Below are 576,716 nucleotides of genomic sequence, written 5' to 3'. Positions count from 1 at the left end.
TTTATACCATGTAAAATGCCATAGGCTTGTCCTAATAACGTTAGCATGTTGTATTTGTGGGGAAAATGTGTCTAGCAAAAGAAAAGTGTTTTATCTGTGAGTTATAATGCAGCTGATTTGTGTACTTGTGTTTGAAATTGTTGTGCCAAGCCATGTGTTTTAAGGGCTGTACACATGCCTTGTTTTTTGTGTGCTCAAATGCCAGAGCGATGCCATCGCGGCACGCACGTGTAAGAGAGTTTCATGGTGTCTGTATTATGTTATTTACTGTCTTATTCTGTTGTTTGTTGAGATTTATTAGTTACCACAGATATTTCTTTTTTGTTTGTGTGTACTTGAACGCCACACTGATGAGCACCTGCAGACTTCACGGATGCAATCAGAAACACTGTTTTAAAGAAATGCTTGTAGATGTTAGCCCACAGCACAGCACAGTCTCAGAAGACCAAACCTGAGCTGGCTAAAGGGAATAAAATCAGTCAGCAGTGTGAAAGTGACTTGGCGTCTGACTTTTTGAGGATAAGGGAAGCTAACTGTCCTGAACTGGAATGTTTTATCTGCAGACTATCAGAAGCAGACATTCAACCTATGAGCCTTTAGCTGTAAGGTGCCCACAATGAGGTGTGGCTTTCAAATTTGCTTAAGCTATTATTTTTTTTTGTCACTGGGGGCCTCAAGAACTCACAAACGAGCCCTGACATGCTAGCTTGTCACGGCTGACATGTTGGCAAACAACCAGCTACTACACAGCAGCATTAGCATTCATTTGCATCTGAATTTTTGTTCACCGGAAGTCCAATATTCACTTTGTTGTTGGTACAATTTTGATCTCCACCAACATCTGGGAATGATCAAATGGGAGTGCAGTTCAGTCAGAGGACAGCTACTTTTTAATATATTTTGTCAACATTTCTTATCTGCCAGTGTGTCTCATTCCTCATCCACAGTCTTACGTCTTGAGCTGTGGAGCAGGTATACAGTCAAGTAACATGAATAAGGCATTTCAGTCCTCACATCCACCTCTGTCCAGGGCAAGGCCCTGAAGGGAAACAGTAAGCAACCTGCAGACTCAAGCACGAGTACAGAGAGCGGGTTTGAAGGGACTCAAGTTCCCTGAATGTGAGTCGAAGCAGAAAAGAAATGAGCGTCTACAGCTGAACAATCAATACTGTCACTGCAGAATGGCACAGTGTAAAGATCTGAGAGCACCTTAGAAAAAGGACTCCTTTGAGTGTGTGTATGAAGTGGACAAAGAGCATGTTTTATGGCATTTTATGTGCGAGCATGAACACGTAGAGTCTATTAACAGATGTATTCATGCACTCTATGCTTTGTTAAATCTGTGAAGTGCTGCTTTTCTGAGAGACAACACACAGCCTTAATTACAGCACACACAGATACTTGAAAGATGTCCTGGAGGCTTAGGGCTGAACCTGACACTGCTCTCAAACATGTACAGAAAGAGGAGATTTTTAGCTGTAAAAGCAAAAGTGCTATTGGTGAGGCTCATCTGGTCCCGACAAATCAACACATTCACTATTCTGATGTTTTACTGAATCTAAAATGGTTTAAAGACGCTATGTTTGTGCCTCTGTCCATACTGTATGGCAGTATTTTGAATAGGGTTGTCACAATCAGTGTTGGGAAAGTTACTCTCAAAATGTAATCAATTACATATTCCTAGTTACCTTCATTTGAAAGTAATAAGTTACTTTACAATATGCCTAAGAATGAGACGATATGCCGACATTGTTTTGCAGTAGTAGGGGATGTGAATGAAAACATATCCAACATATTGGCTCTTACTATCACCCAGATGTGCCGATCATCGGGAGAAAAAACAAACAAACCGGAGGCCAGCTTATCCCTCTACTTTCTAGCAGCCTTAGGACGCAAAACCAGAACGGGATACCTCGTAGATGTTGCAGGTGTATGAATGGAAGCACACTGAACATGATAACACACAGTACGGCATGACCCAGATGTGCAGATAACTGGCACCCTTCTATAACATTGTTTGTAATGACATGACACAATAATCTTTGGATGATTTTTCTTCTGGTGGTGCACTTGTGGAAGCGGAGCGGTGTACGTCAGTGTGGATAAATGAAAAATTAAAACAATTAACAGTTTATTTTCTGTGGTAACGTTTTACGTAACTATGTTAATGTAATAATGTTACCCAAAATCCTGTCGGTAACACATTATATTACTTTGTTACTTCTAAAACGTAATACATTACTGTAACACATTATTTTTGTAACGCGCTACCCCCAACGCTGGTCATGATACGAGAATTTCTAACTGAATACCGATATCCAATAAAGTATGCTCGACAATCAATACCATTTTTGATTATGGCGGCTAAAGAGATGGCTAATGTAACTGTCGGGTCAAGGCTAATAATAAAACAGCTAACGTTAATGTGCACCGCTGGTCAGGCTAATGTTTATGATAGATGTTTAATACTTCAGTGATATTGAAACATCTGGAAATTCCTCGAAAGAAACAGGGTGTCGGCCCTTGTGATGCTTCGCCAAGACTGTTGTGCTACTCAATATCGTTGTCACCACTTAGTGTCATTGTTCACATACAGGCTTATCGACATCCTCAGCCTTTCCCTGGTTGTTTGCCTCGTATGCAAAATACGTCTTAGCAGCATTTTTGCTTTTTCCATTATCGACTAAAACTGGTCGCTATGGCCCTTTTGTGTCAGTGAGTAGGCAAAGAAGGTTCTGCTGATATTGATACTGTTGCAAATGAGTATCGTATCCAAAACTCATTTTTAGTATTGATTGTTATCTAAGTGTCGATTCACACTACATCTGTCACCTGTTGCTTTGGTGACAACTGCTCAGACGTCAGGTTCACACTGGAGGCAGAAGTGGCCTAATATGATTATTGTTCTGTGAGCAGTTGCCTGACCATTCACAGCAGGAGCATATTTCTCTGCGCTGGTCAGCAAGCAGTTCTGATCCTCTGCTCTTTATTTAGAAAAACACACAGAGCTCTGATTGGGAAAAATGTAACCTTAGTGAGCAAGACTAAAGGCCCTATTTTAATCAACACAAGACGTGCTACAAGAGTGGCAGATACACATTGGAAACATGAACTGTGGAGGAGTCTCCAAGCTCACCTGCTATTTTTGTTCATGTAGGGGCAGCAGCACAAAGTCCAAGAGGGCTGGGTGAAGTGGAGGAACATTCGGACGGTGTGATTATATCAGCCTGGGCTTAGAGAAACGTGAATTGACCACGACGTATTTACACTGGTTTACGTGGTGGCACGTAACTTTGGTGGTGGATGCAACACAGGATGTGAATGAAAGACAGTAGCCAAGAATCAAGAGAAAAAGAATAAGGTTTAGGATTTTTATTTATTTATTTTTGTTATAGAGACATTTGAGATACTTGAAATTGAAGTGTCATTTTAACAACATTTGCACTGTGCTGCCAAACATTTGTTGGGACAGTATTTTCTCATAGGAAGCTTGTATCATCTGTTTTCCCCATCGAACATGAATGCATCATGTGGCCCAGTGTCACCTCAGTCGTGAAGGCGGAGCCTGAACTGTCACCTTGCCAATCACCTGAGTTAGTGACGAGCTGCAGGTGAGCTGCCTCATGCAAAGCTGTGGGTGGCCTTTACATGGTGAACTCTGCTCGAGGCCTGTTTGAATGCTCTGTCACCAAACTGCTCTTCTGAACTAAGAGGTGTCATCGTCCTTGAAGAGAAATGTCATCGGTAAGTCAGTCAAACACTGAATGTTTTGATTTATTTACTCTCTCTGTTTTCATCCAACCAAAGCATTTACCCCTCTCAAACCTAAATCTATTTTCTGGACCATTAATAGGTATATAGATGTATCTAACACACAGCTTGCTGTTGTTTTTTTCACACTTATTTTACACACGTTTTAGTCTGGCTACATTATATTTTACTGAATTCTTAAAGGTTTCTGATAATGATAAAAAGCCTTGAATCTTAGTTCGTGATACCTCTACCCTTCCCTTATATGTAAGGGAGTGCACATGCAATTTAAATAGAGTTTAGTGACGTGCAGCATTATTGTTAAAAATTAATCAATTAAATTTCTTACACAAATTCTAAACACAAATTCAATAACAATTTAGATAAACTCAGGCAGAGGAAATGAAATGATGTGTTATGTTGTCAGTGAACAATTTAGTGTCACTGAGTGCGTCATGTTTTTCTTTAAAGAATTATATATATTAGGGCTGTCAAGTGATTAACAAAAATAAATCTAATTAATTACATGCTCTGTGATTAATTCATCTAAATTAATAGCATACATCAATTTATGCTGTGAAAGTATGTAAGAAGTTTCAGTTCAAATTAATTTTAGCAGATGTGATGTAGTAAAGCTGCTGGATTTTGGACACAGTTGTCCCCCTGTCCTCTCCCACACAAACTGGTCTGCAGTCCATTCTGTAAGGGAGTTAGTCGGTCACAGCGCAGCTCAGCATGGCACGGTGCGTCTTAACTGGAAACAGAAATCGGCGCAGGCAAAATTTCGAGTGGAAAGGCCCACAGTATTGTATCTGCTGCAGTCATTTAATTTATCTTACAGATTGATTTAGCGTAGCACCTGCAACATATAGACCGATGTCGCACTGTAGACTAATTAAAAGACAGATTAAACAGAGGAGCAGCTCTGTGTCTCTGTGAGTGACTTGTTTCAGGTGGAGATGGGAGGGTCCTTGAGGGCTGTCTGCTGTCGGCGAGACATCACTGCTACCCACTTGGAGGCGGTCAGGCACAATGTTTGGCCTCCTCCAGAGAAGAGCCATCTCTGGCACAGCTTGGCATGTTAAAGCTGACAAGGGAAACACAAATTGGTGGACGGTTTGACTTGGCGCGGCCAAAAGTGACAATGGAAAAGGCCACTGGAGCGTCATAGTTTAAAGAGTGGGGCCACTGACCAAGCTGGGAGTCGGGAGTGAGAACGTGTTGGGAGAAAACGAATTTTAAATAATTTAATTGCAGCCTGACACACATAGAAATGCCCTCGGGTCAATGATGATGATGATCTTTGCTAACTGTTTTATTTTGTCTTGCTTTCATGGCCAGGAGTGGATTTTGTGGGGAAAAACACAACACATTTTCAGTGAATGTTATATAGATACATTCAGGATGAACGTTTTGTGACTTAATAAAATAAATAAAATCCTGGGTTGGCTGAGGAGCACTTGAAGGCAGCAGCAGTACTACATCACTTTTGCAAGCCTTAAACTATCACTGTTGTTGTAGTCAAAGCTGCAGACCAGCAGAGCCAGAGCGTAGGAGAGCAGAGAGTGAATATTTCAGCATGGTTGGAGGCATTAGTGGTGTCAGTGTGAGTGGTGGGATGAGGGTGTGTGTGTGTGTGTGTGTGTGTTTGAGGGGGTTGGGGTGTGGGGGTTAGTAGATAGCAGAGCACATCTGGTGGTGAGGCGGGGAGGTGGTGGTGGTGGTGGAGGTGGGAGGGGGCCCAGGGTGCAGCCCGTGGCGGCCCAGCTCCCCTTCCCGTACCAGCCTCTAGAAGGGAGCTGCCTGTCTGTCGCAGCCTGATTTATACACGGCTAATGTCAGAGGAAAGCAATGTGGAAACTGTGGCATAAACACTAAATACCGGCAGAGTTTAGAGATTATGATTCAGTGTCTGGGAGGACTGCTCCTCCAACACAGCTACGGCTGCTGCATTTCTCTCTGGCACACACACACACACACACACACACACACACTCTCTGATACACACCAGTTTTAGGGCTTATCTCAACAGTGACCTACAGCTTGCATTTTTCAGGGCAATTTCTTGTACTGCTCCCTCCCCTTCCCTGTGCCTGGCTCAGGTAATTGTCCCAGACCTCTTGTGTTATCAGCTCTTGTTCTGCTCTTTGCATTAACAGTTGTGTATATCATGCAAAGCCAGACCCCAAATTGGTCTGTTTTGTGACTGTGTTGTTGGCAAAGCATACTTGGTTGACTGTCCAAAATGTGTGAGAGAAAACAAAGTGGAGCTTCTTATCAATACGTCTTTTTCTTTTCGTATGCCTGAGCGAGTGAACGTGTGTGAACCCACAAGCTACACAGCTGCCTTTTGTGTGTATGTGTTTGCTGCTTATTGTGCAAGGCTGCGCTGAGGCCCTGAGTACAGCCAGCCAGGCAATGAGTTCTCCCAGCATCTGAAACATTAATGCAGAAACCCGATTAGCCATGCCATCACAGGCCTTCTGCTCCTTGCCTATTGATTTTCCTTCCGTTCGCCTTCCTCCTTCAAAAAGCCGGGAGGGGAGTCTCTTAAGAGCCAGAGCACCTCTCCTCCTCTCCCAGGCCTCCTCTGGCCCGGGCCTTCTCACCGATCCAGCCCTGCTGATTTCTACTGAGACTTTGGAGGGGCTATAGACTTCTGACGATAACCCTAGGTGCTGTAGGAGAGGGCTTGGGGGATGGAGTATAGAGACGCGGGTGGAGCGGGGAGGGGCTAATCGGCCTGATCAGTATGCCGGGGTGGAGAAGTGTACACTCCACAGAGGGAAGCTGTGTAATCAGAGATGAAAGTTGTTCAGGGTCTGGTCAGCTTGACTCTCCCTCTCCCCTCTGGTTTCACTGACCTGGAGCGCTTTCACTGAAGGGGGAGATGAACATCTCTGATGGCTTAGCCCAGAGACACGGTCTGTCCATACAGTTGTCGAGCTCCACACTGTTGATCGGGGAACTTGGCCGAAGTTCCCTGGCAAATAAAGTGCGTCGAGAATGTAAACTAGAATACCGTCAAACTTTTTGTGGAGAAGTAACTGCAGAGAAACTTAACTTTATTTATTTTATTTTATTACAGCTGAACATACATTGCTTTGGCCAGGCTTGAGTAAAAGACATCAGGGCTTGTCAAGTGTTTGACTCTATTGGTTTGAAGAAATTTGCAGCTTGCTGATGAAGCTAACAGAAGTCCTGACGTCACATCTGGGCGAGCTGCTTTCCCATTAGCCTCTGTGACTGCAGTGTCTCGTTGAGTGCAGTTACATGGACATGAATAACCCTTTCATGACTGGGTCTTTGAAGTATCCTGTTGGTGTGTTTGAGCATGGAAACACCATATCCTGTTTTCAGAAACCCCGTTATGCTGTTGATGAGAACCCTCAATATGCTACCTTGAGTACTTCAAATGAAACGGGGATACTGTTGCATGTGTACTAGGGATGCATGATGTGTTTTTCTTTCCCAGCAGATACCAAATTGTCATGGCCGACACCGATAAGATAACCAATGATTTCACATTTGTGTATTTTAAAAAAAGGTCAGTAACTTATAGTTTATGTACATCTGAGCTTAAGAAAGGCCAAGATGTAGTGAGCCAAGGTGGATGATTTAATATTCCATAGCTCTGATTGAACCTTATTATTACTGTCGTTAACAAAAACACCAAGCAGTCTGGTACAGTTCAGTTCAGTTCAGTACACATTTTTTCCGTTTCCACTGTGAAAAGTTGTGGATGTTACCAGTACAACCATTCTGTACAGTCCCCATTTTTGGTCTGTTGGAGTACCTAGCACATAGATCTGGTACTAAAAGGTGGAGCTAGAATTAAAACTAACCTGTCTCACAATGGTCTAAACCCTGCTCACATTCCCTATTAGTTGGTGAACAATCCAACGCTTGGTGAAGACAGGAGGAGTTGACATTGAAGGATCAAAAAACATGTCTTTTTCATTAATTGTTTTGGTTTTATGACCTGCAGCATAATCGGGTTGGTTCACTCTCACTGCTCATCTGCATAGTTTTTGGCACCAGGCAGCTTTTTGCAGTGAAAAGCTCTGCCTAGCAACAGCACACAGCAGCGAAGTAGATTATCTATCAGATAAAACTGCAAATAGGGAAGTCACAGAAGTCATCAGGTGGCCTGAAACAGGACTCCAAATGAATGGTAATGGGGCTCTGAGTGCGCTGAATGTGTAAATAGGCAAATATTTGCTTTTTTTGTTGGATCTGTGTGTGTTGCTTTGTCTGAGCCCAATGACCAGACATCCCACAACTGATTTGTGCTGGTTAAAAAAAAGAATACACCATTTGTTTTCTTTAAGTTTAGCGATCATATTACAGACAAGTGGAGTGAACTGCATGACACACTGTCCAGAAGTTGTAGTTGTTCAGTGAATTTTTTTAGTCATATGGATGTTGCAGAAGTCAGTGTGATTTTTAAAATGAGACCTTTCTGCTTAAGAACCTGGAGGTTCTGATTTCCCTCTCTGTGGCGCTCTCTGTTTAGATAAAAATGTATTCTGCTTTTACGGATGATCCCATGGCTGTAAGCAGATCTGCTACCAACTGCATATTGAGACTCAACTTTACTGCAACTTAAAATCAATACTTGGCCATACTGTGGCAGGAGACATCAGGGCCTTTGGAAATATTGAAATCACTGTGTGTTCAGTGTAATTTGGTGCTGTTGAAGACAATCATACCCCGAGGTGCAAAATATCCTCTTGGTATTTTGATTGTGTTCTCACCCAGATGAAATCATGTAGGAGTTACCGCCTCTGCTTTAGGTTCTCTCAACCAGCCCAATGTTTGGCCTTCCTTCCCTTTGTGCTTCCGAACTGCACCGCTGCATCTTTACAAAAAGCAGAAAAAGGGATGAACCAAAAGTGGAGAACTGTCAGCGTCAGTGTACTTTAAATGGCATCAGGATCAAACGACTTGTAGGAGAGTATTTTGACTCATTTCAAGCACTTACTTCCCTCAACAGAACAAGTTAGAGCTGCCACAAGATGAGCAACCTGAATTAGAATACAGTTTGTGCTTCGTCGATGTGAGTGTGACCAGGGGTGGTAAGCAGTGTATTACAAGTACCACACAAGTAAAAAAGTTGTTTTTTAAAGGAACAAGTACTTTTCATGTTCCTTTTTTAAACTGTACTTCTACTCTTTACTTACGTATGTTTTTGAGATCCACTTTTTACTTCACTACATCGTTACCACCTCATCAGAACAAGTCTGCTTTAAATGCTGGGATTGAGTTTAGGTGGGAGAGCGTGCCAGCTGCCTGGAAGAAAAAGAAGCACTACATGTCTTTGGACAACGATGTGATAATGATGAAGCAAACCCCAGAACAAGGGGAAGCTTCCTGCGACAGTTACTTGATGAAGTGCTGACTGTCCCTCCTGGAAAACACTGAGATCTCTGATTTCAAAGGTCCATTCTGTAGGATTTAGAGGGATATATTGTCAGAAATCGAATTTCATATAACAAGTACGTTTTCAATCACCTGAAAATTCGAATTGTGTTTTCATTACCTTAGAATGTGCCGTTTATGTCTGCATAGGGAGTGGGCCCTTGTCTACAGGGATCGCCATGTTGCACTGCCATGTTTCTACGCATCACCTACCGTAGCAGTTAGCAGCCCTTCCACAACAAGAGCGTTGGTAAAACACCAATATGAAACTGCTTTTATTCAGTGATTTTAGCAGATTTAATCACCTGGTCCGTTTGTTTTAGAGAGGATAAGACCTCTGCAGATCAGCTCCCACTATAAAGCTCCTGAACATCCTAAATTATCAGAGGAAAAAAAGAGAACACTGATTAGCAAGTGCTAGGTTACTGGCTCGTCTCTGACATGCCAAACAGCATCGGAGAAATATGGGCTTGTAACGTGAAACTGCTCTATTCAGTGGTTTTACCAGCTTAAAGGGAAATTTTGGTTTATTTCAACCTGTCTCCTATTGTCCTAAAATTGTTTCAAGTGACTAGTGACATAAAAATAATAGTTAGCATGTTAGCTGTTAGCCTAGATACTACAGCCGGGGCGCATAGTAGCATCAGACCTGTTAAAACGTAAGTGAACGGGCAACCTTCAAGTGCAAAGTTAGTCCACTAAACAAGCTTTTTTTCCACAAAGACCGCCTCATATCGTTAGGATAAATGTCAGAGAACATATAGAAAACGACATGTAAACGTGTTGTCTTACCTTACCGGTGTGCTGCCATGTTTGTTTACCATCTAGCTCTGCTTTCCAAAGCGCAGCCGAAATCTCACAAGAACAAGCGGCGATCTCATACCCTGCCTGAAATTTCGCGAGCTCTAGATAAAGCCCAGCTGGATACTACTCCAGGTGGAGGTGTCTCGTCCTCAGTCACATCCAGACCTTGAAAATAAGGCTGCAACCGGTCCCATTCCTTGCAACAGAGGCATTCCACTTCTGTGGGCACTGGGGCACAGCATTCACAGGTACACCACCAATCTCCAGAGCTACGCAGCCTTGCAGCAGCCATTCCTCCTCTCTCATCCTCTACCTGTTGCGCCTCTCTCTCTCTCTCTCCTCCTCCGTTCTTCAATTTCACGAAGCTCTTCGTCAGTGTATTCTGGCTCAAATAAATAAGGGCGGCCATCAACCTCTGCAAAATCAAATTCCTCCTCCTCAAAGTCGAAGTCTGGCAAAAAGTCAGCCATTATTCTATAAATCTTTCATAAAATAAATGAATGAACTTTTCAGGCTACTGTCCGGTTCTGCCTTCCAGCTGTTGCTGCTTGTTCTCGTGAGATTTCAGACACGGTATGAGATCGCTGCTTGTTCTTGCAATATTTCGGCCGCGCTTTGGAAAGCAGAGCTAAATGGTAAACAAACATGGCGCCACAGCGGTAAGGAAAGACAACACGTTTACATGTCGTTTTCTATATGTTCTCTGACATTTATCCTAACGATATGAGGCGGTCTTTGTGGAAAAAAAGCTTGTTTAGTGGACTAACTTTGCACTTTTAAGTCAATTTGTTTCTGGTAAAAACCTCATGAAGCCTGAATCATTAAAAAAGGAGAGCATGCATTAAGTTATCAGAGAAATTACGTGAGCACACATTAGCATGTAGTGGGCAAGTCACTGGTTAACAACATACCAAACAGTGTTGGAGAAACAAAGATTTGTAAGGTGAAACTGCTTTATTCAATGTTTTTACTGGTTTTAATCACCTGGTCTGAACAATGAACACTGAAGGAATCCTAACCTGGAGAAGTTTCAGCTGGTTGCAATCTGCAATCACCACCACTAGATGCCACTAAATCCCCCTGAATCTGACACACTGGACCTTTAAAAAGTCCTCTTCTTTCCTCTGCAAGCACAATGAAGCCAGTTGCACGTACTGTCGGTGAAAAGTCGTTAGCTTGCTCATGTTTTCTATATTAGTTTTTCATGTGTGATGTTAATCTTTGCCGTTATGATAAGGAGGAGATGGAGAGAAAGTGGGAGATTGTTTATATCTTAATTGTATAGGCTAGTTTTATTTGCATTATTAGCTGAACTGCTTTTATTAAAAAAAAAGTTGAATTGACAAGTACAACAAGTGCTGTTTTACTTTTACTTGATTAGTTTTCACCTTACCTTCAGTCATTTTTATGGAAGTAATTGTACTTTTACTTAAGTACAGATTTTCATTACCCACTGCGGAGTGTGACGATGACTACATAGATAACTGGGGGAAAGCGCTGTGGATTTGTCTGGTTGCTATTGTCTCATGAATAAACAGACAATGTGTAGGCGTGTTAAAGTAGCTGTTACTTGCCTCGTGAACATGATACACACTCTGCAGAGAGCTCTACATGACTAGAACAACACTACCTGGTAGAAGCGGCCTACATTTCTGTATTTCTGCTGCAGAATTGAAAACAGCAAGACTGATCAAGAGCCTGATGAGAGCGTTTGGGAGAATGTTTCCGAGTGTGTGCGTGAGTGAGAGAGAGAGTAGGGCAGGAAGGAGGGCGGCCAGGGAAAACCTGCGCTAAAACATCATTGCTCAAGGCATAATCGCTGTTAAATAGGTTGTTGACTTACACAGTCGGCTGTGTGCAAACATTTCATTTGGCCAATTATCCCATTCGCTGAGGTGGTGTGGTCTAGATGAGCAGTGTAAGTGAGGATTCGGCGTAGACGGAGGCAGTAACTCTCTCCTGCTCGGCATTAATGGAGCTACCAGATGTGTTTTAAAGGAAAAGGAGCGGGAGCGCTGGGTGGCCTGCCACATGTCCGACTTGGGAATGTGTGTATGAGCATGTGTAAGCATACCTTTGTCCATGACCATGTCTATGTGTGTGCAGGTGTACAGGGAGGTTTAGTGGACCACCCCGGGGTGCTACTCACCGCGACCACCTCCTCCCCTTAAAGCCACCCCGCTACTAACACCTACACACACTGGCAGAGAGGAGCAACAGCTTCCATCGCACTTGAAAACGATCCTATGATTGATGATGCTCGGCTGAACATGATGACTCACTGCAAAATGTTGCTGCTATCAGTGTTTGCGTTCCATCTGTTTCTGGGACTGATAATCAAATAAAAGTGGGATGTTGTGAGCGTTGGGCACCAGAGAAGAAGACAGAAGTCCGTGGCAGGCCGTAATGGATATGTGTATGAGATCTGAGTGCTTTCTTTGATTGTCTGATTGTGTGTGTGATTCCCCAGTAGTGATAGATAGCTGGAGAAAAGCACCCCCCCTCCACCCCCACCCTGAGGCTGCAGGCCCCTCCTGCTCTAATCAATGACATGTTAAGCTGGCAGGCTTTTGAAGTGAGGGGTTCCAGAGGGGTGCTGAGGGGGTGAAGGGTAGGGGTGCGTGTGTGGGAGGGGGGTGTGTGACAGAGGAGTTGAGGGGTATTGATGATGTGCGGCGATGGGACACAAGGGAGAAAAGCGAGCGAGGGATGAAGGGAGTCCAGAGGCAGGCTTTAAGTGGGGGGAAGGTTGACAAGGAGCAAAAGCCAGTCTGGAACTCATCACACCAACTGGAGTGACTGGACGGCTGGCTGATGGCTCACACTGATGGGTCCCAACAGGTCACGCTCAGACCGTCCCCAAACAGACAACATGTGTTGTTTTTCTCTTGGTTAACTCTTCGAGCCTGTGGTGTGTCTAGAACACACATCCAAAGTATTACAGGAAGTGTAGGCTGAATTGCATGCTTTCTCTTTTTACTTTAGGTACATACTGCAGCCTCCCTTACAGACTACATGCGGTTGCATAGAATATGTCAATACATTCTCAGTCTGACCTCGTCACATATTGACGCTTTGGTCATGGACTTTCCACGTCCACATTCGACGTGCAAGGTACCTTTGGTGCGTTGGTTGTTGACATTCTGGGACATCGTGCCAAGTTCTCTTCTTTCAAGATGTGCTTCAGTTTTCACAGGAAATTTAAAGTTGGCATACAGTCTCTTTCAAAATAAACGCACTACGTCGGTATAACACCGTGAATTGATGTTTTTTTTCCATCAACACCAAGCACACATAGTTGGGTTTAGAAAATAGGAACAGGGTTTGGCTTGAGAATCTTGCAGGATGCAAACACCGCTCTCCTGGGTGATGGTTGGTGTTTGTTGGACCCATTCACCACCCCTGTTGCCCGCCCCACTCGTACTTTTGCCACTGCGTTTCCCCGACGCTGCCAGGTGCCATCAAACTCTAACAGCAACCAGCCACGTATCATGCCAACATTAAAGGATGCCTTTTTCATTGGTTTCTGACACCACAAGTCACTGCTCAAGTGCCAGATTTCGATGACTTTGGAGTGAGACTGGGCCAACAATGCACACAACTGGGACATACTACAGTGTTGCGCTTTAAACTTGAGCTTCCTGGTCATATATACAGTACAGGCCAAAAGTTTGGACACACCTTCTCATTCAATGCGTTTTCTTTATTTTCATGACTATTTATATTGTAGATTCTCACTGAAGGCATCAAAACTATGAATGAACACATGTGGAGTTATGTACTTAACAAAAAAAGGTGAAATAACTGAAAACATGTTTTATATTCTAGTTTCTTCAAAATAGCCACCCTTTGCTCTGATTACTGCTTTGCACACTCTTGGCATTCTCTCCATGAACTTCAAGAGGTAGTCACCTGAAATGGTTTCCACTTCACAGGTGTGCCTTATCAGGGTTAATTAGTGGAATTTCTTGCTTTATCAATGGGGTCGGGACCATCAGTTGTGTTGTGCAGAAGTCAGGTTAATATACAGCTGACAGCCCTATTGGACAACTGTTAAAATTCATATTATGGCAAGAACCAATCAGCTAACTAAAGAAAAACGAGTGGCCATCATTACTTTAAGAAATGAAGGTCAGTCAGTCCGGAAAATTGCAAAAACTTTAAATGTGTCCCCAAGTGGAGTCGCAAAAACCATCAAGCGCTACAAGGAAACTGGCACACATGAGGACCGACCCAGGAAAGGAAGACCAAGAGTCACCTCTGCTTCTGAGGATAAGTTCATCCGAGTCACCAGCCTCAGAAATCGCAAGTTAACAGCAGCTCAGATCAGAGACCAGATGAATGCCACACAGAGTTCTAGCAGCAGACCCATCTCTAGAACAACTGTTAAGAGGAGACTGCGCCAATCAGGCCTTCATGGTCAAATAGCTGCTAGGAAACCACTGCTAAGGAGAGGCAACAAGCAGAAGAGATTTGTTTGGGCCAAGAAACACAAGGAATGGACATTAGACCAGTGGAAATCTGTGCTTTGGTCTGATGAGTCCAAATTTGAGATCTTTGGTTCCAACCGCCGTGTCTTTGTGAGACGCAGAAAAGGTGAACGGATGGATTCCACATGCCTGGTTCCCACTGTGAAGCATGGAGGAGGAGGTGTGATGGTGTGGGGGTGTTTTGCTGGTGACACTGTTGGGGATTTATTCAAAATTGAAGGCACACTGAACCTGCATGGCTACCACAGCATCCTGCAGCGACATGCCATCCCATCCGGTTTGCGTTTAGTTGGACGATCATTTATTTTTCAACAGGACAATGACCCCAAACACACCTCCAGGCTGTGTAAGGGCTATTTGACCAAGAAGGAGAGTGATGGAGTGCTGCGGCAGATGACCTGGCCTCCACAGTCACCGGACCTGAACCCAATCGAGATGGTTTGGGGTGAGCTGGACCGCAGAGTGAAGGCAAAGGGGCCAACAAGTGCTAAACACCTCTGGGAACTCCTTCAAGACTGTTGGAAAACCATTTCAGGTGACTACCTCTTGAAGCTCATGGAGAGAATGCCAAGAGTGTGCAAAGCAGTAATCAGAGCAAAGGGTGGCTATTTTGAAGAAACTAGAATATAAAACATGTTTTCAGTTATTTCACCTTTTTTTGTTAAGTACGTAACTCCACATGTGTTCATTCATAGTTTTGATGCCTTCAGTGAGAATCTACAATGTAAATAGTCATGAAAATAAAGAAAACACATTGAATGAGAAGGTGTGTCCAAACTTTTGGCCTGTACTGTACGTCACAGTCAGTGCAAAATTTGAAGTACAAAGAAAAAGTATACGATTTGGAACTCAGGAGATCTGATCACTAACATTAGCCCCTTTTACACTGCCAGATTTTTGGCGAATGTTGGGCCGTTTTGCCGGCAAGCTGCAAGCATTTACACACACGCAGCCAGATTGGCGAGGTGATCCGAGGTGCCCAATTTTCCGCGGCGTAGGGTAGACATATTGGCGGAACCCTTTTAGTTTAAAAAGAACGAGGCGGCCTTCCGCCACGGGAGGGGCTGTTGATGACTTGTGGGAGGAGCTGTTGATGACGCCGCACGTGGGACCCACTGGCGGTGGATAAACAGGAAACAGCTGATAGCAGGAATTAGCGAGCAGCTAGTAGCAAGAGGGAAACACAAACCTGTCAGACACTGTAAAGATGAGCAACTGGGAAGACAAGGAATTGTGCGCCCTCCTTGTCCTCGCAAACGAAGAGGCCATTAACCGTCAGATGACGGGGACGGTGAAGGACGGGCCGACTTATGAGAGAATCGCTGAAGGACTGACCAGCCGCGGCTTCCCTCCCACGTCACTGTTTACGTCACACGCTGAGCTACAGGTTTTGTTACTTGCTCACGCCCCCCATTGCCCTGAAAAAGGCACATTCTGTATGAACAAAAGTAGGTAGGCGGCATTTTGCTGCACTCCCCGATTTTGTTTTTATACTGCCAATGCTGAAAAAAGACTGATTGGGCTTTCCTGCAAATTTGCACAGTTCCTATTTATAAAGGGCTATTATCTTGGAGATACAACAGAGACCCACAGATCTCTGCTGTTGTTACTTTGCAATGTACAGTATGCACATTCAACTTTTAATATATTACTGCGTACATTTTAGATTGTTTGCTGTTGATTTTAGTCACTGTGGCCTCAGTCACCCATCTTGCATACTGCTAAATGTGTCTGGACTCAGTGGGACATCATAGTACTGTATATTTGGCATACTGTGTTTGACATCCTGTGTGTTGGGACGTAATAGATCATTTTTTGGCACACTAAGGCTGCATTCCAAATCGCATACTTTTGCTTTTTACATTTAGCAGGTACTGCAGCTGCCCTTATAAAGTACATACTTTTGTATGTATTATGCACAAAATTGGGAAATACTACTGTCTCATACATTATGTCCTGAACTTTGACCCTCTTCACCAGAGACGAAAATGTCAAAACTATCCCTTCAAATCTTTCATTGCTGACCACATAATGATAACAGCAGGGTTATTGGTGGTAAACTTTATTAAATACAGGAACATGACCCTAAAAATCAAGTTAATGTTTACTTTTTAAACACTGCCAGTGTTGTTCTGAATCTGAATTTGTTTGTTACCAACACTTGGCTGCAGAGCTGAGATGAATCAGAAACAAAAGAAATCCATTTTGCTGGTAAAAATGTCTGCGCTCTCCCTCCCCGATCCTCCCTCCCCGTTTCTACATCTCTCAGTACTTGGAAGAAAAGCAGGAGGGTATGTCACAGAGGAGGAGCACGTTATAGGATATTATGTGTGCTTTTTGTAACTCAGCAAAGCTTTGGAAGTGTGAGTCTGTACTTTTGTGTAGTTTCGGATATGTGTGTGTGTTATCTGGTGTGCATGTGCTCATTTATGGGTGAGTGTTTGTTTGAGATTGCATCTGTGTGCCTGTGTGATACGTGCATATATCTGTGTGTGACTATGGATGTTTGTGTAATATTGTGTATGTGTGAATGCCATGTGACTGTGTGCGTGCACCTCTGTATGAATATGTACTTTTTGCTCGTGTGTGTGTGTGTGTGTGTGTGTGTGTGTGTGTGTGTGTTTGTGTGTGTGTGTGTGCTGCGGAGCCCTGAGAACTTGGCAGCGTGTCAGCGGTGTGCTCCAGCAGTGAGGGGGAGCTGCTGTGTTTCTCTGCCCTGTGCTGGATCCCCTTTCAGCCTGACACAATCCCACAATCCCACAGCTCTGAGCTCTCAGCTGCAGCCTCCACAGCACCAGTGCTAACCCACCGTGCTCTCATACCCACCCAGATCACTGTTTCAGCACACCAGGACCTGGCCGCTGTCAGCGTCTGCAGTGGTGCTCCAGCACACTCGACTGTGCTGTAATTTGGTGGAAAAGAGCCTGAATGTGTTTCGCAGCTACACCATACTGAAAGATGGTTTTCAGATCCTATTAATTAGTGATTCTGTCCACACTGACTTACTAAAATAATACAGGGTTAGAATACAGCATATTTCCTTACTTCCCTCTAGTGGTGCTGAACTGTGCAGATAGTTTTGGTTGTATTTGTCCAGGTTTTGAGATATCCGTGTCTGAGAGTCCTGCTGCCCTTAGTGCTCTGGATAATTCACACATCTTACTGTGAACTGCTTTTATTGGAAGAACTTTTCAGTAGAAAAAATCATGACGATAGTGCTGGACAGTTGGAGTCACATATATGTAATGAATATTATTTATTACTCAACTTATGTGTTAAATCCTGATCACTCGGTGCAACTAGAGAGATCCAATGGAGAAGGTCCTGAGGAATCAAGTTCATATCGGATGAATCTGTAGTGCACAAATACCAGACACAAGTATCAGCTGATGTTTGCATTGTTGGCCGCCATCAGCTGATCGGCAAATAATATGACATTTACTAACGTTAGTGAATATCTTACTTTTTTTCCTGTTGTTTCACATATTTTTTTTAATTTCTTTTCTGTCGTTTCACATAATATTTTTTATTATTTTATTTATTTATTTTCTGTTGTTTCACATAATTTTTGGATTTATTTATTAATTTTTATTTATTTATTTTCTTTTATTTCACATACATTTTTCTGTTGTTTCACACAATTTATTATGATTTTTTTATGTGTTTATTTTTATTTGTTAATTTATTTTCTGTCGTTTCACATAATATTTTATTTATTTATTTTTATTTATTTATTTTTTCCTTTCACATACATTTTTCTGTTGTTTAGAATATTTTTTTTATTAATTTATTTATCTATTTTTAATCATTTATTTAATTTCTGTCATTTCACATACATTTTTCTTTTTTTCACACAGTTGTTTTAAAAAATATTTTATTTACTTTTCATTTTTATTTTTTTCTGTCGTATCACATAAAATTTTCTGTTGTTTCGCATAGATTCACATAAATTTTGCAGAGGTGATAAAGAAGGGCTTGAGACTAACAGCGTCGAGTCGTCCTTAAGACAATAGAAAATGTGATCCGGGATGAAAGGACACAGTAAAGCAGCTACTGACGTGTGAGGGGACATACCTTATTGTTTCCCTGATAACATTACATTGTGAACAAGTTCATGTTGACATCAGCAGGAGGAGAGCTAGTAAACGTTAGCCGTAAGTAGCTGGTAGCTGAAACTAACTGCTGATGGAGGTTGTGTTGAGTTACATCAGTACTGGGTGAAGTTAAATTAAAACATTTTCATGATGTGTTCATTTTAATTTTGTAAAATGAAGGTTTCGGGGGGGGGGGTGCCGACAAGCTCACCTGATAGAGCAGGCACCCTGTGTACAAAGGCCACGTCCTCACCACAGCAGCCGCGGATTCGATTCTAACCCACAGCCCTTTGCTGCATGTCATCCCCTCTCTCTCTGTCCTATACAAAAAAAAGGGCAAAATGCCACACAAATAATCTTAAGGTTTAGGGGTTTTTTTTGGTGTGAAAATATTCGAAGGAAAAATGTATTGATGTTTTTACAGCATATAAAATAGGTAGTAGAGAAAGAATCAGGATATAGTGAAAAGGCTTTTGAAACAGTTATTTAAAAAGTGTTTTTCATGTGAAAGGTTTTTTTCTCAAGGTTGTTTCATATACATCTTTGGTTGAATTTGTGCTCATTCAAAGGAGGCGTAATGAAGGACTGAGTGACTTTAAAAAAGGGTTCAGGATTTTTTTCAGTAATGAAGATCTCTGTGTTTCTCTGGCACAATGGGGGAATGAAAAACAACAAAAACTACATAATCAGCAATATAAAAACATCCGTATCAGTATCAGGTATTGTCAAAATTGTTATTTTTAACATCAGTACACCCCTGATTCCTCCCTGCATCCCTCTCATAACTAGATAGGAGGATGTGAACATTTCATGTTCTGTGGTCAGTACTTTTTTCCTGTATAATTCCACTCTATTGAACATAAGTTTTTTATGGATTGGAATGTCACAATTTCTTTATCTGTGTGGTTTTATTGAGTTTATACCAAGGTCTGGTCTAAATTTCAATGCATTAAAATGTGTTAAATGAAAAGAATGTGACATTTTGAATACTACTTTCCCCCACTGATTGACCACAGACTGTAGAAATAATGGACATAGCTATAATAACCTCACCCACTGGTTTATGGACTCATTTTAAAGTCTTGAGTTTGGCATTTCAGCCGTCACCTTCTTGTCTTTTTTTGGAGCCATAAGTGACCATGTTTGGGCGAGAGGCTGGAGCTGTGGAGGAGCGAGGGGTGGATTTGACTGAGAAGTCGAGGACACTATCGGCAGACAGCCTGTCGCTCAAAGTGGCCCGCCATTATTTATGTGTAACTTAAGCCCCATTTCCACCAAACACTTTTAGTATGGTACCTTTGGAACCAAAAGTACAGTGGTTACATGAGCTTCAAAACCAGCCACAACTCAGTCCTGAGCAGAGTGACTGTCCTGCAGTGTTCACAGCTCCACCTTTTAGTACCAGATCTGTGTGCTAGGTACCCCAACAGAGGGGGGACCAAACATGGGGACGGTACAGAACGGTTCTGTTGGTACCATCCACAACTTTTCACAGTGGAAACGGAAAGAAATGGTACTGAACTGAACTGTACTGCTTGATGGAACTGGGCTTTGAAGCCTTACTAAAATGTAAACAGATGTGTTATATTAAATTCTCCCTCCAAACAGTTGATGAAGTCATGAACGGGAAATTACCTACAGAGACCAAAACATTTTTTGTACCAGGCTGTAAACATGTTTATTTCTGCTGTAAAGTTCGGCATCTTAACATGAGTGTCTTTGGGGATTGGCTGGCTTCTGAAGCCAGCCTCAAGTGGCCATTAGAGGAACTGCAATTTTTTAAAACTGGCACGTTGGCGTCATATTTCAGCCGTGGAGGTTGCTGCTCAGTATTGACACAAACTATTGAAACAAACTAGGAATCTGCCCTGACTAGATTTTATTCAAATGCAGATACCGTACCCAGCTCTCATTCTGCTGCTCTTTGTTTAAATGGTTCACTCTTCATCAGCTGATTCCTTGTGATTAGTTCATTGTGACACAAGAAGGTGGGCAGAATGAGCTCTCCCATCAGTGTTTAGTGTGCATCATCATCATCAGCAGCAGCAGCAGCAGCCGCTCCCCCAGATGGACCTTCACAAGATTGGTATTGATTGATTCTTCTCAGAGTGGTGGTGATAATATGACAAACAGCAGTCATTTCCCACTGACCCTGATCACTTTGGTCCTCTAGCGAAGCCTTTATCACAAGAGTACCCGAGGCTTCCTGGAAGTGCTCTTCCGGCACTGGGGACCCGTCAGACCAGTGAGCCAGTGGATCAAATGACACTGCAGCAACTGTCTTAATGACTCTGTGTCGTGGTTCCAGGAAGTGACTGTGACAAATCCTTGTTGGTAACAGTGGAAAAAAGTGGTGGAGGAGATGGTGATTTATAATGTGTTGTTGGCTTTCAGTTTCACAGAGAGTTCAAGTGAAAGGAATCAAAAACTAAACTGCTCTCTTGTTCATGGAGACCTTTACCATCTCATCCATTAATCCTATGGCCTGATTAATGCTGGGTGTTTGAGGCTGATATTGGTATCCAAGACCCATATATTTGCCGATATATATGTTTGCCAACATAAACTCAAAGCGGCAAACGTCAGGGCTTAAAAATGAAGCCAACACTGAAGTGCCAAAAACTACAGTTCCTCAAATGGCCACTTGAGGCTGGCTCCAAGAACAAATCAATCCCATAGACCGCTATGGTAAAATGCCCAACTTTGTACCAAAAATAAACACAGATTGGTACAAAAAATGGTTTTTAGGGTGCTGTCAGACCTAGAGTCGTCCCCTTTGGTCCAAAACAGGGACTAATTTTGTTCCAAAGTTGTATAATTGCCTAGAGTTGGTTCGTGTTCTCACAGCAGCATTTACAAGAGGACCAGATCAAATGCCTTGTGTGAGAAAACTGCTCTTGATTGGTCAGAATTTCCATGCAGGAAAAATCCAGGAAGTAAAGCAAACGTTGAAGAGTCCACTTGCAAGATAAATGTGACACTTTCTAATGTCACAATGGAGGGACAACTACGCAGGTTGATTTTAGCGCTGCTCATCGTGGACTATATTGCTGTCATTGTTCATTTTAGTCAAACCATACAGTTTGAAAACGAGGCGCGGCTCCAACTAGAAAACAATGTTTTGATGCATTGGATGTGCTGAATGTGCATATTAAGGCAGTACAGGAGGAGGTGCACATTAATAATCCTCCAGGACTGTAACATGCTCATGTTTAACCCAAACAATGTGTCATGTGACTGCAGTTGCTTCACATCCAGGTCGGAACACCTTCTCACCACAAACCAACCGCACCAGAGTTAATTTGTAACCGAACTGAGACCACCTCTTCAAGAAGGTCTCAGTCCGGTTGTTTCGGTGCACACCTGAGTGTGATTGTTGTGTTCACACCTGCCCAAATGAACCACACTGAGGGGGCAAACGAACTACAGTTTGATTGAATTGAACCAAACAGGGCAGGTGTGAAAGCGACCCAAATTACCTACAATATTTCTTTGTCATTCCTGTACTGCCATCTCTTTATTTATTGGCTGACATATATACCGGATAAGCTTAGACTGGCCAAAGATGTCAGCCCAGGTGGGATCTCATTTATTCATATACACTGAGTGCCACTTAGGGCCTCAAACAGTATTTCTCAGATCATCTCACAGCGCCTGAACCTCATCTTTGTCAGTGGAAGGTTGCATTTGTCAATTTTGTAACTTCGAGAAGAAGTCAATCTGACAAGCAAGCTTTTACTTACGCAGCGATTGACCAGCTGCAGTGTAGGCAGCGTTTGAACTCTTAAGTTCTTCAGCCCCGTTTGTACAGTTTGTCATTGCACAAATGAACTCATACAGATTTGAAATATACTGAAGCCTTTAGTGGGCCTTATGGTTTGCCTACACAGGAGGCGTTTCAGTCAATTATTTTCTGTCGTCCATCTCTCGCGTCTGACGGAACAGATATGCTTCTATTTTAATCAATGCAGCTGCCTACACATGCTGCATAATGCACTTCAGTCTTGCTTTACATGCATAGCCGTTACCCAAATCTTATTTTAACGCTTCAAGCATCTATTTCCTTGTGTTTCACGAATGTACCTAAAGTAATTATGTGTTGGGCCCTGAGTGCTACCAAAGCGTGGGTGACCTACACTCAGCACTGTGCCTGAACACATCCTGTGTAGACACAGATGGAGGACTGAAGCTGCTGCGCTGCTGACATACTGCTTTGATTATGCAGGGTGTTTTGAGATGGTGTTAGGTGGTGTGACAGAAGACTGCTGACAGTGTGTTCAGTTTGTTGTTCTCATCCAGTCTTTGGTTGCTAGCTGCTCACTGCTGTGGCATTTCCAAGATGTCACCTGTTAAAGAGTGTGGCATCTTTATCCTCTTATTTGCTGTTGAAATGTGAGATGGTGTTGATGGTGCTCTTTGCTTTGTTAAGAACAGTGGTTATTGTCATCATCAAAATATCTTGCCTTGTTTATCCAACAGTCCAAAACCCCAAAATATTCCATTTAAAGTGATTAAAAAGAGCTGAAAATAGACAATAAAGGCACATGAGAAGCTGTAACCTCTAAGTGGGCAAGTGTGTAAGATTTATGAAGATTTGTAAACTGGAAACCATCTGAAACTTCTCCCGGTTAGAATCCCTTCAGTGTTGATTGTTGGTTGGAGGTTTACACCAGGAGCTGAATTATCCATAGAGGTTTCTTTGTCTCCAAAACAAACTGACCCTCTGATTAAACTGGTAAAAACACATTACAGATCAGTTTTTCTCTGGTACTGTTTGGCATGTCAGAGACGAGCTGGAAGCCCAGCACTTGCTAATCTGTGCTCTTCTTTTAGTCCTCTGACAATTTAGGATTGAGACGTTCAGGACGTTTTCACCAGCATCCTCAGAGAGCTCTTCCTCTCTAAAACAAAGTGACCAGGTGATTAAAACACAGAATAAAGCAGTTTCACATTTCACATATTGGTGCATTACCAACACTCTCTTTGTGGAGGGGCTGTTACCTGCTATGGTGGCCAACGTGAAAACAAGAAAACACAAAAACACAAATGGCCCTATCGAGAGCCGGTGTTTGGATTCTGTAGAAAAGTGGCGGTTCAACATGGCGATATCTGAAGATGAAGAACTGCTCTCTATATAGATAAAAATGACTTATTCTAAGGTAATGAAAACACAACGACTCTTATTTTCAGTTGATTGAGAACAAGCTTGTTATATTATCACCTTTCACCAAGATCCAGACGTTCAAGAGATTATAACTGGGAGCCAAATTATCCGCAGAGGTCTCTTCCTCTTTGAAACAAACGGACCTGTTGACTTTTAACCAGTAAAAAACACTGACCAAAGTAATTTCATGTTAGAAAAATCAGTGCTTTTCCATTGCTGCTCATCGCAGACAGGCTTCTAACTGCCGTGGCTGACATGAAAACAAATGACCCCGTCTAGAGCCAGGGTTTAGTTTGATTGTTCTGGGCTACTGTAGAAACATGGCGGTGCAAGATGGCGACTCCATAGACGAGGACCCACTCCCTATGTAGACATAATGGCTCATTCTGAGGTAATGAAAACACAGCAATTCTTATTTTCAGGTGATTATACACTAAAGGTAGCCTGGAAATCCAGACCCAAATCTAGAAAGATTTAGGGTCTGGCTATGAGTAATGCAAATGGCCCAACTCGAGGGCGGCACCAAGCATGCATTTGTAAATATCACTGCATGCAATTGGATAACACTACGACCAATCAGAACAATACACGGCGTGACGTATCCAGAGCGCTACCAGCGGAGCTAACTGGTAGATTAGACTCTTGCCGTATCCGGTCGGCAAAACAGCAAAAATGTCCGTCTTGCAAAGAAAAGATTTGAGCACCGTCTTCTGTTCCTCTTTTAGAGAAAAAGCCAAGTCTAACTCGTTCAGTGTAGCGGCCAAAGCCATTTCAAACAACTGGTGTTCATCCGTAGCCATCTTGCAATGTTTACTGACTGATTTCGGACTTCGTTGTCGCAGCGCTGTCGTCATCTGTTTAGCTCGCCTCTGGCCCGCCTGTATCAGATACACTGATGTGATTGGTGCAGCTCGGCTCCAAGGACATGGGTAATGAGCATCATTACTGATTGCCAGAGTGACTCGCTGAGCAAATTCAAATTGTGCTCTCACGAGAACTCTGGATTTCCAGGGTACACTAAAGGTTCACAACTGGTCCAATCAGGGAGTTCAAATTTCTCCTTAGTCATTAGTTTAAGGTACACATGGTTTAACATATTTAGCGTCATACTTTCATTTGGCCCTGTTAGCTGTGTCTGTCAAGAAGCTGTCCGTTCTCTCACTCATTCTACAGCAGGAAACAGCACTTCAAAATTAAAGCTCTGAGCCAGAAATTCACCATACTTCAAAATAAAGTGTGTTTTTTTACAAGCTTGACACATTTGTGAGTCACATGAATGGACCCCCCGACCCACTTTTGGACCATGACCCACCATTTGGGGACACACTGGACCTTTAAATGATCATTAATAATGATGGTGAAACATCGCCTCTTCATCACCATTTGATGACTCAGTAATTCATTATAGCAGGAGTTTCCTCTGTTACACATTCTCAGTAAAATCAAAACCTAGATAGCATCATTTCCTGTGTACCAGGAGAACAAAAAACCCTGGGGACATCTGACGCTGGACATTTGAGCAACTTCAGTTTTCGCTTAGAAGTTGCAAGACTGACATCTCGTTCTAATTAAAAGATGAAAATATTTCTTTAGGAGTGACAAAGTGTCCTGTTTAAGCCTGTTCTTTTGGTGAACTTATTCAAACAGCTCTACAAGTCAAAGCAAATGAAGCATTTTGAAATATGTCAGACCGTCACAACGTATCCCAGCTCATTGAATATAATAGTGTTCAGGGAGCCACCCTGCTGCAGACAGAGACAGTGCCACATCAGCACTGTGTGTGTGTGTGTGTGTGTGTGTGTGTGTGTGTCTCTGCATGTGAGCGCATGTGTCTCTCATCTGTGTGTGTGTCTATGTACTCCAAATGCTGATTGATGTAACTCTGGCTTTGTCAGCCCTTTGGCATAGGTGGAACAGGTGTGACTCTGCCACAGAGCGTGGCTCAGACAAGCCATATCACGGCACAATGAGGTCATTGTGCAACACACACATTCCTGCACAGGGCCCTCGGACTTTTACGGGCTGGAGGTAGCCATCTGTGTGTGTGTGTATGTGTGTGTGCAAATATGTGTGTGTTGCTCCAGGTGAGGGGGATTTGGATGAGATTTGCTGTATGAAAGAGATGTGTGCTCACCAGCTGCGTGTCCCTACACACTCTCAGAAACACCTCGGAGGCTCAGACACACACATACACACACACAAAGACACACAGACAGGCCAAGTGACGATTCTCCAGTGTTGCAAAATCAGCGTCTTGTGTGTGTGTGAGAGTGGGCGTCAGGTTAAGTGGGGCTGGCTGGGTTTTTTCCGACCGTGTCACTCTTGTCTCTGATACAGTCAAGGCTGCGTTGGCTCGCGTGGTTCCAGGGGTCCATTAGTACAATATGGATGTTACTACGGGGATGAAATCATCTGGTCTGACTCAGGCGGCTCATTCAGTGGCATCTGTGTTTGTTTGGATCCTGGCTGACACTTCAGCCTCTGTGTCTTAACACTGAGACACAGCACATGTAATACTCACTCCTTATTTCATATTTTTCCCCTCCTCTCTGTGACTGTCTGCATTTTTTCCTGCTTTCATCCTGGACAAGGGCTTGCCATTTTTGTTTGAGGTGGGCCGTGTTCAGTGTGTGTTTGTCTAAGTGGTGTGTAGTGCTATCCCCAGGGTTGGTGTGTCTGGACTGGGTCCCTTCGAGCTGCTTTACAGTTTAACCAGCCTTGACTTGCTGTGTGGTGACATGTCTGCACTACACTGACTGGATGACTGGGAGGATCTGCTCCGTGTGTGTGTGTGTGTGTGTGTGTGTATGGATCAGAGTGGGTGTAAGGCTGGAGGCTGACTGCTGGGCTATGCTTGAAAGACTTCTGGCATGTGCTGGTGCCTGCATTTTTCACCCTTGACTGGAAGCATATGCTGTAGCACAATCGAGACAGTGTTAGACGGGCTTGGCGTGAGGGACCCAGGCGGCTTCCTCCACATCTGGCAGTGCTTGGCCCTCCTTCCAGGTGAGTCACATCCCCCGGGAGGGTGGCTCTGCTGCGGCCCTCGGCCCCTCAGCGCCCGGGCATCTGGAAGTGTCTGGATCCGTCTCGCAGTCACATCTATCTCCACATGCTTTTCCAATTTCATCACCCCCCCTCCGCAACACCGCCTCCGCCTCCGCCACCTCCACCGCCCCCCAGCCACTCGCTGACCCCTGCTGTGCACCAATTACCCCTACCTCCACGCTCCAGGTGACATGGTTTAGCAAGACAGATGACCAAAAAGGACAACAGCAATGATAAATTGTACAGACAAGAAGGCCACAGGGTCACTCCTGCGTGGGTTTTCATTTCTTTTAAGTTGGAAAATTAAAGGATCATTCAGGTTTATTTCAGCTTCTCTTGTTTGCATAATTTTGACCATTATTTCTGTTGGGTGTGAAAACGCTGTCTCCACTTTGTAAGTTGCTGGGATCTGGGAACACAGCAACATCACTAACACAGGCAGATGGCTGTAAACAAATCCTGAGTTCAGTAAATTTTTATTTGGAAGAGAAAACTCAAATGAAGAGTAAAATTAGCACCCAAACACTCTGACTTCCTGGTGTACTAACTTTAGGTTTAGATAATCTGGCTTTAATATTTTTAGTTTTGTTTTGTTTGTATCCACCTGATGAAATCTAGTATTCGCTCTCCTTTTTAGCTCTGTTTTGGTCTCCACCAACTCCTGAGGGAAACATTTGGCACGGAGCTTTTTCACTGGACACAAACAAGCTGATGACAGCAAGGAGAACAATAACATTAATGAGTTAAAAGTCTTTGACCTGTTGTTAATATCATAGGGTTAATTCCGACCAAATACCACAAGAAAAGACTTTTAAAAGACTGACGTCTGACACCTTCTCACATCTTAGGACAATTTGAGTTTTTAGTCACAGACAATAACATTTTTGCAAAGACTGTAGATCTCGCAGGGACACTATTTTCAAGACAGCAATAAGATTCCTTTTGAAATTATAGACTATATAATTATAGTCTCACTCCGAAGTCGTCAAAATCCGGCGGTTGGTCAGTGACTTATGTCGTCAGACATTGACGAAAAAAGCCATCCTTTCATGTGGGCATGATACCCAGCCTGTCTGCGTTATAGTTTAACTGCGCCTGGCGATGTCAGGGATATGTGGCTGGACAGGAAAGAAAGTTAAGGTAGTGAAAGTTTGAGTAGAATGGGTGGGTGAGGATGGATGGATCCAACAACCACCGACTTTCACCTGGGAGGCCAGTGGTCGCTTCCTGTAAGATTGTAAAGCCAAACCCTGATCTTTTGTCCAAAACAACTCAACCACGTGTGTGTGTTGGCAAAATGTAACCACATGGGTTTGTTGTTGAAGGAAAAAAATGGTCGATACGTGGTGTTGAACCAATGTAGTGTGTTTATTTTGAAAGAGGCTGTATGCAAACTGTATGAAAACGGGAGTGTCTTTTGAAAACAGACAATGCATGTAACAAGCCGAAGTTGACATGGCGTTCTAGAACGACAACAACCAGCGCACTCAGGGTACCTAGCATGTTGTATCTTGACGTGGAAAGTCCATGACCAAACATTGATATGTTGCTCCTGGTGGAAAATGTTACGCCAAACTCCCTTTGAGAAATACGACATAATAAACAATTGCTTATGTGTTCACAAAAACACATAACTCTAGAAACACAAGATGAAAGGCGTCATATGTCGACAGTATTCTTGTCAACTCAGCATTAATAGAATTTATAAAGATAAACTGTATTTATGTACCAGCTTTACATTTTGGTTTTTGTCGCCTCAACTCGCTACCAGCCTCTGCTGGTTAGCTGTGTTATTTTAGCAGAAGGAGACGGTGGGAATGAGAGGAGAACTGTTTCAAAAATTAAGATTTCTCACTGAAATAAGTGCTGGTTGGTGGATCGGATACACGCCAAATTAAACTCCTCCAGTTTCCCCTCCTTTTCCGCAGTCCAAGAGAACCCAGACTTGTTCATGATCTTGTACCTGCCCTGAGTCCGCTCCATGTTTACTGTCATCCTGGTTTGCTGCTTCCTGTTTGCTGCTGGAGAGAACACAGCTATTCTTCAGTATTTGCATGAGCCACTAAAAATTCAGCTAATATTAAACATGTTTGTTTCTGACGTAAAAGCTAGACGAGAAAAAGACTGACTCAAGACAGCTTGGGCTGAGTTTTGTGACCAGATTATTGGAGCACGCACCAACTGTGGTAAAACACACGATTTAATTCCAATGTGGAGATTTGTCTGTGACTATGAAATCACTTGGAAAGATGTTTGGTGGAAGGCTGGTATGAATCGTAGGCTGTGCTGGAATTTTAGGATTCTTCATGAACAATTTGACCATATAAGTAAACACGCTAACCACACATGAGAAGTGTGTGTGTGCAAGTGTGTGTCTGTGTGTGTGCATGTGGAGAGGAGTTAAAAGAGGCGGAGGGGGGCGGCTTCCCCCCTGACCCTTAAACAGGAATGTCACAGACAGCCTGGATAATTATGTCCCTTAGTCTGATGGCTGTTGGGGAGGCCCAGCTGTGTGTGTGTTTGTGTGTGTGTGTGTGTGTGTGTGTGTGTGTGTGTGTGTGTGTGTGTGTTGGTCTGGGGAGAGGGAGGGGGACGGGGGGTGAACTGATGGGAGTTGCATGTGTCAGAGCGGATTGATCATGACACAAACAGATGTATGTCGGCGGAAAACATATCGGTGTCCGTGTGGAACGAGTCTATCCTGATCATTAAAGAGATGAAAATAAACATCTTGCTCTGATTAACAGCGGCCGTCCCGGCGGACTTGTCAGCTGCGCCGTCGACACGCTGCGCCGAGGCCGTACATATGTGTGTACAGATTTCTGCTTTTTACATAAATGTGTTCCTGTTCAGAGGCTGGTGAGCCATGCTGCAGCTGTAATCTGTGAGTGTGTGTCAGCCTGCAGGTCAATCAAGTGGGCCGCCCATTTTTTTTTTCTTTTAGGTGTCTAAATGGAGATCTGGATGGATGAATAACACAAAGCGTACTGGGTTATATTTTTGCTTTAAAAAAAATCTCTTGTTGCTACCATATTCTCCCTAAACAGCATCTCTCTTTTTATCTATTGCACTCTCTCTTTCTGTAACACCCGCACACACACACACACACACACACACACACACACACACACACTCTCAGCCTCACTCTCTCAGAGGCTATTTAGAAAGGAATGCTCTCGGAGTCTCACATTTCACTAAAGAAGCAGAAAAAAGGGGAGAGACAGAGCGACATCGAAATTGAGGAAAAAGGGAAAAAAAGATCAAGTGGGGACTAATTTTGGTCCGTGTAGTTTTCGCATGCACATATTCACGTGCGTATGTGTGTGTCATTTTAGCATTGTTTTAAAGATTTAACCGCCACAGTGCGTGTGCTGCTGAATGCCATTAGAGGACAAGCATCTGGAGGACTAATGAAGTCAACTCTTTAATTCATTGAGTGTAACACACAGGGGTGAGACTTGATTGGCAGAGGGTTTGTCACATTGCGTGTTCATACATGTGTGTGTGCGTGCTGCAGAGACACCCTTTCTTCTTCATTGTCTCGGCTGTCTCGGAGGCGACCCTGTTTCTGGGCCCTGTGAGAGACCGTCAGCGTCAGTGTCAAACAGAGAGACTGGCCGTGTAGTAAACAATCCAGCACACACTCGGGGGATTACCACTGTCTCTTTGTCTGCTCATGCAGAGGGCCTGAAACACATTTGCCCTGACTTTTAGAGAGAAAAACAAAGTCAAAATTGGCTGCGTCGAGTCCTGCGAATGCTCCCTGAAATGGGTCTTGTATACTGATAAGTTTATCTGAAGTCTTCGGTTCTTGCAACGCCAGCCTTCCTAATGAGGCACCTCTCCTCTCTTATGTTGAAATGATAGCCTCAGAGAAGATTTTCTGTGTGCGCGCCATGTGAGCATCGATCAGCCCAGACTTGTAAAACAGCTTCCACAATCCAATTTTCTCCTTTGCTGTATTCATTTCAAATTGCCTCACTGATGCCATCTTGGGTCAAGCTTGGTTGGAAGAAAAGCAAGCACCTGTGAATCAAAGCTGTGCTCTAACTCAATGAAACATTTTGTACCTTGGAGATTTTTTTGTTGTTGTTGTTGTCATTTAACCAACGCAGCTCACTGCTTGTACCAACAGATGTTTAAAAAAAACACCCCAGCACTTTGTATGCAACAGGATTTTACCCAGGAAGCTCACCAGAGCCTGGAAGACACTGGGACTCACTGAAAGCCTGATATTTCCCCTGATGGCTGTGCTTTACGTCCTGCTTCACACAGAGTATCATGTGCCTGATGTGCATTCTTGGCAGCTCCCATTGGGTCGTCTCATCCCTTTCTGGATAAGCTAGCAAATCTTAAAAGTTGTTTATCAACCTGATGTTTACTTAACCCCAAAATTAAACCTACAGGAGATCTCACACCTCACTGTAGCTTCAAACAGAGATGATTGTTTGTCATCATCGATTTACGAAGATAATCCTAGATATTTGCTCCTTGTGCTGCTGGCGCAGCTTCAACTGCTGCAAGACTTCCCTGCAGATTTTCACATGACTTTTAACTGAAAGTCAAATTTATTTTCATCTCAACGTTATACGGCAAAATCTGTGCAACTAAATAGTGCTAAAATATATTGACATTTGGACAGACTAGATCATTTACAATAACAAAAATCTGCTCAGATTTAGGAGGGACAAGTATCGCTTCATACTTGAAGCCTTAGTGTCATTTGCCTAATTTTCCAAGCTTTAGAAATTAAACTGTCACATTCTTTGCCAACTCTATTTTCATTAAACCAAAATAACTAAGGATTTTTGTTTTGCCTTCTTAAAAAGCTGCACACAGAGGCGAACCTTGCTGAAGCATGCACTGCTGCGTCCTGCAAAACCACACCCATCTGGGTGAAATACCAAGTTTTTAGGGAGTCCCATAAGACACTTACAACAACAGCATCAGTTTCTTTTTTTTTGTTGGTCTATGTCAGTGTTAAACTAACAAGAGAGCATGAGCAGCCGTGTGAGTAATGACTTACTGTGTTTCTGTAAATGGATGGGTTAAACAAACATGTTACATTGGATCTTTTTAACCACGTCCATGAGCTTTCCCCAGTCTCAAAGAAAAAATTCCAGTATTTTTCTGTCTGGGCCGTTCTGACTGTCGGCCATGTAAACAGTGTATATTGGGGCAAGCAGAGTGAACCTCTTAAAGCTTTTTAGATACACTTAAATCTTACATTAATCCTTTCAAATGCTTGTCTCAGAGTAAACACAGAATTGAGCCTCCTGGAGTAGCTATCATAGCTGACTGCATACGTCTCTAATTGTGGGGCTACTGGCTGGCTAACCAAGCTAGCTAAACAACAACTACCAGCCAGTTCTCATCGTGAGATCGTTACACACTTTGTCATGTCCCTTGGCATGTGATATTGACGCCAAAGGCACCCTTCAGGGTCTCTATGAGACACACTATGCTTTCAAGTAATTCTAATGTAACCCCAATAACCCGGTAATACTAGACGCTGACAGCAACTGACGTAGTATAACGAGCAAAAAAGTCTGCATAGGGTGGGAGGGAGTAGAGGTAGATGGATAAAACCAAGGAGGACTTTTATCCAGGAGACTGTAGTTCATGTCACGCGTGTTAGCTTTGTAGCCTCACAGCAAGACGTTCCTGGTTTAAACCCAGGGTGGGGGGTTCAAACCCGGGATGATTTGTGTGTTCTCCATGTGTTAGCGTCGGTTTCCTCCAGGTGCTCCAGCTTCCTCCCACAGTTCAAAGACATGCAGGTTAATTGGTGACTCTAAATTGTCTGTAGGTGTGAATGTGAGTGTGAATGGTTGTCTGTCTCTATAGCCCTTTTTAAACAGGAACTGTGCAAATTTGCAGGAAAGCCTAATCAGTCTTCTTTCAGCATTGGCAGTATGAAAGCAAAATCAGGGAGTGCAGCAAAATGCCGCCTACCTACTTTTGTTTATACAGAATGCACCTTTTTCGGGGCAATGGGGGGCGTGAGCAAGTAACAAAACGTGTAACTCAGCGTGTGACATCAGCAGTGACGTGGGAGGGAAGCCGCGACTGGTCAGTTCTTTAGCGATTCTCTCGTAAGTCGGCCCGTTCTTCACCGTCCCCGTCATCTGACGGTTAATGGCCTCTTCGTTTGCGAGGGCAAGAAGGGCGCACAATTCCTTGTCTCCCCAGTTGCTCATCTTTACAGTGTCTGTCAGGTTTGTGTTTCCCTCTTGCTACTAGCTGCTCGCTAATTCCTGCTATCAGCTGTTTCCTGTTTATCCACCGCCAGTGGGTCGCACATGTGGCATCATCAACAGCTCCTCCCACAAGTCTTCAACAGCCCATGTTTAAACTAAATGGGTTCCACCAATATGACTACCCCACGAGGCAGAAAATTGGGCACCTCGGATCAACTCGCCAATCTGGCTCTGTGTGTCTAAATGCTCGCAGCTTGCCAGCAAAACGGCCCAACATTTGCGGTAAATCTTGCAGTTTAAAGCCGTGCGTCACGTAGAGACGTTAAAGGGTGGCCTGTGCGTTGCTATGAGCCACAGTGTCTGTATTTGGCGACCTGGGAATTAGAACCGGTTGAAACTGGCTGCTTAAGGTTAGAGAAAGATTTGGTTGATCATGGTTTGAGTTAAAACAAGTGCTCCTTCAAGATAAGGATACCTTTGTCCACATGGCTTAAATCCAACCAAGCCATCACCAATGCTTCGGCTGATTTGGAGAAAAAAACTCACAAATGAAGTCCTGCCCATAGGAGCCTGATTCCAGAAAATGCCAGTTTGGTAGTTTTGCTTTCATTTGCAGGTTTTGACACATTTGTCTCATGCATCCAACCTCAATACTATGAAGGAGAATGGATTTTTGTTTTTGATTTGCTCATAGCAACTTAAAATAATGCAGCAATCCACTGACCTCACTGTCACCAGTTTTCATTGGAACTACTTTCTACAAAAGAAATATTGACTATGAAACTGTTGACTGTGTGTTTTGTGGATTTCATCGCTGTGAGCAACAAAAACAGAACTTCACTGAACTCCATTACATCAGGGTGGAGGCAAAACTGGAAATGTCAATGGCTAAACTGAGTGCATTTTTTTCTCCTCCTCAATTCATAATTCAATGCTTACCTTTTGTACCAACCGATCTTTTACCAACCCCGAGAGGGTAACAAAAGTGACGAATGGCGCTGTCATCTCATTGAGCCGGCCCTCACACAGGCCACCATAGCATGCTTTGGGGCCCTCGGGTGCTGCTGGGCTCAGTGTCAAGACTCAGCTGCTACAAGTCCCAACACAACCCTGACAGAGCCATGCCACAACACAGGCCCTAAGGTGATCTGTCTCTCTGTCTCTGTGCTTCCACATGAACACAGACTTCTAAAGCTTTAACCTGAATCATCATCCCCCCGGCAGCGAGGTAGACAAGAGATGGATTATGGAGAGGAGAAATAAAACACTCTTAAAGTGCAAATTCAGCAACTCTGACTCCAATTTATTTAATCAAAAGTATCTGAATCAACTCTACAGTGAATCTAGGATGTTTAATTGAAAGAAAATAGTGTGTATGTAATCTAATTTATTCTACTTTGTCTATCCCTCCAAACCACACTGTTTTCAGTGGCAGGTTCTCATATTCTCAAGCTCACTCTCGTCATTGGCTGAGAGCTTCACATTGGCTGAGAATTACCCAGCTACACCCCTAACAGCCCCCCCCCCCTCCCTTCTAGACTAAGGCTTCTATGGAAGTCACTGACACATTGTTTACTTCATATCAACAACTTTACCGTATACAAGCCATGACAAAGTCCAACCTTGGTCTTACTGTCATATATTATACCTAAAGACTACTGTAGTAAAGAAGGTTTTAATAAACATTCCACCTATAGTGTGGTGGCACATCACTTGCTTTCCCACACAATAACACTCTACAATGTACAGTAGGTCTGAGTCTTAAGATGCTTTTCAACAGTACTGGTCGAGACATATGTCCAGGAGATCCTGTAAAAGCTGCTACATGTTGAATCATAATGCAATAAATAGTAATTGCATTCTTTGTCTTGGATATTGACTGTGCTTTGACTTGTGTGATTATTTAATGAGAATTGTTGGAGGGTGCCTGAGGCTAGCCCTGTCATCAGAAGATGCTAACCATGGCTACGTTACAATTGCACAGTTCTTACGAATCATATGAATATTTCTAAAGTGATGTAGTAAATGAGCTGACTTTGTCATCCAGAGGAGGGGATGGTGTAGCGTCACCAAGGTAACATGGCTGCCAATCTGCAGACCACTGTTCAAACCCAACAAATAACATCACTGGGTTTTTTTGGGGGGTTTTTTTGGTGACCCTTTGTGGCATTTCCACTGGTTTTTGTGGCACTGTGACTGGGTGTTTTAGCAGCACATTGCGGTATTTCCCAGCAGCATTTGAGCCATGATAATTGGGTGTTTTTCACTGATGTAACACTGTGTTTTCTAGTGGCATTTGAGCCACTGAACCTGGGTATGTTTTACAAACCCGTCCCTGCTTTTGCACCACCAAACATGTCAGTATTAAGCCATAAACCATAACCAAGTGGTTTTTGGACCTTAACTTAGCCACACGTTCACCACAGCATCACCCAAGTAAATTAAAATTTTTAACTGATGATGATCCTGGATGCAAAGTCAGAGAATCACTAAAATTATAACAGTTAATCCTGAGGAGAACATAAATGTGTGTATAACAATTCAAGGCAAACATTTTACTCTGAACCAAAAATGTCAGCCAGGGTATCGCCAACTGCATCCCCTTTCTTGCTGGACAAAAACCCACTAACACCTACCAACATCTAGCTTTTGTATTTAATGAGAAATATTACATTCATCATTCACTCCCAGGTCAAAAGACTCCTCAGTAGTCATGGTTCCAGCTTCAATCGGCAGTGATGGAATATGACACCCAGGTGGAGGTGCTAATTTTAGCCCCTTTGCTGACACGATGCAGTGACAGGTCGCCACAAAATACCACCCGTCTCTGTCCAAGCAGTGTTCGAACATCATTCCAAAGTTGGCTCCAAGTTTGAGAGAGACTGAATAAGTAACAGAAATAAAAAAAAGAACATTTTCATTTGCCTCCATGCTGCTAGATGTTTACTAACCCGTTTTCCGACCCATCTTTAAAGTCTAACTGACGCACCAGAAAAAAAACTAACAAACCTAGAAAGCCATACTCGTCTACTGCAGAGACATGTACACAGCTCTGGTTTACTGGCAGAGGAAAAGCAGTATCACCTATTATTAACTGGTTTTCCTGTGTTTAAAAAACCTGCATACACGCACTAATTTTGGTGGGAAAGGGGTGTAAGATTCGTCCTCTGGATGAATTCTGTAGACTTTAAGATAAGAGAACATTTTGATCTGCTTGTAGCACTACAGAAAAAAAGTTATGGCAAGTTAATCCTCTGGGCACCATGAATGTCTGTATCAAATTTCATGTCAGTCTATTCATTGAATATTGAGGTATTTCATGGAAAACTAAAAATGTCAACCACATGGTAAGAGGATCACTGAAGTCAGCAGGTGTCATCGTCTGGGGACCATGAATATCTGTACCACATTTGATGATAGTCCACCCAATAGTTGTTGAGACCAAACATTACCAGCCACAGAGACAATCAGCCACTAGCATGGCTAAAATTAGAGTCTTGTGGAAGTTTGTATATTTTGCAAGCACATTAGTCATTTTAATGTTATTTTTGGGACTGAAATTATCCGATTATTATTTCGATTATCCGAAATAATAAAAAATATGCACATGTACAAGCTGTGGACATCCTCTGTTAATAAATGCAGTATCAGCCTAGATTATGTACAAACACAGATATCGATTAAACCAGCTTGTGAATACATGATTCTTGTTATTTTTATTTTTAGCTCGTTCTGTATCTCAGACATGTTTTTCACAAGTATGAGTGAATGTGTTTCCTGGCTAGCATGTGCTGTTGGCTAAAAGAGGGCGATGTTCTCTGTTGTAGGTCAGAGCAAGAGGCAGCGGATCAAAGATGAATAGAGGCAGGGGGGTGAGATGTAGTGGTGTGTTTGTTTGGACCAGAGTTTGAGGAAAAGTGGAAAGTCCAGTGGTGGTTAATTGGTGTGTTTAGGTCTGAGGTCATGAGGGTGGCAACAGGAACACACCGCTCAGCCCTGAGCGGCAGATGGATATACAGCCACCACAGAGATGCTGCTCAATCTAATCACAACTAAACACTGTGAAGACACGCACAGGCCCTCTTTTCTTCTTTTCCTCTCTGACTCCCCCCTCTTCCTCGGCCCTCCTCCCCCCTCTCCGAGCTCTTGCTGTGCCCAAAGCCCAGGGGAGGTCACAATGTGTCCCAGCAGCTAAGGCCTCCAGATGAACCTGTTGGTAAGCCCCCCCACCCCCACCTCTCAGCACCACCTCCTACCTCTGAAAATACCCTGGAGGCTTGCATGACCTGAGGGGTTCAAGATCAAGCGGGAGCAGAGATGATCATGAAATGAGGATTTTTTTTTCTCTCTTTCTCTGTCAACATTTTTTTTGAAACCTTGGAGTTTATCCTTATGCTTCTTTATCTCTGTATCAATAACACAAAGATGTCATTGATGTCCGGCTGGTCCGCTGGCCGAGGTATTGCCACCTTAACACCTACGCATGACTGTGCATTTTTATCTTTGTGTTGGATTATTATGTGTCAAACGAGGGTTGTTCTGCCAAAATGTCAGGCTGATTTGTAACATCAAAATCCCATCTGTGGTCCAGTCTGCATCCTCCACCTCTGTTATCATAGATACACTGTTATTTTTGTTTCCTGTACTACAAACTATGTGAGGGCCTTAAGCCGTATTCACACAGGACTCATGACAGAGGCTCATAGTTTGGCTGTTAAGACAAAAAGGATATTATAATATCCATCCAGCAGCTTCCTAATAGCAGGGCTTATCAAATACACTGTGATACTCTGTTCACATAATACTGTATTCTCTAGCAACGTTTTGTTTTTTTGCCTTCTCTCTCTCAGCAACCATATACACACTGGAGGCTTTATCCATAGCGGTATACTTCTGTGGAGGTCTGGCTGAACAGATTCACTTCATTTTTAATCACCACAGCTTCCAGTAACTCGTGCTTTACTTGCACTTTATGTGCAAGACCTCTGAAATGCTGCCCACATCTCAGATTTGTTCAGTGATTCAAGTAGTTGTGTTGTTTTGCCCCTTGACAGCTGCTTTTCCCAGTTTGGAGAAACTGTTGACCAATCAGAGCTTTGTTGGCAGATTAAAAATGGCAACATGTATGAAAAACAGCAACAGAAAAATGGTTACAAATGTGGATGAGATCCATGTAGATGTGTTGGTGTGTAGAAATCTTTGTGAAAAACAGACCAGTTGCCAGAAAATGTTGGAATTGTACGTTTCTGCAAACCACAAATATGTTATGTTTGTAAGTTTCATACATATATCAATGTTTCTACAGCGATGTCATTTATAAGCTGATTTTGTCATCAGAAGGTGGAAGGGATGGTGGATGGTGTGACACCAAGGAAAGAAGGCTGCAGGAAGTTATCGAAAACCTTAGCTTCCTCGTCACTGTTATTCCATCGGGGATAGCACCACAAAAACCTGTTGTTTTTTACTAGACATTGTTGCTTTTCCTGCTGGGACAATGCCAAAAAAGAGGAAAGACTCAGCTTGCATGGGGCACACGCTCTATCAGGAGAGCCTGAAGTTGCCCTGAGGGGTTGTTTTTTTTACCGAGACATCAAGCGTTTCCTGCCTGGGACAGTGCCATGAAAAGCAGTTGTTTTTTACTGAGACTTCTTGTTTCTTTCCGGCACCACAAAACCAAGTGGTTTTTGTGCGTAAACCTAACCACAAGTTAACCGCTGTGTTGATGACACATTAAGAGAACAAATGTTCAATGTATTTGCTACATAAAGTAATAGCGTGTAATGTATCCATGGTTTGCAGAAACAAACAACCACCACAAAAATGCATTGTGTATTTCCTCAAGGTCTGAAAAACATGGTTCATAAACTTGATGCATTTGATTCTTTGGAGACAGTTTGAATCCGGCACTGATTAAACTGGACTATTTAAATTCCAGAAAATTCACCCCAAAAAAAAAATCTAAATTTCCAGCCAGGACAATGTTGTTAAAAATAATAAATAAGCAAACACTGATAAAGACGGGGTTGAAAGCACGGAAGAAGTGATTCCAATTCTGGGGGGTCATTCATGCCGAGTCTCCGCCACGTTAGGCAATTGGATGTAGCCTGGTTAATTTCACCATTTCAACCGAATGGTGTCCCACTAATTTCATATGACATGCAGAGTTTCGGACGATGCTGGGACAGCTTGCGACCTGTCCAGGGCATACCCTGCCTCTCGACCAATGTCAGTTGGGATAGGCTCCAGATTACGGATAATGAATGAATGAATGAATGAATGAATGAATGAGTGAATGTCAAGTTTTAGCCAATGCTGGGTCAGGTCATTCTCAATCTGGAAATCCATCGGTAAAAAAAAAAAAAAAATTTCTTCCTTTACCTCTGGAGGCACTGCCCGGTAGTTTTCGACTAACGGAAGTGCAGGGGCCTCGGGGATTGCTCACCCCTTCACTTCCGGCGGTGCCCCCAGTGTTACACTCCTACCTGCAACTCGAACCAGACGGTGGTAAAAACGTTGCCGCTAATGCCCTTCCATGGAGTGGAAGGTGTGCTGGTGGATGTACAACGCTTGTAAGTTGTGCTGTTGTCCATGTTTTTCACGTTGACGAGACGGCATTTTGGGTGGTGCGGTCGCCATGGACACGGAGCTTGCTGTTTCTGTAGGTACACATTTCCTGGGGACACCTGCACGTCTCGGCCCCGCCCCCTCCATTGTGATTGGCTAAAGCGCAGCATCGTTCAACCTCAAAGCCCCGCCCTCCCCCCCTCTGTAGTTGTCTTTCACACAGGGCTGCTGACAGATTCTACAGTGTAAATTGCAGAATCTGTCTTGAGAGATTAGGTCATTCTTGATAACGGCCCAGGGATGACAGTATCAACAGCTGGAATTGGACCATCTGATGTGGCCTGATTCTGGGGCGTCATTCATGCTCTCAGTCAAGTCAGGCAACTGAGTTTGGCCCAGCTAATTTCATCCAGCATGCTGAGTTCAGGCTGATTCTGGGCCAGGTCATTTTAGCTACCTGGGACTGTCTGGAATTTGATTTAAAGATAAGTTGTGTTACCTCTTGTCCGGTGTCATCTATGATAGGCTGTAGGCCCACACAAACCTGCACAGTAGAAGCAGGAGTAGATAATGGACAAACATTTGGATTAAACAGCATCATATCAGAGGTACATGATGCTGAACAAGGACCCACCCTCCATGAAGTAATAACCTCAGTGTGCATGTGGCTTAAGTCACTCCACCTCTGTCCTCTCCAGTGACACCCCTGCCCCAGTTTGATATAATGACACCGGGTGAAAGCTTATGAAAGGTGCTGCTCACTGATTAAATTATTCCCTTTGTGAGTTGCTTTGTGACAGGCGGTCCAGCCAGCTGCCTGCTAAAGTGTGTGTGTGTGCTAATTTAGTTTTCACTGAGATCACATGGCTGTCAGAAGAGGGGACAGGGATGAACATAACGGTTCCCTATCAAAAGCCCAGATCTCCTGTTTGAGGGGGCAGTGCCGTTTGTCGACGGTGATTTGCCCCAGTGGTCGGGCTGGATGTGCCATATGTACTTTTGATAACAGCACCAACCCACAGAACCACAACGGACAGCAACAATACTTCATGGATGTTGAATGGGCTTGAGCTGAGATCTACTTTGATACCACATAGGTATCCACTGTGATAACTCTGTAGCAGCCATCATGGATCGTAGCACAGTTTATACTCCAGCAGCTCAGGTTTACATCAAATTTGAGGAAAAATAACCAATATTTAACCAGTCAATGACTTGAATTCACATGTTAAAAGGATGGTTTGCATCTTTAGAAGTGGGCTTGTTTGGGGTACTTATCCATAGTCACTGTTTTACATATCTTAAATGTCAGTCGGCACGCCCCCCCGCTTGGAGACGCAGGCTGGACATGGAGGCTAAAAAATTTACTGCTGTGGACGAGGGCAACAACAAGACATTTTAGCCACCTAAAAAAATCAATATCAGTTAAGTGTAAACTATATGCTTTCCCTTACCATCAGACAGCGATTTCCATCAGGGAACTGAAGCCATTACACTGCTCTCTTCAAAGCCAGACTCCATTGAGAAAAACAACGATTTAACACGGCTGAACACAGGAGCTTCTGGTCTACCATTGCCTTGAACAGTTAGTTTGTCTTTTGTGTGACACTGGCATTTAAAAGGGTTAGTTCAGATTCACCAAAGTCACACAATAACGCTAACCAAACTAACTGATCAAGGCAGCAGTAGATCAGCAGTTCAGCAGCTGCCCCCATCCACAGCCAACACATTCTCACTCCGACCTCGTCACATATCAACGTTTGGTCATGGACTTTCCACGTCCACATACAATGTCCAAGGTACCCTGGTTACGTTGGTTGTTGATGTTCTGGGACACTGTATTAAATTCAGCCTGTTACAGGCTTTGTCTTCTTTCAAAATACACTTCTGTTTTCACAGGAGATGTAACGCTTGCATACCCTTTCAAAATAAATGTACCACCATGGTACAACACCACAAAATGACGCACATGGTTTGGTTTAGTCCATGAAAACACGTTTGAAAAAAGAACAGGGTTTGGCTTTAGAATCTTACGAGACGCAAACACCACTCTCTTGGGTGAAAGTCCGCATTTGTTGGACACATCTACCACCCCTCCCACCCACCCCAATCGGACTTTCGCCACCTTAACTTTCATCCTTGTCCTTCCTTGTTTCCCCCACTATAACGGTAGTCTCGCTCACCAGACCTTTCTCAAGAAAAGAAAGGTCAGGCTGGGCCGACTCTCACTTTAAGATTGGAGAAAAAAACGCCCCGGCTGCTTGTATTTCTTTCAACCAATCACAATCGTTCTGGGCGGTGCCACAGCAACGGTGCGCTTGCAAAAATATTGCCGGGGGAAACAGGTTTTGGTGTAACACGCCCACAAAAATATCGGCTACGGGACGCGAACCATGGCAGAAAAATGGCTACATCCTCGCGAGATCAAACACCGCAAAAGTTAGTAAAGGACGTGTTGAAAACGGTCGAAAACTGCTACACAACCGGAGGTGGTAGGGCGTGACTTCAGCGGGTGGCTTGTTCCGCCCAATGAGAGGCTGATCTATGCAGCAAACTTCCGCCCACTCAGACTATATATATACACTATAACGGCAATCGGCTATGTATCATGCCGACGTTAAAGGATGCCTTTTTTCAGTGGTTTCTGATGCTGCAAATCACTGGCCAAGCGCTGGATTTTGACGACTTCGGAGTGAGACCGGGCTCCCACAGCAGTACATTTCTTCAATTCCATGTCGGACCCCAGCCTGTTTCTCTTAGCTGAGGGTGTGCTGACTGACTTCCACTGTATGTAATACACTGTACCATACAAGTCTACTTCAAAAGATCTGAACTATCCCTTTAAAGTTCACTAAGCTCTACGCAAACGCTCCATAATGTCCAAAATTTTGTTGTTAAGATACTGGTGGGACTGGAATGGATTTAGTTTTTAGGGCGAATAGGTGCGTTGGGATAGACCATACCTATTGAATTGGCTGCTTGGGAGCAGATCTAAAATGGACCAGAGGAAAGTGTACCTGAACTCAATGTGCATTAATTGATTTTTTTTTTTAAAAAAAGAAAAGAGAGAGAGACCCCATCTGAAAGGGACCTGAGAACAGTCAGAGTTGATCTGACCAGAGTATAATTGGACCTGATCTGAAATGCAATCGACCAAAACAGAATCAAACAGGGAGGAAAAACCAACACAAGTGTTCCAAATTAAACCACAAAATACTTAAACTGCCCTCCAGAATGACACATTTAAATGTTTTCTGATCTGCTGCTCCTGTCCGCAGGGTGACATTATTTGTCTTTCTCTTCTACAAGCATATTTCCCATTTCTGGAAATACAGTATTATTTCCTGTCTTACCCAGAGTCAGACGGAAATATTTATCAATTCCGTCTTTTATGAGTCCAGTCTAGAGAAGTAACTTAACTCTTAAGATTTCTGTGCGGGGATAAAAACTCTAAATATGTTCTTAATTATAACCAACAGAGCTAAAATCTGAGATTTGTTTTTCAAAACCTTTTCCTTTTGTGATTCAAGTTATATGGTGGTGTGTTTCATGTAGAATCTCGCTTCATGCAGTTTTAAATGATGCATAAACCCCCCCTCCTCAACATTCCTCTCCCACATTAGCTGTGTGCAGAGGTTGGATATGGGGAATGACAAGGCAGCAGATGTCCCTGTGTGAGTCATTGTGCCCATGAGTCGCCATGAGCTTTCTTAGAAAGTATTTTGCTAATGCGAATGGGAACATGAGTGTGTTTGTCAGAGTGTGTAAGAGAGCTGGGATGGGGTTCACAGGTCGAGCAGGGATGAAGCTTCTCGTCACAGCACTCCAACGCTCCCCTGGTCTCAGTCTGACTCACATTTCCTCTCATTGTATCTGCTTAGCTTCTGTTGTCGGGCTACACAACCGGCTGATGTTGAAAGCAAAGAGCATTACCGCGGGACTGAATGGTACTGACAGTACCTGTAATGCTGCTCAGAGGCTGTTGATGTCAGAGAGGTCAGAGGTCAGGGTCAGGCTCTGCTACACAACAGCGAGCCTGGAGCTGGTTGTGTCTCTGGATCCTCACATGAACTGGATCCTCTGGTTGAATCACAAAACCTTTAAGGTCACACAACCTGTTAGAAGATGAAACAAATACAAAGCTGATAAGGTGGTGTCACAGCTCAGGTTTCCTAGGTTATGTTTTCATTTCATTCATTTATGTTGTTTCCTGTTTTACGTTGAAACTCACATCTCCTCTCGTTTCTGATCACTTCACTTCCTGCCCCTGTGTGTTTTTCCTCCCTCTTGATGACTTCACCTGTGTCTAATTGTCTGTCCCGCCCTGATTAGCCTCACCTGTGTCTCATTATCCTTCCCGTCACCAGGGTACTTGGTGTGTGTCTTGTTTTCTCTCAGTGCCAGTTCGTCTTAGCGCCTTGTGTGTCTAGTGTTCCAGCCTTTTGTTTCCCAGTGTCCTTTTCTTGTTTTTTTTGGATTCAGCCTGTTGATTGACTCTGACTCATCCCCATTGGATTTGTTTGCCTCCACTGATAGTCCTCCTGAGCACCGAACCTACCTTTTGACTAGTGTTGTCACAATACCAAAATCTTTGTTTCGGTACCAATACCAATATGGATTTCGATACTTTTCGATACTGTTCGGTACTTTTCCTATGGAAAAGTCCTTTTGGATACAAACCTTTAGAACAATAAACAGTAGGGGTGTAACAGTACCAAAAAAATCATGGTTCGGTAAGTACCTCGGTACAGACGTCACAGTTTGGTAACTCAAATGTCTCACCAAGTTTGTGTTGTCTCGTGTTGTCTCCCTTTGCGAGGCAGACTTTCTCGTCTTTTTTCACGTGCGCCAGCTGCGAATGTTGATACAGGTGTTGTCAAACACACCACTTGTGCAATCTGTGCTCCAATAGGAACAAGAAAGGCGTTTGTGTGCATAAATGAGTAAAATAAATTAACTAAATTAATGAATTGAATCAATTTCAAAGTACCGGTATTTTCCAAATGCAGTATAGTACCGTTTGGAATACTCTAGTACCACGGTACTATTTTAGTACCGGTATACCGTGCAACACTACTTTTGACCAGTAAAGACTGTTATTTTACCTGAACTGTTTCCAGAGACGTGTGTTTGAGTCCATTCTTACCTGGTTCACCAGTTGTTACAGGTGGATGTTAACTGACCCCTCCTAAGTCCTGCCCCTTTTTGCTTTGTGCTTCAGTAACAGTGGAGGAAGCTCATTACACCTTTCATGCTATATACTTGACTCAGCGATGTTAAAAGGAAAACCAAATTGCAGACATGGTAAAAGATGTGACTGGGGGACTCTTTACAGACACATTACATGGTATATAGTCAGATCTTCGCAGCTGGCACAGGATGTCAGTATGACGTCAGAAAGATGTTGGACTCTTATCTGACAGATGTTAAATTTTGGTTGAAATAAAAATAAGGTTGACAGAATTTTAAATGTCTAGTGATACTAGAATTTCATATTGCGTGGACTTGTAGCAGATGTTGCGGTTGGTTCTCCGTACCTTATGACTGAGTGTCATTATGGTACTTCAAGAGGATGTTGGCATGAGATGTTCGGAAGACGTGTCACGTGATGTAAACACGGGTGAGCAAAGCTCATGCTTTCGCTGGTCTCGCGCAGGCGCACACACGTGAGCGCGGAGCACAGATAAGCAGTCAGAGCTACAGGCTACAGTGAGGCTAAAAACAGAGTTCATATGACGTTTTTCCAAACAACTTTTTATGTCGCGGCTGCAGCACACTTGGATCACTATGGATGAGCAGTATGGAGGTACTTTGTGGATTCAATTTTGTGCTCTTAAACGTTAGTCTGGGGCGCCGTCTGCCATTAGGTGTGCTATCCGCTCCACCCGCCAATCTCCGCAAGGGATGTGAGGACTCTAAAACTTCACCAGGGCCTCCCTCGGCATATGGGTGAGTAGATAATGGCTGAATTTTCATTTTTGGGTGCACTATCCCTTTAAGGAACCGGCATCACTGTGTTTCTCTTTGTCAAGCTTGTCCGACCTAGCATCAGTAACCAAGGGGTGGGCAGGACTTGGTATCAGTCAACTGTGTAGATGTGTCTTAAACAACTACGTACTATTACATATATATCATAGCCCCTTCAGGATGTTGTGATGTGGCGATTGTGACAACTAACACAAATACAGCCAATCTATGTGAATTCTGCATGATCTCACAATTTTGTTGATCTCACAGTTTGGTTGCAATTGCTGGAAGAGTCAATGTGAATCAGCATTTCAGCATTTTCACTGTGAGGATGTCAACATGCAGATTGTAGTAAGTACAAACGACTTTCTATAGCTAAGTCAACCCTTGGACAGCCCTAGTGCTGACTAAAAAAAAGCCAGGGTTGTCACCTGTCTCCTATTTTGTTCATGATATTCATGGACAGGATGTCAAGGTGCAGCCGGGAGGGAGGTAGGAGTCCACTTTGGTGACCTCAGAATTGCATCTCTGCGTTTTGCAGGTGACGTGGTTCTGTTGGCTTCATCACACCGTGACCTCCAGTATGCACTGGGTATGGTTTGCATCCCAGTGTGAAGCAGCTGGGATGAGAGTCAGCACCTCCAAGTCTGAGGCCATGGTTCTCTGCCGAAAAATGGTAAATTGCCCCTCTGGGTTGGGAGTGAGTTACTGCCTCAAGCGAGGGGGTTCAAGTATCTCGGGGTCTTGTTCACCAGTGAGGGTAAAATGGAGCATGTGATGGATCTGCGGTTTGGCGCAGCATCAGCAGTGGTAAGTGCGTTGCGCCAGACAGTCATGTTGAAGAGGGAGCTGAGCCAGAAGGTGAAGCTTTCGATTTACTGGTCCATCTACGTCCCAACCCTCACCTCTGGTCATGAACTCTAGGTAGTGTCCGAAAGAATGAGGTTGCGGATACAAGCAGTCGAAATGAGTTTCCTCCATAGGATGGCTGGGCTCAGCCTTAGAGATAGGGTGAGGAGCTCAGAGTAGAGCCGCTGCTCCTTTGCGTTGAATGGGGTCAGCTGAGGTGGTTCGGACATTTGATCAGGATGCTTCCTGGCGCCTCCTGTTTGAGGTGTCCCAGGCATGTCCCACTGGTGGAAGGCCCAGAACATGCTGGAAGGATTATATATCTTGTCTATAACGCCTTAGGGTCCCCGAGGAGGAGCTGGAAAGTGTCGCTTGGGAGAGGGACGTCTGGGATTCTTTGCTCGGCCAGCTGTCCCCGCGATCCGGCTTCGGATAAGCAGATGAAAATTGATGGTTGGATTTTAGTCACATATTCTAAAGCCTTATTTGTTCAGAACATCAGGTAGTGTTTCTGTCTCTGACAGTTTTTCATCACCAAGTGGGCTACTTCCAACAGGATATGTTTGCTACATGTAGTCAAAATATATTTGAAAGAGATGTAGTAATCCATCTTTTGCTACTAGATTGTTTCTCTGTTTGCACTTGGAAGTCACATTCACATCTGAACCTTCTGAAGATTCGTGCATTGTTACTCAGATCAACTTGCCAAATATTATTACAGTTTTGGCTACTCACCACATGAAGTTCAAATGGTTGGCAACTCGTTTGTCCTGCCAGCTGTGTGTGTAACTCTGTTTCTGCTCATGGAGGCTTGGTGTATAAATATCAGATGTATTAAGAGACACAAGACTTTGTCCACCGCATTCAAAGACTGAATGAGAGGATGAATGGTAACGGAAGCACTTGATTAGATAGTTGCTCACAGTAGGCAATCAAAATGGATTTAAGCAGTTTCTCTGATCAGGCTTTACCATCACTGTTAGAGAAAAACAAATTTGTAATGAATGCTTAAAATGAAAAAATAAATGTACCATTGTGGTTATAGTATAGTGGTTAGTATATTTGATTTATTATTTATCTATTTCTTTGAAACACTTCTGTCTTTTAAGAGAAGTAATGTACATGAATTAAGCTGAGGAACAAAAATGATCTTCACTTGATTCTTGAATAAATTGTCCAACCTAATACAGGACATGTGCTCCTTCTCAGATGTTGAGTCATCAACTGAGAGCTGAATATTAGTGTCTGTTTTCTAGATGTTGACCAGTCAGGAAGAGTTTGTCCATATTGAAGTTACGCAATGGAAAAATTGGCAATTGTAACATAATAACTGCATGTTTTAGTTTAAGGCATTATGTACTTGAGGATGGTTCCCATTCAGGACTGCAAAATATGGAAGGATGAAGTGCAATGTGTACAAATGGCTTGAGATCTGAGGATGCACGTGAAACATTTGTGGCATTGTTGTCAGCAAAATAAATGCACTACACCAGTACAACTCTGCAATTAGACACTTTTTTCCTTCAACAACAAACGCACATGGTTTGGTTCAGCCAACACACACACATGGTTGGGTTTAGGAAAAAGAACAGGGTTTGGCTTTACAATCACACAAGAAGCAAACACCAGCCTTGCCAGGTGAAAGTTGGTGGTTGTTGGACCCATGCGCCACCCCTCCTGCCTGCCCCTCTCAGACTTGCGCTGCCTTAACTTTTGTTGTTTTCCCGCCACGTTCCCCCTTGATGCTGCCGGGCACCACTAAACAATAAAGGCGACCAGCTGCGTATCATGGCAACGTGAAAGTACGGCTTTTTTCATCTGTGTCTGACGCAAGAAGTCACTGACAAAGCTTCTAAAAATAACTTCTACAAATAATAGAAAATAATAAACTGAGATACGGTGATGTCGCCCATTGGTTTGTGGACTCCATTCTGAAACCTGGAGTTCGGCATTACAGCTGTCACTGTCTGGGTTTTTGGAGCCAGAAGTGACCATATTTGGATGAGAGGGTGGAGCTGTGGAGGAGTGAGGGGTGCATCTGACTTGAAAGGCGAAAAAAGCTGACACTATCGACAGCCTATAGTGTCATGACATGGTATAAGCAGGATAGTGCCCTTCGAGATTTTGGTCGTGGCTTTTGGATGGCCTTCATGGAGGCAAGCGTCCTCCGCTGAGCGTCAGGCACCTCCGCCTCCACATTGGCCTTTGAAGGTGACAATGGAGGCCTCATTGGGCATACCTTGTATAAAGTTGGGCACTTTAACATGGGGGTCTATAGGTATTGACTAGCTTCTAGAGCCACCCTCAAAAGGTCGTTCAAAGAACATCACTTTTTGGTGGTTCTGTGTTGGTTTCATTTTTCAGCCCTGGCGGTTGCTGCTTGGTAAAAAGTGAAGTGACAAGCGCAACTGTTGGCACTCAGAAAAAAATGCTTTGCTGGACATGGCCCCCGAGAGCTGCACACAGAAACTTAGTACAGTTTGTAACTGCACAGCCGAAGCTTGTCTTGTTGCCAGCACTGAATCACTGGAATAGTTTAAATGATTTGCTCAAGAGCACACAGACAGTAGTTAAGAATGGGGTAGCAGATATTTCCTCAGACCACTTAACATGCCCCTGTAACTGCCTCTGCTAATGTCCCCACTTCAAGCCGTGTGCGTGGGGCTAATGTTGCAGCAGTTTAGATGTGTTCAAATCGCTCACAGAGACCAGCTTCATACAGACATTAATGCTCATACTGTAGTATAGATGGCAGCCACCTGGGAGGAGTCCAGCACAGCTTCCAGTTGTGCCTCATCATCGTCACCCTCTGACCCCCCCCCAAATACCCGCCATTCCTTACACATGAAATATTGTCATCACACATTCCTTAGTTACAACTGACTTCCTACTACAACTACAAGCTTAGTTTAAAGGCTGCAGTTGATACCCACTTCCTTTCGTTTTTCCTCGTCTGAGATGATTAAACTCCGAAACACATTTTTCTTTCTGCAGGCTGATATTTGTACCTGATAAGTGGGGATCCTTGAATGTGATATCTTAACCTCCATAAGGTGTAGAAAAGGGAATACAGAAGACTAAAAGGAAGATGTGTGGATCAGTCCAGCACATTTTTGCAGTTCTGTTTGTGCATGTGCTCTCGTATTGGCTTTTTTTTCTTCCTTGAAGAGCCACAGGTTGGGTCTTGCATATTGGCCCTGAGACCTTGTAATGCACTATCCTTTTATTCATGGCTCCTGGGCCGCTGCATATGTCTCTGTGTCCCCCGTCCGCCTGCTGAGAGATTCCAGAGGCTCCTCTCTTGGCCTCTCAGGGCTCCTGGGTCACTCGTTTGTCATCACGACCTTTGACCCCTGTAGGCCAGCGTGCCGGGAGGAATGTGGGAGATGTTTACCTTCTCTGAGACTGATGGTGTCCAGGTGGCTCTTTCTCTCTCCTTCCTTTTTTCCAATCTTTTTTTTTCCTTCCTGAGCCAGGCATCTTGAGAGTCGCACCGCTCTGCAGAATCCAGCCAGTCTGGTGAATAATGCAGAGGCATAGCGATAGTATAGCCCATCATGCTGTTGGTGTGCTAATACCATTCCGGTTAGTACCAGTGCCGCCCAACACAAGTATCCCACCTCGATCTTTAGTTTCAGCTCTGGCACGTTTGTGGACGGACTCTTTACATTTGTGTCAGAATGTATCTGGATTGTTTTGACTGGAAAGTAATGAGAGAGAAAGCTATTGATTGGCCCTCTGTCTGGGTCCGGTCAGAGAACACACTCATCCAAAGCTCCACTTCCCAGAGTTTGTCAGCCATCAGACAGCCAGCCGAGCGGCGTGGCCAGACAGAGAGGGCATTCAGTAATAGGTAATGGACCCCCACTTCCAGCTCCCTCCGCCCTCCACTTCAACATGGTGCCATCTATCACTCTCGCATCGGACCTTCCCAGTGGCTCCTTGCTGGGTCCTCATCTACTGGAAACTCTTGGAAAGTTTCCTGCCCTCCCCTGCCCCCCAGCCCCCTCAGCCCCTCTAAAGAGCCCATTAAACAGTGTTGTAATGCAAACAGTAAGTCCAAAGAGAGCCAGGGCCAGGTGTCGGGTGCGGAGGGGATGAGCGTCTAATGCAGCCATTACGAGTGGCGGGGAGGGTGGGTGGATTATCATAAAAGCATCTCCCCTCCCTCTAATGTGGACATGTCTGATCAATACCAGACTCCTGGGAGGGGATGGAGGGATGGACGGATGAAGGATGAGAGGAAAGGGAGCAGCTTTATTAATCTATCTGCTGGGCCAACGCTCTGTCGCCACACCATGGGACGGGCAGAGAGGGTACAGAATGTGAGGAGAGGTGGGAATGACAATTTTCTTTTTATCTGATGCAATATCACGGTCATGTGACAACTTGCATTTTTATATTTTACCAACAAGACCACTCAACTGCCCTCCAAAGCAAACAAACTGAATGTTTTATACGACAATACTTTAATTCAATCCACTATTTAGCATTTATAAGCAGTAAATAATCAATTAACAAATGGTTTATACACTGAAATATTACAGCAAGCAGACATAAATGTTTTTAAGGGTTTATTGAGGTATCATTAAGCATTTACAAAATTATAATTCCTCTTATGAAGCATCCTTAACTGCACTGTATAAACTGTTGATGACAACAAGGAGTCTCATTGATAAATATTGTGTACCTGAAAGAGGCGTATGCCACTTCCCACAGAAAAGTTGTGATCTCTAATAACAGACTTGATGGGAGAAACTTTGATCCATGCTTACAAACATTTTGGAGACAGGAAATTAGCAACGCAGATGTTAGAGTGGAAGCCTCATTGTACAAACTGTTGAATATTTTTTGGTGCACGCCATTTTTGACTTTTGTCCGTACGTACATTTTTAGTATGGATCCTACACACTGTTTTATAAATGAGACTGCAGGTCTCACTCCCATCTCGTCAACTGCCGACCCTTTGTCAGTGGTCCTTGGCATCTGACACTGACACACCCAGGCACCCTTTAGGGACGGTATAAAGTTGTATAAAGAGCAAGAAAGTCCACATAGGGTGGGTGGGTCAAACAGACCCTGGACTTTCACCCTGGAGCTCATTGTTCCTGCCCTACCTGAAACCAAAAGTCATTCGAGTTTTTTAAATAACAATGTAGCATGCTACAGACGTTGACCCTTCACTAAGCCCCGCCCCTTGCGATGGTCTGTCAAGCTGTCGGAGTTAGCATGGAGCCACTGAGCAGCAGTGAAAACAGGTTAAATAGAGGATAGAAGTTAAAGCCTAACATACAGATGACAGTGTAAAAGTGAACCACCACACCACCTGGAGATCCAGACAAGAGACAATCAAAATAAAGGGAACTTTGCTAAATACAATTTTAATACTGTTTTAATGTTTAAAGACAACCTGCTTTCATTTAAAATGCTAAAAAAATAACTTCTCAGAAAAGTCTATCTTCTATTTAAATATAATCCTTCCCAATGTGCAAATGTTTAACATATTTTGAACCTCTAACACAGATGTCCGTATCTTTATAAAACATGTCCATCAGTATTTTTTTTTAACTTTTATTAATATTCAGCTAATCTGAACATCATGAATAATCTTTGGTCAAAATAAAGTGTAATGTTAAGATACGTTTTATGACTTTCATGGTGACTGGTGTCTTAATGTGCAGAAAATTATATTATACTTAGAAAGTATTTAAATGCTTTTTAAAAATGCCAAATTTTAGCAGAACTGTTGGTTGGATAAAACAAGCTATATGAAGAACTGTGAAATTGGTTGTTGCGACAAACTCTTGGCTTAGGATGCTTTCACACCTGCCCTGTTTCATTCAGTTCAATCGAACTCAAGTTCGTTTGCCCCCTCAGTCTTGGTCCAGTGACAAACAAACTCTGAGAATGCGTTCCGACCTGGGTCTGAAGCAACTGCAGTCACATGACACATTGTTTGGGTTAAACATGAGCATGTTACAGTCCTGGAGGATTATTAATGTGCACCTCCTCCTGTACTGCCTTAATATGCACATTCAGCACATCCAATGCATCAAAACATTGTTTTCTAGTTGGAGCCGCGCCTCATTTTCAAACTGTATGGTTTGACTAAAATGAACAAAGACAGCAATATAGTCCACGATGAGCAGCGCTAAAATCAACCTGCGTAGTTGTCCCTCCATTGTGACATTAGAAAGTGTCACATTTATCTCTTCTTCAATGTTTATTTACTTCCTGGATTTTTCCCACATGGAAATTCTGACCAATCGAGAGCAGCTTTCTTGCACAAGGCATTTGATCTGGTCTGCTTGTTAATGCTGCCGTGAGAACACGAACCAACTCTAGTCCCTGATTCAGACCAAAGCAAGACAACTCTAGGTCTGAAAGCACCCTAAGATACTTATTAATCAAAATAATCAATACTGAAAAACAACTTTTAGGAGTGTTTTGTATCTCGTCTTCAGTCACATTCAGTAGTTCCCCCATAAAATAAATCTTTCATATGAAGGATTGTGATATCATGCAGCTCTAAAGCCTCATGAGAGCTGTTAGAAATTAAATATTACCTGTAATTAGTCTCCACTGACGGAGATAGATTTCTAGAGAGGAATGCTGCTTGTCTCATCACTTTATAGCACCACTGATGTAGACTATGTGTGTGTGTGTGTGTAAAGGAGCTGCAGGGCTGCTTTTGTTAATGCCTTTACCTGCAGGTGTGTCCAACCTGTCCTGTGGACGGATGTCTTCACACCATTTCAGTGGCAGTTGGAGCAGACAGGCAGCTGGTTCCCATCAGTTTTCCTCATATGGGCCAGACGTCTTTCCAGAACCCCCCCTCTCTCAGCAGCTCTGCTCTGGACTCAGAAACTGAGCCATGTTGGAGAAGGTCCTCATTACAGAGGACCCTACATGTGATTCTCACCACTGAGTGGAAAGTAACATTTAACGGTGACTCATATGTTTAATGGCCACATAGAAAGTAAGTTTGACAGATCGATGGCAGACGCAGTTGAAGTGGGAGCGCAGTACGGTCTGTGGTTTCCAACACTGTCAGTAGTTGTACAACAATAGATTAGAAGTATTTCCTATTAAATTTCCCAGAGATGATCAATCCCAGATTGTGTTTAAAGGAGGTCTGTCTGCACTGCTCTGCTCAGGCTTCCTGCCTGCTTACTACTGTAATTGTGTTAACAGGTGTTTATCTTTATAGGGCTTTTATCTTTATAGTGCACCAAGCTGCTAAAACTGCTGTCTAGCTAGTCAGCTCGCTCACTATTTAGGTTTCACACCTGCTCGCTTGTTACCTTGTTAGAACCATAGATGTACAGGGAGCTGCAGTAAATAAAAAGTGGAAGAAATTCCAGGATCTGTTCCTGAAGTAAGAAACCCTAATCCACATTACTCTGACGTAAGTAATGAGACAAAGTACTACAAATGCAACCTTGGGGCATGACCTCACTCAGCAGTATGTCAACATAATGAAAAACTACAACAAAAAAATCAAACAAAAACACCATCTTCACCAAACATCACCACTTAGTTCAGACATGGATGTATGTATTTAGTCAGCCTGTCACCCAAGTGCTGCGGCCCTTCAACATGCTTATTTTAAGCCTTAACAAAATGTCTCTGGTGCGGCATCTGCAGTGATGCGGGTGCTGCACTGGACCATTGTGGTGAAGAGGGAGCTCAGCCGGAAGGCCAAGCTTTTGATTTACTGGTCCATCTACCCAACCCAGGCCATGAGCTCTGGGTAGTGACTGAAAGAATGAGATCCGTAGGGTGTTTGGGCTCAGCCTTAAAGATAGGGGGAGGAGCATAGACATTCCGGAGGGAGCTCGGAGTAGAGCCGCTGCTCCTTTGTGTTGAAAGGGGTCAGTTGAGGTGTTGACTTCATTTTTCAGTCCAGGAGGTTGCCGTTTATGTCAAAATTCCTTTCTTTTTCTGTAAAACGGTTTCAAAAATCTGATTATCGTCCTTCACTCGGAGGCATTTACAAAAGTTCATCCAATCAAACAAGACTCTAGGGGACTAGCTAGCCACACCGGCCAGACAAAACCATACTGCACCGCTTGTGGGTTGTAGTAGCTAACGGAGCAGTATGGACATAGGAAGAGATGAGTGTTCGGATATCAGTGGTCAAAACCTTTGTTTTCATTTCCAAACTAACTATAACTATTACCGTACTATATCGTATGCCAGAAAAAGATTTAGTATGTCCTAGTACATAGTGCATCAAATACTAATATCCTGATTGTGTGCATACTGCATGCAACAGTACATCCTTTTTAAGGGCAGCTGCAGTACCTACTAAAAGCAAAAAGAAAAAGTTTGTGATTCGGAACATATCCAGAGTGCGTTTTGCAGTGTCTTTTTGTTGAACAATCACAGCGAGCACCACCAGCTGGTCCAGGAGCTCAGCCTGGATGATGGTTGGTTCAAGGCTGACCGTCTGCTAAAAATTATCAGGTCAAATTACAGTTTGTTAAAATATTTTAAAGTAGTCTAGGCTACAGTTTGTCAGATACTTCTTGCAGTTTGCCTCGGGCGACATTAGCTGTAAACCATGCACCCAACTAGCGTCTTCTTATTGCCACACGGAAGGCCCGCCTCTTAATTCGTCTGACCCGCCAATGGGGAAAAAATGGCAATGACATTGTTTCCCACTCTGTATTTTAACTTTTAAATTCCAGCCGTTCCAGGCGCTCCTTCAAAACCACGAAGCACATGGAGGGGAAAACGTTGGGCTCTCACAAAATTATTACAGAAAGCCAACAGACTGTAGTCGCTCCGTATTGTGTTTAACTCTGAGCCCTCCCACTTGGATTTGATTCAAACTGCTCGTCTAACTGTACATGTTCTGTTTCACTGTTTCACTGGGAAGTGCCAAGGCTAAAGACGCTCTAACTTCCGTTTCACTGCAACTAAAAATATGCAGCCGTCTCTGTAGTTCAGTCTGGAAACACTGGCATAGATGTAAATATGTTTTTAAACTGAAAAAGTGAATAATAAAATCTCTCTCTGTGGTGGCTCAATCAAAGCAGTCATTGTACAGTAATTCAGTCTCATATCATATTTGTTAAAGCTTTTATATTTGATGTCCCAAACAAAGCAAATTCTCTGGAGTGCATGGAGCTATGTGTTATGTGCCCCGATTCTTTGAAAAAGATAGATAATAATAGCATAAAATAGAAATAATAGGAGGTATTGTATGATGGCCAGCATGGCTGCAGAGACAGAGAAAAAAGGAACAAAATCCAAGGAAGATGACACAGTGCTGGACGGTGGATGCGAGACTTCCGCTGGTCGAACTGGCTCTTGGCCTGTTGGCTCCTCGTCTCCACACGAAAGGGGTAGGATTATACAATCATACTTGTAGACATTTCAAACGTTACTGCACAGAACAGATCAAATTCTGACAATAAAAAGGGTCGTTTCAGGGGGTCTGTGAAGCTTAGAAAAATGTATTCACCATTTTACAGCCGCCCCTTTTCCAATGCTCATGGCCAGTGCGCCAAAATCTCTTCACAGCCCAGCTCCGTTCCTGGGGGCTTGTACTGGACACAGTCAAGTGATTTCTGGGAAGTGAGGTGCAGAAACACGACAGCATGAGTGCGAGCAGCAAAGATAGAGACAAATAGGGATCTTGCATATTAAATCTAACCAGTGCTTTATTGAAATCTGACCTCCACGAACCTTGTTTTGCATGTCTTTGTGTACCATTTGCCACATGTGCACTGAGCCTGGTACCATCAGCACTGCTCCCATTTACTTCTATGTCCTATACTCTTTACCCGCTAACTAAAGAGAGAAGAATATATTCATAGTAAGCACTAATATCCTGTGGTCTTCTTTTAACATTTGAAGTGCACTCAGTGGCCAGCTCTGCTTTCACTAATGCTGTTTTATATAAAACCAATCTCTATGAAAGCCCTGCGCCTCCCACACGAGCAGTGTTGACCTCCTCTCATGCTGCATGGTGAAAGCGCTCTCCTCACTTTTTTCTTGCCACATCGTTTTCCATCTCCTTCACACATAATCGCATACATTCTGTTGCATGACTGCATCACATACTGCGTATCCACACGGGCAGGGGTAAACAAAAGAGTCCTGTAATGGTGGAACACACAATAGTGATTTCCAGGCTGCCAAAAGCCCTGTCGCACATCAAAGTCTCTGAGCAGCTTAGATTCCTCTCCTCTCAATTTTAAAGTAGCTCTCTGGGTCTTTCTGCTCTGTGTGATTTACAGTGACCCGATGAGAGTGTCTGTATTGAATAATGGCGTGGAATGACAGGTAAACCTTGGGCTATTTGGTGTGGTGGCTGGAGCCTGGTACGGACAGTTTGCAGGGAACGGGGAGGTAATAGCTCCCCTTTTGGCCTTTTTTACTGTCAACTCAAGTGAGGAAAGGCAGGCCGACACTGGGACGACACACTTGGCATGTACACACACACACACACACACGCACACGCACACACACACACACACACATTTCCCTTGTAGTGTGGCTGTGTTGGGGCAGGTTCTGCGTCATACAGTAGTCAGCCAGGAGAGATAACAGCCAGCACAACTTAAAACAAAGCTGAACCGCACATGGATCATTGTTACTGACATGATTATAGTGATTTAGTTTTTTTAATAATGAGATGTACTAATATGTACACAGGGTTGTTGTGCTGTTTGTTTAAGTGCTGCAGTGCACTTAAGATGAATATGCACATGTGCATGCACATGGTGAAGTGCATGCACATGGTGAAGTTGGAACTTTCCCAGATTCTGTATGAATTGTTAACCACTGATTCTTTGGTGGCAAGTTTACATATATTAGGCAACTATAACTATTAATGAAAGGATGTTTTGCTGCCTTTTCCTCTCTACTAGTTAGCTGTTTAGAGGAATACCTCACCCCCCCCCCCCCCCCCCCCCCCCCCCCCCAGATGAGCATTTTTCATATCAACTACTTGCCCAAAAATGTGTTGGTTTTTGTGTGCAATCCTCCACAGGGGACTCCAACTCCAAAAACAGAGAAAATTCTTGTTGAATTGAACAATAAAACTATGAAACATGGTTACAAACTCTTGCACAACTCATGCAGTTTAATCCAAATCTCATTTATCCAGTGGTGTGGTCAACACTGCTCAAACAGACAGTCCTCTCTGACGGGGAGCTCAACTTAAAGTGAGACTTATCAATACTCTCTTCAAAGCCAGACTCCATTAATAAAAACAACAATTTTACCTCATTAAATATGGGAGCTGCTGGTCTACCAGTGCCTCAAGTAGGAGTTTGTTTGTGTTATTGTGTGACTGTGGTGAATCCAAACCAACAATTTAAAACACCAAAATCACACAATAACAACAAACAACTGATGGAGGCTGTGGTAGACCAGCTGCTTTTATGTTCAGTGAGGTAAAATGACTGTTTTTGTGAACTGAGTCTGGCTTTGAAGAGAGCATAGATAAGTTTCACTTTCAGCTTGTAGCAAAAACGCATGTGTGCAGAGCAGATGATGCAATAAATGAGAGTTGGAGTACACTGCACGAGCTGTGTGGGTTTGTAATTGGGTGTTTTAATATGGTTTTGCTGTTGTTCATTGTGGACCCCAATGACTTCAATTCATGTAGAATTTTCTCAGTTGTTGGATTCTTTGTTCACCGTGGAGGCACAAGAGAAAACTAAATTTTTGTCATGAATTCAGCGTAGCATGGGGAGATTAACTGAAATACAAATCATCATTTGGGGGGCTAAGTATTCCTTTAAGGGGGAATGATTTCTTGCATGTTATCAATGCATCAATGACAACTGTGACAACTTTGACCATTGCTTTTTTTATTGTCTCTCTTGCATGAAACACACATTAGTGATGATTTAAAAAAATGTGTGTGAATTCCAGCCAGATCAGGCGAACTGTGAATATCCTGTTTCCTCACTTGAAGAAAAAAAGTGGAGGAGCGTTTTCTGGAGCACTCTGGCAGCACCACACCCCTGCATGTAAATACAAGCAATGGCACGGTCTTCATAGAGTCGAATTATCACCAGTGGAGTTTTTTTTTTTTTTTTTTGGTCAGCGCAGCTTTGATTGTATTTATCAACTCCACATGTTGGTATTTAGATTTATCAGTCCCCTCAGGATTTTGCAGGCTTTTTTCGGGATTGTTGTGGCAGCTTCTTTGTTTTGTTTTTTAAATAATTTACAATTGAATTAATCAAATTTGAACATATCTGTCACATTTTAAAAAGTTAATTTCCGTCCTGGCACACACTTATTTACACACAAGCACACAGCTTGTCATGTTAACAGGCAAACACACCTCTCCTATTTTGCATTGCATGATTTGTCTGGTCTATGGTCCGCTAGTTTCAGCAATTCTCCGAATATGTTTTGCAGTACCAAAGTGTTTGTCAACCGATGATTTTCCTTTATGTTTCACCACAATATTACACGGAGTGCAAAACAGTCACCTCCATTTTCGTGAAGAACAGAATTTTTGCACGGTTTTTAGCAGTAATTTTTGTTGGTAAATGTGAGACATTAGAATCGCACGTCTGCATCTTCATTCCATAAACAAGGAAGTGAATTTGGTGACGTACGTCCATTACTTTTGCACGGGGGACTGCTATGATTGGTGGAACTTGTGGGAGGCTAGTCCAAATTGTGGAAAAGATGCAGTGATTGGACAAAATTGCACGGTCACGCAGAATTCACTGAGATTGGTCGAAATTGGCATTAATTGTTTATAATTGCAACAACGCAAATTCCTGGAGGGACTGATTTATGTGTTTGTTGATAAACTTCCTTCTCCCAAATAAACATGACAGAGGCCAGTATGGTTGTTAAACAAGTCACTTTTATTGAAATGAGATATTAAATATTAGTCAATTAATTGATTAGTTGATTGAAAGATCAGCAATGCCATTGTTGATTTAATTAAATGTTGATGTTTTACTACAATACTTTTTGTTTCCAGCTTCTCCATTGTGAGGATTGGCTGCTTTTCTTTAAGTTTTAGGCTTCAAGTTGGACAAAACAAGACATTTAAAGATGTTAACTCAGTTATGATCACCATTTTTTTTTAAACTTTTCTGACATTTATTAGATTTATTAATTAATCAGTAACTGTCAGAATAATTAACAATAAAATAAATGGTAACAGAGCTCCCCTGTGATTGTATTAGTGTTGTGAGAGCATTTAGATCATCAACAGTCGTGAAATTAAAGCCGTGAAATTCCTTAAATCATCTCACGTGGAGGACACATCTGATATATAAATCAGCCAAATGTATCATCTCACTAACAATGACAGAGTCCAAGTGTACACGCCCGCAGTATTGTGCTCGGCTTCATCAAATAAAGAAAGTGTAAAGGAGTGTATAACGCTCTCCCAGAGCTGCTCATCTGCTCAAGTACTCAAGCCCGTCTCTCTCCTCCCTGCAGGAAGGCTAATGACAGACATGTAAGTAGGCAGCGTGACCTGTTCTGCTGCACATGGAGTTTATTTGCTGTGGTTTTAGCTGCAGCTTCTTCGCTCAGCCCCCGGGGCACAAATACGTCCGCCTTGCTCCAGCCCAGGGAGCAGCAATCTGACAAGCAGTGCAGACCTAATCCAGGCCAGGTCTGGGGCTGTGTTTGGTATGCATCCCTTAGGTATGGAATAAATACAAGGCCGGTAAGCAGATCTGCTTGCCTGGACGACCGCAGGGGAGTGTAGGGCTTTCCAACCTTGCACTACATGCCTTGACGGGATGTCTCTCATCCATATATGTAACCTCATAACATTTTGGGCTTTTCACAAACAAGAACGGCTTTGATCTCCTGTGGAAAGTAATGCAGTTTTAATGTCCAACTTCAAGGGCCATTAGCTGCATTTTTATCAGTTAGCGTCGAGGCTGCTTGGCAAATTTTCTGAATGTCAAGTCAGGGGGTGTTGCTAGCCTAGAGGTTAGAGAAGCGGGTCTGTGATTGGAGGGTTGTCAGGTTGAGTTCCTCGCTGGGAGAATGTGGGCGGGGAAAGCAGATGAGTAAGTCTTTTCCCTCCCACTTCAGCTGAGTTACCTTTTAGCAAGGCACTGAGCCCCCCGATGCTTTGGCGGGGTAAAGTAGGAAAATGAGATTATACAAGAAGCTTTAAATGATATGAATGTGGTGCAGTGAGTTATTGCTTCAATGATACTCTCTGGATTAATTTAAGGTAGAAACTCTGTTGTGCACGTTCTATATACTGAACCTTTAAAGTGTGTTTCAGCCTGGTGGCATCCCCACACTCCCACCTTCCCTCCCTCCCTCCTTTAAGCTGCCACAGGTAGAGCACACCAGGTGTACCTGTTTAAACTTGCTGTGTAATTTGTGGATTAGCAGATGCCTCTAATGGCTAAAATCATCAGAGCTTTCCCTCCGCCACAGAGAGGAAAGACATGGAAGGGAAAAAAAACAAAGAGGTAGAAAAGTAAGAGTAAAGAAGAGGATGAATCTTGAAGGGGAAACTCAGCTATCCCACATATGAACTTAACATGAATATATGTAGAAAACATTAGGAGCTTTTCCTTCATACTGACTGGCAGCCCCTTTTCACTCTATCAACAGTCGTATCAGTGCTTCTCTTTTCTAATGTGTTTGTGTCACTGCTGTGGTGGCAGACGAGGGCAAATGTGCAAAGACGGCTCAAAACATTTCTTTAGGAGCAGCTTAAGAAACAATGCCAATTCAAAAACACTTATGAAAATCCAAAACAAGTAAAAAGTGCTGTGCAATTGAAAATGTGCTGCAGAAAGCCAAAACAAATAAATTGGCTGCAAACGCGCTGCAAATACAGAAACATAGTGCTGCAGGGAGGACGTTTTTCTTTAGGCCAACGTGGAAGTTCAGTCTCACAGACAAAAAGCCCAAAGGGATTTTGGATTACTGCAGAAAATAAACTTTTGTTTGGCAAGATAATCTTCACAAATTAACACTTTTATGATAGTTGAAACATAAATGCAATCGCCAGAAGTAAAAAGCTAACCATTGGCTGTAAACAAACTACGGTCGCATGAATGTTGTCTCATTTAGCCACTTGTTAGCAACCGACACGTAAAGGCTTCAAAATTTACAAGTGGGGAACTTACCAGCAAATTTTGTGCCGTTGAACAAAACCTGAAAGTCTCTTAAGCTTGTGACGACCTTATTTCAGGCATCTAACCAAAAACCTATTGACTACAAGACGAGGGAACTGGGTGTGCTAAAATGCTAACTCATTTTCGAGCCCGGTCTCAATCCGAAGTCGTTGAAATCAGGCAACTGGGCAGTGACTTGCGGGATCAGAAACCAATGAAAAAAGGCATCCTTTAATGTCGGCACGATATGCAGCTGGTTGCCGTTTTATAACAGTGTCAGGGGGAAATGTGGCAAGACAAAGACGTAAGTTAAGGTGGTGAAAGTCTGACTGGGGCAGGCAGGAGGGTGTGAGAGTGGTGTTCACTTCCCGTAAGATTCTAAAGCCAAACCCTGTTCTATTTTTCCTAAACCTAACCATGTGGGAGTTTTTTTTGTTGCTGAAGGAAGTCAATTTGTGGTGTTGTACAGACGTAGTGCTTTTATTTTGAAAGAGACTGTGTGCACGTAAGTTGACACGGCATCCCAGAACAACCAGCACACCCAGGGTACCTTGCATGTCATATGTGGACGTGGAAAGTCCATGACCAAACGTCGATATGTGACGAGGTCGGAGTGAGAATGTGTTGTATTTTCTGAACACCCCAGTATATCTTAGTTTTCACTTAAAGATTCGGAAGGACCTAAAAAGTCAAACAAACATGAACGTCTCATGTCAGCAGAAGTCTGTTGTTTATAGTGCTTAATCCAAGATATACTGCACTATTAAATTCTCAATGCGCAGCAGTTTTAACCCTCACATGACCAACTCTGCAATCACACAACTGTATGAGCTGTCTGATGATTTAATGGGAAGTAGGATACGATGTCATGATAAAAGGATCTGCCTTTTGCCCATCAAACACACCTCATTTGTAGCTGTGGGTGCTGTAGTTTGTCCTGCCACAGGTATTCGGCTTTTACACAAGAGCTTTGCATGTGTAATAGTATTGATAAGGTACCTGAGATTTGATATTTGAGCAGTATTTCTTTTTCGAAACCTTTATTTGTGAAAAATAAATATGTTCCCTACAAAATCAGAAGAAGCTCAAGTTCTCAGATGCTGTTTGTTGTAAAAAGTGAGTCTGAAAGCGACAGACTTTTGATTTAAATCTGAAACTTTCTAATAAAAGAAGTAAACAAATCTAAACCACATTCACTGCCAACTTTGGACACTTTGAAGTTTTCAGTTGTCAGTGTTGTGGACTGATTTTGGTCAGTGTTGAGGTTTGATACCCAGCCGCAGGTACACGTATTCCTAAAGATAACACAGATTTAGTTTTTGTCATGTGTGAAGTCCCCCTCCTCCCGAGAAACACTCGACACAGACACTGACACATTCCTGACGGCACAAGGCATAACTTGTTATGGAGGCTGTTCACAGAGCTGTGTTAAGGTGAATCCAGACACACACACTGGGCTGTGTGCACCAAGAGGGGCAACGTTGATTTAGGGCATTACTCAGACAGAGAGCGAGGAGAGGGGGAGAGAGGGAGAGTCTCCCCTGACTGCATTAGGAGAGCCTCCAGCCTTTGTGATTCCTTTTGATCAAATCTCTGTGAAAGATGAGTGTCATGCCCTCTTCCAGCCAGCTGTGAGGGGACTGCCCTGTGACTCTGAGGGGGTAGACATGTGTGTGTGTGCGTGCGTGTGTGTGTGTGTGTGTGTCTGCGCGCGTGAAAGAGCACGCACACCTCTATCGGTGTGTGTGTTGTGCGCGCAGGCTAGGGAGGGAGCAGGCAGCTCCTGAGGTGAGAATGCCGAGTGGGAGGATCTCATTCCAATCCCCTGTGCCCAGTTTCAACACACACACTCACACACACACACACACACACACACACACACTGAACATCTTGAGTAGTTTAGAGCCAGTCCACGGCAACATTAGAGGAGAGAAAGCAGAGGAGGCGTGTGTGTGTGTGAGAGTGTGTGAGTGTGTGTGTGTGCGCTGAGCAGTGAGAGTAAAAGCACAGTGACTTCTCTTTTTTGTGGAGTGTTGGTGGCTCACTGTGTGTCAGTGTGTGTGTGTGAGAGAAGACAGAGGAGCAGAGTACATGTGTGTCTGTGTTGTTGAAGGAGATGCTGCTGGGTGTGATGGCTCTTTTGCGTTAGTATTTGTGCGGACAGGAGAGTTGGAGGCAGTTGTTTTCTGGGACTCGCGGGGAATGGCAAACTCCACGGTATCCTTGGAAACATCCGACTAAATGACAATGGCCGAGGTAAGAGAGACGGCTTTTCACTGCTATTCTCCGTCTGCTCTCCTGCTCCTCTTCTTTTCTTCCTCACACACACACTCACGCCGCCTGCACACATAACAGGATATGTTTAACAAAGACAAAGTGGAAGGAGTTTATGTAGATCAGAGTGACAAGCGGGAGGAGTGCAGACTTTTGAGAGGAATATAAATGTTTTATAAATTAGGATTACAAACGTGTATGCGCTACTTTATGTCTGACAAGACACGAGTGCTGATGTCGACTGTAGTTTTGCTGTTATTCCACATTTATCTCTTATATCTCTTTACAGTTTCTTGTCACAAGTTGTCACATGGTGATCTACAGAGCTGGGAGCCAAAACTTAAAGCAATATTTCTTTGATACCTTGCTTTTGAGAGATATACGTTCTCAAATGTTGAATGAAACGATCCCAAACACAAGCAGCTCTAGAAAAACTTTGTCTAAGTAAAATAGTATGAAACTGAATTTAATGGAGGAACTATCTGATGAAAGACAAAGTGAACATGATTCCAAATCTGTTTTTCGTACCCAGATTTTGGTTTTCAAAACTGTAAGATTCCTTAAAACTTTCTTCAAAAGCACACACAAACAAGAAGCTGAAATTTCCGTGACTTTGAGCCGCTCACAAACACTCGGAGTGAAATTGAAATGTGAGCCTCAGTCACTGTGGACAGAGATTGTCCTCACATGCCTTCAAGAATCCAGAGACAACTCCCGATAAACAGAAACAACTCCCCTCTCAGTCATCCTCTGTTCTCTGTTTCATCCTCTTCTCTTAAATCACACCCTGAATTTTCATTTTCACTCTGTTTTGATTCATTTTATTCAATTTAATGAACTTTTTATTTGTGCATTTTATTTTATTTTTACATTCCTGCACACCACGTCCACCTTTGTCCTAAAGACAATACGCTCCGGTGAGGAGAAAGGTGTTCGAGGTGCGAGAACCAGCCTCATGTTCTTACCTGGGCCTGCTCTCCATCCACCCGTCTACCTGTCTGTCCGCCTGTCTGTCCGTAGTTCAGGCGAACAGAGCAGCCCGGCCTGCTGTAGCCCGCTGGCTGCTGGCCACAGCCTATTGGAATGTAATTTAAGAGCAGCCTAATGTTTTGTTGCAGCCATAATGTAACAATTAGCTGAGCTGTCTGTGTGGTGGTGGTAGTGGCGGTGTCGGTAGCGGCAACACACTCTCCATGCCTGTTGTGTGTACTGTGTGTGTGTGTGTGTGTGTGTGTGTGTGTGTGTGTGTGTAATCAGTTGGAGGAGAAACAATTGTGGTTTATTCTCTGTTACATTGCAGCGCAGCATCCAGACAGGCTGCAGTTCAACTTCCACAACTATGAAAATTGATTTAATGATGAAACAGATACTGTGTGATCATCAAAGCTGAAATAAAAACAGAATTTGTTTTTGTTTCCGTTGATTTGAAAAGCAAATTCCACTTACTTCCTTATTTATTTCTTCCGGTTTGAATGCCTCTTTTTTTTAAAGAATGTATTTATGTGTAAATATAAATCTAAAAGAGACTTTCTTTACGTGATTTGAGCCTCACAATAACCACAATGTTCATGAATTAAAAACTCCAAAAATGCATCTGATAGGATGCGGTGACTATGAAATAATTTTATCAGTAGTTTAATGCATGAAAAATAGATTCATAGCAGCTATTTTTAAAGCAAACAAGTGAAGTGTAACCTTAAATATCGCAGAGCAGAGTTTTATTTTGCAAATATCACAATAAATATTAACCATCATAAAACAAATAGAATCCTAAAAAGCATTTGTTAAATCATGATGAAGCTCTGTCATAATTTTGGCCTGTGAGGTGTTTTTTTTTTTTTTTTTTTTTTGCTCGGCGCACATTTTATGCCCCTCTAACAGGTTGCCTTTTTCATTGTGTGAGAGGCCATTACTCCTGCAATCCATGAAAGTGATTTAGATTTATTTTGTGTGTGTGTGTGTGTGAGACAGAGATGTGAGTGGAGTGGCCCTCTGTGGCTTTCCTTTAACACACTCATGTCCTATCTCTTTATTCCTGCTGCTATCTCCCTCTTTCTATCGTTTGTTTCCTCTTTCCACCTCCAGCTCTTTCTGTGGGTGTCTCTCTGTTCTTCTTTAGTGCTGCAGGGCCCCGGGGCACAACACACACACACACACACTCACTCACACACACACGTGCGTAACAGAGAACGACACACACAGGGCCCCTGCTCGTCTTAACAGAGTTGCACTTGGCTTTGTGTGTGTGTTTATGTGTGTCGGCCGTGGCGACTGTAGCCTGCCAGCCTCGTCAGCTTCATTAGCTTCATGATGGTCCATCCGTGAGAGGATGAGGAAGGGGGGAGGCAGGGTGTGTGTATCTGCTCCAGCCTTTTACCCCCTTCAGCGTCTCCTCGAGCTGCGATCCGCCCCTCCTGGCCCCAGCCTACCCCCTTAACACCCCCCGAACTCCACACGCACAGCAGCCACCCCTTGCGTCTGCTCCGCGCTGCCACCAAAAGGCTTGTGAGGATTTGTCAGCCAGATGTGACAAGATTGTCAAGAGGCAGGCGAGGAGAGAGGGAGATCTGATATTAATCAGAGCGTAGCTGGGAGCCAAACTCTCTCAGACTCAGTGTACTAACATGTTCCCCTCATTTACTCCCTCTCGGAGCCAAACACTCCCTCCAAGTTCTTAACGGGGAGCCACATACACCAGGAAGCCAAGCAAACTTTGGCTCGCCTGCTTCTTCTCCCCCCCCAACACATTGTCTTCTAAGATTTTTTTCTCCTCTTTAAAGAAGCCAACCTTTTCCTCATGGATATTCAGGTAAAGCTTTGCTACCTTTTTGTCTGTGTTAGTGTTGAAACATGTAGTGTGTGTGTGCTGCCTTGTGATTGACTGCTGGATGAGTATGAAATAATGAGTTTTTCACGCTGTCTTTGGGCTGTATGGACTCTTAATAGGCTCAAACACAGCCTGTCACTACTTGTACTCGCCCAGGCTTTAGCTGGGTTTGTCTTCTCCTTTTCAGGTCCAATGCGCTGTTAAAGAAACGCTCATGGTTTTAAGTTTTCTTATAATCTGAGTGTGTTTCAAAAGCTGTAACTGACATAGAGTTTACTTTAAAGGAAGCTGTTAAAGGCTGGATGGCTTTGCAGCTAAAAAACTTGATGTAATCATTTTGGGGAATCTCACAAGTGAGTGGTTTTTATCTGGTGCTGTGTGTTAAAGTGCTTCCTCTGTCTTAGTGCGGTGACATTAAATCATACGCTGAGGCAGGATCACGTTGCCTGCTGAGCAGCTCATGTATCGTAACCTCGCTTTAACTAACACTTGTCATCAATTAACATTTTACTGCCTCGCTGTCACACACACAACTCGGTCCAAGGCGTGATTTATTCATGAGACACACACTCACAGACACACATAGAGCCTGTGATCGGCGGTGGGGCCAGGTGTAACCATGAGTTTTGGTGCTGAGGTGGTTTTATTGGTGGAAGTGTGTGTTATTAGCAGGGTATCTGAGTGGTACCAGGAACACTGTCCTCCCACTAAATTCCTGAGTGTTTTCTGTGTGTTCTGGCCGGGATAAGATATTTATTTCCTCTGTGAGTGTGTGTGTGTGAATGTTCAGCCTTTTTTTGATCGCTGTGCTCCAGTTTGTTTGCTTTTTTTGTTGCCATGTAAATATATGTTGTCCTTTAATTTCAGAGTAAAGCGTGTGAGACATGTGCTAAATGCTTTTGTAGTTGTTTTATTAAATTCCAAAATCACTGTCAGTTTGGCTCTCAGTTTACAGTTTACTGCTTTCATATGTCATTTCCTTTGTAGCTTTAAAGTTAAATACGTCTTTTCTGCAAATTTAAAAGCAGCTCCATTTTATGTCGCAATAATTCTGTTAGTTGATTGTTTTCACAGTTAATTAATCGATCGTTTTGTCGTTTGAAAAGCAGAAATTGAGGGAGACAAAATCCATCACAAGTCTCCACAGCCTGCGGTGTCTTTTTGAAATTCCTTTTCTGTTTGACCAACAACCTAAAATCTGAAACTATGAATTTAATACTGATAAAGAACAGAAAATAACTACATTTAAGGAGCTTTTCAGTGAGTGTTTGAGTGATCGATTAATTAACCGACTGCACCAGCTTTCTAATAAAGCTCCATTTATAAAGGGTGTATGAATAGGAACTAGTTTCTTTGTATTCATGGTTAATAAATGATTTACTAATGCTTAATTAATTATTAATAAACCCTTAATCAAAGCAGCTTTTGGGTTGCAAAGATGGGTGTTAATCCTAGGCACCATCCAAAAAGATTTAGTAACCTGTTAATCCAAGAGTTTTCTTATTAATGTCTTATAACAGATCAATAAAGCATTAGTAACTTATTTATTAATCATTAATAACTCATTAGTTACAACTTATTAATGCTTTATAAAGGGTGCATTAATGGAAAGTCAAGTGACAGTCTGCAGGAATTGGTAGCGTTTTGATCTGCAAACTAACCGCACAACCTGTGATAACAGTTGTTTGCACATATGTGAAATAGGAAAAAAAATTATTATTGATAATAATCATAAACAGCACTATAAACCGTTATCTTAATGTCACTGCTGTTTTTCACATGAGGTGTCAGAATCATTTCCACCTCAGCTCTCAGTGTGTGTGTGTGTGTGTGTGTGTGTGTGTGTGTGTGTGTGTGTGTGTGTGTGCTTCATGGAGAGTCACCACCAAAGTTTTAAAGGAAATATGTTTAATTTGTACAAAAAGTGAACCGTAAATGGATAAAATCTGCTCCGTGCAGCTCAGAGATTATTTATATTTCCCATCAGGAAAAGTCTCCCTTCCTTTATTTCCCATGTGCCGTAATTGTCTTGTTAACTGATTAATGGCTGATAGTAAAATCTGATCTCACTTGGCCGTCAGTCTGCCTCTTCCTGCGAGCTGCTGATCGCCCTGTTGTTATTCACTCTTTGGCACCAGCACCGCTTGTTTCCCCATCGAGTGTCAGTTGGTGCCGGGCTGCTGCTAATTGATTAGTTTTCCAGCGCATTAGGCCAACAAGTCCCCGTCCATCCCCGAACTGTCTCTGTCCAAGCAGCTGTTCACTTCTGCTGAGCCTCTAAAGCACCGTGGCTACTCAGGACATATGGCAGGATTTTATTTTAAGAGCCAGAAAGGACCATTTCATTTTATTCCTTGTGTGTGTGTGTGTGTGTGTGTGTGTGTGTGTGAGAAGGATGTCATGGCTGTAGCCCAGCGGTGGGATGAAGATGATGTTCCACTTTGAGCAGATAGAGCATAGCTTCTTTTTTTTCTTTCTGTTTCTGGTTTAGAGAACATACTGTGTTTTTTACACAGATTAAAGATTAATTTATAAATAGATTGAATTTTATAAACTCTTGCTTCAATCCCAGCATTGTTAGATGAGATTGAGAGGCCTGAGAAAACAAATTTGATCAGCTGGGTTGAATTTTAAGGACTCTAATCATATACTCGCTCATTACAATACCATGGAAATTATGTAGACAGGTGACTTTTATCTGAAACGTGTCACTGGTGTCTCTTGTGTTTTTCACGGAAAGTTATTTCATACACACTCCTGATGTGGTCGTCATGTGATGCCGTCTTGTTGTCGCCCCTGCCTTCTTCACCTCACACTTTTCTCTTTCCTCAACCTCACCTTCCCTCTCTTTAACCTCCCCTCACGGCCTCCACTCTCCGTCCTACACAGCCTGACCCCTGAGTGTATGGTCAGCCGAGCCGCCTGCAACAAATAGACAGACGCTGAGGGACTGAGGACAAGGAGACCGAATGTGCTTTGACTTTAGAGAAATAGTGTGAAGGTTTGAAGAAGTAGAATCTCTAAAGAGACTCAGACAGACCAAGGCTGTATAGGTCCATTGTATCAGGAGATGAAAGATTTTTTTTTCCTTCTCAGGTATGTTTTAAAAAGTATTTCAGTCCTCCTTACTATTCAAAATCTTAGTTTTACATGAGTCTCAAACACCCAGTGTGCAGGATTTAAAGGATTCTATTGGCAGAAATGGAATATTCATAACTATGTTTTATAATTCAATTCAATTCAATTCAATTTTATGTATAAAGCCCAATATCACAAATCACAATTCGCCTCACAGGGCTTTACAGTATACGACATCCCTCTGTCCTTAGGACCCTCACAGCAGATAAGGAAAAACTCCCTTTAACAGGGGAAGAAATGGTAGGAACCTCAGGAAGAGCAACTGAGGAGGGATCCCTCTTCCAGGACGGACATACGTGCAATAGATGTCGTACAGAACAGATCAACATGATACATTAACGGTAATCTGTATGACACAATGAGACAGAGAGAGAGAGAGACAGAGACAGAGAAAGAGATGCAGGTAATGACAGTAGCTTACAACAACATTAATGAAAGTAATAATATTATAATTAATAATAATATATTATTATCTGATAGTATACATGTGTGACAATAATCATATGTGTATAATAACAGTAGAAGTATATAAATCACCTGAAACTAGGAACTGTTGTGTTTTTGTTATCTTAGAATGAGCCGTTTATATCTACACACAGAGCATTCCGCCATGTTTCTACAGTAGCCCAGAACAGACAAATCAAACTCTTCCTCTTTGCATTTTCACATCGGCCACATTAGTCTTCACTGCTAAATGTCACCAAATCCTACACAGTGACCATTAACTTAAATCCACTTGCTCATTCCAGAGCTTTCAACCACTTCTCACAGTCTTCATCAGCAGATCGCTCAGTTGTCACGGAGTAAGTTTAGTCGTCAACACACGGCCTGTTCAGACTCTGACATGAGGAAAACTTTAGTAACTGGACCGCAAGTTAATTTGTTTTTTTAAGATTGCTGTTTCCAAGGTGAAGACTGAACGCTCACATAGAGGTTCTGAGTTAATAAAAATATCAGATACATTCATCTAGTTGCCCTCAGTTAATACTGTGCATAAACTTAACAGGCAGCAGGGAGGCAGTGGAATTTTTTTGCTCCAGGTTTTGCCTCACAGGCTTAATGCAAGCTGCACTGACTCTCTTAGAGTTGTGCTCACCAGTGCTGGACAACTCCCGCCCCCAAAAAACAAAATTTATTATTATTCTATACATTTATATTTATTGTTACACCAAGAACAAGAGCCAACAGCTTAGCTAACATGCAGTAATATTTTTTTTAAAGCCAAAAGAATAGGATTGTGTGAATTTGTTTTTATGTCATACTGCGCCCCTTTTCATTTTCTTTACCGCTAATTTACGCCAAACGTTAGATACGAAGACGGACAGAGCCTTTTGTCTGTATTCTGCATTCATTTCGTCCATATTTGTGCACGTTTCCTGAAAGCTTGCAGATACGGACGAAGCGTAGCAGTACCACCAGAGATCGTGGGGTCAGTGTAGTGTAGTTGAAGCGAGATAAAACCGCAGGAAACACCAGACAATTAAATATTGGTGGAACGAACTGAATGGGTAATATAGTGAAAAGAATTCACCATCCACATGTTGGTATGTACATAATGGCTACACAAACCACCGTCTGCAACATTGCCTCTGATTAAAGGTACCGTATTACGACTTCATTCACCGTCGGCTCGTTTGTTGTTGTGTAAAACTATTGACTCTGCCCTCTAGTGCCATCTAGTGGCTGTATCTATGCCAACACAAAGAATGCATGGAGGCATGAGGGCAGCGACATTTGACTTATCTATTTTCATATGTAAATGGAGGATAAATGAGCCTTTACTCTGATGCTCTCCGCATACACTCCATTATGTTTGTTTGTTTTTTTTTTAAGTATCAACGCCCCACCTCTTGGCGGCCGCCTATGTGGCCTGTACGAAGATCTGCCACTGGTGCTCACACTGCAAAAGCAACCACAGCAATTTGAATAGCATCATTTTTTGTTGCAGTACCAATAATATTCTTTATGTTTTAATTAATGCCCCCCTGCCCTCTGAAAACATCATTTGTCATTTATTCAACAACATGCACAAACTAAATGCTAATTCAGGACATGTGTAATGAACTCAAGGTGTGTGTAGAGGTGTTTGGGGTTGATGAGTGGCTGCACTGTTACACATCATTGATACAAAGAAACGACACCGTGTTAGCTTTGGCTTCAAAAACCCTGAACCAGCCGCGTCATTCTGTGCAATTAGTCTTCTTGTCATCGACCTCAGTGATGCGTGCGAGCAGCCGTGGCTTTGTTGTGACAACAGAAAAGAGAAAGAGATGGTGGGGAGGCTCGGTCACCAAGAGCCACTGTTGTGTCGGCCCGCCCCGCGCTGCCATACTTCCTCCTCTTCTTCTTCTTCTTCTTCTTCTCAGGAACTCATGAAATGAATCTCTAATTAAGATAAACGACCCGGAGCACAGTGTGCATTGGAATTTGCGTGTGTGTGTGTGTGTGTTACAGGCTGGTGAGCAGGCAGGGGCACCTGATTGAGATGTATATTAGGGGGAGCAGCAGCAGGAGGTGTGTGTGCACCCACAGTGGGATGGGATTAGCCTAATTGGGCCGTGTTGGTTCTTGGTGCTCTGTAATGATGGGATTATGTCGCTGAGAGATGAGCAAAGGGGTTTTTACACCTCACCACTGTCCGGAGGAGGCTGAGTTAGCCAGCCGGAGATAAAACCCGACAGAGAGGGCGATAGAGAGAAAAGCAAAGCAAACGGATGTCATGGGACTGAAGGCCGGAGCTACCACGCTGCGCTTCAAGGCCAGGTAGCTGCCGCCACCTTCATCTCAGGTCAGTTTATCCTTCCTAATGATGAGAGGTTATTGGAAGGTGAAATAACGTGATCCCAGATCTCAAGGACAAGCCCAGCCTCGAGCGCAGAACCAAGCGGCTGACTAAATGAGGAGGAGGAGGAGGAGGAGGTCCCCTACCCATCCACCCACCCGCACTTCTCTTCCTTCTCCACTCGTGGAGAGGCAGCGAGCTCCAGCGAGGGGCTAAGCATGCCGCTCATGTATACTAAAACCCCACTGATCATGCATTATAGATGCAGAGGGAGAGAGGTGGCGTAGCGCAGCCACTCCGAGGTTTTCAGCATGTAGCACTAACAACACTGGCTTTGATCATAAATCTGATGATGCTTTTCCCTCAATTCCTGGTGTGTAAATGATTTTTTTTTTTTTTTTTTCCCCATCCAAGGCGGAGAGAGTCATTTTTAGTGTATCAGCGCGCTGGAGTCCTCTCCGCAGGGTCGCTGCCAAGTCAGCAGCTCCCCACAAAACTTGACTCATTACTGCCATTCACTCCTCACTTTGAGTCTCGACATGTCTGTCCACGTACTGCATGTTTATCCTGAAAAGATAAAACCCATTAGCAGACGAGCTAATGGACAGAGTCTCCTGACCTGTGTGTGTGTGTGTGTGTGTGTGTGTGCCTGCCTCAGGCATCGATTGATTGAGATGGTTTTGGTGGTCCAGGTGTGTCCGAGGCCTTTCGTTACTGTAGATACCACCAGCCCTGCAGCACCACTGACACACACACACACACACACACACACACCTACCTGTGCTAACGCTGCTCTCGCAGGGCAAACCAGGCAATGTGCGATACACAAAGGGAGAGCAAAATTACTTAAGGCAGCAACGTTCTTTCTTTTAGTTTCCGTGGGCAATTTGACGGTCGTACATTTTTCATGGAGCTGTGTAAGATAAGCAGAGCTACAGCCATGCACACACTCTGACACTTCCTCTCCTGCACAGTCACAGCACGATGAGATGACAGGGCAGATTTTTGATTAGTGCTATTTAGTGTTATCACAATGCTGCAATCTCAAACTTGAAAAATTTATCAAAAAAAGTATCAAAAATTTGAAATTGAGGGCATAAAAATTAAAAAAAATATATTAAAAGAAAATATAACAGGGCTATAAATGACAACGACAAGTTTTCTTTGCTCAGTAACACTAACACTAGAACAGCAGTAGTAAACATTAAAAATAAGAGAAAGCGAGACAACGTGAGTATTAAAAAGGTTTCAAATTTTCAGTCGAGATGTGTCAATAAATCAATATTTCTGACAACACTTCTGCTATTATTTTTCATACAAATATGTCCACTTGAAAATGTTATATCTTTGGAAAAAGGGTATGACGTCAGTGATGCCAAATCTTTGATGTTGGACACAGAAATTTGCGCTGCAACCTTTTACAGTAGCGGCTCAGGTCTCAAGGTTGGATTTAGTAAAAGGTAAACCAAATAAAACATCTACAATATTTTTATTTCATGAAATGCTGGAGCCAAAAGGAAAAAAAAATCTGTCTTGGGTTTGAATAATTCAGTCAATATAAGCTTGATCTGCGTCATAAAAGTGTTTGAAAGAAGAAAATACTGAATATATATTTGTTTTGGACTGAAATCATGAATTTGATTCATATCAAGAAGCACAGGGAATTTTAAGTGATAATCAGGTTCTGAGGAGGTTAACACTTTCAAATAGATACGGTGGTGCTGTGTGTTGTAAAAACAGGAATTTATTTTTATTGCATGCTCATTAAAAATAATAAAAACAGTTTTTGTGTGTGTTAACAGGCGATCTGCTGCACTTTGGTGAACTGTAACTGCGACAGCTTCAAGCCTGGGAAGCTGAAGAGGAGGCAGTGTGAAAACTGCAAGCATGGCTGGGTAGCACACGGTAAGAGCTCACTGGAGATGCACACTCTTTTTATTAATATGAGCATTATGTGTTTTTATTTCCAGCAGAATATATACTGTCTCACTTCTAATATTATAATAGTTTTGGTTTCATTTGAGTCTCTTGTCTCTGGAATTTCTGCCTTTTAAAAAAATCAGCAGCAACATATCTTTAGAAAACGTTGTCCTCTTTGATTAGGATGTCACACAGTTTCCCTCGAGACTGTTTTACCAGTAGAAAAATTAAATGAAAACTGTTAACTGTGGATTATCCGGAGTGACCAGGACACTTTGTGGAAAAATATATTTGACAGGTGGGATACAGTTTTTATTTTAAGTCCCAACTCAGGTCACAAATCCTTAACTTTGCATCATTATGCAGCATTTCCCAAATCTAATGCGGAAATTTACAGAATTAATAAATGCTGTTTAACTTTTGTATTTTATTACTTTCAAACATACAGTAAAATAAATACAATAAAAATGACAGGTGTTATTTTTGAAACACAAAAATATGATTATAGAGCTGAATATTTTGCATTTTATCGTCTAATTTTTTGTTGACCACAACAGAATCTAATGAGGTGTCGTCTGTTGTCTCTCTGATGATCTGCACCGACACCTTTTACCTCCCACTCACACAACATGATTCTCAGCATATGTATTGTCAGGAATTTTGATTTGATTGCGCAATTTTTTCACAGCATGAGTTTTAGTCTTTGGTCGAGTCAAAAGACTGACGTCACTGGTGTTAATATTAAAATGGTGTTAAACTGGTGTAAGTTAAATTTAATGTTTCAAACATTTGTGTAATCTTACGCTAAAAAATGTATTTTCTGCATCATCAGCACGTTCAGTTTGTTTATCGCTGATTATGTGCACATATTTTAAGTAGAGCTCTGCAAAATAATCTTAAACATTAAGCAGCATCCTTTAAAATGTTGACTCATGCATTGTTTTCTAATATTCAGTCGACGTTATCAACTGTAGCATGAACCTGTCCAGATGGTGCATATGTGCTCATGTGATCCTGCACCTAAGGCAGAGTAACACTGAATCTGTGGCATTGGCATTTTGTAATATTAATGAAGGAGTACACATTTTATTTTTTCAACTAATGTTCTCATATTTATTATTTATTGCCTGTATAGTATTCCAATATTTTTTTTTAATATATAAATCACATCTCCAAGCTGTCAGCTTTTCAGCAGTGAACAAAAAATAAAGGGTGGGAATTTAAATTTTAATATACGCACAAACCACATTTTTTTCTGTAACAATACATTTTGGTTTTGTCCCATAATAATAATAAAAAAAAAAAAACCTCATTGTTTGTTGATGTTCAGTCTAGTGTTGTTTCACAAAATCTAATCCCGTAAAATGTGATGTGTGTGTTGCAGCCCTGAGTAAACTGAAGGTGCACCACATGTACCAGAGCAGCCAGGTGGAGATTGTGCACTCCAACGTGGTGTTCGATATCTGCAGCCTGATGCTGTACGGCACCCAGGCCATCCCCATCCGCCTCAAGATCCTCCTGGACCGCCTGTTCTCTGTCCTCAAGCAGGAGGAGGTCATCCAGATCCTCAATGCACTCGACTGGACGCTGCAGGACTACATACGAGGATATGTGCTCCAGGTGAGCAGAGGGCGGGAAGAATATTAGGAACACACCTCCACCAGCCGGGGCTTCTGAACACCAGTACAAAAAAACTGTTCAACATTTTGGGAGATGTGCTTATTTGCTGTCTTTGTGAGATGGAAGCAGGGGGAACCAGCCTCGCCTGGCTGTGTTCAAAATTTAAAAATACACCTACGAACAACTCTGAAGTGATGTGCTGAGACTATTTTTTGGCAAATAACAGGGTGCGATGACTGTGTCACAGTGAGGCTGTCAAGTTTGGGACCGTTGTGCCTGTAGAGACCAGAACCTGCCATATCTTGCAGGAGGTGCTACCGTTGCAGACAAGCGCAAAGAAATGCTGAGAGCCAGGGAGACTGAAAAATCACACATTAAAATTCACAATTTGTTCTTTTGAACAATTCTGTTCATTTGCATGAGTTTTATAATAATAATGACAATGACTTTATTAAAGACACAGAGAAAGGTCCATAGCATACACATTAAAACAATCATCTATGTACAAAAATACAATATAATTAATACTATATATTTAAAAAAAGGACAAAAAATACCCAACACTACATGGTGAATATTTGTATAAGAAGACAAAATGCAATTAGCTGCTCCTACAATCAAGCTGGAGAGCCAGTGGCTCCACAGTCACAGTGAAAACCGGTCAGTGAGCGTTCAGTCTTCACCTTGGAAACAGCACTGGGTCGGCCGAGGCCTAGATGATTTTCTGAAACAGAGAGCTGCACATATTGATATATAGGATTTCATGTTTAGGCAGGGCAGGTAGGCACACAAACATCGATATTATAGCGTTATTATAGGTCATATTAAGTCTTTGCAATTTGCTCTTCCTGTAGGAGCGCCACAGGTGGGCAGTATACAGCGTTGTACAAAATGCTTTCCAAAAAGAAAATCTTTACATTAACTGAGCACGTGCTAAATTTGTGAACAAGCATATTAGCTTGCGCATACAACTTGCGTCACTGTCTGTGGATATCTTTATCATCAGATAAACCATGTGCAGGAGTTACAGAAGTAATGCAACAAACTCTCATCCCAACTCAAGTATTGCCACTTTAAATATGACGCCTCCTGCATCAGTTTTGGACATTCAGGGACAGCGTGTTTTTTCAAAATGCATTTACGTTTTCACAGGAAATGCAGTTTCTGTTTGACAACTGCAGTCTTTTTCAAGATAAAATTACAATATAGGTATAAAACTTCCTTTTTAGGTTTAATTTCAGAAACTAAATCATGTTGTTAGGTTTAGAAAAAAACATTTTGCTTAAAAATCACACAGGAAATAAACTGTGAAAGTGTGGAGTTTGTTTGACCCATCCACCATCACTCCTGCCCTCTACAGACTTTCTTTATATTACAGCAGTTGCCAGCAAACTGATGCCACCTGATGCGTATCAAACCACTGCCAATGGCACCCCTGACTGACGCTGACGTCCACTGACAAAGTGCTGGTATTTAAGGAGTTGGGAGTGAGAACAGGCTGGGTGTTAAAGGCCTGTTTTTGAACTTTAGACAGAGTCATGCTATCTGTGTTCCCCTGCCTCCAGTCTTTATGCTAAGCTAGTCTAACATATCCTGACCTTTGCTCTGTGCTAACAGACACAAGATTGATATCAGTCGTCTCGTCTGAATGACAGAAATAAAGCAAACTATTTCTCAAAATGTTTAACTGTTCCTTTAAATATCAAAAACACTTCCAACATAGCACATTGTATAATTTATTTCAGGGTGAAAGAGCCTCTAAAGGCCAACATGCAACCCCAAAACTCTGAGTGAGTGTGAGTACATGAAGGCAGAGACAGAGGGAATTTCTGAGGAAGACGAGGGAGGAGGAGGAGGGAGAAGAGGGGTCAGGAAAGCATGGCCGCAGACAGGAGAGAGTAGGCATGTGATGTAGCGACCAGTGCCATGAACTCTCTTGGTACCCCGCTGATGCTTGTTGCTGTGCTAGCACCAGCTCGGGGAGGTCTCCAAACTGTGCCGGGTAGATTTGTAAATATTATGTCTTTTGCTTCAGATTTCCTCTCAAGCTGGAGCCAAGCCGGCCGAGCCGAGCCGAGGCCTGGGCTGCAGGCACTGTGTCAGAGCAGCGAGCTCTCACTTCGATTAGTACATCATCAAGTATTCAAGTTGGGCTGCGTTTAATTCATGTTAGCTCATCTAATGGCGAACGTAGAGTCAGAATCCTCGACAGGCGCCCAATGAATGCTCTGTGATGAAATATTAATCACGGTTACGGCACGAAGCCGCTCCTCACTTTCAAAGGCACTCGAACTCACATGTGATTACTGCTGGGCTAAGGGAGAGAGGACCGCTTGATCAATGTGAGCCGCCCTCTGATCACCCCTCCCTAACTTGCGTGTCTTTATATATGTGTGTATGTGTGTGTGCGTGTGGTATGTTTGTGCACGTATTTATTTTTGCACGCCTTTGGGAGTGTGTAAGCGTACGTGTCTGCTGGTACGCATGTCTTGACCGGGATGTGTGTGTGTTCTCTGTCTGCTTCTGCTGATGCAGAGCGAGTAAATCCACATGATTTAAATGAAGAGAAATGACCTGCGAGATGAAACACTGTGTGTCTGTGTAATGAGGGTTCTCAGGGTTCTGCACTGCCCGCTTGTATTAACACTCCATCTGATTCCTTTATTTAGCTGCCATGCCAGTCTGCTTTATAGGGTGTGTCATCTAACCCTCTCTGAATATGTATGAGCAACCCAACAGACACTTATAATGCTAATGATGAAATTGCTCTCTCTCCTTTCTCTTTTTTTCACTCTCCCTCTCCTTCTCAATCTATTTCACACCCCTGCCCTCTCCCCTTTCCTGTTCCGTGCCGCTGTTCCCTTTCTTCCTGCCCTGTCTGCAGGATATAGCAGGAAAGGTACTGGACCGCTGGGCCATCATGACGTTCGAGGAGGAGATTGCCACGCTGCAGCAGTTCCTGCGTTTCGGCGAGACCAAGTCCATAGTGGAGCTGATGGCTCTGCAGGACAAGGAGGGCCAGGCGGTGTTGGTTCCCAGCACCCGCACCAACTCAGACATCCGCACTTTCATCGAGCGCAACACCCCACGCACCGCTGCCAACCTCTCCACATCCAAAGTTGAAAAGCTGAGCAGCAGCAGCATGCACCACTTTGAGAACTTTGTCAACAGCATGGCGTTCATGCTGCCCTTCCAGCTGTTAGGCTCTGTTCCTGCACCGTTTCTGGGCTCACCGACCGGGGCACCACAGCAACAGCAGCAGCACCAGCAACACCAGCAGCACCAGCAGCCATGCCGCGGGTCAATGGAGCAGCAGACTCAGAGACGAGACGATCAGTGTCGGGATGGTTTAGGGAGGGACAACCCGCTCTCTCTTTCACACCCTCCAGAGAACAGCCTGCTGGGATCCAGCTCCGTCTCATATACTGGTGATCTCGACCGAAGTGGAGACAAGACGATGGACAGCCTCTCCACCACCACTAAGATCGAGGCAGAGGACTTCTCCACGAGTGACAACTACTCAGATGGACCCTCCACACCGTGCACACCCTCTATGAGCTCTGATGTAACACAGATGTCCCCCGATGGCAAGCTCCGCTCTCTGGACAGGAATGGGAGCGGTGGTGGAGGGGTCTCAGGAGGCGGTGGGGGAGGATGCTCTCTGAAGAAGGGTCGCGTGTTTTGCAACGCCTGCGAGAAGACATTCTACGACAAAGGCACGCTGAAAATCCACTACAATGCAGTGCACCTGAAGATCAAGCACAAGTGTACCATTGAGGGCTGCAACATGGTGTTCAGCTCGCTGCGCAGCCGCAATCGCCACAGTGCCAACCCCAACCCGCGGCTACACATGCCTATGAACCGCAACAACCGGGACAAAGACCTGCGGGGCAGCTTGTCTGCTGACGAGAGCTCTCAAGGAGAGAAGAGGCCTGAATATGGAACCCCCATCCCTGTCTGCTCCTCAGAAAGCCATAAGTCAGTGCCCAGCTACATGGTGAGCCATGTGGACACCGGCTCTAAACTCCACAGCAGCTCGTTCCCCAGCATGGGCCAGAGTGGCATCCTCTTCCCTAACCTTAAAACAGTACAGCCAGTCCTGCCTTTCTACCGCAGCCTGGTGACCCCGGCAGAGCTCGCCAACACCCCAGGAACACTCCCCTCCCTCCCTCTCTTATCCTCCTCTGTGCCCATCAAACCCATCATGGCCCCTGAACCCTGCATGACAGACCCTATACCAAAGAAAAAGTCTCGCAAGTCAAGCATGCCAATAAAGATAGAGAAGGAAGTGGTGGAGCGAGATGAGCAGATGGATAAGGGGAGCAGCTCTGAGGACGAGGCTCCTCTACAGGGCAGGGACAGGGAAGAGTGTGATGGAGGTCGAGCAGAGGGGCACATGTGTGCTGGGGAGGAGAGGGAGGCCAGAGGGGCTTATGCTGGTGAAGAGAAGGAAAGGGAGGGCACCAAGCATCTGTTGGACCAAACTTTAGACAGAGAAATGACAGCGAGGGAGGACAAAGATGATGGGCTGAGGCAAGCTGAAACAGGGGTCATCACCTGCGCATCCTCCCCTTTTGAGGACAGACTGATGGACAATCACTGTGACAACAATTTACTCAGTCAGGAACCCAATGGCAACGAAGAGCGGGAGGACAGGGAGCATGCTAACTCTGACAAGATGTCAGAGCTCAGATGGGATGAGGGTGAGCACAGGCTGACTAACGGGGGCGCTCTCCAGCTCATAGACCGTGAGAGGGAGGGATCAGACGGCTGCGTGGACGACTCCGATCTGTCTCAACTCGACCCCAACGCTGACCTGCCACACCACTGTGAGATCTGCAGTAAGACCTTTAAGAACCCCTACAGCGTCAAGATGCACTACCAAAATGTCCACCTGAAGGAGATGCACATGTGCACGGTGGACGGCTGCAACGCCGCCTTCCCCTCCCGCAGGAGCCGAGACAGGTGAGAGGCAGCCATGTTTGGGGTTCTGACAGATGTAGTGAGGCCCCAATCAGACAGAACGTGTTTAGCACAGGGCGCACTGCACTGCCTTTTCAGTCGAAGCTCAGTGCACATTTTGTAGCCTGCTGCATCTTTGTTGCTAGGCAACCACTAAATCACAGCTGTTATACTGTAAAGTTAACTCAAAGATCTGTACCTTCAAATCTGCGTTAAGAAAAGGACAGGTGTAGGGCTCTTAGGGACTGGACACAGGGAAGCAGAGATCCGTGTGGGTACATGAGACCGTCAGAAAGAGGAGGGGAGCACCAACAGCTGGTCCAGGCGCTTTTCTTGAATATTAATCGTTCAAGCTTAATTTTAGGATGAGTTGGAGACATTCTGACAACCTGATTATGGTTGGTAAAAAGTTGAAAGTATGTCTTCCAGCTTGCCTAGTAGGGTGACAATGAATGTGAGCTAACATTGGCTCAACACTATACAATACCACGTGTTGTTATCGCCACTGCAGAAGGCCTGCCTCTCAGTTCATCTGATTGGAAAATAGGAAAAAAATGGAAATGACATCAGGCACGTAAAGCCTGAGTGTTGGGAGTACCCCAGGGTTCCATCTTAGGACCGCTGTTGTTTAGCGCATACATTAATAACCTTCCATCCGTGTGTGATGAAGTGGGGACCCTGATGTATGTGGACAATACGGTCCTGTATACTAGTGGGAAAGATCCCAAACAAGTGGCTGCTAAGTTGTCATTGGCAATGGAAAAAGTTACACAGTGGCTTCAGTATTCCCGTCTCACCCTTAATACTGACAAAACAGAAAAAAAAAAACATTGTCCGGCTGCCACCAGCTGATATCACTATCTGACCTGTTGAAAGTAGCTGTCTGAGTTATGAAATGATTCTGTGCGCCCTGTTCCTCTGTCTTGTCGCAGCTGTGACCCCCCACCACATTTCCTTTACTGATTCTCGGTCAAACGTCTCTAAAAGCTCTGACAGATGTGTAAAACGCAGAAAATCAAACCTGTTCCGAAAATTTTAATGACGGACGAAAGTTTTGGACAAATTCACAAAGAATGAACTGCGGCCGCTGATAGCACCTTGAACTGCACTTCACTTGCACCCGCAGTTTGCTCCGTCTTAACGTCCTATTCACAAAGCTAATGATATACCAGCGCAAACACACCCACAAAGTTTGGCAGCTGAGTGCAGTTTGCCCCTGATTTGCTCCTGATTGCAATTAGCCACACATGGCAAAGTATAAATGCTGGCTTTGCGCCAAGAACACCGTGGCAGAACAATGGCAGACTTTGTTTGGTAAAGTACTGAATAGTGTAAACCCTCATGTAGTGATGTCTGCTGGTGAGTCAGTCTAACAGTGTCGGATGGGTTGAGGCTGTGGATTTGACCAAGTTTGACCACTTTATCACTATTCCCTCTCACTTGTAGCTGTTTTTTCGTTATCTTTTGAATTTAATATGAATTATGGAACCGTTTTTGTTCACGTTTGTTTCCCCCGTTCCGTAAAATAAATTATTGAAAGTTGCTTTTGAAGCGCGTGACAGAAGTGCGTTTTGAGAACGACCGCAGACTGTCACCTGTTCAACGCATCAGTATCTTCGGATGCCATTAAAGTAATAATGATTATAATAATAATGTCAAAATATTATTTACAGACTGATTTAACAGACGATCACTGCTGCCACGATCACTGGAAAGTCTGGGAGAAAGGCTTCCACAGAGGAGCGCCCAGTTTGCACCAGCTTTCTAAAGACGTTATTAACTTCACTCAAACTGCGTGTGGCTATAAGCGCTGGTGTGAGTGAATTAGACGTTGTTTATCAGTGAGGCTCATTTGCATAGAAAAGGGCAATTTTTGCGCCAAATATATGCATATTACCTCATTTAAATATGTGCAGATAACACCAGAGCACTGAGACGCAATCTGCTTGGCAGCGCAGTTAGTGGAGCATTTCACCCTCTGCGCATGCTTTGTGAATTAGACGGTATCTGTTTGCTCCATTTTTACCGGTTTAGCGGCCGCAAAAGCCACGCAATCGTTTTGTGAATTAGGCCCTCAGTGCGCAAACGTGATTGACACAATGTGAGGTCATATTTCTTTTTAAACATGCGACAATTTGAGATGTAAAAAACGGACGCAGTGTGCAAAGGCTTTAAGTTTAAGGTATTTTAACTCGAGGCGTTGAGGGTGCTCCTGCAAAAAGACAAGGTGCATATAGTGTAAAAATGTGAGGCGCTCAGCAATGCAAAAGCAGCGAGCAAAACGCTTCACTCTCATTACCATTACAAAAAGCCACCCCAGGCTGCTAAAACTCACTCTGTCTGATCAGGGCCTTAGCCTGTATGTTTTACTGTCTCCAAAGGAGCAAGAATTCAGATGTCACCTTGGTGTTGCTGTTCAGTTCATTCATTTTGCAGTTTCCTTGTGGTTTCACTTAGCAGACACCAGCAGATCAGTGGTTCTCAACTATAAACGTGAATGTGCTGGCAGGAAGGAGGAGCTGAAATCAGCTGCTCTAGTTTGGTTCGAATGGAAATAGCAGACTCTTGAACCCTTAAGCTCAAATTATACTTTACACAGAATGCAGTTGGCAGAAATGGAAAAAACTTCTGATTCAAACATCATTACAATGTCTAAAAGACATTTTTCTAATGCTTTGGCATTTTCGGACGAACAGCGCCTCAGGCAGCTGAGCATGACAATAAGAATGTTTCTTTTTATGGTATTTCAGGGTGACTCGGACAAAAGACATTCACCATGTGGTTTTAAACACATCTCACTGATTTGTTTTTTATCTACAGACACAGTGCGAATTTGAACCTGCACCACAAGCTGCTGACCAAAGACTCATTCAGCCCAGCCAACACCCTGTACCTGCCCTCATCCCACTGTAAAGACAGAGACTCTGTTGGCCTGGACTACTACCAGGACCAGCGGGACCTGCTCCATCGAGAACCAACCAGCCAGACCTCCGTCATCTTCCGAGGACACAATCGCATGGGCCTGGTCTTCCCAATGAGCAAAATGTCCACTGCACCAAACAGTGCTGAAGCATCTCCCCTGGGAGAGATGGAGGGATTAGGAGGAGGAGGAGGAGGAGGAGGAGGTGGAAGTGGGGAGGATGGGGCAGTGCTGGACCTGAGCACCTCCTCCGCCGCTCCACCTCGCGGCGGCGGCAGTGCTCGATCTTCCTGGGACTCAGATGGTGCCGGCAGTGAGGAAGGGGAAGGGATTGAAGAGGATGAGGAGGCGCTCCCCATGGAGGACAGTGAGGAAAGCTGCGATGGGATGGGTGTGGGGGGGCCTGGGGGCGAGGAGTTGGCACTCGGGGGAGAGAGGACCCTGAGCTGCATTGGGAATGGGCAAGGCGGACTTCAGGGAGGTGGGGGTGGATCTCCGATAACCTGCCACGTCTGCCAAAAGGTCTACAGTAACAAGGGCACGTTCAGAGCTCATTACAAGACTGTCCATCTGCGACTGCTTCACAAGTGTAAAGTCCCCGGCTGCGACACGTCCTTCTCCTCGGTGCGAAGTCGAAACAGGCACAGCCAGAACCCGAACCTTCACAGGAACCTAGCTGTTAGTTCAGGTGCCACCATGGACCAGGAGTAGAGATGTGAGCTCATATGCCAACATGACTGATTTTCCTAATTGTCTTTTTGTTGTTGTTGTTGTTTTTGGGCACCTAAAGAAGGCTCACCAATTAGCACTTTTTAAGTTCCACACCGTCATCCATCCTGTCATCATATTTCAGAGAAAGAGGAGCAAAAACAAGTACAGAGTTCTTCTGCTGTGACAAATGAAACTCGATTTTGTAACAAATAATTTTTTCTGCAAGGCAAAAATTTGATAAAGCTTTTCACACACCTGTGTTTACACATCAACACACAAAGAATAACTGAAACAATCACTTGTCAGTAAATTAATTTTCAGCATTGAGAAATACGACCTTAAAGGAACAGTGTGAAGGATTTCGTGGTATCTAGTGGTGAGGATTGCAGATTGCAACCAGCTGAAACTTCTCCCATGCGCCGAACGTACACTCAACGGTGAACCATTAACCGTCAATGAGTTAACAATATTTTTGAGTGGTTACACGTCATGCTATGGGTTAATTTTGCTACTCTACAGTTTAACATTACTGGGCTGTGCACCACCCAGGTCTGGTGGGAGCTAACTAACTAGCGGCGCTGCTCATTTGGCGATTACCGCCAGTAACGCCATCCCAACCCACCAACCCTGCCTGTGGAAACATTGTGCCCACCCTCCGGTCTCAGCCCAGCTCCCCCTGGCGAGTAAGTGGCTCAATTTTGAACTGTTAAACCTTCACTGTTAGCTTTGGTGCCACCCTTAGCGGTGTCACAGGGCTAGTGGTGCCAACATACTTAACAGTGCTGAAAGAGTACTGTGGCTTGAAATGAAGCCGCTTACTCACCGGGATGACCTCAGGGGAGACTGGAGGGTGGGCACAATGCCTCCGCAGCAATGCGTTCTGCCACTGGGACGACGTTACAAGCTGTAATTGAGAAAATGAGTGGTGCTGCTAGCTAGCTAACATTAGCTTCCACCCAAACCAGGTGGTTTGCCCAAGGAACTAGAGATCGGAGGGTGTGCAGTGGGCTCGTTTCCACAAGTTAACATGGCTGGCCTGCTGTCTGACAGCAAAGCCAACAGAAATAAAAAAAAGAAGACATTTATATCACAAAACATGAAAATTTCACCACCTCTAAACGATGGCACTAAAGCTCACTGAGGCAAAGGAGGTTAGGCTTAAAGAAAAGGTTTCTTGTATTTCACGTCTTTTTTTTTTTTTTTGCATCCTTAATATTTAATATCTGCCAGTATATTCCCTTAAATCTCACACACTGGACCTTTAATGAGTCTCAATCTTTTATTGTAACGCAGTACTGATTTCTTTGCTTTGGTTTACCTACAGCCCAGGTTAGACTTAAAAAAAACATTAGTATGAACTGAATTTGTCCTTGTGTTGTCCAGGTGAGAGTTGAGCCATGAAACTGTGTCACGGGAGTTATTTTTTCTGGTGTTTTTGTTGTCACTTGTCCACATCTTCCCTGTGAAGCTGTGCTAAAATGTATTGATCAAAAGCAGTAGTGAAGTAACATGTGTCTCCATGTGTCATTTCATCCACCTGGACATTCAAAAATAGTCTTTGTTGAGAAGCTATAGTGTTGTGAGCTTGACCAACAAGTTATTGTATGGTGTTAAATATGATCCGTCTTTACTGTTCTGGTTGTTGCATAACTGCTAATGTTGACCAAAGATTTTTTCAGTCCACAGGTGTGTATATAAACCCTTTCGTACTGTGTGAGGGGTATGCAGTATTAAAAGGGCCCGCCCACTCGTGTCTCATCTACTTTGTGATTAACAGCAGTGTTAAGGGGTGGGCTCGGTTGTAAAATAAAATCCACCTAAAACACAAATAAAACAGAACAAAAAACTGCTTTTGACTGATCGTGGTGAAAAAAATCTTGATTTCGGTGGTGTTTTTGTAAAGAAACCTGCTCGTGGGACTAGACTTGATTAAGGCATTGCTCTTGTATTATTTGTGTGGTTGCTTGCAGTATCCTGACTGACTGGACCAACAGCAGGAAGAGACGCTGTGTCTGGAGGCTAGAAGCATGTACTGTGAATGAGTCAAACACTGAGAAATAATAATAAAAAATGCAATTTATAAGAACGGCCCCACACATGAGCACACCCTAAAAAAAAGAACTGGTAAACAAAATGTTTATTGAACTGTATATTCTGTGAATAGAGTAATTTGTTATCTGAAAGAAACCAAAAAATATACTGTATAAAATAGGTAAATTTCACCACTAACATTACATGTTTGTTTTGTTTTTCTAAAAATGAATGAACAAGAACATTGTGTTGTACATGTCTGATTATTTTACACATGGTCTACTGTTCTGGTTTTGCTCTGCATATTTTTTTTTCACTCTGTATTTAAATGCAATGGGTCGGATTTAAGATCCCATCTGTTTGTTGTTTGGATTTGTTAAAAAAAAAAAAAGAAAAACAGGAGCAAAACTGACATTTGTTGATAGGTGTTCATGTTTCCTTTGATTTAGTGTTACAATATTCATTCCAATTAAATAAAAAGCCATATGTTTGCAAGCCTCACTCCATTCAATTTTCTACCCATTAAACAAATAAACACAATCATTACTTGTATCATTGTGAATGAAATAATGAAATGTATTGCTCTGTATAATATTACACAAGTTTAGCACAAATTTGCTCATACATGGAAGGTTTTGGGTCATCACATGTCGTCAGAACAGTTCCAATGCGCCATGATTCAACAAGTATCTGGAACTCTACCGGAGAGACGATCACCATTCTTCCAAAAGATATTCCTTCATTCTGTGTTTGGATGATGGTGGTGGAAAGTGCTGTATAGAGACTCATTTATGCTCAACGTTAAATGCGTACATGAACACGAACGGAGCTTTCTGTCCATACTCTGCATTCTGTATTTGCGCACATTTTCTGAAAGCGTGTGGGCAAGGAAAAAACAGAGCCAGTGGAAATCATGGTGGCAGTGTAGCGTAGCTCAAGCGAGGACACAACAAAGATATTTTAAATATGGTGGAACGGAACTAATCTGTCCGCGTCATGATGTATTTCATAGCCTCACCAATCCAGTCTCACTCCGAAGTTGCTGAAAACCGGCACTTGGTCAGTGACTTGTGGCGTCAGACACCAACAGAAAAAGCCATCCTTTTACGTCAGCATGACACGCAGCCGATCGCCGTTATTGTTTAATGGTGCAGCAGGACAACAATGAAAGTTAAGGCAGTGGAAGACCAAGTAGAGCAGGTGGTAGGGGTGGGAGAGGGGTCCAGCAACCACCAACTTTCACCTGACAGGCCGATGTTTGCTTCCCAGTCTTTGTGATTGAAGCTCCTGTCATCCATTCCCCAACAATGAACCCTCTTTCAAAGTCCGTTAGATCTTTGTCTTCTTGCCATCTCAATATAAAATCAGAATCACCATGGCCTGCAACATGCCACACAGCATGACTGGATGTTAATTGCTTAATTGTACCATTGTACCATGGTCTGTGGACTCCCGTTTTGAATCCTTGAGTTCCAACACATTCTCACTCCGACCTCGTCACATATCGACGTTTGATCATGGGCTTTCCATGTCCCAATATGACATGCAAGGCACCCAGGGTGTGTTGGTTGTTGACATTCTGGGATGTCAAAATACACTTCCTTTTTCACTTGAAATAGTTCACAGTTTATATACAATCTCTTTCAAAATAAAAGCACTATATTGGTTCAACACAGCAAGTTGATGTTTCATTCCTTCAGCAACAAAAGCACATGGTTGGGTTTAGGAAAAAAGAACAGGGTTTGGCTTTACAGTCTTACAGGAAGCAAACACTAGCTTCCTGGAGGAAAGTCGGTGGTTGTTGGACCCATCCAACACCCTACTCGGTCTTCCAACACCTTAACTTTCATTGTTGTCCCAACGCGTTTCCCCCTGACGCCGCCGGGAACTGCCCATTGGTTCGACAGCCCATTGGTTCGACATCCCATTGTTCCGACCATATTAAACCCATTGTTCTGAAGTCCCGTTGTTCCGAAATCATCATGATGCCCTGTGGTTAAGGTCTGGTTAGGTTTAGGCACAAAAACCACTTGGTTAGGGTCAGGAAAAGATCATGGTGTGGGTTAAAATGAAAAAGAAAGTGGCAAACACATAAGCCGTGAGCCTGCTTCGCCTCAAGCCGGTCGCGGCACACCATACGCCCACCGCGAGCCGTTCAGCACCACGGACAGTCGGACTAATGGGATGTCGAACCAATGACATGGACCCGTCGCCAGGCACTGTTAAACAATAATGGCATCCAGCCACGTACCGTGCTGATGTGAAAGGACAGCTTTTTTCGTCAGTGTCTGACGCTGGAAGTCACTGACCAAACTGGTTTTTGACAACTTCAGAGTGAGACTGGGTTGTGAGTTCAGCATTTTGGGCATCCCCATCTTGGATTTTTGGAGCCAGAAGAAAAGCAAAGTTGGCTGAGAGGGTGGAGCTATGGAAGACCAAGAGGTAAATCTGACTAAAAGACAACCTGTCATTCTTAATTATGAGTCATTTTACGCCTTAATAAAATGTACTGGGTGTGTAACCTAAAAATTCACCCCGTACAGTTGTCATGCTTGGGAAAATTAGCGATAGAGACCCAAAGCAGTTTTTGTTCCAGGCTGTTAACATGTTTATAGGAACTGCAGATTTTGGCACTTCTGCATTAGCTTCATTTTTTAGCCCTGGAAGTGGCCGCTTGTTCCACTCATTTGTTCAGGTTTTTCTTTAATTTTGTCACCTTCCCTGTGATTAAACTATGTCATCATGATTAATCACATAATGTCCATGGTTTATTCCAAATTAATCACACATTTTTAATCCGTTAAAGTGAACCTTTAAGGGAAAATTGTCAAGTTTTTGTTCTCATCACTGTGGAAGTGGACAAATATGCTTGTTTTATGCAAATGTATATTTATCATTGGAGATCAATTAACAACACAAAACAATGACAAAGTATTGTCCAGAATCCCTCACAGGAACTGCATTTAGCATTAAAAAAATGCTCTAATCACGACATGGGAAAGTCACACTAACAGGCGACAACAGCTGGAACTTATTCTTACGAGGGCTCACTGAAACATGCCCTGTTTTAAAGCATCAACACAAAACAACAGACGCCAATGCTTCTCAACAACAGATACATTTTACAACAGGAACACTGGTTCGCTAATTTTCCATGACTTCAGTATCACAGACCACTCCCTTGATGTCTTGCACTTCCAAAGCAAATCACACAGTGTCACTGGGTTTAACCCCGGTGCTGACTTTATGTTTAATGTTCTTCTCTTTTGCGTCTTATGCTTAAACTTTTGCATGTGATCCAAATTATTTCACGCATCCTCCACAAAGTCAATTGTCCTGCAAGCTGTAGCCACCATTTAGCTACTGCGTGGTCTGCCGTAAGTGACATGTTTCAGGGATAATTCAGTCTCAGGGATTCATCGCTTGCTAGTTCTCATCCAATTTTGGGCAAAGAAAGCAGACCATGTGTTACTGCATAATGTATATTTACATATATACATTTGAAACATGTTTAATCACACCATTGCAAACAAAGGATGTAAAGAGGAGGGTTGTTGCCTTGTTCATCTCCGCAGCAGTATCATCTGATCCTGGCTGACTCCCTCGGGTCCTTGTAATACTCAGTGTTAGGCGGAGCAACACTGATGAGCCTCTGACAGACACATCTAGCAACGGGCTGCTGGGACGACAACATACGGGCTTCACTGAAGAAGATATTCCTCTGAATAACCCATTCAAAACAGATGAAACAAAAAATTTATTTCACCCATATTACAAAAACAGCATGTTTTCTCTTTTAACCTGATGCAGAACGGAGCCATTGGATAGTTTTGCTTTTATTTGTCCAGATATTTGTCTCAGAGATTTCTGCCACGAAGGTGAACAGAGTTAAATTTCTGTTTCTTGCATCACTGACAAACGATTTCAAAAATTTAGAAGAATTTTAAAAGTTCAACATCTCATTCTGGAAACTTGCCCCTCTGGAAGTGAATTTTCAATGAATTTTCTACTGAGAAAATATCCCTGTGTGAAGACAGCTGTAAGGGACTGTCCTTTATTTATCAGGTGGTGTGACTTCTGTTTTTGTCTCTTAATTCTGACCCTCTCTGAAGCTACAAATATTTTTCATGAGCCTCCCTGAATGACTGGTGGGACATGCATGACCCTCCAACAATAAATTACTTATTAGATTTCTAAAATGTACCATTTGATGTTTTAAAATTAAAAGCAAAAGTCGAAGATGAAAATCTGGAGTTGTAAAAACCCACATTTTTTCACTCTTGTTGTTCTGGTTAGTTCATGCAAACAGTTTATTTTTGGCCAAATTTTAAATGAGATGTTGAATAAAGGAATTTTAAAGGCGCTGTATGTAAGAATGTGGCCAAAACGGTTACTGCACTCAAATTCAAAATACTGCCACGAGTCGTGTCCGCCCCCCCTCCCGTACAGATTCGAGGTTGCTGGACAGCGGCACGCTGGAGACTGACGGCAAAAATAGAAGTCCTGCGTATCTGTTGCGGAGGGCTCCGGAGTGCCGCAGCTGAGATGGCGCTGGAACGCAGCACAGCCGCAGCCGCAGCCGCAGCCGCAGCCGCAGCCGCAGCCGCAGCCAGTGGAAACACACACATTGACTAGAATTGAATCCTATCGGCTCCGCTGCCGTGCCGGAGCGCAGACGCAACCAACACGGATCTGGTGGAAATTGGGGGTGATTTGTTTGCCCACGGGCGGCTGCCGTGGCAGGGCCACGTCGCCGCGCCCTTGATCTTCGGTTTTCCAGCGGACTGTTCAAGCAAGTCTGGCTTCTCTGCTCCCAGTCACTTATCAGTCAGGACTGGGTGACTCCCCCTACCAAGTTTATAAAATGTTTGCTTGTCTCCTGTCCACTCTTTTTCACCCTGATGAAGACTTTAGGGTGGACACCGGTCGGAGTTTTAATGAGAGCAGCCATGTTGTTTGAATAAAGGCTTTTTAACTTAATCCATTTTTTACTGCTCCACACATGAGCACCTGAATTTCATTTTTCCTCCTCATGTGCTGACCCTTTCCTTCAAGAGCATCTGCATTTTGTTTTTTTTTTTTGAGTTTCATACACTAAAGGCCGTCCTTGAGCACACCACTGCCTCGTTCTCCAAAGGATGGTGTAATTTGGGTGATTTTTAAAGAGAGCATGCATGTTTACAAGGCATGTTTTCTTAAAATTGGCAATAAAATAAATGTAGGTTAGTGAAGCCATAGCTTGACATTCTAACCATCCGCTTTGTCTTAATCCACACGAGCAAAATATCCACTGGACCACTCGAGATAGGAGGTCAAAAAACTGTGCTGCTCCGCTCTCCACTGCAACTAACTCTCAAATCCAAAAACTCCCCCTACTGGTTAGAGTGTAAAAAAGAGGCAATTAAAGGTACAATACAATAATAATAATAATACCCTTATCTTAAAAGTTACAAATGTGAAACTGCATTTATGCTCCTACAATGAATACAAAGTACAACAGTTTAAATTTATATGCCCCTGTAATATGTCATGCTTCCACGTTTTTGCACCACCCCCTCCTCCCTCATAAATAACGAACAGTCCCTAAGTAAGAAAATGTCCTTTTTTGTAACTTGGGTGACCCAACACTTAACAGTTAATATGAAAATCTGTTCAATAAGTTGATTCTCCTGCAGATCTTTGGGGCAAATCTCAAGCATGCTTCATGGCCTTTGTTTCAGCGGAGCAATCTGCCTCATTTAAAAACACAACAGGACAAAAACACAAATTTCCATCACATTCAGGAAAATGAGGATTTAACAGGAGACTAAAGGGCTCATTAAGCGGCTCTTGTTTTCAGAGGTTATCTCAGGATCAGGCCTTGCTGACAGTCTGAGGATGGGTGTGGTCCTCAGAATAACTGTGTTCAGGTAAACTCTGCTTGACCAAAACAGACACAGTAACAGCGTGTGTGAATGCACACGCACAGAACACAGAGGCAGTGTTATGGTGGTGAAAACATCCAGCAGGCAACGGATATTTTGTTGGATTAATAGTGTTTTGATTATATTTTGATTTCTGTGATCCTTTCTTTTGGCACCATGAAATGGAAGAGCTGAGATGGTAGTCACATTCAGCAGTTATTAAAATTTGCATTGCCTCAAAATGGCATGCACTACACTCCCTGAAAAAAGCTCTCACAGTTATTGAAGAGGTGAATTAATCGCTGTAATACTGCTATGCAAAGTTAAAGGGCATGGATGGAAATGGACCAGGGACAGTGGAAGTATCGTCGGGCCCACATTGAAAAAGCGAGGAGGACAAATCTGTTACGCAACGAGCCAAAGTATTGCACTATTACAGAGGGCTGAAAGCCTTGCATAACTCAACAATTCAACCCACCTGTCACATTTACTGTACATTAGTGAGCCTGCAGAGCGGTTCCTCATCACTTTGGAGCTGAAAAACCCAGTTCTGACAAGTGGCCCCCATCCTTTTTCCCTGGCACGTTGCAGAAATCTAGTACCACTCAGAGAGGGCACAATGGGTTATTTCAGTCCCTCCTGTGTGCTGTATGTAGGCGACAATATTCAGCAGAGAACCTGGTTGATCTGTAGAGGTGGAGCACTTGCTCAGCTTCCTCCACAGAGCTGTATCTGTATCTGGAACAACGTGCATCTTTAGGGCTATTTTTAAGAAGCAGTGGACCACTTTCAGAATCCGCTCAGTGGTAAATATGGAACACACTGAAACTGAGGCTGAGCCATCAGCACACACAGCAACACGTTGGGAGCTAGCGTACAGCTAACGTCTTCACAGTATTGACTGTTTGGTGTGACTAAACACAGGAAGCATCCTGTGGTTAAAGCTGCAGGAACACAATGAAATGTTGCTCCATCCTGAACACACCTGCAGACACAAACTAAGCACCAGTAAATAAAGATAAATAAATAAATAGTGAACAGCCTTGTTTTGGCCACGAGTTGTATCAGAATTTCTATCATCAGTTTGTTCTTTGCTGCTCAGCAACTTAAACTCAGCAATACTTAAGTACTGCAATGAATTATCATTACTTTGTTACATGACACTGCTGTCCATATGGACAGCAGTGTCATGTAACAAAGTAATGATAATTCGTTGCAGTACTTACGTATTTTTTGGGAGTGTCTGTACTTTATTTAAGTTTTTGTGTGTCTGTTGACTGTCCTTTTACTGCACTACATTCCCCACATAAAAATAAATACTTTTTTGTTGATACATTTTCCCTCAGCGTCTTAATTACTTACTACAAAACAGGAAAGGAAAGGAGGGACAGATGGACGAATGAAGGAATGGGAAGGAAAGAAAACTGGATTTTGCTCCTTAAATCCTTTAAGTCGTGACAAAGACCTTGTTTTTCTCACGAAGAATGAAACTTAATAATTCTAAAAAAAAATTTTAGTAGCAGAATTTACTTGTATATTTACTTTCAAGTACATTTGATATAATTAAATGATATTTGATACTGAAATACAGAAAATGTCAGGGGACGGCTGCACAAAGCACCTTAAGTAAAGATTTTCCTTTAAATTTGAGCTAAGGTTTCTTTCAATAAAATCAGTTACAAAAACATCCTTAAGTCTTCTCCTTAAAGTTTTTCTCCTCATTTTTGTCTTATACTTAAGGAATTACTTAAAGTTCATTAAACCATTGCACAGAGGACCTCAGCAACCAAAGTAAGGAAAAAACATAAGGTATCTCTGACTGCATCTTAGCGTCCACATGGCTGAGTTCATGGTCATCTATGAGGAAAATGGAGAGCACCCAGTGGAGCCCTTAATGATGACCTATTGATTTTGCTGGGTCTTTCCAATCAGTTATTGGTGAGGTATTTCATGTACACAAGTTAATGGTTCACCACATCATTCACCTGGTTTCAAACGCCCCGTCTGCTGAACATCATGAAGTTCCTGTCCAAACATTGCAGTTTCTTCCCACGTCTTTCCTTGACTAAGGAAACCCTTTAAGAGATTCTGTGCAACACCCTTAAGTAATTTCCTCAGCTAAGAAAAAACTAAACCTTGAGTGCCATACTTAAGGAGCAAAGTTAAGGTGCTTGTGCAACCAGCCTCAGATACTTTAGGGCTCAAATGAGACTCTGATACGTGACTTCAATTTCTGCCAAAGTCATTTTCTGGTAAGAAATCTGTGTTTTTACTCAAGTGTAATTTTCAGGTTCTCCATTCACCAGTGAATATGGCTGAACAGAAGTGAGGGGCAGAAACACGAGCAGTCAGATGAGCAAACAGGAAACAAACCTCCAGGTTAGCCAAACTTACATTACCCAACTGTCCAACATCCACCACAGCTCACAGACCAGCTCACTGCCTCAACGGCTGCTCCTGCCAAACTTCTGCACACAGATAGTTTCCTTGTTTTCTTGTGGTGGATTATTACACACACACACACACACACACACACCAACTCTATTAAATAAAGTATTTTTATTGAGCCCTAAAAAACACTTTTTCTTCAAATGAGTGAAAACGTTTGACAGCACTGAAGGACATCTAACCTGTTTCTAATACATGTAAGCTTGTTGGAATGTAAATTAAATCAGTGTCAGTGTCTTCAAAGAAGACAGAAAGAAAACCCACATGAGTGACTGCAGGCCAGTAACCATCGCTTGCCAGGGTGATATTTGTGCTGAATATGGGCCGTGCTGGATTTGAAGCACATGCAAAGCTAACTTACAAGCTAATGTTTGCTACAGTGAAATATGCTGTGATCGGTATATCTTCCATTTTTCTAAGTTCCATGCTGATCTCCTCACTCACTGGCAGCCAGGCTGCATCTCTCATGTGGGGCAGTTTGTATTGTTGATGGCCAATATTACACACTATCAGGTGGTATTGTGGTTCAGGGGTTAGTGCTGTCACCTCATGGCAAGAGGGTTCGAACTTGCTGGCTGGCGGAGGCTCTTCTGTGTGGAGTTTGCATGCTCTCCCATGTCAGCGCAGCTTTTCTCTGCGTTCCTCCAGGAAGAAGGAAGAAAGCATTCCTTTATTATACTTTTTATTCCTTTATTCCAGGTTAATAAATCGCCTGTATAGGAAACGTGAGTGTGAACTGTTGTCGGTCTTTATGTGTCCAGGGTGCACCAAGCCTCCTGCTTAATGTCCAACCTTGTCTCCCTCAAAAGTCGTTGAAAACATGCGCTTGGTCAGAGACTTCTGGCGTCAGACACCGACAAAAAGCCATCCTTTCATGTTAGCATGATACATGGTCGGTCACCGTTCTAGTTTAACGGTAGCGTCAGGGGGAAACGCAACGGCACAGCAACGAAAATTAAGATGGCAAAAGTCCAAGTAGGGCAGGTGGGAGAGCTGATGGATGGGTTCAACTTTCACCACCGACTTTCACCCGGGAGGCCGGTGCTCACTTCCTGTGGAATTGTAAAATCAAACCCTGTTCCTTTTTCCTAAACCTAACCACGTGCTTTTGTTACCTAAATCCAACCATGTGAGTGTGTAGGCAAAACGTAACCACATGCGTTTGTTGTTGAAGGACATAGTGCATCTATTTTTGAAGAGACTGTATGCAAACTGTACATTTCCTGTGAAAACTGAAGTGCGTCTTAAAACAGACAATGCATGTAACAGGGTGAAGTTGACACGGCGTCACAGAACATCAACAACCAACACACCTAGGGTACCTTGGACGTCATATCTGGACGTGGACCATGACCAGGCATGTCAATATGTGACGAGGTCAGAGTGAGAATGTGTTGTATTTACACATCCTGCAGATGTTTCTATCCAATATCCTCTCTCTTTTAGCTTTGTTTTGTTCTCCACCAATTCCTGAAAATCATCTGGCTCTGTAGCTGCTAAATGCTCCACCATGTTCACCAGCTCATCTCTGACTGTGTGTGTCTGCTGTTTGGTGCTGAGCAGATGGAATACATTGGGTTTATCAGAGCTTTTGTACTGACAGCAGCCGCCTGCTGCTACCTGAGAGCGCTGAGACTGAACCAAACATTAAAGCTTCGGGCTGTAAAACCAAAATAATGAGCTAAAGGAGGCTAAAAGGCTCCACAGAGCTGAGGGGAGCTGCAGAGTCTGTGTGGGGTTGTCTCTATCAGCCATGTCTTTCACATTATACAGAGTCAATTGATCCATTTTAAGTATTAAAACAAGATTAGTGCAACTTTAATAATAAAACTGCTCTGAGCTACAGAGTTACTTTGGTGTGAACAATGTCACGTGACCGATAGAAAGACTCAAACAGTGTAAAGTTTAATTATCCTTCAAACCACTGTGATTGAAACCATGAGTCTTAGTCTCTACGACACACACGCAGACTGTAAGTAAATCAAAAAATTCCCATGCTGTTCTTGAGAATACATCAGCTGATTGAAAGCTTCGCTGTGAGCCAGCACCTGGGAAGCAACAGATACGTGCACGCTACTGTGAGAATCCCAAACAGTGAAACTGAGCCTTCTGAACAACACTGCTTCTGATCCCCCACATGTTCCAGAGAGAGGGGTCTTTCTGGGGCACTGACACCGGATCCCACCTCTTGGTCCTGGGACGGGGATCAGGGCCGGTGGGGGGGAGAGGAGGGTGTAGAACTGGAGGGTAAGGCAGAGGAAGGGGGAGAGAATGGATTGTCCACGGGTGCTTGGGAAGCTGAGGAATATGAGGGGTATTACCGCCCGGCACAGCGACCAGATGGACAGCAGATGACTTTTGTTCTTCCAAAAACTCTGCAGACCGAGGGAGGAAAAGGAGGAGGAGGAGGAGGAGGAGGTGGAGAAGAGTAAAAGCAGAGCGAAGGAGGGAAGGGGCAGGAGGACAGAGGAGACAGGCTCAAGTGAAAGTTTGAGTTTTACAAGACAAGTGTTTTTTCCATCTCTGGACTTCAACCCGTTCATCAAAGCCTCAACATGTCCTGCGTAATTTAAAAAATCCAACACTCAGTTGTTTCATTCATTCCTTAAGTTTTATGCAATTAAAGATGACACTAGAAAACATTCATAGATACAATTTTATTGTTACAGTTTTCATTTCTTGGCACCAGTCTAAAGTCCTCCAACCTTAATTCAGCTGTGTACACAAATTAAAATCTAATCACAGTCCAACTTGACCGCAGACAGCATGTCAGCACAGGAGTGGAAGCTGCTGCCAGTCTTCCCCCTGCTGCTGGACATCAGACCTCTGCAGGGTCTCACATCTGCTGCTCTGCAGGCCTGTGCTGCCCCCTGGTGGTGTAGGGAACAAGTCACAGGCAACAATCCCTGCAGCACACCTCAACAGATCCTCTTTAGATCAAGTACTGATCCAACAGCTGATGTAATATGAATGTGTGTTGTACATTTAAAGACAACACATGTAAATTTGTGCATGAAATTATAATTCAGCTGCCCTATAATAAAGGCAAAAACACATAAAAAAAAGTCTTAGAGGTGTCAGACAATTCTGACTCTGACACTGAGATGTGATAAAAAAAAAAGACTGGCAGAGTTTGATCTCGCCAACATGTCTGAATGTGCAATTTAAATGGAAGCATGCTGCATCATCACCTTTGTTGAATTTCTTGGACTACTGAAAGTGACGTGGGTGTACATGAACATGCTCTGGGTTTTCCTCGTATATTTAGTGAAGTCCAAACACAGCCATTACACCTGCTTGATCCCCTGCAAGCTCTACTCTCTCCGTCTCCTTTTTCCAACCACAAGAACCGTCAGCACTGGCGCCCCCCAGGGGTGTGTCCTCTCCCCACTGCTCTTCTCCCTGTATACCAGCGGCTGCACCTCAGGGGACCCTTTTGTGAAACTCCTGAAATTTGTGGACGATACCGTGGTCATCAGTTTACTGTGATGAGTCTGCATACAGACAGGAGATGGAGCAGCTGGTCCTCTTGTGTGGTCAGAACCACCTGGAGCTGAACCCGCTCAACACTGTGGAGATGACAGTGGACTTCAGGAGAAGCCCCCCAACACTGCCCCGCTTTACCATCCTCAACAGCACAGTGTCTTCTGTGGACACCTTCAGGTTTCTCTGTACCACAATCTCTCGGGACTTGAAGTGGACCTCCCACACAGACACTGTCCGGAAAAAGGCCCAGCAGATGCTGCACTTCCTGTGACAGCTCAGGAAGCTCAACCTGTCCCAGGAACTGCTGATCATGTTCTACACAGCCATAATCCAGTCTGTTCTCTACACATCCATCACCGCCTGGTTTGGATCTGCCACCAAACTGGACAGGAACAGACTGAAACGGACAATCAGGTGTGCAGAGAGGATTATTGGGACTGACCTTCCCTCCATCGAGGACATGTACAGGTCAAGGGTCGGGAAACAGGCAGGAAACATCAGTGTAGACCCCTCACACCCTGGACACAATCTGTTAAAAGTCTTCCCCTCCGGTAGGCGCTACAGAGCACTGTTTGCCAAAACCACCCATCACAAAGACAGCGTCTACCCCCAGGCTGTCGCTCTGATGAACTATTAACACTACATAAATCAATAGTATAATAAACCTAAGTTTGTACTTTTATGTTTACATCACACAATTTCAATCTTACTCTACAATCAAGTTGTGCAAGTGCATCTGATGATGCATCTTCATGTGAGGAGCTGTCGTTTTGACAAACTTCAGAGATGCTGATAAAATCAGACTCCTACTAAAAGTATTAATGTCATTTTACTACAGAGTCCCACAATTGTGTTTTTTAGATAACTGAAATAAGTACATTTCACTGTCATGACCCACGGTTTTTTTGTTTGTAGTTTTATCTCTCGGGTTTTGTTTTTAGGGTTTTCTATATTCTTCCTTGTTTCATGTTCATCCTGTTTGAGCTGTTTCCTGTTTTATTTTGTAGATTCACTCCTCATGTGTCATGTCTGCTTTTATTTCCTGTCTTTGTGTTTCCCCTCCTTAGTCAGCTCCGCCCTGATCAGTTTCACTCACCTGTTCTTAGTCCCCCAATCAGTGCCTTTCCCTCATTTACCCAGCGACACACCTGCCCTGTGTCAGCCTCTTTGGTCCTTCCTGCTCCTGAGTTTGTCCCAGCCTGCTCCTCTGCCTCATCACTTTATTCCCCTCACCTGAGCTTCTCCGTCCTTTTTCTCCACCTGCACTTTGTCCCCTCATCAGACTAGTTGGTATTTAAGTCCTGGTTTTCAGTTCAGTTGTTGTTGGATCCTTGATTTCGTTGTGTGATGTTCAGTTGTTGCTTCCTGGAATGAAGAGTGATCTGTTTGAGCTCCTGAAGTGGATATTAAAGTCAGTCACATTATAGAGTTATGTGAACACCATAATGGCAGTTATGTCTTTATTGCAGTGTTGGCCATAACTGTACTATGTGCTTATATAAACGCAGCCTTTGTGACGCCCCCCCCCCCCCCCCACCCCCCCCACCCCCCCCCACCCCTCCCCCCCGCTTGGTTCCTCTTCTGTGTCTGCTTTCCCATTGTGGGCTGCAGAGTGTGATCGGCAGCATGGTACACAGCATACGCCCCACCTATAAGAAAGGGCAGCAGTCAGTCTTGGAGATGGCACCTTCTTGCTCTGTGTTTTTTGCTTTTACAGCACATTTTCACTCATCCACTCCCTACACCACTGACTGCAGATTTCTACCATCTATTTGTGACATATTTTTGTTACTTTTTAGTTAAAAAATCATTTATTTGCAGTTTTTTTTTTTTTTTGTCCGAAGAGCTGAGGCGCGACATCTCTGACTAGCATGTTAAAACACCGTCCGCTTCAGTTGGAGCACAGGAGATTTTCAGCCACTTCAGATGGACACTTAAAGAACTGTTCAGCCCTGTTTGGGAAAAGATATTTGGAAAGACAGACCTTCAAACTGGAGCTTATGATCTGTACTTCTATTTCGCATCAAAAGCCAGAAGAGAGTGAGACCAAAATAACAACAGTTTCCTCAATATTTTAGCATGTAACTGATTTTTTTCATCATATTCTTCCTTCTTGTCCATACTCTCCTCTCTGTCATATTTACTACCTGCAGATGATTCATAAAGGTAATACAATAATAAATTGCACTGTATCCTTTAAAAGAACAGTAAAAAGGGAAATGCGAGTGTGACAGAACGAGTCTAACTTAACTTGGGTTTAATTCCACAGGTGGGTTTCTTCATTCATGGTAGTAAATGTAGTGTAGTAAGTGTTAATCAATATATTTCAAAGGGGAGCACCACCTAAATTAAGAATACCAATATGTTATTTCCATGGCCTAGGAAAGCTAAATCAATATTTGTGAACATACTCTCTCAAGGCCAAAAACCAGAGAAGTGAATCTCCAACTTGTGATGTCATCAAGTAAAAAGTCTGGAGCTGCGCTGTAGGCAGTGAATGAGCAGCTTGGTCTCATGAAGTGTTAACAACACATAACGTGGTGGTGAGAACAAGTAAATGTTAAAATTACTTGCTGGCAACACAAAAACAACGACAGTGCAAATTCAGTGGGGATGTTTTGTCGTGATGGCTGCATGAATGAAGTATATAGAGCGAGAGAGTCCATGGAGGGTGGAGGGGTCAAACAAACATGGACTTTCAGTCAGGAGGCCGCTGTTTGTGTCCTGTGTGAAACCAAAAGTCAACATAGTCATGTGACTTTACAGACTGGACATTACTACACTGACAAGAGCAAAGAAGGAAGTAGTGTAAAGACTGAAAGTCTGTGTGATGGGTCTAAAAAGACAGGACTTTTCCCCTGGAGGCGAATTTTCAGAACAGTGAAACCAAGTAAATGCTGAGTTGTTTCAAGACATGCTGTCACCATGTTTCTACACACTACATTATTCAGTCAGCTGTAGTTATTTTGCAGATTAAGATTTCAAACATTAAATAAGAGATTAATGCTATCCATGCTTTTACCTAAGAATCCCTCAGACATGTTTTTAAGACATAAAATACTCTGTATTGACTGATAATTTGTTGGACATTTTTTGTTTTTTCTATATGGTATGAACTTCAACCATAAGAGTGCCTTACGGGTTCTTTACTCAGCTACCACTTTCAGCCTCACTGAAAAATCCAGAATCTATGGACACACAAATATTTGTTATTTTGCCTCCATGTTGGCGATAACCTCGGCCGGAGGTTTATCTGTCGCATTCTCCTGAAAGTAATATCCAAAGAACAACTTGAGGGAATTTCTTCCAGTATGGCACAAACGTCCACTTGGACTTAAAAATGACAAAAATAAAAACAGATTTTATTTTGATGATCATGGGTCAAAGGTCAAAGTCACCATGACTTTGCATCTGTCTTATTCTCATAAACCCGATATGTCAAGAACACCTTAAGGGATTTTCTTTTTTTGGCACAAATTTGGCACAAACATCCACTTTGAGTTAAGAACAAAGTGATTACAATTTGGTGGTCAAAGGTCAAGGTCACTGTGACCTTGTCCGTCGCATTCTCCTGAACGCTGTATCTCAAAAACACCTTGAGGGAGTTTCCTCAAATTTGGCACAAATGTCCACTTGGACTCAAGAATAAACTGATTAGAATTTGGTGGTCGAAGGTCAAAGGTCAAGGTCATCATGACCTCACAAATCATGTCTTTGGCCATAACTCAGAAAATCATGCGTTCATTCTGACTAAATTTCACACAAATGTCTCAGGTACTGAAGGGGAGAGATTTGGTCAGGTGATATTAATCTTGGGTGTCCATCTTGAAACGGTGCTGATTGTATAGACCTTCTGTGCTGCCAGGGGGGAGTCGTGCGTCTGTGTTTTCACGGACGCTGATGTAAACTTCAGCTGCAACTTGACGTATTTACGGAGGCATACCACTGTGATGCGGTAATTCTAGTTTTCAAAGATTCATGGACACACTTTGTCTCCTATGCACAAACAGAAACAACCACCTCAGATCTGACACTGGAAGCAAACATACAAAACTGTATCACTACTGGTAACCTGTTTTTGGCATTGTATATAGACCGTTTCAAACTGGACAACATAAACATTCTAAATGGGTCCCTTTGTACTTCCTGTTTGAATGTTTGTTAATGCAGAAGCTGACAGGAAGTAAACAGGAACCAAAGTTGTTGCCCTAGCAACAGAATATCAATGAAACGGTTCACAGGATTGCACCTTTTCGCACCCCAGCATGTTTTTATATTTTGCACCTACTGTTCTGGCATTTTTAAGTTTAATCTTATCTTACTTCACTACCAAACAGACTAAAGTTACCTGTATCAACATCAGTCTCATCACCTGTGGCCGTTAGTTGGTTGTAAAGATCATTTATTTCCAGATTGCCTTTGAAGTCATCGATTCTCTCCGCCGCGGTTTCCTCCGCACGAGCAGCTGACAGCCAATAAGGTTTGAGATGTGGCGACATCACTGCGATTCAGGAAACCCTCTCCTCCTCCGCCGCTCAACGAGTCAAGTACCATAACATTAGCCCCGCTTCCTGTTTGTACTTTCAAATTAAACCTCAACTGACCTATGTATTTAAAATGTGAAAATGACTGATAAACAAAATGAGTTTGTACTGAATAAATAAATAAAGAATAAATACTACACTTAATAAATGGAAGGACTGGGTTTAATTATTTAATTAATTATGACCATAATTACGCTAAAGAATCAAAGCATTGTAAGAGAGAGAAGTGAGGAGATATTTAAAACGTGACTATTAGTGTGGGTACAAATGTTCATCTGGAGGCCTTCGGACAAATCTATCAGGGCATTTGAGGTTTCTTTTTTATACAGTTGTACCGTCAGTCCCTATTTCAATTTTTATATGCTTGTTCAGGAAGCTGTATATGATGCCCTGATTATTGATTACACATTTTGTTCTTTTAAATGTTATTTATTGAAAATATCTTATTGCTTATTGCTGTAATGTCTTGCTGTTCACTTGTTGTTTTTCATTTGCTGTTTTACTCGTGCTCTGTGAAGCACTTTGGGCTGCATGATTGTATGAAAGGTGCTACATAAATAAAGTTTGATTTAATTTGATTGATTTTAGGAGATCTGTGATGGAAAATCACAAATATATTTTGAGAATACAACTGTCTGAGTATAATGAAAAGCAGTGTTGGGAAGTTTACTTTTAAAATGTTATAGGTGTCAGATTACTAGTTACCCTGTTAAAAATGTAAGCGTTCATGTATTCTAACTACTAAATCAAGTAGGCTGACTTGTCGTATTTGATTACTTTTCCAAGAAATGTTTTAAACTGGGCAATGAAACTGAAAACTGTCAAGGAATAGCATCTGCCAAAAGAAAGGCATTCCTGCAAGGTGAAAACATGCAAAGCAACAGGATGAATTTTACTCTACATATAAACTTTTAACCCAGGGGTCAGCAACCCTTTCAATCACAAATAATATTAACATATTTAAAACATATTTGAGCCTTATAATAAAGGTAAAACAGCCTATTAAGTCTAAATTAGTCTATTATAAGACTGAAGATGAGCCACTGCTATCGATGTTTGGCAAAATTTCAAGGAAAAGGTTCCAGTTTTACTTTATATTTACTTGTTGTTGTTTTTTTTCAGTATATAGGCTATTTTTACAATTTGAGAATGTAAACATTTCTTTAGGCCTACAACATTGATAAAAAAAACAAACCAACATTTTAAAAAATAACTGTCATTTATTCAATATATATATATATATATATATATATATATATATACAGTACAGGCCAAAAGTTTGGACACACCTTCTCATTCAATGCGTTTTCTTTATTTTCATGACTATTTACATTGTAGATTCTCACTGAAGGCATCAAAACTATGAATGAACACATGTGGAGTTATGTACTTAACAAAAAAAGGTGAAATAACTGAAAACATGTTTTATATTCTAGTTTCTTCAAAATAGCCACCCTTTGCTCTGATTACTGCTTTGCACACTCTTGGCATTCTCTCCATGAGCTTCAAGAGGTAGTCACCTGAAATGGTTTCCACTTCACAGGTGTGCCTTATCAGGGTTAATTAGTGGAATTTCTTGCTTTATCAATGGGGTTGGGACCATCAGTTGTGTTGTGCAGAAGTCAGGTTAATACACAGCCGACAGCCCTATTGGACAACTGTTAAAATTCATATTATGGCAAGAACCAATCAGCTAACTAAAGAAAAACCAGTGGCCATCATTACTTTAAGAAATGAAGGTCAGTCAGTCCGGAAAATTGCAAAAACTTTAAATGTGTCCCCAAGTGGAGTCGCAAAAACCATCAAGCGCTACAACGAAACTGGCACACATGAGGACCGACCCAGGAAAGGAAGACCAAGAGTCACCTCTGCTTCTGAGGATAAGTTCATCCGAGTCACCAGCCTCAGAAATCGCAAGTTAACAGCAGCTCAGATCAGAGACCAGATGAATGCCACACAGAGTTCTAGCAGCAGACCCATCTCTAGAACAACTGTTAAGAGGAGACTGCGCCAATCAGGCCTTCATGGTCAAATAGCTGCTAGGAAACCACTGCTAAGGAGAGGCAACAAGCAGAAGAGATTTATTTGGGCCAAGAAACACAAGGAATGGACATTAGACCAGTGGAAATCTGTGCTTTGGTCTGATGAGTCCAAATTTGAGATCTTTGGTTCCAACCGCCGTGTCTTTGTGAGACGCAGAAAAGGTGAACGGATGGATTCCACATGCCTGGTTCCCACTGTGAAGCATGGAGGAGGAGGTGTGATGGTGTGGGGGTGTTTTGCTGGTGACACTGTTGGGGATTTATTCAAAATTGAAGGCACACTGAACCAGCATGGCTACCACAGCATCCTGCAGCGACATGCCATCCCATCCGGTTTGCGTTTAGTTGGACGATCATTTATTTTTCAACAGGACAATGACCCCAAACACACCTCCAGGCTGTGTAAGGGCTATTTGACCAAGAAGGAGAGTGATGGAGTGCTGCAGCAGATGACCTGGCCTCCACAGTCACCGGACCTGAACCCAATCCAGATGGTTTGGGGTGAGCTGGACCGCAGAGTGAAGGCAAAGGGGCCAACAAGTGCTAAACACCTCTGGGAACTCCTTCAAGACTGTTGGAAAACCATTTCAGGTGACTACCTCTTGAAGCTCATGGAGAGAATGCCAAGAGTGTGCAAAGCAGTAATCAGAGCAAAGGGTGGCTATTTTGAAGAAACTAGAATATAAAACATGTTTTCAGTTATTTCACCTTTTTTTGTTAAGTACATAACTCCACATGTGTTCATTCATAGTTTTGATGCCTTCAGTGAGAATCTACAATGTAAATAGTCATGAAAATAAAGAAAACGCATTGAATGAGAAGGTGTGTCCAAACTTTTGGCCTGTACTGTATATATATATATATATATATATATATATATATATATATAATTTATTTTTTTTGTCAAAGCTACAGGGAGACACTGGAGTGGGGCTAAAGGGCTACATTTGGAGCTGTAGGTTGTCTACACATTTTAACTGAAGATAATATAATCAGATTTAACCCCTTTGTAATCACCGACAGTTGAGTAGCAACTCTAATTAATCATATTTTTTTCCTTTCAGGAACTGTAGCTTATTAAAATCAATTTATTTTGTGGTGTTATTACAAGTAACTAATCACATGTAACTAGTTACTCCCCAACACTCATGAAAAGTAGTCACAAGACCCATCCCAATGTCACTCACAACTAAAACCATTGTCTTTAGCAAACTGAGAAACTTTAAGTTGTGACAGTGAAAATGTCCCTCCCCCCCTCCTCTGACACTCTTCATTTGTTTGGTATGAAAAGCAATAAAAGAAATAAATGCTTCAATTTCAATGTTCAACTTGTCACTTTTATTTTGAAGAGAATAAAAGTATTTCCGGTTCCGCCTGCCTCCGCTGTGTCAGCTTGACTCAGCTCAGGTCTTGCTGCAATCTTGAACGGTGGTGACTGATGAGTGCAGTGTTGTGGAGTCGCCTGGATCTTTCTTCATTTTCCTACTTTTACCCGGTGTCTCACGGAACATTTCGTCCAGAGGTGAAGCTTCACACGTCGGTCCAAGATGTCGGTGGCCGGGCTGAAGAAACAGTTCCACAAAGCCAGTCAGGTACGGAGACGCCTGTTATTGCTCCTTCATAACAACAATTGTTTGGATGTGGACCATGTTTGCTGCTAACGATGATGATGATGATGATGATGACGGTGGGCTTCAGGTGATTACAAAACATTAAAAGTAGCCAACTTTAAAGTGTTACCTGTAACTGTCTTGGATTTAGGCGCCAAATCAGACAACGTTTCAAGCTAATCAGTGTAACGGTACTTTTTAATTCGGACAAGTTCGATCAGTCAACGTCACACCAAACCCCGTTGAAAAATCCGTAAATTAAAAGTATTCTCGCCTACAAGCAAACACATTTTCATTATTTGAGTAATTTTTAGATCATATACGAAACAACAAAGCCCTGTGAATAATTCGGCATCATTATTGACGTTTTAAGTCTTTACCTCGAAACGCACTACTTCAATAAAATCTGAAATGTTAACGTAGACCTTGTTGCTGTTGTTCCCAAGCTAGTACCGTTACCGGTGACAAGAAAATGGAAATATCATAATATCAGATAGAGCTATTAGATAAGTGAAAATATTAATGACAAAAATTGGTTTATTGAATTTATATGGTTAAAAATCTAGCTACGGTATAAAAGTTAACATCACACATTTCCTGCTGGAGTTTGGCGTGACGTTATCTTGATAGGTGAGATAACAGAATCTCTGTCTGTACATGTGACAGACCTTTGGAGGAAACCACACATAGGCTGCTTCACTGTATGAAGGAGATATTACAGGGGTGAAGTCAGGTGATCTGAGGCTTAAGGTTCAAATGGGAAAAAGATGGTTTTACATCTTGGGCTCTTTAAATAGAAGCAGCCAGTCACTGCACATGATATTGCATCACTACAAATGTGCTTTACATGAAACAATCATATTGATTGGTCTGAGATAACAGATTCAAAAATCACTGGACTTGCCAGGACAGACATGTGGCATGTTGATTTTCTCCTTTTGGTAATAAGAGGACTGTCGCTTAAATAAGAGTATAGAGACAAAAGTGCTGTCAAAATATTTTCCAAATACAGGTAACATTTTATGGGAAAGGAGTGAGCACTTAATGCATTTAGCTAAAATGGGTAATTTTTCTGTAGTGAAACCAGCATGTTTTGGGGCGGCTGGGTCCCATATGTGCCACTCTGTAATGTTACAGACATTTTTAGTATTGTTGTCACTTAAAAAGGTGATGTAGTGACAGTGGCATAAGGTAGTTAAGATGGGCCCTAATGCATCATGAAGCAAACACAGATATATATATATATGCAGTACAGGCCAAAAGTTTGGACACACCTTCTCATTCAATGCGTTTTCTTTATTTTCATGACTATTTACATTGTAGATTCTCACTGAAGGCATCAAAACTATGAATGAACACATGTGGAGTTATGTACTTAACAAAAAAAGGTGAAATAACTGAAAACATGTTTTATATTCTAGTTTCTTCAAAATAGCCACCCTTTGCTCTGATTACTGCTTTGCACACTCTTGGCATTCTCTCCATGAGCTTCAAGAGGTAGTCACCTGAAATGGTTTTCCAACAGTCTTGAAGGAGTTCCCAGAGGTGTTTAGCACTTGTTGGCCCCTTTGCCTTCACTCTGCGGTCCAGCTCACCCCAAACCATCTGGATTGGGTTCAGGTCCGGTGACTGTGGAGGCCAGGTCATCTGCCGCAGCACTCCATCACTCTCCTTCTTGGTCAAATAGCCCTTACACAGCCTGGAGGTGTGTTTGGGGTCATTGTCCTGTTGAAAAATAAATGATCGTCCAACTAAACGCAAACCGGATGGGATGGCATGTCGCTGCAGGATGCTGTGGTAGCCATGCTGGTTCAGTGTGCCTTCAATTTTGAATAAATCCCCAACAGTGTCACCAGCAAAACACCCCCACACCATCACACCTCCTCCTCCATGCTTCACAGTGGGAACCAGGCATGTGGAATCCATCCGTTCACCTTTTCTGCGTCTCACAAAGACACGGCGGTTGGAACCAAAGATCTCAAATTTGGACTCATCAGACCAAAGCACAGATTTCCACTGGTCTAATGTCCATTCCTTGTGTTTCTTGGCCCAAACAAATCTCTTCTGCTTGTTGCCTCTCCTTAGCAGTGGTTTCCTAGCAGCTATTTGACCATGAAGGCCTGATTGGCGCAGTCTCCTCTTAACAGTTGTTCTAGAGATGGGTCTGTTGCTAGAACTCTGTGTGGCATTCATCTGGTCTCTGATCTGAGCGGCTGTTAACTTGCGATTTCTGAGGCTGGTGACTCGGATGAACTTATCCTCAGAAGCAGAGGTGACTCTTGGTCTTCCTTTCCTGGGTCGGTCCTCATGTGTGCCAGTTTCGTTGTAGTGCTTGATGGTTTTTGCGACTCCACTTGGGGACACATTTAAAGTTTTTGCAATTTTCCGGACTGACTGACCTTCATTTCTTAAAGTAATGATGGCCACTGGTTTTTCTTTAGTTAGCTGATTGGTTCTTGCCATAATATGAATTTTAACAGTTGTCCAATAGGGCTGTCGGCTGTGTATTAACCTGACTTGTGCACAACACAACTGATGGTCCCAACCCCATTGATAAAGCAAGAAAATTCCACTAATTAACCCTGATAAGGCACACCTGTGAAGTGGAAACCATTTCAGGTGACTACCTCTTGAAGCTCATGGAGAGAATGCCAAGAGTGTGCAAAGCAGTAATCAGAGCAAAGGGTGGCTATTTTGAAGAAATTAGAATATAAAACATGTTTTCAGTTATTTCACCTTTTTTTGTTAAGTACATAACTCCACATGTGTTCATTCATAGTTTTGATGCCTTCAGTGAGAATCTACAATGTAAATAGTCATGAAAATAAAGAAAACGCATTGAATGAGAAGGTGTGTCCAAACTTTTGGCCTGTACTGTATATACATATATATATTTTACAACAGTGTGTTTTACTGCTGCTGTTATGTTAAATTCGCTCATAGATGTGTCCAGCTTGTCAGTCATGAGAGATTTTGCAACTTAACTAGCTGCTGTAAATCACTTTGGCTCGTTACATGATTAAACACCTCAACATTAATATTATCCAGCAATCATCATTACATATCTGCATATGACAAAATAACAGAAGAAAATAGAAAATTGTTAGTTTAACTGAATAGTTTTTTAGTTAAATTATAGTTTATGCAGAATAAGCATATCATTTGTCATAGACTGATACTATTTTACAACAACAGAAAGACATGATGGAGATGGGTTTGTCTTTTTGAGGGAGCACATATAAAATATTTGATTTAACGTGAGTTCTTCTTTGGATGTGGGCGTATTTCCAGGTGGCTATCGGGCCCCTCAACCCCACAGGCCCCAGTGCCACCTCACTGCCTGCACTGTCAATATTCACGCCCCTGTGTAGTGAGTCATTATGGGCTGCAGTCGTCTGGAATTTGCCATCATTGTTACATGCATGCAAGCACACGTTTGTCCATTGTAACCAGCATGGCACCAAGGAAACAGGCAGCACAAGAGCAGGGAAAGCGCTTTAGAAAAGGTTGAAGATATTTTTTAATGAGGTTACATTAATGATTAACTGATTGAACTGATAAATGAACTACCCATTTAAAAAACAAGCATGGCTCTCCCACCTGAACATGTCGGTGGAGTGAGGTCGGGGTTCTTGGTGTGTTTAAAGATCCACAGTTTGTAACATCATCTTTTCTATATGGAAATATAGCAGAGATCCAGAGCAAGTTCTAAGAGTAACGCTTAAAGGGACAGTTCAGATTTTTTAAAACGGGGTTGTGTGATGTTTTTATTCATAGTCAGTGTTTTACCTACAGTAAGTATCTGTCAGTTCGCCACCCCAGTTTGGAAAAAGGGCAGGGGGCTGGAATAGAAGCTAAGCAACATACTGCTGTTTATGTGGGTCAACAGCGAAATCTATTTTAACCACCTAAAGAAATCCTACCTAAAACAGTTTGTATTAGTTTAAGTTTATGCTATATCTGCTGCTTCACCTGTCTGTCAGACTTCCTGTTTCCAGTGGTTAAGCTGTTAATAGCTTCAGTTCCACATCTGTGCACTTTTCAAAACCACCAGACTCCATTGAGAAAACAGTAATTTTGGTTCGCTGAACACAGGAGCTCCTGGTTTACCACTGCCTTGATAATTTAGTTAGTTTGTGGTATTGTGTAACTTTGGTGAATCCGAACCAGGGATTTTAAACGCCAAAGTCACACAATAACACACAAAAATATGACTGGTGGAGGCAGCGGTGGACCAGCAGCTCCTGTGTGCAGCAATGTTAAATCACTGTTTTCGTCAATGGAGTCTGGCTTGTGATATTACGGCTTCAGTTCCCTGTCGGAAATCGCTGTCTGGCAGAAAGGTAAAGCAGTGAAAATACTCTCAGTATAGCTTATAGTTAAACTGATGTCTTCTCTTGGTAATCTACCATAAAGTGTCCCAAATTACCTGACTTCACTCCAGCTATTAAAATTCTACTTAGCTTGTGCTCCGTCCTGATGTCACAGCATATGTCTTACTATCCAAGAGTCTGTCTTACTCACCTTCTTTAGCAATCATCACACAAGGATCTATCTCCTGTAAACCAGCAATATGTTTTAAACTTGTCATGCCTGCAAGTCACTGTGAGTTAAAGGCAGGTAGAGTGACATCACTGCATCATCAGAGACATTGGCCCAACAGGCCTCCTCATAATAACAGCTTCACACACTGAGGTTGTAGGTATTGTGCAATCTGGGCACGCATCCACTACTCTGCAATGCACTTTAATGTTACTCATAAAATTCCTTGGCCTGTTATTCCCACAGCCTCCTGCCACCAAAATACACCATGGTGGGCGGCTGTGAGTAACTGTGAACCAGCTCTAACATTTAGATAACATGTCACTGGGAACAAACGCCAGCTCTGGTGGATCATCTGTTTGTCTAAATGAGCAGTGGCTCTTGTCTAAAGCTTTGTTAAACCTGTGCCAGTGAAGTTAGAGAGCCAGAGATCCAGGTGGAGATGGATTGGATTAGACTGGGGTTTGGCGTGTCTCACAGGCTCTCACAGACATTTGACTTTAAGGCACAGAGGGTTCTGCTACTAGACTGGAAGTGTTGGGTTTTAGGTTGAGTATGGCTGTTTGGTTTTGTACGGCTGTGTCTGGGTTTCAGTTTCGGTATTTTCATATTTAAAAATCCTCTTTCTCTGTCTGACTGATGTCTAATCAGATGCACCTGTGTGTGACATGTGTCGCAAGTAGATACACAATGCAAAGTGGTAATGGAAAGAGAAAGCGCATAACCAGTGTGTTGCATTAGATCACTGGATGAAACAAATAAAAATATGACCAAACAGCTCCAAGGAGCCTTTTAGCCTCTTATGGTTTTACAGCTTGCAACCTTACTGTTTATTTTATTGCCTGATTGTAACTGAATTTTCAAGTCCAACACTTTTATTATTCTCATAGCTTTTTTAGTCTAATAAATAAACAAAAGAACCTCACAAAAGGTCAAGAAAGGAAATATTTTTAGAGCATCCCTGACTTGTTCAGGCCTGTAACTGACCCCTGACCTCTTGTGAAGACAGAGAAGAGTTTCACTACTATTCAAGCTCCAGTGCTGCTCCTGTTGATGACATAAAAGTGACATTTTTAAAGGGCTTATTGTGAATCTAACTATTCATTACTGTGTTTATTACCCAACGTAGTTACCTTAAGAGGAAGCCATGTTAAGCCTTTATCTGTTTTGAAACATACTTACCTCAGAGCTGGTTTCAGTTAAATATTATATTTGGGGACTTTCAGTTTCTTTTTGTGCCTGAAGTTGAGTAACGCTGGCTCACTGACATACAGTGGTGTACAGGCCTGGACCTGTCAGATACATGACACCATTATCAGTCACCTAAAGAATCCAGCTCCATATGTGTGACTGTAGACGTTGAGAAAGGTCGTGTAGTATCTACAGCTTCAACCACAGAAATACAGCATATGAAGCACAGTTATAAAAAGTCTGTCTTAAAAATTATTAAAGAGCGTTGTCAAGGAGGGGTGTAGCCTAAACACAATACAATATTATATTAATTAGAGAATCTGCCAAGAATATTTCTGACTGGTTAAGCATGCTGATCAATAGGTTAATGTTGATACTCTTCAGTTAACTGTGCACCACCTGGGACTCATGGGAGCTAGGGGTGTGCCATGTCATATCCTTCATGATGATACTTCTATAATTTTTACTGTGATATGAAAAATTCATGTAGTGATACTCGCAATATTTCGACTTGTTGACACATTGATGTCATACTGTTACCCACGGCAACAACAAGCATTGCTGAAAGCGAAATTATCAGCGTCTCCACATCTGTTCCAAAAAGAGGAGCAGCTTCAGTAGTGTGGAATAAACTGTGGCGTCCTGAATGTTTTATGAACAGCCCCGGACTTCTCAGACTCTTGACTTACCGCTCAGAGGGAACTCATTCAGCGGCTCCTCTGGCAGCAGCACAGCGTCTCTCCCTCTCCTCTCTCGCTGGTAGTCGGTGTCGTCAAGTGATTTTGTCATACACCTTTGGTAATGTAAACCTACGTGACGCTCGCAGCTCGACAAAAAACTCCATATATGTGACTGTGTGATAGTTGTGGTATCATAACAGCCTGTCACAGGTTACAGCGTGATGATTAGAGGAGAAATGGCAGAGCATAAAGGTCCAGGTGGAAAAACACAACTCAATCATTTAGGATTTTACAAGAAGAAGGAAATCACCTGTTGATTTATAGATACAGATCCCAGGGGACATTTTTGTATTTAGGAGCTGTTTAAATGTGTAATTTGTGGTAGATTTTATTTTGTTGAACTATTAATATTGTAACAGAATCTGAATCTCACTCTGAGTTACTGTTGTTGTTCACAAACTAAAGAAATGAGAGATCATTTTTGTTTAGTTTTTACTGAATATTTGAAGCAAACTAAAACTACATCACTTATTTTGTTGCAATTCTGTGTTCTTAAATTAATAATGAAATATTTTTTTAAATAATTTGTCATATCGTCAAGAATATCATTATTGCAAAAATATCCTGAAATACCATGAGATTATTTTAGCACCATATCACCCAGCCCTATGGGCTAACTATGTTAGTAGCGTTAGTTTGGTTAGCAATGCTAGCTAAATGCTAAAGGGGTTTTGTGTGTGAAAATGAAGCTGCTTACTCACCTTTGCTACCTCGGGGGAGACTGAATGGTGTTTACCATGTTTCTGCAGCAACGGCATCCCGCCACTGAAATGGTGTTACCAGTGTTAATCACCCAGTGAGCGACACCGCTAGCCAGCTCCAATCTGCTCGAGGTGGTGTGCAGCACAGGGCGGCCCAGACTAATGTTAGCTAACCAGTGAAGAGAGGATTGGTAGTGGCCTCTAGGCATGTTAAAGCAGCTAGTCGGCAGACAAGGGACGACATTTACATCACAAAACATTAAAATTTCACCACCTCTAAATTATTAGTGCTTTAAAAATATAGAAAGGCAAATTCGGAAAATGTAGGCCTCTTGTATTTCAAGTTATTATGTGTTTTTTTTCCTAAAAATTAACTGGCTTGTTACCAGTTAGTGGATGTTGGACTATTGAAATCAAAATTAATAGAAACTGACATCCCTTATATCGATTCTTTGGACAACGATAAAATAGTAACCGATATAACAAAGTCAGCCACAATACGATATAATGACTTTTTAGAACGATATCATTCATTGTCATCTTGAATCTAAATGAATACAACATCTATCGTTTATACATTTTTTCAAAGATATTCAGTGAGTGAGCTGTCGAGGTGTTTTACTAAAATATGACAGGATATACTGATGTATATGAAATAGAACAGGGACATCAGAGACAAAGGCATGTCTCAAATACAAGTCTGCTGACTGTGTCTTTGTGCTGTTTAAGGCAAATAAAGGGTCTAATAAATAATTCCCTCAGACCCGACTTCATCTCATCTATACTGGAAACTTCTTCCACTTGCCTCAGATTAGAGCTGCCATAATGTCTCATGTGACATTGAAATTCCCAGACCAAATACCATCAGTTATCTAACTAGATAGAGAGTGCTGACATTGGCGATGACCTTAGACCAGCATCTGGGTGAATCATAGATAGGCCACACATTAGAGACTCATTGTGTAATTCAGAGTATCGCTCTGTTGTCCCCTCGCAGCAGAGGGGAAATCTCACGCTGGGCATCTGGGCTTAAGCAGGGGGAATATGAATGTCATTATCTTGTGAGGTTATTCCCATGTGCACAAGCTAAATATCAACCTGCCACTTGCTGTCTGTGCTCCACATTGTTGTTGTGGCGTGTGATCCCCTGCACTCTTTGATCAGTGTAATTGTACATCGAAAGAGACATGCAGTTACTATTTCACAGTCTGTTTCATGAGATAACATGAAGGTCATGTCTGTAACGTAGGAATGTTATCCACTGTCAGTTCTTTTTATTTATTGCTCATGTGGAAAAAGAAATGAAATACAGCCGTTTCCCCTCATGGGCAGTGACTTCACATGTAAACGTGTATAGTATCTTCTACCTGATTTTCCCCGGTACCTGTTTGATCTAGCCGTTGTTGTCTTCTGAGTCATGCTGTGATGAGCAGTCAAAGCAGAAGCTGTAAAACAATTCAGAGCTACTAACATTTAGGTCACCTGCAGTGGTTTCCTGCCACTGGAAACACAGTGAGAACGCTTCTGAAAAAGCAGCCAGGCTGTATCAATCAGACTTTTAAAGCCCCGGCAGAAAAACAAACAAAAGATCAGTTTTTAGAGCGAGGTGTATGTCAGAAATATTGTTTGGTGTTTCACCTGTTTCCTGAAGTGGAAATGTGTCGTGACCGGGGCTGAGAACAGATGTACGAGTCTCTGAACCAGCAACAGATAACAGGGAAGGAAAACAGTGTCACTTCCTGTTTATTTCAACCAAATCTGAATCTTTTTTTCACTATTGAACTGGTGACACATGCAAAAGACCCAGATATTAGCCGCGGGCTCAGCCTGTCCTGCATCTATCAATGACATGATAACAGCACTGTTGTTGTTTCTGATCTGCTGCTCAGTTTACTGTGCAAAGTCCACAGTACAGGTGGAACCCACAGGAGTTTTATGACTACCTCCCCTGACGTCTCATGCACAGAAATGTCAGACAGTGTCATAGAAACCTGCAGTTACTCAATGTCTCTGCCGTCTACTGTGAATTCCTCTTCACCTGAGTGGGATACACTTATAACCTTGAAATACATGTGTTCACTTCAGTGGCAGGTCGGCCCTTCATTATTGAATAACTTTCTGAGTGTTTATATCTTCTGATAAATCGTACTACTACTTAAATCAAAACAAGCAGCCTTGGAAGTTTGAATGCCATTTTATATTTTGAATTTCAAATTTAAGGCCTTGAAAGATAGATTTAGAGTTGGCTTGTGTTGTGTTGTAGTGGTTAATTTAGCTTCGTATTGTTTCAGCTTGTTAACAGATTAACTAACGTTGGAAATTTGCACAATGTAAATAAATGACAGGGTGCAGTGGTGGTCTGAAGCCCAGTCCAGACCAAAGATTCATGACGAGATGAAACTGTTTTAGAACGTTGCAGAGAAAAGTTGCAGCGGTGTGAACTGGCCAGTCTGAGCTCGACTCAAGCCAGCTGATGGTGTCACCTGCAACTCAGCTGGTCAAATTGCTGGCGGCTGGTTTCAACTGCCAGTCAACTTGTAGTGAAGTCCGCTGGTCGAGTCAAAATGACCGCAGATGGCAAGTTTGTTGCTGTTGCAGGTGCTCCGTCCCCACCGAGCCCTCTGTTTGGACTATGCAAAGTTATTACCACTTTTTTTTTTTAAGATACTTTTTTGGTCATTTTGCCTTTAATGGACAAGACAGGTTAGCGTGAAAGGGGGAGAGAGAGAGGGGGGATGACATGCAGCAAAGGGCCACAGGCTGGATTCGAACCCGGGCCGCTGCGGCAACAGCCTTATACATGGGGCACCTGCTCTACCACTAAGCCACCGACGCCCCAAGTTATTACCACTTTTAATGAAAGATCTGTACTTCCTCCACCTTTGCAACTTTAAATCCTTTGTGGACAGCCACTACTTAAACTTGATCTCTCAACTGAAGAGCTGATCTCCAGAGCTATGACTCACCAAGCAATATCTTTTTGGCCATTGTCTATAATGACGGGATTGAGGGTCGTTTAGCTTTGGATATTTCTCGACCTCAACAGCGAGTCTCTCCTCATCCATTCTTCATCACACACGGGACACAACAACAGTTGTTTTTTTTTTTTATTTATATATATATTTTTTTTTATATACTTTGTTAATCCCCGAGGGGAATTCAATTTTTCACTCTGTTGTCAATTTACACAATCACACAATTACACACAGGTCCGAACACACACATGCACAAACTGGACCTATACATGCACAAAGTGGAGAGATGTCAGAGTGAGCTGCCCATGACAGGCGCTCCGAGTGGTTGGGGGGTTTGGTGCCTTGCTCAGGGGCACCTCGGCAGTGCCCAGGAGGTGAACTGGCACCTCTCCAGCTACCAGTCCACGCTTCCATATTTTGAACAGGCGATCCTCCGGTTCCCAACCCAAGTCCCTGTGGACTGAGCTACTGCCGCCCCCTTTATACATCAGTGGTGAGGAGAGGAGTCGAGCTGCTATAGGAACAGAGAAAAAGTTGGTATGTACAAGCAGAGAGCAAGTGGGAGGAAAATGCATTTAATTCTGGCGGCGGCAAGGCTGGTATTAGGACAGTGGCGTGAAGTGCTGTGGGGCAGCGCATCCAGGAGTGCCAACATGCCGTCGCCGTGTGGAGCTGTACATCGAAAATAATAGGGGCATATTTTTTTGATGCGCAGCATTCACTGCTGGTGTGTTTTGGGCTTTAGTCTTCTGAATTCTAAATCCATCTCATCATTGGACAGTTGCTTTTACAATCAAGAGGTAGTAGTGTGTTAAGAATAAATACAGCTTGCGAAAGACATTCAGACCTTATCTGCTTTCACACCTAACACATCTGGCCAGCTGAAGTGCTGTGGAAAGATTTTTGGATTGTCTGTTTCAGAGAGTTACAAAAATACAAGAAGACTCAACCATCCTGAATTCTGCCATCACAAAGGCCAAAGAATACTGAAGCTTTCAGTCAAAGCCTTTTAAAACTAAGGTTAAAACCAAACTGTCTACTAGTGACACAGTCCAGGTTAATGTGCCAGGGTCCGAGCTGTTGTCACCAACGATCAAGGTGTGGAACTTGTGTGCTGTCAGGTGCGTTCATGCCTGGAGCATCAATTATCTTTTCTCTACACTGTACTTGGTTTACTGTAACCTACGTACAATAGGCATGCAGCCCATCACAGAAACAAAATTCCACTAAATAGAGATACAGCTGACACCTCTGTGAAAAGAATCTATCTATCTTTAATGGCGTAGTGATGGAGAGACTGAGTCACAGTTGCCTGGTGGTCTGGCAGGCAGCATTTCAGCTCATTAACATTTCAGGAGCTCATCATCATTGTGTGAGGCTCCACTCTGACGTGGTTTTGTCGGTGGTACAAGATGAGAGCCTTCTGCCTGAAAGCAGCTGATACATGATATATAGGAACAAGGTGTCCTCTCTGAGGATTCCCCAAAGGGTGAAATATGATAGTTTTCCACTGAGAGTTTTTCTAGTAGTTTGACCTTTTACGTCAAAAACACTTAATTAAAAACTTTTATTTAAGAATATTTTCTTTTCTTCAAGGACATATATTAAATTTGTGTCATAATTTTATTTAATATTTAAGAAAATATATAGACAACTACCCAAGAAAGCATAACTTAAGATATGTCATGTCACACTGTGGTAGTGTTTGGTGAAAATCCTACTATTTATGCACCAAATTGCTATTTGACAACATTATGGAAATGGCAGCTGATGATTCCTTACACTGAAAAAGCGTTTGTGGGAAATTTTTCAGAAATAATCACTTGGGAGTGAAAAATCTTTTGTGGAAATGAGATTGCAGCTGGCATGAAATACAGATTGTGGCAGAGAATAATGGCATAAAAAGCAGTGGGAGAAGGTGGGTACAATCTTCAGAAAACAGACCCAGACCTTTTTGTTTCTGGTTGAGAGTTCCTGATAGAAAAGTTTATGCCCTTTAGAAACATGCAGGGGAAATGAGCGGGGGCAGAAAGGATTATGGGCATGGGATGAGTTCCAATAGCAGTTTCCATTGTGGGTCCACTTCCAAGTTGGCAAAATACCTGAATCTGTTCAGCTTGAACTAATCTCCTGGTATATCTTTTAGTTTGTAGCTCATTTTTTATCAGCAGAGCTCAAACGTTAAGGTTAAAGGCCTCCCAGTTGAATCTGCAACTGTTGCTTTACTTTAGTTGACATGAGATTCAACAATGTTCATTAAGAATTAACCAAAACTTTTGGCTGTTGGCAAGCTGATGTCTGTATACTGGATATTTAGTGTTTGTAAAAGTTTGCAGTTCATTAGAAGGAAGTGTTTTAAATCAAACAATCTAGATGACAGTATGATGTTAGTGTCAGTTGTCAGAATCTTTCAGCTTTAAGTGTTTCAATTTACAAGGCATATTAACTTGATAGCTCTGAATCAGGACCTGCAGCAAACAGATTGTTGGGCCCAGTGGCAAGTATCTTTTGATGGGGGCCAGCGACAGACTTGATTTTGATGTTAACAATGCAGCTAAGTTACATTAAGATATGCTTTTTTTATGTGTAGAAATAAGCACTTGGTTTCATATGCATATGGAATATGATGCAGATTTGATGTGTATCCATGAGTGATAGAAATCTTAAAAAAACAAGATGGCATAGGCTAGCCAAAAAGCTAGAAGCAGCCCTGATACATAGGAAGAGGCGTAGCATGTTGCTGTGGACCATATGTGATGGTGAGATCTCATTCAGCCATCATTGAAGTGGTTAACATTAGTAACATGATTTGTTGGGAGTTTTGACTCCTCTTAGTTAATGTAAAGTAATGTATCGTCAACTAGCTCACTGTAGACGCAAACGTTGGCTGCTGACTCGTTAGCTAGTGTTAATTGTAACGTTATCGTTAAAACCAAACGGCCAAACTGGTAATTGGTAAGAAAAATAATCTTACCTTATATAACAAGTTTGTTTTGCTCTTACTCCCTCTTGACTTTAGTAGTTTGTTTACCTTCCTCATTCTCTTCTTGCGTGCTGAGCTGAACTGTCACTCAGAGTGATATTATTCACCGACGGGCTCCACTGTCTCTGATGCCTATTCAGCATGTTGTATTGGCAGAAAAAAAGGCCAACTAGCACCGACAAGGGCCAACAGTGCAGGACGCACCGTGGCGACGAGGGCCCTGGATGCTCACAGACAGCCCAACATTGACTGACCGCTGACCATCGGCTTGGTGTGTCAGGGTCTTAAACCCGGCGTACTCACCCAGATGTGCTCTCAGGTATTGAAACTAGGCACAGATGGATTTAACATGAATCTATACTCTGTAGTCTCTGTAGTACTGATGTAATTTGGTCAGTACCCTTGAAAGTACCTTCTTGGGTACCCAACCCTAGTGCACTGTGTGTGCGTTCAGTCAGTTACGTTGTCATTTCCGTTCTTTGTTACGTTAGCCGGGTGTTTTTCTGTCCTCTCTAGGCTACTGTAGTTAAGAAAACATCTTAAAAATACTTTAAAGGGAAATTTTGGTTTATTTCAACCTGTCTCCTATCGTCCTAAATTTGTTTCAAGTGACTAGTGACATAAAAATAATAGTTAGCATGTTAGCCGTTAGCCTAGATACAGCCGGGGCGCATAGTAGCGTCAGACCTGTTAAAACGACGTAAGTAAACGGGCAGCCTTCAAGTGCAAAGTTAGTCCACTAAACAAGCTTTTTTTCCACAAAGACCGCCTCATATTGTTAGGATAAATGTCAGAGAACATATAGAAAATGACATGTAAACGTGTTGTCTTACCTTTATCGGTGTGCTGCCATGTTTGTTTACCATTTAGCTCTGCTTTCCAAAGCGCTGCCGAAATATCGTGAGAACAAGCAGCGATCTCATACTGTGCCTGGGGGGGGGGGGGGGGGGGGGGTCAACTGAGGCCGGCTGCTTGGTTTGCAACACAGTGGCGGAAACCCTGGTTATGTGTTAAAGAAATCAATACCTGACACTCAACAACATATCAATGGTGTAAAAAGACGACTGTTCCTCTTTTAAAGTGGCAGTTTTTCCAGGTAAAATATCAACAGAGAAACTTTGTATGAAAAATATTGACATGAAATATGTATGGTGGCATGCTTGCTTGTTTACCAGCTGTCATTATAATTCCACTCTCACCATGTGTCCTGATTGAAGGAATAATAATTACATTAGGTCTGACCAGGGCTCGTTAGCTAACGACGCCACTGATGGTAACAGACAACTGTGTCCCTGCTCTGGACAGGCCTCTAATGAGGCAATTACCTGCATGGTAGGTTTAACCCATGCATGACGAAGGAGGATTAATCCAATAATGTCATGGCACGAGAGAGATGGAGTTTTTTTCTCTCTCTAAGAAAAGATTAATTAATTTTCTTGCAAATCTTCTCATTGTTTTCAGTAAACAGCCTCGTTACCTCACTTCCAGTTTGTCAGGAGATGATTCTCCGGCAACAGTGACTGACGGCAGCTCAGATTCCCTGAAACAGAGCTGCGGTGTTGGTTTTGTAGGCTGGGGTTAGATACATCTGCCTGACTGGCTTAAAGGGAAACACAAACAATACAGAGTCTGCTAGACTGCCTGCTGCCTCTTCCTTCCTGCACGCACTGAAACCTGAACATATGAAGAAAGTTCCACCCACAGGTCAACAACCCCCAACACACACACACACGCGGCAGACTGAAAGCTGTGGTTCCATATACACCCAGCGAAGTACACACACTCACACTGACAATGCTGTTGGGTAGATAACTGTGTGTGTACAGTCAAGGCAGAATGAAAGGCTCTTTTCACTGTGTTATCAAGCCAAGGACATCTCAAGCTATTCAACTTACAGACCAGAAAATAGACACGCATGAGACACTACAGGCTTTGTACCCACAACACACACGTGTGGGAGGGAAACGTCTCGCTTTAGTTTGTTCATTGTTGAATCGTATAGTTGAATACCTGTATATGCTGAAATACTATTGGTGTGAATCTTCAGCCTTCTCTATCTGACATAAAACTGAACATGACAAACTTTTCATCTGTCAGCTCGGGCACTCATGAAGCCCTTTGATGAACCGAGTGGTTCTGATCCCTGAAACCTGCTTTGACCACACAGCACTGTGTGTTATTGAGCCTGGTGTACAATGAGCTGTAGGCCTTTCATTGACCCTATCAAATCAATGAGGAGCAGCTATCTTTAGTGAGGGTTTGTTGAGTTTATTAGACACACACAGCTGAAACCTCTGTAACAGAAGATTACTTTAAAGGGAATTAATAGCAGCTTTGGTATGTATTCCTGCTTTGTGTAATCTTAACAGTGTTTCCTCCACCAATGCCTTGATAGGGCAGCCCAGCCTCCCAGGGGGAGGATTGCTCAGCCTTGCTTGCAACTTTTGGAATGAAGTTACAGAGAAAAAAATCCCCTGGGGTCTATAAAACATTTTCCCCATAGACATTATAAAATAGACGTCTGTAAAACTGTTGACAGGACAGCTGGAACTGCAAACAGCAATTATGACTCTTTGTATTATGAATTTTTGGTTAATTTAGGTTTTAAAATTTCCCTCGAGCCAACAAAAAGCAACCTAAAATCTGTGATGCCATCACAATACAAGTGTATGGGTTGAACAGAAACTCACAGGCGGGACCAGCAGGAGAAGATATTTGGTAGCTGCATACCCTGGGATTAAACCCAGAAGCTAGAAAGTTTTTTGGCATTTGCGCAGGGATTGAGAGGCAATAAAGAGTTTGCCATCTTGGATCAGACTTCATTACCTTCACAAGTATGGGCGCAATGCCAGCTAGCAGCAGACTGGTGGCAAGTGATATTTTAGCAGATCAGCTGATGTCCCGTACAGGAAACAATGCCGCAAAACTAGGAGCTCTCGAGATGGTCAGTTTCACAGCACTGCGACCAGAGCACAGGAGCGGCCTTGGAGCAGCAGAGCAGGGTGCCCCTAGATGATACCAATTCACAGCAGAGACTTATGGCATAGATTTTTTAGTACATGACTAGTTTTGGCACAGACATGGCACAGACATTTACCCACCAGTGTGGTAGATAGCCTCTCAACATTTACTCGCCAAATGGAAAACCTACCTGTATTTGGCGCTTGGCGGGTGTTAATTTGGGCTCTGCGTTTGCTCCAGCGAATAACTTTAATTGGACTGAATAGGCGTCATCTTGGGGTTGAATGTTACTTGGGTTGACGACAGTGCATTACATTAGATGCAATAAAAGCAAGATCCCAAAAACCAAAGATTAACAAACGTCAGCCGATGTCCAAAAGTCTAAAATAATGCCTAGTGTCTTGTTTGGAGGATTTTCACCCATTCTTCCTGCAAAAGGCTACTAGTTCTATTTTAGCTTCATCACTCCACAGGACTTGTTTCAAAAAAGTATCATGCTTGTTTCGATGTTCCTTTGCAAACTTCTGACACTGAATTTTGTGGTGAGGGCGGGGGAAGAAAATGGTAGAAACCTCAGGAAGAGCAACTGCAATAGATGTCATACAGAACAGATCAACCATGAGGACTAGTTGACAAATTAAAACAAAACTTTGTGTCCATGTTTGTAGGTATGACTTTCCCCAGTTAGAGGAGCACCACAGATACAACACCAGCTCTCAGTTTTCTCTCAACTACTGCCAAAGGAAACGCCCACTCAGAGACTTGAACAGGGTCTGCAAATGTGTCCAGAAAGTTAAAAGTTGAAACATAGAAAGTTATGCACAATAGCTGCAGTATCATTATCGTTAATATGTCTATACGTAAAAAGTGAGGAGGAATAAAATTTCAGTTCAAGAAACTACTTTACAAACCCTCTGTGGTGCCGTTACAAAATACCATAATTTATTTGCTTGTACACGATCTCAGCTGGATGGCTCCTGTTTCCAACTCATTCCACACACCACTGAACAAACACACTCCTGCTCCAAACAGCAGGAAGGTCATAGCTCAGTCCAGTCAAAGCTACTTGTTGTCAAACATGTCTGTCAATATTTTTGTGCATGGAGAACTCAATTTCCTGGACTCCAAAGGGTGTGTACTGTTTTCATATCCACTGCACACACCTCTCTCTGACTGCATTAGTAGAGTTAATACTGCTCTGTCCCCTCCTCTTTGCCTCTGCAGTACAGCTCCTCTGGGACACACAGCAAAACAATATGACTCTGCTAACACACACAAACCCGCCACAACAATTCCTGCGTACGTGAGTGAAGGCCGGTGATTCACCTCCTCGAGAGACTCCACGTTGTTTAGGAGGGAAGCTGCTGTGTGGTTTGACTTCATGTCACTTTCCCTCCTATCAATAGCACATCTCAGCTGAGGGGAAAGTGTGATCTGTGACAGACTGACAGTGAGTCACTGAGCCCCAGAGGATCGCAGAGCATCGCAGAGCATCGCAGTTTTGTTTTTCACTTTCTTATGACCTTCTGCATTCTTTCACCCCGTCCGTACCCTGCAGGCAAACAGTCCAGCAAACCTGGAATGCATCATAACTTGTCCAGACTCATTTCCCACAAGATCCTCCACGCTGAGAGGCTGACAGGAAGGAGTCTGGGCTGAACATTGTCTCTGCGTTGCATTAATTAGTGTGAACCAATATTAACACCCTGCAAAATTGGAATAATTGAATTAACCTTTGCTGTCCATAAATCCAGCCTTTCTTATTAGCCTTGTAATCATAAGTCAAATCTTTTCCAAGAGGTTAAGACGGTTTCACCTCTTCAGTGCAGCTTTAATGAGTTTTTCATTTAAAAAATGACTTAATCTCAATATTAGTGAGATTAAAGTTAGATTGATGGTGAATTAAATTTCTTGTTAATAAGGACATTTTTTGCAGTTTAATTAATACTTAATTTTCATGCTTCAGCCAACTCAGAACTGAATACGAAGTTTTCTATCAATGTATGCAGGGTCTGAAATCAACACTGCCAAGCGCCAAATTTGTTTGTTTTTTTTTTGTTTGTTTTTTGGCAGGTACATCTCAGAACACTTTCTGCCACGCTAGCAGGTAAATAATACCATCGTCACAATATAAGAAAATGAGTCTTTACCACATTTGGTGTATTTATGGTTGCGCTGTTTCAGTCCTCTGCGGTCTGTCGATGTCAGAGACCAGTATGACACTCACACAGCACAGGGGCTTCATGGTGCATTCATGTGCACCTTGTACCTCTAAAAACTACATTGCTTTGTATGGCAAAGTGCATGGACATGGACAAGGACTATGGTGCAATTAGGTGCACCTTGTAAACTCTGTAATCTATACTGGAATGGTCAAGAAGGTTATTTAAATGGGAGAGTTTCTATTTTCCTCTTGTTTTCCTTTATTTGAAATAGATATGTGCAGTAGTCCGATCTATTATTGAGCTTTTAGACAGAGACCTGTTACCTATCCACTTTGTGGCACATAAGGCCTTCATAGAGCGCTTCCACTTCTCCCGGTCAGCTACTGCAGTCCTCACTTCAGACCATGATCCCACTTCTTGACGTTCTTTCTCAACTGTACGCCTCCATGTGGTCTTTGGTCTTCCTTTTCTTCTTTTTCCTTCTGGTGCCCAAGTCATTACTATGTTGCAGTCGTTGTTTTTGTCCCGCCTTAGTATGTGTCCAATCATTTTCCATATACAAAGCTTCACTTCTTGGCTCAGCGGAATATGGAGTATTCTTCGTAGGCACCTATTGTGGAACAGGTCAACTGCTTTGTTGTCTCCCTTATTCATTTTCCAAGTTTTTTTTAGACAGAAAGTGCATAGATGTAGGTGTGTGGAAATCATTTCTACCAGTTTGCCACTTCTGCAAAATGACGGGGGGCCAGTTGCAGCAGTGATTTGAGGACACTAAAGCTGCCATGCAGGGGTGCCCAAAGTCTCTGTCCTTGCCGCAGCACTCGCAGGCTCAGTTCCAACCTGCAGCCAGCTGCTGCATGGTGTCCCCCCTCCACACACACACCAACTATCGTCTCATCAATTAAAGACAAAAAAGCCCTAAAAAATATCTTACAAAAAAAAGCTGCCATGCAAACAAGTTGCTATCAGTTCTTGTTCTGGCACTTGACTTGACATGCCTTTGAAAATCGACCCCTTTTTAATCACCTAGCTCTCAACGATACTTGCACGATACATGGTTACAGTGTTGCCCACATCCTCTAACGCCACTCAGCGAAACTCTTTTTTCCAGGATGATTGAAGGGCTTGCTTGTGCTGTAGCTCATAACTTTGTCTTTACCCACTGCCATACTCTTGTGAGAGTACCCAATTGGTTCTGCACATGTGCAACTCTAAACAAAGACGAAAAGGAAGATGGCTCACTACTTTGCTACTTCTGTCATCAGCTCTGGAAAAATGTGTGTATTTCTTTTTTACCTCTTCCCCAATCCAGCAAGTGAGTTACTAGATTTACTAGCTCAGCGTGGTGTTTTACTGGCTACCAGACAATCCTTTTTATTGAGCCCTGATGTGGGAAAGGCTCTTCTCAAAGTATCTGAGCAGCAGCAGCAAGGATTCTTGAGCAGGAGCTGATAATTGCTTTGTGCTTAATAAGTAACAGGGCTGGAGCACATTAACCCTTGAAAATTGAGCAATTGCCATCCAACACGAAAATCTATGTAGTGAATATTTTCCCTGATTGCTAGCAAAGTCCTTCCTACCTGAGGTGAAGCTCAGAAAACATTCTGTCCAGCCTGAGATGAACATTTTGCCAAATAGGAACAGTATATTAATAACAACAAACATACAAACTTGCAAAGATTTTCTCATCTGAAATGAAGCTCACACAGCGTACTATACCTCAGTTAAGCACTCAGTGATAATCTAATAGTGTCCCTATCCAAGGAAAATATTCCTCACTGAATGTTGGGACATATGGAAAGTGTCAAAGGTAAAACAGCCGTGCTGGAGCATGACTAAAGCAGCTGATAAAGCACAGCTAATGCAAGCTGTGACATCATGTGTTCTTCCTGAACTAAACCCATGCTTCATACTGCATTGTTTCAGCGTCAACATTACAATGCAGGCAATAGCTACACTGCAAAATATACAATGTGATGAGGGAAACTAGGTCACCGTGGTGCACTGTGTAAATCATTTTACTGCTGTGTAAAAACTTAAGCTTGGTATGGTGATGAACCCAAGAATCTGTAGGCTCTGCTGATCCTTCAGCATGCAGCAATTCTACTTCAGCAGCTTCAATTCATTTTTATCTTTTATCGAACTTACTACCAGGATACACTGTAGTAATAAGGATTAATTAGTAATGTTTGATGAATTCAATCATTGCCAAATTGAAGATCGTCTTCTATTCATTCTCATAAGTTCAAGCTCATCTTTTAATGTGAGCGTTTGCTTGATGATTCTCCTGTGAGTGTTAAATAAGTGGTAATTTGAATAGTGTTTGGCCTGATAGTACTCCCCTTGCTGCTGCATCCTGTTAGAATTGGCTCACACAGTGTTACACAGGTTGCATAACTAACTTGTGCTGCAGCTACAGAAGCTGTTATGCACCCTGAGGTGGCAATTTGGGACCACAACATAGTTGTCTGCTCTCTCCAGAGCTTTCTTTAGTGCCAGCTGAGAGATGAAACACGCATTGATTTTCTTTTCCTAAAAGGGTAATAGACTCTGGGTCGGGTGATTTGATGATATGTTGTAAAATGATATTTGTCACGGGTCTGAGATTGTGCAACGCTGTTAATACCAAGGTGACTATCCCTTTGGTATCTCAGGCAAATCTGTGAGCAGGACGGCTTTGTTGCAATGTTGTATTTACCGGATTATTCACCAGGTGATGATTATTCATCAGTGTGATGAAATACTTTGATCTGTCAGGGATTAGAAGATTGTATTATATGTTATCTAGTTGCATCGTGGTGGCAGTTTAGTCCGAGTGTTTGGCTAAGTTTCTTGGTGATTCCTCAACTTGATCCCTCGTACTTTCCTTCGGTTCAGATTGGTTGTTGATGTTGCTGATCAGTACCACCATTCATTAAACAGGCAGCCAGCAGAGAGAGTGATTAACAGTGGTGTGGCTGTAGTTTCTGACCTCTACTGGAGCAGAGCCTGTAGCTGCACTGATCTATGAGCAGAGTTGGACTGAACTGATTACGCTCCAAACTACAGTCGGGAAAATTGATAGTGGTGGTGGCTCCATGTTTCGACCGGTAGAGCATGATTTAGTGTGGTAGCAAAAGACCCAGTATAAACACGAATCTTTTATATAGTGTCATGTAGAATGTATTTACAGTATAAAATGCACTGCACGGCTTAACTTGAGATTCAGCTGTGTTCTCTGTGGTTTCTCAGAATGCTACTGTGAGGCAGGAAATCAGCTCAGTGTTGTGAAGAATCCATGGACATTTTCAACACAAGTTGAGCTGTAAATTTGGCCTCCATTGTCTAAACTGGCTCACAAATAGATGTTTAAAACCCTGAAGTTGCTCAAGTTAATTGCATGTCAGGTATGTTTTCAAGCAAAGTGACAATGAAGGCATAAGATGTTGATGGAGTGCCTACTGACTGCTGTCAAAATCAGTTTTTCCTCTTCCATTTTGATTTGTGATTTTCTGTGAATAAGGAACTGTGCTTATTCATTTATATCATTTGGTAAACCTCAGTGAAACCTGCCGTGTCTGGATACGGTTAATAGTGTTGTAGTGTTATTGTTACTTACAGAAATGACAGTCAGTTTTTTGTGTAATAAATGACGAAGCCACAAAAGCTCTGAGTAAGGTAAGGAAACTCAAAGGGAAATCCTCCATACTACTATGTTCCATTGTTTGGCTGCTGGGTCATCATGAGCCCCTTTTACACCTGTTCAAGGTGCACTACCTGCCGCCTTGCCATTCAGTACATCACAGTGGTTTCCAACTGGTGGGTCATGGTCAAAAAGTAGGTCGCTGGTCCATTCTGAATGGCCCGCATGTGACTTGCAAACATGTCAAGTTTGTAAAAAGCACACTTCATTGTACAGTACAGTAAATTTCAGGCACAGAGCTTTTATTTTGAAGTTCTGTTCCTGCTGTAGAGTGAGTGACTAATGTAAAGCTACTAATCAGAGACAGCAAACTAGCTTGGCGACATGGCCAAACACAAACACAATACTGAATGTATTAAACTGTGTGGACCTTGAACTAATTATGAAGGAGAAATCTGGACCCCGTGGCTGGACCAGTGTGGAACCACTGGTATAGAAGGTACGATCTTGGTATTTGGGGACAGAGTTGTCTCGTCTTTAAGCCGCCAGGGGAGGTAGTAATGGGACAGTAACAGGTATAAACGGGATATTGGACAGGATGGGACCATGGGCAGGACATGTGTGACATTTGATGATGAGTTATGTATGTGACCCACTGCGGGACATTTAAAATGTAGCTGCTAGCAGTTAGTGGCTAACTCAAAGAAGATGACCAACAGCCGGGAAAGCACTGAGATTCGGGAGCTCTTTAACCTTCGAACAGAGGACCAGATCAGCCGCCATATAACAGGGACGGTAAATGGTTGTTATTGCCATGTTATATGTTATTTGTCACACTAGCGGCTGATGTTGTGTCAAACACATGGATGCATAAACAGAACGTCAGGCCCGTCATGCCTTTTTTGGTTCATGCCAGCATGCCAGGATTCTATTTAAGTCACACACTGGAGCGGCACGATGGTGCTGTTGTTTAGTTTGGTGTAAAAATGCAAAGGAGGCATAAAGAAGTGACTCTGTTAGACTTTATTAGAAATGAACAGAGACGTCATTTTCTGTATCTGACATCTGTTAAGCCCCAAAAATTACCTGTCTCTGTGTTTGAATAGAAGACTGGAAGTGGACGTTGTTTATACCAGGGGTCACATTAAATCAGGACTATGTTGTATTTTCTACCTAATATTCTTTGGCAATGACATTGTTGTGCCTTAAAAGCATCAAATTGATTTAAAATTGGCATATATTTAGTCATGAAATATATTTCCACATCTTCATACTGTACTTTGATCTCTCTGTCTCTCTGGTAGTCGGGATCTGTGCGCTTTCAGCATGCTGCCTGATGTGCGTCAACTTGGTTGGGCAACTATGGAACATAGCGATCACTTCTCAGTAATTTGTAGTAAATAAAATAACTAGCTTGCAAAATCAAGTCCTATATTGCAAACAGAATAGGAGTTTTTATCTTGTGGCCATCTACAATTAGGTGAATCAGTTTCTGGAATCATGGCTTTTTCTCCTCTGAATAATAACGAACAACTTCAGTTAGAATACATCTGTTTCCATCACATTTTTAATGCCCTTCCAAATAACATATTCACATTCAGTTACATCCCCAGTGTGTATGTGCATGTGTGTGTGTGCGCTGTACAAAGGAAGGAACAAGCAGAGTGTGTGCGTCCCCTCTGCTCCTGCAGGCCCGTCTGTAAGGTCTGTGTTCAGAGTGCAGGAAGAGGGAATACACAGATCCAACAACACAGTCACACAATCAAAGAAGTGACTGTAAATGAATGAGCAGTGCCGGCTGCTTCTTTGATGTCTGATTTGAAAGGAAGAACTAGCATCCTGTCAGTGACGATCGCAGCTCGCTGTAGAGTCCCTTCGAATCAAAGCACCTGTTGGTCTTAATGGTTTTACTTTCTGCCTGTTGAGCCTTGTGTTCACTTTCTGTTTATGGACTTGGTTTGACTCCAGCTCTGTAATAAACACACTCATACAGAGAGATAATGGGTGTTTTCCAAATATGTTGAAATACTCATTTAGCTGTTCAGTGAAAACATGATCTTACATTTGTAACAGTAACTGACTTGATGGATTAGACTGTAAAGATGTACAGTGGTACTTTCCGTTTCATTTCACTGAGCGCGCTGCCCCCTCCACTGTCCTAGAAAGGCTCTGGCAGCCAGATCGGGCTCATTTCTCCACTCTGAGTCTGCTAATTTTACCCAGGCTCTGACCCACTTGGTGCCTACAACCCTCCTACTGCTGGCAGCTCTTGCAGTGGAGCTGTGGACACACACGTATTCACACCACCTGTAATGGAATGGGGGCAGTAGGGCTCTCTGTTTAGATTTGCCAGGTTGGCTGAATAAAGACCTGTGCTGGCAGGCTCACACTGGCAATTTGGCAATTCTGGTAAATGCCAGATGGACCGGCCCACCATGTGGGCTACAATGGCACCACCAGAACACAGTGCTGGTAAAGCACATCTGATGAGGGGTTACATCATCCCCATCTTACCAAAAGGCTACTTAAAAGTAGGAGTGAGGAGAACAAAGCCATACAGCATAGTATTGCAATATTTTGCATGGTGATATTATATCGATACACAAACGCTAAGTATCGATCTTTTATGATATACATTATTCATTTTTGCAAATACACACAACTTTTAGTACTAGAATAATAAAATTGGTTGCTTTTTCGGTCGGCTACATGGTGCTGAGGCGGGCTCCCGGGCTCCCGGCTCAGTTGGAGTTGGAGCATTAGCGTGGCAGCCGAGTAGTGCTAACCCTAACAGGAAAGCAGGAAAATAGCTAAACACAGCAGAGACCGAGAGTGAGTGAAAGACATCGCTAACTGCTAAACTAAGCCAAACTAAGTTGACTGTTTAGGTTTTATTTCCTCGCCCCTGTGGTGAGTGAATCTGCCTGCAGTGAAAGCAGGGCTAACTGGTGCTTCCTCCTCATGCTCCACTTCACTCAGCTGCCAGCACAGCCAGTTAGCCTCTGCTAGCCTCCCAGCTAGCAGCTCTCCGTTTTGATCCAACCGGAGCACCGAGCCCTGGTTTGTTATTCAGGTTAATGTGGGAAGAAGCAGCGGGTATATCGGGCAGCTGAGTGAAGCTGAGTGAAGCGGAGCCTGCGGAAGAAACACTGGGACCGTCTGGATGTGATAGTCCGTGGAGATGCTGCGGTGCTCGGCGACACAGACGAGGCGAGTGGGGGGGATGGCGGTGTTGGAGAGCAGAGGTAGAGGGAGGAGTGGCTCATGACACACTTTGTTTTGGTCTACAGGCAGTGCACAACAGCAAACCTAGCGGTGAAAGGATTTCGCTTTTTGCCCCTTTAAGGTGTGCTACATTAAATGATTAAAGCCTCAGTGTGTAAAAATGGTGAGTAACAGTAACATCAGCGGTCAAATTCTAGATTGCAGCGCTCACTCGCGCTCACTTACTCACCGCTCCCATTGGGTAAGTGAGGGTGGCCTCGCAGGACAAAAAGCCTTACGCAGACAGCAGAGTTTTTCGAGTTCTTCAGCAGTATCTAGCGACGAGGTGAATATTTATTTAGGAATCTAAACCATGTTACAACATGTTATAGCTTACCAGTGAGATATAGGTTATCTGTGAGATATAGGTGTTATATAGTGTGACAAGTGTTTAGGAGTGTTTTATTTCTAATTGTTTTGGTAACACGAGCAAACATTAGCACAGTAATGCTAAAATAACACGTTTTATGTGATAGTCATGGCACAGTGCAGCAAATATAGGTTGGTACGATTATAATATATGCGTTTCCAGAGTGCTCTTCCACAGGACACAGGGAGATGAGGAAGAGGGAGAGGGAGAGGAGGAAGACCAGGGAGAGGAAGGGGGTGAGGGGGTAATGTTAGAGGCGGTGTAGGAACGGCCAGGCGAAGAGGTGTGTCTCAGCTACCCAGAGGGGAGAGGAGGAGGAGAGGGTGGCAGCCTTCGCAGCAGCGCGAGAGGAATCAACAGATTAGGCTGTAGGCTAGGCTAACCATTTAGCTGTAGCTCTGGGATAACGTTAGCCAAGGCTAGGATAACGTTAGCATGTAAACGTAGCCGTCACTTGAACTTAGACGAGAGGGAAAAGTAGTTGCAAACATGAAGCCAAAATGATTTTAAAATATCAGATTAAATTACCTGTCTAGCAGAAAGCAGGCAACCTCCGCATCCCTTGTGAAATCCTTCTCCTTCAGGAGTTCTTTCCACCTGGAATAAGCAACGCTGATATTCACTCGCGTTTTGTCTCGTCCTCGCTTATCTGATCTTTTTCTTTTATTTGGTGGCGTGGTTTCCCTCTTACGGGGCAAAACATATGTGTGGTCCTCCATTTAAAGTGCGACAGAAACATAAAAGTACAAAGCAGGTTCATGCAGAAGCGCCCCGGATTGATCTTCACCTTAACCGTCTCCAGTGACACCAAGTTCTAGGTAAACGCGAAAGGCGAAGCGCGTATATCCCTTTCGGCCACTGTATTCAAATATGGCGATGCAAGAGGGCAGCCTCCAGCAGACCGCGCCCTGCCTGTGTATGTATAGAGAAATTAGGGCTGCTCAATTAATCGAATTTTAATCGTGATTACGATTTTGGCTCCAGACGATCTCAAAATTCATATAATCGAGGAAAAACGATTATTTGGTGTTTCCGTTCTGAGACGCGCATGCGCAACTCAACCGCTACGCCCCCGCCCCTGCCCCCGTGTGTGTGGAGAGTGGAGATCCAGGCCGGCAATTTAAGCATGTGTAAAGATGACAGAGGGTGAGGCTGAGCAGCGTCCCTTGGTTGATAAAAAAGGTAGAACCACTTCATTTATTGAAGTATCTGTCTCTTATTGTATTTTATTTATTTCTTGTTTTCAAAAGATTGAGTGCAGTAGCCTACAACAGTTTAGGGTCCGACATTAACGGTTGCCCGAATGCCCGAGGCAAGTAAAAATATCCGGCGGGCCAGCAGTCCCTGCGCAGACATGCCCGATCGGGCAAGCAGCACCGACTCAGATTTTTTATTTTTATTATTTCTAATCGCAGGGCAGGAATTATACCACGGCCAAACGGCCAGTGCCGTGGAGTCCCCGGTGTGTGGCCGTAATGCCCCTCCTACCCATACAGCCAGTGTAGCATGCCCTGTTTTTTATGACAAACAGCATAGCAAGGCTACGGCTAAGTTAACATAACGTTACTGACACTCCGAGACACATGCACACACACATAACGTTACCGGACAGCCTCTCAGTCCTTAGCCGCTAACATTAGCTCATGTTAGCACAGTTACCACACAGAAACTTTTACAAAGGGTCATAATGTGCTTCTAGTGACTGTCAAATCGCCAGCGAAAGATGTTTACACTGCGTACACGGAGATGGGACAAAGGTCCTCTGAGAAGGAAGATGGTTCACTCTGCTCTGCCGCCAGGAACAAACTGGGAGGCAAAGGTCATCTCTAAGGAAGAGGGCTCACTTTGCTGCAGGGTTCACCAAAACATTTTTTTGTTTTTTCTTTTAATAAATTGAACACACATTAAAGAACATACAAGATTCTGTAGAGAATTAATACATATAATACAATACAATAAACATTGTCTAATTAAATGAAGGAAGAGGATTTTTTAAAGGCAAATAAAATATTGGGAATTTATGTAAAAATATACATACAGACATATGAATAATTATATAATTAAAGATATGTAGGCTATGTTAGGTGAATACACCTGTCAGTGACCCTGACCACTGGCATTGGCAAAAGAACTGGAGTTGGTTCCCGGATGCTGCACTGCAGCTGCCCACTGCTCCCAGTGTATACAGTAGGATGGGTCAAATGCAGAGGTCAGATTTCGTTTCAATGTATGTTATGTGCTGAGAAAGGACAATAAAGAATCTTCTTCTAATAATAATGTCTTAATAACTAGGAGATAACAAAAGAATAAAGAGATTTCAAAGACTTAAAAAATAAGGGACATGAATCAAAACAACAAGAAACGAGATATATCCCCAGTCATGCACACCCAGTTTTAATAAACTCAGTGCTGTTTTTCAACACATATATTGTTTTGTCTTCATTCAATGTAATTAGCACGTATTGTTATTGCGCCATTTGTTTTGGCCTTGGTGCCCCACATTTTGGCCATGATGCCCCAATAAATTTGTATTTATCAAAGGCCAAAGTGGCCTTGCCCTAAAAATGACTTAATTCCAGGCCTGTAATCGTGTATTTCCTCTCCTGTTTCTGTCCTCGGAGGGGCCAGTTGCAGTGTGCTGCTTTTTTATGTGCTGCTGCCTCCATTGGCTGATCATCTCTGCTGACGTAAGATATAAATTATGAGCGAAAATATGCACCACACAGCCAGAAAAAGAACCTCTTAAGCAGGGCAAGTAAGAATTTAGATGGGGCAAGTAGATTTGAGAAGTACTTGCCCGACAGGGCAAGTAGGAAAAAACCTTAACGTCGGACCCTGCTACTACATTACAAGATATTTTTATATATATTTAACAGGAGAGTGTTTTTTAACATGTGCAATAAATGCTGTTCCAAACATGTTCAATAAATGCTGTTCCAAATTCAAAGACATAATTGTGTAAATAATCATGATTTCAATATTGACCAAAATAATCGTGATTATGATTTTTTCCATAATCGAGCAGCCCTAAGAGAAATCATTCTAAGCCTATGAGAAAGCTTCTATTTGTATGTGAATTGCATTACGCTTTAGTAAATATATATTTATGAAAGCAAGAGTTGATATTTGCTAATAAACAACCACGTAAATTACACATTGTAACTTTAAAGTCGATGAACAGACTGAAAACTTTATCTTATGAGGTAAAACTGACGGTGACAAAGTTTTCCTTTGGAGAAATAATTTGCAGTTGGAAAAAGGTAATAAATCACAATATATTGCAGTAATATGGTATTGTGGGTCCTCTGGCGATTCCCACCCCTACTTATAAGGCAGGTGCACTGGTGACAACCGCCATAACCTCCAATTCCAGTGGATCTGTCCATTTATGGCTGGGCAAAACATCGATATCATGATACGAGACTGGATATCATCTCAGATTTTGAATATCGTCTTTTCCTCGATTTAAAGGCTGTGTTACAGTAAAATGATGTGATTTCATGAACGTACCAGACTGTTGTAGCTGTTCTCTTATTTGTCTTTACACACTTCACCATTATATCCACGTTACTCATGATTATATATCGAAAACGTCATAGTGTAAGTATTTTGTGAAAGCACCAATAGTCACCCCTACAATGTTGTCGCAATATGTCGTGATATTGAAGTGTGTGAAGCACCAAAAATATCGTGACTGCCCTGTATGGATGATCATTAGGATTCAGCTGAGGGAAATGTAACATCAGTGAAGTAAACATGAGGCCAACAGCACAGCGATGAAACCCGGCAACACTGCTCTGTGAAAATTCATGAGATTCTTGGAACTGCTGCTGTCACTGTGAGCTCTTGTTCGTTATGACACTGGATGCATTTCCATTTTTTTTCTACCAGTGCTTGCAATGGTTCATTATACTGTGTGACCTCCACAAACACACGCACAACATCAACACAGAAACGCTGCAGTTTTCAAGCTCTCCGCCCCCTGCCCATGCTTTCCCAAAGCCTGGGTCATACTGTAAACTGTTTACTGATCCATTCCTGTTGCTTACATAATGCCTGGCAGCAGCAACACTCACTCCAGCACTGATGTCGTCACTTACTGACACAAGACAATGCAGCATGCTGGAGGTGATGACCGCAACTTCCTACCCTGCTCCTCTTACATTCACCATCACGTTCGGCCTCTTTGTTCAGCACCAGTTGGGATGTAACAAGGAGCATGTTATCATTTATATCACTCTGAATCATGTGACATAAGATGTTCTGAGGTGTCAACACAGCTCGGCTGCTGTTTAGGACCACGATATGAGCAGTAAAAGCACCTGAAATCATTAAATATCAGAAGCAGCTGCACATTTTGTTGTCAAGTGAAGAATGTTTAGGTCGAGCTGAATTGTGGAAACCATTAATATTTTATTGTTCCAGCCTCTCAAATGTGAGGGGTTGGCTGCTCTTCTGTTTCATACCATTGTTAAATGAATACTGTTTGGACTGTTTGTTGGGCAAATAGGCAAGGGACATTTATTTGTAAAGCAACTTTCAAACACAAAGGCAGTTTGGGCCTCAATCTAAATTGCATTGGGGCCTAAACTGCACCACACTGCCTATAATTGTTGAAGCCTGACTCAGTCTGATAGAGCTGACTCACAGATCTGTATCATGAAATCTGTGTCAAGAATGCACAGGCAGAAGGCACTTGCTTGAATTGAGGGTGAGAGGCTGTTTTCCCTAATAGTGCATTAGTCACAGGGAAACAGAGACCCATGTGGGTAAATACGATCTTTGAGAAATCAAAATCACAGGGAGTGACACCAGCTGCTCCGGGAGCTTCGCCTGGATGATGAGCGGTTTGAGGCTTATTTTAGGATGAGTTGGGGACAGTTGACAATCTGTTGTAGATGCCTAATTACAGTTGGTAATACGTCAGAAAGAAGTTGAGGCTACAATTTGTAGAGATATGTCTTGCAGCTTTCCGAGGGCGACAATGAAAGACTGCTAATGTTAGCTTCACACAAACCATGTGTGTTACTATTTGTCGTCATCGCCACATGAGAAGGCCTGCCTCTAAATGCATCTCATTGGACAACGGGATAAAAGAGCGCTTTTTCTGCTCCAAGTGGAAGTTTTTTTAACTTGAAGCGTTCAGAGAGCTCCTTCAGAAATGTAAGGCACAACCTAAGGCAACACAAAACGCTTCATTCTTATTGAAAACCATCACAGAAAGCCAACTTCAGCTGCTAAAACACAGTCTGTCTTACTGGGGTGATTTTAGTGCTTTGTATAATGCAGCAAAATGCATTTTCAAATACAATAAAAAGGGAAAGAAAATCAATCAAAATACTACAGTGGAGTAACAAGTTTCCCCAAATTCAATAAAGAAATGAAAGCACGGCGAGATTTTAATCAGTTAAAGGCACAGCACAACAGCAGAGTTTTGAGTTTAGAATTTGAAAGTAGGTCAGCCGTCATTTAAGATGACATCAGGATGTTGGTTCCACCTGTGTGCAAGATGGTAGCTAAATATTCTGACTGCTTCTAAAAGACCTAAGGGACCTACAGTATCAGGTTTATATTTCAAGCATGTTGTAGATATGTTTTGTCTGGAGATTAAGTGATGTATAAACCAGCAGTAACACTTTACAATCTCTTCTGTAACTGTAGTCTTCTGGTTCTGGTTAGAGCTCTGGCAGCAGCATTTTGGTCTTGCAGTATCTTACAAAGTCAGAACCAACAATACATCTGCTGCAGTCCAAAGTGGAGCACACAAAGAGCTGTTTTTCAGTTAACTGCGTTAAAGCACAGCTGAGGGAACTCACTGGAACGACACACCCCTCAGGCTCTAATCACCAAGTGAAAGCAAAACAGCTTTTTGACACCAGCCGACTCAAATGTATTCTACATCCCAAAATTGACACCATTTAACACAAGATATGTTCTGTAGGGTTCCATGAGGACGCCAGTAGGGCTGCCCTCGACTAAGAATTTTCCTGGTCAAGCAGTTTTCATCATTTAGGTCCACTAGTCGACTGGTCTCCTGCATGTTTCTGATATGAATGTAATGATTAAATGATATATTTTGGTGGTTTGAGTTGAAAGTGTGAGAAAGAATAGTATCAGTTACATTGTTAACACTGTGCTACATTACAGAGAAATACAAACTGTACTAATGAACCTTCATTAATATAGGCCTATATTTTATCTCCACGTGCACGTCACACACTGAGCGAGCCGCCTGTTAATGACGCTGTGGGCTAATGGGCATGTAGCTACTTCCATGTTTCAGATGATACGTCATGTTTGTAGTCGACCAATGAAGATGAGTTTACATATCACCTTGGGTTCGTCCTTCACCTTCTCAAAATGATCCCACACTTTGGATTTCCTGCCCGACATGTTATTAACTAGCCTGTGGAATAACTGCAGGTACCAGCCCTGGAAATTAACCTGACTCCTGTCTGACTGCTGAGCGTGGACACTTCTGTGTCTGTCCTTTCAAATTAAAGTCACACTTGATCCAGTCATAATAGGTTTGGATTTATTTTGACAGGGCACAGCTCCATATAAAGTTTCACATTTGTTTTTCCTGCGACTAAGCGACCAATGAAATCTTGTCAACTAATGAGCTTTCTGGTCGACTAGCGTTCGGTGGACTATTAGGGGGCAGCCCTAAACACCAGTATAAAGTGAGTAAAAACAAGATTTGTTTTTTTGAAGAGATGAAATGATAACTTATTGCTTCAGCAAAACTGTAAAATACAGTCCAATATAAAAACAAAACAGAGTTAATATTGGCACTAAGATAGAAACATAACATATGGTGGTGATGTGACAGAACACTGTTGCACTCTAAACAATAACTGAATAACCCTGCAAAACTCTCTTCAAGTCAAATCAGTAGATTCAGGTCATTTAAATAATTGAATTAACAAGTAAGTCATTAGTCTGAACATCAGCCCCGACCTGAATGGCTGATATCTTGGATGTCTTGGATCCACCTTTGATAAAAGTAATGTCTTTCTTCACCACGTTGGCACTTTGATAATTACACTGACTGGCCTGGGGGCGATCAATGTAATGTTTATTCTTAAAGTGTCAGGAGAGAAACATGAACACATTTTTATACTCTGTGCTCCAGAACAGTTAAAATCTGCCAGACAGCTGACGGTAAGAAAGGCACAATGTGAGCTTTCATCACCTGGATGTAAATTAAATGCAGAAAATGTCATTTCTGCTGCTCAGGGTCTCTCAATTTAAACAGTAATGAGAGATGGACTTTGATGATGTCGTAAAGTAGCGTGGGATTGTGGGAGTTGTTGTCTTCATTGCTGAAAACCATATAGAAATGTTTCTACATCTGTGTAATGTAATCAACAACCACTGCTGAGGAAAATCTGACACAGCTCAGGCAGACATCATGTTATGGATTAAAGTTTTGTTTAAATTATGTCTGTTAACTTCTGGCCGTTTCATTCTAATGAAATAGCCGCAAGTCAACTATCCATACTCACAGTAACATTGTTGTAATGTTATACCATTACTGTACACATTAGCCTGGTGGCTGGCATGAGCCTGAGCAGTTAAGAGAAATCTGTAGCACTGTTCAGATTTCTTGTAATGTTATTGCTATAGTAAGCTGGTCGCTGGAAGAGATTACAAGCTCAGTGATCATAGATAATACAGACCTTGGTGAGTGGAAGATAAGGAGGCTGTGATCACATGCCAGCTATCTGGTGCGACAGTATGACTGATACTCAGCCACTGAGGCCTGACTGCCGATCACGGCGTCATTTATGTGTCATTTACAGCGCTGCTCCGAGGATTTCCTTTTGAAATGATGACTAACTGGAGTTGTAAATGACATGGTAGTTTCCAGGTATGACTGTTTGATCGGTGTCAGTTTGACTTTCCTCATAGTAATTAGACACGTCATCGGGTAAGCAGAATGTCCTGTGGTCAGACCTCATAATACATGACGTTTTTGCTATGATTTCTAAGTTGATTTATGAATATTTGTGAATACCACTTTGATGAGAGAGAGTATGTACTCGGATCCCAGCCTACAGTATAGTTTATAATGTGTTTGTGTTTGGATTTGACTAAGGTTTGACCCTGAGAAGAGGGGGCGTGTTGTGATGCACACTGCTTTAATCATGTTCAAAGTTGCTTTGGGTTCATGTTCCCTTTGAATGTGGAGCCTTGTGCTGTCTGCCAATATCAAGACCCTGCTTCTAAAGTGTTTGAGCATCTGTTCTTCAGTTACATTAATCATCATATTCCATATGTGACGACTGATAACCCTGCCACACAGCACCAGTCCTGGTGACTCAAGTCTTGTTTCTATTCTGGGTCGATCTCCAGGTTTTCCCACTTATGAGCTTCCTGTTAAAGGTTGTGCTGTTCGCAGAGCTGCTAATTGGACTACTTTTAGCTGTGCTGTGTCTGTGCCGCAGCACCCTTTGTCACCGTCTGCCACGTACCTGCAGCCACTTTACTAAACTGCTCCCAAAGGAAGACCCTGCAGTTGTGTTGTGTCATCCATTGAGAGAGTTCATCCTACCTATTACGTTTGCTGTATTCATCATGCTTCGTTTGATGAACGACAGGGGACTTCTGCTATCTAGCTAGCTAGCTAACCAGCTAACATTACGAGGCAGCATAGTTATACTAGCTGGTGTGTTATCGTAATGTGAAAAATGCAAGAATTTTGCAGAACAGGACAGATGACAGAAGCCAGATAATGCGAGCTAGCTAGCTAGCTAACAAGCAACCTGACAACGGTAATGTTAGCTATGTATGAGCTTTTTCCCCTGTCTCTTGCTCGGTGGTAGCCATGGCGACGTCTACCCCTCGCTGACAAGTCAGCATCTGAAATCCCTCGCTCCGAAGGGCTAGTTTCAAACCCACTACCCCTTGTTATGCCACCTACCCCTACACGCAAAAAGGAATTGGGACACCCCTACCCCTCGTGGGAACGCACAAATGTAGGGGTAGGGCTAAGGTAGGGCTAAGGAGGGGTATTGGGACAGGCCCTTGGACTGCCGCGTTTGGAGGGACAGCTCCATAATATAGCGGCTATGTGAAAGGTTTGCTTTCTAAATGGACAGATTGATATCCCTGAAGTTTAACTGACTTGGTGCTATACTGTGATGATTAAGTAATGTTTTTGAGCAGTGTGTATGATTATACACTGTCAGATGTTCGTATTAAATGAGGTGAACGTCTGTAAAAGTAATCGCTGTGAGCAGACTGTTCTGAATACACGCTACTGCAAGTGTGTACATTATGTAGCCTAAACTGCTACATGTAGCGTCATGCTAACTTCAAGGAATCTTGGGTGCTGATGTTGTTCATTTCTCCCTGATTTTGATCATACTCCTGGTGGAACAAGTTCAGTTGAGAAGTTTTTGGTTTAGAAAATGCATTTCAGACAGAGGGTGAATACAGGTGTTATAGCACAGACAGTATGAAGAAATTAGTGTTTTTTGAACATTAAGGTGTGTAAAGATGTTCTAGTAGAAACCCAAAATACAAGTATGGACCTGAAAATGAGCATAAAAGGTCCCCTAACTGTAGAGATAAGTAGAAGACTGAAAAAGCCTTGAGAAAAAGAAGAATTATGCAACATCCCCCAAAGAAATAACAGACAGAAGTAGGTGGTTGCTCCCATTAGGGTTCTTCAAAGGTTGTCTTGGTAATGCAGAAAATCTCTGATGAAGTAGAGGTGCATGAGGAAGAATGATATGAAAGTGAGCTCCTCAGAAAGAAAACTACAACACATAATTACAGTAACTCATAAATTAGGTAAAGCTTGATGTTTCAGTTGTAGAATTCAGTGACTGACCTGCAGTAATACTGTAGCTGGCCAACTGCCCCAAATCTTTCAGTATTAGTCCACTATTTATGTGCACAGAATTTTAATCCTCTTTAAATCTGCCAGGGAATTGTGTCAAAGTCCCATTCCTCTGTTTGATACACCCTTTAAAACCATGCAGGGTCAGAAGTGTGTCGATCGTGGATGTCCTCATACCATCTAGTGCCAGTAACTGAAACTGTCAATTTCCTAAACAACTAAATCTGTGCTGGAAATTTACTGTAATTAAAAATAAAGTGTGTTTTTTTTACTAACTTTGTGAGTCACTTGCGGTCCTTTCAGAATGGACCTGTGACCCACTTTTGGACGGCAACCCACCAGTTGGGAACCACTAGTTTACATGACATTAGAGAAAATGGATTTGTTGTGTTAGTCTGACTTAAACTGGACTTTTAAAGTACATGTAAACATGTTAGTCCAACTGAAATCGTACTAAATCAGATTTCTCAAAGTCGGACTGACACACCCAGATAATGTTATTGGGAGTCAAATTACTCCAGTCAGACCCAAACTGACCGAGGTGCTCTGCACATGCTCCACAGTTACTGCTCTGGGCTTTGATTGAGAAGTGGAATAGCAATAAATGTGTAACAAAAGATGAAGCTGGTAACAGCGTGGTGAAATCTACATCCAGAATCGTTCCAGAACCATTTTTTGGACAGACGAGGAGTCAATACATGAATGGAAGAAAAACACAGAGTGGCGATTGTTTGGTCTGGGACGTAATAGGTCAACAGGAAAAAGGTCCAATGCTAACAAGCTGAAAGGAGGCATATCTTCATCAGAGTCACGGACCTTTTTGTCCCTTTTGTCTCACGTTTTGTACTTTGCAGCATTTTAAGTCACATCTGTTACAAAGCAATAACGAAAGTCATGAAAAGTCCTGATTAACTGTGTCAAAGTTGAAACATAAGACGTGGTGCAGCAGAGAAGAAGCTGCTTCAGAGCTACAGAGAGCTGACACTCACTCACAGTCAAGTCACATGTTCTAAATGTAAACCGGTCTAGCAGTTTCTGAACAGTTGGTTTGGGTTTGGGTTAGACTTTATTGTACCTCGACATAGTTCAAGAAAAGGTTGCATCTGACTTAAAGGGATAGTGCACCCAAAAATGAAAATTCAGCCATTATCTACTCACCCATATGCCGAGGGAGGCTCAGGTGAAGTTTTAGAGTCCTCACAACACTTGCGGAGATCCAAGGGGAGAGGAGGTAGCAACACAACTCCACCTAATGGAGGCTGACGGCGCCCCAGATTAAAACGTCCAAAAAACACATCATTGAAACCACAAAATATCTCCATACTGCTCGTCCGTAGTGATCCAAGTGTCCTGAAGCCCCGACATAAAAAGTTGTTTGGAAAAACGTCATTTGAACTCTGTTTTTAGCCTCATTGTAGCCTGTAGCTCTGACTGCCTCTCTGTACACTGCGCTCATGTGTGCGCGCTTGTGCGAGGCCGTGAGACATGGGCACCGCCTTCATGTGTGCTTCACAGGCTGGTCTCATGTGGAGATATTTTGTGGTTTCAATTATGTGTTTTTGGACGTTTGAATTTGGGCATAGTGGGGAGTTGTGTTGCTACCCCCTCTCCCCTTGGATCTCCGCAAGGGATGTGAGGACTCTAAAACTTCACTTGAGCCTCCCTCGGCATATGGGTGAGTAGATAATGGCTGAATTTTTATTTTTTGGTGCACTATCCCTTCAACCAATCAATGATTTGATCCACCAAGCAGGAAACACACACAGTGTTTGTGACCAACAGGTGCAGCTGGGTCTGTTTATAATGGAGGTGACTGCAGGCAGAGACAGTCAGCTGCGTCAGAGCCAAAGTAGCACAGTATTCAATGAATTACATTTATCAGCTGAGAAAAAAAACGCATTGATGAAGGTGGTGACTCCAAGGCTGCGGTGATGTGGTTATTGTAACTGGCTCTATACAGCATGTTCTTTTCCTGATATTGTACAGCTTAACTTTATTTATCCTGAACAGCAGAGAGACAGATTGTGAGGATGATGTCATCTAGAGACAAAGCCTGATGATGCTAGACAGTGAATAATGGAACAACTGCTGGGTCGCGGCTTTACTGAGATATGATTACTTTTATTTTTGGACACAAATGTCCTAAATTTAGCTAATAAATATCAAGTCAAGCACTGTACTGTTGAAACTGTAAAATGAGACAAACAAAAATGTTAAAAGATTAACCCTCGTCCTGACCCTTTGTGTCTCTGAGTCCTCCTTAATTCTCTCTCTGCTCTCTTTGTGCAGCTACTCAGTGAAAAGATCAGCGGGGCAGAGGGGACGAAGCTCGATGAAGACTTCATGGAGATGGAGAGGGTGAGTTCAGTACTGTCTGCTCAGCAGGTAACATAATGTATAGCGTTACACATGGTGGCACTGGGTTGATTTCATTTAGTACAGGCAGGAGATAAGAGTGTCCAACTGAAAGTCCTTTTCTACTCATCTTCAGCTTCGGTGATGGTCACTGATTTTCTAAATTTCAATGTCCAAAACAAACAAGCAGTAACTAGTAACTAGAAGTAACTATGCCGATATTAAAACAATTACTAGTAATTTTTGATAATGAGCCCAGTTTAAAATGAATCATGAACTGAATGTAAAGTTTCAAATACTCTATAGAACAAGAAAATATTTACACACAACTACAATATCTCTAATTTTTAACGTTCTTGTCTCGCTCTCATCAGAAAATTGACGTGACCAACAAGTCTGTGTTTGACCTCTTGGCCAAAACACAAGAATACCTCCAGCCTAACCCAGGTAACAAAAAAAAGATGCATCATACTTTATTTTGCTGTTATTTAATCTGCCACTACATTTTACACTGTGACGCAAAATGAGTCCAATATGTGATTTATTCATTGTTTTCCATCGCAGCCTCTCGAGCCAAACTGAACATGCTGAACACAGTATCAAAGATCCGAGGACAGGTGAAGACCACCGGCTACCCTCAGACTGAAGGCCTGCTGGGAGACTGCATGCTGCGCTACGGCCATGAGCTGGGAGAGGACTCCGTTTTTGGTACTCTTTCTCATGTTCCAGAAATTCTTAGATAGTGGCGGAAAGCACTGAAATATTATAACAAGTTAATATTTAAAAGCAAAGTGACTAAAGGGGCAAGTGAGAAATTTCTATCCTGAAAATTTTAGACTTTGAATCCACTAAATGTAGGGTTTCAAAATGAGTATTTGTCTCTCTGTCCTGCAGGCTGTGCTCTGGTGGACATGGGTGAGGCCATGAGGCAGATGGCAGATGTGAAGGACTCTCTGGACATAAACGTCAAACAGAACTTTATTGACCCTCTGCAGAATCTACAGGACAAGGACCTCAAAGAGATCACGGTACGTCACAGCGTCCTGTAACTGAACTTATACAAAGTGAAACACAAGCTACAGTATAATTCTGTTCTGATGAGTGTTTGCACCACAGGGGAAATGTGACAACACTTCCAGGATGTGCCAAGAAGTGTTTGTAATCTGTTGTCGGAGCAGTGTGATCGTGCATCTGCTTTAATGTTACAGTCATTTCATTTACAGTATGCAAACAGTGTGTTTTAGGTTTTCGGTTCATTTGATCCCGCTATTAATACCACACCATAAAACCACCCGTTAAAGACAGGAGGTCATGCTGCTTGCGCTGAACCTGGGGTGTTTATTAATTTTATCTGGTTTCACAAAGAACTCATGAACAACTGATTATAAGCACTATTACTTTATTATTTATGACTGTTAGTCTGTGGTTGATTTGTTTCACTCACTTTTTAATGAAACTTAGGGCTGGGCGGTATGACAAAATTTTCATATCACTTTTTTTTTTTTTTTTTAAATCATATCGGTTTCATGGTATTTGACGGTATTTTGCTCGGGTTCGGCCCACTTGACATGCTGCTGTGTTTTGCTATGGCCTATTCAAGTGCTGGAATTTGTTATTTACGTGACGCCTGAATGCAACACAGGCTCCGCTCCATTATTGCCATGCTTGGTTATAATTGTCTTGGACTCGGGTCGCCTTCGGTCAGGAAAATGCGACCCAAGAGGGCAGAGGAGAGTTGTAAACGGCGGTGTGTAGTTGCATACAGGGGAAATACTGCTCTTTTTGGTATGAGTTCTTCTGGGTCATCGTGTACAGTTGCTTTGCTTTCAGGACTCTCTCCCGCAACCATTCTCGCCTCTAAACTTTTCTCTATGCTCTCACTCTCGCCAGCTCTAGCACGCCTGTGGTATGCAGCGGTGAAATGGGTCACCACTGAAACACTTTCCCGCCGCGCACATTCTGGACATTGTTTGGGCTATTCACCGGTATTGAAAAATTCATTTCATAACGAAAATACGAACCGGTTTTCAGTACGAATGGGTTTACAGCCCAGCCCTAATGAAACTTCAAAAGTAGTTGGAGCCTTATCTCTTTAGTGTCTAAAATATCAGGTTAAATTCCTGCACGATAGCATGGTCACGAGAGAGTAGGGCTGTACTTGACTCAGAATTATGTCAGTCCAATCAGATTTAGCTTTTCAATATATTCATATTAAAGTTAAAGTTTTAACTTTAATATGAATATTCAACAATTTGTTGTTTGTTTGTTTTTGTTTTTTTCTTGTAAAGTTTGAACAGGCTAACCAGGACATTCAGTGTGACATATTTCATTCACGCAGTGTAGCAAACAAGCTAATTGTCATAACAATGGATCGGAAATGTGGATCAACATTTTCTTCTGATACTACATATCAAACAAAAGCCAGAGACTGTGCTGTATTAAGTTGCTGTGAGCTGTAAAATCACCACTTTCAAGCAAAAGAGAGAAGATAATGTTATCTCGGAGCCTTATGGTGGAAAGTCTCCTCCTCCTCTGAGCCGCTGCATCACATCTGCAGCTGTCTGTACCAAAGAATATCATGAAAGTCAAGAGCGCAAAATCCAGGGAAAATGCAGGATGTGTGAGTTTGTATTGTTACTGATATTGTTATGTCAGTCAGAGAGTTTGCAGAAGAACAGTTTTGACACGTGTTGTTTGTGTTTGCAGCACCACCTGAAGAAGCTGGAGGGCCGCCGGTTAGACTTTGACTATAAGAAGAAGCGTCAGGGGAAGATTCCAGACGAGGAGATCCAACAGGCTGTGGAGAAGTTTGACGAGAGCAAAGAGCTGGCCGAGAGGAGCATGTTCAACTTCCTGGAGAATGATGTAAGACAGGACAGGACTTCTAAATAAATAATAGACAAATTGGGGAGTATTAAACATAAGGCAATTAAAACATGTCAATAAACTAATAACAAAACTGATGCTTTACCACACAGTTAAGGCCAAAACACACCAGCAGTGAACAACGCCCCTGTTATTTTAAATGTACAACCCCACACCAGTGTGTTAACATTTTAAGGTTGATGTTTAAGAGAAGATGAAGGCTTATGCTGCCATCACCCCGAGTATGAAATTCATTTTCCCCCACTCGCTCTCTTCTTGTACAGACCAGCTCCTGTAGCAGCTCTTTCTCTGCTCCTATGGCAGTTCGACTCCCCTCCTCACCTCTGATGCATAAAGAGACCTCTGTAGCTGTTGCTGTGTCTCTCTTGTGTGATGAACAATGGATGAGGAGAGACTTGTTGTTGAAGTCATGAAATATCCCGAGCTAAACGACCCACAGTCCCGTTAATATAAAGACAATGGCCAAAAAGATATTCAGGTGGGAAATCAACTTTAATTAGTCTGTGTCCACACATGATTTTAAGCTAACGCAGAGGTGGAGGAGGTACAGATCTTTCAATAAAAATGGTAATAATTTTGTGTGGTCATCTGTTGACGAGCTGCAGTGCACTTGATGCGCTGAGCTATGTTCATTCTGTTTTTCTCAGCTCAGTCTGTCCGACTGCAGCTGTCAGAAAACTGCAAATCATTTCATCTGTCAGTGCTGTAAAACACAGACGTCGCACTCTCTCCTAGGAGTTTACCTTTTTCTGAAAGTTAGTGCTGCATGAGTAAGCAGTCAAACCCTGCTCTGAGGTGGGATTGTGTTCAGTGATATGTGAACGCTCCACTCAGCGTGAGTCCCAGGAGCAAGTTGGAGACGCGTGATACATGTCGAGTCCTGATCTGACCTCATCCCAAACAAGATACGCTCATCAAGTTTGTCTGGTGCAACTATGACAAAGTTTTCATGAAAAATTGTACATATGTGCTCATTTGTAGACATCTAAATAAACAAATAACAGACAGGTTATATTTTTACTGCAGTTGTTGAAATAAAGATGAAGATTTTAGAATTTAGCCTCAGACTTCAGTGTGAGTCACACTACGTTGTGAAGAGACAGGCCTAGTTATTATTTTCCAGTGCGCTGACGTTCAGTATACAGAAAGTCACATCACCACTTAACACTGTGAGTTTTTTTATTTGTGTGTGCCAGAGTGTTTTTAAGGAGTTATGTCACTTTGCTAGAGGGGAATTTAACGCACGTGTTTTTGTGTTTTCCTGTGGCCAACAGGTGGAGCAGGTGAGCCAGCTGGCAGCACTGATCGAGGCGGCTGTAGAGTACCACAGGCAGTCGTGTGAGATCCTGGAGGAGCTCAGCGGAAAGCTGCAGAAGAGGTACTGAAGGCCACACTTCACTTTGCTGTTAGTAATTACTCTGCAGTGTTCATGCCCTGTGGGAGCGTCACAGCTTCGCTCTGGTCCTGCTGTTCAGAAAGTCATTTCACTCAATGTTCTTTGTCATAATGGAGGCACATTAACAGCCACACACTGACTGTGTGTTGTTTTTGTCAACACGTGGGATCAATCCGAGAGCGGCCATGATTAGTGCTCCGCATCGTACTAACTGTCTTAATACCACAGCCAATGAAATATCTGTGTTTCACTACCAAAACCCAAATGATACTTTTCTCTCATCCTGTGATGTATGAGAAAACTGATTTGTTTTGCCGAATGGAACAAGTTTTTATCACCCTGTTATCCTCTCACCTCAGGATATCCACAGCCAGCAGCCGGCCCAAGAGAGAGTTCAAACCAAAGTCCGTCAGGAGCAGCATGGAGACCCTGGACAACAGTCAGCACAACGGACTGACCTACAGCTCCTCTCTCAAATCCACCGGTACAGCTGCCACACACCCGTCTTTATCTCACCCCTGCTTTTTCTTTCTTTTCTGTGATTTTCTCTGTCAGCCCCATCTTCATTGTTTGCTTTCAGTTCGAGTGTACATTTTATTTCTGTTATCCCTTACAGATATCCAGATCAACCACACAGTCAATGGGAAAAGTAGGTATTCCTTTGTAGTGTTAAGGCCCTGCTCATGTGTGCTCCCCCCCACCTGCTATTGACGTCTCACACACGCTGTGGCTGGATCACATGTAATGCACTCAGTGTATTTCTCTTCCCTCACCAAATGCAGATCATCATGCACACTGTTATAGAATATTTACTGACAGTGAACGTCTCACTTGATCCACTGGTATCCTGACAAACCCTTTGTGTTTGTTGTTAAACTCAAGCTGTAACTGTAAAGGAAGCTCGATCGCTCACTCAGATCTAGAAACATAATTCAACCTGTGTGCTGACAAACTGAGGGCATGTATTTTGTCTGTTTAAGCTCCTTATTTTAAAGTGGAGTCAATGTGGTTAGCACACATGTTGATACCAGGTGAAAAGAGATTTACCTCCTCATCTCTTCCTTGGCAGAAACTGAGAAAACATTGCTGCCCTCTGCTGGTGTATGTCAGATACAACTAGTGTTCCTGCAGTGTGGAGTTTCACACTGCAGATTTAACAGCGCATTTAGGATGATTTTTCCATCATAATCTGAGAGTGTACATTGTTTTGTGTTGTCCTGTGCTCACCACCATCTTCATTTGTCTTCACATCTCACCCAGCTGATCATATAACCTCTGTTCCACTGTCATGGCCTGACAGCCCCACTACCAATGGCAGTGTTCACCGTGAGTAACACACACTGACTCTGCACTCACATCTGTGCTGATCAATGAATCCTGCGTTATCAAGCCATGATACAGCTGCTTTTAACGCAGATGTGAGGGTCAAACAACACTTTAAAATGAGTGTGAAGTTAATTCATGATCTTGTAAACTACAGTCGCTTCCGTTATTGCTGAATTCGACATCAGAATGACGATAAAAAATATATTGTGCAGCTCTAGTATGCAGACAGTTTACATGCTAGTAAAGTTAGCAAGCACTACCAGTGGCGTATCAGCATGACTTTCAAAGACAAATATAATACACTGCTCAAGAGAGAGGCAGACCCTGGCCACGTTGGCTACGCAACATGGGGGAGGCAGCTCTAGTCAGCCATGATGAAGGGAAAAAACATCAAGACAGCCAAGAGGTTGCAAAACAGACCACCAGCGTCAGCACACATTTCATGCCAGATAATGTTACCACTTTGTGTCTACTGTATGTGCACATACAAAGGCATTCCTTTCCATATTCTCCATTTTTGCTGCAGTGCCTGTCTGAAGGCACAGCATACTGGTGTAATAGATATTGTGCCCTATGATATCGATATAGCCTCTCCTTTTTTAAACTACTTATCATGAATGTGGGGTAAAATATTATGGAAGCGTTATGAAAAAAGTTTTACAAAATTAATAAGTAAAAATGTGTGTGAACCCTGTAGAAAAACATGCTATACCTCTACAGTGGATGGAGTTTGCTCAGTTGTCATGGAGATGTCTCAGTATAAATACTGAATACTGACAAATGAGCAAACCCTCAAGGTCCCCTTACTTGCTTTTTTTTTGCACTTTCAAACTGTGTTTCACACTCTTCATCAGTGAATTGTTCAGTTGTCATTGAGATGACAAAAAAATCTTTTAAAAAATCTTAACTCAAGGTCGACTTACTAACTTTTTAATGTGTTTTTAACCACATCTCATGACCTTCATCAGTAAATGGAGTTTGCTTTGGTTGTCATGGAGATAGTTCAGTATCAGCACTGAGTATTGACAACTGAGCAAACTCCATCCACTCAAGGTCCTCTTACTGGGATTTCTGGGCTTTCAGCCACATTTAAATGGTTTTATCAGCAGCTGGAGTTTTTGTCAAAGCAATGAAAAGACGTCATATTAGGTTGTTTTCAGACATTTTATTGCCTCGTCTTCTTGTCTTTATTGACTTGTCTTATTGTTTTCTTTGAAAAAACTGTGATTAAAAAAATTACTTAATGAAAGTAATTATAAGTTGCAGCCTTGTGTCAAAAAAACACACCAAGCAGCAGTGAAGTTCGGCCTGAGGCAAGCTGCCATGCAGTGGCTATGGAAAGCTGTGGCGGTTGCTCTGAGCTGCGGCCATTTGATTCTGTGGCCAAACCAGAAGTTGGAGATAGTCTCTAACTTTTAGCATAGTCAGTCAATAATCAGAGTCCTGTGACTCCAATGACATGTTGACGTATGTTACAAACAATTCCTACCTTCCTGAAAAACCCGAACACTCCTCCCAGCCGCAGAAACCTGTACTTCGCCACTGCTTGATGCATTTTGGCGTTAGTATTTAGTATATAACCTTAAGTAACATACAAGGTAGGAAAGAAACCATTGGAGTGAAATAGTTATACAGTCATGTAATATTGTTTTCTGTCGGTGCAGAGTTGGAGGTGTTGGACCAGCCGTGTTGCCGCTCTCTCTATGACTTCGAGCCAGAGAACGAAGGCGAGCTGGGCTTCAAAGAAGGTGACATCATCATCCTCACCAACCAGATAGACGAGAACTGGTACGAGGGCATGATCAATGGCGAGTCCGGCTTTTTCCCCATCAACTACGTGGAGGTCATCGTCCCTCTGCCTCAGTGAAGACCGGCACATCGAGTCATCTGCAGACTCCGTCCTGCCTCTGTCCTGACTCGGGCCTGAAAATGCGAAGGAGGGGGGCGAAGCTGAAAAAAAATCTGATTTCCAGGCCGAGCCAGAGAGGTAGTAGTTTTGTCCCGAGCTGACTTAGGATCAAATTTCGCTGATTACATTGTTTTCTCTGTTGATATTTATGAACCTGAAGCCAACTGAAACCCAAGCCATTAAGCGGGACACTCTGCTTGGTTGGACCCTTCGTGTCCTTTGGGTCTGACCGAGGTGAAAATGTCCAGCAGTCGTCAAACTCTGTAGTCCATCCTGTCAGTCCCTCAGATGACTCCGCTCCCCGTTTACACTGATTGAAGTTTATTTCATTGAGCTGTCTGCCTGTCTTTGCCCCCTCACTACAGACTGAGGCTTCTTATCTTTGTTCAAGTTCACCGTTGGACATCACGACTGAAGAGTTCGTCATTTCAAAAAATGATATGCTTTCATTTGCATTACAGTCACATTAGAAACGTGATATACATTTCAGGATGTTTTCAGTCCCATTACATCGTCATACAGAGGCTTTGTGTTTGCTCCACAAATCCCACATAGCTATGGCTTGAACTGTCGTGGACATCTGTCATCGTGCTGACCACATGCTAGCTACAAGAAACTAAAATAATCCAAGTACAAATGTAGGCAGGAGTTAATGACAAGCAACCCCAGGTATCACGCCATGCAGACGGATTTGGTTTTATTTTATCAAGCTTTGAGATATTGTCTTCAAAGTTAATGACTCCATTCCAATTTAACACAGGTGAATGGAATTTAATTTGTGGTGCTTATAGATTGAACAAAGAAAAAAGAAAAGCTAAGAAAATTGGATCTGTTTAAATTTGGGTGAACTGACCCAAAAAAGCACACATTTTCTCAGCCACTGCTTCCCAGAAAGACTTCCAATATGGCCGCCTCGGTGCTGAATACCACTGATTTTGTGTTTTGTATTTTAAAAGCATTTTATATATGTGTTGTCTGAACACAGGCCTCATTTTTCTGTTTTTATGACTCCTTGTGAGGCCTTCCAGTGAAGTCTTGCCAAAGTTCGAGGATAATTTCAGCTCCCTCAATGTTGTTGTAATTTTGCCCATCATTTCTATCAGCAGTAATAACATTGTACTCGAGAACAAAGTGATATAGCTGAAAAGAAGTCAGACATGTCAAGAAACCCCAGCAGTGAGACAATTAGTTTGTAAAGCTGTGCTAACCAATATGGGTCACTCCACAGTGGGTCAAATGACTACAACCTAGCTCTTGTAGCTTTAGCAACCCCCAAGGCTGAAAAATGACACCATCAAGGAAGTGCCAAAAACTGCAGTTCCTCAAATGGCCACTTGGGGCTGGTTCCAGAAGCAACTCAATCCCCATAGACCGACCATGTTGAAATGCCCAACTTTAGAGCAGAAGTAAACATGTTAACAACCTGGTACAAAAAACAGTTTTGGTAACCATAGTAATAATAATTACAACATTCATGAAAACTGTAAATGGTCAATATTTATATAACTACTCTACAGCTCCCCCCTCTGGTCTGAATATGGTTACTTTTGGCTAAAAAAGATAGTACAAGATAGCGACGGCTGAAATGCAGAACTCGAGACTTCAGAACGGTAGTCTGCAAACCAACAGGTGACATCACGTAGGCCCATTATTTTATTCAGTCAATGGTTCCGGTGTAGCCAGCAAGTATCCAGATAACAGATAAGCAGGCCAAGACCTCCATATATATGTCAGATAATGTTTACAGTCCTATTAGCAACTCAAGATGTGAGAATGGAGTTGAAATTGAGAAACAATGTCTATCCATGTGTTTTTCCGAATACTGTTCAAAAACAAAATTAATTATAAGTGAAATTCTACAACATTCTGAGTTTTTTGCAGTGGGTGATCGCAGCACAGGCAGAGCTCTCCATGAATTCTTTTGTCTTGTTTTTAATACTCAGCAGCAGATTGTGACTCACAGGGTGGATAATCGATCGGCCCAAGCCATTCAGAGCTGTTCGATCAGAGAGGAGCAGCTGCTGCAAGTGAATGCAAACTTTTAGACCCAGCAAAATGAACGCTTAAGTTTCACTTTAAATGCACCTGCCTTTCTTGGCATTCTTTTCAATGCGCCCGACTGTTTGCGCATTGACAGTCAGAGTGATGCTCCCTCACAAACCCTCAGGTCAACCAACCATATTTGGGGGAGAAATTAAAGGCGGAAGTTTAACTGATCAGTTTACAGACAGACTTCTGATCTGATTTAACTTTGACCCATCTTACTTGGCGTAGTTATGCGCACACAGTTTTCCTTTGCATTCAAGGATTTTAAGCAGTGTTTCAGACGGGCTCACTTTTAGTTTTAACTCCTGAAAAATGAAAAGTCGTTTATGTAATGTGGATAAACTGTCAGCTTATTTACAACCTGCCTTATCGTCAGACTGCCGGTGTTTCTCACCCTGTTTGATAACTGATAGAAATGATGGCCGAAATTATAAAAACAACTTCCAAGTTGATATAAACCAGAGTTTAAAATGTGAAGTTAAACATGTGCTTTATGTAGGCGTTAGCTGGATGATGCTCCTCCTCTCCACACAAACATTCCTTTGCTATTTATTTTAGACGTTTTTATATGATTTTGTGAACATTTCAAGCCACAGCTCTTGGACAGCGATCACACCGAACTCACAGAGTTTGAAGCCACCAGTGTTTGAAAGCTCCACATTCCACTGGGATCATGGCAGACAGTACGTGATGTATATTACCACTCCGTTCGACTCTGTCTGTGTTCAGGTGGGCCTGTCTCGTGTTGTAACTCTGTACCTTAATGTTGTCGTCCTTTGTCCTCCCCAAACTGACTCTGCCTGTTTGCCTGCTGTGCTCTTAAGTGTGGCCCAGAACACATTCTTATGACTGTGAGGAACTGAAGTGAACTCCATCTCTCTGAATGTCCCTCTCTCTGTCTCTGTTTACATGCTCTGACTCTTTGTGACATGATGTAAGGACTGTGCTGCCTGCTCTCTGTCAGATAGGGATGAAAGCCTTGAGGCACTGAAACCATGAGAAAGTGCTTTTTTAAAATGTCGTCTGTATTGCACTGAAGCTTTAGAATCTACCTTCCGCATACGTTTATGGACATGCACCTTTTTGTTTGTTGATATTTCCTTTTCTTCAGCGTTGCACTTTGTGTTCTTCACAACAGGGTTAGAATCACTACCATATCAGAAATGTCCGTGAAGTCAGAGTGGTAGAAACTTAGACTTATATAACCACAGATGTTATTTGACTGTACTATAATGAATCTCAGCTATTGTAATGTAGATTGGAGAAAAACATGGTTGTATCACATCTTAAATCAGACGTCTGTGGAAGTAGAAGATCCTGTAAACCTCGTGAAACTCATTCCAGCTCTTCTAGTAGCTCGTGATAAGCCGTAGGATAAGTGAAGGCCTGCAGTTACCGTGTGGCTGTGCTGATAAACGTGTTTGTTTAGGAAGTCCCATCACGGCGTCATTTGTGAAATACTTACCAAAAACTTACCAGAGCGCCATACAATGCAGCATTTTATAATATTTCACTAAAGCACAGTAAAAAGCACATTTTTCCCCCTAATAAAACAGCATGAAAAACGGCTTTTAAAATGGGGGGAGAAAGCAGAGACGTTTAATGGCACTTTAAGCTCTCCATACATTAGCCTGGTAACTAGCAGATTTAGAGTATCCTGCCAACAGACAGGACGGTTCAAGAGATGATTTATCATGATTAGTCAAAGAGAGGCTGAGGCCTTTGTTTACCTCAACTGCAGATTTATTTATTTGAATCTGAATTTCTAATGTTTCATTTTTAAAGTTTATTTGATCCTATTGTAGTCAGACACATCCCCCTGTTGATGCAGACTCAAACCTCCGTGTTTACCAGTCGTCTGGTTCTTTCCGCAGCACTGATTCCATCTGTACAGCAACAGTCACGTCTTACTCACCGCTCTGCTGCTCTCAGTGTCAGAAATGCTGTTTTCTTTCACTGATTTATTCCAAAAATCTGGTACATGTTCCACTAACGGAGGACAGAAGTGAACAGTTACGCTTTTGGGGAAAATGATTTTACAATCTGCAGCTTAAATCAATATCACTTTTAGATTCTGGGTCAGTCCGGCTACAGCAGCGTGATTTGTTCACAACTGCTACAGGAAGCACTTTGAATTCTCCGCACCTCTGGCTGCTAAATTGATGGACAAAACATAATTTCCCAGAAACAAGGTTGAAATTTAAAAGTGATGGTCATAACGTAAAGGTAAAGGAATGTTGCATTATCCAGAAGAGTCCAGTGTTTCTGTGTTTAGTAACCTTGAGGATATTGTTTAAAGAGTCAAAGGATATTTATCTGCTGTTTTCTGTAAGCTGTTATTTTGAAACATTTGCAGGAAATTAACAGCAACTTATAGTTGTCAAAAAAAGGCAAAGCACAAGCGATGATTTAGTGAATAAAAACAGCGTTTGTGTTAACAAGAGCAGAGTGGTGAGAATGACATGACTCATAGTGATGAGATCAGTGCTGTGGAAATGTACATCATACTGAATATATTAAGTGAGCTATCCAAACACGTTCTCACTCCGACCTCGTCACATATTAACATTTGGTCATGGACGTTCCACATCTACATATGACGTGCTAAGTAACCTGGGTGCGTCTGTTGACTGTCTGGGACTGTTACATGCATCGTCTTCTTTCAAACACACTTCCTTTTTCACAGGAAATTTATCGTTTACATACAACTGACGTTTTTTTTCCTCCTACAACAAACACGTGGTTTGGTTTAGGAAGAAAGAACAAGGTTTGGCTTTTATAATCTTACGGGAAGCGAGCTCCACTCTCCTGGGTGAAAGTCAGTGTTTATTGGACCCATCCGCCACCCTTCCCAACTGATCTTTGGACTTTTGTCACCTTAACTTTTGTTCTTGTCCCATCGCGTTTCCCCCTGACGCCACCGAGCACCGTTAAACTGTCGCAGCAACCGGTTGTGTATCATGCCGACTTTTTTCATCACTGTCTGACGCTACAAGTCACTGCCCAAGGGCCAGATTTTGACGACTTCGGAGTAAGACTGGGTTGTCATACGGGAAGCAAACAGTGGCTCGAGGGTGAAAGTCTGTGATTGTTGGACCCGCCCACCCTACTCTGACTTTTACACCCCTTAACTTTCCCCCTGACGCCATTAGGTGCCGTTACACACTCATGGCAACGTAAAAGGACGGCTTTTATCTTAGTGTCTGATGCACAAGTCTCTGCCCAAGCGCCGGTATTTGGTGACTTCGGAGTGAGACCATATTGAAATTCCACCATAACTCAATGTTTGGCTTCTTTCTTTGTGACAAGCCTTTATTTATCCGACCACTATTTGAACACTGGCTTTCATTTCAGAAGTTACAGAACCCAAAGTTGTTGTCATGGCAGTTCCCTCCAGACGTCTGTGTATTTCCTTGTTTTGTTTTCTCCACAAAGTCTTAACTAAGAATGTGAGCAGACACAACCCCAGACCTAAACTCAGGTTTGGGTACTTGTCCCAACACGTGCTCGATGGACTTCATTCTTAATCTTCATTATTACGTTGTGTCTTTTATCATATGTGGACCAACTCGACTTTATATACAATAGAGAGAAAATAAAGAAAATGTATTGGATACTTACTATTAGCTTGCACTTGCCTAGATGTTCAAGATGTTGCATGATGATTTTCTTTTTTCTAAAGATTGTTATTATGGATTTTGGATACTGGGGAGCTCGTCTGCAACACAGTACAACACATCACAGAAAGAAACGTCCATCACAAGGTTTAATCCTGAATTCAGTCTCCAGAAAACAAACTGAGAGGAAGACTGCAATCTGGTTTAACATAATCATGAATCAAGTGGAACCATTCATACTAACCATGCATTTCCAAAGGTTTTGACTTTGTTTACAGATCAAAGATTAGCCTAATTCAAATGTATTTTTTGCAGGTAGCCCCACAGCACGAATGACTGACTTTTGATACACTAAAACAAGATCTCTGTCAACACTGTACCTCTGTTTGCCTTTGCAGTTCACAAAAGTCTCTCCTCAGTATTCATTTTACAACCAACTACTAGGCAAAGGAAACTGGCTGCGCAGTCGTGTTTTATTTTTTCAGTAGCATAATTTATGCAAAAGGTGTTTTATAGATGTTGTAAATGAATATATTAATAAATATATTGCGTAAATAAATGACAAGCAAATATTGAGCCACCACTCGCATGTGTGTTTTGTTTGTGTGCGTCTTGATCAAGTGGAAACCAATGTGGAAGTGTCCAAAACTGCAGTTCCTCTAATGGCCACTAGAGGCTGGCTCCAAAAGTGAGTCAATCCCCATAGATGTTAAAATATCAAAGTTTACAGCAGAAATACACGTATGGATGTGTCATCCTGGAGGAGCTGGACTACCTGTGCAACCTGACTGGGCTGCAGGTAGCACCTCATGCTACCAGTAGTGACAAGGACACTAGCAGAAGACCAAACTAGAGAAGAATCAGTCAGGAAGGATAAGGAGAGAGCAACTGTCTGTGGACACCACATTTAAAACCATTCTCTTTTGGGGGTTGTCTTGCTTTTGCCTCTCCATTGCACCTGTTGTCACTTTGATTTGCACCAAAGCAGCTGAAACTGATTCACAATCACTTGTGCTTCCTGAATGGACACATTGATATCCCTGAAGTTTAGTAGTAGTTCCAATGAAGGGAAACTAATGTCACAGCACACAGACAGCAGTGTGTTATAACTTTGAGTCAACAGCTCCAGAGAGAAAGTGTTGTCCCAGTCTGGTGTGAAAGAGCTTGACAGAGCCCTGACTTCAAACCCCATCCAACACCTTTAGGATGACCTGAACACCGACTGTGCAAAGCCTACACTGAACAAAAATAGAACCGCAACACTTTTGTTTTTGCTCCCATTTTTCATGAGCTGAACTCAAAGATCTAAAACATTTTCTATACACACAAAAGACCATTTCCCTCAAATACTGTTCACAAATCTGTCTAAATCTGTGTTAGTGAGCACTTCTCCTTTGCCGAGATAATCCATCCCACCTCACAGGTGTGGCATATCAAGATGCTGATTAGACAGCATGAATATTGCACAGGTGTGCCTTAGGCTGGCCACAATAAAAGGCCACTCTGAAATGTGCAGTTTTGCTTTACTGGGGGGGGGGGTCAGAAAACCAGTCAGTATCTGGTGTGACCACCATTTGCCTCACGCAGTGCAACACATCTCCTTCGCATAGAGTTGATCAGGTTGTTGATTGTGGCCTGTGGAATGTTGGTCCACTCCTCTTCAATGGCTGTGCGAAGTTGCTGGATATTGGCAGGAACTGGAATACGCTGTCGTATATGCCGATCCAGAGCATCCCAAACATGCTCAGTGGGTGACATGTCCGGTGAGTATGCTGGCCATGCAAGAACTGGGATGTTTTCAGCTTCCAGGAATTGTGTACAGATCGTTGCAACATGGGGCCGTGCATTATCATGCTGTAACATGAGGTGATGGTCGTGGATGAATGGCACAACAATGGGCCTCAGGATCTCGTCACGGTATCTCTGTGCATTCAAAATGCCATCAATAAAATGCACCTGTGTTCGCTGTCCATAACGTACACCTGCCCATACCATAACCCCACCGCCACCATGGGCCACTCAATCCACAACGTTGACATCAGCAAACCGCTCACCCACACAACGCCACACACGCTGTCTGCCATCTGCCCTGAACAGTGGATTCAACCGGGATTCATCCGTGAAGAGAACACCTCTCCAACGTGCCAGACGCCATCGAATGTGAGCATTTGCCCACTCAAGTCGGTTACGACGACGAACTGCAGTCAGGTCGAGACCCCGATGAGGACGACGAGCATGCAGATGAGCTTCCCTGAGACGGTTTCTGACAGTTTGTGCAGAAATTCTTTGGTTATGCAAACCGATTGTTGCAGCAGCTGTCCGGGTGGCTGGTCTCAGACGATCTTGGAGGTGAACATGCTGGATGTGGAGGTTCTGGGCTGGTGTGGTTACACGTGGTCTGCGGTTGTGAGGCCGGTTGGATGTACTGTCAAATTGTCTGAAACACCTTTGGAGACGGCTTATGGTAGAAAAATGAACATTCAATTCACGGGCAACAGCTCTGGTGGACATTCCTGCAGTCAGCATGCCAATTGCACGCTCCCTCAAAACTTGTGACATCTGTGGCATTGTGCTGTGTGATAAAACTGAACATTTCAGAGTGGCCTTTTATTGTGGCCAGCCTAAGGCACACCTGTGCAATAATCATGCTGTCTAATCAGCATCTTGATATGCCACACCTGTGAGGTGGGATGGATTATCTCGGCAAAGGAGAAGTGCTCACTAACACAGATTTAGACAGATTTGTGAACAATATTTGAGGGAAATGATCTTTTGTGTGTATAGAAAATGTTTTAGATCTTTGAGTTCAGCTCATGAAAAATGGGAGCAAAAACAAAAGTGCTGCGGTTATATTTTTGTTCAGTGTAATTACCCAACATCAGCGTCTGACCTCAGTTAAGCTCTTGTGTCTGAATGAGAGAAAATCCCTGCAGCAGGTTCAACACACGGTCGAAAGACTGAAACCAGAAGAAGAGTTCAGAATTTTTGAAGTGGAGTCCTTGTATTACCTACAGCAGATGTCAGACCGCACACCCCCAGTTTGGAGAAGCACACAGGAGTCTGACACTGAAGCTAAGCAATGTACTGCTGTTGAGTGCTGACTGACAGACTTGTAACTCAACTGCTCACAGGGGAGTAGGTTTGTTTCAACACGGGGACACATAATCAGCAGGGGGCCTGGGGGTCCTCGCCTAAGAAATTTTAAGCATCAAACACTTAATGTCCTGAATTCTGGTCAAAGTTTATGCACCAATTTGTGTCTTTTCTGCACCAACTTGTGGTGACAATCTCATCCAACTGTAAACAGTTACTTCATCTTCTTTGTGTTTTATGGCAGGTTGTCACAGTATTCAACTTCTGACTCATCACCTACTTTACCAAAGACATTGTTACAGCTATAAGGCACATACTAGCAGTTCAAAGTGAAAGTTCAAAGTGAAAATCCTCGGCTAAGTTCATGGTTTTGGGAGTTGGGTTTGCTCTCACTATTAAAGATGTATCAGTTCCTCATTCTCTGAAACCTGCAGTCATTTCTCATTTCCCAATTCACTTCAGCGGACTGTCACAGTCGATTGCAGAGTAATTCAGATCACCTGTGTCGCAGGCTGTTAATACTGACTCCTGATTAGGAATTGAGAGCAGCTTGGTTCATTTCTCCTCTGGTCCAATCAGGATGTGATGACACCCTCTCAAAGGGCTTAAGAGAGGTGGAAAAATGCACGCATAGGTCATTATGATCCTTCGTCAGCCTGATGCAGACCTCATGTCAGCATATGTTGTCAGTCAGAAACCCTGGTGTCGAGGCCTTTTTTGACATCTTTGCTGCTGTTCTGGTTGAGGGTGATTGTGAGCGTTCTGAAACCTGAGAGGCCGTTTACACGTTGTCGGCTATTTTCATAAACGGACATTTCACCGTCTCCGTTTTCAAAAAGATCTTCGTTTACATTTACCCGTGTATATACACACAAGAGCATGCCAAACCTGTAGGTGGCAGTGTAACGAGAAGCTCAAGCCTTCCATGTATCCATTGTCACCATAGCAACATAGGTCGCACTTTTGACACAGGCGCAAGTTCCGGCGCATACTGTGACGTGGGCTGCCTATAACTCCGTCTATCTCCGTTTATCTCAGTTTACATGCAATGCGCAACCGGAGTTTTCCAAAATCTCCACTCTGGCCGGAGTTTTTAGAAAGACTCGTTTTCAGAGGAGAAATCTCTGTTTGCGTGTAAACGAAGGGCACAAACGAAGGAAGATGTCTCCGTTTATCAAAATCACCATGTACGTGTAAACGGCCTCTGAGTGTAGGGAATATTAGAGAGCACCTTACCACCAGGTCACTTTCAACAGGACAGCTCTTAGTTTAGTTTATTTAAGAAGGAATGGTGCAAATTAATAAATACCCATGGTATAAAAAAGGCCAGAATCAGCCAAAAGGCTCTTTTCATCTTTAGTCCCTCGACCAAGATGTTACACAAGGCTGCCGAAAATACAGCAAAACACAAACAGTTATAGCTGCTGCGCAGCGATGGGTCGGGTCCGGGCATTTTTAGGCAATTCTGAGCAACAAGCAGAAGAATTGGAAGACATTTAGGAATTTAGCAACACAATCTGCCTTTTGCATCAGCTGAGGCTTGAACTCACAACCTCTGAGACTAAGGATCAATTTCTATCTCACTGAACTAATTAGTCATTACAATTCATGTGTAGCTTCACAAATTGACTAAGCCAGATGTGCAGGTTTAGCAGCCGTCCATGCATGGAAAAGCAGATTTCAAACCACTGTAAAAAATTCAGTTATTCAAACAAAAATCTGAAAATACACATATTGCATCTAGACAGCATGGAGATGTTGGTAATTTATTTTAACAATGATTGATTTGCTCCATAAGTGAAAAACTGATGTTTAAAATTACCATTTTTACATTGACTCCAATTGTTCACATTAGAGCAAAATTCAAAATGCTGTCAAAAATTCAGTTTTTGAGATAAAATTCTGAAATTTGCCACACATCATCTACCATGACTCTAGAATTTTGTTATTTTTTTCATGAACATTGAAGATTTATTAAGCAAGAATTTGCATGAATATGTTTACAGTACCGCTTACAGTCAAACATTTTGATGCACTGTAGGCTCAATTTTCGATAAATCAAAAATCTGTATGGATTGTTTGTGTAGGACAGTCTGAAGATGCTCTGTAGCAAGTTTGGTGTCAATTGAGCAAAAATTGTGGGAGGAGATAGGTTTAATAAGTTTTACAGTTTTTGAAAAAAAAACAGAGTGATGAACTTCATAATTTTTAATAGGTTTAAATGTACAAAAGTTTCTTCAGTATTGGGGCTACAGTTTGATGAAAGTTGTGAAGTTGTAGCACGTATGGTTGATTTGTTGTGAATTTTCAAAGTTTTGAACTTTAGACGCTTGCTGTAGCGCCACCATCAGGACTATTGGCTCGAGTTTACAGCTGAGGATATCTGGCATGAGACTGGACCTTTGTGCAAAGTTTGGTGAGTTTTCAGCCATGGGAAGTATGATTTCCTCGGAAGAAGAAAGAAAAAGAATACCTAGGATTACAATAGTGTCTGCCCGGACCCTAAAAATAAATAAAAAGACACTAAATAAAGAAAAAACAAGACAAACATTTTTCCCATTGTGACCTCTCTCTCGTGAGATTTCTTCCTCCTGGTGAATATTTTCTATATGATGTGGGTGTGAACTGGTTCACAGGTTTCTTCCTTACCAGCTGAAATCTTGGGAATCAGTACCACCACAAAGGGGGTGTGCACTCATCTCCCCCCAAAATCTACACCCATGACTGCTCACAGCTCAGTCAGCCTGTGATAAAGGGGAACAAGTAGACGGACGCTGTTTTGTATGAAGAGAACATAAATGAAAAAGGTTGGAAGTCACAGCCTGAAATGATCAACATTCTTGTAAGTGATCATATTTATTTTAGGGCTGTCAATCAATTAAAATCCCAAGTAAATGCATGATTTGTCATAGTTAACTTGCAATCAAATGACTCAAACTAAATGTACCTTAAATGAGATATTTTTCAAGTTTTTAACACTGTTATCAACATGGGAGTGGCAAATATGTTTGTTTTATTCAAATGTATGTTTATTTTTATTGCAACAATCCAAATCAATAACAAACACTGTCCAGAATATTCTCCAGAATCACTCAAAGGTTCAAAAACTATGCTGAAAGCAGACCATCAAGCATCAACAAGCAACAACAGACTAACATACTCACCTGAATATAACACTGAAAAGCATATTCTGTGGCTTATCCTGATTAAAGATGTTTCTATAAATAATATGTTGCATTTTGATGGAGGTAGAAATCTCCAAACAGAAACTGTCTGCGTGGCTACATTCAACTAAAGGTGATTAAAAAAAATATGCATTTTATAATTTGGGTAAGTTAGTCCTTCCTTCTGCATTTTGCTGGGGACCCTTTAAAGGATCAGTGTGTAAAATTTAGGGTGGTTTAGCAGCATCTAGCAGTGAGGATCACAGACTCCAACCAGCTGACGCTCATTGTTGTTCATTGTTTCATTATTTTTTACTGGAAGCTGAATTCTCCACAGAGGTCTCCTCCTCTCCAATACAAACGGACCAGGCGATTTAAACTTCAAATGAGCTGTTTTATGTTACAAACCAGTGTTTCTCCAATGCTGTTTGGCATGTAAGAGACATGCCTGTAAGAGACTGCATATAAAGATGGACAATGCGTCTCCACTTACCCTGACTGTACAGAAGTGAAGCTGAGGTGATCTCTGCAACTCAGTCTGAAGTGGTTGAATACCGGTGCTTGGGCTGTGACTTCTGGAGTCACACACAGACAAAAAAAAAAGGCGTCCTTTCACATCGGCTTGATGATGTGACGAGGTAAGAGTGAGAATGTGCTGATGTCTGTGGCAGCAAGTTTCCCACCTCATGTGGTAAAATCCTTGTTTTATAGAATTAAATAACTAATTAAAACCAGATTTATCAGACACAACAAACACTTGAACAAACAGCAGCATACTAAAACTACCATAAATGTCAGAAACCATGTTTGGGAGAAATGTATATGATGTATAGATCTGCTTTGAGTTTTTAGTTTGGCCTGTGTCCCATCTACTTATATGGAGAGCACAGGCTTTATGACCTATACTGCAGCCAGCCACCAGGGGGCAACCAAAATGTTTCAGCTTCACTTTTGAGGAGCTGTCAAGTCGTCCATCTTCAGACACAGTCTATGGTCGGAGACGAGTTGCCAGCCCTGCACCTGCTATGTGTTCACCTTTTTTCTCTGATAACTTAAGATCCAGATGTTCAGGAGGTTTTAATCAGGAGCTGAATCATCTGAAGAGGTCTCGTCCTCCCCAAAACAAACGGACCAGAGGTCTCATTTATAAAACAATGCATTGGGTCCATACTTACAATGTATGTAAAGACAAAAGCCAAAAATGGCATGGCTGAAAAATGTCTGACAGTTTCTACACTCAGGCTTCTACCTCACCATCTGTGTCGCCAATTTCCCATCTCCAAAATGTTTGTAAGCATGGGTCAAAGTTTCTCCCATCAAGTCTGTTTTTATAGATCACAACTTCTACGTGAGAAGTGGCGTACGCCTCTTTCAGGCCTAGTTTTGTGCGTGTGCAATGTTTATAAATGAGACCCTGGTGATTAAAACTGGTAAAAACACTGGATAAAACAGTTTCACGTAAAAAAAAAAAACAACTGTCATTTCAGAGGGTCTGCCAACTATGGTGACCGACATGGAAACATGGCCCCATCCAAAGCCAGCTCATTCTGAGGTAACACAAACACAATGATTCTTATTTTCAGGTGATTATAAACTATAGAAAACATACGTATTTTATTATATTCCATTTCTGACAGTATATCCTCCAAAATATGACACACTGAGTCTTTATATTCCAACATGAGATCCGCAGGTCAAACAAATAGACATGCGACATGCTTCCCCGTGCTCGTTGACTATATCCAGACCTCAGCACTCCTCTGTTTGGACTCTCTGATGGCCTTCTTACTCTTCAGAGGCTGCTTCTCTCCTTTATGTGAGTCCTGTCTCTTTGGTTGCTCTGTTCTGGTCCCTCTGACCTCCTCAGGCCCCCTCATCCTGCCACAGTTGATAGCACAGGTCCAGTCAGGCTGGTGACCCACCACCAGGTCCAGAGTGGGCAGGGAGGTGGTGTTGGTCACATCTCTGAAGCCTAAAGAGGATGTGAGAGAGGGGCTGTCTGGAGGGAAGGTTTCATATCCCCCCCTCATTCCTGGACAACTTCTCCAGGACGCCCTCTCCCTGAGCCTCACCACCTGACGGATCTTCTTCCAGCCCAGGTGGTTGAGCTCCAGCAGGTTGAGGAGGATACAAAAGACCCCGACGCAAAACATGAAGAGCAAGAAGATGGTCTTCTCCGTGGGCCTGGAGACGTAGCAGTCCACCGGCTGGCTGCAGGGAGCCGAGGTACAGAGGAAATGGACGGGCACCTGGAAGCCAAACAGCTTCCACTGGGCCAGGACGAAGCCCACCTCCAGGACAGCCCGTAAACACACATGGAAGACATAACATTTTGACAGAACGCCTCCAGAGACCACATGACCCTCTGCGGTCCCCTCCTTGAGGGTGCAATCTCGGGCATGGCTCAAGGACACCATGTTGTTGGGGTCTGCCCTCTGGAGGCTCTGGATGTTGATGCCCTCCAGCACGTCCGCCAGGCTGTGACCGAGATGCTTATGTGAGCGGATGGAGCAGCTGTCTGAGTCGCAGCTCCGATCATACACCTCCCGCTCTCCACCTTGCCCCACATCTGGGCCTCCCTGCCCTGGGATATCCCCCAGTCCTTGCCTTTGCCTCTGGGTGGTGTTGTGGGGCAGCTTGGACAGGTTGTGCCAGGTGTAGATGATGAAGCAGAGCGACGGCGTGGAGACGCTGATGATGTGGAAGACCCAGAAACGAGGTTGCGAGATGGGTGCGAAAGCGTCGTAGCAGACAGTGGAGCATCCCGGCTGTAGCGTGTTGCACACGAACATCTCCTGCTCGTCGGTGTACACATCCTCAGTCGCCACAGCGACAATGAGCAGCCGGAAGATGACCATGACAGTGAGCCACAGGCGTCCAATCATGGTGGAGTGCTGGTGGACAGCATCCAGGAGACGTTTGAGCAGGGTCCACTCCGTCATGGTGGCCTGTGGCTGCCGGCTGCCTCGAGGAGGGACGAGCTGCCTGGAGAGGAGCAGTCTACTCTGGACCGATCCACCTCTCCTCCTCCTGAGCTTCTACCCTGTTGGACTCGCTGACATCTTAAACCTCGCAGAAGACCCAATCGTCACTGTCCTGCCTAATCTGCACTCCCCTCTGAGCTTGTGTTTTTTATTCAGTTCTTAAAACTTTTGATTTCTTTTCTAAAATCCGAGCACCTTCCCTCCCTGGCTGCAGCCTGCTGTAGACTTCCTCTCTGCTTGAATGTTCTCCAGCACTGCCCGGCTCCCTTGAGAGCAGTGGAGCCATTGCAAGAGAGAGCCACCCCATCTTTCACAGATAAGGATGTCCACTTGACATGAGTCACTTGACGCACTCGCTTCTCTCTCGTCTTTAGGATCCATTTTAAAACCCAGAGACATCACCCTTCCTCTGCTGGAGGACCTGCTGATAGTGCCGACTGATAGAGCATTCTTCACAGATTAGTCCTCTGAAAGCAAATGGGCTCTTCCTTTAATGGAGAGGCGTATTTTAAATGATGACCTGTACATTAGAGCATGCCCACTGGATAACACACACTGTCATTTACAAAACCACGTCAGGAAGTTTGTGTCAGGACGACTGAGCGGGCTTTTCCAGACTTCAGTCTGCTGTCTGCTGAGGTTTTGTGTTGCAGGGCTTGTTTTGACTGCTCCTCTCCAGCCACTTGCCAATCCTCTTATCTGTGTTTTAAAAAAAGACCCTTGAAAGGTCTGCGAGCATCAAATCATTATGTCCCCAGATAAAACACTCAGTGACCCCTTTCTTTACTTCAAACAGTGCTGCCAAGCCTCGTCTGAGTCTCTGTCTCAGAGCTCTGCCCACCTGCTATTTCTGTCTCCAACACAAACATTTAGTGAAGAATTAGATAGAAATGTCTTTTAAACACACTATACTTTATTTCTGAAGGCCTCCGTGTGCATCAAAATAAGTATTTTGTGGATCATCCAACAGTGTGTCGAACAGGCGGGCTACATTAGACAATTTTTGGGACTTTCTGAAACAGACAATCTGCAGTGATTAGCTAACGCAGATTTTAACGTCTCTCTCAGGCACTCTTTTTTTAATCTACACACAACTATATCCATCTCTGTTCTTATGTACAAACAAGTGACACCTCTAAGAGCAGACTGTCGGAAAGCCTTGTTAACCCCAATTTCAGAACTAGTTGCAGCAACCGAGGTCCCCCTGAGCAAGGCACCAAACTCCCAACTGCTCGGGGCGCCTGTTCCTGACTCTGACATCTCTCCTTTTAATGCATGTATAGGTCCTGTTAGTGCATGTGTGTGTATTTCAGGCCTCCCCCTCAGGGATTAATAAAGTATATCTTCTTCTTTCTTCGTGAGGACACACAAAAGCAAGTTTTGTTTTATTTTCAGCTCGGTCAGAAGAGGAAAATGTTGGCATTGTATATTTCGGAAAACCACAAATATGCGTTTCATATTTTTTCATTTTATAGTATCATTTCATGCCATGTTTCTGAAGTGATGCAGCTCCAAAAACAAGAATCGGAACTTGGCAGCAGATGTCTTTAAATTATGGCTGGATGCCACAAATAAATAAATAAGTGAGCCCAGTCTCACTCTGAAGTCATCGAAATCTGGTGCTTGACATGCGCCCGGTGGCGTCAGGGGGAAACGTGGTGTGATTAGAACGAATGTTTAGACAGTGAAAGTTCTACTTGGGTGGGTGGAAGTTGTGGTGGATGGGTCCAACAAACACTAACTTTTACCCGACAGAGCGGTATTCACATCCCATAAGATTCTAAAGCCAAACCCTGTTCTTTTTTTCCTAAACCCAACCACGTGTGTTTGTTGTTAAAGGAAATAAAACGCCAATTTATGGTGTTGTACCGACGTAGTGCTTTTATTTTTAAAGAGACTGTATGTAGATGTTAAATTTCCTGTGAAAACAGAAGTTTATTTTGAAAAGAGACTATGAATGTAACAGCCAGAAGTTGACACGCGTCCCAGAACGTCAACAACCAACACACCCAGGGTACCTTGCATGTCGTATCTGGACTAAAAAAAGTCCTTGACCAAATGCTGTTGCTCCAGGTAGCCTCTGTTTTTTTTTCAAGCATCTCATTGTCCAATATCTCCTTCTTCTTTGCCTGATTGGGCCAAAATGTTTTCAAGGTTAGGGTTATATCTTGCTGAGACCCTGTGACCTCATATGAGGACATCACATTTTGAGTTTACTTGACCTTAGACTTCATTCTACTGAACTAAAGTCTGTTGTCCTTGTTCGTGGACATTTTTTTTTGTGCCATCTAGTGGTAGCAGGAGCACAATATACTAATCCATGGAAAAACAAGATGGCTGCCATCTCTCCCAAGTCAGTCTGCAGCTGATCCTGACACAAAAGTGGACAAGGTCCAAAACCTGATCACATGTTATGGTTGAAACTTGTTTATTAATGATAAATAATGTTTGTAGATTGATATGGCAACAAATTTGACCAATTTTAGAAACAGTAATAAGATAAGACACTATTAATTAGAAAGAACTCTTCACTAATCATCGCTGATAATGTTTAGTTTTCTTTATACTTATCAGGTCCTACTGATCCCAGATAGCTAGAGGAAATTAAAAATGCATACCAAACAAAAGTTGGGGTCACAGGAGGATATCACAGCCTGCTGGTTTGGCATTCTTCTTGTCAGCGCTTTAATTATGTTTTTGAGTTTTCATTTTAACAGATTTTTTTTAGACATTTTTTGAGATTGAAGTAGGAAAAACCTTGTTTTCAAAAACACCTGTGAACATGTGGACCAGGACTAAAGGTTGCCACATCATCAGGTCATGTCTCCTTCATATGTTGCTTTCACTGTACGAACTACATTATCTGAAGCACACTGAACCCTTTACGTCTTATTTTTACTTCTACTAAGTGATATTTGTACTGCTCAGGAGCAGGTGTTTATCATGATGACGATGGCGCACAGGTAACACATGAGGCACATGTGTGGGTTAAAGTCCAGACAGCCTCCAACGGTGCTTTTGTCTCCTATCGATCCAGACTGAGGCACACGCTGGATTAACATCTTTTAATGGCTGCTATGAGACCTGATGAAGCGAGGGATCGATAGACTGGAGAGTGGCCCCTCGCTCCTGGCAGGATTAGAGGGCCCCAGTCCCATCTAGCACAATGCAAATGGAGGAGGGGGGTTAAAGGGTCCGCCGATCGCAAATAGACCTTGACTAAAGCTCAGACACAACATCAGCCGACCCAGACCTGCAGCCAGAGGCAGCGTCCGATGAGCCTGCACCCAGCGCCGGCCACTGAGAGGACAGGAAGTGGCTTTTCTCCAGAGCAGCGTGACGGGGCCCTGTGTATATATGTTTTTATCCAGCACGTCTGGGGCTCTGTGTGCCGCCGTCCTGCCGATGTCAAAGGAATTATCCACCCTCTCAGTCTGTTCATGATGGAATTCCCACTGATGTGCGTTCCCTCTGGGCTTTGTCAAGAGCAGCCTGGGAATGAATAACAGACAGGATTAGAGGCGAAGAGGGAGAAAGTGAGGGACTGGTGCTCCGCCAGTCACAGAAAGACCCTCTCTTTCTCCTCTGTGTTCAGGAGGTATTTTTCAGCAGGACTTTTATCTGAGCTACAGAGAGACCAGACTATAAATATGAATGGAAAAGCTTCTTTTAGAGCAGAGGCTCGGCTCTGAACCTGCTGCACACAGACATGTTTCACTCTGTTCAGTCAGTGTAACTCAAAATCTGTTGACTTCCTGGTTACGACTGCTGCAGGGTACAAAGATATTACCATTTTCATTTTAAAGTTCCTTATCATGAGACATAACAGAGACATATTTTTAAAAATATTTTCACTGCAAAAACGACTACCCCAAATGATTCTGCATTGTTGTTGTTGGGCTTGTACTGGATTCAGCATCATACAAGAAGTGAGACACTGGCTGAGGATTCAGAAGTTGTCCTGAGGGTTTGGGGAGTTTCTGAGGTACTGCTCTGTTGGAGGTGTATTGAATGTGTCTCTACTTCAGGCTGTCTTCATCATCCGACCAAGACTTCAATAAGTTCCTCGACAATGTGTCATTAGCAGGCAGTGAAGCGTGATTCACTGCTCTCTCTGAGCCTCAGTCTAAGTCCTGTTGTTTGAAACAACAAAAACATTTTATTAAGACGGAACAACCACATCCTACTGAACAACTACAGATGTTACTGAGATTATTCATATTTCTATCCTAAAACAAAGTTATTTTAAGGAGGAAGAGTTAAAGTACGTATGGATATGGAGCAGGACTGACCAAGGAGGCATGAGATTAGGCAGACTGTTAACACTAAATGTGTGCCTGCGTTTTCAACTGTGGGATTGAAAACTACGAGCAGAGTAGAGTAAACTTTATTTTCCCCAAGGGCAAATGTGTCTTAGGCACAGTGCTACAGTCCCTTGTTTCACATTAAAAAAACATCACGAAAACAATTATGAAAATGTCTTCAAACAAAACCAAGGTGACCAGGTCCAGCATCGGCCCAAACCTGGCATGCGGGAAGAAATAAGTCAGACTGAGTCCGTTTGACTCAGCTGACTCAGGATGGATAACACCACAGAATCAGGCCAGATAAACTGACCAGATTCTGACTGCTGACACTGCCATCACTAGGCTTTTAACAAAAAATTATGAAAAAAAGACCTGGCCCAGTATCGGCCCAAACTCAGCCTGCCTGAAGAAATATGTTGGGCTGTGTGCGGTTTCTTGGCTGAGATTTGGAATGAATGAAGCCTCAGATTTCAAACAAACTGGCCCAATTCTGGCTGCTAACACCATCATCACTTGGCTTTCATCACCACTGGCACTGTACACCAGAAAAAATAAGTTTGCCCAACTAGGCTAAGATTCGGAGTGATTGATACCTCAGAATCGGGCCAAATAAACGGAACCCATTTCTGGCTGCCAACATGGCCATCACTGGGCCATTAGCAAAAAAAAAAAAAAAAGGATCTCGTCCATCATTGACCCAAACCGAGCACGCCGGAAGAAATAAGTTAGGCTACGTCCAGTTGCCCAACATGGCTGACATTCGGAATAAATGGTGCTCCAGAGCCAAATAACCTGGCCCAATACTGGCTGCTGACACTGTCATCACTGGGCCGTTACCAAAAAATGATGTGGCCCAACACCAGACCAAACTCAGCTGGGATTTGCAATGAATGATGCCCCGGATGCCAAATAACCTGGCCCAATTCTGGTTTCATGAGGTAGAAAGTGGTTTGTGGCACAACTTCACCGATTCACAGGGTGCATGGAGAACGAGGAAACACTGGAAAATGTCGAAAGAGCTCCAGCAACACTTGTGGTATGGAAAACAACTTTACTGACCGAGCGTTTCGGCTTGTGGACCCCGATGAAGACCACAAGCCGAAACGTGTCAGTCAATAAAGATGTTTTCCATACCACAAGTGTTGCTGGAGCTCTTTTGACATTTTCCAATTCTGGTTTCAGACACTGTCAGTACTGGGTTGTTATAAAAAAAATCAGCTGGCCCAGCATTGGCCCAAACCTGACATGCCTGAAGAAATAAGTTGGGCTACATCTAGTTGCCCAACTCAACTGAGATTAAGGAGGAAAGACACCCCAATATTGGGCCAAATAAACCAGCCTGTTTTCGGCTGCCAACACCGTCATCACTGTGGAGATACATTCAAAACTGACAGCAGGACATCTTAAGAAAGAACCTGTAAGAATTACAGTGCTAAATGCTAAAGCACTTGTTTTTCTATCGTGCATTGCAGTAAGATTTAGCATTAGAGTTCAGCAGCTTGATGGAGGCTGAAACAAACGATCACTTCAAGCTTTTGATTTGTACTTTGGCTTCCTGACAGCAGAGGGTTGCATTCAGAGAAGAAGAGGTGTTGAGAGTCTGCAATGATTTTGTTGCTTGTCTCTTTACTGCCTGGTTATACTGACAATTTCCACTGGGCGTTACAAAAAAAAGTTACATCTCCAATTTTTTCATGACTGCAGTTGTGCTCATCTGATAAATCTAAAAGCTTTATAAACAAGCAGATGGACATTCAAATCAATTCTAAAAAGAAGACAGTTATTTCTTGCACCATTTGTTTTTCTGTTTGTCCGCACTTGCAATCTGATTTCCATCTCAAGACCTCTGATTGGAGCATAAATCAAAGAGCGAGGCGCTCTCTCCTCCACACACATACCTGTCAGAAACCAAACACAACAACAACACAGTCTCATGCCCTTCCTCATCTGTGCTGCCGACTTCAGCCCACATTACCATAGGAGCTGGGAGGCCGGTGAAAGGCTCGCTCTGCTGCCTGGTAGCCCCCTAACAGGATTAAGGGGGGGTATGGTGAGGTGCTGCTCCCACTTGGTGTAACTCACTCTGATGTGATTTCCATTTGTCTGGCCTGGCCCTTACTTTCCCCTCTGGCTAATCCCTCACTATTCTCACCCCCATCCGTCAGCCATGCTAATCTGCTGGCAGGCTTTAGGAGGAGAAGCTTCCCCACACAGACTCTATAAACAGAGGTTGCTGGTCACTGTACGGGAGCACACACACCGTCACACAGTGTTTGTGGATATCAAGCTGCTGGTAAGACCGATTCACAAAATGACTTGTTGTTTGCAGCCTGCTGTCTTAGCTGTCATTGCCTCTACTGTGTGTGCGATTGGCTCAGTGTTTCACGTGTCACTACCTGGGCTCGTCAGCTCGTCAGGGTCTGATATGTGCATATTATGTCAAACAAAGTGAGCTGTTTGTTGACCTGAACAAGCTGAAGTACAAATGTTATGAGTGGGAGTCATCTGTCTGTTGCATGAGATGCAGGAGACACAGGTAGCTGCACTTACAGCTCAAATCTAGTCCTAAAAATCTAATTTTCTTATATGAATTTCTGTATGAAACAAGCAAGCATAATACAGGGTGCTGCACTAGAATTAGAGCAATTAAAACCTTGGAAAGTTTATTTGTTATTAGAAACAGTTAAATATTTCTGGCTGCACTGGCTGATTTTCTTTGGTACATGACAGTTTGTTGTGTCACATTGTTAGACCTTTTTTACAGTGGAGTTATATTAGCTTGTCCACTGACAGCTGCTGGAGATGAGGTTGATGTGCAAGATGTGAGCGACGTGAAGCGATGAAAGTGAAACAAACAGTAAAATTAAGGGCTGTAAATGAAATAGTTCCTTCATGAAACTGCTCACAACAAGGTCTGTGGGTTATCTTGAGTAACCAGGTCATGATTTCTGGAAGGAGACATTGCTGTTGAGTTTTTCAAATGTATATTTTTGGCACTTTGAGCACCACAAGCTGAGTGTCATCTAGTTCCATTTTATTGGAGAGAAGGCAGACATCTCTGTGGACAATATTTCCAATATTCGGCAACTTACACCAGAACTATCTAGACTGATAAACAGCACGACAGGTAAGAGGACAAATATGCATTTTGGATTTTGCTGTGAACTGTCCCTTTGAGACAGAGTGACCTTTTTAACAGTGTTTTTCAGTCTTAATTAATGATGAATGATGTTTCCTAAATTCACATTAACATTTTTGAACAGGTGATATTCACAGACATTATTATGACTTCTGCACATCTAATGTTATAAACTGAATTAAAGGGCCAAACTGTAATATTTGTTATATAATTCGTGACGTCCCGCCCACTGTTTTGGAGGATGTTCCAGCCTCATCAGGCAGTTGGCTGACATGGGAGAGTCGTTGCCTTGAATGACCTCACCTGCCTCGTGTTTTCACTCACTCAGACCTACACACTCCATTGGTTATTTAAGTTCATTTTAGTTAAATAAACTGTGCTTTTTTTTAACTAAATCTTTTGTGTGGACTCTGTACTTGTCACATTCACTGAGCCAGTTTGTGACAAATTAAATGTACCACATATTTCACAATAAAATTTCTGTAATGGTATATTCATATACTACACCACAGAGTTTGACCTGTCAATGAAAACTTACTGTTTGTGCACCTTAGTCTTCATCTTTGCTTATTATCAGTATCACGTTGAATCAATTCTGACGTGTTCGTCCTGGTCTGTGTCTGCTGACAGATGTGACGCTCCTGACATGAGTGAATGGCCCCTCATATAGCAGACATGACAGCAGAGGAGCCCCTGGGCCCGTGGGTGTCCAGCCCTGTGGGGGAGGTCAAGTTAACGCCTGAATGCAGGCTGGAGGAGGAACTCAACAACTGCAACCAAGAAGCAACACACTATAACACAGACATGCCTGCTGAGGGATGTGCACCAAACACTGACAGGTAACACAATAGTCTTATCGCTTCTGTTGAGCTGTTTCATGGGAAGATTCACTGCATCCATGTACAAATACATCTGGGGAAGGATTTCTGTCCTAAAGGAAGAGTTCAGCTCCGAAATAAACATTTGTATATCAGTTATTCACTCGGTGTTAGGTTGAAATTCTGGATGGAAACTTTGGCGTTCTCACGTGCCTCCATGGTGATCGAGGAATTTAAATACAGAGAAAATTCTTGACTATTGAAGCTAGAGGGTCCACGTTAAACAACAACGTGGGATCACACAGAAACAGGGAAATGTCTAAGAAGGGTCCCATAAAACTACCATCACCACACCAGTGAGGTGAATGTTTACATCCTCACAAACACTCCACCATCCTCTGACATGTCTCTCTCTCTCTCTCTGTGCCAGTCTGTGCAGCGAGGAGCCATTTTGTAGGATCTGCCATGAAGACAGGGCGTCAGGGGAGCTGCTGTCGCCCTGCGAGTGCTCTGGTAGCCTGGCCATGGTGCACCGGGCCTGCCTGGAGCACTGGCTCACCGCCTCCAACAGCAGCCACTGTGAACTCTGCCACCACCAGTTTGCACTGGAGCGCCTGCCAAAACCTCTCACTGAGGTAGGTTTTTTTTTAACACACAGCATTATTATTTCATGACTACACACAGCTCATTAAGACACTGCTTTTCAGCGTTGAGTTCTTAAATTGGCCCCTTTATATGCAAATGAGCTTCACTGCAGAAACAGTCCAGTTCACAAAGATCAGCCACACACAGATACAGTGATGTTATTAGTGTCCTCAGAGAGTTGATGGTAACTGAAGTGCACAGACGTCACAGACAGGTTTGATAGTTAAATCCCAAAATACTGTTTCTCTCTGTCATGTTTAAATTCCTTGTCTGAAGTTTTGAGGAGTGCCTCCACCACCTCATTGTTCAGGAGCTGTAGCTCGCTGTCTGTAAATTGTTCTGCCTGCTGTGTTCTTGGCGCAAACATTTATTCAAGGCCAGAATTCTGAAGAGTCCGCCATGCTTTAAGACTTGAAGGCTTTTTAGACTTTATTTTACAGGAAATCTGAGCCTTACATGTCCCATTTTCTCCTACCTGCATGTAACCTTTGTCCCTTTGGTTGAGTTTGGCTGCTGTGTGTGATATTACTACTATTTTTTTTTAAATATTTATTTAAATATGCACCTAAGTCTCCCTCTTTATTGTCAGTATCATGTCTGTGAGTTAAGATCAGAGCTAGAGACAGGATGAAGTTAGTGTTACCGGCTCACCCTTTTCCCCTGGAATGGCAGTGACCTTGTGGGTAACCTGTGAGGGTGTGATGTATACTTTATAGTGTGTGTGTGGAGAGAGGCAGCTCTCTCTTGGTGTCATGGCGGCAAAGAGTGATGACAGCCAGCAGAATTAGGTGTCTAGATGAGCTCAGGGCTGCGTCTTAACCTCATGAGAAGGCCATGTTTATTGTTTTGTGGTGAAGACTGTGATAAAGCCATTGTTGTGAACGCCTCGCCATCCGTCCTTCTTCAGAGTGGTGCGGACTGCTTGAAGATAGTTACCAGCTAATAATGAGCCAAGCTAAAATTAATGTTAATAAGCCAGCGTGCTACTGTTCAGAGCTGTCACTGAGAGAGGAAACAGTAGCAAAGAATTGGAAAGAGCTGGCCTCTGTCCAAAGTTCAACAACCAATCCATTGTACATTTCAACTGTGGATACATTACATTTGTGTGTTTAATGTAGCAGATATATAGAAAGTTAGGTTTCAGTGTTTCAACAAAACTGTGGTCAGATTTAGGCACAAAGACATTTGGTTATGGTTAGAGAAACATCCTGTTTGGGCTTCAAAAACAGTTTAATGGCACAATTATGGCCGGAGAAGCTCTCTGTCTCTCAGTAAAAAACAATTGCTTTTCATGTCAATATATCAGCAGGAAATACATTGAAGTTTTGGTTAGGAACAACTGCTTTTTGTGGTGCTATCCCAGCGTGAGGCAGTAATGTCTCAGTGTGAATCTGTCCCTGCTGGAAAACCAGTGACAAGTCGCTAAAAAACAACTGCTTTTATTGTTGTTGGTCCTGACTAGTGGTCTGCAGCCTGGCAAGCCATCCAACATCCATCCAGCGTCAGCTCTGATACTGTCACTTTAGAAATGTTAATATAATGTGTATGAACAGGGCAAATGAAGCATATTTCTGGTTTGCAGGATGCACAATATCAACTTTTTTTTTCTGGTGGCTTGGCTGCAAAATTACACCCTCTAACAGATGTTAGATTGACAGAAATTTTCTCATCTGACTCTGAAAAGTAAAATAAATTAAATAATAACTTTCAAAACTTTAACTCTTTAATAAGCCCAACTGAAACACAGATTTACCTTCCAACCATCAACCAAACATGTGACAAACACACTGTCACCTGATATCCAGCAGGTCTGCTCTGTTTTTTCAATGAGACAGCAGAAGTCAGTGTTTGTGGGAGGAGCCTCTTGGCGAGTTGCTGCCTTCACGTTGGAGGACCTGCTGCTGTTAGCTGGACCGCTTGTACCCCTAAAGCCACTTAGCCTGAGAGCCAGATTAGATGGTGTTTCCTTCCCCATGCTGCTCTGCAGAGCACAGAGCAGCAGAGTGTATTAGAGCCCTCCTCCTCCTCCTTCTCCTCCTCCTTGTCTTCCTGCTCTTCCTGCAGTCACAGCCAGTAATCTGCTGATTAAGCACCACGTTCTCCACCAGGTTAAGCTACACAGTGAGCAGCATAAGCCTGCTGTCAGGCAACGCTGGACACATGCGCACACATGCACAGAAACACAGGTACAACACGTTAGTGATGTCGTACAATTAAGTGTGTCTGTTGTGGAGGTCAGCTCTGTCCAAGTCTGTCTAAGCAGCAGGCCCTGCACACACATGGTGCATAAACATGGCTGATACATCACAGATTAGAGGTCTTCTTATATCTCTGCCCTGTTAGCTTTGTTGCACCTGTTTTGGTGGGACTTTATCATCCTCATGAATAAGGGGTCTGGTGAACTCACTCCCACACACGTTCAACGTGAGCACAATCATGAGAATGATTGAGCACCTGTTGTTGGCTGTGCAGAGAAGAGTTTTGATGTAGAGAGGACTATCATGAAAATGTTCTGCTTTTATTGAGTCCGTTCTTTCTTTTAACATTTAACAATCTGAGCCTTAAAAACAAGTTGTGTTCAGTTGTGCTGTAATAACCTACAGCAGAAGAGAGACGGTCACCTCCAAAGCTCAGTCTGTTGCCTCCATATTGAGTTTCAGGTGCTTCCATCAGGGCCGAGGTTTGCATCACTAAATGCAGCACTAAGCGTTACAGCTCGTCCTTTGTCCCGTCTGATATTGCTTATCTTAACCAGCAGTCACCACTAATGTCCATGATTTACCTCTGACAGTGTGTGACACTGGATACTGTGTGTTATAGTTTTATATTTGCTTGATATAACAGTAAAATACTGTCATATGTATTGCTATATATTAATGCATAATATGCTGATAGTAATATTCCTGTACCAGGTATTTTAGGGTTTTTATGACTACTGTGCCTTTACTAATACTACTTACTGCATGCAGCAGCTCACAGGAGTCGGCTCTTTAGCACCACCTGCTGGACAAATACAATATTTTCCACCCCAGGTGTCATGTCAGTGGTCTTAACCTGCCTTCTCCCTCTTCCTTCTCCTCCCAGTGGTTGTGCTCTCCATCCATGCAGCAGCAGAGGAGGACGCTGTGTGGTGACGCAGTGTGTTTCCTGTTCATCACGCCACTGGCCAGCCTGTCAGGGTGGCTGTGTGTTCAGGGAGCCATGGACCTCCACTACACTAACGGCATGGAGGCCCTGGGGCTCCTGGTCCTCACGCTGGCCCTCTTCACCATATACGTCTTCTGGACCGTGGTACGTTCAGGGTCTGTTCTTCTCATTCAGACATGTCATGCTTATTTTATGTCATGAGTTAAACCACCACCGTGAGCTGCAAGATCATAAAATGCACTGGCATTTTGCACCATGAGTGAAGTCGTACACACAGTTAGGGACCTTCCACCTGTGTGTCCAACAGGAAGTTGTGCTGAAGCAAAATAAAGAGCACTTCCTGGTTCATCTCTGTCTTATTCTAGCACTTGAGAAACCTGAGCTTGCTACAGTATATTTTTTGTACTTTCTTGTACTTTTGTATTAAATGCTGAAACAACAAAAAAGTTGTGTTAAACTGACATAAAATTGTGTAAGCTGTTTCCAAAAACAAAAAAAAAAAATTGACCTTTGACCTTTCCCAGCTGTACTGAGATATGTCTTATTTGTTTCTCAGGTATCTGTGCGCTACCACATGCATCTGTTCAGGACGTGGAAGAAGACGGACCAGAGAGTGCGACTGCAGATTCCCTCGCCCCCTCACGCCACATCCAACCAACACGTCCTGTGCATAAACACCTTCGGCAAAGCCACCAACAAAGAGACTATGGTGTAGAGACTGCAGTCTACGACAATGAACGTACCTCAGAGATAAGGAAAGAAGGGAACGAAGACCACAACACGTTCCAATCCTGATGTAACTGCAGAGCTGAAACCAGGGTAAGAATGGACTCCTTCAAGAGCTGGAGGACTGACAGACCAGCCTCTGTAACCTTATGCTGGGAACTATCGCATGGAAGGAGCAAATCTAAGACTTCTCACAACCTGTGAGTCTTGCAGCGACGAAATCAGAAGGATCATTCTGGCACCTGTGGATTGTTCAGGATCCACAGTGACAATCAGTGTCATCACCTCCTGAAGACAATGAAGCGTTCTGGACTAATCCTACGAGTCAGTTATTTTTCCTCCTCATGGAATAAGCTCAAGATTTCCAATTCATGACAATCTGTTGTGACTTTGCAATGCAAGTGTGTTTGACTTATAACGATGAGAAGAACTGAACTCAGCCATGCTTTCATTTCAACACGTCATCCATGTGACAGCTCATCAGCTGTCGAGTCATTCTTTCATGGACAAACATTTTATGAAGCTCTGCTCATAACTCACACACCACAGCTGATGTTAAAGGGTTCAGTGGGATCTGTCCATGCAGATAGTTTGGGGTTTTAGTTGTCTGGGTTTTGCCATATCTGAGATTTCTGCCTCCACCTTGATACAGTGGGAGGTGACTGGAATTTTATTTGTGATGCTCAAAATTGGAAAAACAAATGAGATGACTTATTAAATAAAAAAAATTAAAAAATCATAGAGCAATAAAGTCTTTCTGGATATTCCACAAAGCTCATTACAAATCATTGGATCTACTGTCTGAAGAAATAATCTCCATGAAAAGTGTTCATAGTTATGTTCTCATTTAAACATTTTTTATTTTAATTTTGTCAAAATAAAACTCAGGGCAGTGGGACATGATGACATTATTTGAGCACCAGCCACTGACACATCATGAAGTTTAATTGCTGCTTCCCACCTGTTAGCATCTCTTCATCCCTGTTGTGTTTAATCATCATCACAATGACAGAGACATTATGAGACATGTTACAAGGACTCCCCACCTGGGATCAAACCAAGAAGCTGTGATTAAACACAACAGCTCCACTTCTTTTGGTGTTCCTGGTGAACTTGAGTCATGTTGAGTGGCAGCAGGACATGAACACTCACACTGAGCTGTACTGGATCAGTCTACAGCCATGCTCACAGCTCTGTGGTGCTGTACACAGCCACAGCAGAGCTTTTAGCGAAATGCTAACGCTAGAATGCAAGTTATGCTGACCATGTTCACCATCTTAGTTTAGCATATTAGCATGCTAACATAAGCTAATGAGCACTAGTAACAAAGTAGAGCTGAGGCTGATCAGTATGTGGTTAGTTCTGCAGGGATTTGGCCATAAACCGAAGAAGTGCAATCAAACCTGTTCTTTGTTTTACACCTACCTCACTCTGCCCTGTATGGAGGCCCATGTCTGCCAGTTTAATGTTTAATCTTTTTATTTGTTTTTTTTTTTGAGAAACTTTCCCAACATTATGACTAAGTGTAGAGAATAAGAATCCCTCAAAATGAGAAGATTTCTTAACAAAATTACTTTGCATCTCAAAATAATGAGAAACTTTCTTAAAAGGACTTGGTACCATTTCTCATTATGTTGAAATATTACGTCATTATTTTGAAATTGTTTCTCATTTTGAGATACAACATTGATTATTTGGGCTAGGCAATATATCTACTTGATATCAATATCATGATATGAGACTAGAGATCCTCTTAGATTTCGGATATTGTAATATAGAAAGTGTTGTCTGTTTATCAAACATATCATTGAGTAAATGTTTAGTTAAAGTACCAATACTAACCCTACAATAGTGTCACAGTATTGACACTATTTCTCACTATTTTGAAATAAAGTTTTTGATAAAGTTCCTCAATATGAAGAATTACTAAATCTTAATTTTTCTCACCCTACTGGCAGAAACAGGCGTCCATACCATTGCCTCTCACTTTTTGCCCAGTAATGAAAATGTCTTCTAGAACCAGAAATGCAGGACCATGATTCCTATTATATTCCAGTTTGTTCACATCAGCCTTTATCATACCTTGCCACTGCAGCCAGACGCAAAATCATGCTGCAATATTTAAGATTTTATTTCAATTTCTTTTTTACCCTCAGCAACTATATGCACAAATTGGCGACCACATAAAGACATGGAGGAATCACACCTGTTGTGTTTTGCATTTTATGTTTTTCCCAGTGCTGTGAGCAGGACAAATGAAACCTACACCATCTGCATGGCTAGTTTGAAAATGAGATTTTTCTGTTGGGTATACAGGTGGATCGACCCTTCAGGCCGTGCTGCTGAAAACTCCATCCTGCTATTAATTTAGTTTATTATGTGTGTGAGCCATTTTGACTTGGGAGTTCCTTCAAGCACACGTTTCCCGCCAAACTCAACTATAACTGCATTTGTTGTAATAAACAGTCTTTAATACATAGAGCCAACTGTATTTATAACTTTATTAAGCTAACACTTTTAAATTCACACGCACACACACACATTCATTTAAATGAGATCAAATCAAGGCAAAGCTTGTATCTTGTCTTGTGCAGTTAGAGATGAGACAAAGTGAGGAATACTGAGGTCGATACTGTTGCTCTAAGGCAAAGTCTGAGGTCTTCATACTCAGACTGACGTTTAAATGTCTCTACTGGAGTTTGTTGTACGGGACAACACCGGGGCCAGATAGGAGCAGATGTTTGTATTCAAGGTCAGAGCTGGTCCGGGTTCTTCAGACGGACAGCAGTGATCACATGACGGCACAGCTCTCACCCTTAGATAGATCCTGGAAAAAAAAACAACACAGCAGCGTTATCAAATGTCCCCAGTTACCATCACGGGACACATGCTGGTTTCTTACAGGCAGGCTGGGTAGCACTGAACATGCAGTTAGGGGACGGTGTGGGGAATGAGTCTGCAGCAGGGTGTTACTACTGAGCAACAAACAGCTGTCACTGTGTGGCAACCAGGAAACCCAGATCAGTGGATCTAGATGTTTTCCTTTCACTTACAGGATTGCTGTCTGGGTACGTTCTCTGAGCCTCAAACTCAAACAAGTGCATCTTAGGCCCTGTTTAGACGTGGTATTAATATGCGTTTTGCATGATCTGATCACAAGCAGACAGACGCGACACATCGCCGTTCACACTCGTGTCGATCACACGTCTCCAGCTGACCATGTGGCTCAGATTATGTTACTGCCCCGTGCACAATTTTTACATCCACACCTTTGGAGCACGCTTGTTTGTCACGTTAGCAGTTGTGTCAGTACAGCTGGAGATATTGCTGTCAGCAGAATTTAACACGTCTCCTTCCAAAGGGAGAAACGATGGATAATCATGCAACACTTTGTCCAACTCGACATAAAATATAAATGATAGATTAGCATGCTGTCGCCAAAACAACCACCACGTCCTGCACTGATGACGTAGTCCTTCTCTGGACGCATCAGTGTTTACGCTACAAAAGATATGTGGTCAAATGCATGGCTGAATGATTGGACAATGCGTCTTGGTGGTCGTTTACACTTGTATTTAGCGCTGTCCACTTGTGATTGGATCACCTAGAGTGCATGTTAACACCAGGTCTAAACAGGGCGGTAGCTTTAAGAACTTGGTATTCTGCAGGTTACCACATGTTAAAAATGCAAGGTAATTCATATTTAGTTTGATTAGTTTGGTACTTCCCTGCATCATTGGCTCTGCTGCATCCTTTGTACTTGTTCTTAAAAACAAAACATGTATATTACAGGGCTGAGCTCCATATTATACACACTGAGGAATAATGGTGAGCAGTGGAGAAGGTCTCAGGACTAGAAAACTAATCTGTGCAAATCCATTTATAAATCATGCTTTTCAATTATTCATTTTTGTGCACAAATTACTGGAACTTTAAACAATATTAATGACATGTCAGACGTTTAGCTGGAAAACCAAAAAAATATCTATGGATCTTTCCATAGATGGATCAAAAAACGGCAGCACGTATGATTGAGTGGAAGTCTGTGGGTTGTAGAGATTTAAAGTCACAGCAAACTGCCTTAAGACTGGATTAAAGAGTAATTTTGGTATTTTTTTTATTACCTGAATCCTGTGTTCCCATGTTTTTGTGTCTAAGTGACTCATGGGAACAACGGTTTTTGAAATTGGTCCAGTATTGAGTGACAGGCTGCAATGTAACCACTTCGGGTATGTTCGCACTGTCAATGTACGTCCACTAAAAGTGTTTGTTTTTGCCACTGATAGGGATAGTCCTTTATGTTTAACCAGATACAGCCCCAAAATCACTAACGTCAATTCCAGACGCCATCAACTTAAAACACTTGATTCATTCAGACATGTGAACCTGCTTCGTGATGCACAGTGTTCATTCTTACCCATCACATTTGGCATGTTGCTGAATAAAGCACAGAGGTAGCAGCTAATCCAACATGCATGAAACAAGCCATGCATCCTGTGACAAGCACACAGCGCAGCACACACTGGGTGCGAGCAGACGGGCAGAAGGTGGAAGCACCTCCCTCCTCACCTACTGTACAGCTCGCTGTCTGCTCTGCACTCAAGAGACAGAACAACACTTCTTCTTCTTCCTCTTTGGCTTCAGTGTCGGCAGAAAGAAAATGTGATGTCAAGTTTCATAAATTCAAGTGTTTGAGCTTGTATCTGTGAGAACACTTCACACTTCACACAGAGGACATTGAACGTTTTGTTTCTGGCTGGTTTTATGAGTCGGTGTGTTTACCTGTCTGCGAAAGTGCTGGATTTCACTGCCTGCGACAAGTTCTTCATCAAAATCCAGCTCAGTTTCCTCGTCACCTCTGTGCTGCATACACACCCTGCGCTCCGCCATTTCCTGAAGAGGGATCACATGATTATGTTGAGTTACATAAAAAAGACCACATAAAATAATGGACGTAACCACTGTGACATCACCCGTTGGTTTGGACTCCTGTTTTCCCATTCTCCTCAAGTTTGGCATTTTGGTCGTCACCATGTTGGATTTGTGGAGACAGAGGTGACCATATTTGGATGAGAGAGTGGAGATAATCCTTATGCTAGCTGTTAGCTTTGTTAGCATGGTGCATATACAGGGATGGTTAACTGTGATGATACTAATGCTAAAAAAACAGACTTAAACCATTAAAACAAAACTGAATATCCGAATCCTTAGAGGATCTTTTAGTAGAATGCTGAACAAAACTTTTTCAGGTGACCAAATGTATGTAATGTCCCAAAATGAACACTTTAAATGTGCTGCCTGACCAAATTATTTGAGCAGCGCAGGGTTATTATAGAAACTGCAGTTTCAGGTCAGGTCGCAGATCTTGTGTCGACAGGTTGGGTTGTAGAAGCAGATAATGTATCATTCTATATCAAAAGGTGAAAATGATGTCAGTTGCAAAAGGTCGTAGAAACAATTGATCAGATGTCAGTTTCTGCAACAGGAAGAACTCCGTATAAGGAGTTGTTTTTGAGTTGGTGAACTCTGGAAATCAAACAAGAGAACAGAACATTTAGGTTAGGATGACCTGACTGGTGGGACACTTAGGTCATACACCCAGACTGTCTGCACATAGATGCACACACACACACACACACACACACACACACACACACACACACACACACAGATGAACAGACGCCCACTCACTCAAATAGTATAAAAGCATTTGAAAGTTGGATGAACGGGGCTGTCTTCGCTGTGTTTACTATTCTCTGCTGTATTCTACAACCTGTGTGTTGGGTTGTATTATGTGATTAAAGTAATCCCGTTGGCTGTAACTTTTCTCCGTGGTTCTCCGAGTCTCTTCATTTCAGTGTTTGCTGAAGTTGAGCAATTTCCTTACAGGGTCAGGTTGCAGAACTAACTGGTCATAAGTCCTGGATGCGGGGCGGGTGCAGTATTTGCCATTGCTGTGCTGGTTGGACTGCAGCTCTTGAAAATCAGACCGCTGTAGGTGTCTGCACCTCACTCCTCAACCGTTCCAACCTTTCATCTAAATGTGGTCACTTCTAGCTCCAAAAATCCAAGATGGCGACAGCCAAAATGCCAAACTCAAGGCATCAAAAACAACCAACCATACAGTCTGTGGTTAGATACAGCATTGTAAGATAGCCGAGACAGAGAGGATTTGTACTTCAGGTACCCTGAACAAACACCTTCACCTTTACAAATGCTGTCTTATGACTTTGATTAGGATCTAAAACACTGGCTCATAATGCGGCTTTACCTGAGATACTCTTAAATGTTAAGGACACCACTTTTTGGGATTTTATTCAAGAAAATTAAATCAAAAACTATAAACTTTGATTGCGGTGATTGAGGCAGACGGCACTTGTAATCACTGCTCCACCCACCTCATGGTTGGGGTTCAGTAGAATCACCCGTACATCAGTGACAGGGCCCCAGCTCCTGTGGCCCTGCAGGATCAGGTCCCCTGAATCAGCCTCCGCCTCTGCACCTGCTGCCCAGATCTAACAGCACACATACACACACGTAATTCACACATCTGACTTGCTTGGGAGTGCCCCCATAAAACTGCTCAACAAATCATACTGTCCCACCACGAATATTGTCATGAGAGTTTTCCCTCTCTGCAGGAGAACTCAGGGAAATACAGTTAGACATAAATAACAATAAGTACTCACTGTGAGTGTCTGTCCAGCAGTGAGGATGCAGGAGGAGGGGATGTGGAAGGAGAGGTCTCCAGAGTCTGGGTACGTCCTCCGCACCACCCAGCCACCTAGTGGCTGCTCCTGGAAACGCACAAGAGGGCGAGAAGCAGTTTAATGCAGAATATAATACAGTTCTGTAGAAAGATGTGTCCAAGCTTTAAACAAGAAAATTAAAAATAAAATTAGGGGGAGGCATTGAGTTTCTGGTGTCATAATTCAGAGCTGATTCTCGATTCAGTGAATAGGAACAAGCTTTTAATCCAGTGCACACCATTTTTAGTCAACTTAAAAACAATATGAAACATAACTGGTCTGACTGAACATGTAAAGCACAGCAGTGTGTGAGAGCAGAAAAACATCTCAAAGGCACGATTACTGTTATATTGAACCAGTTCTTAAGTCTAAATGGAGTACTCGAGTATTCATGCTCATCCTTAAGTCAAACCCCAGAATAACCCCGTCATCCAGCAGCCTCACCGCTTCAGAGTTGTTCTTCAGTCTAACATATTTTCCTTCTATGTCGACCTCTGCTATGCTCACAGTGCCGTGCTCTGTTGAACGACTGGACATTTTATAGGCCGGCGAGCTGCCAGAGGCTCCCTCGTGTTTCCGCTTCTTCCCTCGGAGCCTGCGGCTGCTGTGCTCATGTGACATACGAGGTATAGCTGTGTGCTGGGAGGGGCTTGGTGACAGCTGCAGTCTGACAAGAAAATGACATTTATTTAGATTTTAAAACCTTGGAGCAAAAGCACCAGACAGTGAACCAGGACCCAGAGATCTTGATGCCTTGCTTAACTGTCACACAGTGTACATAGATGACGGCCGTACCTCTGCTCCTCCACCTCCAGCATCTTCCTGTAGGCGTTGATCTCCATGTCCAGGGCTAGCTTGACATCCAGCAGGTTCTCGTAGTCCTCCAGCTGGGCGTACATCTGGCTCCTCATGTTCAGCAGCTCCTGCTCCTTCTGACCGAGTCTCTGCTGCCAAACCTCACGCTCCCTGTCGAGAGTCCTCTCCAGCTCCTGGAAGCGGCTCTCCAGCACCATTTTCTACCCAAGAAAGGAGAATAATATGAAGACAACTGTTTACTGCTAGACCCAACCTGCACAGATACCTGCACTACAAAGATTACCACAGAAAACAAGTATTTTCAGGTTGCAGAAGAAGAACAAGAACTAGCTAAGCCCCTCTACACCTCTAAGTATCATGGGAGTCAGGAATACTGTTCGTGTTTCCTTACAGACTGCACTCACATCCTTCTGGTACTGCTGGAGCTGGGAGCTGAGGCTCTCCACTCTGAGCTTGGTGGTTTCCAGTTCATCTCTGGTGGATGACGCAGCGTTGTTTTTTTCCAGTACAGCCTGCTGAGCGTTCTGTAACTGTAGTGCAGAAAGGATTCAATCAGATATCAGAAACTTCAAGTAATAAAAAAAAAAAAAAAATGCAAGAAATCTGTACGCTTTCAAACATATGATCTTAAAAAGGTCCAGCGTGTAGGATTTAGGGGGAAGTATTGGCTAAGATGGAATATAGAATAATAAGAGTCACTGTGTTGTCGTTGCCTCAGAATGACATGTCTATATCTACATACAGCGCGGGTCCTTGTCTGCAGAGATCACCATGTTGCACCATCACGTTTCTACAGTAGCTCAGAACAGACAAACCAAACACTGACTCTAGACAGGACCATTCATGTTTTCACATCAACCACCGTAGTTAGCAGCCCTTCTGCAACAAGCAATATCGTAAAAACATTTTTTTCCCCTGTGAATTTACTGGTTTAAATCAGCAGATCTGTTTGTTGTGGAGAGGAGGAGACCTCTACAGATAATGTGGCTCCCGTCAAAGCTTCCCTGGATGTCTGGATCAGAAATAAGGTGAGCATACACTTGCAGGTGCTGGGCTAACAGCTCGTCTCCAATGTGCAAAACAGCTTTTAAGAAACATTGATTTATAAAATGAAACTGCTTTACTTTGTGTTTAAATCACCAGATCTGTTTGTTTTGAAGAGGAGGAGACCTCTGAGGATAATTCGGCTCCCAGTAAAAACCTCCCTGAACGCCTGGACCAGAAATAAGGTGAGCACACACAGCAGGCACCGGGCGAGCGGCCCATCTGCGATGTGCCAAACAGCGTAGATTTGTAACCTGGAACTGCTTTATTCAGTGTTTTTGCCAGTTTTAATCAGCTGGTCTGTTTGTTTTGGAGACAAAGAGACGTCTGTGGATAATTCAGCTCCTGGTAAAAACCTCCTGAACAATGAAAACTGGAGCAATTCAAAGAGAAGTTCCAGCTGGTTGCAATCCTCACCACGAGACACCACTTTATCCCCCTAAATCTTACACACCGCTTCTTTAAGTTCCATGTCTGTACCTTTGAGCTGTAGTTCCTTTCGATCTCTTCTTTGTACTGCTGCAGCTGAGACTCGTGGTCCTGCCGCAGCTGCTGCATCGTCTCGGCCAGTTTACTCTCAAACTCCCTCCGTCGTCCTGAGTCCACCTCCACCAGACGGCTCTCGTGTCGGCTTCGGATCTCCAACATCTCCTACAAAACAGAAACGACTGTGAGCTGTGCAAGAACTACCCTGAGGCGATACAGACAATTAACAGATTAATCTCAGAGGACGACGGGAGCTGGTGGGATTCAAAACTGGGCTGAGGTGAAGGTTTGTGTGTCTTACTTGCTCGCTGATGTTCCTCTGGAGCTCCAGCTGTTCTTTGAGTGTTTGCACCTGGTTCTCCATCTCCACCCTCCTCAGGATCTCAGAGCTCAGCTGGTTCTTTGTGTCTGCCAGTGCACCCTCTACCTGATGACACCCCCACCCCCACCCCCAGCACATACACACAGTTAACACATCTTAAAATATCAGCTCATCAAACACTGAATCTATAACATAACTGAAACGCTGACAAGCAGGTATTTTGGTTACGCTACTAGAAAGTTCATTCAACTTCATACATTTTCCAGCTGGCCCTGCAGGTCAGTGAAGTCATCGTTGAGTCTCCTGTTCTCAGACAGCAGCTTAGTGTACTCAGCATCCTTGGAGCTCAGAGACACCTCGAGTTTCCTCCACTGGGCCAACGCATTCGCCAGATCACCCTCCTTCTTCTGGTTCCTGAAGTGGGACAACATCATTATCAGAAGATAACTTAGCTCGTTCTCTCATCATGCCAAACTTCATTCAAATTTCTGCAGATTTAAGGCTGCATTGGTCACTTTGCAACTGTTAGGTCTCGTCTCAGTGTACTTTGGATTACCACAACTATATCCCCAATCTTCAACCTAAAATCCACTTGGACTGTATTCCTTTAGTTTGAGTCAGTCTCCCAAACTATGACTCTCTTCCATCTGTGTTGTCTATTTTGCAAATCCATTTGTTTTCCACATGATAAAAATATCACCAACAGGTAACTAACAAATTTCAACACATACACCTGCTGTGGGTGGGCAGGTGTAAATGTCAAACCAAAGTCTTATTACGGACCAATGCTCAGTTCTGCAAGTGTTTAATTAAAGGCTTCAGTGAAGTGTGAAAGCAAGTGTCAGTACTGCACGAGCTGTGTGAACAAGCAGGAATATTAAGGAGATACCTGCAGCTCGGTGTTTAAATTCACCCCGAATTATAAAGCAGCACTTGAATATGCTGTGGAAATATTTTATCTGTGTCCAGCAGGTGCGGGAGTCTCACGCTGTGCAATACTGCCTTAAAAAAAGCAATTTCTGAACGGAGTCTGGTGTAGCAGCTTCCCCAGCACCTACATGGTGGGACCTGGCTACATCCTAACGCAGCTACCTGGTCTGCAGTTTCCTGTACTCCTCGCAGAGGTTCCCATAGTCGATCTGCAACCGGGCCCTCTCTCCGGCCAGGACATCCAGGGACTTTCTCACATCAGCCAACTCCTCCTCGTACAGCCGTCGCACGTTGCCCATCTCCCGGCTCTTCGACTCATCTTTCTCCTCCAGCTGAAACAATATAGAAGACCGCTCACTCTCCAGCTCCTGCACCCGCTGGATGTAGTTAGCGAGCCGGTCGTTGAGGTGTCGGAGCTCATCCTTCTCCTGGACCCGGGACAGCCGGGGGCTGGTGCTGGAGGTGGGCAGGCCAGGGTCTGCGCTGCGGCGGCTGGCGGAGCGGCTGGAGCGGCCGCTGGAGGCGGCAGCGGGTGTGGAGGTGGCAGAGGCCATGATGGTGGTGGGCTAGGCACTTCTGTAGTCCGGGTCCACAGCTGGTCCAGATACTTTAGTCGAGTCCTAAACACACATATACAACTGTGGGCCGCAGTGAGGTGACGGTACACCCATCCGATCCAACGTGATGTTGATGAATTACAGTCTCATTAAATCTCTCCTGTAAAGTTCATCCGTTCATCAGTTCATCCGTTCATCACAGCGCAGGTAAAACACGGATCTGATCCTCCGCTCGCGATAAGTTGCCTTTGTCCTGTAATAAAATGTCCACAGCTGAAATTAATCACATTTGACGAGTTGACGCACTGAGAACAAGTGAAGAGCACCTCGCGACAAGTGACCCTAAATACAGCAATACGTTTCCGGGTGGGATTTTCAAAATAAAACAGTTTGACAGATGGAAACTACCAGTGAGAAAATCAATATACCAAAGGGACTGTTTGTTATTTATAAGGGGAGAGGGGGTGGTGCAATATTTTTTTAAGCACTAGGGAGGAACTTTTTTAATTTGGCTCAGGGGCATACACATTTAAATAGTCGTTTTATTTATTTTACAGCTGATCTTTAAATAAATAGAACAATGCCTTACAAACCAGAATTTGAGAAATATGAACTTTCCAAAATCACACTGTTTATCGTGGCCAGAAACTGTAAGAACAAAAATTATTGTTGTAATTTTCACATTTCTGACTGTCCTTGTGCAACAAACGCTTCTGTCAGAAAACAAACAAAACCAACTCTGAGCTTAAAATAGTGATATTTCATCAAAATCGCTTTATTTTACATCTCATTTAAAATTTGGCCAAAAATAAACTGTTGGACAAACTAACCAGCATGCACAACAAGGCTTTTTGTAAAGTCCAGGATTTTGTCTACAACTTTTAACTTTTCACTTTCAAACATCAAAAGGTAAGTTTTAAAAATCTACTGACTAATTTATGGCGGTGGGAGAGTCATGCATTTTCCACCACTCACTTGGGGAAGTTATAAAAAACAAAATCAATCAAACAAACAAAAAACTAAGTCACACTCCAGCCACCCCCTCCTTTGATAAGTAAAGAACAGTTCCTTAGAGAATGGAATTATATTTAGTTTGCAAAGTAACCTCATAGTAACATATAGCCTATTATTGTCACCATGGGCTTTATGTATACCTTGAAGATGTCTACCATGTTACAATAATAGATATATAACTGTTATGGTACATTCTTTCCCATGTACAATCAAATATTAATTTGTTGGCTCGAAATCCACAGGCCATAAAGCACATTAACTTTTGTACATTCACAAAGATAAAATTGTTCAGTGTCTGTGATACAGAAGCATATAAAATACAGTATTAAATCAGCTGGGACTGGTGGGAGATCATTACACATATATAATGATACAAACCAGAACAACTATATTTACTTTTTTATGCCAGAGAAAATTTTGGATATTTTTTTCTGCATGCTGCTGCATATAAAAGACAGATTTTATTTCACAAATGAAAACTACAATTCCATGTTTTATGAGCCATTTGGTTTGGTACATTATTCTATGCTATAAACCAGTACTGCTGTTAAGTAAGTAAATAACAAAACAGTGAAAGATGGAACAGATGATGTAATCAATAACATAAGAAATAAGATTTTTATAAGGAAAGAGAAAGATGGAAACTAGTACTACTGTATGATTTGTCCTTTCTGGGCTACTGTAAAAAGAACATGGCGAACTCAGGGAAGAACATAGATATATATACATATATATATATATATATGTATATATATGTATACACATACATATACACATATATATATCTATATAAATATATCTATCTCTCTCTCTCTCTCTCTCTCTCTCTCTCTCTCTCTCTCTCTCTCTCTATATATATATATATATATGCACGTATATATATCTATGAGGGAAGACGGTTACCAAAGAGCATGGATACCAAGAGGCGAAGCTCAATAGAACGCTCCATAGCAACAGACTCGCCCATGGTTTCGTCCTACCGCCGCCATTTTGGACCGTCAGCAGACCGCAGCAGACCCGCTTGCATACAAAAACACACAGACAAACTGAAGTACATCGCTATTAATTATGCTTACAATGCTACTCACCTCGTGATAGCTTGGTCACAGCTGCTTTTTCACGTTTTTGTAAGGCAAAATATAGACTTAAAAAAAAACAAAACGAGGAAAAGCGGCCTAGATGGCATCTCTACATATTACATCCACTTATGAGAAGATTAACTTAATTACTCCTTCAAAATCACCCCATAAGCCTATCTACAAAAAAAAAAAAAAAAAAAAAAAAAAAAATCAATATTTTAACTAGAAACACATTAATGGCGACGTCACATAGTCAGGAATAAAGATTTATTTACAGTTTGTACAGTAAGGGGACAGTAATAATAATAATAATAATAATAATAATGATATATAAGTTATTTTAATATGATATATTTTAATGCTAAAGCAGTAATCAGTTCTGATATAAATGGTCCAAGAGGCCATATATAGGCCTATATATACATATATCTTCCCACGAAAACTGGCATATTAAATTGATATTAAAACACTTTAAAACCTACACCTCTGTCGGGATCCTTCGGGAAACCGTGTAAGGCCAGGTGCCGGTGTTCCACTGATAGTTGTTGCAGTTAATTGCACTACACTGTTTTCTTTTACTTTTTCCTCCTCTCTCCTTGACATCTTGCATGTTGTCTGGGCGCAACAGTCCAAGCTCAACAGTCCAAAATGGCGGTAGCGCCCCTAGTGGCTGTTGGCAAAAATTCAACGGAGCTTCGCCTCTTGGTATCCATGCTCTTTGAGGTTACTATGGAAACAACATGGCGGATTCGGGAAGAAGGCTACTGTAGAAACAAAATGGCAGACTCTGCGTGAAAGAAGAGGACCTACTGCTCCCCAAGTAGTTAGAAACAGCTCATTTCAACAGCCGGAGAGCGACTGTTGCTGAGTTTTTGCGCTGCGTGTCATACCGTGACACCAGTCCGTCATTGTCTGCTGTTTTCTGGACTGTTGAATCAGAGTCAGACCCAGTGGAGCCAGAGAGCTCAGCAGTTCAGCACAGTGTGGGAGAAGAGAAATAGAAGTTGGGAAAGGAAACAATCCCTGAAGTCAAAATGGCATGAGGTCGAAACAAACTTGTTTCATTGGGTAAGATTATTATTTTAGCTGTTGACCTCTTTTGCATAAATGGTTTGTGATAGTTTGTGTTATTGTTCACTAGCTAATGGTAAATGGCCTTTATCTGGGAACATGTAACATTATATTTAGTGTTGTAAGAGTGAACCTCTGAGTTCAAGTGTGGAAATGTTTCAACAAACCAAAACAGTACCGTTCATAAATACTGAACGCTTTTACTTTGAAGGCTCAACCGGAGCACTTCCGATATGTTTTACCGTAACTGTGTGGCGATTGACTGCAGTGAGATTCCTGCAGGACATCAGCTGATAGACGTGACTGGACAAACGCCGGGAGCTGATGTCACTTATCACAAGACTACTTTTGCTTTCTCAACTTCTGAAATGAAACATTTTTGACCTCATATGCTAAATATTAAAACATCCATTGCTCCCATCATAGATTATAATTTTACAATTCATAAAGCGCCATTTTTTTTTATAACATGTCGTCGTCAATATGAATACACGATGAGGTAACCTTTGTATCTCCATGAATTACTACCAGATATTTTCTTTAAGATGTGGTAAATATTTATAACAAATGGCTAAAATTATAGATTAAGGTCTTTATCATATAAACAACTTTTTTTTAAAAAAAAAATTTTTAGTTTATTTTACTAAGCTCTTTTCTGGTACAGGTGCGATGTTTTATAATGTCCCCAAGACAAAGTTATCAACTTATACAAAACTATCACCAATACGTTTTACTTTTTATAGGCCAAAAAACCATTCTTTGTTTGTTTAAAGGAGGAGCAACTTTTTACAGTTTTTAAAATATTTTTTAAAATATTTTTTATTACCATTTTCATAATTTACTGTGTCATTTTCCATCCTGTTAGTTTGTATTTTCTTACCTACAAAAACCCTGAAATTCCAGAGACCATTTCCAGATCATTTTTTTTTGGGAGGGAGGGCTCAAAGAAGTAAAGTATGATGAGCATAACTTTCACTCATGTCTTCCTCCCCCATTTCTCCTAATGTTAATCCATTCATCACACTGAATTATTTATTATGAAGACAGCTGCGTGGATTAAAAACAAATGAAAAAAAATAAATAATAATAATAAAAAAAATGTATTCAGCTCATAATTTCCACCCTGTTAGGTATGTAGATCAGTATAAACCAGTCTAACAATAGTAATTATTATTTGAGATACTGATATTGGCCGATATGTTTTCTAGTCTTATGAAATGCAAAATGCAAATAATTAAATAAATAAATAAATACATAGAAATAAAAATATATAAAACCATGAAAAGTATGTATGTACATCAATTCAGCCTTTATTTCTTTACAATACTTACGTAGTTTACAACTTGCAGAACAGTTATTTATTTTTTACTAGCTGGTCATTGATGCTTTATATATTTACACAATATTTATATACAGGCCTACACTCATTTTTCACACACCTGTGTACACCGTCTGTGTTTTAACTTTATTTGTCCAGCTTTGTTTTCTTTGTTCCAGGCTGTTAGATCTATTTATAGCTATACACTGAAGGCAATGCAAGAAAAAGTCATATTCCTTGTATGTGAACACACACTTAAACACACATTTTGCCAATGAAGCTGATTCTGATTGAAACGTGAACATATTCAGTTCAGGTTGGCAGGAATAAAGTGTTTATATAAATGTGTGAAGTAATTTTCATCAGTGATTAAGAGAGAGTGTATTTCTCTTTAATGTTGTTGCACATGTTTGGATGAAAGGGGGCGCCACAGCTCCATCACACACTGATCACACACAGTTTCGTTAATAGAATAATTCAGTTTGCACAATGTGACATCCATCTATTTATATACAATATGATTTATGTACTGGCTGCCTCTGAATGATTGTTAACTGTCATATTGACTCACTGTGTAACTGACGACAGTTTACAGATGACTGTATGACCTAATGCAGTCAGTTTAACTCCACCACATACAAACCATCCTTCAGTCTATTTATAGTCCACCATCCATCCAGCCCTGTACGTATATATCCAGCATGTTTCCATAGAGCGCACAGTTTGGCACAGTTGAGGACCTTGAGGTCATTTGCTGACTGAAGCTTTTTGATGTTCCCATTAGTCAAAGTCAAAACCAGCTCCTTCATATGCTGCCAGCTTCTATTCTTCACCTCATAATAAAAGTCTGCACACACACACTCTTACACACAGACACACACACCCTTTGATCCCCCCTCTGGATGGGGGGGGGAGCTCTGTTTGGCTGAACTACAGGAATAATCAGGATGTGTGTATTACACTCAGGTGAATGATGGACGCTGGCAGGAACCAGGCCACTGGATGTGAGACTGGTCTGATTGGGATCATCTCACTGAAACCTTTGCTTCCATTTCAAGCCTCAGCTGTCTCCGCATTTTATTTTACAACTCCCACAGAAACCTTTTGACCATAGACTTCGTAAAAAATGAGACTGGCGTTATAGTCGTTAGTATCAACAAAATCAAAACCAACAGTGTGTAAGTGTGTAAGTTCAAACGGAGCATCAGAATGATGAAGAAAGGTGATTGAAGTGACTTTGAACGTGGCATGGTTGTTGGTGCCAGACGGGCTGGTCTGAGCATTTACTGGGATTTTCAGCACAATCATCTCTAGGGTTTACAGAGGATGGTCCCAAAAAGAGCAAATATCCAGTGAGCCAAAATGCCTTGTTGATGCCAGAGGTCAGAGGAGAATGGCCAGACTGGTTCAAGATGATAGAAAGGCAACAGGAAGTCAAATAAGCACTGGTTCCAACCAAGGTGTGCAGAAGAGCATCTCTGAAGCAACAACACCTTGTCCAACCTTGAAGCAGATGGGCTACAGCAGCAGAAGACCACACCAGGTGCCACTCCTGTCAGCTAACAACAGGAAACTGAGGCTACAATTCACACGGGTTTTCTCACCAAAACTGGACAATAGAAGATTGGAAAAACCACATTCAGATAGAAGCATGGATCCATCCTGCCTTGTATCAACGCTTCAGGCTGCTGCTGGTGGTGTAATGGTGTGGGGGAGATTTTCTTAGTACCAACTGAGCATGGTTTAAACACCACAGCCTACCTGAGTATTGTTGCTGAGCGTGTCCATCCCTTTATGACCACAGTGTACCCATCTTCTGATGGCTACTTCCAGCAGGATAACGCACCATGTCACAAAGCTCACATCATCTCAAACATGACAATGAGTTCACTGTACTCCAATGGCCTCCACAGTCACCAGATCTCAGTCCGAACGGGAGATTCTCATCATGGATGCGCAGCCGACAAATCTGCTTTAGTAATTCCAAACAGTTACAGTAATTCAAATGACCACGAACCAGTTGCAACACATTGAACTTTTCAGGTCCTTGGGGCCCGGGGCCTGAGAGATGCCCACCTTACCTAATTGATAGTTTGGCCCTGGTCACCATGACTTCACTAGTGAACAGTGATAAACACAGTGTTCAGTATTTCACTGCAGATATATAAAAGAAAAACCATGAAGCATGTATGCCAGTACTGTGTCATTTCTCAGTAGGACCCCAGTGACACATGAAGCCATGCAGTGAGGCTGTGGACACTGTACTGATGGTGCAGAGAGACATGCAGTCAGCACAGACACTGACTACAGGAATAGTAAACTGATGGAGATGACTGTTCCCTGCACACCACATGGGACAGAGGGGTTGGTCATCAGGATCGCCTACGCAGCATGTTGTGAAGCTGCTGGAGACGACCAGGGCTCTGCAGGAAATGAGCTGATTCACCCTTCAGAATAAAAGCATAATGTGATAAATCCTGGGGAGGAAAATGAAATCGAGACGTACAATCTGGAGGTGTAGATTTTGTGGGAGATGCAGGGGACACTGCCCCCTCATTATGTAGAGCATGTATCCCCCCCCCCTTCAATAACAACATGAAGGTAGCAGAGAACTTTTATTGTGATGAAATTAAAGACATTTAAACCAAAAAATAATGCATAAAAGCACAGATTGGTGCATAAAATTCACCAGAATGCAGGAAATTAAGTGGTTTTCTGGTGCCGAGGTGAAAGCATATTAATATAATTACAGTTTGACATTACATATGACAGCCTAACAATACAGACAAAGGTTAAACCTGTCTATATATATTAGATGGCTCACAATCAAACACAGTAACACATAAATAAACTCCCCCTCGATCTATAAGATTTATATTACAAGAAGCTGTGGTGGATTTTTCAACAAAATTTTGACCTTTGTTTATTATTTGAGATTTGCATAAAGGTCACACATAGCGTAAACCTATATTTAACCCATCTGGGGACACGCAAGGACATGTTGACTGTGGTCGTTTACCATACCTTCACTTTGATTCGGGGAACAAAGAGAAGAATAAAAGAAAACAATTAACTTGATGACTGAAGAACATAGGTGTAGATTTTGGGATGATGCAGGGGACACATCTGGCTCAGTATGTAGAATCTGTGCATTTGTCCCCACCCATAAAAACACAAAATAAGCAGAGGACTTTTATTTTGACCAAATTAAATACATTTAAACGATGAAACTGATGCAGATAGAGCACAAATTGGTGTCTATAATTTTACTGGGCTGATAATTTGAGATCTACATAAAAGTCACACATTGTGTAGGCCTGTATTTAACCCATATTTAATTCATACGGGGACACACAGGGACATGTTGACTTTACTTTGACTTTACTCTGACTCAGGGGAACAAAGAGAAAATTTGAAAAGAAAAAGTTTGCGTCATGATTTATGAACAAAGGTGCAGATTTTGGGGGGACGCAGGGGACATGTCCTGCTCAGTATCTAGCAATAAAAATATGAAAGTAGCAAAGGACTTTTATTTTAACCAAATAAAAGACATTCAAAATACAAACTGATTCAGTAAAGGCACAAATTGGTGCTTAAATGCAGAATGCAGGAAATTAAGTGTTTGATGCTCAAACTTTTCTGCCACAGGGCCCCCAAGCCCCCGGATTCATATGTGTCCCCTTTAAATTAAAAAAATATATATAAATCTTCAAATAAAATTAAATGAAAAATATTAGGCTACTAAAGCTGACGAAAGTTGATCAGAGGACATTTTTCTGTATGTGTTTTACTTTGAAAGTGCTGACCGGAAAAAGTGTTATAACCGCGTCTAGCTTGACTCTAGCCCCAAGTTGTGTGTCAGGCAGGCAGACGGGCTGTGCGCCGCCCGGAGCCTGGAGACACTTTACCGGAGACAGAAAGTACCGGCGCGTCGGTCCCTGTGACACCTCACCGGACTCTCTCCGTCACTTTTTGGACGTGTGTGTTGGACTCGGGGCGTGGACACCGGGGACCGGGGCTTGTTGGATAACCGCACTGTTTTTGGATAATAACTGATGTTGCATCTCCATATGAGCGCATAGGGAGCGCAGGACCTCCCCCGCCCCCCCACAAGGTAAGGTGTTTATTCCCCCCAAACAAACACACATCAGGCTGGAGGCGCCGCCGGTACCGGCTCCAGACCTTCAGTCACACCGGTCCGGTTGCTGACACATTGAGCCCGTGAGGTCTCGGTGCTGCTGATTCACATGAGCTGAACCTCAGAGTGGAAGCTTCACGGGTAGAAACTTAGAAAGTGGCTGTGATTTCTGCACACGCTGCATGGCTTAGTTGGAGGAAAGGAAAGCTACATGGGGGCAGGAGGATCGCTCCCTGCAGCAGCTGTGGCACCACAGTGTTTTTGTCATGCAGGTGAATTTCCCTACAATAACTCCTCACAATACTCTGTCAATATTCCTGCTGTGTAACACTGGAGCTTACAGTGAGTTTGACTCCGCCAGTTGGGTTGTTACCAGCAATTTGATTAATCCCATCAATGAGTCACTAATAATTTAATCTATGAAAAAGTCGAAAAGTAATAAAAAAAAATGTCCATCACAGATTTTCCAAAAGGATGTTGGATGTTTTTAAATAGTCCCAAACCTTAAAAAAAAAAAAGATTCAGTTTACAGTCATTTGAAACAGAAAAGAAGCTTATTTCTATGTGGCTGTACCCACCCAATATGTGGTATTTTTCCATAGTTTGAGTATCAGTCAGTTTTCTGTCGTTGTCTTGCATTAAAAAAATCATAAAGATATAGAAAGGCAGGATTACAAATGTGCCCCAGACACCCCTGGTTCACTGTGTGGTAATGAGTTTGTGGTCATTTTAATAAGTGAATTTGCCCAGCAATGCTGTAGGGCGGCACAATGGTGAAGTGGTTAGCATTAATACCTCATAGCAAGAGGGTTCGGTTCAAACTCAAGGGTGGGGGACTCCAACTATGCAGAATTTGCATGTTCTCCAGCTTCCTCCCACAGTCCAAAGACATGCAGGTTAATTGGTGACTCTTGATTGGCTGTAGTGGTTGAGTTGAGTAGTCGTCTGTCTCTATGTGTCAGCTCTGTGATAGTCTGGTGACCTGTCCAGAAGAATGTACCCCGCCTCTCGGCCAATGTCAGCTGGGATAGACTCCAGCCCCCCTATAACCCCCAACAGAATAAGCAGTCACAGAAAATGAATGAATGAATGCTGTATGAGATCATAAGGGTGAACTGAAGTAGCATTTTTATTATTATATAAAATCAAAGCCACGTCATGTAGCTAGAGGACCCCGAGTTAAAACCTGTTTTTAAGGGGGGTTAAAGAGGTCATTCAGTGTTGCACTTCCATAAGATTGACTGACTTCAGAAAAAAAAAAAAAAAACTATCAATCAAACTAATTGCTGACTAATATGCTGGCATCAGTGATGGGCTCTGGATCGGCTAATGTCTTATCTGTCTGCTGTATTTTTCTGTTATGTTTGAAGATGTTCCTCCTCTCATGCTCCTGCCTGTTTTGGCGTCCCCCAGGGGTCTACACTGGGTTCCCTTTTAATTACTATATTCTACCCCTGGGCAAAACATGTAGACATAATGTTGATTTTCATTGCTACCTAGATGATACACAGCTATAAAGCCAATAAAGCTTTGTACCACCAATGTATACTTTACTGGGCTCTGCTTGCAGAAGTGAAGAATTGGATGGATACAAAATGCTGCTGCCAGGCTTCTAACACACACTTAAAAAAGCAAACACAGAACAGCAATCCTTGCTGCCCTTCACTGGTTACCTGTGAGGTTTAGAATTGATTTTAAGATATTACTGCTTGTTTGTAAAGCCTTGAATGGTCTGACTACTACCTACATCTGTGACATCAGTACATCAGTGTCTCTTGATCTGCTTCTATACTCTTTGTGTCCAAGGCGGCAGTATGTGTGGTGGGCAATATGAAAAGAAAGCACAGCATGTAGTTTGAGCAACTGTTTATATTTTACGTGATTGGCATTGTCTTTTTTTCTGACTTTACTGTAAAACACTGTAAAAAACTTTATTTTGAAAGGTGCTAACTGCAGTGGTGCAGTGGTTAGCGTTGTTGCCTCACAGCAAGAGGGCTCATGGTTGAAACCTATGGTGGGGGGTTCGAATCCCAGGATGGGGGAGCCCTTCTAGGCCCGTTTCCACTGAAGAAGTTCCTGGTACTATTTGGGGGGCAGGAACTACTACAGGAACGTCCTCTCGCTCGGCCCTCTCAACCGCCGTGTCTCCACTGAGAGGGCGGAGTAGGAGGAAGGTTCCTGTAAAGTTACCGGGTTCTGGATGTGACGTAATCGTTGCACGACCATTTTGACCAGGGCGACGTAGGGGCGTAGGGACGCCGTTAGCTGTTAGCCAGTAACTCAATAAATGGTCCATGAAATTTTTTTTTTTTTTTTGCCAGCGGCTGTCTTAGATACAACATGATTGAGCTAACTGGAGTAGTTTCATGTATCCAACAACGGAGGCTTTTAACAGATGACGTCCTGATGTTAGCTTTGTTGCTGTTGTTAGCTGTCCCTGTCAGCTGCAGCCACTGATGCTTTCTAGACATTGTGATTTCCCAAAACTGAATAAATACCACACACAGCAACACAAAACTGCTTTGCTAGCTCAGTCATGTTGTAACTAAGATATACGCTGGAAAAAATATTTTTTTCACGGACCGTTTATTGAGTTACTGAAGCTATGAACGAGCTAACCCTCGTCTGCTGAGTTTTAAAAATGCCGGCTATTTTGCCACTTTCTGTTGACGTCATATCCCATCTTGAGTATATCCAATCAGAACCAAGTAAACCCCAAGCCCCAGCTAGGAGTTTTTCGGGGCCGTTCTGAGTACCTACTCCGAGGCAGGGACTTGTTTGGCCCCTGTAAAAGTTCCAGAACTCTGTCCTTCAGGGGTGGTTCCTGCGGTGGAGACACGCACCAACGGCTCCAGCCCCATAAAATTACCCCGAAGTTCCTGCGGTGGAAACGGGCCTTCTGTGTGGAGTTTGCATGTTCTACCTGTGTCAGTGTGGGTTACCTCCAGGTGTCAGCCCTGTGATAGTCTGGTAACCTGTCCAGGGTGAACCCCGCCTCTCACCCAATGTCAGCTGGGATAGGCTCCAGCCCCCCACGACCCCTACCAGGATAAGCAGTTATGGAAAATGAGAGAATGAATATATAAATACAGTTATTGCTATTAATACATACACAATGTATAGAGTGGGGGATTGGGGCAGCTCAGTTTTGCCCTGGGGCCCACTCATGACTTAATCTGGCCCTGTTAACTACATGTTTCAGCATGGCTAACCAGACGTGATATAAGAGTTTGATCTAGTGTGGCGTCACAGTTAACAACTGCAGAAATGATTTGACTTGTCCACTTCCTCTCCACAGGTCGGGGCTCATCTAGCTGTAGAGGGACCCAGACCTGGGGAAATATCCAGACGAAGATGGAGTCATTTATCTTCTGGAGGGCTGTCCTCATCTTCCTCATGCTTCCCTGCGTCCAGGTACTGAAAATGGATGGATGGATGAATGGAAAATAATTGGATATATGAATACAGGAGCTGGATGTTTGTCTGTTGTATTACTGCCTGAATGACACATTGGGAACACCTTCCTGATGTGCAATTGTAGCCTCACAGTGAACTTCAAACAGAAGCGCCTTTATGTTTCTGTACAGTCAGTGTAGATTTTTGCTTTCACCACCTGCCTCACAGTCATGGTGGATCATCACATTCATCGGTGAATACAACGAGCACGAACCAATTAGAGAAACAATGTCAGGGTTCACAAACTGCGCACCCAGCCTCTGACTTCTCAGTGCGGCCGCTGTCGGCTCCGTTTGCCTAATTTGATCTGACCCGTCCGAATCAAATTGTTTACACAGGTCAGAAGGCCGCAGGGCAGCGTGGAGATCCTGCTGGAGTCTGTGTATACGTGTATGAGCTGTGGTGAATGTCACTTCTTTATATGAAGCAATACTGAGCGCAGGATGTTCTCTGGCAAATATAGCAGCTACTTAATCCCTGACAACAGGCTGCTGTGGACCTGGTGTTCTCCATGATCAACTCAGCAAAGAGATCTTTATTTGGACCCCGTCTGTTTATAAAGCCACTGAAGCCTTTAGAGAAGCAGGAATATTTCTTCCATCTATTTTCAGGGGGGCTGGGACCTGAAGCCTTGCAGTGTTTACTATTGATCGCTTGCTATTGTGGTGAACTGGGAATTTAAATTTGAAGATTTGGACAGGTTGTTGACTCCTCATAAAGTGTCTACAGAGCCACACGGAATCCAAATGTCGAATAAAGTTTGTTTTTAAGGCGATTCACCGCGTGAGAGAATTAATGGGGTAAAGCCATACATTGAGAGTGCTGAAACACCAAATATTGGCCTGCAGAAGTCCATATTGATCAAACCCTTATTCACAGTGCTCTGTACCATCAGCAGCAGCTGCAGTAACACACAAATACAAGAACAGTTAAGAGTCAATACATGAAAATGAAAAGATAAAGCAGTCACTAATTAGTAGGTCAAATCTGAGATTAACATTAATATTTAAAATGCAGATCAGCAGGATCAGAGAGTTCTGTGAGCACAGCTTTACATCACATAACTTACTGCTTTATTACTGCTGCATTGTGCTTTTCTAGTTTTTAAACCGTTGTATATTCATCATTACTGTAATACCTAAATATTTATGAGAGCCGCCATTTGTACAATTCCAGAATCTATGACCACAGGCGTTGCCAGGTTATTCTGTTGGGACTTAAATGCCAAATGTTGAGTGTAGATCCAAAAAACTGGTTATGAGAGAATGTGTGTTAGTCTTTGTAACCTAACAGCCTTTCAAAATAAATGCAGGTCTCTAACTGTGTGTGCAGGGGTTGGGATGGTGGGTGGGGTTTGATGGTCAGTGCTGAGTGACTCAGGTTACAGCTACAAGAGCAGAGAAATGACACAGCTCACAGATCCAGGTGGAAAAAAACATCTCATTGTTTTTGGATTTTTCCAAAAGAAAGAGGAGTAAAAAGTCATCTTATTAAATACATTTCTCTTTATTGTGATTGTAGGTAGGCAGGCTGTAATTGTCTGATCCCACAGCATACTGTTGAATAAATGAATAAATGAATAAATGAATGACTATTTTTATTTCTGTTACATACATCTGGAGAAACAAAGATTATTTCACACCAATTTTCCCACAGTCAGCAACCCCCAAGAAAGGCTGAAGCCCCAGGTTATTTTTGCCTATCCTATACCAATTAATAATTAATAATTAAATACATTATACTCTAAATTAGAATCCATAATCATTTTACATTTTAAGGCTTTTTTGAAACTCAACAGAGAGCGACACAGTTTCAACTCAGCGCTGAGTCCACTCCATAGTTTGACTTCCAAAACTGAAACACATCTGTATTTTACATTAGTTCTCACTTGTTTCATAAATAAACGACTCTTTTAAATTATAATTTCCTTCTCTTATTTATTTATTTTTTCAAAATACAGACAAGGCGGCTTTTGTTAACAACTCGATACGATAACCAGCTTTATGTATCATGTTAAGAGCTCTTTTCTGAAGTTTAATTACAGGGTCTATATTTGTTTTATATGCATTTCCCCAAATTTCAGCACAGTAGGCATTACAAGTAAATTTAATTTCAATATTGCAGTGGTTGTCTTGTGGATAAAGCAGATTTCATGTTGTATAACATAACGTTACTGTAAACAACTTATAATTTACTGTAGATGAGACAGACAGACAGAGACAGCAGCAGATGATGGAGAGGTGAACAATGCATGTGGTACACTGCATTAACTGTATCTAAACTTGAGTGTGTGTGTGTGTGTGTGATAGAAAGAAAACCCTTTTGATATTTTAATGTTAACATCGATACATTTAGCTGTTTTTCAGCTCTGGACAATAAATGTTTAAAGTTAACAGCTGGAGATTTTTTTGATGTTGTTGTATGCACTCGGGAACCTTGTTCCAAGTACATGTTTTAATAATTGACAAATTTAAATGTGCAGCCTACTGTTGTCCACCTGCCAGATTTATTGTGAGTCGTATTTGTTAGTAATTAATATTGAGTAGAAACAGAATACTCCAGCAGACAACACATAGAGTGTAATCCTTTTAGTCTCATATGCCTATTCTGAGGTGTATCATTCGACTTGTTACTTGCTTCATTCCTGGCATATGGCATAAACGACATGTGACTCAAGTTCCTCGGGCAGAAAGTGCGCCGGCATACTGGCATAAACTAGGGCTGGGCGATATGGACAAAAATTCATTTCTCGGTATTTACAGGGGCTATTTATGGGCTACATGTTCAGCTGCAAGTCAAAGACATATCTGAGATGTCACGAGCACTTCTATAAAAACAGACTGTGATCAAAATAAAATGCAAAGACAGGGATTTTTCCCCTGTTTGAAAATATACAGCTGCACAACATGTACATGAAAAATTATATATAAAAAAAAGGCAGGGCTGAATGTTACGTTTGCACACAGCACTGGAGCTACAGAGGTTGAAAGTGTTGCAGCACAGGACACTAAACTATAACATGACTATAAAAGTATCAAGTAGTCCTAAATCCATTGTAGTTTGACACAATAAAAAATCTCTGTGGGCGGAGTTAAAAAAGTTGTTTTCCACATCCTTTCAAATGAATCTAGTGCTGGAAAATGATTCAAATATTTTAATCTTATTTCTGCACAGAGCATCAACAGAGAGGCCGAAGGAGGGATGTATGGAGCGAGAGACATTTTTTCTCCGCTATATACGTCTTGTACATGAAACGTCCGTGTTGTTGCTGCATTTTTTAATCACATCTGTCGCCTGCATCCAGGTGCTGTCTCAGTGTCACACAATAGACTGCAACTACCAAGAAGAACAGCGACAGGCTACGATCCACCTCACACACAAACTAGCAAACAAACACTCACCTGACACAGTCAAGCAGCTCTGACTCCCACGCATGCAGCGCAGTGCTGTGCAGCACGTGTGCTACTGTGGTCATTTCATTCACCTCACAGACTGATTTAGCGTAGCATGTGCAGCATATAGACCGATGTCGCACTGTAGACTGATGAACAGACAGATTAAACAGAGGAGCAGCTCTGTGTCTCTCTGAGTGTTGATGAAGAAACTGTAGCCCCTTTTACACTGCCAGATTTTCTGCGAATGTTGGGCCGTTTTGCCGGCAAGCTGCGAGCATTTAGACACACAGAGCTGGATTGGCGAGTTGATCCAAGGCGCACAATTTTCTGCCTTGTAGGGTAGACATATTGGCGGAACCTTTTTAGTTTAAACAGACCGAGGTGGCCTTCCGCCACGGGAGGGGCTGTTGATGACTTGTGGGAGGAGCCGTTGATGACGCCGCACGTGCGACCCACTGGCGGTGGATAAACAGGAAACAGCTGATAGCAGGAATTAGCGAGCAGCTAGTAGCAAGAGGGAAACACAAACCTGACAGACACTGTAAAGATGAGCAACTGGGGAGACAAGGAATTGTGCGCCCTCCTTGTCCTCGCAAACGAAGAGGCCATTAACCGTCAGATGACGGGGACGGTGAAGGGCGGGCCGACTTATGAGAGAATCACCGCCTGACTAGCCGCGGCTTCCCTCTCACGTCACTGTTTATGTCACACGCTGAGCTACACATTTTGTTACTTGCTCACGCCCCCCATTGCCCCGAAAGGCGCATTCTGTATAAACAAAAGTAGGTAGGCGGCATTTTGCTGCACTCCCCGATTTTGCTTTTATACTGCCAATGCTGAAAAAAGACTGATTGGGCTTTCCTGCAAATTTGCACAATTCCTGTTTAAAAAGGGCTTGTGACTGAGTGAGTGAGTGGGCCGAAGGGTGTGAGAGAGGAGAGATGGACATTGGCATGGCTTTTTGGAAGAATGGCGCTAAGCAACTTGACCCTATATTGATATAAACAATATTGTCTAAATCTTTATCTTGCTTGAAAATATATTGATATATCGCCCAGCCTGAGCATAAATCACTGCTGATTATGGTATTGCTGCCCTGTACCACATAAAAATGACACCCCACTTTTGTTCAACTGATGGGTGCCACTTTTCTCTATCTGCCCCATGTAAGAAGCTGTTACTGCTGTGATGAACTCTTCTTGTTGCTAAGCTAGTTTGCATATGTTAGATGAAACTGCAGGTCCTACTCTGTCCTCGTGTTCTATATTTTAACCTTCACCAGCTGGTTCATTTTTAAACCAACTCCCCTACGTGATCCATGTCGATGTGAGCTGTACATGTCCGACCCTTCAGGGGGATATGAAGGGATAGAAGTTATCAGAATGAAAGCACAGCAGAGTGAAAGGGGACCAACAGGTGTTTCCACCGAGGCTTTCCAATTAGTCACACACACTACCCACACATGGGCCTCTGACCTGACTCTCTGCTACCTGCCAAACCTTATCACACACCTGGGGATAAGTCCACATCTGAGGAAAAAAAGTATGACTTGTGCACTGTGTGTTGTGTGTTTATATGTGTGTGTGTAGCAGGTGTGCATTAGTCCCTAAAATCCATATCTGTGTGTGTTTGTTGGACTTGTCCAGGATGAAGCACAGTTCGCTTTACACAATTTGACATGATAAAAGAAACGATTGTGCGGCTGTGTTCAGAGGAGTGAGTGTTTTTGTTTCTTTATTCTTTTAGCAATAATTGGATAAGACTGCAGCACACTTCTAAACATTGGATTTGACTCAACTCACCAGTTTTTCAGTGTTTTTGTAGGTCGGACACAGCCGGCAGAGACTCTGTAAGACGCCCACCATGGCAACAACAACAACAACAACAATGTGATAAGATAGGACAGACTTTTTGTACTGGCATGTCTCTGCATGAGCGAGAAAAAGCCCAGGCCCACAGTCCACCCCCACCCAGCCCAGTGTTCTACCTACAGGCATCCAGTCCTTGGATAGCAGGAAGATCTTAGGGCAAGGAGTGGAGGAGTGTGTCTCATGACAAACAACAGTTGGTGTTATCTCCACTCTCGGGCTCCTGCATGCCTGGCTTTGAGCATCAGATGATTTCATTCTGTCCATTCTGCCTTCCCCGGGAGTTCACTTTGGTCGTCATCCCCGCTGTGTGCATGCCGCCACAGACAGATGCCGACACAGCATGGACAGAGCTGCGTGGTATTCTGCTCTGGCACTGGACCAGCTACCCGGACACTGCCCTTGTCGTGACTGGGGATTTTGGCAAGACAGACCATAAAAATGTCCAACCAGACTGGTAGGACTCTGGACAATTTTGTGTTCTCCATTCAGTGAGGGTTACAAGGCTAATTCTCTCCCACCATTTGGCAAGTGAGATTAATGCCGCCATCTTTATCAAGCCAGGGTATAAACAAATGTGGAAAATGGGAGTCTGTGGTGATGGACCAGGTCAGGCATTGGACTGCCCTATCTGAGTTATGTGGACCAGGATGTGCATCAATTTTTATTTTCAGCAGCAAAATGTATCCAGTGAACTGAAATGCAAGTGATTACATTATTCTAATAGGCTGCCTAAAGTTTAATTTGTATTTGTAATATTAATAATTTATATAATGAAAAAATCAACACTTGGCCCTGTGTGATGATACATAGTCGATTTTCCAGCTGTATGTGACACTTGCAGAACATCGTAATGATGTCACAGAAGCTCATGAAGTGTAACTGATTGGTACATTGGTGATGTCAGTGTCACTGGCGCATGCTGGTCCTAGGTAAAAAAACACGTGGCAAATCGAGTCCATCTGGCTGTGTCAGAAAATGGATCAACATTGGACATGAGAGTCCTGCGAGGTGGAGTCTGGGCTGTCCTGAGGTGCATTCACAAGTTGTTTTATTTGTTGTAGATCTTTACAACAATTCACTGAAAGAACAAAGCAGACCTTCCTTATTGCACGATCCAAATCTTCATCAAAACTTGACAATATCAGCGTGTATGTTGTTAACTTGGAGGTTGTTGTTTCCCATAGCGAAGGGGATTTTGAGAACAGTAAGACACAGACAGCTGAAGAGGGGGAGAATGCTGGCTTACAGCCACAGTCGACATCCGATGAGTCAAACTATGGAAGTAGTGAAAAGCTTCATGACAACTCCAGCAGATGATATAGTCCCTAAGGTGACCGCACAGTCATTTCCGAGGCGGAAACCGTGGGTTGATGGATCCCTCCATTCTACTCTGGTGACTGTGCTCCTGATTGTGGCTCAGGAGTTGCTGTTGGAGATATGAAAAAAGACAAGACGGCTTCCTACAGGCTGAGATGTGCGGTCAAAGTCGCTGAGCAGAGTCAATTCTAAATATTACTATTATTATTAATACACACAAACCTTTTAACAAAGCTTGCAGTGTATGCCACCCCAGAATTTCACTACACAAACAGAGAAATATTAGTGCGTAAAAACAAAATCCTTGAATCTTGAATCATGTCTTGAGAGGCTGAATTTATTTTTTACAAACTCAATTGATAGAGACAATGGAAAGAGAGAATATTCATGTAGGATCATTTCTGGCTGATGACTGTGTCAGCACTTATCCCAATTAATTTGTCCTCTTGCTGACTGTGTCTCCAGCCCTGCTGATTATAACTTCGCAGCTCCTGCACCATCTGCGTCTTTGTCTCATTTAAATTGTGAATGACTTAAAAAACACTGACACACTTGAGTCTCCAATGCCATCCACCACTCCATGGGTGGAGGGGTGGATGGCATTGGTGGCTGTTGTTATCAGCTGCAGTGTCTTTTTTTGTTAGTGACAGTGGGTCTCACCAAAGTAAGACATTTTCCTTTGGATGTAAATATTGTGTTGGCACTGTCTTCATCATCCTTTGAGGGTCCAGTGTGTGGAATTTGGGGGGATTTAGTGCCATCTAGTGGTGACGAATTCAGATTACAACCAGCTGAAACTTCTCCAGGTTAGAATTCCTTCAGTGGTCATTGCTCAGGAGGTTTTCACCAGGAGCCTGATTATATGCAGAGGTCTCTTTGTCCCCTTCAAAACGAACCAGGTCATTAAAACTGGTAAAAACACTGAATAAAGCAGTTTAACGTTACAAATCAGTGTTTCTCCAACGCTGTTTGGCTCCTTGCAGAATGTGTGCTCACCTGTTATCTCTGATAACATAATTTGTGCTCACCTTACTTGTGATCCAGACATTCAGAAGGTTTTTTCCATGAGCTGAATTATCTGCAGACGTCTCATCCTCTCCAAAACAAATAGATCAGATGTTTTAAATCAGTCAAAACACTGAATAAAGTTGTATCACGTAAAAAAAAAAAAAAGCGTTTCTCTGATGCTGATTTGGCAATCATGGTTACATGTAAACATGTCAGTATGTGAGTGCAGAGAAGTGAGAATGAGTTAAACTAGAGGTGTATCAAGCTTGTGTCTGTATACTTCAGCAGTCACACAGTAACTACGCCCTCTACTATCACAGGACAAGCTTCTGTTTTTCATCCTGCTGCTGCCGTCTCAGCTAATAATTATCATCGTCAGTTATTTCTTTGTGACATCAGATAATAAAAATAAAAACATGACCTGCTGTCATTTCAGCATTTGATTTCCCTGTGTGGCTCCGTGTGGTACCGATGACGCAGGATGACATCATCAAAACGGTCCAAAGAATGAGTTACCTGTCGGTCTCAATTGTGAACACACACACATTAAACAGCAGTAAAAAGCAACAGTGGGATGAAAAATGAACCACACTACAATTAAGGAAGCAGCCTAGGACTCCAAACTAGGGCTGGGCAATAAATCAAAGTAACTGAAACCTACACTTTAACTGACTAATTGACCCATTTTCAGTCATTTCGATATTTTTCACAACCAGTGAGATTTTTTTTCTGAGTGTTCATTTAATAAGACGAGTCAGCAAGCTGTTTAAAGCAGTGTAATTAATTACGTGCGTCCAATCAAGCTCAGATGAAGTGACTCCGATGTTTCCAAAATGTCAGGTCAGCAACCTGCTCATAAAGGTCAGCAAAACTAAGCAGATGATAGTGGTATTTAGGAAGACGCAGGGAAGAAACTACGCCCGTCTTAATGTCAGCAGGTCCTTGTGGAGAGGGTGGACAGCTTCAGGTACCTGGTGTCCACCTCACTGTGGGCCTGACCTGGGTGCTGCATACTGACTCAGTGGAGAGAAAGGCAAAGCACAGACTGTTTCACCTGAGACACTTGAGGAAATTCCAAGTATCCTCTAAAGCCTCCTACAGACTGTGATATTTTAGCAGTCTTATAAGTTTGTGCAACATGGATCTGATAAACTTGGGTAGGACATCAAGTTTGATGTATGCAGACTGTACGATGACAGCGCTTACTGAATCACAGGCTACGACATACGAAACAGTACCTTCCCATACTCAGTGTGCAAAGATGCTGCACGGGTTACTACTTCTCCAACTGTGATTCACAACATAGAGGGGTACATTATTAAATATGCCTAAGTTTTGTGGGCACTATATACTGTGGTGTGTGTGTGTTTGCTAGCTGCTAGGTTGCTCACCTGGCAGCTGCAACTCAGCCGCCTTTTCCTTCCATGCTTCATCCTTCTATGCGTGATCAGGGCTGGAGGACACATCATACAGGTAAGGCTCCTGCTGCCACAACTTTACAAGGTTTTCCTCTTTACTGGAATTCCACACATTTCTTTTAGTGTGTTTTGCCTCCATGGTGAGCTGCTATTCGTCTGTTTGTTTGGGTTCAGTGACCATCATTTTCGAGTCATGACCAAAGATATCGCCATGTTTCTTTCACAGTGGTCATGGTTCGTCTAGGACGCCAAAAATCACACAGAACAGCATAGAGCTTTCATTTTGAAGTGCTGTTTCTTGCTGTAGAGTGAGTGACTAACGGACAGATGCTTGACAGAGACAGCAAACTACTAGCTCAATGACATGGCCAAACAAAAGTTTGGTGCTGAATGCATCAAACTACACGAACCTTGAACTGATGACTAGAAATCTGGACCCTGTGGCTGCACCAGTTGGGAACCACTGATCTAAAATACTAAGGGATTTCTACTACTGCTCCATCGAGAGCATCCTGACTGAGAACATCACTACCTGGAGCAGAAACAGCACTGAACAGGACCAAGGACACTGCAAAGAGTGGTTCATTCAGCTGAACACACTATAGACACTACTCTACCCTGCATAAAGGAGAGTCAGGCAGGAAGGCCAGGAGAATCATTAAGATTCCAGCCACACACAGATACCGGCCTTTCCCCCCTGATGAGGTTGGGAAGAAGGTACCGGATACACCAGGTCAGCACTGACAGTCTCAGGAAGACCTACTACCCCCAGGCCATAAGGATCCAAAATGGGGTCAGGACTGAACAGCATTACATTTCACTGGAATCATATCTTATGATTTCATGTGACAAATAAATTGATTTGATTTGAAACGCAGCTGTGGGCAATTGAAGATAAGAAAACCGATAAAGAAGAAACAATGCCAAGTTGGTGGTGTGGATAAAAGATAAATGACAATACTGTCAAAAATAGCAGAGCGGCACAGCTGCTTCTGAAGCAATCAGTCGGTGTGTTTGGTGAGTGTGCGGCAGAGAGCCGGGGTGTCTGAGCCCTCAGAGGCAGGTGTGCTGACTGTCGGAGTGAAGTGAAACTATGACTGTAACAGTGAACATTCAGTGAGAGCTACAGTTTGACGGAAAATAAATGCTCCTCAGGAACAAGTTGAAGAGATTTGTTTACCAGCAGCTCTGTATAGTGACAGTGGTAAGGCCTGGAGTTAACTTTGCCCTGGAGCTGTAATGGAGTCTCCCCTGTGCCTCTGAAAAACAGTCTGGAGGCTGTAGCAAATCATTTCAGATGCAGTAGTCAGCACTCCATACCCTAAAACATCCAGCTAATGGAATGAGATACCAGAAGCCATCAGTCTGTTTTATTTATTTATTTTTAGATTTAATATGCGAGTATCATAGTCTGATGTGTCTTGAAAATTTAATAGTAGAGCCTATTTTTTTGATATAGGCTTAAATGGCAGCGTGTATGTGTGGACATGGGTGCGATTGCTAAGTAGCGCCCCCTTTGGCAGGTATCACAGCTTCTAAACACTTTCTGTATCCAGCTCAGAGTCTTTCAGTTCTTGTTTGGAGGATTTTCACCCGTTCTTCCTGCAAAAGGCTTCTAGCTCTGTGAGATTCTTCAGCCGTCTTCGTGCTCTGCTCTTTGAGCTCTATCCACAGATGGTTAATGATGTTTAGGTCGGGGGACTGTGAGGGCCATGACAAAACCTTCAGCTGGCTCCTCCTGAGGTCGTCCATTGTGAATTTGAAGGTGTGTTTAGGATCATTGTCCTGTTGTAGAAGCCATCCTCTCTTCATCTTCAGCTTTTTTGCAGATGCTGTGATGTTTGCTCCCAGAATTAATCCATTCTTCCCTGTACCTGTGAAATGTTCCCCGTGCCACTGGCTGCAACACAAGCCCAAAGCATGATCCATCCACCCCCGTGTTTAACACTTGGACAGGTGTCTCTTTGCTCATTGTGTGCAAAAAAATTCTATTTTAACTTCATCAGTCCACAGGGCTTGTTTCCAAAAAGCATCAGGCTTGTTCAGATTTTCCTTTGCAAACTTGTGAGGCTGAATTTTGTGGTGAGGACACAGGAAAAAATTTCTTCTGATGACTCTTCCATGAGGGCGGCACGGTGGTGTGGTGGTTAGCACTCTCGCCTCACAGCAAGAGGGTTGCCGGTTCGATCCCGGGCGTGGGAGCACTTCTGTGCGGAGTTTGCATGTTCTCCCCGTGTCAGCGTGGGTTCTCTCCAGGCACTCTGGCTTCCTCCCACAGTCCAAAGACATGCAGATTGGGGATTAGGTTAACTGATAACTCTAAATTGTCCGTAGGTGTAAATGTGAGCGTGAATGCTTGTTTGTCTCTATGTGTCAGCCCTGTGATAGTCTGGCGACCTGTCCAGGGTGCCCGATGTCAGCTGGGATAGGCTCCAGCCCCCCCCTCAAGAGGATGAAGTGGTTAGAAGATGAATGAATGAATGAATGACTCTTCCATGAAGGTCATATCTGTACAGGTGTGGCTGCACAGTAGAACAGTGCACCACAGCTCCAGAGTCTGATCAATCTTCCTGCAGATTTTAGATTTACCTTTCTAACAATCCTATGCGCAGCTCTCTCTGAAAGTTTTCTTGGTCTTCCAGACCTCAACTTGACCTCCACAGTTCATGTGATCTGCCATTTCTTAATCACATGACAAACTGAGGAAACAGCTCCCTGAAAACACTTTGCTATCTTCTTATAGTCGTCTCCTGCTTTGTTGGCATCAGTTATTTTAGTTTCAAAGTGCTAGGCAGCTGTTTAGAGGAGCCCATGGCTGCTGATTGTTGGAACAAGGTTTCAGGAGTCAGTTGAAATTAGCATCACCTGGCCTTTCCTAACAATGACTGTGAACAAGCCAGAGCCCTAACAAGCTCATTAAGGTCTGAGACCCTGGTAAAAGTTGTCAGAGAGCTCAAATGTCTTGGGTCGTCCAAACTTCTGCATGGTGCTCCTTTTTTTTCACTCTTAAATTGTACAAAACAAAAATTATACACTGATTGGCAATGGCATCGGCTCTGTGTAGACTTTACGCACAACTATAAATCAGCTTTAAGGTGTGTTGTGGTTATGAATGGAGTAGGGGGATGTATGACAGCCTCTCAACTGGCAGTCCAGCATGTCCAGAGGTGGATAATAGAGTTTAAAGTGGTATTTAAATCTGTTTATAAAGGATTATGACTTATTTATGTGAGGACAGAGAATAATAAGATACTGAGGTGTGTCAGTTGTATTTACTACTGGACAGGAAGCTGTATATGTCGCATCTCTCTTCTGGAATACATGTATATCCTCTATAAGAAGAGTTAAAGTCACTGAGCTGACTAAATTGAGAAGTGAAGGAATGTTTTGGGTGCAGTGGACAAAAGGGGGATGATTGGGTGTAGATGAGATGGGAGTGGTGGTGGAGGGTTCGGGTGCACGCTTGGCTAGGTGCATGGATTATCACAAGCAGATGTGGGATCAGAATCACGCCTGATTGCTTTTTATTGTCTGGGTGTTTTTCTGGATGCGCTGCAAGATTTAGAGCTCTGTTTACATTGACCTTGGCTGATTTTCTTGAACTTTTTCTTTTCCTGGATTTGACCTAGCGTACCCCCTCCTTTGTCCCTTTGCTTTGTTACTAAAAATACAACAGTGGGGAAATGCCTCTAAAGAAGAAGACAAAGCATGTTTATTGGTGTTATCGCACAAAGCAGGAGGGGAGCAGAGGAGTGAGGGAGAGGAGAGAGTAAAAGAAAAAGATCTGCACTCTTCCACCTCTGCCTATTTGTCTGTTTCCTGTTGGCCTGGCCTTCCTGGTGCCAGCCTCTTCCTGTCATCCTTCAACCTCACTGCAGGGACAGCTGTTCAAACACAGCCCATCAGTACCAGCTCTGCCTTTTCCCGTCTCGCCCCCCTCCCGTCCAGCCAGAATCCCCACCCTGATTCCCTCACCAGCACCAGCTTCCTCTTCCTCCGTACTGACAAACAACAACCGGACGACATCACCAAGCTTTTCCTCTCAGCCTCCTCTGAAAACAGCATTGTCTGTGATGCCAACAAGCTATGAGCTATGGCTTCGAGGAATGCAGTTTGCTGTTGCCATTGTGTGTAGAAATGATGACAGAGGTGGAGGAACTGCAGAGAGCAGCCAGGGACCAGAAGGAAAAGTGCACAGAGAGAAAGAGAGTTTAGAGCATGGAGCAGAGCAAGAGAAGCTCTCTCTGGTGGCTTTTTAAAGATTACATTATATGTTTATAATAGGTTCTTTAAATTCATTGACTGATATCTGAATCCAGTACTTTTAAACAGTTTTGGATTCAATTAAGTTGCCTGAGTGCTTCATCAGAGCTGCTTCTCAGGTGATCGAAATGCTTTGGAGACCTCCTCCAACCCAGAACTTTTCAACATAAGAACCGTCCGCTGTGACAATTTCAGTAACTTTCTGAAACCGACAATCACACCCTTTTAACGCTGTAAATGGCCAGGCGTGTAGAAGCATGAATGAAGTAGGTTTCCCTCTCAAATTCAGTATTTTCTGCCACTTTGTGTCTGCTTTCCTTCTATAGCGGTTCATCAACATGACTTATCAACTAGTCTTGGGCAATGTCACGGTATTGTGGTACCATGGTAGTAAGAAATCCAGACGATTAGATTTTCAGTACCTTAAAAAAAAACAGACGCTCCCCTTTTCATTGTGCTAAATCACTACCAAGACCTTTAACCAATAGATTATTGAGAATGATCCAATTTTGACAGAAGTTTCTATTTTAACCGGTGCAGCATTTGTAGTAGTTGTTTAGAAACGGTTTGTTACTTATGAGTAGGGAGAAGTTGGTGCAACAAGGAGGAGGCATGTCAAATAATTTTTTAAGCACTGGGCAGGGGCTTATGTTTTTATCTTGGCTTAGGGAGTGGCATACAGGTTTAAACAGTTGTATTTTATATCCATTTTACTGCCAAATTTGAAAGAAAACATGCCTTCCAAACTCATGGGTGGGTTTTAAAAATTACGCCATTTATCACGGCCAAAAACTGTAAAAACAGAAATTATCATTGGATTGTCAAATTTCCGACGGTCCTTGGACACATCTTGCGCAACAAACGCTTCCGTCAGGAGAAAAAACAAAAACAAATCTGAGCTTGAAATAGTGATATTTCATTAAAATAACGTTATTCTAAATGTCTCATTTAAAATTTGGCCAAAAACCATTTGCACGAATGAAGCAGCATGTGTGACAGGAGTGAAAAACTGAGGCTTTCCTCAAGTCCAGGACTTCATCTTCAACTTTTAACTTCCACAAGCCAAAGGATAACATATGAAAAATAATATTAAAAATCAACAAACTAATTAATGGTGGAAGGAGGGTCGTCCAATTGCCCACAGTCACTCAGAGAGGCTCAAGGAAAATTTGTAGCTTCTGGAAGAAAAAAAAAACACAAAGTCACCCCCGTCCTCTGATAAGTAAAGACCAATCCCTTAGCGACCAGGAAACTCACAGACTGATTGCATGCATGCAGGGTGGTTAATATTTAACAAATAACTACTGGGTATAAAGGTATAAAAAAGAGATGCCACCCAAGCCAGGTATGAACTAGCTCTTTTCAAGCATAACCTGGCCCTGACTAATTATTACATATTGTACAAGTAGAACCCCAGATTCACTCTTGGAACGAGCTTTCTCTGCTTGGCTTTAGCCTCACTATATTTGCATTTTTTGGCTCTGTGAATGTGATTTTTATAACTATAGCTTACAGTCTGGCACCTGATTGCAACCTTTTTGCAAAAAGTCCCGACCTTACCTGCGTGCTGTTATTGGCTGACGACAATGCACCTAGATACGTCCCTAACACAGCGAAATATGAATAAGAAAATACAGGTAGAGGGCAGAGTCTCTGCAGGTAAGTACACCACCACACACTGAGAGTGGGTCATATGTGGTGATGATTGAGAGGGATTACTTCTGTACGACTCTATACAGAGTTTGCAGTTGCAACCTGCAGAGTATATTTCTACAGAAATCCCCCAAAGCTGCTGGTGTGCTAGGAATCCAGGTTAGCAAAGGCTAATGAGAACAAAACTGTCTGTGATCCCTGCCTGTTAAGGTGACTCTTATCAGGGTGTACATCAGGGACAGGATCACGGCACTGCATGAGTGGGGCCCCTCGGACAGCTTTGAGCAAGGCTCATGAGCCCACAGTGTATTTTTTGATATTGCTGTTGGGGTTTTCATTCCCCTCTGGTGTGAAAAAAAGAAGCGACAGACGCTCGGGCCTGTGCTTTAGTGGTTGATTTTTCAGTGAACTTTGACAAATTTAGTCTATTAGATCCTCAGCGGCAACAGCACCAGAGTCAGGAACAGGCTTTCAGTGTCAGTCATCCAGCCCCTGGTCCTCCACACTCTCAGAGGCAACTCTGTTCAAAGGAAACCCAAACCCAGACGAGGAACGATTAAGATATCCATCTGGAATAATATAATTTTGACCATGTGGCCTGCAGAGTAGGCCCAACCTGCCGCTGTTATCAGCGTTGTCATTATTTATTCACAGCTTGGTTCGTGTTTATTATTCAGTTGTGGATTCATTATGGCTGGAATGTGGTTATCTTTTCACGTTTTTCTGGCACATTGGAGTTCTGGAGTTTATTATTATTTGAGCCCTGCTCATCACCTCCCTCCTCCCTCTGTTCTCTCCTTCCTTCCTAGAGCCGGTTCATGTGTGGGTTTATTAAGTTTCATTTTGTTCTTTACCTTTGCCATTAACTTGTTAACCTGTAATGTCTCCTGTCCGCTCTCTGCTCCACTGCCTTGGATTTATACCTCCTGAAGGAGCAACTAGTAAGCAGCTGCTTGTAATTGCAGTGTTACAGATAAAGATTTACGCATAAATGTGTTTAAGTAAGAGTGGGAGGCTCTGGAGAGCAGCAAAATAAGGTTTAATGAAATACATGTGGAAGAGGGACAGAGCTCGGCCAGAGTCGTGGTGAAATTTTCTTTCTTGCTTGCTTTCCTTCCTCCTTCCTTCTTTCCTACCTGCTTGACTACACGATATGAAGAAAAATATACGATAAATATCCTGATAAAGACATTATTTGGGATACTGCTTGGAAACCTTTGTCCTGGCATTCATGTAGATGCTACTTGACATGCACCACTCATCCAAAGGCTGTTTAGAAGTAGATAAAGTTCCCCCGCAGCTCATGGTAATGGCATGTCTCGATGGCAGTTGCCCCCCGACCAGAAGAAGGCAGCATACCACACTGCTCAGGAATGGCCTGAGGAACATGAAAAAGAGCTCAAGGTGTTGACCTGGCCTCCAAAGTTCCCAGATCCCAATCTTATTGGGCATCTGTGGTGGGACCCTGCCTCACAAACACCACCGGACACCCCTAGAGGTCCTGTGTCCATGCCTCGACAGGTCAGAGCCAAGTCTGATCCACAGAGGCCCCACCGTGGATCAGGGGTGCTTCTGGGGTACCAGCAAGTCCCAGGAATGTTCGATCAGATTGTGATCTGGGGAATTTCAGCTAATCCGTTGTTTTAGGACTGACTGCCATCTCATCTGTGAAGTAAACAGTCCTGCCTGTGTCTGGCAGAGCAGAGCGAAGTCTCAGAGAGCAGAGTCGACACACTAACATCACTCTCTCAGTCACTTTTTCAATCACCTGCTCGATCAGGCAACTGGCTGATTGTATTTACCGACCTAGTGCAACTTCTTACTGCCCCAGGCTGTCGTTGGACGCTGCCTAACAGTGAGGGCTCTCTGTGATTGTCCAGAGAGTTTAGGCATGGCGCTGTTAGACAAAATGTAATTTAACACCTTGTTACTATATTAAAAGTGCAAGTCCATTAATTTCAATGGAAATCTCCTTGATATCCGAAACTCCCACTGAAGAAGCATCTTGGATGAGAGGTGAAATGTCTTCAAGAAACTCAATCAAGTCCAGTTGCCTAAGATATTACCACTTTAGATCATCATGACCTGGATGACTGAGAATCTTCACCAATGTGTAAAAAAAAAATTAACTTTTGCGGTGGATTTCAGAGAGACCATATGACGGTGTGCTAGCTTAGCCAACAGGCTGCTAACAAGCTAACAGGCTATTTCTTTTAATTCAGTTGATTGTAAGTGAGTTTGTCTGATTAAAAAGAACTTGTATCTAGTGTTAACACATTGTGAATCTGAGTAATGTTATTCTGATAAAATATGGTTATACATTTCATACAGTCTGATCATCGTTATGATTTGTTCCGCCGTTCATACGTCTTTTTAATTAAATAATTTATAAAACATGCCACGTGCCTGGCAGGCCAGCATCTTCATTTAATTGTTTCCATGCAGTATTGGTCCTGTTTCTGTCCTGGTAATGGGAACAGCATGTTGGCCAATTCTAATCATTCCTTCATTTTAAAGCATTGGCCGATAACGATGACGTGTTGATATTATCATGCATCCAAGTTAAAGGAACAGCAGTAGCTCAATTGTTTATGACCAAATTACGAACCGGCTACTGGACCATGATGTTATCCGCATTATGTCCTTCCTCCTGCACCTTCTACCCAGGTGCCACCCCTTGCCTAAACCAAACAGAGTATTTTGAGTGGTGAGAACTTCCGACACAGACAGTTTCCTGTGTGGTAATTGTCCGGAGTTCATGTGAGAATGCGGCTTATTTTTGCCTTTACAGAGACAGTGGAGACAGAAAGGTCCCTGGCTGGAATCAAATAGGGGACGTTACAATTATTTATCTCAACCATATTCACAGCTAAGACTTAAATGCCCTGCACAGCCACATGTGTTTGCACTTATTTTTGCTGACCTCTGCTCAGGTTAAGGGTAGGAGGAGCTCTACTGAGAATTATGTGAGTTCTGTACCAATAACAATTATGCTTAAATGTGAAATATTTTCCTCCCCTGCAGACCCAACAAGGCTAACAGCAGAGTGAGGGAAATGCCAATTACACAGTCTGTTGGCGCCCACACAGCCGTCAGAGCAGGTCCAACCAGGCGCGACATAAGTAACACCTGCAGTTTATCATGGATGTATAGCACCTTTAAGGTTTAAAAGTAAGCTTGTCTAAATCATATCAGCAGTAAAGCCTAAACAGCAAACTCCACTTTTATTGTGACAAAACTATAAACACCAAAACAAATACAACAAAAATATAATAGAGTTGATATGAGAAAACTAAGACTCAGTGATGCCGCTGTAAGCTATGAAACTTTAAAGACCTATAATAAACTATAATAAAATTTAAATGAAGTCATGTATTATGTGGGGAGGTCTATGAATATTAAATTACTCTGTGATAGGTATATGGACGTCACTAAGATGATTTATCTTCTTGCTGCATTTTCTTTTTATTTATTGATACTTATTGCTCCAATTACCCCCAATTTTTCAGGGTTTCCATTTTCTCAGAAGTAGAGTTTGTAGTTCTCCAGCTCTGCAACTTTGCTCCTTTTGGAGATACACACCTTTTGCCCACACACACACACATTCAGTACACACACACATGCACAGATCCTCACATCGAGCTCAGGTTCAGTGTCAGCTCTGGTATTTCAGCTGAAGGCGAGGAGTGAAAAGATCACTGTAGGTCTCCACACAAACTGCAGCGAGCCAGGCCGTCACCAGTCACCGCCTCACCCCCTCACAGTTAACTGCACACATGCTTCATGTGTGTGCGTGTGCATGTGCATGTGCAGATAGAGAGACAGCTGAAAAGCTCATTCATACACGCGGACAGTATGGCCATTCACTCCGAGTCGCTGGCTCTGTTTCTCCTCCACTCTGGGGCTCTGCCAATCAGCTGGCTGGACTCTCTCCTCTTCCTCATCCTCTTATTTTTCTATTTATTCCTCCCCGCTCTCGCTTCTCTTCCATCTCGCTATTTTTCCAAAACTTGGTTCTCCTCTCTGCTGCTGACCTCCATTTACCCTGAGCTGTGTGTGCTGTCTGTGAGGAGCAGTAAAAGCTCTCCAGCCCTCCCTCATAAAGACATAACCTCCTCAGACCTCTCTGTGACTACGTGTGATGTGTGACACACCGTCAAACCTGCTCCTCTTGTTACAGCATGCTGTCACTGCAGGACTTCTCATAACATCTACCCAGTATTGGGAAGGCTACTTTTGAGCTATTTTTGACATCGAGCATTTTGATGTTGAGAGCATTTTTACAGCTTTACACTTTACAGTAATGTCAGCGCCTTTTTCTGATATCAACAAAAATGGTCTTGAATTTCCAGCCCTAAAAAGCATTCTGCAGCCAACAACATGGCCACCCACCTTGGTGTGGTCACCTGGTAGCAGGCATGGCAGTTTCAGGTTGTTTAAAGCAATGCACATTGACTTGATTGTTAGACAAAAGGCGGTGCAGATTTAAACAAAAGAACCAATCAGAAACAATACTCAAAATTTGAGCATGTACTGCCAAATGAATATAACCCGTCCAGACGTGGAGACAGCTCCTTATAAAGGCCCAGACACACCAAACCAACTTCAGAGAGCTGGCAGCGACGAAGGCCCCCTGCTGCGTCGTCTGACCTTACCGTGTCTTGGCCAAAAAGTTGCACATGAACACACTGCAAAGACTACAGCTGACAGCCAACCAGCACGTACGCTCTGTGCCTGTGTGAGAGAAAATATGTCTCCACAGTAGCAGATGGCGGTAGTCTGTATTTGTCGAAAACAGAAGACCATCTTGATGCTAGTTAGCCAGTTAGCATCATTAATAGCTCAATGGTTAAAGAAAAATAACCTTACCTCATGTAACAAGTTTGTTTCGATCTCACTCCCGCTTCACTTTAGCTCTTTGTTTACTTTCCTCACTTCTGTTTCTCTTCTCGTTGATTTCTAGGGCTGCCCTATAGACCAATAGTCATTTAGGTCCATTGGTCGACTGGTCTCCTGCATGTTTCTGATATGAATGTAATGATTAAATGATATATTTTGGTGGTTTGAGTTGAAGGTGTGAGAAAGAATAGTATCAGTAACATTGTTAACACTGTGCTACATTACAGAGAAATACAAACCGTACTAATGAACCTTCATTAATATAGGCCTATATTTTGTCTCCAAGTGCACGTCACACACTGAGCGAGCCGCCTGTTAATGACGCTGTGGGCTAATGGGCATGTAGCTACTTCCATGTTTCAGATGATACGTCATGTTTGTAGTCGACCAATGAAGATGAGTTTACATATCACCTTGGGTTCGTCCTTCACCTTCTCAAAATGATCCCACACTTTGGATTTCCTGCCCGACATGTTATTAACCAGCCTGTGGAATAACCGCAGGTACCAGCCCTGGAAATTAACCTGACTCCTGTCTGACTGCTGAGCGTGGACACTTCCTGTGTCTGTCCTTTCAAATTAAATTCCCACATAGTCCAGTCATATAGATTTGGATTTATTTTGACAAGGTTTTCTTTTCTGAAAAAACTTTTCTGGTTGACTAATGTTTGGTGGACTATTGGGGGCATCGCAGACACCGATTCAGCATGCTGAAATAAAAGCAATGGAGGCCAACGGTGTGGGACACACTACACCAACAAGGGTGATGGATGCTTACTGACAGCCCAACACTGACTGACGGTGTCAGGGCCTTAAGCCGTCCCACCCCTGATGGTGTTGCAGTCAAATTTGTCTGAAAAGTACTATAGTCATAACATTTTGATTGGTATCTCTAATTCAATTACATATTTTTGTGATTGTCATGTTGTTACATTTACATTTATTTTGTATGTGGTTAAAATGTTTGGCCTCCTAGCTGGTTAAATGTCACACTGTGGGAGTTAAAGTGATATTCTGAACTCTTCTTAGTGCCTGCTCAGACAGGGACAGTGCAAATCAAATAACATGTACTGCATCGTCCATTGGAGCGAACACTTCGTGTCCTCTGGAGAGCACAAGGAGGTAGATATTGATTTCTTATCTCAACGTTTCATTTCACTTTGATTTTAATGCAGCAGCTGTAAAGAAAGAGTCTCTTCTTACTGGGAATTACACGTTAAGCAATAATTCAGAATGAAGGAATTTTTGTCACTTTTTTCTCAGTCACAACTCCTTGCTGACACCATACTTAATGCTGAGGTCAGCTGATGCTCCACACTGTGATGTAACTTGATCTCTCATGTATCATTGAGAAGTTTACGTGTGTTAAGTGTAACATGCGGATCAAGAGCAGTGAAATACTGCAGAAACTCTCAGTCATGGCCTCGCGGTGGCTTCAAAGCAGGTGAACATGTCGTTGCTGTTATCCCTCTCACTGCTGCGGCTGTTAGTCCTACAGGAGCTGCATTAAACTGCTCTGTATTCAGTTAAACCACTCAGCGTTCTCGTGACCCACAGTGTCAGTCTGATAAGATGTTCTGGAACGTTTGGTTATAGCTTAAAGTGGATCACAATGAGGTAGTGAGGGCCAGCTTGGCCTCGATTAATCCTACGTTTCTCTGCACCCGCTCTCCTCTGTGTTCTATTTATGGAGCTCTCTGGGGTTTTCATATCTTCAAGTATCTCTTAATTATCTGAAGAGGCGAGCTGTGTTATGTTACATTCAAAGTGCAGGAGAGGGGTGTAGACACAATGAAACACCCAGGCAAAGCCACATGCATACTTTCCTAAAGTGCCAGAGTTTCAAATATGCTCAGAAATATTTTTGAGCCATACATACATGCAGACTCACACATGTACACCTCATCTTTTCTGCAGGACACCTGATATATAAAGAATTTAACTACGAGCTTTAAACTCATGTTCAAATTTATATTCAGATATCTTGGTCAACCAAGATGTTCTAACTATTCCAGCCACAGGGTCCAGATTTCTCCTCAGTCATTAGTTTAAGGTCCAATTCAGTTTAATATATTTAGCGTCATACTTGCATTTGGCCATGTCGTTGAGCTAGTTTTCTGTCTCTGTCAAGTAGCTGTCACTCACTCTCTGTTAGTCACTCACTCTACAGCAGGAAATGGCACTTGAAAGTAAAAGTTCTGTGTCGCAAATTTACTGTACTTCAAAATAAAGTGTGTTTTTACAAACTTGACATGTTTGTGAGTAACTTAAGGTCCATTCAGAGTGGATGCAGCAACTCACTTTTGGACCACGACCCACCAGTTGGGAACCACGGGCATGAAGGATTAACTGATTCAGTCTTTACCACATCTACTAATCAGCTACAGGCTACCCCGTTACAGGTTTCCATATACAGTACAGGCCAAAAGTTTGGACACACCTTCTCATTCAATGCGTTTTCTTTATTTTCATGACTATTTACATTGTAGATTCTCACTGAAGGCATCAAAACTATGAATGAACACATGTGGAGTTATGTACTTAACAAAAAAAGGTGAAATAACTGAAAACATGTTTTATATTCTAGTTTCTTCAAAATAGCCACCCTTTGCTCTGATTACTGCTTTGCACACTCTTGGCATTCTCTCCATGAGCTTCAAGAGGTAGTCACCTGAAATGGTTTTCCAACAGTCTTGAAGCAGTTCCCAGAGGTGTTTAGCACTTGTTGGCCCCTTTGCCTTCACTCTGCGGTCCAGCTCACCCCAAACCATCTCGATTGGGTTCAGGTCCGGTGACTGTGGAGGCCAGGTCATCTGCCGCAGCACTCCATCACTCTCCTTCTTGGTCAAATAGCCCTTACACAGCCTGGAGGTGTGTTTGGGGTCATTGTCCTGTTGAAAAATAAATGATCGTCCAACTAAACGCAAACCGGATGGGATGGCATGTCGCTGCAGGATGCTGTGGTAGCCATGCTGGTTCAGTGTGCCTTCAATTTTGAATAAATCCCCAACAGTGTCACCAGCAAAACACCCCCACACCATCACACCTCCTCCTCCATGCTTCACAGTGGGAACCAGGCATGTGGAATCCATCCGTTCACCTTTTCTGTGTCTCACAAAGACACGGCGGTTGGAACCAAAGATCTCAAATTTGGACTCATCAGACCAAAGCACAGATTTCCACTGGTCTAATGTCCATTCCTTGTGTTTCTTGGCCCAAACAAATCTCTTCTGCTTGTTGCCTCTCCTTAGCAGTGGTTTCCTAGCAGCTGTTTGACCATGAAGGCCTGATTCGCGCAGTCTCCTCTTAACAGTTGTTCTAGAGATGGGTCTGCTGCTAGAACTCTGTGTGGCATTCATCTGGTCTCTGATCTGAGCTGCTGTTAACTTGCCATTTCTGAGGCTGGTGACTCGGATGAACTTATCCTCAGAAGCAGAGGTGACTCTTGGTCTTCCTTTCCTGGGTCGGTCCTCATGTGTGCCAGTTTCGTTGTAGCGCTTGATGGTTTTTGCGACTCCACTTGGGGACACATTTAAAGTTTTTGCAATTTTCCGGACTGACTGACCTTCATTCCTTAAAGTAATGATGGCCACTCGTTTTTCTTTAGTTAGCTGATTGGTTCTTGCCATAATATGAATTTTAACAGTTGTCCAATAGGGCTGTCGGCTGTATATTAACCTGACTTCTGCACAACACAACTGATGGTCCCAACCCCATTGATAAAGCAAGAAATTCCACTAATTAACCCTGATAAGGCACACCTGTGAAGTGGAAACCATTTCAGGTGACTACCTCTTGAAGCTCATGGAGAGAATGCCAAGAGTGTGCAAAGCAGTAATCAGAGCAAAGGGTGGCTATTTTGAAGAAACTAGAATATAAAACATGTTTTCAGTTATTTCACCTTTTTTTGTTAAGTACATAACTCCACATGTGTTCATTCATAGTTTTGATGCCTTCAGTGAGAATCTACAATGTAAATAGTCATGAAAATAAAGAAAACGCATTGAATGAGAAGGTGTGTCCAAACTTTTGGCCTGTACTGTAGTTATTCGATGTCAACAGGATGATTACATTTGCTGTTGGTGTTCTGGTGTGTGGAGACTAATATCAAAATATGTTTGATGGACAAGGACCTCTACAAAATAAATGCGGTCTGACATGAACAGATGTCATGTGATGCAGAGCCTCAAAACATGATAGGAGTTTAACAAGGCAAACTGCTGTTTGTTTCCTGCTTCCTACCAACTAGGAGTGTAAATATAGACAGTGCAGGCAGGGTGGTTGCACAGGGGCCCCTTATAGAGTGTGCCCATCAACTATATGTTGGGCAGAAAACAGGCCCTTGTGAGTAATTTGGATTGCTACCTTAGAATCATGCCTGTGTTCAGAGAAAAACTCAATTTACTCTATGTGCCTTTGAGAAGGTGAACCCATCTCCATCATGTTCTTCTTTTCTTTTTTTCTAAAATAGCCAGAAGCAATCTCTAACAAAATATGTTAGAAAATATATGCCTACCCTTCTTAAATTATCCATAAGAAACTGAACAATTAAATGACTAATCCCTTATTTCGTTGGTATTGTTGTCACATATATGCAGTGATGATTTCTGAGCAATATGTATGTTGGTGTTGTCCAGTGTCAAGTCTCTATTTGATCACAGATTATACAGTAGCTAGTTTAGGTGCATAACTGGTACCCAGCATGCCTAAGGGCCCGTCATAATGACATGCACTGGTTACTACCTTACACCACTGCTACCAGCAATCAATGTTGGTTTCCATGACCGTTATACTTCGTTTCCCCTAACTACGTTCCCTAACCTTAAAGCTGCACATGGTTAATTTTTTATTTGCTGAAACTGTCACTATCTTCCAGTCAGTATAACATGAGACAGATGATCTGTGGAAAAAAATCATGTTCCTCTGCCTCCTCCTAGTGCTCTTATTGGCATTTGCAAGAATCTGATGTGTCTCAAGAAAAACAAATCAGAGTTAAGAGTCTCTAACACAGCTGTCAACCATGTCAATCACAGCTTGTGAACTGCAGTCAAACTGTCAAACTAGGGCTTGGGGATAAGGACAAAAATTCATATTTCGGTATTTTCAGGCTGAATGGCGATACAGGATACATATCTCAGTATTTTCTATGAAGTGGGCTACATTTTCAGCTGCAAGTCAAAGCCACATTTGAGCACTTTTATTGAAAGAGACTGTGATCAAAATAAAATGCAAAGACAGGGATTTTTTCCCTGTTTGAAAATATACAGCTGCACAACATGTAAATGAAAAACTATATAAAATAAATGGCAGGGCTGTACGTTACCTTTTTGCACACAGCACTGGAGCTACAGAGGTTTACAGGTTTGCAGCACAGAACACTAAACTTTACCATGAGTATAAAAGTATCAAGTAGTTTGGAACAATTAAAAATCTTTGTGAGTTAAAAAGTTGTTTTCTCATGTCCTTTCAAATGAATCTAGTGCTCGATTTATTTAGGGTTTTGATCTTATGTATGCACAGAGCATCAACAGAGAGGCTGAGCGAGGGAAGGATACAGAGACACTTTTTCCATGACATGTACATCTTGTATATGAAACATCTGTGTTGTCCCTGCATTTTTTAAACACATCTGTCGCCTCCATCCAGGCGCTGTCTCAGGACTCTAGTTTCCCAGCGCAGCACAGGGTGGCGCAGGGTGGCGCTCAGTTTGGTAGTTTGGCAGACCGAGGTGTGCTGAGATGGGTGTGGCGGCGCAGCAGGGGGAGGTGTCGACAGATCCAGCTTGGCGCAGTGACAGTTTCGTGCCAAAAGGCTTCGCTGAAGGTGCGCTAAAAGCTCGCCAGCTGAAACCAGGTCTACTGTCAGCGCAGGGGGAGTGCAGCCGGTGTAAGCCGAAGTTTGGCTGACCGGCAGACAGTGCGCACACGTCACCAAAGCCTCACAGGCAGGTTTCCAGAATATCAGGCACATTAACGATGCAATAAATACCCACAAAACCACTATTAAATGCAACTATCTGCAATCAGCACATAAATGTATCTCTATATCGACTGTCCCGTCACATCTGATGTCAGATCAAAGGGGATTGGCACCGATTGGCATGTTTGGCACGTGTAATGGAAACCCAACCTGATTTGATTAACACAGCTGCAAACTAATAAGTTCACATCCCTCTCAGCCAACCACAAACAGCCACAGCATCAGATAGGGAGTATATATTCAGCATCTGTCATCTTAGAAAAGTCAAAAGAAAAGAAACAGAGTGAGACTGCGAGAGAGAAAGAGAGAGCGTGCACGCGAGAGAAACGCAACATTGATTTACAGTTGTGGTGACCTCCTCCCAGGCTACCTTTGCATCATCAGCCCGTGGAGGTCTGCTCGCAGTTCCGTATATTCAGACACTGCGAGCTTGGACCTCCCGGACCAAAACATCAGTTTCCTCCTGGGCGAAGTTTGGCCAACTGACGCTGCTGCTCTCTTCTGCCATGGTGAATTGAGTAAACTCTCATTACGCCTTTGCGCGGCGCATTTAAGGGCGAGGAGAGGGGCTCATTTGATTGGTGTGATGTGTGTAAAACTCACTCCACGCCTTCTCTCCTCGCTCTTTCTGACTTGCGCAGGTAGGAGGGACGGAGGTGGGAAAGAGGAGTAGCTGCGCCAGGCGCACGGTGTGCCAAACTTGCAAAATCTGCCTGGCCACACCCAGTTGGCCTCCGCCTTGCCCAGTCTGCGAAACTAGAGCCCTCAGTGTCACACAATAGACTTCAACTACCAAGAAAAACAGCAACGTGCTACGATCCACCTCACACACAAACTAGCAAACAAATGCTCCCCTGACACAGTCGAGCAGCTCTGTCTCCCACACATGCAGCGCAGCGCTGTACTGCACGTGTACTGCATCAGTCATTTCATTCATCTCACAGACATAACACGTGCAACATATAGACTGATGTCACACTGTAGATAATTAACAGACAGATGAAACAGAGGAGCAACACTGTGTCTCTGAGTGTTGCTGGAGAACTTGTGAGTGAGTGAATGAGTGGGGCGGAGCTGTGTGGAGAGTGTTGGAGAGGAGAGATGCACACTGTTTATGTCACGCAACTTCACCCTAAACAGTGTTTTCTACATTTATATCTTGCTTGAAAATAAATTGATAAATTGCACATAGTCTGTATATGGCCCAGCCCAATGTCAAACTAGGCAGCGCTCATCAAATATGAATCATTTTCTGTCACTGCATTGCCTATTGCTTGACACAAAGTCATTAAAAAAAAGAATCGTTGGGTGTGTGATTGGCTGTACATCCCTTCAGTCTGCTTCAAACAAACCACTTGTTGGATCTTTTACGAGTCTGACAACCCTCCGCACCCCCCACACATTCCCACATGGACATTATTGGAGCTGCATCCATTTTTCAAACCTGATAATCTGATGAGCACACCTACCTCATGCTGTGTTTGGCCAGGTGTAGAAATGAGAAACTAATGCAGGATCTGAACCTCAGGCTCTCTTTTTTCCTTTAGTAACAACTTCCATCACTTCATGTGTGTACCAATGAGTGCAATAACATGGCTGTTTGAACATTCTCTCTGTAGGGCAGCAGGCTTTGCTCCCCGCCTACTAGTGTGGTTGTTCTGAACAGCTATTAACACTTGTGCCTTCAGTTTGGATGGCATGTTGTCAGAACTTTGTTTCAAGCATGCCCAGCCTTCATGGTCGAACATGGGCTTTTTTTTATCACTGGGAAACAACTTCATCTGAGAAATGCATGGCACAGGGCGTTTTCCAAATTGGCTCAGATTTTAAAAATGTTTTAACATGTTCCCAGTTTTGATCAAAATGTTTCAGAGCCACAGATACTCTGGATACAACATAGATCAAACATGAAGTATAAACAGCAAACACTTCTTTTATTTAACTGCTATTAAAAAATGTAAAAATAAGTGAAAACCAAATATGATGCCCCTCAGTGTCAAGTTCTTTTTCTGCCCTAAAGCGAGATCTGTGTTATTCAGATTGTCATGAAATTTGCTGCATTCATGGTCCACAGTGAATGTGTTTTGACCCGTGATGTTTCGTCTAGTGCCATCTCCATTTTTCATATAAGATACATCATAATCTAATAGCCAAAGCATCAGTATGATGTTTGTTTTATCTAGCTGTATTTTGGATTGTAACAATGTTCTAAATTCTGCTTTTTGTTTTCTTTGAGTTAGTAGTTGGCCTTCTTTCAGACACATCCTCGTTTGATGCTTGTGGACATGTGACAATACCAGAAATTTAGTAGTCGAAAATTCCATGATTCTCCATGTCCAATTTGATACCATGGTAAAACAAAAAACAAAAACAATAAGTCCAATATACATACACAAATTTATCAGAAAACATTTAAATTAAATTAAATTGAAATTTGATTATTAATCCTTCCAAGACCCAAGAGCCAGTCTCCAACACCAGGGATCAGCATGCCTGCCACCTGACTCCTGTCCCTGCAGCTGGTGGGTCAACATGGCATTGGCTCCATGTTACTTATTCAGGCTGAGACTGACCAGGCCCCATGGCTAAGGCCCGGCCACCAGACCTGGCAAGCTCCCACCCCCAGGTCTGGCAATGTGGGGGGGTACCATGCAAGGTACTTGAAATCTGAATATGCCACGTCATCAAGGTCTGAAATAAGTTTCCTGCGTGGGGTTGCAGGGCTCAGCCTTAGAGATAGGGTGAAGAGCACAGACATCCAGAGGGAGCTCGGGATAGAGCCGCTGCTCCTTTGAGTTGAAAGGGGTCAGTTGAGGTGGTTCTTTTTTTTGGCATATAACAGCAGACTAGAACAGTTGTTTTCCATTGAGAGGAGCCAGTTGAGGTGGTTCGGGCATCTGGTAAGGATGCCTTCCGGACGCCTCCCTTGGGAGGTGTTTCGGGCGTGTCCAACCGGGAGGAGACCTCGGGCCGCCCCAGGACACGCTGGAGGGACTACATCACCTGGCTGGCCTGGGAACGCCTCAGGGTTCCTGCGGAAGAGCTGACGGAAGTGGCTGGGGAGAGGACTGTCTGGGCTTCTTTGCTGAGGCTGCTGCCCCCGCGACCCGGACCCGGATAAGCAGAGGACGACGAGTACGACGAGTAGAACAGTTGTAGGCGTATATGCTCCCCTGTCAGTAAGAATTACAGTATCGGTACCTATGGTAGGGGAGAAAAATGAGCACCGGCTTGTATTCTGAATTTTGGGCATAGACTTGGCACTGAAGTATCATTTCTAATGACATCCCTAGATGCTTGTCTTCTTTGTTTTACCGGACATTAAAATGTTACTCAGCTCAAACTCCTGTGATCCCTTTTCCGACTGCTGGTAAAATCAACTTGTAGGATCCTCTCTACCTTCCTCCTCCTTGTGCAACTAAAAGCCCAGTCTGTCCAGCATGGACTGACCATTCATGGCTGTATCACTGCAGAGTGTGGGTTACTCACTGAGATCATCACCCGTTAACAAAAGCCCATTCATGGATACAAACAGCCCTCATTAAGGATGGCTTTTTCACTCCTCATTTCCTCAACACAAACAGACAGAAAACTGCCTGCAGATACAGACACACACTTCTCCAAGTGAAGCAGCTGGCCTGAACATTGAGGGGATTACTGTATGTTACTGTTCTACTCACTATGAATTGACTCCATCAAGCCACACATTGATTGTAGGAGTAAAACTGATAAAATGTCCCTTTTTCCAGATTCTTCACTCACAGTAAGGACTGTTAGACTCAGCACCTGATTAACTGACAGTTATTATGGGTGTAAATGCTCAGTAGGCGTTTGAAAACATTTTCTTTCATCTCTTTCTGTGAGTATAAGCCTATGAAATAATAATAGAAAAGGCTGTATAGACAAAGGTGGGCCTGTAAACTCCAGTGGTGGACTGCAGAGGGTGAAAATAGATCCTGTATATTTAGACATGATGAGATCAAAGCCTTTCATCCCACTCTTTCAGCCTCTATAATAAGAAAAGATTATCTTACAGTAGGCAGTCCTGTATGCTGAATCAGATAAAGGACAAAATAACCTGTGGGACTGTTTTATGTGTTAAAGGGTGAGTCCGTAGTTTTTAATCTGGACCTTATTTTTAGTGTTTTTATGTCTAAGTGCAGACTGCTCTCACAATTTTTTCGTATGTTTTCCTGTGAAAAGCAATGCACCAAAACCAAATTTGTACATATCCCACGTATTTTAAAAAGGCTGCGATCCCAGATTACACGGAAAGCATTTTAGCAGCTGGAGGCACCTTTTTGTAATTGTTTTTAATGTGAATTAAGCTTCTTGCTCGCTGTTTTTGCGTTGCGATGTGCCTCTCGTTTCTGCAATCTAGGCGCCTGGTGTTTTTGCCAGAGAACTCTGAACTCCTTGAGTTGAAAAAACTTCAACCCAGAGCCAAAAAACGCCCCATGTCATCTCTTTTTCGTCACCTTTTTTCCCCGTTGTCCAATCAGATGATTTGAGAGGTGGGCCTTCTGTGGTGGTCCCAACAACAAGTTTACAGTTGGTAAACAATGGAGGAGAAATTGGTGGTAGTGGTTGCTAGTAAGGATAGACCGATACATCGGCCGGCCGATATATCGGGCCGATATTTGAGTTTTTTACTTGTATCGGCATCGGCTGATACGCGCGTGGGTTCCCTGGCATGATTTACAGACAGGCATCCACGGGCAGCTCTGTGTTGCCGGAAGACCCTGCAGCGCACATGCAGCGAATCCTACTGTGTACAGTAGTTGTTGTTTTATTTATGCTTCAGCTTAAATATTTGTTTATTTTATAAAGACATTACTGGAAGATTTAAGAGCACTTAACTCCTTTTTTTATTTGAATGTATAATAATAATAATAATATTCTACCTGTTCTACCTCAACTTTCCATCTTGTTTTAGTATTTTTTACTGTTCAATAAATGTTTCTTATTTTAAACTTGAGACCTGTAATATTTGTTATTATTGTGTCATTTTTTTGACGTAAATTGAGGGAGCAAAAGCAGCATCAGCCCCAAATATCAGCTCAAGAATATCGGCAGTCCATAATCGGTCATCAGCTAAGGGTGATGGAAAAAAATCGGTATCGGCATTGGCCCTAAAAAATCCATATCGGTCTATCCCTAGTTGCTAGATACCCAGAGCTATACCGCCGCAATGATAGACAGCAAGTCATCCTAAAATTTGCCTGGAAACGGCCATGATGGAGGAGAAGCTCCTGGACCAACTGGTGGTACTCCCCATGATCCACCCTTGTTTTTAGGGTCTCATGTACCCACACAGATCTCCATTTCCCTGTGCCCGACAAATATTTTGCCGACAGCCTCTCACCTTCAACCAGAGCTACAGCAAGTACCCTCTGCCTCAACATTTTAGGAACTAGATACTGATTACTGTGAAAAAAAAAGGCTGCAAAATGCTTTCTGTGTTTGGGGGCCTAAGCAAGGAAGCAGTCCTGAGCAGTCTTGTAATATGACAGGTTGAGGTGGTGAATAGGTCTCAAAGAAACAAACTTCCTCCAGGACTTTCTCCTGGTTTCGAGTGTTTGGATCCGTGTAATCTTTGATCCTTTTTAAGGTACTTTCGCGTCATGTTTTTCCCAAACCTCACCTCCATAACTTTACGTTGATTACGTAAGTGTACATTGATCACGTAACATCATTCTTGGGATGCAAATTCGTAGAATATCATGTGAATCGTTCTATGAGATTAGGTTGCTAAGTGACCAATGTGAGCAACAATTTTTGAAATCTATCCAGTAGTGAGTGAGACTGCTGCAGCCGTCACCACTCTGGGCACCACCACCACTGTAACCACTCTGGGCATGTTTCTACCGTCAATTAACGTCCACTAAAAGTGTTTGTTTGTGCCACTGACGAGCTAAGATTGTTACTATAAGTATCTGGCAACATTATGGAAAGGATCCCTAATGAGATCAACCTTTTTGTCAAAGAGTAAGATCCTTTTTGTTCATCCAGAAACAGCCCAAAATCGCAGTAGCCAATTCCACCAAACCCCATTTAACTAAACAGTCATTTTAGTGTATAAAGAGCCATCATATTTTTCACATGTAACTGAGTGAATTAGGGATTATTTCAGCCAAACATGAACGTGATTGTTGGAACAATGTAAAGACGAACTAAGACAGTTTTTTAAAATTTTATTTGTTTCTTGTAGACTTGATGAAGTGTGTTTTACAGTGGTAAAATTACTCTTTATTTAATGGAATCTGGTCGGGTTGACAATGGCGATTCTGGGGCTGTTTTTGGTTAAACAAAAGGATCTTACTCATTAATCAAAAGGTCTATCTCTGTATGGATCCTTTCCATAATGTTATGGACACTTACAAAAAAATCTCAGCCTGTCAGAGACAAAAACTAGCACTTTATATGAACATAAATTGACACTGCAGCTTGTTTTGCAGCTGCTGGCTGCTGCCATCTCACTAAATACTGGAGGACCTGGGTGTAGCAGAGGTCAAACCTTGTTGGATCACATGTCAAGTCAAGTCAAAGTCAAGTCAAACTTTATTTATAAAGCACATTTAAAAACAACCTCAGGTGACCAAAGTGCTGTACAGTTATTGAAATATAAAATAATCATACACAAATATCATAATAAATAAAACAAAGGAAATAGTAAGAGCTCAATTTAAAAAACTAAAAATTAGATTAAAAAAGGAAATAAAAGAGTAAAAAGAGTAAAAGCCAAGGATTCTTGCCTAGCAGGGACTGAACACCAAGGAGAAAAGATGGGTTTTCAGTAATGTTTTAAAGTGCTCAACAGACTGTGCAGCTCTACACATGTCAACTGAACCCACAAAAACGAACCTGGTTTTCTAATTCTAAACTGGCGCTACACATACAACATTTGCTACTGATTGATTACGGCAGAACAAAACAAAATAACCCCGCCCCCTCCAACAGGAAATTGGCTAACATGAGCACAATGTCAGGCTGAATGAAGAAAGTGAACAGAAATTGTAGTGTAGTGTGATTATCAGGGCAGGATCCATTGATTGCCACTTGAAAGTGGTGGTACAATGTATTCAAATAGGACAGAGAAACAGCCCAGGATGAGGAAGGGGAGGTGAGCTGTGTTTAGGCTCTGAATGCACCTGATTTAAAATCAATCACCGTCCAATCAGCTCCTGAGCTTCTCTGTTTGTCTCGCACAAGACTACATTTGATATGACTAAAGACTGAGGTGACTTAAAGCAGAAAAAAATCAGAGAGGGGATCTCCAGCGACTGAATCATCACCAACTCTCGTATCGATGATACATATATATTGTGCCTGACCTCGAAAATGTTTCAGAACGACTGCTTAAGTATTTGTGGTCTGCCACTGGAGCTGACCAAATCACATCTCCCATCCCTGTTAATGTGAACAAACTCAGGCTTTGATTTCTGAGCTGCTGCACAGGAGTTTCTCTCCTGGCTTTAACAAGTAATCCTCGCCACACTATGTAACAGCCGCCTCCTCCAGTACAGTGTCTTGTCCTTTGGGATGGGGGTTGTCCTCCTTGTATTATTATCCCAGTATTGGCTCCCCTGAAGTAAGCCGGTGATCCAGCGTGAACCAGCCACTGCAGGGTGCTGGCAGGGTGACGGCTGTCCTGACACCGTCCTTCCACTGGTGTGTAAACTCAATTAGGGGAACTGCTCTATGCCGCGCTGCACGGCTACGACTCAGTAACTTCACAGCAAGACAACCTGACTCTTTGTCACTGTGTGTGCCTGTGTGTGTGTGTGTGGCCTAGTATGGTCATAGTCCTCTATTGGGATGACAAATCATGCCCCTTTCAGACACGACTTTGTATTTTCAGTGTCAGCCCACTCATGCTGTTCATTCTGACCTTGATTAGAGCTGTGTGGCAGAACAAACAGCTGTCAGAGTAACAGCACAAATGCTCTCACACAATCGGCTGATTGTCATCTATTGAAATTATTTGTAGGTGGTCGGAGATGTACCACTGTCTCTCTGCTGCACCAAAGCGAGCGACAAAATATAACAAACAGTTTGAACTCAGTCGCTTTCTTTAAATCTGCATAATACAATTTTTTTTTTATATTGTTATGGAACAAAATAATAATAGTCCAGTGGTTCTCAGACTTTTTACACCATGTACCACCTCACAGGATTCAGCTTTAATGTTTTTTTTTCACTTGCTGATTGGACAAGTGGTTCAGAAATTTACTTGCCCAAAGTCAATTTAATACTTGCGCCTATACAAACTGTTTTTTTAATAGTGATGATCAGATAACAAGTTGATGTGCCTTTGAAAAATGACCTCATTTTATCCAAGTTGCTCTTATCCTTTGTTTTAACTCTCTTATTCATATGTATTTATTTAGTGTCTGTAAGTGTTGTGTTTGGTCTGCATGTGAGCTGCTGGATACCTGAATTTTGAGGGGATCAATAAAGTATCTATCCATCTCTCCATGTAATACCGCCCAACTGAACTCCAGTGTGACCAAAATGCTCACTAGTGCTAAGGCTCATTAACTTTTTCTTTACCTGCCACAGTTTTCTTGTGAGTGTCCGATCAGTTCTGAGCATTTGCAGCTCCTAACAGAGATGAGAAGGAAGAAGGTAGCTCACTCCTCAATGTCCTCCATCAGCCTTGGAATAAAAGGATGTGTTTAACTCTTTTTTACCACTTGCCTGAACAAGACTTAGGTGATGAGTTACTAGATTTACTAGCCCGACATGGCAATTAACTTGCCCCAGGCAATCGGACAACCCATATCTTTGAGCCCTGCCTCAGAAAATATGAGACTTTACAAGTACCACCATTACGACTGATGTTGAAATACAGTAGCGTAAGCCGACTCTGTTCAGCTACAGACAGTTCATGCAAGAGGCAGGTTTATTCCTAATCAGAAGATTATTTATTAAGGTAACTTGAGTCTCATCTGTTTACCGTTTTTGGGCCATTTGCTGCCAGCAGGTGCTGTGGAGACTTCAGTGGTGCTGCTTAGCCAGTAACTACTAGCAACTGCGCTCAATTCACTGTTGTCTGCTTCAGTTTCCACAGAGCCGCTCGAAATATTCTATTCCTGATTCCTGATCCGCACTTCTCTCCCTAATTGTTCCTTTTTGGGGCCGTGATTTCAGTGTTTTTAAACCATGCATTTGACCTCAGCTTGTGACCTTGCCATCACAGTTTAGCTTGTAACTAATCATGAACGTATGCGTGTGCGATGTTTATAAATGTGACCACAGAGCAGGCTGATACAGAGACAAAAATATAACAGAAAGAGGCAAAACTTACTTTTTTTAATAGTATAAATATCTAAAGATTGAGTATTTTCATTTGCAGTCCTTTGGTATATTATATGTATTTAAATTCATTAGTTTAATTTTTTAAAAACATTTTGGTGTTTCCTCCAAGTACCACTAGAGGTAGCTTGCATATCACCATTGTCAGTGTACCATAGTTTGAGAACCAGTGCCCTAGTCAATAGGGGTCATTCTTACATTGTATCCTAACAGCAAGCGAGCTTCCAACTATTGTTTCATCCAAGTGGCAACTTCTGGGACTGGAAAATGAGCCAACACAGGAGTACCAAAAACTGCAGTTCCTCTAATGGCCACTTGAGGCTGGCTTCAAGAAGTGAGTCAGCCTGGTACAAAAAACAGTTTTGGTCTGTATAACTAATTTCAGCATTCATGATAACTGTACAGGGGGTGAATTTGTATATAACTCACCTGTTTAGATTTATCAAGGCTTAAAGTTACACAGAATTAAAGGCGGGCCGTTTCGAGTGACAGACTGTCTGCTGATAGTGAGCTGTTGTGATACTTATTGGAGATGATTTATAATATAGCCAACTGCAAGAAGACTGTTCTTAGCCTTCAACTCCCTGGCGATTTTGGATGCCATGACAGTAATAGCCAATAATGTCAAAATATCATTTACAGACCGATTTAACAGCCCGACCCGCAGGTCCATTTGCGGGTCCCGTGGGTTACGGGTCAACCCACGCATCACTACTCAGCTCAGTCTATAAGGCTGTACACACAACAGTAAGGCTATAGACATTATATTCTATTCAGGCCGGCAGAACCAGCAGCACATCGGCTCTACAGTGCACGGCACTGCTGATTAACCATTTTATTGCAGCACAGAGTGTCTGCCAGCAACCAATTACTTGCAGAGGCTTCCTACAACTTGTTTCAACGGTTCCGATTTAATCAGAAGACAAATTAAACAGGATGACTAGCCAATGTGAAAATCAAAAGAAAGCATAGAATAATGTACTGAAGGAGACTGTTGTGCCATCACATTTTTTTGTGGTTTGAGAGCAAAGATCCGGTCGCCGCTGTGCAAAACTCCGCAATTAGGTTCGAAAAAACCCTGGAGTTGTCCCCCCTGGAAATACAGTTTTGTACATAATAAAGAATGTGTTTTGTCCTTCATCACTTACATTGATAGCAGCTTTAGGAATGGATCTCTTAATGTCCAGTATGTTCATGAAGAATGGAACAGTAAGCAAAACTTGTTTCAGTTTATATATAGGCACCAGGCTGTGGGTTTAAGACAGACTTGAAAAAGAGTGAGCCTCTCCTTTAATGTTGTCTTTTCTATCAACAGTCTCCACCAGCATCAGAAACACGTGTAAGTTACACGCTTGAGGAGATGCACTTTGGTTACGGTGTAGCCTGCAGTGTAGCTGAAGCTGTTACATGCAAAGGCTCTGGAGATACATAATATCCTCAACACCCAAAACGATGCAAGGGGTGATGTTGTGTTGGTGGGGATGTTGTTTATGTGATCATGGCCTAAACTCACTGTTTACTGTAGAGTTTGTTCTGAGCTGCTCTCATCAGTCTCAATCTCACCTGTTTCCATTAGAAAGCTCTGATAAACCATCACCGTACACCACCAGCAACAAACGACAAAAGTAGGGACCAGCTGCATGTAGTGAAGCATAAAGCAGCCACGCAGGGAAATATATTTTTCTCAGGAGTTATTGGAGACAGGGTTTGAATAAGGGAAACGAATATTGGCCTAAAATATGCCAGGTTGACACAGACACCCAACATGAATGCTACTGTAATGCTTTGGCAAATGTTTGTTATTAGCTAAGACAACTTTATAAGCTGGGGATGTGTGCTGTCTGTTGTTTTTTATTTCCTTCTTCCTATTGGCCCAAAACGTGATTAATACAGTTGTAAAAACAATAGAAATAGCTGTACAGGTGAGATGCTTCTCTGCATGCATCTTTTCCTGCACCATGAGCTCAGCTGCACAGAAAAATCCACTTTATTACCTCTTGAACAGCTTTTGAATTCTTTCCTTGGTGTCCTTTACCTTACGTGCCTTACCTCGTGAAGGCACAAAGCTTGTACACCTGTGTGTGTTTCAGACGATGAAAGGGAAAAAGTTTATTTTAGTTAGTCATGTTCAGACATATGGGCTGTGGGAGGCAAGCTGAGCGCATGGCTGTGTGCTCAGTGGTGAGGTGGGGGGTTGAGGTGTGAGAAGTGGACTCTGTCAAGGCTCAGTCTAAGTGCTGAGGTGTGAATGTGAGCAATTATGAGGTAAAAGGTTAATCTTACCCTGCCATTTACCAAGCAGACGTTGGGGTGGTCAGAGTTTGACACGTGATACTGCTGTTTGTTTGGCCCTCCACAAGCATATGAATTGTCTTTGTGATGCTTTGGAAGGCACTGTTGTTGTTGACAGGAGCATCAGATGTGAAAACTCTCATGTTTTCCGAGAATTCATTCTTGACCTTGAAAACAGCAATTGACAAAAACAATCTCACGGAAAGGTTCAGTGATAAGCTGGTGTGGAGCTTTCTCCTTTATTCCCTGCAAACATTTGTATTGGCGGGGAGCAGGTTTTTCTTATACTGTGAATGACAGAGAGAGCGGAGTGTGTTTGAAGCTGGTACAGAAATGAACAAAATACCACAAAATTGGGCTCCTGAGGGAGAGGCTGATTGAGGATGCACTACTTGTGATACATTTACAGTACACATTTCTGCTCCAGGATGGAGACTAACACAAACACCAGTTTCCATCCAGCTGACCAGCAGGCTGCTTCCTCCAGGTCAGCTGTGAGGATCAGGAGACAGGTGCAGAATAAATGGTGGAGGAACTGACTGTGGGATGCAGCACTATTTCTTTTTCTTTTAGAGTGGCTATAATCAATATTTTCATTCAACCAAAGGCTCATATAACGTGTACATTAAAGGACTCACTGACAGACTTATAGAAAATCACCACCTGCTTTTACAGTTCCCTCCAGTTTATTGGAGCTTCATTATGTTTTTCATTGTTCTGGTTTAACTTTTACTGTGTTGGATCCGTCCCAGTGCTCTCATCATCCCTGTTTCCAGCAGCAGGCAGCCATTTTCAACAAAACAAACTGATTAAATAAAAGATCTGATAAACCCACTGTACTCTACCTGCCCAGCAGCAAACAGCAGACAGACACACAAGCCCCTTTCACACTGCCTGTTAACACTTTCCCCGCCAGAGTATTATTTTCATGTTGCCAGGCACTGAGCATTTTCTATCATATTGACTAATCTTTCAAGAGCCACAGAATAATTTGTTCTATGAATATGTAAACTGTATATACATCAAACTAAAGAGTGGACCTTCTGTTTTTATACACAATAAACATTTTATACTGTTTTATTACATTTCTTTTCTATCAACTCTTGAATTTGTGTATTTTCATTGAAAAACAAAATTTTGGACAGAAAGCTGCATTTTTGTCAAAGACATTTTCAAGGGTTACATTTAATTTTACATTTACATTTTTTTTCCCTCATTTTCTTATTTCAGTTTGAATTGTGTAAATGAAAATTATAATAATAGTAATAAAAGTAATGTTTTCTTTGAGGTATAGTGGAACACGTTGTCACGTTCAGTGTTCTGTTGTCTCCGTCTCCTCTTTGGTCGTCCTGTCTGTGTGTCGCTGTCACCGTCATGGAGATCCCACTTCGTCCCACCAAACTTGTTTGCTTCTTCGTCCAAATCGGATTCAGAATATACTGTAGATCAAAACAGGAATTGTCGGAGTCTGAGTTCATCAACATCTCCACAACTTGCGCAGCCAGAAACTTTTCCGTTGGCTCCCTCATTTTTATGCAGTTTACAATCTGCTACATTTCCATAAACAACATCTTCTTAAGGTTTCCAGCAGATCTTCTTTTTCAAAAACACGGATTGCCGGAATATCTCCTCAATGACGGGGATAGTGTTAAAGGTGGAAATACTGCACCTTTATGGCACCTTGCTGTGCTGTATGTAATAGGGGTGTCCCCGACTAAGAATTTTCATAGTCGAATCTGATTGGACAGACTTTTCCTTTAGCTGACTAATCGTCAAATCATGTTGTTTTCCCCCTCATTGATTAATGAGCTCATTTGTGTCAGTTTCCGCTCTAGAGAAAAGAGCTAAAACACCCAAATAAACAAATTTAATTCTTCAGTTGGCATAGTAAGATAATAATAATAAAAGTAAAAGGGTTATCCTTTTATCTTTATCTTTATTCCTTTCACTTCATCAAGGTATAATGCTCTAGACCAGCCGGGGACAGCCCTCCATTCCAAAACCCCGCCGTTCTGAACCACCCCCACTCCGAAACTGATTTTCAAGTCCATATCGAGTTTCCTGCATCAAACACTGCCGCCCGCTCTCCGGCTGCACTCGCACAATTCTGAAATCCGTTGTACTACAAAACCTTGAAATGAACGTTCAACTCATTGTTTTTTATTGAAAATATGTCACGGTCTTCATTTATTATGTGTAATTTCGCTAGCAGCAAACAAATTTAAAAGGAGACGCTTGTCAAGTCTTTGTACGCGCGCTGTCCGTGGTGCTGAAATCCCTACTCCCGGCCGCACTGGTCAGACAGACTAGTGATAATAAATAAATAAAAAATCAGAGTCTATCAAGAAAACAATCAGCGGTGAAATTCGTTTCAAGATACTTCCGGTAAACGAATAATCCTTCGAAAAAGTTTGATTTGAGAGCATGTACCTCCTCCAAAGTGTTTGTTTATGCGCTCCATCACCGTAAATCACCGTAGGCCTCGATGCTGCTCTGATGGTCCTGCAGCACGCTCACTCACCTCAGCTTATTTGGATCGAGCAACTGGGTGATTTATTCATGCGTAGTAATGATTATGCCTACTGATTAAACGCACGCGTCATTTTCAGTTTTTTATTAACAGAAATTAGGCTGATGTTTGTATCAAAATAGGCTATATATCATGAATTACTAGAAAACAAATACATTCTATGTCAAATCAAGATGTTTAGCAGCAGTGAGCACCCCCATATAGTCAGAATGGTACGGTCTTGTTTCATAACCACATTTTGCGACGATTCGATGGCGAGACTGGCTGTCGAATCAGACTTCTCCGAATCAAATCACAGAATCATTAACTATTCGGGATCACCCCTAATATATAAGGTGCAATCACAGCATGGGGGGGGGGGGGGGGGGGCGGCATTTTTCTCACCTTTAAAGTGACATAGAAATAATAGTTAGCATGTTAGCTGTTAGCCTAGATACAGCTGGGGCGCACCTAGTAGCATCAGACCTGTTGAAACGTAAGTGAAAGGGCATACTCTTCAAGTGCAAAGTTAGTCCACTAAACAAGCTTTTTTCCGCAAAGACCGAGAAGCCCAGCTGTTGCTGCTTGTTCTCGTGAGATTTCAGGCATGGTATGAGATCGCTGCTTGTTCTCACAATATTTTGGCCGCGCTTTGGAAAGCAGAGCTAAATGGTAAACAAACATGGCAGCACACCGGTAAGGTAAGACAACACGTTTACATGTCGTTTTCTATATGTTCTCTGACATTTATCCTAACGATATGAGGCGGTCTTTGTGGAAAAAAAGCTTGTTTAGTGGACTAACTTTGCACTTGAAGGTTGCCCGTTCACTTACGTTTTAACAAGTCTGACGCTACCGTGCGCCCTGGCTGTATCTAGGCTAACGGCTAACATGCTAACTATTATTTCTATGTCACTAGTCACTTGAAACAAATTTAGGACGATAGGAGACAGGTTGAAATAAACTGAAATTTCCCTTTAAGCCACCACATGACCTAGTTAAAGTGTTGAACAAGGTCTGTATAAACAGGACAGCCCGCAGGACAGGATCATGGACTGAACATGTGTGAAATTTTGACGACATGTTAGGCGCGCAGCCCTCTGCGGGAGATTTAAAAAGCAGCTGTTAGCAGTTAGCGGCTAACTCAAAGAAGAACAATGGTTGAAAATGTCCCTAAATTGGGAAAACATGAGGTCTGGGAGCTCCTTACCCTCCAAGCAGAGGACAAGATCAGCCGCCATATAACAGAGACAGTAAATGATTATTATTGCCATTGTTATTGTTTAGAGAACGCTGCTTTATGTGTCGTGCTAGAGGCCGATGCTGTTGTGTTGTCTCGCCTCCTTTGCTTCCATGACGCTGTCTAAAACCACACACTGGAGCGGAATGATGCCACCGTTGTTTGGTTCTGTGTGAAGAGGCGAATGAGGCATACAGTAAGGTTAGAGACTTTGTAGCGGCCCTGTAGCGCTGAACCAACCTGCTACCTTGTTTTGAATGTGCATGTCCTTCTCTCCAACACAGACACAGACCACTACAAGGCCACAGACCCCTGGTGGAGAGACTGTGGCATATTGTTTGTAGTGTCATGTATTAAATGTTGTCTATGTAAATAGTAATATGAAAATTATTTGTTTTTCTTCTATCCTGAATTACATTACTGACATTTCATTTTTTATTTTTAGCACAAGTGTACTCAGTCGTAGTCATGTGAGTAAAATACATTTGGGTTTCAGAGGGAGGGAGCTAAGAGAGAGTGAAGAGGTTAGTAAGTGATGAAAGTGTGCCAGTCCTCAGACACTCCTCAGGGAAACACATACCAGTGGTACTTCTGCTGTGTCTGTCTCTAAGTGGCTCTAAAAGCCTGCAGGAGACACCAGCCCTGCTAATCTTAATGGTAGATCATCTCTCTCACACACAATTCAAGTGGCCTGGACACACACACACTCTCACACACACTCACACAGTCCCTCTGTCTCTGGGGAGCCCTCTAAATGCCAGATGCCAGTTATTCCTCTCCAGCCTGGGTGAGCAGCACAGTCTCAGTCCCTGTTAGTCTGATAATCAGTCTTCCACTCCCCTGCCTTTGGATTATGCTGATCATCCAAAAATCCTGCGTGAGACGTGCATGCTTCCTGACTGTTGTGTATAAATCACAGTGAAATTAATAAAAAATATTCAAGTGGAGCAGAATTTATGAAGAATCAGCAGAGGGTTTGGTCATGTAGGAGCATAGCTTTTCTCTCCTGTGAGCTGAGGAGGAGGAGTTGGGGAATGAAGAGGACGGGAGGGGATCCCGGCCTTTTTGGGGAGATGATACCACAGCCTTTGTTTGGAAAACACCAGCGAGGTCCAGGTTTTAGCTCACCAAATTAACCCAGGAGTGACTGAGATCAGATTTATGACCCACGATACACAACCAAAGGGTCCAGTTGTCCAACTCCACTGTGTGCATCTGTGTGTGTTGATTTCTTATAGCTTTGTTGCATGATGGTGATCTCACTTTAATAATATTCCCGTGCACTTCACCTGGATACTGACTGACTGAAACTGTGTGTGTGTGTGTTTACAGTGTGCAGAGAGTCAGACTGCAGTGTTCCTGCCAGAGTTCGCCCTCTCACCTCAGGGCAGCTTCATGGAGGATGCTACAGAGGATCAGTTTCTAACCTACAAATACGACGACCAGGTCAGTCCCACACTCTGCACTGTTGCTGGACCAGAATGGGTTGAGTGTCGCCAGTTGCTGTTAATCACTCCTACATTGTTTCTTTACCTACATATAATTATTTAGGCTTTTTCATCACAGATAAAAACAAGTCCAAACACAGGGAACACTGTACTATATAGACTATATTGACAGCCACCCAGCATGCACTGGGGCGTTTTGCAGCTGAGTGTGAATGAGCATCACCACCTCCAAGTCTGAGGTCATGGTTCTCTGCCCCCTCTGGGTTGGGAGAGAGTTACTGCCTCAAGCGAGGGAGTTCAAGTATCTCTGGGTTTTGTTGACAAGTGAGGGTAGAATGGAGCGTGAGATGGTTCAACAGTGCAGCGTCTGCAGTAATGCGGGCGCTGAAGAGGGAGCTGAGCCAGAAGGCAAAGCTTTTGATTTACTGGTCCGTCTACGTCCCAACCCTCACCTATGGTCATGAGCTCTGGGTAGTGACCGAAAAGATGAGATCGCAGATACAAGCGGCCGAAATGAGATTTCTCCGTGGGGTGTCTGGGCTCAGCCTTAGAGATAGGGTGAGGAGCTTGGACATTTGGAGGGAGCTCGGAGTAGAGTCGCTGCTCCTTCGCGTCGAAAGGGGTCAGTTGAGGTGGTTCAACATCTGATCAGGATCCTCCTGGGCACCTCCTGTTAAACGTGTTCCAGGCGCGTCCAACTGGTAGGAGGCCCCGGGGCAGACCCAGAACACACTGGAGGGATTACATATCTCATCTGGCCTGGGAACTCCTCGGGGTCCCCCAGGAGGAGCTGGAAAGTGTTGCTGGGGTGTCTGGGATGCTTTGCTTGGCCTGCTGCCCCTGTGACCCGGCTCCGGATAAGCAGATTGAAAATGGATGAAAATAGATGGATGGACTATATTGACATCTGCTCATGGAGAAGAGGCGAGTGGTGCTAGGTGAGCTAGCTACAGATGTATGCTTCCTTCTGCGCAGTGATACAGTTGGCAGGTGTAGTTTGGTAGAAAGAAAATAGGTCCTACATGAAACTGCTCACAACAATGTCTGCTGATTATCTTGAGTCGTGATTGCTAGACGAATCATTACTGTTGGTTTTTGGTGCTCAGAGCAAAGTAAAGTGCCATCTAGTTCCATCCTATTCAAAAGATGGCAGACATCTCACACCAAAACAATCAAGATCGATAAACGGCACTACAGGTAAGAGGAAAAATATGTATTTTTGACTTTGTGGTGAACTGTCCCTTTAAGGTTTTAAAGAACATTTGCATCATGTCAAAGACAGTCGAAATAAAATGGGAAACAGAAACACACATTCTCGTTAAAGTGCTGCACTCTCAAAGGCACACATGCTTCAGGCCCTGTGTAGGTGTTTGGTGTTAGTGTGAGCGGTGTTGCCTCAGTGCGGCAAAGTGGATTAGAAGCTACAGGTTGAGTAACAGGTGGAAGACTGTCAGCTCTCTGATCTACATCTCCTTCACTACAACAGGCCGCATTAGCTGGATGTGCTAACTGATGCACGCTCCAGTTGTTTCTCCTCGGCAGTGCGCTGCAGGTAGCAGATCTGATGTGTAAGCAGTGTTGCTTCCTGTGTTTTCCCCCCCGGGATGGTTAATAATGCTCTCTCACATTTTCTAGTTCACTTCTGTTCTACATTCTGCTTCATGCACACACAGAACACCAGCTAGCAGATCAGGGAGACAGGTGGTGCTCTGAGCGAGGTCCTCTGGGGCTCCCAGGCGTCCACAGCATTACAGTCCAAAGAGGATCTGAGGTGTTGCTGTGATTCATTCTTTCAGTTGATGCAAGAGACAGAGAATGCTGACTTCTTACCAGTGACACTTTTACAATCCCCTCCTCCTCCTGCCCTAGGCATGTGGTCTGAAAAGAAAGAACTATTTATAAGCAAACACTTACATCAAAAGGTCTTAATGAAGACTTCTGTCTTAGTGTGATGCTATGAGATTGTGTGTCAGGTGAGATAAGTTGTTGATTTGCCGATGTTGTCTTAGGTGAGGCAATCCTTCAACATACAGATAGCAAGCAGTTTGAGGTGTTGATTTTCTCTTAGAGCCTGTTAGATACTTCTTATTATGTTGTTGTTGTTAAGGTTGCTTTAACATTAACACACAGTATATTCCTTTGTGTCTATATTTATCTCCGCCGGGAGAAGCCTGAATGGGATCATGTGTTTGATCTTGTGCTTGGGAAAGTGACTGAGTGTATGTATCTGTCAGCCTACAGCTAATCTCACAAACTACTGGACCAATCTGCCTAATATTTTGTGTGCATATTTATGAATGTATGCTCAAGGACCTCTTGTGGTGGCAGCAAGTAACAGTTGTTGAAAAACCTGTTTTATTGACTCTTTTACCTGCTGACTGCTGAGTCCTTACTCGTCTTAACTGTTCCGTAGAGGTCACTAGGGTTGCAGCGATATACTGGTTTTAAGGTACACCGTGATATAAAAGTTGATGGTTATACATACTGTGTACTTTTGCTTATGTACAATATTAGGAAAAAAAAAATGCAACTGGACTTTAAATCCCCTTAATTTTAGGTATTTTTTAAGTGGAGACTGTTTACACAAACTTCCATTAACAAAATGTTTCAAGTTTAAATTATAGTAGTAAAGAAATTGTTTAACCAACAATAACCCCTCTATTTTCATTCCTTTAAGGGTCATTTTGACTGATAATAAGATAAATTCTTTAATTCCGCGATACCGTGAAGCTGTGAAATTTACTGAGACAGTTATCGTACCATGAAAAACAATGATCAACAACATTACGTAGGTAGCAAAGCATGGAGCAAAGGGCATTTCTGCCAATCCTCTCGGCTAAAAACAACAAGCCTTACTGTCTGTTGCTGGAGACATTTTGACCAACATTCTTGGAAATGAGTGGTCTCGGAACTGGAGCATCTGCAGATTAATTCCATACCTGATATGTTATGATCCAATGAAGTTAGGTATGATACAAGATGAATCGGTCAACTTATCTTTTCCATCATCTGACTGGAGCCTGGAGGGACAATTCCACAGGGTACAGCTATCTGCATGTATTGTCTAGAGGAGTGGTTCCCAACTGGTCCAGCCACAGGGTCCAGATTTCTCCTTCGTCATTAGTTCAAGGTCCACACAATTAGATATATATTCAGCATCATACTTGCGTTTGGCCATGCCGTTGAGCTACTTTCCTGTCTCTGTCAAGTAGTTGTTAGTTAGTCACTCACTCTACAGCAGGAAACTGCACTCCAAAATAAAAGCCCTGTGCCAGAAATTCGCTGTACTTCAAAATAAACAAACTTGACATGCTCAGGAGTCACTTGTGGTCCATTCAGAATGGATCAGCGACCCACCAGTTGGGAACCACAGGTCTAGAGTGGCCACGATCAGCGCTAGCCCACATCTTGGCTGCAGCTGGAACGTGGCCACCTGGTGGAGATCTGCTTTCTTATGAGTGCACTTTTCCAGTTATAATGCTGATATTTGACTGTTGGGATTTGTATGTGCTTTCCCCTTCTTTCTGCAATTCGATTTTGATTATCTTTTTAAAATTACTGTCAAACTTATCTACTTTTGCTGATTTATATACGCCTAATTGTTGAGAAATTATGGTCTTGTATTCGTATCTATTTGGCTCATCATGGGATGTTGAATTTTTCTGTTGGATGACACAGTGAGCATCACTTAGTTAGCAGTTAGCATCCACTTAGTTTATCCTTTGACACACTAAGTTTGCTTTTATTGGGAGAGCGTTTTGGCCTCGAAGGTTAAGCATGGCGATATTTTTGTTACATGAACCAAGACTCACTCAAAGCTTTCTGACTTCCCCTCCCTGTCTATGACCCCCAGCCCCAAAGCCCATTGGTTCCCATTGTGAATGTGTAAGTGGCTAACAATTGCTCTATAATAAATGGCTTCATATAAACAAAGGCAAAGTCATTTCCAAAAGCAGCTGGCCACTGCAGCTTTTATCAAAACTTATTCAAAGAGGAGGAAATGGTGCATTTGTTGGGGGCTGTTTTCAGTGATGGATTGATATACAGTTGGGTCTCCAGTGGGTATTTGCTGCAGCAGGGTGGTGTGTGTGGGACTGTGTCAAAACAAACTACAGTGTGTGTGTGTGTGTGTGTGTGTGTGTGTGTGTTCATGGTAATCAAGGAACATGTCACCCAGTGCAACAGTGTGGCTCCTTGATGTATATTTAATAGTTTGTGGACAACAATGGAGCCCTACGGCTCAGAGGAAGACGATATATCAGGCTGTGGATACACACAGCACTTGTTAGTTTATACATTCACTTTTGGTTTGGGACTGCACATAGGATTTGTTCACAAAAAGAAAAATATACACGTAGAATACCACCAGACTTATTCTCTAATTTGTATGGATGCTGGGAGCTGCTTCTGGTCTCTGTGATTAGGGCGTTCTTCCCAGATCAGATTGATGCGGTGCCATTCGTGAGTGAGGTGTTTCTTTTTAATTTAGGGGACTTGTCACTGTATTGCATTGATGATTGCAAACAGTGCCATGCGCTGACATTTTGTGGGGCATGTCCTCAAGTAAAAAAAAGGGCATCTCTTTCAAATATGCCTGTGCCAAAATTGTTTTGTGTGCTGCCAAAGCGCCCTGCCAGGAGGTTTCTATGTGTTAGGGATGCACCGATCCGATACCTGGATCGAATATTGGCCTCAATATCATCAAAATAGATGGATCGGGTATTGGAAAATGCAACCTATACCAGAGGTGATCCTTTCCCTTTAAATCTATTGCGACGCGAGCTACGTCATACGTCATGGAGCAAAGGAGAGAATCTGCTGTGTGGAGGTATTTCACACTATTTCAGCTGCTGTTGCACAAGTGTTTATTGTTGTTAAACATAAATAGTTCATCATTGCATTAATCCGTTTCATCTTGTTTCATTGTATCTTTGGAAAGAACTGTGTAGTCATCAGTGCCTGATGCCTCTAGTCTTTTCTGTTCTACATGTAAAGGTATATAGCTTTTTAGGTCAACCATGGTATCGGATCGGTATTGGCTGATACTCAAAGCCACAGCATCGGGATCAGTATCGAAACTGAAAAAGCTGGATCAGTGCATCTCTACCATGTGTCTTCTGGAACCTGAAGAGCTCTTGGGGCCTTAGAACAGTGTTAGTTTTGTTGACGAAAACTATGACAGAAATGTTTTGTCAACAGCCTTTTTTCATTTTCGTTAATGAGACCAGACGTGACAAAATGTTCGTGGTGGACTATCAGACATTGAAAGCTGATAACAGCTGTGCTTGAAATTATCATCAAATGCTGCACGAGTGTCAGGCTGATAAACTCCAGTAAATAGTCTGTTTCGCTAGCTAGCAAAAACACTTAGACTGGAGCAGCGTCCTCTGTTGGTGCGAGTTGTGAGCTGTAATTCAGCAGTAAATAATCAGCCGTGTGTGTCTGACTGTGGATGGTGGAGCTGCTGAATGGATTTGTGGAGTTTGTTCTTTGCAGCGGTGGCTGTTAGCAGCTAGCTCTGCTTATTAGCTGCTGTTGTGAGAGTGAGCTGTGATTGGTGTGTGACTGTTAAGATAGAATGATCCAATCAGCTGGCTGTTTGCTGATTACAGCTGGGGTGTATGACTTCCGTGTCCTGCGTGAATAAACACAAAGCTTTGTCTGCTGTTAGGCATGATGGTGGGTTGTTGCCTCAGTTTGGCAGGCTGTATTTAGATGTTTTATAGTGGTTTAATTTCACAACAGAGACAAACAGCACCAAGGCTTAGGTCAAACACTATCGTTTCGTTACCTGGCTGTCCATGAAGACAGGTCAGGGACATGTGGAGGCTGCACTGCAGGGTGCTCAATTTGTGTGTGTTATCTATGGTGTCTGTGACAAAGGAAGCTGAAGAGGGAGGGGACAGCGGCTCAGCTCTAATGCAGTTGTCAGGCATACAACAGGATTTTAATTGAGAATTGATGCCATGGGCTAAATTTAAAAGCTAAAATGTAAAAGTATTAAAAAATGTCTTGCAAAAAGGCACTTATCAAGTCAAAGACCAAAAGGGCAGGTGATTGAGCACTACCCGGGGTCTATGTGTGCACGTGCCTGATTACAAAATGCAAACCACTGTCAAGAAGCCAAAGAAATGTTCGGTATTTAGTCACTACCACTACCTCAATTTCTACTTTCTAAATGAATGGACAAGGGATTTAGCAAGTGTTCAAAATCAGCTTTGCTATGGCTGCCTTGTAAAACAGTTGCACTGTGTATATTTGGTGTTTAAAATGAGACGGGAGTTGCTTCAGGACAAAAGAAAACTGAGTTGGTTTAGATTTTGCAGTCAGAGCCATTCCTATTCATTTTTCAGTGAATGCTCACATTCTCTGATGCACACTTTGGAATACAAATTTGAATTACCCACCCACATCCGCACAGAGCTGGCATTTTAAGAGAAAAACCCCAGTTTAAAAGGTTGATCACAATATCTGTTGGCTCAGCGTGGTGGGGAAGCTGAGTTTAAGGATTGTATTTTTAAAGTACTGTAAGTAGGTGTTGGCAGTGTGAGTAGTTTTAGTCTCATATTGAATTCCTGCAGAGTTCTGCGTGCTTTGATGGGGAGAGCCAGGTAATTTTCTCCTCTCTGCTGTTTGAAAAAATGGCTTCAAAAATGCAAATTATGCTGAGAGCATTTCTCTACTTTTTATGCAACTCTGAAAATTAAACCGGTGTATGTTGTGTCAAAGTTTATTGGGTTTAGTCACACACTCAATGCACCCATTCTTCTCCCTATAACTTCTGTAATATGGAGAATTTTTTGATTCAATAAAGCGGCGTAGAGCGGTAAGGTGATCCATCTGGCACTGGAGTGTGGTTAATAAGGAGATCTCTCTTTGGACACACAGCCGCATAAATCAGGTTAACATCTTGAGAGTACACTGTGTTTTGAAAGCCTCGCAGCTGACAAATATCGTACAAATGATCCCTGACGAATCACAGAAACCTTGTTTGGAGAGATTCTGCATGGATAAGTTTGCCTGGAGTGCTCTGGCCGTCTGCAGTGGTCAAGGTTGTTGTTGTGCTGCTGTGTGCCAGAGTCTCGCATCGAGGCTGCACAAAGGTTGAGGATGTGTCTCTAAGGAAACGCCTGAGCCCCATGCATGACGCACTTCTTTCTATAGGGCTTTTACTTTCAGAAAAGGAATGAATTTTCTTCTATAAATGTCCGTCTTTTACTGCTCTACTCTCCTAAGGGAGATGGACTCTTCTGAAACATTTAACAGGGCTCTTCCAGTGGCTTCATGTGGCTCATGTTATCCAAGTGTGTGTCACTGGAGTGTAAGGACTGAGCTAACAGAGATACATGCACATACAGGAGATCTCTGGGTACACTGATTTATCTTTGGTGGAATGTTTTCTGCATATCAAGTTTGTGATTGGTGATGCATTTGATCATGTGTCTAACTTCGTACTGCATGGTGGGAGTCATTGATTTGTTGCTCACCAGTATCGTGGTTATGATCAGGCTTTTGTGTTGTGCATATAAACATCATGTGATGTTAAAAGATTTCATTGGTCACTTAGCTGCAAAAACACAAAAAAACAAACGTAAAACTCTATTAGGAGCTGCACCTTGTCAAAATAAAACAAAACCTATATGACTGGACTAAGTGGGACTTTAATTTGAAAGGACAGACACAGGAAGTGTCCACGCTCAGCAGTCAGACAGGAGTCAGGTTAATTTCCAGGGCTGGTACCTGCGGTTATTCCACAGGCTAGTTAATAACATGTCGGGCAGGAAATCCAAAGTGTGGGATCATTTTGAGAAGGTGAAGGACGAACCCAAGGTGATATGTAAACTCATCTTCATTGGTCGACTACAAACATGACGTATCATCTGAAACATGGAAGTAGCTACATGCCCATTAGCCCACAGCGTCATTAACAGGCGGCTCGCTCAGTGTGTGACGTGCACTTGGAGATAAAATATAGGCCTATATTAATGAAGGTTCATTAGTACGGTTTTGTATTTCTCTGTAATGTAGCACAGTGTTAACAATGTTACTGATACTATTCTTTCTCACACCTTCAACTCAAACCACCAAAACATATCATTTAATCATTACATTAACATCATAAACATGCGGGAGACTAATGGACCTAAGTGACGACTATTGGTTGACTTGGAAAACTGTTAGTCGGGAGGGCAGCCCTACTTCTGAATATTCATTAATAACAACATATACTGGACTGGACATCAGGAGCACCGGGAGAATTCCCTGCATGGTCAGCTGATTGATCTGGAGTTTCAAGCCAGTGTTGAAAATGGAAAATTAGATTTGTAAATCAAAACAAAACGAGGCAGCTACATTCACTCAGAACTGTGGACAATCAAACCATTTTTGTTACTAAACATATCCTCTGGCTCTGGTTACTGATTATGTCTGTCCCTCATCCTCAGCCCTTCCCTTGGAGCCCAGACACTGGTTAGAGTACAAAGGAAAAATGACTTATTCAACCGCAAACATAAAATCGCCCACATGCTAGTCCTGAATAAAGACCTGGTAAAACACGTTGTGGTTGGATGGAACCACCTGCACTGCAGTAGCTCACGTGGTAAAAACATCATCATGTTTTCCACAGCATTAAGTCCATCAGTAGGCTTTTAATGTGAAACACTTTGCAGGAAGTGTTGAGTTTCATTAACAGTAGTTCAGCATCGATTGAGAAGTAGAAGTGGCTCAGTTAATTAATTAATTAATTAATTATTAGTGAGAGCTGTTGCTTTAAAATGGAGAAACAGAGAGCAGCAGTGTTAGTGCTGCGAAAATGTACATTACACAACATTTGTCAGGACAACAGAAAAACATTTGTCAGGACAACAGAAAAACATGTTAAAGGTTGAACCACTCAACCTTTAACATTTTAATTACTCCTTCAAGCTCTGGATTATTTGCAGCTCATCATGCAGCGCTCACTGTGACAGTTTGTACTGAGGAGAGGCCACGTAAGATCATTCATGTCACTGAGCTGTGATTACACCCGTATGAAAACAGTCTTAGAAGACGCAAATGTCAGACATATTTTCTCATCACGTCCTTATTAAACACACACGCACACTGGCAGCAGGTGGAGGTGGATGTGACGGGTCATCTGTGAGGCGGAGCGGGAGACCTGAGGTGATTGTTGACTGTAGCATGTGTGAGCTGCCTGAGGAAGACAGACACTTAACCACAGCTGACAGAGTCAAGGTTGACTTTTCAACTGCTTGAACGCGTTGCAGGTCACAGTTCAGACAAAACAATCAACAGGTCAGTGAAAGTGCAATTACTTTCTCTGGAGGCAGCAAAAAAAAACCTCAATGTATAGACTGTTGGCATTAGTAAGTAACAGTGGCCACTGCAGCTCTCTAGTAAGTTGGTTAACAGCCAGTTCCAGTTCGCATCTCTGCCTGACGTGCAAAATGGATGAGAAGTTGGTTCCCTCCGTTCAATGTGTACCATACCTTTGGGGCTTTTAATTTGAAGATTGTGAAGAATAAGACTCCATGTACACCTGGTATTAATTAACATGTGAACCTTATCTGCATAAAGAAGAACACATGTTGAGGCAGGTGTAAATGAACGCAGAATGCAGTACAACACGACTTACTCAGCTCGACAAATAGACTGCATAAAATGAAGAGATATATAAAAATGAACCCCCCCATACAGTTGCCATGAATGTTGAAATAAACAACTAGTGGCCATTCCAAGAATTGCAGTTTTTGGGACTTCAGTGTTAGCTTCATTTCTTAGTCCCAGTGGTTGCCACTTGGTTGCCACGAGGCTGTCTATGAGACGTCGCCACAGTCTGTGAGTCAGAGCCATCCCTGACTGAAATCGTACAAAATTGAATTTCTCAAAGTCAGACTAACACACCCAGATAATGTGACTGATTGATTAAATTCCTCCTGCATGTATACAGTCAATCGGGCGCAAACTGGCCGAGGCGCTCTGAGCATGCTCCAATGTTTCCGCCGCAGCCCTTGACCCGGAAGTCAAATAGAGTGTGCCAGTAAACCCGGAACTCCGTTAGCGCTTTTAGCACTTCCGGTTCTCTCATCTAAAAGTCAATACGTTTTTTGAATGGGATTTTGGTAAAATGCCTCAAATAAGGTCTGTGGTTAACAAAAGCTTAAGAGAGTTTCAGGTTTTGTTCTACGATATAAAACACGTCAGTAAATACCCTACTTGTGAATTTTGAAGCTTTTACGTGTCGTAAAAAAGGCGGTTGCTAACAAGTTGCTCAATACGACATTAAACGTCATCACCCCCGAACAGGCGAGAGTGCTGGCAGTCCGCCATTACAGCTTCTTATTTAGCTTAAACAGTCCGATTTCCCCATTATACAATGTTTTTAAAATAAAGCGGCCGAAATCAGTTGAAAGCTTAGTGGCGGTGACGTCAAGAGTCATGCGACCGTGGAGTAGTCATGTAGTCCGTTAAAGCCTAACGTTAGCTTTTTACTTCTGGCGATCGCATTTAAGCTTCAAATGTGGTATGAAAGGTGTTCATATGTGAAGATTATCGCGCTGAACAAAACCTGTAAGTATCATAAACTTGTGTTAGCCACAGAGCTTATTTTCTGACATAATCCAAAACGCAATGCAAAAATCACATTCACTTTCTCTTCCGGGAACCAGCGCGATGCTAAACTTTGGGTTTTGACGTCAGCCCTGGCACACTCTATTGCATCAAACAGAAGAAGAAGAAGCTGGTAACAACATGGTGAAATCTACATCCAGAGCCGTGCATTTTTGGACAGAAGAAAAGTACAGAGCTGTAAAGTTATCCACCATGATACCACATAGCTGCTAGCTAACTGTAGCTAACTTGTTTGTCAGTTGTTTGGTCTGTGATGTAATAGGTCAACCAGAAAAAGGTCCAGTACCAAGAAGCTGAATGGAGTCGGACATACTTGGGTCAATAAATGGATTGCTTGTATACTGGGACAAGGTCATGGTATAACCATAACTCATCTAAAATGTACATGTAAATGAGATACATACAAAACCTTCAATTTAATAGTTGACAACTAATTGATTAATCCTTCAAGGGTTGCAGCTCTAATCGCCAAATGTCTTGTTTTGTCTGACCAGCAGTCCAAATCCCAAAGAGATTCAGTTTAATATCACATAAGACAAAAACGGCTGAATTGAGAGGCTAAAATACAAGGATACAAGAAGTAGCTTTTACATGACCTTTGGTGTGTCACGTGATCCTCACTTTGTATGTCGTAGTGGTCCCTCAGGTGAATCCTGCATTGCTTCCATTTAAAAGGAAATGCGCCATGTTTGGTCATAATAATAAAGGTACGTGATCAGATGTCATTATCCAGAAATCATATGGTGTCTAAATGTCTTAAAACACCATATTTGTAGGACAGAACAGCAAAGGCTAAGAAAAGTTGTTGTGTTTTTAATTGAAGTTCATTTGGGATTAATACAGCCTAATTAGTTTCTGCTAAATACTGCACTAGCCCCTCGAAATGATGCAATATTACGAAAGGCAAAATCAAAGTAGTGAAAGAGACCTCCTTTTTTTGTTCAAGACCTTGTGGCTGCAGACAGCAATATAGATGCAATCAGAGTCTCATTCAGAATAAACCAAGGTTTCACAGTGTCGAGATCATCTCACAACACTCTGTGTGTGTGTGTGTCTTTTCTCGGCGAGGCTGTTTGCACACACTGTGACTGTAATGTGAATGTTCCTCCTTATCGTCTGCTTCTGGCAAAGCAGCCTCAGATACTCACTTATATTAAAAACAGAACCAGTTAGCACATGAAAACAAGTCAAATTGCATTCTGCGCGTCTGCTGTCACAGCGAGGAGAGAGAGTCGACTCACAGCTCTGAGCTCGCCATCATCTCCTGAGGTATTATTGGACCCAAGTCATATAAATGCAACGTCAAGGCATGGTGTGTGACCAGCTGTGTTGAAATGCTCGAAAATGAGTTGTTGAGATGTCAAGCTTTTACAGCTCAGGCGCCAGTTCTTGCCTATTGTCTGACAGAGGCCTGAGCCACAAATAGGGAACATGACGCAGGTAGGAAGACATCACAGCAGGGCAGCCAGCAGCAACAGCTTCATTTCGGGCTGTATTTCTGTCTCTTTCTCTCTCTGTTTGTGACTTACCAAAGGCTGTTTTCTCGATCCTTCTCCCTGTGCATGTTTCATATTCTCTGCACTACTCTTTTAACTCTGTCTCCTGTCTGGAAGGGCAGAAGCACAAAAGAGCAAAAGTGCCTCAACTCATGTTTTATTGCACAGCCTTGATACATTAATAGGGATACATGGGAATAAAAAAATGTCTAGGATTATGAGTCTGGTGTCCAGTCATAATGTTTTACCTGCATTGGAGGGGAAGGAGACAGTCAGTGACTAATAATTCTATCATGTCCCTGAGGTCTTCGTACAATACACGCCTGCTGCCTCAGACAGACTTAAATCTGTAGCTATGCACGCCGCTGGCTCAGCTGCATTTCAAGGGAGGCAGTCACATCCATCCCGTCTATGTGTAACTGATTTAAAAAGGTGATTTGAGAAGATGGATGAGAGCGATGCTAGAGATCAATGGCAACTGGTGTTGAGCCCGGAGAGGAGAGTGAAACAGGGTGTAATGTGGGCCATATTTTGTCTGATTGGAACCCAGTCATCAAACTCTTCACTGAGGGCAGATTCTACACTGAGACTGAGCTGCATTATTATTTTGAGCCGGCATTCTACGTTAGTTTTAGTTGTACAAACTCTAAAATTGGCATTTTTCTTTAAGAGCAATGATGCAAATGTAAAAAAAAGCTTAAGCATCACAGCACTGAATTCAACTCAGATTGCATAAGTAATAAGCAATATAACAACATGAATAATATATGAGTATATCAGAGGTGAGAGGAGGGAGAGCGGCATGCGTGGTGCTTGTTTACTTGAACTTTCATGTGTTTTTTGGGGTGACAAGAGGAGAGGATGCAGATTTAGTCTCTCAAGAAACTAAAACTGCACCAGTGTGACAGCATTTTGGTTTTGAAGCTGATAAAAGAGGTGTCTGAACTGGCTGCAACTTTCAGCAGAAAGTTCTATTATATCTTTTTTTTTTTTTTTTTAAAGATTTTTTTGGGCATTTTGCCTTTATAGATAGGATAGTTAAAGGGATAGTGCACCCAAAAACGAAAATTCAGCCATTATCTACTCACCCATATGCCGACGGAGGCCCTGGTGAAGTTTGGTGAGTCCTCACATCCCTTGTGGAGATCGGCGGGGGGAGTGGCCAGCACACCTAATGGCAGACGGTGCCCCAGACTAATGTCCAATAACACAAAATTGAATCCACAAAGTAACTCCATACTGCTCATCCATAGTGATCCAAGTGTGCTGCATTCCCGACATAAAAAGTTGTTTCGAAAAACGTCATATAAACTCTGTTTTTAGCCTCACTGTAGCCTGTAGCTCTGACTGCTTCTCTGTGCTCCGCGTTCATGTGTGCGCGCTCAGGGTGATCGGTGATGCACGGTCTCTGAAGAGCAACAGTCTCGTCAATACTGATGTCCAGATTCTCAAGTGCAGGCATCGCCAATTCCCAGTCTGAGCAGCAAAGACTTTCCTCATCCATTGGCATTGCTGTGCATTTGAAACAACTACACCACCAGGTTTCCAGTGCTCGACTCCGGTATTCTGCGGCTGGCTGAGGCTCATGAGCTGCGGCGGCTGCTTCATCCAGTAGCCTGAGTTCCGTCTGTATGCTCGGGCTCAAACAAATACGGCTCAACAAAGAAATGCTGTTCCTCCTCAATTTCAAAGTCTTCAGACATGTTGGGCTGTCCTTTGCTAAAAGACTGTAGTGCAAATTATCTTTTAGCTCTGTGGTTACCGTTGTCTCCCTGTGCGGTGCACGTGTCACGTGATGTAAACACGGGTGAGCAAAGCTCATGCTTTTGCTGGTCGCACGCAAGCGCGGAGCACAGAGAAGCAGTCAGAGCTACAGGCTACAGTGAGCCCGAGTATACGGACGGAACTCAGGCTACTGGACGAAGCAGCCGCCGCAGCTCATGAGCCTCAGCCAGCCGCGGAATACCGGAGTCAAGTACTGGAAACCTGGTGATGTAGTTGTTTCAAATGCAAAGCAATGCCAACAGATAAAGAAAGTCTTTGCTGCTCAGACTGGGAATTGGCGATGCCTGCACTTGAGAATCTGGACATCAGTATTGACGAGACTGTCTGACTGACACTAAGCCACGACGAAGTTCTATTATATCTTTGACTTGCTTTAGAAGCCCTTTAGTGGACAAGGACGGCTGATTCATGAAAGTGAAATGAGGAAGTATCTAGACTATACCTCCTTATTTCACTACAACTACCTTAACACAGTGGCAACTGTCTGGAGGGAGATCACCAGGGAGCTGTAAGTTTCTGCAAAGGAAAATGACCATCACTAAAATCAAGCTAGGCTAGGCTAACGGTACTTGCTTTAAGCTATATTATATGTAATTTCCAGTAAATATCACAATATAAAACAAGTTTTTTTGATTTAAAAAGTAATGATACAAAAGTAGGATGATAGCAAATAGGCTACTTAATCATCTGTTAAGTGGTTACGTCTCCAGTCTGATCTTGAGTGCGGAGCCGATTTAATGGATTAAGTGTGGACAGAGAGCTCTGATGTTACGTGACGCTACGCCATAGTCAATCAATACATTTCTGTTTGGATACAGCCGTCATTATGTTCCATTCTTGTTCCACTCTGGAGCAGCTGCTGAGTCAAGTGGGACACCCGTTACAATTCGGTGTACAGGTCCAGTCTGGTGTTTGGCTTAGTATCAAACCACTCTGAAAACTTTCACGCGTGCATGTTGTGGTTGCATGGCTTTTGTTTTAGCAAAGAATCCAGTGGACTAACGTAGTTACAGACATCTGTTTGAGACCAGCAAACAATAACACTGGTTGTTTTTGGCAACCTTTCTTGGCATTACCACCTAGGGCTGTGCGATATGACGATATATGTTTTGTGACGAGAGAAAAATGTCTATCGTTTCATATTTTGCTCTATCGTTTATATCGCTGTGACGCAAATTACACTTTTTACGGCAATATTTTTCGTCATTTGGAGTCTGTCCATCTTTTGCATGGATCACATTGACAGCTTTTTATTGATTGGATTAAAATGTGCTATATCGGGATAGCTATCGTTATCGGGATATGAAATGACCTATATTGGGATATGAGATTTTGGTCATATCGCCCAGCCCTATTACCACGTGTGTTTGTGGCACCAAACCCGGATGTTTTTCACCAACCCCATCCCTGCTTTTCCAGTGGCTTTTGTGCCACCAAAACCGAGTGTTTTAAGCCAAAACATGATCTTTTTTTTTGCCTAAACCTGAACATACCTTCACCATGGTGTTGTTGAGAAACAAAGAGTTTTAACGTATATGCTACAAAATAATGGACAAATGTGTCCATAGTTTGCAGACAAAATTAATGCCAATATTTTTTTAGATTTAAACCTGAAAGCAAGTCAGTATGTAAACTGTGATAGAACAGTTTGAGTCATCATTTCCTCATTCATCTTCATTTTCTCTTTCAGATGAGTTTATCTAACCTGAGGATGTGTTTTCAACATGCCTCACTGCTTAAGTTTCTCCACCAGTCTGACTTTATGGCAGCTATGTCCCCATGTTCCCAAACCTCAGGACTTAACTTGCTGATGTTGTTGTTACTAATAGAAATAATGGCTTAAAGTATTTAAGACCATTGTTGTAATAAAGCAGACCTGTCCTTTACTGTTGTGGATGTGCACCACTTAAAGAAACCCTCCAGTTTAATTGCACTTGTTCCTTTAACCACCAAGTGGATTTATTACTGTACTGTCTATGCTGACACCAGCAGTCAGCTGTGCCTTGTACTTATTTAATTATGTTCACACACGTCGTTACTGGAAAATTGGCCTCTTGGGTGTTTTTCTTTTTATTAATGCCCTTGTGCCTCTTTGACTTTTCATTGCCTTCGTCTTGTAATTGAGCTCTAATCTCCTGAGTTTGAAAAATAAGCAGCACGTTTGGCATGATAACCTGAAAGCACAGGATATGCCCCTGCAGAAAGCAACAGGACAGACTCTGCAGTTAAAATTTTTGGGTTCTGGTTGACATCTTTGTCAAGTATAGATGAGGTATTTCTTCTATTCCCTGCTTCTTTTGACAATCATCGTCCTTTGTCATTTGCTGGTGACAAATATTCAATGGACGTCTTTTCCTGCTGTAAATACAAGGAGGGCAGAAAATTGCACCTGGAGACAATCCTGCTTGAAGACTTTCTCACTGAAGTGGAAAAGTCTCACGTGGACTGAAACTCTGTACCATCCAGACAATAATAATAAACACACTGACGAACCCATTAGACAAAGAGCCCTTAGAAGTCTTAGAATATGCTTTACTTATCAATAACTGCTAATAAAATATGACAGGGCTGTGTGGTGGGAGGTTTGCATGGCATGAGTGGACGTGTCCGCAGCCAGTTGAGGCACTGACACAGACAGGCTATTGAGTGCTTGTGCTGGAACAGGCTTTCTAATGGCAGTTAAAAGAGAAACTGTGGTTGTGGCCTAATGGCTCTTAGCTCTAATGCTTATTTTTGAGGTGACACATGCTGGAGACGAAAAACCCTGCAGCCACACTGTGGTCTGTGGTGTGAATGTGTGTGTGCGTGTATGTGTGTGTAATTCGGCCGCTTGCTGTGGGTTGCTCATAAATGCTGCTCCGTGGTTGGCATATTGATTTATGATGATGAGATTACAACTCTGCGCACACTTGAGTGCCAGTCCAGCCTGTTGGATTCTGGAGTGTTTGTGACTGTATGTCTGCGCGTATACGTTTCTGTGCGTGCTCTGTTCATTCCTGTGAGCTCCCTGGGATCGGTCACTGTGAGGAAAGAAACGTTGTGAGGAGTGTTTTTCAGAAACTGTGTCTTCTCTGTCTTGGTACAAGGAAATACTTTATATATTTTGATGATACTACAGTTATTGTGCATACAGCCTCTAAGTGGACATTTCCAATGGCAGCACAGACAACTGAGAGGCAGCAGTTCTGGGAGATGTGCTATCAAATTCTACTTTGCACTGCTACCTTGTTCACTTGTTTCGCCTTGCTATATTTGTGTTGTTCTACACTGTGTCCGAAGTGTTTGGAGCTTCATCTTGGATGCCTGCTGTTTATGTCCAGACCTCACCTGCACACTGTGGCCATGAACATCATAAACATGGCAAAATCAGAACATATTAAGAACATACAGGCAGAGGTCAGAGTCTTTACAGATAAATACAGCACCACATATACTTCTAAAGGTTGTTATTTTCTCTAGGGGGAAATTACGGATACTCCCAGAATTTAAGTTTGGTTCAGATAAATTAGAAGTTACTTTAGAGTATAACTATCTTGGAACGTTATTTAATTTTAATGGACGATTTGATAAAGCAATAGCCAAGCATGTTGAACTAGCTAAAAGAGTTTTATTCTCCTTGGAAAACAGAGTTACTAGATTACAGTTACCTGTTGATATACAATGTGAGTTATTTGATCAGCTTTTAGTGCCTATTCTTTCATATGGAAGCGAAGTTTGGGGATTTCATAAATTTGACCAAATTGAAATGCTTCACAGATCTTTTTTGAAACGTTTACTTAATGTTAATAAACGCACAGCAAATTGTGTTATTTAATGAGAGTTTGGTTGAAATAGTCTAGATTTAAAGGTAAACATGAGAATGATTAACTTTTGGGTACATTTAATTAGTCATAATACAACAAAAATCTCTTTGATTGTGTTTATTGCTTTCAAGATTCTGTATGATGACAATATTTTTCAGTGTAAATGGATTTCCAAAGTTTAAAATATTCTTGATGATTGTGGTTTATCGTACTTATGGCATGACGCTAGACGGATGAAACCTAAGTATTTAAAGTTAATGATTGAACGTAGATTATCTGACATGGAACTACAAAGATGACATGAGAAGTTACAATGCAACCCTTTATGTGATAGTTATCAATTGTTTAAAACTGATTTCACTTTTGAACCTTATTTGATTATGTTAAGACCTGCCGAAAGGATTTGTTTGTCTAAGTTTCGGTGTGGAAATCATAAGTTACCTATCTCTGAGCGCAGGTATAACTGTGAAAATGTCCCTCGGCAATGTACTCTTTGTTTGACTGGCAATCGAGGAGACGACTATCATAATGTGTGTTCCTTTTTTAACAAAGAGAGAAGAGAGTTTGTCGGACAGTTCTATAGAGTAAATCCAAATATTTACAAGTTTTAAAAGTTAACGTCATCTCAAAAAGTACAGGTTTTGTCAAATTTGTTGAAACTTTTAAAGAAAATCCTGAGTAGTTTCTCTTGATTTGTTTTTCTTCTCTTCAAAGACTTGTATGTATGTACACTAATTTTGTTTTATTTATTTTGTTGTACATCGGTTGCCGCCTGCTTTGATTTGTTATTGCTATTTTTGTTTGTCCCTTATACCCCAGGGAGGGGTCAAAAGGAAATAGATAAATAAATAAAAATAAATAAAAGTGGGTTATAAGTGATGATTGAGAGAGATTTGCATCAGTCTATACATTGTTCTTTGGGAAAATCTTGCACGTTATACCTTTAAGCTGTCTGTCCCTTTACGCTTTATGCTGTCTGTCCCTTTACAATGTTCAACATTTGGGAGGTCCCAAAGTGCTGCTCCCCTCCAGAAGTGGAAGCTAGCCAGTAAAGCTTGGTAACAGTCACACTGATTCACAATTAATGCTCAGGGTTACAGCCTTGCTATGGAGCCTACACAAGAGGTACCATGGAGACTCTTGAGGGTGGCTGTCTTCATTGGTAGAACATAGACAAACTCACAAGGCTACTGAATATGGCTGACCTGAATGCTTCACTGCTTTGATCGCTGCCATGGTAGTCGACGTTAAAACAGTAATTGAATACTCTGTTTTTATTTTTATCCAACATTTTTTATGATGCATCAGCATTAGGGATGCACGATAATATCGGCATGTCATGTCATGGGTGTCGGACGATAATGGCTTTAAAATGAAATATCGGAATTAGCCAACATGCTTTTTCTTAATTTGCACAATAAATGAATATCACATACACTGGAAAGTATTGTATTTCATGTCTCCACCTACTGGTGGACCATCATGATAGGAGTATACATGGATAATATGATGTTAAGTCCACTACAGAAGAGACTTGATCATCACTAAAATTAAGTGAGGAAAAAGTGGATATATCGATTGGTATCGGTTATCAGTCAGATGAGTTGATACATATCAGCATATAGGATATCTGCAAAAAATCCAATATTGTGCATCCCGAATCAACATTATTATTTTTAGCGCTTCTCAGACAGAGACAGTTTTTTTAGTGATAGTTTTGTGACTCTGACTTGCACTCATCTAACGTCAGTGACCAGCAGTCCAGTTTTTAGGATTTTATTACCTTTGTACAGCCCTTTGGTCAGCGTGAGTTGTTTTTAAATGTGCTTCATAAATAAATTTGAGTTTAGTTGAGTTGAGCACTACTGAAACTCGGACAATTTGAACACACGTGACAGGCTTACAGAGGCTAGCAAGATGTCAAAAACGTCAATATATGGAATCGTTTCACGATTTGCAAAAATGACCCCCAAAATTTCAGATATGTCAAAGGAAATTAGTGTGTCACCAATCTACAGCAAGCTTGGAAAATCACTTGAAAACTGCATGCTAACAAACCACAACTCCCACCCTACTATCAATGCTATTATTTAGTAACCTAATGACACTTTTGGCAGTCTCTTGGTCATAGTGGTACGTCCCTGCTTGTGTTTGCATCTCATCTCGTCCCCTGTGTGTATCTCACTCACTTGGGTCGCAATGCTTATTGAAATGCACAGACTTGCATCACATGGGATGATTAAATGCATGTAATTGGTCTGAGAGTGTCCTTGGGTCTCATTTATAAAACAATGCCTAGGATCCATACTGAAAATGTAGATACAAATAAAAGCCAAAAATGGTGTGTGCCAAAAAATATTCAACAGTTTCTGCAAACAGGCTCCATCTCACCATCTGCACTGCCAATTTCCCATCTCCAAAATGTTTGTAAGCTTGGGTCAAAGTTTATCCCATTAAGTCTGTTTTTATGCATCACAACTTTTGCGTGGGAAGTGGCGTACGCCTCTGTCAGGCCTTGTTTTGTGCACTGTTTATAAATGAGACCCCTGGTTGCTGAACCTGCTACAAATACTCCACAAGTTAAGATAGAAATGCTCTGTCCAAAGTTTCACTATTTTATCGGTTATAGGCTGGGTCCAGGTTGGACAGCGTCTGGTGCGGACTATGGGGATGGAGGGGGACGGCAGGTTGACAAGAGGGATGCATTTTGGTCATTTTTCTCACAAGATGACCAAATGAAATGACCATGAATGAAATATTGTAAACAAGTAAAAGCACCGCAGACAGCTCCAGCTTCCTTATGTTGCTTTGTATCTCAGTGTCATTAAAAGAATGTGAACATTATTACAGTGGGATATATAAAGCCTGATGATGTACAATACTTTTGTCTAACGTTGTGCGGCTGCTATCAGAGGGTGGAATCCAATGCTGAACTATAAAACAGAACCTGCAGTGTAGATATTCACAGCAGGACTTCCATTAATCTCTCGAATCAAGTATAAATCCAGCTCTGTGTGCGTGTTATTTCACCTCCTGCAGAGTGCCATAGAAGCTCCTGTGCACTCAGTCCTGTGTTCATCCTGCATTATAGAACAGGGGGTCTGCCAAACCTGAGCTGCTCTTCTATTTTTTTCCAGTTGTGCTGATGGTAAATGACCAGTTGGTCAAAACCCACAATAGCAGGTAGCAATGTCAGCTCCAAACTATATTTCCTGATAGTAATAAGACCTTGTTAGGCTGTAAGAAATGAGTGGATACAACAAACTAGTTTTAGTGTCCATCAACACAGATATTTTTCTAACTACACGACAGATGTTCAGTCAGTCATCTGACTGTTATAACCACATAAAGACACAAGGCAAACACCAATAACATACTGTATATGTTGATTTCTCAGTGAAACTACATCTCAGTGTCAGCCTGACTGAGTGTGCATTTGAAGTTGTAGACTGGAGCCTCTGTTGGATTATTTTTTTATCCATTCATGCTTTTCACTAACATATTCTTAAAAGGTTTTCCATCAGGCTGGGTTAAGTACTGTTGAAATAAATAATTCAAGTAAGTATTCAGATGCACACTCACACACCCCCCACACACAAAAGGTATTTTCAGGTCTCAGTGTAAGTCCTGGAGATTTTTTTGTTGTGCTGTCATAGCAACCGGCCATGAGCAGAGTGAGCGGTGACGTGTAATCTCACTGAAGTGTCCGATCTAATGCGGTGTGTGCTGGGTGAGGACTTCTCTATGACACCCTTATCGACGGCAGGTGACATTCAGCGAAGGCCCATTAACAGCTGCTCTTTTAACGCTCCATCTGATTGCGTCCCGTTAGGCCTCGGCACCTCCTCTGCTCCACATTTTCACCACTTGATTAAGGCTGTTCGTTCTCATGTTAGCAGGAGGGTTATTGATCATCAGCATGGGCCTCGCTCAGTGTTCTCATCCTCCTTCGACCATAATGGCATTGTCTTCAAAGTGTCTGTGTTGTTAGATCACAGTCACAGACGGGCTGTGTGGGATGGATTCAGACCAACGTGTTGAGTTCATGGTGGGATTTAGTTAACAAGTCTTAAAGTTTAAAGTCCTGCTATCGTCCTCTAGAGGCTGCAATGTTAACTACACTCAAGCAATCTAATGTAAATGTGATTTTCTTAGATCTTTAGCAGAAGTCAACTTAAAGGAATACTTCACGCGCAAAATGATCATCGGTGTATCAGTTAGTCACCCAATGTTACGTTGAATTCTGGAACAAAATTTAGTTTTTCTTGCATGAATTTTAGTTGAACAAGAAATCCAAAAAACAGAGAAAATTCAGGATAAATTGAAGTCATAGGGGGCCGCGCTTAACAACAGCAAAACTATATCAAAACATCTGTTTACAAACTCTCACACATCTCACACAGTATAATCCAAGTCTCATTTTCCCAATTGTATGCTCAGTATGTCCCTAACACATGCATTCCATAAATAAAACATTAGAATTTAAAAACACTTTAACAAAAAGCCATGTGTTTGAGAAGAACTGGGCATACGACTGGATAAATGAGACTCCGAAATGGACACACACGATTCTTGCCCGGTCTGCCTCGGCATGTTGCATGCAAGCTAACCCCGAGACCTGTGCACCCACTGTCACTGACCCTGGAGTGACGTGTGGCGCTCTGACGAAGGTGCTGGGAGGCTCAGCTGCTAATGAAGACCCTCTGTTGTCCGAATCTTCCGCCATGTTGGAGCTTGAAGGTGAGGACTATGAGGGCAGTCATGGGGGGAGCAGATTGGATGAGATCCTCCTGCTGTCAGCATGGAGCGTGAATGAGGTTCACGCTCACGTTCATAAGTTGCCAAGTGGTGCGTTCAGTTCCTTATTCAACAAGAATATGAGCATGTTCATGCACAACAAAGATTAGTTGTTAGTTTAATTGTGAGAATCTCTTGTTGTGGAGCAATCAGCTACATCGTAGCAGTAGAGCAGACTAACCACCTGCTGCTCTTGATGAACAAGATCACTTCAAATCATTGAGTGATGTTACAGAGATTTTTTTCTACAACAAACTATCTTTGAAGTGCAGACACCAGCCTGGAGAAAGCGCATTTTGTCTCACTTTTTCCAAAACGGAAAAAAGAATTCTTGTCATCAAAGAATCTATAGGCACGAGGGAATTCTGTGTATGGATGTTGCCAAATCTGACAGCGTCATTTTAAAGACAAGCACACGGGAAGCCGCCTGTTGTCAGCTCGCCCAGGTGTTGTCAGGAAACAGTTCCAGCATATATCTTCCCAGGAAACAATAAATTGTTGTTTTCACATTTCTATTTATGTGCAGATTAAACAAACAAAGAGCAGTTAATTAGTGAGCATTAGAGGTGTTGATACATGCCACTTTGAGCCTTGCCTGTGACGTGACTCGAGGGATGGAAAAAAACATCTCTCCACCTCGTTAACTTTGTGGTGACTTGTGTTTGGCTAAAGTTCAGTGTTTGTTTTCCGGCATCAGCAGCCTCATACTGTTCCTGGCAGCCTGGCGTACTCGGTATCCCTCATGCAACATTCATGGCTGCACTTCTTCAAAGAACAAACAATGGGAGAAGCTGCGTAGCCCCAATATGACTGAATCTCAGTGTCTGCACTGTGCATTCTCATACAGATGTGGGGTGTAACACAGTCCTCCAACTTGTGTGTGCTGCTGCTGCTGTCATCACAGCCTTCCTCTCCTTTCAGCCCAGGTGTTTCATTTCTCTGCAGCATCTCAATCTGCTCCGTAACACCACTGATAGTGTTCAATGCGAGCTCTGTGTACCTGTTCCCAAATCCTCACCCTTCACAGTGCTCATTATGTTGGCATTTCAGAGCCATTAGCTATGCACAGAGCGCTTCTTCCTAATCCTGGAAAAGAGTTGCTCTAATGGCTGAAATTAGTAACGTGACACGTACAGGAACTCACACACACACACACACACACACACATATGAAGCCCTGTGTGTCATTCCCTAGTGTGTGAGTCCTGTAGGAGTACAGTAGTTACAAAGCAGCTAGTGTGTGGACTGAGAGGCCTGCCAGTGAGCAGCAGGCCTGTATCAGTCTGTGGGGAATAGTTGCTCTGCTACTGTAGCCGGGGATGGATTCACATTGTGCTCAAGCTACCAACTACAGGAAATTGTTTCAGGCCAAATTCTGCATCTCATTCAAAAACGCTGTGGCACATCAAACATTGGTTACGGCCCATTGTACTTTAGTTTTGGATAATTATATTGGTGATGAGCAGCTGCAGAAATGACTGAAGTGGCAGTATAGTTTTAGTGGTCACATCAAGCCTCGAATAATAGAGTAGAAAAAAGTAAAAATTACCAGCTTTATAACCACACTATAGCAGCATAGCTCTGGGGAAGGACTGACTGTTGGTTGGTCAATGAATAATAATACAAATCATCCTGTATGACTTATATTAAACTTGAATTGGGTGCACAATAATAGTAATGTGGCTGTAGTAATGAGGCAGTAGTGATGTGACAAGAAAATACATGCTCTGTAAAAACTTCCATAGTCTCCTGGTATAATAAGAACTTATGAAAAAGTAATCCGTTTGTGCAAAGTCCTCAGGCTTCAGACCGTTCTGAATACTCTGTTTCCTACAGTTTTTTCCTGCTTTGGCTACAAGATGACGTCAGCTTGCGACAGATTTCTCTATATTGTCATCTGCTCCTGCAGGATATGCTGCTATTTACAGTCAATACTGGCTGCAAATACACTGATACATGTAGCTACATGCTAATGTCAGGGAAACACAAAGTCCTGCTTGCTGGTGTTGTAATTTTCTCCCCGATTTCAGGTTATATTTCTGGGGAAACATATCTGGTTGTAATTTAAGCTGTTACTGGTGACATTTAATGGGAAATATTGCTGCTATACACAGGCATTTCCTGACTGGAAGCACACTACATGAAGCTACATGCTAATGTCAGTAAAAACTGTAACCTTGGTTACTGTTGTCGTTAATTGCTCCCAGATTTTGGATAAAATCCCTGCTGGAACATGTCTTTAGTGTTTTGAAGTTTTTATTGGTGAGCGTTACTACACACAGTCATTACCCGCTGTAAGTACACTGCTACATGTAGCTACATGCTAACGTCAGGAAACATGTAATCTTGGTTGCCGATATTGTTCATTTCTCCCTTATTTTGGATCATATTTCTGTGGAAACGTATCTGGTTGTGTTTTAAAGCATTTATGGGTGACTTTTAATGGAAAATATTGCCGCTATACACAATCATTTCCAGGCTGCAAGTACACTGCTACATGAAGCTACATGCTAATGTCAGGAAAACCTATAACCTTGGTTGCTGTTGTCCTTAATTCCTCCCAGATTTTGGATAAAAATCCCTGCTGGAACATGTCTTTTGTGTTTTGAAACTGTTATTGGTGACTTTTGATGAAAAATATTGCTCCTACACACAGTCATTTCCCGGCTGCAAGTACACTGCTACATGCAGCTACAAGCTAATGAGAAACATGATATCATGGTTGCGGATGTTGTTAATTTCTCCCAGATTTCGGATCGTATTCCTGCTGGAACATATCTTTTGTGTTAGGAAGCTTTTACGGGGGATTTTTCACAGGAGAAAGTGCTCCTATACGTAGTCAATATAGTCAATATGACAGGATAAATTGCTGCTATGCTATGCTGCTATGTCATTTCCTGGCTGCACTGCTACATGAAGGTACATGCTAATGACCAGGAAACATTTTGCCTAAGCTTGGCTACTGTTGTCATGTCCCAGATTTTGGATCATATCCCCACTGTAACATGTGGTTTTGTTGAGTCTTTTGTTGGCGATTTTGAACAAGACATTGTTCCAACACGCAGTCATTTTCCAGCTGCAGGTAGCCTACACTAGCACATGAAGCTACATGCGAACATCATGTAAACATGTAATCTTGGTTGCTGAAATTGTTAATTCCTCCCTCATTTCATAACATATCCCTGCTAGAACATGTCTGTAATGCTTTGAAGCTGTTACTGGTGATTTTCAATGGGAAAAATTGCCGCTATACCCAGTCATTTACTGTCTGCCAATTCACTGCTACATGAAGCCACATGCTAATGTCAGGGAAACATGTAATCTTGGCTGCTCTTTTTATTAAGTTCTCCTCAATTACAAATCATTTTCCTGCCGAAACATGTTCAGTCACGTATTAAAGCTTTAATTGGTGATTTTCTTAGAGTAGAAAGCCCCGTTATTCTCTGTTTTGGTCACTCCCCAGCAACAACATATAGCAACACACAGCACGACACACATACACAATACATCCACACTCATCTCCACAAATTCTATAAAACATAAAACACGCCAACACATGCCGACACACACATACTCACAAGCATACACATACACACAAATGTGCATTAAAAAGGAGTATGTACAGAGGTGGGTGAAAACAAGTAACAGCAAAAAGTTGAAGAAAATAAGATTAAAATATTAATAGTTAATAGTTGTAATGATTGCGATAGTAATGAAAGGAAATGTTTATATAAACATATGATACATAAATCTTCATCAGCATAATAATGTGTTCCCGACAAGGCCAAGTCTGATCCACCGGGCACAAGGCCAGTGACGTTAGGTTTAGTTGAGTCACCTCATAGATAGCCCAAAATATCAATGATCTAACTGTTGGAAGGTGGAATGGATTACTGGCAGGTCAGAATCTTTGCTCAGCTGCAGTTTGATGAGTTTAGCAATATAATTTTCCCATGTGGCTGCTGTCATCTTCATACTTAACCATTTATATGCGCTGCAAAGTGTGATTCATAATTAATAAATGCTGCAGACGATCCATTCTCCTCAAAACTTACTTCTATTAACTGACAGGGTGCTGTGCCGGTGCTTAGTTAGTTTTATTCTTGAAGCTTAAAAACCTTCAAAATCTCCTCAATAAATACATGAAATTCATAATTGAGGATCTCTTCAAAGCGAAGGCATTTCATCTTTGGAAATAACCTGATCCTGGCTTGTCCACATTCAGCTGAAAGTGGATAGAATTTGGAATTCATTTTTTGGTTTATAATGGTTGATTATTTTCCCATCATGAAGTCTGAGCCCACTCATGTATTTACCACAGTCAAACTGTGTCAATGGTTCGTCAATGGTTTCTGTTGTATTCAGAAATGTATTTAAGCAGCTGCCTTGATGAATAATCCATCACATTAAGTAGCACATTATTGCACTTTTCTCCACCATGCTTTTATCATTCAGCTAATTATCACATTTATTATAGGCCACTTTCATTTCTACATTTCATATTTTATTGCTGTGCACTTTCCGGCTTCTGGTGGCAATGATAAGGCAACATAAATCTGAGGGCAGAATAAGAAGCAAATGCTTGTCTTGATCTCTTCAAATTCAGCCCAGGCTGGTTTTTATATGACTGCAGTGATTCTGGCATCATGCCGTTGTGTCAGAGGAAGAAATACACACACACATGCGATTGAAATGATGGATTGCATTAGTCAGTAGAGCAGTTTCTCTCTGAGCTGGTTTTCATGGATTTTTGAAAACAACAGGAGCCGATGACTTCCAGAGGGAAAACTAAACCTGCTGCAGACAGCAGAAGCCCCAACTGTTCACATAAATCACCAAATGCACACTTCTGGGTAACATTATTTTAAAGTACCTGTATTTGTATTTTTCCTTTAATCTATATCATACATCTGTGTTATCCTCAGTGAAATAACATTATGCTGGTTTAAAAAAAAAAATCTGAGAGGTATTGTGTTTCTTTCAAAATGTATTTTTTGTTCCAATTAGGCGACCTGTCAAAACATTGATAGATACTGCAGCCTTATCACCATTGATCTGTGTGTTCAGAAGGGTTGGGCCGATGTAACAAAGTTTTAAGCAAGTTTATATCTGTTATATCTGTTTATCGAATTTCACCAGGTGTCCCACTTGGCTCAGCAGCTCCTGAGTGAAACGTAAGGACACCATGTTCCAAGGAGCATCCGACTACTGCATAGCAACACGTTACATCTGAACTTCCTGTCCACACTGAATCCAATAATATGCACTTTTGTTGCATCATGTCAACGAATCAAGTAGCTATCAACTGTGCGCTGAAGATCAGACTTCAGACGTAACCACTTAAAAGACGGACGAGTACTTGCTATCTACCTATGTTTGTACTTTTTAAACAAAAAACACACATTTTATATTGTGAGCTTGACTGGAAGTGACATACAATAGAGCCAACTTCATAAATCCATTGTTCTTCATCCATTGCGAAGCTTTTAGAGCAAGAGACAGGAATAAATAGAAACAGGGTGTTGTCGATGTGACGTGATTTTTAAAAAAAAAAGAGAGTTTACAGTCAGTAGTCTGTGCATTGTGTTGTTTTTTGAAATTTACTGGATGCTGTGTGCGTTCCATTTCTAGTTTGGTGTGATCTGAGCTACGTGGCTTGACATGCTATGGACACGCAGTTGCTGAAAAATAGACCTGGCACATATCTCCAATGAAGCGGAGCGCCGTGTCGCTTCCACTCTGGAGTGTCCCAGAGAGAGAGTGGAAATGAAGCTATTCACTAGAATGGGAGCGTATCTGCTACGCAGTACACGGCGCAGTGCAGATGGAGTATGTGGAAATTGGAGGTAAGGACACCTCTGTCGTCGGCTTCAAATACAAAATGTCATACTGGTGCAGTTTCACTTTCTTGAGAGGCTAAAGCCTCTTACAGATTGTGAGATTTTAGCAATCTTATAAGTTTATTGAAAGCTACGCTAGGGATGTCCCGATCACATTTTTTTGCCCATGAGTCCGAGTCCGAGTCATTTGATTTTGAGTATCTGCCAATACCGAGTCCCGATCCGATACTTTGGCAATGCAGTAAAATTTTTTACTGCAGATTAACTGTATCATCCCACTATTTTTCTGTTCTTTGTGCTCTACTAGGGATTTAACAATATCACAATCTCACAATATTACAATACTGTACCCCAATAACAAGCCCATGACATTTATTGCAGTATTGTAAGACATGTCATGATATCAAAACCTCACTGTATGATAATAGTACAGTAGCTCCACGGTATAATATTAATTCCATTATCCATTAGTCAACAACAAGAACATTTGGTCAAAAATAAAATAGCTTATCATGCCTTTCTCAATCACCAGCCTCTTTCCCTTTATCCCTCCCTCACCTGCCTGTCTGCCCCCACCTCACTCACTCCCCCCCCACCTCGCTCCTTCTCCCTCCCTCATTCCCTCCCTCCTTCCCTCACCCAGCTCACCTCACTCCTTCTCCCTCTCTAACTTTAAATAAATACCTGGTTCTGTATCTGCCGTCACACAACAGTGTGAGAAGTTTAACGATGTCCGCGACATCTGCGCAGTCTGTCCGTGTGTCTGTCTCACGTGTGTTACGTCTGACTCGCTCTCAGTAGAAGCTGCAGTGACTGTTGTTGCTGCTGGGGTCTGTAGCGCTCAAACATCAACAACAACAGCTGCTTGGAAGTCAGCAGTGAAACAATTCAGCCACACACATGTACTAAACAGTCAGCTGACACGGTGACACGGACGATTGTCTCTCACACTCTCGCAAGCGCCGTCATTTCATATCGTTACATGTCCGCGACGACGCAGCCACACACACACGGACGTGCACGAAAAACAAGCGCGTTGCACCGAAGGCGCGCCGCTGGCATCGCTTTGGGTTATGAGCGCACATGACGCATGTCTAGAGTAAAAGTAATGGGTTTGAGAGTGCAAAAGAGCTACATCTGAACGCCCCCCATGCGGCCCGTCTTGCTTTAGACAAATAGGGAAAACCCTGACATGTATCTGATATGTCATAGGCCTATATCCGATCCCTGATCGGGATGTAACTTCCGATTCCGATCGAGTCTGAAACCACGTGATCGGCCCCGATTTCCGATCACGTGATCGGATCGGGACATGCCTGAGCTACACTGTGCGACATAATATTAATAAACTTGGGTATGACATCAAGTTTTATGTCAGCAGACTGTATGATGACAGCGCCTACTGAATCGCAGGCTGCGACGTATGTCCGTTAGCATCAAAACGCAAGAACATAACATCATCAGCGTGCGCCATCCATGTACGCCGCTGTAATGGTAAGAAAAAAATAAAAACAAACATTAATGGAGCCCTTGTTATAGTGGCAACTTTGTGTGTTGAAGAAGTCTGAAGAGGAGGAGGAGAATGTGGACACAATTGTGACTGGGGATAAGCAGCGAAATTGGTGTGTTATAGTGTATTTATTTATTGGTTAGCAGACGTAGGTCGTAACAGCAGTCACACAGTGAGATGGTCATCCCAAATTTCTGACACTGTCAGAAGTTTATCCCAGGCTGTCTTTGATCACAGACCATGACAACAGTTACCCTTGAACCTCTCTAAGTCTGCGACACCGTTTGCAGAGCCACGACCAAAGGTATCGCCACGTTTTCTGGTTGTCTTTCGTCTGGGACAGCCAAAAATCGCACAGTGTATACCAGACTTAACTCCGCCATTTCTCATCTCCCCACCCAAAAACTTTCTCGTAAACAAATACAACATGCACCGCTCTTTTCCCGCCTACCTCTCTGGAAATTTGATCCTCCTTCATGTTGCCGGTGCTTGGCATCATGAAGTGACAAAACAGCTCAGTAGTAAATTTCACACGGCCTCTCAGACACTGGTGGCTACATTAGTCCCATATAATCCAACACATAACGTTAATCACAATGCCATATTTCTTATTTCTATTGCAATACAAGTTAGATTTAGTGCGTGGCAGCACAGACTGCTGATGTAGGCTTCTTTTTAATTAGCCGCAACATGTCATAATGACAAATGCCTGTTCGGCCAGTTTGCATAAAATCAATCTGATTTAACCTCGTACACAAGACTGGACCGGCAAAACCAGAAGTTGACCCAGCTCTAATGTTTTGTATATTTCCATCATAGTTTTTCAGTAGCTTTGCTTAATTTGCCTCCAGATAGCTCCAAACAGCACCACCAGAGTAGTGCTTTCAGCAATTTATTGGCAAAGCATCAGTTTGGAAAATACTGAAGATGTGATTAAGTCCTCGGGAGTGGTCTGAGAGGTTGCCATGGTTTCTTTCTTTTCTTTGCAATTGATAGCAGGTCACTGTAAATGCTATGAATCCAAGCTGACTCTAGGCAACCTACAGACTTACTAGAGCCACCTTTCAAGTCTTGAGGAAGGTGGGTGTTTGATACTCAGAAGGTTTTGGGTGGAGCGCTTCTTTAAGACTGTGCAGAGTTTGTGCATCTCTCAAAGATTGGGTGAAAACCCTGCCCTGTTATACATGGCTGTGAACAAATGTGAAGTGACAGTTTCCATATTCCAGTTTGTATTTATGTGTCTGGCTCCATTGTTTAATCGCCACGCACACTTTCCTGACAAAAAGCAGACGTTAAAAATGGCCCAACGAGCAGCAGAGTGATCAGCTGTGACATCTGGTTTTAACACTTTCCCCTGTGGTTGTCTTGGAATCGAGCCCGCATCGGCTTATAAAGCTGCTGAAAGAGAAACACGGCATCGCCCAGAGCTGCTGCTTTACCTGCCAGTTATGGGACACACACACACACACACCCACACCCACACCCACACCCACACACACCCACACACACACACACACACACACACACAGAGTCTAATGTCTGCCGCCTGGGGCTTCTATACCAGCCACTGTATGGAACATCTGGAATACACAGTGAGGTATGGCAAAGGGAAACATGCAGCCAAGTTACTTTCATGATCCTGACACACACACATCTAAGAATACTCATGTCACACACACACTCACACACACACACGCACACACATGCCTGCCGCACATTACCTTACATTTCATGTTAGGCACGATGAGTTGAAGGACCTTAATTGTTTAAGTTTTCTCAGTCAACCACAAGGCTCTGCGTCTGAAGGAGAAACGAGTGCACATTATGTCAGATCTTTTCTCCGTGACCATTAATCACACCGAGTGTTGTTGTAGCATTAAGCTGGCGGATAATGACTGGATGTTATAGCGGGGGCCTAAGTGCTTGAAGGTGATGGAGGCTGTAGCCAGAAGGCACAGGGCCGCCGGTGAGGAATGAAGGAGAGAGAAAGCAGCAGCCGGGATACAAGGAGTGCTGTAAAGCGCTGTGAACCACATCACCTGAGAGATCTGTGTGCACGTATCAGTTAAAGCACTCGCAGTCGGCCACCCTGCAATAAGCCGAGACCAGACCTCATGCAGGTGACCTTGGTTCAAGCATTCGTGTCAGCAAGTATCTGTTCTGTTCTGAAGTGCCCCTGAGAAAAACACTGACTGCACAGTGAAAGAAGATCACTTTTAGCAAACGAGAAATATTTGGGGTTCCCAAAAATGACAATTAAATGTTAGCTGACCTTAGAACAATAAACAGTACAAATTGTAGTGGTTTTGAAAGTCAGTGGCAAATTATGTCATCCTGCTAACGGGGGCATCAGATCCCAAAAAGCTTCCATATAGGCTTGTCATGATACCTCCTTTTGTTGGATGATATATTGTCTCAGAAATTATTGCACTAAACAATATTATTGACATTTTAAGACCATTTCATGCCACTGATATAATGATGATATAATAGCATAATAATTACGGCTGTCAAGCAATTAAGAAATTGATCTAATATATCACATATTCTGTGATTAATTAATCTAAATTAATCGCATACATCAACTTTTGCTGTGAATTCAGATGTGTCATAGTAAAGCTGCTGGATTTTGGACACAGTTGTCCATTTTGCGAGGGAGTTAGTAAGTCGGTCACAGGTAGACTCACTCTGGGTGGCTGCTAGCGTTAGCATCAGAGGCTGTGCTAGCTCTGGCCTCCAGTGTCACTGCTAAATGCTTTGTGTTGAGGTGATATTTCAGGCCTGAAGTTCTTTCATGGTACGAAAATTCCTTACTGCAGAAACTGCAGAGTACAATGCTCCTATCAACAGTTCCATCTGGGCATTTTATGAATATAAATGTTTTGTTCACGGGGCCGAGCAGCGTCATCTAGTCTGCCTCCATCATGTGACAAAGCCACTGTGGCCTTCAACAATGCACGGGGTCAAAGGGCACCACGGAGCGGGATTAATCAGTGTTTATTTTTAGTTAGTAGTTTTTTTTCTGTGATTAATTAATTGAAATTAGTTTTGACAGCCCAAGCGATAACCTTTTCAAAGAGCAATGAACATTAATTATCAAGAATGTTCAGACATTGAAATTAGACAATGAAAAAATATTTCACATATTTTTAAATAAAGTAAGAAACACCTGTTAATATTAGGGATGCACCGAATATTCGGTAACCGGCAAGGCCGAATAAAAGCGGCGTGTTTTGATAACGCAATCAAACAGCGTGCCGTGACGGGGGGAGTAAAATGTCGGCAGTGTGGCGATCCGTCCGTCACCACATTTGCGACTAAAGATAGTTTTGAGCGAGCAAAATAGGCTTAAATCATTCAGCACGCTGTGCGAGCAGCCTACAGATTTCAACCAGCAGCAGAAACGAAAGGCGAATCCCACCGATTGTGGGTTGAACGGGGGTCACAGACACAGACAGTAATGTATTCCTGTCAAATATGGCGGCCATTGGCATACCGGCGACGGATAAGTCGGCTCCGCTAATATCCTCTTCTTGCCATGTGGACTGCCCAGAAGTACCTGAACAGCCGAGCCAGCCGAACACAGGTATGTGACGTGTCAGAGGAGAAAGGAGCCGTTCACGGCCCACAAACCTCACCGCGCTTTAGGGACTGTTCTTTACTTATGAAGGGACTGTTCTTTACTTATGAAGGGACTGTTCTTTACTTGTCAGGGGAGGAGGGTGGCTGGTTGATTCTTATTTTATTTATTTATTTTATTTTGATCCCCCCTATGTTCATCACTCATTGATGCTGTTTTTGAAGTATGAATAAGTCAATAAGTAATTTATTCCATTGAAATATCATTGATGTATTGTAGAAAAGTGATTTATCTTTTTATAAATGACAAAAGGCACATCTGCCTCATTTTCACTGTGGTATCGTGATACTACTCAGAACCATGATATTTTCATTGGTATCGTACAGAGGGTCCCAATATTGGTACCCTGACAACACTAATCTGGAGGGGGTTCTGCAAAAACTAATGAAAACTAAACAACGGTATTCAGTACTCGGTATTCGGCCAAGCGTTTAATATTATTTGGCTTCGGCTTCGGTCACAAATTTTCATTTCAGTGTATCCCTAGCTAATATATATATAAGATAGTAGTATAAAATTATAGTACCTTTATAAGAAAAGCCCAAAATAAATATTTTGAGACATAATACGAAATTTGGGCAAGAAAAACAAAACTAACTTGATGCTCCTGCAACCAGTGGACAAGCTTATGGAAGCTCTGGGAACTGGTGATGTGCGGGTCGACCCCCAGCCTGTGGGTTGACCTGCAGGTCGGGCGGTTTAGGTGAGCTTGTCAGAAAATATTGCAGGTTTTGAGCGGACGGGTCATAAAGTGATAAACCATAATAACTTACAGAAACATTGTGTGATAGCCTTATCCAACTTCCACCTTTTCTTCCCTTCTCTCTGTTTCTGTCTCTCTCACACAACAAGCAGCTTTATCATCAGCACAGTTTTAAATTTGGTTGTCTAATTTCGAGGACTTGTTGGTTTCTTTGCACTATTCTTCAGTGCAACTAGATTTTAAATCTTAATATAAGATTGTGCAGTTACTTGGAAACATAGTTTTCTCCTTGCATTTCAGACTGTTCATTTAACCAACTCTATAAAAAGCACAGTTTGCAGTTGTGTTTGTATTGCCTGCTGAAGTTTGAGGATTTTATCAGGAGTGTGACGACCGTGTTTCACGTCAGCTCAGGCTGAAAAATTACTCCTCTAAATCCCATCTGTGCGGTGACTTCTCCCTGCAAACCTGACATAATCAGCCTCTGTTAACATGTCTCCTCCTGTTATTTGCATGATCCTCCCCTAAATCCTTATGCAGTGAGGAGAGAGCGGCACCTTGCAAACGCTTGCACAGATGACACACAAACTCTGAGTCCAACGTGCTGCGTCCGTTTGATAAATGAAGCAGGTAGTTTTTTTTTCTTTCACTGTGTTTCAGATGGCAACAAATACAGCACATTCTCAAACTACTCAGGTCATAACTTCCACTCAACAGTTTTATAAATGGAGCTTTTGTCTGTCTGCACAAGATATGATGGCACTTGGCTCCTGGTTAGTGACCACTGAGTTTACATCACTTTGTGTTGTGGGATGATGTGAGTCTATAAGACATTCACAAAACAGAAAAAAATGGCAAACACAGTGTTTAATGGATTATATGGTGAAAGAGCCTAACAGAATTTGTGCTGTTCTTCGGCTGACCTCTGACCTGTGGAGAGCAGCATCAGAAAAAAAATTATTTTAGCAGTCTGCAGGGCGATTCTGTCATCTCTGTCTTTCTGTGATTGTTCATTCAAACATGGCCGAACACGTCTGTTGACCTGTATTTATGTTGACTCTGTTAAATTAAGTCAGGATTATAAAATGATTTTGCTGTAGTGTTTTCTGGTGGGTTGAAGTGTAAGTGTGGGTGCCTGTTTTGTGGGGGCTGGACGTCCTGTAAGGATCGCTCTGAGGGGCCATTAGTGGAGCAGCACAACAGTTTGATGTGTTGGCTAATGCTGCCTCTTCATCTGCATCAACCGTAAATGTATAAAAAATAAAATAATACTCAACTGAACCTTTTGTCTGTTTTTATGTTTCAGGGCAGTGGGATTGAGTCTGTATCATCAAATAAGTACCTCGGAGTCTTGATAATGATTTGCTCTCTCTGAAGTCTCACATTAAGGAACTTGTGAAGAAGTTGAAACTGGGGCTGGGTTTTTATTTCACAAATAAGTCTTGCTTTTCTTTCGATGCAGAAAGACGACTTGTTGCCGCTACTTTTATTCACACGATGATGATATTTATGCATCTTCTCATTTCCTTCACTCCTTAGATTCTGTGTGCCACAGAGCATTGAGGTTCATTACACATCTAAAAGCTCTCACTCACCACTGCTCCCTGTACGCTGGGGTTGAGTGGCCTTCGTTGCTCATTCGTAGACTTAATCACTGGCATGTCCTTATTTATAAGGCGACTTGCCTCTGTCAATTCTATGTAAATTTATTCATCTCAAAAATGCTGGAAGCTACCGTCTCTGCTCTGTGACGTACTCCTCTTGTTGGCTGTCTCCAACGTCCGTCTTGAAATGAGAAAAAAGGCGTTTAGGTATGCTGCTCCTGCAGCTTGGAATCTGCTGCAGACTGATTTGGGTCTTTGGGAGCTCGTCTCTTTAAGTGTTTTCAAAAATAAATTAAAGGAGTTAAAGGAAGGTGCACCAGGATGTAGATGCTTTGACGGAGCTGTTTGCCTCTATATGATCCAGGATGTAGTGACCTGATTTTTTATGCCTCTGTGCCGGCTATAGTCGTGGCCGGAGGCGTTATGCTTTTTTTTTAGGTCGTTCATCTGTCCCATTCTTGTGAACACGATATCTCGATAACGCCCTGAGGGAGTTTGTTCTAAAATTTGCCATCATCCATGAGGACTAAACAGTGAACTGATTACATTTTGGTGGTCAAAGGTCACTATGACCTCACAAAACAGCATGCTTTTGGCCACAACTCAAGAACCTATGTGCAAAATCTGACAAACCTTCACAGAAATGTCGAGTAAGATGTAATGATGAAGTGATGACATGTTATATCCAAAAGATCAAAGGTCGACTTCACTGTGACATCATAATGTTCTGCATAAAACACTTTCCTGGCCATTATTCGGTGTCATATCTCAGGAACAAAAAGGGAGACTTTTGTTCGGTTACTGAATTGCTGTCCATCTTGAATCTGGGCTGTTGTATACATCTTTTGTGCTGCCAGCTCTGAGAGTTGACTAACCTCTCTCCGTGTTGCCTTGATCTTGGCCTCCAGCCTCCTTCTCCATGGATGGGAACGCTCTTTGTGGCTCATGGTGTTCATCTTGTAGCCAAGCATCTGTTGCCATGGTGTATATCAGCTGATTGGTCTCAGTAATGGTCCTTTTTGGGGGGATAGTATGTAGTACTGCATTTACATCGTCTAGCAGACTTTCAGAGGGTACTTTGTCACTTAGCCTTAGTAATCAGCTTCAGGGGTGTTGTGACTTGTTTTAGTTAGTGCTTGTTTTAATCTAAGGGATATAAGTAAGTTACTGTTTAATTAAACTGCATTACCTATAATCCTTTGCTACCCATAAAGCTTGACAAAAAAGGGAGAAAAAAGGTCATGTTTTTATTAGCAGGGCAGTTTAGCTCATGTCTAACAGCCACGTTGTTCCTACGTTCACAAGCTGAAATGTACCTTTGTTTGTGTTCACTAAAGTCATGTTCAGACTTCATCTTGTAATTTCCAAGCTAGACTGAATCACAACGGGGTTTCCGGTTTCCAGCTTATACATGATTTTTTAATCTCAGGTCATTTGCCCTTATTGTAAGGGAATCTGTGTCGTAAGGGCTTGTTGGGGCTTGATTCCCAGTCGCCGAGCGTGGGGATGATGATGACATCCCCAGTTTGACCTGTCGTCCTGGCTCCTCCTTGCTGTAGCATGTTTGTTGTACCTTATCAGCCTCTAGCTGTGACAGCAGTTGCCATGTATGAATGTTGGAACACTGGGCTAGGAGTTGTTTCTTTGTCAGCCTAGATGTTGGGCTCTGAAGCATCCAAATATCCCACAACCTCTGCATGTCACCCCTCTCGCTGGGGTTACACGTATAGTAGCATTCCAACAGGTCCACATTCTCTGCTCTAGTCCACCTATGTCTTGTTCCAGTAGCCCATTTCCTATCAGGTTGCTCTGGTTCGTCAACACCTGACGCAGACCTTGTTGACCTGGGCAATGTCCAAGCTGGCATGACTCCTGAGTTTGCGCTTTCACTCATTCTGAGGTAGGCTAGCAGCATTAAGAACCTGGCCTAAGGGTCCAGACTGGATATGTGTTGCCCTGCCCTGACCAGGAATTGAACCCTGATCTTCTGCGCCCTATATATACAGATATAAAACATTTAAACTACCCCCAAATAAGCTGTCTGTTGCATTATGGAGCGACTACACACCAAACTCAGAGAGATGCAACAGCACAGTTGCTATCAGAGTACAGACAGCACACAGTCACACACACAATCACAGTGACACGCTGTCAGTAACAGTAAACAAGGTTTATTTTGTGCACGTAACCTGGACGGTTTAACAGCTTGTGTTTTTTCTTTCTTTCTGATGAGTGTTGCACAGCAGCAATAAAACTCTGAGGAAGGAGAGGCCGCCGTCTCTCCCTTTCCTCTCCCTCCTGTTGCAACAGCACACTATATTTTTCATATAGTGATGATGCAAAAGCACACAACCACGTTAAACCATGGAATTTGATAGAGTAGGCTCCAGGCGCAGCTGTGTCAGGCTCTGGAGATGAGATGCACCTTTCTGAAATGTTACTGAGTAAAAAGAAGATGCAAAGTCTGGCAAGTCTAAATATGATATCCATCTAATCACACAGAGAAATAAAAGACTCAACATGAAATGAATAATGAGAAAAGTTAATGCACTAATAAAAAAATAAATAAAGGAGAGCCTTGTATCATTTAACCCGTGTAGTCAGCTATATTACATCTGTCAGTATTCACCACAGGTTGAGTCGTATAAATGTCAGCTAATTTCCTGTGGTGACTCACAGTCACGGACCTGTTTGTTTTATTAGTTCCTGAGTCTTTGCTTGACTTTTTATTAAACCACGTCTCTTATACTCTATCTCTCGCACATAATGATTACCTTCATGATTCATTTGATGAGGTAATCTTGTCACTGCCGCCGACTCTTTAATAATGTCAGAAATTAAAGAGTGTGAATCTCATGCAGGGCTGTGAGCTGCCAACAGCTGAGTAATGTGCTCGCAAACATCCTGACCTCACTTCACCTCTGTTTGTGTGTGTGTGTGTGTGTGTGTGTGTGTGTGTGTGTGTGAGCATGTAAGTTGACGAGGCTAAACAAGTGCAGCACACAGGATGGTAAAAGAAGAAAAGGTCCAGGCCGGTTCTTCGTGCTGCGTTTATCTTCCTCCACACCAGCGGCACATGCAGCAGGCCCCAGGGCACTGATTGAGACTGTGTGTGTGTGTGTGTGTGTGTGTGAAGTTGTTGCTCCTCCAGGAATTTAACTGGATCTATTCTTGTCAAAATACAAGCGCACGCTCACAAGTGTCTCTTTTTTGGGATTGACGTTCGCCAAGAGAGAATAGAAGCTTTCTTGTGAAACTTTATGGCTCTGCCGAGAGCCCTAAAAATAGGAGTGTTTTTAAAACTTGTGGCATATTGCATAGATCCAGTTATGTCTGCTTCGCCGCTTCATTCCAGGGACAAAGGGGGCATAAATTGCCTGCCAGGGAGCTCACAAAGAGATCTGACATGAGCAGAAATACAGCACTGAAACGCCTCTCATCGTTTAAATCATGCCCTGCGAATATATAAAAAAGTGTCCATCTCAAACAGCTATTGGGTCTTTTTTGTCTCTTTCTGGCACTTCTGTGAAAATGGCGTCAACAATTCTGCCAAAGTGGTGAGATCACTCCTCCTGTTTTCTATCAAAGGCTGCTTGTTTAAAGGCTGTTCTGTTATTTTCTCTCTGCAGGGAGAATGATCTGAATGATCAATTCCCTATTTGCTTTAAAATTGCACCTGTGTTTGCTTCTCATGCAGGAGTGTGATTCCCGCTAACACTGGTGCTGTCGAGGCATAGTAAAATTTGGCAGCAGTTTTTGTTTTTGCACAATAATGATATGAAGAAATAAATGAGTCAATAAAACACAGAGAAATAACGATCTCAGGCAATAATTTAGTTAAGTTCATTCGCAGCTTTAGGTCATTATCTGGAAAGAAGTCAGCAGTGCCCTGTTACCAATACAACAAAAAACATTAAGGAAATAAATCATATTCTCTCACAGCTGAGGCAGATTTTAACCAAATTTATTGAATTCACAGAGAATTTTAAGCAACAAGGCAACAAGTGAAATTCCCAGTGGCAGAGCTGATGTTTTTTTTTAACTCAAGTGACAATATTTAAGATTAAAAAGGCAATAAGGATTATTTATTCATTTCAAGATATGTAAATGATTAAGGAAAATAGGCATTAAGACAATATCATATAAGGGAATTTCACTTATTACAGTATTTCCTATAATCCGGAGGGTTAATAAAGAAGTAAATGAGGCAAAAGGACATTAGAGTGATACAGGCAGCAGCTGGCCTCAGGTATTTTCACATTATCTAACTCCCAATCAAAAAATGTTCAGACACCCCTGCTGTGAGAGATTAATTGCTTCATACAGGAAGTGTCTTGAAGCTGTCACCAAAAACAGTGGCTTCTCCAGGCACTAATAAATTTCACTTAGCGTGTTCAGTCCTTTGTTCCTGTGTCATCCCAGTTTATTCTATATCATTTTTAAGGATTTAAAGTTTCCTTCTCTGCGTAGTTTGATTGAGTTCATACAAATGTCTTGTCTAAATTTCATGTGAATAGCTGCATTGAAAATATGTTTTATGGAAAAAAATGACGTGTTGAATACTTATTTTCACTGTGTGTCAAAAAGGATTTGCAAATCATTGTATTCAGTTTGAATTTGATTTTAACAAAGCAATTTTTTTTTGGAACTGGGGTTGTACTTGTAGACTTGTGAAAGTACCCGAGCTGCTGGCAGCATTACAACTTACGTCATCGCAACTCAGTTTTGTCCATATTAAGAATATCCCATCATCTGTTCAAAAATAAACCCAACAATCATTCCTCTGTGTCCTGCTGTTGTTACAGACATGTCTGAGCTAACCATGGACTTGCCTCTTTTGCTGGGTTTATGGGAACTGCTGTTTGTTAAAGGCCATTAAAAACAGAAATATTGAATAAGCATTGGTGCCATCCTTTTATAGATACACAGAGTGAACCTTACTGCATACTGTTGACTTAAGGTTAAGGTTTAGGAGTAAAGTTACAATAACAGTTATTCATGTTATTACAAATATGAATGTGATTTTGAAAGTTTTTTGTACTTCTGGAACAAAATCTGGAAGTTTTGGTTTCGCTTCTGCTCTCTGCAACAGCCATGTTTTCAATCAGTCAATCATTTATTTGTCACATGGTATTATACAAGGTACAACTCCAGTGAAATGTGATCCCATCAGCTCCTTTAACTTGTGCACTGTAATTTAGTCTTACATCGTCGGCTGTTGAGACTGTCCATTTTTCCAGATGGTTTCTGGTTGTGGAATAATTTAACTGTCCACATATCCCCACTTTCACAAGACGGCCACATGGTTCCTCCTCTTGCAACACGGGCAAAATCTCTGCTGTGCTGCTGGGTCTGCACAGTGTACAGCAGTGATCCACAGCAGGAACAGGACAGCACCTCACATTCCCACAGACACACCAGAGCTTATTCAATTTTAAATTCAATTCAATTTAATTTATAAAGCCCAATATCACAAATCACAATTTGCCTCACAGGGCTTTACAGCATACGACATCCCTCTGTCCTTTGGACCCTCACAGCTGATAAGGAAAAACCCAAAAAAAACCCCTTTAACTGGGAAAAAATGGTGGAAACCTCAGGAAGAGCAACTGAGGAGGGATCCCTCTTCCAGGATGGACAGACGTGCAATAGATGTCGTACAGAACAGATCAACATGATAAATTAACAGTAATCCATATGACACAATGAGACAGAAAGCACACTTCTCTCTGTCTCTCACTGGACAATAAACTCAATTTTGATCAGCACACCAGAGACATACAAAAAAGCAGCCAACAAAGACTGTCAGCTATCTGAAAACTTAAAGGACTCTATGTCGCCCCCCATCTACCGCTACTTCTGTACCAAAACATCATTCAACCAATCCTTCTGTACTGTTCCACATGTTCTTCACCATGCTTTCTGTCACCAATTGGGCCAAACTGACATGCATCACACACACCGCTTCCAAAATCATTGGTCTTCCCACACCCAACCTCACAGAGTTAAATAACAGGTCCGTTACACGCTTTGCAAACACAATAGAACAGGACACCACACACCCACTCAACCAACACCTCATCCCATTATCCTCAGGGTGCAGGTACCGAACACTTAAACTCAGGAAAGCTGGACTCAGGAAGAGCCTGATCCCAGCAGCCATAGCTGCGCTGAACAAAAGATCCCGTTAACTCTTAGGGCTCTAGTTTCCCGACGCGGCGCAGGATGGCGAACCCCACACAGAGCTAGTTTCGAGCAGCGCAGCCCGAGGCGTGCTCGGTTTGGTAGTTTGGCAGACCGAGGTGCGCTGAGATGGGTGTGGCGGCGCAACAGGGGGAGGTATCGACAGATCCAGTTTGGCGCAGTGACAGTTTCGTGCCAAAAGACTTTCCCCGAAGGTGCGCTAAAAGCTCGCCAGCTGAAACCAGGTCTACTGTCAGCGCAGGCGGAGCACAGCCGGTGTAGGGGAAGTTTGGCTGACTGGCGGACAGTGTGCACACGTCACCAAAACCTCACAGGCAGGTTTCCAGAATGTCAGGCACATTAACGATGCAATAAATACCCACAAAACCACTATTGAATGCAACTATCTGCAATCAGCACATAAATGTATCTCTATATCGACTGTCCTGTCACATCTGATGTCAGATCAAAGGGGATTGGCACCGATTGGCACGTTTGGCACGTTTGGCATGCGTAATGGAAACCCAACCTGATTTGATTAACACAGCTGCAAACTAATGAGTTCACATCCCTCTCAGCCAACCACAAACAGCCACAGCATCAGATAGGGAGTATATATTCAGCATCTGTCATCTTAGAAAAGTCAAAAGAAAAGAAACAGAGTGAGACTGCGAGAGAGAAAGAGAGAACGTGCACGCGCACGAGAGAAACGCAACATTGATTTACAATTGTGGTGACCTCCTCCCAGGCTACCTTTGCATCATCAGCCCGTGGAGGTCTGCTCGCAGTTCTGTATATTCAGACACTGTGAGCTTGGACCTCCCGGACCAAAACATCAGTTTGGCTGACTGACGCTGCTGCTCTCTTCTGCCATGACGAATTAAGTAAAGGGACGGAGGTGGGAAAGACGAGTAGCTGCGTGAGCACGCACGGTGTGCCAAACTTGCAAAATCCGCCTGGCCACACCCAGTTGGCAAAGCGCCTCCGCCTCGCCCGGTCTGCGAAACTAGAGGCCAAAGTGTCCACCTCTGTGAATGAACATGTGATGTTTTGTGATGTCTGTGATATGTCTGTGCCTGTGATATTTGTGAACGATCTCTGTAAATGTACAATTAGTGGAAACGAATTTCCCTCTGGGACGAATTAAGTAAGTCTAAGGGCTCTAGTTTCGCAGACCGGGCGAGGCGGGGGCACAGCGCACCTGCGCTTTGCCAACTGGTGGCCAGGCAGATTTTGCAAGTTTGGCACACCATGCGCGCTGGCGCAGCTACTCGTCTTTCCCACCTCCGTCCCTCCTACCTGCGCAAGTCGGAAAGAGCGAGGAGAGAAGGCGTGGAGTGGGTTTTACACACATCACACCAATCAAATGAGCCCCTCTCCTCGCCCTTAAATGCGCCGCGCGAAGGCGTAATGAGAGTTTACTCAATTCGCCATGGCAGAAGAGAGCAGCAGCGTCAGATGGCCAAACCTCTCCCAGGAGGAAACTGATGTTTTGGTCCGGGAGGTCCAAGCTCGCAGTGTCCGAATATACAGAACTGCGAGCAGACCTCCACGGGCTGATGATGCAAAGGTAAGTCTGAGCTGAGCGGTAAGTTGCTAAAAGAGTCTGAGAAGTCCAGGGCTGTTCATAAAACATTAACTCACTCACTCACAAGTTCTCCAGCAACACATGTTGCACGTGCTACGCTAAATCACGGACGTGAACCAGCTCCTCTTGCTCCGCTGTCTCTGTGCTCGCAGCCATTTTCACACTGAGGCAGGTGCGATGACGTCATCGACGATAGGACGGTAGAACGCAAATCTCTACCGTGGGCCAAATTTATATCATTTCTACCGTCTACCGCATATACCGCGCAGCCCTAATATATATGTGTACTTATTTCAAGATACTGATATGTAACGTCTGGTATGAAGATATTTAGTCTTGCATCGTATGAAAATTTTGGTGTCCCACTGGTGAATCTTGAGAAGGAAATGTTACTTTAAAAACTTCAAGAGTTAGTGTCCTTTTTTTTCAAACACTTACTGAGAGTTGTAAAAAAACAAGACGATGAAACACAGTGGTGAACATGCTCCCATCACAACTGTTTTGCAACCTGTTGCAGGCATCGAATTCAGAATGTGTGTATATTTACAAAGAAGAATAAAGTTTATAAGTTTGAACATTAAACATATTCTCTTTGCACTGTATTCACTGAAGTGAAAAAAGGATTTGCAGATCATTGCGTTCTGTTTTTATTTACGTTTTACTCAGCGTTCCAACTCCTTTGGAACCGGGGTTGTAATACCAGCATCATATATCAAGGTTAAACCCTCCTCGGTGTCACTTCTCCTCTTTTCTCCTCCTTTTCACTCCTCTGTTCCCTCTTCACCCCGGGTCAAGGCACCCGTCAGTTCGCCTCCCAGTCAGTTTTTCACAGATCGAATTAAACAGGCCAATGAATGCAAAATGCTCCTCTGTCTCCCCTCCACCTCCTTCTGTCCAGGCATGGACGAGGGCACCTCTGTCGTAACCACAGTAACACCACCCTCCAACCCCCTGGTCCCAGAGGAGACCTGGCTGTCCACACAGTCAAGTTGTGATGTGATTTGAAGCTTTGCATGCACACACACACACACACACACACACACACACACACACGCGCACACACACACACACCAAGTAATCACTGTACTTTGATTACAGGGGGTTGAAGGAGAGGGGGGGTAAAATGGATTAGCATGGTGTGTGTAACAAAAAGAAACCATGCATAGATTTTACGCTACATTACCCCCTCTGGGAAAAGCCACTTGGGCCCTTTGTGCTCCACAGAGCTCATCCTACACCTGCTTTGTCTCAATAACGACACGCTGTCCCCAAACCGCTGTTCAAACGGCCTCATTCAACAAGTCACACAAACACATGTGATGAGAATCAGAATAATTTGTTGTTTGAATAAGAAGAAAGGAAGAAGAGAACAGAAGCTGCTGCTCTTTTGATTCTGCTCGTGTTTGGGTGAAGTCAGAAGTCTGAGGCCTCCAGTTTATCTTCTCGTCCTCCGGTTTTGGATTTGGCACAGCAGTTCTGCTGATTTGTTCATGTGGCTGTATTTCATTTTCTCCCGAGAGTGTGCTGTCCACTGCATTAGATTGATTAAAGCAGTAAATACGATTTTAGCAGGGCAGAGCAGCCGAGGGCACAGGGAGAGCCAGTCCTAAATGAAATATTCACCGATTTAAAAAGCGAATAGCTAAAAACAGAGAATGATTACTGCCTCAAAATGAATCGACTGTTATTGTAGTTATAAGATAAGATGAAACTGTATTGATTTCTGTGGGAGAATAATGTTGTAGCAACAAGGGACTGTGATATGACAGTATTATGGATGGTAATGATGATAACAGCTTTTAAAGTAGAAATCAAACAATAATTCCAGCTGACCAACAAACAAGTTACTTTTTCTTTTATTTATCGCTTTTATTTAAAGTCCCCCTCCACTCACATAATGTGTTTGTCTTCTGTTCATGTGCCTTAAAATGTGTGACCATGACTATACTGACTTGTATCTGTCAAACTTTGTCACAAGAGAGGTGTTGTCACATTCCTTTACTGAAGGAGGCAACGTCTGTGCACTTCCCTAAAATCTGAGATTCAAATGTACGTTTAGCAAGCTAGATAGAGAGCTACAGGAATTACCTTTATCTTTAGGCCAACCAGGAAGTCAACATGACCCTGGTTCACTCCCCAAAAAGCCTGCAGGATTTTTCCATTTGATTTTGTATTAATGCAGAAAATAAGTGCTGTAGCTAACATACGTTTATGATACTTACATGTGTTGAGACTCTTAACACGTCTTTGATTCATTTGTAGAACATTTCACATTGTAAACACAAACTTTTTTGTCATTTGTACATCACTGTCAATTATGTGTTATTGCTTACTTTTGAGATTTTGATCAATGATGCAATCTTTCTTATCTTTTTCCTTTTATTTGTAAATGTTGTTATTTAATAGGGGAGATGTCTCCTTAAAAAACAGTGCAAAACACACGCACATCCCAGCGTCCAATGGAGTGGGTGCTGGACCAAAGAAACGTCTGGCAAAGTAAAAATCAAATAAGTCCGCACACCCGTGCAGAGTGATTTTAATGCAGAGTGACGTTTCAAACCTGTCATGTATCAGAAGTCTGAGGAAGAGCCGTGTGGCTCCAAGTGTCACTCTGCATTGTAATCCTTCGAAACAGGAGCTACTTGATGTGCAGACGTATTTTGTTGTTTTACTCTGTGAGGTGTCTCCATGAGCCATTTTTGCCTTCTAACCTTTCCTGCACAATGTTTTAACTTTTTCTACACACATGGATGTGCAAATAAATAAACTAAACTAAACTTAACTTAAAGCTCCAGTAGGCAACATTGTTTTGGTATAATTGAGTAAAAATGTTATAATATCCTCTAAGCATAATGTAAATCAAGTGGTCTGAGACAAACAATAGGTTTCTGCACCTCACCATGGCTCTGTGTTCAGCCTCTAAAGAATCAGTATCGTGCCGATGTGCATCAACCAATCAAAGGTCAGCTCAGACCACTGCATTCCTATTGGCTGTTCTACTGCATATGCGTTCCCGTGCCGCCGGCAGAAGGGGAGAGCAAGCGGCAATGGCGAACAGTGCACCAGGTAAAATACCTATTCCAGCACAGCAACTGCTTACACGGCTAAACAACCCAAAAAAAGAAAGACAGAACTCAGTTCCCCGGAGGGAGGGGAAGGGTGAGGTGGGGCCGGGCCCGGCCAGAGGGCACAAGGGTCGGCCGTGGGAGCGGAGCCAAGGGCTCTCCGCGGAGAGGGAGAGCCAAGCCTCGGGGGTATGTGCTGGGCTGCGAGGGAGGGATGGGGCAGGCTGCTGCGCGGTGAGGGAGAGCCGAGGCTCCCAGAGAGGGAGAAATAGAACCAAGTAGGATAAAATACTCGTGTGCTCATCTGGTAGGGGCTCAGGGCGGAGACGAACGAAACCTAACTCAGATGAGACTCAAAAATCAACCGTTTTCAGGCTTTCTACCTACTGCAGCTTTAACTTTTGTTAAGAAAGATAATCTTTACAAATTGAAACACCATTTTTATGATTCTTCAGTGTTGCCACCACAATGAGGCTGTAAAGCTGGTTTGGTGTGATGACATTATGTAGTTTCATTTAGCCTCTTGTTAGCGACCAACTTTTTTAAGACAGGTAAAGGGTTCAAAATTCAGCAGCGTGGTATTTACTGTCATATATTATGTTGTAGAACAAAACATGAAAGTCTCGTAAGCTTGTGTGAACCACAGACCTTATTTCATTTCAGGTATCATGAACGTTACAATATTCATGAGGGAGTGTAGCAAAAAGGGGGAGGCACTTATGATTTTTTTTTTTTTTTTTGCTTAGGGAGGCTTTTTTTGTATTTTTTTAAACTAAGATTACACCATTTATCATTGTGAGAATATGTGAAAACATAAGTTATCATTGGATTTTCACATTTCCAACAGTCCTGTGACACATCACGTGCAACAAATGCTTCTGTCTGGGGAAAACAAAACAAAAAACATGACCAACTCTGAGCTTAAAATAGTGATATTACCTTGCAGTCACTTAATTCTGCGTCTAAATTAAAATATGGCCAAATATGAACTGTTTGCACGAAATAACCAGCATGGACAACAAGTGAAAAACGTAGGCTTTTTTTTAACTCCAGGATTTCATTGTCAACTTTTAACTTTTAATTTTCAATCATAGGGTAAGTTTTTAAAATGTAATTCATGGTGGACGGAGGGTCATGCAATGTCCACCAGTCAATCAGGGAGGCTCAAGGAAAAATATTTGCAGCTTATGTAGTGCCATACAAGTACAGTACTGTGGTACATGTACTTCTTATTACTTCTTATTTTCCATCACAGTGGCTTTCTTATTGTGAAATTTGAAATGTAAAGTATTTCCCTCAAGGACGCCTCAGCATTGTTTCATAAGCAGAATAAAATCTGAGTTCAACACCGAGCCAGTGCTCTGAGATATTCACAAATAAAGCTCCTTTATTATCTCAGCTCTCTCCTCAGAGGGCAGCATGTAAACTCACACAACATATTTAAAGCAGAGAACATAAATAATGTGGCGTCCTCCTTTCTCTTGTGAAGATGTTATGAGAAAACAGTGGAGGGAGCGAAAGAAATTGTTTGTCCCAAATGCAGAATGCAGGTCAGAAACAGCTCCGACTGCTGGGAGATTATTCCCATCTTTCTTCTAGGACACATGCTGATGCATGCTGGATCATATTAATGATGTTTCTCCTTACTCCTGCCATCTAATTGCCCCAACTTTGTGTTTGGCCCAGAAATCACTTATATGAATAGCATTATACTGGAATCACATACATATTTACAATGTAGGACAGCTTCAGTTGAATTTTAAGCTGCACTGCGGCAAACTTTGCCAAAGTGCGACTGTATCGTCTCTGCAATGAAGTTACTCAGCTCTTCTGTCTGCCGTCTCCTCTGAGTTGGTGTGGATTGTTTTGGCAGTGCAGAGAGAAATGTGCTCAAAGCTGCTGTCCTCTTTGTCTGCTGTGTGTCATCTGCCCTCTGTGGACAGGCTAACACACTGGCGCTCTCTTCATACTGGAAACATCCCTCCCAGATTGTCGCTTTCTTCTTTTACAGTGTCTCATGTGGATGACTGAGGACTAATTGAGTCCCCGCTGAAACCCCGCTTGGCCTTTTACCCAAGTGACAAAGTGACTTTGAGGGTTTAGAAATGCCACCAAAACAGCCCCACACACACTCATGTGTCCCATACACACACAAATACATACAAACACATGTATCTAATCCATATGCATGGAGAGCGGAGGCTGCAGGCTGTTTGTGAAGAGGTTATTCAACCCCATAGGGAGTCCGTGGGGATAAGAATAACCCTAGCATGGCTAAATGTCATTCTAAGTGGTGTGTGTGTGTGTGTGTGTGTGTGTGTGTGTGTGTGTGTGTTAAATAACTTCATTTGCTGGATGCTTTTACTGTAGATGAAAGAGCCAGGGTCCACAGCTGCTTCCCCTGTGGTCCTTCAGGAGCACTCTGGGTGCCTCTGGCAGCTTTTAATAAACACTCTTCATTCAGCCACACCACCGACACACACACACACACACCCACACACTTATAAAAAGAGTATTGACAAAATCAAAATGACAAAAATCCAGGTAATTTCAATGATGCGCAAACTTTTAAAACTCTAACGACAAAACGTCCATGTTCAAAAAGTGAAAAATGAATTTCCTATTTATGTAATACTAAATCGTTTTCCTTATGTTCATCATGAACGGTGACATTCAGGGAAAACTGACTGAGCATTAAGCTCTTTCACAGTCGTGCCACGAATTCAAATTCATAAGGACTAGAGCGATATATAATATATGATTAAAAAGCCACAATAAAATGATGAAAAATTCTATAAAAATAAATAACTAGCAGCAATAAAAACAGTAAATTGCCAAATAAATAAATAAATAACAAACAAGTCTGCCAGGAAAATGTTGTGGTAATAAACATTCATAACCCCGTACATAAACATGATAACCCTACACAAACATTGTACCTGATGTGATTCTGCTCACAGGCAACGTTTATTTATGTGTGTAACATCCTGTGTCGTCCTGTCTTGTGCACCGCAACTGTTTCTGGTTAAACTATGATCTTGTCCTAACCTTATGTGCTGCCAGTGCCTGAAGAAAAACCTTAAGAAAGTTGAGCAATGCTGTAATCACTATGATCAAATGTGTTGGTTGAGGTGTTGTCAGTGGACATTAGGGGCGGCTGTGGCTCAGGAGGTAGAGCAAGTCATACAGTGATCATAAGATCAACAGTTTAGTCCCCAGCTCCTCCAGTCTGCATGTCGAAGTATCCTTGGGCAAGATCCTGAACCCCAAATTGCTCCTGATGGCTACTGATGTGTGAATGTTTAACTGATGAGCCAGTGGTATGGCCACCAGCATATGAATGTGTGCGGGTGAGTGTGACATGTAACGTAAAAGTGCTTTGAGTGGTGTGAAGACCAAAAAGGCGCTATACAAATGAAGTCCATTTACCACGACATCTTACTGATTCATGCAGTATCAAGAGATATTAATACATGCCAGATATGTAAATTACTGTTTCCTCATTGTGTTTGATCTGCCTTACATCAGACAACCGGCTCCTCTCGGGACACTTGTTTATGTATTTGCAGTGTTTCTGTGGCAAATTTTAGCTCCAGTGTTACAAGTTTATGGAAGGACACTGGTGCTGTCAGCTCTACCGGCTTTCATGCCCACAGTAAAATGTATCGCCGTGACAGGAAATGTGGCAGGGAGATGGGCAATGGAGCACAGCAAAGGGCTGTGACTGGAATCAAACCCTTACCACTGCAAAGGCCTCAGCCTAGACACTTGTGCTGTTAGTAAACAGTATGACGTGTTTTGGTGGGCAGGGCTTAGCTGGAGGTAAAACAGCTCTACACAGACATTAGCTAGCGCTGGCTAGCAAGGTATGTTGACTTGTTTTAGACAATGTAGGAAGATGATGTAAGTAAGTAAGTAAATTTTATTTATACTCACAAAGACTCACAAAGTGCTTCACAAGATAAAATACAAAAAATACAATAACAGAAGCAATGCAAAAAACACAAAAACAAATAAAAAGTAAAGTGCAGCAATATACAGAGATGATACAATAGACAATTAATGGAACGCATGCCTAAACAGATGTGTTTTTAAGTGCTTTTTAAAAATGTCCACGGAAGAGGCCGCTCTCAGCTCATGAGGTAGTGCATTCCACCATTTCGGTGCAACAGCCTTAAAGGCTCTATCACCTTTCGTCTTTAATCTTGTGTGAGGGACAGTAAGTAGGTGGCCTTCAGCAGACCGCAGTGACCTGACAGGACAGTGAAAGGACACCAGATCTGTCAAGTATGCAGGTGCTTGACCATGGAGGGTTCTGTAAGTGATGGTTAGAATCTTGTGCTGGATCCTGAAATTAACAGGGAGCCAGTGGGCACATCGATGTCAGTGGTGCTTTCAGAAATTCTGAGTGTGGGAGCGCACTCTGACACAAACTGGACCGTTCATAAATTGGGAGCGCTGTCTGAATGTACTGTTGGGTTATCCAGAGCATTGCACTGTCAGAGTGGTAGAATGCACTCTGGACACTCTGTCTGTGGAGACGGAGCAGCAGAGCGCCGAGCGGAGTGAATGTGTGATTAACTTAATCGTTCATTAATTCATGTATAAAAATATAATGCTCCGTTTTAAGGTGCTGACACACCAAATCGACATCAAAGAACTAGCGGCGACGAAAGCCAACTGTTGCGTTGTCTACGTCGCCTCACGTCGCCCTGTGTCAGTTGCATTTGAACACATTACACGGACTACATCCGACGGCCAAGTAGCACGTACGTTCTGCGCCTGCATGAGAGAGAGCTACATCCTGTCAGCCGAGGGGTTTCCTATCTGTGCAGCCGAGCACCGCAGCACCTCCACGGACTATTACATCCAGACGGTGTTTCCTCCACAGGCTCCACTTCACTCAGCTGCCCGATAAACCCGCTGCTTCATCCTACTTTAACCTGAATAACAAATCAGGGCTCGGTGCTCTGGTTGGATCCAAACGGAGAGCCGGGGCTAGCTCAGAGACTAGCGGAGGCTAACTGGCTGTGCTTCCCTCTGGTCATGCTGCGGCTAACGCTCCGCTAGTCTCTCCCAGCTAGCTCCGGTTTGTTATTCAGGTTAAAGTGTGAAGAAGCAGCGGGTCTGTCGGGCAGCTGAGTGAAGTGGAGCCTGAGGAGGAAGCACCGGTTAGCCCCGGTTTCACTACAGGCAGATTCACTCGCTACAGGGGCAAGGAAGTAAAACCTGAGCAGCCAATCAGTGTGAGCTCTCTCACCGACAAGCTCCGCCGCCGATTCAACATGCTCAGTCGGCCGGAAAGCCGCCGACGCCGAAGTGCCGACGGTGCGGGACACACCGCAAAAACTAGGGCGACAGACGCTCACCGACGGCCCGACTTTGGTCGACGGCCTACAGTCGGCTTGGTGTGTCAGGGCCTTTAGTGTAGAGCGTCAGACTGAATTTATGAATGCATCAGACCAGACTGTGTCGGCCAGTCGACCAGACTGACAGACCCGTTTGCTCTCACATGGTGGATGGATGATTTGACAGCATTGCTGAAGGTGGGATGGCTGGCTTTGTGGTTAGTTACTATGCCAATCTTACAAAGGAGGGCGACACTTGAACGCTTTCCTCTAGCAGGATTCTGGTTCATTTTAAAGCCAATATCAGCTGATACCAAGGACGTGCTGATATTATTGTGTATCCTATACCGGACTGTAATGTTGTCACGATACCAAAATCTTTGTTTCGGTACCAATACCAATATGAATTTCGATACTTTTCGATACTCTTTTCGGTACTTTTCCTAAGGAAAAGTCCTTTTGGATACAAACCTTTAGAACAATAAATAGTAGGGGTGTAACGGTACCAAAAAAATCATGGTTCGGTCAGTACCGCAGTACAGACGTCACGGTAACTCAAATGTTCCACCAAGTTTGTGTTGTCTCGTGTTGTCTCCCTTTGCGATTCAGACTTTCTCTTGTCTTTTTTCACGTGTGCCAGCTGCGAATGTTGATACAGGTGTTGTCTTACACACCACTTGTGCAATCTGTGCTCCAATAGGAACAAGAAAGGCGTTTGTGTGCATAAATGAGTAAATAAAATTAACTAAATTAATGAATTGAATCAATTTCAAAGTACCGGTATTTTCCAAATGCAGTATAGTACCGTTATACTCTAGTACCGCGGTACTATTTTAGTACCGGTATACCATGCAACACTACCGGACTGTTACCAGAACTCTTCCAAGGGCGTATAACTGTTATACTCTCCGTGCTCTCCGTTATAAAACCATCCTATTCCTTTATTTGAGGTTTGACTGGCGCTCTTTAATAGCGCCATCTCGTTGCGCCATCTTCTGTAATGGCATGTGACTGGACAAATAGTGCCACCCACTGCATATCTCAATGAACAGAACAGAAGGATGGAAAAATACATGAATTTGAATTTTCTTTTGCCTAAATTTCTGAAAATGTGGTTAAAATGTTTGCTATGTTTGGATGGAAGCCCAGCTACAGCAACCAACAACAGCTTGTGGTGTGGATCAGTTCACTGTCTCCTGAGTCCCATTCATACACGTGATGAGCACAAAGCAATGTCAACAGAAGAAACATAATCCAGGCACCATTACATTTTCCTCTAAATGTATTTGTTGTTTCACATTAGCTGCACATAAACAGATTTTCTAGGAGACATGGTTACACATTGACTTAAACGAATGCCATGTTGGTGCAGAAGCTGAGGATGTGGGTGTTTGTTCCTAGAGGTGCTTCATTGATTCGAAGAAGGATGGAGTGTAACCTAATCAACAATCACACCTGCTGATATCTTTACACACAGGTAGTCAAACTCATGCACACACGCAAACTAATTCTCAATACGACATGCTCACAAACACAGTGACCATATCTGTGTGTGTCAGTAATGTTCCACTCACAAACATACAGACTCTGAGAGAAAAAGAGAGTCTCCAGTGTGTCTCTCACTTTCATCAGTCCAGCAGGGGAGGTGAGCTTAGTGTCACCCAGTGGGTGTTGAAACGCTGTGTGATGGAGATGAATGAGGTGTGTTTTGTGAGCAGCAGGAGGAGAAAACAAACTCAGTTGACTCTATGTTTGATGCATTCTCTGACATGTGGTGAGGAAGCCTGTCCGTCCTCTGCGCAGATGTGTCCCCTGACAACACGCAGGACGCTCTGTTCTCTGGATTATTGCTGTTATACCGCTGGAACTGCTTTAAGGATTTCGCAAGATCGATTTAGTTGTCATTTTACAGCTGCATCAGACAGTTTGTTATGTGAAAGTACTCCTGTGTTGTCACCATGGATCACACACTGAGGCTCGAACAGAGCGTGTCTGGAAATAAGTTTAATCAACAGATACAGTATGAGGAACAGGTAATTCTTATGAGGGGCAAATCAGGAATTAAAACACAGGTGAAATTGTATCCTGAACAAAGAACACACTGATTATAAAGCCTCACAAAACCAGACTACATCTTGGTTTTAACAGTGTTTTACTGGAAATGATCACAGAGAATCCAACACATACCTAAACGACAAAATAGTTTGTTTGCCAATGACTCCCAAACAACATCTATGACCGGTAGAGTACGCTAATGACAGTCACAGTTTTAAACAGGTGGTTAACGGTTACAGCACCAAAACTACTTCATTAGGTTTTGAAGAAAGATCATGATTAAAGGTCCAGTGTGTAGGATTTAGGACAGCAATATTCAACTTGCATTGCCTGGAGGCGACATTTGCAAAATGACAGGAGGCCAGGAGCCAGTCGCAGCAGCCTTGCATATGTACACAGGTGCATTTGTAGGATTTGAGGACATCAGGGGTTTAGCCTGGGCCTCTGTCTGGGAATCTTAGGGATCTTCCCTTGGTGCAACCTCTGTTTTAATGCTTTTTGTGTGTACAGTACAGGCCAAAAGTTTGGACACACCTTCTCATTCAATGCGTTTTCTTTATTTTCATGACTATTTACATTGTAGATTCTCACTGAAGGCATCAAAACTATGAATGAACACATGTGGAGTTATGTACTTAACAAAAAAAGGTGAAATAACTGAAAACATGTTTTATATTCTAGTTTCTTCAAAATAGCCACCCTTTGCTCTGATTGCTGCTTTGCACACTCTTGGCATTCTCTCCATGAGCTTCAAGAGGTAGTCACCTGAAATGGTTTTCCAACAGTCTTGAAGGAGTTCCCAGAGGTGTTTAGCACTTGTTGGCCCCTTTGCCTTCACTCTGCGGTCCAGCTCACCCCAAACCATCTGGATTGGGTTCAGGTCCGGTGACTGTGGAGGCCAGGTCATCTGCCGCAGCACTCCATCACTCTCCTTCTTGGTCAAATAGCCCTTACACAGCCTGGAGGTGTGTTTGGGGTCATTGTCCTGTTGAAAAATAAATGATCGTCCAACTAAACGCAAACCGGATGGGATGGCATGTCGCTGCAGGATGCTGTGGTAGCCATGCTGGTTCAGTGTGCCTTCAATTTTGAATAAATCCCCAACAGTGTCACCAGCAAAACACCCCCACACCATCACACCTCCTCCTCCATGCTTCACAGTGGGAACCAGGCATGTGGAATCCATCCGTTCACCTTTTCTGCGTCTCACAAAGACACGGCGGTTGGAACCAAAGATGTCAAATTTGGACTCATCAGACCAAAGCACAGATTTCCACTGGTCTAATGTCCATTCCTTGTGTTTCTTGGCCCAAACAAATCTCTTCTGCTTGTTGCCTCTCCTTAGCAGTGGTTTCCTAGCAGCTATTTGAACATGAAGGCCTGATTGGCGCAGTCTCCTCTTAACAGTTGTTCTAGAGATGGGTCTGCTGCTAGAACTCTGTGTGGCATTCATCTGGTCTCTGATCTGAGCTGCTGTTAACTTGCGATTTCTGAGGCTGGTGACTCGGATGAACTTATCCTCAGAAGCAGAGGTGACTCTTGGTCTTCTTTTCCTGGGTCGGTCCTCATGTGTGCCAGTTTCGTTGTAGCGCTTGATGGTTTTTGCGACTCCACTTGGGGACACATTTAAAGTTTTTGCAATTTTCCGGACTGACTGACCTTAAAGTAATGATGGCCACTCGTTTTTCTTTAGTTAGCTGATTGGTTCTTGCCATAATATGAATTTTAACAGTTGTCCAATAGGGCTGTCAGCTGTGTATTAACCTGACTTCTGCACAACACAACTGATGGTCCCAACCCCATTGATAAAGCAAGAAATTCCACTAATTAACCCTGATAAGGCACACCTGTGAAGTGGAAACCATTTCAGGTGACTACCTCTTGAAGCTCATGGAGAGAATGCCAAGAGTGTGCAAAGCAGTAATCAGAGCAAAGGGTGGCTATTTTGAAGAAACTAGAATATAAAACATGTTTTCAGTTATTTCACCTTTTTTTGTTAAGTACATAACTCCACATGTGTTCATTCATAGTTTTGATGCCTTCAGTGAGAATCTACAATGTAAATAGTCATGAAAATAAAGAAAACGCATTGAATGAGAAGGTGTGTCCAAACTTTTGGCCTGTACTGTATAAATAGTACAAAAAAATCCCATTGATTAATTTTCATTGTGAATTAGAAAATCCAGGGTTGGGAGAGAGTTACTGCCCCAAGCGAAGGAGTTCAAGTATTCGGGCTCCAAGGTTCACAAGTGAGGGTAGAATGGAGTGTGAGTTGGATCGGTGGTTTTGCACGGTGTCTGCAGTGCCAGACTGTTGTGGTGTCTACATGCTTTTGCTTCTCATGAGCATGATATCTCAAGAACATCTTAAGAGAATTTCCTAAATTGTGGCACAAACGTCCACTTTGACTTAAGGATGAACTGATTAGGAAGGTCAAAGGTCCTCATAAAACATGTTTTGGGCCATAATTTAAGAATTCATATACCAGTTTTCACACAATTTCACACAAATGTCTAATAGGATTTAAAGATAATGTGATAACATTATATATCCAAAAGCTTCACTGTAGCCCATTTTACACTGCCAGATTTTCCACGAATGTTGGGCTGTTTTCGAGTTGATCCAAGGTGCCCAATTTTCCATATTGGCGGAACCTTTTTGGTTTAAAAAGAACGAGGCGCCCTTCCGCAACGGGAGGGGCTGTTGATGACTTGTGGGAGGAGCTGTTGATGATGCAGCACATGGTGACCCACTGGCGATGGATAAACAGGAAACAGCTGATAGCAGGAATTAGCAAGCAGCTAGTAGCAAGAGGGAAACACAAACCTGACAGACACTGTGAAGATGAGCAACTGGGGAGACAAGGAATTGCGCGCCCTCCTTGTCCTCGCAAACGAAGAGGCCATTAACCGTCAGATGACGGGGGCGGTGCAGAACGGGCCGACTTATGAGAGAATCACCGAAGGACTGACCAGCCGCGGCTTCCCTCCCACGTCACTGTTTACATCACATGCTGAGCTACATGTTTTGTTACTTGCTCACGCCCCCCATTGCCCCGAAAAAGGCGCATTCTGTATAAACAAAAGTAGGTAGGCGGCAAATACCAAAGCGAAAAAATAAAATACCATACCGATACCAAAGAACAATATGGTCGGATACTGAATCGGTGACACTAATCTTGGGTGTCCACCTTGATACTGTGCTGATAGTTGAGATCTTCACTGCTGCCAGACTTAAGATGTGTGTGCTGCATCAGTGTCTTAGAATATGTTTCTTCTTTGCAGCAACATCTATATTTGAAACATTGCCAGCATTAATAGCTACATTTGAGTCTGAATAAACATGGATGAAAACTAACTTGACTGGTTTGCGGAGGCGTACAACCCCTGGGCATTAGTTCTAGATAATTCATGCTATTATCATAATTCCTGTACTGATGAGTGAGTTAAAATCGTAGGAGTTGTAAATTAAGTTTTTTTCCTTGAAAGGAGGATCATTGACTATCTATGTATTATCCACTGTCCTGTTTTATTTTATGTATATCAGTACAATTCTGACTCAAAAGACCAGCTATGGTTTATACAAATATGCAGCCGATGCTTTATGATTCAGTTTTATGGTCATTCTGAAGGTCATGGCTTGTTGTGTTGAGAGGTGTTTTGAATATTTCAAGGCATTACTACAAACTGAAATACATTTTGTATGCAGTAGTTTTTGGATATACAAAGAGCACTGTGTAACAGAGCAGGAGTGGAGTGGATCTAGGACACTTGATTAGTGACACAGAACTGGGCTACAGTAGTCTTTACACCAGGGAGCTCCACCTGGATCTGTTTCCATCTCCCTATTACTTCCCCTGTAACACATCCACCTGATCTGGCCGCTCCACTACCTTTTCCAGAAACCATGGTTACGCGCTGTTGTGTTTACCACTGGACGCTCTGAGGACAGGAGAACCTCGCTTAGCGACCGGCTCTGCGACACAACGACCCATTGAGTGTTTTTGCAGATGTAGTTTGGCAGGCTCAGCCAGCAGAGCTCCCCCTCCCCCTCTCACCCATCTGTTAAGACAGTTTATTTGTTGTCTGCTTTCACTGCGGTTCATATGGTGATGATAAAATGTTGGCACCTCTCTAGAAAATAATGCAATATACAGTTGGGGACAGGGAGCAGTATTACTGAATGTCCAGCCCAGAGGTTTTAACAATTTCATTGTGCTGACCTTTCTCAAAATACTCAGTGCTACGCTCCTCTTAAAAGATTTATTTCCTAATGGTTATGTTGTGTTGTAATTGTTTTAAAACACAGTGTAATTGTGCCAGTATCCCTAAAATCAGGGCCAGACTTAGTGATTTAGGGGCCTTAGGTATTCCTTATGATATTAAGGTTACTGATCTCCATGGACTGCAACCATTTAGTTTGGTTTTTCCTCGGCTCCCCTGACATGACCTGCTGACTTTTCCAGTCGTGGAGGCAATTAAGTACATTTACTGCATTTATGTGCAATTTTGAGGTAATAACACTCTAATTGATAGTTTTACTCACTTGCATTTCATTAGGAGGTATTGTACTTTACTGTCTGATTCTGTCTTGTGGCTCTTAGACACCATGCAGGTAGCTGAGAACAATTTGCTCAGCACCAAATAACAGTCACAGTTAGAGGCAAGCTGATAATCCCAGTGGAGCATTAAGCAGCTAAACAGACAGATTTTCTCAGTAGTTGGTGGAGACCAAAACAGAGTTAATAGGAAAGAAATTATGCGACTTAGAGGCTTTGTGATAATGTTGTTTTGTTTTTGCTGGCTGACTAAATGGGCAACTTTGTGTTACCATGTTCACCACATCAACTTTATAAGGTCATGTTGTGGTTACAGCTGTGCCAGATTTTGTATATAGTTTATCTAACAAACATACGGTAGTTCTCTTCTGTGCTCAGTTGAGGTCGGGTTTATACTGTATATTTACAGTATGGAAATGGAGAATAAATTTTTTTCTGAAATAGACATTATACAGTATGTTAAGACGTAACATATTGCAACCTTCCCAGGATGGTTCTGGAAGACAATGTTAGTTTTGACAGCTGTCTTAAATTTAGCTTTAGGTGAAAGTCGGTGGTTGTTGGATCCATCTGCCACCTCTCCCATCCACCCTACTTGGACTTCCGCTGCCTCAACTTTTGTTACTGTCCTGCTATGTTTCACCCTGATGCTGCCGGGCACTGGTTCACAAAAACAGCAACCGGCCACAAATCATGCTGATGTGAAAGGACAACTTTTTCGTTGGTGTCTGACCAACTGCCGGTTTTCGATGACTTCAGAGTGAGACCAGGTTGGGAGGCATTATGTTCCTGGGTTCCCTGTCAGTACGTTTATTCTCATGAGCGCAATGTGTCAAGAAGGCCTGAGGGAATTTGTTCAAATTTGACATCAACGTTCCCATGGACTCAATGAACTGATTAGATTTTGGTGGACAAAGGTCACTGTGACCTTGTCTGTCTCATTCTCGTGAAGGCAATACCTCAAGAACAAATGCAACCGGCCGCCTATCATGTGAATGTGAAAGGCTGACTTTTTCGTTGGTGTCTGGTGCCGGAAGTCACTGCCCAAGTGCCGGATTTCGATGACTTTGTAGTGAGACTGGGTTGGACAGTGCAATATAATGACATGATTGATAGTGTTCTTGTGGTTTTGTGTGTTACTGATCCCTTGTTTTATTTCTGATGTTTGATATAATCATATGTCTTGAAATTCCTTGATGGATTGGTCAAATGTTCGCCATTGCCTGGAAATTTAAAGTAACTAAAAAACTTTTAACATCATAATGTTTAATACCCATATCTATTAGGGGCACCACAGTCAGGGGCCTCAGTCAGTACACTACCTTGCTGAATGGTAAAAAATGTTGGATTTATGGTATGAAGTTATAGCAGGGTAATTCAGGAGAAAGTTGGCCAGAGGGATTGTAGCTATTGACTCTACATAATCCTACATTACAGTGGCTTACATCAACCTTCCACAGCCTCCTAACAACACATAATCATTCAAAAGCTGCTCCATCTGTCTGTTCACTCTACTTCTAATTCATCCAAAGTTTATTTTCCTTAATGTCAGTTGCTCAGAAGTAGACCTTTGGCGCTGACACATTCGGCACACTAGTGATGAACTGAGGTATCGAGTTCCATTTAAGAAGAATCATTATGCAGTGTTTAATGGAAAACTCGCTAAATATAGAGTCCTCTGTAAAATATCTTTCAGTGGCTGTGTGAGGTTAAAAGACGGGGCTGGGAGTACAGTTCCCGACCGTTCCCAGATGGCCAAAACATGAATTTCCTTCAAATGGCTTTAATTAATTCATATCTTTGCTTGGGGAGTGTAATTACTCTGACAAATACATGATGTACCTATGGGAAAAACTGATATTAATTTTCTTCCGTGAATGTCCTCCTGGCAGTTCTCCTCCCCCTGTGGGAGTTACAGTAATTCCATTTTAAATACATACTAAATGTTCTTCATCCGCTAGAAAGACCTGAGTTAATGCAAAGTAGAGCCTCTGTTTTTTTTTTTCCTCATTTCATATAATTTTTCCAGCGGCAGTTGTGCTCTCTTAAAAAAAAAACCCACAAGATGACTCAGACTGAGGCTGGACACTGCTTTCTGACTGTGCCTCCAGTGATAATAATAAGTATGATGAAATAACTTTATAACATACAGTACTGCATGTGTATGTGTCGCTTCAAGGCATATAGAGTGTGGTAGGATTTAAAGAGAATTAACTACCACATTGGGGTACTTAGCAGGGATTATAGCATGCTGAGGTCATGCGTGTGATTAAATACATAATTATCTGTACAAATATAATATAATTAGAGCTGCCCCTGACTAAAATTTTTCCTAGTCAGCCAATAGTCGTCATTTAGAGTTATTAGTCGAGTAGTCACTCACATGTTTACGATATTAATTTGATCATTAAATGATATGTTTTGGTGGTTTGAGTTGAAGTTGTGGGAAAGAATAGTATCAGCAACATTGTTAACACTGTGCTACATTACAGAGAAATACAAAACTGTACTAATGAACCTTCATTAATATAGGCCTATATTTTATCTACAAGTGGGGCGGTTTGCAGCTGAGTGTGAAGCAGTAGGGATGAGAGTCAGTCACCTCCAAGTCTGAGGCCATGGTTCTCTGCTGGCAAACAGTGGATTGCCTCCTCTGTGTTGGGAGACAGTTACTGCCCAAAGCAAAGGAGTTCAAGTATCTTGGATACACAAGTGAGGGTAAAATGGAGCCTGAGATTGACAGGCAGTTTGGTGCAGTGTTTCAGGCGCTGCAACTGACTGTCGTAGTAAAGAGGGAGCTGAGCTGGAAGGCGAAGCTTTCGATTTGGTCTATCTATGTTTTGGGTAGTGACCGAAAGAACGAGATCGAGGATAGAAGAGCCCGAAGGGAGTCTCCTCCGTGGGGCGGCTGGGCTCAGCCTTAGAGATGAGGTGAGGAGCTCAGACATCAGGAGGGAGCTCGGAGTACAGCCGATGCTCCTTCACGTTGAAAGGGGTCAGTTGAGGTGGTTCAGGCGTCTGATCAGGATCCTCCTAGGTGCCTCCTGTAAGAGGTGTTCTGGGCACATCCTACTGAAAGGAAGCCCAGGAGGAGGTGGAGTGTGTTGCTGGGGAAAGGGACGTCTGGAGTACTTTGCTCAGTCTGCTGCCCCTGTGACCTGGTCCCAGATAAGCTGATGAGATATGACACATGTAACATATCCATGGTTTGCAGAAATGTACAATGCCAACATTTTATTCTGCCGGCTGGGCTGCTGTATTTCAAGAGTACCATTGTCTAAAGTTGAGTATGTCAATGATGGCCTGTAGGCTTTCCATTTGATGTGCATTTCTGCTGTGATATGATTCAAACATGGATTCTTTGTGAGTAAAGGAAACAGACACTCAGCTGGTGAGATTACTCCTGTTGGTTAACAGTGTGTCAGCCACATTTAACCCTGAAATACTGGACTGTTTAGTGGGACACATTTGCTTTCTTTCAGCTTTGGGGCAACTTCCTGCCCCCTTCCCCCAGAGATTCTGTGTGAGTGTGGGTTGACATATATATATGTGTGTGTGTGTGTGTGTGTGTGTGTGTGTGTGTGTGTGTGAACCACTGTGCACACATGTTAATGTGAGTTGGCAGCAAGTACAACTTCACTACTATTTGAAGCATAGTTGTGGAGATGGGACTGAGCTGGGGGCAGGCTGTACCTGTGTGTGTGTGTGTGTGTGTGTGTGTGTGCTGTGATGGGGGATACTGGTCACTCTGCTAGACGAGACCAATTAACTGCCTTCCACTTGACCCTCCTAAATCCTTCTGTCAGGACGAGACCTCCTCCACAGCTCTGCATGGCCCAGAGGCCACAGCTGCACAGCTCACAGCTGACAGCCTATAGCTGCTCACACACAGCACACATCTCAGACTGAGAAACCGGCAAGTTTTGTCAACTCAAATTCAGAAATGTGGGCATGTGGAATATTGTTGTATCATCTGCACACCGAAACGACAAAATAGCGCATGCAGAAATGACTAACATGAGTGTTTTCTGATTTGTCACCTCTGCAGTTCAGGTTTAGTTAATTTGGTCAAGCAGCTAAATCTACTTGGGTGTGGTGAGGTCAAGCATGCATGATATCTTATGAAAATGCACACACCATGGTTCATATGACTTCTAATTAATTAGCGCCGCACAAATCAGCGCCCCTACCAGTTAGGTTTAGGAACACAATCATGGCTGAACGTCAACACATTGTGCCCCAAGCACAAAGTTACATGGGTGAGGTCTAGGAAAGGAAAGTTTGGTTGGTTAGGTTAAGGAAAAGATACATGATGATGATGTAGCGTAAAAAGCCCTATTCGGACGGGATTAGTTTTACATAGGTTCGTGGGGTAAAGTAATAATTACCAGAGATTTTAGTCCCGTCCGAATGTGCCATGTCAGTAATCATTACTGCACGATGTCAGTAAAGATTACCGTGACTTTTACCTTCTCTAAAAGGGTCCCGGACAATTACCTCAGGTAATACTAATCCCGTGCGAATAGACCAGCAGTAAATATGTGTGTTAGGGCTGTCAAAAAAAAAAATCGAAGTTAGAAATATATTCGAATATACAGTACAGGCCAAAAGTTTGGACACACCTTCTCATTCAATGCGTTTTCTTTATTTTCATGACTATTTACATTGTAGATTCTCACTGAAGGCATCAAAACTATGAATGAACACATGTGGAGTTATGTACTTAACAAAAAAAGGTGAAATAACTGAAAACATGTTTTATATTCTAGTTTCTTCAAAATAGCCACCCTTTGCTCTGATTACTGCTTTGCACACTCTTGGCATTCTCTCCATGAGCTTCAAGAGGTAGTCACCTGAAATGGTTTTCCAACTGTTTAGCACTTGTTGGCCCCTTTGCCTTCACTCTGCGGTCCAGCTCACCCCAAACCATCTGGATTGGGTTCAGGTCCGGTGACTGTGGAGGCCAGGTCATCTGCCGCAGCACTCCATCACTCTCCTTCTTGGTCAAATAGCCCTTACACAGCCTGGAGGTGTGTTTGGGGTCATTGTCCTGTTGAAAAATAAATGATCGTCCAACTAAACGCAAACCGGATGGGATGGCATGTCGCTGCAGGATGCTGTGGTAGCCATGCTGGTTCAGTGTGCCTTCAATTTTGAATAAATCCCCAACAGTGTCACCAGCAAAACACCCCCACACCATCACACCTCCTCCTCCATGCTTCACAGTAGGAACCAGGCATGTGGAATCCATCCGTTCACCTTTTCTGTGTCTCACAAAGACACGGCGGTTGGAACCAAAGATCTCAAATTTGGACTCATCAGACCAAAGCACAGATTTCCACTGGTCTAATGTCTCCTCTTAACAGTTGTTCTAGAGATGGGTCTGCTGCTAGAACTCTGTGTGGCATTCATCTGGTCTCTGATCTGAGCTGCTGTTAACTTGCGATTTCTGAGGCTGGTGACTCGGATGAACTTATCCTCAGAAGCAGAGGTGACTCTTGGTCTTCCTTTCCTGGGTCGGTCCTCATGTGTGCCAGTTTCGTTGTAGCGCTTGATGGTTTTTGCGACTCCACTTGGGGACACATTTAAAGTTTTTGCAATTTTCCGGACTGACTGACCTTCATTTCTTAAAGTAATGATGGCCACTCGTTTTTCTTTAGTTAGCTGATTGGTTCTTGCCATAATATGAATTTTAACAGTTGTCCAATAGGGCTGTTGGCTGTATATTAACCTGACTTCTGCACAACACAACTGATGGTCCCAACCCCATTGATAAAGCAAGAAATTCCACTAATTAACCCTGATAAGGCACACCTGTGAAGTGGAAACCATTTCAGGTGACTACCTCTTGAAGCTCATGGAGAGAATGCCAAGAGTGTGCAAAGCAGTAATCAGAGCAAAGGGTGGCTATTTTGAAGAAACTAGAATATAAAACATGTTTTCAGTTATTTCACCTTTTTTTTGTTAAGTACATAACTCCACATGTGTTCATTCATAGTTTTGATGCCTTCAGTGAGAATCTACAATGTAAATAGTCATGAAAATAAAGAAAACGCATTGAATGAGAAGGTGTGTCCAAACTTTTGGCCTGTACTGTATATATTTTTTATAAGTTCGAATCTAAATTTGATAATTCGAATATCATTAATAATTAATTAATACTATCAATAATGTTGTATATCACGGCGAATCCCGTTCGGGCGGAGATGGCTCGCACATGAGCCGGGCCAGAGAGGGACGCAGCGGGAGGGAGAGGCGACGATGGAGGAGCCCGCTGCACCAACACCACCCACTGCGCTGTCCGCGATGTGCGACCTGTTCGGGGAGACAGACAGTGAGAGTGTTGCACCTGCTGCCTCCCTGCCTACCCTTTTTGAAGAAGAGATGAAACGTTACCAGAATGAGACACCACTACGAGCCGGCCAGGATCCACTCTTGTGGTGGAAAACTACGCACTGAAGTATCCAAACATTGCTCAGATAGCAAGGCGGAAGTTGATCATACCTGGAACCTCAGTGAGGTTAGAACGGGTGTTTTCATGCAAGTGTCGCATTCATATTGCGTCAGCAATAAGCATCTTATTTTTTGTGTTTTTTTGGGGGTTTTTTTTGTAAAAAAAAAAATATAAATAAATAAATAATAATAATAATAGTAATAATAATAATAAATTCTAATATTATTCAAACTTTACTAAATTAATCGAAAATATTCAAACTCAATTTCATGGTGCTTTTGACAGCCCTATCATAAGCACATGACGGCAGGAGGGCATGGCAGTGCGTGAATGGATTTACCCCTCCCACTAGTAGTTTTACTGATATTTCTTATCCTGTGCGAATCGGCCATTAATATTACTGACGTCCTGTGGTAAAGTGACATTACCCCACGTGCCCATGTAAAACTAATGGCATCCGAATAGTGCTAAAGTTTACTTGGTTTCACACAGGACACAAACACCGGTCTCTTGGGGGAAAGTCGTGTGTTTTATTGACCCATCAATTACCTGAACCTGTCTCCTTATGCAGATTTCTCTTCATACTGCTTCTTTATTCAAGTCAGCGCATTCATCGCATGATCGCAGCCTTCACGATTACGTGAGGACTGCGAGTTCTCATGCATAACTTTTTATAGGTGTACATATGAACAGTGCATGAGAACAGCCTGTATGTGGTGGGGTTGTGGTGCCAGGTTTTGCAGAACTTTCTAACCCCACAGAAGAGCTTTTCATTTACATTGAATGACATTTACTAAAATGTATCCTCTCTACATGTCCTGTGATGTAGTGGATAACCTCCACCCCTAAACTAAATCTACCCACTTTCAAAAAGTTAGGTTTAACTATGGTTTTAGTTTGATGTAATTCCAATTCCAATAGAAAGTACCAGTTCTAATAGTGAGTTATTTAGGTTAAAGTTACAGTTAAAGCTTAAAGTTTAATCTTTTTAAAACACTGTCTTGTGCCCTTTTCCACTCCTCTCTTTCTCTCTGTGCCTTTGTCAGTTTCGCTGTGCAACTCTCTGCCACCCCCGTCTCACAGTGGTATGCTCCATAATAAGGAGTGATTGCTTCCTCTCAAAGACTATTTTTGTGTGCTGTTATTTTTACCCTCCTCTTTTCCTCGTTTTTTTTTCTCGTTCCCTCGCTTCCTCTTGTGTATTTTCTCTTGTACAATTTAATTAGCTCTGACTGTTTGGTCTCCATCAGCCAACAATGGCCAAAAAAGACATGCAGCTCTCAGAAGGTCACAGAATCTGCTGGGATTCAAACGCCGTGTTTCCATCAGCAGGGATTATCTTTGGATTCAAAGAGATTATCTGTTTTTTATGTGTTTATGTCAGAGCTGTTTTTAAGTCTTCAAAGTCTGAGTCAAGTCTCGAGTCTTTGAATCGTGACGTGTAAGTCAAAAAGTAAATGTTTCCAGTCTATCAATGCTGATACAAGAAGAAGAAAATACGAGAAAACAATGGACATAATCAAACCGATACATCTTCCTAATAGAAACAGGTCATTTTGGCTTCAGATTTAATCGTTAGATTTGCAGTCTGAGGGTTATGAAGCACTGTGTCCTGGTTGATGTTTACAAGACACATGGGCTGTTACACGCAGGTGGTTATAGCAGTGGTTCCCAACTGGTCCAGCCACAGAGTCCAGATTTGTCTTTAGTGATTAATTCAGCATCATACTTGTGTTGGCCATGTAGTTTGCCGTCTCTGTCAAGTAGCTGTTCATTAGTCATTCACTCTACAGCAGGAAACGGCACTTCAAAGTAAAATCTTTGTGCCGGAAATTCACTGTACTTAAAGACAAAGAGTGTTTTTCACAAACTTGACATGTTTTCAAGTCCATTGCGGTCCATTCAGAATGAACCCTTGACCCACCAGTTAGGAACCACTGTGCTACAGTAATTTCAAACAGTCTTTTTAGCAGTTGTTTAGCAGATCAGCTATAAGTTGTAGCAGCATTCAAAGAAAAATATTAACTGTTCTCACTCACTGTTTAAACATTAACGTCATATGAGAGGAGCAAAGGAAGAAGTCAGGTCACATGAAGAGCAACGGAGTCCACATAGAGACACGGTCAGGGTGGTGGATGGATCAAACAAACACAGGACTTTAAGTCAGCAGACCAGTGTTTCTGTCTCGTGTGAAACCAAAGGTCAGTGCTGAGTTATTTTAAATTACTTAAAGTCATGTCAAGTTACGTTAAGTGCTGAACACCCAAATTCTTTTTCTTTATTCTTTCACTAAACCTAACCTAATGGTAGAGGTACTGATTCTTAAAAAATCATACAAACTGTTGTATGAGGTCATGTTGAACGCAGTCGACGCAGGTTTCAAGTCAGAATCTTAATTTTTCCGAACAGAATCTTACTTGAGTCCAAGTTTCAAGTCTACAGCTTATATTTGAAGTTAAAAAATAGATTCAGGAGTTTAACTTCCAGATATGGTGGTGTAAAAATGTATACAATATGTTAATTCATGGTACAATCTAAAAATTGCAGCCACCTCTGGACTTCCAGATGTTCACATGATTTTATTTAATGCTGCTGCGTACCTGGACTGCACTGCAGTAACCTCATCACTGCCACACCACAGTGTTCCATTACAGTGTGTCTTGGCCACAGCGAGCTTACTTTTTATGCTACTGAAAATACAGACTTAAGTCAACAGTGCTTAATAAATAGATTTGTCCTCACTGTATTTGTGTGTGTGTAACTTCATTAGGAGGAGTTAAAGATATCCTGTGACTCTGTCCGTTGCCTGCTCATAGCCTTTGGTCATATTGAAATCATTTTAGCACAGTTACATAAGCAGGAGTATCCCTCTTTGAGTCTGACCCTGGTTTTGATCATATCCAGGATGTGGAGTGTATATGGAAATATAAAGGAACCTGGTTATTCAGCAGGATTCTGACAGTATCCAGGTTGTGACGTCCAGCAGATCTGTTATTTCTGCACTAACTGAGCAGGAGAGGATGGATCCACTTTAGATCAGACCTGTTGGATTCTACTCACTTCATCATGACGGTTTAGTATCAACAGGAAGTGAGAGCAACCATATCAGTGTCCAGGTGTGCTCAGACAGAACGCAAGGCAAATTATAGAGCAACTGCATCAACAGACACTGGAAATTAGATGCAAATTCACCCGGGGCGACACAAACTGAGGCGTGAGACTTTCAGACTTTCACTTTCATTTCAGTATGTAGATCATAATATTGTTGATCATCCAGTTAATGGGTTTTACTGACGAACCTCTGTGTAGTCCAGGCTGGGCCTTCGCGATCATTTATAATTCTTACCTCCAAGATGGCGTCACACTTGTGGTGGCCTGATGTGCATATTCTTCACAGTAGAGATGGATGTAAGGTGGATTATGGACTTCTTTGTTATAGCTTTTGCACTCTTTGTACTGGGAACTATCAACAGAGCATCAACAACAATCTCTTCAACAGTTGATATGATTGTCAGTCGTCATAATCCTAAATTAAGTAAAAATGCCCCTGTGAACATGGCAGACAGTGACTGGAAACTTGGAAAGTGTTGTTATGTCACATCCCGGCTTCTGTGAGGGTGCTGCAGCTGGACAGGCTGTTCTCATGCACTGTTTGTCCGTATACCTACAAAAAGTAATGCACGAGAATTGGTTTATAACCCATGTAACTGGGGAGGTTGCCATTACATGACTAATGTACTGACAGTAGTAAAGAAGGAAGTAGTATAAAGAGCGAAACACAGCGTAAGGAGGCAGTTTGGGGTGGTGGATGGGTCAAACATCACAGGACTTCCCCCAGGAGACTGGTGTTCTTGTCTAGTGTGAAACCAGATGCTCTTTGAGTTATTTTAAGGAATGTCATCACCATGTTTATTTTCCTAAACCAAACCTACATAACTTTACATTAAGTGCTAACTTTATGTTAAGTAAGTAACATGACAACACCATTTGTGAGGTGCTAATTTATAAGATATTACACAAACCATTGTATGAGGATTTGTTAAGCCGGCACACCTGGGTTTCACAAAACCAGGATGTGATGTTTACATGTGTGAATACTAGGGATTCATGATATATATCGGGCTGATAAATTATCGGCCGATAATGGGACATTTTCATAATTATGCGATAAATAGCGTCGATAATACGAAGCCAAACTGCCTTGTTTGGGCTGCATCTAAACACCCGATGCAGTGAGTAACAGTATATGTACCTTTAAACATGGTTTGTGAGCTGCCAGTTAACACAGAGAAGAAGAGCAACAACAAATGCAGCACGCTGTCTAGAGGGCAAAATATGTAATTTCTTTTTAAAATACAAAAATGTAAATTATTGGATATCGGGCATGAGAAGCAGGTAATTATTGGTATAGGTTGAAGAAATCCATATTGGTGCATCCCTAGCAAACACATGACAGGGATACAAACACCTGATCATTCCGGGGATACATGTAGTGTTTGGTTACAGTTTGGTTTTGAGCAGGAATGCACATCGATAATTTTCTTACTCTACTTTCACTGATGTCATGAATGATGTTATTTTCATACCCCGCTCTGTGCACACTTACACTTTTTTCAGAAAAGGGATTTCTTTTATGTTTTATTCTTTTCTATCTCTGTAACCTTCAGACTAGCCAGTGGAAGTATACTCGATGCCCTTTTTATTTTAATCACCACCTTTCTTTGCTTTAATGCACTTATTCATGCCATTCAGTCTTTTGGTCTGTAGTTCACTTCTGTGTGAGCTGAACAGTTCCACTGTAGCAATCAGGAGTTTAATATCTTCCTCAGTAGCACCTTAACAGAAGCTGCTTCACTTCCAACCTCCTCGTTTTCTCTGCCGGCCTGTGGAATCACTCTGGCAATCTTCTGGCCTGATTCTTATGCTGCTGCCGTCCTCTCTGCGATGTGGGTCCCTGTCCGCTCTCTAAAGTGCTTTGTGGAGCTGTGGCTGCGGAGCTGGTGTGGTCTGCTGACTTTCAGCCCCGGCTGCAGCGTCTCATCGGACGTTCCATTATCCTCTATGTGCTCCCCCAGTACCAGCTGCCGGACCAGATAACTCACAGCAGCCGCACTGGGAAGGAATAATGGAGCTAAATGGTGTGTGTGTGTGTGTGTGTGTGTGTGTGTGTGTGCTTATGCAAGTTTAGCAATAGTGGTAACACACATATTTTAAAGGCCATATACTTCAAACAAACACGCACCCTTTTAATCATGGAGACTTACTCAATACACTGCCGTGATTAAGCGGGTGCGTAGGATAAACTCTGTGATGCAGATTGTGTTACATGAGTGTAGTGGGGGACTCAAAGTGACATGCTCACAGGCTCCTTAATGAGGAAGAGAAACAACAGCAAAAGGGGAATATCCTTGATGTGACAACCAAAATGTTCTAATGAACGGCTTGTAACTGATTTACTATAAAACTTCAATTAAAAGCCCAGTCTCCTTTATGAGCCTGGTGTAGCTACGCATTTGGACAAATAAAGGCCTGTCTCGATTAGACACCTGGTCTGGTTGCCAAGCAGATATTTTTATAGAATTCTTTGGATGTCTAAAACCGGATTGTTGACCATACACACTTGAGCTAACATTAGTGAGCCGCTTAGATTGTGTATACAAATATAAATGTTATATAAAAGTTTTGACAATGTGGAGATGCTGCACGTCGTCAGCTCAGTTGATTTGATTTTACTGAAACCATGAGCGCCAGAGAAGACAGTAAGTAATTCAGATTTACTCCCTTCTCCTTTGAAGTTGTTGTAAAGTCAAAATATGTGTCCATTCCTTGATTACCCGGTAAGTTATTTATATTCTTTTAGTCCATAAAGGTCCACGGATCAAAAGAATCTTAAGTGTTTTTCATAAAAATTAATCCAAGTTGTGAGTATTGTTTTAACAGGATAAAGTGGTGTTGTGTCAATATGCCAGGTGCTGTTATCCTTGGGTGCCGTGAAGCAAGTGTTATAACATAACACATAATTGATATGTCATTCAAAGCCTAATTTTTATTCACGTAATATTCATACTGGTTCACATTAACAATTAATTTGATTGTACTTCCTGATCTTTGCTGAGCAACAGTTTTGTGTGAAAGGAATTAAAAGCCTGTACCATATAGATGCCTGTTGAGTTTAGTGATTTAAGCACATAATAGCCTGGGCTACTAATATAAGTTTTATAGTATATTGCATTAGTATGATTTATTAACCATTAATAAAGCCATGAATTGAAATTTAAAAGCCCTTTATGAGGAAAAAGTCAACCCTGTGGCCAGACAAAAATGTCAAATTTGGACGATTCTGCAAAAGTCAAATTACATCCAATGACAACTTTTTTTTTTATTTTACACACAATTTAAAAAGAGATCTCCCTCTCCTCAGTATCTGCCCGTGGCAACTAAAGTTAAGCCGGGCTGAGACTACCAGAGTTTTAAAATCCTAACTGATGTTGAAATCAGGTTGCATCATGCATATAAGGAGACACTTCACCAAGACATGCACAGACTGCAAGATTGTAAAATGATGGCGCATCACACACAAGAGGTTATTATTGAGATTAAAGTGCCAAAGGGAGAATGAATGCACCACCTGACGTGATCTTTTGGGGAAGCAGATGTAAACAAAACGGAGACAACTTGCTGTAGTGTTGATAATGCTTTGCAGTAAGAAAAACAATAGACTAAGGTACTAAAGAGGGCTTAACAAGTCTGGAAATTGTTGGTGAGACACAGTCAACCTGGGTTTTCTATTCTTCTTTGAGAATTGGAGGTGAGATTTTAACAGTCACCTTTAATATCTGTCAACAGTAGCATGATAGCTAACGTCAGCCTCGAGGGCTGGAATGTTTACAGTTGCTTGACAACACCGTCAGCTGTGCCGTACTGATAACTGAGCCAAACACTGGTAACGACCAAGGTCCCAAACTGGTGTGCATGTTTCTGACCAAACTGTCAGAAACAGACTCCATGAGGGTGGGATGAGGGCTCAGCATCCTCTAGTTGGACCTGTGCTCACAGCCCAGCACCGTGCAGCTCCCCCATTCACCAGAGAACACCAGAATTGGCAGATTCGCCAATGGCGCCCCGTTCTCCTCACAGATGAGAGCAGGTTCACACTGAGCACATGTGACAGTTATGTCTGTGACATCATCCAGCATAACTGGTTTGGTGGTGGGTCAGTGATGGTCTGGGGAGGCATATCCTTGGAGGGTGGCACCGACCGCCACGTCATAGCCAACAAAACTGTTAGGGACCAGAATGAAATTCTCAAAGTGATTGTCAGACCTTACCCCTGGGTTCCTCCTGGTGCAGAGGGCCCTGGGTTCCTCCTGGTGCAGAGGGCCCTGGGTTCCTCCTGGTGCAGAGGGCCCTGGGTTCCTCCTGGTGCAGAGGGCCCTGGGTTCCTCCTGGTGCAGAGGGCCCTGGGTTCCTCCTGGTGCAGTGGGCCCTGGGTTCCTCCTGGTGCAGATGGCCCTGGGTTCCTCCTGGTGCAGAGGGCCCTGGGTTCCTCCTGGTGCAGAGGGCCCTGGGTTCCTCCTGGTGCAGGACAGTGCCTGGCCTCATGTGTCCAGAGTGTGTGGGCATTTCCTGGATGACGAAGGCGTTGATGCCATTGACTGGCCCTCTCACAAGTTGGATCCGCCTGTGATTTCAATTTTTTACTTTGATTTTTGGTGTGATTTTGAATCCAGCCATCAGTGGGTTGATGATGTTGGTTTCCACTGACCGTTGTTATGTCATTTTATCCTCAACAAATTATACAAGGTACATCGGTAAAGATTTTCAACTTGAAACATTCGTTCATCTGACGTGGGATTTAAGTGTTCCCTTAATTTTTTTTAGCAGTTTAGTTGGTTTGATTTTTCTTCTCACAAAAAGCAGCGCTGGAAAGCAGTAAACATGGTTCATGTCCACTTACTGACTTCTGCCTCTTTGGCAGCGCTGCTAATGTGCACAGTGACAGATTGAGATGTGTAACTAAATTGCCTCTTCTGTGTTGGGCCTTCTGCGCCAGTTATGTTGGAGATTGAATGTTTTCCCCTCTTATTCTGCTTTTCATTATTAAGTGGCGAGTGATCACACGGAGATACAGTACCTGCCGTGGAGCTGTGACATGAAAATTGCAGTGCACTGACTGATGAGTTTTTCTCAACAGAGGAAAGTCAATATCAGTCTCTGACCAAGGAGCTCTTCCATTAGGACGGATTTAGGGTCTTTCAGAGAGGCAAATACAATTGCTCCTAAAACAAACAAGTCTGATCAAAGGGGGCATTTCAGTAGTTTGTTATTCCTCCTGTCCTTGCAAGTGAAGCAGTTCATGGGAAATAGCTGTTTGTTTATATTCCATACTAACTGCTTAATGCTAATGCACTGCACAGGCAATGTATTTTTCCCACTGGCTGCCTGTTTATAACGACAGCCATGATGCATTCAGGCACAACTCTCCATGCATTGTTAGCACACCGTAATGCTTTAAAGTTCAAAAGATTGTTTCAAGTCAGCACAGCTACATATGCAGCCTATTATCTGGTCTGATCAGTGCGGCACAGTAGCTGACGGCCATGCAAGATGCTCCGGTGAAGCGTCAGACTGAAGCTGGACATCCATTACACAAACTATCGCCCTGATGACTGCTATATGAATTCTGTGCCTGTTAGTCTCATCTGACCTGTTTGAGCCGACTTGATTCTTCATCCTCTCCTTTTATCTGTTCTGCTCTGCTTCCCCCGGCTCGTTCCCACCGCTCATGATGGCCTGACATGTGCGTCTGATCACTGTTAGCAACCAAATATTTGCATTCATCTCTCAACCTTCTCAGCCGCACCGCCTGACACACACACACACACACACACACACACACACACACACACACACACATCCCTGTACTGCTGTCTTTGTGAGAACCCCCATTGACATAAATCATTCCTTGGCCTAGTGGTTCCCAACCTGCGGGTCTGGACCCCCTCTCAGGGTCGCCAGAGCTTCACAGGGTCACAAGGTTGTCTGGATTTTAGGGAAAATAAATAAGGAGAATAACTTAGCGGTACTATATAATGGCGAAAACTCTGTCTGTGTGTCTGTTCCAGGTTTTTCTCCTCACCCTCACAGTGGTAGAGGGTCATGGGAGGATGCCAATGAAGCAATATTACATCAATTGGCCAAAGGGGGGCGCTATAGCAACCGACTGAAATTGCAAACTATGAATGGGCATATCTCATGCCCCGTATGTCGTAGAGACATGAAACTTTGCACAGAGATGCCTCTCCTCATGAGGAACACATTTGCCTCAAGAACCCATAACTTCCGCTTATATAGATTTTCCACCATTTTGAATTTTTTTGAAAAACACTTCAAATGGATCTCTTCCTAGGAAGTTTGAGCGATCTGCATGAAACTGGGTGAACATAATCTAGGGACCAATATCTAAAGTTCCCTCTTGGCAAAAGTTGGAAAACTTACTAAAACTGAGCTTCTATAAGGCAATGAATATTGCGGAGGGCGTGGCTCATCACATAAAGGTGTATAACATCTCAAGGGTTTCACCCATCACCACGCAACTTTGTAGGCATATGACCACACATAATCTGAGGGGACCCCTCCATTATTGACCCCATCAAACAAAATGGGGGCGCTAGAGAGCTCATTTCTTATCTAGGCCTAACCGCTGTATCGATTTTTACTAAACTTGGTAGATATGTAGAACAGGACGCCTCAAGGTGACTGGAGAAATTTAACTCTAATTGGCAACTGGGTGGCGCTATAACAACAGTAAAATGCTTAAAAATGGCTAAAATGTGACAGATTGCTGTGGCTGCAATCGTACTATCAAATTCACAACCACTCTGTCTGAATACATTGCTCTTCTTAATGGGTTCAGTTGACTATTTAATCTGCAGTTTCCTACGACCTGTATCCCAAACACACACCATGTGAAACTGTATGTGGGCAACTGTGCACTCAATGGGTATGGACTAGTATAAACTTAGTATGGATAAATAATCACAGGATAAGGGTATGTCGAAGACCTGAACACAAGTTTTAATCACAGCACCTTCCCCTGCTGAACAGCCTTTCCCTGCATTAGAAAAGTACACAGTCAAAACAACAACAATTACAAAAATGGCCAAGTGTCAATGAGAAGAAAAAACTAAATTTGAGGAAATCTACTAAAAATATATCCAAATCAGTCATTTTACTCAAATTTCCTGCAGTTACTGTGTTCACTTTTTGGGTTGATTGTACAGTTTATCAGCTGCTCTGTACTGTTATTGTTACGCATTGAATATAATATAAAATATTCTTAAACTATGTCACTTAGTCAGGGAATGTCAGTTTACCTAATGATAGAAAAGGGTACCCTTGAGGAAAAAGGTTGAGAGCCACTGCCTTAGCCCCTTACCCTACCCCTAACCTTAACCATCACAACCACAGGGTTCCAAGAGATCCTTACGAAGTCTGAAAAGGCACTGAATTTATTCATTTTAAAGTAAAAGTAAGGCCCAATTGGTATTAAAATGTCTTTAATCAACCATTCAAAAGTCTTGGCTCAGACATGGAAAGTTGGATTTTTTTAATTTTTTTTTTCTGTTGCATTATAAAATCTCAAAAGAATTGGTAAGATATATAAAATAATCAACTGAATGCCTCTCACATGAGCATCACACAGATCAGGATAGTGGAAACAACAACATTCATAGTTTGAGTGCAAATTCAAATGAAAATTGGCCATTAAACTGTTTTTTTGAGATGGCTGATACCAGTACAAAGTGATGCCTTTGAGGCTCTGTGCATTTTTTCAAACTTGGCACAATAGAAAGCAAGGCAGTAGAATCACACATGCAGAGTGAGAAACACAAAATCGCCAAGAAAACTCGCCAGGTATTTCACAAAAAAATCATATTTTATGTTACAGTTAACATTTGGGCAAAACAAAACTTAATGCCGGAGGCATAATGTATTTCAAGTTGTCCATCCATGTCATTCTTGTGAACACATTATCTCAAGAACGCCTTGAGGGTGAATGTTTCCAGATTTGACACAAACTCAAGGATGAACTCATTAGATTTTGGTGGCCAAAGGTCAAGGTTACCATGACCTTGCATCCATCTCATTCTCGTGAACGTGATATTTCAAGAATACCTTGAGGGAAGTGCTTCAAAGTTCAACATTTTTTGGGTCAAGGATGAACTAATTAGATTAGATGCAAGGTCACCATGAACCTGTGTCTGTCTCGTTGTGTTTGAGACAGACGTCATAATGTTATTCAAAAACACTTTCCTGGTCATTTCTCAGTGTCTTAACTCAGGAACAGAAGGGGAGACATTTCGTCAGATACTGAATCGGTGACACTAATCATGGGTTACACCTTGAAACTGTGCTGATTGTCTAGATCTTTCTTGTGGCCGAGGGCAAGATGTGTTTGAAGCATCCATGTTTTCACACACATGGATGTAAACTGTGAGTGTAACAACCCCAAGGCAGTAATTTTAGTTTTTTTCAGTTTTGGTTATTGTAATCTGGTCTTAAATTTCTTACCGAGTTGCATTAAAAAAAATCTGAAAAAGTCTGAACTAAACCCTGAACTAAATACCTAATCTCAGCCCTTAACCTATGCTAAATCTGAACCTTAAAATCTAGTCTTAACCCTCAAACAGGCCCTTAAAATGTCCTCACTTTGCAAAACTGTCATCACTCTGTTGGTAAAAACCTGTTGTGGTCCTCACTATGTAGCAAGAACAAGTAGGCACACTCTCACACTCCTTTCCTCCGCCTTCAGATCCCATAATAGCTAATAGCTGGAACATTCTTGTGGTGATTCAGTTTGTTGGAGGCTGTCCACCTCCGCTTTCTAGGTTACATCGAATGCAGGGTGTTACATCAAATGACAGCTTCGTGACCGGTGAAAACTCACCTCATTATTTGCTCAACCAGTGCATATGAAATACAGATATTATTACCTAATTGGTTCAGTCCCCAGAGCTTTGATTCTTTCTTTCAAATTTCCACACACCGCCTGGTTTGACTGAAGCATATTGGAGGTGTTGAGCCGAAGAGAAAGGAGAGGTTTTAGCAGTAGGTGTTGGGACGTGTTGAACTGGATTGTGTCCCTCTGCAGGTTGTAGCTGACTGGCCTGCAGCCAGTGCCAGTGAAAGAACATACTCAGATATTAATATTTCATTCTTTATGTACTTTAAAAAAAATCCAAATATGAGATACAACAACGCTCACACAGCCTCTTTCAGTGTGTTGTGTAAAAGACACCTACTGACTCAGGAGTAGCTCACATGTAAGCAGGCTGTGACTTTCAGCGTCAGACACTGGCTCAATAAGCCATCCTTTCACGTTGGCATGATACATGGCCCGTTGCCATTATTGTTTAACAGCGCCTGGCGGTGTCAGGGGGAAATGCAGCGGGGCAACTACAAAAGTTAAGGTGGCTGAAGTCGGAGTTGGGCGGGCAGGAGGGTGGTGTATAGGTCCAAAAACCACCAACTTTCACCTGGGAGACCGTTGTTCACTTTCCCTAAGATTGTAAAGCCAAACTCTGTTCTTTTTTTCCCCAAGCACATCATTTCGTTGCCTAAATGCGGCCACGTGCTGTGTTTGCAAAATGTGAGTTGTTGAAGGAACAAAAGCATCAGGTTGCGGTGGTGTGTGCTGACGTAGTGCATTTATTTTGAAAGAGACTGTATGCAAAGTGTACATTTCCTGTGACATGGCGTCCCAGACAGTCAACAACCAACACACCCAGGGTACCTTGGACGTCGTATATCGACAAGGAAAGTCCACGACCAAATGTCAATTTGTGACGAGGTCAGAGTGAGAATGTTTGTCAAAAGTCCAAGGTTAGCTAAACGTATATGGAAAATGCAATGAATTGTAACCCAAATTGTTTGGTATTACAACTGTAATACAACAATCATAATTTCCATAATTAAAATACCATTCTTGGATTCTAAGCTAGCTGTATAGATGTCACACATCATAGTCATGCAGTGTCTAAAGCTTTGTTATGCCTCTGCGCCAGCAACAGCTGTGGCCGGAGGCATTATGTTCTCAGGTAGTCCGTCCATCGTGAACGCGATATCTCAAGAACACCTGGAAGGGATTTTTTCAAATTTAGCACAAACGTCCACTCGGACTCCACAATGAACTGATTAGAATTTGTTGGTCAAAAGTTACTCTGACCTTGTGTCTGTCTCATTCTCGTGAACTCAATATCTCAAGAACACCTTAAAGGGAGTTTCTCAAATTAGGCACAAACGTCCACTCGGACTCCACAATGAACTGATTAGAACCTGTTGGTCAAAAGTTACTCTGACCTTGTGTCTGTCTCATTCTCGTCAACTCAATATCTCAAAAAGGCCATGAGAGAATTTCGTCAAATTTGGCACAAATGTCTACTGAGTACAATTTGAAAGGTCAAAGGTCACTTTGACCTCACAAAACTTGACTGGTTTGTGGAGGCATATAGCCAAGGAGCGGTAATTCTAGTTTTAAATATCAAACTTGAATATGAATCTGTTTCCATTGTATTTCTGTGATCAGAGTGCCTCCTGACCTGTGTTGGCCCTTGATAGGTGGCAGGTTGTGCCAGTCGACAGGGATTTCACTCCTCATTGGGGCTGTTTGGGTGAATGGATGAGAGGGTGATGAGGGCAAGCGTGCATGGGTTTGAACTTCCGCTGTATTCCAAAAGAAATCCAGACTGATGGACCCCATAGACAGAGGAAATGTTGACAGTCATAGCTCGAGCACAGTTTTGTTGTGTGTTTGTCTTATTGTACGTCTCTTCACAAACTAGCACACCTGCAAAAGGTCTCTGTGTGCTTTTTATTTTTATGAGGGTGGCATTCTCCCTAAAATAGAAGTATATCCTCCAAAGTAAGGGCGTTTTATTCATCCTCACTTCCTTCCACGAGGTGCTGGTTTAAGGTTAGAGCCTGGGTGTAAGGATAGAAATAGGATGAGCTGGGTGAATCCATGCGTGTTTGCATACCTAGTGGGTCTGTAATAGCTTCATAGAGTGCTGCTCACTACTCTGAAAGAAGCAGGTTTCATACTTTAAGGAAAAGTTTTGGAAAGTATCCTCATTTGCTTTCTTTCCAAAAGTGAGACGAGGAGATAAAAATCAATCAATCTGTGTGTTAAGTACAGAGCTAGCTTAGCCTAGCATAAAGACTAAAAGCCAATAATTTTGACAGCTATTTTAGATTTAGTCATAGTTTTGAGACAAAACAGTTTATCAGTTTATTTAGTCATTTTTATCCTTCATAGTTATAGTAGACGGAAATCCATGACATTATAGTCAGTAGTGCTTTGAGTCATTATGTTTTCTGTACGTTTTTTAATCTTTAAACTAATCCAGTGAGGCTGATTCATGCATCAGAAGCTAGAATCAAGGTGACAGGTTGTATAAAAATTTCATTTAGACATTTTATTTTACAACTACAAATAATGTCTGCACACTTACAAACTCTCACTTCTCCAGCAGTGTTTGACAGGTTTAAGGGCTGATTTACGAGCACACACTCACTGATCATCATTTGGAAAGTTTAACATCTCTCTATTTATGCTCTCAAAAATCCAGGTTCACTGTAAGGTCTGACTTATCGATCTCCCTGTTAAGAAGCAGAAAATAACTTCTGCAACATGTTAGTCTGGAGGTTTAAACTCGTGTCCTCTCAGAGTTGGTGATTCAAACTAAACTTTCATCTCTGTCAGAGAAAACTGAGTTCAGACTGTTTACTTACAGCACAGCTACACTCACAGATAACTGAGCCTCCTACCTGCCTGTCAAACACCATCAACCCTGAAACCTTCACAAGACAGTCCGGATTCAATTTGAGTCCTGTAGGGATCAACATATGTGAAGTCCGGCAGCTGGTGGCTGCTTGCTCCACTACCATTTGGTGGCTAATGTGCGGAGCTAACTGCTAACAACCACCGCTGCAACTAACAAACTCCACAAATCCATTCAGCAGCTCCACCATCCACAGTCAGACATACACGACTGATTATTTACTGCTGAATTACAGCTCACAACTCACACCAATGGCTGATGCTGCTCAGGTGTGAGTGGTTTAGCTGGCTAGCGAAACGTCCTGGCACCGACTTTTTACTGGAGTTTACCAGCCTGTTGCTCATGCAGCACTTGAAGATAACTGCAAGCACAGCTGTTCTCGCCTTTTCAGTGTCATGGATATACATGGATTTGTCTTAGTTTTTATCATCAAGATCTATTTTTAGCTCATCATTGTCTCGTTTTTGTCAAAAAGGTCATTGACCAAAAATTTTCGTCATACTTTTCGGGAACGAAATTAAAAGTGCTAAAAGCAGGGGGAAACAGAAAAATATCTAGTTAGTTGGATTTGAACAGCGGCAGCTACCTTGCCAAAGTCACATGCTGCCCACCCCCACCTCCACCTTCAGGAGTCTTAGGATCCTTGCACCATTTTCCCCCTTAAAAGTACAATATAACAAGTGTTTGCTTTTGGCTCAGCAATAAGTTTGGCCCTCCAAGGGAAGAAGTTTGGTCACCCCTGCTCCAGAGATTAACAACCTGAATCTGCAGCTCCCCTCAGCTTTACAGAGCTCTATAGTGACTGTCGGCTCATTGTTTATCATGCGGCCCAAAACGTTACTGTTTGGTTCACTGTCACTGCTTTCACAGCATCATTGTTAGCTACAGGAGGGAGCTCTTTTCAGAGAAAACCCTCTGATAAACCCACTGAACACTTCTGCTCAGCAGCAAACAGCAAACAGACACAGTTAGAGACTAGCTGTCATTGGAGGGACACCAAGAGTGCCATCATTCAGAGTGCATGGCCACAGAGAAAAAACCTCACAGCTGTCTTTATGGGTCAGAGAGATGTAGTGGTTTTCAGAAAGTGAAGGGACATGTATCAGTATTCTCATCAGCAGGACTAACATGGACTATAATTATGAGGCTTAATAGATCGAGATTGATCCAGATCCACCGGCTAATGGTAACAGGTGCAAGCCAAACGTTATCAAAGAGTAAGCAACTCACCAAACGTTAAGGCGAGAGGATGAGTTTTAAAATTAGGATTTAAATGCTTCAGCAGCGTCAGACTTTCTGATATCAGCGGGGAGGTTATTCCAGAGGAAGGCAACATGATAGGAAAAGGTCCTGCAGTCTGCTGACTTCTTTTTAACCTGGGGACAGACGGGCAGGACAGGCCTGTACTCTGAGAGTGGAGAGGATGGGATGGGATGTAAAGTTTAAGGAGATCAGAGGGGTTTGAAGGGGCGAGCCTGTTTACAATTTTGTAAGTCATCAAAAGCACCTTTTGATGCTTAGACGTTAGATTAGTGCGGGAGGGTCCTCACAAGTATAGTAACACACACGTGTTTGTGTGTGTGTCTATTTTGAGCTTCATCAGAGAGAGCAGGACGATGCAGGGTTCCTCAGCTTTCTCATCATTAGCCCAGCAGGCCCCCGCACTCATTTCCTCCATTCATACTATTGTTGCCCCTCCATCACTCTCTTCTCTCCTCCATGCTCTCACCTTTTATCCTGCTCCTCTCTTTTCCCCCTGCGCCTCTCCTTTACCCTCTTCCTCACTTTCCCTCTCTGTCTGCAGTCGTTTGATGTTTACTCTATAGCTGGTACTCATCACAAACTCCCCCCAAATACAATGAATATCTGGCCCCCTGCAGGACTTATTCTCTCTTGTTTGGTAAAGAGAGTACGTGTCACTGCTGCTCTTAAAAATGGCTGACAGCTCTTTACAGGAAACAGCAGAAAGCTTAATAAGTTCTTCAGTCTGAGAGAAGAGAACTATTTTTAACACGCTGAAATTCACTTTCATCTGTATTAAAGCGCTTCATATATGCAGCAATGAAATGTGAAGTCATAATTCTGCTGCTGAAATTTTAATCTTAACCAACTGGATTAAATTTACATTTTTTAGTGCAATATTTTGGGCGGTATATGGACATTCAGGGCATACAGTCTCCGGGATGGGTCAGAGGATTTAAGATACGTAAGCACAAATTGGGAGTGGAAGCTATGATGAGATTTGGATCGGACCAGAGCTGCAGACCAAACAGTCACAGTCACCGTGGTTTGACTCATATGTGTCTTTATTTTCATTTTGTTGTGATATATTTCATGTCTGAAGGTGCTTTTTTTTAATGTCACGGAATAAAAAATTCAAGCTACGTATTCATTATTAAATGAACTACACTCTACTCTTCCTGTTGTAACTTGTAACCTATGACAGGCTCATGATGAAATGACCTGGCGATGATGATTCACGTAACCATAGTAACTCTCCTCTGCCTGCCGACTCATGGCGAGAGTATGCAGGTACCTATCAAGTTACTTAAAGGGGGGTTAAAAGTATTTTTCTGACCTGCAATGTCTCCGCGCCTCCCTTGTTGTTTTTATATTGTCTATTTTGGCACCCTTTCTGTTGCAGACGCTGTTTAAGGGGCCGTACACATGCTGCTTTTTTTGTGCCCTCAGATCCATTGTTTTCAATGTAGATGCACAGCAGGATCGCTCAAACGCCAGAGCAACGCCGTTGCGGCGCACATGCATTCCCGAGCTCCTGTTTTTCTGGGTACAATGGCTGCACCCTGAGATAAACTGAGTTTAAGTTTTGGAATACAGCCGTGCGCACCGCATGTCATGTGACAGCCGACAGAAATCTTCCCCACCTTCAGTAAATATCAATCTGTGATAGAGAAGGAAAAGATAAAGAAGAGAAGAAGCTGATCATTTTAGTGCAGAGCTGCCAGAGATTTTCATCTGACCCACAGACAATACTTTAGGCCGACACACAAACAGCTCCTGGAAGAAGATCAGCTCTACACTCAGGATTTCATGTATGTGTTAGGTGAATACATTTATTATCTGTTATTGTTTCTGCTAAGGCAACCTAGTCACTAGAAAAAATCCTAGCATTGCACGTTTCTACAAACCACAGATATGTTGCATTTGCATGTTACTATATAGCAGATACATTGAAATGTCATATTTCAACATGTGTGGTTAACATGTTTCGGTTTAAGCACAAAAAAACACATGGTTGTGGTTCATAAACGATCTGATACCTGATTTCCATCAGGCCCAGTCCCAGCAGGAAAAGCAGTGATGCCTCTGTAAAAAAAAAAAAAAAAAAAAAACACTTTTCGTGCTACTATCCTCGCTGGAAAAACACAGACGGGTTGGTACAAAACAGCCACACTTGGAGCCCAGACAGCTGCTGGAAACACAGCAATGACCTGCTAAAACACAACTGGTTTGTTGTTTGTTGGTCTCAGTGGATCCGCAGGTTGGCAGGCATCTTGTCTGGGTGACACACCACCCACCATCCCCTCCACCTCCTGATGACAGTCAGCTTATATTTTATGTGACTTTAAAATCATTGGTATGATATGTGTAAAACATACAAATGTATTCATGATTTGAAGAAAAATGTAATGTCAAAATTTTCATCTGGCAACTGACCTGGCGAAGGATTGGACTTATTTAAAGAAGATGTTAAACAGTTTGATCATGTCAGAACAGCTGATCCTTCTGACATGTGATGGTGTACAATCAGAGTGTTAGGTGGTGCCAAGAGTTGCAGCAGGAAGCAGTGTTGACTTTGAGGAACACTAATACAAATTTGCTTTGTTTTTAGAGATTATCTCCTTTATATGCTGATATAATGTTAATATAATAGCATGCTGCTGTTATCCATTATGAAATGTGAGCTTGAAGGTGAGACATTTTCCTCAGAGAGGTTTAGTCCTTGTTGAAATATTTCAGAATGTACATTGTTATTGCCAATCTGCATCCACGTGTGAAGCTGTCATCAAAGCACAAAGCAACTTCTAAAGCCAATAAAAAAAGAGAGTTATGGCAAAGCCGAGTTCAGTTCCCCTATCAAGAGTGCAATTTATTCTCATTGCTCACGCGGTCATGACTCCAATCATTCACTGAAGAGGAAGGTGTAAAGGCCAAATGCGGCAGACAGAAATTGGGTTTTGAAAAGGATGAACGAGACTCGCTGGGAATTTATTCACATCAAAAGCCGACGAGTCCTCCAGTTCTTTAGTTTTGAACTTCATGTTGCCCTTGGTGGATGCTGTGGTATGGCACAATCTTAATAGTTTCTGACAGGAGACTTTCTGCATATTTCTAGTGTTTTACAGTATCCAAGCATCGCTCAGGAAGGCAATAATCAACACAAGTCTTAAATCAGTGCTAATCAGTTAGGAGAAAACAGAGTACGGATCTCAGTGCACTGAATAAACAATAAGTTGAGGTGAGTTTTTATTGCGGGCTGTATATAAGATTAGCTGTAGCTGTTATTGATGGAAGCAGACTGAGAGGAGTATTGAATGCCTGAAACAAATAAGGCTGGAATTAGAAGTGGGTGATTAGTGATTAAATTGGGGGCAGGAACAATGGATTGATTGTGGTGGAATTGTATAAATATTTTCTCCTGGTGCTTTGACAGCCCTGCTTTCTCATTGGCTCGGGCTGCTGCCAGAGATGGGAAATGGACTCTAATACCAGACAGTGTACACAGCAGTTGGAGGAGCACTGGCTGTAAGGTGACTGAGGAAGAGGCCCTCACAGCAGCACCCACTGTAATGATCACAGTGTCTGAAACATTTAAAAAGATTTAGATTTGTGTCCACAACTCATGCAGAAAATGTCAGTCAGCAACAGTCACTAGTAAAAAATGTTGGTATTGTACTTCTGTGCAAATAGCAGATACGTTATATTTGTTTGTTATGTTGTAGCTGATATGTTGAAACTTTAACAATGCTGTGGTGAAGGTGTGGTTAGGTTTAGGCCCAAAAACCACTTGGTTATAGTTAGGAAAAGAATGTCTTGGCTTAAAACACCCATGTTTGGTGGCACAAAATCTGCTGGAAAAGCAGGGGTGGGTTGGTGAAAAACACCCAGGTATGGTGGCTCAAACACAGCCAGGATATGCTGTAACCTGTCGATGAAAAACATCTAGTTTCGGTGGGTTAAATGGCGCTGGGAAACGCTGCGATTAGTAGGTGGACAACAGCCAGGTTTTGTGGCTCAAATGCTGCTGAGAAATATTGTGATGTGCTGCCGAAAACACCCACGGCCACAGACATGGGTGATGGCTTTTGGGACGACCTCGAGTTCATCAGGTAGCGTGTGCCCCTCATATCCACCTTATTTTTCACGCAAACACGGAGGCAAAACAGAACGCAGCCAGCTTCCGTTTTTTTGTGCGACACTTCCGGTCCAGCACTCTTACCACTGTGTAAATGGGAATCGCCTTGTTGTTTACCTTGCTGAGTTTAGCTATATATATATATACAGTACAGGCCAAAAGTTTGGACACACCTTCTCATTCAATGCGTTTTCTTTATTTTCATGACTATTTACATTGTAGATTCTCACTGAAGGCATCAAAACTATGAATGAACACATGTGGAGTTATGTACTTAACAAAAAAAGGTGAAATAACTGAAAACATGTTTTATATTCTAGTTTCTTCAAAATAGCCACCCTTTGCTCTGATTACTGCTTTGCACACTCTTGGCATTCTCTCCATGAGCTTCAAGAGGTAGTCACCTGAAATGGTTTTCCAACAGTCTTGAAGGACTTCCCAGAGGTGTTTAGTACTTGTTGGCCCCTTTGCCTTCACTCTGCGGTCCAGCTCACCCCAAACCATCTGGATTGGGTTCAGGTCCGGTGACTGTGGAGGCCAGGTCATCTGCCGCAGCACTCCATCACTCTCCTTCTTGGTCAAATAGCCCTTACACTATCAAAAAACAAGAAGTACCTGTCATATTAATCTGAACAGCACAGATACAAATCAATTAGACACTACTATGTAGTAGCATTGTCACGGTACCAAAATTGGGACCCACGGTATGATACCAGTGAAAATATCATGGTTCTGAGTAGTATCATGACAGCGAAAATGAGGCAGATGTGCCTTTTGTCATTTATAAAAAAATAAATCACTTATCTATAATACATCACTGATATTTCAATGGAATAAATTACTTATTGACTTATTCATACTTCAAAAACAGCATCAATCAGTGATGAACATAGCAGGGCTCAAAATAAAATAAATAAATAAAATAAAAATCAACCAGCCACCCTCCTCCCCTTCATAAGTAAAGAACAGTCCCTTCATAAGTAACGAACAGTCCCTAAAGTGCGGTGAGGTTTGTGGAGCATTACCTGCTACAGAGCGAAATGTGAACAGCTCGTTTCTCCTCTGACACGTCACATACCTGTGTGCTGCCACAGTTCGGCTGTTCAGGTACTTCTGGGCAGTCATGATGCCAAGAAGAGGACATTATTGGACCTGGAGTCGGACTTCTCTGCCGCCAGGTAAGCCGTTCTTGCGCCACGCAGCACTATGAGCCTCCGCTGTATTTGACAGGAATACATTCCCGTCTGTGTCTGTGACCCCCGTTCAACCCACAACCGACAGGATTTGCCTTTAGTTTCTGCTGCTGGTTGAAATCTGTACTCGCACAGCGTGCTGAATGATTTCTTTTGCGCGCACAAAACTATTTTTAATCGCAAATGCCAGTAAAATGCTTGCACTGTAGAGCTCTGTAGTGGAAAACAAATCACTGTAGCATAATCTAACCTACAAGTAAAAATAAATTAATTATAACTTTCACTGCTTAAAGATACTCAGTAGCTCAGTTCATACCTGAAATGTCACTGAATACAAACCACTGCAGCGGCATATCGAGTGCCAGGTGGACAATGCGCACTGTTCTTGGACACCACATGGACACTCACGCTCTTGAGACTGGACTTTGATCTTATCCCACAGTAGTGGTACCTGAGGTACCATAGTACTACAGTACTCCAACATTATGGTATCATATGTACCGTCATGTTTTAGTACCGCAGTCAGTGCAACACTACTATGTAGCAATCATAATATCATTCCAGCAGACAGCATGAAAGCACAGACGCAGCTCGTGGATCGGAAATTTCCGCAGGTGGATCTGAAATTTCCGATCCGTGAATTACGTTGGTATTGAAACCCGATACCGATACTGGATCGGATCGGCCTCATCCCTAATTTGAGCCAAGAGTAAACAACCATATTTTGCCAAGTGGTCGATCCATTCAGCTTCACCTCCTGCAATGCTGGCTACATAAGACAGGAAGGCCGATCATGCATTTGCAGCAGCACCCCAAAGCTTTGGAACAGACACGTAGACACGTCGACAGGCTCTGTAGACACGTTTAAATCCGAGCTGAAGACCCACATGTTTTCTAAGGCCTTTGATTGTCCTTATAGTTTGTTATAATTTTCATATTCATTTGTCAGATCTTTTCTTTTTCTCATTTATTTGTGCGTGTTTTTGGGTTTGTTACGTTATTCCCTTACGTTATGCTGTTACCATGTTATGTTATTTTACTTGTTTTATTTTATTGTACATTTCTTTAGTCAACTCTGGCTGTTTTCAAACATGCTTTATTAAAAATGTGATTTGATTTGATTTGATGAACGTGGATAGCTAGCTGTCTGTCAGCAAAGCCAACAGAAACTAAAATAAAAAACAAAACGTTAACATTGCAAAACATTAAAATGCACAGTGATGTACTGTGACTTTATACTGCAAACATATTTGTCCTGAAATATGATAATTTTGTACGTTATGTACAGTTAATAGTGATTGATGTTTCCCTGTGAATGACAAACTGTCAGGCTTTGATGCAAAACCTCTCACACTGATGGACATGTCAACATCACTTTTGGTTTATCTGCGCCCACAAATACAAATAGCATCAACAAATTCCATCTGCCAACGAGTTTAAATGAGAGGTTATCACAAATAGATGATTATAAACTTGTGTCAAGGCCGTGATAATTCATTAAATGATTAATATAAAGCAGATTTTACAGATGTGCACAATTACTCTGCAGCACAGCCTTTTGTCGCAGTTATTCTTTCACAGAATCATGAGATGCTATACATTTCTCTGGCACAGCGAGAAAATTTGAATCCTGTATCTCACAGGTATTTCAGAGACAATCCGCTCCTGACAAACACAGCAGACAGAGGTAAGAGGACGGAATAACTCATAACACTCTGATTAAGATAACATGATAAATGTCTGCCTCCACTGTCAATAAGAAGAGACAAACTGAGAGCACTTCTTTCTTCCAAGAGTTGTGATAAAAACATCCAGTGCTTCTGTAGAGTTTTTTTCAAATGATAATAGTCTGATTTATGACTGTGCTGCATTTGATTTAAAAACAAAAAACAACAGCCATGCACCAGTTGCTCCGACTGTGGCTGAGTCACATGCTCACCCCGAGGCAACTTGAGAGCAGCTCCTCTGTGATGCACGGACAAGTGATTTACAGTGAGAGCCTCCTATTTCTCACAAACACAGTTTACGTTTCCTCTCCGGCCTTGAGAATTATTGCGGAACAAATTAGCGGCTGGGGATTCGATTGGCTGAGCCCCGCACACCCAGAGCGGCGCTCCGAGGAACAGAACTCTCAGTGAATGTTTGGTCCTGACTGATGCCTGGATGTGGTGGGTGGCCTTTAGGGCCTCTCAAACTGTCGAGCCTTGTTAGTGTTCACAAGCATCTGTGCTTCTCTGAGTCACTGTTGATGTGTGGTATACATTCTGCACGGCTAAAAAGATTTTAATGTAAAAATGAAGAGCTTCTTATCAGCCTCAACAGAGCAGAGCGTCACCTTCTAGTCATACATTCACATCCGCCCACATTAGGACTTCTGAGTGTCTCATCTTTTTGGTATTCTCTGCTATAAGGCAGCACAGACTGGCTGGCCAAGCTGGTAAACATGAGTCACCCTGTGCAGTTTACTGACATCATCTTGCAGAATTTCTGAGTTTTTAAGTCAAAAAACAACAACCATTGGCTCTTGCCGTTTGTGACCTCAGCTGCCAGGTAGAGCATATCATTTCAGTGATCTTATTCGGCTGTGGGATCTGAGAGAGATTCCAAATAATCCAAAGATAACAGGAGCTGTTGTCTGCCAGTGGTGATGGAGTCTGGAGAGTTCAAGTTGACTGTAACCCCAACCCTCACAACAAGAATAATATCACATCTACCAGGGCTCAAAAGATTTCTTTCTGTGTAACTGCAGCTGTGGATATGACTTTTAATAATATACATAACAATAAACGTTATTAATACAGCACCTTTCATACAAGAAATGCAGCACAAAGTGCTTAACAATAAGGACAGCATAAGCACTGAGTGCTTCACATGAAAATACACATAACTAGTCCATACCCATTAGTAGCTTTGTCACCTTCTACCTATGCCAATCCTTAATGCCTATGTGCAGCTTCACATAGATTGACCACGTCAGTGAGTAGAAAAACGTGGGACAGACAGAATGATGGACTGACAGAATGACACACTGACAGTTTCCGTGATTATGTACAGCATACCATACCATGACTTAGTCATACCAGACATTAGAAAACAACACCAACATTGGTCCACAGGGGGAGCCACAGCGATCGGTCACATTTTAGCCATTTTGAAGCATTTTTCTGTTGTTATAGCGCCACCCAGTTGCCAATTAGAGTTAAATTTCTCCAGTCACCTTGAGGCGTCCTGTTCTACATATCTACCAAGTTTAGTAAAAATCCATATGGCGGTTAGGCCTAGGTAAGAAATGAGCTCTCTAGCGCCCCCATTTTGTTTGATGGGGTCAATAATGGAGGGGTCCCCTCAGATTATGTGTGGTCATATGCCTACAAAGTTGCGTGGTGATGGGTGAAACCCTTGAGATGTTATACACCTTTATGTGATGAGCCACGCCCTCCGCAATATTCATTGCCTTATAGAAGCTCAGTTTTAGTAAGTTTTCCAACTTTTGCCAAGAGGGAACTTTAGATATTGGTCCCTAGATTATGTTCACCCAGTTTCATGCAGATCGCTCAAACTTCCTAGGAAGAGATCCATTTGAAGTGTTTTTCAAAAAATTCAAAATGGCAGAAAATCTATATAAGCGGAAGTTATGGGTTCTTGAGACAAATGTGTTCCTCATGAGGAGAGGCATCTCTGTGCAAAGTTTCATGTCTCTACGACATACGGGGCATGAGATATGCCCATTCAAAATTTGCAATTTCAATCGGTTGCTATAGCGCCCCCCTTTGGCCAATTGATGTAATATTGCTTCATTGGCATCCTCCCATGACCCTCTACCACTGTGCCAAATTTCACATGGATTGACCAAGTCAGTGAGGAGAAAAACGTGGAACAGACACACACACAGTTTTCATCATTATATAGTAAGATGAACATAAAATACACAAACAAGGCAATTCAGTATAAAAGGACATTTAAAAACTTTTCAAACATGTATTAACTGATTCATATAATTATAGAGTTGTAAAACTATAAATCATAAAATCAGGTAAGATTTAAAAAAGTTGCAGCAGCGTGACGCTTAAGAAAAAATAGTTTCAGACTTGTATGTGGAAAGTCACAGCAAGTTAAAGACTAAAGTGAACAGATACGTTTCTAGCTGTCTGTTAAAAATATTTAGCGAGCAGCTTCTCTGATATCTACAGGTAGTGTGTTCCATAGCTTTGGGGCGTAATTGACAAAGGCTGCATTCCTGATCCTCTTCTGGCTGTTTCTGGGAACCTCCAATAAACAAGCAGCAGATGATCGCAGTGTTCTTGGAGGCAAATAGTTAACAGTAGTTAAAATGACGTGCTTAAATTTGTTTTTAACCATTTAGTGTATTTGTCCTTTCTCGTCATGTCCATCAAAGCTGCAGCAAGAAGAAATCCAACAATGACCGCTGCAGCATTTTTTTCATCAGTGTGTTGTGTCATTTGAGCTGACTGTCCCTTTAAATAAAAAAAGTACTGTAAATTGTAGTAGGAACTCATCATGAGGGTCATTCTGAACAGGATTACATTTAAAATTCCAGCAAACCTCTGATGGGAAACATTTATTCTTTTAATTTATGATATTATTTTCACTGTGTTATAATATCATGTGAGCTGACTTTCCTTGAACAGTAATGAGCAGTGAAACTACTTCACATTTTACATGGTCATAGGGACAAAAACAAGTCCAATGAATTAATCTCTCCCCTTTTCACTCTGGCTGGTTGACACAAAAGGCACCACTTCCTGTGAGTCTACACAGTAAGGCCACCACAGACACCAAAACTATGTCACACTGAGAAATACAGAGAGCTCTCCCTTGTAGCGATAATCTTAATCACTATTGTGTGAACTCATTTGGCAAGGGGCTTGATTGTAACATACTTGTAAAAGTCCCACACGCTAACTTGAATGTGAATGAGTGCTCTGCAGTCACAACATGGATTATCAAAAACATCAGAAAGGCATCACACACCTCACTGAAGTAGAATTTCCTCAGTGAACGTACGATAGAAGTCACTGCTGGAGGATCGACCATGAGCATTTTACATAGTCCCATGTTTTGGTCCCACAACATTCTGTGCTTGTTTCTTGTATTATGGCATTCATTTTAGGAAGATCGTATCAGTTTTACGTATTCTGTTCCTCCCATTCAGGTTGTTCTCATGCATTGTTTGAATGTACACAAGAGGTAATGCACCAGAATTCATAACCTTCATAATCATGTGGCAGTAGTTGGTATATAACTCACAGAATCGAGAAGGCTGCAAACACGACCATTGCACTGATAGGAGTAAAGGAAGTAGTATGAAGAGCAAAAGTCCGCCTAAGGGGGCAGGTTGGGGATGGGTTAAACAAACACATGACTGTTCCCCAGGAGATCAGTGTATCCCATGGGAAACCAAGTGAACTTTGAGTAGGTGACAAACGGTATGTCGTCACCAAATTTCTTTTTCCTTAACCTAACCTAAGTAACTTAAGGTGATAGTTGTGACACCAGTCGAGGGGCGCTAATTCATTAGATATCATTTGAACCATTGTTTGAGGATATCTGTTACAGAGTGCCAGCTGAGTGTAAAGTGTCACCTCTGTCAGTATTGATAGTAGATGTAATTTGTTATTTACACCCCTGATACAAAGGCATTAGCATGATTTTTTCTGCATAGGCAGCATTCGCACATCCCTGGTGTCAGATAGGTCTTTGTTGGAAAAATAAACCCTTGTCTCACAGAGGAAGTGAGACATGATCATCACAGCAGGAGTGGCCAGAATCTGGATTTTCTCTGTTTGATACTGTATAGAAGTCTTTTTAGTCAGGAGTCAGAGACGCCACAAACAGAAATGTGGCCATAAAGGCTGAACCTTGTCTGAAGCAGCTTCCAGTTTCCCTTTTGTATTCCAGCCTTGTATAACATCTTTTCTGACAGCTCAGAGGTATTTCTTCTGTCAGCAATTCTATGAGGCCCTGACACCTCGTGCAGCTCTGAGGGAGCGCTGCCTGTAAGCCTCGATGGTCTGTACAAATAGTGCAGCAGCTTGATTAGTGGCTGGATGAAAGGAAAACTGTCAGGCCAATGTAAATACTGACAATGAAAGATGTTTTCCAGCAGGAACCGTTTGTTATAACACTCGCATCTTTATGTGTGTACGTGTATTGTTTTAGTATGTGCATGTTCTGTGTACAACTGTATGTGTGTGTGTGTGTGTGTGTGTGTGAGTGAAGCAAAGACAAACAAATGAGGAGAATCATTTTTTCATATTTCACTTCCTCTTTGATTCTTTTTTCAATTCAAGCACCACATAATGGGCTGCTACTTTTAATTTGCCACTGCATACATACAAAGGAATTTATCTTCTTTTTTTTTTACCACTCATTGATCTACCTGCATCACCAGACAGGAATGACTGCATCGGCCTGTTCTGCAAAAATACTGCGGATTATGTTCAACACCTTTTTATGTGCAGTGTCTCCATGTGTACAATAACATGGTCAAGGCTGGGCTATGGTAAGGGTTAGGCAACGTAAATAAGTGGTTAAAGGGATAGTGCACCCAAAAATGAAAATTCAGCCATTATCTACTCACTTGTGCGTGAGACCAGTGAAAGCATGCGAACACACATGAAGGTGGTGCCCATGTCTCACGGTCTCGCGCAAGCGCACACGTGAACGCGGTGCACAGAGGCAGTTAGAGTACAGGCTACAATGAGGCTAAAAACAGAGTTCAAATGACGTTTTTCCAAACAACATTTTATGTCAGGGCTTCAGGACACTTGGATCACTACGGACGAGCAGTATGGAGATATTTTGTGGTTTCAATTATGTGTTTTTGGACGTTTGAATCTGGGGCGCCGTCAGCTTCCATTAGGTGGAGTTGTGTTGCTACCTCCTCTCCCCTTGGATCTCCGCAAGTGATGTGAGGACTCTAAAACTTCACCTGAGCCTCCCTCGGCATATGGGTGAGTAGATAATGGCTGAATTTTCATTTTTGGGTGCACTATTCCTTGAAGGTTAGGGAAAGGTTGTTAATAAAATGACAAACATCAGTTGCAGGTCTGTGACAGACAGTAACCTGAATGTCAGAGGTGCTGCACACACGTCAACCACCTGACCTCCACATGTTCTCTTTCGACCTTGCTACATAGGCCACACTACTTTCTGCTTCGACACTGGGCATTGGCACTGGAAATAAATTTGCAGGGTGTTAAACTGTCCAATATGGGCATCATTCACAGGGACACTGTACAGTTAGAATATAAGGCGATATAACAACGATGTACGATATATCAATATATTTTCAAGCAAGATATGGATTTAAACAAAACCATTTATTTCAGTAAAGGTTCAAGCTGTGCCACATAATGCTGCTCTAGCTATCCTCCTGCATTTGTTGATGTTCCAGGATGGCGTGGCAGTTTATGCCATGCAACACAAGCATGTGAATAGGCTCAGAAAAGAACATCATGTTTTGGCTCCACGTTCATACAGGAAGCAAACACCAGCCTCCTGGGTGAAAGTCCAGGATTTGTTGGACCCATCCACTGCCCCTCCCGCCCGCCCTCTAGGGACTTTCCAGCTCCTTATGTTGTTAACAGCAGCGTTTCAGACTGACGCTGTCCAGCGGTGTGTCATACAATCGTGAAAGGTTCCATCTGGTCGCGATAGAAACTGATCCCGCTTAGCAGCTTATGGCTTGAGTGTCTGAAGCAGGGTTTGGAGTGAGTTACTACCCCAAGCAAGGGAGTTATAGTATCTTGGGGTCTTGTTCACGAGTGAGGGTAGAATAGAGCGTGAGATGGATCCGCGGTTTTGCACAGTGTCTGCAGTAATGTGGGCACTGTACGTTGTGGTGATGAGAGAGCTGATCCGGAAGGCAAAGCTTTCGATATACTGGTCCATCTATGTCCTAACCCTCACCTATGGTCATGAGCTCTGGGTAGTGACCAAAGAATGAGATCACAGATACAAGCGGCCAAAATAAGTTTCCTCACAAGGGTGTCTGGGCTCAGTCTTAGAGATAGGGTGAGGGGCTCAGAATAGAGCCACTGCTCCTTCACGTCGACAGGGGTCAGTTGAGGTGGTTCGGGTATCTGATCAGCATCCTCCTGGGCGCCTCCCACTGGAGGTGTTCTGGGCATGTCCCACTGGTAGGAGGCCCTGGGGAAGACCCAGAACACGCTGTAGGGATTGCATATCCCATCTGGCCTGGGAACACCTTGGGGTCCCCCAGGAGGAGCTGGAAAGCGTCGCCGGGGAGAGGGACATCTGGAATGCTTTGCTAAGCCTGCTGCCCCTGCGACCCGGCTTCAGATAAGGGGTTGGAAATGGATGGAGGGATGGACGCCTTAACACGAAATCACTGACCAAGCAGCAGTATTTGTTGACTTCAGAATTAAAAGTGCCTACAAACTCAACTGATTCAACTGATTATTTTACCTTCCGCACATCAATAACAATTCCCTGGTTGCTTTACCTAGAAAAACAACAATGGGCTCTGGTGTGGTGACTTGTTGCCTAATGGTAACGTGACTGTTTTGCACCATCCATTTGTTTATCAGGTTTAAGAGGCCACACGCCAAACATGAATGGTGCATCTGTGATGACTCACTCTTCATTCATAGCCCTCTCACATCTCAGTTTAATGATAAATAATGATACATCCATTTGAGAGGCTCCTTTAACCAGCTTCAGTTGGATATATTTACTCCCTCTCCCCCTCACAAACACACACACACACACACACACACACACATATGACGTCTAGTGCCCCATGTTAATTTCTTCAGGCAGGTACGAACAGATTGTTTGCTGCTTAGGAGCTGAAATATAATTAAAAGTCAATGAAGAGCAAAATTGCTATTTCGCAGGTTGTTGATGAACAAGGCTTCGCAAAAAGGAAATAAAGGAATGGCCTGGTGAGAAGAAAGACCCCCGGTGTGACGTTAATTTTAGTGCCAAAAATTGTAGTTTAATGAAAAGCTCTCCAACGACTGTGTTTGAGGATTTGAAAAACACACTTGGAGATAGGAGATGTGTCAGCAGCAGTGTGGGTGGTGTGCATACACTCTTATAGTAGGTGCGGATTTTGGAAGCTGGTTGCAGCTTTGTGATACAGACAATGGCTGTAGGGGCTTTTTAAGGGCTGTATTGTGTTTTATATGTGAGGGGGAAAAAGAGGAGGTAGGCTGGAATAAGGAATAAAAATGAAGAATTAGTGAAATAGTGGCAGGCGAAGGTGGATGGAGGGGATTTGAAGGAGTCTGCTGCTGCTGCTTCACAACACTGCAGCAGAACCAGCAGAGCATGTACACATACAGATTATGTGTGAATTTAGGCTGGATGTTGAAGGGAAAAAGGCAGGTGAGAATTTTCTGATAGCTTTCCCTATTTTGTACGTTTTTCCTTCGATCAATTTTTTTAGTAAGAATCGTCTGTGTTTTCTGATGTGCTCCTGTTTTAATTTGCTGTTGATAGTGTTCGCTGTTGATTCCAGCTGCTTCCAGTTGATTTTTTTTTTTACAGAAATACTGTCACAAATTCTTACAAACCACAGTTGGTTCTATCTTTCCATTTTTTTTCATTCAGGGTTTGGTAATCAACACACAGTGACCCTTCAGCATGCACTGGGGCGGTTTGCAGCCGAGTGTGAAGTCGTCAAGATGAGAGTCAGCACCTTCAAATCTGAAGCCATGGTTCTCTGCTGGAAAATGGTGAATTGCCCCCTCGGGGTTGGGAGAGAGTCTAAGCGAGGGAGTTCAAGTATCTAGGAGTCTTGTTCAAGAGTGAGGGTAGAATGGAGTGTGAGATGGATCAGCTGTTTGGTGCAGCGTCTGCAGTGATGCGGGTGCTGTGCCAGACTGTCATGGGGAAGGAGGAGCTGAGTCGGAAGGCAAAGCTTTCGATGTACTGGTCCATTTATGTCCCAACCCTCACCTATGGTCATGAGCTCTGGGTAGTGGCCGAAAGAACGGGCCGAAATGAGTTTCCTCAGAAGGGTGTCTGGGCTCAGCCTTAGAGATAGGGTGAGGAGCTCGGACATCAGGAGGGAGCTCGGAGTAGAGCCGCTGCTCCTTTGCGTTGAAAGGGGTCAGTTGAGGTGGTTCAGGCGTCTGATCAGGATCCTCCTGGGTGCCTCCTGTTAGAGGTGTTCCAGGCACGTCCCACTGGTAGGAGGCCCCGGGGCAGACCCAGAACACACTGGAGGGATTACAAATCTCATCTGGCCTGGGCACGCCTTGGGGTCCCCAAGGAGGAGCTGGAAAGTGTTGCTGGGGAGAGGGACGTCTGAGGTGCTTTGCTCAGCCTGCTGCCCCTGCAACCCGGCCTCGGATAAGTGGATGAAAATGGATTGATGGATGGTTCGGTAATCATCACGAAGCTCCTGCACGGATGTTTCACATAAGTGCTTTACCTTATTTTCCTGTCCTTTTCTTATTGTGAAACTTTAGCAGGAAGTGTTCAGTTTCATGAAGGGGGCCCAAAGGATCAGTTCACCCCAAAATCAAAAATAAATATGTTCCTCTCACCTGTGGTACTGTTTATCAGTCTAGATTGTTTCGGTGTGAGTTGTTGAGTGTTGGAGATGCAGACTGTAGAGATATCTGTCTTCTCTTCAATATAATGAAACTAGATGGCAATTGGCTTGTGGTGCTCAAGTGCTCAGGTGACTTGGTTGGCAGTTTTTCCTTCTACCTCCCCAGCAGTGATCATCACTTCCATTGCCATGAATCACCATGCATACATGATGCTCAACCACTCTGCTGAACCTGTCGTGCATAAGACGATATTAAAAAATACAATAATATGATTTTTTTTCTACAGTAGTATTTTGGGTTTTTAATCGGGCTTGGGCCTAAAACTGCTGCTGACAGTCGGGTTTGGGTCAGGCTTGGACAGAAACTGTGCAGGTTTATGTGGGGTCGGGCCTGATTTTTTGGGCCCAATCAGAGTTCTACATCCATGATGTAACCAGAATCTTCAGGGGGTAAGTATCAGATAAGCCAACTAAAACACTTCCAGCACTTATTTGAGAAGTACGGTATCATTTTCCTAACCATTTTGTTGTACTAAGGAACAGTTGCCTTGGGCTTTGGGCTTGTATAACTCAGAACTCTGTCTTGTTTTCAATGTTGTCTTTGTGATCTGCCATAAATCTGACCCAAAATCTCAAACTCCTAAATCAAAACTTATAGTCAATATGGCTAAAAGTCCACTGCACCCTTCCCTCCGCAGTGCAGACCCTTGCTCTCCAGCTTTATTATTCAACCTTAACCTTTAGCTCTGTGTATCTAATCGTTCTCATTTAATATGCATCATGCAGCACATCTTTACACAGTACAGTCAATGCTTCAAGCTAAACAGTAAATCGTGGATGTTGGACTAAATAACAAATCAAGTCTTCAGCTGGGCTTCGTATCTCTGGTGAGACTCTTAGCTGTGAGCCTAATCTCTGTTTTGTCCTACCCAACCTTGCTTATGCCTAATCACTTATACTTTTATCCAACTCATTTCCCTTCATATTTAAAGTGTATTTGATGCTTGCAGCTCTCTCCTTACGGTAAAAAATTAGTCTATATCTTTTTTATCTTGATTGCCGCTTCAAAGGCTTCAACAGTCGGCTGTGCCTCAGAGTATATCGTCCACAGGCAAGACTGACTCTGCAGCTTGACAGGAAGAGGATGTGTTGGATTTTTCCCATGGTAATTTGTGGTTTTGATCAGGGCAGATCGTATGTTCCTCTAATAATGAATCTAATCGTGGATGCCTCCATATTCCCCGGTCTTCTCCAGCAAAATCTCCTCTCCTTTCCTCAGTTCATCTGACTTTCATTTGTAGCTTGAGAAGCTGCTTCAGCTCACTGTGCTACTTCCTCCTGGCTGTCAGCAGTGGATTAGTGGCTCCAACTTATTCCTTTTTAAATGTGCTGCTTAGTTCCAGGATCCTTTATGAGAACATGGCAATTTCCTTATTAGACCGATCCTCGCTCCTTGCTTGACCTGAAAATTGCCCTGGTCCGCCATCACGAAGAACGTTCTAATGCTTTTATCTCTGCTCTGAGGACATGAGTGAGGATACACGAGGCCAGCTTTCACTGAAGTTTTTTTTACCAGAGAGACACGCTCCATTATCGACAACATCAACAACAACATTGCTGCAGCTTTATACCAAAGTGGACACACAAATAACAGAGCTGATAAAAGTGTATCCCTGACGTTTTGTTTTCTGATTCACCATCAAATAAACGACTTGGTTAATCAGAGAGATTTTTCTCTTCATGATCGGTTATCTTTCCTTTTAATTAGTATCATAACTAATAACAGTAAAGTAGAGAGGGAGAGTTTTCTTTCAGCAGTAAACACATTTTAATTGTCTACTGTCACCGGTTTTCAGTCACTCATGAGGCTGAAAATTACAGTGACCCTGGGCGGAATAATAATCACAACACAAGCACATGAAGAAATATCTTCACTGACTTGACAACACGTGAAGCACTTCGAAAACATTCAGCAATTTGACAACACACAAAAACATTAACATAACGACATGCAAGATTTAGAAAGCCGTGGACGAAGCTCACAGCAAAACAGAAACTCTCTCCAGGGGACATTAAAAAGTGACGCACATGGCTGGGACATGCTTGACATGCTTTCCGAATCGTGTAGTTTTTCTTTTCACTTTTAGTAGATACTGCAGCTGCCCAGATGTACGTACTGTTGAATGCAGTACTCACACAATCGGGACATACTACTTCATCATAACATCTCGCTCTAAAGATTGACTCTCTTGCTCATATCCGTCACCTCGGAGATTAAAGAAATCACAGTTTGCCAAGCTCGCCAGAGACAGTCTTTCAACAGATGTGATTGGTTGTCCTTTTGTGAGTGTGCAAGGTGTGGACACCCAGTGGACATGAATTCAACAGCATCACAATATGAGACTGTGAAAATGCTGTAACTGTTAGTGAGATCACTCTGCTGATGGAAGATTGAGACAGACCCAAGTCATCGCTGCTGCACTGTTGCATTTTTCCAGTCACTAAATATCTTAGTGATATCATCAGTTTCATTTCTGATGTTATGTCGTTATTGGGTTGGGTGGGAGATGTGAGTACACCTCGAAAGAGATCGACCACAAACATAACCCCTTCGAGCAAGCAAGGAATCCTAGCTTAGGTTTGGTTTGACTTTAGGTAGGTGATTTGTGAAAGTTTTCAGAACAACTCTGAGAAAGGGACAGAAACTTTTACCTCAGTGAAGAGGTGTGGTCGATCCTGTTGCTAGGTATGACGCATTCTTTTAAAAGGTGTGATTGGTTGTCATTTTGTGAGCCTGCAATATGCACCATCTTATCTGAAGTGTTTCATTTACTCACTGTCATCCAGCGTTTGGAGAATATTTCTCCCACCTCTTTTTCTTTCTGCAGTTTTGTCCTCTGTTGAAGAAACTCTTAAGACTCTTAAAGGTTCTTTTCTCTACTCCTGACAGTTTTTCACCTTAAGAGCTCTCTTAAGGATAAGATGCTTTGTGAATACGTTTTATCTTTAGCATAACCTAGTCTCAAGTTGAAGGGGAAATTCATAGAAAATGTCATAATTCTTACAATTTTCTGGAATTTTGTCACCAGGAGCAACTCTTTGTACTATAATAATAAAAATAAGAAGAAGAAGACGAAGAAGAAAAAGAATCTTTAAAGAGTGCTTTTCAAAACAGTTACAAAGTGCTTTACATGTCAATAATTAAAACAGACAACATGAAAACTACAACTTTTAAAAGAACCGATAAAAACACCTTAGTATTTAAAAACTGAGAAAATAAGAGACTAATAAGAGTCTAAATGAACTTAAAACCCAAGTAAAATCTGGAAATCCCTTACAGCAAACACTCTGTCCTCTTTGGTTTTCAGCCGGGACTCTGAAACAGATGACAAACCTCTGCCTGAGGACCTCAAGTGCATCGTGGCATGTACAGTACTAAGACGAGCCTTGAAAGTAATCAGTAAAATCTTAAAATCTATTCTAAAACATACTGGGAGCCAGTGTAAAGAGGCTGATATGGGCGTGATGTGATCATGTCTCTTGGATCTGGTAAAAAACCTGGCAGCTGAATTCTGTACAGTCTGGAGTCGAGGAAGGTGGAAGCTCTGTAAATACAGCCCCAGGCACATATCTGCAAAACAAAGAAAACTGATGAAGGTCAATGAATAATACTTTTGAATGATGGTAGAGTGATAGCAGCACCTTTGTTTCTTAATCAAGTATTTTCACATTGTTGATTGATTGTAAAGAGGGTATAATGGTTGTAGCGTATGCACACCTGCCTGGGACCAGCTCATAGCACAGTAAGTTAAGTGCGAGAAAATCATTGAGTGCATAAAGAGCTCAGCAGCGGCTGGAGGCAGTTGGTGTCTAATATGTCTATAATTCATTAAACTCACTCCAACACTTGTGGAGACCTTAGTCTTAGCCTCTGTTTGGTTTGTTTTAATGCAGGTATTTAACGTTTTCCATACTGCTGCTGCAGAGGATTTAATTCTGTCTTAAAATGAGTTGATTTCCAGCTAAAAACCTTGACATTCACTTCACGTTGCTCATACGAGCTTGTGTGGTTCATCTACGAGTCAGAGTTGTACTCAGTGTGGATAATACTTGATATGTCTCCAGGGAAGAATGATAAACTGAACTGGTCGGTCCATCGGATCAGGATGTCAGAAAGGATTCAGGAAGATGCCTCATCTTACAAAACCTCAAATTCTCGTGTTGTTATTCAGCTCTCAGTTCAGCCCTGAGCCCGGGCCGAAGGAGTCGGTGGTCAATCTCACCCCGCTGTGAAGACATTGGCTGCCTTTCCAAAAGAATTACACTTTGGCAATTTGAACCCCAGGGTTATGCGTCGACTCGATATAGGAGCTTCCCTGCAAGAAACCAGGGATTAAATGTTGATTACGAAGCAGAAAATTAATTGCAGTGTTTGTATAAAGTGCTTAATTGCCTGTTTGATTTATGAGTTGTGTATGGCAGAACGGTAAGAGGATTTCACCTGTTGTTTTCTCATTTTTTATCACTGGCAGCAGCCCCGTGAATATTTAATGGTGTTTTGCAAGAATCGACAAACAACTTTTGTGATAAATGTGCATGTGCTGCATATGTGCACGTTCCTATCTGGCTGCAACGAGCATGATGAGGCTCACCAGAGCTGTCAGTCTCTGTCTTAGCTGTTTGCTTTGGCAGCGCTGCAGCTGAGGAACTAGGACGGATCTCTGAGTATGTGTTTTTGGACTTGTGTAGCTCTTCATGTGTGTGTCCATATTTGAATGCTGAGCTGCTTTGGCACCTGTAATACAGGTAATGAGCCCGCTGCTTTCATCAAAACAGCTGGAAGCAGCTCAGCAAGTCTTCATCCTGCTCAGTTACCTGCAAGAGGAACTCAGTGCAGGATGTTAATGCATAGATATATAGACAGACATGATGGGAAAAAAATCTTAGGTTAAGAGGAAAACAGGGTTTTAATGGTTAATCCCCAAAGAGAAAACTGGTCAAAGAAAAAAAAATTATCTTAACCATAAAAACACAGAAAAAACAGAGTGTTCCAACAGAACAGCCCGCCAGAGCCAATTTATTGCCCTGCAAAATCAATATCAGTATAAAACCAATAACAGTTCATGCCTGCCAGTTCATAAATTATCAGCCCCACAAGAAAAACCAATAAGTAAATACATGCATCTTTAACATACAATATTTCACTGGATGTAGTGTTAGGTTAGTGAGTATGTATCTGAGACTGTCCACCGATGAAAAAGAGTGATTTCAGGGACGACGTTTTTCTGTAGGCAGACGCGGAAGTTAGCGTCATCCTGGCTCCCTCGTTAAAAAGCCCAGGGGATTTTTCCACTGGATTTGGGTGGTTGCAGAAAATCAGCTCTGTGGTGAACAAACCTTTATGTTACTTTTTGTTCAGCAAGATAATCTTCACAAACAAACATCACTTTCCTGATTTTTGAAGCCAAATGCAGTCGGAAGTAAAAAGCTAATATCAGGCTATAAATGAACTCCATTACATTTCTACAGGTCACATCACACGGTATGTGTGTGCTTTATTATTTAGATTTTTTATATCAATGTATGGGAGGGTGGGGAGCATATGAGAGTTACTGGATGTTCTGTAAATTTGTGGTATTTTTTTTTTCTCAGAATGAATGCTCAGGCAGATACTGAAAGTTTTTACACTTTTATCGATTTAACACTACTTTTATAACTTTCAGGGCCAAAGAATTACATCTTGAACAGAAACCAAACATTGTCTTTAATAACTCATGCTGTTAAAAGTGTCATATAATACAATAAGAAGACTGAAAACAGATGAAACGTTTCATGAGGTCAGCTTGTGCTTGTTGAAATAATGGTTCCATAATGTGGTCTAATATCTTGTAGAAACATCGTGTTGACACGAAACTCAGATCGTGACATGTGGTTTGTCCAAGTGGTGTAGCTGTAGGTAGCTGTCCAAGATGGCGGGTCTCTTTGTGCATGCAGGACTCACATCATGAGCCAACTGGGAGCAGAAAAATGCTAACTCATATCCAGGTTTTAGGACTCCTTCCCGTAGCACTCTACACGACTGCATAGGTCATTTTTACAAGCAGAAATTACAACCTGGATTTATGTTTTTTCAACCCCTAGTGGCTGTAGTAATTATAATGTGAGCAAAGGAGGTAGTCAGGTGACATTTTATAAAGAGCAATCAAGTCTGTCAGGAGGTGGATGTGTCAAACTAACATAGGACTTTCATCCAGGAGACCAGTGTTTATGTCCCGTTTAAAACCAAAAGTCAAGGTTGAGATATTTTAACAATGTAATGTATTGTGTCAGTATATGTAACTGACATGATGTATGTGACCTTTGTCTTGTGAGATACATCACGATACATTACCTAATTTGAGAAAGTAGTTATTTTGAGTCAAACCCAACAACATAGGTTTGGTGCAACTGCGACCATTTCACAACGTATGCCATATGTTTAAAAATGCAGCCATAAACAGTCCGATCTGATGCATATGGATGCATATGGGTGACATTTTTTTATTGAAGGATAAATTCTTTTCTTTAACAAACATCCCTCTCCACCTCCCACCCATCCCCTCCCATTCCAACCTTGAAAGTCCAAGAAGATTCAGGCTCAACACACAGTGACATCGATTTCATTTAAAAAATAAAGTGCAGTAGAAAAAAGGGATAAGTAAATAAATGAAAGGAGGGGAGAAAAGGGGAGACGGTCTTATAAATAACAGTGCTCGGGAGTGAATAGCAGTATTGTACAATTACATCATATTTCTCTCCTATTCAGGGTTAGGGTTCTCAAAGGCTGGGAAAAAAGAAAAGGTATCATGCATTGCTGTTTTATTTAGAAACAGTCTTCAGAGCCCCTGAGAGTGAATTCTATCTTTTCACGTTTAAAGAAAAATACCAGGTCCTTCAGGCAGATCTGCGATGAGCTAATAAAGATGTATACACGACTATATCAGCCCGTCCTGCAGTCAGATTAGTGACACCTTCTGAACCGCAAACACTGCCATGAGGGCGCAGGGTTGCAAATCCAAAAACTGAAGCCGAGAAGTTCTTTAGTTTGGGACAACAACAAACCATATGAGCAGGGTCTGCAGGATGTTGTTATATGGGTCATGGTTAAACAAAACCAACTTTGACTTTTGGTAGAAGACAGACCTTGAAGAGTGATCTCTGGTGTCAAAGTATGATACCCAACCATCCACCATGGCGTCCTCCCCGAAAGCTCTTTTTTTTTGGCTTGTCATGATCAACACTTTTGTTGGACGATAAAGATGTCATCTCAACAGACAAAGACAGCAAACTAGCTCAACAACATGGCCAAACACAAGTATGACCCTGAATATTTTAAACTGTGTGGACCTTGAAATGATGACTAAGGACATCTCTGGACCCTGAGGCTGGACCAGTAAAAAAAAATGTAAGTATGGGTCGTAATCCTGCAGACAAATGCTTTACAAGACTGCAAAACATAGAGCACACTGGATATTCTGAAGCAGAATATTGTACATCGTTTCAGCTTCAGTAATTACCGTGTTGCAAACCAGCTGTAGCATGTCTCCCCCTTGAGAGTTATCTATGACTTGGATTTGATACCACCTCCTGAGCAGTGCCAAAATTTAGGTTGAGGAACTCGCCCCTAAAGCACAGGGAGTACAGTGGAAACAAAAGCAGAACCAGAGACAAGGGCTTCACATTCAGTCATTAAGTTCCTGTCGTGGAAAGGGCCTATAAGAGGTTTTGTGGTGGCAACACTGCATCTACCTTTGCTTTTAGACGCAACAGTCATTATTTCCTATTAATAATACAGTACATTGTTTTTATTGCTTTAAGCATTCGACCAAAGGACTAGTGCTGTTGTGTCTCTGATGAGGACAGTCTTACATTCACAGTTCAACCTTTTGATATAAAATAATGTTCAACATATGCTGACAAAGAACATTTTAAACAACTCAGGGCAGTGAGTTTCTATTCCCAGATCACCACAGAACAGTGGGTACAAAATGTCTTCGGACCAAATGCTTAAAACAAAAACAGGATAAGAGCTAAGGAGAAAGATCGAGGTGATTTTTCACTTCTTGGCCGCCTAAAGTAACCATTTGACACTTCCATCACTGTGATTCAGTGCAGCTTCTCTCCGGAGACATTAAATCTTTTATAGGTTGTTATTATTTGTCCTGTTGCTATACATGATGTCATTGACGAGTCTCATGTGAAGTCTGGTAAGGGACCGTGCGCACAGCTCACCATATTGGCTGAGCTCAGTAAACACAGCTCTCCCAAGCATGATAAACAGCTGAGGGTTGTGTATGAAGGGCACGCTGTGATGTTGATCAGGGCTGGTGCAGTAAGTTTTTACAGTTGTCAGTGGCATTTTGAGGCCAGGTCTCCTGGTGCGAGGGCTCCACTGCAATCAGCCAGGGAATGAGCTTAATCGTTTATAATGAGTCCAGAGTCCAGCCTGCCAGCCTTATGAATGAGACGGACTTAACAGGTCAAGGCAGTCTAGCAGGTCCTTGTTTTGTATCTGCCAGAAAGCAAAAAATAAATTCTCCATCTTGTAATTTTATTTTAACTGTTTTACTTAAAGTGACATTTAATCCTGAGATACTTGTTTTTTGTTTTTTTTTCGGTATCCAACAATCAGATTTGTTTACTGAGTAGACTCGGGTCACACTCAACAGTTTGATAAGTTCAGACTGGAGTTTGACAAAATCGAAATGACTCACACCTGTATTTCAACGTAATCACCAATGACTCATGACTCCACTTGTACTTGAGTCTGTTTACTTGACAGACGTGATGCCCTCGCCAAACCCAAGGAGGGAGAAACTTGGCTGGGGCAGCAGTATGTCCACAGACAGCCAGGCCAGTGTTCAAACTGAAGGCTTGCTGGAAGCGTCAAATCAATAATTGTAAATTTGTGTAAGGATTACCTCAGATGCAGCATATCTATTGACAGGAATGGAGCGAAAAGAGGGACGTGTTCTGAGGGATCAGAGCTGGCATTTTCTTCTATGAATTAAATAGCAAATATATTTCTATCCTCATAGTATACATACGATTCCCATCGAACATATCAGCATTTCTCAAGGTTTCTCAGTTGTATCTACAGTGTCTGCATGTGGCAACTAAAGGCTTCAATTTGCTTCAAACTAACCAAAGCTGCTTTCACACCTGCCCTGTGCGTTCATGTGGGCAGTTGTGAACACAGCAATGACCAAAACAACCGGACCGAGACCCTCTTGATGAGGTGGTCTTTGTCTGGTTACAAACGAACTCTGGTGCGGTTTGTTGGTTTTGACCTCAGTCCGAACCAACTGCAGTCACATGACACATTGTTTGGGTTAAACATGAGCATGTTACAGTCCTGGAGGATTATTAATGTGCACCTCCTCCTGTACTGCCTTAATATGCACATTCAGCACATCCAATGCATCAAAACATTGTTTTCTAGTTGGAGCCGTGCCTCATTTTCAAACTGTATGGTTTGACTAAAATGAACAATGACAGCAATATAGTCCACGATGAGCAGAGCTAAAATCAACCTGCGTAGTTGTCCCTCCATTGTGACATTAGAAAGTGTCACATTTATCTTGCAAGTGGACTCTTCTTCAACGTTTGCTTTACTTCCTGGATTTTTCCCACATGGGAATTCTGACCAATCAAGAGCAGCTTTCTCACACAAGGCATTTGATTTGGTCCTCTTGTAAATGCTGACGTGAGAACACGAACCAACTCTAGGCAATTATACAACTCTGTGACAGAATTAGTACCTGATTCAGACCAAAGCAAGACAACTCTAGGTCTGAAAGCACCCTGATATGACATAAACACTAAATTGCTTAAGGGTTGGGTCCCAGACTCCATACTTTCAAAGGTACTAACCAAAATACAGCGACACTACTGAGTACCAATTCATATTAAATCATTCCTTACCAAATTTTGGTACCTGAGAGCACATCTGGGTAAGAATGCTGGGTTTAGACGAGGCAGAGGTGCAGTGAAGCAGCCAGAAACCCGGAAGCCAGCCACGAAGACATTTTGTTGTTAAGTTTGGAGGTCATGTTATCTAAACTAATCCATTAAACTGAACATCAAGTCTGCACACTTTTTTCCCTTAATATAAGTACATTATAATAATGGTAATGTAAGTGCAGATTGATATAGAACAGGGGTAGGCAACCTGTGGCTCCAGGGCCATAAGTGGCTCTTTAGCATCTGTCCAGTGGCCCTCTGTGGCTTTGACAAAAATATCACATGAAAATTAATAATGTTTTTCTTTTAACTTTTTCATTCTTATGTTTCATTGGCATAAAGAAATTCTTATATTCTCCAATTGTTAAAAAAAACGTGTCAAACAAGCACAGGACTTTAACCCAGGAGACAGCTGTTCCTGTCTCATGTGAAAGCAACACTCAGTGCCTAGTTATTTTAGGTTAGTGTTACTTTTGATGTAGCGTCACATAGATCACATTATGTATTTACATCACATTATGTGGTTGTGTGGGTTGAAAATCATGTTGAAAAAGTACTTGTACTGTGTTATAACAGGATAATGCACAGTAACTTTGACAGCTAATGGAGATTTATGGATTGTGAGTTTTTACAGGTATTAACCGTGTTACTTGTCTTGGCCGCACTCAAAGGTGGGGTGAAAAGCCTGTTGTCACGGAGAGAGGGGAGACGTGATAACGTGTAAATGTTGGGATAACAGCAAGCATGTTCACACAGCCTCACCTGAAAAACAGTCATTGTTCACGTGACAAGTGACAGAAATAAATTTGTGAAAATTTAAAAAAAAAAAAAAAAAGAGCATGTGAGATACATGAATTCCCTGGCTCCTTTCTCACCTCAGCACAGCTGGCGGAGGTGAAGTGGGTGTGAATGTTGGATTGTCAGATGAATTCTGACATTGAACAGGTGAGGGGAAAGGCAGTTTCTGAAGCTATTGGTCCATTGCACAAGCACTTATGATGAAGAATATTCTGGCAAGCCTGTGTGCTGTGATAGATTACACAGCTTAAGTTTAGACGCTTGTAATTGATTTTCATATCATACAAAAATGAATGGAAACTAATGGCTGCATGGAACTGAAGAAAAAAATGCACGCACACTCAAAAACAGCCTTACATGCAACATACCCATGATTTGTGTTTAAGGAACTAAAATGCATCAAATGGTCCCTTAAAACTTTAACACAGACTTCCCAATCCCAATACACCCTTTGCCCCTACCACTCAGCTCTGAACCTTCCTTTTTGCGTGTCCTCTTCTGGAGGAAGGGTGTCTTCATTCTTGTTTGGATAGAGGAGAAGGGCGAAGTGTTTGGGCTACATGGCCCCTAAATACAGGTTTTTCAGAGGCACACTTTAAACCAAGTGTTATGAGACATCATCAGCAAATCATTGGCCGAACAAGAAAAAAAAGAAACCCACAAATGGATTTTCTTTGTAATCATCATATTGTCGTAATGTCGTTTCTGTGTATTATGGACCTTTTCTTTGTAACATCATTTTTGACATATTGCAGCTTCTGCAGTGATCCAGGTGCTGCGCCAGAAGGCAAAGCTTTTGATTTACTGGTCCATCTACATCCCAACCCTCACCTATGGTCATGAGCTCTGGGTAGTGACCCGCAAGAATGTGATTGCAGATACAAGTGGCCGAAATGAGTTTCCTCCAAAGGGTGTCTGGGCTCAGCCTTAGAGATAGGGTGAGGAGCTCAAACATCTGGAGGGAGCTCGGAGTAGAGCTGCTCCTTCTTCATGTCAAAAATGGGTCAGTTGAGGTGGTTTGGGCATCTGTTCAGGATCCTCCTGGGGCCTCCTGTTCTGGGCACGTCCCACTGGTAGGAGGCCCCGGGGCAGACCCAGAACACGCTGGAGGAACTACACATCTCATCTGGCCTGGGAACTCCTTGGGTTCTCCCAGGAGGAGCTGGAAAGCATTGCTGGGGAGAGGGACGTCTGGGGTGCTTTGCTTGACCTGCTGCCCCCGCGACCGGGCATTGGATAAGCAGATGAAAATGGATGAATGGATAGATGGACTTGTTCAATCGATTGATAGCATGAAACTTAAGTTGTGAACAAATCAGAGGTGTCCTGACAATCACATAAGGATGCAGATAGCCTAGGTAAGAGAAATTACCACAGCAGAAGACGGCATATTCGCAATGTCATTGCACCAGCATCGACAACGACCTATGACGTATCAGGATCTTGAAGGGTTGACCCATTTCAAAGCGGAAGATTTCAACCACTACCCCTTGTACCTCTCATGGGCAAAGGGGCACTTGTAAATGAGGCTAGGGGTAAACATAACAAATGGAATTGGGCCTAAGTATGGGGGACGGGATTCTATTAGTTTTGTAGGTAAATCTTTTCTGTGCCCTTGCCTCCACTCTCTCATTTTGCTCTGAACCTCCTCCTGATTTCTTAACTGGGACTAAATGTAGCCAGTGAACATCACTTGCTAATGCGGATTACTTTCGTATAAACTTTCTAGCAGAAGTGGTTGAATCACAGACCCCGCCACAGGCGTTGGGTTAATAAACCTTCCTACATGTGTTTTATGATAGTTTACACTAACAATATGGATCAAGATTAAATCCATAGGAACAGAGTACACACATCTACAGTGAAGTCAGCCAGTTGAGAATACATTAGACAGACTTTATAAGTAGTAGATTTTATCCTGCGTTCAACTCTCTCATACATATAAGGAGGGAGGCAGTTTTTTTTCTAATCCCATCAGACACACTCCCATATCAGTACACAAGATGAGATTAATGCTGCTGGCTATTTTCACTCCGCATGAGCTCCCACAGCCAAACAAAGTGATGCAAGTCTGTTTACCAGCTCTGAAACTGCAGGAGATCAAGTGTGAAGCAACCTAATAGGATTTGCACTTGTACATGTTTCATGATACTCAGACAAAGAGGAAAATCTATGATGCAACTTGGGATTACTGGAGGAAAAAAGGGAAATAAAGGAATCAATAAATAAATCAGTGAATGAAGGAATCAATACATGAAGGGATGAGTGAGTGAATGAATCAATAAATGAATAAATTATGGATTCATCCAACAGTGGCGTACTGGTGGGAGGAAGGAAAATAGTGAAAAGGTAATTCAGCTGCATAATTTAGAGCTTTGACATCCTCAACCAATCGATCTAGGACAACTGAAAATCCACAATATATATCTTAACACAACCACACGTCAGGATGACCAGCTCTCACTGTATCAGTGCGTAGAATTTTATGTTAAGTTATTGCGTAAAACAACAGCAGTGTTAGCTTCTGTGGTCCAAATCAATAATGAAATCAGAACAAAAAATAATGACGGAGCTTTATTCTCCTTTTGTCAGTAAATTGTTTAACTTCCCAAAATGTTACATTAACAGTTTGGATCTATAATAAAATATCAATGACAATTGTGGTCCAAATTATAATTATTGTATTATAATGATTGTATGTAGTAAACAAAACGTCACATGCACATTAGAGCAGCTTTACGTGAACAGCCACAGAAAATAAATTTGCCGTCATGTTACCTTACATTAAAGATGACTGAAAGATTACAATTAATCCCATTAAACACAGCAAAATTCAAGGATTTTTACAAAACCTTTAAGGATTTTACTAATACCAGGGCTTTTCAAGGCCTGGAAAAGGAGATTTGGATATGACTTTTCCAGGTTTTTTAAGACTGTGGTTATCCTGTATAAAGCAACATGTGACTAGGATGACATGACATTTCAGTGCAAGCTATATCAATGTTATTTAAATGTGCACATAAATAAATTAATTTTAACAATAAGTTTAACCAGGTAGTAGCTTTAGTGCCAACGAGTGAAACTAGCAACGTTTAATCGTCCAGTTGACAGATCACACACGTCCCAAACCTGGAGGATTAAAAAGTACATCCACCAGACTGGAATGTCTTTATTTTGCACAATGTCAACAGAACTGTAGTAATAGTTTGCACTCTGGCACAAACTGGACCATTTGTAAATTTGGTGCGCTGTCTGAAAGGTTGGTTATCTGGAGCAGCGCACTCTCAAGAGTGGCAGAACGCACTCTGGGCAGATGGAGCGGAGTGAATGTGTGATTAACTTAGAAATATAACGCTGCGTTTCTTCCACCAACAGGGCTCTCATTTTAGTGTAGAGCGTCAGACTGAATTTACCAACGCACCATGTCAGGTCACTCACTCTCCGGGACCGCCAGTGTTACTTGAATAAGTAAACACTGACCAACGGGACCAGACTGGCCGACCCGTATGCTCTCACTCAGTGGATGGATGATGTCACAGGAAGCCAATCTTACAAAGGAGTGCCACACTTGTTTGTTTCCAAATCCAATATTCCTCTTAATCAGTTTCTGATGAGGTGGACATGATAACCCTTAATACACATAACCTTATTCATCCCTACAACAGGAAATACTTTTTCCCTAACCTGATATGAAGTGTGCGCTGCACATGTGAGCATTTTTGATGATGGCCTCTGTCCAGTCCTTTGGTCTTATCACATTTAACCATAGTCGTCTTTGTTTTTGTTGACGGGCAGTGGCGGCTGGTTTTGAGCCATGACTCCTTCTATTCTGGCTCCCAATAACACAACAAGACAAACACATTTTAACACTCCCATGTAGCCTAAAGCCCTGTGGTGGCGAGTCATGTTTTGCCTCCAGCTAATAAAATGACATCATTGTGACGTTGGACCTAAAAGGGTCTATACTGTAGATACTTTGTTGGAAGCTGGTCAGGTGGAGGGATGGGTTGACAACGCATGTGACCTTTAAACAGCAGAGATCTTTTGTTATTTTTTTCGAAACATTTAAATGGTGATTGTTCTGTTCCCTTAATCATCTGTTACAGAAAACAACAAGGGTTCCTTGGCCTCAACAAAGTAGAATTTTAAACCCAAGCTGCTATCTGTCCCAACCATTACCAAATTGTTTCTATGTCAAAGTCTAACAAAACCTTAATCATAGTGGTAAAAGATCAGAAAGAAGTCATATGACTGGTCTTTTGGATTTTGGAACATACTGGTGATGTCATCCTGCTGATAGAGACATCAAAACAAAATACCCTCATCTGTCAGCTGTTTCAAGAGGCAATAGTAGGTTTCTCATTTGCTAATAAGCCATCAAGCGTGTAGCTACAAACATTGCCTGCCTTGGGTTTCTTAAAGTGTGTAATCACCATGGAAGTGGGGGGTCATGTTCACTCCAGTGTTTGTAATGACCAGACACATCATTTCCTCAAAAAGCTAAAAGAAAGCAATTTGCTCTGCTCAGTTATCAGTGTAAAACAAACACTAAAACCCAGTGGATGCTTGGAGTTCACTGAACTCTAACTCTGAAACATGCACAGACACGTAGGCACAGCCTCATTTCCCAGCAACATTGACTATTAGTGCTTTATTTGAATTTGTTGATAGCTGTTTCTTAACACGACCTCAAGGGTGCTGTATGTAACTCGAGAGAAAGATAGGTGATTGTTGAGGCTCATTCACAGGTCGTCAAATACCAACACTTTAGGTTAGTAGTCGGACTGAACCAACCCGGTCTCACTCTGAAGTCACTGAAATCCGACGATTGGTCAGTGACTTGTCAGAAAAGGACAAAAAAACATTTTCTTTCACTTTAGCCAGATACACAGCCAGTCACCATAATAGTTTAATGGCACCTGGTAGCATCAGGGGGAAATGCGGCAGAACAAGAACGAAAGTGAAGCCGGCGAAAGTCTGAGTAGGGTGGACAGGAGAGGTGCTGGTTGAGTCCAACAACCACTGACTTTCACCAGGGAGGCCAGTGTTTGCTTCCTGTAAGATTGTAAATGTAATAGACTGTACGCAAACTGTACATTTCCAGTTGACACGGCATCCCAGAACATCAACAACCAACACTTCTAGGGTACCTTGCACATTGTATTTCGACGTGGAAAGTCCATGACCAAACAGCGATATGTGACAAGGTCAGAGTGAGAATGTGTTGACCGAACCACCAGCCCAAAGTGCCGGTATTTGATGACTTGGGAATAAGACTCTAAATCAACTATGTGTATTCTAAATAACAAAAAGCACCTTTAAATCATTTATAAATAATTTGTAAAGTTATGTCTGAAGGCTTTGCATCTCATCATATATACATGTATGTAACCGTGTCTGCATTAAAATACTAAATTGTTTTCACTGTTACTTGATCGCTGCCCTGATTATATTCAGAGCCAATGTCTACAGCCACATTAGCAACATTTCTCACTTTCTAATAAGTTTGTAGTTATGAACCCTCATGAAGCCTTCATACAGGGTGCCTTACTAGAAAGTAGTACAGTAGAACTTGTATTTGGGGACTAGCTAAGTACCATGTTGGGTCCTACTCAGGGTAAATAGAGAAATCTACTGTACATATCCAGGTCATCTGGGTTGTCAGTGGACACAGATTGCTGATACAGAACTATGCAGAGCTCACACAATGGACCAGGCAGGCCAGAAAAAGCCTTGGCTGGACAGATTCTCCTCATGCCGATGTTATTACTGTTGGAGGTCTGTGATGGCTGTTAGCCGGCTGAGCCCAACAACAAAAGGTGGTTTTATCCTATTAGCAGAGTGCTAACGTGTCTAATTCCTCTCCAGCGGATCAGTCTGTCTCTTTGGATGCAGCAGGCGGAGGGAAGCGAGAGAATACTGAGTTCCACCGCAGTGCAAAATTCCAAGACTCGCGAATCGATCCCATCTACGGGGGTACGCGTAACAAGGTTGAAGACAGCAAAGTGTTTCGCTCTGCCAGCTCCAAGGTCAGCCAGTGATCGGGGCCTGGGAGGCAGGGTGAAATGGAACCTGCGGAGGCATGTCAGAAATGTTAATTCTGGTTGACCAGGCATAAATAACATTGTCAGAGGAATTAGAGTTTGTTCCTGTGCTCTGGGTTTCACTGACACGGCAAGAAAGGTTTTGGTGGAGGCCCTGCGCTACCACTTCTCCAGGAAAAACAGTTTTCTGAATTGTATAAATACGTGTTTTGACTATTGGTCTGGTGACGCACGGGTTGAAGGGCACAATTTAAAAGCACTTTAGAAAGCTGAGTTCTTTGCTTCTCTGACTTATTTTCCATAAATACTTCATTGTGCTTCAGTTTTCCTCTTACACACACACACACACACACACACACACTCGCAGCACAGTATGAGATTCCTTTTTCTTTGGCACCGTAGGGTCTGCTGTGACATCACTGACCCAAGGGAAGCCAATTTTCCTATTTTTGGTGACACGCAGCCAGGAAAACCCACTCTCTTTCCATCTCTCTCCCTCTGTATCAAAGTCTCTCCCTCCGTCGCTCCCTCTCTTTCATCTGGGCTTTTAACGCAGCAGATAAGATAGGAGGAAGGTTGGGGGTGAGATGCAGCCTGGTAGGACTGCGTGCCTCAAACAGATGAGTGTATCACAGGACTGTGAGGTACTGCTGCTGTTCAGTGGCCACAGAGGGTAAAGAAGTGGTTCTTCTGCAGCAGAGTGAGACCTGTGGCCTGTGCCGACTAACTGCTGGACTCTTTTTACTCTCTGGAGGACGCTCCTAATGAAAAACACTGTGTGACAGACAGTTTACTGTCGTAGTGCCAGAATGACTCCACACTGCAAAACCTTTACGTCTTATCAAGTTTGATCATTTGATGTTTAAATTCAAAGTATCAGAGGACTTATTATGAGTATAGATCCAATTATGAAAGACTGTGTGACTTAATTTGAGTAGATGTCACTTGCCTTGCGACTTGTTTTAAGGTCATTTTAGCGAGATTTTCCTCTAAGTGAGGATTAGAATATATGCAGTCACATAATCTGGTCAAGAGTCTGTGCCATCCAAGAGAGACATTAAAAACCAATGCAATGGTCAAAGTTGTCATATTGAAATTTAAGGTGTGCTGGTGGATTTATGTTGTCCACTCATGCACTTAGCAACCTTACTCTAAAAGCACACCTGGCAGTTTAGAATGATTGTGAGTCATGAACTTACGCATGGTTGGCAGAACAAAATTAGCAGGTGTGCACGTGTCATGAACCTGACAGTAATATTGTGTGTGCACTTATTTTGTTCACAGATTACAACATTTCTACACACATACCTCATTAATGATGCTCCTCTGTAAATTAACTCATCATCCCCAAATGGCATTTTAACAATTGTGACATTACAGGATGGTTTTAGCTTGAGGGGAGTCATAACTCAGTCAAATCTTAACATACAGATATACATTGTCATATATTGATATTGTTCTGTGACTTACTCCGAGAAAATCATCTCTGATGTCCATTGTGAATAAACTGTAATCATAGAGAAGAGATGCTTCAGAACTTGCCTGAGAACCATCACAATTCTAAGTTTTCTCTGGTCTTATATACTATATAATGATGAAAACTGTGTGTGTGTGTCTGTTCCACGTTTTTCTCCTCACTGACTTGGTCAATCCATGTGAAATTTGGCACAGTGGTAGAGGGTCATGGGAGGATGCCAATGAAGCAGTATTACATCAATTGGCCAAAGAGGGCGCTATAGCAACCAATTGAAATTGCAAACTTTGAATGGCCATATCTCATACCCCGTATGTCGTAGAGACATGAAACTTTGCACAGAGATGCGTCTCCTCATGAGGAACAAATTTGCCTCAAGAACCCATAACTTCCGCTTATATAGATTTTCCGCCATTTTGAATTTTTTGAAAAACACTTCAAATGGATCTCTTCCTAGGAAGTTTGAGCGGTCTGCATGAAACTGGGTGAACATAATCTAGGGACCAATATCTAAAGTTCCATCTTGGCAAAAGTTGGAAAACTTACTAAAACTGAGCTTCTATAAGGCAATGAATATTGCGGAGGACGTGGCTCATCACATAAAGGTGTATAACATCTCAAGGGTTTCACCCATCACCACGCAACTTTGTAGGCATATGACCACACATAATCTGAGGGGACCCCTCCATTATTGACCCCATCAAACAAAATGGGGGCGCTAGAGAGCTCATTTCTTACCTAGGCCTAACCGCCTTATGGATTTTTACTAAACTTGGTAGATATGTAGAACAGGACGCCTCAAGGTGACTGGAGAAATTTAACTCTAATTGGCAACTGGGTGGCGCTATAACAACAGAAAAATGCTTAAAAATGGCTAAAATGCGACCGATCGCTGTGGCTCCCCCTGTGGACCAATGTTGGTGTTTTCTTCTAATGTTTGGTATGACTAAGTCATGGTATGGTATGTTGTACATAATCACGGAAACTGTCAGTGTGTCATTCTGTCAGTCAGTCATTCTGTCTGTCCCACGTTTTTCTACTCACTGACGTGGTCAATCCATGTGAAGCTGCACATAGGCATTGAGGACTGGCATAGGTAGAAGGTGACAAAGCTACCAATGGGGATGGACTAGTATCAAAGTGATGCAGTGATAGATGTGTGTACATCCTTGGGCACACTGCAAACAGGAACTTCTAATAATTAATTTGACATACTTTCAGTGGTACCAGTTTGCTAAAATGTAAACAAATACCAGACAAACAAGCCTAATGCATCTCAAAAAAGGTACAGGTATTTGTGACATTACAACAGCCCATTTGATGAGACATAATATTGGTTCCACAATAGGCCTATATGTTGTTAGCATGTTTCCTTCCATCATGTCAGCAAAAACAGATGTGACTTCTTCTGATGAGAAATCTCTGAGCTGATAAAATAAAAAAAAAGAAAAGAAGCAGTAGGACAAGCAGCTCTCTGTGGATAAAAACTGAAACAGTAGGTTATTGCAGCTGTAATTATAAGTGTGGGCTGTTATATCTAATTATAGAAAAGACAAAGTGTGTGAATGTCATGTGCTGTGTGTTAGACCCCACCATGCTGTAAATACTCCTGCATGCGAGGCCACCAGCAAACCTCAGAGGACCTTATTAAGGCTTAAGAGAATTCTACCTCATCCTGATTTCATGCAATCTGATTGACAGTGATATTGATTGAAGTGTTGTTGCCCACAGGGTTCACATGTGTCGGTCAGCTGTACAGTGTGTATGAAATGTTTCCGTTGCTCCTGAGTCGAGTCAGTCGACAGTTCACGGGGATTTTGTTACTTTTCTGTCACACCAGTCCAATCTAGCCTGAGCCGGCATGCTGATGTGCTGCTGTGTTAGCTCAGTGTGGATATATCTGCTGTCACTGTGAGAGCAGAAATGATCTTTGCCAGCATGGCACACTTTCACCGTATCCCACTGGGCCTTTAAGCTTTTTTAGCTCAAGCTTTATCAAGAATTTATTGTTGAGTATTTTTCACACCTACTTGGTTCAGAGAGTTTCTTAAAAACTGCAGTGGGTTTGGTAGTTTTCTGACAGCAATCAGACCGAGATCTCATTGACAGGAAGTCCCAGATCGAGCTCAGGGTAACATACATGGAGTGAGACAGTGATGTCATTTAAATCAAAGGAAGTGCAGATCATGGGATGTGTAATTTTTTTTCCTCGGATTTTTTTTTCTGATTAGGATTCTGTTAAATCTGTTGCAGTGTCAAACATACCAAAGACAGACAGACAGATAAAAACTTTACTGTTACATGCCAGAGTTTTTTTTTTTATGGCCATTGGCCGATATGGCTCTTTATGGCTCTTTCTAAAATTTCAGCTATATAGAAGAACTACTAGCCTAAATTTTTTGCACACACACACACACACACACACACACACACACACACACACACAAAAATCACAAACACTGTGATCCCCTGTATTCCAAGATAGTTACACATAACTTAAAAAAAAATGATAGCCTTAATGAAGGAGCAGTGACTGAACAGAGTGACTTATCAGAGAAATGACTGGAGGAGGCAGAGGAGGAAAGTGACATGATAAAGGAGGCACAAAGCCTCACTATAAAGTCCTCTTTGATAACATCCAGAGAATCACCAAGCCCACTGCTGGTCTGATCTTAAAGTTAACCCACTGTGTGCTAAAGGTCTTCCTGATCTATGATGCCAGCACCAACACCAAGTACACTAATGGGCCTTTTCCAGTGTCCATTATCAGTTAAGACGCGCTGTGCCACGCCGAGCTGCGCCAGAGATGGACCTTTTCCGAAGATGCCAAAAGCCAAGCTGCCCGCCCTAAAGCAGGTAGCAGTGACGTCTCACTGACGGCAACCAATACCCAACAACCCCACTTCTTCCCCTCAAACAAGCCGTGTGTGTTGCAAAGCTCTCCTCACCTCTGTCTGCAGGAGACCAGGGAGAAAGGCATTTTTAAAAGTCTCTTTGCATTCAGCTCTCAGTACGTCTGTAGCTTCTAGCTGAATCTCTGTGGTTTGGAGTTTAGTTTCTCTCCTGCGTCCTGTTTTTACTTTAGATATCTGCTTTATTTCACTGTTTCATGTTCGCTATCAGCCGTGTTAGAAGTTGTGTGAAGTTGCTGCTCGAAAACTGAATTAGCAGAACTTTGTTAGCAGCTTTTTTTCAATAAAGGAGAGTCTAATAATACGGCAGTGAGGAAGAGTAAAATGAGAAACAGCCACAGCCACAGTGAGATGATGATGAAGAGCTGCAGACAACAGGCTCTTACTGCACCTCTGCAAACAGCTCACCTTCAACAGGTCTTTTACCTGCCCTGCTGTGGAAAAACACATGCAGCAAAAATAGCAGGGAACTTTAGCCTTGGATCAGCCCGCTGCTTTTAAACATCATCACTCAAGACAATACACCTTCAGGGAGGTGGTCCTGTTGTAATGGAAATGCAAATCTCTGCTGCGCTGGGCTGATGGCCCAAACCAAACCAAGCCAAGCCAAGCCAAACCAAACCAAACCAAGCCAAGCCAGCCAATGAGTGTGGAAGAAGGGGTATAACTGCCATGGATGTGGTGTTTGCTCTGAAGAGACAGGGATGCACTCTGAACAGCTTTGGTGGATTAATAGAATCCTCTGTTATTAAGATCCTAAAATCTCTTCTGCATAATATGCATTTATATCAAATCTGTTTTGGCATCATATCTCATAGATCACACAATGTTAGGCTAATTAATGTGCAAGTAATTGATTGAATAATTAATTTGGCCTATTTCCCACCAGACATTTTGGCTGCTGATATTTCTGTCTGCCTGTCAACTACACTTAATATCAAGGAAAAGCCAACATAGGCTGGCTAACATACACCCTGACCTCACTGTACACTGTCCTAAATAATTGATCATATTTGGTTTGTTTAGTATGAACATGCCCACAACCTCAAATCTTGAGCTTAAAAAAAAAAAAAAAAAACAAGAGATAACTTTTCCAACATCTACTCTAAACACAACAGCCAGTGCCCACTGCACAGTGAAACACTCAGAGGTAACGTCGCAGTACAAATACACCATGTGTTAACCATTCCTGCTCCAGCTTCCAGACCGTGGTAGAGAAGCACAGGGGAGAGTTTGTTTTACCTCTGGGGCCAAAGTTGATGCTAACTTCAGGGCTAACCCCCTTCACTTCACCCAGCAGCTGGGAAACAAGACACAGGAACTTTACTTGGTCTGAAATTAGCTGCAGTGTTTATTTATGGACAAACTGAAACACTGTTCCTTTACTACCACTTGCTAATTTCTCCTGTGCTGTGAACATCAACATCTGTCTGCTCCAGCATCTCACTCTCTTTCTCCCTGTCGATCACACATTCACTATATATACACTGAGCTATTCTTTAAAGCAGCTTCACTACTCTTCTGCATCAAATGGTGTCAACACCCTACAGGTATAGGGTTCAAACACCAGACCCAGAACACACTGGAGGGACTACATATCCCATCTGGCCTGGAAACACCTTGGGGTCCCCCAGTAGGAACTGAGGGACGTCTGGGGTGCTTTGCTTGGCCTACTGCCTCCACGACGTTATCAGTCAAACGAGTTGTTACATATTGGAATATCTGATATCGGCAAGAAATCAAATATCGTGCACCTCTACTTATGACCCACTCTCTGTATGTGGTGGTGTATTTATCTGCTGAGACTCTGCCTTCTGCCTGGATGGGCGTGTACCTCCACGGCGCTCAGGTGAGGTCGAGGCTTTATAAAAAGGTAGCGACCACGTGCCAGACTGTAGGCAGCAAGTATTCAAGAGACACAGTGCCAAAAAAACCCAAGTATAGTGAGGGGAAATGCCAAATAAGCGTGAATCTGGGGTTGGCTTTTACTTTCACTTTTCCACCACAAGTGTGATTGCAAACAGTACCCGACAATCCTGCATAGTGTACCTTTAAGTATACATTGCTGCCCAACACGACTGTCATTATCTAAAGTAATGGACAAAGTGAAAATGTCAACCTGTTAGTGGACATAACATATCATCTTTGCAATCCCAAAGTTGTCAGGAACAGATCTTGTAAGAAAACAAATGAAATACTTTGATGTTTAGTATGAAGACTTTGCATGGGTTTGATTTTGATCAATTTGTTATATAAAGATGTCATTTTTAGGAGACGGGGCAGATTTCTAAAGTTAACTCCACCTTGGCAGCTGTGCATGTGTTTATACAGATCCTTAAAAGGCTGATAAGGTTGTCCTCTTACAACCGCTAACCTTTCCTCTTCAGGGTTCCTTATGTTTTCACTCTTCAGAGAGCTGTATTCGTCAGTACAATGATTTATATCAACTGGTCAGAACACGCTCAGTGTGAAAACATGAATATCTAACCAGATTGAAATAACTGACCTCTGTGTTGGTGTTTGACCTTCTGTAGGCGTCCAGGATGACCCGCTCAGACGAAGACAGGGACATCGGGTGGGACGCCTGGGGCCCCTGGAGTGACTGCTCTCGCACCTGCGGAGGAGGAGCCTCCTACTCTCTACGGCGCTGTCTCAACGGAGGGTAAGCCTCATTTAATATCTAACAAGACACAATACGACAGCGTCTTTGGAGTATGGAAATACCTCATGGCAGAAATCTGATCATTAAAAAGGAAAAGAAAAGAATCCAGAATCCAGCATCCCCGTGCAGAGCTGCTGCTCGTCACTGGGGAGGATGAGACTGTTTAATGACTAAAACTGTCAGCTGAGCAGATTTGCAGCTCTGACCATTGCATTTTTCAGACTACAAAATATCCCTCTGAATTGTTTTGATACCAGTTAAGCAGATGTTTCCAGTCCAATCACTTCACCGGTACACTCAGCCTTTGAAGACAAGTTATGTGTTGAGTCAGTGAAGGATGCAGACGCAGGTCTTCGTGACCATAAATACTGATCCCAAGCAAACTTGTCAGTGCAGTGACAGCAGAAAGTTCACTGAGTGTTTTGGTCTCACATCGGTTCACATGTGCTGTGAATGGTTCACCTGCACCAATAGGAAACACACGGGTCATTGAGAGCTTAAATCATGATTCCAGTTCATCAAAGCTTGTGTCTTATGCGTTCTGAATGAAATCTATGTATTTACTTGGACTGTCCAAGCAGTGCGGACCCTCCTTTGTGTCAGTCCTGAGTGTGGCTGGGTACTGGGGAGTGAACTTGACACCACGCTGGTGCAGCAGCTTCTTGCACTCCCTGAAGGCATCTCATTTAACCATTCTGGAGAAAACTGGATAGATCATGACTCGTTTCCCATTTCACCAAATATCTCCATTTGCTTGGGATGTGCACAAAGTCCGTCCATTGTGCTTATTGTCCACGATCCAGGGACCGATTCTGTGAGCATGTTCAATTAACCATTGTACTGTTATGTCCAGCATTTTCGATAGAGCCCTTTCCAGGAATGCAACAGGGTTTTTTAATAAGCTGCTTGTACAAACAACCTATGAGGTCGTATTTTAAAGGGCAGGCTCTTGTTTTGTATATTATAGTAAATAGAAATATATGAAAATATGTATGTACATGTCCTTATCAAAATAATACATTTGTAGTAACTCAAATGACCAACCCAACTTGCTGGTCAAGTAAGAAACTGCCTCAGGGCCTCCAGACCTACTTGGGCCTTCAAAAGCCCCTGGTGTTTGGTATTTGATTATTATCTAATTTGTTGGCCTTGTGTTGAAAAGTCTGGTTCAAACTCCTTTTAATGTTCGTTCATAGTATTGGTGTTTTTTTATTTAAAGCAGCACGAATAAACTGACAGATGAAAAACCTGGGGCCAGGTGTTGGTGGTGCTGGAGGAAAAGTCAGGGAAGAGTCATCAGAACATATCTTTTGGTATCTGTAGGCGACAGGACAAAATTTTGGTATTGGAAGTGTGCTGGTTTTCGTTTGAAGTCAGTTTATAGTCCGAGTAGTATTTACCATCGGCTATCGTCTGGTGATGAGTTAGGTTTATATTAGGTTTTTGGAAAATGTATCTGCATTTATATGTAGAAATGTGCATATAGAGAAGAGCCGAAAAACAAGTCGAAAAGGTTTATCATTGTCTGATCAATAGACAATGGGTAGGGAGATTGATCTTTTGAGGACCGTGAATGTCTTTAAATTCATCGCAATCCTTCCAGTAGTTATTGAGCTATATCTGTCTGGACCAAAGTGGTGCACTGATCAACAGAGTGATATTGCCATCCATAAAGCCATGGAACTAATTTGGCAAAAAAGTGTACACACAAATAACTAAATGACTAAACACAACAAGAACATTTGCTGATCAGCCACTACATTAAAAACCACTGACAGGTAAGGTGAAAAACGTTGATCATCTTGTTACAGTGCAATGTTTTGCTGGGAAACCTTGGGTCCTGGCATTCATGTGGATGCCACTTGACACGTACTACTCACTCAGGCACTGTTGCAGGCTAAAGCCCCTTTTACACTGCCAGATTTTGGAATGTTGGGCCGTTTTGCCAGCCAGCTGTGAGCGTTTAGACACACAGAGGCAGATTGGCGAGTTGATCCGAGGTGCCCAATTTTCCGCCTCGTAGGGTAGTCATATTGGCAGAACCTTTTAGTTTAAAAAGACTGAGGCGGCCTTCCACAACAGGAGGGGCTGTTGATGACTTGTGGGAGGAGCTGTTGATGACGCTGCACGTTCGACCCACTGGCGGTAGATAAACAGGAAACAGCTGATAGCAGGAATTAGCGAGCAGCTAGTAGCAAAAGGGAAACGCAAACTTGACAGACACTGTAACTGTGTGTTCACACCGAGTGCGAATTCGCAAATTCGAGATTACATACAAAGTCAATGCAAAGACGCGATAGCCCCGAAATTCGCGTCCATCGCCTCATCGCTCGAGTTGAAAATATTGAACTTTTGAGGCGAATTTGCATAATGCTCTGCCGCAAAAGCCAATCAGTGTTGAGATTCTCCCGACGTCACTGGCGTCAGGACATCAGTGACATCTTGATGCCCTGACGTCCAGTTGTTGACACAACAATAAACTGCTACTCACTGGAGACAGATGGACAGGCGCTCCGCAGCTGAAATGGAGCGCCTGTAGTTGTTGTCCTGCCGGGAGATCCTGGCACCAACCCTTGCCAACAGGTCCTCAAACTGGGCCCCAGTCAGCCTGAAGTACCGCTGAACACGGCTATCATCCAGACGGAGTTCCTGGAGGAGGTGATGAAACTCGCCGAGCTGGATGCGCTTCTGAAGGATAGGGTGAACCCAAAAACGATGGCGTTTGGCCCTCCGACGCATCTGAGACTTCCAGAGCAGGTACAAAGCAGCAATGGTGGTTATCTCAGCCATGGTTGAGGAGAGAATGGCGGGCCAGATGTTGTTACCTAGTGAAAATGGGCGGGCTCGCTACTCGTGCGACTGACGTGATAACGCAAAGTAACAAAATGGTCCGGTGTCCAAACTCACGCGTTACGTGTGGCGCGTTACGCGCGAATAATTCACTTCACTCGCGCCCGGTGTGAATGCACAGTAAAGATGAGCAACTGGGGAGACAAGGAATTGTGCGCCCTCCTTGTCCTCTCAAACGAAGAGGCCATTAACCGTCAAATGACGGAGACGGTGAAGAACTGGCCGACTTATGAGAGAATCGCTGAAGGACTGACCAGCCGCGGCTTCCCTCCCACGTCACTGTTTACGTCACACGCTGAGCTACAGGTTTTGTTACTTGCTCACGCCCCCCATTGCCCCGAAAAAGGCGCATTCTGTATAAACAAAAGTAGGTAGGCGGCATTTTGCTGCACTCCCTGATTTTGTTTTTATACTGCCAATGCTGAAAAAAAGACTGATTGGGCTTTCCTGCAAATTTGCACAGTTCCTGTTTAAAAAGGGCTTAAGTTTACTCCCTGACTGCAGTCAGTCAGGCTTTGACACATGATCTTTGGGGTTTCCTGTGGTGTCTGGCACCAGGGCATTGGCAGTAAATCCTTTGAGTCCTGTGGGTTGTGAGATGGAGTACCAGCATGTGTCATGGATTTTTGCAGGGTAGCATCAGGTAGTGCTGTTGCCATGGGGGGTACTTGGTCTGCAGTGGTGTTTGGGTGGGTGGAGTGTGTCAAGTGGCATCCACATGAATGCCAGGAACAAAGGTTTGCAAGGAAAACACTGCAACGAGATGATCCGTCTTATTCACTTCATCTGTCAGTGGTTTTAATGTTGTGGTGGATCCATCACCTTAAAGCATATCTCCAGCTCATCACAACTGGAGTTCTCTTATTTAGGGAGGTGTGTTCATGATGTCATCTAAAAAACACAGAAACATCACTGAAAAGAAACTTTGTTGAACTGAATTGAGAGGGAGGGAGGGAGGGAAAGAAGGAGCTGGAAACTCAGACAGAGTCCAGAGCGTCCCCACGGGTCGCTGTAGATGTGATGCGAGGAAGTCAAGGAGACAGTGTCTGGGTCGGGTGTGTTCTGTATCTTCCTCACACTGATAAAAGCACCAAGTGTGTGGGTTTCAGATCTCTGCTGTTTTTAAAAGCCACATAGAGGCTGTCTGTTCTCACTGTCAGCCTGTCTGCGCTCAGCTATTTGTTGTGCAGTGTTCAGGAAGTCATCACAGCCAATCTATTTCAGACTGTGCCCCATGGCATCATTCTATAGCCTCCTGGCAACACATTTGTCTCCATTATATCTGACTGCAGCTCAGCCTCGCTTTCTCACCCTGCTACTGCTGAAATTTCTCCCACACCAAGGAAGAACTTTTCTCCTGCACACAAACAAACAGCGTATGTGGTAAATACACACAGCAGTGCTAAAGCTTGTTAATTGGCACCTTGTGGTTATGAGTTGAAATGAATAGTACTGAAAGAGAGATAAAAGAGGAGTAAATACACCCTGCAAACTGGCCGTTGGGTTTGTCCGGAGGTGGTTTTATGGTTGTGTTTTGTCATATTTGGGCCAGTGTTGCCTCATTGAATGTTTCCTGCGGAGTAAAGGATGGTTTCCTCCTGTGGGGTGTAGAGTTACTGGTGCTGAGAGAGACATTCATGAGCCCTGGAAGAGCATGTCAGCTAAGGCCTTAACTTTCACATGCTCATCCCCCATTTCCCATCTTTGATACTGACTGCAATATAAGCAGGTTTGTTTCACTCAGCGCTCTCTGAGACTATTGTAAGGTATTTATCTGTAAGATAAAAAGGAGGTGAAGGGATATTTCAGTGATTTATTGTAGCTCTTCAGTAAAGGAGGGGGACTCACAAGAGAAAGATTTAAAGCTGTTTCACATTTAGCGATTTCAGGGGATTTGCAGCTGCAGAAGCATATGTTTGACCAGTGACCTCCAGGTCATGGGTAGCTCTCTGCCAAAACAGGGAATGTCTTATCAATTTGGTTTCTCAACACCCAATAATGTACAACAAACACTGTGAGGACGACTTCAACAACCAAATAATGGACAATTTATGGATCGAGATCGCCCAGCAGCTGCTAACACTTTGTGTTTGTCACAACATGGGGCTAGTCACGAGAGCTAGCGTTAGCATCACACTTGAGGTCCAAGTAGTTTATGTACTGTGTATTAATGTCGTATGTGCACAGGACTGGTATTACAAGGAGACCTCATGTGATTGGGACACCGCCCCCTGTCTTTGTTTCGTGTGGCGCATTTGCACAGGATAAGGGAAGTCTGTATTTTACTCAGATTTGCCAACATTATCCCTCAGATAAGATGCACACAGTCATTTGTAACTTCATCTGCCGCACATTGTCACATCATTCATCTCATCATCTTTCATGATTTTGCTCTTCTAATGGACTTGAGCTTGTTCTTCTGCAAATGGTTCTCCATGCTTTGCAGCAAGATGAGCCTTCTGCTATTAAAACTTTCATTTATAACTGCCAGTACAGCCTCTGTAATTCTCAACCAGGAAGCAGGCAGAACATTTGCAGTGGAATTTTTACTTGACGAATTACAGACATGGCAGATTTGCATGGGATTAAGGTCACAGACAACCTCTGCAATTATTACAAATTCCCAGAGGTCCGCAGGTTGTACTGGTCCTCTGCAAATACGGCTTTAGACATTCTGTTTGGACAGGTTTCTGTTGTGTGAAGTAGACACTCACTGGGCCTCATTCATGAAACATGACAAACATGGAACACGTCAACGTGGATAATTTGCACTGGACCTGGTGTGCATAGTTGTCACGCAGAAAATTCCCATGTGTATTTTCTGTGTTCCTGCACCACATGTTTGCATCACACTGGTGAAAAACAACTTTTTTAAGTGATGAGCAGAGGCTGAGAAATCCTGACTTTTAGTGTCTAATATTCGTTAATCTACAAAAACACTTCCCATAAATCTTCCTTGATAGCATCAGAATGGCCACACCTCCAGTTTGTTATTCAGGCTTTCTGATAAATAAATATAAAGCCTAAGATGAGATACCCTTGAGGACATCTCCAGGGTTATTACTTGTGTTTTTAACTTTGACAACGTCCCTCCAGAGAGTGGAGGAAGACACTGAAAGACATTATACAACTGTTTTCAAAGACTTTAAGTGCTTCTTTAATTATCTCCCAACAAAATATGTTCTTTTGGATTTAAGACATTGCTCTTGTTATTACAAGAAAACAACTGTATTAATCTTGGATAAGAGAGAATAAGTAACTCGATTACAGTTATTAAAAACTATTGCAGCCACGTCCCCTTTAAGTCAACCACATCTCTGATCCAAACTTTCAGGAGGTATTTACAAGGAGCCAGATTATCCGCAGAGGTCTCTTCTCCGCTTCAAACAACTGACTAGGTGATTTAAACCAATGCAAACCTTGAATAAAGCAGTTTCATGCTACGAATCAGTGTCTCTCCGATGCTGTTCGGCATTCAGGAGACGGCCCACTAGCCCGGCTACTGCCAAGGTGTGCTTACCTTTTTTCTCTGATAATTTAAGATCCAGACATTTAGGAGTTTTTTTTAAAGAGCTGAATTATACACTAAAGAAAACATACTTATTATATTCTATTTCTGCCAGGATTTACATCTACATCCTAACGAACAATCGTAACAACAAACATCCTAACAATCCTGAACAACTCTGAACATCTGATCCTGGCATGATTTGGTCGTTTGGTGAAAAGCTCTCAGCAGATTACATCTACATTCATTTCCTGTCCTCGATTTTTCTTATGAAGGCCCCCTGCAACGTCGTCTGTGATGATATGTCAAAACTGAGTTCTATCAGTCTGACCTGTGCTTCCCTCCGACTGTTTGAAGTCTGATGAGGTTCCACATCCTCAGACATCTGAAGACTGACAGCGGTCGGGTGAGACAGGCTGATCACGGTAAACGCTGATCACAGCTCCCAGTTCACAGCGTCTGGAAGTGATTGGGGGTCCTGATTTATTCAGACTTCCTCCGCACTGGGAGATTCACACTCCAGTCATTACAGAAGCGTCTCCCAACAAGCCAACCGGCCTGCGAGAGCACTGTGTGTGTGTTACTCTCTGAATGGGTGAGGGTCAGTTTGACTTCTGAACATAATTAGTTGGGCCCGGAGTGTGTGTGTGTGTGTGTGTGTGTACTGTATCTGTGTGTATGTCCATGGCTGTGGGCCACAGGACAGTAGCAACTAGCCAAAGTTAGAACATCCAGCTTAATCTGCAACTTAATTCAACTCTGACACACACACACACACACGCACACACACACACACTGGCTTTCTGTCTGGGTCCAGTGTTTCTTTTGGAGTGGAGCTTGTCTTTGCCCGTTGCTTTGCCTCCTCTGGTGCCAGACTGTGTCTCTCTCCCCTTTAAAGGTCCATTAACTCCCACCAGCTCAGTCTGCCCTTATACAGCAACACTCCACCAGCAGAGGAAATATCTGTCTGTGGTTGAAAGAACTGACACTGTCCTCTGCTGTTTAGCTGTTAATGACGTGAGTGTATAGATTGAACAGGTATGCTGCAGACACCATGTTGAATGATATAAAATGAATTATGCTTTTTGATAAATGATGTTGCTTTGATCTTTTTTTGGTGTAATAATTAACTGATACAGTGGCACCAGATCCTGTACTGGTCCCGAAAGATAGGACTCAGTCTATAGCAGGGGTGGGCACCCTGGAGCCACATGCAACTCTTTGGCTTGTCTCCAGTGGCTCCCTGTGGCTGTGACAAAATGATATGGTAATGAAAATGTTGTTGTTGTTTTTTAACATTTTCATTTATCATTGTTGTAGGCCTAAAGGGATTCTTACATTCTCCAGTTGTAAAAATATGTAGCCTACACACTCAATAAAAAATGTTTTAACTTTTTGCCAACTGAAATGTGCATCATACATCTACGGCTTGGCACCTTTTCCTAAATTTTGGTGAGCCCCAGTAGCGATTGCCAGTTTTGAGTCTCCCAACCAAAGTCTCAGAGGAAAGTAGAGAATTTGATTGTGAGAGGACAAAGTGTAAGTAAAAATAAATCCATATCCTGCAGGATCTTTTCCATATGTTTCATAGATGTCACTTCAGCTAAGACTCCTGAGCCTGTACACCAGATATCAGCAACCTTTAATGTCAAATGAGTCATTTTTTGCGTGAATTTAAGAAAAGAAAAGAATCTTTCTGGAGCCGTAATACATATTTGTGCCTTTTAATAAAGGTGACACAGCCTAGTGAGTCTAAATCAGCCTATCAACATTATTAAAAGCTCTAAACAAGCATTCATTAATGTTTTACCACAAGTAGCTCCCCTGCAGCGCGCTATTTCAGACTATTTGGTACTTTAACTTTGCAGAATTGTGGTTGAAAGCAAACAACTATTTTCAAGGTAAGAAAACAGCTTGCAAAATTGGATTGTTGGGTGGATATATGTGCAGTAGTAGCTAAGCTATTGTTTCCTTCTTTAAATTAACTTCAAAATAAAAGTATGAAGGTGAGAATGTGAATTGTATTAAACTAGCTAGATAGCTAGCTGCTGACTATAACCTACAGTGTCTCCTTTGGCTTGCATGATGCATGCTAGCATGGACTTTATTGAGGATATGATACACTGCATTGATGGAAGTGAGGCAGAAGGATGAGACGTTCAATTAACGTCAAGGTTAAGAAATGTTATGGTCCACTTAAGGGGAGTGCGAAATCGTTTTACGATTGTAATATTTACACATATTTAACATTCTATGTTTATTTTAAAAAGACTGTATGCATTTTATGAGCAGAAACTGTACATTTCCTGTGAAAAGGGTCGTTTATTTTGAATTTGGGGACCACTGATAATGTTTGCTGTTATTAACAATATATAAAATGCTAAACTGACACATTCATAGAGAAAACCCTGTAAATAGAGTGAAAACCGAGCTTTTTTATTCTCCTAGTTTTAACGTTATGTTGTTTATTGTTTATTAACAACAGTTATCAAGTTATTTTATCAAGTTATTTCTCTTATTTTTACATCAGCAAGAACACTATCATGCCCTTAAATCTCACTGTGAATGTGCCTAAAGCAGTTCACATGTAGTAAATCCTCCTCACAGTTTGGTCCTGAACGTCTCACAGCCTTTGCTTCGTCTCCCCAGTTGTCTTCAGCTTTGAAGGATGTGGCAATAGCACTGATCTTTTCAAAGGCCTTTTTATCACTGCTGGGATTGTGAACTGAATTTCAGCCAGTGTTTAATGTGTAAAAAAGACAAAAGTTTGTTCTGTTGATATCATATTGAGTTAATTACTTTCATCTCCTGACAGGCTGTAATATTTTATTACGCTCTGTTTTCGACACTTGACACGAGCTAATCATCACTTTTCATTACGCCAGCTGTGCATTTTAAGGTGAAGGATGACAGAAAGCTCTGTCACACATCATGAAAGGCATAACTCACATATTCAGAATGCTTTTAAAATCAATCCAATGTGAAAGGAAATTAATATCCCTCCTATCTTCATGTTAAAAAAAACTGTTGTCATCACAAACATCAACATTGCTTAACAAATTCAGGATAGAGTTTCAGCCCAGCTGCCAGGACGAAAAGATGGCATTGTATGTTTCTGCAAACCACAAATATTACATTTGAACGTGTCATATGTTTCGTAACATTTCTAAAGTTACATATTACATGATCTGACTCTTTCATCTGGAGGTGGAGGGGATGGTGGATGGCGTGACATCTAGGCGAGGCACCTGCCCAGCTGCAGGCCACTGTTTGAGACTAAGAAACATCAAAACCAGTTGTTATTAAATGAGTCATTGCTGTGCTGCCAGCTGTTTTTTAAGCCGAAAGGCAGCTGTTTTTATATCTCTGCTTTTCTTTATTGCCCCCCAAACTGAGTACAGAACACAGAAGCACTCCTGTATAATGGATATGGTACATGAATAAAGTGCAGGGTGGCGAAAAATGAGGCAACAGAGGAAAAGTTGAAAGTTGAGATTATATTTCGTTTGTAGTTACATTGACCAGCAGTTGGTGAAACAAAAGTGCAAGTCTCTGCAGAACCAAAGTTTGATGCTTCAAATTCTCTGCTGGAGTCTACGGGTACTACTGTCCTCCAATCACAAGCATGCATTCACCCACTAAAATTTGCATGCCGACCCAAATACATGCAGACCCCACGGTACGTTAGGCAGCATACAACACTGTCTGCCATCCTATAAGACAAAGACACCAAACAATAGCACAGAGATATTTGAAGACTGCATCCAACAATCCCGCCCTCCAGAGAACCATACAGGAAACAGACTTAACATCTGCCACCCCTCTGGCATTCATTTTACAGCTGGCCAAAGCTCCCCAATCACCCAACCCACTATAACCAAGTAATCAGCCTTACACACATAGAACACTACATGCACGCACAAACACACACTCAAGCTTTCTTTCCCTCTCTGTCGTTCTCTTTTCCTTTATTTCTCATCCATCTGTCTTCAAGTCAGTCAACTGAGACCACCATTGATGTACAGAGAAGGGCAGAAGTTCTGAGCTATCCCAACGGGCTCATGGTCCTCTGTTCGCTATTCGTTAGCCATCCTACAGTGTCTTCAGCAGACAGTGTGGGAGCAACAGGGCCCCTAAGTAGAGGCTTGTGCTAATAGAACGAGGGTTACAATATCGTAACCTTTGTTCTATGTCTTTGTGGATGGTACCAATGGAACCGTTCCTTAGCGTCCCCATGTTTGGTCCCCCCTCTGTTGGGGTACCTAGCACACAGATCTGGTACTAAAAGGTGGAGCTGTGAACACTGCAGTCTGATTGGTCAGTAGAGGACGGTCACTCTGCTCAGGGCTGAGTTGTGTCTGGTTTTGAGGCTCATGTAACCACTGTTCATACTGTGGAGAGTTTTATTAGTAAACTGTAACTATAAAATGAAAGGATGTTTTGCTGCCTCTCACATATATAGCACATATAATGTTCTGTAACTGCGTCTTGTCCTAACAAAGCCACCAACAGACCTGCACTGTTATCATATCGGTGTTATGAATTTCCTGCAGCACTGATGGCCGTAGCTGTAGACTTTCCCAGACCCTGAAAACATACTACACACACGTGCACCGACTGTTGTTCACCCACACACAAACAGTTTGTCTGTTGTCGAGCGGTTACTCATGCATTGCAATGGGAGAAATCTATTAATTGGTTCATTAATATGGAGCCATGGCACGCTGTTGTCTGTGTTTGGTTTAGCTTGGAGCCGGCTGAAAGGCTGCAGTGTGGTTCTCGGCTCTATCTGCCCAAAATGGCAGATTAGACCACGCCTGCTCTACACTGGGATAAATGAGCTGCTACCAGTTTAGTCTAATGTTATTGTAAGCCGGCAGGAGAAATGTGCACTTTGTGGCAGTTAACACACACCGAGAGATTGGGTGTTGTTATTGTTGCTAACAAGGTGGAACGGATTTAACAGCGTGTCCATGCTGTCACGGGGAAAGGACCATTCTGCTATGGCACATTTCACACAGGGCTCAGGATCATTTTCTGTGTGTGTGTGTGTGTGTGTGGGTTCAGTGCTGTTTGACATTTTGGGCCCTGCCAGCTGGAGCTCAGTGAAGTGCTGAGATGGCTGCTGGCTGGGTGATGTGTGCTGCAGGTGGAGTGTGCTGTAGCCTTACAGGTGTGTGTGGACACGCATGGATATTTTAATGTGTGCGTGTGTGTTTGTTTAGTCATCCACCGCGTTTACTTCACTTTCTAGGTATTTACCTGCAGGTTCTATCCAGAACAAATTGAGAGAAGCTCAACAAAGTTCAAGGTGGAAAAAAGGAGGAAAAATATTGAAAGCAGGCTGCAAAGATGGAGAGAAGTTTGTCCTGCAGCAAAGTACGAGACACAGAGTAATAAAAACCTGACAGCCTCACAAAATAATTTGTGAATTTATTGTATTTCCAACATTAAAGCTGCAAGCAGTGAGGAACGGGCCCTCGCAGTCCACGCTCGTCGGGGCATGCTGCCGTCGGGGACCGTGCACCTAGAAGTCTTGTCAGCTGTAATAAATAAAAAAATAAACGTTATCTCTTACTTACATTTCCAGGATACAGGTAGGCACCCAATGTATGTATTTTTCCAAGAAGTAGAAGCTGAATACATGCCCAATAGTTCAAGGTCTTCTGACTCTTTAAAAGTTGACATGGTGTCTCTAGCTCAAAGTATGAGGGACAAGAAGAGGTTGAAAGTCGATGAGTTTTGAAGAGGATTTGAAGATTTTCCAATTTACTTTCATTCACACTAATTAGACTGCCACCAGAGCGCCACCTATTGGCCGATTTCTACTGAATTTTGCACAATCCCTCATCGGGCCATGGAACACAATTAGCAAAAGTGTTGTGGTAATCGGACTGTATTTGGTCAAGATATGAAAGACTGTCTGTTTTAAAAAAATATGCAGGAATTTGTTGTTTTATATTTTGGGCATTTTTTGGAAGATCAAAATTCTTTTAACAACTTTTTGTCAGGAGGGTCCACAGATGCTGCATGCAAAGTTTGGTGCAAATCGGTCAAATCGCCTAGGAGGAGTTCGATTTAGCGAATGGAAAGTTACTGCAAAAGTGGGCGTGGCTTACACCACACAATTCAGCTGAATTCAGAGAACACGTAAATAGAAGGTTTAACAATGTGCGACATATTATGTGGGAGTTATTAGCCAAAAACACTTTTGCATTGAAAATAGCGCCACCTGCTGGTCATTTTTGGTGTATGAGTTACAGGGGCCAGTCTTTACCACCCCTATCAATTTTATTTACATGAGTGTTATGGTGTTGGCACAGTGCCAAATATTAAATTAGACGGCTACCAGAGCGCCACCTAGTGGCGGATCGGTAAGTCCTTCATCAGATATCCTCAGGAGGGCATTGACAATAATTATACCAAGTTTCGTTTTAATCCGCCCAACCAATGATGAGATATAAAATACTTCAATTTAAAGAGCGCCACCTTGTGGTCATCACCCGAAACTTTGCACAGAGCCTCAGGGGCTCATGGGGAAGTAGTAAACTGAGTTTCATGTCATTCGGACCCACCAATGTGGAACTATGCAACACTTCCTGTTTAGAACTAAATCTGCAGGAAGTTGTTATTTAATAACTTGAGTATTCTTTGGAATATCAAAATTCTTTTAATAACTTTTTGTCAGAAGAGTCCACAGATGCTGTGTGCAAAGTTTGGTGCAAATCGGTGAAATTGCCTAGGAGGAGTTCGAAAAAGTAGGTTTGTGACATTTTGCGAATTTGCGGGGAAAAAAATGGTAGGCAGAAATGGGCGTGGCCTATATCACGAGAATCAGCACAATTCACTGAACGCGTGGATATAAGGTTTTTGAATGTGCGACAAAGTATATGGGAGTTAGGAGCCAAAACGCACTTTCCTTAATAATAGCGCCACCTAGTGGTGGAAATTCAGGACGACAATAGATTATAACATTTTTTACCAGGTGTGACTTATATTCCAAGTTTGGTGAGTTTTGGGGTATGTTCAGGCAGTGAAAAATGCGATCATATGGGCGGAAGAAAAAAAAAAAAATATATATACATATATATATATATATATATATGTATAAATAATCGGGAGAAAAACAATAGGGACCTCGCAGGTCTCCTGCTCGGGCCTTAATTATGCATTTCCATCTCTGGTTCTATGGTTCTTACACTGGGTTCCTGTCTGTCAGATAATCAATTTCAAAATACTACTGTTGATTTAGGACCCAAATACATTTCTGACCTTCTGCTAAACTGTTTAATTGTGATATGGATCCCCCTGGGTCTGAAATAAAGAATGAATTGAATTGTAACCATCCAGACCTCTAAATTCATCTGGGATGGGTCTGCTTTGTGTCCCCAGAGCATAGATTTATAATAATATCTAGATACCGTATCCTAAGATGGAGTTGCTCACCTGGCGCATAAGCCAAAGAAGTTTCTAGCTTCCAGGCATGTGGTATGCGGCCCAGTGAATATGTGCACTAGTGTTCCTCCTGCTGGCCCTGCCTTCAAGTTCCCACTTGGTTCATAGTCTTTACATTGTGATGACTCGCAGATTTTTAAATCACTTTCTTGGCTCAAAGAAAGTTTTACAAACATAAAACCTCCATGGATCAAAAATTAGGTGTCCTGTGAACAGTTTTACAGACGTCTCTATTCACATGTTGGTCTAAAGAGAAAATGCTTTTTGGGCTGCAGGGAATGTTTTCAGCAGGTGGCCACCGGTAAAAATTGGCTGCAAGGCTGAGTGGCGTTCCTGGACTCCTGCCCCAGAGTCAGCACTAAACATGGAGAAGCAGTGTTTGGTTTTTAGGCACCACATATCTGGAACAAACTTCCGGAAAACTGCGAGTCTGCTGCAACTTTAAGTTATTTTAAATCAGGACTGAAGACTTTCCTCTTTGTTGCTGCCTTTTATTAAATCAAATATTTGTTTGTTTCTTACACTGCACCGTAACTTTTCTCGTTTTTTTATTATGTCTTATATTGTATATGTATATTAGCTTTTGTTATGTGTTTCTTTTGCACTTTGTCTCAGTGCTTTTAATGTTATAGGTAAAGCACTTTAAATTGCCTGGTTGCCAAAATGAGCTATATAAATGAACTGCCATGTATTGGTGTTTGTTTGTTTTTTGTAATTTGTTGGGGTTTTTTTGGACATATGAAACAATGCAAAAATTAAATGATCAGTCAATTTCACACATCTTGTTTTGATAAGGTAAAATACGTAATCATAAAAATGTTTTTTAGTAGTAATGTAAAGGGTCACTCCACCTAAGTCACAAAAATAAATGTTTTCCACTTACCCTAAGTTGGTTTTATTTTGCAGAGGTGTAGGGACATCTGCCACCCCAATAAAAAGAGGAATGTGATAAATTATATTTTGTTTGTGGCACTTAAAGCATGAAAAAAAACGTAAGAACATTCAACAGTAAGATACGATACGATACAGTGCAATTTCATTAGTCCAACAACAGGACATAATAATAAATAAACAGCACAAACAGACAGACTGAATGGCTGAATTCACATTATTGCAGGAAGTATAGATTTAACAATACGTCTCTCCTGAAAGCATGTCCTGTTACTTCACACATCTGTCAACAGTTGAAAGAATGTAAATAAAGTTCAAATTATTGTATTGCTTTAACAAAATCTGTGTAACTGTTACTACAGCGAGAAATAATTCTATCTATTCATAAAAACAATCTGTCAGGTGTACAAAAGTCTGATAGATGTGGATGAGAAAAGGATCCTCTGTTGGTGGTGTCACTTGTTTTTAAAGCTGTTGATAAATAATTTTATGCATGCAGTTTTGTGTCGCCTGTTGGTTCACTGAGAACTTCTTCATTTCACCTTTCTTTGCAGAAGCTGTGATGGGAAAAACATCCGCTACAGAACCTGCAGCAACAAAGTGAGTCTGAACTTTACTACTCATTGATTTTGTTAGTAAATCACCAGGGAAACACTGAATACTTAAAATAATAAGCTCAGAATCCATGACAGCATCACAGCTTCTTTTGCAGTTTTCACCCCAAACAGTTTAATTACAAACAATAGCTATAAACATCACAGCATGCACTGCAATCTTTTAGAAAAGCTACTGTGAAGCCTTCAAAATCCTGGAGGAGCTGAAAGGTCAGCAAATAGGTGTGAGGAAGTTTGATCTGGAGACACGTTCAGGGACTGTATCTTTTAAATACTATATCCTGTTGATCTGGTCACTCGTAAGAGGCAAGAATACCAAATGGAGGCATTAAATGAACTCCCAGTCCTCCATGACCAGTTCAGGTCATACCACAAATATGTGATGTGCTGTGTGTGTGCCAGGTGGGGAAATAAAAGACTCATCAATTATTTTGCCATAATAAAATCTGTCAAATGTTAGAAGTGAATAATCCCTCCACCAGTCCTTGACAGTCCATCATGTAATATCAACAGTCGTCATTTGATCCAAGAGAGACCAACAACCATAACCACCCCCACGATGGTCTCTTTACAGTCGGACTGCACTTTCCCAAACCACAGAAACACATCCAGCCTGTTGAAACAACCTTCTTACACCATTTTTAATCAGAGGCAGACAAGTCGTATTTCTCTTCTTCCCCACTGAAGTGGTTTAGTCTGGATTCGTTGTAGAGCTTCAATCACGTCCAGTGGGAAGTGGTCCCAGGATAATATTTATCTCATTTCCTTTCTTCACACATGGAGGCTAACTCTGTCTGAACCGAAGCCTCTGTTTGCTGGGCTCCATATAGGCGTCTGAAAGATATGAGGACTGGCAGAGTGGAACTGAGTGATGCTGATGTGTCAGACTGGATGTGTCCAGTTCTCAGTCATGGAGAAATGAGAGTTATTGGATGCCAAAAGTCTGCCAGTTGTCACCCCGAGGAACAAGCGTCTCTTATTGATCTGAGACAGCTTTCAGTCCCAGGAAGCATCCTGGTGTTAAGCTGTTGACAGCTTTTCTGCACCATTACCTCCTCTGCCATGGTCAGAGTGGCTGGATTTTTCCTACGTCCAGCTTGAATCACACAAACACATGAAATCCAATATTTTATTACCTATGTGTGGTCTGAATTGTCGAGGACATTGCATTTCTGACTCAGCTGGAAACCCTGGAAACTCTTATTCAGATTTCTAGTCGAACCCAGCTGATAAATTGTCCTGGATGGTCGCAGATATATTGGAATCAGAGTACATGTCAGCCGAGTCAGGGACAGGAATGTCAAAAAACAGAGTTGACTCCCGAATACAAAGTCTTTGTAATGTCCAGTTGAGCCCATGCATGAATAGAGTAGATTATTGTCCAGAGAATTCACAGCAAGCGAGTGGGCGTGTTGATGACGATTCTTTCATGAGGCTCACACGAAACCAGAAGAAAACAGGTCAGGATGAAGAAAAGAGGTCATATGCACAAAGACAGCAACGGAAATGTCAAAGGCCGAAGCCATAAATAGTAGGGCTGTAGTCAACCAAGGAAAATCTTGATCGACTAAAGTCGCACATCATCTTCAACTAATCGATTAGTCGTGGGGAAAAAAAAATCTGCACGTTATTTTTACTTCTGCGGTGGTGTGTCTGTGTCACTCTGCAGTTACACCTCCAAAACACTAGTCGGCGGTGGAAGACTGTGTTAAGTGCTGTAAAGTTTAGTTCAAATCAAACTGTATTTATATAGTTGATTCAAAACACACATTAAACACACATTAAACATGGCTTAATAGAGACAGTTTCAAACACAAGTACACAAACTGGCTTCACTATAAATCGCAAAACTGACAGACAAACACTTGTCTTTATCTGGACACATTTCCCCCACCAATACAACATGCTAACGTTATTAGCACAAGTCTATGGCATTTTACATTGTATGAATTACCAGGGACAACAGTAACATGTAACAAAGGTAACAGCACTTAATTTGGCTCCATTACAACTCACAACATTCACCGACAAAACAACTGTCTTATACTAAACACGTATTCCAAGCAAATTCAACATGCTAACGTTATTAGCGCCAGCCTATGGCATTTCACATAGTATACATTAGCCTAGCGACGAGCGGAGATTTCCTCTGTTCATATGAAGCCAGGATAAATCCCTGAAGGATAAATCACACACACGACTTAAAATGCTATTTTAGTGGAGGCTTTACTGTCTCCACAATTTATTGTTTCTTATCTGTGAAATACAAGTAAATAAAAGATTTGTTTCCACTGAGGGAAATGGTTTCAGCTTACAGAAACAGACAGGAGGTCTGCGTCACCGTGACACTGAGCGTGAGGGTGGGCGAGTTCAACAATGGATTAATCCTGGAAAGCTGTTGATGTAGCACTTTTCTCCTTATGAAAGTAACACAGCGATTATTCGACCAATGAGTATTTGGTCGGACGAGAGCATAACGACCAAATAATCGACTAGTCGACTAGGAGACTACAGCCCTAATAAATAGTCTGACAAATTAAAGGAATGGCAAGAGACTGCTGTTTATGGTACATGTGTCATGTCCAGCCGCCTGCGTGCTCTGCCCAGGCGCCGCCCCTCGACTAAACCAAACAGAAAAAATCCAGTAGGTAAGAAAGTGTCTGACGCAGACAATCTCCTGTTGTGTGCTACATGTGTGAAAGAGAAGCTCTGCACAATGTCTGGACCTGACTCTCGACATTGTTTGGAGTTCATATGAGAAAACAGCTATAGAGTGGTGCATTGTCCGCACCATATTCACTATATTGACTCATTATTGTGCTGTCAACAGAAGACAAACACACTCAATGTCAAGAAGTCATTCTGTTTGTAGAAGGAAGACAAAACATTTCCACCATACGTGCTTCATCAGTGACACAACCATGCAGTGCAGATGTGTCTGAGACAGCAAAAACACCACTTAATCCTTGACCACGAACATACCTTGGGCAAAATTCTTTAATAACCAAGTTGTAGGAATCCTTATCAAAGGTTTATGTTGTGGTCACGCCAAAGCTGATGCGAATTTCCACGCAGTCGGACCGAATCACCAACACAAAGCGTTGGTATTTGATGACCTGGAAATGAGACTCAACTATCTACTAAATTTCTCCAGAGTGACAAACTGCACCTTTAAATTTAATGTCAGTCATCACCAGCTGATACAAGCAGTCCATTAAGAGATGAGGAAAGAGGTGAGGGGAACTGCAGAGTTGGTGATAATTCTCTGTGGTTTCATCATTTCTGATTCGTGCAGCTTTAACCCTCCTGTTATCCTCAGATGACATCTTTTATCCCTAATTTAAACCTCCAGAAAATGATTGTAATGTAAAATAGTTCAGGAATCAGGTGCTACCTGAGACAGGTTCCCAGTGTACACCTGCATATTCCAGTCAGAGCTGGACTGCGCATCACATGCTGCCCGTATTTTGATACCGTCCGGTTTGTTTGGTATGTGTCACCTAAAGGGTCAGCACCCACGAAATGCAACCAGACATTCATCTACAGTCACGTGAGGGCCTGGTTTGTAAAAAAGGCATAATTGCTGCACCCACTGCTCCCATACATCCAGTATTGTGCTAAGTTTGTCACAAAGCTTAGCTCAGGGGAAAATTAGCAAAGTCCTCGGAGACATGGTGGCTGGAAATATTTTCCTTTTCGTGTCAGTATCCCAAAGGCTTTCTGTTGCTTCACCTCTGACTTGGTCACTCTTTCCAGCTTTCCCAGTGCAGTTCAAGTGGGATGAGGAGCCATGATAATTTTCCATTTCTGGAAGATGTTGGTGAAGATTCTCAGTCATCCAGGTCATAGTAACTCTAAGTGCTATATCGTAGGCAACTGTTTCTTGAAGACAAGATGTTATAAGATAGATATTGCCAAGAGGCGTCTTCAGTTCTGAGCCTCAGCTGTGCATATATGGAGCACACACTCCATAAAGCCTATAATGGTGAGGCAGAGGTCCCCTCCCAAATTTGCCTACTTCTGTTCTCATTTTCAGCCATAACTGTGACTTTAAAGATATTTAAATACGGTTATCTGACATATCACACACACACACACACACACACACACACAAATACTAGATTAAGTGTGTGCTATATTTGGAATATATGCTCCGCTTTACATTTTCACACTAACCAATCAAGGCAGCGTTGGATCAGCAACTTTCCTGTCAGTCAGTTGAGTCTGGTGACGTTGAGATAGCGCCTTCAGTTCCCTGTCAGAAAGGGATGTCTGTTGTCAAAAGTAAAGTGGTGAAAATATTCTTAATACAGGGTACACTAAACTTTAAGGTGGCTAAAAACTAATCAGTGAAGGCAGCGTTTGCTCAGACCCGTTTCATTTCACATACATGACCTGGGGGGTTCTACCCCGAAGTTATCGTAAACATTGTGTTTGGTCTGTTGTATTGAAGTTACAAACTCTCATATTGTGACAACACTGTCCCCACTGTGGGAGAAATATCAGGGGTTTATGTGCCACTAGTGGTATGGTTATGGCAGATCAGGGCCCTAATGATAATAAGATGTGATATTGACCTCCATATCAGCCAAAACAACCTAGATAAATGTGTGTTAAATGATCATAGTTTTTATTTTGTTTTACACAGCTAAAACAGCCTGGGCTCAAATCAACCCAAAAGAGCACATATGCATTCAAAATGTGTACAGGACATTGGAAATACTACATCACTGGTATTGGTTGGACACACAGGGACACACGGGGTGGCAGAGCTCAGTCCATAGAGGTCTGCAGAGGTGCCATTAGCAAGGCACCAAACCCCCAACTGTTCGGGGTGCCTGTCCATGGGCAGCCCCCTCACTCTGACATCCCTCCATTTAATACATGTATAGGTCCTGTTTGTGCATGTGTGTGTATTTCGGGCCTGAGTGTATATGGCATTTAAAAAAAATTTGAATTTCCCCTCGGGGATTAATGAAAGTGTATCTTCTTCTTCATTAATAAACAGATGGGATCAAGCCAAAGGTAAAGCTCTGTTGGGATCCCTTCCATAATGTTGTAAGACACTTATAATAACAGTCTGAGCCCGTCAGTGGCAACAACAAGCACTGTCCGTGGTCGTACCTGGTCTTTGTGCTGTTGCCTTGAAGATTATGCAGCTGCAGCTCTGTCACTTAATGCTGGACTACTTTCAAAAAAACCTAAACCAACTAAAATCCCATTAGTCACCGAGACATAGAAACAGGTTAAGGTCAGGTCAGGTTAAATATACCTTAGTTCTCCTTTACCTGTCACATTTAATCAGTATTTCCAAGCTTTTCACACGCAGTTTAATCACCTCCATTAAATGACACTAATCAAGTGACATTAAAAAGAATCACTTTGGTGTCGGACTCCAACCTCTGTCCTTGTCCTTGTTGTTTCCCTCCTCAGGACTGCCCAGCAGAGTCAGGTGACTTCCGGTCCCAGCAGTGTTCAGCTCACAATGACATCAAGTACCAGGGTGTCACCCATGAGTGGATCCCATCACCTTATGACCCCTCAGCACCCTGCGCTCTGCGCTGCCAGGCCAAAGGGAGAAGTCTCACTGTTGAACTGGCGCCCAAGGTGTTGGACGGGACGCGATGCCGGGCGGATGCTTTTGACATGTGCATCAGCGGAGTGTGTCAGGTAAGGGATTATCAGTGTCATTCACCTCTGATGTGATTAGATACCTAAATGGTTAGCTTCGTATCAATGGTAAGACATGACATCATAACAAACATGGGAACAGCTCTGTGACTGCGGCTGATGTGCAGCCTGTACTGCTTGGCTCATATTTAATATGTAGTTTTAATACTTGTACAGTGTGTACACGTGTAAAACTTGTTCTTTGCAGCTCCTTTAGTTTTATTTGTATTTTTGATGTCTCCGTAATTCTTCATCATTCTCATATTTAATATTACTGAACCCTAATTTGTAGGTTTTGTGTTTTTCCTGAGCTGGTGTACAAAGATGCAGAATTACAACTACTGCTGGTCACAATCTTTTAATGGCAGAAAGTCAATGAGAGAGCCTTAACACACTTTCTAGATATGCAATGGTACACTGCTGAGCCTTCACAGGTCTAAATCAGTGTGAACATGAAATTAATCAGAACTCAAAAGCAACAACAGATATTATTATTTATTTGGTGGAGACCAACTGAACCAAACAACAGGCGTGAATACTGGGTTTACTGTTACAGCAACACATTCTCACTCCGACCTCGTCACATATCAGTGTGTGGTAGGGGTGTAACGGTACACAAAAATCACGGTTCGGTACGTACCTCGGTACACAAGTCACGGTTCGTTTTTTTTTTGGTACAGTAATGAAAAAAATAGACAACTATTAAATATCTTTTACTTATTGGTAACCTTATTAAAACATACCACCACAGCAGTTAACTCTTTTTACGCAATTTTTGAATGAAACAAATATATATAAAATTCTGCTTTTTCACATTGTTTGAATGAAAATAGAAGTATAAATTTCTGCTTAAACAGTTTTACTCAATTAAAATAAAAAGTATAGTGCAGCTGGTCAGCTTTAAAGCCTGCTCAGATTCAGTTTTACTAGGAACTTACTTAGCTTTCCCACTTTGTTAAAGTGCAGTAAACAAAACATGCTTATATCTAAAGTGCAGCTTAAACAATTTTACTCAACTCCAATGGCGTTGGTTATTTCTTTAGCGCGATGGTCAGGGAAACGCTCTTTCTTTTTAAACGACGACGATGTTGTAGTTTGCACCAGATTGCTTTTTCTAGTCGTGCCGGTTAACGTTCAAACTCGGGTGGTGTTGCTTTAGATGCGTTAGCATGTTGGACGTGTTTCCAAGTACATATCCGACCGCTGTTCTGCAGTGTCGGCACACTGCTTTTGTCTTGTCAACTTGTTTATTTCCATCTTTGTATTTTACCCTGAAACCAAAGTGTTCCCAAACGGAGGACTTAAGGTTTGCGGGTGGGTCTTCAGGTTCGTCAGGCTCACTTGCCATGTTGTCAAAATGCGAGAATGCGCTGCACAAAGTGAAAGCGGAGATTTACAGTCGGACTCGGTCCGTCACTCAATTATGTCTGTCGGGGAACTAGATATTTTAAATGGTTCGGCTCACAAAAACGGAATTAAAATAAAACAAAATAAAATAAAATAATATCCTGCGCCCAATAATTTGGTACAGGGTCGTGCCGAACCGAAAGTTGCGTACCGAACGGTTCGACACAAATACATGTACCGTTATGGCCCTAGTGTTTGGTCATGGACTTTCCACGCAGAGATATAACGTGCAAGGTGCCCTGGGTACACTGGCTGTGTCAACTTCAGCCTGTTACATGCATTGTCTGTTTTCAAAATACACATCTATTTTCACAGGAAATGCACACTTTACATACAGTCTCTTTTAAAATTACCACACTACATTGGTACAGCACCTTGAATTTATGTTTTTTCCTTCAACTGGCCTGACTGGCAGCATATGATGCCGAGGTGAAAGGACAGCTTTTGTCGCCTGTGTCGCTGGAAGGGACTGGAAGTCACGGGCAAAGCGCCAGTTTTTAATGATTTTGGAGTGAGACCAGGTTGGTTATACACCTGTATCATCTATTTAAGATTAATTATAGATACTGAAAAAAACTGTTTTTATTATATATACAGTTGTATCATTTCAAACTTTTCAATATGGTGCCAATATGATACCTGAGTTCTGGTGCCAACACCAGTATTTTTGTCAAGACCTTACAGCGTCAACACTTCCTCCTACAAAAACATTTTTTTATTGAAAGATAAAGTTTTAAAATGCCTAAGATTTTTCATAACATAATCTTGCAGTGAAAATGAAACCACGTAGAGGTAGATCATTTTAACATGAATTTCAACCCTTTACACAAACTACAAACACAAAGTATTTCAACTTTAGTTTAAAGTTTGTTAGTATACCATTGGATAGATATAATTAGCATTAGCCAGCATGCTAGTCAAGTGAAATGACCTGGCCAGCATCATGATGGATGTCCGCTGTTTAACAGAGCACAACCACACAGGAGATATTGATGATGTCTGTAGACGAAAGCACTGAAGCACATACAGTGCGCTTGCTAACTCTTTAGTTTCCTGTAACAGGCTTTGCATGAATTCAGCTGCCTGTTTCCTCAAATTGTTGAAATAATCAAAGAACCACCATACTGAGGAAAGATTTTGTAGTAATGACAAGATCATCCACTTCACCACACACACACACACACACACACACACACACACACACACACACACACACAATGACCACGATCAGATGAGAAAGATGTTAATCTTGGCATTATGCAGTGCCTTTACTGTTAATTATTCTGGTGGGTATGGCCATGTCACCTGACCTCCTCCTTTGCCTCGACGGACAAGATTAATTATTACAGCCCCTATAGGGCTGACCCAATCACCAGAAAAAGCCGATGTAAACACAGTAAGGAGGCACTACAAAACACCCACATTTGGTGCCTAAAAATCAGCTTCAAACACAGCAAGTACCAGCAAGTGTTTGTTCACCTGGAGGAGTGGTCTGCAGCTGTCTGTAGATTGGCAGGCGTCTTACCGAGGTGACACAATGTCGCTGCCATCCTCTCCACTTCAAGATGACAAAGTTCGCTCATATACTACGTCACTTCAGAAACTTTGATATGATACGTATAAAATGTACACATGTAACATATTCATGGTTTACAGAAACATACATTGCCAAAATGTTCTTCAGGCTCACTTGAACATAAAGAAGCTGATTTGGCCATTTGCAGAAAACACTGATACTCTCAGTTCTCGGTCATATTCTGTGCTTGTTTGTCTTGCTTTATGTAACATCCACTGTTAGACACATCACTGTTTAGAGTATCCACATTGCTGCTCTCTTTGTAGCCAATAATATGTTCTGGTAATGGGCCATCATGAACTCAAAGGGTGAGCTGGGACTTGGAAACTTTGGTCCCTGCAGTGTCATAATCATGTTGGAGACTCTATATTTAGCTGAGCTTTGTTTTAGGGCGCACAGAGAGGGATTTACTGTGGATCGCTTCCACTCCCAGGCTGCCTGCTTGATTAGAGGCTGTTTCTGAGTGCCTGACAGAAGGAGGAGCACATGTGTCACACCTGACAAACCCATTTCCGTTAATACTCTTTATACAGTAGCTATGTATTCTTTGACACAAAGGTGATGTAGCAGAAAGCAGCAGTGTAGTAGAAACATATTATGAGCTACTGAGTGTTCCTGTCTGACTGTCAGGTGAATTAAGATGCATTTTCATCAGCTTTGTTGAAGTGAAAGTTGATGAGTTTTGGACAGCTTGTTGTTTTTTATTATGTTTTTTAATGTCAGTTTGGACAATAATAAATCTCACTTGGCAGTTTTTTAGTACTTCAGCTAATAGCCACATTACCCTGACCAGTACACAGTCGGTCTAACACTCGTGGGAGGTTCTGGTCAACAAACATTTTTCTAACTGACAGTTAAAAACACACTTTGCCGCTGGTTAAGTGTTGTTTATCCAGCAAAAACAGATCTATCACCAGCTGTGACTGCATTTGTATCATGGAAAATGGAATAGGGAAACATTTTAACATGGACTTCACTGATCATGCTCTTGTTTGCTACTTGTGACGCCTCACTTTCATAACATACAATGGCAATACATGTATCTGCACTAGGGATGTCATCTGTTAACTGTTAATCGGTTATTTGGATAATCAGCAAGAACATTTTTGACCAGTTACACTTGTTGCTCTGTAAGGTAATCTTGCCACTCGTCAGTTTACTGTACACCAATTGTGTCTGGTGGGAGCTAACGCTAGCTAGCAGCGCCGGCAGAGACCTTTGATAAACTGGTATAGAGCATCTTTGACACCAGTCATTTGGCAGTTATCCCTAGTAACACCCTCCAGACCCAACAGCACTGCTGCGGAAACACTGGGCCCACCCTTTGATCTCCCTCCAGGTCGCCTATGTGTGTGGGCACTATGTTTTTGCATGTTAACGTGGTTAACTGGCTGTCTGTCAATAAAGCCAACAGAGAATAAAATAAAAGGCAAAACATTTTCATCACAAAACTAAGTAATGAGTTAGCATTTTACCACTCCGAGTTCCTTCATCTCAGAGTCAGTGGTTAATTTTTTTTGTTAGATGCCTGAAATAAGGTTTGTGGTTAACACAAGCTGAAAAGACTTTCAGGTTTTGTTCTACGTCATAACATATGTTAGTAAATGCCCCACTTGTTTGTGGCTGAATAAAACTACAGAACATCTTCACATTGAACACGACTTTACAGCCTCGTTTGCCACACAGCTTATTTTCTGTAATAATCCAAAATCCAGTGGAGAAGTCTCACTGGCTTTCTTTTCTGCATCCACCTACAGAAAAGCATGACCCCTGCAGCACTCAACTGAGCACCAGACCAATGTTGTGTTCACAACACATGAATAAAACAATTCACGCAAGTGAATTACATTTGAAGTCAATGTAAAGACGTGATTAGATGCGAAATTCAGCCGGGCGGCATGACAGAATGACATGAAATATGCGAATGAAGAGAGTAGCTCAATTGTGTGTCATACATATTTGTGTGAGGGCGTACCGGCGGAAGTTCATTCACCGATTCAGCAATTTTGCACGCGTATGGTGCGAGTCAACACAAAATATTGTAGCGTTCAAACTCATGCGGTTAGCGTGACACAAATGACGTGAAATACCAGAATTAAGTAACGTGGATGAAGCGAGTAGCGTGATTTTGTACCATACGCTTTTTCCATGAGAGTAAAAAAGTCTGAACTTCAGTGACCAATTCATGCCGAGATAGCCAATCAGCATTGAGACGTCGAAGACCTACCTCATTCATTGATTCAGTGATTTCACATGCATATAATGCCAGTTAGTCCCGTATGTGAAGCGAGTCAACACAAAATATTGTAGCTTTCGAACTCATGCAAATAATGCAACACGAATGAAGCAAAATACGCAAATTAAGTGCGCAGCATGATTTTACGTCATATGCTTATTCACAAGAGTAAAAAAATCTGCACTTCAGCAACCAATTCACGCCACGATAGCCAATCATACGGGCAGATGTCACTCATCGATTCGGCAATTGCGAAGTTTGAAGCAAGTCAATACAAAATATTGTAGTGTTCAAATTCATGTGAATAGCGCAACATAAAAAATTTGAATTGGGTCTGGTGTGAACACAATGTAAGATGGCCTTTTGAATTTCACATCTTTTTGTGTTTTTTTTTCTTAAAAATAAATCACTACAGTTTAATTGGAATACATAACTAATATCCCTCATCTGCACAATGCCAGTACAATATCACAACTGAAAATATGCTCCCAATAAGATGAAAAAAACATCAAAGAGTTACATTTCCTGTCTGATATTAAGGAAACTGTAGCCTACGAAAACCTCTTCTTCTTTTTTTTTTTTTTATCAACACGCCAAAAAATATTGGTGGAAACTCAGCTGCTTTGAATAGACATGATGAAATGAAAGAAGTCGAGGATAATACCTAAAGGGAATGACGAGCTCCGGCAGAACAGTGAGAATAAAAAGTAGAAAGTTCTGAGAAGACAGGGAGCAGAGGAGTAAACAACAGAGTGAATTGTGGGGAGAGAAAGGGGTTATCTCTCCTCTGCTTCCCCAACAACAGCCAAGTTGATAGCATCCTCACCAGATCCATTAACCACATGCCCTGCTTATGCAAATCCAGCTGTGTACATCATATAGCAGCAGCTCACACTGCAGCTCCTTCAGTAGAAAAGGCAGATGCTTTTACAATTTGACATCTGAAATTGCACAATATCCTCTAATGATACCTTAATGCAGGAGTCGTAAGAGGCTTACACCTTTCCCCATCTACAGTTGTCATTCTGAAATATAAGGCTGTAATAGCACAGGCATTTTCATTCACAGGAAAGTAGATCTCAGACCGCTTGGCTTTTTACTCAACGCTGTAAATTATGTTTAAGAAATACACAAATAATGTCAAGTAGCTGAGGGGTAATGGAGCAGTGATGGACTCTGCTCCAGAAGTAAAAATATCCAGTGTTTACATGTAGTGTCTCAGTATCAGCATCACATATCAGTGTCTGCGGTCACAGTGCCAAACCCCAGTCATACGCCATTAACAAAATGAGCTGTAATGCAACTGTGCTGTTTATGTAATACACTCCAGTGTGTGTGTGTGTGTGTGCAGTGCGTGCAGGCTTTTATGTCTGCAAGATGTTCTTTCTCAGGCTGGATAACCTTTGTTGTAGCATTCAGACCATCACGAAGCATTAAAAGTAAACTAATGAAAAAACTATGAGGTGTAAGACAGGATTAAGCAGCGTATGTCTGAAACAAAAGGCGATTGTTTGTGTAGCTGTTTTGAATAAATAAAAACGTAGAGAACTTAAGAGAGAAGTTGAAGTCCTGCGTACTGTCTCACCACATTGCCAACTCCTGACAAAGTTTTTCATATGCTCACAAAGTATTAGTTTTATTCCTTAAGATCACAAAGGCTTCAATATCTGTTTGTTTTGGTGCATGGAAAGTAAACTTCACCAACATCCTTAATATTCTCAGAAAGGCTGATCATGCACAATACAGCTTAATAAGAGACTGCATTGAGTTACAGGCTTAGACATGTTGTCATGACTTTGGCTCTCCATGTCCGTTCCTCGGAAGTCTCCTAACACACCCAAGATCATTAAAAGAAGAAGAAATACTAAAATGCTGAATGATCGCAAGAGCACTGAGCGGAGTGAATGTGTGATTAACTTAACCGTTGGTTCATTCATGTAGAAATATAACGCTGCGTTTCTTCCACCAACAGGGCTCTCATTTTAGTGTAGAGCGTCAGACTGAATTTACCAACGCACCATGTCAGGTCACTCACTCTCCGGGACCGCCAGTGTTACTTGAATAAGTAAACACTGACCAACGGGACCAGACTGGCCGACCCGTATGCTCTCACTCAGTGGATGGATGATGTCACAGGAAGCCAATCTTACAAAGGAGGACCACACTTGTTTGTTTTGCTATGGAAGCTAACGTTAGCTAATGTGCTAAAAAGTTAGCGTTCCAGAGAAATCCAATCTTCCTCTTAATCCCTCCCCAGTTTCTGATGAGGTGGACATGATAACCCTTAATACACATAACCTTATTCATCCCTACAACAGGAAATACTTTTTCCCTAACCTGATATGAAGTGTGCGCTGCACATGTGAGCATTTTTGATGATGGCCTCCGTCCAGTCCTTTGGTCTTATCACATTTAACCATAGTTGTCTTTGTTTTTGTTGACGGGCAGTGGCGGCTGGTTTTGAGCCATGACTCCTTCTATTCTGGCTCCCAATAACACAACAAGACAAACACATTTTAACACTCCTATGGAGCCTACAGCCCTGTGGGGGAGAGGCAGGTTTTGCCTACACCTAATAAACTGATGTCATTGTGACATCGGCCCTAAAAGGGTCTGTAATAGGCTGACCAAACGTCCTCTTTTGCCCGGACATGTCCACTTTTCATGTCCCGTCCGGGGCGTCCGGGGTTTTTTAATAAACTGATGATAATGTCCGGTTTTCCGTGTGTTTGTGTGTGTGTGTTAGAGTGCGGCACGGGCAGCATATTTCTGTCCAAACCCGAACCGAGCCCGACATTATTCAGTGACCAAAGCACTGAGTTTGTGTCACACAGTTGTTATGGTTACAGGCTATTTAACAGGCTGGGCGTGCTCAGCGTAGAGGGAGACCTCCGTGTTTGAGACGGGAGCAGGAGGCGGGAGGTCCGACGCTTCTAGTGAGAGGAGAGGGAGAAATAAAACAAAATAACATAAAATAGGAAAAACCTGTCTCCCTCTTTTATTTTATTTCTAGCGTTTAATCAAGGCGGAGGCGGGCGGCTGGAGGTCCGAGACTTCCAGCGAGGGGAGAGGTAGAAACAAACAGCCAATGTGTGTCTGTGTGTGTTATGTTCAGGTGTTGTCACGTCAATAACAGTGCCCAAGCAATAAACAGGACAGACAGTAGGATTTTATTTATTTTTACACTACATTTTCACTGAAAGCTGACCGAATCCAACCCGAGCCCGAATACAATTTATAGCTACATTTTTGACCAAACCCGGCCCAACGCTTCGGGTACCATCAGGCCCGGATCACCACACTCTAGTGTGTGTATGTGTCCCCTATTGGGGCCTATCTGAATTTCTGTCTTTGAGAGATATTATTTTGTAATATAACTGAATTTTCTATCCATACATATAAATTTTAAATATATTAAAATTATAAGGTATCTTTGAGTAAACTGCGAGTATCATTTAAGTAGGCTATGTCGTGGCCGGCCGGGTGTCCTCTTTTTTGGAAATCAATATATGGTCACCCTAGTCTATAACCCACACCCAAGCAGCAACCTCATGAAAAATTTTCATCATAGTTTTCATCAACAAAATGACACTGAATTGAATCCATGTAGAAATACAAAGTGTGACACTGTGGTTCAAGGAGCAGTTGGTGTTAAATCTGTTTAATGACAGTCACCCTTATTTTTGAGCACAATCCCAACTCTTAACAGAACAAAAAAACACTACTTTGTCAATTAACTCTTTTTCCCACTTCTTGACTGAGCTGAGCTAACAGTTTCCTCCTGCTTCAAGTCTTTCTGCTAAGCTAGATTAAACATATCCTGGCCAAAAAACAACAACCTTTTATCCTACTATAGTTTTGAGGCCAGTATTTCCAAAACTATGTTCTCACAGACTAATGTCCCACCACTGACGTACCACCGTCTGTTTCACTCTGTGTCTGTGTCGAGTTTTTCTCTAAGTATGAAGCCTTGTTTATTGAAAGGCTGGAGAGTGTTTGACTTGACTGTTCCCTTCTGAGATGATCCACTAATGTACGAGTAAACATCTGTGACAGGTGATCAGACGCAGATACTGCAGGAGAATTGGTGCCATCATTAAGGCATCTCAAACATGTACTGTACACTTCAGTTCAATAAGAGAGCTGCGAGGCAACAAACCCAGAATCAAGCAAAGCATTGACGCAATACTTTAAGCACATGGGGCTGCTTAAATAAATCATAGTATAGACTGTATGCAAATAGCTTTGACGGCTTTGCTTCATTTTGCAGATGTGGAGACAGCGTTGTAAGAAGATCATACCAGAGCGTTTAGTGGTTCCAGACCTTTGGATTAATGCCCACGTTTGTTTAGTGAATCAATTAAGTGTTCTCCCAGGTTACAACTATTTCCACCAGTTGAAGAAAAAACTGACCAATCAGAGCTTTTTAGGTGGGATTAAGCAACCCTGGGTGCGTCCCAGGTCTCTTACTTGATATTCCCTTTCTCCTCTATCCTCACTTGAACTGGTGCGCCATCTTGAAGGCCGCCCCAAAGCTCTTATTTCAGCTCTTAGGAGTGAGGAGTGAGGATACCTGTCTCACTCCCAACTTGTCAAATACTGACTCTTGGTCGGTGCTCCTCGGTGTCAAATAATGATGCACCAAAGCTCCCCTTAGCGGCGGTATGAGACACACCAGGCAGCAGCTCTTTATGACACTTTTAGCAACTACCGCAATGTAAAGAGCGAGAAAGTCCAAAGGGTGGGGGGATCAACAAACTGAATTTTCACCCATTAGACTGCTTTTTGTTTCCCGTTTGAAACTAGAAGTCATTTAAGATACTCTAATACCAATGTGTGCATAGAATGTTATACTAGTGACAAATGTCATGTGACGTACGTTACGTTAGTGATTTTAGCCAAACCATGTTTTTTGAAACCTAATCACGTGCTTTTGTTGCCCAAGTCTAAAGTAAGCCTTAAAACTTCATTTCTCTACTGACATTCTAGGATTATTTTGAAAAGAAACTTTTTGCTTTTAACAAGCAGAAACTATACATCTCATGTGACAGCATAAGTTGATTTTGAAAAGACACATTGCATGTAACTAGCGTAAATTGACACACCATCCCGAATGTCCAAAATGGAGGCTGGAGGGATACTTAAAACATTATATGCGCCCTTTCCACTGTCACTTTTGGCCACGCAGAGTTAAGCCGTGTCGCAGCGATTTGTGTTTCCACAAAGCACTGTGCCACACCGAGCTGTGCCAGAGATGGATCTCCTCCAGGGTAGGTCCAAAAGCCAGGCCAGCCGCCCTCAAGGGGCTCGCAGTGACGTCTCGGTGACCGCAGCAAACCCTCACAGACTTCACTTCTCCCCCCTCAAACAAGACGCGTGTTGTTAGACTCTCCTCAGCTCTGTCTGCAGGAGACCAGCGAGAAAGTTGTTATAAGTCTCTGTGTGTTCAGCTCTCGGTACTTTTGTCACTTCAGACTGAATCTCTGTAGTTTGGAGTTTAGTTTCTTTCCTGCATTCTGTCTTTTCTTTTGATATGTTGTGTGAAGTTGCTGCTCGAAAACTCAATATTTCCTTATTTTGCAGCATCACAATAAAAGTTTTTACATAACAAAATAATAGGGGACTTTTATTGTGAAGAGTCTACAGGAAATGAAATGTTATTATTGCTGAATTAGCAGAACTTTGTTAGCAGCTTTTCTTCAATAAAGACAGGTCTAATAATACAGCAGGAAGGAAGAGTAAAAGCAGAAACAGCCACAGTGAGATGTTGATGAAGAGCTGCAGACAACAGGCTCTTACTGCACCTCTGCGAACAGCTCACCTCCAACAGGTAAACTTCTTTTACCTGCCCTGCTGTGGAAAAACGCATGCAGCAAAAATAATACGAGACTTTAGCCGTGGATCAGCCCGCTGCTTTTAAACATCATCACTCAACACAAGCTGTCATCAGTTAAAGACACACCTTCAAGAAGGTAGCCTTGTTGTAATGGAAATGCAAATCCCTGCTGTGCTGGTCTGATGGCCCAAACCAAACCAAACCAGACCAGCCAAACCAAACCAAACCAAACCAAACCAAGCCAGCTCATGACTGTCAAAAAGGGGTAATACTAGTTGCCCTACATTGACGTGGTAGAAGTGTCAGTATTTGACGTGTTGGGAATGAGAATGTGCTGGATTAAGAACTGGATTCATGAAAAATATGAACTTCAAAAAGGGAGTTTTCTTAACAACTTATAATGCAGATTCTCTGTCAACTGACTAATGACCACGGTGGAATGGATCCAACACTCGCTATTGATTAGGACAAATCGAAACAAAATAATCCCCCTGCCAACTGCCAACAAAAAATCAGATAACATAAAGTCAATGGCTGAATGAAAGAAGTGAAACAAAATGGCAGCTCACTCTGATTATCAGTCTGTATTCGTAGGGATTTTTAATGATGTTTTTTTTTTTTTTTTAGAATAATTAAACATCCCTTCTCTTTGATCCATGTAAAAGTCTGTTAGTTGAAGTTGGACGAAAAGTTGTTTAAGTTTTCCCAATATTAACTTTTCTTAGATGCAGTGATCTGACATTCTGTAGCATTATGGCACGCGCCAGTGAATCTACACAGTATTACATGCTCCTAATCCTCATAAATACACCCCGAGCTCAGTCACTTACAGCCTGATTTATTTCTTGGATTTTCTCAGCTGCACACTAGAAAGTACAATACCAACAGAGAGTCTCCCATCTCCCAGTCCTATTTTGAATGCCGAACAGGATAAGTTATTGTCATTGATATTACTCTGCTTCCAGGAAACGCCATGGGGTGCCTAATGTGGAATAATTTCTAATATTTAGTTTGAATAATGGAAAAGGTGCACCTTGAAGGAGCAGAAAATGATTTTCAAATGGAGTTCTTACTGCTCCTAAGAAACAACAGACATAACTGAGTCCTTAACAATAATGAATAATAATACATTTTGTTTGTGAAATGCTTTTCTGGGCCCAAAGTGCCTGAGATACAAAAACAAAAACAGAGGCATAAGCTCTGCTGTCTGTTCAAAATTAAAGAAACATATCCCAATGCGTTTTGTTTTTTTCTGCTGTTTTGCACCAAACCATGATTCCTGTGGACCGTCACACCCCTGCTCTCCACTTCACTCTGTCCAATAAAGGCAAATATTTTGGAAAAAACAAGTAGGGTTTGACTTGGATGGGTTTCTGACGGCCTGTATCAAAATTGGTGGAGATGTCTGAGATTGCTAATTTGTCATGGAAGAACTCAGGTGCCAAAATTAACACTGCTCTGCTGGTACGCCCACAAGATAAGACCCCCTGAGAGGAAGACTGGGGTGGTGTATGACTTCATTATGACATCACTTGCAACAGCTGTGGAGGAAACAACAGTAAAACAACATGCACCCTAGAGAAGAGGCTAAATAGGCAACAGGAACACACAATATCAGCTGTCTGTGAACTCCAGACCTAAATCAGGCACAGCATCCACCGGGAAGAGGTCAGAGGTCATCGAGCAGATCTGCCACTGGAGACCATCTTTGAATAAAGGCGTGCGTGGGTTAGCATCTCCTTCCATATAGAAAACCTGTTATTATATCAGTGTGGTGACAACTGAGCACTGAGCTATCTCCATGACAACAGAGCGAACCTCTCAGCAAGACGTGTGAATGGATTTTGTTAAAATTTACAGCCGTCAGAAGAAAATGTTGGCATTGTACATTTCAGTAAACCATGGAAACATTACATTTGGACGTTTCATATGTATCATATCAACAAGGTTTGCTGCGATAGAGTGGTGTTGATGACAACCGTGATATTTTAAAAAGATAGTATTGATATATTAGGGAACCGCCCATTGGTTCGACAGCCCATTGGTGCGACATCCCATTGTTCCGACCATTTTAAACTCATTGTTCCGAAGTCCGTTCCAAAATCATCATGACGCCCTGTGGTTAAGGTCTGGTTAGGTTTAGGCACAAAAACCACTTGGTTAGGGTCAGGAAAAGATCATGGTGTGGGTTAAAATGAAAAAGAAAGTGGCAAACACATAAGCCGTGAGCCTGCTCAGCCTCAAGCCGGTCGCAGCGCACTATACGCCCGTCGTGAGCTGTTCAGCACCGCGGACAGTCGGACTAATGGGATGTCAAACCAATGGACTGTCGAACCAATGACATGGACCCGATATATTAATCATACACATGATAATATTGTGTATATATTACAGCACCTCTTAAATCATTTCTTTTTTTCCCTTCTTGTTTCGTCACCTTCTCCACCTGCGTACACTCGTAATTGGATTGAAATTCATTTAGCAAAAAAGAGACAAAACGCACAACTAATAAATTAAAATATGAATTTGAATGATAGCATTATTAGTATTTTAAAATTTACATAGATACCGAGATAGAATTGTTATCATGAGGTCTTTTGGCAATGATAATCACAGTGAAATTTTGATACCATGATATCCCTAATATCAACATTTCTAATTAATTAATTTCACACTATAAATGTGTAAAATCACATGAACACTCCTTATAGATCTTTAAGTTTCATTTATTTCCATGTGCTCCTGCTTTTTCTTTTATCTCTCAACACAACAGTGATGGTTATAAGTATGTGTGGCGACTGTTTTGTTCATGTATGAAAATATCGTAGCCGTACAACCGGGCTTGGTAAGGTTGGAGTGTTTTTAAGTTGATGTAAAAATAAACAACGAGCATTTGTGAAATCCCGCACTCGTGTGGACGTGAGTTTCTGCCTGTCGTCTCACTCCAAAGAGCTACACGGACCCAAAACCATTACAACCTCACGATGTGTGCACACAAACTGCAAAACTATCCATCAAAAAAGTTTTTGAGACGTGCCTTAGCTTGTCACGTTGTAGTGTAAGCCCAGCTCGTATCATACCACTACGCCATGAATTGCAAATGACATGCTAACATTTAATTTTTTAATTCAGTGTTACATTAGATAAATTGAGAATGGCGTATTTTAACCCAGTTATTGTGCATTTACCTTTACTTGTGCATGTAAAGCCGGGTGGTTGTCCCGCAGGTGTTGTATCATGTTGCTCGTGTTTGATCCTTTGGCCACGACTTTTTTGCAGCATGTTTTACAAACTGGAAAGCCGTCGTCAACAATGACCCCTTGGTCATTTTGTGATAGCCAAAATGATCCCACACAGCTGACTTTATCCGTTTTTTGGGGGGGAATAAGTCTTCGTCATCCATACTTCATCACCCGGAGACGCCGCTTGTGTAACTTTGTTTTCGTTCCGTGCAAGTTGCGCTGACCTACTGTATATGGTTCCACGTCGCGGCATAATCTTTGGAGAGTGACGGTGTTGAGGAGTCTTTACGAATAATTAACCGTGGCGTTTAAAATCGCGGTTAATAGTGAAATCAACTAACCGTGACATCCCTAGTTTGAAACCAACAAAACTGGTTGTTTTTAGTAAGTCATCGCTGAGTCTTCCAGTGGCGTTTTAGCCACCAAAGGTGTGGGTGTGTTTTAGTGATCTGTTGCTGTTTTCACGTCAGAGACATCACTGCATATTCTTTACAGAATAATGTAACAAAAAGCAGATGTTTTTTACTGAGACATCACTGCATTTCCTGACGGGTTATACGACGGAAGGAGGTTGTTATTTGCCTTGACATCACCGAGTTTCCTGCTAGAATAATGCCTACAAAAGTGGTTGTTTTTACCCTGACTTTGCTGCATTTCCCACCGGGATAGGGCCACAAAAAGCAGTTGCTTTTTAATAAGACATGACTGCATTTCCTACTGGAATAATGCAATGGAAGGAGGTTGTTATTTACCGAGACATCGCTGTGTTTCTTGCTGGAATAATGCCTAGAGAAGTGGATGTTTTATACCCTGACTTCGCTGCGTTTCCTGCTGGAATAATGCAGCAAAGAGTGGTTTAACAAGACACCACTGTCTGAAGACGCCTCTTGGATGAGAGGCATAATGTCTTCAAGAAACTCAGACAAGTCCAGTTGCCTACGATATAGCACCCACCTATCCAGGACCTGGATGACTGAGAATCTTCACAGACAAGACGTCACTCCATTTCCTGCCATGATAATGGCACAAAAAGCATTTTTTGTTTGTTTGTTTGTTTGTTTGTTTGTTTGCTTTTACTGAGAGGTTGCTGTGTTTCCTGCTGGGATTGTGCCACCAAAACCAGATATTTTAAGATTTATGAACTTTTCCTGACCCTAACCAAATGGTTTTTGTGCCTAAACCTAACCACACCTTAACCACAGCATTGTTGAAAAATTGTGTATCCGCTACATAATAACCTGCAAATGTAATGTATTTGTGCAGAAGCGTACAATGCTAGCATTTACTCTGGCAGCTGTGTTGGGATTTAATCATTTGCTGATGTTTCCTGATAGTATTGAACTTTCAGTGAATCAGGGACATTTTCACGTTCATGCTCACAAACATAAACGTGTCAGTGACAAAAATATAGTTTTGTGCAAATATACTGGAAAACAAACTGAGAGAGAGTTGGATATGACAGACTGCCATGCATCACACAGTTCTCTTAAAAAGATGAGTTTTCTGAGTCCAGACAGTGAAGTATAAAGCTCTGTGTTCCCTGAAGGGGTATAAACTGTGTGGGAGGAAGGCTGAAGCAGCAGGCACTGGATAGACCTATTTTCAAATTTATCAACATTAGTGTGGACAGGGCCTCAGTATTAGGAGACTGCAGTACTGGGAAGCTGTTTGTTGTTTGGGAAGAACCCAGGTAGAAAACAAAAACTCACAAATGGAGCTCATTTCCTCCAGGTTAGAAAAAGTTACCCCCCTCCTCTTCAGTTTGGTGCTGTTTGGTTAGCACTCAGCCCACGAGGTGAACTTAGTTTGAATGACGTGAATTTGCCTGTAAAAATCCAATAAATTACAATCTCTGGAGAGACTCGGTTTACTCAGGCTGCTTCATTAAACTGAAAACAACAACAACAATCAGGCCACACACATGCAGGCGTTTGGGCACTGGGCATGGCAGGGATGAAACAGCATCACCTGGTGATGAAGGCAGAAACGTAGGAAGGGGTGCTGGGTCGCTGTGGTGTAGCAGAAAGTTTGTCAGTGACGGAATGAGGCCAATCCCTCCTCTGGTGCATGTATATGGATTAATAATACAGCACAGAGCAGCATGATATCCAGCTGTATACAAGGAGAAGAGAAAATAATACAATTCCTGGGAGTAAAGTGGAGCGGTGCTGTGTCATGCTGTCTGTCCATGTGTGTATGTGTCACTTTGGTTTGTCAGCCTGTCACAGTAACCCAGCATGACAAGCCTCAGCATATCTACATTAGCTTGTGTCTGCATAGACCCTTTTTACACACAGATCCTGCAATACTGCCGGAAAGATGATCTGCCATCACGCTGGCTGCGCTTTTTTTTTACCCTGAACCAAAAACAGCCCAGAAGAAAACGCTGGCATGTCTGCAAACCACAAGTACGTTATATTTTACTTTATACACATCATATCAATGTTTCTAAAGTGATATTTAAAATGGAGCTCACATTGTCGTCTTGAGGTGGAGGGTATGCTGGATGGCGTCCAAGGCAAGACAGCGACAGAGCTGCAGATTACTGGCTACTGTGCGACGCCAACAGCAACACCGATTGTGTTTCCATCGGGTTTTTAAGCTCCGGATGTGGGTGTTTTGTAGCAACTTATTAGCGGGGATAGCGCCATGAAAGGCAGGTGTTTTTAAATGAGACACTGCTGCTTTTCCTGCTGGGACTGTGCCCAACAAAACCAGGTATCTTAGGCCAAATCATGATCTTTGGCGCCCCGAGCAGTTTGAGTTCTGTCACACAGCTTTCCAACAGAAGTGCACAGTACAAAGTAAGTAGTATTGAAGTTATATGATTACACATTATGTAACATAATATTTCAGGGTGGAAAAAATCTATTTTCTTTATGAATGAGAGATGTACAAAAGTGGAAGGATATTGATTTTCACTGTTATTTTCACCTAAATTGGAATCAAATATCACTTTGTCTGGAGTAATATTGATTCAGTCATCCCCACTTCATTTAGAAGAGACAATATTGAGAAGCAACTTTTAATGTTTCATATAGTGTAATCATTCAGCCCAGGATACCTGAGAACTACGTCCATATTGGACAATGTGTCTATGTCAGATGTACAGATACTGTAAAACAATAAAACATTTTAAGGAGGTTACTTTACAGTAGGTAGAAAAGCAGTGTTTTGCTGTCATTTTGTTGCATGTGTAACCACACACAATAGTGATGTCACAGGGTATTTGAGTACAGTAGTGCAAGACATATTCAGATCCATGAGTGAAAGTAGAAATACCATGGTCTAAAAGTACTCTATTACAATTAAGGCTCTGAATTCAAATGTTACTTAAGTAAAAGTACAGAAGTATCATCGGCACTTTAAGTATCAAAAGTAACTCATATTGCAGAGTGGCTCCTTTCAAACTATTCAGTTATCAGGTCTTCAAAGTGGGGCCAAATTTAAATACTTTGTTGTATAGTCCTGTATCATATCATAGAAGCATACCATATCGGGTAAGCGGATGAAAATGGATGGATGGATGTAATCATTTTACTCTGACTAAAATTCGTACTAAATCCAATTTCTCAAAGTCGGACTAAAGCCTAGTTCACATTACACGATTTTCACCCTGATTTTGCGTCACGGAGACTATCGTAATCTTTTGAGTGTTCATACCTGGCGACGTGTTTCTGTCAGCGGGAGTCTCGCCAACTGCGTTACGACCTGTGTGCACAGTCACGCCACAAGATTTCTCCACCGAGCCCTCGCCAACAGAGCCCCAGATAATGCGGTGACGTCACCAAACTTGGAGACGACACATCGTAAAGGCATGGATATTCTTCCCAGTGTTGAATCAAATCTGCCTCCAGGGCCTGGGTCAAAACACAACGCGCTCCCCGTGATCCTGTGGACGCCGCCATTGTTGTTGTTGCTTGCCGGCTTGTCAGTGTTGCCAGATCTTGGGAGAGAAACAAGCAACCAGGGCTATGGAAACAAGCCCAAAAGAAGCGACTATCATGCGTTTAAATAACTTATTAGATGGATATATATAGAGGAAGGTGATGTTTAGAGAGCAAGCCCAAATAAACAACTCCACTTTAGAAACAAGCCCAAAGTCGTGGTTAATAAGTGGACCTGGCAACCCTGCGGCTTGTCCTCCTCACATTTCTTCCGTCCTCCTGCGTGCTGACGTGGGACGTATCCCACCTCTCATTGGCTGATGCTCTTTGTCAGTCGTGTCACACTTCTCCAGTTTTCTAGCATGCCAGATATCCAGTCCCAGTCACAGACGAGGGGGCGACTTGCTCGTAGGCTTGTTCACACATGAGGACTCATCGTGGCAGACTATCTGCCGACTCACCTCCGACCCAAGGTGGCTCTCAAGATCCTCTGCGACATCAAAATCATGGTGAAAATCGTGTAATGTGAAGTAGGCTTTACACACCCACATAATGTGATTGGGAGTGAAATTCCTCCTGCATGTATACAGTCAATCAGACCCAAACTGACCAAGGCGCTCTGAGCATGCTCCACAGAGCTGTAAAGCTGTAAAGTTGTCCACCATGGTACCAGTTAGCTGCTCGCTAACTGTAGCGAACTTGTTTGTCGTTTGTTTGGTCTGTGACATAATAGATCAACAGGAAAAAGGTCCAACACTAATAAGCTGAAAGGAGGCATATCTCCCACCTATTGTAGCGTAGTTTGACATACTTCGGTTGATTAATGGATTCCCCTCCCGTGCTTATATACTGGCACAAGGACAGCACTTTATCAACTGTGGCCTTTACTTTTAAGAGAACTGTCAGTATTCACTCATCACAGGAAGTTGCATGTCAGAACAATGTAAATAGAAATTCAGTTATCCAACTGAAATTCATCATTATGGAAATGTAGAATATGTAGACGATTGGAGGCTTAGTCATTCCCCACAAGATAGCATCAAGCTCAGCAGGAAGTGAAGGGTTATGATAATGTCTTCTGCTCTGTACGGGAGCGTAGAGTCGGAGCCTACAGGTGGGTGCTAAGATGAAGGTGAGGCGCAGCAGAAGCAGCAGGGAAGGCAGCAAAAGAGTGAGCAGAGCACTGACAGCTTGAAATACAACACCATAAAAATGGTCTTATTAATATGTATGTGGATGCCATAGCTTACCAAAAAATTCACTTTACCATTTAGACATGTCATTATTATCTTTTACGTGCCATCATTGTTGGTTTGTGCAGGCTGTAGTCAGGGACAAACATTCTTTGCTCTCCACAAATCAATCAAAAACCCTTCCTTCTAATTATTTAATCATAAATTTAAAACCATGCAGTTGTTTTTGAAACCCGGGAAGTCTTATTTAAATGTGCTGCTACCTCTGTAGCTATTGCACCTCATGGGGATTTTGGAAACACTGCCTGCACAGTAATGTTGAAATCCTTCTTAATTTGTCATGCATTTGTATTGCTCGAGACTGCACACGAGCATCCTGTGACCTGAAATGAAATATTGAGATGGAACTGATTATGAGTGCTTCTTTTTTTTTTTTGCTGTTTGTGTTTTTTTATTCATGTTATTCTAGCTGAATTTAAAGAGAAAGCATGCAGTGGGAGGAAGATTACAGGGAGGGCAACAGCTTGAATAGGCCAGCAGTCCTCCACATAGTGCGTGCAGATACACTCATGTTCATACAATTTAAAGCCTCCACAGTTTGTGTCTGTTTCAGCTGCAACAACTACTTATTTCCAGTTTTAAGTAATGTATGGATTTTTTTTATTCAACAAACTAGTTAATCATTTAGTCTGTAAAATGTGAGAAACTTTACAACCATGCTAGCAGCTCTGTGATGCTCACTGCAGAAACAGACAGATTATTACGCCAGGTTTTCTGTGCAGCTCTGCCCTTTTCCTTTTGGCGCCCTTGTTGACCTATAGAGCTGTTCACACTGGACGTAATGAATTTCAGCTTCCCTTTACAAAGTTTACCGTCTTAGTTTAGCAGGTCAGCATGCTAACATGCTAATTTTTTGCTTGTTAGCACTGAACATAAAGTAGCCTGATGCACCAGAAGGTTTGTCAGATAGAAACCATCTGATAAGCCCTTAATGGAAACTGGAAAGGGGCAGGCACATTTCAGAAAACACTGGACAGGGATTGGATAAACCATCTGTCTATCACCATCTATCATGAGCTAAGTTCAACCAATCAGATCATTGTTGTTTTAAATGGGAGCGTGCCTATGTTCCCACAGCTCTATGTTCCCACAGCTCTATGTTCCCACATCCCTATGTTCCCACAGCTCTATGTTCCCACAGCCCTATGTTCCCACAGCTCTATGTTCCCACATCCCTATGTTCCCACAGCCCTATGTTTCCACAGCCCTATGTTCCCACATCCCTATGTTCCCACATCCCTATGTTCCCACAGCTCTATGTTCCCACATTCCTATGTTCCCACAGCCCTATGTTTCCACAGCCCTATGTTCCCACAGTTCTATGTTCCCACAGCCCTATGTTCCCACAGCCCTATGTTCCCACAGCCCTATGTTCCCACAGCTCTATGTTCCCACAGCCCTATGTTCCCACAGCTCTATGTTCCCACAGCCCTATGTTTCCACAGCCCTATGTTCCCCCAGCTCTATGTTCCCACAGCCCTATGTTCCCACAGCCCTATGTTCCCACAGCTCTATGTTCCCACAGCCCTATGTTTCCACAGCCCTATGTTCCCACAGCTCTATGTTCCCACAGCCCTATGTTCCCACAGCTCTATGTTCCCACATCCCTATGTTCCCACAGCCCTATGTTTCCACAGCTCTATGTTCCCACAGCTCTATGTTCCCACATCCCTATGTTCCCACATCCCTATGTTCCCACAGCTCTATGTTCCCACATTCCTATGTTCCCACAGCCCTATGTTTCCACAGCCCTATGTTCCCACAGTTCTATGTTCCCACAGCCCTGTGTTCCCACAGCCCTATGTTCCCACAGCTCTATGTTCCCACAGCCCTATGTTCCCACAGCTCTATGTTCCCACAGCCCTATGTTTCCACAGCCCTATGTTCCCACATCCCTATGTTCCCACAGCCCTATGTTCCCACAGCCCTATGTTCCCACAGCTCTATGTTCCCACAACCCTATGTTTCCACAGCCCTATGTTCCCACAGCTCTATGTTCCCACAGCTCTATGTTCCCACAGCCCTATGTTCCCACATCCCTATGTTCCCACAGCCCTATGTTTCCACAGCCCTATGTTCCCACAGCTCTATGTTCCCACATCCCTATGTTCCCACAGCTCTATGTTCCCACATTCCTATGTTCCCACAGCCCTATGTTTCCACAGCCCTATGTTCCCACAGTTCTATGTTCCCACAGCCCTATGTTCCCACAGCTCTATGTTCCCACATCCCTATGTTCCCACAGCCCTATGTTTCCACAGCCCTATGTTCCCCCAGCTCTATGTTCCCACAGCCCTATGTTCCCACAGCTCCTTTTTCATAAATTTGTATCAGATTTTATCCCCCTTTCTCCCAATTTGGTAGCCAATTACACCCAACCTATTATCCAGTAGCAATGGATTACAGATGGAATGTAGTTTTTAGCTAAATCTGGTGCATCCATCTCTTTGTGTATTGCAAACATTTAATGTAAGTGCACATTGTCCTTTTAAATAAACAAACTAAACTAAGTAGCACAGAGGCCTCGCATTGACTAGCTTCCGGTCAGATCAGTCAAATGAAGCGCAGCAACTGGACGCAAACCATAGTTTGCAGTGCATCAATACCTCTGGATAGCTGGGTTGGCATAGAGAGGGGGTGCTCCTGGGATGCCTGGAGTCACTTTCCAGCCCTCGGGAGGCGTCATAGGCTCATGGAGGAAACGTTAAGGAAGGAGGATGCCTATTTGAAAACTCCTCTGTGTCAGCCTGTCAGTGTCATCAAGTCTACTGTGCTACTCTCTTGCTGCTGATCGAAATAAAATTACTCATCCATTCATTTACTATAAAGTGTTTCCAAAAAATCTTGTGGGAGGATAGGGCTTAAATTGAAGGGAAATGTAGGAACACAAGACCTAATTTTGAAAATGTCCTAGAAATGTGGGAACATAGGGTTTAATTTTGAGAAAAATCTTAGAAATATGGGAACTGTGGGAACATAGGGCCTCATTTTAAGAAAAATCTTAGAAATGTGGGAACACAGGGCCTCATTTTAAGAAAAATCTTAGAAATGTGGGAACATAGGGTTTAATTTTAAGAAAAATCTTAGAAATATGGGAACTGTGGGAACATAGGGCCTCATTTTAAGAAAAATCTTAGAAATGTGGGAACATAGGGCCTCATTTTAAGAAAAATCTTAGAAATGTGGGAACATAGGGTTTAATTTTAAGAAAAATCTTAGAAATGTGGCAACATAGGGCTGTGGGAACATAGGGTTTTGTTTTGAGAAAAATCTTAGAAATGTGGGAACATAGGGACTCATTTTAAGAAAAATCTTAGAAATGTGGGACCATTGGGCTGTGGGAACATAGGGCTGACCCGGTTTTAAACAGTCACCTCTCTGTATTGTCACACTCACGTAGACCATGCTCGTAGATGCCAGTAGCTCCTCACAGAACCAAGAACCTTGTTCTTGTCAAGAGCCAGTTCAAAACTGTCCTATCCATTGGACTCGTTTGCATCTGAGTTCATCAGTTCATTTTATTAGTGCTGACATGTTTTTCTGACAGTTGCACATTACCATTACAGAACAATGGCATCAAACTCATCCTTGTATGCTGTTGGAAGCTTGCAACAAGAGAAACGGTCCAAAGCGTGGCTTTACTTCATAGAGAAAGATGACAACAGTGCTGCTCTTGCAGTGTCTGTACAGTGATCATTTCAAGTCAGCCTGGACACACCAGCAATATGCTGAAACATCTCTCTACGCTCAGCTGCTTCCCACCCGAGCATCATATTGGTTACTGAGGGTAGATTTCCTCAATGACAGTTCCCAGCTGGTCCAGCCACAGGGTCCAGATTTCACCTAAGTCATTAGTTCAAGATCCACACAGTTTAATATATTCAGCATCATACTTGCATTTGGCCATGTTGTCGAGCTAGTTTTCTGTCTCTGACATGTAGCTGTCCATCAGTCACTCACTCTACAGCAGGAAATTGCACTTTAAGATAAAAGCCTGTGCCAGAGATCCACTGTACTTCAAAATAAAGTATGTTTTTACAAATTTAACACATTTGCAAGTCACCTTGTAAATGGAGTCACATTCAGAATGGACTTGCGACTCACTTCTGGACTGCGACCCACCAGTCAGGCATCACTGCTCCATAACAATAACATTATACTCTGTTTCTACATTGTGTTCAAACTCAGAGGTGATAAAACAGTTGTGATGAAGCTGAAAACCCGTGGAGGCCAACTTTCTTCCCACACAAAAAATTCATCAGTATCAATGAGGGAATGGATCGGGCCAATAAACAGAATCAACAATGGCACTGGTTTTGAATAAAATCTATTTAATTTAATTATGTCTCATCCCTAATTCAGAAAGAAATGCATTACTTGAAGCCTAACAAGATGAATTTTTGTACGATCTTGTGATCCCATAATTCATCTTCTGATGTCACTTGAATCCAGCTGCTGTGCAAGGTAAAACACAAAGTACAGAAGAGGCTAACGGGAATATCATTAGTTTTGAAGGTATTTAGTAATAAAGTATTTGATGGTTACCCAAAGATCAATAAAATCTGGGATCATGAAAACCTCACTCTCGATTATCATGGTGGACCGGCCAACGAACTACCTAAATGACTTTGGCAGCGCAGTGGTGCAGTGGTTAGCATTGTCACCTCACATTAAGAGGGTTCCTGTTTCAAACCCAGGGTTGGAGGAGCCCTTCCATGTGGAGTTTGCATGTTCTCCCTGTGTCAGCATGGGTTTCCTCCAGGTGCTCCAGCTTCCTCCCACAGTCCAAAGACATGCAGGTTAACTGGTGACTCTAAATTGTCCGTAGGTGTGAATGTGAGTGTGAATGGTTGTCTGTCTCTATGTGTCAGCCCTGTTATAATCTGGTGACCTGTTCAGAGTGAACCCTGCCTCTCACCCAATGTCAGCTGGGATAGGCTCCAGCCCCCCCAGGACTCCTAACATGATAAGTGGTTATGGAAAATAAACTGACTGACTTTTCCTTCCCTTCAGCCACGCTGCCTATGTGGCTTGTATCCCCAAATTAATTTGGTTTGCAAAGATATGATAGAGGTGGAATGCTGTGAATCCTAATAGGGAGAAGCTGGAACTAATATTTGGCATTTTTATTTCATAAATGACTTGAAATTACTTGTTGTTTATTAAAATTGCTGTTTTGTGCCGACTAATCAATTTGTTATTGAATGACCTTTCATCGCTTTGAGGCTCAACTGCAATACATTATACCAGCCTCACTCTGTATAGTGTTCTCTTGTCTTCCTGTCCCTTCATCTACTGGTCAGCCCTGTATCTTTCTCTGAGTGTTTATTTGTGATGTGTGTGCAGGAGGTGGGCTGTGATCGCCAGCTCGCCAGTGGTGCCAGGGAGGATAACTGCGGCGTCTGTGGTGGCGACGGCTCCACATGCCGGCTGGTACGAGGACAGGCTCTACCACACCTTACACCAGAACAACGTAGGTGATACAATCCATGTCTGTGTCTGTCTCACATGCATGTCTTCATTCACTCTGGTTCAACCTCTATACCTCATGTCCATGAAGCTAATCCCTAATACTTTACAGAGTGGACTTTAAATCTGAAATACCACTACAGTCCTTTCCCTACTCCAAATGTTACTCCGTCACCAGCCCTCCAGCCCTCTGCAAATAACTCAGCTCATGATCTTTCTAGGTCGTTTCAGTAAATTCATCCTCAGCTCAGGTCTAATATCTCGCTGCTCTATGGAAGCTAGAAGCTAGCTGGGTATCTGTCTGCTTGGACGTGTGGCTCTCACCTGTCTTGGCTGTGTGTCAGTTCTCGCTGAGTTGGCCACAGGCCTTCAGGAGCCATCTCAGCTTTGGCCTGCTCTTTATTGCCTCCAGCATTTACTTATCAAGGCTGGACTATTAAAATGGCATCTGGTGACAACAAGCCACCCGCTGTCAGATCAGCCCCGTCGACAGAATGAAATGTTGGCACTGTACGTTTCTGCAAACCACAGAAAAGTTATTATGCTTGTTATATTGTTATTTTGTTTTATTGTTATTATAATGTGTATGCTTCATATGCATGATGTAGTTCTGCTTACATGTATATGAGTTTCTTATGAAGGGGAGGGTGGTGTGACACATAGGCAAGATGGCTGCCAAGCTGCAGACCACTGTTCGAGACCAACAAATAACAAAAGTGAGTATTTTTAGCCAAACATCGCGATGTTTCCAGCCTTGTTGGTGGCAACCAAACCAGGTATTTTTTAACTAGACGTTGGGACATTTACAGCCGTATTTGTGGTTACAAAACTGGGAATTTTTAATGAGATTTTCAGCTGTGTTTGTGTGTCAAAAAACAAGTATTTAAGAAGTTTGTCGTGAAAAAAAAATGTTGATGAGACTTCAGGACATCTCCAGCCATGTTTTTGGCAACCAAACTGGATATTTTTTAATGAGCCGTCAGGACAATTACGGCTGCGTTTGCGGTGACAAAACCAGGTATTTTTAAACAGACTTCAGGACATCTCCAGCCATGTTTTCGGCAACCAAACTGGATATTTTTTAATGAGCCGTCAGGACAATTACAGCTGCGTTTGTGGTGACAAAACCAGGTATTTTTAAACAGACATCGGGACATTTCCAGCCATGTTTTTGGGCACCCAGCTGGGTATTTTTTGTTGAGACATATGGACATTTCCAGCCATATTTGCAGCAATTAAACTGGGTGTTTTTCAACCAGACGTAGAAACAATTCCAGCCATGTTTGTGCCAACAAAATAGGGTATATTAAGGGAAAACATGATCTTTCCCCAACCCTAACCTAGTGATTCTTGTGCCTAAACCTTACTACACGTTAAACATATCTGCTACATATCAAACATAGAAATTAAACTTATGAAATTTACAAATTTAACATATCAGTGGTTTGCAGAAGGGTGCAATTAATGCATGAAAAGTGTGATTTTGGGAGGGTTGCAACGGTACGAGATTTTCATGGTACGATAACCGTCTCAGAAAATATTGTGTTTTCATGTTATCACGGTATTGCAGAATTTATGATATTATCAGTCAGAATGATGCTTAAAGGAATGAAAACAGAAGGATTTTCTTTTGCTGAACAGAGAACTTGCTGTTTATTGCTATAATTTTAACTTGAAACCATATGTGTGAAAAGTCTCCATTTTGAAAATGACTAAAATATAATAGAGATTCTCCTTCAAGTTGCATTTTTGTTTTCAATATTGTAGTTGTTGCAATTGCAGGCAAATGTGCACAGTATGATGATTGTCAATTTTCATATCACAGTATACCTCAAAACCAGTATATGGCTGGGACCCTAGTTAATGACTGTTCATGGGAATTTGTAGGATACACAGAAAACTACTGGGACCTGCCCGGAATTGTCATGGAGTTTCAATTTCCGGCAGTTTTACCTGCCTGAGAGCCTTGGCACCCCCAGCCCCTGGTCCAGGGGAGGCTTTCACATGTGAATGAAAATGCTGTGAGCTATAGAAATGCAGGTCAGGATAGTAGAGGGATTTTGACTCACCAGTGGTCCACAGGTTACACATGCCAACATTAATTCTGGCGTTCGGGCAGAGCAGATGGTGCTACACCATTCACGTATCAGTGATTTTTTTTTCTCACAGCTTTTCATAAATGTAACACCCAATTGTTTTGGCTTCAAGTTGGGTAAATAACAAAAAAAGCACTGCATAATAGGAAGAGCCAAGCAGAAAAAGTGAGCCTGGAAATGAGTTTTAATCAGTTTCCCTCTTAGTTTTAGAACAACAACACTGGCTCAGCATTGATCATTCAGCCTGTCATGAGAGATTAGAGGAAAAACACTGACAAGGAGATCAGTATTCATTGCTCACTGTAGTTTTCTTGAATGTTGCTAAATAAACAAACCAAGTGATAAATCGACAAATACTTAATGTTCACTTCTCAGCGTTTTTGTTTTGCATTAACCCCTTTATGTAGAAAGCAAATACACAGGTGCGTATGTTTGTCTATAGTAAACAGAGGATTTGTTTTCTGCATATTCCCTCTGTTTTCAACCGTTCTGTCTGACAGAAGTGGAGCTGAGGCTCCAGCAGCACAAATAACTTTACAGTATTGGAAATATGAAAATGTAGTTTCCACTGGAGTGGAAGTTTGTTTAAATGTTCCCAGGACCGCTCAACATTTCCCAAAGTTTTAACAGGTTAATGAAGCACATATTGGCAGCAAATATAGTCTATATATTTAGCAGAGTTATTGGCTCTCGAGATGGAGTATTGTATCAAATGTTTCAAATTAAGTTGTTTTGGCATGCCTCAGGGAGTGGAAATGAATATGGCTGGATTCCCTAAAAAAGACTGGTATTAGAAATCACAGCCAGTGACCATGTAATTATTTCTCTGGGTTTTAAATTCGGGGGGATATTTAGAGAACAGCAGGGGTGTGCCATTACTGTGGAAGTATATGCAAGCATTAGACATGTAATATCAACAGAATAAAACTGAAATGGCTGTATTAAAGAAATGTGAAACACAGACACATATCAACCTGCCACGATTAGCAAGTCTGAACATTTGGGAAAATGTTGGGTTTTACACTGCAGGATGAAAGTTTGGCACGAGGCTCCTTGTCTTGATCTGAAGGAGTGAAAACTCCAGAAACACTTGTGGTAAAAAAAACAACCCAACTGTGAGACCAGCATGTTTTGGCTTGTGACCATCCTGAGCCAGGTGAAGGGTTTTCCCTGCACCTTGTTAAAGTTGTACACGAAACCTCGACTCTCCATCGCCTCAATTGACATAAAGGTGATAAAAGTTGGTGGAAAACAACAGGAACCTTTTATAATTCTATGATCCAATCAAACATCAAATCTTCAGAAATGACCACAGAGTTGAACCCACAAGTATGTTTCTTGTATTTTGTCCATCAAACATACACAGCAGTGATACAAATATTTAAGACCACATTTTCAATTATTTTAAATGTTTAGAATCTCAAAAATCATTATTTTATTCATCAGTATTTGCTGCTCTCAAGCACAATCCTTAGATTGAAGTAAGTATGACCAAATAATATAGGACATCTGATCAATCTATTGAAATTCAAGTGTAAAAAAACAGTTGAATTGTTCACTGTATAATGTTTTCAAAGAACACGTAATCTTACTATATAATGACGAAAACTCTGTGTGTCTGTGTGTGTGTGTCTGTTCCACGTTTTTCTCCTCACTGACTTGGTCAATCCATGTGAAATTTGGCACAGTGGTAGAGGGTCATGGGAGGATGCCAATGAAGCAATATTACATCAATTGGCCAAAGGGGGGCGCTATAGCAACCGATTGAAATGGCAAACTTTGAATGGGCATATCTCATGCCCCGTATGTCGTAGAGACATGAAACTTTGCACAGAGATGCCTCTCCTCATGAGGAACACATTTGCCTCAAGAACCCATAACTTCCGCTTATATAGATTTTCCACCATTTTGAATTTTTTGAAAAACACTTCAAATGGATCTCTTCCTAGGAAGTTTGAGCGATCTGCATGAAACTGGGTGAACATAATCTAGGGACCAATATCTAAAGTTCCCTCTTGGCAAAAGTTGGAAAACTTACTAAAACTGAGCTTCTATAAGGCAATGAATATTGCGGAGGGCGTGGCTCATCACATAAAGGTGTATAACATCTCAAGGGTTTCACCCATCACCACGCAACTTTGTAGGCATATGACCACACATAATCTGAGGGGACCCCTCCATTATTGACCCCATCAAACAAAATGGGGGCGCTAGAGAGCTCATTTCTTATCTCGGCCTAACCGCCATATGGATTTTTACTAAACTTGGTAGATATGTAGAACAGGACGCCTCAAGGTGACTGGAGAAATTTAACTCTAATTGGCAACTGGGTGGCGCTATAACAACAGAAAAATGCTTAAAAATGGCTAAAATGTGACCGATCGCTGTGGCTCCCCCTGTGGACCAATGTTGGTGTTTTCTAATTTTTGGTATGACTAAGTCATGGTATGGTATGCTGTACATAATCACAGAAACTGTCAGTGTGTCATTCTGTCAGTCAGTCATTCTGTCTGTCCGACGTTTTTCATGAACTCTGTCTGAATACATTGCTCTTCTTAATGGGTTCAGTTGAGAGTTGATCTGCAATTTCCTATGACCTGTATCCCAAACACACACCATGTGAAACTGTATGTGGGCAACTGTGCACTCAATGGGTATGGACTAGTATACATTTAATTATTAAAATGCCACCATTGGAGACATTAAACCAAAGATTAGGGTTGGGTATCATTTGAATATTTTCAATACTAGTGTTGATACTATACCTGAGTTTCAGGTCTGAATTGTGACGTCAGTTTTGGTTAATTTTAGGGATGCGCGCGATTATAGACGTCTAAATGATTAAATGTCTGCCCCCTCGCTAGTTGGCACCAGAAATATTAGTCGGTTAAACCTATTAGTGTTTTATTCATGTTTAAGGCCGCTTAACTGTCATGCAGCCGCCCGCCACTACTTCTGCATGGCGCACGGTGTCTCGTACGTCAGCTGAAATTTAATTCTAAATTACTATAATTTCAAATACTTAACCATAAATTGAGCTAAATTTTGACTATTTTCTGAGTGTGTTCCCTTTTTTAGACCCGCAGTTGCTTGACGCCCATTAACTGGTAACCATTAACTGGTTAATTTTTGAGAAGCACCTGCTAACAGCTGCTAACATCTTGATTTTTTATTTAATGGGAAAGGTTACAATAGGCATTCACACCGCAGTAGTCACAGGTATTTATCAGCTCCAATTGGCAGTCATGGAAATACAGCACCTGTGTGAACATGCTAATTTTAGCCTCCTTGCCGGCAAGATACAATAACACACCACCACAAAACACTGTCTGTCTCCACCCAAGCTGCACTCAAGCATTGATCCACATTAGTCTGCACCAAGTTTGAAATAGAGACTAAATAAGAGATCTAAAAAAAACCCAGTAACCACAGTAACGATGTCGTATGCTGTAAAGCCCTGTGAGGCAAATTGTTATTTGTGATAATGGGCTTTATAAATAAAATTGATTGATTGATTGATTGATTGAACGTTTTCCTTAGCCTCCATGCTGCTTTCTGCTGTTTATGAACCTGTTTTCCAGCCTGTTGGTGACGTTGAAAGTGACTCACCTGTAAAAATAGAACAGAAAGGCATGCTCATCTGCTGCAGATTCACGTACACAGTTCTGATCTACTGGCAGTGGTAAAGAAGTTTAAAGCCTATTTTTAGCAGGTTTTCGTGTGTTTGAAAAACCTGCAACCCATGCTGAAAAAAGAGGTCTGCAATCCTGCAAAGTCGAGCTCTCCTTTTATTGAGTTATTTCAAGGTCCAAACAGACAACTTAATCATACTCGTCGGACTTATTCAGGCCCTATGTGAGACACAGTTATAGCAGAAGGCAACATAAAAGTGAGTTACAGTATATAATACAGAGGCCAAAATGGCCCTTAAAGTAAATGTAAATACAGGTATGAATATAGAAAACCCCATACAAAAAAGAAACTGAACTTAAAATATATGATCAGAGTGTTGGGTTTTGTCCTCATGATACTCCAATCACTGCACCAACAAGGATAAGAAAATCATTAAAGAGAAAAATGTATAAATTACACAAGGGGACAGAAATTCACCTTAAACAAATGAAGAACTCACAGGTGTAATTTGCAACATCCAACTTCCCTTTTTCAGAAACTTGTCCTGTTGCAGTTTAATAGAAACAGTAATCCTTTCCATCATAAAGATATCATATAATGTCAATCCAATCACCAACTGTAGGTATAAGGTTTTACCCACTTTCTAGTAATGGCTTTCCTGCTGGCTGCACTTAGGATGTGAAACAGATATCTCTCATGAGAGGTAACATTGTCCAAAGGCGGGGTGCCCAAACATAGGGGGCTCTAGTTTCAGTGGAAATACTTTTTTGCCAAACTGTATGAACCTTCTGCCAGAAAGGAATTAATAATGGGCAAGACCAGAGTATGTGATAATGATTGGCATCGAAGAACCCACATTGTCTCCAGCAGTTTGACCATTTGATATAGTGACTCTCTTCAACAGGAGTAATGAAGAACCTATAATGAGGTTTTTCCAACAGAACTCTCCCTCTCTCCTCTCGTTACGCCCATAGACGTGCAGAGCACACAACAGACTGAGGAGCCAGCTCGTGAGGTGTATTATATTGTATACTGTATATTAGAGAAGCACTGATTGCAGTGATCCCACCACAGCAAAAACGATAAGTGTGTCTCACCAGTAAGAGAGACGCCGTGCACATTACGCACAAGGTACAGCAGCGTAACTTTATCGATGATCTAAATCTCCAGAACCACCAACAAGATCAGTCAGGATCTATGTGAATTATTGTTCTGTGTTCTTCTACACACACTCTTGGTGTTTTTGTGTCTATCAGAGCGGCGTGCACAGAGTCTTCAGTCCATGTAGGGCTGTATTGTGGTAGTCCCCTCCCAGAAGTTGCATCGCGGTGCTATCAGCAGCGGCAGGTCTCTCCCTAGCAGGGCGTAAAATTAACTTTTTACCTCATCTCCAAAAATTTACCAGCCATACATATTTTTCACCAGCCAAATTAAAAAACCATGCCCTAAAAATAATTACCTTACATTTTTAGTATAAAAATCAAACTTTAGGAAAATTCAACCCAGCCTCGTCTAGTTTCCATTTTTCAATAAAATGCCGTGTGACATTTGTACTCCGTTTAACTGTCTGTTCTTCTTGTCCAAGTCCAATATGTTCATCTTCGTTTTTCCTCTTTTCTGGCGGTGGCTTCACGGCAGGAATGTGTCGCCACATCTTGCTCAGAAGTTACCATAGAATGCCCGGGGTTCCGGTAGCTGAAGTCATGGGTTCCCGGCGCACGTACAATAAGCCACGAGGGTCAAAATAGTCTGACACAACTGGCAGAAATGGCTGAAGCACATAAAAAACCCACATGCAATTCAAAATTTACCATTGGCCACTGGCGGGTGTGTGTTTTTGTTTTACCCGCCATTGGCGCTTGGCGGGTGTTCATTTAGTTTTTATTATCTCTCTTGGATGACAGACACCTTTGTAATGAGTGGATCTTAAAGACTTTAAAAATATATATTAATTTCGACTGGGGTGCTGGATGGAGCAGTGGGTGACAACAACTCCTCCACATTTACTGTCCTGTATGGAAACACCAAATGGAGCTAGGGTCAAGGTACCATGTGAAACGGGTTACTGTTGGTTCCAAAGTCACCATACCAAAAGTGTTTGGTGACAGCGGGTCTTAATATGTGTATCCGGTCAAACTGAACAGTAAACCCTAGACATCCCTAAATCTTTTGAACATTACTGTAGTAAAAAAATCCTAATTTAAGGTCCACTGACCAGCTTTTTCTACAGCTTCAATAGGCCTTCGTTTGCTGACAAAGGTTCAATATCCACCCATCCAGAGATCTTATCTATTAACTAGCCCAATAACACATTTCCCAGCGCCACAGCCAATGTCCCTTAATGACCAGTACAAGGCGGCCTTTGTAGCACTTGAGTAATGTGGATAGACCGGGACCTAAATCATGGAAAGAGTCTCTGTATAGTTGTCGAAGACCTCCACAGCATCAGGTTTGTCTGCGACTGCCAGTTACACTTAAGTCATCTTTCCTCATCCAAGAATCCTCCTCCCTCGCTCCAGGGCCCAAATAAAGTCCTCAGGAGTGAGACAATGACGACATGCTGGAACTTTTGTAGCAGTAGGCAGATGTGGGGTTTTTACAGCACTGTGTCTGGACCCTTAGACAGCCTGTAGATCAAGGAGGAGGAATACAATCCAAACATCCTACTTTGGCTTTAGTATATATAAAAAAAAGAATTAGGAGTCCTCCAAGAAGTCACTAAGGTGTGATGTGATGACATTCTGCCAGGTTCTTTAGAGGATCTGGCAGAGGAAGAGCCACTTAATGATAATCAGATAGCAGGGCAGTTTGGCTGCTGCAGCGGCTGCAGCTCTGCAAGATAACACAAGCTCAAGGGATGAAGGCTTGAAGTTACAGGTGACATCGTCTAAAGCATCATGGGGTTTTTTCCCCCACACTTTTATACTGACTTAATGGCAGTCTAGCCGTCAGAGTGGCAGGGACTTTTCTATTCAATGCCAATAAAATCCAGAAGGACGGGTACTTAGTGCGAGTGACTTCATCAAATACATTCACCTACAAATCCACGTTGAGTTAGTACTAGTGGTGAAGGTCAAAGAGGGATCAACCTAGTACAGCTGACCACAACACCTGTCTTTACCTCGATCAGTAGAGACAGTTCAGCCCCCTCCCCTCTAGTCTCGCCACCAGACAATCAGAGATCTCCGCCTTCTGATAGTCTGGGGACACTCCTTTCTAAAGTGTGTTTAACACACCGGAGAAAACGGCCGGCAACAAAGCAACGCCTCTTGCATTTTTGAAAAGGACATGCCCTCCTGGAAATGTGCGCTCCCCTTTTTCTCATCCGCAAGGAAACAAACACACAGAGAGCTTGAAAATGGATGCTGAGAGATTTAACTCCGTTTTATCAAACGTGTGCTCAGTCCACAAGATTGTGGAAATGAAGGACTTACAGTGACTTTGTTTAAAACTTTTAACGCAGTCGGACTATGTTTACGAGCACAAGAGTTCAGCGAGCCGCCATCTGAAATTGTATCCGCCCATCTAAACACAAAATCAGGGAGAAAGACATCAGTCTTTAGTTAAGCAAGGCATCTAAAGACTGACTTGTGAGTCTACCTCCCCTCAGGCAGAAGGCTGCGCAGTCTCAAAGCCAGAACAGCGAGGCTAAAGTGCAGCTTCTTCCCAGAGGCTGTGAGGCTTATGAACTCCGTGGATTAAAGTCTGTCCTCTGCACTTTGTACTGCTGTGACTGCATGAAGCTATTTTTGCTTGGTTTTAACTGCAGTATGAGTTCTATTTATTACAGGCTTTCAGGGTATTTAATTACTTATTAAGGGGTCTATCTTAAATGTTATTTATTCTGTATGCTGCTGGACCCAGGTAACTAATTTCATTCCTTCATGTTAAACTGAACCTTGAACCTTGAAACTTGAACCTTGAATCTTGGAAAACCGGGAACTGCCCACTGGTCCGACAGCCCATTGTTCCGACCATATTAAACCCATTGTTCCGAAGTCCGTTCCAAAATCATCATGATGCCCTGTGGTTAAGGTCTGGTTAGGTTTAGGCACAAAAACCACTTGGTTAGGGTCAGGAAAAGATCATGGTGTGGGTTAAAATGAAAAAGAAAGTGACAAACACATAAGCCGTGAGCCTGCTCCGCCTCAAGCCGGTCGCGGCACACCATACGCCCGCCGCAAGCCGTTCAGCACTGCGGACAGTCGGACTAATGGGATGTCGAACCAATGACATGGACCCGGAAAACCTCCCCTTGCAAAATGACCATTTGTAGCCTGTATCAATGGCTTGCATGCCTCCATGGTAAACGAAGAATCCAAAAAAGGTGAAGATTCTTCATGATTGAAGTAAACAGGGATCACATTTAACAGCAGCAAAACTTTATCAAAAAATCTTTTTACAAACACTGACACAACACGTGCAGAAATATCCAAGTCTTGTTTATCCAGTCTTTTGCTCAGTACTTCCCATGTACATGCATTTTTGCTAAAACATTATGATTTAAAACACGTCAGTACAGACAATTTCATGCACTGGTGAGCAGCGTGCCTGGACATGTTTGTGCATTTGAACTCTACTCAAGCAGAGCTCATTCACACACGTGTGCAGATGCATTCAGGGCGCTTTTATAGGCGGGGGGGTTTTAAATGTTTTAGCAAAAATGCACAGATAAATGAGAGCTGGGTTATACTGCCGTTGTGTAAGAGTTTGTAAACAGATGTGTTGACATAGTTTTGCTGTTGTTAGACACACTCTCTGTTTGCTTAAATTCATGAAGAATGTTTGACTTTCTGTGTGACTTTTAGTTCACCCTGGAGGAATGTGAGAAAAAAAGGTTTCTTCACAAATTCATTGTAACACAAGGTGAGCAATTAATATACATATGGTCATTTTGCAGATGAGGTATTCTTTTAATAATCTGCAGCTGGTTCTGTTTACAAAACTCAGTGCTCTTGGTGAAGGTTCAGGAAAGGTTGTGGACTTGGTTAAATCTTAAAATGAATCACAAGACAGGATGTGTGGGCTTGTGTTTACTTTTAATCAAAACCCCTCTTCCTGAACCTTAACCAAAGTGCTCTAAATTGAATTGAATACATTTTTCTTACTGACAGCATGTAAGAAGAATAGCACAGCCTCTCCAGGAGGCATGGTATCTTTAGACAGTCATGTCAAAAGGAGAAAACGCAATAAAGCCCAGGAGCTTCTTCCCATTGTGGTCCTCTGTTACAGCCCTTTTGTTGCCTAAACTTAGCCACACACTGTTTGTTAGCCTAAATCTGGATTTATACTTCTGCGTCAAAGCGACTCCATACCTACAGCATCACAACGGAGTCTCGACCATAGCCTGACATGCACCTTCCCAGAAATGTAACTACAAGTTGCAGAGACACAGACCTCTTGCCTTTATTTATTTATTTTTTTAATTGAAACCATTTCCCTCAGTGGAAACAAAGCTTTTATTTACTTTAATTCCACAGATAAGAAACAATAAATTGTGAAGACAATAAAGCCTCCACAAAAATAGCATTGTTAGTCTTGTGTGTGATTTATCCTGGCTTCATATGAGCAGAGGAAATCTCTACTAGCTGCTAGGCTAATTTATATAATGTTATATGCAAGAGGCTTGCGCTAATAACGTTAGCATGTTGTATTTGTTTGGGAAACGTGTTTAGCATATGACAGTTGTTTTGTCAGTGAACCTTGTGAGCTGTAATGGAGCTGAATTTTGTAACGTTACCTTTGTTAAATGTTGCTGTTGTCCCTGGCCTCATATGAGTAGAAGAAACCTCGGCTAGCTACTAGGCTAATTTATTCAATGTAAAATGCCATAGGCTTGTGCTAATAACATTAGCATGTTGTATTTGTGGGCAAAATGTGTCCAGATAAAGACAAGTGTTTGTCTGTGAATGCTGCGAGTTTTGTGATTGTGCTGATTTGTGTACTTGTGTTTGAAATTGTTGCTAATAAGCCATGTTTAATGTGTGTTTAATGTGTGTTTTGAATCCACTCAATTTTACAGCACTTCATTAGCTATGTTTCCATCCAAAAGTGATTCGAATCATTGGGAAATGCGCATTAAAAGAAATATGAATCATGTGTGTTTCCATTAAATGTACGGACTTTGTTGAAAAATACGAACTTGTGCGAGTTTTCCACAGAACCGGAAACAAAACAAGTCTTGCATTCTTCTTCTACGTTTTCTGGTGGTTGGCAACCAGCTTGTAAATGCATTACCGCCTTCCCGACCCGGAGTGTACAGAGTGTACCCGGAGTGTACGGCTACATCAGACTTAATTCGAACATAACTGTTTCCATCCCCCATTTTGCGAATCAGCATTTTTTCCAATCAACCAAAACCCAGCTAAAGCGAGCGTATTTTAGTTTGTGCGAATCAGGGGATTTTAATTCGAATTTTGGCGTTTACATTATAATTTTCCGATGCAATACTTCTAGATGCGCATCTAAACAGGCTGATGGAAACATAGAAACCCCACCACTGACTAGTGTTTTGGAGGTGTAACTGCAGAGTGACACAGACACACCTAATGCTCATAACGGCGTAGACTCTGAATAGAGCTGATGCACAAGTATAAATCCGCCCTAATCAGTATAACTACAGCATCCAGCTGCTGGTTTATATTAAGTGCTGGCTGCATACAGCAATTCTTTTTCCTGCTTACTGAAATTGCTTTATACTGTAGTTAAAAATACTTGCACTGTTCAACTCTACACAGATATCTTAAAAAAGTGAAGAAGTCGCAGGGAGGTGATGAGCATTACTGGTCACATCTCTAGGAGTGGACGTCTCCTTTGACAGGTTTTTGCAGGCTTTTGTTTATAGCACTTTATGTCTACTTTGGCTTCTATCACCCTGTAAATACACTCTGTATTTTTCTGAGACTGGTTGGCGCTGTGAAGTGGCCTGACGTGTTCATGTTTTCAGAGGCCAGCAGGGAACCTGTGAAGCAGTGGTTATCTTTAAAGTAGTGTCAGAGCTTTCTCTGGCCAGTGATACTCCACTTGTCACTTTTATTTGTTTGTCTTTCATTCAGTTTTAAAGTTTCAGTCTCTCATGTCCTCTCTGCCTCGGCTCTAATGTCCCGAGAGACGAGAGCTAATACAGTAAACCAATCACGACCATTTAGGCTTACCTTGGTAGGTGAGTTTATTTACCATCACAGACACCATCACAGAGTATCACCTTTGTTCCCCCACATCCATTATTCATGACGCTACTATTTATCAGTCATTGCATTTGGAATATGAATTGGCCCCAGTATTCCCTGCAGCCTCAGTTTACGGGTCCAGCAGACTCATGTAAAATGAGCCCATAACTGTTTATCTGTGTTTCATTTCCCTTATTTATTTTGAAGGTCACTTTTTTAATGCCCAGCTTTACATTTAATCTCCATTTTAGAGTCAGAAAAAAATAAGCTCCTATAAATTAAGGACATTGCAGATGCAGTTTCCAAGCGTAATTACGTTAGGGGGCAAAGCCCTGTGGCTGGCAGCCAGAGCAGCTTAATTGTTTGAGCTCAGCGTTCATTCGTTGCCAGAAGGAAAAGTAACTCTCATAAAATGTGGAAAATAGAATTAACACTCCATTTGTCTATAAAGGTCTCGCCTCGTTACTACACCTCCTCGCCTAACCACAGAGGGAGAAACACTTCTAGTGTGAAAGCTCAGAAAGTATTTTTGCAGTCTGGAAAACAAGAATCCTTCCACAGCAGTAAATACTTTCAATAGTTAAGCTCTGTGCTGTTTGTGTACGCTGTAAGCACGACCGTGCAAGAGTCTCACGATTGACTAGTTAGCAAGGCTCACTGACGTTTAACAGCACACATGTGGATGTTATTTAGGTCTGCTGGGCTGATCAGTGCTGCCGTGCAGCAGTAAAGCAGGCAGATTTAGGGATGGCAGCGACTGTAGTGTGGTGGTCTCCTTCAGTCAGTACTCTCAAAACAGTGAGAGGCCTCAACAACAAGCAGGGAGTGCAGTGGAGGAGATTTTTTCTTCCATATGACGGACTTTATGGCGAGTCGTGAGTTATACACGAGCCATGCTCTCTCTGTCATGCAGTTCACTGATAGAATATATGTAATAGCACCTGAAAACTGCAGTTTATGCCTTTTCTCAAATGAAAGCAGCAGTAACTGATTTTGATTTTCACGTTGAGGCAGCACAACAAGCTGTAAACTCAGGATGTTTTGCTTTTCCAGTCATTTTTTCAGGCCTGAACAAATAGGCATGAGGAAAAAATTTGTTCCAATGAATTAAAATGCAGCCGTAGCCTAAACCTAAAGCATGATTTATGGTTGTGTGTCAAGAGGTTTCAGCGTAGCTGTGGAGCCCGAGCACGTAGCTGCCAGAGATGAACCTTAAACTACACTGTATTTGACATGCGCTCCTTAAATATGTAACAACACATCAAGGCTGTGATTACCACAGAGACACACATATGTGAGTGTGAGGCAGCAAAAAAATAGGACCCAAATACACAGACAAATAAACAGTTCAGTGTGCCTAGTGTGCTGTCATACCTGCCCTGTTTGGTTCAGTTAAAATCAACTTTGGTCTGTTTGTGTGGTTAGTACGGTTTGTTTGGGCTGGTGTGAAAGCTGTCAATCAAACCCTGGTGCGGCCCAAACAACTGAATCAAGACTGCTTGAAGAGGTGGGTCTTGGTCGCTTCCAAACGAACTCTGGTGCAGTTTGTTTGTGGTGTGAAAGAAAACAAACCAACCACAGGATTTTATGATGCAGATATGTGATTTTAGCGTGATTTCAACACCTAAATCAATAATAAATCCATCTGCTGATCGAGAAATCTATCCAAGATCTCTTAATTGATTGATTGAAATGGGTCCTGATGATGCAGGATGACAAACACCAAAACTGTCCAATTAATGCGTTATTTGTCAGTTGGTAGAACTTCCTGTTTACTCCTCACGGTGAACAGGAACCAGACCAAAACTAAAATGGAATGATGTATCATTTTTCCCCTCTGGTGCAACCAAATGAACCAAACTACAGGTGTGAGAGCACCCTTAAAAGTTGAATAATTGCCTAGAGTTGGTTCGTGTTCTCACGGCAGCATTTACAAGAGGACCAGATCAAATGCCTTGTGTGAGAAAGCTGCTCTTGATTGGTCAGGAAGTAAAGCAAACGTTGAAGAAGAGTACACTTGCAAGATAAATGTGACACTTTCTAATGTCACAATGGAGGGACAACTACGCAGGTTGATTTTAGCGCTGCTCATCGTGGACTATATTGCTGTCATTGTTCGTTTTCGTCAAACCATACAGTTTGAAAACGAGGCGCGGCTCCAACTAGAAAACAATGTTTTGATGCATTGGATGTGCTGAATGTGCATATTAAGGCAGTACAGGAGGAGGTGCACATTAATAATCCTCCAGGACTGTAACATGCTCATGTTTAACCCAAACAATGTGTCATGTGACTGCAGTTGGTTCACATCCAGGTCGGAACACCTTCTCACCACAAACCAACCGCACCAGAGTTCATTTGTAACCGGACCGAGACCACCTCTTCAAGAAGGTCTCAGTCCAGTTGTTATGGTGCACACCTGAGTGCAATTGCTGTGTTCACACCTGCACAAACGAACCACACTGAGGGGGCAAACGGACTTGAGTTTGATTGAACTGAACCAAACAGGGCAGGTGTGAAAGCAATCTAACGTAATGTCACCTGCAATGACTCCCAATCTGTTTTCCATCCGTCTGCTTCTTGTTTACACCTGCACATGCATGCCCGGTGTTAGTGAATGGTCATGTAAACAAACACACAAACTCATAATGTTAAAAAAAAAACTGTAATCTTGAATGTTCTGACTTTCGTTTTCACATTAACGGTCAGAACTGACAGAATGGTGCTTCAGACTTTGTCCCCTTTCTCTCCTGTCAGTCAGAAGTCCCACAGTATGCATGATGCATTAAAATGGTACGCTTTTGGTCCCTGTACTTCTTCAGTTCTTTTATCTCCTCCACAGCGACTTGTCTTTTCAAATTCTTCCTTTCTCTCCATCTAATTTTACACAATTCAGCGTGCTGACAAGATTCAAGGTCACAATAAACTGGACTGCATTACTCACTTGTTAAATTGTCAGTTATGATAACAGCAAATGATATCGTTGCGAGCAACATCAGTCGGCCAGCTACAAAACATAAATAGGAATGAATGCAGATGCATCAGTGTGATTTCGAACTTTGATATGACATAATTATTTTGAGAAACTGTATCTTGTTGATGTGAAGATGTGACGGCTTTTGTGTGCCTGTCAGGGTTAGAGATTAATGCGCTGCAGATAAGAGATTGTAAGACGTGATCACCATAATTTGTTACAGCAGCAAATCAGTAGATGTGAATTATTGACTCCCTTTGGCTGAGACCGTTGCCTTGATGGATAACAGAGTGTGCATAGATGCAGATAGACACAGATACAGTGTGTGGACTGTAGTGAGTGTGTGTAACAGTGAGACAGTGTTACCACAGATTCTACTCAGCACAAACAGTCTCACACTGCTCTGTCAACTTAGGCCATCCTTTTGTTTCTCACACACACATTTTCACAATATAAACATTCTTTCTACTCTTTGCTTCGCCGCTATCTTGCCCGGTGCCTCCTGGAGGGCATATAGTCCAGTCTCTCACATAACACAACTCAAATTACAGCTATCCCAGAGAGGAGGACGGCATGTCTCCTCTGGCTCCAGTGTGTGTGTTCCCCGAGTTAGGCATGCTACTGCATAAGAAGAGAGAGTGTAATTAGCCAACAGGGAACACCTGTGCCAGTTAGAGCACACGGGCCACTTCCTCCTCCCATCTCTCGCCTGCAGCTGAGCCTGAATGCATCTTTAAAGGGACAGTTCACCCCAAAATAAAAAACACATATTTTTCCTCTTACTTGTAGTGCTGTTTATCGGTCTAGATAGTTTTGGTGTGAGTTGCCAAGTGTTGGAGATATCAGCTGTAGAGATGTCTCCCCTCTCTCCAGTATAATGGAACTAGATGGCACTCAGCTTGTGGTGCTCAATGCCCCAGAAAATACATTTCAAACACTCAACATCTATGTCTCTTTCCAGAAATCATGACCCGGTTACTCAAGATAATCCACAGACCTTGTTGTGAGCAGTTTTATGAAGGAACTATTGTCTTTCTACCAAATTACACCAGCCAAATGTATCACCACACTGAAGGAAGCGTGCATCTACTCATGGACGAGTCTCACGCTCATGACAAAGCGGAATGTAAACATTAATGGCGTCATCCTCAGCTAAGGTATCATGTTAGCTAGCTTAGGTGATCTGGCAGTATCAGTTTAAGACGCACACTTCCTTCTGTGCGGTGAGACGAATAGTGGATGTAGTTTGGTAGAGAGAAAATAGTTCCTACATGAACATGAGTAACAAGGTCATGATTTCTGGAAAGAAACATTGCTGTTGAGTTTTTTTAAACTGTTAGAAAACGCTTTCCTATTTTGCAATGTGCCGGAAAAGGCAGGGAAGAAGAAGAATGCTAGCAAGTAAACCTGGATGTAAACAGTGCTGGATCTGAAATACTTCAAAGGAGGTGACCTCGTACCTCACCTGGATGAGTTTGGGTTCGATACCAACCTGCGGTCTTTTGCTGCATGTTGTCCTCTCTTTTCCCCTTCCTATCTTCTGCTGATCTATCCATTAAAGAAACAAACCCAGCCAAAAACATATTTAAAAAAAAGAAATACCTCCAGACTAGGCTTTGCAATTGTTCTTTGCGCAAAGAAAATAATTTCAACACATTTGTTAGAGCTCAAGGACGCTTACAAAGTGTTTGGGTGAGAATATAAACATAACCTGTTTAAAAGGGCACCACTCCACTCAACTCACTTTTGGTGCCAGGTCTTTTTTTTATATTTTCCACTGCGGATTGTACCCACTTACTGTAGGCAGGATTCTCAGATGATTACCATAGCAATGCTGCATCACACTGCTTGAATAAAAAAAAATGTGGTTGCTATTTACAGAAGCTTGGCTGTTAAATAATGGCGGGTTTGTTCAGGATGTGAATGATGTGCTGTCCTTCAAGACCATGAGCTGAAATATATATAACTGTCTCTGTGTGTGTGTCATTGATGACATTTTATGTATTTAAAAATGTCCACCTATGTGATGGTTTTATTAGAATCTTGTATTGATTTTTTTCTCGTCCATCCTGTTATAAACTATGAGCTCACCAAAGCATGTTAATTACAGTTTTAATGGTCATAAGTTGACTCAACTGGAGGGATGGTGCACCATTTTTCCAAAAGTTCAAAAAACAAATCCCTCTCTTGGTGTTGTGATGATGTAGTTGGAGAATACTGTCTAGCACCATGCTTCAACATCTCCCATACTGAAGGTGTTTAACTCTCCATTCAGTTGTGCAGGTTTTTCCTTCAGTTCGCCCCCCTCTGTATACTGTATTTCACTGTATGTTGAAATTAATCCTTTCCAACCTTGTGTCTGCCCTCAGCTATGAAGACAGTGCTGGAGGTGCCGTTAGGAAGCCGCTTCCTCAGACTCAACGCCAAAGGACCTGATATGATAGGTGAGTGACAACAGTTTAGTCCAGACGCTGAGATTTATTACGCTGGTCTGTTGTGTACATACGACTGCTATTGCATGTCTGTCCATCCTGAGGAGGGATTGTTTTGAGGGCAATTTGTCCTTATCTGCTGTGAGGCTCCAAGGACAGAGAGTGTTGTATTTTGTAAAGCTCTCTGAGGCAAAGTGTGATTTGTGATATTGGGCCATATAAATAAAACTGAATTGAAGTATTCAAAGAACCAGTGTATATTATTAAGGGGGACATATTGGCAGAAATGGAATATACGTATACAATATATAAGTATGTTTTCTTACGTGTATAATCACCTGAAAATAAGACCTGTTGGTTTTTTTTCCATACCTTAGAATGAGCCGTTTATCTACAAAGGGAGCAGGTGCTAGTTTTTGGAGATCACCATGTTGCATAGCCACATTTCTACAGTAGCCTAGAACAGACAAACCATTTGCGTTTTCATGGTGCCACCATAGTTAAATTGTAAATTTAAACTGCACTTGTGTAGCACCTTTCTAGTCTTCTGACTACTCAAAGTGCTTTTACAATATATGTCACAAACACACAGCCACCACCTGCTACTCAGTATAGTCTAGTTCACATTACACAATTTTCACCCTGATTTTGCGTCGCGGAGACTATTGTAATCTTTTGAGTGTTCATACCTGGCAACGTGTGTTTCTGTCAGCGGGAGTCTCGCCAACTGCGTTACAACCTGTGTGTGCACACCACAAAATTTCTCCACCGAGCCCTCGCCGACAGACCCCCAGATGACGCGGTGACGTCACCAAATTTGGGGAGGATGTATCGTAAAGGCATGGATATTCTTTATTATCCTGGGTCCAAAGACAAGCTCCCCATGATAATGCGGACGCCGCCAATGTTGCTATGGTTTGCCGGCCGGCTTGTCAGTGTTGCCAGATCTTAGGAGAGAAACAAGCAACCAGGGCTATGGAAACAAGCCCAAAAGAAGCAACTATCATGCATTAAAATAACTTATTAGACAGGTATATATAGAGAAAGGTGACGTGTAGAGAGCAAGCTCAAATAAACAACTCCACTTTAGAAACAAGCCCAAAGTCGCGGCTAATAAGCAAACCTGGCAACCCTGCAGCTTGTCCTCCTCACATTTCTTCCGTCCTCCTGCGTGCTGACGTGGGACGTATCCCGCCTCTCATTGGCTGATGCTCTTTGTCAGTCGTGTCAGACTTCTCCAGTTTTCTAGCATGCCCGATATCCAGTCCCAGTCGCAGACGAGGGGGCGACTTGCTCATAGGCTTGTTCACACATGAGGACTCGTCGTGGCAGACTATCTGCCGACTCAGCTCCGACCCAAGGTGGCTCTCAAGATCCTCTGCGATGCCAAACTTGGTGGAATCGTGTAATGTGAACTAGGCTTAACCATTCACACGCTCTCACACACTGATGGAACAGGAGCAGGACCAATTTTGGGTTCAGTATCTTGCCCAAGGATACTTCAGCATACAGACTGGAGGAGCTGGGGATCGAGCCACCAATCTTCTAATTGGTTGATGACCCACTTTACCTCTGAGCCACAGCCACCTCCGTCTGCAACAAGCAGGGTTGAAGTTTCACTGGTTTGTAATGTGAAGCTGCTTTATTCAGTGTTTTACCAGTTTAAATCACCTGGTTTGTTTTGGAGAGGTCCCCATAAAAACCTCCTGAACGTCTGGATCTGAAATTATCAGAGAAAAAAGGTGAGCACACATCAGCAGGTGGTGGGCGAACCGCCCGCATCGACATGCCAAACTGTGTCGGAGAAATTCTGACTGGGAGAAGTTTCAACTCGCAAATTGGGAAAGAAAAAAGAAGAATTTTAGTGGTGGTCAGTCTTTGTTTACTCCCCTTGGTTTGTTTGCCAAAGGTCATTGTGAACGTGAAACAAACCAGAACTAAAAGGAAACTATGGATTTATTTCGTTTTTACATTGGTCCATACCAAAAGAAACAAACTACAGGTGTGAAAGTGACCTCGGTGTGATGAGGAATGGTAAGTACATCATTATATCCCTTTAGATTTTTAGAGTGGATGATGGATCAAAAAAGAATCTAAGACTTTTCCTTAAAACCTTCCAATTTACGGATATGAAATAAATAAAAATGTCCCACATATCCTGAACTCTGTGATTTACATCCTCAGAGCATTTTAAGTGTTTGTTTGTGTCATTTGGGTTTTCCTGACCTATTTTACTGTCAGTTGAAAGGAGCGCACAATGAACGCAGCACATGTCCACAAGCCTTACCCTGCTAATATACTCAAGTTCCAACTGCGTAATACCCCGAAGAGCTGCAGGATTTACTGGATGTGGGCTCTGTCAGATGTCTCAGGATCGAGGAGTGACCTAAGAATTACTTTAGCAGATCATTCATCAGCTACCAGGAGATCAGCGCTGCGGACGGGAAACGCTGGAGAGAGAATCTGAAGGGAGAGAGTGACCACAGTAAAAGAGAGGAAATCAAACACACATTTACAGCTCGGCTAACCTCGCTCACAAGTTCATGAACTCCTCTGAAACTAAATATTATCAGAAGTCTAATCATATTTTAACCACTGGCAGGACACAGGGACCTTTTTACACAATGACTGTTTTGATTCTGAATGACTTCTTGTCATGATATGGCAGCGCGGTAGGATTGTTAATTGTTTCAAGTTGTGAAAGCTGCAGGAAAAATGTTATAATTAATGTCAAAAATAAGTGGATTTGTTGAAATGCTCTTACTTTTTTCTTTTTTTTATGGAAAATCAATGCTTTGGCCAGAAAATTTAAGATTTCTGATTATAATATAAAAAGACGTCTAAATACAGAATAATCACATCAAGTAAATAAATAAAAATAAAACATGAGCACTGACTGATGCTTTGTCTCGCACCATCTGAAAATGATTGTCTTTTGTAGGAAGGATAAATATTTGTCCAAAATTTGTTTCCCAACATGTCAGCCTTGTTATTCTGTGACAGAAGCTTAAAGGGTCAGTTCACCCCCAAATCAAAAACACATATTTCTCCTCTTACCTGTAGTGCTGTTTATCAGTCCAGATTGCCAAGAGTTGGCGATATCGACCATGGAGATGTCTGCCTTCTCTCCAGTATAATTGAACTAGATGGCACTCAGCTTGTGGTGAAAAACTCAACAACAATGTCTCTTTCCACAAATCATGACCCAGTTACTCAAGATAATCCACAGACCTTTGAGCACCACAAGCAGAGTGCCATCTAGTTCCTTTATATTGGAGAGAAGTCAGACATCTCTACGGCCGATATCTCCAACACTCTGCAACTCACACCAAAACTATCTAGTTTGATGAATTGCACCACAGGTAACAGCAAAATATGTGTTTTTGATTTGGAGGTGAACTGTCCCTTTGATAAAGACATCAGGTGATGTTTCCTGGCCATAATTTCACTGCACTGTGGCCTCATTGTCATCGTGGATTACAGATTACAGTTCCTCGCAGTGAGGCCATCATTTGCTGTCAGAGCACTCGGTCTTGATGACTGTAGGGGGACAGGATGGATACATCAGTCACACAGGTAAAGATAACCTAACCTTTTCTCGTATTCTTGTCCTCCTCTGAATTCAGACTCATGCATCAGTGAGTGCAATCAGTATCAGTCTGGTGGTACAGACCAGACTGATCTGTAGCCTAAGGCGCAGGTAGTGGGTTTTCAACAAAGCAAGAAGCTATGAAACTCATTATCATCCAGGGAGTGGATGTAGACGTGCTTTCTAAAAGTTTTCTGGGTGTTAGAAGTTATTGGGAGTGCATGAAAACTTGTTCTTGCAAACACAGAGGGACTCTTCAATATGGCACTATACTGGTACTACTGCTATAATAGATTCTTTTTCCTGCAGGTTCTGCCGGTTTTACTGACTTTCCCTGAACAGTAGCTCACTTATTCAGGTTGGAAATGTGTTGCTTCCTGAAGTGAAGGAGTTGAAGTATCTCAGGTTTAACAGTGAGGGTACAGTGGAATGGCATCGGCAGTAATGGGAGCGTTGTCCCAAACTGTCTGAGCATGAAGGTGAAGCTTTTGATGTGCTAGTCCTTCTTCATTTCAACCTTCACCTATGATCATGAGCTTTGGGTAGTGACCAGAAGATTGAGACCACTACAACTGGCTATTAATACTCAACACCTTACAGGTAGGGTCTGGAGGATTTTCCAGTTGCTGTTTGTAAACACACATTCAAATTTGGCCCCTCCTATCAGGCTCAACTGTCCCGGGTGTACGGAGCCCGGAGGTACGGCAGAAGGCTTCACAGAAGAGGTTCAGGCAAGGCTCGCGCTGGTGCACGCTCGGACACACTCAGGCACGGGACCTGCGCTCTCTCATTGGCTGGGGAAATCTCCGCCCAGAAGCGGTCCGAGCTCACAAAAACATTAAAATACAGTTAAAGGGCAGGAGCTCTGCAAACAAAGTCACCACCACACATGAGTAGAAGCCCATAGGTGATGATTAAGCAGGATTTCATCTGTATATGTCTATATTTTGTTTTGTTTGAAAATCCTCCAGACCCTACCTTTAAAGGTATCGACTGAAATAATCCAATTGAAACTTCTCCAGTCAAAGATACCTGCATTTGATCCTTTCTGCAACCGGAGTCTGATCCCGGATCTTCCCAACTTCCCACCGGATTAGCAATTTTTCTATTGCTGCCATCTTTAGAGCTACTTTCCTCCTGGCAAACAGTCAGTTCAACATCTACCCAGTTAGCCGGAGCTAACACAAAAGCAGTGGCTAACGACCAGCACCAAGCTGTTATACGGCAACAACAAACTCACACCAACACTGAAATGGCTCAACTCTGTCATTAGACCTGTTTGGAAATGTTAGCCATTGGATGCTAACAGTTAGTCCTGTCACTGTAAAGTAGGACTCTCGCTAACTCACCCCAGCGCAAAGCTCACGCTACCGCAGCAGCTACAGCCCATACGGTCTGTGGTTGGTGCAGTCGAGATGAGATGTCACCAAAACGTTTGAATGTGTGGCTACACTACACGCCACTCCATTTACAGCATGGGTATCGAATAGAGTACTACATTGCAGTGGTTCCCAACTGTTGGTCACGGTCAAGAGTAGGTCGGGGGCCCATTCTGAACTGACCACAAGTGACTCGCAAACACTTTTTTCAAGTACAGTGAATCTCCAGCCCAGAGCTTTTATTTTGAAGTGCCGTTTCCTGCTGTAGAGTGAGTGACTAACAGACAGCTATTTCACAGAGACAGCAAACTAGTGGGGTCCGCCCATAATTCTGACATCCCGTTGTTCCGAAAATAACCCATTGTTCCGAAATCTCAATATTTCGTCATCCTATTGTTCCAACCATATTAAACCCATTGTTACGAAGTCCCGTTGTTCCGAAATCTCATTTTTCATTGTTACAAAATAACTGTTTCATGGTTAAGGTCTGGTTAGGTTTAGGCACAAGAACTACTTGGTTAAGGTTAGGAAAAGATCATGGTTTGGGTTAAAATTATAACTTTCAACATCGTTTCTACTTCCTCAAAACAGGGCGACCATTGTCGTCACGGCAACAGTAAACAACACGACAACACGGTCTCTTGCTGCTTTCCCTTGCTGCTTGCTTTTTCAACTTTTTGCATTGCAACATTGAGATTTCGGAACAACAGGACTTCGGAACAATGGGTTTAATATGGTTGGACCAATGGGATGTCGAAACATTGAGATTTCGGAACAATGGGTAATTTTCAGAATAATGGGATGTCGAGATAATGGGATGTTGGAATTATGACATGGCACCCAAACTAGTTTGGCAACATGGAGAAACGCAAGTATGACCCTGAACATATGAAACTGTGGGACCTCAAATTAGTGAATAAGGAGAACTCTGGACCAGTTAGGTACCACTGCTCTATTGGTGTCAGCACCACTTTAAGGGTACCAGTATTGATAACCTTGATATCATCATTTTTTAAAATGATACCCAGCCCTGCACAAAATGAATTGCCTTCCCAGGGTGGCTGGGCTCACCCTTTTGAGATACTGAGGGGTGCTCAGACCTTCAGAAGAAGCTCAGAGTAGAACTTCTGCTCCTGCCCATCAAAATGAGTCTGTCCTGGTGGTTTTGGCATCTGACAGGTCTCTCCTGGACGCCTCTCTTTGGTGGTTTTTCTGAACAGAACCAACTGAGAGAATCTAGGGCAGACCCAGAAGACAGCAGAGGAATTATGCATCCCATCTGGACTGGAGCTGGTGGACGTGACTGGGGATAAAGGACATCTAGGCTACAATAATGAGCCTGTCACACCACACAGAGTGGATACAATGGCTAAAAACACAATAATATTTTGCTGAACATTTGCCAGACAGTCCCCTTTTTTGTGGCTTTACAATACTTCAAATGATTTCCCTTTGTCAGCCTGTAATGTGTGCACTTATACACACCTGCTTGTCTTTTGTAGCTACCTGGACTTTATACTTTTGTGACATTAGCAGTTGCCAGTTCTGTCCACTTTTTATCTCTGTACTTTGTGTTATTTTTTCCATTCTACTCTTTACTTTTTATTCTTGCCTTGATTTATTGATTTTTGACTTCAGTTGTGCTCTTGCAAAATTGTATTATCTGGTTTGCCCTGCCTTGTCTGATGCTATCTCTCTCCAAGAAATAGTGTTTTCTGCATTAACTGTTGTAGAAGTTTAAATCCCATTGCACACCAGATCTCAAGTTAGAAGTTGTTCTTTATTTCTGCATTAGATAACAGAGTTTCTTTTCTTTTTCTTTTCCTGTTTTTTGGAGCATTAAACACATTCCACACCCAACCTCCTCACATCTGCTCATCATGTTTTATGCATCTTTTTGCATCTTGATAAAGCTTTTTATGTCTTTATGGTGTATGCTTCATTTCGTCTGGACTATTATTGTCAGGCAGCAATACATGTGCAACTCCTGAGTCCAAGATGAATTTCTCTATGGGGACAATAAAGTATATCGTATCGTATCACATTGTATCGTATCGTATCGTAATATGTGAATATTGAGTTAAATCATGTCGTTAATATTGACAGTAATAAATGTCCATCTTTTTGTGTCTCCCTCAGTTATCGAAGCCGTCTCTCTTCAGGGCAGGAAGGAGGAGACCAATCTGGGGTCCACGGGCTCTTTTGTGATAGGAAACACTTCCTTGGACTTCCAAAGAGGGACGGACAGGCAGACACTCAGGACACATGGTCCACTTAACGCTGATTACATCATCAAGGTGAGACAAAGAAAAGAGGACAGGCCAAGGTTTATAGCAGAACAGCCTCAGGACTTCTGGCTTCTGATGAACATATTTTCTTAGAGATACAGCATAAATAAATCAGCCTGTTGCATGCACAGATTTTTTTAATAAGACTGTGAGATTGTTTCCAGCAGCAGCACTAGTTGGAGGGCCTTCTCAGTCCAAATAGAAATACATCATCTAATTAGTAATGATTGAATTGTTTCACAACCCATTTTATGTTGCAGTTATTACGGATGTACCCCAGTCAGACTACGTTGTTAGGGAATAATGTGGTGGAAACAGATATTGTGCTCATTATTACTGGGAAATGAGAAGATGGAAGATTGACTATTGCATACAATGTTTCTCTAAACTATTACTAACTGACTGAAATAATAATAATACATTGGATTTATATAGCACTTTTCTGGATACTCAAAGATGATTTACAGAGAACAAAATGAAAAAAAGATATAATTCATAAGAAGGGAATCAATGCAGGAAGGGAGCAGAAGAAGGTCGGCTTTGAGGGATTTCTTGAAGGTGAAGAGTGAGGGGGAGTCTCTGATGTATTTAGGGAGTGAGTCCCAGAGGGTCAGAGCAGCAATGGAGAAGACCCTGTCCCCTCAGATGAGGGGTGGACAGGAGGTTGGCATCAGCAGACCTGAGAGTGTGGGAGGGAGTGTGCTGATGGCGGAGCTCAGAGAGGAAGGAGGGAGCCAGGCTGTGGAGGGTTCTATAGGTGATGAGAAGGAGGTTGAAATCACTGTGTTGTCACTTTCTGACCCGCCCAAACCCCTGATATTTTCCGGAAAGCTTTCCTAAACCCACCTGGGACCCAGAGGGAGGTCAGTCAGAAGTGTGCATCATAGTTCCCCGCTGTCACTCAGGGAAACTTTTGAGTAGCCAGACAGAAGCCTGGTGTGGCAGCTTGATTTCTTTCAAACATGTTGGCAAACAGCCTGCATGTTTTTGGACTGTGGGAGGAAGCCAGAAAGCCCAGAGAAAACTCACAGGGAGAACATGCAGACTCCGCAGAGAAGGGCTCCCTCACCCCGGGATTTGAACCCTCCACCCTGGGTTCAGTGCTGTGGTCTGTGTTAATTTCACCTATTTAAAAAACCCACTTGAAATAAACACAGCATCACTGGAATTTAAAGCTACTCTTACCTTTCTTGCATTTCACACAGCACCCAGTCCCATCCTCCTCCTCCTGCAACTCCACTTCCCTCCCAAGGCCTACTCCCCCCTCCTCCATTACATCCTCATTACGTCTATGATAGACTTGGCGTTGGGAAGGTAACGATAGATACACGGAAGAGGAGAACAAGTGTATTGTTACAACCAAGACAGTCAAACGCAACCCCAGAGTTTAAAAGCTCAACCGGAGTCAGTGATGACTGATGAGTTTTAGACTAAGGTTACAGTGCTAACGTTAGATAGTAGCGTTAACGTTACTCGTAAGTGGAAACGCACAAGGAAGATTAATGTGTCAGAGGCTACGCTACAGTAGGCTAACGTTAGCCATTAGCAACTGGATGCTGTGTTGTCATATATAATGTTATATTAGAAGCAAACCAAAAATACCTGTCCAGCAGAAACTCTGCAACCATTTCATCCCTTTTTAGCTCAGGATGCTACGCGAGCAGTTACGTCAGTCGGAGGCCTCCACATGGAGAAGACAGACAGGATGCTCGGCCAATCATTGTATTCGAATGAGTTTCCTTAGAACCATATGAGAATGGTATAATTATGAGTTTTTATCTCTGGTGGAATTCACTTACATTTTAGTGTGCCATTAGCTTATTAATAGCATTTTAACCTAAACAAAGAAAAGTGTAAAATTTCCAGAAAGGTCAGTGTCGCTTTAAGAGAGAAAGAGAGAGATGAGAAGTACAGTATGATGATGTGGAAATATATTTAATGATTAATCATATCTTTCATTTATTCATCCATTTTTCGTAACCACTTATCCTGTATCCTGGGGGACTGGAGCCTATCCCAGCTGACATTGAGCAAGAGGCGGGATACACCCTGAACAGGCTGAACACATACAGAAAATCATGTCTCTAGTCACCTCTAGCAGTTGTAACGAAGACAAGCATTTTAGTTTAACAGGGCCTCCACACAGTCACAAGTCTTGCAACAATAACAGCATTTTGCATTGATTTTTAACATTCTTCTTCACACATTCTAACACCATTCTACATTTTTAAAGGATACGGCTGGTGATAACTGGTATTTTTCTTCTTGTCAACAAATCCCATGAAAAGACCCGAACCAACAAAATGTATCCCACTAACAAGGACCATGTGTGTATCCAAAGCCTGTTTTATCTTATTCTTCTAAACCATAGAACACTATTGTTGTTGAAAACTTCAATGAGCCCCACTGTTGCACCGGCTGACATGTTCCTTCATTATCATGAACACACACTCTGTAGTTTATTTTGACTCAATCCCACATGTACAACATCTTCCTGCCAGAAATACTCATCAAATCTGCAGCTGAAAAACGCCCCCAACAAATGCACCTTTTACTTCTGTTTGAGTAAAGTTTGCTGAGAGCTGCAGTGCCCAGCTTTTTTTTACTGAGCCTTTCATAAAGACACATGTTCAATATTTGGTGAAACATGCTCATAGTTTTCTTCTAAACTCTGGGTGAACAAAAAATAAGGTTCAGTGGCTGTTTGCAGCTTCCTGGAGACATGTGATCACAGAGGTGTTGCCAGGTTTGGTATCATCGGGCCTGTAACGAGATTTTACACCTCATTACTGCCTCTGAAACCAAAAACTGTACGTAGAAATGCAGATGTAACAGAAAGATGCTGACATGAGACATGAGATTGGTGTTCTCATCTCAATCCCAGAAAGAAAACAAATAAGAGTACTCACTAAAGCTGTTAACTATTGTTTTAAAAAAGGAACTATATATGTGTGACCCTTTTGTGCCCTGGGGCTGTGTGGCAGCAACAATGTCTCACAGAAAAACATAAAAAGGACACAACCTCATAATGTATTACCTGGTGGTGGGCAGGAAATGTGTTAAAGCCCAGTTCAAACCAAAGATTCGCGATGAGACAGAACTGTTTTAGAACGTTTCAGAGAAAAGTTACAGTGATGTGAACTGACCGGTCTGAGCTCGACTGAGTTCAGCTGATGGTGTCACCTGTGACTCAGCTGGTCAAATCACTGGAGGCTGGTTTTAGAATGTAAAGCACGTCACCTGTTTTGACAGCCAATCAGCTTGTAGTGAAGTCCGCTACTCAAAATGTCAGTCAAAATGATGGCGTGTTGGCTTGCTGCAGCAGGTGCTCCGTCCCCGTTGAGCCCTCTGTTTCCGTCCTCACGGTGTGTCGGTGTCAGACGGTGGGTCGCTGCTGCTGCTGGCTGTATGTGCTTATACCCCGCCCACACACACACACACACACACATTCTCATTGACTGATGAATTGGCGCTGGTTATTTATATTATTGTGGCGTATTGATTATGAATACAGTCCATCTGATGCTGGTTTTGTTTCATCACTGTAGCCAGTATCTCACTGTCACTATCCTCATTCAGATTTTAAGGAGCTACAAATTATATTCAGCCACAAAATAAGTCTGAAAAGCTGCAAATCAGGACGAAGCACAGAGAGTTGTTGACTAGAGATGATACACCGTCTCATGGTGGTCACTTCCTGTCAACGTTACAGATCAGAAGTACAGAGAGTTGTTGACTAGAGATGATACACCGTCTCATCTAGTTGTATTGGTGTGAACGGAAGGGCTTTTAGAACGTTGTAGAACGGAGCATTGCCAGTAGTCGCATGTTTCAACTCATCTTGTCGCCAGTCTTTGGTCTGAACTGGGCTTAAAATTCCACGCTGGCAACACAAAAACAACACCAATGCAGAGTCTATTACAACGATCGCAGTGTCGTTGTGAAACAGTAGCAGTTTGTTTAGCTTCTGGGAGAGAAAATCACTTGGTTAAGTTTAATAAAGTTGTGATTTTACTTAAAACTTCACATGTATATAAAGCCCAGTTTCCACCACACATTTTCGGTATGGTACCTTTGGAACCAACAGTAACCCTTCAGACATGGTACCTAGACCCTAGCGTGTCCACTGCAAACCGTACCTTTAAATGTGGGCAGGGTTTTTGTCACTCACTGCTCCGTCCAGCACTCACTGTATTTCCTCATTATCAGTGACACAGGGACAAGTCTGCACCTGGTTTATCGTCCACAGAACGAGGCTGCACGCCCACATTTTCAGAACAAAATTGCTCAAAAAAAAAAACAGGCTGCAGTGAGAGTCTCTCTCCATGGGATATTCAAAAATAGCAGCTTTGTGCATTTAGTCCTTCTCAGGCAAGCTCAGGGGTGTAGTATTGTGTTGGCCCGACGCTATGCGACCCTTTTCTTTTCTATGAGTGAGGATTAGAATATATGCAGTTCACGTAACCCAGCTGAAATTAATACATATAAACGCTTGAGGATCCACTCATTGCTGAAAGTGTCTGTCATATAAACAATAAATTGATGGTCAAAGTTGTCATATGGAATATTTAAGTGTGTTGACTGAGTCACGTCATCAGCTCATGCATTGAGTAACATTACGAGTTATTGTTCCACCTTAAAAGTTGCCAGCAGTCAGCCCAGTGAGTTAAGTCACTTTTTTCTCAGACTCCAGCTGCTGTGAGAGGCAGCAAAACATCCTTTCATTTTATAGTTACAGTTTACCAATGTAAAACTTGCAACGTCATGAATTGTGGTTACAAAACTAGACACAACTCAGCCCTGAGCAGAGTGACCGTCCTCTACTGACCAATCAGACTGCAGTGTTCACAGCTCCACCTTTTAGTACCAGATCTGTGTGCTAGGTACCCCAACAGAGGGGGGACCAAACATGGGGACGCTAAGGAACGCTTCTGTTGGGACCATCCACAACTTTTTGCAGTGGAAACGGAAAAAAAGCGTACCGACCTGAACCTACTGCTCGGTGGAAACGGGGCTTATGTGACGACAAGTTCATAGTACTTTTCATAGTTACATGATCTACATGAAGTACTTTGTGAAGTTACATAAAGTCACATAACTACGTGGACTTAATTTCACACTGGACACAAACTGTGGTCTCCTGCTTGAAAGTCCATGTGTGTTTGACTCGTTGTAACCCCAAGTTAGACAGTGCCACAGAATTACTGTGTTGTTCTGCTTTTGTTTTTCTGTTTTGTTTTTTCTTGCCTGTGCGTCCTTGTGTATCAGTCTGTGTAACCTTTCTAAATTCTGAGTTTTTTGTGGGTCCTTGAATGCAGCACAGGCAGAACTCTTCTTTTTTTCCTTCAGCAGCAGCAGCAGCAGGAGTTTTAAGTCATGCGGTGGATAATTGATCAGTCGATACAATCAGATCAGATTGATGGATGAGAGAAGCAGCTGTTGAGATGAAAGTTTCACTTTCGCTGCTCCTCCGTCTGTGCCTTCTGTCTGTGGAGCAAACAATAACCAAACAGTCTATATATATGTTCCAACAGTGCACCCAATGAATATTCCAGCTTCAAAAATAGGAATCTAAACATGGCGGCAGATGTTGTAACTGTGGCGGCCCGCCACAAGTAAATGAATGTGTGCGAAACTCTGGTTTGCAGGAGTTTGTTTTAAGTGAGTGGGCTGGTGAGAGACAGGGGAGGGAAGTTGGAAAGTATCAAGAGACTGACTATTACATCGTTGGTTTGATCTTTCCATTTGTTGATGAAAAGAAAAATATAGAATAAATCATCCTTTAACATGGAAGCAGTGTCATTATGTTGTTTCATGCAGGATTGGACAGCAGCCTAATGCACCAAGAGCGGTTACAGCATCTTATTCCCATCAGACGACTTCAGTTATTTAACCAAAAGTAGCTTCTATGTGATTATCAGCGAGTCAGTATCTGTGTTGATACTGCTGATTTATTCAATAGATACAGTGTTAGAAGTCTGATCCAAATCCTTGATTGCCGACAGTTTTATCTGATGCAGATGTAAAAGGATTTGTCCAGTTTATGTTGAAGCCAGAGTTTCGACTCCCAACATCCACTCAGCCTGCTGCAGCTTCACACTCCACAAATCTCAAGTGGATATAAGAGACACATTTGAATAAGACCTTCTGTCTGGATGCAATTCAAACACAGCTTGTCTGTGCACATGCTTAACAGTTTAGAATTATGTCACAGCTGCCACCATGGATTGGGACGCGCTGATGTGGGTAGATGTTGTAACAGCAGCGTCTGGATGTACCATGCGTGCTGGAGGGCAGAATTTTGCAGATTAATGTCTTGGTGCTGTACTGTTGGGTTTGATGTTTACTATTATTTCTAATTTGACTCAGTCCTTTTCCTCCTTGTCACTATATGGTGTGTTACGACACTGGATATGCTTTATGTCATTACAATTAGTTGGTGATAAATATGACACATTACATTCTGTGTTCGAAAGGTCAGAAAACACATTCAGTAGTTTGGTCCACAAGGCCGAAGCTTCAAAGTTGTGATGAATGACTTACACGTCAATTACATCATCAAAAGGAAAAGAGCGGCTGCTGGACAGAGCTTATTTTACTAAGGCAGCTCTCTGCTCTTTGAATTATGGAAGTGCAACTCTTTGACTGTCTGAAAAAGCTGAAAGATGACATGAAAGACTGAAAGATTTTAGTTTGTGTCAAATCATCAGCCAGTAAACTCGGAGTAACATTTAACTGTGACTTTGATTCATAGATCACCGCTGCTGCCCAAAATACAGCCACTACTTCGTTTACCTCTTTCCCACCTTCAGATAATTGTTCAATAAATGCTACAGCAGGGCTTCTACAGGGATTACTGTTAATTTATCATGTTGATCTGTTCTGACAACATCTATTGCACATCTGTCCGTCCTGGAAGAGGGATCCCTCCTCAGTTGCTCTTCCTGAGGTTTCTACCGTTTTTTTTCCCTGTTAAAGGGTTTTTTTGGGGAGTTTTTCCTGATCAGCTGTGAGGGTCCAAAGGACAGAGGGATGTCGTATGCTGTAAAGCCCTGTGAGGTAAATTGTGATTTGTGATATTGGGCTTTATAATAAAATTGATTGATTCTAATGAGAATCAGGATAAGAGATCACATTACTGTGTATTTGACGGTGTAGTTTAAGGTTTTGCTTATCGTCTTTGACAGACATTAGGACATGACTCTCGGGGTGCCATCACATCTATACTGTTTGGTTCGGTTAAAGCGAACTCAGGGCCATTTGTGCGGTTAGTACGGTTTGTTTGTGTGGGTGTGAAAGCTGTCATTCCAACCCTGGTGCGGACCAAACGGCCAAACTGAGACCACTCGACAGGGACTGCACCTACTTCCAAATGGACTCTGGTGCGGTTTGTTTGTGGTGTGAAAGAAAACAAAGCAACCATGGGATTTTATGAAAGCAGATATGTGATTTTATCATAATTTCAACAGCTAAACCAATAAAATCTGTCCGTGATCTCATAGTTGATCCTGATAAAGGCCATGTATATCCCAAAACCTATTTATGCTCATACATACAAGGACGGTAGAGGAAATACCCACACACCAATGTAACTAGGATAGAAAGCATCAAAGAGGTCCACAGACTGAGGTCTGTTTAAGACATCCCTGCACAAAAAACGTGCTCAAAGTGCAAAAAATCCTAAAAAGTCAATACTGTATAGGCAGCAGCAAACGTTTCAGTCCTTGACTATCATCAGTGCTCTTCTACCGTCCTTTCTTGTTTGTCTATTGCAGCGACGCACCTGAGACGAACTTCTTTGTTGCCCTAAGTAGACGCAGTTCCACAGCAGCCCTAAGACTTTGCAGTGCATACATGTAACCATGGTAACACACATGCACATCAGTGAGGGTATTTTGCCTGATTACAAAGCTGTTAAAACTGCCGTCGTTGTATCCGACTGTGTCTGTTCATTAAGTCATTAAAAAGAAAAGTGTGTGACAGTGATCCCACTGTGTGAAGCTCCAAATCATGACGATAGCCAACAAGACGCCTTCTTCTCATCCTCTGTGTGTGTTAGTGATCAATTATAACATGCAGTTGATTTGCAGTCTAATAATAACCTCCTCCTAATGCTTACCATCACTTATTTCTCTCTGAGCTCTTTGTGAAACCAAAGAACAGAAATAATAACGCTGTAGTTAACATGCGCTCCTTAAAAATGTAGCAACACATCGAGGCTGTGATTAGCACATGTAACACACAGGTGAGTGCGACGCAGCAAGAAACAGGAACAGTTCATTTCCTGTCTGCTGAAGGTGCTGTCACACCTAACCTGTTTGGTTCATGTATAATGAATGAGGTCAGTTTGCGTGGTTAGTGCGGTTCATTTGGGCTGGTGTGAAAGCTGTCAATCAAACCCTGGTGTGAACCAAACATTTGAACGGAGACCACTCGAAAAAAAAGAAAAGAAAACAAACCAACCACAGGATTTTATGACAGCAGATATGTGATTTTAGCAACAGTCACAGAGACTGATGTGAACAACAATTTTTGAAATTGGTCCAGTACTTGATGAGCGGGCAGCAGCCGCGGGACAGGTTGCAATGGAAGCACACGGGGCAGCTACACATCATCACTGTGTGCTCATTTAAAGTGATTATTTTCACCACTGACAGGCTCAGATTGTTATTGTAAGTGTTTGAAGTGTCTCTTTACCTTTCACTTGATCCAGTCTGTTTGTTACTGCCTCGTTAAGTGGAAGGCTCGTTCTGAAATATGACGAAATGTCACTTGTTGCAGGAGAACAACAATGGAAATGTGTGTGAGTTCTGGAAAGAGTATAACAACCAGAGTAGTTTATAGAAAATGTATTTTAGTGTCGTCTAAAAGATTTGTATTTACCTAATTTCAACAGTGAGGCTCAAGTCTCTGAATTCGGTCGACACCCATATTTATTTCAATAAAGAGAGACTTGTTCTGAGAGAAAATAATGTTTATGTACATGTGCACGTAAGTATGAGAAACATAAAAAGTCTTTGGCGATTAGACCCCATCATGATGTCATATATATTCCAGGAGGGTGGTAATGGTGGTGATGAGATGAAGAGGGAGCTGAGGATGTAGATGTGAAGAGGAATGGGCTTTTGATGTGCCTGTCCTGGGCTCTGGAGAAGGTGACTGGAGGTGAATGCTGTGGAGGAGGGTGTGACGATTTTGCGAAAATGACAGCTGACAGCAGCAGAGAGGAGAACAGATTTAATGTTTGGCAGTAACGATATGAATGGCTGAGGGAAATCATGGCAAAGTTTAATTGGCTGACTAGGAGAGGAAGCGCCATAATCAGCTGACTGGTGGAAGCGGTGGGACAGAGAGAGAACTGTGGATGAATATACTATGAAGGAAGTCTTCCTGATTGAACTCACACTGAGCTTCATTTGTGACAGAGAACACAGGCCTTTCTCCTCTGTGGGCACAGGGTCACAGCACCCACAGGAACACCATCAGTCTCCCAGCTTCATTGCTTTGCTGCTGGTTCACCCTCTGCTGCTTTTTTTTCTCCTCACGTGTGCACGCTTGCTGGACACTTGGATCACTACGGACGAGCAGTATGGAGATATTTTGTGGTTTCAGTTATGTGTTTTTGGACGTTTGCATCTGGGGCGCCGTCAGCCTCCATTAGGTGGAGTTGTGTTGCTACCTCCTCTCCCCTTAGATCTCCGCAAGTGTTGTGAGGACTGTAAAACTTCACCTGAGCCTCCCTCGGCATATGGGTGAGTAGATAATGGCTGAATTTTCATTTTTGGGTGCACTATCCCTTTGAGATAATACCAAACTATGTTTACTGTAAACTACTCTGGTTATTATACTCTCTTCAGAACTCACACACATTCCCATTGTTGTTTTCCTGCAACAAGTGACATCTTGTGATATAAGTGAAAGGTAAAGAGACACTTCAGACACTTACAATAACAATCTGAGCCCGTCTGTGGTGAAAATAACCACTTTTAATGGACATACAGTAACAAAGTTCAGTTGCTCCATGTGCTTCCATTGCAGCCCGTCCTGCAGCTGCCGGCCACTGCCCACTCCCTCAATACTGCACCAATTTAGAAAATGGTTGTCCACATCAGCCTCTTTGACCAATTTACACAGGCAGATAGGGTCCACGTTGAAAAATCCTTTAAGGTGACTTTGTCTTCGCCTTCATGGTTCTGAGGTTTTGGAAGAATCTGCTTGAGGAGATCAGACCAGCATTTCAGACTTTACACTCTGTTTTAAAATCTCTGCGTAGAACTAATTCAACAGACCTGCTTTTACCTTCTGTGCTTGTTTCTTATCTTTTATTTATTTACATGCTTTTGTTTGCTGTATTGTTGTACATCAGGTGTGTACAAAGTCCTACACCTGGAGTGTTATGTGCTGAATGGAGGGCAGAAATAAAAGCTGTAATGTGACTGGAATATATAACACCCTGTCTAACCTTGGACTGATGAGGCCGGTGCTTGTTTTAGTGTTGAATTCATATTGGAGCTGAAAGCAGGTGACAATAAAGTGAATCTTTAGTGACAGGAATGATAAAATTAAGGTGAACTCTGTCAGAACTGTTTGCCTACCAGTGTTATAAAAATGTGGGGTTAGCTTTTACTTTCACTTTCACAGGCGAGCATGTCGTTGACCAACAGTGACTGACAGTCCTGCACAGTATTTAACATTCTGCTCCTTGATTCTGTTTAGTGTGATTCTTGACTGAGCTCAACTCTGCCTTTCTTTCCTCTCCTATTGTGTCCCCTGATCTCCTCTAACACTACTCAACATAACAATGTTCTTTTCTACTGTTCATTCACTCTTCATGTCGTGCAGATGAAGTACGGAGGCTCCAAGGACACCGTTGTCCAGTTTCTTTTCTACCAGCCAATCAGGTACCAGTGGAGAGAGACTGACTTCTTCCCCTGCTCGGTCACCTGTGGAGGAGGTGAGGTGACCGTCAGTCAGCTGACAGTATCTGTAAACATGTGTCTTCGTGTTTGAGTATTGAATTAAAACTGTTTCAGATTTTATTGATCCTCAGCTTTTGTATATTGTGATTCATCTGTTGAGCCTGCGTCTGCTCTCCTCCCCCAGGCTATCAGCTGAACTCTGCAGAGTGCACAGACATCCGATCCAACCAAACCCTGCCGGATCATCACTGTAACAGCTATCCTGAAAACACCAAACCCACTCCAAAACTCAAGGAGTGTAACATGGACCCCTGCCTAGAGAGGTAGGATCATTACAAGTTGGATTTTACAGCGCTGACATCACAAATAACAACATTTCAGTGACATATTGACACCATTGCACCTCTTTGTACCGACACAGTGCAAACAAGCAACATTAGATTGTTTCAGTTTTCCCAATGAGGATCTCCTAACCTGCTCCATGCGTCAGTGAACAGGCTAAAACAGCTCACCCTGGCTCTATTTTAACAAAGCTTCCCCACCTATTTTCAGAGTAACAGCAAGTTGTTCCTTAGGCTCAATGAGGACATCGCAATCTTTCCCCTTGTGCCACCATCAGACCACACTATGGCTGCCATAATATTTCCGTGTCAACCACCCTGTACAAAGTTGATTGTGAAGTAATGGCCAACTGCTTTCATTCTAACTTGAAAGCGACAATGCTCATAACTGAACGTGACCAGAATTGTACCAGAGTTTCTAAAAGTCAACTTTTCATCTGTGATTCCTGGCTGGATGTGTTAAGTGCTCCTTAATATGGTTAGCGAAAACTAAAGCCACTTTGTTAGTGGACAAAAAACCCACTTACATCATGCTACTGCTGCTGCCGTCATGTCCATGAGATTAAATTGACACACCAGTAAAAGAATAAAGACATACTACTGCAGAGCCGTGTACACAGCTCTGGTCTACTGGCAATGGGAAAGGAGTCTGTCGCCTATGTTTAGCAAGTTTTCCCGTGTTTAAATAACCTGCATATATGTGCTAATTTGGGTAGAAAAAAGCTTTAAAGGAAATGACCACTTTAGAATGAAAATACAGACAGTACTTACTCACCCTCATGCCGACAAGAAGTCCAGTGCAGAGTCCTGCACAGGTCCAGTTTTCAAGATCCGCCCTGCCCCGACCCGGCGACGTACAAACCCGCACCCGAACCACAAACCCGCGCATCAGGACAATTAGTACCGCAACCCGGTCCGACCCGTTGAAACACGACCTGCAGCCCGACCCGTAACCCGGATTTAAAGTAATCATTTTGGGTCATATTGGCTGAATATTGAACAGCATATCGCCACAGTTAAGGTGCCAGTAAGTAAACAACGACCTGAATGAAGCGGCTCTCACAATAAAAACCTGACTTCAGCTCCATCATCAACCCTCTGTGTTCTTCTCCCATACGAGTGTAAAAGCACTCGTTTGTTACGTTTAATGCTTTTAAACTTTTAATCTATGTAAAGGAACTTTACATGTGTAATAATAGACTTACTTTCTGTCCAGAGCTACGTTCAGCAGTTACGAGCCGTCACGTGTTTTTAGAATCCATCGAGGAGAGAAGTAATCCATCAGGGAAACACTTCAGAAACATTATAAAGTGATAGTTGTACGTTTTATCCACTTATTTCTCAAATACCTAAATAATTATTTACTGTTTTGGAAGCGGCGCTTGTTAGATGGTGGCAGCCATGTTGATTCTGTCGTCCAATCGCAAATTGTGTTATTAAATGGTGAAACGCGTGTAAACAGCTGAACCAATGACCGTTGCGAAATAGCGGAGGCGATCCTCAGAGAGTAAATAATGACCAAGATAGTTATCTGTACTTTACCGAACTAATGACTGATGTGTTTATCTAAAACCCGCGATCCGACCCGCATGTTATTTTTTCCACCCAGGTCCGAACCCGGGAAAAAATGTTTTTTTAAAAACCACCCACAAATCAGCTGTTTTTGCGGGTCGTTCAGGGTATCGGAGGATAACAGCTAGCCAGATTTTTCCATACACTTGAAGTGCAAATGTAATAAAACTCCGCTAATGCATTTCAAAAATGTCAGAATGGCTCGTCCATCGTAATCCAAGTGCCCTGAAGCTGCAGCATACAAAATTGACTTGAAAAGACATAATTTACTCCACTTCTATAGCATAATTTCTCACCATGGTCAGTTAGCCTGCAGGCGTGCTTTGTTTACATGGCAACTCGTGCGAGACTCAAGAACGTTCAGAGACGTTCTCGAGTCTCTCGATTACGACGGACGAGCCGTTCTGATGTTTTTGAAATGCATTAGCAGGGTTTTATTACATTTCCAAAATGATTTTGGACGTGAGTTCCATGCACTTCAAGTGTATGGAAAAATCCGGCTAGCTGTTATCCTCTGATACCCCAAACGAGTTTTATGGATTAAAAAACCACACTGGACTTCTTGTCAGCATGAGGGTCAGTAAGTACTGTCTGTATTTTCATTCTAAAGTGGTCATTTCCTTTAAGAGCAACATGCACAGGCATCAGAAAGGATAATGTTATGTATTAGGTTAGCTCCAAGTGATATGAGTGAAAAATGTTAACAAAAACAAACGAAAACAACAAACCAGTTGTGTTTTAGGGAGTCATTGCTGTATTTCCGTTTCCAACTGATTTTTAGGCTCCAAATGTGGGTGTTGTGCAGCGACCTGTCAGCAGGGATAGTGCTGTGAAAAGCAATTGTTTTTAACGAGACATTGCTGCTATTTCAGTGGAGACTGTGCTCCCCAAAACTGTGTATTTTAAGCCAAAGCATTACAAAAACTTACTTTTAACTTGAAACCATCTTGTGATGGGATCACTCCAGCCGCAATACATCAATCTGCAACTTAAAAAGAATGTGCACCAGCCACCAGGGGCATAAACTGGGGGTGGCAACATATAAACACCTGGCAAAAAACTCAAAACTGCTTCTGTGGTATTTCCCGCAACAATATGTGTCACCAGGATCACATTTTGCTGTGATGACACACACAGACTCACAATATAAAGCAATACCTTTGTGTTACTTTCACACAAGCCTTGTAATGGTATTAGAATAAAGATAAAAAAAAGCGTTTGCAGAAGGACTCTTTGACTTTGTTCATAACAATATGCAGCAGCCTGACAGGTTACACTCTGGTTTATCCCTGTTACCCCCCCAACAGGGTTTTTTTGGATCGATCTGATCGGGTAGAGCTCAGATTTGCAGGCTGAGTCGAAGCATTACAATTTTCACACCTGCCAGAAAAAGTACCAGTATGAAACAGCTGATTATCTCCTGAGCTCATCACAGTACTTCTTTTATGACAGGCCGGATCAATGGAGGATTTAATCAGTAGGCTAAAGAGCAGAAATGCTAAATCAGCAGCACAAAGCGTTTTCTCTTGACACTCCTCCACCACTTCATCATAACCTTGAAGGCCAGAGTGCTCTTAATGAGCTCTCTGTGTGGGTGCACAGTTATCACATATGCTTTGTCAAGATTCTTATGACCATGTGACTACGGCTGCTGTCTGACATAACAGTCTCATAAACTCACAGTGTGTTGTGGTATTTTGTCTCCTCCAGTGATGGATTCAAAGAGGTGATGCCGTATGATCACTTCCAGCCTCTGCCTCGGTGAGTAACTGTTACAATCCTTCATCCTAAAAGCTACAAAACAGAAGATCACTGCTGTTTTTCCTCTATTGTTTCACATATTGCCAGTGTGGACAGGGTGTTGGCGAGCTGTATCACAGGAAATGAGTGAGCAGGAAGTGCTCAGTGATATGATGACTGGTTTGAATACATCCACTGATGCACCCTGTAACCAGATGTAAAAGGAGTATCAGCATAAAGGATGTAAATGAGAGTTACAGAGAGTCATTTGAACACGTTAAACTTTCGGGGAGAGAAGCTGTAAATCCTCCACCAAAGTAGCTGGGAGGAATTTATCTACATTAAAATGTGACATGACAGCTCCCCCAAAGCTGATTTAGCCTCACAGTTTCATATTCCTAGTTTAAAATAAAGACTCATTTTTTATTGTTGATCTTTTCATTAAACTGAGCTGTCTATGCAGTATAAAGACAAAAATTCTTTTGAAATTGGTGCCACATGACCAGAGGGAACAGAGAGAAAAGGCTGCAGAAATTGGCTTTTGCCCAAGAGGTAGAAAACCAACAACTACCAGATCACACTGCATCGCACTGGACCAATAAACGCTCACACTGGTGGGTGACATAATAACGCAGCTTGGCCTTCTTGACACAGGAAACAATATGGCGGCCAGCTGGTGACAAATGAACTTGAATGACAGTTAAACAGTGAGCTCAAATATGTTTCTGAAAACATTTGAGGCAAGAAATAGGCAACACAGTGACAGAATCTTTGTTCATATTTGATCAGCCCTGCTTAGTTTTGCAGTTTTTTTACAGTACAGGAAACAATATGGCAGCCGCCTCCTTCACAAATGCTCATATAACAGAAAACAGAGCACTAAAATACGTCTCTGAAGACATTTTAGGCAACAAACATGCAACACAGCAACAGAGTCTTGGTTTATATCTGATCAATGCTGCCTAGTTTTACTGTTTCATCTGATTATGATCTGAGTTGATGACTTCAGACTTTCTCCAGCTCAATGAGATGGAAACTCAAGTTATTTTATTTGGACAACAGCATTATTTCTCCTCATCTTGGCCCTTTAATCCTCTCTGTTAAATCTTGGAGTTCTGTTTGATTCAGAGTTGAAGTTTGACAGACAAATCAATCAAGTAGTAAAATTAAGTTTCATGCAGCTGCGCATCATTTCCAAACTCAGATCAATTCTCTGTACTTCTGACCCGGAGAAAGTCATCTACGCCTTTATATCCTCCCGCTTCAACTCTTGCAATGTGTTGTATTATTCAGTCGTGTTTATCACGTCCTCAGCTAGTCCAAAATGCATCAGCAAGAGTTGTAACGAGGTCAAAAAAGAGGGAGCACATTACCCCTACTCTTGCCTCCTAACACAGTCTGTCTATTAGCTGCATGATACATTTTAAGATTCTGATGTTTGTCTACGAAGTGTTAAACGGCCTCGCCCCCTCTGACATCATAGAGCTCCCCTCTCCCCTTATGTTTGTCCTAAGATCCAGGACTAAGTGTTACAGGGACAGGGCTATCGCTGCCCCAGATCTCTGGAATTTTCTTCCTCCACCCTCTGTTTCTCCCCCTCCATTGAGACTTTCAAAAGTCAACTTAAAACACACTTTTACTCACCAGCCTTTAACTGTGCGTAATGTGATTGTCTTTTTTGCTGTTACTGTAAAAACACTGTGCTATATGTGCAATAATGACAGTAAAGATTATGGCGTCATTACTGTCATTGTTATTTTATTGCTTTTATCACTCAAACTTTTGTACTACATAAGTGCTGCATAAATAAAGTTGACTTGAGAAAGCGAAAGAGACGGGTCTCTCTCTGCACATTGTAAATTATGGTGTCCCGATATAGCAGTATTGACGATAAACGTGATATTGGAAAGTGAAATACTGATATCATGTTAATAAACACATCAGATAATATCATGTAAATAACCCAGTGCACCTTACATCATATCCTTTTCTTTCTGTTCTTGCGTTGTCTTCCTCCCCCCTGCCATCTGGTTGTCTTTTCACTATCCATTAAAGGTATACCATGCAGGGTTTCCTAAAAACAATATAAAGACTCATATAGAAGTAATCCCTCTCAATCATGACTTATGACCCACTCTCAGTTAGGGCTGCAACTAATGATTATTTTCATTGTCGACTAATCTGTCAATTATTTCTTCGATTAGTCGACTAATCATTTTATCAAAAATGTGTTAAAATGTTGAAAAATGTCGGTCTGTCTCTCCCAAACCCCAAAATTATGTCATCTAATGTCTTGTTTCATACTCACGCCAAAGGGTTTTAGTTCACCGTCGTGGGAGAGTGTGTAAAGCTGCCAATATCTGAACGTAAGAAGCTGCAATAAGAGTATTTTGGGGCACTTTTATAGTACTACTCGCTGAAAAATGACTCAAACTGAGTTAGTCAACTGACAACTGAATTAGTCGCCTGCTAAAATAGTCACCGATTATTTTAATAGTCGATTCGTCATCGATTAGTCGACTAATCGTTGCAGCCCTACTCTTAGTGTGTAGTGGCACATTTTCTGCAGAGACTCTGCCCTCTGCCTGTATTTATTTATTTTCTTTTTATTTTCTGTGTTCAGGACGTTTGTGTGCGTATATCCTCACAGCATTTTTATAAAAAGGTAGCGACCAGCAGACATCCAAGAGACACAGCACTGAAAAAACACAAATATAGCACGGTGAAATGCCAAACGAGGGTGAATCTGGAGCTGGCTTTGTTTTTTCACTTTGCCAACAAGTGTGTTTGCAACAGTAACCAGCAATCCTGCTTAGTATATCTTTAAGTGTGATCGCTCTTTTTATAATATTGATAATAATAATAAACTTTATTTATATAGCACATTTTAAAACACAGTTGCAAAGTGCTGTACAATAAAACGAAACACGTTTAAAACACAAGGAGAATAAAACAAATATAATCATTAAATGTCACTTTAGTAAAAGATAAAATAAAAAAATATAATATGTAATAATAATAATAATAATAATATAATAAAATAAAAAATAAAATAAAATCAAGATAATAAATGGGAAGTAAAAGCAATAAAATAGACAGACAGATCACTGTACACCTGTGTACAGTTATGATTACAGAGTCTGTGTTTACCTCCCTACACTCATATTTTAAGTGTGATTCATTTGCCAAACAGGCAAAACACAGCATAAACAATGTTAAAGGTAAATGTGACTGATAGCATTATCATTATTTTTTAAATTCCCACGCTAACAAGGGGAGAACATGCAACCTCCACACAGAAGGGCCCCCCCACACTAAGGTTCGAACCCTCTTGCTGGGAGGCAACATTGCTGCCAGTGAAAATCTGATATTGTGCCAGCTCTCTTCTAAACTGTAATTACTTTCTGAGAAACAAACTTTGCCAAAACTGAACCTGATGTTTCAGTTTTTGAAAAACCCACACTGTCCTCAGCACTTCAGCATAACTGTAAAAGTAAATAGATTATTCTTCTCTACCGTCCCTTCGACCAAAAAAAAAGAATATTGAAATACCTATTCCCAACCTGCTGCCATTTTACATGCAGAATGAGCAAAAACAGAGTAAGTTCTGTTCCACAGCAGCTGTCTCCCAAAGTAAAGCATTACCCATCAATCAACGTAGGGGTCTCTCCTCTTCAGTCTGACTTCATCTCTCCATTGGGGACAGACAGCGCTCCAGTTTTGCATATGATTTTATTTTTTTTTAATTCTAGGATTCATCCCAGAAGTAGTTGGCTGTGTGCTCTGTAGATGTGGTGTTCTCAGCTCTGTGAGCTCAGCTCCTGGCTCAGCGGTCCCATCGGGTGTGATTGGTGGTGACTGCTGTCACAGGGAGAGAATGATAATAAGCCATCATTTCCTTCAGGCGTGCTTGGCTGTGCGGCGCGCTGCAGCTGCACACCAGCATATGTTCTATAGCATGTTGGATCAGAGCTGAGAGCGTTTGTTCATGTGTGTGTGTATCTGTACTGGAGGTGTGAGGCTTTTCCCCACAGGGCCCTCTTGACTTTAATCTCCACTGACATGTTAAATAACTGTTGAAATGTTTCAGTGCATGTATGTCTAGATTATCTCTGACTTATTTGCACTGGATACATTTTTACTGTGGTTTGTCTGATAATAGCTCTGTAAATAGTGCACTATTGTTTTTATACATATACTCATTTGTGTCCACAGTATAAAAAAACTGGCCCTTGGTTTGTGTTTTGGGAGCTTAACAATTGTGGAAATGGCCTCGTTTCAATTTATGACAGGCGTCTGATTCCATGATTTATAGGTTCATTTGTTGTTGCTAGTTTCCATGCCTGCCTGAAACCTCCATGCATTTTTAAATCATTTAATTGGAGTGCCGTCCTTGTGATGATTTAATGCTCTTGTCTTTGAGGTCTCAACATGCAGATAATCATATCAGGGTTGAGCATCTCGATGCATTATCATTCATGTTTACATGGTGCAACAAGGTGCAACAGGAGCAAGGCTGCTGCCAGCTGTGTGTGAGGGAGTATCATGGGGTAAATTACTGACTGCTGATTGTAAAGTTTGTTTAAAGTGGACTCGACATTAGCTGTAAAAAATCATATACTGGGTGATTTAAAGGTCCAGTCCTTGTTTATAGAAATTGCCATGTTGCACCGCCATGTTTCTACAGTAGCACAGAACGGAAAAACCAAACACTGGCTCGAGATAGGGCCATTTGTATTTTCAGGTCAGCCACACTCGCGCTGCCCCTCCACGACGAGCCGAATAGCCTCTGCAAAACACTTTTATTTTTAGTGATAAACTGCTTCATTCTGAGTTTTTACCCGTTTAAATCACCTGGTCCGTTTGTTTTATGGAGGAAGAGACCTCTGTGAATTTGTCTCCCAGTAAAAACCTCCTGAACATCTGGATCTTCATTTATCCAACCTGGTCTCACTCTGAGGTTGTGGAACAGTGGTGCTTGGGCAGCGACTTCTGGTGTCACACACCGACCAAAAAGGCTGTCCATTCACACTGACATGATATGCAGTCGGTCACCGTTCTTTTGTAACAGAGCCTGGTGGCATCAGGGGGAAATGTGGCGACACAAGAACATCAGTTAAGGGGGCGAAAAGTAAGAAAGAAACTTTCAACCAGGAGGCCGGTGATCACTTCCTGTAAGATCGTAAAGCCAAACCTTGTTCTTTTTTCCTAAACCCAACCACGTGCATGTGTCGGCAAAACATAACTATGCGTGTTTGTTGTCAAAGGAAAAAAACTTAAATTCATGATGCTACAGAGACTGTACGCAATCTGTGCATTTCCTGTGAAAACAGAAGCATATTTTTAAAACATATGATGCATGTTACAAACTGAAATGGACATGGAATCCCAGAACGTCAACAACCAATGCACACAGGGTACCAAGATTTTCAGATGGGTTTAAACACCTGAACTCTGTACAAACGGTGAAAATGAACTATATCGCTTATGGAAATAAGGAACTCTGGACGGCACTCTGTCAGAAGACGCCACTCGCAAATATCAGCATGGGACTGAGCTCGAAATGGGATGGTGCCGGTGTGTATTTCCAAAGCGCTGTCAATCACAAAGGGGTTCAGCCTTTTAGACAATTCCTCCAATCATCACGCAGACACTGAGCATCCTCTCCCGCCTACCACTCCATTAGGTCCCAGGGAAGCTGAGCCTCCCTGGAAGTGACCATTTTGTCGCATTTATCCAATGAGCGTCTCGCTTTGCTGCATGAAAAAAACCTGCTCAGCGCTGTCTCATAGGAATGCTTGGAGGCTCCGCGTCCACCGTGCTGACACGAGAATGTATGACAGGGAGGTCGCGTTTGAAAACTGGTGATAAATAGCTGACGTTTGAACATCATAGTCATGATGTTAAATGCATCCTAGTGCACGTTTAATGCATTGTAAATTCTTATTTTAATGTAAATTCAGTAGTGCATATTTGACCATTTCTTCTATGAAATTTTAGGAGAAGTTCAGCCTCCCTTGTCTCAGAGCAATCGCCCCTGGTATATATGTCAGTATGTGACAAGGTCGGAGTGATAATGTGAACACTGAAGGAATCCCACCCGGGAGAATTTTCAGCTGGTTGCAGTCTACAATCCTCACCACTAGATGCCGCTAAATCCTTAAAGGAGATCTTCATTGTAACGGTCCTGACCAATATTTAACGGCTCTATTTTCAAGTCTGACACTGTGGGCCTTCTGACAGAATCAACACAATCACCCCTGGCCTCGACCCGTCCACAGGGCAATTATCTGTATATGAAAGGATAGCGGATCGTGTGAGTGTTCCTGGGATGTTACTTGAACTTTCCAGCCTTTAGTAATGAAAACATATTGCTATCAATATGCAGTATTTTGCAACATGAAGAGTTTGTTATTTCTGGATTTTAATGCTGACAAAAAAATTAAAACATGATGATTCTCAGGCTAAAATGATCAGTTTTTGGAGATATATAAGCAGCATTGTCCCTGATCATTTCTAAGTGGATTTATGCACATCTGATAATGACATGATCTTCTGCATGTATAAGTCGCACTGGATCTGAAAATGTACTATGTGATGATAATGTTCAGATTTGTCTGAGTTATGGCTCACAGAGGGAATGTGATTTTGACGCAAATTGCAAAAACTGGGCACTAAGGGGTTTTAAAGTACCTTAATTGCCTCCATAAGCTGTGTGTCACAGCCACTGCTGCTGCAGCAGCTGCTCAACATGTTGGTGATCAGCCCAAATCAGCGGTCAAATTAAAATAACAAATCTCCAGTTGTTCTCAGAACACCAACATGCACCTGTTACTTTTAGCTCATACAGTATCTCTGCTTCATGTCTCTCCCTCTGTGCTCCCACTTCAGCTCTCCATCAAAACTGTAGTCTAAGACAACATGAACTTGCTTTAGGAACAAAAACATCCAGATATTTTAAATGTAGGTCTCGACACTATAGTGTCATCAAACGTTAAATGCATTGTTTAATGTTTTGAGAAAGCGTTAAGTGAGCTTGGCCCCTGTTGTGTGTGTGCAGCTGGGAGCAGGGCCCCTGGACCCAGTGCTCGGTGTCCTGTGGTGAAGGAGGCGGCTGGCAGGATCGTAGCGTGCTGTGCGTGGAGGAGGACACCCAAGGACAGTTCTCCCAGGTGGAGGAGTGGAAGTGCACCCACTCCCCTCGACCTACCACCCGACAGATATGCAACGTCTTCGCCTGCCCTCAGTGGGTGGCCATGGAGTGGTCACAGGTCAGTGAGTCTGAATTATAAAGCACCAATTGGTTTTATTTGGACGTATAAAATCCACCTGTTTTCTCTTCAGTTTTACTTTTGTCTCTTGTGTTCCTCTATCACTTGGAAAAAAATGAAGTCTTGGAGATCACTTTTAGAGCTGGAATGATGAGTACATTAATCGATAAGTCAACGGAAAATTAATTAGCAACAAAAATGATAATTAATAAATCATTTAAATCAGTTATCAAACAGCCAGAATCAAATGGTAGCATTGTGTGTTTCTGCAAACCACAGTTATGCTACCTTTGTTCATTTTTGTGTTTCATATGAAGCAGATATGTTAACACTTGATGTTTCTTAAGCTCTCAATTGTAATTTTTATGTAGTGACAATGCTGTGGTTATGTTTAGGCACATGACCCACTTGGTTAGAGTTGGGAAAACATCATGTTTGGCTTAAAATATCCAATTTGGTTGTCACAAACATGGTTAGACAGCTCTTTAAAAATACTTTTTTTCTTTTCGGCTGAAAATGTCCTGACAACTCGCAAAAAAATACAGGTTTTGTTTCCACAAACACAGCTGAAAATATCCCAACCTCACATTAAAGCTTTACGGTTTTGTTACCACAAACAAGCTGATAATGTCCTGACATCATGTTAAAAATATCCAGTTGTTTTGCCACAAACAGATGGTAATTTCCTTATGCTTGATTAAAAAATACTCAGTTGTTTTGTCACAAACACAGCTAAAAATGTCCCAATGTCCCGTTAACAATATTGGGTTTTGTTGCCACAAACACAGTTGATAATGTCCCAACATCTTGTTAAAAATAACCGGCTTTGTCGCCACAATCACAGCTAGTAATATCCTGACGTCTCGTTAAAAAATACTCAGTTGTGTTGCCACAAACCAATTGGAAATGTCCTGACATCTGGTTGAAGAATACCAAGTTTTGTTGCCAAAAATATAATTTAAAATGTCCTGACATCTTACAAATGAATAACGGTTTAGTTGACACAATCACAGCTGAAAATGTCTTGACATCTCTAATCAGAATAAGAGTCAGATATGTTTTATTGATCCCTTCTATTGTCATCTTGTCATCACAAACACAGTCGGAAATGTCCAGACCTCTTGTCAAAAATACTCAGTTTTGGTTGCCACATACGGTTGGAAATGTCCCAGTGTCTTGGTTAAAATTAGGTTTCATTGTTTGTTGGTCTCAAACAGTGGTCTGTCAACTACATCACTTTAGAAACACTGATATGACACATTTGAAATGTTTTAATGTAGCACATCTGTGGTTTACAGAAACGTCCTATCCCAGTATTTTATTCTGGCCACTGTGCTGCTGATTGCTGCTTTCCTCTGTTTTATATCGTTGTAAATGACAGATCTTTGGGCTTTGGACTGTTCAGACATTATAAGCAAAGCAAACACTTAACCTTGGACTCTGGAAAACTGTTCTAAGCATTTCCACTATTGGAATTTTGTAGACTGAACGATGAATCACTTAATCCAAAAATAATTGGAGTTTAATTTTGTGGTTTCCAACCTGAGGGTCAGGACTCCCAGAGGAGGAGAAAAAATCAATCTGAGGGGTAACGAGATGATTAACACAGGAGGAAAAAAGAAAAAAAAATATTTCTGCTACACAAAGTTGAGTTTATTGTTACAGTCTTTTTCCATTCCTTCAACATTACTGAATCATTTCATTTTATTACTATTCAAATGGGCTCAGTGACCACAACGGACTTATAAACTGGTCGGATCACAAGTAAACTAAAATGGTAACACGCCAAAAAGTTTGCGAAGCACTTTATAAATCGTTAATAAAAATAACTGTTACACACAACCTCAATCACTGGAACTGACTGATGCTGCTTGTGAAGTGTATAATATGTGAGGTAATGTGAGTTGTCATCCCACTGCAGTGCACAGTGACGTGCGGACGCGGCCTCAGATACCGTGTGGTTCTGTGCATCGACCATCGTGGGCAGCACATCGGAGGCTGTGATGTGTCACTGAAACCTCACGTTAAAGAAGACTGTCTGGTCCCTATTGCCTGCCACAAGCCGAGAGGTAGGACACTTATTATTGACAGAGAGGTGTGTGTGTGTGTGTGTGTGTGTGTGTGTGTTGTCTGCAAACCATGGATCCATTACATTTGCACAATATTATGTAGCAGATATGTTGAGACATTAAGTTTCAACTACACTAATGTGTAGCTAAGTGTGGTCAAAAAAACACTTGATTATGGTCGGAAAAAGATCATGTTTTGGCTTAAAATACACAGTTTTGGGGGCATAATCCTGCTGGAAAAGCAGCAATGTCGCAGTGTAAAACAGCCACTTTTTGTGGCACTAACCCTGCTGGAAAAACAGCCACTGGTCACTACAAAACACTCATGTTTGAGGACAAAAAGGTGCTGGAAAATCAGCCGCACATTGCTAAAAAAACACCCACATCCGCTGCCGGAAACCAACAGGAATGACTTAAGAAAAATCACCGGGTCACAGTGGTCTGTGGTCACACCATCCACCATCCCCTCCACTATCTGACCGATATCTGATATTCCAATATATGACAACTTATTTGGCGGATAACGATTACCAATATCAATATATCCACTTTTTTCACCAGCTACTTTCATTGATCATCAAGTCTCTCCTGTAGTTGGAATTAGCATGGAGATGGAGATGGCAGATATAGACAAGAAACACAACACTTTGTATGTATTATTGTATGTATGTAATATTCATTCATCGTGTTGGCTGTGTCTAATAGTTCATTTTAAAGCTGAAATCGGCCAATACTGATGACATGCTGATATTATCGTGCAGCCCTACCCTGCACCCCACGATGAGAGTCAGCTCCTAAACTACCTTACTTAAGAGACGTTAATAGGATATGTATGAAACTTGTAATTGTAATGTACAATGCCAGCATTTTTTCTGGCGACTGGGCGCTTGAGGCATGAACACAAGCTGTTTACAAAAGAAAGGGCGTTTTAACTTTTGGTGGGGGGCACATATGAAAGCGGGGGTCCTCTACCAGAATATTTTGAGCATCAAACAGTTAATTTCCTGTATTGCTGTGAATTTTTATGCAACAATTTGCATCTTTCCTGCATCAATTTATGGTGTAAATGTCTTTGATTTTGTCAAAGTAAAAGTCCCCTGCTACTTTTATGTTTATAAGGGATGAGGGGTTGACTAGTACTCATACTCCGTGTACTGTAAAATTCTAATTAAAGGCCTAGTCCCAATTAAGCGGCCAGTCCCTTTTACTTGCCTGGTGTAGCTACATATTGTCACAAATAAAGGCCTGTCTCAATTAGAGGCCTGGTCTGGTTGCCAAACAGTTCATTTTAAGCTTCAGTTCACTGTTGGCTACCCACTTGAGCTAATGTTAGTTAGCTGTGTAGATCGCACATATAAATATAATATTTAAACTGGAGATGCTACACATCGTTAGCTTGGTTCAGTTCATCTTACTAAAACCATGAGCACCAGAGAAGACCATAATTTATTCAAATTTACCGAAAAAAGCAGTGACTTCTGCCAAAGCTGTCATAAACTCTGAATATGTCAATACCTTGATTACCTGGAAAGTTATTTATATCTCTTTAGACTGTAAGTGTTCGCTGATCAAAAAAGTGTAAAAGAAATTAAAGGCCTGTTGAGTTCAGTGATTTAGGCAAATAGGCCAGCTCAGTGGCCTTGTGGTAGAGTGTCCGCCCTGAGACTGGGAGGTCGTGGGTTCGAATGGGACCCATTGCCTCCCTGCTTGGCACTCAGCATCAGGGGTTGGAATTGGGGGGTTAGATCACCACATGATTCCCGAGCGCGGCACCGCTGCTGCTCACTGCTCCCTCAGGGGATGGGTCAAATGCGGAGAACAAATTTCACACATTCAGGTGTGTGACAATCAGTGGGACTTTACCTTTACCTTTACCTTAGTAGTTTCACGGTATTCTCTATATATTGTGGGGATGTGTCCCTTGCGTCTCCCCCAATCTACACATATGGAAAAATGGAATCTTATATTCTTTCTCATTACTATTTCACCATACTTAAACACCCTCATCATTATATATTTATATATGATATATTTATATATGTATATGGCTTTTACATTTTTCCAGATCAGTATAAAAAACTTGGCATTTCATTGGATACCTTTATTTATCTGAACTCTAAAAAACACATAGCAGCACTGCAGCAACATCTGTACTGTACATTTGGTACAGAACTACATATCCAGACCATGCAGTACTAAAACATTATATGTACAAGCTCCATGCTGATCCACAGGTTGATTTAAAATAGAAGCTGAATAACATTATATACTGCAGAGCATTAATATAATATAACGTGTTCATATGTTTTTTTTTTCCATGGGTCCTGTGTGCACGTGTATGTTCTCCTCAAGTGTGTGATATATGGTGGTCTGAACAGCACTGCAGTTGTGACTCAGGGCTCTTTTCAGTCACGCTGAGCGCATTAGCTGTGGTGGCGTGTGTGTGTGTGTGTGTGTGTGTGTGTGTGTGTGTGTGTGTGTTGTCCTCAATGCCCACAGTCACCACCTTCATCATAAAAACAACAGCCTTCATTTGCATCAGCCTCCATCATATGGCCCTAATTTATGATCCGTCCTCCGCCGCAAACGAGCATCCCCGCTCATTAAACTGCTGGATTCTTTAAAAGCTCGTCAATTTCTCCCAAAGAAGCTCGTGGTTCTGCGTACGTGTGCGCTGTGTATTTCTGAATGCCAGTTAAGAGCTTTTTTCCCATAATAATAGAAGTCTGTTTTAGACTCAGGCCAAACTCAGTTACTTTGCTCTCTCTGACACACACAGACAAACCTTAAACTCTGAGCCGTGTAAAAAGGAAACACAACATTAGGGACTGTTCAAAAACATTAGGGACTTTTAGACTGAAGGGAAATTGTTTTTTGTTAGAAGAGTTCTTTCCTTCAGATTTACAAATCTCTCCTGTGAGTAGAGCTGCAACGACTAATCGATTGTCAACGATTAAATTAATCTGTGACTAATATAATGATGATCAATTAATCAGTTGAAATAGTAAAACATACAAACATCACAATTCTTTGATTCTAGCTTTTTAAATGAAAAAAATTTTGGTGACTTCACTCCTCAATGACGTTAAACTGAATATATTTGGATTGTGGATAAACAAGAGATTTAAAGACGTCATCTTGGGCTTTTGGAAACACTGATCGATTTTATCGTTTATTGACATTTTATAGTCCAAATTATAATAAATAATATAATAATAACAACAACAATAATAATAATAATTAATCAAGAAAATGATCAACAGATTAACTGACAGTGACAATAATCATCATTTTGGCATTTGGCATCATTTTCAGCTTTGTGTTAGCGCTACTAGCCGGGCTAACACTGCTAACGGTGCCAACAGAGCTACAAGTTGTTGTTGGGTCGTGGCGGTGTTGCCAGCATTAATCTGCAGTGAGTGGTGCCATGACCTAACGTTAGCTCCCACCTGACCCGGCTTGTGCGCAGTGCAATAAAATCAATCAATGACGCATTTATTTGTCCCATGAAATCATACAATAAGATTTCAGTGAAACACAGTTGTTAGTTCCATCAAAATGAAATAAACATGAAGAAAACAAAGAAGAGTAGAAAAATTAACCTGTACACCCACATATGTAACCAGCCAAAAATATTTTCAGCGGTTAACAGACTAACAGTTAACCGTTGACACCCCTAATCCTGACAGTAGTGCATGAGATAGATAAGCTTTGAAAACAGTTATCTTCCTCTGCCCCCTCATAGTGCTTCTAATGGCATTTGCAAGAATCCACCATGCTACGATACGCTTTGATTTGGCTCAGCCGTTTTCAACGTGCCGTCCAGGTCGCAGTCTTTCTCATTTTACAGCTAAACAGTGTGCTAAAATCTGTTTGTGAAAACATTTGAGGTGAGAAACAGGCGATGCAGTGACAGAATCGTGATTCACTGCCTAGTTTGACAGTTTAACTGCAGTTCACGAGCAGTGATCAAGACTGTTCTTATAAGTTCTTTTCATTTCTAAATAATTAAAGAATTTTTAGAAAAATACAGACATTTAAAAACAAATAAATTCTTAACGGGATTATTTGTAAATGAAACTAAATGTTATTTCCAGGGTAGCAGCAGTAATTTTTACAACAGCAAAGTCACTATAAATAATATTCCTGACATCACAATACAGAATGAATACGGAGCTTATCAGTACTACAGGCTAAAGCCCCTTTTACACTGCCAGATTTTCCGCAAATGTTGGGCCGTTTTGCCGGCAAGCTGCAAGTGTTTAGACACACAGAGGCGGGATGGCAAGTTGATCCAAGGTGCCCAATTTTCCGCCTTGTAGGGTAGACATATTGGCAGAACCTTTTTAAATTAAAAAGACAGAGGTGACCTTCCGCAACGGGAGGGGCTGTTGAAGACTTGTGGTTGCACGTCTGTCCGTCCTGGAAGAGGGATCCCTCCTCATTTGCTCTTCCTGAGGTTTCTACCGGTTTTTCCCCGTTAAAGGTTTTTTTTGGGAGTTTTTCCTTATCCGCTGTGAGGGTCCTAAGGACAGAGGGATGTCGTATGCTGTAAAGCCCTGTGAGGCAAATTGTGATTTGTGATATTGGGCTTTATAAATAAAATTGATTGATTGATTGATTAATTGTGGGAGGAGCTGTTGATGACGCCGCACGTGTGACCCACTGGTGATGGATAAACAGGAAACAGCTGATAGCAGGAATTAGCGAGCAGCTAGTAGCAAGAGGGAAACACAAACCTGACAGACACTGTAAAGATGAGCAACTGGGGAGACAAGGAATAGCGCGCCCTCCTTGCCCTCGCAAACGAAGAGGCCATTAACCGTCAGATGACGGGGACGGTGAAGAACGGGCTGACTTATGAGAGAATCGCCGAAGGACTGACCAGCCGCGGCTTCCCTCCCACGTCACTGTTTACGTCACACGCTGAGCTACACGTTTTGTTGCTCACGCCCCCCATTGCCCCGAAAAAGGCACATTCTGTATAAACAAAAGTAGGCAGGTGGCATTTTGCTGCACTCCCCGATTTTGTTTTTATACTGCCAATGCTGAAAAAAGACTGATTGGGCTTTCCTGTAAATTTGCACAATTCCTATTTAAAAAGGGCTTCTGATAATTTTGCCCCAGGGGCTCATGTAATGCCAGGTTTCCGTACCTATCCCTGGTCTGGATGTAGTGACAGTTTTAGCAAACATGACAAAGAATTATTTATATAAAAGTTACCAACTGTAGCTTTCAGTAAAGTGTGAGGAAACATGCTGATCGTGGATATTAAGCCAATAATTTGGAACATTAGTTGTATGTAATGTGCTTTGCATTGAGTAGTTCTTAATACGAACTTGGTGGATGTTATCCCACATGGTCACTCACCAGCAAATCTTTTTTCTCAGTCAGACATGAACATTTTCTCTCCCCCACCTAAATCATTTTCATACAGTCCCTTATTATGGTTGATTTGACAGTCTTGGTTGTTACCCAGCACAGCACACAGGCACAGTTTTCAAATGCTGCCAGTGTCGACTGAGAAAAGCTATTTCTGTGCATCATGCATAACCAGGCAACAATTGGCCACAGCCTCGAGTGCCATACATCCAGAACTAACTATGATACTGTTGATACTGTGTTGTCAGTTGACTGACAATTTGTTCCCAACTTTGCTTTGACTAATGACTTCCTGCAAGCTCACAATTTGCATTTTTTTTTTTAAATCACATTTACTAGAGAGGAAATCGTTAAATGCGCCCCGTACTGGAGGTTTGAAGTGAAATGAGCTCAATCAAGCCACTTTTTTTCTCATGTAAATGAGCTCATTTTCTCCTGAGTGGATGGAGCAATTAACTCAGGCACAAATAACTTAGCAGCGGTTTTAATCAATATCTTGGTGTTGTCGTTATTCATCAGATGTTCTATATTATATGCAGTCTGTCCGTGCCTACTCATTTCTGCTCTGTCACTCACCTCCTGCTGGGAGCTCCTGCGAGGACAGCTCTGAATCCTGCTGCAGACATGATGACTCTCCCAGGTTGAGAAACCAGTTAGGTCCAGTTAGAACCAATTTCCCACTCTGAGGTGCTTGATGAATCCAGGCTCTGATCACTGTTGTCACACTGGGATGACTGGAGTGTAACTAATTTTCTGTCTCTCTGTCAGAGTCCCTGCCAGTGGAGGCCAAGGTGCCCTGGTTAAAACAAGCCCACGAACTAGAGGAACAGCACACTGCGACAGAGGACCCCACGTGAGTACACACACTCTCTCACACACCCTAAAAGTGATTTTTTTATACATAATTACAATTTTTACACTTAAGACACTGTCTGTGCACACAAATGCAATGTGAACTCACCACAGAGCTGTAAAATCTGACTGACAGCTGATTCAGCTGTGACGGCTCAAAGGACAGGACGTCTAGTTTCCTCGATTCCTCTCCTCGCATCTTTTTCTTGCATCCCCTCATCTTCAGGGGTGGGTCTAAGATGCAAGGAACAGACTGAGGGACATGGGTGCAATTAAGGAAGTCTCTAGGTGTTTCTCAAAGTCAAGGAACGATCCTTAAATGAATTTATGAATTTCAAAGATGTTACGTCATCAGATCCCGTCTAAGGACTGTTCCATTGTCAAGGATCCTTCAAATTATACAGAGGACAGAGTCCTTCCCTCAGAGAATTTTCAAAGATGCATGTGTGTATCCTCAGTGGACATAAAGTTCCCACAATTCTTTGCACATGATTTGCAGGAATTGAAAGCGGGGCCTCCTAATGAAATCTGTGCCAGTGGAACTCGGCAGGATTCGTATAAAACATAAAAGTTTGTAAATGAATCATTTACACTAGTGACGGAGTGCTAAGTGTCCATGTGATTCTGACAATACTGCTTACATTTGTTCAAATTGTACAACAACATTAGAGAGTGCCAAAATTATCACAGTACCCTGAAACCCCCTCAGTCCCCAGAGGGTTAATGACACACACCTGGGGACACTCGCTAGCCTGTTCCAGTGTGTGTTGATTGAATGCTTGGAAGGACTCTTGCCTGGCCTCTGTAGGATCCTTCCTTGGGGGGACCCATCCTACTAAGAGAAACACCATTTCATAGGGGTGTAAAGGAACAGCTACACTCTTAAAGGGATAGTGCACCCAAAGATGAAAACGCAACCATTATCTACTCACCCATATGCCGATGGAGGCTCAGGTGAAGTTTTAGAGTCCTCACATCACTTGCAGAGATCCAAGGGGAGAGTAGGTAGCAACACAACTCCACCTAATGGAGGCTGATGGCGCCCCAGATTCAAACGTCCAAAAACACATAATTGAAACCCCGACATAAAAAGTGAAATTGAAACCACAAAGTATCTCCATATTGCTCGTCCGTAGTGATCCAAGTGTCCTGAAGCCCCGACATTTTTCCAAACAACTTTTTATTTTGTGGTTTCAATTATGTGTTTTTGGATGTTTTAATCTGGGGCGCCGTCAGCTTCCATTAGGTGGAGTTGTGCTGCTACCCACTCTCCCCTTGGATCTCCGTAAGTGACATGAGGACTCTGAAACTTCACCTGAGCCTCCATCGGCAGGTGAGTAGATAATGGCTGAACTTTCATTTTTGGGTGCACTATCCCTTTAATGGTACCTTGACTTAGAGTGATGCACACACAATGTTTTAGATGGAGTGCAGACAACTAAAGAGTTAAATTGCTGGTGCTCATAAAGTACTGATTAAAAATGAAAAAATAAAACACCTGAGGCAATAATGCTGCATTAAATAAAGTCTTTCTTCAGTTTTCGTGTCATCACTGGACTGGCTGTTTAGACATCACACTGTATCAGATAAATGACAACAGGTTTTGTATGCATCTTCTACAGGTGATAAATAAGGTTGTAGAGTTTCTGTTTATCAGAAAGATTGTGTCACAAGCCCTTTTCAGACACGAAATACGCAACACTGCTGGCTTCAACTATCTGTTAATGTGATGGCTTTTTGTCAATCAGACATGGAGAACATTTATGTCATTGCTCACTCAAACATGACAAGACATCTATGACGTGAACTGCATGTATGTGCAGTGTTTGACCCCTGGTGTGTGAGACGGCGCAGAGAGAGAGAGAGAGAGAGTGAGAGGAGGTGACTTAATGTTTGATCAGAAGGAGGAAGTTTTTTGTGATGGATTTTAAACTTTTTTTGTCATTAAAACCTTCATTAATTATCATTTTAAATGTGAGGGATGCTCGCCCCAGCTCCCAATAATGACTAAAATATATCCATTTAATATTAGAGATCAAACTCAGCTGCCTGTTTTATACAGTCTGTGGTGCAGTGGTCCAGCCACAGGGTCCAGATTTCTCCTTAGTCATTACTTCCGGGTCCACACAGTTTAATATATTCAGTGTCATATTTGTGTTTGCTATGTCGTTGAACGTGTTTGCTGTCTCTCTCAAGTAGCTGTCAGTTAGTCACTCACTCTACAGCAGCAAACAGCACTTCAAAATAAAAGACTTGTGCTGGAAATTCACTGTACTTAAAAATAAAGTGTGGTTTTTTTTTTTACAAACTTGACACCTTTGCGAATCACTTGCGGTTCATTCAGAATGGATCCACAACTAACATTAAACTAACACATTCATTGCACAGATTTTAGGAAGCAGACAAGACGTGCATTTGTCTTCCTCTTTCTCTGCATGTTTAACCATGACGTTAATCTGATGATGTCCAATTCAGACTTGTGCCACGTTAAAAGTGACACAGAAATGTTCATGTTTGACCTGAAAGATTGTCATTGACTTTCACATGAATGTGACCAGAGTGCTGATATTCAGACAAGAGGCCGACATGTTAAATTGTGCATGTGCATGTCTGAAAGAGGCTGTGTATTTTTACGCAGTACATATGCGCTCTGTATACATGTATATCAAACATTTTTCAGGCCCTTTACTGACACACACACACACACACACACACACACTCTCACACGCCCAGTTTATCCAGGGCTGTGTGAATCTGTCCGGCTCTGTTTCCTCTCCTTCCGCGGCTGATGATAAGCATGTGATTATTGCCTGCTGCTCTGGGCCTGGTCAACTCTGATAGCCTCCCTGGGATCCATCAGCTCTCAGAGCTCACACACACCTCAAACACTTTACACACACACCTACAGCAGGCCCCAGTAAATCTCCATCACATGCAGCCAGGCAAATCTTGTGTAAGCCACATTAATTTGATGAGCATGTGAAGCTCAGCTCTGGTAGTTACCTCGCATGCTGAAGGAATAATCCAACATAAATCAATCTAGTTTAACAGAGTATCAAACACACAGCCCCGGTAGGTTTGAAGGAGGGCTCTGAGAAGATTGTAGCATGTCGCTTAATCTCTGTAAATAGATATCTGCTTATGTTTGCACAATCTGTAGGAGATGAGACAAGAGTTTGGTATTGGAAGCATTTAGATTTCTATTTGGAGTCAGTTTGTGGTCTGAGTTATGGCTAAGAATTTTCCAAGTCGACCAATAGTCGTCATTTAGGGCCATAAGTCGACTTGTCAGCCGCATGTTTCCAACATTATTTTAATGATTAAATGATATATTTTGGTGGTTTGAGTTGAAGGTGTGAGAAAGAATAGTGTCAGTAACATTGTTAACACTGTGCTACATTACAGAGAAATACAAAACCGTACTAATGAACCTTCATTAATATAGGCCTATATTTTATCTACAAGTGCACGTCACACACTGAGCGAGCCGCCTTTTAATGACGCTGTGGGCTAATGGGCATGTAGCTACTTCCATGTATTCCCTGTATTCTATTGTATTCATTCTTGTATCAAGTCTGACCTCCCGACCTTTTGTGTTTATTTGGCCCAAACAACCAATGTACCAACTGTACAGTGCCGTGAGATGGACCATGGACTATATAGCACAGACCTTTGTTGTAAGCTATAGTAACAATGCACCAACTGTGTATATAAGAGTGTGCTTGTGTGTGTTTGTGTTCAGCTCAGCCTCTGACTGAACTCTCCAGAAACAGTCCTTTCTGTTATTTTCCTCCAGTGTTTCTCCTTTTCCTTTGTCTTCTGTGAAGCAGACCCATAAAAGCTTTGAGTGTTTTTTGCTCAGGTTGACCCATTTTGAACTGTGAATGAAGATAAATGCATGCTGAATGTAGTGCAAATGGAACGCGATCTGTGGGAGGTCACATTGTGATCAGAACTCAGTCAGGTGTGAAATGCCACCATTACAATTTGGCAACGTTCTTAAGAAAACAATCCACACAACATATTGCAAGGTCACCTACCTCCACTTCTTCCTGCTATTTCACAGTGCCTCTCAAAAAGCAACAGACATGCCCTCCCTCTGGAAAGAGAAAAATAAGTAGAGCCGATACAGCTGCATCACCTCTGTCATGTGACCCATTTAACTTCATTGAGGTCCCTCAAGAGTTCCTGCATAGCCTGTCGTGACGTAATGCACATATCAAAATCTGATCACCGTGCTGGCAGAACCAAAATTAAAAAGAACAGATTGCGTGTCTATAAGGGTGGAAATCTGTATTTATGTGTTAAATGTGCACACGACAGACAAATGAAATTGTTTCTCAGCTTATTTATACAGGTTTTTAAATCTGTGTGACTGAGCTTGAGCCTACTTTTCACTGTCTAAACATATTCCACCTCCCGTCAGGAGAGCCCTGCAGAAAGTCTGACCTCCAGGGAACCTATCTCTCGGCTCACCTCTGCTCAGTTGCTCTAACAAGCTCACTGTCACACATTACCTCTGGTGCATCTGCCAGTCAGCAGCTTCAGGATAAAGCAGCTGGAGTGTTGGGGGAAGGGGAAGAGACACAGTGAGCTGAAGCAAATTAAGTTTTCAGCCTAGTCAAGATATCAACTGTGTTGAAAAGTAAGAATACACTGCACTTAAAATGTTGGACACTTGAAGATCCCAGCACTTAACTTTACTCACGATTAAAATTTGCCTAAAGAAGCAGATGAATATTAGAACCAGATAATGGGCAAAGTAAAGTGTACTGAAGGTAAAGTAAGACATGATGCCAAAACTGCAACAGAACAACAGTTTGCTCTGAGTGACTTCCGTTCAGAGATGAAGGCCTCATACTTGCATTTAACCATGTCATTTAGTTTGTTTGCTGTCTCTGTCATGTAGCTGTCTGGCAGTCACTCACTCAGCAGGGAACAGCACTTCAAAGTAAAAGCTCTGTGCCAGGAATTCACTGTACTTCAAAATAAAGTGCATCTTTTTGAATGCACTGTCTATTTGGGTAGCTCTGTTTGCTCTGAAGAGCAAGCAAGTCCTGCGTCTTTAATGTTTGGTGATCCAGTCAGAAAGTTGCTTGAGATTTCTGAAAGTTACCACCCCCTCCATAAAACACACATGGAAGCAAAATGCATCTTCTTAGCCATTTTGTTCTGGGGAAACCACTCCATTCTAAATATGATCATTTTACTTTCGTCAAAGAGAACTTTATTTCCATTTGCAGTGTTATATTTGGTGGTGTAGCTCTGCTCTGGGGCCTCTCTGCCTTTCCTCGGGCCTACGGAGAAAGCCTAATGCAGAGAAAGCACACCTCTCTGCCCTTCCATGCGCCTACGTGGAAAACCTTAAGCCAGAGAGAGCAGCAGCAAAGACCCCTGGGAACAGAACAGAGCAGCATCAATGACAAACAGAAATGACATTGATAAGTCAGACACAGCATGAAAAGGGGGAGCTGGGGTGGAGGCAGGTTGCAAAGCAGCTTGCAGAGGAAGCAGCAACAGTAGGCAGGCCACAGCAGTTTAAACAGGGCACCCTGAATGAGATTCGCCAGTTGGTTGCATAGAAAGGAATCATGTGATCTATCTGCTGACTTCCTTCATCAATCAGCTGCTACATCAGTTGATTGGGCTGCTTGAGATCAGCTGATGTAGCTGGGATGTGAGCTGAGCCTGACATCGTTGATGGTAACAGCAGTTTGTCTCGTCTTTAAAAGAAATGGTAACTTCTGCCAACTACGAGCAAATTACGACAACTGTACTTGGGGAAAGAGCCAACCAAAATGCGGCGGGACAAAGGACAATCATTAAATCTGTGCTATCAGCTTTCATTACTGAAGACTTTGGCCATGCTGATTGTCGTTTTTCTGCACTCGGGGGACTTGACATTGCAGATGTGGAGCTATCCTAAAATTGGGCCGAGTGAAATTTAATAAATAAAAGCAGTGTTTTTGTTTTTTTTTTAATGTCATGTAATAATCCAGAATTCTGCCAGCAGGTGAGACTTTGCCCCACATGCCCTAAGTGACCCGCCTCCTCTATGTACGAAGACTGAAATTCTGGTATAGGATTTCTAAAGGGCTCCATGCTCCAGTGTTTCATATCCACATTTCTAACATTCTTGGTTATCTCAACATGCACACTCTGTGATTACTGTTAATCTTTTCACCTACACATTAAAAGTGCTGTTTGGCTCCTAAATGTAAAACTTATGTCCAACAAAAATGTGTTGGTTTATGGCTCCTTGTGAGTACATATTGTCCTCTACCTCTCTGTTTAGATTCGTACCTGGGCCCTGGTCACCTTGCAGCGCCACCTGTGGGCCTGGCAGGCAGAATCGGGAGGTGAAGTGCCGGGTGCTGCTGTCATTCACCAAGACTGAGGTGGATCTTCCAGAGGAGGAGTGTGGTGAGGACAAACCCCAGCTGGAGAGGCCCTGCAACCAGGGGCCGTGTACCAAAGTTCTAGGCATCTCTGCAGGCCTCCAGGACCACGGGGGCCCTGACACACAGACAGAGGAGCTGCACAGCTGGGACTACAGGGGCTTCACTGCCTGCTCAGCTACATGTGCTGCTGGTGAGGTTTCTGAAAAGGATGTTGGCAGTGATAACGCTCTGAACTCGTCTGTCCATACCTATTGTCAGTTTATGTCCAACTGGTACTTGTCTGTGTCCTCTGCCCAGGGAAGCAGACAGCCGTTGTGAGGTGTGTTAACAGGAAGCAGGGTGAGGAGGTGGAGGACTCTCTGTGTGATTCATCCAGCAGGCCGCCAGTGATGATCCGCATCTGTAACCCTGAGCCATGCCCCCCAAGGTGAGACACAGCGAGGTCACGAGCCACATAGAAAGCTCTCAGGCCATGAAAAATCACACTACTGTGAGGAGCCGCTCCGGCTGGACGCCCAAGGTCTCTCTGTGCTTGTGCCCAGTTTAACCTTGATCTCTGTATCACACGTATGAATGATAGTGATGTATACGGGGATGAATTGTGCAGTTATGAAGTGAGCCAGGTGAATGACCACTGATAGATAGATAGATAGATAGATAGATAGATAGATAGATAGATTTGTGCATTTGATATGTATTTTATCAGATTATAATATTGGAGGGCATGGTGGATACTGGGTCAAAAACCAGTTTTGATTTAGTGAGTCATTGCTGTTTTTCCAGCGGCTTTTTAGGCTCCAAATGTTGGTGTTTTGTAGCAACCCATTAATGTTTTCCCAAACGTGGGTGTGTTGTATCGACTCGTCTGTGTTCTCCAGCAGCAACTTATTAGGCTCCTAACGGGTGTTTTGTCGTGACCTGTCTGCTTTTTTTTTGTAGTGTCTTTTTAGACTCCAATCATGGATGTTTCATAGTGACCCATCTGCGTTTTTTCTATTGACTTTCTAGGTTCCAAACGTGTGTGTTTAATAGCGACCTGTCTGTGTTTTCTAGCAGCTTTTTTAGGCTCCAGTAGTACGTGTTTTGAAGTGACCCATCAGTGTTTTTCCAGCTGCATTTTAGGCTCCCAACATTGGGGTTTTGTAGCGCCCTGTTTTTTTAATATTGGCTTTCTAGGTTGTATAGCAATCTATCTTTTTTTGCAGCAGCTTTTTAGGCTCCAAACGTGGGTGTTATGTAGCAACCCATCAGTGTTTATCCAGCAAGGATAGTGCTGCGAATAGTTGTTTATTTTTACCAAGACATTGCTGCATTTTCTGCTGGGATAGTAGCCCCAGAAGTGCTTGTTTTTTACAGATCCATTGCTGCTTTTCCTGTGGGGATTGTGTTCCACAAACCGGGTATTTGAAGCCAAAACATAATCTTTTCCTAACCATAACCAAGTGTTTTTTTGTGCCTAAACCTAACCACAACATTGTTGAAACGTCAAGCCTTTTTAGAGCTATTTTATCCAGCCACTGAGCTTAAATCGTAAAATAATGAGAAATAACAGAGGCATCTGTGAATGTTTTATGTCATGCATTAATTCAGAATTAGTATACTACTCTCAGTACCACTACAGCCACACTTTTTCCAGCTGCCAGCAGGTAGAGCTCTTCCCAGCTTGCCTCAGATGACCTGTCGTCTCCATATCCAGGTCACTGGTGATGCTTTAAAATTCAGCGAAGTCCAGAGTTTAATTTCAAACTGAGATTAATTACAAAATATCAACAGTAAACTGCTCCTTGGGGCAAATTTGTGATGTATGAAAATTGACTTGACTAAATTGGGTGGAAATTTGGGGTTTGGTAGCACTATTAGGTGCTGCACCGCAATCAGGGAGCGTATCTCAATGATTCTGCTGCGTTTGCCAGCACCCAATGAGCAGGGAACAGGAGCTCATGTTTCTTTTCCACAGCTTAATGAGATTTGAAAGAAGGGAGGAAAAAGGTCTTAGAACATCAAAGCTGATGTCAGCAGTCTAGAGCCAGAAACCAGGAGATAAGGATCAGACAACCAGCGCCTTAATTACTTTTGCAGTTCTTAGAATTCGACCCAGTAATTTTCGACATACACACCAAGCAGGTGGTTCCAATATCACCAGCAAGCTCCCTCTGTACTTTCTACATGCACAGAGAGCAGAAATGTTGCACTGAGAATGAACCATAAATTCTAAAACTGTAAATCATTTTCCCTACCATGTAAGAATAACTTGGAAATGAAGTTCATTGATGGATTTCAGAGGAAAACTAAACAGAACTGCCTGCGTCGGTTTGAATAAACACTGAGATTACAGCTGGGAGTGCAGTCGGAGGGTTTGGGACTTTTGCAGAGGGCTGTTCCTTTGTAGACTGATTTATAAGCCATATTTGGCCATCCAAAACAAGCCCTACCTTACTGAGTAAACACAATAAGACATGCAGTCAGACTGGAGCTGGTGGTTGGGCTGGTGAAGAAACGCGAGCAGACTGTGTGGCTCCTGGGTACAGGGACAGACCTTTATAGCAACACTAATGTATCTTTGGCTGAAAAAAATGCATCAGTGATTCAACATGTTAGCTGAGAGATATGTTTGTGAACTTTTCAGTATTTTAGTCCTCACAAAGTCACTTGTATTAGGTAATTATTGTCATCATTCAGCTAATAGATTAACTAATTATTAATTATTTTTAAGTATTTATAAAAACAGCAACACATTTTAACCATGACCATGATCTTTAACTAACCAGAACCAAGTAGTTATTTTAGCCCAAACCACTCTGTGTGTTCCAGTACCCATACTACCTCACTATGTAGCATGCCAGAAAAAGATTTACTATGTCCCAATACATAGTATGTCAAATGCAGTTTGCCAAAGATACCGGAATGTTCTACTACATCCACTGCAGAGTTTGCGGTGTGCAAGCCAGCATGCTTTTCTGGCTATTCTGACCCACAATCTTCTGCACAGCGGACAATACATCACATCGACTTAGCTGCAGAGCACGAGTGAGTGGGTATTGCCAGTGGAAGGATATTTGGATGGAGCGCAGGGCAGACTTTTTAAAAATGTGGAGCACCACCTTGTCTCCCGCTCTAATTTCACTTCTGCAGTGCTCACACCATGAGTTCCAACTGAGTCGGGTTGTGGGTTTTTGGTTATTTTATTGTTTTTACTATTTTATTTTGAGTTTTTTCAATGTGCACTTTACACATACGAGGTGACAAAAAAGAAAAGAAATACAGTAACAACAAGATCCCCTTCCCACACCCCCCAAAAAAAGGTCAGGATATATGAAGTATATGGCAAAAATGATTTGATTTGGGCTTTGGAACACAAAAGAAATGTATATCTCCTTCCACATCCTTTATGCAGGGTAGAGCAGCACCTATAGTGTGTTCAGCTAAATGATACACTCTCTGCAGGGCCTTGTGGACCTGTTTGGTGCTGGTTCCATACCAGGCAGTGATTATGTCCGTCAGGATGCTCCCGACGGAGCAGGAGTAGTAATTTCTCAGTATTTGAGGGGATACCCAGAATTTCCTCAGGTGGCTTACACTGGAATTCCACTGGTCCACCATCCGTCAACACCCACCGTCTGCGTTTGCTGCGCAGAGTGGTGCAGCTCCACCGGACAGCGGGAGTCACGAGGATCCCACGAGATCTCGCAAATTCACACATAATCATGTGATATAACATGATATAGTTTCTATAAACAGAACCACAAACCAGAGTAGTAGGAAGACATCTCGGTGCACCTCCATGATTACTATCACCTCGTCCATGGTGTCAACGGGGTGAAATGACGTCTGAAAACCTCTGACCTGTTGACTTCAGGCCTGCCTTCGCCCATTATGACGTTGTCAAGGTGTAGTGCAGGGAAATATGATCCGCCGTGAACACTGTGTATTTTATTTTGAAAATTAACCGGATGTTTTATTTTGTTTCTGTGCACAACTTCCTGCCCCGCATGATCTGCTCTGTGCTGAATTGCTGCGATGTGCTCCGGCGTCCGGCAAAAATAGAAGACCTGTTGCAGAGGGCTCCAGAGCGTCGCAGCTTTGATGGAGTTGGAACGCAGCACAGCCACAGCCGGTGGAAGAACACACATTAACTAGAATTGAAACGCGCAGACGTAACCAACACGCATCTGGTGGAATTTGGGGGTTAGGTAAAACAGTCTGTGCCTTGCCTTTGTCCCCACTGCGTCAGTATGCAGCACCCAGGTCAGACCTGCAGTGATGTGGACACCAAGGTATTTGAAGCTATCCACCCATCCTACTGGGCGCATAGCTCTGCTCCCTGCAGGAAGAGGATCCACTGCTGCCGAGCATGGAGATCTACACCTGCCACCAGAGCTCCAACTGCAGGTCGAAGGTGGTAGTTAAGCCACATATGGGTCTGCCCATGGTGCGCTGCGCTACCATCTGATATAGAGGCGTCAGTATTCAATTGAGACTGTGTATATACCAGCCAGTTAATAACTCCTTGTAATCACGTTAAATAGCAGTCCATGTCTGTGATCACACCAAATGTATACTTTACTGGACTACACATGAACTGTACTCAAGACCACCTTTACATGTGGACCTGGACACAGATCGGACTACCGTGCCCAGGTACGGCACACAGTCTTCACACTAATCAAACAAGCTGGACTTTAGGGTCATCCGTACTCAGATCCGGGCCCGGGTCCCTGATGTAAAAGCCCCCTAAGTCTAATGTAGTTGCTGAACAAGACCAGCGATTCAATAATTACTTGGCCAGATGCCTGGCTTTTAAATCTTTCCAGCTCTGGAGTCCAGAGTTTGAGTTTAGTTGGATTTACCCACCTCTGTCCCAGTCAGCTCCGAGGCCAGCAGGCAGGTCAGCGGGTGTATTAGTGGCAGCCAGCAGACTTGTACCTTATTTTGGCCCCTTGTCCCTCTGGCATTACTGGAGACACAGGCTGGATTCTCCTTCAGCTCTGGGAAAATGATTACCATGCAGTTAATAATACACAGCTCCTACATTAAGCAGCACACACAAGTGAAGGGCCGAAAACAGTGTATGACCTCGATATAGCATGACTCTGGCAGAAAGCATAACTACAGTCATTTTCCAACCTTGATTTCATTTTCCCATATCTTTCCTCAAATGACACTGGCAACAATGTCATCATTTGCCTTACTGTGACTACTCGCTTCTTTCTGGCCTGGTTGCTACAAAACAGTTGGCACAACAAGCCGATGGATCTTCCAGAAATCAGTCTCCAAAGTAGCCAAAGTCCCATCTCCCTCTTTCAACACTCTGATTGCTCACTTTGATCTGAGACCTAAAAATGAAAAGACATCGAAAGGCATTGAAAAGACATGGAAACTGATCAAAAGTCAGATCTTTCTTGTTTAGTTTAAATAGTCTCTGCTGTTGCTGTGCTCCTCCTCCGTCAGCAGCTGCCTGTGTGTATATGCCTCGATGTAAAGCTGTGCAAAGTAAGCTGTCATCGTCATCTGTGACAGAAACGGGTTAAGAATAGAAAGAAAATCAGCAAAGAAAAATGAACAGACATCACTTGGTTTCATTTCAGATCTCTAACAGAAGGAAGGGGAATTGGTGGATTGCCCCCTCTGGGTTGGGAGAGAGTTACTGTCCCAAGCGAGGGAGTTCAAGTATCTCTGGATCTTGTCCAGGAGTGGGGGTAAAATGGTGCATGAGATGGATCGGCGGTTTGGTGCGGCATCTGCAGTCATGTGGTCGCTACACCGGACTGTTGTGGTGAAGGCGAAGCTTTCGATTTACTGGTCTATCTACATCCCAGCCCTCACCTATGGTCATGAGCTCTGGGTAGTGACCGAAAGAATGAGGTCATGCAAACAAGTGGCCGAAATGAGTTTCATCTGTGGGGTGTCTGGGCTCAGCCTTAGAGATAGGGGGAGGAGCTCAGGCATCAGGAAGCAGCTCGGAGTAGAACCACTGCTCCTTCGCGTTGGTACAACACCGCTAATTGACGTTTTTTTCCTTCAACAATAAATGCACGTGGTTACGTCAAGCAACAAAAGCACGAGGTTGGGTTTAGGACAAAAGAAGAGGGTTTGGCTTCAGAGTCATATGGGTAGCGAACACTGGCCTCACGGGTGAAAGTCGATGGTTGTTGGATCCATCGGCCAATCCTCTCACCTACCCTACCCCTTAATTTACCTTGTTGCCCAGCTGCCTTTCCCCCTGGTGCCACTGGGCACCATTACAGAATAATGTGACCGTCCATGGTGACGTGAAAAGACAGCTTTCTGGTTGGTGTCTGGCACTGGAAGTCATTGACAAAGCGTCAGTATTCGACGTCTTCAAAGTGAGACCGGGTTGTCAGTAGGGATGTCACGATTATAGATTTTCTTGGTACGATTATTGTCAGAGAAATAATCACGGTTTTACGATTATTATGCATTAATTAATTTCACACTATGAATGTGTAAAATCACATGAACACTCCTTATAGATCTTTAAGTTTCATTTATTTCCATGTGCTCCTGCTTTTTCTTTTATCTCTCAACACAACAGTGATGGTTATAAGTACGTGTGGCGACTATTTTGTTCATGTATGAAAATATAGTAGCCGTACAACCGGGCTTGGTAAAGTGTTTTTAAGTTGATGTAAAAATAAACGGCTAACATTTGTGAAATCCCGCACTCGTGTGGACGTGAGTTTCTGCCTGTCGTCTCACTCCAAAGAGCTACACGGACCCAAAACCATTACAACCTCACGCTATGTGCACACAAACTGCAAAACTATCCATTGAGACGAGCCTTAGCTTATCACGTTGCACTGTAAGCCCAGCTCGTATCATACCACTACGCCATGAATTGCAAATGACACGCTAACATATAATTCTTTAATTCAGTGTTACATTAGATAAATTGAGAATGACATATTTTAACCCAGTCATTGTGCATTTACCTTTACTTGCGAATGTAAAGCCGGGTGGTTGTCCCGCAGGTGTTGTATCATGTTGCTCTTGTTTGATCCTTTGGCCACGACTTTTTTACGGCACGTTTTACAAACTGGAAAGCCGTCGTCAACAATGACCCCTTGGTCATTTTGCGATAGCCAAAATGATCCCACACAGCTGACTTTATCCGTTTTTTGGGGGGGAATAAGTCTTCTTCATCCATACTTCATCACTCGAAGACGCCGCTTGTGTAACTTTGTTTTCGTTCCGTGCGAGTTGCGCTGACCTACTGTATATGGTTCCGTGTCGCGGCATAATCTTTGGAGAGTGACGGTGTTGAGGAATCTTTACGAATAATTAACCATGGCGTTTAAAATCGCGGCTAATAGTGAAATAAAGTAATTGTGACATCCCTAGTTGTCAGCAGCGGCTCTGTCAACACAAACTAAACTCCTTTGAGGTACATCAGAGAATACTGATGTTTAATTCCTCTTAAATGGAAAATATTTAACTCTTTAATTTATTTCCTGGTTTACATTGTAAAAAGGACAAGAACTCAGAGCATGGTGTTTGTTAACCTCAGCTCTAAAATCACTGGTAAAACAAAAAGCTCCCTAGGGCAGTCTAAAGGTCCAGTTCAAGCCATTTGCTAGAAAAACATTTGGTGACAAAGCAGATCACACGGTGCAACAGCAGCTGTGACCACTACAGATCTGTGTATGTATATACTGTATGGATGTGAAGTAATTTCACTTCAATGTAACGTAATCGTGGTTTGCAGTAACATACAATGCCATCACTTTCTTCTTGTGACTGTTTTGTACTAGATGTGTTCGATGAGCACAGGTTTTAGTTTCGGTCACTGTGCAGGCACAATGGTAGCAAACCTGGCAAACACACTGTGATCAAAAGGCAGCACTCACCTGTGCAGAGTCACAGTGTCTGGCTGTTGTCTGTCAAGAAGTCACTCCAGCATGTAATTGTTGTTTTTATATTTCTGATTGTGCAGTAATTAAACAAACCAGATACAAGGTGTAAATTAATCAGCCGTATTTTTCCGCTCTGGATGCTGTTCCACTGATTGTAGTCATTATGCTAAGCTACACTAATCACGTGTTGACTCCAGCTCCATAGTTAACACACAGACTGATGCGTTCTTCTCATCTCACTCTCAGAAAGATAAAAACCTGAAGATGAAAACCTGCACCTGCCCATACCCGTAAAGCTCAGTACCAGAACCGACCAATTACCCATCATGATTTCAGTCAAAGTGAAAGTATGTAAATGTCTCGCAACCAGACCCACACCCATGATTAAACACACACAGGCTACAGTCACTCACATTAAGCTGGGTTCATTGTTCTTGAATTACAAATCCAGCGGAGTCTTTCACTGGCTGCACTCTATGCCGGGATGGCGAGAACATTCAGTCGCTGCCAGGTTAGGAAACATTTTAGCATGCTCCTTCCACCACCATAAAACCTCAAAAGGATCCTCCCTGGGTGCCTTGAACTCCTTGTAGGCTGCCACCTCATCCTCGGGTTGCAAAGTTTCATGGCTGGAGTCCTCCACATTGGTGACCAGTGTGACCAGGGGGTCAAAGGTTACACTTGTGTCACTGACTTTCAAAATAAAAGGAATTGCGACTTGTTAATAGTGATTTAGGGTGCTTTCAGACCGAGAGTTGTCTTGCCTTGTGTGAGAAAGCTGCTCTTGATTGGTCAGAATTTCCATGTGGGAAAAATCCAGGAAGTAAAGCAAACGTTGAAGAAGAGTACACTTGCAAGATAAATGTGACACTTTCTAATGTCACAATGGAGGGACAACTACGCAGGTTGATTTTAGCGCTGCTCATCGTGGACTCTATTGCTGTCTTTGTTCATTTTAGTCAAACCATACAGTTTGAAAATGAGGCGCGGCTCCAACTAGAAAACAATGTTTTGATGCATTGGATGTGCTGAATGTGCATATTAAGGCAGTACAGGAGGAGGTGCACATTAATAATCCTCCAGGACTGTAACATGCTCATGTTTAACCCAAACAATGTGTCATGTGACTGCAGTTGCTTCACATCCAGGTCAGAACACCTTCTCACCACAAACCAACCGCACCAGAGTCCCGTTGTAACCAGACCGAGACCACCTCTTTAAGAAGGTCTTGGTCCGGTTGTTTCGGTGTGTTCACACCTGCCCAAATGAACCACACTGAGGGGGCAAACCAACCTGAGTTTGATTGAACCGAACCAAACAGGGCAGGTGTGAAAGCACCCCAAGATGCCAAAATATTTCACATATATGTTTGTTTTATATAAATGAAAAATATAATTTTGTTCTCACATGCTGCCGACCTACGTGTAGCTCATTTTTACCCCTGAATTTATATACATACATATTTTTACCTGTTACACAGCTTTTGACTCACATCACTTTGACACATGTGATAATGACACGATGAAGTTCAGCCAGTAAGGCAAGTAAGGACAAATAACACGAGGACGATCATAGAGGGACTTCAGTTTGCCTTTTTCAAAAGTGGCTGTAACCCAATAGTCACAAGATGGTTGTAATATTATACACTTAACCACCAGTGTGTGTGTGTGTGTGTGTGTGTGTGTGTGTGTGTGCATGCTATAAATGTAAGTCACTGCATTTCCAGGCAGCAGATGGATATTTGCCCATCTAGTAGTCCTGCAAACTGGAGGCACGTCTGATTCACATACAGTGATTTACTGCTCTCTCCTCCTCTAATGGACATTTACAGGAAGCAGCTGCAGAGTGCGCGGCCTTACACACACACACACACACACACACACACACACACACACACACTCACACACACATGCATGAGATCTCTCCGTCCCAGGCAGGCACACACACACACACACACACACACACACACACACACACACAAACTCATGCAGAACACACAGGGTGTAGTCTGCTGCCTGAGAGTTTTGGAGACCAACAGTGAGAACACAGTGAAGTGTATAAACTCCCATATTCCCTCATCTACTCTGTCTATAACTCTCTCCCACTCATCCTCTCCCTCCGTAAGTGACAGCTATACATCATTCCTCTCTGTGGGGATTCATCTCTTGTATTTAGTCTGACTTTATGAAAGCAATAAAAAAACTACGGCCCTGAATGAGGTCGTTGTGTTGTATGAGGTCCAGTGCTATCAGCAGCCACGTCACAGTCGAGGTTAGTCATTCAATATATGATGCATGTATTTTTCTGTGGTGCTAGCCATGGATGTAACTCTGCTAGCTAGCAACTTCTGCAGGGAGTGCTTTCAGCCATTAGCTAATATTACTCTTTTCATATAGCACCATTGTAAAATACATGCATCATATATGGCACTGCTGTCAACACAAGTATGTAACATTTTGGTTAGGGAATAGTAGAGGTGGTGTTTCTCACATTTAAGTTAGGTCAGAGATGATTTAGAAACCAGAGAGTCTGGTAAATTAGAAATCGTGGTAGAGTATCTTTGGTCAAGTTACCTTTTGTTCCTCTGACATCTTCTTATCTGATGTGTCTGCCAGCAAAAATGAACTGCTGGTGCTGAAAGTGACCAATCAAAGGAGCGGAGACTTCACTCCGCTTTTTGCATCGCGCTACTTTTGACATTGTGCAAGTGTTGAGCGGGTGGGGAGGCTCGAGTGCGCGCTCATCACACTGTCTTGCGTGCAGAGCTGAAATGCTCCCTCACGAGGATACTACTGTGTGTGTGCACGGGTTTTGAGACTAATTAAATGACATACTTCTCAAAATAAATTTATGTATTCAGAGGAAATGTCAAGGATATCATGCAGTGGCCTCGTTGCTCTCTCGCTCCTCCTACATACATAACCTACCTCTGATACCCCCTCTGTCTGCTTCTCTCTGGAATCACTGTTTCATTTTCTCAAAAATATGATAATATTTCTTCAGGGAGTGCAGTTAGTTACAGTGTGGGATCCATGTTTACTCCAATAGCTTGTCAGGGGCGGGGCTTAGTGAAAGATCAATTGCTAGAAGTTTTACAAAGTTATACAGACATGGTATATGTGTAATGTGTGATTTTTATTTGCCTGCTATAACAGTATTGAGACTAGCCTGGCAAAACACGAATGGGTCTGGACTTGGAGTGTACATTTCCTCTATTCCCGAGGGGCGGTATCAACGGCTGTCACTCAAAGTGCCCCTTCACGCAATTGGAAAGACGGAAAACCAATCAGAGTAAACGAAACGTGTGAAGGAGCGAAATAGAATATGAGCTCGCAAAATTAAGATGGTTTCACCAGGCTATATTAAGACACCCTTAGTTACACTTCAGGAGCTTGGAACTAACAAACACAACCTCTGCCTATAAATCCAGTTAGTGCAACATCAGGCCTGTATTACATTATTCAAGCAGCAACAAACAGTGACAGCTATGCATCATGAGTGATTCATGTCTCTGAGAATGATGCTGGACTGCAAGAATGCCTCATTTTCAGATACATGTTGCACAGATTCCTCCTTCCTCAGTTCTACACCTTTAATCTCTCCCACACAGCGAGGGTGGAAAGAGACAGGAAAGAGGGAAGAGATGTATCAGGGCCACAAATGTGCCACAGAGGGGTCATTTAATACTGTAGGTGAAAATGGAAAATGTATCACCACTTCCTCAGTCTATCTCCCGGAAAGAGCTTGCATCGTAATGTTTAGCAGTGTTTTGTGTCTGACCTGCTCCATTATTTCTCTCTGCAGATGGGAGGTGACAGCGTGGACCGGCTGCTCTGCGTCCTGCGGCGTCGGCATACAGACCAGGAGTGTGTTTTGCATGCGCCTGTTGTCCGTTGACCAGCAGGATATTCTGACTGTTTCAGAGGACGAGTGCAGGGAATTCAAACCTGCCATCCTGCAGCCCTGCAACCAGGTGGACTGTCCTCCAGCCTGGGAGACCGAACCCTGGCAGCAGGTATGGACTTTGTTTGTGTGCAATAAAATCTGATTGCACCTCTCCATTCCTGCAACTGTCTTCCTCTGCTTCCTCCTTCTAGTGCTCCCAGTCCTGTGGTGGGGGCGTCCAGGTGCGGAAGGTCTACTGTAAGCAGCTCCTGTCCACAGGGGCCTACAGGAGGCTGGGGGACAGGTCCTGCTGGGGGGCCAAACCTGCCACAAACAGAGGCTGCAGCACCACTGACTGTCTGCCCTACCTGGCAGGAGGAGACTGGGGAAAGGTGAGCACCAGCAAGTGGAGGAATGACAAATAATGGAGGCTGCAAGCTTGAATGGAAGCTGCTTTTTTTCAATATATATTATTTCTACAGAAGCATTTCTAATTGAAACTCAGGCCCGATCAAGTCTTCATTTATAAAAGCAAAATCAGTTATTTTCAGTGGAATCACAGTTAAGTGTGGCCATCCTTGTGAGAGGTACATGCACAAAAGTTTTCCGTGACTTCAGGGAATTTTGGTATGCAAATATGCAGCATTAACCAAAAGTAAAACGTTTCAGCGGCGCTGACGTTTGAGGCAAAGGAGAGCCAGAAAAACCCAAGCTGTGTTGCACCATCCACATTTAAATAATCCTGCTCAGCCAGAGTATAAACTGCTCCACTAGAGAGGCATGGTTTGCATGCAGTTATGAAGCAATGGGAGAAATACACCTCTTGAATAAACTGTGTCAACTTATAGAGACATGAAATGCAACTGGAATTTCCCGCCATTCTGGATGGTTATGTTACTGTCTATCTATACGAATAACAGTGTGTTTATGTGTATGTAAATCACTGGTTTCCAACCAGGACAATGGCCAAGCGTCAGGGAGAAGGAAACACTGAATTTGTCAAAAAAAGATTAAGCCTATTTAGTATGTATCATAGTTTAAAAACAACTCATCTTTGATGCAACGTTCACAGGAAATAATCTGTTAAAAATTAATCCAAATCAACTGATCCACTGATTTTACATAAATGTCCTGCAGTTTCTGTGTTCATTATTTGTGTTAATTGTCCAGTTTATCAGTTGGTCTGTACTATTATTGTTGTGCATTGAATATAATATGAAATATCCATAATTATGTTACTTAGTCAGGAGTCGTCAGGTTACTCAATGATGATAAAAGGTTGGAAACCACTGATGTACGTTATACTGTATGTATGTGTTGAATTTGAGCCTAGTTTCTTCACATCAGTTTCAGACAATTCTGCATGGCTCAGTTCAGGTCCAGCTGCTTTTGTACCATTCGTTACTTGTGTCTTAAATCAACATTAATTGTAACCGGAATCATTCCCTTACCTTTACCACGCTTGACATGTACAAAAACATTGTCCATCGTCTAGTATCAATAAAGATAAAGATGCTGAATTAGGTCTTACTTAAACATTCCTGTTCTTATCGATTGTGTTCTGTTTCACTCTGTAGTGCTCGGTGTCCTGTGGTTTGGGGATCCAGCGCAGAGAGCAAGTGTGTCGCCAGCTGACAGCCATGGGCCACCAGGAGACGCTGGCCAGGGAGCTGTGTTCAGGGTTGTCCTCCCCACCACTCGTGCGGACCTGTCGCATGATGGCCTGTCCCAGTAAGAACACACAGTCATACTCACACACATATTGCCACACCTTTATGTTTTATATGTTCACATCTGAAAAACAGAACAGAAGGTGGGTTTTGTTGCACTTATTGCAGGATTTGGTCTGTTTTATTCACTCTGGCAAAGTTTCTGCTCTGAAGTTACACTAGCTGTTTTTACACAGAGATCGACACAAAGTCCCGTCTTTACGCCACCTTTGTATTTTTACACAGAACCAAATGATGGCGGCATCATACCGCTACAGTATGTGATCTTAGACAGATGCTGGCATCCTGGTAGGAAAAGAGGGGCGCGATGTGTGACACAATAGTGTCGGCCTCTAGTGTGAGATGATGTGAGCTTTGTGACATGGTGCGTTATCCTGCTGGAAGTAGCCATCAGAAGATGGGTACACTGTGGTCATAAAGGGATGGACACGCTCAGCAACAATACTCAGGTAGGCTGTGGTGTTTAAACCATGCTCAGTTGGTACTAAGAAAATCTCCCCCACACCATTACACCACCAGCAGCAGCAGCCTGAAGCGTTGACACAAGGCAGGATGGATCCATGCTTCCATCTGAATGTGGTTTTTTCAATCTTCTATTGTCCAGTTTTGGTGAGAAAACCCGTGTGAATTGTAGCCTCAGTTTCCTGTTGTTAGCTGACAGGAGTGGCACCTGGTGTGGTCTTCTGCTGCTGTAGCCCATCTGCTTCAAGGTTGGACAAGGTGTTGTTGCTTCAGAGATGGTCTTCTGCACACCTTGGTTGGAACCAGTGCTTATTTGACTTCCTGTTGCCTTTCTATCATCTTGAACCAGTCTGGCCATTCTCCTCTGACCTCTGGCATCAACAAGGCATTTTGGCTCACTGGATATTTTCTCTTTTTGGGACCATCCTCTGTAAACCCTAGAGATGGTTGTGCTGAAAATCCCAGTAAATACTCAGACCAGCCCGTCTGGCACCAACAACCATGCCACGTTCAAAGTCACTTCAATCACCTTTCTTCATCATTCTGATGCTCCGTTTGAACTGCAGCAGCTCGTCTTCACCATGTCTACATGACTAAAAGAATTTTGTTGCTGCCACGTGATTGGCTGATTAGCTATTTGCGTTAACGAGCAGTTGAACAGGTGTACCTATTAAAGTGGCTGGTGAGTGTACACAGAACAATGAGATGAAATAAAGGCGCAAAATGAACAGGCAGTGTAAAAGTGGTTACTCTGTATACGGGTTGGTGGGAGAGCTCAGAGCTCTTGTGCATAGACAGGCACCAAAACAAAGAGAGAAGAGGAAAAATAAAGAGCCAAAGATGCAACCATGAACATAAATTACATTCAGACTATGTTTTCAGATCTGCTTATATCCTTCCCACACTCGGAAAAAACAACCTTAAAAGTCTCCATTCAGAACCAGGCTTACTTCAGACTGAAGAAGCTGCGTCCTTATGTGTTAAGACGTGGTAATAAGTGAATGCCTGATTTTTGATGCTACCCGATCATTTTCGATACTCAGTCCCAGATTAAACTGAAGCAGGCAGAGCTGTTAGCTGTTCTGTCTGATTTAAACTTCATAAGAAGAGCTGTAGCTGCGACAGGCCGGATTACAGCCTGATTAAACATTCTCATAAACGCCTTGTTGGTATACAGTTGGAAAGTGATTACCCATGGGGCTGAGCAATGTATACACTCCCCAGCCCTCAGCAGGGTCTCACTTTATCAAGCTATCAACAGATCCCGTTCTCTCTTTGAACATTTGAAGGAAAAACATTTCTTTGAAAACCCGGCCAGGCTTATCTTCACTCTTCATGCTAACACAGTGTGCGGTACAGTATGTATGCAGCCGACTGGGAAGTGTGTGAAGTCCCAACATGTGGGAAAGACATCTGAAAGTCATGCGTCGAGTTCAACAGCTGTTCAGTGTTGATGAGTTCACATAAAAGCTGTGGCCACAGTGTGGGAGGAAATGCAGAGATGCCGCTATCTGCACATTCATATTCACTGTGTGCATGTAAAGGAATGAACTCAGAGTTGTTCGAACGTTCAGAGAGACACTGTTTCAGATTCTGTCTGTCTTACTCACTTCAGCTGGGACACAGACTGTAAAACACACAGTTGAACACCAGCTGCTGCTCCCTGCTCGTTGACCATTTGTTAATTGGGATTGAGGTCAGGGCTTTGTCATTGGGAGAGTTAAGATGCCATTAAGCTTCATCAGAAGTGTGTGCCTTTAAACCTCGAAGGTCCAGTGTGGAGGATTCAGGGGAATATATTGGTGTAAATGGAATATGATATTTATAATTATGTTTTATTTAGCATATAATCACCTGAAACTAAGAACTGTTGTGTTTTTGTTAACTTAGAATGACATATTTAAATCGACGTACCGAGCTGGAATGGACAAACCAGGCAGCTCATGGTGGAAAGGTCCCACAGTAAAGTTTTACATTCTCATAAAGCGTCGTTGTAAGGTCAACTATAAGCTTACAGAAGAGCGTCAGTGCTCCACATTCTTGCAGAATATGTTCCCTCATTTGGTTTTTAATGACGATGGTGGAGGGTGCGGTTTGTCACATCACTACAAAGTCTCCCATTTGGTTCAGGAGTGGTGACCAGTGTTAATATTGACAGCTATTTTAGATGTAGTCTCAGTCTTGAGACAAAAATGCTCATTAGTTTTAGTCAAATTTTAGTCATTTTATCCTTCATAGTTTTACTCTAGTTTTAGTCGACAAAAACTCAGTTTTGCAATTGACGTTAATCTACATACGGCATGTGAGCATGGATGAACCACTGAATGTTATATTTAAGTACTGAATAGGGCCCACTATGCAACAATTCAGACTCGGAGACAAGAAGTCACAAGATAACAAAAATGTAATGGATTGTTCCAAGTAAAAATATCACCAAACAAAACTCTACAAAAATAAAGGAGTAGAGAGTGGACAGGCAGAGAAGTCAGGGTTTTTTTCCAAACACATAATCCTCAGAGTCTCAGGGACAGACACAAAGCAGGGCAAGGCTGGCTTAGGACTGGAGATGAGACCTGAAGCACAGGAGACAGCAGTCAGGGAAAAAGAGCCGACAAAAAGGCAAAAACAGGCAGCAAAAGCATTCACGGAGGTTCTTCAGAGTCTGAGTGGTTACCACTATGGGAAACGGACGTTTTGATGAATACTGGAAGTTGAAGTGGAGTCTTTATAGTGAGCAGGCAGGTGAGTTCTTTAAAGGCTGATTGACAGCAGGTGTGCAGTGGAGGCAGTGGAGGCAGAGAAGGCGGGGATGAACAGGAAAGGGAGAGTGGCCAGCCACGCCCTGCAGCAAGGGAGAGACCAACACAGACAGGGGAGAGAGACAGACAAGAAACACTAAGGAGAGGGGAAAACACAAGAAACATGAGGGAAGAGGTTAGAGACTGCCAATACCCAACACAGAATGGGCCTAAGGGGTACAGGTCCAGGGGCCCAAAGTGAAGCCAGTAGAAGTATGTCAGATTGATTTGATTTCACACCCTCTTAAGGAGAATCTTTTCCAAATGCAAGTGGTGCATCACATCCTTCAGGAGGGCAGAATGGTTAGGAGCCTGTGTTTGCTTCCAGTTTAATAATATCAATCTACGTGCTAGTTGGGTCACAAATAATATCAGATTATGTTGGGAGCTGGTTAACACCACATCAGAACCTTTAATACCAAAGTGTATTGTGGTCAGTGGATCAGGATCCACAGGTCCTACAACAGTCGCACGCTGGACTAATATTTGGATGCATTTTACAGAGCTTATTTTTGATAAGTGAAGTCTATGCAATATTTTAGATTGCAAAAGTCAATGTCTGGCACAAACTGAGGAAGAATGTACCAGTAATTAGGCTTTTGTCTATGACTCTTCCGATATAGCACCCCCCAAATATTATATATAAAAATTACTTTTACCAGACTACTTTGAATAATCTAGGGAGGTGGTACAATCAGATGTGAGCCACATTTTTTAACAGATTTGAAAGTTCTGGGTTCATTTATAAACACTGTGTACACACAAACCAGGCCTGAAAGAGCCTCCCAAATTTTTGATACACACATATTTAGTATGGATCCTACGCATTGTTTTGTGGATGAGACCCCTGAAAACTACTAACTACTAAAGCATTTCTTGTGCCATGTGTATCATCAACATATGAATATGATATTCACGTCTGTAAACATCCTCCCAGTTTTTGAACGTTCATTCAGACTGTGGTCTGAAGTTGCACGACCAAGTCCTGAGTTGTTATAAATACTCTGGTCCCCCTCATCATAGCTTGCTTTTGCTGAGACCTCAAATCCAAGACAGGAAAGGAAAATACTGACAAATGCTGTTTACTGCCCGGCCTCAGACCTGTGATAAGATGTGACACACCAAATCCCCCCCTCACTCCACCACTGCATGCTCTGTACTCTTTCCAAATCCACTTGGCTCTGCTCTTGTAAATGCTGCTCAGTTCAATACTTGTCCACAGTCTCGCCATGCTTCACCCTCTTAACCTCATATCAATGCAATTCTTCAGGTGAGAGTGGGTAAAAGTAACAATACAAGAGCAGTGTGTCCACTTCACTGACACTCTGATGGATCCCAAAGCCAGTGGTCAGCAGGCCCATCCATCCAGTAATAATTACTCTGGCCTTGAACTTCGCTCCCATTTTTTCAAGCCATGCTTTAACTAAGCAACTTCTGCTCCCCAGATGTTATCTCACAATATTTTATTTGACTTAATGATGTCAGATCTATTTGGCTACTGCCCTTTAGCCCAGGAGTTCCAGGGGAGGGAGATGTTTGCATTTTCTCATCGTCTACGAATGACCATCAATCAGTTTAATTTACAATCACCAGTGCTCACACTGACCCAAACTGCTTCCACTGGTCAGGATTTATTCTGTGTTCAGCTGACGAGTGTAACAGTGCACAAACAAAGGTGTCACACTGATGGGCCCTCGTCTGTATCCAGACTCTGTGGAATTCACTTAAGTTATATATGGTACAGCGTATGTTGTATTAAACACAGAGGGCCTCCTTACTTACATAAAATGTACAACACTTTACAAGAGGTCAGATAAATGATAGCACATTTGTGCCCAGGGGTTCTGGGGAAGACCTCTGAAAGAACTTCTGTACAATCATGATCATTTTTTTTATTTGTGAACAAATCTATATGTGCAAATGCCACAGAAAATGACTGATAGAAACATTTACATTTTTGCATACACAGTATACCCCTCTTTGTTCCTCCCCATGGCTGCATCCCTATTTAAAGCACCCCCAGCTGCCAATTCAGGGGTCTGCCATGGACTGTCCCAAAATATGTCTTCAGCCTTCACCTGTCAGGTATATAAGAATATACAGGTCAGTGTAGTGTGAGGCTTTTGTCTGACTGAATGAATACTGCAGACTCTGAAGCCAAATTATCTGTCAAATTGGGGTTACTTCGGGAATGCCGCAAAGTAAGTACAGGTAAATTCTGAAACACAGTGTAACAGTAGCGCGACTGTGTGGTTAGTTTTAGGAACAAAAAAGCACTTGGTTAAGAAAAATTATGCTTTGGCTTAAAATAACCAAGTCAGGAGCCACTATCCTGGCAGCAAACACACAGATGTCTCAGTAAAAAAAAAAAACGCTTTTCATCCTGTTATCCTAGCAGGGAAAGCAACCATGTCTCAGCCACTTTTTGTGCCACTATCCCGACAGGAGACCAAGTGATGTCTTGGTAAAAAAAAAAAAAAAAAAAACCCTGCAACGTGCTGTTATCTTGGCAGGAAATGCAGCAGTAGCCCCTTTTACACTGCCAGATTTTTCGGTGAATGTTGGGCCGTTTTGCCGGCAAGCTGTGAGCGTTTAGACACACAGAGCCGGAGTGGCGAGTTGATCCGAGGTGCCCAATTTTCCGCCTCGTAGGGTAGACATATTGGCGGAACCTTTTTGGTTTAAACAGAACGAGGCGGCCTTCCGCAACAGGAGGGGCTGTTGAAGACTTGTGGGAGGAGCTGTTGATGACGCCACACATGTGACCCACTGGCGGTGGATAAACAGGAAACAGATGATAGCAGGAATTAGCAAGCAGCTAGTAGCAAGAGGGAAACACAAACCTGACAGACACTGTTAAGATGAGCAACTGGGGAGACAAGGAATTGCGCGCCCTCCTTGTCCTCGCAAACGAAGAGGCCATTAACCATCAGATGACGGGGACGGTGAAGGACGGGCCGACTTATGAGAGAATCACTAAAGGACTGACCAGCCACGGCTTCCCTCCCACGTCACTGTTTACGTCACACGCTGAGCTACACGTTTTGTTTCTTGCTCACGCCCCCCATTGCCCCGAAAAAGGCACATTCTGTATAAACAAAAGTAGGTAGGCAGCATTTTGCTGCACTCCCCGATTTTGTTTTTATACTGCCAATGCTGAAAAAAGACTGATTGGGCTTTCCTGTAAATTTGCACAATTCCTATCTAAAAAAGGCTAGTGTCTCTGCAAAAAACAACCACTTTTCATACTGCTATCTTGGCAGGAAAAGCAGCCGTGTCTCAGTAAAAAACAGCAGCTTTTCATACCACCATCCCGACAGGAGAAGCATTGATTTCCCTGCCAAGATAGCAACATAAAAACAGCTGCTTTTCCTGCCTCTATCCTGGCAAACACTTTTCGTGCCAATATGCTGGCAGGAAAATGCAGGGCTGTCTCTGCAAAAACAGCAACTTTTCTTGCCACTATCCCAACAGTAAAAGCAGCGATGTTTTGAGGGAAAAAAAGCCACTTTTTGTGACGCTATCCTGGCAGGGAAAGCAGAGATGTCAGAGATGTGTTAAAAACAACCACTTTTCATGCCAAAATCTTTGCGCAAAAAGCAGCAATGTCTTGGCAAAAAACACCAGTTTTTCGTGCCACTATCCCGGCAGGAAAAGCAGTGATATCTCTGCCAAAAACAGCTACATTTTGTGCCAAAAAAGCAGCAGGAAACACAGCGATGGGTCGCTACAAAACCTAAAGCTGGTGCCTAAAAAGTTGCTTAAAAGTCGGTTTGTTCTATGTTGTTCTTGGACAGTAATCTGCAGCTTGACAGGCGTCTTGCCTAAGTGTCACACCACCCACTATTCCCTCCACCTTCGGATGACATAATCAGCTCATTTATTTTGTCACTTTAGAATGTTGATATGATACATATGAAACATGCAAATATAACATATTTTTAAACCTCTGAAAGCCAAATTTACTGCAGCTATTTCCTGTTTCTCAGGTGCCAAAGTGACACGTTCTGCCTCAAACACACTGTATTCATCAACACCAGGCTAGAGTCAGTATGCATGTCATTTAGGAGAACATTTGTAAGTTGCGCCTCTCTATTTATTGCAGGTTGTGCAATTTTCTACTCAGTTTTACGGGTGAAGTTAACCACCTCTGAAGAGCAGACGTAAAGGTAGTGTGAATGTAATTTACAGGAGCCAGAATCAAGGTTGTGGTTGTACAAAATAGCAGTCGAGAGCTGCACTGTATCAGCAAGTAGCAAACTAATAAATAAACTAATACAAATACAGGCCTTTATACAACTAGAACCAATTCTTAGAAAGTAGAAAATGGAGCAATAATTAATGAATATTGATGTGTTTATTTTGTAATAGCAAGCAAACCCTGGCCTGGACAAAGTGTTTGTGTTCATAAATTTTAATTTGAACTTGGCCTTCACTGAACTGTAAAAATCACTACAGGCTGCATGTTTCTTTTATGGAATACTTTCTTCTGCATTTACCTCCGTATTAACATCAACATCATCCCCATCTCCTCCTGCTCCACTGGACCTGCTGTTTCAGTCGTCACTATCAGTTCAAGTCAGGACAACCTCAAATCAGCAGTTATGATATTCAGAACCTTTTCAGAACTTTAATGAGGAGTTCAGTTTTGTAAGTTAACCTCTTCAACTCCGCCGACCACAGACCAGTACCAGTGGAGATCCCAAAGTTTTCAGAGTCAGAGTGTCAGACAGTTTTAAAAGACATGTTTAAAGAAAAATACATTATTCATTGGTTTGAGTGTGAAGTGTTGAGGTCCAGTTACACCAAGCCAACAATGAAGAAGTAGTGGTGAAGAAGGCAGACTGCTGCGTCACCTCAGGTTGCCTGTGTCACAGTCAAAAAGTTGCACTTGAACACAGGCAAAGACTACAGCTGACGGCCAACCAGCACCAAGTTCTGCACCTGCGTGACAGGAAATAACTCTCCACACCAGCAGATGGCGGTCGTCTGTATTCGTCATTCAAAAAGGGGAAAGGGAAGACTGACAGATTTAAGACGCTATTTAGCTGGGGAGCACATTATCAATGCAACACACTGTTGAAAGAATAAATGATATTTACCATGCATCAGTGAACAATAACAAACAATTACAAACCATGTCTGCTAAAGAATATAATAAGCTTGTTTTGATCCCACGCACGTGTGACTTGAGTCGGTTGTTTACTTTCCTCACTTTAATTTTTCTTCTTGTGCGCTGAGCTGAACTGTTAGTGATTTCAGGTATCAACGGGCTGACCCCACGACCCGGCCCTGGATAAGCGGATCGAAATGGATGGACTCACTAAAATTAGTGTTGTTTCTTCATATATGGATTAAAGAAATTATATATATTGTCTTATTTAGTGATACTTAGAGGTATTTTTAATTTTTAATTTTGCTCTTTTTCTTCTCTCTCTTTAAAAAACAGATTCACGCATTATCTGCATTAAAAACAGCTTCTTGTCTCTCCTCTTCTCTGGTATTTTCTACAACAGAGCACAAGAAAGAGATGAGACCCAAAAACACCCAGGAGAAGAACCAGGTCAGGCAGACAGTGAGACGTCCACCAAAGGCCAGAGGCTATGAAGAAGGGGTTAAACAGTGTCCAGTGCTCCTGGGTGTGCACCAGATCTACATCCAGACACGCAAAGAGAAACGCCTCCACCTGACTGTAGGCGGCCATGCCTACCTCCTCCCCAACACCTCCCTGGTCATCAAATGTCCTGTCAGAAGGTTCCCCAAAGCCTACATCCGTTGGTTCAAAGACAGACGCCCCCTCCCCAGCTCTACACGCCTGGCCATCACCAAATCCGGCTCTCTGAAGATCCACTTTCTGGAGGCAGAGGACATCGGGGTGTACAAGTGTGTCGCTGGACCCGCCTCAGACATCTTCACCCTCCAGCTGATAGGCAGTGACAGAGGGTCAAGTGGCAGAGCGTCGACTGCCAGCCCCAGTCCCAGCTGGGAGGAGATGCTGCCTAGTTGCCACTGGCACTACTCAGTCCTTCAGCCGTTCCAGCCAAGAGTTAGTGTGTCTCTGCTTCCCCCTGGTGTCCAGGAGGCCTCGCTGCAGCCACGGGTGGAGGAGAGACTGATTAACATCACCCTGCAGGCTGACAGAGGAGAGATCCAACAGGAGCAGGCCTCAGAGCTCATCTCCTCGCTGCTGACCCACATGTCTGCTGCACAGCTCTGGACCAGAACCACAGAGGGAGGAGGACAAGCTAAAGGTAGTTATAACCCCGGCTGCCTCTGCTGTGCAGTGTGTGTTTGACTTTGACGCTGTTGTTAAAAAAATAACCTCAGATGCTCTTCTTCTCTGTGAGACTCTTTCCTCCACCACCTTGTAACAGCATGTTGTGAACGGCCTTTTGATGGACGTCTCATTTAAGTCATTTATGATAATAATAATAATAATAATACATTTTATTTATATAGCACTCACCGAAACCAGAGGTCCAAAAGGGCATTACAAAGAAAACATGCAAATCCAAATTCATATAAGCACACAGTGCAAAAGAAGGAAACCCTGAAACCATGAATAAACACATAAATGCCCACATGCTGAAAAAATACCTGAATTAAAAAAATATACTTAAAAAAGCCTTTTGATGAACATTTGATAAAAAAAATAAAACTTTTTTAGATGTGAATCAAAAGAGGTGGTTAGCACTGTAGCTTCACAGCAAGAGGGCTCCTGGTTGGAACTCAGGGTGTGGGACCCCTTTTATGTGGAGTTTGCATGTTCTCCCTGTGTCAGCGTGGGTTTCCTCCAGGTGCTCCAGCTTCCTCCCACAGTCCAAAGACATGCAGGTTAACTGGTGACTCTAAATTGTCCGTAGGTGTGAATGTGAGTGTGAATGGTTGTCTGTCTCTATGTGTCAGCCCTGTGATAGTCTGGTGACCTGTCCAGGGTGAACCCTGCCTCTCACCCAGTGTCAGCTGGGATAGGCTCCAGCCCTCCGCGACCCTTTACAGGATAAGTGGTTACAGAAAATGAATAAATTATAGAATGAATAATAATCATAATAATCATACATTTCAGAATATAATGGAGACAATGGAGGTGAATGTAACTCAATATTGTGGATTTCCTGGACCATTGTTTTTTGTATCAAGATGCCACACAGTGTAGCAGGGCTGTAATCACCTCCTTAACATTGCGGGGAGACCCTTTTCAATGTACACCTTCTGCAGCCTAACCCTCTGGGGTATCCCCCTCATACATTTCTGAAACATTAAAATCTAAACTGACCATTTTAAAGCAATTTGACACTACTGGAATGAAAAAAAAGTCCACGTTAAAATCTGAGCAAAAATCTTTATATTTAGAACATTTGTAAAATTATTATTATAAAGATTTCACACTGATTTGATTTAGCGGAGGCTAATGATGGGGAGGTGCAACTTTATGAATACTGTGGGGTACTAGTCCCCTCTAAAGTTTAATGTGTTTACACTCAGGCCATTGCCACTCACAAAATAAGACAAAAATAGGATGCTGTTCTCAAATTGTCGTCCTTTTTTAACATTTCTTTGTAGTCAGATTAAGCCTTGTTTAGGTTACAGCCAAAAAACATGAGACATGGGCAAGCAGTTGGGACAAATTTTCCTTGAGGGCTTTCTATCAGAAAGGGATCTTTCTGTTAAGGTTAGGAAAAAAGTTCTGTCAGAAAGGACTGTCTTGGAGAAAGCCTACAAGAAAAACTTCGGCATGACATGTCTGCAGCAGCATGTCCACAGTGTGACTACAACTAATCAGCTGAAGCTGCTACACTGACCCCAGAAGCCGAGCTGGTGGGCACCACACTGCTTTACACTATTTTTACGCAGCCATCCACATCACTCCAACAGGTACAAACTACATAACTGTGTAAAAAACGACAAATACAATCTGTTTAAAAGTCGAAAACCTCACTGTCTAGTTAATATAGTCTGTGCTTCCAAACCCTGCATAAACCAACTGCATTATCACTTGACAAAACTCAACACACACAGTGAAGGTGGCAGCGAACACACACTACAAAGAAGGACCCTGTGACGCAGGTGAAAACCCTGCTCTGCCTCTGTGGCTCATCACTTCCCTGCCCTCTGTATTTCAGCCGTTAGTCTCTTCATCCCAACTGTTCCACTTGCAGTGTAACAAACCCGAAACTTGTTCAAACCCACCGAATTTATTTTTGGCTCTAGTTGAGATTCCAAAGTTTATAAAGAAACCAAATATTGTCAGGGGGGAGGTTGGGGAGATGTTGTTTCTGTGTACGTCCACTGAGAGCAATGAAAAATTCCTTGAGTGTGTACACATACCTGGATGATGTAGAATATTTTCCTGTCTTGGAATGATGCAACTATATGTATAAAAAACAAAAAGAGAAGAACATGGAGTTCTGGGTTTTTATATTTCACTCAAACATCACGAAGCTTCACTGAACAGGTGAAACCAGGTGATATTAAAAATAAATGATACTGTCAGACAGAGAGGAATAAAACAATTCAAAAAACCTCAAAGCTGCTAAACCCATGATTTTTATATTGGATCAGATGACTGTGATGTCAGAGATGTTGCTCATAGTGGTGAACACACAACTCTGTTGTTCTACTGGGTCTAAAACTTTTGTATCTTATGTTTGTGTCTGATTTGCCCACAGACAGACTGCCCAACTGGTCAGAGCGTTCCTCACTGGAGACAGCTGGGAGCAGACCAGTAATCATCAGACAGCAGCCAAATCTTCCACTGACCTTCCAGAAGAACATCAACATCAGCATTGGACAGAGCACCCTCCTCACCAACACCACCCGGTCACTGACCATACTCTGTCCTGCAGAGGGCGTCCTGCCTCCCAGAATCAGCTGGACCAAAGATGGAGCGCCGCTGCAGCAAACTGACAGGTAACATACTGAGACTGCTGATGCCTTGCAAACTTTATCGAGGTATTTTGATCATGTTATTATATGCCAAATAACGCAGCAGAAATACTGAATTCTGTCTTGCAGAAATAATCCAGATCAATACAAAACATGACTTGGATTCATCTGCTCATGTTTTTGTCCATCTCTGGGTCAGGATGAGTGTCTGCCACTGTCAGGTTTTTAAATTCTACTGGCAATGGTGCGTCGATGACGTGCCAAGTAAAATAGTTTTTAATTCTTTGCTGGAAATGATAAAACACCTGATGTAAAGTCTGTGCACTGTACTTCTCTCTGTATAGTATTTGAAGCCATGTTGTTCAGTGTCCCAATAAGCAGATTAAAATGAATAGCAAAATAGTTTATTTATTTAAATAAAGGTTGAATAAACCTTTTTTTAACCAGAAAAAAAGGCTTCTGCTGCCACAACTCCACAAGGTTTCCCTCTTTGCTGGAATCCCACACATTTCTTTTAGTGTGTTTTGCCTCCATGGCGAGCTGCTATCCGTCTGTTTGGATTTAGCTCCAGTGCATCACTTCATGCTGCATTTCCTTTGGTTGGTTTGATAGACGTAGGTCGTGGTAGCAGTCACACAGTGAGATGGTTGACGTAGGACCACCGTTTAAGAGCCATGACCAGAGATATCACCACGTTTCTTTCACATTGCTCATCTTTTGTTTGGGACAGCCCAAAATCACACAGTGTATACTGGGCTTACTGTAGCTGTAACTACCATACAGGGAGTTTTGAGTATTTGGTGTTTATATGTCTGTCTGTCTGTGTCGATGTTGTCACAGCTCCAGCGTCACAACAGTGTAAGATGAAGTCACAAAACTTTACAGGTGTGCAATGGGGATCAAAAAGAAGGCTGAGTGATGGGTGTAGTCTGAGCAAGGGTACTGGAAATAAGGAAGAGGTCATTGGTTTCTCACTTCATGCCCCTGGCTCACATTCATTTTAAGGTGTGGATCACAAAATCCCAGCAGGAGTGATCACATCGCAGAATGGTCTCTAGTTTTTTTTTTCTCTCTTATCAAATATGTTTTTTGATAAAAGAGTTTATATAGTAACACTTTACTTGAAGGCATCTACATAAGGGTGACATGACACTGTCATAACTATGACATGACACTGTCAAGAACTTGTCATAAACATTATGAACATGACATAAACGTTTATGACTGCTGTCATTAAGTGTCATTCGGTTTTTGTAATGACAAGTTGACATTGTTTGGGTTGTCTTGATTATGACAACTTGACATTAATTAAAGTGACATTACCAGAAGATGTCTTTGTCATGACAAGTTGGCATTAAATTTGTTTGGGATGTCCTTTTAATGACAACTTGACATTAAGCAGGATGACATTACCAGAAGATGTCTTTGTCATAACAATAATAATCATAATGTCAACTTGTCATAAACACAAAAAAAGGTGCATTTCTTGTTAATGTCAAGTTGTTATGACAAAGACATCTTCTGGCAATGTCATCCTGGTTAATGTCAAGTTGTCATTATAAGGACATCCCAAACAAATTTAATGTCAACCTGTCATGACAAAGACAACTTCTGGTAATGTCACTTTGATTAATGTCAAGTTGTCATAATTAAGACAACCCAAACAATGTCAACTTGTCATTACAAAAACCAAATGACACTTAATGACAGCAGTCATAAACATTCATAACATGTACATAATGTTCATGACAGGTTCATGACCGTGTCATGTCATAGTTATGACAGTGTCATGTCACTCTTATGTAGATACCTTCAAGTAAAGTGTTACCATTTATAATAACCAGGTCCTTGGTCCTGTGGCTCCAGACATCACATTTGCAGGCAGCTACACAGTTGTAGTGTCTCTTTTACCCTGCTCCAAGTTCTTAGACCACTTTATCTGCAATGCATCTCAGTTTTGGCTCACTGTCAGTCACTGGAATTGGATTTCCCCAAGTGTGTCTATGTAGCGCTGATTAAACACGATGACATCGCCAAAACTGTCCAGTGAGTGAGTTACCTGCCAATGACCTAATGTTGACTCCTCTCAGTTTGTTTGTAACGAGTCTATTATGAACACAAATTGGACCAGAACACCAGAAGGAGACAATCTGTTTATTCCTTGGCTCAAACTAAACGAACTGAACTACAGTACGAGTATAAACACAGCTCCCTGCTGTGCCTGGAGAGTCTGTGTACAGAGAAACTCTTCAAAATATGTTTTCACTGCAGGTACTTTAAGTCCTACTTTGAATCAGTGTGATCGCAGAGGATCTCCAGTGAATCAGACACAGATTTAATTAAAGGTGAATATTGGTTATCAGTGTATCAACAAAGCAGTTTATTGGTCCAACTGTAGCAGACAGTTTCAGACTGGTTCCTCTGCTGGTTCCTCGAGGCAGGCTGAGCAAGACACAGCAAAGTAGGGAAGTACTGTGAGTCATTTATACTGCATGAAGTGTACACATATCAGGTTTTATATTATTATGTATAGTCTCCAACATCGCAGCTTATTAATATTTGAAACGAGGGGCACATGGGGTGAGCGGGCAGATTTCAACAGTGTATCGGTGTCATCAGTTTTGCTTCCTTAAATTGGTCCAGGATTGTTGAGACAAGCTGATGCTCCATATTCCTGAATTGTGATGCACATTTTGAACAGCTAGCCTGCGGATGCAGTGTGTGGCATTTCCAGTGGCACACTAGTGAACTGTGCTATTGAATTTCTGTCTCATTGAGCAGCTCTGGTCCTATGAATATTGATGACCTTTTGAAGAAAAATATTGAATGTGAGAAGGAAGCAGACCACACACTTTGCAATTTTGGGAACTTGCACTCTTTGTCAAATAAAATCCACATCCCGTCCTTTGGAAAAAAAAAATTGTATTTGCTCAAGTCTCAGGTTTGAAATGCAGATTGAGGTTTGAGAGCTGCCACTCACTGCTACTTTCTCATGTGTGGGAGCAGGCAGCTGCATATGGAAGCCATCACCACTACGCTCAAGGCCCTGTCAATCACACCATGACTGACTGCTGTGGAGAGCGTGCTTTTCTGCATACCTTACACAACATGCCCTGTTCTGGATTTCTCCAGTCTTCCCTCTTAATGGGCACTGACAGTCTCTGGAGTGTGCGCTGGTTCAAACCTGCTGAACTGGGCCATGTATGGTGATAGGTTTGCTGTTCTGGCTCCAAGATTCACTTTAACCATCTGGCTTTTTCTTAACCATTTCATCTGATTCCCATGTTATCTGCTCTGTTTGTGCACTTTCAACACGTCCACTTGGACTCAACAATGAACTGATTAGAATTTGTTGGTACGACACTTCTATTTCTCTCCCAGTTTCAAAGTGGGAACAGGAGCTCTCCATCACTCCCAACTCAGACTTCTGGCACCAAATCTGCAAAAATAACTGCAAAAACTAAATCATCGTAAAAACAATCCTCCTAAACTGGAAAACAAGAAATCAATTGAACATAACCCACTGGAAGAACGTATTAATAGATCAAATTTCAACTGAAAAAATGTCTGCATAAGTTAATCACAACATACCCCGTTTCAACAAAATCTGGTCCTCATTTATCAACAAATTGACCACTATAGATGCCTGACTCCTTTTTCACAGCACCACACAATCCATAGCATCTTTGGTACATGAACCTACACTGATTCTATTATTTCGAACATAAATAGATAATACATAATACAAAACATAACTACTCTATATATGCACACACACACACACACACACACACACACACACACACACACACACACACAATCTCCTTACATGCATACATCTCATTCTGCCATGAATATAATTTTGTCCTATTCCCTTCCTCCCTCTTTTATATTCAATGTTTACTGTTGTTTTGTTTGCTTTGTGTTTGTTTTGTCTGTTTGTTTGCTTGCCTGTATATCTGATTTGTCTGTTTGTCTGTCTGATTTGTTGGTAACTGTGACCTCATAAAACATGTTTTTTTAGTCAGTGCGCAGTGTATTTCTGGGAATGTTTCGGTCCCCAGATTTAGCAGAGTGCTCTACTCCACTCCTTTGTTTCATGCGATTCTCCAGTACAGGCAGCTGCAGACCCAGACCCAGGGTGAATCTGAGTGAGACGGAGGCAGCTGCCTGGCTCTCACTACACTACTTATTCAAGTAACACTGGCGGTCCCGGAGAGTGAGTGACCTGACATGGTGCGTTGGTAAATTCAGTCTGACGCTCTACACTAAAATGAGAGCCCTGTTGGTGGAAGAAACGCAGCATTATATTTCTACATGAATTAACAAACGGTCCAGTTTGTGTCAGAGTGCGCTCTCACACGGAACAAATCACTCACATCTTCGTCCTCCATTGTCTAAAACCAGCAAACAGGACTTGTTAGCTAGCGCTAGCTAATGTCTGTGGAGAATTGTTTTGCCTCCAGCTAAGCCCCGCCCACCAAAGAAGGTCATAGTAACAGTAAAAGGGTCTATATGTCTATTCATACAGAAAAAATGTGTTGCACCAGTCAATAACGAGTTTGAATAAGAAGTGTAACCTTACACTTTATTCAGTTGTAGGTCTTGTTTCGGAAATCGGAAAAATCCAATGTCATTTTATTTTGTCATTTTTATTTGTAAGTACTCATAGTCATCTAAAATTATCATTTTCATCTGAGAAAAATTATATTTATTTATTATTATTCATTATATGTCTGGAGACTCGGAGACCAACCACTTCTCTTGTGCTTGAATAACGCTATAACGCTGTTAGAAATATGCACTGGAAGCAGGATATAGATTGAAACAGTCCCTGTACCAAAGGAGCACGAGTCTGGTTCGCGTGGCTGGCAGTAAGTCGGACCTGTTCCCGGTGAGGGTTGGACTCCGTCAGGGCACCGGTTCTGTTCATAACTTTCATGGACAGAATTTCTAGGCGCAGCCGAGGGGTGGAGGGTGTCAGGTTTGGTGACAGGAGGATCTCGTCCCTGCTATTTGCGGATGACGTGGTCCTCCTAGCTCCATCGAACAGTGACCTCCAGCTCTCGCTGGGACGGTTCGCAGCCGAGTGTGAAGCAGCTGGGATGAGAATCAGCACCTCCAAGTCTGAGGCCATGGTCCTCAGCCGGAAAAGGGTGGATTGCCCACTCCAGGTCGGGGGGGAGGTCCTCCCTCAGGTGGAGGAGTTTAAGTATCTCGGGATCTTGTTCACGAGTGAGGGTAGGATGGAGCGGGAGATTGACAGCCGGATTGGGGCGGCGTCAGCAGTGATGCGGATGCTTAACCGGTCCGTTGTGGTGAAAAGGGAGCTTAGCCAGAAAGCGAAGCTCTCGATTTACCGGTCGATCTACGTTCCAACCCTCACCTATGGTCATGAGCTCTGGGTAGTGACCGAAAGAACGAGATTGCGAGTACAAGCGGCCGAAATGAGTTTCCTCCGCAGGGTGGCTGGGCTCAACCTTAGAGATAGGGTGAGGAGCTCGGACATCCGGGAGGGACTCAGAGTAGAGCCGCTGCTCCTCCACATCGAGAGCATCTGGTTCGGGCATCTGGTAAGGATGCCTCCCGGACGCCTCCCTTGGGAGGTATTTCGGGCATGTCCAACCGGGAGGAGACCTCGGGGCCGCCCCAGAACACGCTGGAGGGATTACATCGCCCGGCTGGCCTGGGAACGCCTCGGGGTTCCCTCGGAAGAGCTGACGGAGGTGGCTGGGGAGAGGACTGTCTGGGCTTCTTTGCTGAGGCTGCTGCCCCCGCGACCCGGACCCGGATAAGCGGAAGACGACGAGACGAGACGAGACAATGAATGTACCAAAGCAAAATTTTGAAACCGGGCCCCTCTACAAGACAGGGCCACATCATTGGGTAATAAAGGTGGACTGGCCTTATTACTTATTATTGTATGTGTTATTCAAAACACCAAAAATCTACTGATGCACAGTGACCCTGAGACTGTTGACCCCTGAGCCCCGGGGTTCTGTGGCTCTGGGGCCTCGGCTGTCTGCTGTGCTCAGTTGGTGATCCAGCCTTGACGTATAAAGAACTGTGAGTGAAGGGTTTTTTGGAGTCTTTAAATTTATTTCTTTTCACTATTGATGGAGCTAGCCTCTGTTTTCGGTGTAATCCCGTCCTGGATGATCTGCTCTGGATGCACTGAGATGAAACTGATGCCAATCTAACAGACACTTTTCCCAAAATGTCAGACTGCTCTTTTAATCTGACAACAAGAGAGAGAATCTTAGTGGAGGAAAGACAGACACAAATTCAAAGCCAGAGTCAGACTTGATTGACATTTCCAGGACCTGTGGGCTGTGGAGTTTAACACAGTGTTCTACATTTGCCCTTGACTTAGTTTTATCAAAGCAGTGAGGCTGTGGAGTGAAGTGAGAGTGATAACGGCTGAAGCTCTGCTGAGGTTGACCTTTTAAAATAACTTCTATCAGATTTACTGGGGGCTGTCCTGTCTGTTCATTCAAGGGGGAAAAGTTCACATTAATTAATATTTTGGAGAGAAAGCGGAGCAGAGAACGATTAATTTTTGTTCTCATAATCATTTACTAACAATAGTGTTGATATGAATGCAGGACCAATGATGGAGGCTGTGTGGTTGGATGGAGTCTGATGAAATACATTTATTCACCACTTGATAGTCACTCTGTCTTCCTGTCTGTCTATAGCCCTGTAAAATGTGAACAGATGTATTGACATTAATCTAATTTGGAGTCCTCATTGAAAATAAATTTCAGAGTCTCTTAACTGAGCCACTCTGTTTTCACTTTTCCTTTCAGAAAGTAGTGTAAGCAACATTTTTGGTCTGAATGTATTTGTAGGAAAAAAAAAACAACCTGTCTTCCCTGTGTGTCTGCAGGGTATCCTGGGATATCTCCGGAGGACTCCACATCCTTCAGCCCCGAGCGTTCGACAGAGGCCAGTACACGTGCACAGCTGCCAACACACATGGCTCAGACTCTGAGTCATCTGTGCTGCTAGTGGCAGGTGGGTCCTTTGTTTTAGATACACTTGTCCAAGTCTAGGTTTCATATTACACACATCTTCCTAATTGGGATTTCATATTTCTGTCACCATAATACATTTAGATAAGTTTAAAATAAAACCCGTTTACCTGACATTACACATGTATTTGTAAAGCACCATGTGTGCTCACCTATTTGCTCTGATAACTTAAGATCCAGATGTTATGGAGTTTTTTTTTTATTGGGAGCCTTCAGAGGTCTCTTTCTCTCCAAAACAAACAGACCTGGTAATTTAAACCGGTAAAAACACTGAACAAAGCTTCACGTTAAAAAAAAATCAGTGTTTTTCTGACACTAATCACAAAGGTGCTGAAAACTAGCGTGGCCGACGCAAAACCCAAATGTCCCTATCTAGAGTCAGTGTTTGGTTTGTCCATTCTGAGCTACAGTAGAAACATGCCAATACATCCCCCTAAATCCTACACACTGCACCTTTAAAAGTTCCTTTCATTAAACACATATCTTCCACTGATTTCAAACCTGTACCCAGGTATCTTCTGTATTGTATAACCAGGATAAGCATCAGTAACTTTCTAAAATTCATGCATGAGCAAGATTATGCACAAATGACAACAGCACTGTGAAAGAGATGAAAAGTTTTAAATTCATTTCTTTCTTTATGTGTGACACTTCAGAGCCGCCAGCCATCACTGTGTCATGGAGGAATGTCTCTGACCATGGGGTGGTGTTGGGCCACAGCTTGAGGGCCAAGGTTGGGGGACGAGTCAGTGTTCGCCCAGGCGCCAACCTCACTCTGGACTGCCCCGTCACTGGTAGGTCACCATATGTCATCAATAATTATTCCTTTAAAGGGCCAGTTCACCCAAATTAAAAAAGCGCATCATGGACTTGAGTGGACTGCGGTTATTTAGTGATCTTATAATGTGCTTCTCATTCACCCACTCACACGCTGATGCAAGGTGTTGGCACTGGGAGCATTCTGTGGCTCAGTATCTTGCCAGGGATCGAACCGCTCCACCTCCTGAGCCACAATGCAATCAGCAGCAATGAAAGTAGGTGTAGTGGTATCTCTTATATTATCAGAAAAATAAGGAGGTTTTATTGTGTTTTACTACGGAGCTGGCTGAGTTCAAGTTGCTGCTGCCCGCTTTTGTAGCCACGGGGAGTGAGGGGGGAGGACAGAATGTGATTTGAGGCTCCATCCAATGTTAGCCATGTAATCATGAACTTCAATTAGCTGAAACAGGGCTAATGTTTAGCAGAAAGCTAAATTATCAGCAACATTTTCAATCCATCTCTGAAACACTTCATCAATATTCATTCATTTCCATAACTGCTTATCCTCTTGAGGGCCGCAGGGGCTGTCCCAGCTGGGTTCACCCTGGACAGGTCACCAGACTATCACAGGGCTGACACATAGAGACAGACAACCATTCACACTCACATTCACACCTACGGACAATTTAGAGTCACCAGTTAACCTGCATGTTTTTGGACTGTGGGAGGAAGCTGGAGCACTTGGAGGAAACCCACACAAAGAGAACATGCAAACTCAGAAGCACAGAAGGAACTAGGAACTAGGACTAGGAAGTGTCAGCAGTTGTTGTCAATGCTGGAATAGCTTCTAATAGATTCTCCCTCATTGAAACAGGCTTCCGCCGAAGGAACGTGCACGCACATCTGCATTTTTAGAACAGCCAATACAAACGCCCTTTCTCTGAAATGACTTTTGATCAGCCAGAGTCAGAGTTATTGATCAAAGGTCAAGATAGTGCAAACTCCCAAACATCAAACAGCCTTTGTTTAGTGTCCCATTCAATAACCGAGCACTGCAGAAATCTTGGTGTCATTTCCAATCAAAACCTAAGCTTAAACAAACACGTCAAATCAATGGTTTAATCCTGCATCCGCCGTCTCAGGAACACTTCAAGGATTAGACCATTTCTTTCCACCAAAAACTCTGGAAACAGTTATCTACACCTTCATAACTTCTCGATTAGTATTTCCTTGCTCCCTGGCATCTGTTTAAAAAGAAACCTCTTCCTCCTTCAGCTCATTCATCATTTTTGACTCGGGCTAGGAAACATGACCACATTTCCCCAGTCCTTCCCTTCCTTACACTGGCTACCTATTGCTTTGAGAATAGACTTAAAGGTATTATTGATTACTTACAAAGCCCTATGAAGCCTTGCTCCAAGTTATTTATCTGATCTGTCATTGCCCTATGTCCCACCTCGCACCCTGAGATCCTCGGATGCGCCGCTCTTTGTCATTCCAAGGTCTAGATTAATTCGCAGAGGTGATGGAGCCTTTGCAGTCAGAGTTCCTTGACTTTGGAATGACCTGCCTGAGAAGGTCAGAGCTGCAAACTCTGTCTCATCTTTTAAATCACTTTTAAAAACCCACTTTCTTAAAGTGTTTTTTGGTGATTTCACTTTCATTTTATGACATTTTAGTTCATTTTACTCTGTGTTTTACTACACTCACCAGCCACTTTATTAGGTACACCTTGCTGGTACCAGATTGGACCTTCTTTTTAATTCTTGGTGTCGTAGATTCAACAAGGTGCTGGAAACATTCCTCAGAGATTTTGGTCCATATTGACACGATGACATCACACAGTTGCTGCAGATTTGTCAGCTGCACATCCATGATGAGAATCTCCCATTCCAGCACATCCCAAAGGTGCTCTATTGTGGTCTTCTGCTGGACTGAGATCTGGTGACTGTGGAGGCCATTGGAGTACAGTGAACTCATTGTCATGTTTGAGATGATGTGAGCTTTGTGACATGGTGCGTTATCCTGCTGGAAGTAGCCATCAGAAGATGGGTACACTGTGGTCATAAAGGGATGGACACGCTCAGCAACAATACTCAGGTAGGCTGTGGTGTTTAAACCATGCTCAGTTGGTACTAAGAAAATCTCCCCCACACCATTACACCACCAGCAGCAGCCTGAACCGTTGATACAAGGCAGGATGGATCCATGCTTCCATTTGAATGTGGTTTTTCCAATCTTCTGTTGTCCAGTTTTGGTGAGAAAACCCGTGTGAATTGTAGCCTCAGTTTCCTGTTGTTAGCTGACAGGAGTGGCACCTGGTGTGGTCTTCTGCTGCTGTAGCCCATCTGCTTCAAGGTTGGACAAGGTGTTGTTGCTTCAGAGATGCTCTTCTGCACACCTTGGTTGGAACCAGTGCTTATTTGACTTCCTGTTGCCTTTCTATCATCTTGAACCAGTCTGGCCATTCTCCTCTGACCTCTGGCATCAACAAGGCATTTTGGCTCACTGGATATTTGCTCTTTTTGGGACCATCCTCTGTAAACCCTAGAGATGGTTGTGCTGAAAATCCCAGTAAATACTCAGACCAGCCCGTCTGGCACCAACAACCATGCCACGTTCAAAGTCAACTTTTTTCATCATTCTGATGCTCAGTTTGAACTTCAGCAGTTCATCTTCACCATGTCTACATGACTAAAAGAATTGAGTTGCTGCCATGTGATTGGTTGATAAGCTGTTTGCGTTAACGAACAGGTGTACCTAATAAAGTGGAAGACTATAAAAGCTACAGAAATCTTGCACTTAGATACTTTTTCAGTGTAGATATTCAGTTGATAATCTGTATATAATAATTAAAATATTATAATATAATGACACTATAATATAATATAGGTCTGTAATCTAAGGTGTTACCCATAGTTCTCATTGTTCTCTCTGTTCTGTGTGTGTCAGGCGTTCCTCAGCCCACAGTGACGTGGAACAGGAAGAGTGGAGCACTCAATGCCGGTGCTGTTTCTCTGCCCTCTGGCTCACTGTGGATCAGAAATGTTTCTCTGCACAACCAAGGAACCTACTCCTGCACCGCCACCAACGCCATAGGAAAGTCCACTGCTTCTACTGTCCTGCAGGTCTATGGTGGGTTCACACACAAGCTGCACAAAACTTTTAATCACACACTGCAAATATCAACACACACTCAGAAAATGAAAAACCTCATTTCATTATGGTTGGTGGTCTGTGTGTTTGTGTGTGTCTACAGGTCCATACCCTGCTGGAGGGAGCAAGGTTGTTCCGGTCTCACAGGAGCTGAACAGGAGAAGGGTCCTCATGGCGTCACACCGTGGGACGAGTGTCTTCATCAAGCCTGGAGACATTTTACGGATAGGTACACATGAGCATGCATATGAACACAGCCTGCACATCCTCGTTTAAATTTTAAATCAGGTTCACCTTCATTTTACTCCCCTGGAGACAGAAAATCTCAGACACAAATTTCTCCAAACCCTGTGGACAAAAAATCTAAACTATCTGCGTGTAGAGATACCGCTGGTGGAGAGTGGAAAATTTGTTTTTTAAATTATCAATTTGGGTGAAATGACCCATCCATCCATCCATTTTTAATGGCTTATCCAAGGCTGGGTCGCGGGGGCAGCAGGCTGAGCAAAGTATTCCAGGCGACCCTCTCCTCAGCAACGTTTTCCAGCTCCTCCTGAAGGACCCTGAGGCATTCCCAGGCCAGACGAGATACATAATCCCTCCAGCGTGTTCTGGGTCTGCCCACCAGTTGGACGTGCCTGGAACACCTCTAACAGGAGGTGCCCAGGAGGCTCCTGATCAGATGCCCGTACCACCTCAGCTGGCCCTATCTCTGAGGCTGAACCTGGAAGAAACTCATTTCTGCCGCTTGTATCTACGATCTCATTCTTTTGGTCATTACTCAAAACTCAGGCACATAGGTGAGGGTTGGGACGTAGATGGACCAGTAAATGGAAAGCTTTGCCATCTGGCTCAGCTCCCTGAATTGACCCTTTAAAGTGAAAACACCTGAACAAGGAATTCATTGAAAAGAGACTTCTTCTCCAGGAAATTTCCTGCATTCTGATGAATTTAAAATACCAGTTTGTGCATCAATTTATGGTGGAAATTTCTTTCCTTATTTAAAGGAAAAATGTTCTCGGGCATTCTGTTAACACTCCCAAACATTTATGGAAAATTCTCCTTTAGATTCATCTCTCATTTATTGTTATCCCTGCTGACTCAACACATGTAGGGATAGTTCACACCATCATCTTTTAGCCCCAGCTGACGTTGCCACAAGTGACATCGCTTGAGAAAATTTATCAGACTTTACACAGCTCCCTCTGGAGCCACAAAAATCTCTATACAACCTTTCACATGTGTATAGTACCCCCCCCCCCCCCCCCCCCCCCCCAAACCAGTAAACAGACTTTGAATGTAAATATTCCCCATTTTAATGGACTATTGAAGAACTTCACTGACTTTACACATCAGTTTGTTTGTGCCTTTCAACAGGTTGCCCAGTAGTTCCTGACCACAAACTGCCAGTGAGATGGGACTTCAACAACCAGACCCTGAAGGAGGTTTCAGGTCCAGCTCAGACCCAGGGTCCTGGTCCTGGTCAGGGTCTGCAGTACAGGATGCTGGTGGGAGGTCGTGTCCTCGAGGTCAACACACTCCAGGTGAAGTTCTCGGGCCGATACCGATGCCAGACCCTCATCAACAGTACCAGACATATGCTGTCTGCCTGGATAAACGTTCACACTGAAGGTGAGTGTGACGTTGGTCTGCATGAAGATTATTTTGTCATGATCTATTCACCTGTTAACTGTGAGCTTGAATGTTAATAAACTTACACTCGGGGCGTCGGTGGTTTAGTGGTTAAAGCAGGCACCCCATGTACAAGGCTGTTGCCGCAGCGGCCTGGGTTCAAATCCAGCCTGTGGCCCTTTGCTGCATGTCATCCCCCTCTCTCTCCCTCTTTCACACTTACCTGTCCTGTCCAATAAAGGCAAAAATGCCCCCCAAAAAATCTTTAAAAAAAATAATAAACTTACACTCAAATGAAGTGGTTTCCCTCAGTATGTTGAGTTAAACCCTTCCACAGAGTCACAAAGTACATCTAGTGTCTCTGCCAGCTTGTCTTCAGGCAGTTTCCGATTTGGAAGGTGGTCAGTTCCAAATTTGAAATTAAAAACTGAGAATCTGTGGAGAGCGCTCGTGTACATTTAGATTAGAAGATTCCTCAGTTGTTGTAGGTTGTTTGCTTGATACTATAGATGTGAGTGTTGTACATTTGTGTCCACAGAGTTTGGCTGGCGTTTTGGAAACTGGACCACATGCAGCGCTTCCTGTGGGAACAGAGGGACGTGGCTGCGGAGGATTCACTGCGTCACTCTGGATGGAAAGGATGTTCAGCCCGCCATGTGTCAGCACATACCAAAACCCATCACTTCTCCAGTTCCCTGCAACAGACAGGACTGCCCTCCCAGGTACACTCACACTTCCATCAGGATACAATCTCTGAAAGCAAATCATCAGATAAGAATTACAGAGCCAGCTCCTGGCACATGGAGTGTCAGGGAATAAGAAATGATAACAAATTTTAATGCAGTTCTAAATATAGTGGGATATTAGATTAAGGAGGCAGAATACGTAGTCCAATGGATTATATTATCATTTGTGTTACACAAGGCAAGTAAGTGTCCGCTTAAACCCAGAATGGGACAGACAGATCATACACAGCCAATCACCAGAGAAAAAAATTGGCATTGTACATTTTTGCAAACCATGGATACACCACAGATCAATAGAAAACATCCGCATTTGGGAGCTAAAAAGCTGCTGGAGAAAAAGCCAGGCATCCCTTAAAATGACTGCATTCTGGGGCCGAAAAATCACTGAATAAAGAGGGACAGGTCCCTAAAAACACCACAGCTTGGTGCCTATCAAGCTGCTGGCGAAAGCCATGGATTCCTAAAAAACATCTACATTTGAGGTTTGAAAAGCCCTAGTAAGAACAGCCACAGGTCCCTTAAAAACATCCTTGTTTGGTTCTTAAAAAGCTGCTGAAAGAGCCACACATTCCTTAAAATCACTGCATTTGGGGGCTGAATAATCGCTGGAAAAAGAGTGACAGGTCCCTAAAAAACTCTCAGGTTTGGTGTCTAAAAATCAGCTTGAGAGAGAGCCACAGGTCCCATAAAAACACACACATTTGGGGTTAAAAAGCCCCAGGAATAACAGCAACAGGTCCCCAAAAAAACACCCTTGTTTGGTGCCTAAAAAGCTGCTTGAGAATGAGCTAAACGTAACTTGAAATCACTGTGTTGGGGGCTGAGAAATTGCTGGAAAAAGAAGGACAGGTCCCTTAAAAATACCAGTTTGGTGTCTGAAAAGCTGCTGGAGAAAGAGCCACAGAGCCCTAAAAAAACATCCACATTTGGTGCCTAAAAAGCCTCTGGGAAAAGAGCCACAGGTACCCGAAAAACAAACATTTTGGTTTAAAAAGCCCAAGCAAAAACATCAACAAGTCCCTTAAAAACACTCTTTCTTGGTGCCTAAAACGCTGCTTGTAGAAAGAGTCATGGATCCCTTAAAAGCACTGCGTTCACAGGCTGAACAATCGCTGGGAAAAAAGGGACAGGTCCCTAAGAAACACTACTGTTTGGTGCCTAAAGATCAGCTGGAGAAAGAGCCACGGGTCCCTGACGAACACAAATGTTCGAGGTTTAAAAAGCCCCAGGAAAAACAGCAACAGGTCCCTGAAAGACACCTTTGCTTAGTGCCTAAAAAACAGCTGGGGAGAGAGAGCTACGCATCCCTCAAAATCACTGCGTTTGGGGGCAGAAAAATCGCTGGGAAAAGAGGGACAGGTCCCTAAGAAACACTACTGTTTGGTGCCTAAAAAGCTGCTGGAGAAAGAGCCATGGATCCCTTAAAAAACATCCACGTTTGGTGCCTAACAAGCCTCTGGGAAAAAAGCCACAGGTCCCTGAAAAACACAAACATTTGGGTTTAAAAAGCCCCAGGAAAAACAGCAATGGGTCCCATAAAAACACCCTTGTTTGGTACCTAAAAAGCTGGAGAAAGAGCCATGGGTCCCTTAAAAACACTGCATTCAGGGGCCATAAAAAATTGCTGGAAAAAGAGGGACATGCCCCTAAAATACACCCACATTTGGTGCCTAAAAAGCCACTGGAGGAAGCACCAAGAGTCCCTTAAAAACCCCACGTCTGTCGGCTAAAAACCCACTGGAGACAGAGCCATGGGTCACTGGGAAAAAAGAAAAAAGTGACGGGTCACTAAAAGAATACTGGTTTTGTTGTTTGTTGGTCTCTAACAGTGGTCTGCAGCTTGGCAGGTGTCTCGCCATCCATCATCCCCTCCAGCCGCTGATTACAAAGTCAGCTGATATTCTGCGTCACTTTAGAAACATTGATATGAAACGTGCCAACATAACAACAACACATTTTCTTTAGGCAACAGGGCTGTTACACAATAAACATGCGATCAATTAGAATTACATTACACTGACTGATTGATATTTGCTTTTAGCCTACAGACCCCGGGTAGACTCTTTCACACACTGACTTTGATGAGGGAGAAACACAGAGAGGGCAGGCTGCTAATGAATTCATGAGGAGCAGCCAGGTCACAACAGAAGTGTAACTCTCAGCAGAATCTCCTCACCCTGAGCCCCCCGCTGCTTCCAGCTCTGCCAGCCTGCCTTTACCCATCATACAGCCCATCAGTCAGCCCCCCCGCCCCGCTGCCACACACTGAGCCAGCTTCACTTACTAATGCAGCACAAATGACCCACCATTAGCTCCAGTCAAGCAGGACTGCGGACTGTTGTAGACTGAAAGACACAAAATACTCTGTTTCAGAAATGTAAATTCTGAAATCATCAGTCCTTTAAAGAGGAAGATGTGTTGCAGAGTTTGAAGAGAAAGAAACTGTGTATGAATATTGCTGCTGTGTGATTGTGCATTATGACAGAGAAAGAAACTCACATACCCAAGATCTCACAGTCCGACTCACAGCAATAGGAAGCTTTCTCTGAGAAACTGCTTGATCTGTGTTTTTTAAAGCAGCATAGTGTAACATCAGACTTTGCTGCTGACCTTTTACTGTCCACATCAAGAAAACAGCCGCACACAAAGAAAACAGAGGAACTGTCAAATCAAATCATCTGGGTTCTTGGACTGTAAAAATGTGTTGATGACAGCTTTTGTCTCCAAGATATTTCAGCAGATTCACTGAGAATAAAGATTCATTATATTAGAGATTTCTTCTGTTTATATTCATAGATAAGAATTGCTTTAATAGCTAAAACAGAAGTGTTTCTTTCACTGTCCACTGAGACAGAGTCAGATAGGAAATCAGTCACTGTGGGCAATGTATCAAATATACTCTGTGTATCATGGCTTGTTCCACGTGCAAAGTATAAAATAACTACATCATGAACATCAAGTATAAACGGTCACGTAATTTTTGAGCCACCAGTATGAGACTCACTTCAGAGTTTCGGCTCTCTCCATCTCACAGACACACATATAAAAATAAAGACTCACAAACATGATGCATCACACACTCTTCTGACCATCCAGATCAATTTCTCCCAAGCAGTAGCAGGTGAGGTGTGTTTCTCTTCTGCAGGGCTCCAGAACGCGACTATTAAAGGGATAGTGCACCCAAAAATGAAAATTCAGCCATTATCTACTCACCCATATGCCGACGGAGGCTCAGGTGAAGTTTTAGAGTCCTCACATCCCTTGCGGAGATTGGTGGGGGCAGCAGCTAGCACACCTAATGGCTGATGGCGCCCCAGACTAACGTCCAAGAACACAAAATTGAATCCACAAAGTATCTCCATACTGCTCATCCGTAGTGATCCAAGTGTCCTGAAGCCGCGACATAAAAAGTTGTTTCGAAAAACGTCATTTGAACTCTGTTTTTAGCCTCACTGTAGCCTGTAGCTCTGACTGCCTCTCTGTGCTCCGCGCTCTTTTTATGTCGGGGCTGCAGCACACTTGGATCACTACGGAGATTTTCGATTTCCGATCTAAATGGGATTTTCGATCTCAATGGGACTTCCTGGTTAAATAAAGGTTAAATAAATAAATTTAACAGCACCACGGTAACAGTTTAACTTAATGAGGTTAACAATAGCATGAGCAGAGGAAGTGTGTGTCTTTGTAGCAGCAGAGCTCCAGACAGTAACTATTTAGTCACATTTTGCAACCATGGAGCACCAGTGCAACTTGCAAACACTATTAATATATGAACTGGAGAGCTGTTAGTATGTTTCTTGCACACAGCGAATAAATCCTCATGTTTTTAACAGGTTAACTTTCTGCTTACAGCTAACCGGTGACCATAAGCTTCAAGTTCACACCAAAAGCATCAACACTTTTAGCCCAGGACAAGCCGGGTCCTTCAAAGTAAAAGCACCAGTGGTTCCACTTTGATTTTTTTAATTATAACAAAAATGTGTTCAACTTAAATGAGACAGTATTTTATTCAACTTTATTATAACAATATTTCATTCAGCTTTGTTACGACAGTAGCTACTTTATTTCATAATTTTATATTTTAGTAGTCTACAGTACTTTGGCGATTTCAAGACATCATGATATATATCGTGTATCACAGTATAGCCTAAAAAACCTGCAATATTATTTTCAAGCCATGGTGCCCAACCGTACACTAACCGATACTGTCCTAATGGTGCTCAGTTACTGTACGCTTTACACTGATCAATATTTTCATTTTAGCGATGGGTCAAATGACTATGTATAATGTGAAAGGTGTGGCTTGTAGAAGAAAAGCCACAGAAAATTATTACCTGACTCTGCAGGTCTCCTCAGCTCTGTGTGGCTTTTTAGTGTCTTTTAGTTCATTGTTTTGGTTGTAGAACAACATGTCGGGAGCCCTGTCCTCAATGAAACACCTGAATATCATCAAAAAACGGCATCATGGACAACCTCAGGTGAGATTTGGACAAATAGACCAGTTGACCAGATTATTATTTTAGGTTCCTGACACTGCCTAACAGCATGAATGTAAATACGTCTCTGTTTGTCCCAGACACATTTTCTGTTGTCCCTGGGACGACAGAAAGACGGGACACCATTAGTCTGGAGCCCCGCTTTTTAGCCTGTATAAAATTAATGTGACACAACAGAAAAACATCGGCCACTGCCGTTGGTGAATGTCATCTTATTTGTCAATAGTATTTAGTAAAGCTATTATCGGCTGATACCATGTGTGCAGATGGCACTATAGTGACCCCGAACCGTCCCCCCCACTGTCCTCCCCACACATAGGTAAAAAAGAGGGTCAATGTTCCATTAGTTAGGCTAACTTACATTGCAGCACAAAGTTGAAATGGCAGTGGCAGTAGCCTTGTCAGTGATCAATCCACATTACACCGATTCAAGAAGGGGAAAGGCTGGAGCAGATCCTTGCTGAGTTGGGAAAGCAAGGTGTTCAATTTTCCACGTAATTCTCGGTTAACACTGCACAGCTGATCCATTGATAGCCCAGTGTTTGTGCTACAACTAATGGTGCGTTCAGTTGTACTCCTAAGTCGGAGTTTTGAAGTTGGAAAAGCATTCAAATCTAGCATCTACAAGCATAAACGTTGGGTTTTTAGTTTCATTTCATTAACTGTCCTTTTTTTTTTTAATTCCATGTTCCATGTCCCAGTTTTTAAACTGGGAAGCGCTCAGTTCAGAGGTTACGTTGTTCGGAGCTCTGAGTTTCGACTTCCAATGTAATGAAGACAGAGAAGAAAGAAAAATAATCACAGCGTTTTGTTTTTTTTTTCAAGAACCAAAAGATGTCTTCTTACCTGAAGTATGCTAAATGTAAAATAATGTTTGTTTACCAATGCTCATTCAGTCAGAAAACTCACGATTCTCATGTTTCTTGCAGCTTCAGTATATGTGTGTGTGTGTGTGTGTGTGTGTGTGAAAACAGAAGGGGTCTGAATCCTGTCTTAATGCACTGTATGTGTATGTATATATATATATATATATATATATATATATATATATAGATATGTGTCAGTATTTTTATGTCATGTCATCATTTCAGATGGTTGGTGTCAGAGTGGTCAAAGTGTTCAGCCTTATGTGGAGGTGGCTGGAAGCAGCGGCAGGTCTCCTGTCAGCAGTTGGATGCCAGAGGTGAAGTGAGGACTCTGACAGCAGCTGCCTGTGAGAGGATGAGCCGGCCCACAGACACAGAGCCGTGCACCGCCAATTACTGCCCAACCTGGGTAACCAGTCCGTGGGGAAAGGTACAGTCAAACACAAAATTAAACACCTGTGTCTGTTACATGATGTAGAAAATGAAATGTGAAGTGTGAACTCTATGTTACTTGATTTCAGTGTTCAGGTAGGTGTTTAGGCCCGACCACCACTGTACAGAAGAGATCTGTCAGCTGTCAACATGCCAACGGCTCCTCGTTCACAGACTGTGATCTCAGAGACAGGTATACACACACGCATACAGAGTGTTACTATCAAGTCTGTATTCTCACAAATCTAGTAGTAGTATGGAAAGGGGAGTGCAAAAGTGCCACAGTAATGAATGCATAGTACTAAAAACAACTAAAACTGCTGTCTTTCAGGCCTGCATCTGTACGCAACTGTTCCTCTGACCTGTGTGATGTCCAGTGGCGTCCTGGTGCATGGCGGGCATGCACGGTCGTCTGTGGGAGTGGCTTTCAGTCCCGCAAAGTTGACTGTGTTCACCGCAGGAGTGGCAGGACTCTGGCTGACCAGCACTGTGGCTGGCTGCAACGGCCTTCCACCTGGCAGCACTGCAACACCACCACCTGTGGGAGTAAGGCTGCTTTCAGACCTAGAGTTGTCTTGCTTTGGTCCGAATCAGGGTTTCATTTTGTTACAGAGTTGTATAATTGCCTAGAGTTGGTTCGTGTTCTCACGGCGGCGTTCACAAGCGGACCAGATCAAATGCCTTGTGTGAGAAAGATGCTCTTGATTGGTCAGAATTTCCATGCAGGAAAAATCCAAAAAAGTTGGAACACGTTCTCACCACAAACAAACCACCCCGGAGTTCGTTTGTAATCGGTCCGAGAACCTCTTCAAGAAGGTTGTGGTCCAGTTGTTTTGATGCGCACCTGAGTGTGATTGCTGTGTTCACGCCTGCCTAAACGAGATGCACTTAGGGGGCTGATCAGGCCCTAAATCTACCCCTGCCTTTAATTAATACCAAGTGAAAGAGTCCATTCAAGGAAACTTTCTGAGACAAGTTGTATCAGTTTCTTTCAGGGAAATATGACTTCAAACAAAAAACTTCAACAACAATCACATTGTTTTTTCTTCAGTGATTAAACTGAGTATTTTGTTCCCATGCAGGTGAATGCAAGGACACCACCCAGTACTGCAGTGTGGTGAAGAGACTGAAGCTGTGTTACCTGGATATGTACAAACAGAGATGCTGTGGTTCCTGTTCACAGGATCCGGACTCCACCTAGTGGCAGTGAGCAGTCATGACCGCACTACATTTTTGTAAAACAGATGGACTACATGAGACGAACGACTGAGCAAACACTAAAAGGACAACATCTGTGAGTGGATGCTTCAAGAACTGCACATATTTAAACTGGACGAGCTTCGGTCCGAATCTTTCACTTCCTAAAAGGATCCTGAACAGAGCCTCAGAAGGCCAGAAGGATGAAGGGGCTTTATTTTCTGATTTGGACCCAACTTCCTAATATGAAGACAAGTGCTCACGATGGGGATCAGATGGATTTTTTGGACTTTACTGCAAAAAGCAAACGTGTAGTTTATAGTGACATTCATTCATTATATTCCCTCTTGGCGGCCAAAAAGGAATATAATGATGTTCATTGTAGAACGCGTACCACTGCTCTCCTGTAAACAAGACTTAGACTGAGGAATAGGTTTGACAGAATAGTGAGACATCAGCCAGTCTGCTGATGTCACTGAGGCTCATCAAATCAGCAGCTACATAAAAACAGCGTAGAGTTCTTGTAGTCATGCTTTTACATACACATTTACTCTTTAAACTTTTCTTTATTTATTTGTGTAATTGTTCAGAAGTGTTTTTATAGACTTATTCATATAAAATATTGAAGCGAAATTCCGGTTTATTACAACTTGGGTCTACTTTTCATAGTTTTGACCATCATTTCTTTTTCAGAGTATTGCTGAGATCTTCTTGCTACACCAGAAGTTAGACAGCTTGTAAACAGGATTTCTTTGGATGGAGGTAAAACTCAAAGTGAGTGCAGAAAATATGGACAAAGCTGTAAAATTAAGACCCAAGTTGTTGTAAACCACACCTATCCTTTTATCTATCCCTGGTTTTCCCTACCATTAAATGGGTACGGTATGTCACCTTGCTTTAAAGAGCTGCTAATCCCAAGAGAATTTCTTTGGTGCGGATTCCAGTGTCCCATGTGTTTTAGTGTCACGTGATGCTGTTTCAGAGGCTTTTCCATCCTGATAAGTTTAAACGTTTGGTAGACACACTGAATTCTTGTTCCACTTTGACATAAAAATGATCCAATTTAAAGATATTGACACAAAACCATCGGCACAAAACCCACGGTTCCCAACTGGTCCAGCCACAGGGTCTGGATTTCTTCTTCGTCGTTAGTTGAAGGTCCACACAGTTAAATATATTCAGCGTCATGCTTGTGTTTCTCCATGTCGTCGAATTAGTTTGCTGTCTCTGTCAAGTATTTGTCCATTGGTCACTCACTCTACAACAGGAAATGGCACTTCAGCTAAAAGCTGTGCACCAGAAATTCACTGTAAGTTTGCGAGTCACCAGGGGATCCATTCAGGATGGACCCATGACCCAATTTTGGACCACGACCCACCAGTTGGGAACCACTGGTCTTGAATATCATATTGGCCTTTAAAACCCCATATCTGTAAAACCAGCCTTAACGCCAGACAGAACATTGATGCTGGACGATTAAGCAAGATGGGATCATTTTCAGTGCCAACACTTTTGAAGTATTTCAGTTCTGTGTGGCAATTACAACATACCTATGGTTGGGGAAATTTAGTTGTCATGGGGATGAGGAATTTTTGAGGTATGAATAAAGGTTAGGCAATATTTGATGAAGGTTTAGGAAAGATTGTGGTTATGTGAGGGTTAGGGTTAGTGTTAAATAGTCTCCATCAACCATGCAGGTTGGAATAGGGAGCCAAGGCACAGTTGTCACTCAAGAGTCCAAACACCATGTGGACCCCGTTTAGCCAGGAGGAGCCCCAAACCACACAGTGGCAGGAAAGTATCTAAGAGAGATTTGAGAAGGAGAATACAGGAGATAGTGGGGTCTAAGGCAAACCTAGTTGGGGTTGGACGTCCAAGCTGGTTCACTTGGTGTTAGAGCAAACTGGTGGTAGAAGGATTCAAAGTCAGGGCCAGAAAGAGAGTCCAAGATCCAAAGATGCAAAGCTGTTTCAAGAGGACACTGATTAAAGGTCAATGTGTAAGATCTCGGGGGGATTTAGTGACATCTAGCAGTGACGACTGCAGATTGCAAACTTCTCCTGGTAAGACTTCCTCCAGTGTTCCAAAGGAGGTTTTTACTGGGAGCTGAATTATCTGTCTCTTTCTGTCCAAAACAAACAGACCAGGTCTCATTTATAAAACAATGTGTAGGATCCATACTAAAAATGTACATATGGACAAAAGCCAAAAATGGTGTATGCCAAAAAAGACTCAACAGTGTCTACAATCAGGCTTCCACCTTATCATCTGCATCTTCAGTGTCCAGTCTCCAAAATGCTCGTCAGCATGGGTCAAAGTTTCAGGTCTGTTTTCATAGATCACAACTTTTGCGTAGGGAGTGGCGTACGCCTCATTCAGGCCTCATTTAGTGTGTACGCAGTGTTTTAAAAATGAGACCACACATGATTAAAACCAGTGAAAACACTCAATAAAGCAATGTTGCGTTACAAAAATCAATTTTTTTCTCTGATAACTTAAGATCCACATGTTCAGGAAGTTTTAACCAGGAGCTGAATTATCTGCAGATGTCTCTTTCTTTCCAAACCAAACCAGCCAGGTGATTTAACCAGTAAAAAACACTGAATAAAGCAGTTTCAGGTTTGGTTTGTCCCTTCTGGGCCTCTGTAGGAACATGGCGATCTCTTTGGATGAGAACCTGCTTTCTATGTAGATCTAAATGGCTCATTCTAAGGTAACAGAAACACAACTATTCTTATTTTCAGGTGATTATACACTAAAGAAAACAAACGTATGTATTTCTTTTCTGCCAATATATCCCCCTTAATTCTACACACTTTACCTCGCAGGTTATAGCCACACTAATTTTTGTTTAAAACACCAAACTATTGCTACAGTTATGCCTTGCCTCCAGACGGCTACAGAGATTCCTAACCCCTAAAATAGTGACCTTTGAAAACTCTGCTTTTTTATAGACGGGTGAAAATGGAGACTTTCAAAAATGATGACACAGAAGCCACATTTGCTCCGATTGGGTCTTATAAGTCACAACTTGTCAAGTCAAAGCATTCCACCTAGGTCGACATACCTTTTCTGATTTTATCCTTCTTCCTCTGGCGATAGGAAACACTCCCGGCCTGTACTGCTCTAACCTGTCCCTGCTTTGTAATGGCTCCCAACCTTTTTGCCGCCGCCTCGACTGCCTTTTGCTCTTGTTATCTTAATTTATAAAAGCAATGTCAGGTCACATATAAAATATAGGATTGAAATCCTAATAGACCATTCACCTGTGTGAAGGTACTGGGTTGTGATTGTAGTCACATGTCACTGATTAGAAAAGAGCTGCTGCTGTTGGTGGAGCTTTAGTTGTGAAAGCATGAGTTTATATCCATATATTCATCAACACCACTCTATGATTCTCTACCAGAAGGTTTTGTAAAATAAATTCGATATTACACATGAAGGACAGTTTGGTCGTTGAGGCGAAACTGACTCTGGAGTGAGAGGCACCAGCACAACACTGATTTTGACGGATGGGTCTATCCATGTTATCTTTGTGTTGGTTCTCATACCGATGTGCTGCATTGTAAAATGTCTTGTATATACTGTGTTCTAAGTGCAATATCGTATATGGAGTGTATGTAGATTGTGTGCGACTTTTATTTTCTTACTTATTCATGGTTAAGGTGTCTTTTTAACTCCTGTTGAAGATCTTAGAGTATAAAGCACGTGTATATGTTGATTGGGTGGTAGGTTTGCTGCCACTCACCTGATTTAATTTGCATGTGTATAAGCGCAACCTCTGATGTTTTATAGCTCCATTGTGAAATGCCACACGGTAACATGCATTTTTCGTGTTTCCCCCCGGCTACCGATGGCTATACAGTATATCTGATGTGGTGACGTTGCACTGCTTGTGGACTTGCAGCTTGACTGAGGGAATATGAGGTAGTACAACAAATTATTTAAGTGCTTTAGATAAAAACGCAAAGGAATAAAGACAGTTTGATCACTTCATAAATGTTTTGTGTTTTGTTGCATTTATTTTGAAAAAAAAAAAGATCCAGCTGTAATGGTAAATTAAAAAGGTTTTCTGTGATCCATTCTGGGGGGAAGGACGGGTTTTGGTTTGGGGACCTCAGAATTGTATCTCCCCTTTCTGCAGATGATGTGGTTCTGTTGGCCTCATCACACTGTGACCTCCAGCATGCAGTGGGGCGGTATGAAGCTGAGTGTGAAGTCTGAGGCCATGGTTCTCTGCCGGAAAACAGTGGATTGCCCCCTCTGGGTTGGGAGACAGTTACTGCCCCAAGCGATGGAGTTCAGTTATCTCGAAGTCTTGTTCACAAGTGAGGGTAAAATGGAGCAAGATGGATCAGCGGTTTTGCTGGGGTGTCATGATGAAGAGGGAGCTGAGCTAGAAGGCAAAGCTTTCAATTTACCGGTCTATATACGTCCCAACCCTCACCTATGGTCATGAGCTCTGGGTAGCGTCCGAAAGAATAAGATCACAGATACAAGAGGCCAAAATGAGTTTCCTCCTCAGGGTGGCTGACATCCAAAGGGAGTTCTGAAGGAGCCCCTTTGCATCAAAATGGGCCATTTGAGGTGGTTGAGGCATCTAAACTGGATGCCTCCTGAGCGCCTCCAGTTAGAGGTGTTCAAAGTGCGTCCAACTGGTAGGAGGCCCCGGGCCAGACCCAGAACACACTGAAAGGATCATAAATCTCATCTGGCCCCCAGGAGGAGCTGCAAAGTGTTGCTGGAGAGAGGGTTGCCCGGGGTACTTTGCTTAGCCTGCCACCCTTGCGACCTGGCCTCAGATAAGCAGTTGAAAATGGATAGATGGATTGGTGGACATTAGATTTACGCCTACAACTTTTCTTAATTGTATGCAACAACTTTCTGTGACATTTCAAAAAAACTCTCAAATATCGAGAAAACGATTTTACACTCTCATGAGGTGGTTTTTCAAATATACGTCACCAGACATTCAAGTCCTCTGTGAATTCCTTGTTCATGATCCTCTCCCAGAAATCCTTTATCCATGGTCGCTGCCACACATAAGGACTTTGCCTTTGGAATACCACTCGCTCTCTTCGTCTTGGGTTGTAGACTACTGCAACCGCAGCAGTGGCAACCGAGATGATTGCTCCAGGTTGCAAGAGATTTGGAATGTCCATCTTACTTCCGCAAACAAAGTGGAGCCTCATGGGACGAGAATTACAGCTCATATGCAGAACATCTTTTAATGGAAACACTTGCAAGTCGCAATTGTACTTTGTCGAAACTTTAGAAATAGCGCATTTATTTTGCACAAAACTGTAATGGAAACGTGACTACAGACAGTCATGCCGGCTGTCAGAGTTTATTTGCTGCATGATGGAGAATATTGTTGAACTGTGTTGGAAGTGGAAAATGCAGATGTATTAATGTCCGGCTTCACTTGGACAATACAAAGGCATGGCATGAGAATGAGCAAGATCCAGGACATGCAAGATGTGGACTGTGTAGTAAAACATTTGACATTTGACACATGGGAGAGGCACCACTAGCTAGCCATGCTAAAGGAGCTAACCACTTTACCCTGGTGACCAATGTGACACCTGCTGTCAGCTGCAGTGATGCATGCACCATCAAACAAGGGACCATTTTAGGTGCTGTGTCCAGAAACAAAGCCCCAACTGCAGAGGTACTGTGACACTGAAGGTGCATAATTTTCACTCACATTATTCCCTTTAGTTGTACGAAGACACAAGCCAGCTTTTTCAGGTCATGGTTTCCCCAACAGCCAGATGACTCCCAGATTCAGATGCAGTAAACACAAGTACTCAACTATTATATGTTCTTTTTGACTGGCTGCTTATTTTAAGAAACTACCGGTACATTTTTTATTAATGGATCTTTAATCTTTTCATGTAATGTTGCACACATACTTTCCACAGAATACAGTGGTGATGACAATTTGTTTCAGTCATGGGACCTTTCCAAAACCAGACCCTACCCACTCCATCACAGAGTTTATTGCAGCTGAGGGGATAGGTGTAGGGAATAAACGCAGCCATTGCTGTTTTATAACGCAGTTACACTCCTCGCTGCTTGGTTTAGGACGGCACTGAATGTGGTGGACCCTGGAAACAGAGTGAAAGTGGGTAGGGAGAGGGTGTAGGGGCGATTTGGGAAAGGCCCATGGAAATGTATTGGCAAAAATGTGTATAAACCCTGTTTGTATGATTTCATATGGCAAATAACTAAATGATTGGTGCTGGATTGATTGATGGAAGATGCATGGACATGTCTAAAAATCATGGGAGGACAAACAGACACTGGACTATTTACATTTCACAAAACATATATCTTTATTGAACTGTAACAGACATGATCGCTAGGAACAGTTCTCTACTTGTATTAAGAGCTTTAAGAGTGACGAAGGGTTGTATGGGAAGAGTTTCTTCGTCTGCAGCCTCGTCACCACCTCTCTGAGCGCTGACATACAGAGGACTGCTCTGGCTAATGTTTTACAGGCCACCTGTGGACCTGGACGTGATGCTTCCTCAGTCTGTAACACCGACAGTGGCGGTCCTCTTGGTCTTCTTTCTGGTGTGGAGTTAGGTTCACTTAGTGATCCTGGTGAGTTCAATGACTCATATTGTTCCAGCTTGATGGGTACTGGTTGTCCACTAATCTCTTGTTTCACATGCAAAGCACTAATGTTCTCACACACAGCTGCTCCTGGTTGATCCTGACAAACCTCCATGTCCTCTGGCTCAGACTCGTCAGAACTGTCGTACTCTACAAGGTGAATCCCAGCAGCCGGACTCATCGTTCCCACTGGTGAAGTAACACCTGTGGGCTGGTCACAGGAGCTGTGTTCAACTCGATCTGGCTGACCTTTACATGTCACCTTTAACACATCACCACGACATGAGGCAGTCAGTGACAGCTGAGGCCAGCTGATTCGTCCACATGCTGCAGTGAAGCCCGGCCAGTCAGCTCTCAGGTACTTGAGGTACCGCACAAAGTACTCCAGGAAGCAGGTTTCAGTGGAGATGAGGAAGTCGAGGAGGATGCTGTGGTCGAAGGAGATGCTCTGGAGCAGCAGCAGGAAGTGGCAGTGAGGGTTGCAGCCAGACGCACAGGCTGCCTCCAACACAGCAGAGTCCTCCAACCCTGAACACCATCTGCAGGAGGAAACAAGCAGCTCAGTCAGCTCACTCTGAAAACATGATACCACCACTGCCCTGGACTGCATCTGATTTCACTGATTGGTTTTTCTTCTCTGGTTGAAGGCGTGTTTGCTCCATCTACCATTCACATTTAAGTCTACAAGATGGACAAATCTGAGCATGCACTTCCTGTTTTGGTGTGATCTCAAGCGAAAGTTGCTCAGCTTTGATCAAGCGTGTTTGGAAGTAGGACTGAGGTGATTTCTGGTTTTGCCGCTCTGGTCCAGTGTGTGAGCTCAAACCAGTTTGATTAAATGCAGACCGGCTAAACCAGCTTTTGTAATTATGACACACCCTGGCAGATTAAAAAGTAACCTTCACCAAAAACCTGTGCTGACGGCATCACAGTATTGATCCAACTCATATTGCATTAGTATAAAGCAATACAACAATGTGATTAATATAGCATTATGTTTGCTTATATACAGACTGATGAAGCCACTAGTGACTGACAGGCTGTGAGTCAAGCACGGCAACACGAAGGATCACATTTTAGCAGAGGTGGGAGAGGAAGAGCAGCACATGTTGTGTTTGTTGACTGTAAAGTGCGTGTGTTTTTTGGGGTGACGAGACGAGACACGGTTGAGTCAAGGAAACTAAAACTGCACCAATATGACGACATTTTGGATCTGAAGCTGATGAAGGAGTTGTTCTAACGCACCATGACAAGTTGCGCCGTTTGGAGCTGAATTTTTGTCGGACACCTTGTCTGTGCTTATGCCTATCTCTCACTTTGAAAGCACCGCAGAAGATGAAGGGCCGCTGATTTATGGAGTTAAAATTAGGAATTATCTAAACGAAGCCACCTCATTTCACTACAGAGACCAAAGTAGGGTGTCAGCTGGCTGCAGAGAGATCGCCAGGAGGCTGGAAATTTCTCATGAGCTAAATGACCATGGCTAATAACAAGCTAGCCTACTTGCTGTTGGCTGTATTCTGTCATTTCCAGTAAATATCACAATATAAAACATGTTTTCTGTTTAAAATGTACACACGTAGGAAGATAGCAAGTACTCGTCCATCTTTTAAGTGGTTACATCTCCAGTCTGATCTCGAGTGCATAGCTGACAGCTACCTGGTTTGTTTACATGCAGAAACAGAAGTGCAAATTCAGTTGATTCTGTGTAACGGAGAGCTCCGATGTTACATGACGCAACAGGGTTGTCGGTCACTTTGTGCAAGAGCTTTTGCTTGGGTTGTTTGGGGATTTTGGCTTATGCCATTGAGACGGAATATAACCCCTGCCCTCATATATCAGCATATTTGTTTATCATCAAAGAGACTTTTGGTTATTACTAAAAAAAAACTTTGTGCATCACAGCCCTTTTCTCTGGTCATGAAGTATTTGCATCGTTCTCCTACGGCACAGGCAGCCCAGCTTCCTCAACAGACCATCTTTCCAGCAGTGAAACACTTATTTAACTTTGTCTAAATGTCATGTTGATGAAAATAAATCACACATGCGTCTGTACATCTGCTGTACCTGTGATGTAAGAATATGGACAGCAAAGCTTTGGCTGCCTCCATCATGTCATCGTCCTGTTCTCCAAACAGCAGGCTGATCCAGCAGCAGCAGTGAGTGACCTCCGTCAGCTGGACACCGCACTGCTGCAGGAAGCCCCACAGATTCTGCAGATACCCAGAAACCTCTGCAGCACTGTCCGCTCCTGCTGTGAGAGGACACAGGACGGTATCAGCATAAAGCCTCACCTTGTATTGCAGAGGAGCTGATAGTTCCCCTCAGCTCGACTAATAGTTTTGGCATCTTTCAAGTTTCTGTTTTGGGTTTACAGCCTGCAGCATGTGAGCAAAAAAATCTACTAATGCCACTCAATTAGACATCTTGATACTTTGCGTTATTTAAAGATCACTTCATCATGGATTCTCACCTGCTCCTCCAGCTGTTTGGATGTGAAGCTCAATGGACTTGAGAAGGAGCAGGCTGACGGCCCTCAGCATCACACAGTCTGGTTTTTGACCCTCCTCGACTCTGACGCATCTCGCCCCCCCAAAGAAAGAGGCTGACTCCACCTGAACACTCTGCAGCCAGTTAGTAGCCACAGCTGTGAGCACACTGTGAGCCAGCAGACTCATATCAGAGCTGAAGTGCTTGTGTTTTATTCCAGTGGACAGCACGTCACCTGAAGCCCAGTCCTCTCCAGCCTTCTGAAGCACCGCTCTCTTCAGAAGCAGCAGCGCTCGCTTTTTGACAAAATACTCTGAGCAGCAGCTGATTGTTGTCAGCAGTGCTGAGGAGTGGATGTGAGTTATTCTCTGACTCTTCAGACACACACCGGCTCCACATATCAAACTGGACGCAGTCAGCACCTCCAGCAGGTCCAGCAGGAGGCAGAATGTTGTTCCCCAGCTTTCCACCGAACACTGCATCGCCTCTTTTCTCTCCTCAGGCAGGAACTTTGAACACAAAGCACCGAGGCTGGAGTCAAACGCTGACAGAAGTTTCCCAAGGGTGTCTGATGGAAGAAAATACACACATTCAATATGACAGATGAGACACAACAACACATCAAAGATATGTTGGAAGATAAATCTGTTCAGACACAACGGATGTTGATCAGCGACTTACAAGAAACTGCAGAGATGAACAAAGACATCAGAAGTTTTTAAGCAACATTTTAAAAATGAGCGTTTTTCAGACTCTGTTCAGCTCGTTACGGAGGAGCTGCTAACTATGGTGGCTGCTGCGAAAACTGGATACAGCAGCAGAGGTGTGACCGCTGTTCATTCCTATGAAAGTTGCTCAATGGCGCTTAAAACCAAAAAGGCTCTATTTCTGCGGTACAAAAACACCTGAACACCATGGAGGCCAGAGAGCAAATGCACTGGAGACTAACACAAGCTGAGCCAGCTCCTTTTGTTTTAGCACCCCACTTAACTGAATGGGGATAAAATGATTAATCACAAGGCTCTTCTAGACCAGTGGTTCCCAACTGGTGGGTCCTGGTCCAAAAGTGAGTCCCAGGTCTGTTCTGAATGGACCACAACTGACTCACGAATGTGTCAAATTTGTAAAAAATACACTTTATTTTGAAGAACAGTGAATTTCCAGCACAGAGCTTTTACTTTGAAGTGCTATTCCCTGCTGTAGAGCGAGTGACTAACTGACAACAACAACATGACAGAGACAGCAAATTAGCTCGATGATATGGCCAAACACAAATATGATGCTGAATGTATTGGCTGTAACTCAGGTTTAAGCTTCTGCTCACAGTGTGAACAGACTAACTAACCAGTTTTACCTTGATGAGCTCCTTTGAGAAGTCTTTTCAGGACTTCAGTCAGCGACCACAGACAGGCGTCCAGCTCAGGACCGAGGGCTGAGTTGTAGAACGTCTGCACACACTTCTGCTGCCACACAGGACTGACGGTGCCCTGAGAAATGAAACTGTACATCATACATCCTGATTCTGATGTGGCATTTACTTCATACATTTTTTCATGCCGTTGGAGCACCATTACAGTCATTCTCCTGGCAGCAAGGACGCAGAGACACTGAGAGCACAGATGTGGAAGAACCTCAAACACTGACTAATCAGAGCAGACTGGGCTTTTTTGGGAGGGGGATCAAAGCACGATTTATATTTGTGCATCAGCGCTATGCAAAGTCTACACTATAGTCTATGCATGTGGCCTACACTGTTGTGAGCATTTATACTTGTGCGTGGTGTGTCACTCTGCAGTTACACCTCCAAAACACTAGTTGGCATCAGGGTGTCTGTGCAGTGCTGTAAAGTCTTACTGATTCAAAACACACATTAAACATGGCTTAATAGAGACAATTTCAAACACAAGTGCCCAAATCGGCTTCACTATAACTCGCAGCATTCACAGACAAACACTTGTCTTTATCTGGACACATTTTCCCCACAAATACGACATGCTAATGTTATTAGCACAAACCTACGGCACTTTACATTGTATAAATTAGCTTTGCGGCTAGCGGACTTTTCCTCTTCTCATATGAAGCCAGGGACAACAGCAACATTTAACAAAGGTAACGTTGCAAAATTCGGCTCCATTACAACTCACAACATTCACCGACAAAACAACTGTCTTATACTAAACATGTTTTCCAAACAAATACAGCATGCTAACATTATTAGTGCCAGCCTATGATTTTAGCCTAGTGACGAACCAGGATAAATCACACAGAAGATTTAAAAAGCTATTTTAGTGGAGGCTTTATTGTCTTCACAATTTATTGTTTCTTATTTGTGAAATAAAAGTAAATAAAAGTTTTGTTTCCACTGAGGGAAATGGTTTCAGCCTACAGAAACAGACAGGAGGTCTGCGTCGCCGCCACGTGTAGTTACATTTCTGGGGAGGTGCATGTCAGGCTATGGCGTAGGCTCTACATGGAAGCAGAGTCTACGCCATAGGTACGCCGTCAATTCGAAGCAGAAGTATAAATCCCACATTAAAGTGACAGTCACTAAAACTGAGTGTTTCAGACACATAGTGACTACAGGTATATTCAGGGAGATAATATGAGGAAAATTGTCTTTTTTTAAACATTAAAGTGTGTACTCATGCTCAAGTAGAAACACAACTTACAAGTATGAACCTGAAAACGAGCAGAATATCTTTAACACAAAACAGATGCATGATGCATGACAGACAGACAGAAAAGTTTTCTAAGCAAACACTTCAGTGTTCTTTAAAGTTCAGCCTGAGAACTCACAGATTTGAGGAGCTGATAGAAAACACATGTTGATGCAGTCTTTGCAGCGAGATGTGAGATGATCTGGTCCTCAGCGTGGAACAGCTGGACCTGTGGGGTAGTGAGATCTCACTGTATAAAACACTTGTGTTAAAATGTATCTGTGTTTCATAGTCAGCCTGAGGAGAGTGGAGCACTTACAAGTTGGGACATGAGATCCAGGTCCTGAAACACCGTCAGGATCTCCCCGCAGTAGGAGGTCAGTGCAGGAGGCAGGACCCGGGACGTCAGGTCAGAGGTGATCCTCTCCACCAGACTCACACTGATGCAGGTCAGATCACAGCTCTCTGCAGGACCACTCTCTCTGTCCTCACCGGGGACCGGTCCACACACCACGGAGAATATCACACGGGCCACCTCGGCAGCACTTTGTGTGGGACATGTCCCCGTCTGAAAACATGTGGACACATGTGTGAGGCAGTCAAAGCGCTGACTGACGGAGGAACTGTCTCTGCAGCCTGCTGTGTGCTCCATGATGCTGCTGCCTCTTCCTGCCATGTGATGCACACGGAAGCAGAGCGACAACAAATGGATCGACAACACAGAAGCTGAGTCAAGTCACCGAGTGTTAACAAAGTAAGACCGGATGTATAGCACATGAGCCTTCAAAATAAAAGCAACTTTCAGCGCGCTTCTCTCTGGTGGATTATGTATAAGTGAAAAACATAGCATTTTGGTAGTAAACATGGACTGAACCTTCACGTTGTGCAGTAGACATTTTACAGCACTGACATGGTGCTGGGTGTCGGATGACCTACCGACTATTTTCTAACTCACAATGAAAATAAATTGATTTACGCTGGAATATTTTTTGTACTTTTACGATAAACATGTCAGAGTGCATAGAAAAATAGTAGAGTTTGTTTTAAAAATATTAATAATATTTCTGCAAATTATTTCCAGAAATTTACAATATGTAGCTGTATTTTTTTTTAGATAAATTACATTATTATCACAACTGTATTTAACTGTATTCAGAACTTTATTGTGAAATTCACAAAGGTAAATATCGTAATTTCACAGAAGTACACTGTTAAATCACAGTAACATATAGAGTTTAACTGTGAGATTACAATCAAATACAGTAATTCTGTTTAATCACAGTAATCCAATGTTAATTAACTGTGAGGTTACAGTTAAATACAGAAATTTTACAGGAACATGCTGTTATATCACAGTAATGTAATGGGCTTTAACTGTAAGGTTACAGTTGAATATAATTCAGTCAGGAACACTTTAGTCAAAGAAAACTTTATTTCCATTTTCAGTATTACATTTCGTGGTATGGCTCTGTTCTGGGGCCTCTACCTTTCCTCGGGCCTATGCAGAAAGCCTAAGGCACAGAGAGCACATCTCTCCGCCCTTCCACATGCAGACAAGGAAAGCCTGAGGCAGAGAGAGCAAATCTAACTGCCCTTCCATGCGCCTACATGAATATTTAATATTATCTTGATTTTAGTTTTGGCCTTCTTTATTTTATCTTTTACTTTACTTTCCAAGTGTGGGATTAATAAAGTTTATCTTATCTTATCTTATCTTATCTGACATTTTAGTTTGTTTCATTCTCAGCAACGTCTTTCATGCTTAAGGAAATTGTCTTATTTTCGCATTGATAAGTCCCTTATGATCCTATTTTACAGATCTTATATTAAGTCTGTCTTGACCTTGTCTTCTCTCTGCTGGTTTGGGAATCTCAGCATCAGGTCCAAAAATGAACTGAGTAGCATTGTGAAAACGAGTAGCAAGATCTTGGGGCTTCAGCAGAATACTTTATCTGTCCTGTTTCATAAACAGATAGGAAGGAAGGCTACAGCCATCCTTTCCTACAGCTCCCAGCCCTTATTCTCTTAGTTTTAGTTTATGCCTTCTGGCTCTCGGCTTAGATTTCCACCTGTTAAGAATAACAGATAGTATGATCATGATGGTGATGTTGTATTTGGTTCCCCTTTCCTCCACCTGATTGTTGAGTATTTATATTCTTATGTGTTCTCTCCTGTCCCTTTTATGTATGTTCTTACTTGCTGTGCAACTGATTGCCCTCTAGGGACAAAATAAAGTTAAAGTTGATTTTTTTGGCAGGTTTCTTGCTAATATTGCATAAGAGATTAGTTTTCCTGTTTTTTGAATTATACTGTTTGCAGTTGGTTTGGAGTTGAGAGAATGATGCTTTTATTCTGAAAGATCGGAAGCGGAAATCACAATGTTTTTGCTGCCGGGGCCAAACTGATGTGCTCACAGAGAGACTTTGTTGTTAAAACGGATTGTACAACAGCGAAATGATGCTCAGCATTGCTGAGACTGACGTTTAGTGAAGTTTTAACGCACAGTTTTGCAGATACGTGATGGATTTGAGCTGAAAGCGACATAAATATGCATCTTTGATAACTCCAATTCCTCCTGACTGGAAGCTGATTGGCTAAGTTATCCCTCGGCTCCGCGTCTGTCAAGTATGTGAAGTGTTTTTAGTATCAAAGCTGTTGTGTTTGTCACTACATATGTAGAATTAACTTTAATATCGGTGCACACAGTGTGCCGGGGGTTTATCTGTAACCACCGTTACAAGTAACGGTAGAAAAGTCAACAGAAGCTAGCGAGCTAGCGCTAGTGAGTTTGTTAGCTTGCTGGCTAGCCTTCGTTAGCTAACATAAATACAGCCTTAAATCAGGTGTTTGTCGAAGTATGTCGCAGGTATTATATTTTCTGCAATGTGTGAAACGAACTGTTTTCATCTGCCTGATTGGTTTCATCGGTTTTCATTAGTTACCGTCATTGTTTACTTGTACGTGGTTTGTATTGTTGGTCATGTTAGCAGGTAAAGCCTTTCTATTGTCCATTGTTTTTCATCAAACGGTGAAGCTAACTAACAAGTATGTGTTCACCCGGAGGTGCTGCACAGTCTCACGCCTTGGTACCATGTTTAGTCATTTGTTTTAATTATAAGGCGTTAGCTCATTTTAAACCTAAGCTATTTTTGTTAGCTAGTTGTGCATTTGAGACATGAATTTCATTTGACACTCCTGTCATTCAGCGTTGCTATTGTTGTTGCTAGCGGTGGTAGTTTATCCATAACAAATCCATAATATTTGATTGGGTTTATCAATAAAGATTATTAAACGGTCATGTCACCCATTTTTGAGAATTGGGACAAATCATGTCCCACTAAAAAACATCAAAACCTATCAACATCGTTTCGTTTCTGTGGTGAAATGTTATTTCTCAATGATTTTTATGTATGAAAAATGTGATTTTTTTTTTTTTTTTAATATTTTGATCTGCTTTAGTTTTTTAAACTAATTAACTCGCCTGAAAACACACTTTCCTAAATAAGAATTCAACTCAACTTTATTTACATAGCACCTTTCATACAAACATGCAGCCTAAAGTGCTTCATGTGGCAAAACTGGAATGACACAGACACAATTTAAAGGATAACACAAAAAAATAAAGTTTAGCAAGACTACAAAATTACAACAATAAGTCAACAAAATATTAAAAAAGCAAACCAAACAAATGAGAACAAACTTACCAACAAAGACAATTAAAAGTCCATAGAAAAAAAAATAGAAAATAAATAAATAAAATAAACTAGAGGGATAAAATCAGGTAAAAACCAATGGTTAAAACTTAAAAATGAGTACTGCAATGTTACTTCACATTAACAAACCAGATTAAAAAGATACACAGAGTCCTTTCTAATATCCAGAGGCAGTGACGTCCACAGTTAAGAAGCATAAAAACAGAAAGTGCTTTCCCCAGGACTTTTATGGGACACATAAATGGACATTTATGGGTCGACTGGAACTTAAAATGATAGAAAATCTCTGATCTGTGGAGGTGAAGGTTATTTAAAGCTTTATAAACAAGTAAAAGAACTTTAAAATCAGTTCTGAAAGATACAGGTAGCCAGTGTAGTGACTTAATTCACAACTTCAAACAATTAAAAATGTGTTAAAAGCTTTAAAAATGTAAAACTAACAGTAGGTACTGATAACATCGATGTAAAGGTGTACTGCTATATTCATCTTTGTTTTAAGATATGTTTTTTGTGAAAATGTTGGCCCTTTCAACCTTTGAACCCTGGAACAACATCACTTTCCTTGTGCTGCTTTCAGACGCCTTTTGCAAGTATTAGATGTGTCTCAGTTTTTTGTCACCTCCAGATTTCTTTTACTGATAAACTATGTTTAAGCAGTAAAAAATGGTTAGCTTAAATCTAAGAACTCCGGTCTCACTGTCTGGTTTCCAGAAAAGCAGGAATGCCGCTCAAGTAGTGATAAGCTTTACATTTTTTTGATAAATTTGGAAAATAATATTGCTATCGGTGTGCTAAATCAGGTGTGTCTTAACTACAACATGTCAATTCTGTAGCTCTTCAAAATCAAAAATGAATAAGAATTATGGTTTAAAAATGTGTGTTTTGATGAGCATTGAGAGAACCTTGAAAAATAAAATGGCTCCTCACTACAACTGCAGTGAATTTAATAAATATAGAACTTTTTTTGTCAATTTGGAAAGATGCTAGATCAGTCAGGTCTTAACCTCTGACATCCACTATCAATGCTATTCAAGAAAAAAAATCACTGGGAGGTTAGCCCTTTACAATGTTAATAGCCATGACTTCATTCTTTTAAAATATATTCCATCAACCTTGAATTGAAGAGTAAAAATCAGAACCCCCTAAAAGTAAGACTTTGTCCCACTTCTCAAGAATAAGTGATTTATTTCAGTGTTTCCAGCTTCCTACACTTTTTTCCTGACTTTCTAAAAACGACTATGTTTTGCACGTGTCTGTTGCAGGAACACCAGCTGAAGACAGAGTGTCGTCCTCTCTCAGCCTTCTGACAGTGCAGCTGTATATTTACAGGTGCAGCTCCGATATGACGAAGAGAAGCCCGTCTCTTCAGCTTGTCAAAAGGTACACAGTCCTCTTATTTAAGAGTGGTCAATTAAAGAAGTTCAAATACTTCAATAAAAAACAGTAATTTCACCCAGCGAAACAAGTAGTTGAGCTTCTCAGGTCTGTTGCTCGGTCAGTAGCTTAAAGTCGGAGTTAAACCTGTGTGGTCTGGAACAACATCATGTGGTCCTTAGCTGTGTCCTCAGAACCCATGATTTAATATGCATCTATGATTCTGGGCCTGGGTGTACTCTAAAATGTAGCCCAGACAGCTTCTACGTGAAGGTGTCCCATTTGCCTCATTTCAATTCTGACTGAGGAAAGAGTTACAAACTGAAGAGGTCAATGCCTAACCACCCTGTTTGAACTATCTCAGCAGCACGAGACTAATATCTGCAGACATGAAGTCAGTTTGTCAGTAATGTCGGCAGGTGCCACTTAAAGTCACACAGGGAACAAATCTAATGTAGCGTAAGTCCAATTTCTGCTAAAGCTGAGAGCAAATGCTCTATGATATGGTTCATGTTTTTACAATTAGAGGCTGACACATTTTTTGTGATAGTTGAGGTGTAACCAGACAGAATTATAACACAAAGTGCATATTGTTCCATATCTCCAAATCTTTCAGCAGTTGTTAATACTGTACACCAGAAAATCAGAAAACTGAAATCTGCTTGTGCTGAATGTTTTCTAAATCACAGCCGAGCTTATTGATTGCAAAGCAACAGAGCAAACAAATCCCTTTTGTAATAAATACAGAGTTCTCACTGTCATGAAATTACTGGAAAAGTTAGGAAATTAAAACTATTTTCCAGGCCTGGAAATGATTTGGAATTTACAGAATGTTTTGAATAGACAGTGTTTCAGCTATTGTTTTAAATCATGTCCAACATTGTGCAAAATACATTCCTTCATTACTAATTTAAAATCTATTGCTGCATTGTGTGATTGTTGAAACATCACTGGTATCTCAAGATACACACACTGCTGTGTACAGCTAGTTGGCGGCAGGAATGTGTGACGTGCAAGTAAAGTTAGCAAGCGTGAGCAGTTTGCTTATCCACCAAAACCCACTAACATTTTGGTGCGGAGTGGAATAGAGGTCAAATTTAGTTGTGGGAAAATAAAGTGTACGTACCTGTCCATATTTGGAAATGCTCCCTACTAAAAATTGTTTGTTGTCAAAGAGGTGTCGAGGCAGGGTATTTTTTCAACTACTTAAAGTCACGGGAATGGTGTAAAATGTAATGTAAAAGTTTTGAAAATTGGTTGGTAAAAATGTGTGGGAACCATTAACTCGTTTTGTTTTTTCATCGTCTAATTTACGGTGTGTCATTTTATGTTTTTTCTATTATTACCAACGTAAATAAATAATTTGCCACCTTCACACACTCTAATTTTCATTTGCATATTCAGTGAAATACTCACATTGTAGGTCCAGGTTGTGGTAAAAGAGATCTGCATCAGTTGTTTAAGGTGGACAAAACAGAGTAGAGTATATAAGTGTGTAAAGATGCCATCTAATATTATGTCTGTGATACGGCTTGAATAATTAGTTGATTAGTTAGTTGAAAGAAAATTAAACACCAACTATTTTGACAGCTGATTAAATGTTTCAGTCATTTTTAAAGCTAAAATTTGCTTTTTAAATGTGAGAATTTGCTGCTTTATTTTGTCATTTACAAAAGTAAATGATGAGTGTTTGGGTTTCGGACTGTTGGTGGGACAAAAGAAGCAATTTGAAGACATCACTTTGGGCTCTGGGAAATTGGGCTGAGAATTTTTCAAATCAACAGATAAATTGTGAAAATAATCAGCAGACTAATCAAAAATCTACAAGGTGTGCATTAGACCATGTTAAATTCCAGTTGAAATAAAACTGACATACACGTGAAACACATTCATAATTTTGGATGGTAGAACATTTTCGTAGCGTAGCAGTCAGGTCGATCAATGATCTGCAGCTGAATCAGAAATGTACCCACCCAGTTCCCCAAAGACATACAGAATGTGTTCATGGGTTTTTCCGAACAGAGGTTAGGTACAGATGAACATTCCCATTCCGAAATGTGACAGGATGCTGAACCATCACTGCAGAAGGAACCCTGAGCTTCATGAGGAGCTGCAGATCCAGGCTGCAGTGGCAGCGGGCGATGTCTGCACTGTCAGGAGAATGCTGGAGCAGGGATACTCACCTAAGATCCGCGACGCGAACGGCTGGACACTTCTCCACTTCTCTGCTGCCAAAGGAAAAGAGAGATGTGTTCGAGTGTTTCTAGAGCATGGAGGTCAGACGCTTTGTCTTTTTCTTTTTGTCCTGCTGTTCTAGTTGGCTTCATTTGGTGGTTAACAACGTGCTATGATAGATCTGAACACTAGAGGTCGTTATTTTACTGGAAGAGAGGACCTTTCACTCACCTCTGTGTTAGTTGAAAGCCACTGAAGTTTAAGAGTATAAAACATGATGTCACATGTATTAGGTCATTTATCTGGTACAGGGAGGGGCCCATTACGTTTACATACATGCCTTACATCTACAGAAAATGTGATGGAGAATAATCTGTTTTATAAATCTGTATATGTTCGTGTAAAAAAGTTGCACAAAACATTAAAATACAACTATGGCCTTTACATTTGGGGTTTATTTCCTTAACCAACAGACTCAGTGTGCAAAGGCCTTAATAGCAATATATCAGAGCTTTCAGAAGAAGTTTCCTTTAGCTATGAATATCCATATTTGTGCACACACCTTAAAGTAAACTGTGGGTCCCTTTTTATATTAGTGAATGGATTCCCTCTATTTCATCTCACTTTGTGAGCTCAGAGAAATCTTAAAACCTTCAGAAAATACTTCACCTGCAAAATGACCATTTGTTTATCAGTTAGTCACAGTGTGAAAATGCATGTGTTCGGGAACAACCGAGCATACGATTGGATATATGAGATATAGATTATACTGTATGAGTTGTGTGAGAGTTTATAAACAGGTGTTTTGATGTAGTTTTGCTGTTGTTAAATGAAGTCTCCATTTACTTTAAACCTTTGAACCCTGAGCAACTTGGTGCGATTTCTTTCAGAAACTTGGTGAGAAAAAGAAATGTCCCACAAACTGCTAAAAAAAAAAAGATGTAGAAAGTTGTTTTACAAAAAAAAAAAACTTGGGGAAAAAAGAAAGAGCTATGGAAAACTATATTTATAATTAATGTTATTACATTTTTAAATTATTATTATTATTAAATTATTAATTTTTCTTTGTTTTTTTTCCCTGATTTCTTGTTTTTAATTTTCTCTTTTTATTAATCTCTTGATTATTTTTCAGGTCATTTCTTCTTTTGTTGCTCATTACCTTCTTCTGATGTTTTTTAAAGAAATAAAGCCAATTTGCTCAGGTTTCAAAGGGTTAACTCATGAACAATGCTAATGCCTTTTTTGGATTCACCGTTGAACTTGGAAGCACTGGAGAAAAAAACAGTTTTCTCAGGAATATAACACAACACACACAGTGAGTCCTTAATATACATAATGTCGTTTTTGGGGTGATGTATTCCTTTAAAGTAAACCTTAAAGCTGAGTCAGTTTAGTTTTGGCTAGTTAGAGGCAAAAACTGTAATATCAAGCCTGACACATTACCACATAATAAAGTTGTTGTGGTTATAAAGACGTCACTTCTCTGGAATACTGTCCAGCTGCCAGTGATGAACTGTTTCTCCTCCACAAAATGATATGAAATGTCCTGGAAATGACTGTTGGTACCACTGTATAAACACTGATCTGTCTCTTGCTCGAAAGTCATGTAATCCATTTAAAATTGATCTAAACAGTTAAAGCAGGTTTAAAGGTTTCACACTCAGGGAACCAGTTGCCTGGTCATAATGTCTAGTTGTGTCTAAACTCCAGTGCACTGCATTTGTCAAGTGTAAAAGCTGACCTTTAGTGTAGTAGCTAGAGAGGACTGTACATTAAAACAATTCAGGTGAACGTGTGAAGATGTTTTTTGTGACAGATTAAAGTTTAGATGGACCGTAGAGTCCCCGCTGATCACCATTCATGTCACCCACAGCACAAAGCACATCTCCTGCTGTATTAACTTTCCTCTCCTTTCCACTCTTTCCACTCTCCTCTGTCCAGCCGATCCCACAGTGAAGGACTTTATTGGTGGCTTCACAGCTCTTCACTACGCTGCTATGCATGGCAGAGCCCGCATCGCCCGGCTGATGCTGGAATCGGAGTATCGCAGTGACATTATAAATGCAAAAAGCAACGATGGCTGGACGCCACTGCACGTGGCCGCCCACTACGGCCGAGACTCGTTTGTACGTCTCCTCCTCGAATTCAGGGCCGAGGTGGACCCGCTGAGTGACAAAGGGACCACACCACTACAGCTGGCCATCATTCGGGAGCGTTCCAGCTGCGTACGGATCCTCCTGGACCACAGTGCCAACATTGACATTCAAAATGGCTTCCTGTTGCGGTATGCCGTCATAAAAGGCAATCACTCGTACTGCCGCATGTTCCTGCAGAGGGGGGCGGACACTAATCTTGGACGTCTTGAGGACGGTCAGACGCCCCTGCACCTGTCTGCCCTCAGGGATGATGTGTTGTGCGCCCAGATGCTCTATGCGTACGGAGCTGATACCAACACCAGGAACTACGAGGGCCAGACGCCGGTAGCTGTGTCTGTTAGCATGTCTGGAATCAGCCGGCCCTGCCTGGACTTCCTACAGGAGGTCACAAGTGAGTCTCACACAGTCACATCACTCATCACACAAGCATGTCGTACAACCTGACATATCATCACTGTTCCCACCAGGTTAAATCAATTCAGCAACTAGTTATCATTCTTAACTAGTTGCTGATAAAAACTACTTTAAATGACAGAAACCGTCTTGGAAAAAAGTATTTAATGTGTACTTTGATTTTTGGTTTATAATAATAATAATAATGATAATACATTTTATTTATACAGCGCTTTTACAGCTCTCAAAGACGCTTTACATTTAAAACCAAAGAAAAGAAGTACATACATGTAAGTGCAAAGAGATAAACAGAAGACAAGGACAATATAAAACAACAAGGTGCAAAAGCATAGTGCAAAAACAAAGAAAAGGAGGGCACATGAGGAACCGAGAATGAAAAGCTAATGTTAAAGGTTAAAAACGGATTTGAAAAGGTGGGTTTTGAAGAGTGATTTGAAGGTGGATGGATTTGGACAGTCACGGATGTGTATAGGGAGGGTGTTCCAGAGGGAGGGGGCGGCTATGGAGAAGGCTCTGTCACCCCAGGTTCGGAGCTTGGTCCTGTGTGGAGGAGAGAGGAGGTTTTTGTCGGATGATCGAGTGTGGTGGTGGAGCATGTCCGTGAGGTAGGAGGGGGCCTGGCTGTGGAGGACTTTGTGGGTGAGGAGGAGGATCTTGAAACTGATTCTGTACGGGACAGGGATCCAGTGTAGGTTTTGCAGGACAGGGGTTATATGTTCACGGGAGCTGGTGTGGGTGAGGAGGCGGGCAGCAGAGTTTTGGATGTACTGAAGTTTGTTGAGGACTTTGGATGATGAGCCGTAGAGGATGCTGTTGCAGTAGTCCAGTCTTGAGGTGATGAAAGCATGGATGAGAGTTTCAGTGGCAGAGAACGAGAGTAATGGACGGAGACGAGCAATATTTCTAAGGTGAAAGAAGGCAGTTTGGGCGAGGCGGCTGATGTGATGTTCAAATGAGAGGTTATTGTCAAAGATGATACCAAGGTTGCGGATGAATGGGGAGGGAGAGAGGGTGGTGTTGTCAATGCTGAGGGTGAAGTTTTGTGTTGCTGTAGAGAAGGATTTTGGGCCGATGAGTATTATTTCAGATTTGTCACAGTTGAGTTTGAGGAAGTTGGCCTGCAGCCATGATTGGAGTTCAGTCAGACAGTTGGTGAGGGTAGAGCGGGTGGCCGGGGTGATGGATTTTGTGGATATGTAGATTTGGATGTCATCAGCGTAGCAGTGGAAATGGAGACCATGACGACGGATGATGGAACCAAGGGGGAGTAGGTAGATGATGAAAAGGAGAGGACCAAGCACCGAGCCCTGAGGGACACCTTGAAGCAGGGGGACGGTGGCAGAGGTGCAGTTGTTGACATGGATGAACTGATGTCTGTCGGTGAGGTATGATTTGAGCCAGGAGAGAGCAGAGCCAGTGATGTTGAGGGAAGTTTGTAGGCGGGACAGCAGAGTGGTGTGGTTGATGGTGTCAAAGGCAGCAGTGAGGTCGAGGAGGATGAGTATGTTGAGGTGGCCAGAGTCGGCAGAGAGGAGGAGGTCGTTAGTGATTTTGAGGAGGGAGATTTCGGTACTGTGTTGAGGGCAGAATCCGGATTGAAATGGTTCATATAGTTCATGAGAGCGGAGGTGGGTTTTGATTTGGGAGGTGACAACACGTTCCAGAATTTTTGACAGAAAGGGAAGTTTCGAGATGGGGCGGAAATTTGAGATGACGTCAGGGTCCAGGCCGGGTTTTTTGAGGATGGGGGGTGACAGCGGCCAGTTTCAGGGATTTAGGGATAGAGCCAGAGGTGAGGGAGGAGTTAATGATTGTAATGATGAGTGGGGAGATAGTTGGGAGGCAGGCTTTGATAATGGAGGATGGTATGGGGTCCAGGACGGAAGTGGAGCTTTTCATCTTGGAGATGATGGGGAGGAGATCCAGGGGGGAGACAGGGGTGAAGTGTGACAGCGGTGTAGATGGTTTCGATCTTTGATTGAAAAAATGCCAGGAAGGAGTTGCATTTGTCAGTTGTCATGCCAGAGAGGGTGTTGTCACAGGGTTTGAGGAGTTCATTGACGGTGGAAAAGAGAGTCTTGGGGTTATTGGAGCCAGAGTGAATGAGTTGTGAGTAGTAGTTGGACCAGGTGGCAGTGAGGGCGTCTTTGTAGTTTGAAAGGTGGTCTGTATAGGCATGGAGATGGCCTGTGAGGCTGGTTTTCTTGTAAAGTCTTTCAAGCTGGCGCTTACGGGTTTTCATGTGACGGAGTTCACATGACCAGTACATGACCTGTACTGCAGCCAGCCACCAGGTGGCGGTCGAGATGTTTCGGCTTCACTTTTGGGCAGCTGTCATGGCGTCAATCTTTATGTTCAGTCTATGGCTGGTATTAATGTTTTTGTCCCACAAACTGCCTGGTCCCCAGATAGCTAGCTGTTAGCAGATGACATGTACACTCATGCATTGTTGTGGTGTGAAGTTGTTTGGATGAATGGTTTTCGAGAAGCTCAATCTGACCGTTCAGGGCAGGCATGTTTTAAACCGGCACCGCACTAGTGAAAAGAAATCTGTGAGTATGGATGGGGTGTCGAAAAGTATCCCAAGTTTAGGACAAAAAGTGATGGAGCCTTTTATTGTAAGATGAGAGGAGGAAAAAGTCGAGAAATGTAAAGAGTGAAAGAGGGCTGCTTGCCAGCACAAGGTTCTAATGACTACTGTTCAGTCAGAGAACAATCCCAGGGTGGAGGAACAGGAGAGCACATTACCTGAAGCATTATGATTTACAGGGAACAATGGCTGCATTCCTCCGCTGCCCCCTGCACTTTATATCAAAGATATCAAAGAGCTGTGCACTGATTCAGACAAGCCCTTTCAGAGACTCCAAACCCTCAGCCAGATCACATATCTGCTGGGTTATTGATTACACCTCTGCCTCCTGGATTAACTCATATGCCATGAAAGGCTTGTCCCACAGTATGACAGGCGCACAGCTCCTTTTAACCGCTGCACATGTCAAAGACTGCACCATGCACAACTGCGCTCATACAGAGATTACAACTTCAAGCAAAATCTCAGACATACTCCACCCAGAGAAAGTGTCACATAGATATTTGTGTCATCTTTGCCATTAAACTCCAGCTTTGTGATCTGCAGACTCCATGAATCATTAAAAAGGCACAATGCTGCCTCCTGTAGAGCGTGCAGTGATGACTCTGGCAGCCTGTCTGCCTGAGGCTACAATGATTGTATTAGCTGCATAATTCCTATTCTCTGGCTGTGGGGAACTGGGGGTGTTTTAACATACTGGTATTGACGATAATGGTGATATTTAAATGTGAAATATCATGTTAATAATTAGGGATGCGCCGAATATTCAGTAACCAAATATATTCGGCCGAATATTGCAAGAAAACACACATTCGGTATTTGGTGGAATAAGTTAAAAGCAAGGCCGAATAATAGTGGCGTGTTTTGATAACGCAATCAAACAGTGTGCCGTGACGGGCGGAGTAAAATGTTGGCAGTGTGGCGATCCGTCCGTCACCGCACTCGCATTTGCGACTAAAAATAGTTTTGTGCTAGCAAAATAAATCATTCAGCACGCTGTGCGAGCAGCCTACAGATTTCAACCAGCAGCAGAAACGAAAGGCGAATCCCACCGATTGTGGGTTGAACGGGGGTCACAGACACAGACAGTAATATATTCCTGTCAAATACGGCGGCCATCGGCTTACTGGCGACGGACAAGTCGGCTCCAATAATATCCTCTTCTTGGCGTCATGACTGCCCAAAAGTACCTGAACAGCCGAGCCAGCCGAACACAGGTATGTGACGTGTCAGAGGAGAAAGGAGCCGTTCACGGCCCACAAACCTCACCGCGCTTTAGGGACTGTTCATTACTTATGAAGGGACTGTTCTTTACTTATGAAGGGACTGTTCTTTACTTGTCAGGGGAGGAGGGTGGCTGGTTGATTCTTATTTTATTTATTTATTTTATTTTGATCCCCCCTATGTTCATCACTCATTGATGCTGTTTTTGAAGTATGAATAAGTCAATAAGTAATTTATTCCATTGAAATATCATTGATGTATTATAGATAAGTGATTTATTTTTTTATAAATGACAAAAGGCACATCTGCCTCATTTTCACTGTGGTATCGTGATACTACTCAGAACCATGATATTTTCATTGGTATCGTACAGAGGGTCCCAATATTGGTACCCTGACAACACTTATCTGGAGGGGGTTCATCTGCAAAAACTAATGAAAAACTTAATAATACACATATGATAATATTGTGTAAATTATCCAGTGCCTCTGAAATCATTTACGTTTTTTTTTTTTTACGTTCATGCTGTCTCTCCCCACCCTTCCTCTAAGCCTGACAAAATCTACTTACCGTACAGTTTATGGACTTGACATTGATCATTTTGCTGACCTCAGTATTGTCCGTTGTGTTTACTTGAGAACATCACCAATATTTTATCACAGTGGTTCCCAAGTGGTCCATGTACGGGGTCCAGATTTCTCTTTAGTCATTATTTTAAGTCCACACAGTTTAATATATTCAACAACTTGCGTTTGGCCATCAAGCTAGTTTACTGTCTCTGCTAAGTAGCTGTCTGTTAGTCACTCACTCTACAGGAGGAGACATAGCCCTTCAAAATAAAAGCACTGTGCTGCAAATTCACTGTACTTCAAAATAAAGTGTGTTTTTTGTACAAACTTGACACTTTCTTGAGCCACATGCTGTCCATTCAGAATGGACCTGCGACCCACTTTTGGACTGTGACCCACCAGTTGGGAACCACTGTTTTAGCCAGTGTGATGCCTGAATAAACAACATAAACCATCATAACCCTTGGGCGCAGCGATTCTTCCTTTTTTTTCCCTTTTACCCCAGCCAACTTTTGCAGTTCACAGAAAAATAAAAGGACACTTCAAATACAACACAGTGGAGTTTACTGGTAGCCTGCAGCTGCACTTTTGGAGTGAAAGACAGTCGTGATAGTCGTTAGCTTGCTGACCCCTGGTAACAAGCCAAAATGTCAGTCGTTTGTATTTTTACCCTCCAACAACTTCATCCTCCACTCCGTAAATCCACCAGTAAACAGCCTGGATTATGGAGGTAACTGCAGTGTCCCCAAAGCTTTGCTAAACTTGTCTATTAGTCGCAAGAGGCATCACTTAGTTTTGGTTTTGTCGGCCAAAATTTGTATTAAGTCTCAAGCTGAGTAATTTTGGGCTTCTCCTCTAGAGGTACTACAGTTTGATATATACTTTCTCACATTAACAGGTGTTAGATACTTCTTTAAAAATAGGTTTAATATTTGTTCATATTTCAATTCCAGTGTTTGAATATTCTTCTTGAAAGTTCATTGTTCCTTGAAAGGGTGTATTTGTGTTATTATCAGGGTGTTGGGTCCTTAACAAGTCTTAAAATGTCTTAAATTCAATTTTAAAACAATGAGCCCTTAAAAGTCATTAAATAGTCTTAAATTTGAATTTGTGAGGTCTTAACTGCTACAAGAATTTTAACTTATTTCATTTATACATCTTTTAATTTATTTTGTGAAAAGGAGTCAAGCCTTTCTTTGTAAAAGTCCACATTTCTAACGTTACAAATCTTTTAAAAACTGTACCTTTTGGCAAAATGTAGATCAACTTAACTCACTCTAATAACCATATTCATACATAACACTCATCTCTGCACATATATACCACTTACCTGCGATGCTTAAATAAGTTAAAACATGATTTGTCTAAAAAAAAAAAAAAACCTGTCCTAAATTTGGTGAAAAGGTGTCTTGATAGGGTCTTAAAATGACAACAACATCGTTTATCACAATTATTTCTGGGAAAATGTATCACCCAACAAAAGTACTTATCGTGACAAGTTAAATTTCATCTTAATATTTTTTTCCTGCGCTGTTCAGCTGTGTTGGTGTTTCACATCAGGACCGACAGCACTGCTACCACCTCCTGAAAGTACCTGGAACTTTAATTTAATGTCACCTTCTGCCCACATTTATGGAAACACAAACAAAACCTGTCATGTGACAATATTTAGATGTTGTGTTATGTTTTCCGAGCTTCCTGCAGTGAAAAAGGCATCATTGTAGCCATCGTGGTTTTTGGGTTTTGTGGCCAAATAGGTCATGAATTCATAGAACAATAAACAGTAATAAACATTGAACACATTTATCAAAGTATTCTCTATATTTTCAGACAGTTTGATGTTTATATCGATGGATCACTTTAATCAGATCATAAAAGTGTATATTTTCCCAGATGTGCTGCTATTGAGGATGTTATGTTATGTTTTATCCACCTATCACAGCGTATTGGTGTTTGTCGTGGTGGAGGGAGGGAAATGTCCATAGCGGAGGAGTCACTGTACCCACATCAGACTGATAACACCCCCCCACACACACATCACTTCCTGGAATCAGGGGGATTTTCCCAACTCTTTGCATCCAGCTGATAACAGAGTGGATACTGGGTGATTTGGGATGCTGATTAATGCCTGTGGAAGGCTTTGGGAAAACCATACGGCTGAGAGAGGAACATTTGAGCTTGATGGTGGATATACAGCATTAAGATGTTGAGACACCCCTCGGTAACAGTGTCTTTTTTTTGTTAGTACCACTAGAACATGCCAAAGTCAGACTTTTTTATGATGGGGCTTTAATGCTTTTAATTTTCCATATACTGAAACTCATCTTTTTAAACCATCTGTGTTTGAAATGCTGGGCTGTTAGTTTTCATCATGCAAAAAAACCCATTGACCAAATTTTTTCCATCATGTGAATAATTATTTGTTGAGGAAGTTAGGACTGAGAGAGGGGAGGTGATCACACATCTCTCTGTGTTTAACTTTGAAGACAAACCTTTTAGAAACATGAATTTGTTCCAGTAACTTCGGTGTAGACGCAGCTGCGAGTTGTACCACTGATAGCAATTTTGATATTCAAGGGTTTGAAAATGTGATAAGGATTTGTCTGCTGATGTTCATATTTTCAACAGAAAACCGTTTTTGATATTAAAGAGTTGTGATAAAGATATGTACCGAGAAGGGTATTCTGCTCGCCTAATATTTTCTCTAATATCATCAGTTAGCTAATCTGACATTAGCTAAGGGCGTAACGTGTCTCAGTTTTAAATTTTTGAGACACTTAAAGCTATAGTGCGTAACTTCTACAGGTCCATAAATGTCCGTTTCACCCAAGCCACTACTAGAGGAGATGACACAATGCTGATTAAGCCGATCAGCTCCTCTAACATCTCGCAGTATTTTTCAATATATATCATTTTTAGTATGCGTGTCGACCGGCGACATTCCCGCGCTGGTGCACAGGAAATGCTTCCTCACAACAAGAAGGGAGGGGGAGGAAGAGCGGAGAGTGTCATAGCAAGAGGTAGAGCGCAGGTAGAAAGAGAAAGCAGCATGGCGGAGAAGCGGCCGAGACACGGTTCAGAAGTGGATCCTACCACAAATGCAAGTGTTACTCTGTGTACGGTGTGTGGCGACTGGCAAGTGTTACTCTGTGTACACAATGTGTGGCGAGTGTTACTCTGTGTACATGGAAGTGCCGCCGGCTTATTAGTTGTAATAACGCATTATCCGCTGGGAGGTGACAGAAGTTACGCACTATAGCTTTAAATTTCTCTGGTGAAAATCAGATCAAGTCATTGTTTTTTAAGTCTCAAATCACTGCACTCAACCGAGTAATCATATATTAAATTACATTTGTTGGAAGCTCTTGTGTCTTCGTCAGAGACTGAAAAAATAATGGACATAGTTACCGTGACATCACCAATTGGTTTGTGGACTCCAGTTTTGAAGCCTCGAGTCCGGTATATTGGTCATCGCTGTCTTTTTGTTTTGGAGTCAGAAGTGACCATATTTGAACGAGAAGTTGGAGCTGTGGAGGAGCGAGGGGGGGATCTGACTCACAGACTGTAGCAACACCTCACAGACAGACTGATGCATAAAGCGGCCTGCCCTTAATTATGCATACCTTAAGTAGGGATAGACCGATATGGATTTTTTAGGGCCGATGCCGATACCGATTTTTTTCCATCACCCTTAGCTGATGACCGATTATGGACTGCCGATTTTCTTGAGCCGATATTTGGGGCTGATGCTGCTTTTACTCCCTCAATTTACATCAAAAATATGACACAATGATAACAAATATTACAGGTCTCAAGTTTAAAATAAGAAACATTTATTGAACAGTAAAAAATACTAAAATAAGATGGAAAGTTGAGGTAGAACAGGTAGAATATTATTATTATTATTATTATACAGTCAAATAAAAAAAAAGAGTTCAGTGCTCTTAAATCTTCCAGTAATGTCTTTATAAAATAAACAAATATTTAAGCTGAAGCATAAATAAAACAACAACTACTGTACACAGTAGGATTCGCTGCATGTGCGCTGCAGGGTCTTCCGGCAACACAGAGCTGCCCGTGGATGCCTGTCTGTAAATCATGCCAGGGAACCCACGCGCGTATCAGCCGATGCCGATACAAGTAAAAAACTCAAATATCGGCCCGATATATCGGCCGGCCGATGTATCCTTAACCTTAAGTCTGAATAAAATGTAAACAGTGAGTTGTGTAAAAATTCACCTCTGTATCGCTGTCATGAATGTTGTAATTAGCTACAGAGATTAAAAATAGTTTTATATCAAGCTATAAACATTTCACTTTCTGCTGTAAAGTTGGCCTTTTTAAATATGAGTGTCTATGACTGACCTGCCTCTGGAGCCAGCCTCAAGTGGCCATTAGAGGAACTGCAGTTTTTGGCACTTTTGTGTTGTAATTTTTGACCCGCGTGTTTTGCACACTGCAATTACGTTTTTTAAAAAGTAATAATTAAGGTGTAAAATGACCCCAACACTGACACATTTACACACTTATCTTCTTGTTATTAACCAGCCATCATAAATCCCAGTACCCACTTATCTGCAATAAGCTAAAATCAGAGGATAAATTTCCCCCTCGATGTCTCAGTCAGGTATACTGATTAGCTCAGGAGTAATTCCAATGTGTTCTAACTGTCTCTGTTCTTCTTTCAGGACAACCTCGGACTCTACAAGACTTGTGTCGAATAAAAATCCGTAACTGCATTGGCCTTCAAAGCTTGAAATTGTTGGAGGATCTACCGATCGCAAAGGTCATGAAAGACTATTTAAAACATAAGTTTGACAACGTGTGAAGGCAACAACAGCAACAACAGAAGAGGAGACGGTGACTAAAAAACTCTTATCATTTATAAAGACTATGCAATCACTGTGCTCCTCGTCTGGAAGAAATGTCCACAGCTCTGTTGTGTACACCCGTAAGGATAGCTAGTCCAGTTTGGTCGTCCAGTTCAAGAGTCCTCCGCTCCTCTTCCCCATTTCAGCCTTTTTTTTTTAACGGTTACAGCAGCAGCTGAAGAGTGGAAATAAATCCATCTCATGTGAGCAACGGTTGTGGGAAAAAGAAAACCTCATTTGACAGATAGCATTGTTACCATTTATGTTCTCACTGAACAAATATGCATGTCCCAGACCCCCCCTTTTTTTTTTTAAACTCAACTAAAACAAAGTAAATTGATGCGATAATGATGATCCTTTCTGACTTAAAATCAGCAAAGTGTTGAGCTACCTGGTCAATGATGGCTTTAAAGAAACCCACTCCAAAAGATACTCTCTGATTTTGTTTTCGCACCCAATTAGTGAGTGTTGTTACCCAAATAACCTGGTTCCAAACCTCTAAGTCACCATCCACATCTCCAAATTGTTCAATGATTACAAATCAGATAGCACTTGTGTTGTGCCACTGACAACTAGAGAAACAAATAGAGAAACAGTTGACCAATCAGAGCTAGTTAGCTATGTAGGAAGAGAGAAGCAGTGTCACTTTGTGCAGTGTGAGATGTGGACAGTTGGTCCGCAGAGACTGCAGTCACCACAACATGTAAAATAATACTCTAATATCATGAAAACAAGCTCACTACAATTAAGAGCAACCAAAGAAAAATGTCCGACCTGCCAAAGATTCATCTTATCGTCCAACATTGAGATAGTTGATTGTTCAGACAGTTAATCATGCGTCTGGCCTAAATTGAGCCCCAATGTTCAAGGGATGGTTTGGATTTTTTCTGAGTGGGGTTCTCATCCATAGTCAGTGTATTACATCCAGTAGATGTCAGTAAGCACGCCCCCAGTTTGGAGAAGCAGGCTGGAGTTCAACACAGAAGCTAAGTAATGTGCTGCTGTGGCAGGGGACAGCAGCAAAATGGATTTTAGCCTCCTAAAAAAGACACTATGAATTTAAGTGTACGCTGTATTGACAGTATTTTGTCTGCTTTACCTTTCTGTCAGACAGCCCGTTCTGATGGGGAAGCCTTTAACAGTTTCAGTTCCCATCTGTGCTCTCTTGCTGATCACAGGAGCTGCTGGTCCACAGCTGCCTCAATCAGTTAGTTAGTTTGTGTTATTGTGTGACTTGTAGATCCGAACAAACCCTTTTAAACACTGAAGTGACACAGTAACACAAACAAACTAAGTGATGCAGCGGTAGAGCAGCAGCTCCTGTGCTCAGTTAAATCACTGGTTCTCTCAGTGGAGTCTGGGTTTGATGAGAACAATAATGGCTCCATTTCCTCATCGGAAAGCACTGTCTGACACAAAGGTAAAGCAGTGAAAATGTTTTTTTCTGCTGCTCCCTTCCACAGCAGTACATTTCCTAGCTTCCATGTCCGACTTCAAGCTCTCAGAACTGGAGGCGTGCAGAGTAAAGGCACACTGAGCCCGAAACTTTCGTCCATCATAAAAAATTTTCAGAAGAGGTTTCTGTGTTTTTTGCATCTGTCAGAGCCTTTAGAGAAGTTTGACCAAAATTCAGTGAAGAAAACGTGGCGGCGGGTCACAGCTGTGAAAAGACAAAGGAACGTGGTGCACAGAATCACATCATAACTTAGATAGCTACTTTCAGCAGGTCAGATAGAAATATTCAGGTGGATGATTATGATGAGTGGAGGATGTGGACTGCACACAGAGTGTGGAGGACAGCTCTGCCCCCTCATGCAGCTGTGGTGCCAAATGAAAAACAGGGAGTGAGTGATGTCAGTCAGACAGGTAACTCCAGTGGAGAGAAGCAAAGGAGGAAAGGAAGGTGTTAGATAAAACACATCAGAATCAGTGTGCGAGGTTTCTGTGTGTAATCTTTTTTTTTTTTAGGATGATGGATTAAAAAAACGGACTCAGCGTGTAAAGGCCTCGACATCTACTGTATGTGACAGACTGACTGTGTAGACGTACCTCACACAGCCCCACTTCAAAAGACCCAAACTATCCCTTTAAATTCTAAAATCAGCTGGGGGGAATAGGTCGTTAGAAGTGGGAGGAATGAAATGAAGCGAAATTCAAGTTTGATTATCAGGCTACAAAATGTCTTCCTAGCTCACTGCTGATACTTAAGAATTGACCTGATTTTAAAACATCAACACTACACTGAGAGAACACTTTGAGTTTTAGGGCTGCCGCTGGGTGCTGTAACAAAATCAGGGAGTATATCTTTAAAAAAAATCATATACAGGATCAGATTTTCTCAAACATTGCTCACACGTTTGTTCTTCTTTTGATGTGCAAAAATAACTTGCACGGATAATTTTTATTTTATAAGGACACCAATAAGAATATGTCATGCATTTGAAATGATTTTGGAATTTAAGTTTGATTTAAGTAATTATTTGATACTACCAGAGTGATCTTTGGTGATCGACTATAAATCAATCAATTTCTACACTATATGTAGTACATTTCAGTTTGGAGTAAATGCACTGTGATGGAATTATGTTCTGAAAGCATCACATTTACTCTCTGAAGCAGCTGTTGATAATAATAAGGTCTGTTTTGGATAACACTGACACAATCGTTAGAAGCTACAGTCAATGTAAATATGTTATGTACAACAGATATTTTTGTAGAATTTATTTAAGCAATGATCTCTGGTATTCTCAATGTATTTAAAGTTTGGAAAGTATTGTGATCTGTTTGGTGTGACTCAAGTATTTTTACTTTTATGTGTGTCTGAGTTCTCTGTTGTACAAGAAATAATTTGGAATCAATATTTAATTTTTACGGCAGACATGTTGGGTGCTTTCTTACAATTCATCATCTCTTGCAGGTAACTCTGTCATGGAGATTATACTGTGAATTTTTAATTTTGACAGTTCAAAATAAAATGTAGGATTTGGGGTCTAAATAACGCCAACACCACAGGAAATATTTTTTCTCTTTGTCTCTGCATGTGTTTAAAATTTGTAGTGAAATTATGTGGCACCTGAAGTTGGTTTTCCTAAAATGTTGTATTCACGAGTTCATTCTAACATCTGCATTAACATGTCAGTGTCATTTTATATTTAAATTAGCAGGGTTGTCTGCAAGTTACTTTAAACAAGACTAACAGGCAGTGAATGGGTTACTATACAAACATGGGATTTGAATGTGAAGGTCAACGAAGATGACAACCTGTGTCCAGTTTCAGGGGCTGCATCCGTCAAAATCTGCCTTTCAAATCTGAATCCAGTGCAACAGATTGACAGGACCAGTTTAAGTTTTAAAGGCTTCCCCAAATCTTTTCCCTGAACATGAAGGACACTGTCAGTGTGTCCTCTGTGTTCCCACACACCCCATTAACACTAATTTATACTCCCTTTATGTACGAAAATAGATACGTCTGTTTCAAACATTCTAAACATCACTGCTCTGATAGTGCCATGCGTCATTTATGTTGGCATTGATACAGCCAATAGATGGTACTAGAGGGCCGAGTTAAAAGTTAAACACGACAACAAACAAGGCAACAGCTGTGATGTCAGGCAGGTGGTTCAGCAAAAGTGAAAGCTAGCCTGTAGCAAGACAATAGAAATCACTGAAATCACCAAAGATTTCTACACAGTTAGACAATTTAGCAGTCATCTGAAGTTTGGTGGAAACGTGATCCCAGGCCCAGCTTTGCTTGTGGTTGTCCTTTTAAGTTGCTAGCACCATATCTCTGGGTGTTCAGACACAAATATTATCAGCTCCTCCGTCGTTTCTTCTTTCTGCTCCTGCGACCCCCGCTGTCTAACCGGCCAAAGCCCAGTGGCAACCACCAGAAGTTCAACGTGGTGAACAATGTGCAGCAACCCCTTTGCAGCCCGACCGCCATGTTTGAAACGGCTTCCCTTCTACTTCCACTTCCACTTAATGACTAGATGCACCAACCATACAGCAGTGTGAGGGCCTGTATATATGACACGTCTTTAACCACCAGGAAAATGTCAGGTCAGGCGCTGGGCACTCTTCGGGGCTGCATTTTTTTTTTCGCCCTCATATTCTTTATTTTCAGTGTAGATGTTGATGCTCACAAGCCTGTTTTTCAAGGCCCAATGGCTGCACCCTAAGACAAACTGTTCAGCTTTTAGAATGCAGCATGTGCTCCACATGTCATGTGACAAAAACCAACCGGTCATAGCCGACAGATATCTTTGGCTTCTTTTGTAAATATCAGTCTGATAAATACGGAAAAGCTGCAGTGTTGTAGTGCTGCAGTCTAGCTGTTGCGCGCAGAGCTGATCTTCCAGACGTGTGTGTGTAGGCCTGTTGTCCGAGGACTAAAATGATCAACTTTTCCGTGTTCATCACAGACTGATATTTACTGAAGACGGTAAAGATATCTGTTGGCTGTGATTGGTTGTTCCTTGTCACATAACGTGGTGCATGCTGTTGAAGTTGAACTCAGTTTATCTCAGGGCACAGCCGCTGCGCCCTGACAAATAGACACTCAGAAACACGTGCACTACGGCAGTGTCACCCTGGCATTTGAGCACGCCTGCTGGGTGTCTGAATTGAAAAATTTGAGGGCGCAAAAAATGCGGCACGTGTGGCCCGTGAAAGAGAGCTTGCTGAACATAGTGAACCCACCAGCGGGGGTAGGATTGGTAGCACCCTCCCATAAATACAGTCATGTACCCTGGTGAAATTTCAGAAAGATGTGAAAAATTAGACACCGCTCAGGCCTACCATGCATGCTTGCATGAGACAAACAAATAGGGGACCAAATTCTGACATACCAACCAATCAGAATACAGCACGAAATGACACAGAAAACAGCGTCCAACGCATTGTAAGTGCCCATAAACATACATAACTACCACATTAGCGAGCGCTGTCTAATCTGTGTTCAGTGCTACTTTATACTGAATTGTTTTCTTTAAGTATCAACGCTAAGGCTGAAGGTTTTTTTTTTTTTTTTGCTGCATTTTGAAAAAATGATTTCGGTAGATTTCATATCTTTGCTTGCACATCTTACCTTTTTACATCTAGATTCAGCAAAGCTTCATTGTACAATCTGACAACCAAGATTTTATGTGCGATTGCTGTTTTCCCCTTTATGAGTGTAGGGTGTCTTCAGGTGCACAGGTGCAGCCCAGTAACTCTCAGTCTTCCCAATGACACACTTTAAGGCTGTATCCTCTAAAAAAGGCAGTTGCTGAAATGAAACTAATCCAGTGAGTGTTTGTTTAAATAGCCAATATGATTATGAGTTTTGTAATGTTTGTATATGGCCTGGGTTTTTAATTATTGGTCCTGAGGTAGTTTTATTAACGTCTTAAATCAAATTGATTTGACTGTAATTCTTCAGATGATCTTAAATAGCTAAAGTCTGGATGCAGCCCCGTCTCTTTCAGCTCACTACTCGTGTTGATAATGCCGTGGTCACACGTGAGAATAAAAACTGAAGGTTATATCATCATGTTAGGATGTCCTCCACCACATCTCAGTTCGGTTTTATGCGCCATGCTGTCCATCTTCCTGATTCTGGATTTGATACGATGCCATTTTGCAGCAGTAGTTTTGTATCGCGTGTGAATGAGTTTGTCATCCAGCGACTGCCTTCTCCTATCAGTTCCTCAGCAGACTTTGGTCGTCACAGTCAGGGAAACACTTCATACATGTCTTATGTGGCTATCAAATGGCTGTAAGTCTTCCACACCATTAACTACTGAATGTACAGAATATGCAGATTTTCAAACGTAAAAAAAAAACAAAATGTGTGAATAAACTGAAGTTAACGTTTCGAGGTTTGTCGGCTGTTTTGTTTCTTTTGTGTGTGTTGGATTTACTGTGAGAGCTTTAAGAGGAAGGAGATGACAGGCTGGTCCTTTTTGATAGCAGCTGTTCTTTTTAATTTGCGTACTTATTAGAGGTCAGAATCTGAGTTTTATACAAGATGCAATCACTGAATGCAACAGATCGTTCCTAGCACTATTAATAACACTGTACTCACCATCTTAATATCAGATCACCAAAAAGAAGTCAGACAGAAACACGAGCAGTCACATGGTTAAACATATTTGAAAAAAAAAAAGAAGGTAATTCATTTTTATTACTGAAACTACTAGTCATACAGATCCATCATAGTTTACAGACCTAGTTCCTGCAACTCAATCCCATGTTTACAAAACGTACAACGCTAACATTTTCTTCTGGGATGGACTGGGCTGCTTCCTGCCTGTGTCCCTCTAGTGGTTGTGGATTTGCACAAACAGTTTTCCTTCATTTAGTTTTAGTAGTATCACTGTGCTGGTACAGTAGAGATACAGCATGCATCTTTTTTGTGGTTTTGTGTCTTTTTGAGATAATTCTGTCTTTATTTTGGTTGTTTTGATGTTTGGTCATGGACTGTCTTTGTCAACATACGACGTCCAAGGTACCCTGGGTGTGTTGGTTGTGGACGTTCTGGGAAGCGTCAACTTCAGCCTGTTACATGCATTGTCTGTTTTCAAAATACACTTCTGTTTTCACAGGAACTGTACAGTTTGCATACAGTCTCTTTCAAAATAAAAGCACTACATCGGTACACTGCAAATTAGGGGTGTAACGGTACACAAAAATCACGGTTCGGTACGTACCTCGGTACACAAGTCACGGTTCAGTTTTTTTCGGTACAGTAGTGAAAAAAAATAGACAACTATTAAATATCTTTTACTTATTGGTAACCTTATTAAAACATAGCACCACAGCAGTTAACTCTTTTTACACAATTTTTGAATGAAACAAATATATATAAAATCCTGCTTTTTCACATTGTTTGAATGAAAATAGAAGTATAAATTTCTGCTTAAACAGTTTTACTCAGTTAAAATAAAAAGTATAGTGCAGCTGGTCAGCTTTAAAGCCTGCTCAGATTCAGTTTTACTAGGAACTTACTTAGCTTTCCCACTTTGTTAAAGTGCAGTAAACAAAACATGCTTATATCTGAAGTGCAGCTTAAACAATTTTACTCAGCTCCAATGGCGTTGGTTATTTCTTTAGCGCCATGGTCAGGGAAACGCTCTTTCTTTTTAAACGACGACGATATCGTAGTTTGCACCAGATTGCTTTTTCTAGTTGTGCCGGTTAACGTTCAAACTCGGGTGGTGTCGCTTTAGATGTGTTAGCATGTTAGACGTGTTTCCAAGTACATATCCAACCGCTGTTCTGCAGTGTCGGCACACTGCTTTTGTCTGTTTATTTCCATCTTCGTATTTTACCCTGAAACCAAAGTGTTCCCAAACGGAGGACTTAAGGTTTGCGGGTGGGTCTTCAGGTTCGTCAGGCTCACTTGCCATGTTGTCAAAATGCGAGAATGCGCTGCACAAAGTGAAAGCGTAGATTTACGGTTGGACTCGGTCCGTCACTCAATTATGTCCGTCGGGGAACTAGATATTTTAAATGGTTCGGTTTGCAAAAACGGAATTAAAATAAAACAAAATAAAATAATATCCTACGCCCAATAATTTGGTACAGGGTTGTGCCGAACCGAAAGTCGCGTACCGAACGGTTCGACACAAATACATGTACCGTTACGGCCCTACTGCAAATTGATGTTTTTTTCCCTTTTCCAACAAATGCAGGTGGTTACGTGTAGTCAACACATGCACATTGTTGGTTTTAGGAAAAAACAGGGTTTGGTTTTACAATCTTATGAGAAGCAAACACCTGGGTGGACGTCTGTGGTTGCTTAGTCTGAGTGGGCGGAAGTTCGCTGCATAGATCAGCCTCTCATTGGGCAGAACAAGCCACCCGCTGAAGTCCCGCCCTACCACCTCCGGTTGTGTAGCAGTTTTCAACCGTTTTCAACACGTCCTTTACTAACTTTTGCGGTGTTTGACCTTGCAGGGATGTAGCCATTTTTCTGCCATGGTTCGCGTCCTGTAGGCGATATTTTTGTGGGCGTGTTACACCAAAATCTGTCTCCCCCCGACAATATTTTTGCAAGCGCACCGTTGCTGTGGCACCGCCCAGAACGATTGTGATTGGTTGAAAGAAATCCAATCTTAAAGTGAGAGTCGGCCCAGCCAGACCTTTCTTTTCTTGAGAAAGGTCTGGTGAGCGAGACTAGTGGTTGCTTGACCAATCCACCACCCCTTCTGCCCGTCCCACTCTGACTTTTCGCCCCCTTATCTTACGGTGTTGTCTCACCACGTTTCCCCCTGACACCGCTGGGTGCCGTTACACTATAACTGCGAGCAGCTGCGTATCATGCTGACGTGAAAGGACGGCTTTTTCGTCGATGTCTGATGCCGGAAGTTACTGACAAAGCAGCGCTATTCAACGACTTTGGAGTGAGACCAGGTTGGGTCATTACATGTGACAATGTTTGAGCAACTTTTTGCGAGGGAAGGTCAGGGGGCCACTGGCCTGTCCCTGGTAGGCCTGTTCAGGTATCCATTCATGCATCTAGAGAGACACACATCTGTTAATGAGTTTGTTGTGTCTGAACATCATTCTGTGTGGCGTGTACACTACAACGTCCTCCACAATCTGCTCAAGGCTCAACTATTCCGCTTATTCATCCTCATAACATCATGTAATCAGCTCAGCCTCTCTGTCCCACTATAACCACTGGATTCCGTAGTTCTTCTAGTTTCATGTGATACCAGTAACTAGCTTCAAAACTCAACCTGCTACAGGCTCTGACAGATAGCAATGTCCGCCATGATCTCCGTCCCTCTTTAATCCTCGGGGGCTGTCAGTAGTGGACCGTGACTGTTAACCAACCTGTGCGGTGCAGACAGGAGAAAATATATATTTTTTATTTGGGGTATCATTTGATTAAAATCAGTAATACAAGTGTCATTATTTCAATTTCATTACATATTTATTACATTTTGGAACCCTGAGTCAAATACACTCATATTTTGGGACTGTCTGAGTCGGATGTGGAAGATAATCTGACACTACTTTCTTCTTCCTGTGTGGAAAGTACATATCATCAGATAATAATCACCATCCAGCCTGTTCAGGTCATTCCACTCGCACTGGCACAGCACCGGGGTGTTACCTTTCAGAGGATAGCAGTGCACATGTGTGTGCCTGCTCAGCTCAGAGCGGCTGTCACAGTTTTCATTTTTGCATATTTAATTGCTCACGCCGCCCCTCACCCAAATAACAACATATAAAAGCAACAGGAAAAATCAGAACGTGGCACTTTGTCAAGCATCTCTCCTGAGCGCTGTATCATTTTACATTTTCCCTTTCCTTTCTTTATTTCCCCCTTCTTCTTTTTTTTCCTCCGGAATGCTGTTTTAAAAGAGCTGGTTTCTGCTTTCGCCTCCATTTGTTCTCAGCAGGACTCAGTCAAACACTACCCAGAGCTGAGGTGACCCAATAGTGGCTGTGATATACTTCTGTCTTACTTTACCAAACATAGGGTGCTATCGTTGAACAGATCACTGGTAGCATTACATGATAAAACAATGCCATCCCTCTGTGGGCCAGCAAGCCCTCAGACAGTAGGAACAATAGCAGCTTTGTCAGGAGTCTCTGCAGCTCTGTGTGCTGTCTAAAAATATCTAAATGCTTCTTCCTCTCCTGCCTGATATGGCACCTCCATGCTGTCCCACCTACATCAAATATGTGGACATTTCCCCTGTCATGGGTTCATGCAAAAACATTTATGCAGCTCCATTAGGTTTGTGTGTTTGCAAAGTCCTGAAGGTTTCTTGGTAATGTAAGGTGAGACAGGGAGCTCCTTTCTCCAGGCCACATCAGAATAATACACTCTGCCAATGTCTTTCTATTGTGTTACAGGAGTACAGACCTGTTGGTATAATTCTCACGGTCTGTAAAAAAAAATCATGGAGAGGCAAAAGCAAGACAACCCCCAAAAAGTTTGGTCTTCTGCTAGTGTCCTTGTCACTACTAGGAGCATGAGGCGGTACCTGCAGCCCAATCAGGTTGCGCAGGTAGTCCAGCTCCTCCAGGATGACACATCCATAAGATTGTTTGCTGTGTCTCCCAGCACAGTCTCAAGAGCATGGAGGAGATACCAGGAGAGCAGCCATTACACGAGGAGAGCTGGACAGGGCCATAGAAGGGCATCAACCCAGCAGCAGCAGGACCGCTATCTGCTCCTTTGTGTGAGGAGGAACAGGAGGAGCACTGCCAGAGCCCTACAACATGACCTCCAGCAGGCTACTGGTGTGCATGTTTCTGACCACACTGTCAGAAACAGACTCCATGAGGGTGGCATGAGGGCCCCACGTCCTCTAGTTGGACCTGTGCTCACAGCCCAGCACCGTGCAGCTTGACTGGCATTCACCAGAGAACGCCAGAATTGTCAGGTCCACCACTGGCGCCCCGTTCTCTTCACAGATGAGAGCAGGTTCACACTGAGCACATGTGACAGGCGTGTAAGACTCTGGAGACACTGTGGTAAATGTTAGGCTGCCTGTGACATCATCCAGCATGACTGGTTTGGCAGTTGGTCAGCGATGGTCTGGGGAGGCAGATCCTTGGAGGGTCACGCAGACCACCACGTCATAGCCAACAGTACCCTGACTGCTGTTAGAGTACCAGGATGAAATCCTCAGAGCGAATGTCAGATCTTACGCTGGTACAGAGGGCCCTGGGTTCCTCCTGGTGCAGAGGGCCCTGGGTTCCTCCTGGTACAGAGGGCCCTGGGTTCCTCCTGGTGCAGAGGGCCCTGGGTTCCTCCTGGTGCAGTGGGCCCTGGGTTCTTCCTGGTGCAGAGGGCCCTGGGTTCCTCCTGGTACAGAGGGCCCTGGGTTCCTCCTGGTACAGAGGGCCCTGGGTTCCTCCTGGTGCAGAGGGCCCTGGGTTCTTCCTGGTGCAGTGAGCCCTGGGTTCCTCCTGGTGCAGTGGGCCCTGGGTTCCTCCTGGTGCAGTGGGCCCTGGGTTCCTCCTGATGCAGAGGGCCCTGGGTTCTTCCTGGTGCAGTGGGCCCTGGGATCCAACCGCCTGTGATTTCATTTTTTTACTTGATTTTTGGTGTGATTTTGAATCCAGCCCTCAGTGGGTTGATGATTTTGGTTTCCAGTGACCCTTTGTTATGTCATTTTGTCCTCAACAAATTATGCAATGTACATGAGTAAAGACTTTCAACTTGAAACATTCGTTCATCAAGATCTGACGTGGGATTTAAGTGTTCCCTTATTTATTTTGAGCAGTGTAATCCAAAGCTTCAGAGGAAATGTCCTCACAGACACTGAGAAGGAGCCGAATTCAGAAGGTTCAGAATACTAAGGTTTATTATGGTAGTGTTAGATCATGAATGTGATCTACAGATAAGAAAAACACCATTTTGTTTTGCTTGTATTTTATGAATCTCTAATAGGACACCTTTTGCTCTAATTCTTCTAGAGAATACCTTCCTACTTTAAAACTCACATATTCAAACTGCGTCCAGTTATAATTTACTATGAGGAAAATTTTTTGAGATCGCCTCATTTCAGACACACTCAGGCCTGTACGTTATTGTTGCAAGATGAATGAAACATATTCGTCCTTCAGGAAATGAGAAGGCATTCCAGGAGCTGCCATTGGCTCGTTTCCACTCAGCTTTCTCAAGGGACTCTTTATGTTATTGCTCGGTCCAGGAGACAAGCAGCTAGCAGGGGTCAGCCATGTGACGTTTGGCCACCTTGTGCCCAACTCAGAGAAAACAAAGACGCTCTTTCTGATGGCCTTCGTCCCCCCCGTTACCATAACCAGCTGTTCGCTGCACCATTTTATCAAGACTTCATTTTGTGGTGAAAGCACTTCACCGTCTTGCCAGATGCACGGACCACTGAGGCAGAACAGAGTGACAGAGAGGCCGCTGCAGGAATTTTCTCATGCTGGCACTGGAGGACATTTTGGGTGGACCAACCGTTTAATATCCGCAGGGTGGTTGTTTTTAAGGTTTAGACAGATCTGGGGAAACTGCCATGGAATAATCAGCAAAAACTTCCTGCTAAAATGAAATTCAAAATAATAAATAAAATACATAATATGCTGTTGAAATATTATCATATTTTTTAAAGGGTAAATATTAACCACCATATTTATCACACATGACCATCTAGGTCACATCCAAAAGGTTAAAGGCAGTCTTCCTGAGGACGGGACAGGAACTGAGATTGTGTCTGACCTGCACTGATAAATGACAGACTGTAACAGAAAGGTCACACACTCACGCACAGTCATTACCCACACACACATCAAGCAATTATGAAAATCTCTGCCCACTCATCCACACACACACTGACCTCCTTCATTTTACACTTTTTTATTCTCAGCTTTTGTCTTTTGGTTTTATCATTGTCCAGTGTAAATGTCCAAAATGTTCAAGTGTACACAAACAGCACACTATTTTCCACCATGACACTCTACTGTTTCACACCAAAACACCACAGTGTATTAAAACTTTAGCATCACTCACTGTCAGTGTGAACTGGAGCTGGAGCTGGAGCTGGAGCTGGAGCTGGAGCTGGAGCTGGAGCTGGAACACACCAGTCTGGGTTCAAACCCAGGGCGCCAAAATTAGCTGCTTGGGCAGTGTCCCAGAGTCATTTTAAAGACGATGGAGGCACCGTTTAGTGTCTGTGTTAGACGCACTAGGCTTTCTACCAACCCAAATTTAAACCTATACAGTAGACAGTGAGGGCAACAGATATAGTTTAAAGCTTGAAAGTCTGCTCAGGATTGACTCTGCTGCTTTTCCAACACTGCTACCTTTTCAGCTGTGTTTGTGCCACTCAGAGCTGGGTAGTTTTTGGCAATACAGCTGCTTTTCCAGCTGCGTTCATGCCACTCAACGCTGGGTACTTTTTAGCGACACACTGCTGCATTAACAGCTGTGTTTGTGCAACACAAAGCTTGGCACTTTTTAGCAACACACTGCTGACTTTCCAGCTGTGTTTGTGCCACTCAGAGCTGGGTACTTTTTGGCAACACAGCTGCATTTCCAGCTGCGTTTGTGCCACTCAAAGCTGGATACTTTTTAGCAACACACTGCTGCATTTCCAGCTGAATTTATGCCATTCAACGCTGGGCACTTATTAGCAAACAAACACAGCTGGAAACAAACACAGCTGGAAAGTCAGCAGTGTTTGTGCAACACAAAGCTTGGTACTTTTTAGTGACACACTGCTGCATTTCCAGCTGCGTTTGTTCCACTCAAAGCTGGGTACTTTTTAGCAACACGTTGCTGCCTTTCCAGCTGCGTTTGTGCCACTCAAAGCTGGGTACTTTTTAGCAACACGTTGCTGCCTTTCCAGCTGCGTTTGTGCCACTCAAAGCTGGGTACTTTTAGTGACACACTGCTGCATTTCCAGCTGCGTTTATGCCATTCAACGCTGGGCACTTTTTAGCGACACACTGCTGACTTTCCAGCTGCGTTTGTGCCACTCAAAGCTGGGTATTTTTTAGCTGCACACTGCTGCATTTCCAGATGCGTTTGTGCCACACAAAGCTGGGTACTTTTTAGCTGCACACTGCTGCATTTCCAGCTGTGTTTGTGCCACTCAAACCTGGGTATTTTTTAGCAGCATCCACAGCTTTCCTAACCTTCACCATACTGTAGCTGCCAAGCACAGAAACTTTAGAAACCAGGAATTTAAATAATGTTGTCATTGAACATAATCCAGGGTTTTGCAGAATTGTTTAATATTGATGCTCTTGTCTTGTCTTGTCTGTTAGTCCTAATGAACTTTTCATGACATTGAAACAGCTCATTAGCATTTGGCTCCATTGTTTTGCTCTGTTGCCTATAAGTGCAGAATATTTTCTGTTCAGAAGGCATAGATGCACTTTTATTGTGCTCACTGGTTTATAAACAGACCACAAGAATCTCCTGAAAAGGGGCCAAAGCAGGCTGAATGCCTCATACGCATGAAAGAAGACAGTTTCAGTACAGTACAAGAAGTTGCCTAACATCTCTGTTCTAGTAGAGCCAATTTAAACTTTGCTTCTATTCGTCCATGTACTGTAAAAGCCCTGAACAACAACTTTATTTTGAGGGAAACCAAACACAGAAAACAACATGACAGTTTCAAGTGGCAGATGCTCAACTCTGACCAGGCTTCCTGATTCAAATGGGCTTACTCACCAGCTATTTACAGTTCATTCGGGGCACCAATGCCTCACATGTGACTCTAGTTAGAAAATAGAAACTTTTCTTTCCTTTTCCATTCTCATCTTTGTCCACATTAAGAGCTCTTGATCTTTTCTTTTCTCTTTTCCTTTAGGAGATGCTAATTGCTCTCATTGCAGTTGTGATTAGCTCTTTTCTGTCGTTGCAATTTTGGGACACAAATCAGAAGTTTGTTTCCAACCTGATTCTATCAAAGAAAGGAACTTGACTTTCTCTTCCCATGCATTCCTTCCATTCCTTAAGTTATCTTTTAATTTATCTTTTCATTGTCACAGTCAGTCTCCTCTGAATGATTTTCAGGTATCGTGCATTCTATTTGTTGTTTACAGTGTATCAAAAGATGTTGATTCAAATCCAGATCATTCTTGAGGGTTTACTTTGTGGTGGTGTTGTATTAAATTGCATTATATTGCAACTCCATCCAGCTTTAAGTATTCTCTCCATTGTCTGCCCTGTCTTTTCTACTCTTATGGCATTTCAAATCAGTCACTCCCTCCTGCCCTGCAGTAACCCCTCAGCCCTGTCAGCTCAGTCGCCAGGCAATACTGTTGGCATTTTGCATTTTTGCATGTTTCATAGGTATTCTATCAACATTTCTGAAGTCACGTAGTAAATGAGATGACTTTGTCATCAGCGGATGGGGGATGAGACGCCTGCCAAGCTGGAGACCACTGCAAAAAGACCAACAAAAGAACCATTGTGATTTAGCGAGTCGTTGCTATGTTCTCAGTTGTTTTTAGGCATCAAACACTGGAGGTTCGTAGTGACTGATAGCTGTTTTTCGTGTGGAGATAATGGCACAAAAAGCAGTTGCATTTTTACCGAGACATTGTTGCATTTCTTGCCAGCATAGTGGCACAGAAAGTGATTGTTTTTTACCAAGACATCGCTGCATTTCCAACAAGGATAGCGGCATGAAAAGCTGTTGTTTGTACAAAGACATCACTGTGTTTACTGTCAGAATAGTAGCACAAAAAACAGCTGCTTTTTTAACGAGACATCGTTGCATTTCTTGCCAGAATAGCGGCATGAAAAGTGATGTTTTTTACTGAGACATTGCTGCATTGCTTGTTGGGTTGGTGGCACAGAGAGCAGTTGTTTCTACAGAGACAATGCTGCTTTTCCAGTGGCGATTGTGCCCTGAAAAGTGTTTTAGCCCAAAACATGGTATTTTTCTAACCATAACCAAGTGGTTTTGTGCCTAAACCTAATGACACGTCAACCACAGCGGTGTTGAAACATAAAGTTTCAACATATCTATTGCATAATAACGTGCAAATGTAATTTATCCGTGGTTTGCAGAGATGTGCAATGCCAACAGATTGTCTAGTTTTCATCTGCCAAGCTTTCTGGCCTTTGCTTTACAAATGTGGTGTGTTTAGTTTATCCTTTACCCTGTGGCACCAGTTCAGGACCCCAACAAGCACTGATGATTTGGTGATTTGAAGTTAAAAAAACTACAAGGTTTATACTGGGGGTGTCGCAATATACCGGTATTGATGATAAATAATGTATGGACTGTATAAACAGATCTCAAATTGACAGATGTACTGATGAGACTTGAGGGTGCATAGACTGCCACAGTTGCTCCAAAATAGATTTGAAAGCTTTACTAACCTATCTGCAAAGATACAGGAACAAGTAGAGAGAGATGACTGTGTCCAGACAGAACACACTGTGTGCACTAATCCAGGATCCACTCATGCTTACCCGAACAGTAGAGCGGGGCAGGCCAGCTATCCCAAATGCTGTGGGAGTCTCTCACAGAAGTGCTCTGACTTTCCACACAATAGAGCGTATTGATTCGACATGTATCCAAAACAGTTCCACTGGAGCTGCGTACTGTGCACAAGTAGCCTCTGAGAATTTCTCTGCAACAGGAGAACAGGTGATATGTCCTCTGTGGCACTGCCATTAAAGCATTGCATTTCTCAGCAGAGAAAAGCCCCAGGTGTGGCTCTTTCTGTGTGTGTGTGTGTGTGTGTGTGTGTGTGTGTACATTTTGGGCAACATTAAAGTAATATAAAAAATAAATGCTACCCTAAATATTAACATGTTGGCAATAATTTTTGACGATGAAAACAAAGCCTGTCGGCAGGATCAAGGAGACAATCAACAGACCAGGACTGGAGTCAAGAACATTTATATTAGGCAAATTTTAGGACAGGACAGTCATCAAACGTGAAGTTTGGGGGTGACTGGACCATGTACAGTGGAGTTACTTACCACTTCCTGTTTGGTGGTGAAACATGGAAACTTGACGCCTCGCCACAGTCACATAGTGTGACGAAAACTCAAGCTTTATGCAACTTTTGATGTCCAAGATCTTAAGATGGTCCACACCAAATCTGAAGTCAACTGGATCAAATATGTAGGAGGAGTTTGTTAAAGTATGACCCCAGGAAATGGCCAAAAATGCACAAAGATTGCACACTGAAAATGTCTGACTTCCTGTTGGGTTTAGAGTATGGCTTCAAGAGACTTTTTTGTACGTCTTGGGGTGTTGCATGTGCTTACCAAGTTTCGTACATGTTGGTGAAACCAGCTTTGGGGGCTGCTTTGTTGATATTTTGTAGGAGGTGCTTCTGAGCCATTTTTGGCAGCCAAACATGAGACCCCCAAAATATCAAAGTTTTCACCAGATGTGATGTGTGTGTGCAAACTTTCACGAGTTTTGTTAAGCCCCTCAAAAATGTGATTATTCAGAGGAAGAAGAATAAAAATCACTTGCACTTGCTCGGGCCCTAACAAGAGAAGGACTCTCAGTAGAGTGAAGATCTCCTGGCTCTCTTACAGGCAAGATGGTGGTCATACCTTCAGTGCATCTATGGAATTAATCTGCAGATGCTGTGGTTTAACATGAGATCAAATTTTTCTATGGATGTCCGTTTTTGAGCCACGACAACAGCAAAAATGTGACCTGCAGTAGACTAGGTAAGGCTTGTCTTTAGCCAAGATGATTGCCAGAACTGTTTTTAGCTTTGTGATTTTGCAACCTGACTTAGTTGATTAATTGCAGCCATTACAGGTCGGTGAAGAGGAGTGAGGAGTCAGCAATCAAAAAATAGTCATTAAAACATTTTTTTTTTTTACCACTGTGAATTACTGCAACAATGAGAGGTCCCTAAGCATACAATCATAAATGTGCACACAAAATAATAGGCTGATTGGTCCAGTAGTATGCAGATCAGCAGCAGGCAGACAGATGCACACACACAACCAAATGCAGGATCCTCTCCAAGTTTAAGTCTAGCAGAGATAATAACTTGAATTTGAGTCAAGAAAACTATGACAGGTAACAGTAGTGTACAGTAGCTAGGACGGCCCCCAGTGCCAGATTTTGCGTCGAACAGCTAACATTTATTTTATAGTATCATCACATGATCAAATACAAACTTGACGTTGGACAACATCAATATATGTATTACCAATACACTCTCACTCAGACCTCGTCACATATCGACGTTTGGTGGACTTTCCACATCCAGATACGGTGTCAAAGGTACCCTGGGTGTGCTGGTTGTTGATGTTCTGGGATGCCAAGTTGAACCTGTTACATGCATTGTCTTCTTTCAAATACACTTACGTTTTCACAGGAAATTTACAGTTTACATACAGTCTTTTTCAAGATAAACGTACATGACTGGGTTTAGGAAAGAAGAATAGGATTTGGTTTTAGAATCTTACAAACACACAAACACCGCTCTCCCGGGTGAAGGTCAGTGTTTGTTGGACCTATCCACCACCGCTCACGCCAGCCCTACCTGGACTTTCACTGCCTTAACTCTCGCTCTTGTCCTTCTGTATTTTCCCGTTGTTCCCGAGTGCAATTAAATTATAACAGCGACTGGCGGCGTATCATGCAAATGTCAAAGGACGGCTTTTTTCGTCAGTTCACTGCCCATGCGCCAGATTTCAATGACTTCACAGTGAGACTAGGCTCATTTTACCTTGCAATCATCACTGCAAATCTGTATAAGACAAAAAATGAGAAATTATTCATTAAATTGAAGTTTCTACAGTTTATTTATAGTTTTTAAAGTTTCTGTAAAATGCACATATCATTTTGTAATAGATTGCTACTGACTATTTTATAAAAAAGAAAATTGGTGGAGATGGGTTTGCCTTCTCGAGGTCAGGTATAGCAGATGACAGCATCTGTAGTTTAACATGAGTTCTTTTTTGAACACAGGCGTATTTCTAAGGTGGCAAGTTGAATCACTCGTGAGGCCCTGTTCTCTGCTTTAGAGACAACAACTCGCTCTACAGGCCCCAACCCCCAAGGGCCCCAGTCTGTATTTACGCCCCTGCCAGGTAACAACTCGTTCAACCTGCATCGCATATTACAGATTTGGTTCTTTTGGTAATTGTAGTTTTAGGGGCTTTGTTTGTGCTTCTTAAACCAGCACTAGTTCTTTTACTGGATAAGTGTATTAAACAATTTTCAGAGACACCTCCCAGCCAACAGGAACCTATGTACTGATTTATTTCCTGTTGTCACTGTTCATTATTGTCTGCAGAGTTGTCACTTGTTACTAGGAAGAGAAACTGAGACAGATAAATGTTAAGATCCTCCAGCAAATAAACCCCGTCCAGATTAGATATGATATGATAACTTTATGTTCTGCAGAGGAGACTAACAGTCCCCCCACAACCACCACCACCACCATCACCTCCAGGCCAAAAGCGAGATGTAAACATTCTTCTGTTATTCAATCCTGTACATTCTTCAGAGCAGAGCAGGGATGCGGGTGATGTCTGCGCTGTGACACACTATCTACCAGACTCCCTTTCATCTCGGCAGCACTACACACACTGGGTATGAATATAGACTGTAACTCTTAGTCCGGCTTTAAAAGTGATGATGATGTTAACCATCATTTTACATCACAAGTAAAATGCTTTCAAATTAAAAGCTCTTAAAAAAGCGTAGTGTTGTGTGTGTGTGTCTGGTTTGATCTACTGGGAGTGAGTAAACATTTTAACTGTAAATGTCTGCAGTATTTACAGTAGGACAAACCAGCTGAATGTAGTTAGAACAAAAAGGCCATATACACTCACCAGCCACTTTATTAGGCACACCTTGCTAGTACCAGGTTGGACCCCCTTTTTAATTCTTGGTGTCGTAGATTCAACAAGGTGCTGGAAACATTCCTCAGAGACTTTGGTCCATATTGACATGATGACATCACAGAGTTGCTGCAGATTTGTCGGCTGCACATCCATGATGAGAATCTCCCGTTCCAGCACATCCCAAGGGTGCTCTATTGGACTGAGATCTGGTGACTGTGGAGGCCATTGGAGTACAGTGAACTCATTGTCATGTTTGAGATGATGTGAGCTTTGTGACATGGTGCGTTATCCTGCTGGAAGTAGCCATCAGAAGATGGGTACACTGTGGTCATAAAGGGATGGACACAGTCAGCAACAATACTCAGGTAGGCTGTGGTGTTTAAACCATGCTCAGTTGGTACTAAGAAAATCTCCCCCACACCATTACACCACCAGCAGCAGCCTGAAGCGTTGATACAAGGCAGGATGGATCCATGCTTCCATCTGAATGTGGTTTTTCCAATCTTCTATTGTCCAGTTTTGGTGAGAAAACCCGTGTGAATTGTAGCCTCAGTTTCCTGTTGTTAGCTGACAGGAGTGGCACCTGGTGTGGTCTTCTGCTGCTGTAGCCCATCTGCTTCAAGGTTGGACAAGGTGTTGTTGCTTCAGAGATGCTCTTCTGCACACCTTGGTTGGAACCAGTGCTTATTTGACTTCCTGTTGCCTTTCTATCATCTTGAACCAGTCTGGCCATTCTCCTCTGACCTCTGGCATCAACAAGGCATTTTGGCTCACTGGATATTTGCTCTTTTTGGGACCATCCTCTGTAAACCCTAGAGATGGTTGTGCTGAAAATCCCAGTAAATACTCAGACCAGCCCGTCTGGCACCAACAACCATGCCACGTTCAAAGTCACTTCAGTCACCTTTCTTCATCATTCTGATGCTCCGTTTGAACTTCAGCAGCTCGTCTTCACCATGTCTACATGACTAAATGCATTGAGCTGCTGCCATGTGATTGGCTGATTAGCTATTTGTGTTAACAAGCAGTTGAACAGGTGTACCTAATAAACTGGCTGGTGAATGTACATAATGATGGTGGTTTCCTCATGTTGTTGTGTTATGTTTTATCATAGAAATCAAATGTCTGTCCACAGAGGTCTCTCCAGTGTGACAGGTGAGGATCTCTCTGCAGCTGGTTGTCATATCACAGTAAAACAGACCTTTGATATTAACTGCCAGTTTCCTAGAGAAGCATGTTTGACTCTTTTCCCCAGCTGTGCAGTTAGAAGCCATCAGGTAGGAAAGTTAATCTACTGCCCATTAGAAACAGTGATGAGAGATTCTATATCGAAGCTCCTTTTGTGTGACGCTGTTCTTGAATGAATTTGCAAATTGCTCTGATCTGAAAATACAAAGCGCTCTCTCACTCCTCGTAACAGACGGGGGAAGAGGCTGGACTGATGTGAATTGGTGAGAAACAGCCAGGAGTAAGAATCTCTTCCTGACATCAAAAGACTGTCCTCTCACTTCTGTCAGCTCAGGCAGGGAGAGATGACAGAGGGCCGCCAGGCAGACACATATCCCTCTGCAAGCTGAGCCCACAGAGAGCTCTGCGTTGAATGGATGTTGATGCCGAGGCCTGCACCACTGATGAAACCCCGGGTAAATATAGTGCCAGAAAGAAAGCTGAGACAATGTCCACAGTCGTCCGTCCCAGTGATCGACTTTTAGTTCCTGCAACATTTTGCTCACTTGTGACCTAAAATCTTTTTGACACCAATCAATAACAACCAACATCCAAAACTGTTCTAATATCAGTTTTATCACAATGTGACACTTTGTGTTGCACAGTTACACTTCTGTACGTCACTGTTCACCACTACCTCAAGGCTCAGAGGGATCATATGAACTTGACATTTCTGTTGTATGTCCTATACTCATGGCTTTTTTGGCATCATTTGTAGGCAACTTGTAGCGACCTGTTGCTGTTTCTAGTGGGTTTTTTGACTCAAAAAGTACTTCTTTTTTTTTATAAGAGAGACATCACTGCTTTTCCTTTCTTGGACAGTGGCATGAATATTGGCCTGAAATGTGGTTGGGTTTTTTTTTGGTAACGTCCTGGTATAGTAGCCCGGAAATCAGATGTTGTATACCGAGACATGGCTGCTTTTTTTCCCAGGATGGAGGCCCAACAAGTGGTTGTTTTTTACAGAGACTTGGCTGCTTTTCTTCCTGGGATAGTGGCCCGAAAGGCGGTTGTTTTTTACTGAGACATGGCTGCTTTTCTTCCCGGGATAGTGGCCCCGAAAGACGGTTGTTTTTTACTGAGACATGGCTGCTTTTCTTCCTCGGATAGTGGCCCGAATGGCGGTTGTTTTTTACTGAGACATTGCTGCCTTTCCCCCCAAACAGGTATTTTAAGCCAAAATGTGATCTTTCCCTCACCATAATGAAGTGTTTTTTGTGCCTCCGCCTAACCCTACAGTAACCACAGCATTGTTGAAACGTAAAGTCTCAATGTATCTGCTACATAATTATGTGCCAATGCCATGTATCCATGGTTTGCACATGCCAACATTTTTGCTGGTGATTGGAGATGGCAGGTGTACAGAGAGCAGGATGTGGGGTATTCACACAGATGAGTCCCATCTGTGGTTCGGGTGAGACAACAAGCACTTTGGTTCTAGTTAACAGTTAACACTCACATTATTTACCCATGATTTCTTCTTATTATCCTAAACTTTGATCCTGGATAACTTTCAAACAAATGCAACTGAACTGTAACACAATTCACTTATTGTGAGCGTTGACAGTTCTGACCTCGGCTCTTTTCTCTCCCAGCTAATACTCTTGTTTACTGGCAGCAGTGAGGCTCATATAATTGGGCAGGCCTTCCCCTGGTCCATATTTTGGTACGGTAACAGAATATAAGCTTCTTCCTGAGTTGTGCTCTTTTATCTCTCCTGTATATTTTGCAACAAGTGGAGGAGCAGTGTGTTCTCATCAGGGCCTGAAAAGAGCCTTTGTTTGGCTCTGAACACCTGGACAGAGTTATCTCAGTGGTTCAGACTCTCCTTCCTTCCCTCGTTCCTTTTCTTTCTCTCCCTCTTTTCTCTATCTGTCCATCTTTTTCAATCTGAATTGTTCTGTCTCTCTCCCCTCCCCCCTCTCTCTCTTTTACGCTCTGTCTGTGTGTGTCCAACTGCAGCACTGAAAGTCCACACAAATAACAGACAGGCATGGGAAAGTGTTTTATCTGCGAGACGGGTCATATCTGAGAGATTGTCAGCTCTGATACCGGAGCAGTATTTAAACTTCAGTGATGCTTTTTGTTTGACATGAAGGCAGTCAGTCCCTCACCTGTAACCAAGCTTTTAATCCTAAAATAATCTGTATTTCAAATTAAATGTTGGGATTTTCATTCATTCTGAAAAAAAATGATCATCTGAAGCATCATTATGCCTTTATACCCACAGTATAGTAATTTGCATCCTCAGATAATTTGTCTCCTTTGAATTAATCATTTGTTCCAGGAATAACTAATTATATCCCTCATATATATAACATTTTCATTCATTTAATATTGTACTGAGACACATTTGGGTCCAATCTGCTTTAGCTACTAATTTACAAGGTCCTTGCAGGTCCTTAAAAAATTTGTCTTAAATTCAATTATATAAATATCAGGCCTTAAAAGTCATTAAATGGTCTTAAATTTGAATTTGTGAGGTCTTAATTGCCATTTTTTATCTAATTTCATTTATCCATCTATTAGTTCCTGTTTGTGAAAATGAGTCATGGTCTTTCTCATGAAATTCTTTTCTGATGTTACAAATCTTTAAACCTACCACTGGACATAATCCTGTGTTTTTACTAAATACTTGCACCTGTTGGCAAAAATAGAATAACCTAACTCACTTAAATAAGTAAAACATGATTTGTCCAATAATCTGTCCTAAATTTGGTTAAACGGTGTCTTGAATGGGTCTTAAAGAGCATTGACTTTAACTGTCTGAGACCTGTAGACTCCCTGAATATTCAGCCAAATGCAAAATATTTAAAATTGCAACTGATTTTAGTTGCAGAGATCTGTGAAATTGGCAAACTTTTTTTTACATCTTCTTACTTTTCATTTTCAGCTCTAACTGTAACATAACAGGGTGGTCCAGCCTATCTGATGTTTCTGCCATGCTTATGTTATGTACTGTGTTGCTTTGCTAACGTCTTTGAGAAACAAAATCTACCATGGAAGCAAAGCAATGTACTGCTGTGGGTTGATGCCACAGTAAAACACATTTTAGCCTCCTGAAAAGAGCCACTTAATATTAGTATAAGTTTAAGGGCCTGTCCCAATACTCCCCCTTAGCCCTACCTTAGCCCTACCCCTACATTTGCGCGTTCCCACGAGGGGTAGGGGTGTCCCAATTCCTATTTGCGTGTAGGGGTAGGGGGCATAACGAGGGGTAGTGGGTATGAAACTAGCCCTTCAGAGTGAAGGATTTCAGATGCTGACTTGCCAGCGAGGGGTAGACGTCGCCATGGCTACCACTGAGCAAGAGACGGGGAAAAAAGTTCATACATTGCTAACATTACCGTCGTCAGGTTGCTTGTTAGCTAGCTAGCTAGCTCGCACTATCTGGCGTCTGTCATCTGTCCTGTTCTGCAAAATTGTCGGACTTTTCACGTTACGATAACACGCCAGCTAGTATAACTATGCTGCCTCATAATGTTAGCTGGTTAGCTAGCTAGCTAGCAGAAGTCCCCTGTCGTCTGTCGTTCATCAAACGAAGCATGATGAATAATACAAACGCGATAGGTAGGATGAACTCAACTGGAGACTCCATTGTAGATGTCGGTTGGAAATGTGGATGGCTCGCAGCTTCCTGTTTAAAATAGTTACGTATGCGTGAACGTCACCAACGCAGTGACGTAGTGAGTGGTGTTCCAATTCCTAGGGAAAGATTTCAACCCCTACCCCTCGTTGCTTCATTTTGAGGGCCAAGGGGTAGTGGGCAAGGGGGGTATTGGGATTGGGCCTAAGTGTGCACTGTATTTGGAATATTTTAACCACTTTGTTTTACACACTAACCAATCAAAGGCAGCAGCGGACCAGCACCTCTCACGTTCTGCGAGGTAAAATGACTGTTTTTGCCAGTGGAGTCAGGTCGCTTTGAGATAACGGCTTCAGTTGTGTGTTGGAAAAGGCTGTCTGATGACAAGGCAAAGCGGTGAAAATATTCTAAATATAAAGTACACTTATTGACTGATAATGATTTTTTCAAGTGGGCCTTTTTTTTTAAACTAGCTAAAAACTAACCAAGGCAGCGTTTGCTCAGCTCTGTTTCATTTTACGTACATGACACGAGGGTTTTCTACCCACAAGTTATTGTAAACAAACTGTGATTTGGTCTGTTTCTTCACTCATGCACTTTTTTTTGACAATACCCTGTATTTGCTTCAATGTGCTGTATTCATTTGCTGCTACGACCACAGCTTGCACACAGCTCACTTCAGTTTCCATTTATTTTATCTCAGGTTTCAGTACATCCTCCTAAATTGAGAATTGGAGCTGAAATGAGAGATAACTGACCCTGCGTCTTTTCTGTAACATTTTATTTAACCTATAACAAGCTCTCAGCAAAAGACATAACACTGCAATTAGCTATCTGTGGAGAGATTCTAATTGGCCATGAAGCCTGCTGATGGGAGCAGACTTGACCTTCATTAAAAGGTGTGCAGCACCAATTAGCCCGAGCAGCCAAGCCTGGACGGAGAGGCTCCACTTTCCCACGACAGGACGCTCCGCTAACGCTCAGTCAGCTGTAGGACTGAATATTATACAGTAGAGATTCATGATCACAGAGAGATCACGCACCTGTCTCCACCTGTGACTGTGTCCTCGATGACCGATGTCATCAGATCTACAGAGGTGGAATTTGCAAAGATTTGCTTCAGTAAAAGATTTGATTTGTGCTGCAGTGTCAGACAGCAGATCTCCACTCTTCACATCTTGTCCACTGAAGTAACAACCTTCTGTTCCTTGTAGGTTTCAGAAAAGCTAAAAAAAAAGTACTGTAGATTCAATGTGAAAACTTTTGACTCTAAATGTCTGACTCCTAATTTTGGGCTCAAAATCTCAAACAGCATTCGAAATAAAAACACCTGTATTAAATTAGGTAATGCGTTATTACATTTAAACTTCAAACGTCATTTGAATCATTTATGCATTCTTTTTTAAATGACTTTTATTAATTATATAACATTGATAATAGTAATAACAACTTGATTTATATAGTACCTTTCAAAACAGATTTACACACACACACACAAAATACCCTCTGCCCCCTCTGCACAGTGCAGAGCAGCTAAGGCTAGCTAATCCATAGAGACCAGAGGGCGGGCAGTGAGCACTATGATCGCACATGTTAATGCCAGAGACCCCTGATAAACCCACTTTAGTTTCATTTCCTGTATCTGTGCCACTATTTAATCCAATGGGAAAGGTGAACTTAAGTAAAGATTATAACCAAGTCTTTCTTGATAAAGTCACTGAAGTAAAGATTGGACCCAGTTTTCA

The 576,716-nt window shown here is 42.5% G+C and overlaps 8 protein-coding genes across 14 annotated transcripts; 5 read left to right on the top strand and 3 right to left on the bottom strand.

Annotated features, from left to right (window-relative positions):
- Positions 1–63,336: 63,336 nt before the first annotated feature.
- bnc1 (basonuclin zinc finger protein 1) lies at positions 63,337–87,168 on the top strand. Of its 2 annotated transcripts, none has more exons than XM_033628588.2 (5): positions 63,337–63,699; positions 74,267–74,369; positions 75,769–76,004; positions 78,889–80,969; positions 83,787–87,168. In XM_033628588.2, the coding sequence occupies exons 1-5, from the start codon at positions 63,685–63,687 to the stop codon at positions 84,595–84,597; spliced, it is 3,246 nt and encodes a 1,081-aa protein (XP_033484479.2). In that variant the 5' UTR covers positions 63,337–63,684; the 3' UTR covers positions 84,598–87,168. The 2 variants fall into 2 exon arrangements, with proteins under 2 accessions (XP_033484479.2, XP_078029637.1); XM_078173511.1 differs by lacking the exon at positions 63,337–63,699 and adding an exon at positions 65,550–66,526.
- Positions 87,169–106,438: 19,270 nt separating this feature from the next.
- On the top strand, positions 106,439–152,710 carry sh3gl3a (SH3-domain GRB2-like 3a). 2 transcript variants are annotated; one of them, XM_033632774.2, is made up of 11 exons: positions 106,464–106,643; positions 144,315–144,383; positions 144,755–144,827; positions 144,945–145,088; positions 145,275–145,408; positions 147,087–147,245; positions 148,541–148,644; positions 149,022–149,146; positions 149,279–149,311; positions 149,923–149,988; positions 151,653–152,710. In XM_033632774.2, exons 1-11 carry the CDS (start codon positions 106,599–106,601, stop codon positions 151,853–151,855), a joined length of 1,155 nt encoding a protein of 384 aa, XP_033488665.1. In that variant the 5' UTR covers positions 106,464–106,598; the 3' UTR covers positions 151,856–152,710. The 2 variants fall into 2 exon arrangements, with proteins under 2 accessions (XP_033488808.1, XP_033488665.1); XM_033632917.2 differs by lacking the exons at positions 149,279–149,311; positions 149,923–149,988 and having other exon boundaries at positions 106,439–106,643.
- Positions 152,711–165,553: 12,843 nt separating this feature from the next.
- gjd6 (gap junction protein delta 6) lies at positions 165,554–166,759 on the bottom strand. The gene has a single exon (XM_078162976.1). It carries the CDS (start codon positions 166,757–166,759, stop codon positions 165,554–165,556), a length of 1,206 nt encoding a protein of 401 aa, XP_078019102.1.
- A 6,552-nt stretch (positions 166,760–173,311) lies between these two features.
- marchf3 (membrane associated ring-CH-type finger 3) lies at positions 173,312–181,172 on the top strand. Its single transcript, XM_033629644.2, has 5 exons — positions 173,312–173,401; positions 174,878–175,086; positions 175,496–175,700; positions 178,795–179,001; positions 179,414–181,172. The coding sequence occupies exons 2-5, from the start codon at positions 174,902–174,904 to the stop codon at positions 179,570–179,572; spliced, it is 756 nt and encodes a 251-aa protein (XP_033485535.2). The 5' UTR covers positions 173,312–173,401; positions 174,878–174,901; the 3' UTR covers positions 179,573–181,172.
- Positions 181,173–182,069: 897 nt separating this feature from the next.
- Positions 182,070–190,721, bottom strand: lmnl3 (lamin L3). Of its 2 annotated transcripts, XM_033634928.2 has the most exons (12): positions 190,093–190,721; positions 189,258–189,414; positions 188,980–189,105; positions 188,673–188,843; positions 187,553–187,678; positions 187,128–187,348; positions 186,777–186,999; positions 186,273–186,380; positions 185,982–186,098; positions 184,366–184,476; positions 184,153–184,221; positions 182,070–182,410 (listed from the first exon to the last, which is right to left on the bottom strand). In XM_033634928.2, the coding sequence occupies exons 1-11, from the start codon at positions 190,482–190,484 to the stop codon at positions 184,183–184,185; spliced, it is 1,791 nt and encodes a 596-aa protein (XP_033490819.1). In that variant the 5' UTR covers positions 190,485–190,721; the 3' UTR covers positions 182,070–182,410; positions 184,153–184,182. The 2 variants fall into 2 exon arrangements, with proteins under 2 accessions (XP_033490819.1, XP_033490906.1); XM_033635015.2 differs by lacking the exon at positions 184,153–184,221 and having other exon boundaries at positions 182,226–182,410.
- Positions 190,722–198,803: 8,082 nt separating this feature from the next.
- Positions 198,804–520,181, top strand: adamtsl3 (ADAMTS-like 3). Of its 2 annotated transcripts, XM_033626208.2 has the most exons (32): positions 198,804–199,083; positions 202,406–202,521; positions 245,057–245,170; positions 365,956–366,083; positions 381,342–381,387; positions 386,835–387,071; positions 411,855–411,981; positions 430,219–430,293; positions 437,389–437,546; positions 448,380–448,491; positions 448,641–448,779; positions 452,080–452,130; positions 459,170–459,380; positions 461,302–461,449; positions 467,600–467,684; positions 473,979–474,274; positions 474,382–474,511; positions 485,760–485,970; positions 486,053–486,232; positions 487,418–487,571; positions 496,347–497,081; positions 499,500–499,740; positions 506,606–506,733; positions 507,407–507,544; positions 510,462–510,644; positions 510,769–510,894; positions 512,043–512,297; positions 512,836–513,019; positions 518,631–518,835; positions 518,927–519,030; positions 519,169–519,383; positions 519,920–520,181. In XM_033626208.2, exons 2-32 carry the CDS (start codon positions 202,462–202,464, stop codon positions 520,036–520,038), a joined length of 5,295 nt encoding a protein of 1,764 aa, XP_033482099.2. In that variant the 5' UTR covers positions 198,804–199,083; positions 202,406–202,461; the 3' UTR covers positions 520,039–520,181. The 2 variants fall into 2 exon arrangements, with proteins under 2 accessions (XP_033482099.2, XP_033482107.2); XM_033626216.2 differs by lacking the exons at positions 473,979–474,274; positions 474,382–474,511; positions 485,760–485,970; ... (12 more) ...; positions 519,169–519,383; positions 519,920–520,181 and having other exon boundaries at positions 467,600–467,688.
- A 6,172-nt stretch (positions 520,182–526,353) lies between these two features.
- lins1 (lines homolog 1) lies at positions 526,354–532,521 on the bottom strand. 2 transcript variants are annotated; one of them, XM_033618776.2, is made up of 6 exons: positions 532,122–532,521; positions 531,942–532,031; positions 530,500–530,632; positions 529,129–529,713; positions 528,723–528,906; positions 526,354–527,194 (listed from the first exon to the last, which is right to left on the bottom strand). In XM_033618776.2, the coding sequence occupies exons 1-6, from the start codon at positions 532,476–532,478 to the stop codon at positions 526,399–526,401; spliced, it is 2,145 nt and encodes a 714-aa protein (XP_033474667.1). In that variant the 5' UTR covers positions 532,479–532,521; the 3' UTR covers positions 526,354–526,398. The 2 variants fall into 2 exon arrangements, with proteins under 2 accessions (XP_033474667.1, XP_033474659.1); XM_033618768.2 differs by having other exon boundaries at positions 528,723–528,909; positions 532,122–532,519.
- Positions 532,522–534,197: 1,676 nt separating this feature from the next.
- Positions 534,198–556,742, top strand: asb7 (ankyrin repeat and SOCS box containing 7). Of its 2 annotated transcripts, XM_033626754.2 has the most exons (5): positions 534,198–534,427; positions 536,778–536,895; positions 538,954–539,165; positions 541,006–541,611; positions 550,706–556,742. In XM_033626754.2, exons 2-5 carry the CDS (start codon positions 536,858–536,860, stop codon positions 550,843–550,845), a joined length of 996 nt encoding a protein of 331 aa, XP_033482645.1. In that variant the 5' UTR covers positions 534,198–534,427; positions 536,778–536,857; the 3' UTR covers positions 550,846–556,742. The 2 variants fall into 2 exon arrangements, with proteins under 2 accessions (XP_033482645.1, XP_033482654.1); XM_033626763.2 differs by lacking the exon at positions 534,198–534,427 and having other exon boundaries at positions 538,912–539,165.
- The last annotated feature ends 19,974 nt before the right edge of the window (positions 556,743–576,716 follow it).

This window comes from Epinephelus lanceolatus, chromosome 2, assembly GCF_041903045.1.
Source record: "Epinephelus lanceolatus isolate andai-2023 chromosome 2, ASM4190304v1, whole genome shotgun sequence".
NCBI classification, from domain to species: Eukaryota; Metazoa; Chordata; class Actinopteri; order Perciformes; family Serranidae; genus Epinephelus; species Epinephelus lanceolatus.
The sequence above is the reverse complement of the archived record's forward strand: the minus strand, read 5'-3'. Positions and strand labels throughout refer to the sequence as shown.

Coding starts and splice junctions, on each gene's coding strand:
- bnc1 (XM_033628588.2), top strand. Junction 74,370..75,768: donor GCATGGCTGGGTAGCACACG/GTAAGAGCTCAC, acceptor TGTGTGTTGCAG/CCCTGAGTAAACTGAAGGTG. Junction 76,005..78,888: donor TACGAGGATATGTGCTCCAG/GTGAGCAGAGGG, acceptor CCCTGTCTGCAG/GATATAGCAGGAAAGGTACT.
- sh3gl3a (XM_033632774.2), top strand. CDS start 106,599: ATGTCGGTGGCCGGGCTGAAGAAACAGTTCCACAAAGCCAGTCAG. Junction 145,089..145,274: donor GGGAGAGGACTCCGTTTTTG/GTACTCTTTCTC, acceptor TCTGTCCTGCAG/GCTGTGCTCTGGTGGACATG. Junction 149,989..151,652: donor TACCAATGGCAGTGTTCACC/GTGAGTAACACA, acceptor CTGTCGGTGCAG/AGTTGGAGGTGTTGGACCAG.
- gjd6 (XM_078162976.1), bottom strand. CDS start 166,759: ATGACGGAGTGGACCCTGCTCAAACGTCTCCTGGATGCTGTCCACCAG.
- marchf3 (XM_033629644.2), top strand. CDS start 174,902: ATGGCCCCTCATATAGCAGACATGACAGCAGAGGAGCCCCTGGGCCCG. Junction 175,087..175,495: donor TGTGCACCAAACACTGACAG/GTAACACAATAG, acceptor TCTCTGTGCCAG/TCTGTGCAGCGAGGAGCCAT. Junction 175,701..178,794: donor TGCCAAAACCTCTCACTGAG/GTAGGTTTTTTT, acceptor TTCTCCTCCCAG/TGGTTGTGCTCTCCATCCAT.
- lmnl3 (XM_033634928.2), bottom strand. CDS start 190,484: ATGGCCTCTGCCACCTCCACACCCGCTGCCGCCTCCAGCGGCCGCTCC. Junction 188,844..188,979: donor AGAGGAACATCAGCGAGCAA/GTAAGACACACA, acceptor TCTGTTTTGTAG/GAGATGTTGGAGATCCGAAG. Junction 184,477..185,981: donor TACTGAACCCCAACCATGAG/GTGGGTGGAGCA, acceptor ATCCCTCTTCAG/GAAATGGCGGAGCGCAGGGT.
- adamtsl3 (XM_033626208.2), top strand. CDS start 202,462: ATGGAGTCATTTATCTTCTGGAGGGCTGTCCTCATCTTCCTCATGCTT. Junction 467,685..473,978: donor ACTGCGACAGAGGACCCCAC/GTGAGTACACAC, acceptor CTCTCTGTTTAG/ATTCGTACCTGGGCCCTGGT. Junction 510,645..510,768: donor TACTGTCCTGCAGGTCTATG/GTGGGTTCACAC, acceptor GTGTGTCTACAG/GTCCATACCCTGCTGGAGGG.
- lins1 (XM_033618768.2), bottom strand. CDS start 532,478: ATGGCAGGAAGAGGCAGCAGCATCATGGAGCACACAGCAGGCTGCAGA. Junction 532,032..532,121: donor TGGATCTCATGTCCCAACTT/GTAAGTGCTCCA, acceptor ACTACCCCACAG/GTCCAGCTGTTCCACGCTGA. Junction 528,910..529,128: donor CCAAACAGCTGGAGGAGCAG/GTGAGAATCCAT, acceptor GTCCTCTCACAG/CAGGAGCGGACAGTGCTGCA.
- asb7 (XM_033626754.2), top strand. CDS start 536,858: ATGACGAAGAGAAGCCCGTCTCTTCAGCTTGTCAAAAG. Junction 539,166..541,005: donor AGTGTTTCTAGAGCATGGAG/GTCAGACGCTTT, acceptor TCCTCTGTCCAG/CCGATCCCACAGTGAAGGAC. Junction 541,612..550,705: donor CTTCCTACAGGAGGTCACAA/GTGAGTCTCACA, acceptor TTCTTCTTTCAG/GACAACCTCGGACTCTACAA.